Below are 486,948 nucleotides of genomic sequence, written 5' to 3'. Positions count from 1 at the left end.
CAGGACTGACAAGGTTTGGTCGTGATTTGGAAGTGGGAAGAAGGAAAGAAGTCATATTTTGTTCTCAAGTTTCTGACTCAGGGAAGTGAAAGAGGGCACATGGGAGGAGGACCATGGGGGAGGAAGGAGACGGGAGATCCAAGTGGAGATGCTGAAAAGATTCTGGACTCAATGCAGGAGACTCAAGTTCAGGGGAGCTCTCAGGGCTGGAGTGAGCCCATGGAAGGACCTGGTACCATGGGAATGAGAGCGTGGAGAGAGGGGGAGACTCAGGACAGACCAGAGGAGCACCAACAGTTAGGGCTTGGGAAGACGAAGAGCTCACAACAAAGACTAAGGAGGAGGGAAGAGAGACCAGGAGCGCAGGCAACAGGGCAATCACACAAAGAGACAGTGCCCAGCCCTTTCCCTGCCCCGCGTCCTCTCCTCCCATCCAGTTCCCTTTCCACTTTGTTGCAGCAGTGAAAGCACTTGACCTTGCTTGGGGGGATGGGAGGCTAGCCTCAAAGGGCATCGTGTACGGTCCCCTGTTTATTTACTCAAGCATGTTCTGTGCTTTTGTTACCTAATCATAACCTGGAAGGGGCAAACCTAGTTTTCCTTCCACCACCTTCCTCCAGCCCCAGGTCCCCAGGTTATCTGGAGCCCTCCAGCGAGTCATCCCTGGCAAAGAGCCCCCACCTTCCAGCTGCTCTCTCCAAGACTCAGTATGAAAATAAACATAAAATACCCCGGGAATAACTCTATACTGATTTCATGCTAAAATTACATTTTAAATATATTGGGTTCATTAAGATATATTATCAAGCTCAGCCTCACCTGCTTCTTTGTACTTTTTTAGACCTAAAATTTCATGTGTGACTTGCATTATATTTCTATCGGAGAGTGCTGCCCTAGAGAATTTCTTTGATGTCAAAAGTTACTTGAAACACAGAACAGTCTTCCATTTCCCCAGAGCCCTGCCGGCACAGGTCCTGGGCAGGGAAAACAGACAGCATGCTCTGCTGCACCTGGGTTTTCACGTTCTCATTTCATTTCACATAACTCAGCATAGCTGTTCTCCCCCTTACTCCCTGGCTCCTCTAACTTTTTAGATGAGAAAACCAGAAGCCAAGTTGAACTCATGTCTACTCCATTCCTAAACCCACAATTTTTCAGTACTTGATGTTGCCAAGTCGAATGGTGATCATAGTTTTTAAGGAAGCCCCGAGATAATAATGATAAGCGCGTCATGCACATGAAGTGTCTCATAGCATTTACATCACCCTAGCGGCTCCAAAAGAAAAGCTGAAGCCCTGCAACATATTTTTATTTTAAAATTTTGTTTATACCTGGTAGAAAATTAAAAGGTACAAAGACATAGAAAAGTCAACCTGACAGCCACCCCTGACGTGCTCCCTCCTGCCACCCTCCACCTCTATCCACCCCAGCCCCCGCCAACGATGTGGCCTGTCTATGCTCCCAGTGACACTGATGCACACACACAACCAAACATGCGTGTGGATATACGGCCATTTTTTATAAAAACTCAAATAGCAGCAGATCGTACCCACACTCCACATGTTCACTTTGCACTTAGCACCTTATCTTGGAGACCCTTCATGTCAGACCATAAACACCTGCCTTTCACTGATATGTCAGATGGAAATGAAAAATAATTTTATAAATTACAAAATACATTTGAATCAGGAAACTAAGTTCAAGGAAGGAGTCATTTGTTCTCCTGGACAGTGACAGTAACAGAATGAGGGTGGGAACCAGGCCAACTGATTCCGGTCCGAGCCTGCTTCCTCTCCTTGAACCTCCCAGTGTCCCATCCCTCCCATCCATGAAAGAGTAGAAACAATTCCTGGCCCAGCTACTGTGAAGCTGACATGGAGACTAAAGGAGCTAGTGAAACCTGGAAGGCACAATTCAGACAAGAAATGTCATCATTCCTATTACTATAACTTAAAAAAAACATTAAAAATGTATTTATTAAAATTTTGTTTGGTTTTTGGTGAGGGAAGGTAATCAGTTTTATTTATTATTTATTTATTAATTATTAATTATTATTATTATTATTTTAACGTAGGTGCTGGGGATTGAACCCAGGACCTCGTGCGTGTTAAGCAGGCACTCTATTACTGAGCGATATCCTCCACCTCCTATAACTTTTTAGTCTGAGTCACATCTCGGTAGAAATGGGAGCAACACAGGGAAGGGCAGATGTTTTGGGGGAGCAGGACTTGCCTCCTTTGAATCACATCACCCACTGGGCCCCATAGTGTTGGCCCCCACACAGCACTGCTCTAGCCTCAGGGGGCACAGATCCTGGCTGCTTCCCCTCAAAAGGGTCGGAATGTGTTCTGGAGGGCTCAGGTGTGACTGCCCAGCCCCTCATTTTGTGGGGAGTAGGTCACCACAGGTTCTGGCCCCAAGGACAGGCCTCTCGAGGAAGGAGACTTCCCCTCACAGGGCCGAGACATAAACACAGACAGACGCAGGCTCTGGAAATCTGGAGCAAGGCGAGTGGAAAACTGTCCTTAGCCCAGGAGTGACTGGTTGTTTACGTACAGTCGGCCACAGCCTGACATTTTCCAGGCCCAGGCCCAGCACAGGGAGCTGACGGCTCCCACCAGCACAGCTCCAGCCCAGACACAGAGGGCAATGTGAATGACGGAACCATAGCCAAACGAAGCCCGCCAGGGGGTCTGGTCCTCACCAACCACGTGAGCAAGCAACTGGTTGAAGGGAGGCTGCCTCAGTTCACTCTGTCATCCTGTCCACAGCCTTGGTATCTGAGGCTTGCTTCTCCTTGCTTGTTCCTGGGTCTCTCCTGGTTCAGGGTCTTGGGGAAATAAAGAGGGTGGGGGGAGGGGGCATATCTCCAGGGAAGAAAAAGCAAACCCAGATTAGCCAGGCTAAATTCAGGCCACTAGCCAACCAGCCTGGACGTGACCCACACATCTTCCCAGCTCAAGGGAAGAACTCCTTTTATATATACATATACATATATACACACACACATAATGTACATATAAACATGTATATGTTTTACCACAATAAAATATTAGTTTTTTAACATACAAAAAAATACCTACCTGAAATTCTGAATCATAGCTTACGTTAGTGAGCTCATTTCCACTTCTGCCCTCTCCTCCTACCCCTCCCTTCCCCAGTATAGTACAGAGAACTAATCAAGAGAAAATAATTAGAATTGAAGTAATGCTGAGAAATCACTTATAACTTGGGAGACCAACAAAAAATAAAGTAGGATAATACCGTTTGCTAGTAAATATGCAAGAAACACTGCAGGATACACTGCTGTTGAAAAAATAAACTGGACAGCCTGTTTGGAAAGCAATCTAGCAATATATTTATTAAATACAAAAAATACATTTATTAAAATTAAAAATATGCCTACCTAGTATTGGAGAAAGGGAGAATATATAGATCAATCAAATAAAATAGAAAGTCCAGAAATAGACCCAGACTGATATGGTTGGTTGATTTTTGACAAGGGTGCAAAGGCATGTCAATGAGAAAGGATAAATAATCCTTTAACTTGAACATACTATGCAGAAAAATTAACCCCAACCCCTACCTCTCACCTTATTCAAAAATTAACTTAAAAAGTGAGTCATAGACCTAAACATAAATCTTGAAACTGTAAACTAAAATTATAAAAGATAGAAGACATAGGGAGAAAATCTTTGTGACTTTGGGTTAGGAAAGATTTCTTAGATACTATACCAAAATCATGACCCATAAAATTAAAAATTGATAAATTATACCTTATAACATTTTATTTTTATTTTTTTAACACTTTTTATTGATTTATAATCATTTTACAATGTTGTGTCAAATTCCAGTGTTCAGCACAATTTTTCAGTTATTCATGGACATATACACACTCATTGTCACATTTTTTTCTCTGTGAGTTATCATAACATTTTGTGTATATTTCCCTGTGCTATATACAGTGTAGTCTATTCTACAATTTTGAAATCCCAGTCTATCCCTTCCCACCCTCCACCCCCCTGGTAACCACAAGTCTGTATTCTCTGTCAGTGAGTCTATTTCTGTCCTTTATTTATGCTTTGTTTTTGTTTGTTTGTTTGTTTTTGTTTTTGTTTTTGTTTTTTAGATTCCACATATGAGCGATCTCATATGGTATTTTTCTTTCTCTTTCTGGCTTACTTCACTTAGAATGACATTCTCCAGGAGCATCCATGTTGCTGCAAATGGCATTATGTTGTCAGGTTTTTATGGCTGAGTAGTATTCCATTGTATAAATATACCACATCTTCTTTATCCAGTCACCTGTTGATGGACATTTAGGCTGTTTCCATGTTTTGGCTATTGTAAATAGTGCTGCTACCTTATAACATTTTAAAATGTCTATTCTTCAGAAAACACTCAACAGAATGAAAAGACAGACTACAGAATGGGAGAAAATATTTGCAAAATACAGAAGGTTAAATATACAAGCCATATAACCTACAATCCTGCTTCTGGAAATTTAGCCAAGAGAAATGAAAACATATACCCACATAAATACCTTGACATGAATGTTTATAGTATCTTTAATAATAATTTCCAAAAAAATGAAAACAACCCAAATATCTCTCAGCTGGGGGATGGATAAATAATTCCATTTAAGAGAATACCACTCAAACATAAAAAGGAACAAACTACTGATATGCACAACAACATGGCTGAATCTCAAAAGCTAAGTGAAAGAAGCCAGATGCAGTGAAGGCTACTCTTGTGGTTCCATTTAAATGACAATCTGGAAAAGGCAAAATGATAGAAACAGAGAAGAGATCAGTGACTGCCAGCATAGAAACTGATGGAGAAGCTGACTACAAAAAATGCATGAGGGAATTTGCTGGGGGCTATTGCACTGTTCTTTATCTTGACTGTGGTGCTGGTTAGGACAACTGTCTGCATCTATCCAAATCTGCAGAACTCTACACTAAATTGGGTAGATATTCCTGTATCTAAATCATAACTTTACACATTTCCTTCAACTCAGAAATCTCAGGTCTAGGAACCTATTCCATGGAATTAAAAAGCACCAGGATAGAGGAGGGGGTGTATAGCTTAAGTGGTAGAGTGCTTGCTCAGCATGCACGAGGTCCTGGGTTCAATCCCCAGTACCTCCTCCCAATAGGAATAAATTAATAAACCTAATTTCCTACCCCTCATAAAACAAAAAACAAACGAAACCAAAAAAGCACCAGGACAGAAGTCTGTTTATATTACATAAAACAAAAAATAGTCTGATGCCTCATCGATAAGAATCTGTTGAATAAATGGTGGGAGAGCCATTCCAAGAAACAGTATTTAGCCATTTAAAAATGCATTATATTTATGCCAGTTAACTTGGAAGGATTTTCATACTATATTGTTAAATAAGAACAGCATGATGCAGGAAAGTATATATAGATTGGTCCTATTTTTAAAAAATAAACAATCATAAGTTAACCTACAGAAGAGTATGTATGATTGTATGCATATAGAGAAAGTTGTGGAAGGAGAGACACTAATCTATTAACATTGATTACCTGAGTTGACTGGTTAGAGATGAGGAAAGAGGTGAGTTGAAGGGAAGGAAGGAAGGAAGGAAGGAAGGAAGGAAGGAAGGAAGGAAGGAAGGAAGGAAGGGAAGGGAAGGAAAAAGGAAAGGAAAGGAAAGGAAGGGAGGAGGGGGGTGCAGGGAGGAGGGGAAGGGATGGAAGAGCTCAAGGGAAGAACTAGCGCAAGACTGGCTTCGACTGCAGACCTTTCCTTTGCTGGATTCTCTCTCCTCCAGACTCCTTATCAATTTCTCAGTCCCACCAGGAGAGAAAGGGAAAGGAAATTTCAAAACTCTCTCCAAAAGACCCACAGCCTCCCTATCACACAAGGGACTGGGAGTGGCATGGCTCTGCTCTGCTCTAGTCAGATCCCAGCCAGGAAAAAGGGAGTGTGTCCCTTTGCTGTGGGCTGCCTTCCCCAGCTGCAGACCAAAGCAAGCAGAGTGGGGGCTGTGGGAGGGGACCACACAGCAGGAAGAGCTTGGGGGATGGAAGCAGCCTATGTGAACAGAACTGACGTTTTCTTGGGGACAGAAAGCATCAAGGGCCACCCAGGCAAGAGACTAGCATTTCCAGCTTTCCGAGAAGAGGGAGCAGAGACAGTCATTCTCGGATGAACTTTGGAAAGAGAAGAATCAGTCAACATGCTCTATCACTTACCTTTTGCACGCTTAGCTCTGCGCAAGTTGCTAAGGAGGAGGAAATACACATTATAAAGCAGGAAATGGGCCTCATGGAATTTACAATTTCATTAGAGAGACAAGAGTATTGCACTTAAAAAGTGAAGAATACTAAAAAAGTAGCATATGATATAAATGGAGCTAAGAGAAGGGACAGGAGACAAAGGCATTTTTTGAAATAATAGTGCTCCCCTCTTGTTTCCTCCTTGCTTTACCCAGCTCTCATAGGTCACAGTTTATAGTTTCCTTGCCTGGGAGAATTTTGCAGGGGCTTCCTGGCTTTCCAAGATCTAAGCTCAATTGGAGAATAGGGTTTGAGAAGAGGAATATTTCCTAGACTAAAATCAGGGGTGGGGTGGGGTCTATGGGTCACAAGATCAATAGGAACTTGCAACCTGCTCCTTGAAGGCACCTCAAACTGGGAGACCCTCAGAAGGAACACTGGCCTGGGGCATCCTGGGCTTGGGGCTCACCACAGGAGCCCGTGACCCAAAGGTGATCCACAAGGTGCAAAGCAGGAGACTGCAGGGATCACACCTGGGGCAGGGGGCATCTCCCCTGTAATTAACATAGACTCACAGCAAGAGGGGCCTGGAGCCTTTACCCAACCCAGTGGGGGATCAGGTAGGGACCAAAGAAAGATTTGGGTTGAATTTCCTGACATCCCAGTGGGATGGGGATGTGAAGTCAACATTAAACTGTGTATTGGTAGGGTTCCCCAGAAAAATAGAACCAGTAGGAGATGACAGATAGATAGATAGATAGATAGATAGATAGATAGATAGATAGGCAGACAGACAGACTGATTTGTTATAAGAGTTGGCTCACACAATTATGGCATCCAAGAAGCCCCAGGATCTGCTGTGTCTGTAAGCTGGAGAACCACCAAAGTTGGTTGTATAATTCAGTTCAAACCCGAAAGCCAAAGAACAAGCAGTATCACTGTCCAAGGACAGGAGAAGATGGGTGTCTCAGCTTAAGAAGAAAGTGAATTTGTTCTTCCTCCACCTTTGCTCTAGCCACGCCCTCGGTGGATTGTATGATGCCCACCTGCACTGATGAGGGTGATCTTCTTTTCTCGATCTGTTGATTTAAATGCTAATGTCTTCTAGAGCCACCCTCACAGACACACCCAGAAATAATATTTTACCAGCTATCTGAGCATCCCTTAGGTCAGTCAAGCTGACACATAAAATTAACCATTGTAAGATGTTTTATAGAAAATAAAGAACTATTCTATTACCTGCATACCTGAGTTGGTGAACTGAGAAGCTTCCCAGTTATATGAGATCTAGAGGTGGGTCTTATGGATGAAGTGGGGTTCAATTTCACCTTGAGAACAGCAAGTAGGGATCGGGGTGGGGTGGGGACAAAGGAAGGGACTGAAGAAGAGAATATGTGACAGCTCAGATGGCAGGGATAGTGATGAAACGGGCTTGGCTGGACCATATGGTACAAATTATGGAACAGTAAGGATCCCACTTTTAATGTCTCTCCCCCTCATTATCAAAACGCATCTGTCTCTGAACACCTCCATGTACAAGGTTATGGGCTGTGTGCTGTGAGGTGCAGAAAGGAGTGAAATGCAGGGTCTGTGCCTTGCATAAGCTCATAAGTTAGCTTGATGATGTATGTCCATGAAAAAAACACAGTCAAGGTCGAGTACCGAGTTATGACATAGATCATCCACATACTTGTTTACTCAACTAAACCTCATTGAACTCATTCCTCATACTGAGCTAAGCATCAGGGACACGGCACCAACCTTGGGAAGTGCAGAGAAATAACCTTCAGTCGAGGAAGGTCTCCCAGAACTGGTCCTAGATGGCCTGGTAGGATTTGATAGGTATTGAGGGAGGAAGCAGGTGTTCCATAGCTGTGGCTTGATTGGCACCTGGGACTGATGGCCTGTGGAACATCCAGGTGAGCTGGAGGTGAGGTGGGCAGAGAGTGGGTCAGTCTACTAAGAACCAAGAGAGAACAGAGGCAGATGAGGCTAGATGGGACAACTGGAGGTGGATGATAAAGTGTCCTGCATGGTACCCAAAGACCCTGGGCTTTGGGCTGTGGGAACCCAGAGCTGCAGAGGACTTTTGATCTAGGGGGCCCTAATGTGCCCACCAAACTCCTGCCACTTCCAAAGTGAGCAGTCGATGGGGCCGGTGTGGCTGGGCTTTTTAATGTGAGGAATGTGTCCCAGCAAAGATTGTATGTGGCCCACTTATCTAGTGCCCATCCCCGAGTAACTTCCCTCCCAGAGTGCCTGTCAGCTACGGAGATTCACCGGAGCCCACGGGAGCCCTCAGCTTCCCAAGCATGATGGGGAGGCCTAAGGGGCCCGTGTGCTCTTGCACAGCTGAGTTCCAGCCTTCCTTGTTCCTGCCACTCAAGACAGCAGGGAGTCCCTGGCACATCGACCTCTGCTCTCCATTGCCAGCTTTGCCAGCTGAAAAGCGAGGATGAGGAAGCCCCAAGGTCCACAGTGCAATCTCGGGCACCCCCGGGTCCCAGGAGTGCTCAGATGGAGTCTAGGCCAGCCAGGCCTGCTTGGCCATCAGCATGGCTGCAGGATACACAGAATGTACATTCAGGTGCCTCAGGGAGGGGTGTGTGTGTGTGTGTGTAAAGGACTACATGAGGGGCTCCCAGGCACAGGCTGTTGGGTAACCGGCACCTAATGTCCCAGCCAAACAAGCAGCCAAAGGATTGCGACAGGCTCTGCCTTTGAGGGCACCAACAACCGAGTCTCATTCTGAGAAGGTCACTGTCCCTGTGAACCCTGATGTCAAGAACACATTGCACCATGTGCTTCCTCTTCTCACAGACAGTTCTGTCCTGAAAGCAAACACCAAGGCACCTAGACTTTAAGCTGTGTGGCTAAGTTTTCACCAACAGGTAGAAATGCATAAGTGTGTGTTGATTTAACAGTAAAGGAGTCATGAAAAGACCGACGCATGGAAGTGAGGGGGGCTTTTCCATCCCTTTCCCTCAGGGTAATGGCAGCAGAGGTGGTGGGACTGATGGGGAAGGAGAAACATCATGGATTTGCTACATCAGAATCTCTGGGGCATTTGTAATCATGCATTCATATTTCCTAAAGCTCCCCAGATGAAGAAGACTGAGAACCAACAGTCCCAAGGAGAGAGGCATGAAGAGGAGCCTTCTTTCAAATTGAATTATGGGCCTGGGATAAATCAACCCACCACTGCTACAGAATCCACTTGCTGGACCCTCTTTGTAACCCAGACTCTTGCCTGCTTCTATTGGCCACATTCCACATCTCTCCCCCGACCCATATTCCAGTTTAGCCCCTTAAATATCCCTGCTACCTATTGACTGCCGTTCCCTTAGGACTTTCTTCCAGCCCCAGGCAAGAAAAACATATGATTGGCATCCTGACTGAACACAGTGAGAACCATGTTGCTTCTGAACATTCAGCTTACTGATACATCAGGGGTTCGAAAAACCACGCTAGGCAAAGAACTTGCATCAAGATCAGGACTGGGGGTGGGGACGGTACGGCCCAAGTGGTAGAGCGCATGCTTAACATGCATAAGGTCCTGGGTTCAATCCCCAGTGCCTCCTCCAAGGGAAAAAAAAAAAAAAGATCAGCGCTGAAATACGTTAAGGTAGGTGATTTAGCCCACGAAGTCTGATCACTAGATACCATGGAGTCTGGCAAGATGGTTTCTCCCAAGAGCATGCCAAAAGATGCACAGATGATGGCACAAATCCTGAAGGATATGGAGATTACAGAATATGAGCCAAGAGTTACAAATCATATGTTGGAGTTTGCCTTCCGATACGTGACCACAATCCTAGATGATGCAAAAATGAATTCAGGTCAGCAATCCAGTGCTGTGCTGATCAGTCTTTTACTTCTCCTCCTCCAAGAGATTTTTTTTATTAGACATTGTAAGGCAAAGAAATCAAACTCCTTTGCCATTGATAAAGCCTATTCAGGCCCTAGATTGCCATCTGATAGACATTGCTTGACTGCTCCAAATTATAGACTTAAGTCTACAAAGAAAGGCACGTACTTCTGCGGGAAGAGTTAACAGTTCCGCAGAGAAGAGTCCCTTCAGTTACTAGCAGGCCAAGTACTCCCACACTCGGCACATCAACCCCACAAACTATGTCTGTTTCAACTAAACTAGGGACTCCTGTGTCCTTCACAGGGCAAAGGTTTACAGTGCAGACACCCACTCACAATCCCCAGCTGTGAAAGCATCAATTCCTGTAACATCAACAGTTCAGAATGTTCTAATTAATCCATCATTAATTGGGTCCAAAATATTCTTGCTACCACTAACACGGCACCATCACAAAATACTGCCAATGAATCACCAAAAGCATTGAAAAGGAAACGTGACGATGATGATGATGACTTCGGTTATCTGTAATCTAGCCTTGATGCATGTAACATGTTTACTTGGTTTTGAAATCATTATACTGAGATTAAACATGCATGCTGGATGTTTCCAAGTTGTGTTTTAGAAAAGTAGAACTTATTTTAGAACATGAGTAAATACGCTTACCATGTTTTTCAATTGAGATGTTGTGTTGGATTTTCTTTAATAGGATTACTAAGGGTTTTTAATCAGCCTTTAAGAGTAAAAAAATAAAGTTGTAATTCATTAAAAAAAAAAAGAAAGAAAAAGATGATCACTAGCTTCCAGACCCCACCACCTCCCACTCTGCTTACTCCAGGATCCTCCCCCAAATTGGAAGAAGTAAGAAGAGTTTAGGATCTTTTTCCTCCTCCCAAGTAAGCAGACACCCAAATATGGGCAAAACAGGAGCGTTTTCAGCATGTGAGTATTTAGCATATGACCTCTAGACATTGAGATGAACATACAGGCCCTGCAGGCCTGGCTGCAGCCCTGCCAGGGTGCCTGGCACTTGGAGTCTTGAAATGCAAATTTCCCTTGTGGCAGCCGCCCTGGGAGGAAAGACGAGATTTAAATTGGTAATAAAGCACTGTACCAAATTGGACTTTGACCTTGTTCAGAATTCCGCTGGCCCGTGTTCCCTGACCCGCCACCCTACTTTCTGCCCAATTGTTCCCCTGAGTAGCTGCCTGCTATCTAAGCAGTAAGGCAGCCTGTCACCAGCTGCTGCCTCCCTGGCTGCCTTCCACCCGGCTGGCTCCGAAGGCCTCGGAAATCAAACATCTTGGCCTGTCCAGCGTCTTTGCTACCTCTGCTCCTGGAGCGAGACGAGAGCGGTCTGGATGGGGGCCCTGGCCCTGGCTGGCCCAGCTGGTAGGGCATGGGAAGAGGTGAGGGCAGGCCTGACAAGCTTCTTTAACACATTCTTGGTTACCAAAGCGACTCCCAGACAAGGCCTGGAATGGCCAGTGTGGGCCCACACGCCTGCTCATCCATGGAAGCAGCATGGAGCCAATATTCATTTTCTCCTGCTTCCTCCACGGCCCGAACACCGGCTGCTCACTGCAGGACACCATGGTTTTGCTCATTTCTTCCTCCTGGAAGATCTTCCATAATCTCTTCTGTGCGTCTAAATTCTGCCCTTCCTTTGAGGGCCTGGGAAACCACTCATCACCACAGAGTGCCCTCAACCCTCCCTGGCAACCCTACCCGCCTTCTTCTCTGACCTCCTCAACTCATGATTCCAACCAAACACCTGGGGCATTTAGTCACATGCTGACTTGTCTTGTGTTGTCTAATCATTTCAAGCCTTATCTCCCCAACAAGATGATGGGCTCCCAAGGACTGCGGTATTACCTAGAACTGGCACTTAGTAGGGCTACTGGGAATCAGTGAATGAAAGGACAAATGAATGAATATATGGATTGCTTTGGTCAGAGAAATGTTTTCTTTACACACCCAGAATTCAGAATTCTTCCCAGCAAGAAAGCTCTTCTTTCCACTGGCTTTCGTCACAACAAAGCTGCTGGTGGAAAGTTTGCTTCCAGTACCTCCTGGAGCCCTGGGAAAGCAGGAAACTTTCACCAGGAGGAGTCAGCTGCCAGTGCAGCTGGACTTCCACCAGCGTGCAGGACACTATGAGTGCTGGGGGCATATTTCCTGCCCTCTTTGATCTAACTGGGGTGGTAGCCTGTGCCCACATGAAGCTTGGTTTCCTGTTAATGCCCATCATCGTGCAGACATACGTAAGGGCTAAGAGCAGCCGGGCGAAGCTGTCCTAATCAGAGAGCATGTGAAGGAGGTATAAAACAGGGCTGTCAAGTGGAGGCAGGGAGGAGGCTGGGTGTCCAAGGAGGTGTCATAGAGCGCCCCCTATTCTCTCTTCCCCAGTGAGATGCCATCTGTCCATGTCTGCTCCTCCACCCAGGTCAGCAAGAGCCAAAGGATGGGGCCAGAATAGGGGACAAGATTGGGGCGTGGGGTGGAGGATGGGCGGTTGACTCAGTGGGGGGGGGGGGGTTAATCTGAGAGGCAACATCTCAGCCACATCAGAACACAAGGCAGCTCCCATGCATGCGCTATGGATCCGAAGAGGAAACAGAGAGGGAGACTCCAAAGAGTCAGCAGAACGGAAAACCAGACAGGCAAGAAAGGAGATCTGGAAAGACAAGTGAAGTGTGAGTTGTTAACCTCTTTTTACACAGAGGGCCCAGGGGTTGGGGTCGGGGGGAGTCTTTGATGAGCTGTGTCCATGGGGCTCCCTGTTACCGTCTCAGAAGAAAGGCAGGAACTGGGGGCCAAGCACGGAGCAGCCTATGTGTGCCCTATACACTCTGCAACTCCCCTGTGTGCGATCCCGTTCCTCTGTCCTTTGCTGTGGCGAGGGCAGCAAGACCCTCTAACAAAAAGACACCTTGTGCTTGTCTTCTGGGGCAGAGGAGGGGCTTGGAGATAAGAATGTGTGGGAAGGGTGGGCAGCAGCATCCAACCTACAGGCAAGCAGACCAAGAGTGGGCGGCGGCGGTGAGCCCAGGTGTTGAGGAGTCATTCTGGGGCTCCCCAGGGAGCACACATGAGGTTTTTCCCTCCTCCAGTCCTTCCACTCTGGCTTGATATCATCAGTGAGCGTGAGCAGAGTTTGCCGATTCCATTCCTCTTACTACTCATGCCTTTCCCAGGGAAAGCAGCAGATGCAAAGGAGGTGGCTGGGGTCAGGGGCTGGCACTTGAGGTCACAGCTCTCAACTAACTTGGCCCCTGTCTTTCAAGAGGACTTTTACACAGCCACTGTAAGGGCACCTGCTGACATCAAAACTGTTAGTCACTGGCCAGGTGTCCAGGTCACAGAAAGCTCCACCACCAGGCGTATTTCCTCCTTCTGCTCCCTGGCGTCCCCCAGGACCATGTGAGGAAGGGCAGGCAATAAAGGAGAAGAGTTCAAATGCCCAGGTGTGTGTGTGCAGGGGAACTTCCTCTCCCCCTCTAGCCAGACACACGTAATTTAATAAATTCTCAAAAATGGGGAGGGAGGGGTGTGAGAATCTCTTTCATTGTGGGGAGGGCAGGTCAAACACCTAGGGCCTCTGATAACACACACTGCTGAGAGCATGCAGAAGTTCATGGTGTAGAGCTGAGGCCCCAAAACAGAGGGAATAGAAAGGGGGCTAATATGGAAGCCAGTGGTCCATCCCCAATCACTCCACACTGGGTTAGGACCGTGGTTCCCCTACCTGGCTGGGCGGCAGAATCACCTGGCAAGACCCGTGAGCCTGCATATTCTTGGGCCCCTCTGCCGTCCTATCAAGTCAGAACCATGTGGGGTGGGGATATTTGGGTATGTGTGCATCCAACAAGCTGCCCTGGGATTCTCACGCTGCATTCCCCTCCCTGAGTTTCGAGTTGCTGGATTCAAGTGTGATTCCTTGCAAACTGATGATGCTTTTGTTCAAGGCCACAGGCAACCCTTTGAAGACAGGTCCTAGGTCCAGAACATGGGATGGACAAGCCAGATCTACTCCCAGAGAAGCACCACGCAGCTTGAGCATCTTACTGGTACACTCGGCCACTGCAGGTGATCGCCTGGGATTGGTCAACTTCCATTAATCCACAGAACCTCTTTTCTAACATTTTCTTGTCTATTTTCACAAAATCAATTCTTATAGATATTTGACGATGGAAACTTGAATACTATGCTTCTTCCTGCTTAAGATGTTTGCCAACCAACCTCACCTGCCAAAGGTAAGGTGGAACCCCATCTCCCATTGGCTTGTTCAAGATGAACCCAGGGTCATGGAGTTCATCTTACTTTCTTATTTTCTCTGGAGCTTCTGTTCGCCTGGACTGGTGTTCTTCCTTCCGCGGCAAAGTGATTTGGAAAGGCAGGCTTAGACCCATACCCCAGGGTAAAACCTGCCTGGGCAGATGAGACAGTTTCTTTTCTTTTGTTTTTTCCCTACCTAAGGTAAGTGTAAGGCTGCAGAAGAAGAGCATTGCTTCCACATGCCTGGTGCTGAACCTTGCAATTTACCAGTGATGTCTCACTGAGGAGCTGTTCTGGGTCTGAGTCAGAGAGAAAAGGAATTCCTGAACCAAATGAGTTACATTCTGGCCAGGGAGGTAATACAATAGAAGCACTCGCGCTCACCCACACAATTGGGCCTGAGAACTGATGGAAATTGGTAGAAAATGTTGTAAAATTGGGGATTATGGAAACAACGTCTAAGGTGGGTAGAGGGTTTTGCTAGCAGACAGCCTTTGGACTTGAACTGCAGCTCCTCCCTGGGTCTCCAGGCTGCTGACGGTCCCTGAAGACTTTGGACTTGCCAATTTTCACAATCCCATGAGCCAGTTCCTCAAAATAACCCTCTCTAGGTATGCACACATCTTACTGACGAGTACACAGTCCAAGAAACAAAAACAGCCACACAAACACACGACCACACCTGCAAGGAGACCTTTTGTCCCCACGGTGGGGCAGACTGTCACAATAACAAAATCAACACTGACCTAGACAGCAGTTTCTATGTGGCTTCTGCGGTGAACACAAAGGTGTATATGAGACAGAGTTCCTGTCCTCCAGCAGCTTTCCAACTCATCACCAAGCTAAAGAATCTCGGCGTTGAAAGGGGCCCCAATGAAGCTCACCTAGTCCAATCCCTCTGTTTTCCTGATGGGGAAGCTGAGGTTCTGAGTGGGGAAGGGACCTGCCCCAGGCAGCACAACCTGACAATGGAAAGTTGGCATGAGATCCCAAGGAAATCATTCCAGAAGAGTGTGTGAGTAATTGTGTGTGTGCGTGACACACACACTGAAGATGGTGGAAAGGTGAGCAGCTGGAGCAGGGTAATTATGGGCTGCAGACAAGGTGGAAAGGCAGGGTAGGTGACTGTGGAGAGTGTCAGACACTTGGTGTGAAGTTCAGAGTGAGTCCACCGGGCTTGGGACAGCTTCCACACACTTTTGGCCTGTGGAGCGACGTGATGAAAGAGTTCTTACAAGAATCCTGCTGTCACGGGAATGCTGGAAAAGAGAAAAGGGTTGAAGAAAACCTCCTTAAAGCCAAACCTTACGACAGATGTCTATATCTTGAGAGATTAGGGGACCCAATCCAGGTTAGAACTGGAGTAGATGAATCACCTGGTTAGACTAGGGAATGGGGATGGGTGTCGGAAGAAGAGGAATGTCAAGGGAAGAGCAGGAGACAGAGTGAACTGGAAGAGTAGAGACCATGAGGCAACCTTCCACGGAGCTATGCTGCCTGTTCAAAACCAGGAACAGAAAAGAGGTGTTGGGTGTTTTGCACAGAACCCATGAGGAGGTACAAGAACCGATCCACCAAAATCAGGGTGGTTGTGCCAAAGGGGACGAAGGCTTATGCGCACCTCAGCTTCTGGTCTCCCCACCGAAAGTGAGAAGAGTTGGGTTGTATCATCTTTGGAGCCTCCCTCCCATCACGGCCCTTCTAGGCCTCCAGGGTCTGTTTGCCTGAAGCTTAGCCACTTCAGGGAAGGGGGGAAGAGCTGCCCACCAGCGCTCAGAGAGCCCCTCGCTGGTGGTAGCGCCATGATGCTGGCACCATCTACACATGCAGCCTGTCCTCCCTCCTTCCCAGCCCTCCCCCAGTCACCACTTCTTGTTTGGGGACTTCAGCTTTTGATCAATGCTGACCCAGATCTAAACTCAAGAAAACATCAGGACAATCCTGTTTGGGTTCATCCTTAAGGCCATTCTCTGAAATGCCCTCTGATGAGGAATCTGCCAGAATCCTGCCTTGACAACTCTTCACTACTTAAATGCTGCAAACATGGATAAAACATGTCACAGAAGTTCATCCTTAAAAAAGAGGACTCATGCTCTATTTCACACCTGTGTCTATGTCTCTCTCTCCTTCTCCTCCTACCTCTCCGTCCCCACCTCCTCTCTCTCTGTCCTTCCAGAACCTACTTCCCCAGGGTGGTGGGAGAAAATGTGAGCTCAAGGGAAATTTTCATGTACTCACCAGGCATCCCACACTTTATTCACAAAGTCAAGTTCCTGACTTGAGTGATATAGTTACCAACCATGCCATTTGCTGACGCATACAAGAGGGAGGGGAGCCCGCCTCACCTGCTCATGGCAGGTGTCAGAGCTCAGGAGAGCTGTGTAGGCTGGAATCAGAGATAGGCGGTGAGTTTTTATGTTATGTAAATGGATCAAATAGCTGAGGGTGAGTGTCAAGAAGAGAGAGAGAGAAAGTTCAGAACACAAGAACAGAAGCTGGGAAGGGGAGACTGAGCAGGAGAAGTTGCAGACAGAGGAGAACCAGGATCATGTGTGGTGTCAAAGAACTTAAGGGAAGAGGGGGCTTTTTCTTTCGCCAGGAAGGAGAGGCCAAAAGAATCAAACTTGCCAAGAAAATGCACATTGGCTCTAGAGACGGGCCTTTGGTACCACAGGGCAGATGGAAAAGCCAGAGAGTAGTGAGTTCAGGCATGAACATGAGGGGGAAACAGTGGTGGAGAAGGCAAGGACAGAAACGCCTTCCAGAAGGTGCAGGAAACAGAATGGCAGGGCATGTGAGGGCAAGGAGGAAGGCTTTTATTTTTGTGAATGAGACTTGAATGTGTTAAATGCAGATGGAAAATAAACTAGCCCGGGGGAGGGGCTGAAGACATGGAGAGAGGAGACGTTTCAGGGGATCAGTAGGTTGTGAAATCTGGGGCCGCAGGTGGTGGGGGTGAGTTGGATGGGAGGATTTTATGGACACACTTCCATTGTGACACAGGGAAGAGTCACAGGGTGCAAACAAAGAGAGGAAGGTTTGGGGATGAGGAACTGGGGATGGGACTGCTTCTGATGGTTTCTAGTTTTCTTTTCTTTTCTAAATAAGAGGGACCTCATCTTTGGGACACAGGCTAGTCCAAGTCAGAGGAGGCATCGCAGGGTGACAGGCTTGGAATCCCTGGGCAGGCAGTCACCCCGGGCACATCCCTGTTATGGCCTGTGAGAGAGCTGCTTGTTTGCCTGATGAGACTGGCCTCAAACCCAGGCTGATGCAACAATGCTCTCAGGCTACCAGCTCGGGTGGCAAAAATGTGGGGCTCTGTGGAGACACCTGATCACAGGTGTGGCTGCTGCAGCCACCCATCAGCCATCAGACTTCTGGGAGTCTCCCGACAGTACCTGTCTCAGTCCATATGAACTACTCTAACAAAAGTCCAGAGACTGGATAACTTATAGACATTTATTTCTTACAGTTTTGAAGGCTGGAAGTCCAAAGCAGGGTGCCAGCCTGCTCAGTGAAGGCCCTTTTCTGATTTCCTCATTGTATCCTCACATGGTGGAAGGGACTGAGGCGCTCTCTGAGGGCTCTTCTGTAAGGGCACTAATCCTATTCATGAAGGCTCCATCCTCACGACCACTAGGGGCTACCTCACAAAGGCCCCATCTACTAATACCATCACACTGAGGATTAGGCTTCAACATATGAACTTGGAGGGACACATAGCAAGACTCTAAACCCCCATTACACTGTGTTGGGACCTCCCTAATGGTGGTCATCAGAGTCCACCATGGGTCCTAACCACGTGTGGCTATGTTCAATTTCCTTTCCTGTAGGTTCCAAAGAGCCAGAATCCTAAGTGGTTGAATCTTGTTTCCCTGTTCGACACTGCTCTTTGCATGAAACTGATCATTTTGGGGCTAAATTCCACAGACCTGATGCTGACATTTTTGCTCCGTCACCACTCAGAGATGGTCCCCAGAAAGCCCCTCCTCTGGCACTGGCCTGCTTCCCACAAGAGAATTTTAATAAGACAATGCCCAGAGATTTGTAAGCCATCCCGGCCCCACTCCCAGGAGCCAGATGAGAAAGGAGAATTCCAGATCTCCAACCCTTCCTAGCTCAGCGGCCTCCCAACCAAAAGAGAACTGTCATGAGTTTGTAAAATCCCAAGCCCACAGCTTTCACTGTCCAGCGCACAACTCCCTTGACTTCCCCCTTATTAATTCAACAGCGGGGAGCACTACAAAGAGAAGGACCAAATTCCAACCATGGCATCACGGCGGAAACAATAAAACGCCTGACCGACCATAAAAGCTGTAACTGTTCCAGAGATAAAAGCAAGTCTCCGATCCTCTCCAACAACCGGGGGCTTGGAGCACAGACCAGGGAAAGCTTGCTTTGCTCATGGCAGAAACCATGAAAACAGTTCCTGCCTCGAAGCCCCCACTGGCTCTGCTGTGGGACAGATGGACAAGAGACACAAGGCAGCAAACTGTGCTGCCAGTTGGAAGGCCCCACATTGGGCTGAAAGAGCCCCACTGCCACACGGACCCCCACCCCTGCAGGCCCATGTGGTCTAACGTAGCAAAGATCTGGAGGAGGGAGAGTCCAGTTGGTCCGTAACCAAAAGAATCGTCTCCTGGGAGGGGATATAGCTCAAGTGGTAGAGCACATGCTTAGCATACACAAGGTCCTGGGTTCAATCCCCAGTACCTCCTCTAAAAATAAATAAATAAGCAAGCCTAATTACCCCCTCCAAAAAAAAAAAAACCAAACAACAAAAGAACCATCTCCTATCTCAGGACAGCATGTGGCAGTTTCAAGGCCCTTTCATATTTTTATCTCATTTGATTCTCAAAACTAGTCTACGAGGGCCCAGGACAAGTATTCTCGTCCCCACTGTAGAGATGAGGAAACAGACCCAGGTAGTAAAGTGCACTTGGATCTTGAGTGGTAGAACCACTCAGGCGTCCTGGCTCCCAGTTCAGCTTTTTCCTGGGAAAGTGCACTGCCTCCCCTTTTCAGAGAGTGGTCATTGCACTGAGAGTTAAAAACAGACTCTGAAGATGCTCTACGTTCCTCATCCTCTCACGCCTAGTTGGCCACGACGCATCAGAAAGGGTCTCCTCAACTTCACGATGTGAGAACCACTGCCCGGACCAAGCTCTGACCAAGTCACAGCACGCACTCTCACTGCCTACTCAGAACCAGAAAGTGAAGAAAGCTCTCTCAGAATCTCTGCTCTATCCACCAACTGAGACCCAGAACCAGGCCTTCTCGGGGCAGCATCTTCACGACGTCAAGGGCAGACAGAGGTGCCTTCAATGCTTTTGTTGTAGAACAGGGAGCTTGCCTTCCCTCCCTGCAGGCTGGGTGTGCTCTGAGCCTGAATCACCATGAGGGCTTAGTCACAGCACAGGGCAGACCTAGAGGTTGTCCAGGCCAGAGCAGATCCAGTGAGCAGGTCCCAGAAAGAGCGGTCCCAGGAAGAGCAGTCCCAGGAGTTCTGAGACCGCTTCAGGGGCCTTTGAGTTACTTTCAGGGCAGGTCTGAACTGGTCTGGTCCAAACTGCCACTTCCCGTGGGAGCCCACGGATATGACTTCACATGACCACCAAGAACTTGCTTTGATTGCTTGGGTATCTCACCGTCAGGGTCATCCTGACTCCTCATTTGCATTGGAGGTGATATGCAGGCAGGGGCGTAGGCAATTGGTTTCCCAGAGCCATAGCCTCCCATTTCTCAGCCCTTCACCCTCCGCAGAAGCCCTTCTTCCCTCTCAGGTACATAAATAACATCCTTCCAGCTCTCCCTATCAAAACCTTATCTCAAGAAAGGATCTAAAAATTAAGCAGAATCTGAGTGAACTGGAGCCGAAATGACTCCTTGACTTTCCAGGTGAGGAGAGCCAGGTTACGGCAGTACTTAAGGGGTAATGCACACTCACAGAGACCAGGACAATTCCAGGCATCAGTGAGGAGGGAACCATATCGGTGAGTGGGCAGAGCCTTTCACTCACAGCCTCCACTTAGGAAATCAACACAGATGACTGCACTTCCTTTAAGATTTTTCATGACCTAGGAGGGACAAGAATTAGCACACCCTTGGCACCCTCAAACACCAGTTCCGGGAACACGAGTGAGCCACTCTGGGTTCACATACCTGATGTGGATGTGCTTGAACTTGCACTTAAACATTTATTCCCAAGGTGTTGGCCCTGGATTGAGAGGCAGAGAAATCTCAGCTCTTTTGTCATTTTTCTTGGTCACACAAGAGTCAACAGATGCCTTGTGGCTCCAATGCTAGGATAACCACAGTTCACTCCACCTGGGTCTCCCCAGGTAGGCAGTGTCTGGAAACAAGCCACCACTTTGCTCACACAAGCTGGTTCAAGGCAATTTACTGAGCACCGACTTCGTGCCAAGCACCAGGATGGGGGATGGGAAACCCAAGCTACGTGAGCGTAGTTTCTGTGCCCCTCCCGGTCTATGAGGAAGACACATAAGGAAGCGACAACCTGGTTCACCACCTGTGCGCTTTGCCACAGCTCTTCATGGGGCTGGGGCACTGGAAGAAGAGCAGCCCCTGACCCAGACTGGGATGCACAACAATGCTGGGGTGGTCAGGGAGGCAGGCATCCATCCACCTGCTCAGATGATTTCAGTAAAATAGGGAAAGGGGAAGGATAGAGATATGTTCAAAATCTGTCTTAGAAGGAAGTTTTTCCTACACCTGCTCCACTTGGACTTCATTCTATCATCTCCCATCCTTCAAAGCAAAGTTTTTTGAAAGTATTATCCACTCATTACCGCTCCACTGAAATTGCTCTAAAATCACCAGTAACCTCATGACTGACAATCCAATGTGTCCACACTTTGATCTCATTAACTCCCCTGTGCTATCTGGTCTCCCCTCTCCCTCACCACCTCCTTCCTTGCCCCACTCTTCCTGCCTGGGTCTCAGTCCTCAGCCGTCCTGGCACCTTCCTGGTCCCCCCTTTCATTTCATAACCCCAATCTCATCCTCCACACTGTCCTCTCTCTCTCTCTGAGAAGCAACTCTGCCCATACCATCCTCATTAAAATCCTTCACTGGTTGCCCAGGACCTCAAGTCAACCTGCAAACTCTTTAGCTTGGAAGGTAATACCTTTTAGGACTCAGCCACCTGCCTCTCCACTTTGCCTCTGTCCCTCTCACAGGTGGTCCACAACCCAATCACCTCAGCTTCCCACGGTCCCAGGAAAGCCCAAAGCTCTTTCCCACCATGTGACTTTGTACATGCTTTTCCAGCTGTCTGTAACACTGGTAAGGTAAACTCTACTCATCCTTAATCATGTCCAGATGTCACCTCCTCCAGGAAGCCCTCCGCCATTCCTCCCTTCCCTCCTTCCCAGGCACATTTCTGGACCCCCTCCTCAACCTTCCCAGAGTAATCAATGCATTCCTCTATTAGCCATTGGTACGTAACTGTTCACTCAGCTGTATATCCTCCAACCCCCAACTAAGCTGCACACGACTCATTGCAGATGGTGCCTGTTGGCAGCATTTAGTTAATAGGCCATGGGACCCAGCCTTAAGTGAATAGGCCAGGGGAGCCCAGAACAATAGTTCACAATAGCTTGCACCTGGTAAGAGGTAAATGTATGCACGTGCTGGTAGCTGAGTAAGCATTATGAACAATACACATGTGCCAGTTATGTAAGCCTTATGAACAAAGAAAAGTAAAGGTACGCACGTGCTAGCAGCGTTATGTAAGTAGTATGAACAAAGAAATGAACACTGCCCATGTGCGGGCAGAATAGATAAAAGCAGGACAAGTGCGCCACAGCCAGCACCACCTTGTTAAACTAGAAGAAAGTACTGAGAGCCGGCACCGCCGCCACGCCGCACACACCACCCCCTTATACTGCAATGAAGTGCTGTTTTGCTCCAGGTCGGCTCCTTGCGCCTTCTTCTAGTTGGAGCAGCTCACCTCCTCAAATCCCTCTTCAGCCCCCCTCAGCTGACAGTGCCCTGTTGATCTTTGCGTGGTGCTTGGCAAAAAGGATTCTTTAATAAACATCGATTGATTGGTTGGTAGATTCTTTAAGTATAAAACAAGGTCCCCTGTGAAGGAACCGCAATTTAGATAGGAAGGAAAGGCAATCGTGGGTGAGATGATGGAAGATACTCATGAGGAGAGCAAGCATGTTTTCCTGACCATGGGAGCTATAGAAATTTTGGAGTAGGAAGATACGGAGAGAGCTCCAGGGGCTGGAGCAGCAGGGGGCTTCCTGGATGAGAAGCGGGTTACAATCAATGCACAAGCCTGGACGGGGTTTCACCTACACCTGGCTTATTTCCAGCAGCAGCAACATTTGAGCCGGGATCTGATGCCAATAGGCACCCAGGGTCCCTTCCACATAATTAGCATGTCTCTGGGGGAGGCCTGAATCCCACAGTCTGGAACGTAAACAAAGAGGATCTGTTCCAGGGATGCTAATTGCTGCCTCTCTCCCACAGAGGACGGGGCTGTGAGCAGATGGGGAATTCCTCAGCTCCAGCAGCCCAGCTGCACCTAGGGAGGGCCCGCCAGCCTTCAGCAGTGGAAGCTGGAGACACAGCTGAATTCCTGTGCCCCATAGGCTGTCTCTGAGGAGATGTGATTTGAAGACCAGGCGGCTTCCAACCCAGGCACCCTAGAGCTTAAAACTGCACTTTAGAAAGACCACTTTCTCCTGAAAGCCACTGTTTAAATGCAAATGAGCCTGGAAGAAGTAGCACTTTAAGTTCCCAACACCTTCGTGTAAATGGATGGGTGTACAGTTTTCCCAAGGGGTGGGGATGGGGGGCTGGGAAGGCAGGTGCCCTGAGCAGTAGAGGAAACACAGGGAACAGGAGGCCTGGTTCACAAATGGAACCCCCACCCCAACCAATGTTGCCCAGCTGCCCAGTTCTGAGCTGGCCCTTCCTTCTGCCACCATCCTGGGCTGAAGAGCTTGTAAATCCTCAGGAGTACCCACTACCATACCATACAATATGTGGCCTTTAGCTTCTTTCATTTAGCACAATGTTTTTGAGGTTGATCCATATGTGTATCAGTACTTTATTCCTTTTTATGGCTAAATAATATTCCATTGTATATACTACATTTTATTTATCTCTTCATCAGTTGATGGACATTTGGGTTGCTTCCACTTTTGGGCTCTTATGAATAATGCTGCTATCAACATTCATGTCCAATTTTTTGTGAGAACATATGTCTTCAATTCTCTGGGGTACTAACTACCCAGGAATGAAATTTCTGGGTCATGTGGCAATTCCATATTTAACTTTTTGAGGAACTGCCAAACTATTTTCCAAAGCAGCTGCACCATTTTACATTTCCACCAGCAGGGTATCCAGGTTCTGATTCCTCCATGTCCTCACCAGCACGTCCTGTCTTTTTTCTTATTTTAACCATCTTATTAGGTATAAAGTGTTATCTCACTGTGGCCTTGATTTTCCTTTCCCTAATGACTAATGAGTTGGCACAGCTCTTCATGTACTTATTGGCCATTTGTATATCTTCTTTGGAGGAATTTCTGTCCAAATCTTTTGTCCATTTTTCAGTTGGTTGGTTTGTCTTTTTATTGTTGAATTATAAGTCCCTGGAAGGCTTCTAAAATTATCCATCCATACAAAGGCCCCAGAACAGTTCAATTAAATCAGAGCACTGGGGTGTACCCGGGCATTGGTTATGTCTTAAATTCCCCTAATCTGCAGTAGGGGGTGAAAAGCACCAGTTTACACCATGTGGCCAAGCAGGAGCAGAGGTATCATGAACTCTCAGAGTTCATGACTTTATCTGATCACCTTCAGGGCTGACTGCTCATAGTCCAACATTAAAAGTAAGACCATATGATATCACCTATATGTGGAATCTAAACAAACGAACTTATTTAGAAAACAGAAACAGTCCCACAGACATAGAAAACAAACTTATGGTTACCAGGGGGGAAAAGGGTAGGGGAAAAAACTGGGGTTTGAGATTTGCAGATACAAACTACTATATGTAAAACAGACAAACAACAAGCTCCTACTGTATAGCACAGGGAACTATATTCAATGCCTTGTAATAGCCTATACTGAAAAAGGATATGAAAAGGAATATATATATACGTGTGTGTGTGTGTATTACTGAATCACTATGCTGTACCCCAGAAATTAACACAACATTGTAAACTGACTATACTTCAATAAAAGATAAAAATGAATTCTTCAGGCAAAAAAAAAAATGTGCCTTCTTTATGCCAAGCACAGTGCTAAAGTGAGGAGAGGTAGAAACCGAGATGAAAATGGAGCAACTATGACACAGTTGCTGCTGTCAAGGGGACTCCAAGAAAGAGGAACTCATCTCCTTCCTGCATGTATTAGTGCTGCTGAATGGAGGGTGGTGGTCAGTCCAGGCCCCTCTACTCAAAAGGTGGTCCCCACTGGCCATGTTAGCAGCCCAAGGGCGCTTGTTAGAAACGCAGAATCTCACGAGAGCCCCACCCAGACATACTGAATTAGAGTCAAGTTTAATGAGAGTATCAGGTGGTTTACCTGTACATTCAAATTGGAGATGCACTGGTCTAGCTGATGTCAATTAAGAAGCATCCAGAAGGCCCACCAACCTAAAACAAAATAAAACAAAACAAAAAATTCTAGCGCAATGAGGTATGAGTTCATTAAATTGTTCCTTAAGGCAACTGACTTCCTTTCTTAAAATGCAACACATTAAATAACTCTTAGTCCCATACATTTTAATATGAATTTGTTTATCAGATTGTTTTAGCCTAAGCCATTCTCTTCTTGAGCCAGGCCAGGATACTAAGGAACTAAAATACAAGGGTGCTGGGGGAAAACAGAAGATGGCTTCACCATTTCTTTCAAAACCAGCCCTTGCTCACAATTTTGCACCAGATTTGTAGAGGCAAGTGGCTTATCCCAGCATAACACAATATACTGGTGTAACAAGAGTTGGTTTAAAACTCGAGTGGAATATATTTTTAAAAAACAAGAAAATAAATAAAATTTTTGAATCAATTAATTAATAATAATTTTAAATTAAAAATAAAAATTTTTAAATAATAAAAATTTAAAGAATAAATTAAAAAGTTAAAAAAAAATTTTTAAATGTTGAGTGGAATGACTCATTTGACTGTGTTTATCCCACTAGACCACACTTGAACTTGATCCTTCAACAGGTGAAACTGCAGCTTCCACTGACCTCGGGTTTTTCAGAGGCCAAATAATCCACATCCCAGTCTCATAATGGGTTGCATCTAATTCCCATGTGTCCCCATACACAAAGGTTTCCACCTCTTCACAGAGACCATTCATTTCAGTGTCTTGTGAGCTTTGCTGCTGGAGAAATCGTCACATTTAACTTACAATGCCACATACAACAATAGGAGATAACATTTCTTCGAGGGAACTGGTTTCCTCTTCTGGGTTTCCTTCTTGAGTATCAAATGAGATTCTCCCCTTCTCAACACCTCAGCACTGAGACTTCGAATGAGATCCCAGATGAAGGGTTAAGAGATTTGCAAATACACAGCAGTGCTGATTCTATTTAAGCCTAATTTTGAAATTGCTTTGAGTCACCCTCAAAAACGCTTCCCAGCTCCAAACCCTAAGACTTAAGCCAAACGCTTTTCTCTTTCCCCTCCCTGACTGGGCATTAACAAAGAGGCAAGAATTTCAGTATTTGCATTCAGTTAGTGAATGCCTCCCGGCTCCAGCCTCGGAGGTGTCCAGTCCAGGCTCCTCCCTTCACCTCTTACACTCAGCTCTGGTCCCAGGACTATGCCAAGAGGTGCAAACCAAGTGAGGCTTCCCATCGGCAACACCCCTGGTCTCTCGTTACTTGTTTTGAACCATTTGACTGAGATGTAATTGATATACAATTCACTCACTGAAAGTGTACAATGTAACGGGTTTTTTTGTATATTCACAGTTTTACAACCACTCACACAATTTCTGAACATTTTCATCACCTCAAAAAGAAACCTTGTACCACCCCCCACCCCCAAGCTCCTCAGCCCAAGGTAGCCAACAAACAACTTTGTTTCTATAGATTTGCCTATTTTGGACATTTCCAAATAGATTCTATTCCAGATAGATGGAATCATAACAACATGTGGTCTTTGGGGACCGACTTTATCTTAGCACAATGTTTTCAAAGTGCATCCACATTGCAGCATGTATCAGAACTCGACTCCTTTTTATGACTGAATGATACACCATTGCATGGACACCCCATATTTTGTTTAACCATCCTTCAGTTGATGGACATTTAGATTGTTTCCTTTTTTGGCTATTACAAATAATGCTACTACGAACATTTGTGTACAAAAAAAAAATGGCCTCTTGCTTTCTGAAAAGACCAGAAAAAAACAAGAATCCTGCTGGTCACCCCAACATTTTGGGTGGAAAGAAACTGATACAAGGAGAGAAGGCAGCAGTAACATTCCTTTGGATCGTTTACTAGAGTCAAAAACCTCAAGTTAGGTGCCACTGAGCTATGAGATCTTGGCTAAGCCACTTGCTTTTTCTGTCCACTTTCCTGCTTTAATTAATTTAATTTCTCTTTCTCAAAGGAATTGGAAAACCATTAATTAAATCCTTATTAGAGTATCAACTTGTTATGCATGAGAGACTTATTCCAGAACAAAAGAAGGGAAAATTGACACCATGATGAATAACACCGTATCATTCAGATGTTACATTCACAGCCAGATGTTCCAGACCTTCCTACCTGCCCCTGTGGTGGCCAGACCCACTGCACCAGTATCTTCCCCTAGACTTCATGACACTCCTTAATAGTGTTCGCTGATTTGTCTTCATAGAATTTGTTCAAACTCACCAGTAGGCACTGGGAAATCATGTATACATCTGCAGGCTAGGATGATCCATCTTCCTCCAGGAAATTCAATCTCTGCCAGCACCAGCTGAGCATTCTTCCAGAGTCTCTCACTCATGGAATAATCTGCATATCTTTAGAGCATAGATGAATCTTGTAAATACCAGGCAATAGCCCTTCCTGCTTTGCACAGATTAGGACAGGCTCCCTGGCATGGCTAGCTGACTTACGTCTCACCAAAGGGGACAGGACATTCATCTTCTGTGTCTCCTTTCCTCTAATAATTATTAGCATTCCGATGAGCACATCATAGCGGGTGCAGGCTTTTCTTGGGTCTTCCTTCCTTGCCAGTCACCTCTGGTCATCTTTGCTCCTTTCTCTCCTTTTATCCCCATACACCCATACTCACTTGTGCACAAATTCTCACCTTATCTTTTCCAAATGTTGAAATTGGCTTGGGCACATAAGATTTGTCCCACACCGTGGACTGAAATCTTGGTAGACTACTAATTCCTTGATGGAAAAATGTCTGAATTATTGTATAAAGTTAGTTTTAAAAAATATTCAGTTCACTTCCCATTCACCTATGCATGAAGAGCAGCCTCAATCAAATATGTAGATGATTTACAGACAGCAAATAAAATGCAAGCAGTAGGCTTTTGGTTATTTATCATCTTGTGCAAATCCTGGGGCACACTTCCTCGAGGATGGTCTTCCTGTAATCCAAACTTCCTTCAGATTAAGGTGGATGGATGCAGGATGTCCTCTGATTTCCTGGGGCGGTTGGCAATCTAAGGGAAAGCAGGCGATGTCTCTTGGGAGGAAGCCACCCAAGCAGGTAACAGTCACCAGGTCCCCTGACTCCTGTTCTCCTGGCTGAGAAAGGGGTGCTTGTACCCCTGCTGCAGAACAGGAGCAATACAGCCAGATGGAGGAGGGCCAGGTGGAGCCATCTGGCCAGTGGGGCCAGCATTTCCAGGTAGGCTGCCAGCCCTGAACGGAGCATAGACACAGGCCATGATGAACAAAGCCAATAGACAGAATGTGAGACTTCTCCAGAGTGTCCACGGATGTGGTCTGTGGTCTGACCACATGGGGAAACAGGGTAGTGCCCAGGGATCCGGCCTTCAGCACTGCCATCTCCCTGGCAGCGTTGTTTACAAGGCTGCCTCTCAGGGGCCGAACTGCTCGTCCTTGTAAGGGATACTCTGATGGGCTGCTTAGGGTGGGGAAGACATCCCTCCCAACACTGGGCTCAGGTGAACCCAGAGCTGCCCTGTCTGCCTCACACAGAGGGAGGAGGTGTTGTATCCACGCTGGATGCTGCCCCCACCTGTCAACCCCCCCACCAAGCCTGAACTTTTCCACTAGGTAAATGTTGAAGAAATATTTTAAATACGAGCCTGCAGGTATGCAAAGCAGTTCACTATCCTGCCTACCTCTATACTCAATATAAACCAAGTGATTAAACACAACAGATTTGGAATCAGAGAGACCTGCGCTCATATCCCACTAATTGTTCTGACCTTTGATAATTCAGCCTCTTAAAATCTGTTTCCACACTTGAAATAAAAGAAAGGAAAACTCACTGCAGCGGAGTGAGGATTAAATGAAGTGGGGCTGGGAAGGGCCTGGTTTCACACTGGGTCCTCTGTTCCTTCCAGAACCCTCTGGGCCTGCCTCACCGAGTGGCAGCTGGAGCGCGTGCAGGCCTCGCTTGCAGCTCCTCTTCCACAGCACCTCCTGTCCCGTCCCCCCAACCCCTCCTCAGGGAGCCTCCCCTCCCACTGCCAAGGTAGTTTTGCTGGTAAAACATCTCCAGGACTTTCATTAGGAATGTGCGTAATGCTGGTATCCCACAGCAAGCCAGCTAGGCAAGTGTGGAAACCTTGGTGCCTGCCAATCTCCCACTCACCTAGGGCACCACGGTGATGGTTCCTTCATTGTTCATTTTCCTATGAGAAAGTCTTGAAATTTGTGTTCCTTCAAAGAGAGCAGCTGGCTCCACCTCGGAACAGATGAACACCCAGACTGATACAGACTTATGGAGGAGTCTTCTGGAAGGTAAATTCTTCTAGTGCTTTTAAGGGAAGGAAATAACACCGGTGTTAGTGTCTGTGGACCCAAGTTTAAGTTCAAGTTCATCCACTTACTAAGAGGCCCAGTACCAGCCAGTGACCTCTTTCAACTTTAGTTTCCTCCTCTGCCATAGATTGTTGCAAATGTCAAACGAAGGAGGGAAAACAGGTGAAATGACTTTATAATACAATTATTTATTAGTCATGATTATATAATTAAATTTACATAAATATATCTGCTGTATAAAGTGAAACTCATTTACATGGGCTGACCAATGGTTTTTTGACTTTTTTTTCTAATGGAGGTGCTGGGATTGAACCCTGGACCTCATAGCATGCTAAGCACACACTCTACTACTGAGCCATAACTACCCACCACCCTAAGGCTGTTTTTAAAGGCCCTATTCTAACTTTTTTTTTTAATGTGGGGTGATTCCAAGAGGAATCACAGTAGGGAAGGATTTATGTCAAAACGGAAGGCGGAATGCTGGCTCCTGTCTCAGAGAAGAGCCGTGGAGAAATGCCTCCTTGAGGATCCTGGTCGCCACCTGTCAGTTCTGATCACTCTAGGTTTTATTAGCATCAATAAGTGACTAAAACCATGTTTGAGGATCACAATGTTTAATTTTACAGTGGTTTTTGGTACTATTTCCTCCTGCTTCCCGGCTCACACTCCTGGGCCCATCAAACAGGAGTTGAGAACAGTTAATAAAGTGAGCCCTCCCCTACCGGCGGCCCCTCCAACTGTGATGCCCTGTGCCCAGAGGGTGAGCTTCTCCAGCCAGCGTCAATTAGCCTGTACAGAAAGTCCCTCTTTCTCTCTCTCTCTGCCGCGTGCCCTCCGTGTCCCTGCCCCACCAAGGACGCAGAAGCCTGCCAGGGGCTTTCCACTCCTCCCAAAGTCAAGATGGTTTCATAAGGTGACATGTCAAAGGGAAAAGTCCTTCTAAGTGAAGGATGTGACTTTGACCATAAGCCAACAGTCAAAATAGTTGGCTTCCGGTTTTTGCCACATCTCATCTCTGGGCCCTGTGGGCTGGCCCTGGGTCTCTATCTCCATTCCTTTAAGCCCTTGCATTAACTGCGAGCTGATTAGGAAATTATCGTTTGTCTTCACTTGGATTCCCTGGGAGACAGACTGTCTGAGATGGAGATTAGAGGGCAGGACGTCTACTGGGTGGGGGAGGGGTTGAACTTTGACATCACAGAGGCCTCGGCTGATCCCACCAGGAGCTGTGCGGCTTCTGCAGCCCTTCAGAGTGGTTCTGTCTTTAGGCAAGGAGGTCAGGCCTTATGGACTAGTCATTGGATGTGTACTGCCTCTGGGGACGGGCTGTGGCCTTGAGTCCCGTGGTCGGCTGAGGGCAATCCCCAGAGAGGCTCGATGAGAGCCGTCAACCACCAATACTCCCAGCAGCCAGAGGATGAGGGCCTCGGATCTGAAGGGGGCGTCTGAGAGGCACTCCACACATCCGACAGACCATCGGAAGTGGTATCCTGGCATTTTTTTTTTAAAAAAAATTTTATTAGTTTTGGGGGTGATGTAAGTAGGTTTATTTACTTATTTATTTATTTATTTATTTTTAGAGGCGGTACGGGGGATTGAACCCGGGACGTGTATGCTAAATATGCGCTCTACCACCTCCCGCCTTTTAGCATTTTTTAATGTTCCAATTTTTAACTTTAAAAATAAAAATGCCATTGTAAATAAGTAATTGTGTTTGCTTAAAATTGTTTCATCCAAAAATAAGTTTTACATATTTGGAAAGAGTAAGCCATAGCTCCCTGAAGAAATAATTTTGTCAGTAGAAAACTAAGCTATAAAATACCCAACTTAACATAAAAAGCACTATAATTCAAATGAAGAACTGATGAAGGTGGGTTGAAAAACCTGATGTAAGAAATCAATTATCCTCAAACAGCTCTATAAATATAATACAATCCCTACAGAAATCTCAGCAGACTTTTTGTATAAATTGACATTCATATGAAAATGCAAATGACCTAGAATAGCTAAGACAATTTTAGAATGAATCAAAATTGGAAAACTATCAGTGCTCAATTTCAAGACTTGACATAAAGCTACAGTAATCATGAGAAGTGTTACTGACATCAAACTAGATCAATAAAACAGAGTCTAGAAAGAAAGCCACAAATATATTGTAAAAAAATTGATTTTTGACAAAGATGCTAAGGCAGTTCTGTGGAGAAAGACTAGTCTTTTCAACAAATACTGCCTGAACAACTAAATATCTGCGTTAAAAAAAAAAAAAAAAGAACTCTCAATACCTCACACTATGTACAAAAAATTAATTTAAAACATCCATAGACTTAAAACCTAAAATTATAAAACTTTCAGAGAATACATAAGAGAAAATCTTTGTAACTTTGGGTTAGGTAAATATTTCTTACAGATGATACTAAAAGCAACATCCATTAAAAATAAATTGATAAATTGTATTTCATCAAAACTGTAAACATCTGCTCTTCAAAAGACAGGGGAATGAAAAGACAAACCACAGACTGGGAGAAAATATTTGCAGATCATATGCCTGATAACTTATATCCAGAATACATAATCCCCAAAACCTGGTAAGAAGAAAACAAACAACCTCTCCCCAAATGGAGAAAAGATTTGAACAGATATTTCCTCAAAGAAGACATATGAATGGCAAACAACTACATGAAAAGATGCTCAACATCATTAGTCATTAAGTCAATGCAAATTAAAACACCATGAGATACCATCTCATACCTTTTAGAACGACTGAAAAACAAGACTGACCATAACAAGTGATGACAAGGATGTGGACAACTGGAATTCTCACACATTGCTGCTGAGAATGCAACAATGTTACAACTTCCTTGGAAAACAATTTGCCAGTTTCTTAAAAAGCTGAACATGCATCCACCACATGATGCAGCCATTTCACTCCTAGACATGAACCCAAGAAAAAAAGCCACGTCCTTACAAAGACCAGTATGCACGCAGAAACATGGATGAATCTCAAAATAATTATGCCGTGTGAGGGAAGGCAAACAAAAGAGAGCATACTCTACATTCATTCCCCTTATAAAACTAACCTGCAGTGACAGGAAGCAGATTAGTGATTGGCTGAAGAGAGGGCAGTGGGAAAGATTATCAAGGGGTATAAGGAAATCTTTGGAGGTGATCGTCATGTTCACTATCTTAACTGTGGTGACGAGGTCACAGTTTCACTGATGACTTCACATACCAAAACATCAAATTACATGATTTACATAGGTGCTGTGTATTGTGTGTCCATTAAACCTCAGTGTGTAAAACCGTTTAATGAAGAAGAGGAGGAGGGCGAGGAAGGCAAGGAGGAGAAGGAGATGTATGGATGAAGAGGTCTGCCTTGGAGGAGGGAGAGATGGCAGCAGTGTGATTGGGTCACAGCAGAAATGAGCTGCAGGTTTGTGAAACCACATTTCTGAGGGTTTCTTTTTGATGAGACAATAAAGAAACCTGTGGAAAGAGTTAGGAGCAACCAAGTCAGAAAGAAGATGTGTTTGTCCTAAAAAAGGGCACAGGACCACAGGAGGACTGAGATCTCTGACAGAATAAAGAAAATGAGTGGACTGAAATGAGTCAGATGGAATACACGCCTTGCCGGTGACTCAGTGAGGCTCTGGCTTCGCAACAATCCCACCGAAGTTGTCTTGGGATAATGACCAGAGCAGAAGCAAAGATCTGTGCTCTTAGCATCTCCATTCGAGGGAGATATTCCCAGCCTCTCTTCCTGGCCTCAACGCTTTCAAGTTTTTGTGGCATCTGATGATGATCACCCCCCTCCTGTGAAAGTATAAACAGATTTGAATGTGGATTCCTTTGGGCTGAGATAATTAGCACTGGTCCAGATAAATCTGCTCCTTGCTGACCTCTGGACCTAAGCCCTTGCCTGCTTAGACCTGTCCTAGCTTCCAGCAGCCCTTTCCCACTGCAACACACACATGCACTGAAATGATATAAGGAAAGTCTAGGTTACACCGTATTGCCAACTGCAGACATTTAGGAAAACAAATGACTTGAACTCTACTTTGTATTTGCTTTACTCTTATTCTTTTTATTTGCTTATTAAGCTTTTTTAGGAGAGACCATTCCCAATTTACCAATAAACCCTCAGTTAGAAAAGACGGGGGGGAGGATATAGCCCAATGGTAGAGCACAGCATGCACAAGGTCCTGGGTTCAATCCCCAGTACCTCCATTAAATAAAAAAAATAATAAACTTGATTACCACAACCCCTCCCCACCAAAAAAAGAGGAAAAAAACAAAAGACAGCTTTGACACCTCTCTCCCCTTCTCAATGGCAACCAATGCCACATGGAAACCATTAAAGAGGAGGGGAGGGAAAAACAAAAACTGCTGCTTAGAGGATCTACAGGATCAAGAGTAAAGGAATGAATAGACTTACCATATGACCCAGTAATCCCACTCCTGGGTATGTATCCAGAAGGAACCCTACTTCAAAAAGACACCTGCACCCCAATGTTCATAGCAGCACTATTTACAATAGCCAAGGCACAGAAACAGCCTAAATGTCCATCGACAGATGACTGGATAAAGAAGATGTGGTATATTTATACAGTGGAATACTACTCAGCCATAAAAAATGACAACATAATGCCATTTGCAGCAACATGGATGTCCCTGGAGAATGTCATTCTAAGTGAAGTAAGCCAGAAAGAGAAAGAAAAATACCATATGAGATCACTAATATGTGGAATCTAAAAAAAAAAAAAAAAAAAAAACATAAATACAAAACAGAAACAGACTCATAGACATAGACTACAAACTTGTGGTTGCCAAGAGGGAGGAGCGTGGGAAGGGACAGACTGGGATTTCAAAATTTGTAGATACTGACAGGCATATGCAGAATAGATAAACAAGATTACACTGTATAGCACAGGGAAATATATGCAAGATCTTGTGGTAGCTCACAGTGAAAAAAAAATGTGACAATGAATATATGTATGTTCATGTATAACTGAAAAATTGTGCTCTACACTGGAATTTGACACAACATTGTAAAATGACTATAACTCAAAAAAATGTAAAAAAAAAAAAAAAAAAAAAGACTAAAGGAATGAAATCAACTGTGCAAACCCAGCAAACCCAGCAATATCTTAGGGGACTTGGTTAGAGGAAAGATTCCCAAGCAGGATTAGCCTATTTGTAAGGTGATCACCCTGATCCAATCTTTTTCTACCCTAACAGGAAACTTTCCTTTTGATTTGCTCAGCTGGCTCAATGCAAAGATTAATTTGGATTAACGAGCATCTTCTTTTAACAATGTGAATAACTCTGGACTGGTTAGAGGTCTACTAGCCATTGATACATAAGCATGACTGAGTTCAGTTCAAAGCTTCCAACGAATCTTTGCAGAAGTCAGCTGCACTGAATAAACAAGAGCTTGGGTTGAGAGAGCAGAAAGTCAAGTAAGTTTGGAAAATGGAGTGCTTTAGGGGTCTGGGAGGGGAAGTGCTCAGAGTAACTAGAGAATGTGTAACAGGGGCCAGGAAAGGAGGTACCCGGGGGGAATAAAGTGGGCAGAAAAGGAGTGTGGACCTGATCGTCAGCAATAGAGAAACCGCTAAGCAAAGGATGATCATCTACCCATTGTATGGAAATTTCTGCAGCCATTTAAAAATGATCATAAGCTTTATTGCAACAAGAAGAATACTCCCATTATAATGTACAGCGAAGAAAGCAAGAGACATAAGAAAGAAACATCAGAGTGACAAATGTGAACTTCATTTAGTTCAACATTTTAATTACAGTCAGCCTTGGAAGTCTTCCTTCTTTTCCTTCTCCTGATTCCCAAGACTCAGAACCCAAGTGAGCTCCACTCCTATCCTGTTTCAGCTATGTGGTGTGTGTGTTCTAGCAAATACCGGGTATATAACTACGATTTATAGCATTGTTCCTATAGAGGAAAGCTTGAATGTTCTCAAAATTCAATTTAAAAATGAACGTATGTTCACAAATTGGAGACTGCCTATAATTCTTATAACATTTTGCTAATTTATATTGTTACTTTAATAAGGACTCTATTCTTTCAGACAAGGCAGAGTTGCTTGCCTCACCACCCCAACAGGGCAGGTCCCATTCCCCTCTAGCAACGACGGCACTTGTGTTCCGCCTCTGTGTGACCTGCCCTACAAATCCAACAGCCTTTCTAGGAAACCTGCTTGAGAAAAGAAGCCACTGAAATAGTTTGTACAGCACATTAGGAATTGCTCTGCTTATGCCTAAAATCATTCTAAGTCATTGGCAGAGGAAAACAAGCAAGGAAAAGAGCTGTGTCAAAGAATTTAGTTTCTATTTTAAGTATTTCAATTTATTTCCTTTTGTATCCCAGCTTCAGGGAGTTGAATTATCCATTCGCCTCAGTTTATGGCATTCTCTCATCTTCAAATCTCTCGTTTTATTTTTTTCCCCACCCTCCACTTAATCTTAACTTTCATTTCCTCCCTCCCACCCTGGGCACCTATTCTTAACACATTTGATACATATTCTTATAAAATGTATAGTGTTATTTTGAGCATATGCATTTTCATTTATATAACTTTTTTTGTCCTATAAACATCCTTTTATTGCTTACTTTTTCATTTGACAGTTTTCAAGGTCTATCCAAGTTGAATCAGGACCAGCACTTCTAGTCCATGTTGTGCTGTATTCCCTAGACTGCATCCACCACACTTACTTGCCCACACCCCTAGGGAAGGACACTAAGAAAGGCAGATTCTAAAATGGGGGGGAGGACATAGCTCAGTGATAAAGCACATGCTTAGCATGCTCAAGGTCCTGGGTTCAATCCCCAGTACCTCCATTAAAAAATAATAATAAAAAATAAAATAAAATAAAATAAAATAGTTCCTGGGGGAAGGGTATAGCTCAAGTGGTACAGCACGTGATCAGCACCCAAGAGCTCCCAGGTTCAATCCCCAGTACCTCCTCCAAGCAGAAATCAATGAAGAAACCTAATTACCTCCCCCTCAGAAAATTAAATGGTCCCTAAGATTCCCTCCCTCTGATTTACATACCCTGTGTAATCCTTCCTCCGAAGTGTGGCAAGAACCTTTGAAGTGATGGTATGTCATTCCTTGATTAAGTTATTAATCAGTAGACTTTGAGTTACTCAAAAGGGTGGCCATCCTGTGTGGGACTAATCTAATCATCCAAACCATTTAAAAGAAGCAAAGAAAACCTCCTAAGACTAGGGGTTTTTTGAATGTATGAGGTAAAAGGGAATCTTTTATTAGCTTTTTAATTTCTTTAATATTTGTTGATCTATTCAGGTTTTCTATTTCTTATTGTCCTGATTGTGACATTTCATATTTCCTCAGGTTTTACCCAGATTTCAAATTCATACTTCTAACATCTATCAGCTTTATACTTTTCTTTTACATTTATATCTTTCATTTAAATGGAATTAATCTTTGTAAATGATGTGAAATAGGGATCTAGTCGTAGGTTTATCCTTTAATGAGCCCAGTTTCCCAGGCATCATCTATCTAACCACCCATTCCTTGCCCAGTGATTAACAGAGCCCCTTTTATTTTATATAAACGTCCACATAGCCACAGAATGTATTTTTTTAATCTTTGCTCTTTCCCAATTCAAATGTTTACAAAACACTATATATTTTTACTCTATATATTTAATAATCACGACAACCCTGAAAGGTATTATCTGTGTTTCTCAGATGAGTAGAAGTTTGGAAAGATTGCATTTAGCCTAAAACCCACATAATACTGAGTGACATGCCAGGACTTCTGACTCCAAACTAGTTTCTCTTTTCTCAATTCCCCTATTGCCTGTTTAAGCAACTGATTTCTTGTACCTAATTTTATTCTTTCATTTACATATTTATTGAACACCTAAATATGTTCCAGACACTAGTCTACATTCTAGGGCTGCAACAGCAAATAAGCCAGATAAAAATCACAGCCCTCCTAGAACTAACATGGCTGAGGGCCCGGGGCAGCTCTGAACACAGAGGTGAAAACTAAGAAAATCACCTTTGGTAACAATGGTTGTTCTGGTACCTACTTGGCATCCATCCTTCCAAGGAGTTCAGTGCTTCAGGTCGTTTGCAGGGTCAAAGGAGGTTCCATGGAAGTTCTCTGACTAATTAGTGGAGGGAGGAACAGCAACTGAATCCCCAAGTCAGATAAGACAAAATGGAGGCACCAAGACTACACCTCTACCTCTGGGCAATTTCAAAAGTTCCTTTAGTCTGCCAGAGGGAAGGTTTCAGTCCTTTCCTCTGTCACCTGAATTAGCTTAAGAACGTATTTCTGCCCGCGGCTGCAGCATCTGCAGCGTGAAGCATTGTCCCCGGGTCCGAGGGCCGGCCTGCGCAGGGGGCCTCGCAGCTGACGTGGTGTTTGTGATAAAGGGCAAGGCCAACCTGGGGACCTGCTTCGAGGGCCTCCACAAGCACTACCTGCTCCCGGCCGTCGAGTATTTTAATGGTGATCCTCCTGCCGAGACGGGCTTCAGGGGAGACTATGCGGGGCCTAGTACAGCCTGGTGGTGTTCAACACGGCGGACAGCGCTCCCAAGTCCCACATCCAATGTCGTGCTCCCACCAGCAGCGCCTGAGTTTTTCACCTAGCTAGATGGCATGAAGTTCATGGGTGGGGTGGCGAAGGCTGCAGCCTCACGCCAAAGGTCTCAGCAGGGCCTTGCAGGCAGTTTCAAGAAGACGCGCGAGCACAACGACCAGACACACCGAGTCGGCCTCCTTATCTTGTAACTCGCGCCGGACCTGCTGCCGCCTACTGTCGAGAGCACCAAGTACTCCGGGTGCACGTCTGAGAGCCTTGTGCAGAAGACTAGGGAGCCAGGAATCTACGTCTCCATCGTGTGTCCCCAGAAGCTGCCTGCCCTGCAGCTTCTGTTGGAGAAGGCGCTTCCTCCGGCCATGCTGGAGCCACTCCAGCCGCCAGCAGACGTGAGCCAGGACCCGATGCACATGGTGCTGGTGCGGGGGCTTGTGCTGTCCGTTGCGGGTGGCTCGGCCCCAGGCCCCCTCCAGCCAAAGTAGCCTGTGCCCTGCCTCCAGCTCCACTCTCGGGGGCTACACTCTCGGCAGCCCCCCAGCAGCCTCTGCCTCGCCCCACCAGTCCCTCAGCAGTAGTACCAGGTCCTCGGGAACCTGAGTGCAGCTCAGGCGGCAGCGCAGAACGCAGCAGAGGCTGCCAAGAACCAGAAGGCTGGGCTGAGCCCTCGCTTCTCGCCCTTCAACTCTCTTCAGCAAGCCGCTCCAGGAGTGGGCCCCTTACAGCCTGGCCCAGGCTTCCCGCTGCCCCCAAGGGTCCCTGGCGCCCCCAGGCCGCCTCCCGCTTCCCAGCCCAGCCTGGTCTCCACTGTGGCCGCTGGGCCGGGCCCGGCGCCCCCTGCGCAGCCTGGGGCACGTCCTTGGCGGGCACCATGGCCCCAGGCGGCGTGAGCGGCCCTTCTCCGGCCCAGCTCCGGGCTCAGGCTCTCGGAGGTCATTAGTCAGTCTCAAGAACACTCCTGGCCTGGAGAGGGTTCCTCAGGTGGCAGGAGAAGCCCAAACCTGCCTCCGTGGACGCCGACACCAAGCTGACGCGCCCCTGCCTTGTGTGGGGGGGGGGGGGGGGGCTACATGAAGTATCGCGAGAACCTGAAAGCCGGGCAGTGGCCGCAGGCGCTGATCGTGCGGCTCATCCCCCAGCAGTTGCGGACCACCCTGGGCCCTTTGTTCTGGAAATCAGGGATGGTCCAGCTCCGCTTCATCAAGGACCTGGACTTCCTCAAAGGCCTCTACCGCCTCTTGGGCATCGGCTCCGCGGGCTGCGTGCACTTCCGCCGCACGGCCCTCTGCGAGGCGCGCGTGCTCATGCTCCTGAACTCGTCCAAGAAGATCTCCAGGCGACTCATCTCCTACGACCAGCGCAGCTTCGTCAGCGGCATCCGGCCGGTCATCACCCACCACAAGCAAGTCCAGCAGCAGCGCAGATTAGGGGCACAGCAGGCGCCCCCAGGGCTGGGCCTCATTCTGGAGGTCCACGCAAGACCCTCACAGAACTGCTCTGACCGCCGCAGCCCTGGCCTAAAAATACTACAGGGGCCTCAGCGGCTGCGGGGCAGCCCCAGCCCCAGGGTGCCTCCCAGCCCCCCCTACCCCGCAGGTGCCCCACAAAGCCCTCCTGGAGTGGCCACTGGGCAACCCCCTCCCAGACTCATCCTTCGGCCACAAAACCCAGCTGTGGAGCTTCCTCCTTAAACCACCACCGTTCCAGACTGGGGTGTCCCCCGAGGCCTCCCTCCACCACCTCCAGCCATCAGGGGCCCCTGCACTAATGCCACCACCACACCAGGGCCTGGGGCATTCTCAGCTGGGGCCTCCCCTCCTGCACCCACCACCCACCCAGCCCTGCCTGGCCTGCCCAGCTCCCACTGAGGGCTCCACTGCCAGGTCAGATGCTGCTGAGGGGGAGGTCCCCAGGCTGGGTCCCCTAGCAGGGCCTGCAGCCTAGCATCATGGTGGACAACATCCTCATGGACCTCGTCTGAACGCCCAACACCCAGTAAAGTTCCTTTTAACACACACACACACACGTGCGCGCGCACACACACACACACACACACACACACAGAACGTATTTCTTACTCTCTAACACAGTCCCTCCCCTACTCCCATGATTAAGCCTGATATTTCAGAATGTCTTGGGTGGAAAGGAAGAGCAGCCACTTTCCACCATCATGAAGGCCCCTTGCAGAGAGATTTCTTCTCATTTTAAAACATTTTAACATTTAAGACTAGAAAGAAAGTCAAATTTATGTAATTCATCAAACTTCATAGTGGTAGATCAGTTTAAGATTACTAAAATCTGACTACAAGATGGAATGATTTAAAGGATGACCTAAAGGGAATAAAAAATGAATTCCTGATGGACAGATGGCATTATGCAATTTCACTTTTTGTAAGTAGTAATTGCATTTTCAGCTGGGCCCCTGGGCACCCCAAGTAAAAACAGTATTTTTCAGCCTCTGGTGTGATCATCTGACTGATTTCTGGCCAGTAGTGTGTGGGCAACTTCTCGATCATTCTCTTAAAAGAGGACATGTCCTCCTTTCCCTTTCCACCTTCCCACAAGCTGAAAGAGGCCCTGATGGGGACACTTTCAACTGTGGGGATAAGGGGGACATCCTATGAATGGCACAGCAAAATAAGAGCCTGAACCCCTCTTGGCTTTATGGAACAGAACCTCAATACCTACTGGGACTTCAACACAATAGAGAATTCACCTTCTAGCTGGTTTAAGTCACCGTTGTCTAGATCCCACGAGACCAAACATATATCCTCACCAGCGTCCCCCAATGTCTAGCTGCCATCCCCATTTCTTCCTAACATCCACCTTCAAGCATTTCCACTGCAACCCAAATAATTTTTCTCTTGTTCTTTAGTGAAAAGAGTTGTTGTCCACTTCCTACCAACAGTTAGTACCAAGTAGAGAATACATCCTACATTAATTTAACTTTGTTAAACCCCAAGCAGTCATAATTCTTTCAAATTTTAAGAACTGAGTTGGGAGGCGAGGGTATAGCTCAAGTAGTAGAGCACATGCTTAGCATACTTAAGATCCTGGGTTCAATCCCCAGCACCACCTCTAAAGGTATATAAATAATAAGTGAACCTAATTACCCCCCCCCAGAAAGAATTGAGTTGCCAGACCACTAAGAATTTTGTAGATTTTTATTATTTCACTATTAACAATTTTTAATCTTGAAATGGGTTAATCATAAAGTAAAAACTAACCATATATTTGTTTTTATACATTATATACACTTGAGAAATAAATAGTATTGTAAGCATTAAAAAAAAAAAGCATCATTATGTACAAATAAGGCTTCAAGCCAAATGTATAAATACAGGACCCACTGGGGATTTGATTCCCAAGGCTTCTGCTACTAAAAGCAGAAGCAGAAAGTAACCAGGATGCACAGTCAATAACAAACTCTACTTTGGCTAGAAATCACAGAAGCAACAGAAAAAGCACCCCGTTGGATTGAGAAAAAATACCTTGAATTAAGGTATTTGACTGGTCATGTCTTCAGAGGTTTGGCACTGAACAAAGATACAACTTTGGCACAATACAGATTAAAACAATGCCCTTTAAAAATCTAAGCACAGAGAAAATTGCTCTTCACCACCACCACCTGGCATCCCATCTCCTTCCAAATTAACCTCATCCATAAAAATCCAAACCACTTGGCACTCTCGTTCTCCTGGTTACATATCAATAAAAGGGTTTAGGGTTTTCTGGATGGCTCTGAAAAAGAGTCCTGGTTTGTCATATCTGGGGCATATTGGTGGGAAACGATGTAGAAGTCTTGATGGAGTTGCATAGATTACCATACCATGGGCATTGCCTCCAGGAGGTCGCAGAGATAACCATACCATGGGCATTGCCTCCAGGAGGTCTGGGTCCTTACCTGGCTCCACCATCAACTTGGTATATAGTTCTAGGCATGTGGCCAAACCTCACTAAGCCTGGGTTTTTGTAAAACAGAGATAATAGTAACTGCCCTTCTCACCCCCTGTTGTGAGTCTCTAATTAAGTGATGCATGTTCAAATCTTTAGAAAATTATAAAAGGGTTCCTCAGATATCATGTATATCAATTCAAATCGAGATCTAGAATTGGAGGCTTTTTGACAATGCTCAACTCAGAAAAGGTACTCATATGAGAGCAAGGTATTTCAAGGAGGAAAAAAAACACTGCATTAATTAAATCTTGGCACCAGCTGTGTATGACAGGTGCTGGTTTCTGTATAAACAGCTATGTATAACCTACGTAATATCTTCCAACTTCCTACACGGAAGAGGTTTTGCTCTGAAGCAATCACATTTGGCCATTGGTCACCATTCTGGCCCCAGCACATCTGCTACTCTGCTTACCACTCTGCTGGTGATCAAAGATGTCACGCTTAAAGGGGATGCATGTTAACTAAGAAGAAATAGGTCGAAATCACTTAACCCTCAGGGTCTTCAACTCTTATATCCTGTAGCCTTCCCAGTGCCCCGCGTGCCTTTGATCACATGCATGTTCATGGATCATCTCAACTCGAAGGGAGTTTAGACATCTTAATCCCCTTGGGTTTCAAATGAGGAAGTGGTCTGCAGCGACTTACTAATGTGTCTATGGCCACGTGCTAATTAAGTTTAAGTGCTTAATAAACATCTGTCCAATTAAAAAGGGAGCAATGGGAAAATAAGAAACCCAATGATGTGTGCTTCAGAGAGTGAGTTGGGGAACAGGACGGAATGTCTAAAAGGTAAACAGTACATTTAGCCGGTTATCCAATTGAACCCCAACACCAGCAAGGGCCTCCTCAGACCTACTCTCCCGTCCCGGGTGAATAAGTCCCAGGTCTGCCATCCTGACACGAGTCAGCTTCCAGCAGAAAGACCCCTCACGACAACTCAAGTCAGGTCAGACAGCCGACAGCCTCCCACACAGAGCCACTCCAGGGCCAGGGTTCCTTGTCAGGTGAAGCACAGGCTCCTCTGGTCACTGAGAAACCAGCCCGAGGTGCACAGAGGCCTGGCATTCGGCTGTTTGCACACAGATCTGGAGTTAGCGCTATTCTAGAGCAGCAGCAGGAACAGCAGGAACAGCAGTGCGTGGTCTGCTCCAGCGAGAAGTCCCAGCCATCACAGGAGGCCAGGTGCTGGGCCCAGCAAGCAGGCTCTTCCCAGGGCTCCAGCGTCAAGAGGGGTCCTTCCAGCAGGTGGGTCCTCAGCAGTAACGTTCCTCCATGTGTTTGGAAGGCGGGGGCCCTTGCTGGCACCCTCAGGAATGCTCCACGGTTGGACTGAAAGGAACCACGTGGAAGTGTGATTCATTAGCTGGCATAGCAAACACGCAGCTCTGTTTACCTCAAGACCAAGCTTTCTTACATACCTCATCACACTCTTTTATTGCTTCCCTTTCAGAACAAATGGAGAAGGTCCTGAGTGTTCCTTCCTCCTGCTTCCCCATCAAGCCACAGATTCACTTTGAGAAACACCACACTGGAGCCCACTCGGGGTTCCTAGTTCCATATACCTCAATGCTGGCATTTGCAGATTTTGCACAACACTGACCCACAGCAGGCACACGCACACACAGGCACATGCACACACACAACTGCAGAGAGAACCATCAATGCCTTGCTGCTTTGATCTGAAATACAAGAGACCCTGCAGTGTGGCAGGAAGAGGGCAAGGCAGAGTCAAGAGATCTTGATTCTAGTCTCAGCTACACTGATGTGCCATGGGACCTCTCAGAACTTCAGTCTCCTTCTCAGTGAACAGGTGAACAGTATCCATGTCAGCAGAGAGAGTACTCAAGGGCTAACATGTGACTAGGTGTTAATTTATGACTTGGGTTCCCATTATTTTCTGCTCCTTTAAGGGTAAAGGAAAGGATAACTTGTTTTCTCAAAGAGGTATTATGAGGCAGTTACAGCATTCTCAACTGTTAAGAAGTTCTGGAGCAGCAAAGAAATATATAAGAATAAGGATAAGCACAGGGACATATACACAAGATCTTGTGGTAGCTCACAGCGAAAAAAAAAGTGACAATGAATATATGCATGTTCATGTATAACTGAAAAATTGTGCTCTACTCTGGAATTTGACACAACATTGTAAACTGACTATAACTCAATAAAAAATGTTAAAAAAAAAAAAAGAATAAGGATAAGAATAGCAACCCTTCTTGCAATCTTCATGGCTGTTCTGAGGATCAATGAAATTAATACATATGGCAGCATTTGGAAAGGTATAAATTTGAATACAAACGTAAAGAATTAGAATTATTATCATAGTAGAAAATCATATAAGCCTACACTAGACTGAGTCACTTAATTAGATGGGCAGTTTTCAGAATCCCACAAGTCCTGTGATCACGGAGTTTGTGGTCACATTGATGTTCCTGAACAGGAGACAGAGCAGCTGGGATGTAGCCTGGTCCTCAGGGTTGGCAGACAGTTAATCACAGGGGACCCCAGCATGGGTGCAGCTGCTTGATAATTGATACCCACATGAAGGAGAGGAGACTTCTCTGAGCAAGTGGTACCTCCATGCTCAAGAAAGAGCACGGGCTTCAGGGTAAACCAACCTGCTTCAAATCCTCACTCTGCCATCACCCATCGGGGGACTGGGGAAAAGTGACTCAACCTCCCTGAGCCTGGGGTTCCCTAACTGTTCACAAGCTCAATGATACCAGCATATTGGGCCTGATGATAAAAGCAAATGAGATGATGTGTGGGGGGCACTGAATGCCGGTGGGTACACACTAAGTGCTCAGTGCATGGCAGCAGGATTATTATCTAGTACCTTGGATGGGGCAAAGGGTGGAGGCTCGTGGGGGGCCATCGCCCTCCTCCACAGCAGGCATTTAGGCTCAGAGGGTATGTGACAGATTCCCCTTTTGGATGTACCCATTGCCTTATACCATGAGATCAGCCTTCCCCAATTCTGAAATAGTGAGACCCCAGCATGGAGCAATGGGGACACTGAAGCAAGATGACCCCTTGGTGGCATACAGAGCCACACACACGAGCACTCCTGCTTCTCAGAAAGGGGGATAGTTGCCCACAAATATCCACCCACACCAGCCTGGGTTCCAGAAAACCTTAAAAGAGGACTTCATCTGTGCTTCTCCCTTACCTCCCACCCAACTCTCCAGTCCAGCCTAGTGCCCAGAAGGAAGCCCCAGGAACTTCCCTCAGCCCTGGCCACTACGCAGAAGTTCAATCTAAGATGGGGACGTGGGTGCCAACTCTGGGGACTTAGTCCTGGAAAGACCTCATTCCAGCAGGACCATGGCTGTGACCCTTACAGGGTGAGGTAGAACAAGAGGCAAAGGGACACTCACACCCTCCACCACCCTGTCTATCCCACTGATTTGTCTGTCTCCTTCCAGCAGAAGATCAGCTTCATAAAGGAAGGGACTTTGGTCTGTTTTGTTCATCGCTATGTCCCGAGTGCCCAGACTCATGTCCAGTGTACACTAGGGGACCCGTCAACATGCACTGCTTGAACCTCTGAGAAGGTCCCGGTTACCTGGTTTCGTTTTTCATTCCCCAGCCATCCCGACACTTGTGAAACCAGAGCTCTTGGCCAGGGGCTATGCGGGTGCTCTCAAGATCTTCTACGCAAAAAGTCAATCTAGGAGGAAAAAGAAACCACCAGTGAAGCCAAAAGTCCAGGGGCGGGGTGCACATGGCTGTACCCCGCATCAGCCAGACGGTGCCTTCAGGATCTGGGGTGGATGGAGCAAGGAGAAAAGGGAAGTTTTCATCATGCCAATCCTGACTCAAGAAGCTTCAGAACTCTGCTGCTGCTACGAGCACTCTAAACTGTGTCTCACTTTGCCGTCTCCCACGATTCAGCTCATACAGCCTTTAATCCCACCCCTCCCCCTTCTCCCCTCTGCCTACCCAAAAGGCTGGCTGCTTTCAAGGCACAACCTCTCTGGAGGGTGTCCCGATTGTCCAAGACCTTACTAATCTAACCCTCCCTTGACCTCCCAATTTAATAAATAGGCACATCCCTGTATAAACGTTGCTTTTGTCATTTCCATTACTTCTTATGGCACAGAGTTCATTACGAAGGTTGTGTCCTATTCCAACACATTATATCCCGCCCTGAATAGCGTGTGGATTCCCGTGGACTGTAAGCTCCTTGAATGGAGGAACTCCAGGTGCTTCCAGCACAGTGTTCAGAAATATTCACTGACAAGTGTCACTGGAACTCAGCTGTGAGTCAACATCAAAGATTCAAGAAACAGACAACCAAGATCACAGGAAGAATCAGTGGGCCGATAACCATTTCAACTATAACTTAGAGCCAAACCCTGAGCGCTGCCCCAGCTTCGGTGGTGTGTGGTCAGCATGATCCTGTGACCGGTAGACGTGTGGGATGCCTGACCCTGATGCTTACCAGCAGGACAAAAGCCACATTCAGAACAGCTTTCAGAAGCTTTATCAGGAGCCCAGACAGCCCATAAACACCCACCACACTCATAATCAGGAAATACAAATGAGAACAGTAGGGGACCAATTCACACCCAATGGAAAGGCCAGAGTGTGCACCAAATGTAGGTGAGGAGGAAGGGGAGAGGGAGCTCTTACTCTGTGGCTAAGACTGAAAATTGGTCCAACCACTTTGGAGAGGGATTTAGTAATATCCGGTCCAGCTGGAGAATACATATACTATAGCCCAGTTATTCAACACACCCCAAAGAAGCCCTCACACACGCACACAAGTCAGATGTCCCAGGCTGTTCGTCTCAGCACTGTCTATGACTGCAAAAAAGCAGCAACGACTCAAAGGTTCAGCAGAACAATGGCGAAACTATTGCTTGCACGATGGCGGTTTACATGTAGGAGTTAAAGGAGAACAGACAAGATCTATACGTATTGGATAAACCTTACAAACAGTGTTGAATGGAGAAAAGCAACTTTTAAAGGGATAGGTCCACTCATGTAAATTTCAGAAGCAACCAAAACAATTCTATAGGTTGTTTATAGATACAAACAGAAGTAATGAAGGCATAAATACCATGAAGGAGGGAAACACACCAACAATAGTTAATGTCGGAAGATTAGTGCATTTGGTTTGGAGGGGGAGGAATCAGATGGGGGAGGGCCACAAAGGGGCTTCAACTCTCTTTCCAATGTTTTCCTTTTTAAAATCTTGTATCTGAAACCAATATGAAAAATGGTTTACATGTATTAAGTCTCGGTGGTTTATAAAATTTGAAATGTTTTATAAAAATGATCATCTTTCTTAAAAAAAGAAAAAAAAGATCATCTTTCTGCTACCACACATAGGTTCAGGCTGCACTTACAAGTGCCAAGGGAAGGGAGAAGACACACAATTATCCAGACCACAGCCTGGGTACTAACAGCTACCCCCCCCCCCGCTGGCACACCACCCCCCGCAACCCTGCTCCCTGCCCCAGTTCACAGGTTTCTAGACCAGAGTCACTCAGACAAGGGACCCAGGCCTCCACTCTCCTCTTGGCCAGCTACACCATAGGTGATGGATGGACACGGGACACGTGAAGACCTGCCATGGAGAAAACACCGGAGGACATGCACAGGGGATGGAGGCTGCTTCCCGCCGTCCCAACATGGCAGTGACCTCCCAGAGGTCTGCGGAAGGACTTGGCCAAGAAAACCTCCTTGCTAGACAGAGGTCTCCCAGGTTTCCCTGGCTTCCACGTAGACAGAAACTGCTCAGAGAGCCAAGGCACGGTTTTAGGGGCTGGTAAACAAAGGTGTGGATTTTTTGTGCAAGGCTTAGTCAGCAGACATGGGGAAAATGCCAGCTGGCATGGCACTGAGGAATCTCAGTTACTTGACATTAGGACCCCACCCATGTCCTTGAGTCGGAGCCTCCCAAGGACAGGTTTAATGCTCCGAAAATTGGATGCAAGGGAAACCAGGTCCCCCCTGCAGACCTCATTTGTGCAGGCTCCCTAGACTTGATAGCCTGGTTTGTTCTGAAAGGGAGTAAGCAAAGACTTTTGGTTGCATGGACCCCAGAGCGAGCAGATTAACAAGCAGCACTCCTAAAGAGCACTGTCCAGGAGAAGCTCCACTCCTCCAGGCTGACACAGGGCTTGGCAAACGGGACAAGGGCTGGATTCGAGCCCTCGCTGGCCCACCCCTTTCAGCTGAGGGCCTGTGATCAGGGCACAAGCTGCACAACAGTTGACAAGAGGCCTTGATCTGGAAATCACTTTTCTCTGCACGGGGTTTGAGGTTTTGCCAAATGCTCTAGATACAGAAGGCTGGAAGGTGCGTGCTAAGCAAAGGAAAGGATGCTGCCGAGCACACGCCTTCTGCTGACCATTGACACGGGACAGGAAAAGGGTCGTGGGGCACTTACTTCCGCTGGGTTTCCCCAGACTTGACCCGGATGCGCCTGACATTCAGCTCCCGCTCAGAGTTGCGGGGTTGAGTCAGGTAGCTGCGAAGCTCCTTCCACAGGCTGTACCAGGACTGAAATGTCCCCTCCCAAGTGAGTTTGATCTTCAGGAGGTCTCCCAGGTCCTCCTCAGTGTAGACAAGGAAGGTGTTGGTGGCATTCAGCCCGATCTGCTCCACTCTGTAAAGGGAGGAAAAAGCTGGTGTCAGTCCCCAGCCACCTGGAAAACTGCAGCACCACTTGGGGTGACACGATAGCAGCACTTGCCCCCAGCAGGTGAGAGAAATGAGAAGGAGGTCCCCCCCATGCCTGCCGCGTCCCACTAGCAGGACCAGGTGGGAGCGCAGCTCTGCTTCATGCAGACCTTGCCCATGGCACCCCAGCTTCTTATCAAAACCCTTCCTGGGGGAGACAGGAGCATCTCCCCATTTAGGCTACTTCCTAGGGGGGAATAGGACCAGGAAAGGACAGACATGAGAAAGCACAAAGAAGACACGTTTTCACTCAAGAATGTCCTCTTGCTCTCAGCCCACAGGCATCCTTCTCCCTCAGAGCTCCCAGCCCCTTCTGCCTATCCCTTTCACTTGGCACTTGGGGGAGGCTGCCTCACCCCATTTGTGTGCACAACTATGTGGGCATACAAGCCTGGTCCCCCCAGTCGGCCCCGAGCCTTGAAAGCGAGTCCTCTGATGACATTACTTTGCAATCTCAGCATTACTCAGCGTGGTGCTTTGCACCTTGTAAGTGCTCAGTGGCTGTGTACACATTGCTATGTGCCCCTCCCACAGAGAACTAAAAACGGGCCAGGGATGACGTTTATTAAGTTCCAAATTTCCTAAAGCCTCAGGAATCAGGCATTGTCTGAGATGAAACAGCAAATTCTCATGCTTCTGATTCATCCCAGGAGCTCCCTCCCAGAAACATTCTGAATCAAGGGCTCAGCAGAGGATATAAAGAAGAAGAGAGGAACCACGCATCTCCTCCCAGACTACACTCTCCTGCACTTGTCCGCCCGCGACTGCGCTCTCTCTCCTTCTCAAACCAACTTGTGCTCTGTCCTGGACCCAGCAAAGGAAACACATGACTTACATTTCCAAAGGCAGACTCTGGGAGTCTGCATTGGTGCCGTAAAGGGTGACATAAAAGGTGGGTTCGATTTCTCCCGCGTTCTTATAGCTGAAGACGTGGATTTTCATCTGATAATGATAAACTGCAGAGACAGCAGAATAAAGACATGTGTGAGCCTGGCTTGTCATCATAGGGCACCCTGACCCAAACTGAGTCACCCAGCACAGTGAGTTTTTAGGGACTGACATCCTCTGGGTCTAGCCCAGCCTCTACCTCCCTCTGATCTCGTTCTGCTTGATGGTCTGAGAGGTCACTGCAGTGCAGAAGAAGGAGCCCTAAACTTGGGGTTTAGGGGAACCTTTGGGGGATTCTGACCTAGATACTTTCCAGCTGTGTGACTTTGAATTAAAAACCAAGGTATTAACCTCTTGAGCCCCAACCTCCTCATGTGTAAAATAACATCCATAATACCCACAAAACCTTCTGGTTTTATAACACGTTATAAAAATGCAAGGCATCATTTTGATCTCTTGTTGGTCCTACCTCAAACTATGTTGACAATCAAGTGAGAAAACAAATATGGAACAGCTTTGAAAAGCTAAATGCAAGATAGAAATTTAAGATACTGATATCGTGATCCTAGAGTGATGCTTCCCACCACAAAAGAAGTCCCCATTGTTAATTTTTTGAAGATTAACTTTACTAGGGCATGCACAACATAACCAGATTTGCAATGACTTAAATTAACTGCTGGAATGTGTCCTGTTCTACAACGTGGTATTTAGAAGGAGGAAAAAAAATAAAGCTCCTCCCCCAGGGCGACGTGGATGGGGACCGAGGTTACCTCTGAAAGGCATGCCCGCCCGGGTTTTTAGGTACATTTTGCTGTTCCTCTTGTTCCTCGTTTTCTTGGCGTTGTAGCCAATGCTATTACAACGGTTCTTCCGGCAACTGAGACAGATGCCCTTTTTGAAGCGGTTGGAGTCCGTGCACTGGAACGCGAAGCTCGGCTTGTCCTGGTTCACCAGGGAGTCGACAAAGAGGTACACGGCCCGCTCGTGCTCACACTTCACCCCCTCTGCGATTGCTGGGGGAGGGAGAGACGGAGACCGTCAGCACGAGCTGCTCCTGTGGGATTGGCCCCCTCGGTCAGTAAGTACCGAACACCTCGTCGGTGAGAACTGCATTGCATGTCGCTGTTCGTACGCTTGTTTGTGCAATTCTTAACCCTTGCCCAGTGATGTGCTCTCAGTAGGACTGAAGGCCAGTCCTGCCACTCAACTGCTTGCCCTCCAGGTAGGAAGACAGCTCTGAGTCATACAAAGCAATAAAGAGCAAGAACGAACACAGGACAAGCACTTAAACAGGGTGATGGAGACCAGTTGTGCAGCAGAAGCCACTGTGCCCTGATAGAGTTGTGTGGTCACAAAATGCTGGAAATGGATCAGATGCTAAACATCATCTAGTCCAGGGCTCAGCAAACTAGGACTTGCAGGCCGGACCCCTTGTCGTAAAGTTTTATGAGACCATAGCCACGCTCTTTCGTATACCTATTGTCTCTGGCTGCCTCCACGTTATGGCAACAGAATGGAGGTGTTGAAACAGAGGCCATATGGCCTTCAAAGCCTAAAATTATTTACTAGCTGTCTTTTTAAGAAAATGTTTGCCAACCTCATTCTAGTCTAATTCTTTCAATTATAGATTATGACCCTAATGCCCTTAGAGGTGAAGTAATTTGCTCAGGGTCATGCAGTCAGTTGTTTGCAAAGTTAGGGCTATAATTTGGATTTTTCTGGTCCATAGTACATCATTATGCCTTATAACCAGAGGCTAAAGCCAATAGTTTCAGTAAATCCTGGCAACTTAAGGAAAATTTGTCAAAGCCACCTGTACCCCTTTCCCACTTACACCACCAACCTTAAGAAATGCCATCATCTGATTCCCCCTGAGGCGGGGCTGAACTCCTCTTGCAAGGACCCCCATGCCCTGCAGGGTCTATTTGGATATTATCATATTGGGAGAGGGCAACTTAAGACTGAGTGACAGAGTGGGACATCCAAAGAGCAGAGCATCAGAGTGGAGACAGCCAGCCAGGGCCAAGACTTAGAGATGCTGTCAGATGCAAGGCAGTGAACAAAGGAGAAACCCAGCCCATCAGTTTCAGCAGCAAAAATTCAGTTTGGCCCAAGTCAGCTGGGAAAAGGCTTAGGCATTCAGGAAGATAAATGATAAGTGAATGGAGAAAGCATCTTGATTATACTTCTTTAAAATGTCATAAAAAATTAAATTATAGTGCATCCATGCTAAAGAATATTATACAGCCTTTAAAAAGAATAAGGGGGAGGGTAGAGTTCAGTGGTAGATTGCGTGCTTAGAATGCATGAGGTCGTGGGTTCAATCCCCAGTGCCTCTATTAAAATAAATAAATAAAACTAATTATCCCCCCCGAAAAGAGAACAATAAAAAGAATAAGGTAAGTAGATCTGTGTGCTCTGATGTCTAAGAATATCCATAATCTATATTAGGGCTGAAAAAGCAAAGTTGCAGAATAATGTGACTTTTAAAAATATCACACACACACACACACACAAATGTGCAAAACAAAAAGACTGGAAGGATACACACACAATTGCTTACATTGGCTACCTGTGGAGAGTGAAAGCAGGAGTGGGAGGTGAGGGGTATTTTTACGTTTTGCTCTGTGCAATTCTACAATGCTTGGTTTTTCCCCCAAGGAACATGTATTTCTTTTGTTATAAAACAAAACTGATCAATAATAACTATGACCTTAAAGCGTAAGAAGGCAGAGCAAGGACCATGGGAAGGCTGTCAATACGCTTGCAGGGTGATGCGCTGTAGGATGAACAGTGCTGGACGGCCACTGTGGTGGGGAAGTGGGAATAGTGAAATGGATGTTGTAGGGAGTACTAACAGCTCTGGCTGATTTAGGAGGAGATGTGATAAGAGAGTCAAAACAAATGAGAAGGAACTCACTTCCATATGCAATTGACCCCAAGACATCATTGAGTCCACAGCCCGGCTGGAAGTCACCCCCGTTGGGGTAGATGTCAATGTGACCCACAGGCATCTGAATCCCAATACTCAAGCCAAAGGAGCGCGTGTAGGTGTGCAGGACATCCACGAAGTCCGCATCGTCAGGGGACAGCCTCTTGTGGATGTCCACTCCTTCAAACATGGGCCCAGCAGGATCCAGACCTGCAGCAGAAGAAGGAGCCAAGACCCGCTGTGTCAGGGGCACCGAGGCAACGAGTTGTGATGGAAAGCTCAGTCGGCGAGTCAAGATGAAGACATCCCTGCCCTGTGAATCGTGATCAGTGTGGTGCCCGCTGGAGAGGTATTTATGCTTTCTTCTGAAGCCTTCACCTATCCTGACAACTCGCTGGCTCAGTAAACTGGCCACAATGTTCAGCGGACACCTGGCTCTGAGGACACCTGCCAGAACTGGAGCAGTTCTAGAAAGAACACGGGCTGGCTGAGACTAAGCCACTTCTGCCATTTATTCTGCCACTGAGAGCCTTCACAGCCTTAATTTTAGCATAAGTTTGACAGAATAACTAAGCTACCTACCCTTCTGGAGGGAAGACTCATTCTCCCCAAACTGAGCTCGTTGTATTTGGACTTAACTCTTTCCCTTCCTTTAGTTCTGAATCAAGCCTGGGGTAGATAGTAAGAGAGAGGGTACCCCAGCCACACTGAGCATCCATATTCCACGCCTCCAGGATGCCTTGCTTTTGCAGCCGCAAAAAGAAACCTTTTCGCCTGCAAATGTTCTGCATTGACAGGCAAGCAACACTGCAGAGAACACAGGTTCTCACATTTGATACAGCACGAATATCTCTGGGGAGCTTCTTACCAGTTCAGATTCTGCTGTGGAGCTATGAAAAACTCGGGAAGGACGCACAAACCCCTGTATTATCTGTTACCTGTGTGTACGTGTGATAGGGAGGAGGGCAGGGCAGGAACTGGGAAGACAGTGACAAGAAGAGATACTTTCACCATCTTTCAGCCTTGAAACCACATGAATGTAAAACCACTCCAAAAATAAAAAGAATTTGCAAAGCATAAAATGCAGATTCCCCGACCCCTGAGAGATTCTGATTGGTAGATCCGGTGCGAAGCCCAGAAATATGGGTTTAATCCCCAGGTGATCCTAAAAATAGCTGGTCTGTGGACCTGATTTTGAAAAACAGCTCCATGCTTGAGTACAATCTATAGAATGGAAACTTAATGTCTCAATTCACACAGATCGTGTGAGCTGTTAAGAGACTAAGTGCTTGTCAGTGTAAATACTTCCTACTATCATGAAGCTTAAGTAACCATTGGAGCTGGATTCATCCTAACCTACAAGGCTCTTTGTTTGCCCTACAGACACAGAGAGAGGACCTGGAGAAAGTTAAGAAAAGATTACATGCAGAAGAGGAAGGGGATTTGGTTAGTCTAGAACCACAGTTCTCAACTGGGAGGGATTTTGCAATATTTGGCAATGTCTTGAGACATTTTCTGTTGTTACGGTTGAGGGTGAGGGAGAGAAGAAACTGCTAACATCTAACACATAGAGGCTAGGGATGCAGATAAACATCTTACAAGGCACAGGTCAGTTCCCACACAACCATTATCTGGTCCCAAATGTAAATAGTGCCGAGGTTGAGAAGCCCAGATATGGAAACACCAAGGGAGGGAGGAGGTATGACCAAGAACAGAGTTGTGAAAGCAGGAGACGGGAAACAGAACAGTGTTCCCCAGACCCCAGCGCGATGAAACCAGGAAACACACTGTCAAACTAGAGATGGGGTAATTTTAGGATAAACAAAAGGCAGGGCTGTTGTCCAGAGTAGACAGGAAACTTGTAGAACTCACTTGTCATGAGAACTGGTAGAGACTAAAACGCGAAATCGTTTCTAGAGAAGTTTAGGAAAACGTATGAATGACGGAGGCAGAAAGGGAGCCCAGGCTGCCTGGGGGCTCATCTCTGGCCCAGGACCCAAAAGAAAGATGGCACAAATAGGGGGGCCTCCCAGAGTAGCCCAGAATGACTTCTCATTGGTTGCAAGGACCACGATACTGACACAGGCAGCCTCTCACCGTGTCCCCTGGAATAAAAGAAAGAAGGAAAGAAGGAAGGAAGGAAGGAAGGAAGGAGGGAAGGAAGGAAGGAAGGAAGGAAAGGAAGGGAAGAAAGGAAGGAAGGAAGGAAGGAAGGAAGGAAGGAAGGAAGGAAGGAAGGAAGGAAGGAAGGAAGGAAGAAGGAAGAAAGAAAAAGAAAGAAAGAGAGAGGAACATTCTGCTTTGCAGCCAGTGAGAGAGGGGCTCTTGTATTGGTGAACAAAAGTCTCCACCAGACGGTCAGTGCCATGGAAACCAAGCTGGGCTGGAGGAATGCAGGCGGCTGACGGGTCTTCTCGAAAGGCCGGCTGGCAGGCAGGCTGACCCAACCTGACACACAGCCAGGACCCGCGGACTCTGGGGACAAGTTGCACAATTCACTTGTTAACTAAGAATGGGAGGGTGAACGTATCCCCTCCAAAAAGAGAAGTTGGAGAATCACCGCTTCCTTTCAGTCAGATTCCTCCAAAGGTGTCCTGTCCAGTAAATGGAACACACACAGGCATGCACACGCATACACACTCTTGTATGCACATGAACACACACAGGGAAAGAGCAGGGCAGAGCCTGCTGCACTACAACAGCGACCTCATCTCTCCCAGCGGAACAGCAGCAGCGTGGTGCAGGGGTGAGGTGCACGCTCTGGAATCCAACGGCCTGGGTTCGAATCCCAGTCCTGCTCCTCGGCATGCAAGACGTGGGGCCCGTTACTTAAGCACTGAGTCCTAGTCTCCCCGTCTGTAAAATGAAGCCCAAAAGATCCTCTTGCCCAGATGCTGTGCGGCTTAGAGATGGTGTGAAGTACCACTCGCTGGGTGCTTGACAGTTGGTCGTATCTAGCCCGGAGCCTGCAGGGTGGACATGTAACTCATGTTTCTTGAATGTACAGATGAATCTGCTTGCTTATTTATTTATAGCTCACAAGACACAAGTTTAATTAGAAATATACGACCTCTTCCTCAGTGTATCACGGAATTCCCTCAGAAGCCTAAGAAGGTAAAACTCCAGCAACCCCAGTCCACAGCTCTCCGATCCGAGCAAGGCTGGGGTTCAGGTACCCCCCGCAGGCCCAGGTGAAGGACCTCTGCGGGCCTCTGGATAAAAACATCACTGGCCTCAGGACCCCACGCAAGCTGCCGTCTCTGCTCCTCTTACCAGTCAGGACCACCGGGTTCCCAGACCCTGGGAAGTCTGGGGAGAGGGCACAGGCTTCCCCCATCAGACATGCGCAGCAGCGTGAGTCAGGTCAGCCAAATACCCTCTGAGGTGCTGCCTGGCAACTGGACAGAGGCCGCTCCCTCCTGTCATGCTCACCCCGGGGCCCCCACTCCACAGAGAAAGGCCAGAGGGAAACGCTGTGCGCAGGACACGGCGGCCTGACGCTCCTTGCAGACGGCTGATTAGCATTCTGTCCGCAAAGCCCGCATCTCAGCAGCTCCCACCCAGACAGGCCGGGGGAAGAACTGGAACACGCCCACCAGCCCCACCACATTTCAGATTTAGAAACAGGGAGAGGGAGGAGCTGCAGCTTGTCCTTGTTGCCAAGGACACTCCGGCCCCGGCACTCTGGTAGGGATCTGGCGTTCTGGTGGGGACCTCGTGTGTGCTGCAGTCCCAGCACAGCTGGCCTGGCTCTGCAACGCCACGCCTCTCCCTGGGGGCTGGGAGGGGCGCCCAGACAGCGGAACCCACAGGGGCTGAGGCCGAACCAAAGGGTTTGCTCCAGCAACGGGTTAATGAGCAGTCACGTGTGGCCGGACGATCACTGCCCGTTAGACAGTGCAGGCCAATTGATAATTTAAAAAAAAAATCCATCTGTCCTGATAATTTAAAAAAAAAAAACAAAACGCTCTCAAGCTGTGCTGAATCACATAGTTGGATTTAGAGGAGTGTGTGTGTACTCATTAGACCTAACCCTGGGGACAATGGTTGGAGGAAGGTCACTAAAACGTCACAAATATATATATTTTTTCTTTCTTTTTTCTTTTTTCTTTACTTTTCCTTTTTTCCACAAATAAAAATATATATATATATTCACAAATGTATATATTTTTAAATGTACCTTACCAGCTTGTTGCTGAAACCTGAAATTCTACCTTTACTAAATCATTCTTTAGCTAAGAACTTCCTTCTACCTGAGTCCTGTTTCAAAACGAAAACATTGCCGGGAAAGAAATTAACTCTTTCCTTTAGGTTGCACCTTTAATATGTGGGAGGTGAGGGAGAAACTGGGAGAGCAGACAAATAAAAGAATCTCGGAAGGGGGTAAAAGCTCAGGGCAACAAATTTGCCCTTAATTTTCACCTCACAGAAGCCATATTGCGTGTGTGTGTTTGAGGGGGCCCCACACTGGGAAAGAAAATCCTTCCCAGTTTTTGTAATCATTAAATGATCTAATGATTTAAATCAGACTCTCACATCAAAAGGTCACCAAGATGGAAAATCCGATATTCTATTGACAACCTGGGTACCAATATCAGAAATGTCTCTTTAATGACATAGTTTAACCACTGTTCCTAAACAGGTAGTTATCCCTGATAAGAATGCCAGCTAAACATTGGAAAGAGGACGTTGGCGGGTGAAATACGAACTAGAATTCAACCACAGTCCACCACTCATTCCTCTCCCTTGAGGTCCTGGGGTACGATGGGCAGAGGCTGGAAGAGAGCACCAGTTCACAGGCCAGGCTCGGCCCCAGCTCTGCCCTTGAGTCTTATGTTTGCCCCTGGGTGTTACCTCACCTGCTGGACTAGAACAGTGGTTTTCAAACTGTGCTCCCTGATGCTCTGGGACCCTGAGACCCCTCCGGAGAAGGGAGAGGCCCAAGTAACAAGGCTAACACTGCCCACAAATGCCCAGCTTCACCCAAAACACCTCCTCTATGTGCTTCATAGACTGGGGTCCTGCTCAAGTTCAATCTGCAAAAAGGGCTCTTGACTAAAAGGAAAATTTGAAAAGCCCTGGGTTAGATGTTCCCTAGGTGTCTCCCAAAGCTAACCCTCTACGGCTCACTCCAGCTGCCTCTCTGGGTGCACTCTGGTTCAGAAAAGCCAGGTGGGCGCAGCGGCCGAGGGAGCTCTGGCATCAGCTGTCAGCGGAGGAAGCAGAGCTTACCTGTGATTCTGCCCACAGTGCCTTTCACGAAGTTGCCCGCGTATCCAGCCACGTGAGCGCCAAGGCTGTAGCCAATCAAGTGAACATTCCCGAGAGAAAAGTCATCCTGCCCCTGCAGAAAGTCACAGGAGTGTGTGAGTGAAGAGTGTGGTCCTGAGCCTGCAGGGACACCACCAATTCAATGTCAATCATGCCGGGAAAGAGACATGGGAGCCGGGGCATGGCTGGCACTGCTGATGGTGCCACACAGATGGGATACAGCCAGGTAAGGGGAGATGAAAAGGACTTGGTGGCACTTCAAATGCCAAGCGCTGGGGACAGGGTGGAGGTTGTGACTAGGAGCTGCATACCTGAACTTTCCCCTACATGTTCCTGTTTTTTCTGGCAGTATCCAAGGGGGGAGTGGGGAGGGGAGGGGTGGCAGTGTGGAGGTCAAAGCCACCAGACTCACTGGAAATTAAGTGCCACCCACAGCCCGCCGCAGGGTACTTCCTGCCTGCCCTCTTAGGCCCAGGAGCTGCCGATCTCCTCACCACAAGCCCACCTGGGACCCCAGAGTCATGGGCACTCACACAGGTACCCAGACAGGTATACCCAGTCAGGGCACTCAGCTGGGGGCACGAGGAGGCGGGGATTTGACCCACAGCTCAGCAACCAAGCTCAACAAAACTACCTAAGCAGAGGACTGAGGGACTGTTCAAGAATCCTGACCAGAACTCGGCCAGAATTCACCAGATTCCCTGGACTTTTCTAAGGAAGGTCATTGCCCAGATAATTGGGTCACTTTGCCAGTCTCCTGTTAAGCCCACTGACCGTAGGCACATCATTAACCTATAAAAGGGAAATTTTATAGGACCTCAAGATCTGTTTTCCATACATATTTTATGCAAGGCATTAGGCTGCATTTGTTTGAACCAACACTTCCCACCCTCAGTTCAGCCACCCTTCAGATGCAAGAGCAGACTTCAGTAGGTATCTAAGATTACCAGCTGGTCCAAGCTCCTGACCGTTCCCAACCTGAGGGCATCAGCAAGTAACAATCTATAAGGCAAATTTTCTCCACACAAGTTAAAGTAACAAGAAAAACCCAGAAATGCATCAATAATGAGAAAGCTTTCTAGAAGTCCCAGCTTCCAAGTATTTCAAGCAATACTTCATTCAGTAAAAATTTGAATCTCAAAGTTATTCTCAGACCTCTGAAGTTCACTGTAACAGCCTGATCTATTTCTTAAGAGGATTCGGGTTCAAGGTCCCACTCATGAAAGATGGACTCCCTTTGGTCCCATTACCTGCAGCCAGTCAAGCATCTTTGCAATGCTGTGTCCCACCTCCCTTGTGTTATTGACTGCATCTCTGTAAAGCTGGTGAGCCAGAGGAAGCCAGTCCACCACCACGATGTTGGCTCCTTTCTCTCTTGTCTGCAGGGCTGACACGAGTGTGTAGAGCCAACTTTCAAACATGCCACTCATCTGCAGAGAAAAGGGGACATTTAACAAATATTCTTCTTCTGGGTTTCAGAAATCCTCATGAATATGGAATTCAGCTCCATGAACCTCTCTAAAGCCACTTCCAGGACTTTCACCTTGGCTACCCAGGCTCCAAACACTTGCACATGAGCAGGGCCAGCCACAGACAGGATTGCTACATGGGTGTTTGTTTTCCATTGCTCTTTACATCTTCAGTTTTTCCCATCAAAACTTTCAGAGCAGGTGTCCTCTGCTGCTGTCCCACTGACCGATAAGACCACTATATGAGATACATATTGATGGCGATGCTGGCCTTAGGTTAGCCTGAGTCTTGGTCACAGTAAGGCAAGTAAGTAGCCTGCCCCATCATTCAAAAGCAGCTGAGAAGTATTGCCCCGGAGAGTTAGTTTCTCTCTCGGAGATGCAGGGAGATGCTCTCTTAGGCAAATGCAGAGTTAACTAATGACCCCTTCCCACAACCCATTTCTGCCATCCATCTTGACCCCAGAGTAAGGAAGATCGGTCTCTGGAATGCCAAATTAGAACTCAGAACACATTTTCCCACAGAAACAAAGTATAAATGGTGACCATGTCCAGTTGTAAACCTATCCACAAGTACATTATTAGATAAAGAGATTTTCTGTGCCTCGCCTGGGAACCCAAACGCCATTTACAATCCTGCTTCTATGGGAAACTGCTGTTCCAAGTTCCAAGCAGATTACAAAAGAACTTTCTGGAATGCAAGCCATTTATAAGTGGCAGGCAGTTTGTATTTGCATTTTGACAGCGGGCCTTTAAAAAGGTTCGAATGCATGATTCTAATCATAGGCTGTAGAGTGAGGATGGCTGGACAGGCCCTTAATCATCTCTTCAATTACGGTACATAGGTAGGCGCCTCCTACCCCCTCCGCCAGGCCTGACCCAGCCATTGGTGATAGACCTAAAGAACCAGAAAGCATGTAACGGATATGAATTTCTCATCATTCAGAGGAGGAATGTCCCCTCCCAATTAGCCCAGGCAGAAATCTCTCACTTAATAGCACCATTTTCCTCCAGACTGCCATTATATAAGTGAACAAATCCCTCAGTGGTCAAAAGCTTCCGAGGCTGAGCGCTAAAGTCCTTTTTTTGTTGAAGTTTGTCATGGGCCTTTCAACGTGAATTGCTCAGCTAGGGCACATAAAGACCCCAATGCCTTTAAACGGAGCCATCTCTATACAAACACCAGGGCACCATGCCAGCCATGGCCAGCCATCCAGGCCAGCTGGCTCCTCACAGTCTCTCTGAGCCAGTCAAGCTGCTTCAGTGTAGCTCAGCTCCTACGGAGGGATGGCCCCCGCGAGGCGGTGGTTGACCAATGTAATTAAGTGTAATTAGAGGGCCCCTTAAGAGCCAGTGGAGCTGGGCTGCTGCCCTCAGGAGAGCCACTTTCTGAAAGCCCGCTGTGTGCCAGCGTTAAATACCACCCTGCTGGAGTCCAGATTGCCCCCTCAGCGAAGTGCCCATTACATTCTTCACAGCTGTCTGAAATACAAGCAGCCCACAAGAAAAGAGGGGGAGAGAGAGTGGAATCTGGAAGCACCAGTATTCTTTTTAATTGACCAAAACAAAGGAAACCAAATCTCATGTAAAGCCATAGAGATCCCTCCCCCGGGCTCACCGTCCATCCATGAATGATGAAAAAAGTTTTGGCTGTCACATTGAAGCCGCAGTCTTCTAAGGGCTGCTTGTGGCCGAGAGAGAGGTGGCATCCTTCGTGGTCTGGGTCCTCAGAGGTGCGGAGGTTAAATCTCACAGGGGGGTTGGCGGCAGCTGGTACATCACTGGATTTGTGGAGCTCATCTGGGGAGAAAGACCAGAGCATGGGTATCACGAGCAGGCTGCGGCGGTGAGAGATCTGGGGTCTAGTTCTAGTCCACGTTTGAGCAAGTGACTTAACCTGTCCGGGTTTCAGAATGTTTCCTCCTCCCCTCCCAGAAAGGTTGCAAAGATGTCATAAAAGGGACGTCTTATCAATATTTAAGAGTATTAATTAGTCACTAGTATCAATTACTGTGAATCTGAAAAAAATAAGTCTCTCTTGTTTTTTTTTCTCTGCCCTATCCAAATGAGTTATCCTTCCTTCTCTCAAATTACTACTTTCAGAGTATGGGTCCTCAATTCTTTTCTTGAAATACTTGAGACCCATCGAGGTTCAGAATTCAGAAATGTTTAGATTTTAGAAAGACATTATGGTATATATAACATCTATTATATAACACCCCCAATGGGGTATGGGGGCACTCCACATGAATCTAACACATCAATAATATTTCTGCAGGGAAATACATGGCTACTCACACTCAAGGGCAAAAAAAAAAATTTTACAAATATCCTCCTGTCAGTTCAGGTCAGTTTTTGCTGCCAAATGAGTAAGAGTTCAGGTCAGGTAAGGCCAGGTCTTGCTGCCAAACTAGTTACCGAACACATGTTTCAATTTTGAAAGATCTGGATCTTGGAATTGGAGGTAAGAAGCTGTTGACCTGTTATGCAGTGGGCTTCCCGTAGTGCTCTGGTCTCGACTCCAACACTTACTTCAAAGACTTTGTGCATCCTCAGTGCTCCTGGCAGTACCAGACATGTGCCTGGCATTCTTTTAGCCTGCTAAATAAATTATTGAAGCCATGGGGAAGCTCGTAGGAGCAGCAAAATCTCTCCTTTCAGATCCTCTGCACCCACACAGTGCCGTCTAGGAGATGGCCCTAGTCCCAAAACACAGCCAATGTCACTGATGGTCCCTACGGCCTTGTAACACTAGGTACTGCCATCACACTATTTCAGAAGGTCACAAATGAACCCCATCAAGCACCCTTCCAACCATCCTGGAAACCAGCTTAATAACCAGCTAGGAAATTAGAAATCAAACTCTTCTGTCACCCAGAAATCAGGGGGAAAGATAACACATGATCATCCCAGGAGCTCAACGAATACCAGAGTTAAGAAGCAAATGGAGTCAGGGAGAGATCAGAGTGGTGGGGAGGTGGTGGTGAAGGGGACAAGGGGGAGGACAACAATGCACCAGACGTAAAAAGATAAGGTTCAGAAAATGCAACTAAATACGCATGAGCAGAACAAAACTGGCAGAAATTTGAAACATGGACATAACTAGTTCAACATCTCCCAATTTCTACCCAGATAACCAAGCAGAGAGACTAGCTAGGAAGTCTAGGGGAAAAGGAAAGGGAGTCTGCTGGCTTCCTGGCACCGACCTGTGGATAAACCCCTATACTGACACAAAACATTCACCTGAGCACCTGACTCTCTGACCCGAGAGTTCTCTAGCCTCATTCCTACTACTTATGGCTAGAATCACTTCAACCTCTGGGAGTTCATGATAGTTCTTCATCCAGATGTCCTCAGGGCGCATTGTCACCTCCTTAAAGTTCAGAAGCTCAGCGGTCAGCTTCTCAGTGAAGGAAACCTGGCCACGATTAAAACCACGCCACCTTCTCCCACCAGCCCTCTGTACCTTCCTCTTCCGCTTTACTTTCCTCCAGAACACTGAGCACTATTTATATATCTTAATTACTTGACCATTTGTCTTCCCATCTCTGAAGTGTAAGATCCTGGGGGCAGGGGTTTTCACCTGTTTTGTTCACGGCTGTAACCCCCTCTTCTGGAAGAAGGCACTACACAACAAATACTTTTTCAAATGAATGAAATGATCCCCAAATACTCAGAATCACAGAAAGTAGAAGTTGGAAGGAAGTTGGTAGCACTTTCCAGGAAATGAACTAGAGATGCAACCTACCCCCATTCAATTGCACTAGAGTTGGGAACATGTTAAGTAAAGCAAGGTTTTCCCATTTATTCAAATTAACCCTTCCACATGCACATAAGCTGACATGGACCAACATCACTCGACCCCAACCCCAGCAGAATAGCAGAAGATGAAACAATGGGGTGTAATTCAGGGGTTCCTCTCCCTCCTCTGCCTAACTAATTGACTTGATACTCCTGCTGGGTGACCCTACCCTCTCTCCTCCAAGGTAGGCTTCCTCCAATAGAAAAGACTGCCATGCAGAACTCAGAAGAAAAGCTGGCAGCTAAGAGGAGGAGAGGTAGGAAGAGGAAGAGCCAGGGCTGGAAAGAGTATTGGAGAAGAGATGGCTGGCAACCTGGGGAATAAGCCCAGCCACTTCTCTGCTCAAGTTACTCATCGAATGATCAGGGCTAGCACTCATCAAAACAAAGCCAGATACCCTGATACCTTAACTTTTATAACACCTACTCCACGATTTTAAAAGGGGGCACCAGGCAACAGAGCTTTTTCTAACAACCTTCTTGCCTCGAGAACTCCAGGTTCACAGAGGAAGACAAGGTTACAGAGCTGCTGGCAGCCAACTTTGCTGACTGGACATCACAGATAAGGGAACCACATAACGGCAAGGAAGTGGGGCGAGAGCGAGCGCAGGCCAGCGCAGCCGCCAGCCTGCGGCTTCTTGGGTGCCTGGCTGGGGATGCCCTCGTCAGAAGCGCCGAGGAACAAGTGGACTGCAAGGCTGATTAGGAGGAGCAAATGGACAGCGCAGGGAGAAAGGAAGGAGGATGTCGCAGGATCGAGGAAGATTGAAGAAGGGCGGGCAAGACAGAGGGGACCTGGCACAGAAAAGAAGTTGTGGGGGTGGTAATAAAAATAAATGCACGTTACCTTGCAGCCATCCCTCTGGACCAGGGGGTGTGGGGCCTCCCGCGGCAAAGCAACAACAGGCTCTCCAGAGGCAGAGCAGAAGAACGGAGTTTCTCATCCTTCCCTTTCACACCCGCTTCCCCCAAAGAGGGCTTTTAAAAGGACAATAAACAAAAACACCTCTCGGAGTTTCCAGCAGTCTGAGCCTGTAAGAGTCGAAGTGGGCAGCCCCCTCTCAACCAGAGAGTGGCCCCAGACAGCTGAAGGTGGAGAAGGTGGAAAATGAAAACTTGGCCAAACTAAGCCGCGCGGTGGAGGGAGTGGGTTATGAAGGGGCTTGAACCAGAACCAGATCTGCCCTCACGCGTGCCGCCCGCGCGGGAAGCCAGGGCTCGCCACTGTCACACCGCGAGCGAGGTAGTTTTTTAAAGTATTGAAGTCATCTGACCCATCGCCAGATGGCGATTTGCATAATTTATTCCCTTCCCCGTACTCTGATTGGTCACACCTTCGCTGACGCCCGAACCAAAGACTCCCCAAAGTTTGAATGAAAGCGCCGCACACCCACCGCGTGGACGCTCCGCACACGCTGCCTCGCTTCCTCCCCAGCCGGCTCCGCAGACAGCCGCACTGCAGCCACCCCACTTTTTCCAAGTGCCCCCTCCCGGACCCTAGATACTCCACTCGCCCCTGACACCCCAGGGGGAACATTGCCCCAAACCCCTACTCCTGATGCGGATGCGAACCCTGGAGAAGGAAGGCTATCCTCTCCAAGGCGCAAAGCAATCCCCGTGCCCGAAATAATCTCTCCTCGCCCCGTGCCAAGTGGCCGGATGAAGGAGAGCCACCTGGTCAGCCTGTGGTCCTTCTTTTCTCCCTTTCCTCTTGCTTTCCTGCCCAGCGAGGCCCGCGACAGGTGCAGACGGCGTGATGGGACAATAACTCGCAGAGCTGAGGGGCTCCGGGCTGTGGCCTGGGCTTTAGGATCGCTCAGAACCCTCTTGGAGTCCTTGCTCCGCCGCTAGCTGCAAAACCCAGGGCAAGTCACCCAACTTCTCCAAAGCCGTTACTTCGTCCCCAGTACGAGAGTGGTAACCGTTCCCGCCGCTTAGGGACGTTGGGGAATTTAAAAGACAGCGCTTAGTGCGGCGCCTGCCACGTGGTAGGCACTATCGCACCAGGGGATGGACTAGAGGGATGCCAGGCAACACTTCCCAAAGGGAACAGTGAGCCAAGCTTTGGGGGGGGGGGGTGTCTCACGCGTAATCAGCGCCAAGTTTCCGCCAACGTGCACAACTACCTATTCCGTGGAATTAAGCAGCTTCTTCCTCTCCCTTCTCTTTTTTCCCTCCTCTCCTTCCCTTTACTGACCCGCGCGTCCCTGCTCCTCCCACGGGTGCTCAGCCTGCCGCACCCCGGGACGTGGAGGTGAGCGCTCCGACCTTGGCCAGGAGTCCAAGTCTAGCGCGAGGGGCCGGGAATGAGCCCCGGGCACCCCCCGGGCGGCGGCCGGGACAGCTAGGGGGCGGCTGCGCCACAACAGCCCTTGGGAATGGGAGAGGTAGAAAGCGTCCCGGCAGGGCTGCGCCCCGCCATCCCGCCTGGTTCTAGCCTGAGTTGGCTGTGCAAGACTGTACCTTTGACCTCGAATAACCCCGCCGGAGCCAGGAACCGGTCCGGCTCCTACCTGGAGAGGAAAATCGCCCGAGCAGCACCGCGCCCCTACCTCCTTGATGTCGGGGCCCCAGCCTGGAAGATCTGTGTGGGGAAACCAGCCTGGAGGAGCTGGTAGTGTTGCGACCTATCCTGGTTACTTTTGTTACTCCAGCTGCCAGCGGAGCACGCTTTGTCCCTCCTGTGCGCTAAAAAAAAAAAAAAAAAAAAAGCGGGCTGGCTTTTTTTTTTTTTTAAGTGTAAAATTCAGTGCATTTTACGAGGGTGGTAAACAGCACCGCCAGAAACGTTGCTTCCGTCCTCAACCGCTCTCCTCCATTGGTAAACTATGCAGACTAAGTTGGGTATCATCTCCATTTTACAGATGGGAAAACTGAGTTATGGGACAGGCTACAGTTCTGAAGCTAGTCTTGACAACCAGATCTCTCTCTCTCTCTTCCCTCAGTTTGATTTAGCCAACTGACCTCTAAATATGAGCCCTTGGGAACCATGTCTCCATCTCTTCAGTGGTTGAGGCAGTGGGAAACCTGGGGGTCAAAAATCCCCTTCTCTGTTCTGAGATGCTCAAATCATAGTCTTCAGAACCTTAACTGGACAGTGTTGAGAGGTGTGTTTTGGGGGCCTTTGTCACAAGTGGATCCCCACAGAGAGCTTGGTACTCCTGCAAAGTTGGTTATCCTACCTGGAAAAAAAGTATATATATATATATATATATTCAACAAGATTAATATCCTTTTTTTTTTTTTAAACTGCCTAGGCTATGAAACCATTTACTCTTTATTGCTGGTTGGTTAGAGTGCCCTCCTGTGTCCCTATATTAAAACATCATGTGAGAACTTCCACAGGATGTAATGAAATTATAATCAGAGCATTAATGTATAACATCAACTGTTTGTTACTCTTCATACTTTCCAGTAGAACCACGAGGAGATCTGGGGAGCCTCCTGTGTGGAGGAAGTCCCTGCTTGGGGAGCTTCAGCAGAAACTTCTGTTTGTGTCACAGTCAAAATTTCAGGGTCTCAGGTTATTCTAGCAAAGGACTCTGGTCATTCTTTTAGGTAGCCCATCATCTGAGGCACCTTCCTATGTTAGAGGAATGAGTCCCCCTCTCAGGAGAGAAGTCCACTTTCCACTTCAGAAGCTGAAAAGTAAACACACATCTTTCCAGCCTCCCTTGCAGCTAGAGTTCCTGGTTTAAATTCAGCCAATCAAACCCTGAGGTGAAAGCGAGTGAGTCTGGAGAATGTAGCGAGTCTGGAGAATGTAGCCATGCCACTCTGCCAGTGGAACAGCAGCGGCAGCCAGCTCTGGTTTTGGCGGGCAACAGTGGCGTCATCCCCCAGACCAATCTACAGTGAGACTTGAGCAATGCAGTCTGCCTGAGTATACTTCCAAGCATGGTTCTTTTGCCCTACAGATAGTCTTTTTTTTTTTTTTTTCAACTTTTATTTATTTATTTATTTTAATTTTGGGGGGAGGTAATTAGGTTTACTTATTTATTTATTTTTAGAGGAGGTACTGGGGACTGAACCTAGACCTTGTGTATGCTAAGCATGTGTTCTACCACTTGAGCTCTACCCTCCCCTCCGCCCTGCAGATACTCTGATTGCTACCTAATATGAGTTGCTCTTCTGCATAAATGAGCCAGAACTAAGAGCCAAATAAGCAGAGAAATGCTGCTCCCTTAATGGAGGTTTGGCACTCCCTTTCCAAACTTTGTGGGCAATACATAACTCGGGGGGATCAAAGTGCCACTTGAAACGTGGCAAGTCTGAATTGAGATGTGCTAAGTATCAAATACACGCCGATTGCAAAGACTTCGAACAAACAAGATAGTAAAAATATTGCATTCATAATTTTTATGTTGATTAAATGTTGAAAATATTTGGGATACACTGAGTTTGGTAAAACATAGCTCTAAAATTAATTTCACCTTTTTACTTTTTATAATGGTTGCTGGAGAATGGTTTTAATGGCTTTTTATAATGGTTTAATTATGTACTAGCTAACATTGTATTTCTATTGAACGTTCTAAAGTATTATGATTTGCCCTTTCACCTAGTTAATGCTAACTCTCATCAAACTTCAGATACCCGCTTGTGTCTCTTCTTCAGAGAAACTTGCCCTGACCCCTGGCCTAGGTTTCCTTTAAGAATGTTCCTTTCTTTTATAGAACTTACCTTGGTCTTTAATTAGACATTATTTGTTTGACTATTTGATTAATGTCCCTCTCCCTGTTAGAATTTAAGCTCTAAAAGCAGCACCTGGATTTATTTCTGTTTACTATTCTTCTCCCAGAGCACAGCATAAAGCCTGTACATAGAAGGCTCATAATATTTGTTGAATGATCACCACTTTCACACATCAAAGGTGGACGAAAAACAAATTATTTCAATAGACGTTTGAAAAAATTAGAAATAAGATAATCCAATAACAAGGGTGATTACATAATAAATATACAGAAATCTCTACTTTTCTAGTATTATAGGGAAGGGTTTTTTTGGGGGCGGGAAGGTTCTTTAAGCAAAATATAAACACAGAGGCAAAGATAAAAGAATAATAATCTTGGCCACACAAAAATTTTTAAAAACTTTTCCACACTAAAAAAGACTTTAAACAATTCAAAATAAAACTTAAAACTGAGTTACAAAATGTTTGTTATATCCAAGAACTCGCTTTCTTAATTTTCAATAAATTTTTACTGAAAAAAAAAAGGTAATTCAATCTGTCACCTTTATGCAAATTAGAAAAAAGATTTCCTTCCTCAAGATACTTTATCTCCACTTTTGGGCAAAACTATCACACCATGCTAATTATGTTAGGATGAAACACTTGACTGTCATCTGTCAGAAAAATGGCATAATGAATATTGAAATCTATGATTTCTACCACGTGAATAGCAGCCACTAGGCTGAACAGTATACAACCCACACAAGCACTGATGGCATCTATAGTCCAGATTTAGATCATTGTAAATAGTATTATTCACTCATATGAACAGCCACCAGGATTAAAAGTTTGTGTTGGATACAACTAAATTTTTTTTTCTACAGAATTATAAGCATTCTTGGTCCCTCCCGAAATTCCAGTAATACTCTCTAATCATTGGAACCATCATAAACACTCCTAGACTTTTCCAAAATTGCCCCAGGAGATGGCAATCTCCTCGGAGAACCAGTGGTCTAGACTGGTTGGAAGGCACAGAGGAAGACCTTAACTCTTTGTTTTATGCTTTTCGTTACAGCTTGAATTTTTCACCATGGGCATACATTTTTAAAAAATGAATAATTAAAGTACACAAATATAAATCAATTAAATCGCTATTCGAGAGAGGAGCTAAGTATCAGGGGTGGAGGAGTGATTCCAGTAAGACACACAACATTTATTCCAGTACATAATAGTAACAGAGGCCTGAGGTCCACCATGGTCTCAGCAATAACTAGTTGAAACTGGTCCAGAAAGCCCAAAGCTCGATTCTCGCCCCAAGAAAATCAACAACCACCCCTACGGTGCCTTGCATCTCTAAACAGATGGATGGCATAGAGTGCCTTAGTGTTCAGACTTGTTCAGACGAGAAAGCACTTGAAGGTCACTATGCTTGTTTCTGAAGACCATTAAATGTTAAAATATTTCATTCGTTCCCATAAACTATGATCTCATAGAAAACTGTTCATTTAGGTGAAGTGTGTTGCTTTAAAATGTCAGTTTAATTACGTTTACACACTGCAAAACATACACTGAGAACACGATTGCAAATACAGATGAAAAACCAGCTGTCAAAGGATCATCGGCCAGTTCCGAGTTTTTCCATTACTACTCCTTTGTTACTTGTTTGTGTTCCTTTACCCGTTGGAAGCACACAAGTAGTAGAAAGCATAAAAACTTTAAGAAAAATTATGACTTCTCTGTAAGACTAAAATGAGTTCAATATAAAGTTTTTTTAAATGGTAAAATTGAAATAGAGACTGTGCATTAGTTAAGAGTACTGAGTGGAGGGTATAGAGCTCGGTGGCAGAGCACCTGCTTAGCACACATGAGGTTCTGGGTTCAATCTCCAGCACCTCCATTAAAATCAATAAATAAACCTAATTACTTTCCCCCTCAAAAAAAAAATTTAAAAACACCAAAGAGACTATATGAATGTTTATATATTCATAGAACATTTCTGGAAGGATTTAGAAGAAACTAGAAACGTTAATTTCCTCTGGGAAGGATATTTGAGTGGCTGGAGAAAGGGGTGGAGATAATTTGGGTTAGTTTTTTTTTTAACTCTATATAACTTTTTTGAAACTTTTGCATTTGAATCCCACAAATACATTGTCTATCCAAGACTAAATAGATGGAAGTAAAGCCAAAGAAAATAAATGTTGAGGATGGAAAAAGGCCTTGGGCTTGGAGGACAGTAGCCATGGAGGGTTTCAACAGTTATGGAAATAGAACCTTACAGGGGGCACAGTGAGCAGAGAACAGGAGGAGAGGCAATGCGAGAGGAAACAGATGCTCTTCTGTCAAGATGCCTGGGAGAGCAGGCAGGAGAGGCTTCCTCGGTGCCCTGATCCCGCCTTCACAGGTGGATCTGAGCCAGACAAAGCCCTTTTGTGGACTGGCAGCTGTGGTTGCCTAGAACCCCAAACTATGCCCATCTAGGAACAAACTTGGCCAAATTTCTCTCCTTTCAGCATCTGACCTAGGAAATACTAAAGGATGGAGTAGGAGCCTAAAAGGGAAGCCAAAGAAATGCCCAGAATGGCAGAGGGGTCGTGTTGGGCCACAGGTGAGCCAAAGCCAGATATGAGCTAAAGAAAAGACGCATAGAGCAGCAGGGGATTGTGAGGAACCACCCCTGAAGGATGAAAGCATCCAAAGCAGAGGAAGCCGTGAGTCACAATAACAGTGATCACACCAGGCTAGGGTCGCTGAGATCCATGAACTTCAGCTCTTCAGACCTGCCCCCGACAGGAGGGTGGCCGCAGTATAAGCATCACCTGAGCGCCTGTTTGCCATGCAAATTCTCGGACTCTGCCCCAGTCCCACAGAATCACAATCTGTGTTTTCACAAGCCTTCCAGATGATTCCGATGCACCTTACGCCTTAGAACCTGAGGGCTCCTCTGTGTGGACTGATTCCGGCCTGTGTGTGTCTTTACAACAAACCCCACTGCTAAAGCTAGCATAAGCTCTCCAGCAGATCTTGTTTCCCACACCAAAACTGCTTAATACAACCTTACCCCACTGGGCAAGCTACCTCCTACTTTTACTTGGAACCTCAGCTCAAGGGCCACCTCCTCCAAGAAGGTTTCCTTGCAGATGTTTCCCAGCCTGTTAGGTGTTGCTCCGCTATGCAGCCACCCCCGAAACCTCCAGCATAACACTTATCACCATGTCCTATAATCAAAGATCTATTTGTTCATCTCCCACTAGAGTGGGACTATGTCTTCACCAGCACAGGATTAATATCAGGTATTAATAGCTATTATTATTAAGCACTCAAACAAATAAACGTATATATACAGAGAGAGAATGACTATTATTTTCCCTGGATCATAGCAGCTAACTCCTCTCTTGTGAAGTTTCCCAGGAGGGCATGCCTGCTCAGCCAAGTGGTAATTGTTACTAATGAGCTGTGACAACCCAAGCTGAATTAAAACCCTTTTTTCCTTTGCAGGGAATTCCAAGTAGTTGGCAGATAATCACTGGACAGAAGCAACAGAAGATGGCCAGGAGGCATGGCTGGCTGACTGGGTCTGTGCTTGAGGTACATATAAAAGGTCTGTTTCAGGGATCCTGCCTAACAGGGATCATTGCAACACAAACAAAAATTCTCCAAAGATGATATAACAATAAAATAATAAAGAGACAGGAAGAAGGAAGAAAACAAGAAAATACACAGTATATATACATAACATATATGAGTGAGCTAACACTGTGAGTGGATAAGTAAGGATAAGTATGCATAGTTTGCCCAGCTGTTACTACCCTCATTTCTTTAACTGGTCACACTACTAGAGTTGCTATTTATGGCTTGCTTCTTCCACAGCCCCATTCTATGTTCCACCTGCCCTCAGCCCTTATCTCAGCTACCCGAAGTTTTTACTTGGTGAGCTGACCCCAAGTCTTTATTCCGAAAAAATCAGAATCCTCCGTAGGCTTGCCTTTTTAGTGGCTATATTCTCACATTAACTTCTATTTTTGGACATGGAAGTACTAAGACACCCCAGAGAATGCCTAGAGTCCCAGACATAGTCCTCTTTGCCCCAGCTGTGTGGCAGCAACCAAATTTCCCCCAGGTTATGGGATCAGTCACTTCAGCGGTAGCTTATAACCAGGCCGCACTCTGGTCTTCCAATTCAGTGGAACCATTATGGGGTCTCCCGGGGAAAACGTTCCTCTGCGTGGGAACCAAGACCTCCACACCAAAAGATCCAAAGGTACAAGAACAGTGGGCAAACATTCTGTGAAAGGGTTAAGTGTAATAAGTAGTGGAGCCACTCCCAGTCTACCTCTTAATTCCTAGACCCTACGTCCTGTCTATGGGAAAAGCAGTACCATGTTTTGGCCACTGATTCAAAGCGTGTTCCACACCCTGTAAGCCAAGACCTCAGCACTTCAGGTTGTTAATCCCAGTTAGTACTGTATCTGCCTTCTGTTCCACCGCTCAGGACAAAAGGGGCCACATGGTAAGAACAGTGATTTCCATGGGCTTGAGCCCATTGTTGGTTGCTGAAATGAGTTCCCCGGCCAACAGCAAGGTGGTATGGGATACGTTACACATCTAAAGCATTCTATAAATTCATAGATGGCAATGGTGCTGCATGTCAAGACTGGAGAAGGCAAATCCAAATTCCATTCAGAATGCTATCTATTCCAGTGGAACAAAACATTATTCCCTTCCTAATGAAAAGAGCCCAATGTAATCAATCTGCCACCATGTCACTGGCTGACTCCACCTCCACCCCAGAGAAAAATGCTCCACTGGGGACTTAGTTGGTCCCTGTTGTTAGTAGGTTTGACTCTCAGTAAAAACAGTATCCATATTAGTTTTGGTGAAGGGAAGACCTTCTCAGAAGTCTGAGCACCAAATTAGCAAAGCCTGCCCTCCAGTCATGAGGTCCCAGAAGGAGCTGGGAAGTTCCCCCTTGTCAGAAGTCTCCATGGGCCCCTCCACTGATACTCTAATCCTGATGCCCCCCACCTCGTCTGCTTGGCTCTCACTTCCACCTGCTTTCTGCGCTTACAATCTCTGTATTACTCCCATGTTCCATCTTTGCTTTCTCAGCCAATGGCCAGTGAACCATGGGAGAAAAGAAGAAGGCAGGATGTTGGTCCCCCTGCCTCTCTGTCTCTGGTGCTTCTCCAGTGGAGGCAATGCCTCCACCATGGCTCTAACTGCTGTCCATCAGACCCGCTGTGGTTCCAGGCTCCCTTGGGAGACGCTGGCCCCTGGCTCTGACAACACTACCTCCTTCCTTTGATCTTGGGGTGGTCAGAGGCGCTTCCTTCTGTTACCAGTCTCCTGACACCTCATCAGCCCCGTCTGGCACCTCAGCTCCTCCATCATCTCTGTAACCAATACCCAGATTAAATTCCTTCTGCTTCACAGACTTCAGTGGTTTCTCTTAAACTGGTTAGCCCCTGACTGATAAAGACATATTGGATTGGTTTTTGAAGGCACTTTCACACCCCCACCGTTGCTTGCCTGGAAGAGCCTTATTTCATATCTCAACATTCAGCTTGAAAATTCTTCCCTTTCTAAAGACTTTCTTGTCTCCCTCCTCCCCCTCATCTCATCTCACCCTTGCCCTGAATTCATCACTCTGCCTCTGGACAATCTCAGCACTTGGATTCTACCATTTGTTCCAGATTATTGTTCCTGTTCCTTTGACTAGGATGGGAGTTTTTTGGTGGCAGAAACTAAATTTTATGCACCTTATTTATATGTTTGAAACATGATAGGCATGGAATAAATGTTTACAGAATGAATGATGGAGTAATAGTGCCTTCCTCTACTTAAAACAAGAACAAAGAGGCTGGAGGGAGGGGTTAGGGAGGAGTTAAGAGTTTCCTTGGGAGAAGATGACAAAGTTCAGGAGAAGGATGGTGGTGATGATGGTTGCACAACAATGTGAATGCACTTAACGCCACTAAACCGCACACTTAAAAATGGTTAAAATGGTAAATTTTATGCCATGTATATTTTACCACAATTTTAAAAACTAAACTAACAACTAAAATGCCCTGTATTCTCAACTATAAAATGATGTTCTGCACCCTACTTCTGAAATCAACCTCCAAGATCAGTACCTGAGGAATATTCCCACAAGGGAGGAAGCAAATCCACGGAATTTCATTGCAGCCTCACTTATAATAGCTAAAGCAAGGCAGGGAGGATGGACAACTCAAATGTCCAGTTAGGAAAATGGATAAGTAAATTGTACCATTTCATATGATGAAGTACTATATGATAATGAAAATGACTCAATGAGAACTTCATTGATCAACACAGATCAATCTCAGAACCATAGAAAAAAAACAAAGGCTGCAAATTTTATCTACAGTCTGATTTAGTTAATCTGAAAAAGAAACAAAACAATATAGCACATTGTTTATGGCCACATTCATGTACGCAGTATAAGTATGAAAAGATGCAATTTCATGTGAGTGATTAACTGGAAGAAAGGGAGTCAGAAGGGATGAGAGTATCAGGCTTTGATACTATATTTCCTACAAAAGGAGAGAATGCTAAAGTAAATAAGGCAAAACATCACACATTTGTTCAATCAAGTGAATGGACTATGTGGAGGTCAATTCTATTTTTCTGTGCTTTCCTGTATTCTTGAAATATCTCATAATTTTAAAATCTAAAAATTAAATTAAATTGATAACATAAAGTCAGATTCGTTGGTGACACACACTATGATTAACCAAATACTCAATACACAACCATTTGCAAACCCAGACATGTACCCCTTTACTGAAGCATGAGGCAGTGCCAGGAGGTTTGAGTTTGAGGAAACAATTGCAATAGGTGCACATGCACACATGGATGCACACACACACACACACACACACAAAACAACTGGCTGTGGAGTACTAAATGAAAAACCCAGAGTGTCCACAGTGGGACGGAAATAGAACAGAAATAGAATGTCCTCTATTTTGTATTAAGAAAAGAACCAATTAGGTCACTGCTTGAAAGTAGAAGGTTCCGCTAATGACAGCCAATGCAAGTTAAGCCGGTTACCCAGAGGCTGATGACAATGCAGACAGAGGACTATGAACTTATCTACAAAACAGAAACAGACTCGCAGACATAGTAAACAATCTTATGGTTATGGGGGAAAGGGGGTGGAAAGGGATAAATTTGGGAGTTTGAGATTTATAAACGTTAGCCACTATATATATAAATAGATTTTTTAAAAAGTTTATTCTGTATAGCACAAGAAACCATTTTCAATACCTTGTAATAACCTTTAATGAAGAATATGAAAACAAATATATGTATGTATATACATGACTGTAACATTGTGCTGTACACCAGAAGTTGACACATTGTAACTGATTGTACTTCAAATTAAAAAATATATATTTCCTTGCTCAAACAAAACAAAACAAAATAAAACAATGCAGGCAGAGGAGCAGGGAAGAATGCTGATTTCTTGTCGGCTGGCCTAATGGGGCCTCCAGGGGGAGCCAGGCTGTCTCAAGGAGGGCAAGCCAGGAAGCGAGGGAGCCAGTGGCCACCTGCCCAAGATCCCAGCGAATCTAGTGAACTGAATCCTTAAAAATCTTCTAGACTAACTGCTCACTTACTGCAGAAATCTCTTCTACAGCACCCTGTCCAACCTCTGCTTAAACACTTCTGGAGTCGAGGCACCATGGTTTTTGAGGCAGCCAATTCCATCACCGGATCATTTTGATTGTTGGAAGATTCTTTTTTGTTTAGTTTTTTTGTGGTTTTTTTTAATTGAAGTATAGTTGATTTACATTGTGTTAATTTCTGGTATACAGCACAGTGGTTCCTGTATATATATATATATTCCTTTTCATATTCTTTTTCATTATAGGCCATTACAAGGTATTGAATATAGTCCCCTGTGCTATGCAGTAGGACCTTGTGGCTTGTCTATTTTATACATAGTAGATTAAGGAAATTAAATATGATTTAAAGAAATGGAAAGATAGTCTATGCTCCTGGATTGGAAGAATTAATATTGTTAACATGGCCACACTATCCAAAGCAATCTATAGATTTAATGTGATCCCTATCAAATTACCAAGGACATTTTTCACAGAACTAGAACAAATAATCCCAAAATTTATATGAAATCACAAAAGACCCAGAACTGCCAAAGCAATACTGACAAAAAAGAATGAAGCTGGAGGAATAATCCTCAGACTTCCGACAGTACTACAAAAACTACAGTAATCAAAACAGCCTGGTATTGGTACAAAAACAGATATATGGATCAGAATAGGGAGCCCAGAAATAAACCCACACACCTACAGTCAATTAATCATCGACAAAGGAGGCAAGAATATACAATGGAGAAAAGACAGTCTCTTTGACAAGTGGTGTTGGGAAAACTGGACAGCTGCATGTAAATTAGAACAGTCTCTCACATCATACACAAAAATGAACTCAAAATGGCTTAAAGATTGTTGGAATATTCTTGTATTTTTAAAGAGGAATCATCAGAACTGAAGCAGGAGGCATAATAGTCCAATCACAGTGTGTAAAATGTATGTGGGTGAGATCATACATCAAAATATAAAATATTAACACTCTGATTAAATACTCTGAATGCTGGGATTCTTAGTGATTTTTATTTTATTTATTAGTCTTTACTTTCAAAAATGAACAAGTTTTACTTTGGTAAAGTGGGAAGAGACAATATTGCATATATTTTAAGTTTGGTGGGGACATACTGTTCTTACTCACAGAAGTGAAATAGGCCCTTTCCCGTCTTGCACGTATCGGTCCCCATTCTGGGATCTACCATCAGATGGGCAAATGGGTCCAGGCTGGGCCAGCTGGAGAGAGGCCAGATCAAAACTTGTAGCGTGGCTGGTTCACACTGGGCCCTTGCCATTCAGCCTGAAGAGAATGAAGCTTTCCAGTAACTACGGTAAATGTAAGCACATCCACTCTTCAGATCGGTGAGTTGGGAAAACCAATTTCCTCTCAGGAAAGGAGGCTGTACTCAGCCCTCACAGTCTAGCCAGCATCTTCCAGAAATGCAATGATTTTAAAGCTAGCCCAGCTAAAGACAGGTTAGTGGAGAAATGTTCTGGTCTGAGCACTCCTGGAAAAGACAGTAATGCCTGGCCTTTGTATAGTACCTTGAGAGAAAAAGTGTCTCAGGCATCATCTTAGTTGACTCTTAACTCTGAATACCCTCTTCCTCTACCACTCCAGCCAAAACACATTGTATCCACAATTCTGTGTGTCTATGCGTATGTCCACTTTCCTGGGAAGAAGAGCTCAAGCTTTCATCAAATTCTCCAAGGAATTCGTTGACCTCACGTGTAGGACCACTGGGATGAAGGATGCAGCCCAGAGCTGGTTTTTCGGAGGGCTGACTTTGGGTCCTCGTGTTATAAGGGTTGGGCTGCATGATTTCTGCAATCTCTTCCAGCTCCTGCTGCACACTGTCCAGCCCTTTGTGGGCCAGAACATTTCCAGGGCTGGAGGTAGCCTGACCTTCACTGTCTATTGGGGCCTACCACGGGACTGCTTGGGAGCCATAAGGATGTCTGCCTGCCTGGTGATAGGATTTGCAGCCAACAAAACCCTCCGCCAGGCAGGAGGATTGTGCAGCCTGTCTGGCTACAATTTATTCTCCTCGGTCACTTTGACTGCAGCCAAGTGTAAGAAGAAATTTGAATCTGAATGCTGCTGCCTCTGAAATAAGCTTAGAAAATATACAGGCTCTCTTCAACAAAGAGCAAGCCTAGCTGAATCTGAAGCACCCCGTTTGGGGTGGGATAAAGGCACGCAGGCAGACACCGTCCAACTGAGTCGAGTCCCAGGAAACCAGAGGGAGATTAACTTCTTCCTGGAGGAGAGAGCTTGAGCCTGCAGGAGATGCAGCAGCTTTACATACAAAGCTTCATGAAGGCAGGGTGTGACCTGGAGAGATGGGGATATGTCAGAAAAACTTGACTGAGCTCACCTGAAAGATGCATTGGGGAAATCATGAGGGGTTTGTAAGGAAAAGGCTACTTCAAGGACAGATTTGCAAGGATGTTTGTTGTAATGTGGTGGCAATAGCAACAGATTGGAGACATCCTGCATGAGCATCACTAGGAGACCAGGTAAATGCACTAGGGAATATTATCTGGCCGTTAAAAAGAATGCAGTGGGTCAATGCAAGCTGATGTAGGAAAAATTCCAATTTTTCTTGTTAAGTGAAGAAAAAAACAAGGTGGAGATGTGAAGTGTGTACAGTATGTAACTCTATGGGAATATGCTTCTATATTCATATAATATCTCTGAAAGGATTCCCAAGAAACAGCTTAGAAAGGGGAAGTAGGCTCATTTTTCCCTAGCTACCTTTCTAGGCCTTTCAGATTGTTTTCCATCTGCCTGTATTCCTGTTTGAAAATATAAATAAATACATAAAGTTTTGAAATAAAAAAAAAAAGAAGCAACAGCCACTTCCCTCCACAATCAGCTCTTGCCATGAAACCAAATTCCCTTCCCAGGTGTATGGGTTAATTTTATGTGTCAACTGATTGGGCCAAGGTACCCAAAGAACTGGTCAAATATTATTCTAGCTGTTTCTGTGAAGATTTTTTTTTTTTAGCTGAGATTAACATTTAAATCAATAAACTTTTAGGAAAGCAGATGACCCTCCACAATGTGGGTGGGCCTCATCCGATCAGGTGAAGTCACTTAGAAGAAAAAAGACTGCGATCCCTGAAGGAAGAGTCAGTTCTGCCAGGAGACTGCTTTCAGACTGCAACTTTTCCCTGGATCACCAGCCTGCCAGCCTACCTTGCAGATTTTGGACTTGCCAGCCTCCACAATCACATGAGCCAATTCCTTGAAGTAAATCTCTCCTATATATATCCATGGATGCGGAACCTGTGCATATGAAAGGCAGAGTATATGTGCATATATATATATTACACAATATTATATATTACATTATACATATGTCTGTGTGTATATATATACACACACACACACATATAGTCTGCCTTTCATATGCACAGGTTCTGCATCCATGGATTCAACCAACCACAGATCAAAATTATTTGTTTAAAAAAAAAAACCCAGAGAGTTCCAAAAAATAAAACTGGAATTTGCCATGTGCCAGCAATACTTACACATTTACACTGAATTTACCACTATTTACATAGATTTCCTTTCCATTAGGTATTATAAGTAATCTAGAGATGAAACGTATACAGGAGGATGTGTGTAGGTTATATGCAAAATACCATGTTGTTTTTATAAGGGACTTGAGCATCCTCCGATTTTGGTATCCATCGGGTGGGGTTCCTAGAGCCAATCCCCTGTGAATACTGAAGGACCACTGTGTGGTAGGTTCTGTTCTTCTGGAGGACCCTGACTTGAGGGGATCTCTGAGCCCAGACCCCTGGAAAGGCAGAGGTGAGGGGAGCTTTGTTGCCTGCTGGGGAAAGGGCAGGGTGTGAGAATCATTCAGGCTGGAGATGGCCACTGACATCACCCTGCGGAGCACAGCTGGGAGGAAGGCAGCCTAGCTCGTCCTCTGTCAGCATGTGGGGCAAGCCCTGCTGTGATCTTCCCACGGACACTTTGGTTACTCCCTGAGTGTTAACTGATTGGTTCCTTTGTGTCCTCTTGGCCCTTCCTCACGATCTGACTTTCTTTTCTTTTTCCTCTCCCACTCTCTAAGTCTTTTCTCTTCCATGTCTTCTTTGTGAGCAAGGTTACACCAACAAGGCAAAAATAAAGATGTTGCCAGGTTGCTGTTCCCTCCCTGCTGTGACCCTATTCGCCTCAGTTCAGTTTCTGGCCGTGGCTCCGAGACCCGCAAATTCTGCTGAACAGAAAAGACAGTCAATCAGCCAGTTACTTTGTCTCAAAGAAACCAAGCGATAAGTTTGACCATTTTCCCCCAGCTTTTGTTGTTTGACCATATACGACCAGGCAATTCAAATCAAGATGATTGAAAATGACATGTATAGATATTCCCTTTTTTTCTCCCTTTCCAACTCATGACACACTGCATTATTCATTAAGACTGTGTTATTCAGTCTTCATTCCACCATGAAAGGGGCATAAAATGATCTCAAACCTAAGGTTCTTGCATTGGGTGGTCCCTTGAAAATAAATCTCCTTCTGTGGATCACAGCTTCAATTAAGCAGTCAATCTACAGAGACTAAACCAGTTATGACTGGGCATCACATTAGGTATTGAAAGGACCCGAAGGAGCAGAAAAAGAGCTTATGTACAAGAGGAGTAGGTAAAGCACACACATAAACAGATCACAAATTAGCTAAGCAGTACAGGGCTAAATAAGTGACAAATGAGATCAGTCACTGTGGGCTGGAGTCGCTCTGAAGGCTCCGGCTGGGGCATCAATGGACAGAAGTCCAGAAAGAATTCTGCTCTCACTTTCTTTTTTTGAAATAAAATTACTCTTCCTTTTTTTTTGTGGGTGGGGGCAGGGGGTAATTAGGCTTATTTATTTACTTATTTTATTTATTTATTTGTTTTAATGGTGGTACTGGGGATTGAATCCAGGACCTCATGCATGGTAAGCATGCACTTTACCTTCATTACTGAGCTATACCTTCACCCTTGACCCCCAACTTTCTTTATGCCATTTAATCCCTACAGCTACCCAGCAGGTTAGGTGGTTCCCACTGTCCAGGTGGGTTCAGTTTAAGTCAGTAAGTATTTCCTGCCACACATGAGGAATGAATGTCCAAAGAGGTCAAGAGCTCTGAATGACGTTACCCAGCACAGCCACGCCAGACTCCCCAGCACCCTCAGTGGTGCTCTGGTGACTAAATGAGAGAAACAGACAAGCCTTTCCAGGTGAGCGAGGACACAAAGGCCCAGAGACACAAGGAGGGCGTGAACAAGCCAGGCTGGCTGGTACAGTGGGAGTAAAGCCGAGCAAGTGGGGCTCCACTCCCAATCTCCATGGGACACACACACTCCCTGTTTTCCTCAAATTACACTTCTGCCTGAGAGAATATGTACAACAAACAAAGAATTAATTATGCATCCGTTGAACCAGGATTCGAAAGGATAGCTTTGACCTATAGGCTCTTGTCCCCCACAGGAACCCAGCTCCAAATCCTTTCAGCAGGACTAACATGATGATAGAAAAGCTTGCACTTGGGTCTATCTGCCTTTATGTCAGAAACTCATAGGGGAAGTAATAGCAATTCTATTCAGCAAGACAAATAAATAAATGAAAAGAGTTTTATTATCTATGCAAAGTTATGCATATTGTCCCAGAACTGATAAACTTTGGCACAATTTCACAAAAGAATTATCACCCAAACAAGGAATTTGCACAAGAGGCAGTAGAGAGTAGGGTGAGGTGTTTACTTCAGCTCATTGGTCCAGGAACTTCCAGACAGACAAGACTCTGCCCTCGAGTGACCAGTTCAGGTACACTCAAACTGGGAGCTATTGCAACCCCAGCTGATGTGAGCAGGAAAGAACTGAGTGTGACCTGCCAAGAGATACGGCCTGTGGCTCCCACTTTCTCTTCCTGGTTGGTCAATCTTCTTATCAGCATAGTCAGGATAATAAAACCCAGAGAAAAGTTTCTTTGAAACCCGCAGAGGGCACTTACACGTGGGAACAACCCCTGCCATCATCTTGACCTTCACTCCCAGGCAGACTGTCAGCAGGAGAAGGGAGAGAAGTCCAGGGGCCTCCTCAAGGTGGCTTCAGACCTGGACAGATTCACAAGCAGGGCGAAAATTTAACTTCCCCCAGGATATTTCCTCCACCTGGCTGCTGGGTTCTGCAGTGTCCACCTTTTTTTTTTTTTTTTAACACAAATAACTCTAAATTTATTTTAATTTCCACTGAATTATCTTTACTTTCCATGTATCATTTTTACATATGTGCTTTCTCTTTTTTAAATTGACTTGGCTAGCTAATAGTTTATTTTATTGATTTTGTTTTCTACTGGCATTTCTTTTTTTCTATTGAAGTATAGTCAGTTTACAATGCTGTTAGTCTCTGGTATGCAGTATAGTGATTCAGTTATACACATATACATATATTCTTTGTCATATTCTTTTTTTTAATTGAAGTATAGTCAGTTTACAAGGTTGTGTCAATTTCTGGTGTTCAGCATAATGTTTCAGTCATACATATACATACATATATTCACTTGCATATTCTTTTTCATTATAAATTATTATAAGATACTGAATATAGTTCCCTGTGCTATGCAGTAGGACCTTGTTGGTTATCTATTTTATATGTAGTAGTCTGTGTCCTGCTAATCTCAAACTTCTAGTTTATCTCTCCACCTCTTTTTCTCCCCAGTAACCATAAGTTTCTTTTCTATGTCTGTGAATCTGTTTCTGTTTTGTAAATAAGTTTGTGTCATTTTTTTTAGATTTCACATATAAGTGATACCATATTGTATTTCTCTTTCTGGTTTACTTCACTTAGTATGATAATCTCTAGGTCCATCCACTGCAGTGTCCACCTTTGATATCCTCTAAGAAATACAGACTCTCTACTTCTGAGATCTTAAACCCCATCCAGCAGCTCCCCGTCCCGTGATAGGACCCCATTCAGCGTCCTAGACAGGGTTCATCCTGCCATGGTTGCTGGTTGAGCCCAGGTGATAAAGGGAAGAGGCCACTTCAGGACGTTCATTCTATTCAGGTCACTGTAAATGCTAGAAGTCCTTTATTTGAGGTTTTACCTCTATTCCTGACAATTCCCAGTTATTGATTTTAGTTCTGTCCATGCCCTCATCCATGTGGCTGACCCAGGTTCCAGAAGACTGTCAGCAGGACTCCCACCCCTGAGTCTGCTCTGATCCAGGCCAAAACCCCCCAGTTTACCTTAGTGGGACACAATGAGCTTCAGATCTGACAGGCCATGTCTGGAGTCCCTACTTTCCACCTAAGTGCCCTTGGACAAGTTACTTACTATTCCAATCTTCCTTTTCTTCACCTGTAGAGTGAGACTAGAAATGCCCACTTCAGAGATGGTGATGCAGACTTGAAGATGGCCCTATGATACCCACCCCTGGTCTCAGGACCTTGGGTAATCTCCTCCTCTGAGTATGGGCAAGACTTGTGACAAGCTTCCAACCCACAGAATACATCAAAGGTGACAGGACATCACTGCCATGATTATGTTACATAAGATTCTAATATCCATCTTGCTACCAGACCCTATCCTTCTTGGCTTTGATGAAGTCAGCAACCATGTTGGTGAGGCCCACATGGCAAGGGCCTGAGGGCAGCCTCTGGGCAACAACTGAGTAGGAACTGATCATGGCCTCTCAGCCAGAGCGGAGATGAGGCCCTCAGTCTGACAGCCAGCAAAGACTTGAATCTTGCCAACAACTGTGCAAACTTGGAAGCAGATTCTTTCCCAGTCAAGCCTTCGGATGAGAGCCCAACTCTCTTGATTGCAATCTTGCAGAGAATCCAACCTTGCCTGGACTCCTGACACACAGAAACTCTAAGATAACACACGTGTGTTGTTTTAAGCCACCAGGTTTGTGGTGGTATTATCACACAGCATGAGAAAACTAATATCCTGAGACAATATAAGCAAAATTCTCAGGCAATGCTTGGCAAATGATGAGTCGGTGTCCAATCACTGGTAGATTTCTTTTCTCATTTTATGGCTCCTCATATGACATTTCACCAGCACCAACACCTCCGTCCATTGGTCTGCCCTCCTCAGAGCTTTTCTGGTTTGTCACTAATCTTCAAAACCTATTTGTGACCTGAGAATCCTTCATGTTAAGGAATTGCCTTTCCAGATCACTATCAAAACGCACCTGTGTCACTTAGCTGGGATGGGCCCTTCAGGAAAACAGTATTATCTTCACATGCGTGAGCCGCCACCCTGGAAAACAAACACAGGGCTCTGGGGGAAGGTGCACAGGTTTGTTTTTGAGGGGTGAAGGGGGTTTGGAGGAGGGAGCAGTACCTGAGAAGGCCAGATCTGGAAATGGCCCTGACTTGGAGGGCTTTAGAGAGGAATGGCAGCTAAACAGGTGGCAGGAAGCAGAGGACTAAAGAAAGGGGGGACCAAATTACCCCAGGGGACCTGTTTGAGGAAGCAGCATCAGGACCTTAACATCCCAAGCTCCAGCACCTGGAGGCTCGGCAGTGGTGACTGTGATCCTCATCTCTAGGAATCACAGCTCCCGCTCTGTGCTCGGCCCAGTGAGACCACAGCTGTATTACTACATGTATCCCAGTGTGTTTCACTTAATTAGGTCTGAGCCACAGAGCCTCAGTGGCAGGGACCACATCTTTTTCTATCTTTGTATCTTCCTCGTCTAGCACATAACTCACAGGTCATAAGTGCTCATTCAATTTCAGTGAACTGAACTAACTGGTGAAGAAATCTCAGTGACTAGTCTTTGGAGAACTTTGCTGGGAAAAGGGGGCAAAAAGGGACAGAAACAAAGAGTTGAGAGAAGATAAGGAAGAGTGGGAGGTGTCTGAAGGCAGAGCCAGAGCCCCAGGAATGCTGAGAGCTGGAGCCCTTGGAAGGAGCCGGGTAGGGGGAGGTGGAGGAGCTCTGCAGCGAGGAGGCAGGCTTAGCGTCTCCTGGAGGACACATGGAGTCAGAAACAGAGCCTTCCTCCAGGAACTGAGAGAGTGAGCATCTGGGGACTTGGGAAAGACCAGGAGAGCTGACTAGGTGCGACGACAAGGGCTCCCACGGTTTCCAGGACAGGAGCACCACCTGGGTACAGTCATTGGTATTTGTCAGAACCATGTCTCAATCTTTTTTATTCCAATAAAGTGTGACCACTAGAGAAATCACCCCTGAAGATAAGTGGGAATGAAAGGGCATCAGGCAGCCAGGGACCAACAGTGGAGAATCCTTTCCCCTAAAGACATAAATAAAAACCTTTCCATTTTTGCACTTGATTGTGTTTGCATTAAGAAACTCGAGAAGACTCAAGAAGCAATAAAAATGATGGCTACCCGTGGGTTGAGGAATGGGAGGATGAGAGAGATGGGGAAAGGGATACAAGTCAGACTTTTTACTGGCTGCCTTTTTATATAGTTTTGATTTTTGAACCAGATGAATGTATTCCCTGGTGGTTTTTTTTTCTCATTTAAATGATAAATTTAAAGACAAAACTTAAAATTTTTGTCTAGAGAATTTCAAATGGACAAAAAGAAAAGAAGTCCCTTCAGAAACAAAGAGCGGGGAGCAAAAGTTGCACCCTTTATCTAGTTGCCTTACAGAGTCAGGAAGGTCCCAAGGCACAAGATGTTAGGCCAATATATATATATATACTTAATTAGAGCAGTTGGGTAAGTTAGGGATCACTTGCACAGGAGACAGAAGAATGCCCCTTCATCTGCATAATGACAGGGTTGTGCTAGAAGACTTCATCAGGCCCTTCCAGCTCTCATGCTCCCTGGCCTTTGAATGACGCTCTTACTTGGTTTGGTGTCACAGGTAGGGTACTGCTTCCACCCTACTAACCCTTTGCGGGGCTGCGGCTGCATCATTCCTGAGGCTGCATGAGTCTCCCCTCTTCCCCGTTATGCCCCATTCATATTCTCACCTTTCAAAACCTCAAAAAGTCAGTCCCAGTTTGGAGGAAACACATAGTTCATTACACTCAAAGTCATATTTTCAAGTCAATGCAAACAGAACTTTTTCTAGGCACGCCCTTTACCCACAGAAATGTTACGGGAAAAAGCTTTACCCAACGCTGAACTGGTGCCATCTAGTGGCCCTTGGTGTTACTGCTTAACAGTAACGTGTCCTTTAAGAGAAGTTTTGGTGAACAATATTAGGGTTTCTTTCCAAGCTAGCCCTTGGCAAAATTGTGACATCCAAAGTAAATTTCCCCATAGTTCCAGCTTCCCCTTTCTGGAATTCTGCCCCATGACAGCCGGGTGTAATGACAAGAAAGAGTAAATGTTGGAGTTAGGATGACCTAGCTCTATGTCAAATGCATGCAGTGCTGCCTGTTAGCCGCAAGATCAGGGCAAGTTACTGAACTCTCCTGAGCCTCGGGTCCACCCTCCACGAAGTGTTGGGGGGTACAATCTTCCTTTCAAAGTCGTTGTGTAACAAAGTGTACGTAGCGCTCAACATACAGTAGATATACCCTAAATATAAGTTCCATTCTCAAATACATCATTGTTTTAAGTCAGAGTGAAAAGATAAATATTGAGCTCCAGTCTCTAAAAGTATTCAAATAAAGGGCGGATAATTTTCTGCTTGGATGCCAGCAGTAAATAATTCCATGCAGAGAGTTCATCAGAAGAGGCTTTAAGGAACTCAAGAGATATGGGCAAATATAACAGAACTAACAAGACACTGAGGCACCTAGAGAGCAGCAACCACAGAAAGATGCTTCCGTGCCTGCGACTGACTGAATTAGGAGGTACTGAAAGGAAGCCCAGAGAGATCTGAGCTTGGGAGGACAGGCAATCTGGCAGGGGCTGTAGTCTTGAAGAGATGCAGCCACTCAGAACCCAGTGCCAAGGCAGCAAGGGAGCTAGGAAGAAACAGCCCAGCCTTTCTCCTTGACCTTCCAGCTCCTACTCATGCTCACCATGGGCCACACCCAAAGGGAGGTCTGGGTGACAGTGGGTAGTCTCAGCCTTACAAAGCACAGACATCAGAAAATGGATCTGGAAGAGTGTAGCCAGTGCAAGATGTCATAGAGGAAATCCCTGCTTTGGGAAAAGAATCAGATTAAGAGATGTCCAAGAATAAATTTTAAGGAGAAGGAGGGAGAAAGTAGGAATGAGCCAGTATTACTGAATATTTACATTGTGCTGTTCACTGCATCTTTTAACTTTCTCTTATAACATTCCTAGCAACTCAGTACAATTGGTTTATCTTTTTTTTTTTTTTCCCCAAACAAATGAAGGAGCAAAGCTCAGCAAAACCAAGTAACTTGCATTGAGACCCAACTGGGGAAGTAGTGGAATTCCATCCCAGTTACCAGATGTCAGTATCCCGCTACACAACCCTGGCCCCCAGTGCTAGCTCTGGGAGGTTGGGGAAAGACAGACCAGGAGGCAGGAAGGAGATGGCAGCAGTGCACCACTGAGAGGCAAAGAAAAGGACTCTACCTCTGGTGTAAGGAATTACATTTTTCTTATTGTCATGTAAAGAATTCCCCTTTCCTGGTAAAGAAGGCCAATTTCTAAGGGAGACTCAAACAGCACTGTATGGGAAGCTCAGACTGAGGAGAGCCAAGGAAATCACTGCTAAAGGATTAAGACTTCCCTCCCCTGGCTCTCCTGGAGACCCAGGAGCCAACTGTCTCAAGAGTATTATAGGAATGGACAGAGGAGGTGGATGATAAAAGCAGAAGATTGAATATTCAGTCATCAGAAAATCCCCAAAGATATTCTTTTCCAAGGACGTGGTCAGACTAATTCATATTGGCCAACTGATTGAACAAGCCAGGCAGACAAACCTTTTCCTAAGAGATTTATATCCTCAATGGAAAACAGTTGTTTGGACAAATTGTCAAACTCTTGCAGGGACCACTTGACATCTGGGTTTGTCAGGTCAGCAAAGAGAATGGCTTTAACTTTGAAAGGCTAAGGTTTTGTTGTTCCCTGCTGCTCCCTGGAGATCTATAGAGCAAATGAACCCCCGTGGTCGCCATCAAAGAGAATCCAAAAGAAGAAGGTCCCAGGGGAGCCCAAAGGCATTTGCTGTTCTATTCCTACCTTCTTTGCCCTTGCCAAACTTGTATTACCTCCTCTGCTACAGCTTTTCTGATATTTTCCAGAATTTTCCAGAATTTAATCTGAGGTTTCTGGCTTCACCGATCCACCAGTGCCTCGGAGCCAGAATAATCCTCCTCACGTTGCTTTTATTACCTTCATCTTGATGAATGCAGGCAGCCATGGGCTGAGGAAGTGGGACTGTGGACCAGATAAAAGCTGGAGGGAAGCCCCATAGCCAATCAAGAGACGGAGGGCCCCAAGGCAGGGTGGGGAAGTCAGGATAGCCATGGTGAGCCGAGGGAGGGAGGAAACGTGGAGGTCACCGGCAAACAGGGAGGCAGGAATGTGCAGAACTGGCAGACAGGATGCTGGGAAAGAATGCAGGCACTGACAGTAGACCTAGGTTCAAACCCTGGCTCTGTCCCTTCTGAACCTTGGTTCTCTTTTCTGTAAAATGAAACAATAATACCTACTGTGGGGGACACTGGGATGTGCTTCCCAGATCCCTCTTCAGGAACGAAGGACTTACTCTCCCTCCATTAAGAATGTTGTCATTCCCCAGCTGTCAGTCCTCTTTAAGGACTGGCTGAAGAACCCCGCTTCACCCAAGGTCACACCCGCTTCCCGAGCAGCCCACCTCCAGTGACTGATCAATGGGCTTATAAAGGCCCAGTCCCCTTACCCCCTCAACTTGGAACAACTCTAAGGAGCATCCAGCCCCAGGGTTCCCCTGGGTGGGGGCAGGGTACAGACTGAAGCCTTCAATGGGGACTGCGTCCCAGCCTGACTAGGCCTTCTCATCAGTCCTGCTACCTGACCCACCTTTCCACAGCACTTGTTCACCTGTGTCTCAGACTTTGCTTCCGGGGAAGCCCAACCTGACTACCTCCTCCTCCTGTCATGAGACTCTATGAACTAGCAAATGTGGAGCATCCAGCCACAATGCCTGTGTAATAAGCGCCAGACCCTTCCCCTTCTCCGAGTTGAGCTCAGCTGACCCAGCATGTGGTCAGCGCAACCCTTAAAGGTTATTGTCAGATTTATTCAATCAGTATTGGCATGTGGTCCCTTCCATGCCACCAAACGTTCATTACACCATAGAAAGCAGTCACCAAAATTACTTAAGATCTGCACAACTCTTCTGGGTGTGAATCCTGTGTTGTTTTATGGCATCGCTTGCATTCTTTATAAAATCTTTGCTTCTTTATATAATTTGTCATGTATATGGCTAGTAGATTACCCCTTAGAATTTACTGTACATGGACCCTGAATGGCCCACCCTGTACAATTAATGGCTTCTTAGTTGAATGGATTAGTGATTCAGCGGCAAAGAAAGAAAGAAATTGCATGAAATCTGTTGTTTGAGCCAGTCTGTGGTACTTTGTCATGGCAGCCCTAGCAAACTAATGAACATACTGTTACTTAAAAATATTGAAAATTCATATAAATAAAGAATAATACTGAATAATATATATGCATAACAGAGAGAGAGACACACACACAGCATATGTGTACAACTCCATGAATTTCCACAAGCTGGACAAACTTGCAGGCTAAGGAACTGTGAAACCAGCATCCTGATGAAGAAACAGAACATTATCAGCATCCTGGAAGCCACCTCGTACCTCCTTCCAGTCATCCTGCTCCCCTCCGAGGGCAACCACCATCCTGACTTCTTATAGAAAAGATTAGTTTTTGTCTTTAGCATAAATGAAATCATATAAATATGGTCACAGTCTTTAATGTGTGACTGCTTTTACCCAAATCTATGTTTGTGAACCCATAAGTGATTTTAGTGATTACGGTGTTGTTCACCATTATGACTCAGAAGAGTATTTTCTGTATCCTAAAACAAGGTCTTCCACTAAGAGAGGGTGCCAACACTACTGCTGGAAAAGTATCCAAAAATATCGATAACTTTGCAACCGAATTTAGATGTGATGAAATGTTAGAAAAAGGTTTTTGAAAGAAAGAAATTCATGATCTGCCATGCTGTTAATTTAAGAAATCCTTCTCTGAAACACAGTTAATAATTTTTAGTTTAACAAATACTTAATAGCACTTTCTGGGTACCAGGCACCATTCTAAGTGCTCTGTAAGTATTAACTCACTTAATCCTCATAATACCCCTACTGTTGTCATTGTCTCCACTTTACAGATGAGAGAAGATAAGATAAGGAAACTGAGACACAGGTCACTTAAGTAATTTCTCCAGGTCAGAGCAAGTGAAAGGCAGTCCTAGAAGAGAAGAGAGGAGATGAGATTTGAAACTAGGAAGTCTGACTCCACTGTCTATGCTCTCAAGCATTACGCTATGAAATCTTAAGAGAGAATGCTGAAAAAAAATGTGTAGACTGTTATGACAGTTGCATATTTAGGTGTATTGGGAATACATTCCCTCTTATTTCATATTCATTGCTTTGGGAAATTAGTCTTGCATTATGAGATGCCTTAAGAAATTAATCTGTTGCAAAAAATTCTACCACCTTCTACTGCCAGATTCTCTTCATAGAGGCTCTACTTCCATTCCCGCCATTCATAGTAAATCCCTATCCAGATTTTACTACTATTCAATTGGGAGACCCGACAACCCCTCCAAGTGTCTGACTCTGGAACCCACATAAGCAGGTGGGTGTTTGCTGAGATCTCCAAAATCCCTCTTCTGGTTTACGAGAATGTGAACAGTAAGGACACCTGCCTCACAGGGTCTGCGAGAAAACCCTCACCCTCAGTGAGAAAACTTACATGAAATGCTTAAAACTGTGCCTGTTTGTTTGTTTGTTTTAATTCTAAAATTGGGGGAGCTTTATTGCATATAAAGTATACCTCAATAAAGCTGATTTCTAAAAATCTAAATCAGTATTTTTGGCAGTTATTAGGGAACCAGCTCATTTTTCTGAATGTCAATAAGTTTGAGCCTGCTGTTCCTATGTGAAATATATTTCAAATATTTGAAAGAGGGAAAGTACTTTTTTATACAAATCCAATTTAAAAATGCTAATGAAATGATAAAATTAGGTGGGGGGAAATCACTGCTTTTCAACATCTAATGAAATCATGCATCTAGGCAATGAATTTCAACAGCTGCTAAAGCCATTAGGTAAAAAGCCCTTCAGTGGTTTTCCATGACAATTAAAACAAATTCCAATTGCCAAGTCAGGGCCTAGATACCCTAACCAGCCCTAGTGATGTGGCCCCTGACTACCTCCAGGTTCTCTGAGAGGATTAGGGTATCCTGCTGTTCCTCAAATGGCCTTATTCTGCTCCAAACAGTGATATTCTTATGGTGTGGAGGTATAGCTCAGTGGTAGAGCACTTGCTTAGTATGCCCAAGGTCTTGGGTTCAATCTCCAATACCTCCATTAAAAAAAAATACGGTGTCCTCTGAGGTTGGCAGGGAAGTGCTCACCTTACTTTAGCAATTTCACACTGTATTCTAATTGGCTGTTCATCTCCTTGTTCCCTTTCTATCCCTACTCTCATTCTAAGACTGTGGATTCCTTGACATGTGAGACTTTCCCAGTACTTGTTATACTATAGCATCTAGCATCATGGTGGGCGTATAAGTGTTCAATGAATATTCACTGAATGGATGAATGAACAAATAAATTGATTGCTAAGGATTACTCCTATTTGTAGTTAACTATTGTTTTAGCAATTAAGATTTCTGCACAATAAATATAATAAAATTAAAATAAAGACTCTGTTAAAACAGCAGATCGAAGTAAATATATAAATATATATGTATAAATATAATACAATTTAGAGAGTTCATTTAAAATTTTCACTAATTCCCTAAGGCTATAAAAGGAAGACCTAAAGCTAAGTGCTAATACAATCAGTGGCTGTAAGGGAATAACCAGATGGATGACCTGAATGAGGAAGAAAATGCCCTTTGGTATTTCTGTTCTCAAGGAACAGACATCCTTTCCCAGATGAAGATCTACCAGTTGCAGTGAGGAACCAGACCCCATTCTTGAACCAGACACTTCAGTTAGTACAGCCTTCATACTGTTGCTGTACAATTGATTGAGTGATATTCCCATCCTGAGAATTTTCTGATTACCATAATTACATTTCATCCTTCGAATCTTTTTATTGTCCGTTTACTAACCACTTTCACATAATCACATAATGAAACCTAACGAAAGTTGACGAATGAATGCCTCATCTATACCTAACGATACGTGGTCCTGTCCTAGAACTACAAGCCAGTTTTCAATTGATTGATATTTAAAATTCGTAACTTTTTCTGTATACAAAAAAAGAGGAGAATTTTGAGACAGTACCTAAGGAGGCAATTCGTTTTCAGATCTTCTCAAACTCCATACTCCCTTTTCCCTCCGCCCTCCTCCTCTCTTCAAATCTCGTTCCTTCGGCAGGGAATCTCGCGAGATATCGAGATCTCATGAATTCTCCCATGAACCACCACTCTTCCTTTTCCGGTAGGCGGCCTGAGGTGAGTAGGTCTTCGGCTTCTTTCTCCGACGTTTGAATCCGCCGGTAATCGCTGCCATCCTAGACTTGGGGGCGCCGATTTCGAGACCCTCGGGAGGAGGATGCTGGCGGCTACTGATTACTCGCTGGTGGCGGTGGCCCTCTGTGCCGGGCGACGTGTCGGATTCCCCAGCCCGGAGCCCCGGCGCCGTCAGGCCTCAGCGGCCGGCAGAGGGGCCCGATGGGCAGGAATGCGGGTGGCGGGGTTGTGCTGGCAGTCTGTGGTCGGTGCCGACTCCGGAGGTCATGTGTTTCGTGGTGAGTGGAGAGTGCGTTTGTAGCCGCATCCAGAGAAAGTTTGCGGGGTATATGGTCAGGTCGGGTCGAGGCTTTACTCTTAAGTTTTTTCAACTTCAACGGCGTTTAACGCAAGTAATAACCTTAAAGTGTGGAAAGAGCGGATTATTTGTGAAGCTGTGAGCAAAGGAGGTTTCTATAAAGGGGGAGCACGTAGGGGACTGTAGTTGGCTTGAGTTGCCAGTGCGTCCAGATGTGAATTGAAACAGACTGTTTTCTTCAAGAAGGTAAGAGGGCTGACGAGGTCCATTTCACTAGTCTGATGTCAGCACTGCTGTAGTCACTGGTAGTTACAAAAGGGAAGAAAACGACAGAGGAGGATGGCTGCGATGATGTTGTTTCTTAGGACACCTTTGGATTAATCATGAAAACAATTACTCTCTGAGCAGCCGCGGGGGTAGTACTTAATACTTGTATAAACTGTATGCCGTTGTAAACATACATTAACATAATGGTTCTTGCTCCCTTTCAGGTGACCTCTAAAAATGGTTCGCTATTCACTTGACCCAGAAAACCCCACAAAATGTAAGTGAACAAGAAACATTCCTTATTTTGGAGCAAGACAATAAGATACTCAACGTTAACCAAAATTTGTTTATTTTCTAGCATGCAAATCAAGAGGTTCAAATCTTCGTGTTCACTTTAAGGTATGTGAATCATAGTTATGCTCTAAAAGAGTTCCGCGAGTTCTTAATCATCCTAAAAAAGGTAGCTGCGATGATGTGTTTCTTAGGACACCTTTGGATTTACCGTGAAAATAAATCAGTTCTGAGCAGCCACCTTTTGGTGGGTAATCATCAGTATGTAAAGAGCACTTTGATTTAGGATTTGTGGAATTGGGTGAAACTACCTGAGAACCTAGTATACAGACCAAGATCTGGGACATGTAATTGTTTGCAAGATGATGGAGAGCATGTTACAGTGAATAAATGGTTTTTGGAATCATTTTTCTCCACCTTCAAACCAAGCGTCCTTGGCTCTTAATCACAGATTTTTTTCCTCATTGTATTACCTCACTTCCAAAGAAGAAAGGTTTTAGCTGTTGATAAATGTTCATATTTTGAAAATCTGATAGTTTACTCTTTAAATTGAGGTTTTTAAAAATACAATTAACTCACAGCTTATGTTATTTATACTTAGAACACTCGTGAAACTGCCCAGGCCATTAAGGGTATGCATATCCGAAAAGCCACCAAGTATCTGAAGGATGTCACTTTACAGAAGCAATGTGTGCCGTTCCGTCGTTACAATGGTGGAGTTGGTAGGTGTGCCCAGGTGAGAATTCATAGTTGTCGTTTCAGAAGACAAACTGAGGGAAAGTGGATGGAATAAGAATGGCTACGATCTACCTTTAATCGGGATCTTGCTCCTATGATGGCAGTTTTGGACACCTTTGGATTAACCATGAGAAAAACATGTTCTGAGCAACCTTAATGTTAAAATAAGTCATCTTGATTATAACATTGATTTAAATCGGGAAAGAACTAATGGCCTCTCTTTTTTTTTTTCCTTAGGCAAAACAGTGGGGCTGGACACAGGGTCGATGGCCTAAAAAGAGTGCTGAGTTTTTACTGCACATGCTCAAAAATGCAGAAAGTAATGCAGAACTTAAGGTACCCAAACCATAAACATCTTTATGCATGCAATTTCATTATTCAGTTAAAGCTGCTGATGCCCGGATTTATTTAACGCTACCCATCCTGTAAGTCCATTCCTCAGCGGCCTTTATGGAGTGCCCTTATAAACAAGGTACATTTCGCACTGAGTTTTGGCAGTTACGTAGATTTAAAGGACACTATCCTACGTGTTTAAAAAAATTGCTTGAACAAATAGTTTAAAAGGTTGCCTTTCAAAATGATTGCATTAAGGCAGGGACTTTAACGGCAGTTTGTGGATTTAAAATAAAGGTATTACCAGGTTTTGTTTACCCTCCCCTCTTCCCAGGGCTTAGATGTAGATTCACTGGTCATTGAGCACATCCAGGTGAACAAAGCTCCCAAGATGCGGCGCAGGACTTACAGAGCTCATGGTCGGATCAACCCTTACATGAGCTCTCCCTGCCACATTGAGATGATCCTTACTGAAAAAGAGCAGATTGTTCCTAAACCAGAAGAGGAGGTTGCACAGAAGAAAAAGGTAAGTTACTTAGTTTTTGCTGTTTCCTTTGGTGTATTAGAATTAGTGGTTGCTGTGATGACTGACTTAGGACACCTTTGGAATAACCGTGAAAGGAAACTGTTCTGAGCAACCAACTACCTCTTGTAGTCGTTTTATTTTGGCTTTCATGGGTCTCCTTTGTTTTGTGACTAATAATGAATAGTAACTTTGTATTATCCAGTATATTAGAACTACATGATTATCTGATGTTCCTACCTCACTTACTCTTTACCTGCATTTGAAGTGTCCATAGTCACTTCAAATGCCACATATCCAAAGGGTCCCTTCCCTGCCTCCCCCCAATCTAATAAGCTTGTTTTCAGTTAATGATTACATTTAGTTCTTTAAGTCTGGAACCTAAGGGTGATTCTTCACACCTAATGGATTTGACTTCTGTTGATTTTTGTCATTAAGTATTATCCTCCATCCTTGCTGTCGCTTAGTCTTAACCAACTCAGCTCCTTGCTTGCAGTCTTGACTCTCCTGCTTACTATAATTTCCTCCCAGCTGCCCATCTCATCTCCCCTTGTCTCTACGCCAAAGGACTCTTTACCTTTATGTTGAAATTTCCAATTGCTCTTTCATTGAGATACGACCTCCTTTAAGATGTAGTATGGGTTTCTCCTGGAATCTTAAGTCCTTTTATTTTTTTTTCTTTTCCACAGATATCCCAGAAGAAATTGAAGAAACAAAAACTTATGGCCCGGGAATAAATTCAGCAAAAAATAAATGCAAATAAAAGTAAAAGCAGAGTCTTGGTTGTCTTAATTAGTAAATATATTTTAAATGTCATCACAAGATTGATCAAATGAGTTTTCTTATTAGAATTAGATTATTCTGTTGCTCTAAGCCACTAGTTTTGGTTCATAAGCATGCTGTTTTGCTTCTCGGTGAATTTGTGCATAAAATGGAATATTAGAACATGGGGAAATTTCTGAAACTTTTCCACCGACTTTATTGAGATTAAACGCACTGTTAAGTGGCATTTAGTATGTTTGGTTCCACATCCATCAGCGCAATGAATTTGAAAGTTATTTTCAATATCCCAAGGAGGAACCTTGGTAGTGGTTGGCTGTCACTACCCCCTACCCACAATCCAGCCATAGGCAACCAATTTTCTGACTATACATTTGCCTATTCTGAGCATTTCATAAAAATGAAGTCTTAGTATGTGGCCCTTAGTAACTGGCTTTGACTTAGAATAATTTTTTTAGGGTTTATGTTGCAGCATGTACCTGTATTTCACTGTGGAAGTGTGGAATACCTGTTCTGTTTAGCTATTACAAAGTTTGTGTGGCATGTGTTTTCATTTGAGTGTGTACCAAGAGTGGCCCTGCTGGATTAGTAATTTAAACATCTGACGGATTTCCAGGCGTTTATAAAGCAGCGATATTTACAGTCTGACCAGTAGTGTATGAGGGTTCCAACTCTGCCTTCTCGACTGTTGATTATGCTAGCGGGTGCGAAGTGTTGCTGCTTGTAAGAGAATACCGCTTAAAGTTGACTTCACTGTTAGTATTACTGTAGTAGAATGGTTAGCTTAGCCACAACTGCACTGGAGAACAGCAGGTAGAGTAGGCCTCCCCGAAGGTGGTGAGCCACTGGCACAGGCGTTATCCTCTCCTGGGTCAGCATCCCGGGTCAGCATCCCGGGTCCTGTCCCAGCAACCGGGCGCCGGGGTAGGCCGGTGCTTCCGCCTGGCCCGCAGGTTTTAAGCCAGTGGCTTCCGCGCCGGGCCGGAAGCCGCCCCCAGTCCCAGCCCGGGCGTCACGGTTACGTCCTGCGCGTCCTTGGGCTGACGCAGGCGCACCTTTGTCGGCCCTTGTGCCTATTGGAAGCTGCGGCGCTTCCCTCCCTGTCCCTCATTCCAGAAGCGCGGACGTTTCCGCTGGTGGTGGTGGTGGTGGTCCTGGGTGAGCGGGGCCCCGGGGGCCGAGGCTGCGGCTGGGGCTTCGGGGCGGGCGGTGGCTCGGCGCTGTGGAGACGCGCTGAGCAGCCCGCGGGGTGCGCGGTTCTCCAGCGCTCTGCGCCTCGCGGCCCGCCGGCCGTCACAGTCCACCGCTGCCCGCACCCGCGGAGCCCCTGCCCCTGCTCTCCTCGCCCTTTTCCTCCCCTCCGTCCGCGTCCACCCCTCTTCTGCCTCCGATCTGTCTCTCTTTTCCTCAGGATCCGCTCTCTGGCCCGAATTGTCGGTATCACTTCTCTGTTATTGTCACCACCATTCGCCCTTGTTCTCTCCTATTTTTCAGTCCTTGTCTTTGACTCAGCCTGTCCCGCTCTCTTCTGTCTCCAGTAAATAATACGCAGGACTGGGTTGCTTAAGGAGGTGGCATGTCCCCCGCTACCCATGCCCAAGTTTTGATGGAGCCTCCGCCTTTTCCTATTCCATTGTAGTGGACTAAGGCCGATGAAAGAAATTTCTCTCCTCCAGCAGTTTCAATCCATTTTTCTTGCTCTATTGTAATATCCGAGAATGGCCTTGAAGAGAATTTTAAAAATCGTGATTTTTTTTTTATCAATATGTCATAGCCACTTTCTAGACCTTTCTAAGCCATAATTTGACAAAAGTAATTAGTGATATTTTTTTCTTGAGAATTCACTTAAAACACAATTTCAAGTAGCTAAAAACTTAAATCTTTACAATGGAAGGATTGACAGCCTTAATAGTGTAGTGCTCGGTGGTATTGCCTGTTGTATTGAAGGATTTGGTTGGTTTTGAAAGTTTGGTAGAAAGTGGAATAATGATGATCATGGTTTTGGAAGGGAAAAGGCAAGAGCATTGAGCTAGGAAACCAGTTTTATGAATTCTGGTCTTAGCCAGCTCTAGTTACTGATTGCCTTTGTGTGGGCTTTGAACAGTTTATTTTGGATCCTTGATGATTAGAAATTAATCCTTGGGCTTTTTTGGGTTTTTTCCTTTTAGTAACAACATTTAATATTAACGTATGCACTGTTCTGAGCTTTGTATTCCTATTAATTTATCTAGTCCACACTACATCCCTCTGAGATAGGTACTATTTATTATTGTCTTCACATTAGACATGAGAGCACTACAGCAAAGACTGGTTAAATAATTTGCCCAAGAACACTATGTTGAAAGTAGTGAAAGCGGGTCTCAAGTTCAGGCAGCTGCTTGAGTATTAGGCTGTGGTGCTCATAAGACCTGAACCAGGCCACCTCTTAAGTCTCTTCTGATCAGATTCTACATGTCCAATAGCCAAGAATAATAATTCTTTGAAAAAGACCCTCCCCCTTCTCCTGCCAGTTTGGCTTATTGTAATCAGAAAATACGTTCTTTAAAATTTTGGAACAAAATACTTTGATAAATTCTTACACTGTTTTTTAAAATTTGACTAGAGGACTGTTTTTAAAGAATCCAGTTATGAATTCTTTATAAAATAGCTGGTCATTCCTTGATGTACGTTTATATTTGTTTACAGGTCTTGTAATTCATTTCAAAGCCACATTCAGATTGGAATATTTATACCACTCTTCACTTGTAAATAATTTTGAACTGCTTTAGTGTAACAGTGTTTATTCATTTGTCAGCAAATACTACTTAATTTACAGTGTTTTGAAAATAAGAAAATTTAACATCCTTAATTTTTAGACTTATGCACTGTTCTGAAGCTTCTGAGTTTTTAAGGCCTCTGCTAAGGGATTAAAAATTCTTGTCAATTTAAAAGGTCTGTGGTTTGATAGTATATTATGGAAATAATATTTGTTCTTTTTCAAGAAATTGCTGATTTTGAGAAATTCCAAGATAGTTTCTAATCATCAAGGAAATTTAGGTGTTAATGTTTGGAAATGGACAATTTACTTATACAAATAACAATACTAAATTAAAAGTTTTTATTACTCAGTATACCTTAATTGCTATTAAAAAAGAACAAATATATCAAGGGAGAGTTGTTGCCTGGGAGAGGCCAGCCAGTTTGCAGCCTAGAGGTCTTCCAAAGTGATACCTCATTGAGTTCCATTTAACAAAATTTTCCCTTGGCATTGTAAGTTGTCTAACGAATATTGTCAGTCCCTGAAGGTGGTTGGGCTTTGCAAGTTAAGTCACACTAAACTGGAGTATGTGAAAATTACCAAGTTCCTTAATGTTTTTGTGCCCTCTTTTATTTATCTGTAAATGGAAATGCCAGGGTACTCAACCTCACTGGGTGTTTTAAATGAGTTGATATGTGTTAAGAGCTTGACTGCCTAGCACCCAGCAAATGTTGGTGCTATTCCTTGATGTTATCATATTTATGATTGGGGAGCAGTGATTGGAGAGGTTTGGAGGCAGGCACCTCACTATTATTTTCCTGTAGACCACTTATTATTCCTTTACCTTGCAGATAGTAGCATTTTGATTTAATAGACTTGATTTAAGCTAATACTTGTATGATTTAAGTTTTTCCTTCAGTGTAGAAAGTCATTTCAAATATCTGAATCTAGGTGAATTCCTTCAGTCGTTTGATCTAATTTGTTTTTTCTTCACGTTTATTGGCAGTCCAAGAGCTCAAGCCTGGGACAATGGTGTGCATTCCCTGCATTGTCATTCCAGTTTTGCTCTGGGTCTACAAAAAATTTCTGGAGCCATATATATACCCGCTGATTTCCCCTTTCGTTAGTCGTATATGGCCTAGGAAAGCTGTGCGAGAATCCAACGATAAAAGCAAAGGCAAAGTAGACTATAAGGTAAGAACGTTAAAATGCCTTGAATGAGCTGGGGGGTTGCCGGGGCAGGGGTACAGGATAAAATACTTGGCTTTTGGAAATGCAAGTTCTTCAAACAAAACCTTCATTAATGTGTCTACATTTCCTTCTTTTTTAAAATAGAGATTTGGGGTTTTTTATTTAAATAATTAACATTTGTTTAAACTAAGGTTTTAAACTAGATCTCTGATTTATGAGTTTGCTCTTTGCTTTATAGCCAAGATAATAACCAGTATTTCCTGGCTGGTAAGAGTAATGCTAAATAGTTAATAGAAGACAAGAGATGATACTAAAATAAGCCAGTTTCACTGATTGATAACTTTGATAAGATACTTAATTGGTAGGATCATAGAGTTTTTTTTTTTTAAACAATAAGAAGTTATTTTTTTAATGAATAGGCAATTTAGTTGTCTTTAGCAATGGTGCTTGTTAAATTCAACTTTGGTTTTGTTCAGCTGCACAAATTTAGCCATTCTGCACGTTTCTGGAAGTTCTATCATTCTGGACTTTGTTGTCTGTTTTTCAAGAGAATATCTCTTATAGTGTCTGTCTTTTAGATATTATTATATTATTACAACTAATATCTAAAATGATTTTTCATTTCAGGGTGCAGACATAAATGGATTACCAACAAGAGGACCAACAGAAATCTCTGAGAAAAAGAAAGACTAAAGTGATTGTCCTAAAGGATCTCATTGTTTTAAAAATGGACCTGATGATATGAAGCACCTTCCTTGTAATTGTCTCCGATCTTTTTCTCAGACCAGAATTCAGGGTAGATAATTTAGATATTTACCTGACACTAATCTGGTATTTGTATTTGAAATGTAGTTAGTTATATTTAATTATCTCATTCCTGAGTTCCTTTTTCATTAAAGTAGCTTTCATTTCTTTTATTGCAGTTATTAAAATATGAATAAATAGAAGGTTTGTGCCCGTAGACATTGTTACTTAATCAATGCCTAAAAATCCTTGGGCCTCTACCTTTTATTCAAGTTCTTCAAATTTGAGGAGTACAATTCTACTGTGAAACAGTACAGTGAGACTGTGCTGTGAAATGAAAGGTAGTTTTTGGAGATAATGAAACATAAAGATGTAATTACTGTCCAAGTCAGTGGAGCAGCTTATCTGAGAGAGTAGTAATTACTGTTTATTGCTCTGAGGAAGACAGAAAAGACAGGGAACTAGGGGAAACTTCTCTGAAAAATGGAACATCTTTTACATAAATGTTAAGTGTATATTATAGAATTCTAATCCTTGTCACATTCCTCTCCTCGTATGAATGTATTAAACATTCAGTTTAGCTTGTGGTTCTTTTTCCTTTTAATATTTAAATGTTTAAAAGGAAGGGTTTTCTTGTTTTTTGTTTTTACCACATCAGAAAGCAGTATTATAATGGTGTGATGGCACTCAGGTAGTTATGGGACAACAATATTTTCTTCTTTTTTTTTTAAAGAGTAGATTATATCAATTATTTTGTATCAATTATTTTGTTGCATAACAAGATGCTCTAAAATTAGTGGTTCTCAACCAGAGTGACGTGACTGAGCAGTTCTCGCCTGGTCTGGGCCTCTCTACTTGGTCTTTCATCCCTAGACTTCACTTAAATACATAAATATTCAAAGATGATGAGACATATCTTTATATAATATTTATTCTCTCTGAAGCAAAGAGAGATTAGAAGGGACTCCTTCCCTTGGGTCCCCAGTGAAGTCCTAGGTCCTAACTGAGGCTCTGTTAAGCTATGTATGTGTCTGGTCAAGTCATTGATCCACCTAGGACTTCATTTGATTCAAATGAATGTGTTTCAGCTTCTCTGCCCTAGCCCACCTGAGGGATAAATTCCCTTTAGCGACTAAATCCAGTTGATCTAGTTCTTTTTTTTAAGATACAAAAACTATTATGAAAATAGCAGACGTTCATAGTAAAACAATATAAGAGCAAGTGAAGTGAAAAGTTAATGTTCTTTTTCTACTCTCATTCCCTTATTCTAGCTCCACAGGTATAACCAGTGTTAGCTTTCTTTTTTCCCCCAGTGTTAGCTTTTCATACAGCCTTCTAGCAACTTTTTTAAAATTAGTTTTTATTAAATACATCATTTTAAAAAATCAAATAATATTGCAAGGTTTATAATGTCCCTAATCCCTTAGTTTCCAAAGGCTTTCCTCTGGGGAAGGCACAGCTCAAGTGGTAGAGCACATGTTCATCATGCATAAGGTCCTGGGTTCAACTCCCCAGTGCCTCCTCCAAGAATAAATAAATAAACCTAATTACCTCCCCCCACCAAAAAAAAAAAAAATACCCAAGGCTTTACTCACTCAGCTATTGTTTTTGTCTTATGATTTAGCTCCATATTTCTAAATGATACATAGATACTGTAGTTTTTAGAGATACCAACTTTAAATATTATTGACTTCCTGCCATGATTGAGATACAGCTGTCTTACAGTATTTCCCTCTCCTTCTCCCATACGTCTTCCAAATGTTTTTGTAAATTTTGGTTAAGTCCTTGATCAGTGTGTATATATATCATCATGAGTGTTCCAGAAGTCTTTCATTTGCCCCTCCAGATCTCTGCTCCCTTCACCCTGCTCTCCTGCTCAAGAAAGATGTATGGACTACTACAGCTGGGACCTCTGGGTTCTGTTGGGTTTGGCCAGTGAGATCTGCGGCAGGAGATGGGAGGGAGGGAAGGAGCCAGGTCAAGGTATTTATTCCCTTGGCTCCTTCCCTTCAAGGCCTCTTCAGGCCAGGTGTGTTCCTGAGCCAAAAGTCACTACCTCCAGGTGGCCAAGTCCACATGACTCCTTTCAGTTTCCACTAACCTCTCCCTCTCCTTGCCTTCTTGGGGCTCAGGGTGATGGCATCTATGACTACTGGCTCGGCGCCATGTCTTTATCTCGAGGGTGCCATCTGCGTCTTGCAGGGACACTGGTAGGATGCGCATGTGAACACTGGTCACTGCATAGATTGTGAGTATAGTGCTTTTGAGTTTCCCTTCACATAAAGCATTGCTTCCTGCAGTTACTGCCCTTTCTCCCGGTACACTCCCTCCGTTGGCTAGTTGTTGCCCAGGCCCGGTGCACAGTGACAGTCTTGGGGACTTTCCTCTCCCTCTCCCCTGTAGGACCTCCTGTTTCCTGGATCTCACGTCTTCCTCTTTCTTGGTTTACTTCCTCAGTTTCTCTGTAGCACACCAGTTTTTCTAATTCAATACTCTTAAGTGGTTAAAATGGATGTTTTTACTAAGTGATCCCCCAGATCATTCCAGTTCACTTAAACCTACTTTCTGAGAATTACTGGTCTTCTGAGGCCTTTTCTACTTCTAGCAGTCTCCCACTGGAGCACTGGTTCCCAGTCTTGTATTTTACGTGCTGGGAAAAAAAAATTTTTTTTTTTAGTTGAGGGGACTGATACACAGTTGTCGACTTTTTATTTTGCCAAACAAGAATATATTTAAAAGCTGTGATTTATTATCACCATTATTTCATTTAAAAAAAGCCATTTTTGACACCAAAAGAGTGAAGAGGAACATAGAATAGGGGATAACAACAGCCCATCAGTGTGAATACGTTTATAAAAGTTAGCTATTTTTATGAAAAATTCAGTTTTGTCCATGTTTTTCTTTTTATGGTTGGCGAAAACTTTTATCACCTGTCCTTGGACCCGATTTGGTAACCACTATTCTATACCACACAAGTGTTCTCTTGCCTCATAATACCAATCCTAACAGATACAGATAGTCTATATTTCAGGGTTGCTTTCCTAGTAGAGCTGCCATTTGTTCAGCACGTGTGCCTGGCACTATGCAAGAGTGTTTCACACGTGATCTTACCTGATCTGAACTGATCCTTTCAAAACTGAAAAAGTGAAGGAAACGGCATCGTAGAGTTTAAATATGTGTAGAGTCTAGGAATCCAAAGCCATACTCTTAAGTTGTTTTAAAATATTGACCCCCCTCAGAGCGGTCACAGCTGCTGATACTGTGTAAAAAACCCCGGTGGGGGTAACTGGGCAGAAATGGAGCAGGGAGTGTGGACTAATCAGTGCGGACTTGTTCTCAAGCTTTGATTTTGCTCACCTTCCAGCATGACTTTGTAACTTCTCTAGTTTTCAGTAGCTTATTTTGCCTTAGTTAATATCAACTGCATTTCTTCTCAGATAATTCTTCAAGGCTCGCCTGAAAGACTTGGGTTTTGTCACATTTTTTCATTACTAAGCCACCATCCAAAGAAACAGGTGAGTCAGCACTTCCTCAAAATGACCAACACTAGTGTGTCGATCTGTTCCACTGACAGGATTGAAAAGAACTTGTATCCATGGATCTTAAGCCTCCTGGACTCTAAAGCTAAATGTCCTGAGTTCATTCATACCAAAAGGAAGAAGGGGAGGGACGTTCCCTTGTGGTTTCCTCCCTACAGGGCTACTGGCTAGTTCCATCCTCAAAGCCAAATTGATTAACACAGTGACAGCTCCCTAAGGAACAGACTACGGGCAGACATAGTGAAGTGAAGTGAAAGTTAAACTGAGAAGGTACGAACTCAGGGCAGTGTGTGGTAGAGTAGTTGCAAAATGTAAACACTCCAAATGCTGAGCTGGTGTGGACCTTAAGGTACACCTAGCTCAGTCCTCTCATTTCTGCTAAAATGGTTAAATGGCAAAAAAATAGAAAGTTAAAAGAGGTAGCCCAGATGCTGAAACGGCAAGCGCGGAGACTCCTGCAGGACTGCTGTGTATGGTTGTGCTGAGTGTACACTGTCCAGTTTCAGAGGGCCCCATTCACATGGACAACGATGTAAATGATGCCCCTGCATCTGTATGTTGCACATCCACAATCAGACACAGGTCCAGCTCCTGACTTGTAATTCAGCAGATGAAGTTTCATACTTCCTTGGTGTTTTCTAATGTTGCATAACAAATTACCACAAACTTAGTGACTTAAGAACAACACAAGTTTATTATCACATTTTCTTGTAGGTCAGGCAACTGGGTATGACATGGCTGGATTCTACACTCAGGGTTTCACCAGGCTGAAACCAGGATGTTGGCCAGGTCTGCAGTTCTCATCTGGGCATCCAAGTTCACTGGTTGCCAGCAGAATTCATTTTCTTGTGGCTGTAGGACTGAGGTTCCCATTTCCTTCTAGTCAGCCAGGGACCATTCTTAGCTCTTAGAGGCTGTCTGTGGTTCCTTGGCACGTGTGTCGCATAAGCAGCTCACAGCGAGGATGTTCACGTTCTTCCAGGGCGGGCAGAGCACGTCTCTGTCTTCCAATCTTCTGGGACCAGCAGGGAAAATTCTCTGCTTTTAAAGGGCTCATGTGATTAAATCAGACATGCCTAGATAATTTCCCTAATTTAAGTTCAACTGATTTGGAGTCTTAATATGTCTGCAAAATCCCTTTACATCAGCACCTAGTTTTGTATTTGGTGTTTGGAGATGTGTATACATCGGTGGCCAGGAATCTAGGGGAACCATCTGAGAAGTCTGCCTGCTGCACATGGCCCCTTTCCTGACTAACGATTCTAGTCCTTGTAGTACTTGGGAATCCACTTTGGATCTTAATCTCATGGTCTCCACCTATCAGTGTCCCTCGGCTTTACTTTAAACTCTTTGGAGTGAAATTTAAAGAGCTACTCAGCATGGTCTTTTCTAATCATTGGATGATTAGAAGTCATTTCACAAGAGAGAAGGAGGATGGCAGTTAAAGAGTGTATTTTGCAGAAGAAGAAAGGCTTATAAACATATGGAAACACATATTTCAGCAGGAAAATGCAAATTAAAACCACAATGAGAAAACACCGGAATGGTTAAAATTGAACATCACGAGCTGGGAGGATGAAGAACAGAAAGGGTTTGTATGTACCGCTGGTGGGAGTGTAAACTGGTACAGCTGCTTTGGAAATAAGTTGGCATTCTCTGATAAAGCAGAACATGCACTTACAGTGTGATCCAGCCATGCCACTCCTAGAGTCTGGATACCAGAGAAAACTGTATCTGCATACCAGGAGATGTACAAGAATATTCTCAGAAGCATTGTCTATGAAATAGCCCAAACAAAACGAAACAGAAAAACCCACAAAAAGTCCATCCAAAGTAGGATGGACAAATAAATTGGTGTAATAAAACCTTGTTATGATGCTTTAAGCAGGGCTCAAAAAATTCCATTGTGTGAGCTGTGGGTTAATATCATTTTGAGTTAATGAAGTGATGGGAGCAAGCTTTCTTAGTTCACCTGATCAAGAGATCCAAAAGCCAATCAACAATTACTTTATGTGTAAAATTCACAAAATATGTATAGACTGGAATACTATGCCATAGTGAAAAATGAACTCAAAAGTAATTATGTAGCATGAGGTATGAATTGTGGTTACTTCTGGGGGATAGTGATTCGAAAGGAGAACACATGAGCTTTCTAGGGTCCTGGAAATGTTCTCTATCTTGATGTGATTGGTGCTTACACAGATATACATATGTAAAGATTTAGAAATAACCTTAACATTTGTCCATTTATTAGAGGCAAGTCAATTAAAAAGTAAATAATAAAGTAAATTCTTGGATGTATGCATCCACATGGATGAATCTCGAAAGAGTTCAGAGAAAAAAAAGCAAGTTACAAAATAATACATAATGATTATTATTATTATGTAGTTCATTTTATGTAGCTCTAAAAATCTAGAGAATTATTAGGATAGAAGTTAGGATGGTGGTTAACCTCTCAGGGGAGAGAGGTGCGATCAAGGAGAAGCATAGGGCTTTGGGAAATACTGCTGCTATTCTGTTTCTTAGTTCAGAAGTGGGTTTCACAGTATTGTTCTTTAAGCTGTGTCTGTTATATATTTCTTTTTGTTACATGTTTCACAATTTTGAAAAGCAGCAACATGGGTGACCTCTCCAAACTCTTCACTTACCAATACATCTTTTCTAATTTTTAATTTGATATTATTCTACAACTAATACTTTAATGTATTCTTATTATAAAATAGCTTTAAAATACAGATAGTCTAAAAATCCCTCCCGACCCCCTATCCCACATTTTTTTTATGTCTTTTTTTCTTCTTATTGTTAACTTTGAAGATAGACTTTAAACAATCCGAAGGAAAAGAAAGTAAAACATGAACAATCTGTTTCCGAGCCTCGTCATCTGTTATCTATTCTCAATGTTTATGTTTTATTTTAATTTTTATTATAAGACTAGTGCATTCTGAATACCCAGCACCTGTTAAGTGTCTGGTCCAGAATAGATACACAGTATTTATGGAATGAATCATGAATGTTCTTTCCAAAAATTATAATTCAGAAGTGTATGTATATAATAAAAAGTGCAAAGCTGGTACTCCCCTCCCCCTCCCCATGCTCTTTTAATGCTTAGGATTGTATCAAAGGAGAAGCTTCAATCCTTTGTAAATCTCTCCCTTAGCACTTCTTTTTTGGAAAACTGTATGTTCTGATAAAGGAGAGCTGTGTGCTATTCGGGGTTCGTTGCCACCTGTTCAAGGCAGTGGAAATACTGAGATGTGGTTTATAGTAAGAAATACGTGTTTGGTCTTTGTCCTCATTTCTGGCACAGAGCACCTAAAACTCTCGGAATTTCCTAAATGAATAGAGCAGTGTGTCTTTTGTTATATTAATGAGGCGACTTGAACACACCAAAACTTGGGTACAGGTTGCCTGAAGAAACAATCACATGATCAGAAGACTGGCACTTTCAGTCCCACCCCTCTGAACTCTGCAGAGGGGAGAGGGGCTGGAAGTTGAGCTCAATCACCGATGGCCAATAATTTAATCAACCGTGCTTATATAATGAAGTCTTTATAAAAACCCCAAAGGACAGGTTCCAGAAAGCTTCCTGGTTGGTGAACACGTGGAGATTTGGGGAGAGTGGTGTACTAGAGCGCACAGAAGCTCTGTGCCCCTTCCCCATACCTTGCCCTATACATCTTTTCCACCTGGCTGTTTCCTCATTATATCCTTTTATAATAAACTGATGATCTAGTAAGTAAAATGTTTCTCTGAGTTCTGTGAGACACTGTAGCAAATTAATCAAACTCAAGGAGGGGGTTATGGGAATCTGATTTATAGCCAGTCAGAAGTACAGGTAACAACCTGGACTCGCCATTGACATCAGAAATGGAGGGTGGTCTTGTGGGACTGAGCCCTTACCTGTGGCATCTGATGCTATCTCTAAATGTCAGAATTGAATAGAATCATAAGACACCCAGTTGATTTTGGAGAATCGCCCCTCCCCCGACTTTGGAAATTGGGACCAGAACACTTTTCACCCCATTTAAATACAACCTCTGGGAAGCCTTCCATTTCCTTCTTTCAGAGGGTTTCTTGCCCCTGTGCCCTGCAGGCTCCATACAACAGTTCTGTGGGTGACCTTGCACTACAGATAGCTGGGTACCTACTGTGTCTTTCACAGTTGGTGAGCTCCTTGCAGGCAGCCACCACCCACAGTGCCTTGGGGGATACATTTGCTAAATGTTTTGGAACTAAATAGAAAAAAATGCAGAACAATTAGAAATCATCGAATGGTAAATTAACAAATTACTTGAGTATCTCCCCCTGACATTTTAGTAGCTCTTGAAAGGGACAGTTCAACTGTCTCCTTTTTACTGAGAAGAAAACTAGTCAGTTACAGGAGCTAACAAACTAAGAACTGACTAGGATAGCTCTCCCAAATCATTCAACTCATTCTCATGGAACTGGAATTCAAACACAAGGTCTGACCCCAAAGTCTGCTCTTCTCTCCCAGGAAGTGGAAACATGAGCACTTTTCTTGGACAGGATTGAAACAATAATCTGGGGGATAGTTTTGATCCTGCTTAAGGACTGGCCTTCTGATAGGCATAGGTCCTTTTTGGCCCTTTAGGTTCTAAGAAGAGAGTCAGCCCCCTCTTGTATTCAGCTTACAACAAAGAAAAGTGGCACTCCAGACACTGCAAACCAGTAATTATTAAAAGCTCAGCTTAGAAGGTTTTGAAAGACAATTGGTCTACTCACTTGGCTCCACTTCTTGCTCCACCCTTTTTTCCTTCTGTTTTTGGAGAAATTAACACACTCTTAAACAACCAGTGGATCTAAGAGGAAATCACAAAGGAAATTAGAAAACATCTTGAGACAAACAAAACTAAAAATACAACATAGCAAAACTTATGGGACAGAGTGAAAACAGTGCCAAGGGGGAAATTTATAGCTATAAATGTTTATGTTATAAACGAAGAAAGATGGCAAATCAACAACTTAAGTTTACACCTTAAGGAACTAGAAAAAAAAAAAACAATGGAAATAACAGTGATATCTATCTCGTGGCGTTATTTGAATAAATAAAGTAACAGTGTATCGTGCATAGAAAATAACCCATAATGTGAGTTGTTATTACTGTTACTGACATCGTCCATAGTCCTGTATGGAAAGCACCATCACTACCTTGTATATTTATCTTGTATATATATTTCAGATGAGAAACTGGCTGGAGAGGTGAAGTAAGGACTCAGGACGTCAGTCTGGTAACAGCTCATTTGACTTCAAATTCCACACTTTTGGCACTGCACCATATTGACACTCTTTCCTGCTGGCCTGTCCTTTCTGACAGAACTGCAGGCAGTTCTAGACCTGCTACCTGACTCCATCAAATATTATTTTCCTATTTCCCAATTCTTCAGAGCCGTACAAGGAATTGCCTGACTTTGGGGTGATTACTGGGTAGGAATGAACAGGGGCCTTAATAAGTAGGGTACCAGAACAAGTGCTGTAGGGTAAGCCAGGACCCCAGCACGAGGCTTGGAAGGTTTAGCTGCGTCCGGATTTTGCCGCGTGGCTCGGCCGTTGCCCTGGAGGCGCAGGAGGGTGGGGAGACGCGTAACGCCCGAAGGACTACATTTCCCACAAGTCCGCGCGCCACGTGACCGCCGGCCGGAGCGCGCCAGGCCGTTCGGTCCTCAGCGGCGTTGTCGGACGCTTCCCTCTTCTCTGCCCGCCTCCGGCCTCCGCACTGACGCTGCCCGGGCGGGAGACGAGCCGGAGCTGGAGCCGGAGCCGGAGCCGCAGAGACGTGGAAACATGGAGGCCTGAGCTGGCGTGCGCCACCCCCGCTGCGGCGGCGACCAGGGCTCGTCCTGTCCCCTCTGCCACCCGCTCGCCCGTCCGTGAGCTGGAAGCGGATCTCCCCGCCTGCTGAGACAGGTGGGCTGTGGCTCCACCCCCGGCAGCGCGGCCCGGGAAGCCGGGTGAGGCCCCCCGCCTCTTGTCAGAGCGGGCTTGGGGACGCCCTCCCCTCCCCCGGGCAGGTTGGGGAGAAGGGTCCCTTCTGCCAGCGGGGGCGGGGCCACCCTGTCTGAGCCACGAGAGCTGCCCCCAACTCCCCTTCCCCCACTTCCAGGTTTCGGTGGCACTTCGAGCCGAGAGGTGAGGGGGTGTGTTAATCATGAGGGTGAGAGGGGCTTCTGTCCGAGTCTGCTGTTGGGAGTTGGGGAGGGGATACCGAAGAGCAAGTCGATGCTTCGGGAAATGAGGTTGACAAATAGTCGTGTGATGGGCGGGGTGAGCAATAAGTTGATTTTTTTTTTGACATGCACATTTTTGTTGAGATGTAATTTACATACCGTAAAATTCACGCTTTAAAAGTACAGTTGAAGTATAACTCAGTATTTTTTTAAAAAGCATATTTACAGGGTTGTGCAACTATCTAATTTCAGAACATTTTTATTACCCAAAAAAGAAACCTGTACCCATTAGCAGTCACTCCTTATTCTTCCCTCCCCCACTCCCTGGCAACTAGCAATTATGTTTTAACTGAAAGGTGAGAGAGGGTGGGAGGTTAGCCGGATATTTGCGAACTGGGGACAGTAGTGGATTAATAAAGCTGATAGGATGAAAGACCTGAAATATAGAGAAGCAATGGCATGATTGTAATAGGGCCAGCAAAGGGGTACACAGGATAGATGGACTAGGTACCTTTCAGAGGGATCCTGGCGTTTGGGCTGTTGAATTGGGAGCTCAAAAGAGGAACTGGAGGTGGAAGGAAAGAGGGTCTGTAAGAATAGGTGAATGATTGCTGTTGAGCATGAAATTTGTAAATATATAGATTTTTAGAATGGTTATATTGCTTTGTAGTTTTTATCTTAGATAATTCTCTCCGCAAGTCAGAGATAGACTGGGCAAGTATAAATATTCCCATTCTGCAGATGAAGACAATCTTCTTGAGGTTAGGTGACTTCCTGAAACTTACTGAGTTAGTAAATAGGGCAAAATGAGGTGGGGATTAAGTGGCAGAAAGTTGAGGTGGGGCTGTGTTTCAGGAAGGACTTCCAACTATTAAGTATATTAAGAAATCTGTATCATTATGATAAATAGGTCAAGGACTTTGTTTTTGTGTCTTTTAAATTTGGAAAGGTTCAATCTGAGATAATATAATACACCCCCAAGTACCCAGTACCCAACTCAATTAGTAACTCAGGTTAATTTAGTTCCATCTATGCCTCTATCCATTCCTATCCCCACTCCATTTCATTTGTAAATATTTGAGCATATGTCTATAGAAGATTGAGTCAGTATCTTTTTTTAATATACCCACAGTATGATTATCACACCTAAAAAGTTAATAGTAAGCTCTTAATATCAATATCTAGAAGGACTTATTATTTTTAAATGTGGTATCCATTTGATACAAAGGAAGTCAGAAGTACAGACATCATGATGTTTGACTGAAAAATACTGTGTAATTGTTTCCTGATTTTTCCAGTCAGTCCTACTATCCTGACCCATTTTCTTGGTTAACACGGTTCATCCCTCTATAGGAAGTTTGAAGAATTGTCATTTTGGCTGGCTCTCCAACAGTTGGAATGTTGTGAGAGCAGGAGAAAAACAGGAGTGAAATACACCACAAAGTGCACAAATAACTATTGTGTCTCATAATGGTCTAAATATTTGGGCAATTGGAGGATTCTTCTCTCCTCTAGGTGATATCACATATTGTTAGAAGTTGTTTAATGTGTATATTAGTTTTCTGTGACTGCTGTAACAAATTACCACAAATTTAGTGGCTTAAAGCAATACAAACTTACTATTTTAAAGTTCTGTATTTTAGAAGGTCGAAATGGGTCTTACTGGGCTAAAGTCAGTGTTTAAAGCTTGTGTCCCTTTTTGGAAGTTTCTAGGGGCTGCCAGATTCCTTGACTTGTGACCCCCTTCCTCCATCTTCAAGGCCAGCAGTGTTGCAGCTGACTTCTGTAGTTGATCTGACCACAGCTGGGAAAGGTTCTCCACGTTTAAGGAACCATGTGATTAGTTCAGGTGCATGTGGATATTCAAGGTAATTTCCCCCGTCTTAAGGTCCTTAACCTAATTATACCTGCAGCGTTCCTTTTGCTTTGTAAAATAGCAGAGTCACAGTTTCCATAGATTAGGATGTGGACATCTTTGGAAGCTGTTATTCTGCCTACCACAGTATCTTGTTGAGACTTAAGAAAATAGGTGATTTTGTCTGCTACCACGAATGCAGTGTGCCGTCTTTCACTCTGTAGATAGTGGGGATGGTTAGTGCTGGAGAGGACTGTTCCATTTTCCTTTTAGTGACTATAATCGAATATATGGGAAATACCTGGTAAAATGAGGCCTTTGGTAAAATGAGGCCTTTAGAAGGGATTAAGTATAAAATCAATGTGTAAAGTTTTTCTGTATTTCATTTCAGTCTTTTTCATATTCGTGTTTTCAAGGTATTGTATACTTGTAACCACAGTGTATATAATGCTCAGCTGCTACTTGATGACACAGGACACTCTGGGGCAGTGATGGTTCCCACGCCCAGGGTGTGAGGGTAGAGGTCCCAGTGGTTAATAGAGGCACCTCCAATTCAACAGGAAGACTCAAAGTGAGAGAAAATTTTCAGGAAGAATGAGCTACTATGAGACTTGGGCTAGAATTCCCTTCTAGAGTTTTCCTTATGTGACTAGCTGACCTGGGCATGGTTGAGTGCTCTGGGCCTGAAAAGTAGAGGGGCAGGATGGCTGTTTCTGCTCTTCCTTTCCCAGGATGGGGAGAAGACTGACTCTTTAGAGGTGGAAAGGATTTCAGGAAGTCCTGTAGTTTGGTATCCTGCTTCCTGAGGGGTTTCCACTTTCCACCTTAGCTTTTGAGGTCTTGGCTGTCTGCAAGTGTGAAGATCCTGGCTCTCTGATGGTGGTGTGTTTTAGCATACCACTCTCCAATTTATTTATAAGTTAATATTTCTACTTAAAGTAATACTTGCAAATTGTTAGAAAAGATAACACCAGGAGGCATATTATCCTTTTTAGTCTGGTTCCCAGAGATAACTACTTTTATCTGTGTTTATAAATATATCTAAATGGCTACTTTGTGATTAATCAATTTCAGGTAACGCCCGTTGACTGTGTGATGGTAGATGAGGTCCTCGTCCTCCCCATCTTCCAGCCCTTCCAGTATAGACACTTAAGAATTTTTGGTTAACTTACTGTTCAGTGTTTACATTTCTGTGACTGTGTAAATATCACTGCTGAGCTGAGTAGTTTACCTTGTTTTCCCGTGCCCCCCCAACTTTGTTTGCTGTTTTTTTCCAGAACATATAACTGGTTTTTACCAAATACATTGCAAGACCTATGGGGATTGGGGCCCAGGAAACTGATGCAAGATGTTACTCTGGCTGCTGCTGTTGCTGTGAGCAGTGAATTGTTTCTCATCCCTGTCCCAGAGGCTTCGCGGTCTCTGCTGGTGTGCATGTAAAGTAGTCTCAGACCTTGTTCCAACTTGACTTCACACCCTTCTATTTTGTTCATGTTTTCTGTTTGGAACTCATGTTACTAATCTGTTAAGACCTTCTAAACAGATCTTTGAATTTTCTGTCTCCTGTTTCCCATCTGTTCTTCTTCTTGTTCTTGATTATGGGAGTTTCATTGACCTTTTCTTTCTCCTCCATTGAATTTTTAAATCACTTTTTAATTTCAAGTGTCTGTTCTTGTTCTTTGAACATTTACTTTTTTTTCAATCACATCTTGTTCTTGGTTCGTGGAAACAGTGTGATATAGTGGTTAAGAGCTTGGTTTCTGCACTCAGCCCGCCGTGGTCTGAAACCTGGTCTGTCACTTTCTAACTCTAGTCTTGGTCTTGGGCAAGTCACTTAATGTTTCTTTGCCTCAGTTTATTCTTCTAGGTCAAGAGTTGGCCAATGTTTTGTGTAAAGGACTAGATTGTAAAATTAAGCTTTGTGGGTCCAGAGGAAAATGAAGACTATTATATAGGTACTTATATTACAAGGGAGAAAAAATTTCCTCAAGTATTTTTATTGATGAAATTGAAAATACAATAGTAATAATGATTGAGAACTTTTTTTTTGTAATAAAGTTTTGCTAATGAGAAGAATGAAATCTCTTTTGGGGGAGAAGGGATAACATTTTACTCAATTGGAGTTTAAACTTACTGTTTCCTATGATCAAAATTGATTACAGATGTTCATATTTAATGCTGATTTGTAAGATTTTATGTATTTCATCTTGGAATATATCTTCCTGCACAGATAAGTATTGCCAAATACTGATAGCAGTCTATGAACATGGTTTTCATAGAGTGTGTTTATTGCTTGGAAGGCATCTATAGAATTCTGTTAGATTCATTTCTTGATATTTACCTTTCATTCCATTATTGAATAATCACTTCCAATTGAGAATTACAGGAAGCTCCTTGTTGCACAGTTAAATGGTTTTTGAAATGTGGAAAGTATTTGTATTTAGGTCTGAAAGATGCTGCTGGAACTGTAGTTTGACTTTGGAAAATACATCTACCACATACATGTGTTACAGTGGAGAACTTGAGTCTTAATTTTTGATAGCATCGGAAGTGTATAAAGCAGCTTGACATTATCTGTGATTCGGACAATGTCAGTTGTCCTTGAAATGACTTTACCTCAGTATGGATTTTACATGTAAGTGCTGTTGGCCTTCTAATTTTTGGTCAAATTCATTGAGAAATACCAAATCTGTAACAAAAACTGATTTCCACAGCCATTCACTGTTCAGTAACTGGTTGAGAGGGATTCTTATTGTTCAGAAAAATTCCTGTCTCAACCTTGAGCTTTAAAAAGTTCAATAAAACTGTACCATTGCTAAGCCATCATATTGTTGTGTGGTAGGACATATGATATTCAGCTTTTATTTCTGAGAAAAATTTCATGGAACTGATAGTTAAGTTCATGAGAGTGAATGAAGTTAATTGTTGACACTACTGGTTCAATAACGTGTTAGATTCACATATTTTATAGAGTACCTACTGATAGATAGTACAATGAGTAATGAATAGTCTTTAAACACCTTGCATTTTTACAAGGTTTGTAAACTTGTCCAGCTAAGCCTTTTCTTTTTTTTTTTTGTTGACCATTTGTGGTTTTTTTCTTTTATCTTTTTTTTAAACATTTTTAATTGAGTTACAGTCATTTTACAGTGTTGTGTCAAATTCCAGTGTAGAGCACAATTTTTCAGTTATGCATGAACATACATATATTCATTGTCACTTTTTTTTTTTTTTGCTGTGAGCTACCACAAGATCTTGTATATATCTCCCTGTGCTATAAAGTACAATCTTGTTTATCTGTTCTACATTTTGAAATCCCTAGCTAAGCCTTTTTCTGGTTCAAACATGTTTTTACCATTATCTGTTGTATATCTTAGCAGATTCCACTTCATGTTGTACTGAATTAGTATTTTCTCAGCTATCGTTGGAAAACATTTATGGCTGTAATTGTCCTGTACAGACTCTTCTCTGAGCAAATATTTTTACTGAAAGACAAGTCTTAAAGACATTTTATTTTCTCTAGACACATTTCTTTGTCTGCTGAAATCAAGTGCAATTTAACTCATGATTGGTAAATGACTTTCCTTGCTTGGTTAACAAATGAGCCATTCGGAATCTTACTTTGGTTGCAGCCTCATTTTCAGCTAATGTCTTCCTATATTGTATTCTTCTGACACGGCTATGATGCTATTATATGATAAACATAATGCTTTGACATCTAATTAGATTAAAAAAAATCTACACTCCACTGTGACTTAGAAGTATGACATCAGTCTACCTTGTTTTGATGTGAGAGCTATCCACTGGTCATTAAAAATATCAAAATATGGCAATATGCGTAACACTTGAAGTGCTGCCATTGTCACATGTGTCATTGAGATTTGTCATGCGCTGAGCAGGAGTATAAAGGGATGAGTGCACCACGTTGAGTCCCTGCGGTAATTACTTTGCTGTTGGATCTCGAAAGCAGCTTTAGTCAAGATGTAAACAAATGAGTGTAGGTGTGTTCTAATCAAACTTTATTTGTGAACACTGAAATTTTAATTTCATATGATTTCCACGTGTCACAAAATACTGATTTTTTTTTCCCCCAACCACTTAAAAAAACATAAAAATCATTCCTCATGCCACAGGCTAGGTTTAGCCCTTGGGTCATAATTTGCTAACCCATGATCTAGGCAGTGAGAATAATAACAGTACTACCTCATAAGTTACAGTGAGGATTAAACGAGTTAATATGTGTCAAGCACTTAGAATAGAACCTGGGGACAGCAGTAGGTGCTACCTAAATGTTTGCACTCATTGTTTTTATTTTCTCTCTGAGGATATTAGTTTAAAATTTTTTTCTTAGAATCATCTGTTTTCTGATTAATTTCTTTGGTTTATTTTCATTTCTTTGTTTCATGTTGGAGGCTTTCTTCACAAGCCTAATCATTTTTGGTGGACCATTCTTAAGACTGAAACTCCCAGCATTGATTGGAAGTTCTGTGTGTGAGTGGATTTTGATGAGTGGCGGGCATTTCTGTAGGTGGCAAGCTAGCTTTTTAAATGGGGGGAATCCCAAATGCCTGTATCTTTTCCCTGGGTCTCCCTTCAGTTCCTCTTGAGAAGAAGCCTCCAATCTCCCACCTCGGAGACTGGGAAACATGATTGTGTAACCCAAAGCTGACTTTAACTTCATTCCCCTGCTTTCATCCTCTACCTCATTACCCTCTCCAACCTTGGCTTCAGAGTCCAGAGACTCTCCAGTCAGATTTCTCCAGAGAATGCACACGGTCTCCCTGCAACCTTCCCGGGGTTCCATAGGGTAGATTGGCCTCCTTCTTATTAGCATCCCCTTTGGCAGGCATTGCATGTTGGGGGCGTCCTTAGCTCTGCTGGTTCAGTTACTGCTTCTCTGTCACCTTTCTATCTTCCACACCTCCTCTGATCTTACACTTGTGGGCTTATTCCTTTTTATTTTCATTACTCTATTTCACTGGGGTGGAATATCCAACTGTATTTACTTAATATAGCACTTGGAACATAGTAACCTTTTAGAGAATGTTCCATTACTTGGTAGACTAATGGCACCTGTAGTGTTTATCATGTCCCTTGGCTAGTGATCATTGCCCACTGTTTCTCTGGGCTCCTGTTTCAGCAATGAGGTTTCGCCTTACAGTCTGTTGAGTACAAATGTGTGTGTGTATACACACATACATATATACATTTCTGAAAAAGGGAAAACAAAATTGTTGGCACCAAGCGTATGTACACTTAAAATGTTGACAGATGCTGTCTCATACCTGTACACTAATGGTGGGGATGCCTGTTAATTAGTCTCACATTGTTAAGGTTTTTTTTTTTTTTAACCTGTACTAATCTGATAGGTAAAATAATACTTTATTGTATCAATTAGTGTATTTTATTCCTAATTTATACTGAAGATCTTTTCATATATTTTTTAGCTATGGGACTTCGGCTATTCAGTATTTTTTAAGTAATTTATTTTCTGGCAGTGTGCTGTAGGCTAGTTGGGAACAGGAAGGAAATACAAAGCCTGATTCATGCCTCTCAGAAATAGTCTGCCTCTGGAGATATGTCATATGCACTAAAGAAAAATAGCATTTCAAGGTCGTTTTTTACTTAATGGGAACTTTAGGGGAGTAGTGGGATGGTGAGAGAGAGATTTGGGGAGGGAGGATGGAGTCAGTTTTGCGCATGTTAAGATTGAGTTCTTAACTACATTGCATTGAAGATAGGTCATTGAAAGATAGGTCTAAAAGCATCAGCAGTTGCATGCTTCTTATTTCTAGTATAGATTTATGTAAGGAGCATTGATATCCACAAAGTTACTGGATATATATAAAATATAATTGTATATATAATATTATCCTTAAGTTAAAAATTTTTTGTTTTAAACATATAGATAGAACTGGCATTTTCGTCAGAGACTGGGACTAGGAGAGGTTTGAAAGTAATACCGTGGAAGCCACTAGTGATACCAGGAGATAGGCTCAGTTATTGACAAATTGAGAGAAGGAAGAGCCGAAAGCCAAGGACGTCTTCCGATGCACAGTGAGAGGGAAGAGCAGGAGGACTCTAAGGAGGCGAAGTTACTGGATAGTGGGTTCCTCAGGCTCCATTTTATTCTGGTTTTTTTTAGTGAGGGTCTTGGGAGTTCCAAATACATTGGATGCAAGTAATGTGTGTGTGTGTGTGTGTGTGTGTGTGTGTGTGTGTTTGGAATCCTTGGCATGAATCAGATGCAAAAGAGATGCACTGGGGCTCAGTTTACTACTTTGCTTTCTGTGAGGGGGAAGAAGTAGGTAGAACCTTCTGGCAAGAGTCAGAGTACCTCAGTGGCTGGACTTCTCTGCTTGGCTGCACTTGTTCCTCCTCGGCATTGCAGCTGTTTCGGGTGCCGCCGTCACTCTGTGTTCTCAGCGGACAGTACCTGGTTGTTGCTGGCTGGGGGACTGAGGGCAGGGGTGACTGGGCAGGGTGTTCTGGCCAGGCCTGTTGCCCTGGGCTCTGGCCTTCTGCCTCTGGCCTGGGTTGCTGTTCATACTTTTGGTGCCCTTGATTGAAGGCTTTTGGCCTGTCCTAGATGCCATGCCCCTTAATTAATTAATTAAAAAATATTTTTATTGAAGTCTAGTCAGTTTACAATGTTGTGTCAGTTTCTGGTATACCACACAATGCTTCAGTCATATGGGAACATACATATGTTCGTTTTCCTATTCTTTTTCACCATAAATTACTACAAGATATTGAATATAGTTCCCTGTGCTGTACAGTATGAACTTGTTATTTATCCCATTTTCCTTTTTAGCTCACCTCCAAATGTTTTACAGCTTCTGGTTTCCTGTGAATTTCTGAGCACGGCTGTGTAATTTTTGACAATTAAAAAAATTTTTTTTTGCATTATTTTAGGGTTTGGTGAGGAAAACAGGATGGAGGCATTGCGTTTTATGCTCAGTTGACCGTCTTGGTTTTCTTTGTTAATATTCTGTTGTCTCTTCTTATAGCTTGCGGGCTTTATTCATATTGTTTTCCCCAGATTTTGTATTGGTCCTGGATTGAGCAGTTACTTTTAATACATTGTGATCTATCCTAGCAGCTTTGAAAATTAAATTTATTTCCTATAAATCAATAGAAAATAAGCAAAAGATATGAACAGATAATGGCCTCTTTCACAGCAAGAGGAATGAAATGCAAATGAAAACCGTACTGAAAACTGTTTTCACCTGTTGGTGAAAATTTTCATCAGTTGGCACAGATCAAAAAGTTTAATTCAACAGTGGTGGCTGTGGTGTGGAGAAACAAGCATTGCTAAAGGGAGTGGTAATTGGCAACCTCTAAAGAAGGCAGCTAGGCAGTGTAGGGGAGGAAAAATGATTTTCTATACCCTTCTGAGTTCTTAGCTGAGGACCCTGTAATAAAAGAGATCAACAGGAGAAAAACGGAAGTTTATTAGCATGTGTACCTCATGTATACACAGGAGATACCTAGGGAAAAGGGAGTAACTCCCAAGGTGGCTTAGAATTCAGGTTTCAGCATCATCTCAGTAGGGAAGGGAGGGTAGGGGTGGAATGTAGGCCTCTTAAGGGAGTGTATATCATGTTTAGGAAAGAGGAATGGGCCTTAGAAGAGTAGATGAGAGAAAAGGTGGTTTGTGACATAGTTTGCCTCAGTGTTGTGTCAACTTCTCGTCCCTCCTGTGATGAGTCAGTCTTCTGTGGTGATGAAACTTATCAACTTATGATTTATGATAATGGGATTCCTTTTGGAGAATCTGCCTTTAGGCAGATAAGGAAAGTTCAGAGAAGGCCTCACCCTGCCTTTGCTGTTTTTCAAGTGCCCTCAGCTCAAAATAAAGTGCCCAGGGGCATATTTTGAGGTGGAATATTCTACTTCCCTTCAGCAATATCTGCCAAAATTGGAAATGCATGTAATTTTGACCCAGCAATTCTGTTTCTTTGGATTTATTATACTTACACAAGTGTGAAATATCTTATGGACCAGATACTTAAATTGATTCGTAATAGCAAAAGACCATAAACTACTTACATGTCCATCAATATAGGATTAATGGAATTAAAAACTGGGATGTGACTGAGTTGTAAAAATAAATGAGGAAGTGATTTATATACAGATAAGTAATGATTTCTAGTATGTATTAACCGGGAAAAGCAAAATAAAGAGATGCATATAGTGTGTTATGGTTTGTGTAAAAAGGAGAAAGTATGTGTTTGAATATATGTAGAGAATCTGTGGAATGATACCTAAGAAACTAGTAATATTTTCTCTGAGTTCAGGAAGTAGGTGGTTTGGAGAAGGGATGGGAGAGAGACTTTTTACGATATACCCTTTGAACCCTTTGCATTTGTACCATGTGCATTACTGATTCAAAAAATAAAATACAAATGAAAAATCGAATCTTATTTAAATTTTCATTAATAGACTTTGTTGATATTTTTCATTGTTGTCTTATCTAGGAAAGGTGGGATGGAATTTTGTTCTTTTGAAAATACAGCATTCACGGACCTAATTAAACTCCCAAAGTGAATTTTTAATTGATTGCTTTTAAGGTACCACAAGAAAAGTAAAATAATGTTCTTTTTAGTTGAGAACAAATTGTTCTGATTCTCATTTCTTTTTATCTGGTGTCATTTTTATCCTGTTCATTTCAGTGAAGCAAAGAGAAGAAACTGAGTCCATTGGCAGCGCCAGGGGAACTCATAACTAAAGTGCTCATGCTGGTAAACCCTCTCTTAGCTAACCACTTTGATCCACACACGTAGGTTTTTACCCAGTAGACTGTTGTTAGGCCCACAGTGCTAACTGCCAATTGTCATGAGTGCCCAGATAAACAGAGCAATAAGCTGTGGCGGTCTTTTTTGTTTGTTCTTAAAAAATTTTGTTGAGGCGTATACAAGAGTTGTAGGGATTATTAGACAAGTAAAATAACTTGGAAGGTTTGATAAAAAGAAAATAATGCCTTTGAGTAGGTGGTAAAGGGCAAATCTGCTCACAGTCCCTGGAGTTAGGAAGTTAATGTGGATTCCCCAAAGGACCATGACTTATTTCATTTTTATTGAAAAAGTTCAGTTTTAAATAAGATTTGAAAGAAAGCATTTATTTGGGGAAACTACGTGAAAGAGCACTCCAAGACACCAAGTAAAATAGACTGTGAGCGCCTAATATGTCACCATGTAGTAATACAGGTGATGAAGTGATTTAACTTGAGAGAATAAACTTGGTTGTTGTGACAGAGAGTACCTGTTAGTCTGATTTATTGGCACCCTTCTTGGACATGTAGATTCAATTTCTGGGTTTATTTTTTATCTTAAAAAACTTTTTACTTTGAAATAACTATAGAATCATAAGAATTTGCAAAAAGAGTACCAAGAAGTCCCATGTACCCTTCCCCTAGCCTCTCGCAAGGTCAGTATAACTATAGCACATTATCAGAACCAGGAAACTGATATTGGCGCAACAGAACAAACTGCAGACTGTACTTGGATTTCTTCAGTTTTTACATGCACTCATTTTTTCTTTCTTTTGTGGATATAGTTCTGTGAAATTCAATCACGTGTGTAGATTCATGTAACCATCACCACAGTCAGTATTCAGGACTTTTGCAGTCCCACAGTCGAACTTGCTCGTGCTCCCCTTTTGTTATCAACTCCGCCTGCCCCACCACCCCTCCGCCCCACACCCCGGCAACCACAAGTCTGTTCTTCATCACTACAGTTCTGGCATCTTGAGTGTTACGTAAATGGAGTCATGATAGGTAACCTTTTTTGTTTGCCAAAAGTCATTTTTAATAAAAAGTTTCAAACATACAGAAAAGTAGAGAGAATAGTATAATAAACACCACTTTTTCCCTCCATCCAGATTTAATAATTATTAATAATTTGCCATGTTGTTTGCTTTGTCTCTATTTTATTTTGAACCATTTGAGAGTAAGTTGCGGACGTGATGACTCTTAACCCCTAAATATGTAAGTATACATCTCTGAAGAATCAGTTCATTTTCCTACTCAATTACACTATCATTATCCCACCTGTGTCCATGATATCATCTGTTCAGCCCAATTTCGGGTTTCCCTAATGGTCTCCATATTGGGTCTCAAGATTAACTGGGTTTCTTGTAGTGTTTGTTTTTTCTCCTTTTTTCCAAATCTGGTTTCATTCAGGATTCACATACGACATTTGGTTGTTATATCCCTTTAGTCTCCTTCAGTTTAAAACAGCTCCCCACCGCACATACTTTTATTTTCTGTGATACTGACTTTTTGATGAACCCAGGGTGATGGTTCTTTACAATGTCCTATATTCTGCATTTTTTCTGAATAATTCCTCATGAGGTCCTCTGATTTTGCTTCTCTATCCCCAGCTTATTGGTTTGGGGCACTCAAAGCATTTTATGTTTTTTTTTAAATTTAAGATGTGTTTTATGGCCCAGAATGATCTATCTTGGTGAATAATGTGAGCTTGAGAAAAATATGTATTCTGCTATTGTTGGATGAAGTAGCTGTAGATGTCAGTTATATCCAATTGATTGATGGTAGTGTTGACGTCAGCTGTATACTGGTTTTCTGCCTGTTGGATCTGACTGTTGCTGATAGTGGAGTGTTCAAGCCTCCAGTTATAATAGTGGATTCATCTTTTCCTTGCAGTTCAATTGGTTTTTTTGTGTTGTTGTTTTCTTTTTCTTTTTTTTTTTTGCAGAGTGGGTAATTAGGTTTGTTTATTTATTTATTTATTCAGTGGAGGTACTGGGGATTGAACGCAGGATCTCGTGCGTGCTAAGCATGTGCTCTTCCACTTGAGCTATACCCTTCCCCCTATTGATTTTTGCTTCACATATTTTGATGCTCTGTTGTTAGATGAATACACATTATGGGATTGTCATGTCTTCTTGGAGAATTGACTCCCTTATACTTATGCAATGCCCTCCTTTATCCCTGATAAGTTTCCTCGCTCTGAAGTTGGCTGTGTCTGAAATTAATGTAACTCTTCCTGCTTTCTTTTGTTGACATGGCATATCTTTATCTTTTTACTTTGAGTTTATGTGTATCTTTTCATATTTAAAAGGGTTTCTTGTAGACAACATATAGTTGGGTCTTGTTTTTTGATCTTCTCTGACAATCTGTGTTTTAATTGGTATATTTAGACCATTGATGTTCAAAGTAATTATCAATAAAGTTGGATTACTATCTACCATATTTATTACTATTTTCTATTCATTGTCCTTGTTTTCATTCCTATTTTGTCTTCTACTTTATGGGATTCCATCTTTTCTCCTTTCCTAGTGTTATCAGTTAATACTTTTTGAAAAAAAAAAAAACTTTATAAAGTGGTTGCCCTAGTGTTTGCAATATACATTTTCAACTAATCCAAGTTTACTTTCAAATAACACTATACTGTTTGACTGGTAGTGCACTTCACAGGTAGTAACAAGTGCCTAAATAACAAAGTGTTCCTAATTCCTCCCTTCTGTTCCTTGTGCAGTTGCCTTGGTTCCTTTCACCGATACATAGTCTATAATCATCAACTATGTTGTTACTATTATTTTGAGTTTGGAACCCTTTTTTTTTCTCTTACCACAATGCCCTTGAGATCTGTTCAAGTTATTAAGTATATCAAATAGTTCCTTCTTTTTACTCCATTCTGTGGATGTACTATAGTTTGCTTATTCATTCATGTGTTGAAAGAACATTTGGGTTGTTTCCAGTTTTTTGCTATTGCCAATAAGGCTTTCATAAGCATTTGTGTGTAGGTTTTTGTGTGAACTTAAATTTTCATTTCTCTAGGATCATAATCCAGGGGTGCCATTCCTGGGTTGAATAGTATGTATATATTTATATGAAACTGCTAAACCACTTAACAGAATGGCTGTTCCATTTTACATTTCTACCAGCAACATGTGAGAGATTCAATTTCTCTACATCCTTGGCAGCATTGGTACTGTTAGTATTTTTTATTTTAGCCATTCTAGTGGATGTCATGGTAGTCTTATTTTGCAGTTTCCTAATGGCTAATAATGATGTTGTAATGTCTTTTAATGTATTTATTTATTTGCTGTGTTCTTTGGTGACGCAGTCATAAAAATCATGCAATGTTCAAATCTTTTGTGTATTTTCTAATTGGATTGTTTTCTTATTGTAGAGTTTAGAGAGTTCTTTATATATTGGTTTCAAGTCCTTTGTTGGATATGTGAATTCCAGCTATTTTCTCCAAGTCTGTGGCTTATCTTTTCATCCTCTTAACAGGGTCATTCACAGACCAAAAGCTTTAAATTTTGATGAAGCTCGATTTATTGGCTTTTTCTTTTATGGGCTGTGCTTTTGTATAATATCTTAAGTGCTCCCTAACTCCCGGTCACAGATGTCTCCTGTGTTCTCATCTAAAAATTTTATACTTTTATGTTTTACATTTGATCTATGATCCATTTTGAGTTAACTTTTGTATAACATAAAAAGTTTAGGTCAAAGTGCTTTTTTTGTGGGGGGCGGGGAGCCTATTGATGTCCAGTTGTTCCAGCAACATTTGTTGAAAAAACTGTCCTTCCTCTTTGAATTGCTTTTGCCTTGTTGACAAAAACCAGTTGACTGTACTTTTGTTGATTCATTTCTGGGTTTTCTATTTTGTTTTACTGATGTATGTGTCTGTCACTACAACGTGTTTGAATTTGTTCTCTTTTCTGATTAAGCTTGGATTATTGTCAGTAAACACATACAGTGGTGGAAGTTTGAAATTTAGATCTTGGGAGATAATCAACTTTAGTAATTTATATTATAACATTAAACTGTATTAGACAAATAGGTTTTCTTAAGTTTGCTAGTTGTGTGCCTTAGGAAAGAATAATTTACACTTTTGTTACTATTATTTTAGTTATGATGATAACTGTGTTTTCCATATATGTAAAAAATTTAAATTTGAGTAGGAAATGTAATGATGGAGATTAAAAAGTGTTTAATTTTTAAAATCATAATAAGTAGACATAGATCCATCATATTATTTGATTTTTTTAAACTAAGATGAAAAAACTGTCCTTCCACCCTCCCCATTCCAGTGTCCTTTCCCCCAGAGGTGGCCACTCTCAAATCTCTGAGCTGTTGCTTCTCATTATTTACTTCCTTATTTATAACTAATATGCTTTTTACTGTTATTTTCTAATTTAGTAATTTTAGATATTTTCTAAGATTGACTTCCTACCTGTTGTGGAAGATGAAGATATCACACTCTTACGCCCCACTCCTACTTCTTTTTCTAGCATCCTCCTAATATAGTTACTTTACCATTTCTGGTTAAGTCTTTATTTAGTATTTATATTACAGTGATTACATAATTATTGATAACCTTTGAAATGAGTCATATACTATGACTACATGATCTTTCTTAAACAGTTTTTGTTTTTCCATAGTACCTGTCCTTTGTAACCATCATTCCTTCCGTCCATATTGTGCAGTATTTCAGCACTCTGCAGAATAAGGTCAGACACATCAGGTGTCTGACCTGTCAGCTCTGTGTTTTCTTCCCCACGAGGTCGTTGGACCATCTTGATTCTTGTCCCAGCTGCTACACAGCTCTTGTCCTGCGACTGCTCTTTACCACTATCTTGTGTTGAATCCTGTTTTCTGAAGTCCATGCGTTCATTTTCCTTGGTTTATTCCCTCATATTGAAACAGTACATCTTCCAGTAGCTTGCCTAAATATGGATGCGTGTTTTTTTGAGTCTTGGCAAATCTAAAAATATCATTAGTCTGTCTTCATACTTAACTGGCATCTTGACTACACAAGTCTAGTTAAATTGTTTTTTCTTAATATTTTAAAGATTTTGCTTCCCTGTCATCTAGTTTCCAGTATTGCTTCTGAGAGATTAAGAAACCATTCTTTTCAGTTTTAAAAATTAATATATAAGGCAGACAAACAGAGGGTAATGTAATGAAGACTCATGCATTGATTGCCCATTTTCAGCAAATCTGAACATGTACTTCTCATTCTTTCAATTTCTTTCTCTTTTCTGTTTAGGAAGGTATTTATTGATACTGCTGAAGCCCCTCTGTTCCTCTCCTGATAACATTATATAAGAGCATTTTTCTGAATTTACAGGGTATTTTTTCCCACATGTGTTTTAATACTTGTACTCACTATGAATAAATCCATAACATTGTTTGCACATTAAAAATCATAAATGAAATCATACCATGTCTTATTATACTGTAGCTTTCTTTTTTTAAAAAAATTATGTTTTCGAGATTTGTCCATGTTGGTAAATGTAGCTCTAGTTAATTCATTTTCACTTGTGTATTGTAAAGATATTAAAAAACTTAATTTTAAATGGTTAAAATGCATAAAGTAGTTTTGAAACAGAGTATGTCAGGTAAGGACTTTAGTATTTCAGAATATTTCTTTATAGCATTTTCTAATTAGGCTCAATAATTAAGAAATTTTATTAAAACATTAAATCTAGAGTTATGATTAGCTGGCTTGATGTGGAGGCTAAGTCAGAGTCAGCTAGTTTTGGGGTCTCTGTCACAATGTTTAAAGAGGAGGAAAGTAGTATGTGGCCTTGAGTTCGGGGGCAGGTGGTTAGAAGCCAGATTACTCACATTCAGAGGACCCAGCTGTCGATGTGTATGGGGAAGCCTCATGTCCTTAGATAAGCAGCTTAAACCAGTCCCAGAGTTCCAAAGAGAACGCGCAAGACATGCTTCCAAATTCTGATCTTGGCTTCACTGTCTTTGTGGAATGAGGGACATAAGTAAGAAAGTCAGTCACTACTAATGTAAATTCTCATCTAACCTGAGCTTCCTTTAGCCCCTGAACTCACAATTTCCTTTCATTGTGATGGTAATTTTAACTTAGGGTAGTTTATTATTCACCATTTTAATGTCAATGAGAGACTTATTCTGAACAAGTTGAGGTAGAACAAGATCTCAGACTGTGTTAAGTGCAATTTGATGAAGACTCTGGTTCATTTTGTAACTGAATGTTTTTCCCTTTAGTAATCAAGCACAAAAAATACTGAAGACACTAACAGTTTATTTACACTCATTCTTTCAACATTCTATTTAGGCAATGCCTGTTACATGCTAGTCCAGACGTTGGAGATGGAAAGATGAATAAGACAGTTCTTATTTCAAAACAAAACAAAACAAACAAACCAACGTCTCATTGTTTAGGAGAATAGACATGCCAGTAAAAAAGTATATGCATTATAGTAGAATGAGCGAGGCACTGAATGTGACTCCTTTGGAATTGGGAGCCCTTTCACTTTAACCAGGTCCTCGTTCTCTCAAGTGTAAGGAGCACATGGTAATTACTGGCACAACTTTCTCCCCTTTTCAGCACATTTCAAGCAGTCCAGTCTTTATTCCTTTAGTACCATTGTTTTAGTTGTAAAGGAGCTTCATTTTCAGACTGTTTGTTAATAAGTTATCATTGTTATGAATTTGCTTTGAGACATTTTCTTGGGCAGAGGTGTGACCATTCTAAGATCTACAAGTATAGATTTGGATTTTGTGTTTAAGTTGGCTAAAACAGATTTTAGCCCCATTGTCCCCCATGTAACTTTGTATCTGATGTCTAATATGTTCAAAAATAGAAGTGTGATTTCCTATAGTAAGTTTTGAGTTTCTTACATGTAGGTCAAGGGTAGGGAGAGTATAGTGATGATTTTGAACAAGTTTAAATTTCTTTTCATTCTTTGTAGGTTGTCTTGTGGAAATGAAGGTTTAAGGACAAGTTATCTACCAGATTAGAAGATGGGATCGAACAGCAGCAGAATTGGTGATCTTCCTAGAAATGAATACTTAAAAAAGTTATCAGGCACAGAATCTGTCTCTGAGAATGACCCGTTCTGGAATCAGCTTCTCTCTTTTTCTTTCCCTACACCAACTAGCAGGTAAGAGATTACTTGGAGATTGAAAATTTGTATAGAGGGCCACATAAACCTGTGTGGTATGCTGATTTTTTATAAAAAATTTATTTTAATGTTCTATCTGTCCATTCTTCTGTGGTGCATGTACCAGTGGAAAATCCAAAAGGTATGAAAAGTAGGAAATAAGTTTTTCTCTTTCCTTTCCTCCATTCAGCCATCTCTCTTCCCAGGATGATTTCTGGTAGCAGTTTCTTTGGAATCCTTCTAGAGACAGTGCAACCATATAGCTCATGTAGTTTTACAGAACCCTTTAAACACAGTGCTAGTGTACTACATTTACTCTGCTTTTTCTTTTTTGCTTGCTGTCCATTGCTTTCTCCCCCACATTTTAGTAAAACATATATATATATATATATATATATATATAATATATATAACATAATATATGTATAACATATAATATATATATGTTATATATGTGTTATATATGCATGCATATATGCAACTGTCTTATTCTTTTAAATCACTGCCAAGTATCCATAGATTATATTAAATCAGTTTTTAAATTGGTGGACATTTAGGGGGAGGGTATAGCTCAAGTGGTTGAGTGCATGCCTAGCATGCACAAGGTCCTGGGTTCAATCCCTAGTACCTCCTCCAAAAATAAATAAACCTAATTACCTCCCCACCCCTGCCAAAATAAAATAATTGAATAATAATAAATATATTGGTGGACATTTAGATTGGAAACAATCTTTTGTTATAACAGATAATGCTGCATACATAATTTCTCATGCATCCAAACACATCTCTAGTATAGTCCTCAAAGTAGAATTTCTGGGTCAAAGTGTATGTGCATTTGTAATTTTGGTAGATACTGCCAAACTGTGCTCCATGGAAGTTGTACCAAGTTACACTCCTGCCAGCAGCGTATGAGAAGGTGCTTCCCCACACCTTTGTCAGTTTGATACAGTTTTGCCAATTTGATAGGTGAAAACCAATATCTCATTTTTAACTCTTTATTATAAAAACTGACAGACATAATCACGTAGGATGACTAGAATATTGAATTCCTAATTACTTGGTATCTAGATTTTAAGCACTTTTATTTATTTATTTTTGACAGCTATCTTGTTATATCCTGAATCATGGCCCCCCAAAGATACCTCTGTCCGAGTCCCTGGAATCTGTGAACATGTTATGTTGTAGCATGTATCAGTATTTCATTCCTTTTTATTTCTGAGTGAGATTCCTTTGTATGAACATACCACATTTTGTTTATTCATTTATCAATTTATAGACATTTGGATTATTTCCATATTTACTTCATCTATTATTTAAAAAGTATTTTGAAGAAAATTAAAATAAGGGCATTTTTTTTTATAACTGTAATACCATTATCACACCTTATAAAGTTAACAATAATTCCCAGTCAGTCCATTTTAAAATTTCCCTAGTTTTGTAGTTCATTTGTTACAATTAGGAACTAAGTAAGGTGTATACATTGCATTTTGTGGTTATATTTCTTTAATGTCTTTAGTCTCGAATAGAGTTATGCACTTCCAACTCCTGCCACTGTTTTTTCCCCATGCAATTTTTTTTTTTTTAACAAACTGGGTCAGTTCCACCTTCTAGATTTACCTGATTGCTTCTCATAGTTTGCTTTCTTGCAGTCAGATGCTCTACCCCTGAGTTATACCCCCCGTATTTTGTTTTTTTTTATTTACTGTGTTTTCTGTAGACTGGACGTCATATTAAAAGGCTTGATAAAATTTGGGTTAAACATTTTTAGTAAGGTTATTTCATAAGTGGTGCTGTGTACCTTATAATGTATTACATCAGGATACAGAAAATACATGGTTTTATATCAGTTATGCTAAGATTGATCAGAAGTTTGAGTATGTTTTAGCATCCATTGATGATTTTGGCCTGAATCACCTATTTTATAAAAAATTAGAAAATGCTATTTCTCATTTGGTCATTTCTTGTACATTTATTAACTGGAATTCTTCTCTAAAGAAGAGCTTTCATGAATTAGGTTATATAAAACATGTTTTCTTTTCATAAGTTTCTTAAAAATTTTTTTTCTTGGAATGTACTTGATTTACTAAAACATGGCTTTTACTACATTATTAATAAGGGTAAACATTTAATTCTTTTATTCTACCAATTTTCAGTAATGAAAATGGTATAATGGTGACAAATAAATCTGTACTTCCCTCTCCCCTGACCGCAGTCAGGACTGTCTCTGTCTTTTGAGTATGAAGTAAAAAAAAAAAAAAAATATATATATATATATATATATATATATTTATATATAAAAACATGTGTGTGTATGTGTGTTGTGGTCCTAATGGTTTCAGTTTGCCTTTCTTTAACAATCAAGGTTGATGTTTAGTTTCATATGTTTAAGAATTAAGGATTATTGGTATTTCCTTTTTGTGAATTGTTTATAAATTTTGGCAATAAATTTTAATTTCTAACTTTTGGATATAGTTGGATTGAGCCTTAAAGGTTAACTTAGTTTGCAGTTTTTGTGAGCTTGAATTAGTTGTTTAGTATGGGAAGTGATTACATATTACTACTTCTGAGATCCTTGGAAAAGTAAAAGTGGCTGTGGATTGGTAGGAGAGGTCTAACTAAATATGAACTATAGCTTCAGCAAATTTTGAAACCATTTCCTTAATCCTTAAGATATTGTCATTGAGTATCACTGCTCATGTTGTAGTAATAAAACTTAGAGAAAAAAGGACATATAAAGAGAACATCATTTATTATCCAAAATAACTGGTCTTTTCACTTATCTAAACTGTAGTACAATCTATATGTGCTCTTCCAAAAGACATTAAAGATGACTTAACTAAATGGAAATGTATACTGTGTTCAGGGATTAAGAAGGCTATTGTGAAAGTGTCCGTGTTTCCCATATTGGCCTATAGATTGAAGGCAATTCCAGTTAAAATTCCAACAGCATTTTTGGGGGATGGGGTGGGGCTCATTACAAAATTTGAATGGGAAAGAAGGAAGCATAATAGCTAAAGTACTCTGAAGAAGAAGATGTGTGTGTGTGTGTGCGTGTGTGTGTGTGTGTGTACTTGATTTATGCAGAGTTTGCACTTCAGAGCATTGGGAAAAGGATGAACTTTTCAAGAAATAGTAATGGGAATAATGTTTTAGCCATTAAATATATTTCTTTTTTTTTTCCATTAAATATATTTCTTACCTTCTAAAATTTCCTTACTTCTGCTGGTGACTTGCAGATTGAATTATTGTGGCTTTATAGTTTGTTTTGCTAATTACTGCTTTTTCTCAAAGATCCTTTGCTGTTCTCATGTGTTTATTCTTTTTGATGTCATTTCTTTTTCTTAATTCATCCTAGTTTGTAGAGAAAAGTATAAATGAACCTTAGAAAATGTAAAAAGATGTAAAGTGAATAAACTGCACATTGTAGGTCTGGGAGGAGCTATTCAGAATATTCAGAGAGCCTTCATTTGTGGTGTTGCATATGCTTTTGGCACTTCTGTCCCTTTGTTTGAGGCCCCCCTACCCTGGCTCCTCACTGCTGGTATTTGATGTGTGACCTGTAGAACCTTGACATTGAGCAGGCCTTGAGGTAGAAGGTGCCACCTCATTGACAGTCAGGGATGGAATTACCTAGTTTATGAATTATTCAAGACAAAGATGAGTCTCTGTAGGGAAGACACTGAATTCAGACATTTCTGAGATTGCTCACTCCTGGAATTCCTTGGGTCCCATATGTGCTGTCTTCAAGTGCAGCCAAAAACTGATGTCTGCCAATTTTTTAGAAGCACTAAGGCCTTTAGGACTAATCTAATTTTTCCTTACTATAAACTGTTTTTGGCACCAGAGTAACCAGATTTTGTTATAGTTTCCAGGCATGGTTGAAAAATCTTTAGATTCTTCAGTAGTTTTTAACTTTTCACCTTATTAAAATTCCTTGTGAAGCAAAGATCTGAAATAAAATCAAAATTAATTCAGGAGTAAAGTTTAAGTAATACACTGTTTATTTTTCTCAGTAAAATATATAAAAATTACTCACATGGCTGATTTCATACTAAGTATAGCAGCAGAAACAAAAAAACAAAATAGTGCTAAAGGCAAAGGTAGTAAAATCATCGATATCCACAGTAAGTAGTTAAGGGATACACAAAACAAAGATTCAAAATATGATGTCAGAAATATTAAACTATATAGATAGCTATAAATATAGTTAGTTACATATCTATCTATCTATCTATCTATCTATCTATCTATCTATCTATCTATCTATCATCTATCTATAGTTATATATAGACCTCATGGTAATCAGAAACTGAAAATCTATAGTAGATATACACACAAAAATAGAAAGGAATCCACACGTAACACTGAAGATAGTCATCACAGGGGAAGGAGAGCAAAAGAAGAAAGTAAAAAACTACAAAACCAGCCAGAAAATAACAAACAAAATGGCAGTAAGTACATACCTATCAATAATTACTTTAAATGTAAATAGACTAGGGTGCTCCAATTGAAAGATACAGAGTGGCTGAATGGATACAAAAACAAGACCTATCTTTATGCTACCTACAAGAGACTCACTTCCGATCTAAAGACACAGACTGAAAGTGAGGGGATGGAAAAGGTATTCCATGCAAACAGAAACAAAAGGGAAGGCAGAGTAGCAATACTTCTGTCAGGCAAAATAGACTTTAAAATAAAGACTGTAACAAGAGACAACTACATAATGATAGAAGGATCAGTCCAGCAAGAAGATATAACAGTTGTAAATATATATGTACCCAACTTAGGTGCACCTAGATATGTAAAGCAATTAACAAACATAAAGGGAAAAAAATTGACAGTAAGACAATAATAGTAGGACACCAACGCCCCACTTATATCAGTGGACAGATTAGACAGAAAATCAATAAGGAACCACTGGCCTGAATGCCACATTAAGCCAAACGACCAGGGTACATGTATATAAAACATTCCATCCAAAAGCAGCAGAATACACATTCAAGTGCACATGGAGCATTCCCCAGGATAGATCACATGCTGGATAAATTTAAGGAGATTGGAATCATATCAAGCATCTTTTCCAACCATGGTGGTATGAGACTAGAAATCAACTGCCAGAAATAAACTGCAAAAAACCCCTAAACATCTAGAGGCTAAACAGTATGGTACTAAACAACTATTGGGTCACTGAATAAATCAAAGAGGAAATTAAAATACCTGGAGACAAATGAAAACAGAAACACAAGGATCCAAAACTTATGGGATGCAGCAAAAGCAGTTCTAAGGCGGAATTTTATAGAGATACAGGCCTACCTCAGAAAATAAGAAAAATCACAAACAATCTAACCTTATGCCTAAAGGAACTAGAAAAAAAAGAAAGAAAACCCAAAATTAGTAGAAGGAAAGAAATAATAAAGATCAGAGCAGAAATGAATGAAATAGAGACTAAAAAAAGGAAAAGAAAAGATCAGTGAAACTAACAGCTGATTCTTTGAAAAGATAGACAAAATTGAGCCAGACTTGTCAAGAAAAAAAGAGAGCAGGCCCGAAAAAATAAAGTTAGAAAGTAAAGAGAAGTTATAGCTGACAGCACAGAAATACAAAGGATCGTAAGAAGTTACTGTGAACAATTATATGCCAAGAAAATGGACAACCTGGAGGAAATGGATTAATTCCTAGGATGTGCAGTTTCCCAAGATTTAATCAAGAATAAATAGAAAATATGAATAGACCAAATACCAGTAATGAAATTGAATCAGTAATCAAAAAAACTCCCAACAAATAAAAATCTAGGACCAGATGGCTTCACAGGTTAATTTTACCCAACATTTAAAGAAGAATTAACTCCTATCGTTCTCAAACTACTCCAAAAATATCTAGCAGGAAGGAACACTTCTGAACTCACCCTGATACCAAAACCAAAGACCACAAAAAAAGAAAATTACAGGCCAATATCACTGATAAACATAAATGCAGAATACTTTAATAAAATATTAGCAAACCAAATTCAGAAATACATTAAAATGATCATATACCATTATCAATTGTGGTTTATCTTAGGGATGCAAGGATGGTTCAATATTTGCAAATCAATGTAATATACCACATTAACAATTTGAAGAATAAATCATATGATTATTTCAATAGATACAGAAAACTTGACAAAATTCAATATCCATTCATGATAAAAAAAAACTCCAGAAAGTGGGCATAGAGGGAACATGCCTCAACATAATAAAGACCATCTATTACAAGCCCACAGCTAGTGTCATACTCAATGGTGAAGAGTTGAAAGCATTTCCTTTGAGATCAGGAACAAGACAAGGATACCTATTCTTGCCACTTCTATTCAACATAGTATTGGAAGTCCTAGCTACAGCAATCAGACAAGAAAAAAAAAAGGAATTCAAATTGGAAAGGAAGAAGTAAAACCATCACTGTTTGCAGATGACATGATACTGTGTATAGAAAATTATAAAGAAACTACCAAAAAACTATAAGAGCTAGTAAATCAGTTCAGTAAGTTGCAGATTACAAAATTAATATACAGAATTAATATACAGAAATGACTACTATCCAAGGCTGCCTACAGATTCAGTGCAATCCCTATCTAAATACCCATGGCATTTTCACATAACTAAAACAAGTAACTCTCAAATTTGTATGGAAATACACAAGACCCTGAATAGCCAAAAAAAAAAAAAAAAAAAAAAAAAAAATCCTGAGAACAACAGAGTTGGAGAGCTCACATTCCCTGATTTCAAACTATACTGCAAAGCTGTAGTAATCAAAACGGTATGGAACTGGTGCAAAATTGGACACATGGATCAGTGGAACAGAATAGAGAGCCTAGAAAAAAACCCCACGCACTTATGGTCAATTAATCTATGACACAGGAGGCAACAATATACAGTGGAGGAAGTCAGCCTCTTCAGTAAGTGGTGCTGGGAAAACTGGACAGCTACATGTAAAAGAATGAAATTAGAACATTCTTTAACACCATATACAAAAATAAACTCAGTGGATTTAAGACTTAAATATAAGATCTGAAACCATGAAACTCCTAGACGAAAATGTAGGTTTTATATGCTCTTTGACATTGCTGTTGGCAGTATTTTTTTTGGATATGTCACTTCAGGCAAGAGAAATAAAGCACAAATAAACAAGTGGGACTACATCAAATTAAAAAGCTTTTGAAACTAACACAACAGTGTAAATCAACTATACTTCATTAAAAAATATAAACTAGAAATACAAAAAAAAAAAGCTTTTACATAGCAATGGAAACTATTGAGAAAATGAAATGGCAGCCTAACAGAAGAAATTTGCAAACAATATATCTGATAAGGTGTTAATATCCAAAATATGTAAAGAACTCATACAACTCAACATCAGAAAAAAACAGATGGATTAAAAAGTGGTTAGAGGACCTGAATACACATTTTTCCAAAGAAGACCTACAGATAGCCATCAGATACATGAAAAGATACTCAGCATCACTAATCATCAGGGAAATGCAAATTAAAACCGCAATGAGATACCACCTCACAGCTGTCAGAAGGCTATCATCAAATAGAGAACGAATAAGAAGTGTTGGAAAGGTTATGGAGAAAAGGGAGCCTTTATGTGCCATCGGCAGGAATGGAAATTGGTACTGTCACTATGGAAAACAGTACAGAGGTTCCTCAAAGAATTTCAAATAGAACTACCATGCAATCCAGCTATTTCATTTTTAGGAAAACGCTAATTTGAAGAGAGATATGCATCTCTATGTTCATTGCAGCATATTTACAATAGCTAAGATACAGAAGCAACGTAAGAGTTTATCAATTGCTTAACATAACCAAAATTCATATAGCCATTTATTTTTACCATTTGGATTGCTTCCAGTGTTTTCCTGTTACACATAATATAGCAATGAATAGCCTTGTACATGTGGTAGAAGGAATTTCTGTCCTGTTAATTAAAGTGGGGCCAAATGACTTCCATTAATTCTTGTAGTTTGTGTTGGTAGCACATGAGAAACAAGTGTAATTAAATAGGTCAGGAACAGATTTTATGGAGCACTGAAGTGCTTCCCAGCATATTTCATTTTTTGGGGGAGGGGGCTGGTAAACCAATAAGGCAGGTTAGGTACGGTGGCCTGGAGGCTCTGAGGGTGTTGGGCCTCGGACCACAGAGGACTGAATGGGAAGATGAAAATCTGTCCACCCATTGCCCATTTTTAGCACACTTGTTAGAAAGCTGAGGATTAGAATTGTGATTCCTTACAGGTTCTTGTTGAGTGGAACTGGTGAAAGCATTGTTTTAAGGGGTTTGCTTGTTGGGTAGAGGGAATGATAGATTGGCAAGAGCAGGTAGGCGGAGGAGCTCAGGCAGGAAAACCAGATGGGAGGCAGCTGGAGTGCCAGAACCACCATTGATGAAGGCCTGGCTTTCTGTGCCTGTGCCGGAAATGGAGAAAGTCCTCCATCCACTGTACATGAAAAGTTCTTTTGTTTTAAATTGATACTTGATTTGAGTATTAATACTTAATGAGCTTAAGGCTCCAGATTTGAGAGCAATGCTGAGCAATGTGGTGACAGCTTGTATACTTACCAAGAATGAGAATCATTTTGCCCAAAGGTGAGGTGAATTTGGGCAAAGTGTGAAGAACGGAGATGGTGAAACATGGTAGAGGAGGCATGAATTCTGGAGCCAGACTGACTTTGTCTTACATCTCAGCTCTGCTGCTTAATAGTTCTGTGAATTTAGACAAGCTACTTAGTCTCACCAAGTCTGTTGATGCTTCTGTAAAGTGGAAATAAGATTACCTTATTTGTGGATTTGTGGGGAAGATGAAACACTGTAATGCATGTAAAGTGTCTGACTTTCCTCTTTCAAGGAAAAAATACCTATTAATTTAAAAAAAGATCAAGGACTCTGTCTTGAGAGTTTAGTCTAAAATATTTGAGGATTGAAGATAAGTAGCAGAAATTTAACAGATTTTCTGATGACATCTTTATCCTAATGATTGAAAATCCTTTGACTCTTTTGAATTAATTGTTCAGCTGTTTTAAAAATTAGGCCAAACCCTGAATATAGTGATATTTGTCTCTGTGCAGACTCAATGTCCTTTTTACCAAAGCTACCTTTCAGAAACCTTTATTGCATAATGAAAATTGTATTATGTATACTGAGCACTAGATGGTGCTCAAATAAGGCAAGAAGGCAGCTATTGGCGTGCAAACACACAATCAGCAAACTCATTTTTCTCAGTACTAAAGTAATGAATGTTCATTTTTAGTACTTTGATATACAGAAAATCTCAAGGAAGGCAAAAAGATAAAAATAATACTAATCAGAAGTAACCATTGTTAACTTTTTGGTGTATATTTTGTCAGTTCTCTCATTTAAAAATGTTTGCATCGCATTCTACACATTATTTCTTTAATTCACATTTTCCTCATGTCATTGTTTTCCTACAGCATAATTTTAAATGGTTGTAGAATGTCCTGTCTTAGAGATGGCCATAATTTATCTAATGTGGTTGAACATTTTGGCTTTTTAAAATTTTTCCTGATAATATGAAACTGTGATGAACTTCCTTGCAGCCCAGTCTTCGTGTATATCCTTAATTATATAAGTGGAGTGAGTTCTTAGTAGTTGATTTGCTGGTAAAATAGCAATTTTTTTTTAATCACAGAAGTTTTTCATTGTATAAAAGTTAGAAAATATGGAAACAAAAGGGAAATAGTCTTGTATTCTCATCACATAGAGACCACCACTGTTGATATTTTGAAATATGTTTTTTCACACTTTTTAAAAATGAATTTACCTATAGATAGACTTGTGTATTTATATCTATCTCTACCCTCATAAATGTGTGATTATATTGTATTACTGTTAGGTTACTTATAAAAACTAGTGTATTTGATATATTTCCTTTTCAGCAAATGTGAATATTTTAAAATTTATTTACCAAAAAATAGTTGTTGAATGCCTCGCATTTGCTTGGCACTGTTTTTAAGGGCTGGAAACCTTGTAGTGAATATGAGGGACAAGGCCCCTGCCCTCATGCAGCTTATATTTTAGTGGAGGAGATGGGCAGCAAACAAGTAAAGAAATAAATACGTGAAGTAATGTCTGAAAAATAACAGAGTAAGTTCATGGAGAGTGACAGAATGGGAGCAAATACCAGCGGGAGATTTCTTTGGCTAGAGGATCTCAGGGAAGCAGCATGTAAGTGGACGTTAGTGAAACCAGGGAGCCAGGCATTGTTCTGGAGAAAGAGTATTCCAGGCAGAGGGAACAGCGGGATCTGAGGCAGGAGTAAGTTGTCTGTGTTAGAGGAATAGCAAAAAGGCCAGTGTGGCAGAACAGTGAGCAAGGAGACAAATTACATGGGGACTTTTTGGTCATGTTGTTGCCGAAAGATCGGCCCCCATCCCTGATGAGCCAAACTGAAACTCAGAGGCAAGGTCTTAGAGCTAAGAAGAAAAGAGGCAGCTTTATTGCTTTCCGGGGCAAAGGGGCTTCACAGCAGGCTGGTGCCTTCAAAACTGTGAGCCCACCTTGGGATTGGGGCAGGGGGATTATACAGCCACAGCTCAAACAGTAAAGCATCGGTAACAAGCAACAGAATGATTTTCTTCTCATCAGACTCAGAGTGGCGTCACGGTGTCTCCAGGTGACCAAGTCTGTAGAGGCTGGTGGTTGTCGCTCTTTCCATCCCTTCATCTTATAAGCGCCCAAGGCGTGGTCTTCTTGGTGATTCAGGCTATTTTGTTACAGTCCTGGGATCTTCTCCCCGGAGAACAACTCAGAGACCAAGTATGATTATTACTTTCAATTACTGGAATAAAGCAGAAACAGTAAAATTAATAGCTTTATTTTAACAATGGGCCTGGAGCTGTGAGTAGTAACCAGTCAGTCAGATTAGTTGACCCTTTTAAGAGCAAATATAAGAATTAGCAATCTGTTAGCCTAAGTGTGGCCATTTGATTAATTCTCCTTCAATGTTAAAGATTTTTTATGGTGTGTGGTATTCCAGAGACGAGCATCTTTTAATGTTGATATTTGGGAATTGAGTCTAGTCTGCTGCAGTATGAAAAGATTTTACTCACATAGCTTGTTTTATTGTAGTGTAATTTACATAACAATTTTTTTTTTTTACCATTTTAGCCATTTTTAAGTATATAATTCAGTGGCATTAAGTACATTCCCAGTGTTTTATAGTCATCATCACTGTCCATTTCCAGAACTTTTTCGTTATCTCAAACTGAAACTCTGTGCCCTTTAAACAGTAACTCCCCTTTCCACCCGCTTCCCAGTCCATGGTAACTTCTATTCTACTTTCCGTCTCTTTGAATTTGCCTATTCTAGGTACTGCATATAAATGGAATCATTTAATGTTTATTCTTTGGTGCCTGGCCTATTTCACTTAGTGTAATATATTCAAGGTTCACCCATGTTGTAGCACGTGTCAGAATTTCCTTCTTTTTTAGGCTGAGGAGTATCCATTCTATGTATACTTCACATCACATGTTTTTTAAACTCTAGTTTGTTGTACTTTCTTTTAAATGCTTTTAAATAAATGCCCTTCACTTCTGTTCAGCGTTGTTAGATTCCAGTTACACTGTGATTGTTTTCAGGGATCCCTCTTGCATTATAAAAAAAATGTGTTCATTCTGCTAAGAGGCTTGGCTAATGTAAACATCATTGTTAATTTAGCCATTATTTATTGAGCACTTAGTGTGTGCCAGGCACTGGGCTCATTGCCTTCGGTGCATTTCCTCATTTAGTTCTCACATCAAGTCTATGAGGAGGTACTATTACTATTTCCGTGTGAGAAAACAGGCCTGGGAAAGTTGTCCAAAGTCAGATGGCTAGTAGTTGGCATGGACCAGATTCAAACCAGGTTAATGTAGCTCCAGAGATGAATTCTGTTGGCCATCCTGCCACACAGTCTCCATTTGGAAGCACAGACTGATTACAGACTGAGCTTCAAATAATGGCTAAAGAGATGCATCATTAAATTATATATGCTAATCTTTGAGAATCACCAGATTGATACACTCAGATTTTTAAGCACCTTCAAAGCGAAGGTCATAAAAACGCATACCTTATGTTTGAGTGTCTTTATTTACAATGTAAATGTAATAAATATGTTATTTACAATTAATACAAGCAAGTGGATGGATAATCTGTCCTGTATTTTAACCTAGCCTTGAGTGGTGTGTGCCTTCTCTATTTAAGGGAAGCTGCCTGAATGATCCTTTCTCAGAGTTTCTTGATCTGTTTCCTCAGTTGAGAAATAGGAAAAGAGACTTTTATTGAATTAGGTCACAAGTTTTCAACCGACAGAAACAATTAAGTGATTGTACAATTTTTTTTTCTTTGAATTTTTGAGGCCTGTCTCTGCTTCTGTGTTTTTATTCTCTTTGGCACACTTTATGTGAAATTTTATTAGGACTTTTCAAGTTGAAACAATCTTCTCTGTCGTTGAGGTGGGCCTGGGATAACTCCTAAATCCATCTTCTAAACTGTAATTCTTTCATCATAAGTTTACTTGAATGGAGACCAAAATAGTGTACTAGGCCATTTTACTAAGGGAATAAATAATTTGAGACTTTTTGGCATCTTATTTTCTCAAATTGAGGGACCAAAAGAAGTTCAGTTTTTACATCTTGAGTCAAAACCTTTTTTCCTTTTCTTTCATTTAACCTTTCTGTGCAAAATCATTTTAGAGGATGCTTGAGTTTGGCCAGGGTTGATTGCTTCCTTAAACTAAAAGCTTGTGTGTGTGTGGGGGGTGGTGGTGGTGCACATAACTAACATAGTTTAAAGCGTTAAAATAAGGGGGAAAGTAAGTTTTACTCCAAGTGAACCTTTTTTTCCTTTTCTCACTTTGTTGGTTGGAATCTGAATTTTTAAGTCATTTTTTTCTGTTGCTTTCTTGAGAGAATAAATGCAATAGGATCTTGCAGAGTAGTTGTTGAAATTTTGACATTTTAATAGTTATAGTTTCTTTCATTTTGGCAGTTGAATGACAGCTTATAGGATTGTCTGTGAATCACATGAATATAAATACCTTTTTAGTTCTGCTTCGTGCATTAAAAATTGCTATAATAAATTTATGTGCAGTTTTTATCCTTTGGCTTTTTCCTCTGAATAGGCTCTTTTAAAACATTGACATTCCCACAGTTAAACCACTGAATGGAGTGATTCTTGTTAGTTTTGTGAATGATTTCTGTAATTCTCTTTGCTAAGGTAAGGGAGAAAAGTCTTCAGAAATGCATCTATGCTTTTCTGAGTGGTTACTTGTTGATTTTACGCAGGTTGTGTTTTAAACTGACAAACATTATATAATTTGTTAGAAAATGTATGTTGTGGACTGAAAATGACATTATTAATATAAAATGTCAATTTTGAAATACTTTTATGGTGGAATTTTAAGTGAAAAAGAATTTTTGGTGTTTATCTTATGAACTTCATAATTATAGCTACTTTGATTGTTCAGCAAATCAGTGTTCAGAAATCTATGTATAATTCTACCCCCAACAGCTTTCTGCCCATCTGCTTTTCATTAAAAGATTTGAACTATGTTGATCATCTTTCATTATTGACATTTGCGTATGAGATTGGTGTGCTTAAAACGAAAATAAAACCAGTCTAAATTACTGAAAGCTGTGACTTAGGGAGTATATAATAAAAAAATTTAGCTTCCTAACCAAACTGTAGTTAAAGCAAAAAAAATTTTTTTTTGGAGGGAAGGTAATTAAGTCTATTTAGTTATTATTATTATTGTTTTTTTAATGGAGGTGCTGGGGATTGAACCCAGGGCCTTCTGCGTGCTAAGCACGCATTCTACCACTGGAGCTATGCCCTCCTCCTCAGACTGTAGTTTATGATTTCATAGCAATTATAAAAAAGTCATCTATCATCTTACCACTTCCCTTATTAGGCTTAGATTTTTTTGTTTTCTTGCAGTCTTTATCATTCACATAATTTTTATATGATTTAAGTCATAACATAAGTATCATTTAAAAAATAGTTTTACATTTTAATTTTTTATTTTATGGGCAGGGAGTAACTAGGTTTCTATTTATTTATTTTTTATGGAGGTACTGGGGATTGAACCCAGGACTTTGTGCATGCTAGGCACGCACTGTACCACTGAGCTATACCCTCCTCACTCCATAAATACCATTTTTATAATGGATAATACATCTATGACACACTTCTTTTAGGTATATGTAGAAATTCCAATTAGTGGTAATGTTCTAGATTGATATTATGTGGGTTTGTCTTAATAAAAAAGTAGCTAAATGTTATCTATATTGAAAGAAAATTAAATTAGAAGTTAGAGATGTTTATTCTTATGTTGTGACCTTAAACAAAATACTTAGCTTCTCTGTTTCTGTGACTTGTAAGATGAAGGTATTTCTATTTCCTTAGTCAACTTCTCAGGAGTTTTCAAAGAAATCAAGTGAAATAATCAAGGTGAGAGAATATCTATTTGTATAGATCTATACAAATTGCAACTTGTAGCTAATCAGCAGATTTATTTGCATATCAACAATTAATATGCTGAAGTTTTTAAACACATTTCTTTTGTAGAAGGTTAAACAATTCTTTTCTTAAGCCTCCTCCTTCCAAGCTGAAATACTTTCTTTAAAATAGAACGTAAAAGTCAGTTTCAGCTTAATTTAGCCAAATGGTCCCAAATGTTAAGTTAGTGGAGTTCAAATTAATGCAATCCTGCTAAATGCATACAATACTTAGTTGCAATTTTTAGTTTTTACAAATAATTTTTCTCTGTAGTGTAAAAAAAAATTTTAAGCCTAGTTTTATGTGGAAATCCAAATTACTTGTATATTTGAGAATATGAGAAGACTTTTATCAGGTTGCAGTGTTGTTCTACAACCCATTGGTAAGCTTCTTTTCTAAGATTATGTATTATTCAACCTCTTTTTTCTTTAATCCCTGAGGGCCAACACCATGGCCTGACAGTGTCCTTTGGTACTTCTTACGTTACTTAACTATCCGAAGTGTGAAAAGATGAAAAAGAATAAGACAGATGGGTTGATAGAAAAGAAAAGTGAAAGTCAAAAAAGAAAAAAAAATGTTGGATGGTAGAAACTGCCTAAAGGACCACAGACAGTTCCTTCTAATGCTGTACGTTGGCTCCATGATACAGGTCACAGGACATCAATTCGCTTATCAGCCTAAGTATGCTACTCTGTTAACTCCTCTGGTGAGTATTTTACTTGCCAACTGTAGCCTGTCTGACCTGTTACACCAGCTGACTAAAATATTGTCAATAACTTTTATACATTTTCATGTGTGACAGTTATCAGGAATAGATATTAAGTTCATTAGATGACCCATTTTATATATTTATTTTGGCTGTTGGGAAATTGAATTCTTGAACTACAGGCCTCATATGAAATTAGCTTTTTTCCCCTACCAACAAATATTCTTGTTTATTTATTTGGAAAACTGCTTTGTCATGTCAGAGGATTGTAACACAGAGTTTAAATCCAAAGAAGTTGTAAACTCTCTGTACAGTAGTCCTTGATGTGCCTCGCCCTCCATGTTAGTTAATACAGAATTGGACTGCCTGGTGCAGTGGAAGAATTTAGGTGGTGGTGAATAGAATTTGTTTTAAGTTTACAATAGCCTGATAATTTGCCAGTTGGATCTCACATCCTTTATGAATTTCTCTCTATAGGCCATTTTAGAGGGGAAAAAAATCTGTATTTGTCAAGGTTCTTATGCTTGCTTAGTGTCAGCACATGCTTTTCTGAATATAAAAATCATTGGATTTGGTGTCAAGAAATCTGGGTTTGTAATTTTTCAGATTTAGAAATGTATGGGTTGATAAGCCACCGTTCATGCATTTTGGTGGGAATTGGTTAAATCTTTCTGGAATGTAATTTGCAGTATTCATCAGAACAGAAGTGTCATTGACCTAGCAATTCTGCTTCTAGAATTTGTTAAGGAGACGATGTATGTAGAGAGATGTACGTGCAAAGACGTTCATGGCAGTGTTTATGATAACAGGAAATTGTGAACAATCTTAAGTGTTCACCAGTAAGGAGATTGGATGAATGAACAAATAAAAAGGGTGTATCTGCACACTGGAACAATATACAGTCATTAATAATGATCATGTGTTTACAGATTTGAAAAAAAAAATCCATAGCACATTAAGTGGTTAAAGCTAGTTATAAAATCATTCATATGTCTTAGCCAAGACATGGAAACAACCCAAACGTCCATCAACAGATGACTGGATAAAGAAGATGTGGTACATATATACAATGGAACACTACTCAGCCATAAAAAAGAATAAAATAATGCCATTTGCAGCAACATGGATGGACCTGAAGATTGCCATTCTAAGTGAAGTGGGCTGGAAAGAGAAAGAAAAATGCCATATGATATCATTTATGTGAGGAATTGAAAAAATAATAACAACAATAATAATGACACAAATGAATACTAATTATTATTTTGACTTCTTGAATATGTGTAAGCACATTCGACTGTCCTTTATGATTGGATTACTGCATTCCGTTGATTCTTATTTTGTAGTTGGCTTTATTCCTTTGATAACTATGTAAGTTTAAAAACTAAAGCTCTAATCTGTTCTTAGAAACAGTAATTAGTACATACATGTAAACTAAAAAAAAGTGCGGTATACTTTATGTATTTACATGCAATATAATGTATATGTGCAGTTGAACTGTAATCTACATAATAAAACTGAAAAAAGAAAAGAATCGTTCATATGACAATCTCATTCAAGCAAAATTGTATATATGTATATATTTTTGAAATGTGTATATTTATATATAACTTCTGTATAAATTTTATAGCTTGGCTTTTATGATTTTTTTTAACTTGTTATTTTGAAGTGATTATAGATTCACAGGAAATTGCAAAAAAAAGTACAGGGAGGTTCCTTGCATCCTTCCCTATCTCCCCCAGTGGTAACTGTAATTCAGGACCAAAATCAGGAAATTGACATTGGTACAGTCCACAGCGGGTATGGAGATTTCAGCAGTAAGTTATACGTGCGATTTCATCACCCACCACCACCACAATCAAGATATATAACCTTCATCCCAACAAGGCTCTTGTGCTTTCCCTTTGTAGCCACATCTGTTCTTACCTTCACCACCTCTAACTCCTGGCAGCCACTAATCAGTTTTCCATCTCTATAATTTTATTTCAAGAAGGTTGTAGAAATGGAATGATACCATATGTAACATTTTGAGATTAGCTCTTTCATTCAGCATAGTGTCCTTGAGATCTATTCAAGTTGTTCTATACATCATAGTTCATTCCTTTTTATTGCTGAGTAGTATTCTGTGTTATGTATATACCATAATTTAAACAGTGACCTATTGAAGGGCATTTGTTTCCAGTTTTTGGCTCTTGTGAATAAAGCTGCTGTGAATATTTGTGTACAGGCTTTTTGTGTGAATATAAGCTTTTATTTCATGGAGATAGATACTCAAGAGTGCAATTTCTGGCTTATATGGTAAATGTTATTTTTATACAAAACTGCCAAAATTGTTTTCCGGAGTGGCTGTATCCTTTTACATTCCCACCAGTAATGTATGTGATATCCACTTTCTCTGCATCCTTGCCAGCATTTGATGTTGTCACTCTTTTTTTATTTTAACAGTTTTGATAGGTGTGTAGTGTTACTTCATGGTGGTTTTAGCATGGTTCATTTTTACAATAATAAAAAATAAGAAAAATTTTCTTTCTAAAAGAGAATTATTATCTAGATTTAAGTTTCTTTTCTGCCACTTGTTAAATGTTACTTAATACTGAGAAATTTTGCTAGGTGAATAAGGAGTATTGATTTCCTTTGTAATCCACTAAGGTTATACTTCTACTGTAGTAAAATATTAATGAAAATAAAATCAAAGCAGAACACCTACAGTTGTTTGACACAGCTGTTTTGATTCTATTTCAAAATCTAAAACTACTTCCAAAATTACTAAATTATGTCTTATACTTCCGCTGTGCCCCATGGGGGGAAGAAAGGCTAAGACTGGCAAATTGCTTGTAAGATGTGTTAAGGAATAAATACATGCAAAGTTCACAATTTAACACTTGTGGTTTGTTTTGTTGTTGAGGATTAGGGAACTCGCATTATTGAGCTGAGTGCTGAGCATTTTCCATACATTGCCACATAGTCCTCACAACTATCTTATGAGACAGTGACATCCTTACTTCCATTTTACCCGTGAGGAAACAGGCTCTCAATTGAAGTGTCTTGGCTCATCATACCAATAGGCATGAGGAAAGTGGAATTTAAATATGTGGCTTTGAAATCTGCACTCTTTCCTTTATATAGGGGCATACATTGTCTTCAGTAATGGGAATGATTGGAAATCCATGTGGGCAGTATCATGCATGAGTTTGTTAATTGATGGTAATGGTTAAATTGAGAGGTGGTGCACTTGGAGTTTAAGCACTGAAACTGACCAGTCTGTGCATCTTGTGGGTACAGAGTCATCAATATTATTTCTGTCGATACGCCTTCCTAGTGCTTCAATTTGGCATATTATTTTAGTGTACAGAATTTTTAAAGATTATATGCTTGACTATTTTCTGCTTTAGTAACAGTTACTGGTTTATCCAAGTTTGCTGGCCCAACAGTTGGCAGCAGTGGTTAATTATAGTGGTGGTTGTGAGCACATGGTTAGGCTTTGTTACATGTGCTACTAGAGGCATCGTTATCATTGTTGCTGTACACATGATCTCTTTGTTTTTTGCTAAAAATCTGAAGATGATCGTAGACACTTAACCGTCGTATACCAGGGTCGTATACTTGCTGCTGCTGTGAGAGTTCTGATGGTGTATATTTTTGATCCTGTGCTCATTGGCTTCGTATTTCACGTAGGGTAAGATGCAAGTTCCTTAACATGGCATTAAGGTTCTTCTCTTTTTTTGCTCTTGTTTACCTTGCCAGTCTTCTCTGCTACCTACACGCCCCAGTTACTTAACTGTGTTTGTGCACTTAGTAGAGATTACATAGATTAGTTGAGACATAATTTAGAAATAATCTAGCTGTATTATTGCTACTCCGTGGGGAATTTTCTCGTGGAAGCTCTCTCTGTAGCACGTGGAGGGTGAGAAGTTGAGGTTGATGACAATTCTCTCCCGAGGGAGATTCTTTTCATGAAATCAAAGTAGGGAAGAGACTTAGCCCAGAAATGGAGTGGTGATGTTTAAGACCTTCCCTATAGTTGTGAAAATCTTAATAACCACTTCCTTGCTGAATCATCTTCAGGGAAGCCCAAGGAAGGTTCTTAAAACTGGGCCAGTTTCAGACATTCCAGTGTAAATGAGAGGGTCTGGGGCCTGGCTCTTCAGTCCCATAGGTCTCATGGTCCATGGGGGTTGTCACCTGCAAAGTCCATCTGTTTATGCTGCCGCTGGGATGATAGCAGTCCTGGGAAGGAGGAGCCTGATCTGCGGTCACACATAAGGGTTGCTTCAGACAGAGCCGCACCATGGTCATTGGATCAGTATGTTTGTTTATCTAGAATTTAGTTCACTTAGCAAATGGTTTGGTTAAGAGATGACTAGTTTTTAGTATTTATCCCTCATCTCTCACTAATGACATTTTCCAAGTTGACCTGGTTGTGGAGTTTATTAATACAGGAAGTGTGGAGTTTATTAATACAGGAAGTTGGAGGACCTCTGAGTGTTATTAATTTATTTTATCTATTTTGGTATGAATATTTGCTGCCTTTCCCCCCCTTTATTGTATACTTCCAGTGCTCCAAATCTGCTTTCAGAAACAGCATTCAGTTTCTAATTGTAATTGTCTTGGAAACATTGGCATATTTTGCAGTTCAACCTTACTTTTATTTACTGCAAATGATGATTTGTTAGTTGCCTGCTGCCAGAACATCTGAGCTCATTTGTTTGACTAAACAGTACTGTGCATAGATGCCTGTAACACGCAGCAACGGTTACCAGCCACCCCAGTTGCTTACCACCTCATTTTAGCTCTAAATCAAGCAAATGGGAAAGAAGATTATTCTTAACATGTTCCAAGAAGTTTAGAAAATTGGAGGATGGAGGGATGGGAGGAAAGGAATTCTATTATAACGATCAGTGTGTTGCTTTTGGCAAGGGTGTGCCTGGCTAACTTCCTTTGTAGAAATAACACTTCACAGTGTAGAAATCGCAGGGATACTGCAACAAACAGAGCTCTACAAATCCTTTATTTAATAGGTACTTACCATGTGTTTTCCTTCTTGCTGAGCCACTGTACCAGGCATGCTGGGGGGATGCACGGATGAATGAGACATTTTCCCTGTTCTCACGGAGCTTATAATCTGGACACTCAAGATGCTTCTGGCCTGAAGTGATCATTGAGGAGGTGGTGGCTGTGGTGCTGTTTCAGATCATGGCTGTGGGTAGAGGCCCAGGCCTGATGGGCTTAATCACAGAACTGGCAGGTGCTGGCCGGCTAACCATAAGACGGAGCTTCCAATAGAGGTGGGATGAGTCCCAGCCTTTCTGTCTCTCCATCCTTGAATGACAAAGAAACCAGACCGCTTCAAAAAGATATAGATATATGTATTTTACGTTTGGAAACAAATAAGTGTCTTTAAAAATATTTTAATAAAAATTTAAACTTGAGGACAGATCCTTGAGATCTGGAGAGTGTGAAGTGTTTCTTGAGGAACAGAAGGAAACAATTAATTTTGTCCTCCGGTAATGAAGTGTCTGAAAAAGGTGTTCATTGATTCAGTGCATTTTTATTAAGTGTCTGATTTGTACCAGGCTGGGAACACTGTGATGAGCAGGAAGCCCACAGTCTAGGGGGATCACAGACAAATAATTAGACAGTCTTGCTACCATTGCTTAGTTTCATGATTGGGTGTTTTGGGGACAGAAAGCAGGCCTCTTACCTGGTCTTTGATGATCAGAGGTGGTCTCCTGGAGGAAGTGATGTCCCAACCAACCTCACTAATACATGTTGGAATTAATCCTTTTTTTTTCAAGCTAATATTGTGTTAAAAAGAAATCAGAACGCTGTTTTGATTTTTGTTTTGGAAACACTTAATACCTTTTTCTTGAGAATGAGTTGAGAAACTGAACTCTGTACTCCAGCCATCTGGTATATTTTTCCAAGATTGTAGTTTATCAGTCTCCAATGTTGATTAATCTCTACTTACCAGAACCTGCCAGGCTCTCTGTGACTGCCATGCCTTTGCATTTGATATTCCTTGTGTTTGGAAAACCCTCCCCTTTTGCCTGCCCAACTGGCTTATCTTGCTCCTTCAGGACAGATAGTCACTTCCTCCAGGATGCCTTCCTCGACTGCCAATAGGTGGGTTGGGTGCACTTCCTTTAACCACATGCGTGGGACTGGGCTTGGTCTTCATACTTCCCCTGCATCAAATAGCCTGTCTGCTTCTTCATTTTTCTATGTAGCCTGGAGGCTGAGACAGCATCTTTCACAGAGCCCAGCTTGTCCTGGGCACCCAGGCAGTGTTTGTTGAACGAACAAATTCCAAAACTTTTGAGGGTTATAGCCACATGTATGTAATTGAAGCTCTTGGTTCCAGTTGGTTTTAAGAGAGTATTATTGACTGAAGAAAGTAGATGCACCAGTGAAACAGATTTTATGCATGTGGTCTAGTTATTAACCTCATAAAACTCTTTACAATCTTTTGCATTTTATACCTCTTTACTTTTGTTTTTTGCCCAAGTAACCCATAAACTGAGTAATTCATAGTTCCCACTTCTTGCCAACTACTAATGTACATTATTAAATCTGACCACAGTGATTTATTAATTAGAAGTCTTTTGGTTGTTAACAGAAATCAATTTGATTTAGCATTTGTCAGGAAGAGGGGCTTATGCGATAAAGAGACAGGACTGTCTTAAAGAATCTAAGATCAAAAACACAGCAAGTCTTCAGGCAGAGTGGGTCCCAAGGATTGGAAGGCCAGCAGGAATCCTGAGAGTCTTTTCTGTTTATCTTTGCTTCTCAGTGGATAGAGGATGGCTTCCTATAACCCTCAGCTTTACAGCCTAGTTCCAGCCATATGCCAAATCTGTCTTTCCATCTCAATTCCAATCCCCCAAGACTCTGGCATAGCTTTTGTGAGATGTTTATTCAGTCAGCTGTGGCCAGGGAGTGGGGTCCGGCTGAATAAGCCTGTCTGCCTCTACTCCCCCCTGAGGGGTAGGTGGGAAGGTAGGAGAAAGGGACGGGGAGGACAGCAGATGGAGAGAGAATACATGGTGGGCAGATGCTCCAGAAATACCTAATACAGTGATGAAGGCCAGGGACCTGTATACACTACCTAGAAGTCATTTCTAGGTTATTTTGTCTAAAAAATGTTCAATCTTAGGAGACACTGAAAGATTTGCTGTGAAGAGATTATATTTATCTTTTTGAATATGAGTATAATTTGAGATTCTGAAGGTAATGGCCTAGTCACTGAAGTAATTAGTGAGTTTTAGCTTTGTGTGTATGTATAGTACTTGTTATATGTGATACCGTCTTCAGTTGCTAGGAAACAAGTTCTAGAACAACTCTGATAGAAATAAAAGATGAGACCATTCGGAGTTTTCTCATAGCCACATTAAAAATGTAAAGTGAGACAGGTGAAATTAACTTTAACAGTATATTTTATTTAGCTCAGTATATCCCAAATGTTATAATTTCAAGAACATAAGGATTAGTAATGAAGTATTTTCTATATTTAAACAAATCTGTGAAATCTGGTATGTATTTTATATGCCAGTGCATCTCCCTTTGGGCTGGCCACATCTCAAGTGGTCAGCCACTACATGCAGAGCTAGTGGTTGCCATGTTGGACAGCATAGTTCTAGAAATAGCTAAGGCAATCTGTTTTCTTTCATAGTTTCTCTAAAATTTTCTTGTCAAAAGCCTTAATGCTTATGGATTGCTCTTTTTAAAAGTATACAACAGCAGGGAACCCTAGGAGGTAGGGATTTTTAAACTAGCCAAGAAAGAGTTGCCTGCTTGGAGAATTTGCTGTGTGCCATGTGTATTGGCAGAAAAGAACACAAAAATGTTAACAATCACCAGGCTCTGAAGCTGCTACTTGTTCTTCCTAGACTCCTGATTCCGGGAATGTTGCTTAAACTCCTTGGAAGCCTTAGTTTGCTTATCTATTAAAATAGGGTTTATAGCCGCCCTACTTATTAGACGAGGTTTTCATGGAATTTAAATGGGCTAATAAATGTAGAAGTGCTTTGAAAAACATTAAAAGGGTTATACAGATTTAAAGCATTGTTTTAATTTATTAACTGGGGAAAAAACAACTGTGTTTGGAGTCAATAATAGCTGTCATTTATTGAGGTTTTACTTTGTGCCAGGCACTGTTCTTAGTGCTTTATACATATTACATAATTTAATAATAACAACACCTTTTGAAGCAGGTACTGTTACTATAATCTCTGCTTTATGTATGACAAAACTAAAACATAGACTTAAACTATCCCAAGGTTATGTACATGGTTAGTAACTAGTTGAATTGGAATTTGGAATGCACCTTTTTTTATATACAGTGGCAAAATGCACATGACACAAAATTGATCATTTTAACCATTTTCAAGTGTACATTTTTGTGGTATTAAGTACACTCACATTGTTTGTTTAACTGTCTCTACCCTCCGTCTCTTCATCTTCCCCAACTGAAACTCCATACTTAACACACACTAACTCCCCATTCCCCACCTCCCTGTCCCCAGTCACACCAATGGCAACCATCAGTCTTCTTTATGTCTCAATGAACTTGACTACTCTAGAAACCTTATATAAGTGGAATCATACAATATTAGTCTTTTTTGACTGGCTGAATTTCACTGAACATAATGCCTCCAAGGTTCATCCATGTTGCAGCGTGAGTCAGAATTTTCCTTTCTAAGGCTGATATTCCCTTGTATGTATGTACCACATTTTGTGCCATCATTCTTCCATTGATGGACACTTTGGTAGCTTCCACCTTTTGGCCTTTGTGAATAATGCTGCTGTGAATGTGGGTGTACAGATACCTGTTCAAGTCCCTGCTTTTAATCCTTTTGAGTATACGTATACCCAGAAGTGGAATTACTGGATCATATGGTAATTCCATATTTGAGTTTTTGAAAAATTGCAATCTTGTTTTTCACAGCACCTGCTCTATTTTAGGTACCAGCAATGCGCAAGGGTCCCAGTTTCTCTCTACATCCCCTCTAACACTTCTTTCTTTCTTTTCTTTTTTAAAAATAATAGCTATCCTAATGGGTGTGAAATGGAATTCATTATTGTTTTGATTTGTATTTCTCTGGTGACTAGTGATGTGGAGCATCTTTTCATAGATCTGTTGGCCATTTTTATGTCGTCTTTGGAGAAATGTCTGTCTGAATTCTTTGCCCATTTTTCAGGTGCATTGTTTTTGTTGTTGTTGAGTTAGAGTTTTTTAAAAAACACATTCTGGATATTAATGCCTTATCACATATATGATTTGGAAATATTTTCTCCCATTCTGTTGGGTTGACTTTTCACTCTGTTGATAGTATTCTTTGATGTGCAAAAGTTTTTTTTTTTCCTTTTTGAATTAACCTGTATTTTATTATTATTTTTCTTTGAAAAAGTTTAAAAATTTTTTTATTGAGGTATAGTTGACTTACCAGAAGTTTTTAATTTTTTTGTCTCTTATTTTTATTTTATTTTTTAAAAACTGAGGTATAGTCAATTACAATGTGTCAATTTCTGGTGTACAGCACAATGTCCCAGTCTTGCATATACATACATATATTCGTTTTCATTTTTTTTCCATTAAAGGTTACTACAAGATATTGAGCATAGTTCCCTGTGCTATACAAAAGAAACTTTTAAAAAAAATCTGTTTTTATATATAGTGGCTAACATTTGTAAATATCAAACTCCCATATTTATCCCCTCCCACCCCTTTTCCCCAGTAACCGTTAAGATTGCTTGCTAAGGCTGAGAGCCCATTTCTGTTTTGTAGATGAGTTCATGGTGTCCTTCTTTTTTAGATTTCACATATGAATGATAATATGGTATTTTTCTTTTTCTGGCTTAAAAAGTTTTTAATTTTGATGAAGTTCAATTTGCTTAGATTTTCTTTTGATACTTGTGTTTTTGGTGTCATATTCAAGAAATCATTGCTGAATCCACTGTCATTTAGCTTCTTGTGTTTTTATGAGTTCTAAGAGTTTTATGGCCGTCTCTGTCTGTGTCTCCTGTTTCTGTGTCACTTTGTGTCTTTTTCTGTATACTTATATATACTATTCACTTATAAATTATTGAAGCTTATGTGTGTGTTCTCTTGTTTCTTGTCTTGTTTCTTCTTTGTTGTTGAACTGTTTGAAAGCATTATAGAGATCATGAGACTTCATGTATCTCCTAAATAAGTATAATCCTATGATCAGTACTGCCCTTGGAACTGGCCATATGGAGTCCCTGCCTTAGGCTGTGTACTTGAGAATGCCTTTCTCGAATTTTTCTAAGTCCTTCCAGCCCCACCCCTCCTCCCTGCCCCAATACCTAAAACACAGGGTGTCCCAAATGCTTTTCTTTTAGTAGTCTCACATTGAGAATTGTGGTAAAATTTCTTTCTTTTTTAAAATTGAAGTACAGTCAACTACAATGTGTCAGCTTCTGGTGTATAGCACAATGTCCCATTCATGCGTATACTTGCATATATTCATTTTCATGTTTTTAAAAAAATTTCTAATTACATTGAGACTAGAAGCTTAACTTTATTTTGCTGATTTTATTATTTACCACTGCATATCATATTTTCCTTCTAAATTGCCTTTCTTTGTTTTTATATATTCCTTTAACTGGTTAGTATGTACATAGTTAGTGTTATAGTTATTAATTACCTTTCTTCTATCTCTCCAGTACCGAGTTGAAGCTCTTGGAGGAGGCCACCATTTCAGTCTGCAGGTCTTTAGGTAAGGAGGAAAAATAAGTGTGTGTGATTGTGTGTGTGTGTGTGTATGTGCACATATCGTGTACAGCACGATGTCCCAGTCATGCAGATATATATATATATACACACACATATTTGTTTTTGATGAGGTCTCTTTATTGGTTTATTAAGGTCTTTTTCAGCTCTGAACTTTTCTTTATTGTGACTTTGATTTTCTTTGTGTTTTAGTTTCCTCTCACTCAACCTGGGATCACCTGTAACGTTCAGGTTGGATCTTTCGTCTTTGTCCTCTGCATCTTCCTTTTGTTTGTCTCTGTTATTTTCTTGTAGTTCCTCCTTTATATCTTTGATTCAATGTTTTACACATTGCAGTTCTCAAGATTCTAGTGTATCTTTTAGTCGTTACTGCATTTTTTATTTTAAATCATTCCTAGGTTTTCCTAAGCTGTCAGACGACTCTCTTTTTGTTACACTCATTTCCCCCAGTGACCTTCTGCTCTTTTTAAAAAACAAATAGTTAATTTTCCTGTTTTCCACTGGTAATGCTTTTGTACTGTTTTAGCTTGAAGACAGTATATTGCTATTTTCTAACTAATTTCTAGAACTCTGGAAGGTTGTATTTTATGCAGGTTTGCTTGATTTAAATGGGAACGTCTGTTACTCTTTCTCCTTTGCTCTGAACACACAGAGATGCACTTGCAAACATGAACTGGTTTTAAAAAACAATTTATCTTGAAATCTCAGGATATTCTTTCAGTAAAGTAAACCCCAAGCTTAAAAGTAGGAGTTTTTTTTTTGTTTCAAAGTGAAACTCTAAGCATATCTAGTATTTAATTGCATCTGTATACTGGATTGTGAAAGCTGGGCAAAACTCACCCTGACTTACAACACAGGTTGCATCTTGCCACTCACAGTGGGTTTCTCCAGCCAGCAGCAGTGGGCATCACCTGGGAGACTGTTACGAATGCAGAATCACAGCTCACACTCCACACATGTGAATTTAATTAAATTCTGATGTGACTCAGAATTTAAACCTCAGTAAGAATTCTGTGTGACTTAAATGTACATTAAGCTTTGAGAAGCACTGTCAGCTTCAGTAGTGCAGAGTGGCCCTGGGATTCTGCACTTTCAGTAGGCTCCAGGATGATGCTGTTGCCACGCGTCCCTGAACCACACTTGGAGTAGCAGGGTGCTTCACGTTTTGTCACAGTGAGAAGGTTGTGCGGTTACTTGCATTGACTCTCAAGCTGTGACAAGAACACATACCCAGCACATAGACGTGGGTTAATTTGACAGTTATTGAGCACAAAGTAGGTATGCTGTAATGGTGTGCTTAATCTCTTACACATGTTTTCTTTACAGTTTTGGATTCTGAAATGAAATGGCTATTTTCTTCTACAGTTTTCATTTGTAAATCATTTTGTTGTTGTTGTTGTTTAGAATTAAGACCAAGCAGCAGTTTTTCTTGTTGCTAGTTTCCCTAATTAGATTTGAAGTTGACAATAAGGTTGGTCCATGATAAACTTCAATTTGACATTTGGTTTTATAAATGTTATGATATGCTCACTTTGATTTCAGTTCTTAATATTAACTTCTAAAACCTTTTCTTCTCTCGCAGTTGAAAATAATCCTCGAACAGGAAACCTTGGTGCACTAATTAAGGTCTTCCTTTCTAGAACCAAAGAACTGAAAGTTTCAGCAGAATGTCAGAAGTAAGCTGGTTGATTAAATCACATTCTCTTTATATTTAATCTGTATTTAATAATATGAGTATTTTTCATTTATTGTTAGAAATAGATTATGGTCTTTGGAAGGCTATAAAGGAATGGTCCTCATTATTAAGGGGAAATAGTAAAAGAGAAATTTTAATTTACTGTCCAAATCGTTGGGGTGAGATTATAAATTCTGGGATCTGTTTGATTTCAGCATTTTAGACAATCTTTAGAAATACATTCTTTAAGAAGATTAATAGTGTAATTATTATTAAAAAAGGTGATCTTCTCTCATTATCACCGCCGTTATATCTAGTTTAAGTAATGACTTAGTGTGAGTATTATCTCATTCCACATTTGTTTCCTTTCTTTCATATCAGATGAACGAAGCTTCAGGTTAGGTATTACGGTTTCATATTTATATAGTGGAAGGTTAACATTTTATTCACTCAAGCATTTTTTGAAGCCAGTTTTTGGATGATAGTCTCTTAAAAGATTGCTTATTGCCCTGCTTCCAATTTATATGAAATCCAATTAAAATTTTTCTTGTGAGTCCATGACTACAAATAGCAGGTATTACACTGTGCAGCTGATGATGCCCCATTTAAAATTTTGGTTGTGTATTTATTTGCAAATACTCTCTTCATGTTACTTTTTACTTATTTTATTTTTTATTTGAGTTGCCTAGGTATGGGACAGCTATAAAGTTAAGAATAAAAAGCATGCCTAAAGGAAAATTTTTTGAAATTGCCTCCCTATATGAAATACACAGAATGAAATATGAAGTAAACTGTAATAGATATCCCTGGTCCATAGTCATAAATCATGAGCCATGACGAGATATGGACATTGTTCTAATATTACAAACAGAATGGGTGAAATAATTGAGAAATCATGGACTAGAAATAAACCGACCATGCTTATGGTTAAATATTGATTCTTGTGTGATTTTGGTCTTTCTAGCCACATCTTCATTTGGCAGACACACAACGCTTTGTTTATTATTTGCTGTTTGCTGAAAGTGTTCATTTGTGAGATGTCAGAGGAAGAGCTACAACTTCATTTCACTTATGAAGAAAAATCTCCTGGCAGTTACAGTAAGTATTGCCTTTGAAAATATTCTTGGGATCACATGTGTAGCATATAAAGATAAACTTTGAAGAATAAAAGTATAATTTTGAAAATTCCGTTTTTCCTCTCATGATTTTCATTTTTAAATGACATGACGTCGTCACTCTTTAGTCCCCTATATTGATTTAAATTAGCCAAGACTCTTACAGGTTTTTCAGTAGGATTGAGACTTACTTATTCTGACTTCCATGCATATGGGAAATAAAAATAAAAATCACAAGTATTCCTTTCAGGAAACATGCCAAGTTAAGTACCATTAGTAGACCAGTACATTATTAATCAGAATTACACATTTTATAAATGTTAAAGGTTACTTTCATAGGATGTAACAGTTTCTGAGCCTGGGTGTCTTTGGGACTATTTGATCAGAAATAGTATTTTTGTGGATAACTTTATGATGCCAAGGTGTTACTGTCTTTTTTTCAAGGTAACAGGAAAAGGTTACCATTTCCTCCTGATATTGCTGAGATATTTTTTCCCCTGTAGTTACTGGGGCCTATAGTTTTCAAGATCAACTGCTGGTGTTTCATTTCTTAGCACTGAAACTTACAACCTGGAAAATACAAGGGCGGTGGGATTGTTAACAGTGAAATACAGGGTATGTGACATGTTGCATCTGCCCTGCAGCACACTTGTCTCTTGCTGAAGGCAAAGGCGCTGCTGCTTCTGAGTTTCCTGGATTCATTTTTCAAAACACACCTCTGCCCTGATTAGGCTTTCTTGTCCACTGAGAGCCTTATACACTGAGTATGTTTAATAATTTGCTACTTTGATAATCAGCTATCTGTATTTGTTAAGTATGTACTGATATTTAAATGGTTAGAGCTTTTAATCAGGGTTATGTCTTGCATGTGTTAGTTTTGCTAATGATAGGTTTTGTTTTTGTGGTACCAGCAGTGCCAAAGCATCGTTCTGCTTAGTGAGTTTAAAACCTTTCCACGAAGTTCTAGTAGCAAGAATGGAGTGAATGTTTATCTCCATGGGGCCTGAGAGCTTAGTCCAAACACACCTGCAAACCCAACAGTTTATTTTGTGTTATGTCACAAAAACTGGCAAATATTGTGCTTTATGTAACACAATATCATTTTTATTTTAATGTAAAATCATTTTTTCAATACTTGCCGTTGAGCAAATTGATGCACTCGAGAGACACACTGTATTCATTTGGGGGCCAAACATCTTCCCAGAATACCCTCTCTGTGCCTGCACTCCCCACTCACACCCAAGCCTGAGAAGCAGGATTCTGTCGCATACCCCAGGTAGCCTGGTGTAGAGGCAGGACAGAAACAACGCTTTACAACCACGGCCACTTTACCAAGATGGTTGCCTCACTGAAAGAGCCATCTGTGAGGTCTGGTGTTTGGTGATTCTGTATGTTACCGCCTGTCCTCTTTTTTAACAGGGTTAGCAGTTCAGGAGTTTTTACATGCTCTTTTGTTTTTTTTATTTGCATTTGAGCCTCCTGTTTGTCCACCAGCTTAAGTCTAGTTGCTTGCTGTTTTTGGCATATGTAATTCTTTTCATCTTAGCCTTTCATGTTGTTACTTTGAGATTTCTACTTCTTATCACTAGTATAAGTCCTTTTTAATATTTTCTATCAGTGTCTTTTTTATACTTTATAAAAGTGTGATAGCAGTAAATGATTGCACAGATACTGTTGAATGGGAAGAAAAAATGGAACCTCATTTTGCATAGCTGAAAACATCCATTTATTAGCCAATATCTGAATATCTGACCTAGGTGTGTGAAAGACTGTTCAGGGATGGGTAATACACAGCCGTACAGGTTTGAAGTTTGAATCGACGGAAGTAGAGGACCGCCTGCAAACAATTGAGCAAGGTCAACTGAGGCATTTTAGGACTGTTGGGTTATTACAGCACACTGAATTGTTTGTTTACCCTGGTTCACTGTAGTGCTGCTGTCATCAGATGAATACTGCTGCCATATTCAGTGGAACCATCTTTCTGAGGGTAATGTGACTCTCAGCTCTCAGTTTGTAATTGAAATTTGTGAGGATTTCATACTTGAACATTTTCCCACAGACTACGTATGATGTGGGAGTAGACTGTTTGCTAGAGAGAACTTGTACCATTATGCAAAGACAGCTCTTTCCACTGTCTTTGCCTTTGGGAATAGTCAAGGGGAGGAAGCCAGCCCTGGGCAAAACTATGAAGCGCTACAAAACTGTTTGCATTTTCCCTTTGCTTTCAACGTGAGTTTTCTATTCCTCTGCTTGGTATTATGTCCCATTCTTGCCAACCTAATAACTGGTATTTATTTTACATTTTGTACCACATAAAACCAATATTTTAAGTCCTTAGGGATCTAAATCTGTTGCTGGTTTCTGCAAGCACTTATGGTGACTTGTTTCCTTATGTCTTTGATGATGTTGACTGTGAGCTTTTATTTGTTTGATCTTAATCTGAGGCCTCAAATAAGGGAGGGACTTGCATTTGCTTCTAAAGGGATCCAAGGTCTGCACCGTAGGCCACTTGAGTCTCCTTCAAGAGTTCTTGGCTTAATGTGGCCCTCAGGTTCAGCTTCCCAGTGGCAAGGCTGATGGCTCAGTCTCCCAGGATCTGGCTTCATCCACAGGGACACCAGATCCTTAGAGTTTGCTCATTGTGCAGTGTTTTACTCCGGATTTGCTTGTGGTGGTTCTTTTTGATTATGGTGCTGGGGTCCTTGGAGATTTCCTTAACCTTCCGGAAGCCCATCAATGCACTGAAGAGTGTATTTTAGCCAAGAACAAGTTGTTTTGGACTGGAGGGCTCTTTGGAGTAACGACTCCACTATTCTGCTGCCAACGGAAGGCCACTATAGTTTCCTTAAAATATTTTTTTACTTTTTTTCAATGAGGGAAGACACCTTTGGGGATTGAGAGACTGAAGATAGAAGTGAAAAAAGGAGGGATGAGCTGAAAGAAGGTCCAGGGATGTAGGAGACACTAGGATCCAGAGCATGAAGAGGGAGTGTAGGTTTGCTTTGGAAGAATGTGCCACCTGTGTCCCTTGGCGGGCAGCTGTGTGGATGCTGAGGACGAGGACGAGGACAAGGAGGAGGTGGAGGTCTTCTTCTGAGAGCTGGGGAGAGCGAGGTGTGCGGGCCTGAGGAGCTTGGGAACCAGTTTAGCACAGTTTTGTGCAGAGGAGGAAAGAGACTAGGGACTTGTCAAGTCCAGGTAAATGACTTGCTTGACTTCATTTCCTTGGCATAAAGTAGTTCAGTATAAATTTATTTCTAAAAATGATCAATTTTGTAGGACTCGCTCTGAAGCACAGTGGATTAAACATACGTGGTTATCTTTGCTTTCTCCTGAAACCCCAGTGAAATATCAGTAAGGGGATTTTTAACAAGTTATGAATTCATTAGGTTAAAGAGAAAGAGAGGGGGACGCATGTTAATAACATTTGCAAATTGGAAAATTGAGTAATGATGAGCTAAACTGATCAGTGAAAGCTGAGTGCTAAGTACCTTTGGGGTTGGAGAACTCCAGAAAAAAGCCAGTTCTTGCCTCAGAGCCCTGGAAAAGCTTAGGAGTTGGAAGTGCCTCTGTCTTAGAAGGCAGACAACCAGGGGAACTGATGGAAAGAAGCAGTTAGAGACCCAGACTCCCCCTGTCACGTAGTCATGAGACCACCCCCTCCCCAGTTTGACACCACAATCTGTTCTCTATAGAGACTATACGAGCGAGCGGGGCCTCCCTGTGTGAATCTCAGGCATGGTGGAGGGGGTGGCGTGCTGAGAACAGGGTTGAGAGAAAAGACTGCAATTGGAAGTCTTGATTTGGCCTCTAGAATGCTGGCACCCACCCCACTCCCTTTCCTGCCAGAAGATTAGTAGATACTCTTCTAGAGAAGATGAATCCAAAACACGGAAAGACTTAGAGAAACTGACATTTGGGTGCCCCTCATTGGAACAGCTCAGCATTTGCCTCCCCCCAGCAGGTAAATAGGGAAACAAGGATCTCATACTGTTGAGAAAACTTAGAATTTGTGTGACCAAAACAAATAGAAGAAAAAAAAATATGAGATGGAAATTTATGGGAAGAGAAGTTCTTTCCTAGGCATCAGACAAAAAATTTTATCTATTTTGTTGATAGATAGTTCCATAATATAATTATAGAATATGTTGTCTATTTAGATGTTAATTAAAGGTAACAGACAACTAAAATTTTTTGTTACAAAACAAACAAACAAACAGAAACCTAGTTTCCTTTTCATTCCTCTCTGGCTTAAAACCTTTTGAAACTCTTTGGAATTACCTTCCAAATCCATGGTGTATTCGTTTTACTAAGTGCAGTGGAGGTAAATCTCCTTCCTTTGAAAGTATCTTTGATTTTTTTTCCCATGGCTCGTGGCTGAAGTTCTGCCCCATAACCAAGTTCTTTCCTCTGCTTGAGCTAGGTCCCTTGGGCCTGAGGCCACTGTAGCTCAAGAGGTAAACCTAAAGTTGTGTGGTGGGTGGGTAAGTTATTTCCGTTTTTTTTTTTTTTTAAATTTTAATATAAAGCTTAATAGTTCAGTTTCATTAGCTATAGATCAGTAATGGAAAAAAAAAAAGAAAAAAAATACCCCACAATAGCTGAAAAATGTGACTTAGAGAAAAAAGTGCAGATTTATTCTTTTGAAATATTTAACATGAAAGACTTACAGTGTGACTTTGCAGAAAAATAAAAGTGCTTCTAGGAGCTCCTGACTTACCCTTTGGTCGTATAGTAGGTTACAGTGCGATTTGTGATACTTCTCTCCTCTCTCCCTTTCTTTCTTTTTTATGCAATCAGTGGAACAAAATGAATTAATCTTTAGTAATAGGCACATTTTATAATGAAACCTGGTAGGCTATATTATCCTTGAGGGTAATTAGAAGCATTTCTGTTTGACCACAGTAATAGTAGTCGACCAGAATCATTGCAGATTTTATTGGAATGGTGTGAGACATAGGTTTATAAATACTGTAATACATTAAGATGTGGACCAGTTAGAGAACAGTGAGTCCATTTGCTTTTCCTTAGTTTATGGAGGCATATTTGATTTTGGTAATTAGAAGTTTAAATACGACTTTTAATATTTTGGAATAATTCCACTATTAGCTTTACAATTAATATAGACAGTGACATAGACCATATTGTGGTTTTCTGAATAGAAGGTGGTAAGTAAGTGTAATCTAGCTATGTTTCTTCCATTTTAAGGAAGTCTGTTTTGCTCTGAATTTCCAGGCACCTTTGGAGTATAGATCTGTCAATTCTTGATTTAAGTTTTTTAAAAATTGTATTTTTTAGTTGAAGTATAGTTTGTTTACAATATTGTGTCAATTTCTGATGTACAACATAATGTTTGTCATACATATATGTACATATATTCCTTTTCATATTCTTTTTCATTATAGATTACAAGATACGGACTATAGTTCTCTGTACTACACAGTATAAGCTTGTTTATCTATTTTTTATATAGTAGTTTGTATCTGCAAATCTTGAAAAAAATACGGAACTCTACAGAATTTGCATGCCGTCCCTGTGCAGGGGCCACGCTGATCTTCAGCGTGCTGTTCCAGCTTTAGTGTCCGTGCTGCCCAAGCCAGTGCTGAAGTCTTTGTATTTGTATCAGCACAGTATTGAGCAGCGTTGGGAAACTGGCAGCATGACTTTCTGAATACAAAAAAGACAACAATGCTTAGCTCTTTAAAGATCTTTTAATATTCTTTTTAATAACTACATGTAACCTGATTTAAGTAGCCCGCATGTTTCTTTTTTCTGGCCGCTGCTTTGTTTTCCATCAGTGCTGATTTTTCCCCCCTTTCTCCGGTGAGTGCTTTAAAAATTTTTCTTTTCTCTCTCTCTTTCCCACCTGCTTCTCCAACTCTAATGGAAGGTATTTGATTATAACAGCATTTTATTATCTCTGGTTCTCTCCCAAAGGCCAAAATAGAAGAGTTCTCCCTCAGTATGTGATACTGAAAGGGTGCTGAACAGAAAGCACCAGCAGGACTGTCCCCAGCTGAGTCTCAGGGGCAGCTTATGAGAGCTGTGAGGGACCATAAATCTTGCCTTTCTTTCTGTCTCTCTTTTTGCTTTCTCGTCTTTCTCCCTTCCTCTGGTGATACTCACAGGGACCAGGGAAGTGCATTAGGGCTTTAAAGCGGGAGAACCCCAGGATGGGGTGGGATTTCAGTGCCCTTGTTCTGCACAGTATTCATAATAAGAGTTTATATTTATTTCTTGTTTGGAGAGATTATCTCTAAATAGTGTATTTAAGTCAAGGATTTGAGTGTGTGTTGAAGGTGTATGTAGTATGTCATCTTGATGTGTAAACTAATACGTGGAATTTCGGATCTCTCCGCTACTATGGCTCGTAGTACTTACTTACCACGGAGTGTGTTTAGGGTCTTCAGAGAAACATGGGTTAGTTTACTGGATTTTTTTCCCAGCTTTGTATAGAAACAGGTCTTCAAAAATAATTTGTAAGATTTTTTCCCCCTTTCTTTGGGGATCTAGATTTGGGTTCAGATCTGAGCTCTGCCACTTATCTGTAAGTAAACTAACCTCTCTGAGCCTTGATTTCCTTGTCTGTTAAATGGTGAGGATCGTACCTACTCCTTAAGAGTCAACGTTAGGATTAACGTGAGCTGGAGAGAATAGAACTCGCAGAGCACGCCTCTCCAAGGGTACAGAACTCAGGAGATGCTACCTCTTAATGTTATCTTACAGAAGCTAAGATTTAAAATATTAAAGTATGTGACTGGAGCTATAGAGGCAATTTAAAACTGTAAGAGATTAAAAAAAACCCCAACAACCCTGGGTTGTAACACTTCACAATACAGTGAACACACTGAATCTCTACAGAGTCCTTTATTCATCAATTTACTTCGTCCTGGACCTGCACGTTTCAAGGACTTTTACGATTCCCCTTCCTGTGAGAAATGCATGAGTGTGTTACTATAATTTTTGGCAGGTGCGTTTTATATTTACTTGTTTTCATGAAACTTAGGAGATGCATGTCCTCATGTGAAAACTGAGTAATATAAATGCTGCTTGGAAAATAATGCAGTTTGTGTGACTTGCTTAATGTAAAACCTGATAGGCAGTCAAATCTTGTAACTCTTCATTTGCTATGCAAGTTATTTGCTTCTAGATTAACCCCCCAAACTATATAGTATTATGCAGGAATGTTTTGGTTTTAGTAAATGGAAATTGTCAGAGATTTCAGCTGGAATTTGCTTATTCTTGTCTTTTGTTAGAGCTTTGGCCTTGAGATGCTGCATTGCACTTGTATGAGATGTATGTATCATCATTTTCATTATTACATCACATTGATAACGAAGCTGTGCACGTACTCCTTAACTCACCAGCTGTAGGCTTGGTGGAGGTCATGATTAAGATGGCACATGGAACCAAAGAGAGGATCCTTGCTGCCATTTTAAGATTTGAATATCAGATGTGTCTACACCCCTGGAGGAAAAAAAAATCCAGTCAGGCACCATCTGTGGGTCCTGAGTGCTAGTTCCCTCACCTGTAATTAAAAAACTGTGCTGGCTGCTTGGCTGAGCCAGGGGTGTGTTATTAAATGGGCCCCCTTACTTGGTCTGAAGTGTTCTTTAGGGGGTCAGTGAGTGATTTTGAATGTTTTTGCTGGGTCTGGGTCACTGCATTCTGTAGGGTAAGTCAGGGAATGAGAGTTCAGCAAACACGTATTGAGTAGATGTTACATGCCGACAAACCAGCTTGTTGGAGCTGGCTTGGGTTATGTTGGACAGCCTTGGCAATGAGAGATTTCGTTAGCTTTTCTCCTGACCTTCTTCACTAGTTGAGCAAAGCCTGCCACTTCTAGAGGGAAATTTAATGTGGCTGTTTAACCTGATTCTTGCTGTGTATTCTTTTTAGCCTTGATTGGTGTCTTCAGTGTGATTTAATATTTTCTTCAAGCTTTGTACCTACCTCTCAGATGGTTACTGTGCTAGTTCTATTTATAGCAAGGCAGGGAGGAATTTCTTCATGATATCTGAATACCACGTGATACTGTAGTCTAGAAAAAGAGAATTGCCAAACTTCTCTTTGAGATTCCAAGTGCTTTGATGTTTTGGAAGTAACCACTAGATTTGTACTTAGACACCTGTGTTCGGTTCAGCAAACACATATTCAGTGTACATTATGAGTCAAACTCCATTGGTCATTACCCTTAAGAAGTACAAAGTTCACCCGGGGCCAACTTTACAAGTACTCAGAAACTATGGTATAATGCAACCAACATATATAATAACAGATGCCCAAGGCATAGATGCTGTGTGGATGGTGATTTTTATTCAGGGTGAGCAAAGAGAGTTGGGTTTTATGGAGGAGATGAAGACTGAGGATGATTCAGATGGATAAAGATTGGCTTTTTTAAAAAAAATCGGGTTTTTGTTGTTGGAGGGCATTCCAGGCAGAGAGAATGTTATTGAGGGAACATAATGTAGCACGTGGCAGGTAGCTTGGTGTTGCAAGGATGTAAATTGAGAAGGGAGTAATGGTGGGAGATGAAGATAGAAAGGGTTGCAGGGCATGTATTTTGAAGTGTCTGGCATGGAGCTTCGAGTTTTTTTTCTGATGTTTAGTAATCAGCTAAAAGCAGTTGAAAAGAGCTAAGCCAGGAGAATGAAAGGATGGAATTTAGTTAGCTCCCTCTGATAGCAGTGTGGAGTTTGGATTGGAGAAGAGTAAAATTGGAGGTAGGAATACTAGGTAAGAAGGTCTAAAGAAGTTCCAGAATGAGTTTTAATTTAGGAAATTTGTTTAACTGAACCGAAATGATGAAATAACGAATGAAAGCATGACAAGGAGTTAAGGAAAGAGGAAATACCAGAGAGGTAGACCGTGGAATTGCAAGGACCTAGAGACTGATTGGTTATAAAAAGATGAGGAAGAGAGACTAGTCTGGGTTTCCTGGGTTACTGACATGGTCACCAAAAAGGAGAATGAAGAAAAATAAGTGGATTCACAGTGTTGAGAGAGATGAGTTCTGATTTGAAGAGGTTGAGGTGGAGGAACTAGGGAGATGTCTAGGGGGAGGTGGCTGGTAGATAACCAGACGTGAAGGGGTGAGGTGCAGTGGAGAGCCCAAGAGGAAAACCGTAGATTTAGGGATCACTGGCACGTACGTGATGCTTGAGGAAGGGAGAGCACAGGGAGTGAGAAACGAGAAGAACCCCAGTGCTGGAACTCTGAGGAACATGCCGGGGTTGAAGCGTATTCTGTGGAGGCGATGCTGGGAATGAATAGAAAAAGTAGGTTAGAGAGAAGGCGCAGAAACTGAGGGAGGAAACAAATTCATGAAGGAGTAGGTGTCGGTAGTGTCCAACGCCAGGAGCCACCTGAGATGCCGATTGGCTTTGGAAGTTAGAAGGTCACTTAGTTTACAGCAGGTTGGGACAGAGGAGTGTCACTGTTGGAATGGTAATTCGCAGCCTCCCTTTGCTGCTTACTACTTCTGTGACTTGGGAAAGCCGTTTTGTCTTTGGATCTGTGTGAAGAGGTGCTTGGCCTCTTTGTGGATACCAGTCTGTGATCGGTGAAGCAGAGAAGGTGCTTTGAAGCTCATCGAGGAGGTCAAGGTCCAGTCAGATATTTGTTGGAGGAGGAGGTCCAGGTATTCTATTCCTGATGCAAACAAAACAGCTGGAATAGCTTGAGTTTTTATCTATTTTATGTATTTGACTTAAAGATTTTATTTGAAAAAACATAGTACAGTATAAGAAATTTGAAAACTACTGGCTTATAGGAATCACAGATACCTTCAAGCATTAAAAGCTATACAGTTAATGTCTGGTGTTCAAAATTCCTATACTAGTTGAAGATTATAACAGATACGGACTTGCTCATGATATAGATTTTGTTCCTAGGTCAACATTCAAGTCTGTGACTTTCTATTATAATAACTATTCTTGTTCTCATTAGGAATGAAAACTGAACTTCCAAACAACTGAATTCTATTTTGTACTTCATTAAAAACCTTTTTGTGGAAATTGACACGTTATAATTGACTGCACTTCAATAAAAAAGAAAAAAGAAAGAAATAAACATTTTTTATGTGTTTTACCAGGTTCTGACTCAGAAGATCTTTTGGAAGAATTGCTCTGCTGTTTGATGCAGTTAATCACTGATACTCCACTCCTGTAAGTTCTGGCTAAGCCAGGATTTGTTTTATCTTCTTTGTATGTTGGAGATGGTAATTGGTCATGTTGAACAGTTTGTGGGTCGTGGTGTAGTACTTTCATGTATGCCTTCCGTGTACCTCCATGCGGTTCTTTCTTATCTCTCCTGCCTGAGAATATTTAGACCCTGACTACCCATCATCAGGCAAGAATTTTATGTTGTTTAGAGGAAAATAAACTCTTCAGTGATGTTAAGCATATGACAGGCACCGATGTAGATTAATCTCTATAAACAAGGATTTCAGAGAGAAGCAGTTTGAATTTCATACATGTGTGGTGATGCAGCTACTTGTCCACACTCTGTTCTCTCCTCCTTCCTTACTTCCTGCTTTTGTATCTGGCCTTATTTGGAGAGGTCAGATTTCCATTTCCAGCCTTTCTTGAAGCTAGGTGTGGTCACTGAGATGTGGGGGGAAGCCCTCCAGTGAAACTTATGGGGAGAGGTCTTTAAGGGGACCTGACTCATCTAGGGGGCATATCTTTTTTTGTGTGCATGTGCCAGCCCCTTTTCTGCTTTCTGGAATGTGGACAGGGTCTTTTTAGAGTTGTGTTGGACATCTTGGCACCATGAGTTAAGACACTCACAGAAAATTCTGCTTTGATGTCAATGAGCTACTGAACCAAAGTTATCAACTACTAATTCCCTGGTCCTGTTGACTTCTCATGTGAGAAAAATAGACCCTTGTTTGTTTACACTCTTATAACTAGATTTCTGCCACTACATCTAAATGCAGTTTCCTGTATGATTAAAATGTTTGTTGCTTTTAAAGCAGTTACTCTCAACCTTATTTTTTTAATTGTTTCTCTGAGGAGTCTTTTTAGAAATTTTTTTTCTTAATTACGTGTCTGAAGTCCTAATGAAATTTGAACACTCTAGATATACTGAGTATCTGTTTATGTGCTGTGGCCTTTCGGAGTGCCACTCATCATAGTATCTATGAAATTTTTCTCCCCAGAAGAACCAGTTTTCACCTGCTTGAGGGTGATCTTGCTAACCCCCTCCCCACTGAGAATGCATATTCTAAAGGAATTATTTTTTTTAAAGGAATTATTTTTGAAATAAAAGGGTAGATGTTAAAATTTATCATCACAGAATCTCAATCCATATGGGGGTGTCGTTGGAAGCTACTTGCCTATGGCCCAAAAAGGAAAGACAGGTATTTGTGAGAAAACAGGCTCCTGGCCTCTGTTGGGCACAGGGCAGCATCCAGAGTTGTACAGATCTAGAAATGAGAACCAGCAAACCCTGTTGTGACTTGGTCTCGTGATGTGCAGCTGGCAGGGAGGGCTGAGACAACTGAGGACTCACCCAGCTTGGAAGGGCCCGGGGAAAGCATCCTGGGCAAGCTGAACTCTTGTAACAGACACAGCTGTTTGCACGCCCGATATACCCTTTCTTGCCTTCCCCTCCAGTGTTGTTTGGGAGGCAGTGTTTGCCCAGCTTTGGGCACGAGATGTGGCTCCATGACATCTTTGGGGCCAGTTACACATAAGCAGAAGTCATGAGCTTGCAGGGCGTGTACCTTCAGCTCCTTGCCCTTTGCCCTGCTCTTCCTTCCTGGATGTGGAGGCAGTGCTGCAGCGCTCGGGCCAGCTTGAAACTAGGATGCTGAGTGCCACACACGGAGAACCGTGTCCCAGGTGCGTGGGGTATTGATAATTTTATGCAACTATTATACCAGCCCTAGATGGCTTTATCTTTGGTTATCTTCTTAGGTGAAAAGAGCGAACACTTACTTTGGCTAACGTGTGTTTAGCTTTCTGTTACAAGTGGTCAAACCTGGGAAGGCAACACGTATATTGTCTACTATTCACTTGTCATAGTATGTGTGATGCTTTGTAGGTTCCTAATTTAATTTTAAAAATAGCACCACCTCTGTTACATTTACATCATTACCAAATACCAGCAACTCTGTATACATCCTACATGAGCGTGTACTTTTTGTTCTTGTTGTTGTTGATAACTTCTTGGTGAAGTTAAGGGGGATGGAAATAATAAATCCCTTTGGATAGTAAATAAAGCTGTGAATACAATGAATAGACCAGCCACTTAAACACTCTTGGGGAACAAGCAGACAGTGTTGTAATATATCAAACATTTCAGTGTTTTAATGTGTTTATACTTTTTAAATGAACTGAAAATGCACAGACAACCAGATGTCTTGTGTTATGTACACTCAGTTTTAACCAGCTGCTGAAACAATTTCTTATGATTTAATGTTCTTGGAACTCCATCCTACAAGAAAGTTTGTCTTAGTAACAGTTTCCATGTGAAACCAAACTACTCTTTAAATATTTCATCTCCTATAACTATAGTGCAGTGTTATGGATCAGCTTATAATTTAAGGAGGAATACTAACCTATGAAAACTGCGGATGCTCTAGGCCCACCTGACTATCATCAGTCTCGCCATAAACGTTGACGCTGAACATTGGTGAGCCAGTGCTGTGTTAGCAGGTGAACAGCAGGAGAAATCTAATTTTAATGGCCATTGTGGGTAATTCAAAACTAGCTTAAACGTTTCTTTTGAGACTGTGAAATCACTCTGTTAATATTGAAAGCAGGTGCTTACTAAGAACATAGATATTTAGAAATCTAGATGTTTTAAATGATACTTTATTAAGTGAACAGGATCAACAGCAGCAGTTTAAACTCCCAGAATTTGTAGGAATTCATTTGTAATGAAAATTGGCTTCGAAGTAGTGAGTGGCTACTGCTTCTAGGTTTGGATTTCTTGATAAAAGGTTAATTCTCTTCAGAGTCAGATTAAAATCACACATCTTCAGGAATCCCTCCTTAACTCCCTACCTCAGCATTTATATATGTATTTAAAAGAAAGATGAAGTCATTCAGTCTCATGACTTGACAGTTTTCGGTGTATATGGGGTTGATCCACTAGAATTAAAATGTCTTCCAAAAGGAAAACCTTATCTTTAATTGTTGTGTGTTCTTGATCTCAAGGAGTTGAATGGAAAAGGAATAAGGTAAGATAAAGTATGTCCTCAAGACACTAATGGAGAGTGTAATGGAATATGGTCGGCAGGCCAGAGTTGAAAGCATGACACTTAGAGTTTGTGACACTGGATCGGTCTTGCAGTGTTGCTGTGAGTGCTGAACGCGGCCCCAGGACTCTGCCCAGCGGTGGAGGTTAGGTGGGGCCCTGGCCGCGGAGGCAGTTAGGTTGTACGGGCCCAGTTCTTAAGTTTTGAGGGCTGCTTGTGATGCTTTTTAAAGTATTCTGAGAACTTCAACTGGATTTCTTTCCTTGTCTTTTTGACTGTTTTTGTCGACGCCACGACTCTTACCTGTATGCTGTTGTTGAGAACAAGCCCCGCTCCTTCCCTCTAGGGTGCCCACTCTGGGCAGGTTCCTGTGAGGTCTGCTCTGAGTGGGCATTTCTCTTGGCTCCAGCCCCTTCTTCTGAGACCCATTTGTCTGTCTTCTCCTTTATCAACCTGTAAACTCAGTGAGGATGATTGGGGCTGCTTAATTCTCAGCCTGGCCCTAATTGGCAGCTTTTTCAATTCTATAATTTAATCTAAGAAACTTTATCTAGTTTTTTTTTATGTTATATATTGATAAAGATGAGATACTCATAATCAGCTGTCTTCACTGTCTTTTCCCCGGGGTATGTGTCTTTCTGTAGTGGGGCTTTGTCTGCTTCTCGAATTCAGGGCTATCTGATGTGATCTGACCTTGTCCGTATTACTCATTCTGCTTCAGCCACGCTGGTGTCCTTGCTCATTTGGAACATGCCGATCCACTCCTGTCTTCAGGGCCTTTGACCTTTCTTCTTCTGCCTTGAATGTCTCCCCTCTGGTATCTGCATGGCTCATGTCCTGACATCCTTCAAGCTTCCTTCTGCTCAAAGCTCTACTTGTCTGAAACAGCTGCTCTGACTACCCTAAAATAGCACCCCTCTCGTTTTCTGCCCTTTATCACGCATTTTTTTTGTCTTGACACTTATCACTGCTTTTCATATTACCTGTTACTTCTCAAATAAAATGAGAATGAAAGCTACATGAAAACAAGGGCTCTTGTGCAGCCTTTGTCCTGCTCGCTGCTGTATCCCTAGTACTCAGGTTCGCTGGGCATGTGGGAGACTCAGAAAATGTTTGGTGAGTGTGTAAATCCCTAGGGGCACAAGTGTGCTACTCATTGTGCTTAAAGTGTTTTGTTTGTTTGTTTCTCATCATCTGATCTGTATGGAAACACAGTAGTGTGCGAAGGCATATTCCTTTGCAGGTTAGTGGCTCAAAGCCCCTTGCAGTTGGTACATTGTATTATAAATACCAGGTGTCTTATGGACGTTAACAGTGGAAAGGGGCTCCTAGAAACCAAAACACTGAGAAATAGCATCTGACAGTGTTTAAGGAAATGGTAGATTAGTTGGCTATAAAAGCTGAGTAGTGTGGGGCCATTTAGCTTAGGGACAATCAGTATTGTCTCTCAGTAGTGCCCAGATTATCCCTTCACAGGATAGTAATTTCTTTTTCATTAAGTTCATCTTAAAAAACATATTATGAATATAATATGTGTGTATACTCTCCTGGACCCTGGGCAAAGAAGGGCATGATTTGGAAGAACTTAGAGATGGATAGATGCATAGGAAAATAGCCCAATAAGAGGAACAGTGGATAAATGCTACAGTCACTTGAGCTGTAGTGACGAGCTGTGGCTGGGTCTTCGAAGAGGCAGAAAGGAGCTGCAGGGGGCTTCCTGGATGTGTACAGTGTGCTTGGAGAATCACAAGTGCATTAGTTTGATTAGAGCAGAGTTTGTGGGAGATTAGGGATGGAGAAGCTATGTCGTTTGATGGAGTAAAGACTTAAATATTACAAAGACTAAACATTTGATTGTATTCAGGGTTCTCTGTTTATTAAGTGTAAAAGAAAATAATAGAGTTTGGAGACCAACTCCTGTAGCCATTGAAGGAACAGCGAGGCACGTTGATGGTTTAATACACCTGTCCTTCGCTGTAGTAGAGGGGCCAGCCGCTGAGAGGAAGCATCTCATCCTGGGATAAGGTCTGTCTACTCTGTTGCTGAGGAGTGTGTTGAGGACCAAAGTCATGCACTTGAAAATGCTTTTGTAAATTTTAAAGTGCTTTATGATTACAAAAGTGTATCGCTTTATACATACTAAGTACTTAGGAAAAACATTGAATGTATTTGCTTCTGAGTTAATTTTCCTATTTTAAACTTCTTGGTAAAAAGTAATAGCACTTGATCATTAACAAGTAGAGAGATCATAGGACACAGGATGTCTGAGATTCGAAAGAACAAGGCTGAATAGTCTGTGTGGGAACTGAATTAAGTTTCTGTTGTGTCAGGCTGCTTTGGAGGACTGGTTCTAGCCTGGCATTAGGTGTGAAAGATTAGCAGAGGCTAAAGCAGAGTCCTGAATCCTGGCTGTCATTTTGCCTGTGTTCGCATATTTCCTTGCAAGTTATGGACTATTTAGAAGCATATAATCATTTGATTTTTAAAACTAGAATTAAGCTTATTTTATACATCCTGGCCCTTTCATTTTATGTATGATGGCGCTGAAGTAGACAGAAGGGAAGTGACTTTCCTAAGGTCAGTTTGCAGTATTCTTAGATAGCTCAGCCCTGAAAACATTGAATCTCTGCCTTCAAATAATTTTTACTTTCATAAAGGCAAGACTGGTGCAGAATACTTCTGTTAATTTCTTTCGCTGTTGTTAATACATGAATAGCAAAGTATGAATGAGGTAGTTTGACATTAATAACTGTAAACTTTAATTCTGTCAACAGTTGATTTTTTTTTTCTTTCTAATTTTTTGTGTTACTTATGTAAGTTAGTTCTTCACAGAGTCTTTCTGGGCATAATAATCCAGATTACAGTACCTTTGAGTATTTAATACTAGTCCTTGATGCTGATGTGATTATTTTAAATTGTAATGTATGGGTGCACATGGTTTGGGGAGACAGTCAAGTAGCACAGAGGGCTTATGATGAGAACAAATTTCTTTGTTCCTTTCCTCCCCAGAGACAATCATTTTTCATTTTTCAGCTATTCTGATGGTTTATATAAACCTTTACTCTTATCTTACCCTTATATATATTTCTAAATAATAGAACACCTTTTTTTTTTTTAATTAAAGGCTTTAAGTTTCGGATTCACAGCAGAATTAAGCAGGAAGTACAGAGGATTCCCATATCCCTCCTCCCACACACGCATAGCCTCCTCCACTGTCATAGTGAACGTTAGGGTTCACGCTTGGTGTGTTGTGCTTTCTGTGGGTTTTGACAAATGTATAATGACATGTAGCCAGCATTACAGTAACATAAGAGTAGTTTCATTGCCCTAAAAAGCCTCTGTGCTCTCCTGTTCATCCCTCCTACACTTTTAACCCTTGATCACCACTGATCCTTTTACTGTCTCCATAGTTTGACCTTCTCTAGAATGTCATATAGTCGGAATCCTACTGATTGTAGCTTTTTTAGATTGATATTGTTCACTTAGTAATATGCAATTAAGTTTCCTCTGTGTTTGTAGCTTAGTAGCTCATTTCTTTTTAGTGCTGAATAATACTCCATTTTCTGGATGTAGTATGTATATATAAATTCACTGTATGCATATATACAGATATAGTCCTCATACAAGTTTTAGAACTGGAATTAAAAATGACCATTTAAAAATTTGTAGGGAAGGGTTTAGTGGTAGAGTGCATGCCTAACATATACAAGGTCCTGGGTTCAATCCTCAGTGCCACCACTAAATAAATAAACTTAACTGTCCCCCCCTGCAAAATAAAAATAATAAAATAAATTATTTTATTAAATAAATAAAATATAATAAATAAATTAAGTTAAATATGATAAAAATATGATAAATTTGGTAAAAAAAAAAACTGTTCCCTGAAGAGAATATACCAATTATAAAAAACATTTAACAGAGCCTTGCCAATATTATATATTATAACATTTTTGGTAAGTTAAATATGGAAATCATATTATGATCCTTATTTGCATTTTCTTATTACAAGTGAGGTTGAATATCTCTTCATGTATTTAAAAGCCTTTTCTAACTTGCAATGAAGATTTAGCAATCATTGCTAATTCTTGAGAGCTCTTTTTCTCTGATTGTTCCTTGTTTTACAAATGCAATTTTTAAGCTGGCATAATTGCACTTTATTACTATGTATCCACCTTATCAATCCATCTTAATTTTTGATTTTTTGGAGGGAGAGGGAAGAAGTAATTAGGTTTATTTATTTATTTATTTTTAATGGAGGTTCTGGGGATTGAACTCAGGACCTCATCATGTGAAGCATGCCCTCTGCCAGTGAGCTATGCCCTCCCAATTTTTGATTATTTAAAATGTTTTTAAAAGCTCTTTTTGGTCAAACTTAATTCAGGAAGATATGTGGCTGTATTTTATGCATTTGATACACTGTTACATATATAGTATTAGTTCTTTGGGAAACCATAAAAACATGGAATGGATGTTTGAGTTTATATGATCCACCCCATTAATTTTTGCATATGGTGAAGTTGACAGATAAGGTGACTGATAAAGGGAAAGAGTCAGTTCTGATACTTGATTGCAGATTCCTCGACTCCTAACCTCCAGGCACTTTCTGTTCCTTTGTTAATACTTTTATAAATTAGGAGTATTACCATGTCTTTGATTTTGTTAGCTTTTAAAACTAATCATCAGTGCTGTTGACAGTATCTGTAACGTGCTATACCACTTTTTAGTCTTTCCTCATATTTTACTTTTAGAATATCCATGTTGGCATGACATTGATATTTCTAACTTTTGGTCTTAATCCTTTGAACTTGTCAGTTGTTTTTGTTAAACTTATGTTCCATTTACAGTACTGTCGGTTTCTTATCCAATAGTAAGTCAAAGGATGTTTTTTTCCTGCATATTCGTTGACTTTGCCCTTAGCCAACACTAACACCCATTTCATGAAGGCTTTTGTCTTTATCCAAGTGTTCCACTCTGCCCTAGCAGAGCAGTGCAAGGTCACGGCGCCTGTCTTTTTTTTTCCTCACATGAAATTAATAACTTGCTCCAACAGTAGTTTGTTCTAGGACATTTCCAGCCCAGATGGTGGAAAGTTCTTGGGATAATATGGCAGCCAAAGCAACATTTTAGCTTTTTAAAGTTGACTTTGTTTTGGCGATTGTGTAATAAAAATCTTCTGAAGATTATACAAGGACATTAAACAAGAAAGATCTGTTGGCTTAAACGTTTTTCATCTTTTAAAAACCACCACACTCAGCATGGTAGAATTTTGGTTTCTTTCAAGTGTTGGCCTGTCTTGGCTCTTTTCCCTGATTATTTGGCACTTAAGATAGCCCAATTAATAGATTTCAAATTTTGTTTCCACAGAACTATAACGTTGCTTTGAATTTCTTTTTTTCAGCATTGTAGAAAGTGATGGCAAGAAATGACATTAGAGATCATCTTGCCCAATGTACTTATTTACAAAGAAGAAAACTGAGACCCAGAGAAGTGATTTTTTGAAGTTAACAGAGTGAGTTTAATCGAGAACTCAGAAGCACATCCTAGGTTTTCTAACGTAGGATCGGTGACTCCTGCAGAATCATACCACACTATGATTTGGTTTTTTGTTCTTATTTCAGTGTCATCAGATTTTAATCAGAAAAGTTTGATTTTAACATTTATGAAATCCTCTATTTTAAATTCTGGCTTAATTTAATTTTCAAGCAGATGATACATTGTTCAGATAACACGAACACATAAAAGCGTTCACGCACAGCCTCCTGCCTGTCCTCGTGCTCCATGTCTCCAGCCCTCCCAGGTGGCTCCATAGTAACCACTGTTCTTAGTTTCTTATGTATCCTTCCTGAGATTTTTCATGCATATGTATGCAGTTATGAATATAGATTCTTATTTCCCCTCATATTCATATAAAAGGTGGGAAATAATACATCATGTTTTGAACTTTACTCTTTTTCCAATTAACAGTCTATCCTGAAATTTTCTGTATACAAGCATTTAGAGAACGTTCTCATTTTTGTTTTTTTAAGCAGCAACTTTATTGAGATATAATTCAAACACCCCCAAATTTGTCCTTTCAAAGTATATATTTAGGTGGTTTTTAGTATGTTTACGAAAGTTGTGAAGCCATCACTGTTTTCTAGCTCCAGCACTTCGTTACCCCAGAGAGAAACTCTGTACCCGTTAGCAGTCATTCCCCGTTTCTCCCTCCCTCTGCCCCTGGTAACCACTAATTTGTGTTCTCCCTCTATAGGTTTGTCCTTTATGGACATTTCATATAAGTGGAATCATACTCTGTGTGGCCTTTTGTGTCTGGCTTCTTTTCTGTAGTGTTATGTGTTCAAGGTTCATCCATGCTGTAGCGGGCTGCAGTGCTTCATTCCTTATTATTGCTGAAAAGTATTCCAGTGTATGTATATGCCACATTTTGTTTATCCACTCATCCGTTGATAAATGTTTGGGTTGTTTCTACTTTTGGGCCATTATGAATAATGCTGCTGTGAACATTCATGTACGAGATTCTGTGTGAATGTGGTTTTCAGTTCTCTTGGGGATGTGTCTAGGAATAAAATTACTAGGTCAGATGGTAACCCTGTGTTTAACTTTTTGAGTGACTGCCTAATGGCGACATCATTTTACATTCCCACCAGCCTCGTTCTGATTTCCCTACATCCTTTCTCATTCATTTTTAAAAGTTGCCTTATATTCTGTTGTTGGTCAGTATCAATTTATGTTTAATCATTCCCTTATTGATGGACATTAGGATTGTTAACTTTTTTTTTTTTTGCTAATATCCTTTGCTCATTCTCATATTGGCACCTTTATTATATCTATTTCTAGGACCCATTTTATATTAGAAAGATTAGCCCTTTGTGACATAAACCGAAGGTATGTTTTTTCTAACTTTGCCTTTTGACTTGATTTGTCTGCTTATAGCATGTTTTTGTTTTTGATGTGATAAATTTTTTAAAACTATTTTTAACAATTTGACTTTATCAATCTTTTACAACTTTTAGGCCTTCCAGGTGCATAAACTGGCTTATTGGTATCTTTTTGGCCTCATCTCTTACTACACTCCTTCTTGCATGTTCCATTCTAGCCACACTGGCCTCTTCGCTGTTCTTTAAATAAGCCAGGCATTTTTCTACCTCCGGGCCTTTGCATGTGCTGACCACTCTCCCTGGAGGACTTTTCCCTTGCTTCCTTGTTTCTTCAAGTCTTTGTTCAGATGTCAACCTTCTTGTTGAGTCTTCCTATTTAAAATTGTAACATGCCTGTAATAGATCATCATAGGTCCTTCCCAAATTCATTCTTCTCTTCTTTTTTATTATTAGAATTTAGCTGAGCAGTGGCTGCTTAGGTAGAGATGACATTTCTCAGGCTCCCTTGCTGAGAGGTAGATGTGGGTGCACCACAGGAAGTGATATATTCAGCTTTCATATTTCTTAAAAAGAAATGACTTGCCTTGGAATGAATTTTTCTCCCCTCTCTGATGGGAAATGGTGACAACTGGAGCAAACGTAGAAGTATGTGCAAAAGGTAACAGAGCTCTCTTCCCGCGTGGCCTTTGAGAGATCTTATTGAATGAACTGCCTGCTCTGGATTGTTATGTGGCAGAGAAATGAACTTTAGTCCCAGCAGTTTAGCCCCGTTACTTATCTTTTCATCCCAGCCAGGCACTCTCTGTCCCACCTTCATGCATTATTTTCTTCAAAGCACTTTCCACCTTTTAATTTATTACATAGCGTATTTATTCATTTGTCTGCCCCCTCTAGAATGTAAGGAGACCTGGCATATGCTAAGTGCTCAGTAATGATGAGGCACAAATGGTTGGAAAAGGCCTTCTCTAAAGCATATTATAGGAGAAAGTCTTCCATTTTATCGCCATATTTTTTTTTAAAAGATTTGAACTCTTGATATATTTGGGATTTATGTAGGGTCTAAGGTATAGATTCAAGTTTTTTTCTCTCTCTTCAGAAGGGTATACAGTTGTTCCAATACTATGTGTATCACTATCTTTTTAAAACTGTATTGATGAGGTCCTTTTCTTAACTTGTGTAACAATGGTTTAAAAATAAGAATGCCTACTCTTTCCCCCAGTGGATTTCTCACCAGAGAGCTCATTGCAGTCTCAGTCATCATTAAATCTGAGTGGCTACAGTATAGTTAAACTGTGTGTGTGTGTGTGTGTGTGTGCAGAATGCAAAAGAGGTGCTGGGTGCTCTTGCTCTTCTTTTTAGGCATTACTTCTTTTTGTTTCTCTAAATCTTATATTTTTATTCGTAGTATATGATATGTTGACATCTGGTATATCTTGGTCTTGGCTCATAGCTGTAGGCTATTTTGGAGATAATCAAGAATAACATTCTTTGTGTGCTGTGTCACTAAGCTTTATATTGAGTAGCATTTTGCAGTACTGAAATATGTATTCACTTTTTATGATTATTGCAAATTAGGTGAGTGTTAGAATGCTGTTTGTTTCTTAGGAAGGAACAAAATTTCTAGGTGTAAAGCCTTTCAAATAGTGTTTAAATGCTTTTAATGACTAAATATTTTTAGTGAGGCTGGATCTGTGCCTCTGTGCCTTTTGCTGGTATTTAAAAGTTTACCTTATATCTTTGGCAAATGTGATGGTTAATTTTGTGTGACAGTTTGAGCTGAGGGATGCCCAGAGGTCAAACATTATTTCATTATTTCTGGGTGTGTCTGTGAGTGTGTTTCTGGAAGTGATTAGCATTTGAATCAGTAGACTTTGTTAAAAAAGATCTACTCACCTGTGGTGGTGGGCATCATCTAGTCAGTGGAGCGCGTGAGTAGAACAGAGGAGGAGAAAGGGTAGACCTGTTCCCCACCCCGTGAGCTGAGGCTTCCACCTCCGCCTGTCCTCGGACACTAGTGCTCCCATTTCTTGGGCCTTTACACTCAGACCAGGGCTTTTCTGGTTCTCAGGCCTTTGGGTTTAGACTGGAACTACAGCCCTGGCTTTTCTGGGCCTCCAGCTTGCAGATGGCAGGTAATGGGACCTCTTAACCTTCATCATTGTGGGAGAACTATACAGAAGTTTCTTTCTGTATAGAAATAAATTAATCCTGTTGGTTCTGTTTCTCTCGAGAACCCTAGCTAATGCAGCAAATATGGCTAACTTATTGCTATAGTTTGAGTGTTCTTTCAAAATTTATATTTTAAAACCTAACCTCTAAGGTGGCAGTGTTAGAAGGTATGGGGCCTTTGGAAGATGATTAGGTCATGAGAGCAGAGCCCTCATGAGTGGGATTAGTAAAAGACACCCAAGAAAACTGTCCTGGTGCATTCTGTCCTGGCATAACACAGCAAAAGGATGCTTCATCTCTGTGAACCAGAAAGCCAGCTCTCCTGTGAGGCACTGAATCTGCAGGCATCTTGATTTGGACTCAGCCTCCAAAACTGAGAAATAAATTTCTGTTGTTTATAAATCACCCAGTCTGTATTCGTTTTTTTTTTTTTAATTGCAGTCCAAAAGGACCAAGACACTCAGATTGTTTTTCCTACTTGCAAATCCCCTTTACTTTGATTGTTTATAGTGAAGTGAGAGAGAGGAATAATTAAGAAAACCTATGATGAAAATGAGATTAGAAATTGTCCTCAAACCATCTCTCTTGAAATATTTTTTTCAGGAAATTTCCTGAAGGAGACAACCAGTTTGAAGCAAATGTTTCTCCCCCTCATTTTCTTTATGCCCTTCCCATTTTAAATAAATTAAAAATAATAAAAACAGCCACCTGTAATCTCATCTCCCAGGACTGCTGCTTTTGTTTTTTGCATATTAGCGTCTGCATGTATATTCATTCATATGGTGCGTGCTGTTCTTCTGTCTTTGCTCAGCATCACATCACGAAGCAAATATTTCAATAAACTGTGTTTCAAAAGCATATGGGGTAACTTGTTTTACGAGGCCATCGTAACCCTGATACTAAAACCTAACAATGACATTTCATAAAAGGAAAATTACAGACCAATACTTCTTGTGAATATAGGAGAAAAAGCTTTTTTAAAAAATTAGCAAATTGCATCCAGCAATATATGAACAGGATGATACATCATAACCAAGTGGGACTTACCCCAGGAGTACAATATTGTTAACACTTGAAAATCAATATAATATGTCACATGGACAAAATAAATTAGAAAAGCCATATGATTGTCTCAGTAAATGTGGAAAAAGCAGTTGACCAAATTCAACATCTACTCATGAAAAAACTCTCTTGGCAAACTAAGAATAGAAGGAAACATCTTCAGCTGGATTTAGGGCATCCATGAGAAACCTGCAGCTGACATCACACTTAATGATGAGAGACTGGAGCTTTCCCTCATCTGTGATTAGGAACAGGTCAAGGATGTTTGCTCTCGGCACTTCTGTTTACTGTTTCACGAGACCCTAGCCTGTTCAATAAAGCAAAACAAAGAATAAAAGGCATAGAGATTAGAATAGAAGAACTAGAGTTCTCCTTATTTGCTGGCAGTGTGGTTGTTTATGTAAAAGACCCTAGAGAATATACAAAATCTACTTGAATGGAAAAGGGAGTTTAGTAAGGTTGCAGGTTACAAGATGATTATTAATTTCCTGGTAACAAACAGTTGGAAAGTAAAACCTTAAAAATTCCATTTTAAAACAGTATGAAAAACAGGAAATACTTAGTAAATTCAACAGATATGTGTATCACTTGTATGTTGATAACTAAAAAAAATGAGTGAAGTCAAAGAAGACCTAAGTGTGGACACATATCATGATCATGAGTTGGAAGACTCAGTATTATTGTCAGTATTACCCAGATTGATCCACAGATTCACTTCATCACATTTGTACCAGGGGTCCCCCCCCCCATAGAAATCGACAAGCTGATTCTAAAATATGTATGGAAATACAGGGAACCTAGAATATCCAAAGAAATAATTGAAAAGGAAGAACAAATGGAATACTTTTTTATCACTTCATGATGTGCTGTAAAGCTACGGTTTTGAAGATAATATGGTATTGACCTATAGACAGATAAATCAGTGGATCACAATAGGGAGGCAAGAAATAGATCTGCACTTCTCTGGAAAGCAGGGAAACAATTCAGTTGGGGAGGGAAAGCTTTTTAAACTAATGATGCTGGAAAAAGCTAATTATATGAGGAAAACACAAAACAAAAGAACTCAACTCCTGTGATCCCTTTAAACATTATGTGGTTGTGTATAAGCTGTGTTTTATTACATTTTTCATTAATTTTCCAATTCATTTTTTTGGTTGTTCAGCGAATATTTTCTTGCATGATATAGACTGTAGAGTATGAACAGCATTATAGCTGTTTTCTGGAACAGCGGGTTTTCTGGAGGAGGTAAAGCTAGTCCAAAGTCTTGAATGATGAATATGCGTCAGCCAAGCAGTTTGGGGGGAGGGTAGGGAGAACCAAAGGCCTCACACTGACCTGAGAGATGTGAGGGAAATGGTAACGAGGAAGGTAATTGATGGATAGTTGCATTTTATCCATCTGTGTCTTTAAAATGTATTTCTTAAATGGCTATTTCAGAAGTTTTCCTGTTTACATCATTTTTTCCCCATGGGTAGAACTCAAATTTGGGTTCCTTATTTTGAAACTGACTTTAAAAATATCAGTCATTTTCAGTACCACTTATGATAGAAAAGGGATTAAATGAGGGTATGTTGGGTTATTATTTTTGCTGCTGCTGCTAGTTCTGTTACTGTGGCCCCAGGAGTCTCGTGAATTTTTATACATAGCGCTAAGTCATGAATAATGTTTGGAAGCTGAGAGTTTTAGGTATTTTTTGTCACATAAAATTTGTACATGAATGAATGTATTTTTCTTGGGTTTGGTAAACCCAAAATGATATTAATTTCTCACTGTACCCGTAAGCACAGTCGAAGAAACTACCCAACAGATACTGTTGTTGCCAGCCACTGTTTGAGGTGCCAGGGATAAAATAGTGAATAAGAAGTAGATTCTAGTTGTGAATTTGGTAGGACAGACAATAAACAATATATACTGTTAGAATGTGATAAGTACAACTGAAAAAAAGCAATGTGGTATTTCAGCCAGATTGTAAGGGAAGGCTCCTTGTGAAGTGGACTTTTTAATAGAAACTGAACGGAAGTCAGCCAAAGTCCAGTTGCTGTCCTTCCGGAGAGCATTCTAAGCAGAGGCCGCAAGGTGGATGCGTGCTTGATGTATCCAAGGACTACTGAGTAGGCCAGGAGAGCTAGAGCTGAATGAGAAGGATGGGTGAGTGACAGACGAGGTTGGATGGTTAGTCAGAAGTGGTGTAGGGTCTTAGAGGCTAGGTTAAAGACTTTGCATTTTATTCTGAACGTGATGGTTAGCCAGTGGATGGTTATGGTTCTTGTTTGTGTATTTGTTAGTCTGTGCATTTAAATTTTCTCTGGCTTTGTGGCTATAAGCCCTATCAGACAATGAAAATTGGAAATTAGGTTCCTGACATCTTTGCAAAAAATAGGTTCTGTTTTAGCCACTTGTAGTATCTGTACCTTTGCTTTGTCATTTGAAGCTGTGCTTCATTGTATACTTAAGTTATCTTCTACCCAGCTAGTTTGTTGGAGCCCGCTTTAATCGCTTTAATCCATTTATTTGAACATTATATGTCTCCCCCACCCAAATCTGGTAGTTGAGTGTAACTATGAGTAATATTTTCATGTTGGCTGGTAGATTTTTGGTTCTTACTGAAATTAGCACTTAAATCTGCTGCTGATAGAATAATGTTCTCTCAAGCCCAAGGTTGTCCACATCCTAATCTCTGGAAGACCTGTGAATAGGTGCCCTCCCATATCAAAGGATTTTGTAGATGTAATTAAAGTTAAGGGCCTTTTGATGGGGTGATTAGGCCCACTAAGATAATAGAGGACAGTCTAATCATATGAGTCCTTAAAGGTAGAAGAGGAAACCAGAAGGGTGAATCAGAGTGATGCAGCGCGAGGAGTCATTCAAAGCTAGTGATGGCTTTGAAGATGAGTCAAAGAATGAGGCCACCTCTAGAACCTGGAAAGTGCCCTCATCTTACAGCCAGAAAGAAACTGGGGACCTGAATCCTACAGCCGTGAGGAATTTCTTAAATCCTGCCAACAACCCAAATGAGCAGGAAATGGATTCTTCCCTAGAGCCTCCTGAATGGAAAGCAGCTTGCTGACTGACACCTTGATTTTAATCCCATGAAACCTGTACTGTAACTACAGAACTGTATAATAATGAATTTATGCTGTTTTAAGCCACTGAGTTTGCGGTGATTTGCTACTACTGACAATATAAAAACTAATGAAACATTGCCAACTTCTTAAAGCAGATAACTTGAGCAAATTAAATTTGTTAAATACAGAATTTCAGATGGTTCATTCATTCCAATTAATATTTGTTAAGTACCCACAATTTGCTAGGAAATATGGTAGGAACTTGGAATAAGAGAGGTCCCTGTTTTCACCAAACTCTAGTCTATGGTCATGTGGTCAGTTTTTAACTTTGTATTTTTACATTTATGTAAAATTTTAAGTATATGAATAGAGAGAGAATAATGAACCCCCATATGCTTATCACTCAGCTTTAATAACAACTCATGGCCTCTCTTATTTCAACTATACCCCATCCACAGCCATATTCCCCCCTGTTCAGATTATATTTAAGAAAATTCCAGACATGTCATATATCTGGAGAGTCAGTTTTATGCAAAGCTTTGCCCTGCCATTATTTTCTCCTGTTCCCAGTGACATTAGAAAACTTCAAACTTTAATTTTATTTTGTCGTCTTTAATAAAATAACTTTATCATCTATCCATGAGTTCATTTGCAATTGTGAACTATTTTTTGTCATGAAATTGCGTCTAGGATTCCTTTGGTGCAAGTTAGAAAATTACATAGATCATTTCAACTTGTGGAGGTGCTGCAAATACTGACTTTGGTGTTATAGTAAATTTTAGTGAGTGGGTGAGTTTGCAAACATGGAATCTGTGAATAACAAGCATCGATAGATTATACATGGAAGGTGATTTTTCCATTTCCTGTGTTCTTGATTTGGGTTGATGACATCACTGTCTCTGAGTTCTAAATCTAGAAACATTAGTCTTTCTTGATTAGTCTTAGTCTTTGTCGCCCACTTTAAGCATCCAATATGTCACTGAGTGCTATTTATTTTATTTTGTTAAATGTCATCCAGGTCTTACTGCTCTTTTCCATTCCTGTCGTCATTGTTTAATTGGGGTCCTTAGAATGTCCTAACTGGATAATTTATTGCCTATATTTTTTGTTTCTGAGATTAATAGAAGCATTCTCCTACTTCAGTATGTCCCCCAACCTCTTATGCCTCCCTTCATTCCACAGTCCCTGATTTTGGACACATGAGGCATAGAGATGAGTCAAGCACATTCTTCAATTTAAGGGTCACTGTCATCATTGGTTCATGTAAGGCCCATCCCTTCCTCCATTTAATATTCATCTATTCACTTATTCCATTTATCCCCATTCCTTACTCTTTTTCTTTTCCCAAAATAACCATTTTAATATGTTTAATGTGTATGTTTTTATATGTGTAAGTCCAAGTACAAGGTGTTATGTGCACATGCATCTTTACATAAATACAATTGTGTTATAGAACTTATTTTCTTAAATTGAGATATAGGCAGTTACAATGTGTCAATTTCTGGTATACAGCATACTGTTTCAGTATACATATACATACATATATTCCTTTTCATATTCTTTTTCATTATAGGTTACTACAAGATATTGAACATAGTTCCCTGTGCTATATAGAAGAATTTATTTTTTATCTTTTTATAGATAGTAGTTAATATTTGCAAGTATTGAACTCCCAGTTTATCCCTTCCCACCCCCTTTCCTCCTGGTAACCATAAGATTACTGTTTACTATGTCTGTTAGTCTGTTTCTGTTTTGTAGATGATAGAACTCATTGTTCTTTGCTTTTTCCTCTAAGAATTGTTTTTTAAGAGTTACCTGTGATACTAAGTGAACATCTAGTCTGTTGCTGTTAAAACTGTTCCATTCTGTGCATCCATGACATTTTACTTACCCAGTTCCTCAGTGATGGACTCCTGGAGTGTCTCCAACTTGGCAACACCACAAATAATGAATGTCTTTATATTATTTATGTATTACTGCACAGTAAACTGCTCTAAAAGTTAGCAGTTTAAACCAACATTGTTTCAGTTTTTCAGTTTCAGGAATCTGGGTACAGTGTAGTTTGGTGCCTGTGACTCAAGTGTCTCATGAGGTTGTAGTTGATCTTATTTATATCTGAAGCCTCGACTAAGGAGGACCTGCTTCCTAGACTTCTCCCTTGGCTGTTGGCAGGATTCAGTTCCTCTAGGCTTGTTGGACTGAGTGTCTCCGTTGCTCACTGGCTGTTGACTGGAGGTCTCCCATAGTTCTTTTCCAAGTGTACTTCTCTGTATGTTAGCTCACAACAAGGCAGCTGGCTTTCCTTAGAGAAAGCAGATAGAAGAGCAGGAGCGGGTGCCCAACACAAGCCGTGGTCTTTTCGTAAGCCAGTCTCCTCTCAGAAGTGGCATCCTTTCACTTTTACTATATTCTCTTCTAAGCAAGTCACTAGGTCTGTTCTACACTCAGGGGGAGGCAGTTACACAAGGGCATGAATAGCAGGAAGCAGGGATTATTGAGGGTCATTTTAGGGGTTGCTTACCATGGTGCTCAGACATATTTCTGTGAATTTTTCTTTGGCATATATACATATACTGGGTTACAAATTGTTTGCTGAAACGACTGTTTTGGTTAATATTCCTTTTAGTAGTACATGAGGGTTTATATGTCATTATGTGCCAGCCAATACTTTACATTTTCTAGGACATCAGGGGACATTACATTGTTTGAAACTGACTCTTTGTATCTTTTGCTCTTTTTTTATTTTTCCTACTGGAGTTCTTGCCTTTTTCTTGGCCTTTTGCAGGAGTTGCTTGTGATATTCTAGATATTACGTCCTTGTTCCTCTTCCATTCTGTCATCTGCCTGTTAAGGGTTTGTCCAGGGTTTCATTTCTTGAGCAATAATCCTTAATTTTGATGTAGTTAAATGCTAGCTGTTTATTTACTCACTATATGGTTTGTGCTCTTAGGCTTTGTTTAAGAAGCTCTTGTGCTTTTGTTATAAACTTGTTATACATTTTCCTCTATTAATTTTAGTGTAATCATTCACATCCAAGTCTTTAATTTATCTGTAGTAGGTCTTTGAGTATGTTGTAAGATGGGGATCCATCATTATTTTTCTTTATGAAATGAGACAGTTTTTCCCAACACCATCTTCTGTACAATCTGTTCTCCATTGATTTGCGGATTCATTTTATTGTTCGTTCCCATAGAAACACAGGTTTGACTATACATTCAGTTCTCAGTTGAGTTCCATTGATTTGTCTTCTTTTTCATGTCTGCTTGCAAATACCATACTATTTTTCTTGCCACAGCTGTGTAACTGGTAGAAGTCCCTCTCTTCACTCTGTATTTTCAAGGATGACTTAGCTATATGTTTATTCTTTCATAAAAATGTTGAGTCAATTTATGACATTTCTGAAAAAAAAAAACTCAGTGGTAATTTTGGTTGTTGATTGTACTGACTTTAATTTGTTTCGAGTTATCATCATAGTATTAAGTCATTCCATTCAGATCATCCTCTTTACCCTTTATTTGTGTTTTAATACTAATAAATGGATGCTGAGCAGTAAAATGAATAGAAGTTATCCTGTAAATCAGTCAACAGCATCCTGAATCCTTTTTTCATGAAATTCCCTTTACATTTTTGTTGCAACAAGTATTCCTTTTGTTTTATGATTATATATTACATGGCCTCAACATATATCTTCCCTTTTTATTATTCTAAGTTATGTATGCCTTGTACACTATGCTGATGACACTATTCAGGAAGTCCCAATTAGTTCCAATCAAAATCAGAGCAATAAAGATCCCTCTGTCTCTCTATCCGTTTATCCATTTAGTGTCTGTTATGAACTAGAGTTGGTAATACAAACAACAACTGAAAAATGAAAGGGTCCCTAGCTAGACACTCATGTGTTCTAGTAAGGAACATAGACTTGTCTGCAAATACTTTAGGTCTTAAGTTGCGCTTTTAGAGGTGCTTTCTTTTGATCCCACAGTTAATATCTATCTCAACAGATAGAGTTTTTATGTGTGGGCTTGTGAAAGCACACAGGAGGGACCTCTTAGCTCCATTTAAGAAAATTTGGGGGAATGAAATTTTAGCTTGATAGGAAATCCAATGTCATTTTGAGTCAATATTCTTATGTGCTTTAAGCTTTCCCTGCCTCCCAACATCCAAGCCTCTACTCTTCACTCCATAGCAGTGAGAGAGGATGGTCCAAGGGTTAACACTTTACTCTGTTCTCTCATTTGTAATGTTGTTTGACCCAGTTTATTTTGAAAGAGACCAGCCCTCTGTTCTCAATCTACACTCTTTCCTTAAGGTTGCTACACCTAGTATTTATTAATAGTTATAGTTTTTAGTTTAAACAAACTAAAGCAATTTCTTTCTGGATCTGGGACCTAGAGTAAGATGTTCAATTGTAAATCATCACAGTTTTAAAAATTACTGATGACTGAATACATTGATAAATGTATTGGAAGTGGTCACCTATCTAGATAGGCAGTACCCTGTGGCAAGATATTTGTTCTTTCAGGATTTGGCTTTAAGCTCTGACCCAGCTGGAAAGCCCAGCCAATTGCCTGTAGAGTATGAATTCCTGACAGAAATAGGCTGTGTGAATAAATGGTTATTGTGATGCAATATCTTTTGGGTTCTGAGCACTCAGATTATCACTAATGAAGACTAATGAATTGTAATAATGACGCATCAGTATTGTCTTTCATCCAATTCAAGAAATAAAAACAAATGCAAGGATTGCCTTTCATATGGTTAATATTTACAACAATAATTATGGAAATTTCAGGAAAGAGAATTGTTCTACAGTACTTTAAAGCCAGATTTCTGAGTAGAAATGAGATTTATTCATTACATAATAAGATCATTTGCATGGGCCTCTATTGTTTTGTATACTTTGCTTTTATTTAAAAGCCATTTCTATCAGCAATAACTCCTTAAAATATCTGATAGAATTAGAACTTAAAACTCTGGTAAGCTTACCCAGCTCTAGAGCCAAGTCGTCTTTAATTGTTTAATGAGCTTCACTTAAGTAGGTGCTAAGTATTTTTCTTTGCGTTTTTCATGAATATTTCAGTTGTGTAAAAATATTTCGATATTCCTTTGGAGCTGTTACTCTTCTTGTTGTGTTGTTGAGATTTCCACTTTCCTGTTCTAACATGTTACTGTTCTCCATAATTGTGTTTAAATTTTTGCAATAATTGAAGATTTCTTTATGCTTTTGTTCCTGTTTATACTCCCTGCTCAACTGAAATTTCATTTCTGTTTTATATGATCTAAGATTTGTTTCTAAAAGGGGTTAATGATCTTCAGAGGACAGCGGTAGTCCTTCATAAAAGAAACATGCTTAATAAAATAGGAGTAATTTGTTTATTATTCACATTGTGCTGAACAGGCAGAGTTGGCCTTGAGAAAATAGACACTTAGAGATAGAAGATCTAGGGTATACCATTGTTCTTATTGTAAAGTGATTATCAACTCAAAAAGGCATTGTTTTCTTCCTTACACTGTGGCTTCTCTTCAGTTTTGCAATCTGAGTATTTGTTTCTATATTAACTGAACAGAGATGAACACAAGGGCTTTAGAGTGGACCCTCAAAGCACAGCACTGCTGGGAACTGTTTCTATTATACACTAATAGACTTGTCATTCAGTAATAGATGGGAACTGGGAAATAGGAAAGTAATGGGATATCTGATCCAAGTACAAGAACTAACGACAAGGAAAGGGTTTCGTATTTTTTACTTGACTTGATTTTTATGTTAAACATATTAGCATTTTTTTAATAATCTAGAAACATGTTGAATATTTTATGTTAAACATATTAGTATTTTTTTAATAATCTAGAAACATGTTGAATATTTTGATTTGAGTTTTTAAATGTGTGGGTTATTTAGAAAAGAGCAATACCTTAATCTTCCAAAGTGATCATTGTTCTGATTTGTTTCCTATTTTCCCAGTGATATTACATATGAAATATCAGTTGAAGCTGTGTCAACGATGGTGGTTTTCCTTTCCTGCCAGCTCTTCCACAAGGAAGTTTTGCGACAGAGCATCAGTCACAAGTATTTGATGCAAGGTCGATGGTATGTTTCTATGTTTCTATTTTAAATTTGTCTAGTTTTGTATTGTATAAATCTGTATTTCTCATCTTGTCCTCTTACTTTAGTGTTGTCCCATGTTTTCAACCAGACATTTCCTCTGGTTGTTCTTTCAGAACTTCAAACCCAGCATGTAAGGATCTGCTTTCCTGTCTAAACGGTCTGTCCTGTCCTCCCTGCCCCTATCATCGCCCAGCTTCATTACCTTCTCTAGTGCTTTCTTTGTAGAACTGAAACTTTGAAGTCATCTTTCTCCTTCCTTCTGCATCATTCTCTGTCTAAGCAGTCATCTAGTCATATTTGTTCATTGAAATTATCTGTATCTTCCCCTTCTCACTAATCCCATTGAAGCTACTACTGTAACCTGTGCCCCATCACCATGTGTTTGGATTACCCCAGCAGTCTCTTAACTGACTGTTCCTACTTTCCTTTAGTCAGCAAATGCTTACTGTGCACTAACCATGTGCCAGGCGTGTGTTAGGATGTGGAGCTTTGCTCCTGAGCAGAAGCTTACAATCTTCTAGTGAGTAGGGATGGGAGTAGATAAATATTCAGTGCACACACACACACATACATAGGCACCTGCTGTTGATATAATCTTCAGAGAACTTCATTTGGGAGGTTTGTCTTTTTCACATCCTTCTTGCTACCTTGGTTGTTATCTCTGTGGCACCTTCTTGCCACCTTGATTATACTGTGGCACGTTCACAGAATACTTTAGGGCTCTTTTGGGGATATGTATTTGGAAACCACTGCTTATAGGGATGAAAAGGACTTAAGCTTTGGCTCAGTGGTCTATTTAAATGTTTTCTCTAGATTGCAGGAATTGATTTATCACCAATTTGTGGACAGATGTCCCTTTTAACCTATTTCCTCTTCCTTCTCTCATTCCATTACTTAAAAGCAAGGAGTATTAACATTAAAAAGAAATCTGTGTACATATGGATATGTTTTTTGTATGCATGCATAAATTAAATAATTTTATACTTTTAAATTCTTACTTTTTCCTACTGATTCCAAGTTACTACCTCCCTTCAACTGCCAGGTACTGGATTATACACTGAATTTATCATATCTCACCTGTTACACAGATTACAAATAAGATAAGTGAAGCTTAGGAGTCGAGGTGATATATGAATGACATATGGCATAGTAAGAGAAAAGCCAGAATTAAGCCTCAGGTCTGACCTCCGAGCCCACGGTCTTCACTGCTGTGTGACGGTGCTAGATTTCTTTGAATTGTGCTAATCCTTTTATGTCAATAGATTATATAGGTTATATTTACCATGATAGAAAATCAGAAGACTTCCCTAAATATGGGCTTCTTTTCTTCTTTTCTCTTACTGTGTAGTCTTCCGTACACCAGCAAGCTTGTGAAAACCTTACTGTACAACTTTATCAGACAAGAAAAGCCACCCCCTCCGGGATCGCACGTTTTCCCTCAGCAGTCGGATGGGGGAGGCCTGCTGTATGGACTTGCATCGGGAGTAGCAAGTGAGTCTTGCCTGACTTTGTCAGTTCTTTGATGTACATGGGTTTTATCCAATTAGTCATAAGGAATTCTGCCACTGCTAACTTATAGATTGGATCTGTGCAGCTGACTAAATGTGAAATACGGAAATTAATTTAAAGTATTTTTTCCATTAGGTGCAGTGACTTATACAAGGCAATATATGCAAATAATGAATAGATTGTTTACCTATATGGCACCATTTTCCAAGAAGAATATTTATGAATATGCATATTGCATGAGTTCTAGATGTACAGAATAAATACATTTCTGCCCTTGGAAACTTTACTGTTTGTGTTTCATGAGGAAATCATTCTGTTTTAGGGGTTTTATTGGTTAGGATTTTACATGACTAGTTAAGTGTAGTTTTTTTTTTATTACACATGGAGTTTCATTTGTTCATTCTGAAGTGGCACAAACATGAGTTTTATCAGAGTTGGAAGCAAATTTCATTAACTAAGGAAGTTCTTTCCCACCATACAGTAAAGCCTCATTTCTGCTCCACAATGTTCAGACTAAAGAGAGTTGAGGCACAGGGGTACTCTGGCCCTCCCCTTTGTTAGTGTGGAGGACCTGGGCACGTGAGGTTACATCAGCTGAACTTCTGCTTTGTTCTGAAGGAGAGACAAACTAGACTGACACCTCGGCAGTTGTAAGGTCCGCCTGGGTGCTCCTGGTAAAGCAGCTGTGTAGGTCCTACTTATTAATTACATCGGACAGATTTCAGCTGTTTGAAGGGCTTTAAAAAGGAGCTGAGTTCCACAGCCGACTTAGGCTGTGACGTGCTCTCCATGCTTGGGCGGGAACATCAGTTTGATAGGAAGATGGAGTGCTCTGTGATAACTTACGGAATGGTGAGTCTTGGGAACCTCTTTGAATTAAAAGACTTCTGTTGACTTTAGGAACTGATCTCTGGACCTGGCTTTCTAAGTTTGCCTTCCTTTGATTTCTTTTAATATTGTGAGTTGAATTACATTTGTAATCGCCCATGGCTTTGTCCTTGGTGCTGAGCAGGCTGCCAAGAACAGCGGACCCGCAGAGGCTTGTTCTCTGGGTTACCCCTACCACTGCTCTCAGTGTTTCAAATGAGGAGGCTGCACAAGGCTTGCTCATGGGTGGCCTCTGAAGGCAGCACAGGAAGGACCTCATGTGTCCCACGGGAAGGCTTGATTAATCCATCAGTGTTCTCTTTTTTTCAATCATTAAACTGGTGGGAGTATTCAAAAGCTGAGTATTTTTCAGTACTCCAATATGGTTGGAGATTTTTTTAGAGGAATTAGTATAGGTTCATTAACTGCTTTCCTCAAAACAATGGCAGTTTTTATAAACATAGATTTGTGTGTAGTTCTTGATTTTCTTGCAGTTATGTGTTACCATAAAGAAGTCTACTATGGTATGTGGTGTCATTAGTACCAGGTGCCAAAAAGCTTGACTTGTTAATTTTAGATCTGCTCTGCATATCAGGAAGAAGTTCCTTCATTTTCCTAGCTCCCAGTTTCTTTGTCTATCAAATGTCTATCAAGGTTGCTATAGATGATCTCTGAGACTGTTTCCATGTAACTTTTAATGGCTCTGTGGTCTTTTCCCCTTCCATTAAGAAATTTAATATTCAGCTAAAGACATTAAAATTACGGTTTTTAGTGTGCCTATAATCATAAGATGTTTTATATCGCTTTTTAAAAAAGTTAACTGAAGTATAGTTAATTTATAATGTTGTGTTAGTTTCTAGTGTACAGCATACCGATTCAGTTATATATATGTATACATATATATTCTAGAGGTTATCATGCTAAATGAAGTAAGTCAGAGAAAGACAAATACCATATCATATCACTTATATGTAGAATTAAAGAAATGATACAAATTTACTTATTTACAAAACAGAAAGAGGCTCACAGACATAGAAAACAAACTTACGGTTACCAAAGGGGAAAGGTGGGGGGAGGGATAGATTACAAGCTTGGGATTAACAGATATACACTACTGTATATAAGACAGATAAAAAATAGGGTCTTACTGTATAGCACAGGGAACTATATTCAATATTGTGTAATAATCTATAGTAGAAAAGAATCTGAAAAAGAATATATGTATAACTGAATCACTATGTTGTACATCAGAAACTAATACAACATTGTAAATCAACTATACCTCAATAAAAAAGAAATTTAAAAAAAGTAAATGAATTTAGTGATCAGAAAATCTCTAACAGATTTGTGTAAGATAATTAAAAAATCTAAGAGAATATTTTATCTTTTTCATTTGCTCAGACTTTTAAATTTTACATAAAAATGTTTTGAAATACTGACTAAACTGAATACACCAGCCATGTTTTTGCTCATTCTCCAACTGGCTTTTCATTTTATGTGGTGCAGAATTTGGCCAATGACAGTCAGAAAGGAAAATTTGATTGTTAAATAGATATCACCCACAAGAGATTTCTCCTTGCTTCCTAAATGAACTTGCCTTGACAACAATCACCATGGTACCATTTCTTGCTAATTTATTATAATGTTATATTTTCTTTTTGATAGTTGGTTTATAAACTTAGCCAAAGATTTTAGTAAAGAAAAGATGCTGACTGAGCCTGAATTGCAGTAAATATTTCAAATGTGTAACTCAGATATATCAGTAGTATCAGTGGTTTTAGTTATAGTCAGTTAGGCAGTAATACTTAATGCTTACTTTAATCTGTAAGCACATTGCCTTATGCTGTTAGAAATGCTTTACAAAGCATGTGACCAAAGACCTTTACCTGTATGATTTGGTATGTGATCGAGCAGATCGTATGCTGGTAACACATGGTCAGCTCTGATTGCTATTAACAAAATGCAAAATGTTTGGTTCTTGGTCAGGGCTCTCTTACTAGCTTGCAAATGATTGCATGGTGTTTTCACATGGTATCTCTTCACCAGTGTCTCTTCACTGGTGTTTCTTCTTCCGCTCATAAGGGCACAGATACCATCATGGGGACTCCACACTCATAACCTCATCAAAACCTAATGACTTTCCAAAGGCCCCACCTCCTGTTACCATCACATTGGGGTTAGGGCTTACTGTGTGAAATCTGGAGGGACGCAAACATTCAGTCAATAATAGGCATTGCGTAGGTTGTGCTAGACTTCCCCTCACTGAAATCCTCAGTTTGGGAGGCCACTGGTCTTGTTAGTATGATGATAGTTAAGGCACCTTTTAATTCCAGTCAGCCTTTATTTTAAACCACAACCTGTTTAGTGGTAGTGGTAAGGATTGTGGCCAAAGTAGATCATTCACAGCCCATTCCAACCTCACTAATATATTTTTTAAAAAAAGAAAAGAAACAGCATTCCAGACTGCATAAGGAGTGCCTCCAAAAACAATCCTGTGATTGAAACAGATTATTTTCTTTTCTGATTTTGGAGACCACCACTTACATTGTCTTTTGGAGGGAATGACTCTAGATTTGGGTAGCTTGGTAGTATGGAGGAGGCACAAGTGTCAGACTCCGGCTGTTGGTATCAGACCTAGGTCAAATGCCAGTCCTGCCACTTACTAACAAGTTGTTCCTGGGCTGTTTAACCTCTCAGGGATTCAGAGTCTTCATGGTGAAATGAGGATAATCCCTTCCTTTTGTAGGGCTACTGAGGTGATCAAATGAGCAGGAGTGTAGGAAAGAGCCTGGCACCTAATAGGTACACAAGAAATGGTCACTGTTAGTAACGAACATTGCATAGTAATTAATACTTTAGAGATAACTTTTGTTTTAAAAAAATAGAAAAAAGCCAGTGACCTTATAATAATTTATAAGTTTACTCAGATTTTTTTTTATTGAAGTGCAGTCAATTACAATGTGTCAGTCTCAACTCAGATTTTTAATGTAAATAAATTATGAAAAAAATCAGATATTTGGTATATACGTTTTTATTAGAGACTTCAGACCGTCACTAAAAGAATTATATTGAAAGTTTATATTGTGAGAAGGAAAAATAAGTTGTAGCATTTATTGTTTTTCTTTTGATTTTACCCTTACTTCTTTGACTTTGTCTTTTAATATATTTTCAAGCTTCTAAATTGCCTCAGTGCCCCTAAGAAAAGGGTGAAGCAAGAAAACGTTGACCTTGAAATTTTGTGTGTGTTTTTTCATTATAAGACAAAGCTTTAATGTGACTGTGACTGAGTATTTAATGTTTTAAAGAGCCAAGCCTAATTAAATGTGTTCTGCCAGACTGTGCTTTCCATCACAAGTACTGAGGTTTTACACAATAACTTCTGATAGATGGCTTTTCCATTTGAATGAGCCATCAAAAATGTTTTTTTTCCCCTTTGCTTGCCGTGGTGGGTATCCCAGCCAAATTATAAGTCCAAAGTAGTGATTATTTGCTGAGGCAAATTCTATAATAGAGAAATTAATAAAGTAGAATTTGAAGATTAAAACTCATTTCTCCCAACTGCTATTGAGAAAGTTACTGAATTCATTACAACGGGTATTGTATGCAGTGGTTGTAATTTTTTTTATGTGACGATTGTTTTTCTCTTCAGTTTTGGCTTTTTCTGGGCTGACTCATTGAGAGAAAGAAAAACTACAGTAAGAGAAAAAGTATGTGGCACTCAGAAACAGGCATAGTTGTGAAAAGATTTCTAATTAAAAAGTTTTGAACCTTTAAAAAAAGAAAGTTTTTTAAACAGTAATTACATTCTTAATTCATTTTTATTTGGAATGATTTGGTAGATATTGTAAACCACGTGAAAGAATGACTTTTTTTCCTTCTTTTTTTTCGGGACTGAACTCGTCTTATGGCTTGTAAAATAGAATTAATTTCAGTTTACTGTGTCCTTGTAGGTGGTTCCTTGCAGGGACAGTGAGCATTTATATTACTGTCTACAACACAAAATGACCATATTTAGTTGTAGAATTGTAATAGAAGTAATTTCACTTTTAAGTGGTCTTTGAAAAAAGTATTATTTCAGATTATAGACTTTCAAAAAAGTGTTTTTTAATTGATACTCACTGGAAGTAATATAGTCTGAAATACAATATTGATTTGTTATATTTTATCCTTGCAGTTTGCTGACAACAGTTCTAAACAAGTTTCCAGAAATGACTTTGAAAGTCAGTATGCCAGCCCCCTAGTCTCAATCTCTTCTTAACAGATTTGAAGGGAAGATTGAGGCCTCTCTGTGCCACAAATAGTTGGGGAGTAAATTCATTCATATTCACCAGGAAGAAAGTAGAATAAAGGAATCAATTTCAGATGAAATCCTAGCAGTACTTTTCTAAGGCTTGCTATGAGTCTTGTTTATTTGGTATCAGTGATTTAATCTGGTTTATTTTTTAATTAAAAAAAAATTTTTTTTGTGGGGAAGTAATTAGGTTTTTTTTTTAAAATTTATTTTTATTTTAATAGAGGTGCTGGGGATTGAACCCAAGGACTCCATGCATGCTAAGCACGTGCTCTACCACTGAGCTGCATCCTCCCCCCTTAATCTGTTTTTGAGACTTCTGTAATGTAATTTATTTTATTGTGGAATTTAAAATATTAAAGATATTTTAAAAACAAGAATACTAAGGTTATGAAATTCTGAGTTTTGAGAATGTAAATTTTATTTGAAAAAGGAAGCAATTAAAATGACTTTTAAAACTTAAATTCTTTCATGGTTTTAAAATTTACATTAATTTCAGCATGAATGTTTGGGGTAAATATAAAGATTAGATTTATTCAAGGTTACTTGCTGACAGAATCTGTGAATGGTAGTAAAAAGTCTCATAAATTATAGTTGTGTAGTTTTGAGACCACCTTTTACATGAATACGTAATTTAAAGTTTAGTGTTCGGAGGTATTCAAAGACTTCCCTCTTAAAATGTCTCTGCGACTTATTTTGAAATGCATTAATAAAATAAGCTACACTGCTGGATGAATATAGGGATGCATAGATGGATAGGGGTTTTAATCACAAATAGAGCAAAATGTTAATGTAAAATCTAGGTGGTGAGTGTATGGGTATTCACTATGTAATTCTTTCAGCTTTTCTGAATGTTTGACAGTTTTCATAATAAAATGTTGGGGAAAAAATAGAATCACTATGAGGATGAATCAGTGTTGTAGTTTCAGTTTGTCCATTAAGAAGCTCCCTCTTAACGCCTAATCCTTTCATAATTGCTAGGTAAGATTCTGAAGGATGTGGGGTCTGGCCAGACCTGGACTCAAACCCTTACTGCAAGCTGACTTAGCTCTGTAACCTTGTGAAAGCTTTGTATCCTCTCCAAGCCTTTTCCCATCTGTAAAAATGGAATAATGATTCCCCGCAGGATTATGATAAATGTCTCTTCATTTTTCTCCTCTTGTACTTCGCCAGACCATGGTTCTTGAAGGCCCATTTAATCCAGTTTGAATGGTAGAGAGAGAGGGAGGTACCATTCATTGTGCTGCCTAGCAGCCTCCAGTCACTTCTGCAAGGCCAGAGGGGTCCCACACTTGACAGAGACGAGGCCAAAGAAAGGGAGAGGGGAGAGCAGCAGCTAGCCAGCCTTACCAGCGGGATAGTGGATTGGAAGAGAATATAGCTTTCTGAGCTGGAAACCGGGCCCTGTCTCCTACTAGTTTTGTTCCTTTCAATTAAGTTACTTCGTTGGATCCTAATTTTCTTGTTTCGAATATAGAAGTTAGAATATCTTTATCTATGGGCTTTTGTTACATGTAAATAACGTACAGCGAGTCGTGAATTAAGTATCTAGAATATGGTAGATGCTAAAGACAAATACTAGTTACCATTTGCCTGTCTTTCCCCCCTTTCACCTGTGTCGATTTCTCTAGTTTTCCAAACACCTTACATATTTTTATTTTATGTGTTTTATGTTCCCATAACCTAGCTGCTTAGAAAATTAAGACAGCCTACCCCTCTTTTCTGGATTATACAAAGAGAGGATAAACACAGGTCCACCAGGAACCTCCTTAGCATCCTTAACCATATCTTCATCAAATTGAAAGCCTTGCTAGTAGCTATCAGTACCATTTTTCAGGCCATCTGAGTGGTGTAGAAGCAAGCCAAGTTGAGCTAATTTTGCAATTAAAAATGTCATAAGTTGCTGAATCACATATTTTCATGCTCTGACAGGTATTATATTTTCTGTGGCTCCTGATGCTATGGATTGAGGGTATATATTGAAAAGTTTTAAATTTGTCTTTTCAAAACTCTTTCTAATAATACTTCCTGTGCCTTTTTGAAGTTGGTCAATTCCCAGCCTCCAGTTTGTTTGTTTTAGAAAGTGTACACAGATTAACAGATAGTAGCTTTAAGAGAGGAGGTCTTTTCAATAGAAATTATTCTGAAGTATAAAGCTTTCCAGGAATATTTCTAAAAGTAAGACTAGTTTTGCCTACTTACACATCTTTATGGCTCAAGAGATGATGCTTTGTGAGTAAAATAACAATCTGTGGATTTATCTCTTTGTTTATTTTTAAAGATCGTTTCTAGACTGTCCCAGTTTGCTTTCAGTTTCCTATTCTTGTATGTTGTCGTTTCCCCCCCAGCCCCCCATCATTCTTCTCTGTCTTCTTTGCTCTTGGCTTTCTAGCCACTGCATTTCTTGGCATTAGTTTGCTGCTCTTTGTGGCCCTGACATGAACAACTGCTTCCATCTCAGGGTTGCCAGTGCTGGAAGCAGTGATGGCTACAGGAGAGACTTCGTAGTCATGAGTTTGGGAACCTTGGAGTAAGGGTCTGAAGTCATAGGTGTAGGCTTGGAGCAGAGTCAACTGGAGGACTAGAAATACTGCAGAATGTAGAGAGGGTGGGACCTATGCTGGGTGGCCCGATCCATATAGCTTCTCTTAATTCTAGACCCTAGTCTGCTGTGCAAATGGGCTCTCTCCCTTTATTACAGCTCCGCCTGTGAGAATTTAAGTCTGTGTCTTCTTCCACTGTGTTCACTCTTAACTTTTTACCAGAAATTTGTCAAAATCTTTCCTCCACGTATGGCCCTATTCTCTATGGTTGTGAATTTATACTTTTAATAATGCCTTTTCATTTAAGAAAAATTAATAGACCTTTTTTTGAGCAGTTTGGATTTATAGAAAAATGAGCAGAAAATACAGAGAGTTCTCACATTACACCCCTTTCCTCCGTCCCAAGTTTCATACGTTTTTTTATTTTGAAAAGTACAAATATGTATATATATTTTTTAGCAAATTAGGGTATTTTGTTTCTTAATACTTTCATCGTATTTTTAAAATAAAACTTGATTCAAGTTTTCTCTCCCGTAGTCTGGATTTCTTCAGTAACAAAGCATTCACATGTAGGGTTCTTATTACATGATTACTGAGAGATGTTTTCACATTATCAGTGATTTTGTGGACCTTTTGGTACAACAAAATGATATGATATATCCATATGTTTTTAAATTTTATCTGCATGTTTAAAATTCTGGCAGAATTAAATGATAATTGAGCTGATTATTTGAAACATGTTTATTTTGAGAAATTAAAAAAATCATGTCTTTCGGTTTTTCAAGCAGTCAGTGTATCTGTCTTAACCAGAAGCCAGCAGGCAAAGAAATTTGGAAAATAGAGTTTGGAGGTTTCTCAAATCGGAGGTGGGAGGGGTATGGAAATGAGAGCAGAAAGGCATTAAATGGCTAGTCCTGTGATCCTTATTTTATAGAGGCTATGTAATTTCATAAAGTCACACAGCTTCAAAATCATGTGTGGGTCTCTTCCTCCATGCTGTATATATGTAAGATATGTGTATGTGTGAGTTTATAAAGTCTTAAACATTGTTGCTAGGGGCACTAGAAGTTATGAAAATTAAAAGAAATAAGATTAGCTATAATTCTGTCACTGTAACAAAGCAACTGTTTCCAGTTTTTCATTCTTTTTCAGTCCTTGTCCCTATGTGTATGTATATATTTATACTTACAGCAAATTAAATATTAAAGTAAGAGGCACTTAAAATGTGCAAATAATATCAAATTTGATCTTGTCATTAAGATTATGAAAATAAAATGGTATATTGCTATATACTTGAAAAATTTGAATACTAATAAATAAAGGTACAATTTAAATCCTAGCTGTTACTTTTATTAGTTTCAGTTCCTGACTTGGTCAAATCAGGAGAGCAGGCAAATTCTTGCCGTAAAGCAGCTAAAATCTCTTCCCTCCTTCTTTTGGCTGTATGATTAGTAGCATGTTTCGAGGTATCCCGTTGCTCATATTCGAAGGGAAGATGTCATGGAAAGAGTGCCAATACTTCTACCAATTCTCATGTTGTTCATTAAAGCTCACTGGTTTCTCTGGGATCAATTGTTTCACTGAGTGAAGGTAAAGAAAGGGCTCAGAAGACAGGACATGTCAGGCAAATTAGCTGTTCCATCACCTCAGGTAGAACAGGCATATTTGGGGGAACATTGCAAAGGATTTATTCAAATGTGGCATGGTCATGACTGCTGGTTTGTCTCCTCCCCCATTTTAATTGATTACGCGGATTCCAAGGATAGATCCTATTTCTCAGTCCTCTTTGCCACCACGTATGATTTCTATTTTGGCTAGGGGAATGTAAACAGGAATGGTATGGCCAAACTTGCAAGTGGAATTCTTAAAGAAAGTGCATGTCCTCATCTACTGACTTGAATGAAAAATGTGATGCCTGGAGCTGGGTCAACCGTAGTGGGTCATGAGTAAATTTACGAATGGAGACCATTCACGGTGGAGCAACACGAGGAAAGGAGCCTGGCTCTTGAACAGCGTGGAGCAGCGTGAGCAGCTCTGCTACACTGACTTTTGGCCTTCTGTTGAAGCCATAATTACTGATTTGTTATTTGTAACTGACCCTAGTTCTGACTTACACTTGGGTGTTAATGTATAGTGGATGGAGATGAGGCAGTAGTATAATAAAGCAGCTTTCTAGGCCAGGTTATTTGTAGGAGTTTCCACGAGAATCTCACAGAGACCAGAAGGCAGTGGGATGAGATAGAACCTGTGCTCCCTCTCTGCCTATCAGTTTTTGTCCTCAGTCCTCCAGCATTTTTGTTATACTCTTTACAGAATACAACATTTAAGTTCAGAATAAAAGAAACAACAAAAATGGTGAATTACACAAATAACCCTTCTTGTTGTTGTTAAACAGATCTTGAATTCTGCCAATCATAATAATTCACACATTACTGAGAAGCCATTAGAGCCGCTACCAGTGCTTTTTAAGCCAGGCTGTCACAGATGAGGCACATGAGCGCATAACCTTAAAGATCTAGGAGTTTGTCAGAAGCCATGTGGCACACTCTCGGCCTTCATATTTTATCTTATAAATTAATGCACATTTTAAGTTCTGCTTCAGTAATCATAGCCACGTTTGTTTTACTGAGACGGAATGACATGACAGTCCAATGACATAATTAACTTCCTTGAAATCTTTGTGTAAAATTAATGATTCAGGAAAAAGTGTCATGTTTGTCTTCTGACCTTGCTTAGTCCTGGCACACGAAGGGTTATCTACGGGAGTTCCTACATACCTGTTGGAGAAACAGTATGTGTATGAGGATTTGAGCCTAATGGAGTTTCTTAGCTAACTGGATTTTTCTTTCTCCCTTCCCTGAGTGGTGTGATATATTGTAAAAAGCCTGAAACCTGGATTTAAGCCTGCTAGTTTTGTGACCTTGTGGGTGATGCTGGAGATCATTAAATCTCTTCTTTCTGGTAGCTTTTGTGATCGACAGTTTTGTCTTGTCGTGTTACGTCTCTGCTGTTCTTTTTACTTCTGAGATTTCTGTTGTCTTCATAGTCTTTGCCTCTCTTTCTCAGAATTCCATTTATCTCTCTGAATGCCAAGTAATTTCTTCACATTTTATCTTCCAGTTCACTAGTTCTCTTTCCAATTGTATCTGATCTATGAAATCCTTTCACTGAAGTTTTCTAATGCTTGAGTTATAACATAGGTTCAGTAAAGTACAAAATCTTAAGTGTACAGCCCTGTGCAGATTTAAGAGAACTTTTGATTAAGGAGAGACCTTAAAATTGACTGCTGGAATCTCGTAAGATGTTGGTTACTTTGTCAAGGATCATTTAGGTGGAATGGTGTTTTGGAAGCTAATTAGCATGGGTTGTGGGGAGAATAGTAGGAGTCAGAGTATAGGCAGAAAAATAAGGCAGCAACTAGAAGGGGACATGGGTTCTAGAGCAGGTTTATTTTTTTGTGCTTTTGGCTGAGAAATGGCACAGCATGTTTATACACTGTGATAGGAATGACTCATTTCAGTTCTTTAAATATTATTAAATGCCTGCACTCATAGAACTTCTGTTCTGTTAGAGATGGAGAAATTGCTATTCCCAAAGGTAGGAGAAGACATATTTCACTTCTTTATAACAGGAATAGAAGCGGAATATGCGCATTTGATGCTGATGGGTTTGTGGATTTTACAGTGGAAAGACAAGGTAGTTCCTGACAGACTGTTTTGAGAGTCAGCTAAGCATGAAGATTGGGGATTGGTGTTGGAAGTTGAAAGAGAGAGAACTGTAGGAGAGTTAATTGCCTTAGGGGACTAGAGAAACATAGTAAGATTGCTGGGTGGAGCTGAGGGCCCACTTGAAATATATGGGAATGAACTTTATAGCAATTGGAATGGTTGTATGTTGTTCTTCAGTTATGCATAGCTGCTCTGGATCATGGAGTAGGTGGAGAATTGGATTTAATCAAGGCTGGCGTTTTGATTGGCAGGCATGGTGGAAGAACGGAGGGGAGTGAGGGAGTTGAGAAGGAGAGTAAAAGGGAGTGATCCTGGTGCTGATCCACTGAATCCTAGCTGGGTTAAGAGGGAAGTGAGGACTCAGGGGAGGTGACGGACAATGAAAAAGTGGTAGAGAGAGCCAGCTAGGTCAAAAATTGAGTTGGGTACTATAAGCAATGGCCTGGAAAGCTGAGAGGTGGTATTCAGAGAGTGGAATGTATGAACTCAAAATAGTGCAGTTGCTAGTAAAGAGAATGTGTAACGAGGGTGTGACCGTGGAAATGGGTAGTTGAGGTAAGTTAGAGGACGTGAACAAGCAGATAAAGACCGTATTTTTGGATGGCCTAACTATGAGTATGTTGATATTTTAAAAATGAGGACTGGAGTACTGTAGAGCGAAAGACAGTGAGTGAACCAGGTGCTCAAATTATTAGCAAGCGAGCAGGAGTGACATGATGTCCGCAGATGACTGCAGCAAGAACATAGTGCAGTGCAGTCTGATGGGGTGTGTCAGGGGAGCTGGGATGTCAGGACAAGTGGTTTGGGAGCTGTAGTGCTTCTCTGTGGTCCATGGGTTGTGGAGAGAGAACAAGAAAGTCACCACTTAAAAAGGCTTCCAAGGAAGAACTGTCCTCAGGAGACATCCAGGTTTTATGTTAGATCAGGAGCAAAGAAGTTGAGCTTGAAAATATTGGTGATTTTTTTTTCTGATGAAACACTTGAGTTCCAGAGGGCGCAGTAGAATGGTTGGGATGGGGAGTGCTTTAGGGGACTGTGTTAGTTTAGGGGATGTACTGAGCCCCATGGCCTTGGGCCAGGGTATGATGCAGCTTTAGGTCTCTTTGCTAATCAAGGTAAACAGGGATATAAGGCATAGTTATAATTAGCCCTGATGACCCTTTAGGGGAAGGCAGGTAATAATTTCTAATTACAGCTTTTGACAGTTTGTTATGGTGAGGCTTTTGGCCTCATGGCCTGAAGAGGAAGTATCCTGAAAGATTCAGAGCTCTGTGAACTTCCCTTATATCCTGCTGTTTGGATGTATCCTGGTAGGGGAAGGGCCCTGAGTAGTGTGGTCTCAACAGTTATGCATCGCTGTATTGTGTAGGGTTAACTAGAGAACCCACAGTCATCTTAGTCGATCATTCTGAAGCTAATTTAACAGAAATTTATAACTTAAATAGCTTGAAATGCATCAGTTGAATACCATGACCAATTCAAAACAAAATGGGTACTGCTTTAATGAGAGAGCATCCTTCTCCCAAATAGCAGGAGTTTCAGACCCCTGTGACACGTGTCTGCATGCGCACGTATGTTTTCACGGGGAGCTTTGCAGCACAAACATACATTGCACAGCAGCTGGACTTTTTGATAGGAGACTTAGTTATTAGGATCTCCTCTAAAGTCTAGTAATTGTTTTTTTTCTGAGTTAATGAAAATACAATATCCCATCACTGATTTAGTGAGTTAATAGGTAAGTGTTAATCATAGGTAGAACTGAAAATAAACCGTATATGATTGTATGTTACTTATTTGTAAAATCATCAGAAAGGACTTGAATTCTTGGTCTGTCTGTGGTCCTTCAGAATGGGCAGTGGAGCGGCCTTGAGAAGCACCATCTTGCAGGCCGAGCCCTCACACTCACACACTGCCCTCTCTTCCTAGTCTTCCCTCACTCAGCGCCTCCAGCTGGAGCTCCTGGTACACCCACGCTTTGTCTGATACCATTCATGTACTGAAATGCCTTCCTCCTCTCCTCCTATAGATCTGTCACTCGCCCTCACAGCCCAGGTGACAGGCGGCCTTCTTTGGGAAGCTCTCCTGGAGTGCCCTAGCAAAGCTAGTCCTCTCTCTTCCCCACAGGACTCTGTAGAAGTCTCAGGACGTTGTATTATAAAGACATTCCTGCCTGTCTCCCTTCTGAGAATTATGAGCACCTTGAATATATTGAAAACACTTTATTCATTGAAGAACCTCAGCACGCCTGCCAAAGAGACAATTTAGTAAATGTTTATTCACTGTAAGAAAGGGGCAAAATGCCTAGGAGGGATGGTTCCTTAGGGGGAAATAAAGAAAGGCAGATACAGTACCAAGATGAACAGAAGGTAGTAGAGCCAAAAGAGCAATCCAAACAAAAAGAAAAAAACCAGAAGCATGTAGGGTTCTATGGATGAGGTTGGAAAGTGGGAGAGAAGTCTGTCTGGCAAGATAATTCTGGGCCAGACTATTGTAAACCACAGAATACAGTACTATTCCTTATGGCACATAGGTTGAATTTAGGCCTGTTGCATCTCAGGTGCTGAAGACCTGATCTGTGATAAGTTTTAAACTTGGCATGCCACCTCGCTGAGGCCATGGTCCTCCTTTACTGTTTTGGAGCCCAAGAGGCAGTCTGGGTAGTGGGTGAGAGCATCTGTTTTAGATTCAGGGCACGTGGGTGCAAATCTGCTTAGCTCTTATGTGAGTGAGGAACCTAGCCTCTCTGAGTTTAATTTCTTTATGTGTGAATTGGTGAGATTTAAATGTGGTAATTTGTATAGATCACTGTTAAATGGCAGAAGCTGCTCTTTTTCTTCTCTTTTCTTTCACTGCCTCTCCCTTCAACAGTCCCTTGAATATTGTAGTCTTCACACTTTATTGATTCTACATTCCATCAATATAACCTTTTAAAGAAGCCCCCTGATTTAAGGGAATTGATTTCTAAATTATATAATGCATTGTTATGCTAATATGTATGTTATGAGTTATCTTCAAATCGACATTTTCCAAAAGATAAGATTAATTGAAAATTCTTGAGTATTTACAATTGAGTTTATTACCAATACAGGAAAATTCTTGATATTACAAAAATTATTATTTATAGTTATCTGGATGAGCTTTTAAACTCAATTGCTAATCACAATGGCTTCAGGCATCATTATTTAATGTCTCAAGGAACAGTGTATATTTATAGCCATGTTCATTGTTAATAATGGTGCCTATAAATCTGCCCTTCAGAGAGTGTTGGTAATGGATGAAGGCAGTTTTCTTCAGAGATCTGATGAACATTGTCTTTGTTTTGAGCTCACAAAAATGACTGAGTTGACATAGAGATTAGAGGGGTTGGTTCTACTGTTTGCTTGTACTTGAATCTTTAATACAGATTTTTTTTTCTATCTGTGATTTCTTTTCCAGAAAGTTTAAAACAGTTTTGTGGTTCCATTATTTTTAAAGTAGATTTTTATGAGACTCAGTTTAGTTAAGCCTAGATAATACAGTTAAGCACACGAAACCACTGTCTGTCTTATTATGCTGCAAAAGAAGGAAGGAGCCAGTGCCTCTGTCACCGTGTTGCGGGCAGGACCCACACTCTTCGTTCAGGGTACCTGGCATGGCATGTGACTTCCCAGCAGGTGGCCTGAGTGTGGGCACCAGTGCCAGTCTGGATAATGCATACTGCTAAGGCTTAGTGTCTTCATATTTCTTAGATGAAACACAAAGTTCTAATGGTTTCTTTCTTCCCCCACTTTGGAGACTACTAATATTAGTGTGTGTCTGTTAACTGCTTGTTGGGTTGTATTGGATGTTCTGGGAATAGTTCTTCAATCTCATGAGTACTTTCCAACCATTTGATCTACAGTGTTCATTCTTGTGTGCATATCCCATATTTAGTACCCAAAACTTTCATTTGCTGTTCATTTATGTCTTGGGAACTTTCTGGGCTCACTAATTTGGAATCCTCTTTTCCAAATATTTTCGGATGTCCTCTCATTTCTTAGATTCTAGTTTCCTAGTGCCCCCTGAGCCCCTTACTCTTTGTGTCCTTAATGGTAGATGGTGTTGCTATCGCTGCCTTTAAGGCATTCAAAAATTCATTTTAAAACTAAAATGGTCAGAGTTTTGGAAGAAATAATTCCCATCTTTCCTTGAATGTCACTTTCGACGAAAGAGTAGTTACTCACAGATTCTCAGCTTTTAATTCCCAGAAAAGTAACAGCTGGAGACCTATAGGGAAAAAACGACTATTACTGAACATGGGAATAAATCTGTGCTACATACTTTATACAGTCATTTGCTTTATATTTACTCTTACACAAGTGGAAGTTGAATGCTAATGGAGGCACTCAGTCTAAGATTTACTATTCAAAACTTATTTGTAGATTCCAAATTGATTCTTTTTGGTTTGATATTATTTAAGTTAATACATTTATTATTTATGTTTTTGAGTTTTTATGTTTTTGAGTAGTGTTAATGTAGGAAGTTTTTGACAAAATCTCTTTCGGAATTCAGTCTTTAATCCTGATTTTTATTTGGAGAAAGTAAACAATTTCATATGAATATTTTTACTTTTTATGTAAAAGTAAAAGTCTGCAGAAATGCAGAATGAAAAATTACTCATTTTCCTATTTAGTGTAATACAAAAATTACATCATCGAGGTACAAAAGAATCAAACTGTGGTGAAGAAAGGAAGACCCTCATCTCAAGAAATCCGGTCTAGCAGGGAAGACAGTCACTCAAGGCAGGGCTATGCAGTCATACAGCCACGTGTAGGAGGCAGAAGAGGTTTGTAGTAACCGGAAAAATTCTAGACCTAACAAGGCCCTGTAATTTTCACAGGGGTGACATACTGCATTTTTGAATTTCCTCAGCTGAAGGAGGAGTGAATGGTTGTATTTGGTTAAAGCTTGTTGAAAGGTACTTACATTTCTCTTCTGTCATTAACATACGTACCTAAATTTTATGTTTTGTTGAGGATACCTCATTGCCAGCAGATGGAAGGGTGGCCAGGGTGTTGCGGGGTTAGAGACCACATATCATGGGAAAATGTTGTGGGAACAGGGCTTTTTTGATTTGAAGAGGGGCATTCCTGTGGATGTGTACACTGCCAGATGCTCAGAGCTGTGATGTGAGGACTTGTCTTGTTTTCCTGTAGGAATATTTCCCCAACTTTGCCCACATCTGTGCAAGCACCATGACTTTTGTCTTATCTGAGTACAGCTTGAATTCCAGTTTACTTACTTCACTTTTTTCAAAAATGTAAGCATTTTATTTACTGTATCCTTATATTACATGGTAAAGTCCTTGAAAATCGTGAGATTGACATCCTAGTTACATCTACTTCTAGTATACGTAACTCTTGAAGATTTTTAAAAAGTGCCATGCTTAACTATCTCTCACTTCATCAGTGGTCCGTGCACATTTTTGGAAACACTGCTTTAGGAGTCAACCTTGGGACAGATGGAATGAAGTTTTTGGGGAGCCAGTTATGGGCTTGTTCAAGGAAAGGGCCGTCTGTCCTCTGAGTACAAAGGGACAGTACCCCTTTCTTATTGCATGGATTGCAGTTAACTTATCTAATGCCTTTTCATGTGGGTATGAGATTGGATTTATTTCAGAGGATACTAGGTCTCTTAGTCATTTTGTTTCCCTTTATACTTTTCACTTTAATGTAGTACCTGGCTTATCTTAGGTTCTCACAAATGTTTATTTTAGGAATGTGTGATTCTAGAGTTTTACATAGACAAATTAATTCTGTTACTTTTCATTGCTTTTCCTTTTTGAAAACAGGTGCCATCTTCATAAATATTGAATTACTTCAGTGGATTTTTTTTTCAGTTTTTCCTTAATAGTTCTATTTTTTATCCTTAAATTAAAGGAATAAGAATTTTAAAAGTTTCATATGGCTTATATTATGCTGGATTATAAATCAGAGATTCTGACAGATTTCAAACTACAAAGGTGGATAAAATGTTTTACTGTGCTATGAGTTTTTAAAACATTTTCTTCAGTTCTTTTATGGTGTGTTTTTTTCTTTTTTGAGATGGTCAAAGCATTCCTTTTGGGAGACAGGCTGGGGGTAGTAATATCATGTTGTTTTATGTTATGAAAATTGAATTTGACGCAGAGCTGTTTTAGGAACTAGCAGTCACCAGATATCTTGAGTGCTTTAAATGTAAACACATGTAAAAAAGTGAAAATATTAGTGACCTTCCCACCCTTCCCCTTTTCTAGCACTATAGTACGACTGGCTGTGATTCAAGATTGTGTTTGTTGCTGTTTTATATTCATTTTAAAATGGAAAAAATAATTGCTAAAAAATGTTTTCTTAACATATAGTTTGGTTACATAGAGAGGTGCTTGAGGACTGTGCCTTTTAATAAAGATATAATATCAACTAGGGTATATTTTCCTTAATAGACTGATATTTTAATATATTTCTTTTAAGAAATATTGTTCTAAAGATATTATGTAAACTTTTTTCAAATTTTATGGTTTCTCTTACATTATCATTTTAGAAATCAAAGCATTCTAATGAGAACAACAGATCACCTTTAGTTCCGGTAATCAGAGATAACCACTCTGAGTACCATAGTATATACATCTTACAAAAAGGGATGCATACTGTTTTTTCTTAGTGGTAAACCTTGTAATTTAAAACAGACAGAGAAGTGTACAATTAGTGTGGAGCTCAGTTCATTATCATAAAGTGAATGAACATACATGTAATTACGAGTCAGATCCAGTAACTCCAGCACCCCAGAAACCTCTCTCACACTCTCCTAATTACTCTCCTCTCCCAACTGCAGAGGAAACCACTGTTCTGACTACAGATGACAGCACTCTAAACCAGTTTTGAAATTTATATAGATGGAATCATATGCTAAGTATTCTTTTGTGTTTTCCTTCTTTTATTTGTAAAATTCACTCATATTTTTGCATGAAGCATAGGTTGCTCATTTTTATTATTATATGTTATTCCATCTTAAAACTAGGCCACACTTTATTTATCCTTTATACTGCAATGTGTATTTGATTATTTCCAACTTTTGGCTGTTAAAATAGTGCTGCTGTGTACATTTTTGTACATGTCTTTGTCCATATGTAAGCATTTTGTTGGGTATAGTAATTAGGGGAATTGCCAGGGCCTAGTTGTGCGTCATTCAATTATAGTGGTTAAAATTAAACATTTTCCAAATGATTTTCACCAATTTATACTCTCAGTGTGGAGTATATGAGAGTTCCACCTGCTCCACATCCACGCCAACATGTTTTTGGAGAGGGAAAGGATAAAGTCATGTTTATTGAGATATAATTTATATACAGTAAAATTTACCTTGTTTGTTTTTTTTTTTAACTTTCTATTGGTTTTAACAAGTATGTACAATTATGTCGTGTAAAAACCAATGTAACCAAGATTTTGAACATTTCCATCACCTTAAAAAGTCCCCTCATGTTCCTTTGTAGTCAAACCCTAACTACTGGCTCTCCAAAACAGTTGCACAGTGCAAACGTCTACCACTTAATATCAGTAATCTATTCATGGAAATCAGACATTCTGCTAAAAATACCGATCTGGAACCTATTTACCATTTAAAAATTTTTAAATTGTATATAATAACCCAAAACATCTAACCAGTGTTCTAAAGCACAGTAAATGCCTATGTTTAACAAACTAGTGTGTTTTTATGTAAAACACTTAAAACATGGCTTCCTGATCAACATGATGATTAACAAAGGGTTGTTTTGTAAATAGTAATCTATTCTCTTCCATTTAGTCATTTTCCCTCACTCTTTAAAACGTTTTCAACTTTTGCCTCTTATTATATAACCTTTGGCAAAATCATGGGCTCAGTGTGAAAGGTCTTATGGAAACACGTTTAGTATGTGTGCCAGGTGGTAGAGAATGGCACACACAGGGCATGACACTAAGATGTCTTCTTAGTTATTGGCAATTTCTAAGACGTTCATCTACTTTTCTTTACTTTGAAGTATAGTTTACAATGCTGTGTTAGTTTCTAGTGTACAGCAAAGTGATTCAGTTATACATACTCTTTTTCATTATAGTTTGTTACAAGATATTGAATATAGTTCCTCAGTTCTGGCATACCAATGATCTTTGTAATGAAACTTGATCTCCCCTCTCCCCCAATACATTATTTTGCTTAAAGTGTTTTGAGTTTTGGAGATATAAATATAAAAGATTATTTTATAAACATTAGTTGAAAAGGATTAAACTGAGTGATATATTCTAGGGAGTTTAGATATTAAAAACTAGGTGACATTCTACTGGGAAAATGTTAACCTTGTTGACATTCTGGGTGAGATGCCTGGATTTCTAACCATGGGCTTGATTTTCTATTTTGTTGATGAATATGTCACAGTTAATTCAGTCAGTTCCCTCTTATTTGATTTTTAGGTGTGTATGTTTAGACTGAGTTTTAAGATGGTTAGCTCTTTAATTTGATCTTTGTATTCATTGTTTAGAATAAATTGTAGATTGGATTTGCTAGGCCAGATAATTTGCATATTGTTAATGCTTGTAATGCACATTGCTTGATTGTCCTTCATAAAGATGGTACCCATATACAGCCCTACCACAGGTGTCTGAAAATACCTGTCTCCTTGTACCCTCATCAGCATTAAAATACTATAATTTAAAATATAGGAAGAAAGCCAAGTTTTGACACCTGTGTTTAGAACTTTAAAAATAGCATGCTTTTCCTTTAAATAACAAGTATAAAATCTATATTATTTATATCCTTTTAAAATACCGAATATAAAATCTGTATTGTACACTTTTAATCCAGTTTCTTGCACTTTGCCTTATCCTTTGGTGAGTAACTGAAGTGAGAAAGCAAAGTGAAGTTGAAGTAAAGGAACAAATTAAGTTTGTAAGTTGGAGCCCTCTAAGGAATATAAAACATGAAAAAGATGTAGCTCTTTTCCATCAAGGAATCCACAGGAAGATTTGTGCGTATGTTACATACATAAGTGTAATCAAAGTCAGACTATGGTAAATACAGTGCTGGAGAGAGCTGTAATCAAAGTGCTGTGAGAGCAGGTTTTTTTTTTTTTTTTTTTGCTTCATATATTAGAACAGCTGAGTATAAGCAAGAAAGAAAATAGGAAAAAGAAATAAAAGAAAATTTTTTAAAAATGGGAGGTAGTAGAATGGCTTCTTTGGTTGACTTGTAAACTTGTAAAAAGTATATAAACCAATGGTCAGTTCTGTTCATTGATTTCTGAGCTATTTCTGAACTATTTTTTCTTCAAGAATCACCCTGACATTTAGGTAATGTTCTTTTTCTCTTCTGCAAATTCATTGCAGTTTATTTATTTGCTTCTCTGTTTCATGTCCATTTGTCTTTCAAACTGTAAACTCCATGGACAGGGCCTCATTGTCTTTGGGTTTCTGAGTGTCTAGACCAGTTTCTTGCACTTGGCCTAATCTGTAGCAGTACCTTGCTAAATGATGAATTGAGTATATGTAAGTGCCCAGGCAGCTAGTACATAGTTGGGGATAGTGGGTTTCCTCTGTGGCTGGTATGTGACCCTTAAAAGAAGTCAACTTCAAAGAAGTTAAGTGATCATCAAATATTTTTCCCATACAGATGTTCCTAACTGGTAATGGAATTGTTCTGTATTTTGATGGTATCAGTGTCAATATCCTGGTTGTGATATAGTACTATGGTTTTGTAAGATGTTATCATTAGAGGAAATTGGATAAGAGTACATTTTTTTACAAGAGCATATGAATCTATAATTATTGTAAAAAGTTAAAATTTTTTTGATGTGCAAAGAATTTTTTAAAATTATTGTTTGTTTTTTTAAAAAAAGGTCTCTAACCAAGCAATAATATTCTGGAACTTTATAATACATAATTGCATTAGGATATTGGTTTGGCTTTTTAATAGTTTACATTTCTGTCACATAAGAGTCTAAGCTAGTCCAGGGGTGTAGACAGATTTGCTTCCTCCGGTCAACCAGAGTTCCTTCTGTTTTGTTTTACCATTCTCTTTGTAGTATCTTCATGCACAAAGTCAAATCTGTCTGCCCACCATCATACCTGGGTTCTAGGCCATGGGAATGGTGAGGATTCAAAGAGAAAATAGTTTCCTTTTAATGATGTAACCTAAAACTTGCATGTGCTGCTCCCGGTCACATCCCATTGACTGGAATTTAGTCATATGGCCATAGTTTGCTGCAGGAAAGATTGGGAAATGTAGTTTTGCCCAGCTAAATCCCAGGGCATTTTATTAATCAAAAGGAAGAAAGAAAACATGATATTGGGGTCAGGCAGTTGTTCTGCCCCAGTGTTTACCCTGGAATGGATGTTCGGTAGCTTTATGGGTGAAACTGTCTTCCCTTATTTCACTACACTTATATAGGGAAAGCATTAATGTTTTAAGAGTTAGGTATGTTTGTTGGATTATTATGGCAGTTAAAATTGGTTTGAATATTTGTTTCCCCTTTCTGCTAACCTCCTCAAAAAACAAAGTATGATTTTTCCTTCTTTGTATTTTTGCTACCTGGCATATATATCCTAGCCCTAATTAGGCACTCACTGCCTATTTATTGACTGATTGTATCTGTGTTGTCTCTAGCAGAATTTTCTAAGTATTTGTAATAGCTGACCTGCTTTCTCCTTAATCCCTTTATGATATCTGTTTTGTTATAATATTACAGGTTCAAAATATAGTAATAAGACCTTTTTAGCAGATTTTTATAACTATGGGATGACAGTGTAGTGTAGTATCATATATTTTTGTACAATTCTGCTTGACTAATTAGTGTTTTATAATATATTTTTTATATATAAGAAATCAATTATAGTTTGACAAGTGGCATCTTTAGTAGTATTTTTAAAAAGCAGTAATTTACCTGAATTTCATTGTCTTAATGTTTACTTTTGAGTTCAAATGTTTTTAAATGAGAGTTTTTCTTTGTTTTATTAATGTTTCAGTTTGTCATACTTTATATTTTTCTCACATTTTAATCATTAAAGATAAATGATCTTGAATCAGTACTTTAACAAAGTTTAATCGTCAACACTAGATTTGTTCTTTAAGTTAATTTCAGTACTTTTTTAGTTTTAGTTAGATGAATTTAATTTTAAACCTTTACTTGGAGGACCTGAGGGATACAATTGAGAAACTTTGAAGACCATCCTTAATTTGGTTTTTAGAACAGAAGGAAATATACTGTAACTTTCCCTTATTTTTCTGGTGGAGAGGAACTTTTTTTTGCCAACAGGAAAATGCAGTTCCACTAAGATTCTTGGGTCATAGATCAGAGGCTTGGATCAGCAAAAAGAAATGAACTTTTGGAAGAATTCTGGTCCAATATCATGGGCCAGTTTAAACTGCAATGTAGGCAGTGGCAGGCTGCCCTGCTTCTCCCTATAAGGACAGGCCACATAGCAGTGATACTTACCAGAGAAAGGAAGGAGAGCTGTGTGTTGGGTGGGAGTGGGGTGGGATCGCCTCTCAATAGAATGTTCATTTGTCTGACATTAGAAGCAGCTTTGCCGCCCTCTTGGAAAAACTTGAAGGGAGTGAAAAAAAAAAAAAGAGAAAGTTGAAGTTCTGTTAAAAGAGAATCAAAATTTTGTTTGGGAAATTTGTCCAGTGACAGTCAACTCTTATTTCTTTTAATAGTGAAGATGTGCAGCTAGCTGTAAGGAAAATCCAACAAAAACACTTACATTTTACCTCGGAGAGCATTTTCTGATTATTTTTGTTGCAGATTGAACTTTCTAATTGTGTTTTTCTTTGCTTGCGGTCCTAGAACACACAGTGGTAGATATAGGGGTAGGCAGTTATCATCATACTGTGTGTGGAAGGAAGTGACTGGAAATGTTTAAAAATGTTAAGATAAACAACAAATCAATCCCAAAGCACATAGTACTTGGCTACTGGTTGTACTTTCTTATATAATTTTGATTTTCTTATTAAAGGCCTCAAGTTTCCCAGCTATATCATGAACACTGTTTTGAATAAATTTGTGATGTGTAGTGATCACTTATTAGGTGATCAATTTTATCTATGTATCCAGATTTTTCCTGTCTTCCTCAATTATCTTAAAATCTTTCCTACATTATAAAAAAAAATCCTTCCTGCCAATTTCTTGTGCTGGGTCTCACGTTTGCTTGTACCTACACTGAAGGTTTAGACCAGGTACGTGGTGTGCTTTGATGTTTTCCGGTATACTCCTCTAGGGACCTCTGAAACTTGAGCAGGAGGGCTATTTATCCCCACTTCCAAACAGCTTCTTTTTTCTTCCAGGTTTATTGAGTTATAATTGACATACAGCACTGTTTGAGTTTAAGGTGTACAGCATAATGGTTGACTTACTTACATCATGAAATGATTACCGCAATAAGTTTAGTGAACATCCATCATCCCATACAGGTACAAAATTAAGGAAATAGAAAAAAAAAAGTTTTTCCTTGTGATGAGAACTCTTAGGTTATACTCTTAACAATTCACATATAACATATAGTAGTTTTAATTATATTTATCATCTTGTACTTAGTTATCTTATAACTGGAAGTTTGTACCTTTCGGCTGCCTTCATCCAATTCCCTGTGCCCTTCCCTCCATCACCATCCTGCCTCGGGGAACCATAAATCTGATCTGTTTTTCTGTGAGTTTTCTTGTTTATTTGTGTTTGAAGTATAATTGACCTACAACACTATGTTAATTCCTGTTACACAACATGTAGTGATTTAGTATTTCTATACATTTCAAAATGATCAGCACAGTAAGTCCAGTTATGATCTTGGTCACCATACAAAGATATTACATAGTTAATGACTGTATTCCCCACAATGTATGTTTCATACACATGACTCATTTCAAATAACAGCTTCTTAAGAGTTAATAATAGAATCATTCCAATAAGTCACAGAAAAAGTTTGAGGATTACAATTCTGTAAGAAATGGTATATTGATAGGATGTCTGTGACATAATTTTATATCGTGTGTTCAGTAAAAAATGGACGAAATACTAGAAGTGAACACGTTCCCACTGAACTGTTCGTAGTATAAAGAAGAAATAAAAAGTATCTGCCTATATTAGTGCAGACAAAATAAAAATTAATCAGTTTTGCTTATTTTGCTGTCCATTTTAAATTTCTTTAAAAAAACATTTAATTTCCTTAACAAAGATGTTCTTGTGAAAATGGCATCTGCCTATTGTAATTGGTAATGAAAAAATTAGATGTGTGCAGAGATGGGAAGATCATACCCAGGGCCACTGTCTCAGATCTAACCAGTGTTAACACATTGGTGGTTAACTATCCAGAATGACTAGGAGGTGCTTTCTAAAAATAAAAATAATTTGGCTGTGTCCCTAGCCCGAATGTGTATTACATCACACTTTCTGGGGTTGGCGACCAGGAATTTTCTTTCTTCCCTCACTTCCTTCCTTATTGTTGTTTAATTGCTTAAGTTATACTTGAATATATCTATGTTGTAAAAGAGTCAAACAGTAAACCCTTAACACAACGGGAGACTCCTTTAAGCCACCTTTACCCCTCCTGTTCTCCACAATCAGAGGTAACCAATGTCAGCAGTGCACCTCCAGGTACATGTAGTGCATTAATATGCATAGATAGGTATATTTACAGCTGTTAAAAAACCAAATGGGGCATTTTTGTGTATATATACTGTTTTATGATTTGCTTTTTTAGTTCATGATATACTGGTGAGGTTTTTTTCAGTATCCTACATAATTTTATACTGATGGGGTCTATTTTGCTCTGTTATTTTTATTATTTTATTTATTTATTTACTTTGGTGGGGGAGGTAATTAGGTTTATTTATTTTTTGGAGGAGGTACTGGGGATTGAACCCAGGACCTTGTGCATGCTAAGCATGTGCTCTACCACTTGAGCTATACCCTCCCCTCTTGTTCTATTATTTTAATTTTATTATTTTACATTTATTTTTAATGAAATAAATGAGTATATTCCAATTGCAAATAATTTAACTATACAAAAAAGCAAAAGTCCTCCATGAATCCCACACCAGAGGTAATTTCTGTTACCAATATGATATGTATTTTGTTCTTCCTGTTTTTTTTTTAAAAAAATATATTTATATACAAAAACCCACACATACACATACATATATGGCTTTGGTTTTTTAAATTCTTACGTCCATTTTTATGCAACTTGCCTTTTTTACTTAGCAGTATACCTTAGAGAGATTTCCTTGTTAATAAACAGATATCTGCCTCTTTATATTATATTCCTGAGTATAGATTAACTGTAGCTTATGTAACGTTTTGCTGCTGGTGAGCATCTGCTTTGTTTTTATTATCTAATAATCATACGTAATATTACAATAAAAATTCCTATATATGCATCTCTGTATAACTGTTCAAGTATCTTCTAGTATAAGAAAAAAAATGCTATATTGATGGGAATGTGCATTTCAGTGAGAACTGCCAAATATCTTCCCAAACTCTGGTACCACTTTGATCTCGTTATTGTTAGTAATTTTCTATACCAATACGAGGTATTATGTATCTTAACATATTTCTGTTCTCAAGGATGATCTCATTATCATATTAATTGATTTCATCTTTATTGCTTTGGATTCTGTTGTCCATGTTTATTTTGGGTATTAGCTTTCTTTCTCCTCCTGATTTGCAGGAGGTCTTTTTAAAAAAATAGTCTTTCTGGTTTATATGTTGCTAATTTCTTCCCTCCTTTCTCACTTGTCTTGTTAATGATATATTTCACCACATAAAAGTATTTAAATTTTAAGTACTCATTATTATTCTTTACATCTTGAATTTTTTCTTGCATAATGTTTTCTCAATTCAAGGATTCATACATACACTTCTATAATTAAATTCTGGGAAATGATTAAATTTTATTGTCCCAAAGACATTTATAGAATTTTTTTCTCACTGATGTGGAATACTATCCATATCATAAGATCAGTTCTCAAACTCATGTTGGTTTGTTTCTGAAGCCATTTCTGTCCCATTGAACTATTGGTCTAGTCTGCTTCCATATCACAATTTTCAATGACTATAGCTTTATAAAAATTTTGCTGTTTGATTGGGAGGATTTCTCCTCAGATTAGTCCTCAAAAGTTTTTTCTTATGTATTTTCATATCCAGCAACAATTTATTTACACTATATTATAAAATATTACATAAATTCTTCTTGGTATTTTGACAGTGATTATACTGAGTTTTAGATTAACTTAGAGGCAGTTTTGTGGTATTGAGTCTTTTTGTCCCGAAATTTGTTGTACCTTTTTATTAATTCAGATCTCATATGACCTTCAGTCTCAAGTTCTATGGTTGTCTGCCTGAACGTCTTACACCTTTCTTCTGTGTTTCTTCCTGAATATTTTATTGGATTTGTTGCTCTTGTGATCGGACTTTCTAATATTATTGCTTATATATAGACAGGGTTTTGATTTTTTATATGTTGATTTTTTTAGCTGTAGAATTGTAACAAAATCTATTAGTCCTAATAGTATGTCAGTTGATTCTCTTGATGTTCTTGAGTAGCTCTGTCCAGTAGAACTATAATGGGAGTCATAGGTGCAAACCACATATATAATTTAAAATTTTCTGGTAGTCATATTTAAAAAGTAAAAAGAAACAGGTGAAATTTATTTTAATAATACACTTTAATGCAGTGTATCCAAAATGTCATAATTTCAACATGTAATTGATATTAAAAAATAGTGAGAGATTTTAACTTTTTTTATATTAAGTCTTCAGAATTCACTGTGTGTTTTATACTTGGAGCACAGTGCACTTTGGACTAGCTACATTTCAAGTGCTCAGTATCCACAGTGGCTAGTGGCTACTGTATTGGACAGTGCAGTATTACTTGCAAATAACAAATTTTTTTTTGATCTTTTTTTTCCCCTTGCCTTAATGCTTCTGTTTGGAGCTCCCATAGTACAGTGCTGATTAATGGGAGTCCTTCCAATGTTTGACCATTGTGGATTTCTTATTAGATAGACTTTAGAAGCCTAAGAGATTTCTTTCCATTTCTAGTTTGTAAGATTTTTTCTTCTTTTAATTAAGAATAGGTTTTAAGTTTAATTTTTTAAAAAATTGGCATATATTGAAGTGACCACATTTTGTTTTCTTCCATATTTTTTAAATGAAGAGAAATAATAGGTTTTTTTTTTTAAATGGTGAATGATTCTTGCATTTCAGAGACAAAACCTTCTTGATCATGATTCATTTATTCTTATAACAAACTTTTCTACAGGAGTTCACCATGCTTCTGTTTGATTTAGGTTATCTCAGAATCTCTATTCATTTCTCTCTTTTGTTTTAAATGCATTATTTACTCAGTTTCTATATCAAGGAAATTTTTCTGGCCTTGTCAAATGAGTCCTATAGATAGGATTTGGGTTCTGTACTTCGGAACTGCATGTATGATATGAGAATTATCTGTACTTTGAGGGTTTGGTAGACTTATTTGTAAAAAAAAAATCTGGACTTGGTTTGTTTTTAAGGTTAGCTCCTTGACTCTTGTTTCCATTCTTCTGAGGTTATTTATCCACTCAGGAGTTCATCTTCTTTGGCCAATTTTGATATTTTGCATTTTCCTGGATATTTTAATATTTTGCTTAGGTTTTCAAATATATTGGTATAAAGTTGTACATGAAATTTTCTTATAAATATGTATGTGTTTTCATATGTAAAGAAAAATCAGGAAAGATATGTAAGAAAGTAAATGTTATTTTGATTACTTACGGGAAGTGGAATTGTGGGAATAAGGAATGATAGTCTTTAAACAGTTTATAGTCTTGGGCCTGAGAATTTCCAAATTATGGACTTGTTTAACTTGCATAATTGAAAAAGAGTGTTATTTCAAACTTTAAAATATGAGAAAGTGTAGAATTTTGCACCGAAATAGATTCCTCTTGCTAGTCCCAGCACATCTGAACTGTGTGTTTTCTTCTCAAGCTGGACTCTGGACTGTCTTCACACTGGGTGGCGTGGGCAACAAAGCGGCTGCCGCTCCAGAACTTTCTTCCCCGCTGGCCAATCAGAGTCTCCTGCTTCTGCTGGTGCTGGCCAACCTGACCGATGCTGCAGACGCCCCAAACCCCTACAGGCAGGCCATCATGTCCTTTAAGAATACGCAAGGTTTGTGGTATTTTTTTTTCTCTGAATATTCTTTCTAATGAGGAAAGAGGGTATTGTTTACTCCATATTGTTTATTTTCTTTCAGTTGTGAAGGGGACTGTCAAATTGTGTATTTTCATATTGATTAAAGAGTAAAACTTAAATTTTACGTCCCTATTCTCAGGAAGATCAAGTGTGTCTTAGGAGGGCTCTGGTTCTTTATTTTATATTTATGTTTATGTTTACAGTTCTTTCAGAGATAACCAAGCCAGCATGTGCTGAATTTGGATCCACCTGCCCCACCTATTAGGGAGAGGAATTAATTGGAAAACTTGAAATGATAAGTTGTTTGAAATTTTTTATTTAAAGCCTATATTCCAGGTAGAGTTTTATAGAACTAAAAATAAGAGCAGAACTCAGCACACTTTTCTGCAGAGGGGCAGGTGGCTTTGCAGGGCCATGTGGTCTCTGTCACCACCTCTTATCTGCCTCTGTAGCACAAAAGCAGCATAGGTAGTACATAAGCAAATGAGCATGGCTGGGTTCCAGTAGAACTTTCTTTCCAAAACAGGTGGTGGGCCGCCTGTGGGCTGTAATTTGCCAGCCCCTGAAGTAGAGTCTGGGCAGATAGTGCCATGTGGAAACAGTGATCACTTATCAAACGGTTACACTCTAAAAGCAAGATTAATATGGTACCTAGATTTTCCAGATACATCCAACACTAATATAATTAAGATGGGTAAGAAGTGCGGTTATTGGATAGGAACATTTTTAAGGCTTCTGGTGCTCTTTACTTTCTTCCTTTCCCGAGCTGTTCTAATAAACATGTCTTGCACACAGTGGATGAGCGTGCCAGTTAGCCGTGGCTTTGCCAATTCTCACAGTATTATTTGCAGGGGAATATGAGTCTCTAAAACAATTTGATACATAAGAAATGAAAACTTATGGATCTAATAGTATTTTATCTTCTCATTCCTATACTCTTCTTGGTGGCAGTGTGGCTTAAGGGTTAAGTTTTGGAGTCAAGCTGACCTGAGTTCATGCCGTACTTCTGTCACTTCAGAGCTGTGAGTCCTCTCACAGCTTGTGTCATCTCAGTAAGCCTCGATGGCTTTTTCTGTTAAAATGGACATACTATCACCTAATAGTATTTGTATAAGTCCCAAACAAGGGAAGGTTTTAAAATGACTAGCCCATATTTCTCAGTGTAGCAGGAGCTCAGAACTTGATATCTGCTGTTGTTACCTGTGCTGCTCTGGCCAAATGATACTAAGTTTGGATCTTCTTGGGATGGTCATGTTTTGGGAGGATATGTAATACAGTGATTTAGAACACTGACTCCAGGGTTAGATTGACCTGGGTTCATATCCCAGATTTTATTCTTTAAATACTAGTTTCCTTATTTGTGAAGCGAGGATTATAACCTCTACCTCAGAGGGTTCTTGTAAGAATTAAATGAGCATTTATCATAGGACAGCCTCACTAAATTATTGCTACAATTGTAAGAAATAGTATAATGCAGTGAAAACAACAGAAGCTGATCTGTGTTTTACTCAGTTACTTAATCTCTCTAAGCCTGTTTCATCCATTGTAAAATGGTCAGAGTAATGGCGTGGTTGTTGTATGGGTCAAATAAGGGGTAATAGACATAAAGCCATCAGTATAATGACCGTTTCACAGCACTTACTAGCTAGTCATGTATAGATGTTGTGGATATATACGAATTTCATTTGGAGTCATGTATAGTACAGGTTGGTGAATATGTGCTTCTTCCATTGTGAAGAGGTATAGTGTGTCTAGAATCTTCCTCCACTGAGTCTTCTGTAGATTCTGTAAAATTTGCCTACTCCAGATACATCCAGCATTTCCTTTTGCCATCCCTTGCAAAAAGATGAAGTCAGTCTCAGAAAATAATTATTTTTCTAAGTGTCAAAAATACAGTGTTGGATTAAAAAAGTAACCTATGTTCTAAATGTGGAAGGAAAAGTGAGGGCACTTCGTAGTAAAGTAGCAGACATTTTTTAGATGCATTCTTTTCACAAATGTAAAGGTCAGAAAGGAACATCTGAGAGGAATGGAACTGTGCTAGCAAAGATTTTGTTGGCACACATTTCTTCTCCATAAGAGCATGGCTTCTGGTAATATTAAAGCAGGAAATACCAGCTCTTTGTGCTGCTATGTTCCGGTGTTTTATCTGATGAGACTAATTTTCTCTATGTCAGTTGACCTATCTTTACCTCTTATTTTGACTTCCTAACCTTGCTTGCTTCAGTTTTTAAGCAAATCCAGTAAACTTTAGGAAAGGGGCTATGTCAGTTTTGGAATATCAAAAATGTTCCCTACATAGATTGTAATTTATGCTTTTCATCATTCCAGTGTTTCTACTTAAAAAAAAAAAGTTTCTTAGCAGTTGTAGTCAATTAGTTTTAGGTTCTCCTTTAAACAAAAATGTTATAGAAGTTTTCTGATAGTTGTTAATTACCGCCCCACCAAAAAAAAAAAAAAAAAAAGGAAAGAAAAGAAAAGATGAAAAAAAACTACATAAATTATATGTTGTATTCCTAGCCGTTTTCTTCATAAATGAGGGAATGACATTGGTGACTACTTCAGCCATGATCATTCATTTGAAAAAAAAATTAACTTAGCTTCAAGGCAGTTTTTTCTTTTTACCTCTATCTTATAAGAGAATTTTGTTTATCTCTGGATATTTTTATTCAGGACTGGTGGTCATTTAGTTTTGGTGACAAAACAGATCTCAGTGTCGTGGTCAAATTGTATGTATTTGAAGGCCTTTTGCCTAGGCCCATAGCTGTGTTTATTTAAGCTCATATTTTTATTGGTGATTTAATCCAGCTATATTAATGCAAAAGTAGTAATGAAGTCATGACTTAGTTTAGTTTTTTTTATATTTGGTTTTTAAAAAAAATAAGTCACTGTTACACGGCTTTTACTCTTATATCTATATTCATTGGAAAGGTGTGGTGATAGTACAGAGAAGTGAAGTGTCCCAGTTTAGGTTAGCTTGGAGGTTTTGTTTCTTTTGTTTTTGGGGTTTTTGTGTGTGTGTGTATGAAAACATTTCAGTTCTGCTTTCTTAGCAGATTTCAATTATAAATACCATGTTATCAAACTGTAGTCATGTTTTATAGTAGCTTAGTTCTTTTTAAGGTAAAATTTACAGTATAAATAGAAATTTTGAATCTGAAACATAGCAACTTACACAGAATTAATGACAATTGAACTGTATTAATTAATGGTGTTTTTATTATTTATATAAGGCACAGTCTAGAAAATACTGACATAATATTTTAAAATTTTTGTGTTTTCTATATTCCAGATACCAGTCCTTTCCCCTCATCAATTCCACATGCTTTCCAGATTAACTTTAACAGTTTGTACATGGCCCTGTGTGAACAACAGACATCTGATCAAGCAACTCTCCTTTTGTATACATTGCTCCATCAGAACAGTAATATTAGAACATACGTGTTGGCTCGCACAGATATGGAAAATCTTGTAAGTAGCATACTAAACATGGTTTCTTTATTTTATAATATTCTGAAGAGTATTTTATTTTCCCAAGAGGCTTTGTGTTTGACAGGTTGCAGAGGTGATGGTCGAGAGATTGATGGGGAGATGCCACCAGACAGAGGCAGAGGTGTAGTTTCACAGTGTAGGAGACAGTGCGCGTAGAGATGGTGTCACAGAGCAGAGCAGGGGAACACAGCAGCACGACAGGCTTCCCTGTCCTTTTAGTCCTTAAAAGCCACCCACTGCCCATGATTCAGCCTGGACCAAGTCCTGCAAGAAGCACTGGCTGCCAATCTCAGGAAAATTTTCATACCCTCTTGATTCCTTTCTGCTGCCAAGTGCCCGCCCACCATGTTCAAGTAGCCTTGTCACAGTTGCAGCATATTCCTGAGGAGCGTGGCTAGAAGGAAGGGTGATTTTTCAACTCAGTTTCCCAAGTGTCCAATCCCTTCAACGGGCTTAGACTATAAGGCTGTCTGAATTCAATTCCTGGAGTGTTACAGTTATTTTAAGATACCACTGCCAGACATCACATAAATGCACTTTATCCTTCACTGTGTGAGTGAAACTAGTTCCATATTTTTGCTCATAGATAAAAACACCTGTGGGCAATCATTGATTTCCATTATAACTAATGTGTAAACAAAAATGTTTCTATGAAAAGTAAGCTACTTCAGTAAGGTGTTAATATTATACTTGAAACATATAATATATTGATACATTGGCCTATTCATGCATTAATAAAACTCTGAACATCTCTAAACTAGCCAGCAGCTTGCTGGTGGCATCAGGAATGTCCCTGCTGCATCAGTTTTTACAGGGTGATAGATAGAATTCACCAGGAATTTGGTGGCTATTTTTTCAGCATTAAAGATGAAAATAATGAAAAAAAAAGATGAAAATAATGAGTAAACATGGAATATTAGAATTTATTTGAAGAGCATATTCCATGTCAAAGTGACACTAAAAAAAATGTGATGTGGGAAAAAACATTGGCTTAAATAGCAAAATTGAGTGTAACAGTTTACTGCTTATTATGTGACTAAAAGCTTGTAAAGGAAGGCTTGTTTATGGTAAGGATGTTGGTACATAAGATCATGCAGAAGAACAGTCTGTATATGATGACTTAACAGGGAAAAGTTAAAAGATTTTATTTTGGGATTCTTTCTGTGGGAAGGGGTGCGGCGGGGTTTGTATATTTGTTTTGTTTTTAATTTCTTGCATAGGTTACTTTTATATGTCTTAACTGATGTCCTTCCATGTCCTTGTCTTTCTTCTATGGTTTGTTGAGGCAATGATTAAAAAATAAGTTACTGGTTGGAAATTTACTGTGCTGATTTTGTAGTTGTTAACAGTAGTTTTATTCCACAATCTTTGCTGTTAAACAGATGGTGTTTGACGTAATTACAGTGTTTCTAAGAGCGCTTCATCGTGTAGGTTCCTGCCAGGCTGGAGGCCCACTTGCCTCTATTCAGTGTCAGGTATTGACCATGAATGAGCCTAAATGGTCTCTGTAAACCCAGGCTTACCGTGGCAGCAGATCTTCACAGAGGGGGATGATTTTCTCTGCTGGTACCTTAGCTATACATACGGAAAGTACTTCTCAATCACAGACTGGTTTGTGTGGGGATTTTTCCCTCTAAAGAAATATCCAACTATGAAATTAAAGCGAAGGGTACGTAATAAAACACAGAGGTTTAAAACATTGGTTTTATAATAAAGTGAAATAGTAAATTAAAATTTTTATTTGCTAGGTTTTACCAATTCTTGAGATTCTGTATCATGTGGAAGAAAGAAATTCACACCATGTGTATATGGCTCTTATAATATTGTTGATCCTCACAGAAGATGATGGCTTCAACAGATCCATTCACGAAGTGGTAAGTTGCCTTTACTGTGGTGAGAGTTTCCGAGCTGTAGAACAGAGATGTCACTCTGTAAGGTTTGCTACCCTTAGTGCCCTTCCTTCTCTTCCCTCTGGTAGTTGTTTCTGCAGGGACCTGACTTAGAGATGGTGTGTCTGTCTTCAGATTTATGAAGTGGTGCTTTGTTTTTTTTTTTCCCTGAATGACTATGAGCTATTATAAAAACTGAAAGTGGTTTCCGTAGTGATTGATAGAAATGTTTTTAACTGCACTGAGTTCATTTTTCCTCTCCATTTCCACTTTTTAGTTGTGGCAGAAATTGTCCAGCAGGTTTGCTCCTTTTTATATAAAATGAGTGAGAGAATAGGGAATAAAGAGAAGACTGAAAAATTATTTATATTTTAAAAAATAATGTAAGTCAGCTGTTTACATTTCAGTCCTGTTGGTGAGTTCCATTCCCAAACTGATTTTATCTTCCTCTTTGGTATTTTCTTTGTATCAAGTAACACATGCACATAGTTTTAAAACTTACATAGAAGTACTAGCTTTTAATGAAAAATAGCAAGGCCCCATGTCTGCCCCATCCCTGATTTGCACTCCCCAAAGACAAATGCTTTCAGCTCTGTCCATGTTTATAAATAACATACCTATATTGTTATTTCTTAATTTTCAGATTTAGATATATTAACTGTTCTCTTCCTAAGCTGAAATGTAAGTCATTAGCTCTCCTTCCTGCTCATCTTGCATGTTTCCTCTGAAATTCCCAGATCCCTTTCCAATATGTAGACTTTTTCCTCCTTTCATCTTATCATTTTTGGTTAACTCAGCTTTTACATTATTATGATTTTGTTAACTTATTCTTAGCTCAGATGGGGTGTGTGATAATTGCATTTCCTTTCTTGTACATGTTTTAAATTTTCTCTAGCACATCATTGCCCTGTTTTATATTCATGTACCAATCACTAATGCAACTTGCAATGCTTCAACAGAACCGAGAATCCCCTCTAAAGCTATTAAAACATATAGCATATTTTCTCCATCTCATTTTTTTCTTTGGCTCCAGTCTTAGTCCGCATTGGGGCTTTCCTCAGATGTGTGGTGATTCTTGCTTATTTGTTTGTATTTAGGAGCACACACTAAAATGTTGATTGGAAATTCTGTGTGTGGGCAGGACTTAATCAATATAATGTGCTCTACATAGTCTTATTTCTCTGGGCATCCTACTCTCTGTAGGCCTTTTCTTTTGGGGTGATCAGTTTCTCAGAAAGGATTCTTCCAGTCTAGTGTGGGGGTTTGGTGGGGGACAGGGCTAAGGGTTTCACTGTTCCGTGGATACAAACACTTTCTTTTCTTCTTGTCTTCAATAGGGCTTTCGAGTCATCTTTACTCTTCTCTACTGTTTCATTGAAACTATTTTTGCCTTTTGTATAGTGTAACCATCATTCAACCAAGGTTTAAGGAATCTTGACACTGTAGAAAGAGGATAAAATAGAAATTTTTTGATTCTTGTGTTTAGTAAACTACCATGAGAGAAAACATTTGCACCAACATAGTTTAAAAAAAAAATTTGTATTTCTTCTGATAAAGAATTTAAAAAATGTGATTTTTTAAAAGCATTTTAAAATTGAAATATAAACTAGAAAGTGCACAAATTTGAAAGGTACAATTTATGAGTTTCTGCGTATATGTATGTGTATATACCAGTGTTACTACTACCCACGTCAAGTTGTTGAACATTTCTGGCATAATAGAAGACTTATTCTTGTCAATACCTCACACCAACCAGAGTTTTGCCTTATTCTTGTCAATACCTCACACCAGCCAGAGTTAACTACTATTCTGACTTCACTCCTAATAGAAAAGTTTTGTCTCTCCTTGAATTACAGCTGTTGCTAGGGGGAAATAAGTAGAGTACGTGGGATCACTCTGCATTTTTCTTAAAATACAATTAGTTTAACATAAAAATATAATTTAAAACAATGGGGATAAATTTGGAAAAATACTTCATGAAAGAAGATATGAAAAGTACACAGGAAAAGTACGTGAGAAATACATCGCTGGGTATTAGGAAATGAAATTAGTGTGTTCTCTTTTATTTTGTCTTTTTTCACTCAACATAGTATTGCTGAAATTCACTCATGTTAAACTCCATCATTAGTTCTTTTCTATTGCTAGGTGCTATTCCATTTTATGACTATGCTACAGTATGTTTATTCATTCTCTTCTTGGTGGATATTTTTTTTTTTTTTTCTGCGTTGGGGCTGTTTTTGCTAAAGCCGCTGTGTGCATTTTTGAACATCTATTTTGATGGACATATGCACTCATCTTTTTGGGCATATACCTACAAATAGAAGTTTTGGGTTGTAAGACAGGTGTGTTTGTGTTTAGTTTTAAGAAATATGGGTAAAATTGAAGCTGTATATACTCCACAAATCAGCATTTCACTCCAAGGTTGTCTAGGAAGACTCTTGCACATTTACATAGAGAGGACATGCTTACTGATGGTCATGTACAGCACTGTTTATAATACTGAAAATGTTTAGTACCTGCAAAATAAAACAGGATGCTGGCTATGTCAGAGTAAGAAGGGAGAATGAAAATGGGGAGGGGTACACAGTGAGGTGTCCCCAAGCTCTGTGATATTCCATTCACTTAAACAGGAGCAAAAACAAAAGTACAAGTCATCACACAAAACTTTGAAGCATATCTGACAAAAATGTTAAGATTTGACAAAATTCCAAGGTGGCTATACTTTTTATTATGTTGTTTTCTGTACTTTTGTATTACTGTACTTGGTAATGAAGTAACTTTAAGTTTAGCACAGGATTTTGCATTAAAATTAAAATTTACTGACTGCCAAAACAGGGATGGTAACTTTGGGAAGGCATTAGGTTCAGTTCATATTCAAGTAGGTTCCATGAGGATTTCAGGATATTCTAGATGACATGTCTAATTCAAGTATTTAAACAAATTGGTTTTTTCCTCTGGAGTCTGACTTTCTTGTTGATCTGTTTATTTTTGTCCTTTTCCTTTCCATATGTAATAGTAAAAATGAGTAAGTCAAATATTTCTACAGAGTTCTCTACATGGCATCATCCGCCGTGGACCTAGTTGTCCGTGAAATACATTCCGGTATCTCATTTTGGTTAGAGTTTTCGTTACCTAATGTCCGGTGATATTGTCAATAAACATATTAAAAAGTGTTTTAAAAACTTAGTAATAAGGGAGTTGCAAATTAAAACCACAAGGAGGTACCAGTGTACTCCTACCTGGGTGAATAAAATCAGTAAGGATGATGACACCTTAACTTGGCTAGGGTGTGGAACTGCGTGTAGGGTTTTAAACTGTTACAAGTCCTTTGGTAAACTCATTGTCATTTCTGCCCAATTTGGGCACATGTATATCCCAACACCTTAAGTTTTACTAGCTATCTATATGACATACACGTGCATATGTACCAAGATACACGCAAAGGTTATGTTACAGCAAAGTATCTTGATTATGTTGATGAGTCTTAGGATACTGGTTTCATTAAAAAATGTAGAAAAATTCCATAGTACATAAAGCACTTGGGTACCATGCAAATGTAATGGCTGATTATATATAATTAGAGACAGTGATTGATCTGGCAGAGTAACTCCTGCAAACCAGATTGAACATGAGAAATAAAGTATAATAATAAACAAGCTGATAAATTTGAAATTTCTTATCTACTAAAATAATTAAAAGTATCTTTGATGTTGAATATGTATGTTCAACATTTTCTTAATTGATAAATTTTCACATTAAACCTAAATACTGTAATGTGTAAAATCATTACCTGCCTCAATTTCTATTTTTAATAAGAAAAAAATCACTTCTTGTATATCAGTATCATTCTACTGGTCTACCACATTGCTGTGGTCTTATCAAATTCTCAGTTCACAGTGATGAATTCACTGAATTATTCTAAATCACTCATACTTATCTGGCATCATTACCATCAGCAGCAATAGTCTATTATAGGGGTTCAGCAGAGTATGTCCTGCAGGGCAGCTGCTTGTTTTTGTAAATAAAGTTTTATTTCAAAGCAGCCACACCTGTTTGTTTACGTGCTTTTCACAGCTGTTCCCACATTACAACAGTAGAGTCAAATCATGGTGACAGAGACTATATGGCCTGCAAGCCTGAAGTATTTAATTAGTCTTATAAGAGAAATTGCCAACTCTAAAGAATATCAAAAAGGCAACTGCATAAAGTAGATGTTACCCTTAATCTGACGGAGAGGAGGAGAAAGGAATTTAGGAAGCTTCCACATACCCACCCAAAGTTGAGATCTCGATCTCTGAGGACCTGGTTGTCCCAGAAATATGCCAGTAGTGAAGAAACTTGTCAGAGACTGTGGGCCTTTTATGGTTATCCTTGGAACTGTCATGGCACCTGTGGGCATGTTATTCACCATGCTAATATGTTACGATGGGCTAGTATAATGAAGTTCAAGGTCTTCTAGAAGTCAGATCTCCTGCCATCTTGAGCCTCAAGGCCTACTGGGGGTTGAATCTTCCACCATTTTGGTGTTAATTGCTGTATCATTCCTTGAATGACCGTGCCCTGCCCCCTTCCTTCCTGTCTCATTATGATTGACTACATGGAAAATTCAAGACTCTAATATTAGAACTATTAGGAAAATTGAGCAGATTTTCTGGATCAAAGAGGAATATACAAAATAACTACTATTTCTGCATATCAGTAACTTAAGAAATGTGATATAGAGGTACTTCTTACAATTGCAATGAAACTACAGTGGAACCCAGCAATCAATCTAAAAGAAGTACAGTATTAATAATATAAATTACCTAAATGAAAGATATTAAATATGATTTAATAAATGGAGAGAGATACCATGTTCACAGATGGGAAGACTCAGTGTCATAAAGTTGTTAATTTTGCCTCCAGACTCATCACTATGTTCATCTGATCAAAATCTCAACAGTGTTTTGTGAGACTTGAGAAGCTAATCCCAGGAATCTGGGAAAAGCAAAAAGCCTAGAAAGTTTTTGAAGCAATTCATTGTGGAGTTACTTGGCCTACCAGACACACTAGTTATAAAACTTTATTATGTAAGACTGTTTTATTAACATGGAAATAGAAAATAGGTAAATTCAAAAGAATTTAGTTAACCTGATTGACTGGTCAGCATTTTTGAAGAAAGTTCCTCAGGATCATGCTAATTAAGATAACTGTGAAATATTTTGTACTCCTCAGATTGGCAAAAATTACATCTCTTATATCAGGTGAGAATATAGAGAAAGAGACATGCTGGTAGTGACAGCATAAATGGTAGAACCAGTCTGAGAATTTGGCCTCTCACATTCCTCAGATTACCTTCAGAAGTAGATACTCTGCCTCCCAGCACATCCATTTCCTGGTTGAGTCCTAGGAAGAACTTTTTCATAGATTCATAGGAACACATTTGAAGGAATGTTCACTGTAGTATTGTCTGTAGTGTTCAGAAATCACAAATAGCCGGTAACATAAATGAAATATACTGCAGAACAGCTACAGTGAATAAAATAGATACATATTGGGAACATGTATATGTACTGATAAAATAAGTACATGTGTGTCAATAGTAATAAATTACATATGTATTAGTAATAATAAAAAGTAAAATATGTATTGATAATAAATGATACATGTATTGATAATAATACACAATAAAATATTTTGATAATAATAAATTCAAAAATATTCCTGGTAATGAAGTCCCCAAATGAGTAGTAGAGTGGTTATTTGAGGTGAGGCAGTGGGATGGGGGAGGAGTGGCGAGAGGGCTCTAGGTGCTGCAGAAGCAGACATGTTCACGTTTGCTAAGACTGGATGCTGGCTACAGCGGTGGTGTGCTCTCTCCACCAGGCTCTCCAATCAGATTTTCTCCGATGACAGAAATCTCCTGTAGCTGCACTCGCTGTCTGATATGGTAGCACTTGAAATGTGGCTAGTGTGACTGAGGAACTGGATTTTTAATCTTACTGAATTTTAATTTTAATTTAAATCCCCACTTGTGGCTAGTGTGACTGTTGGACACTGGTGCCCTGTGCTTTTTTAGTTAATAGAGGACCAAATGCACGTATTTTTTTAGAAGGAGTTGTTCAGTGGCTTAGTGATTCTGCTTTCTGACAGACTGTTGTAGATGTGCTTATGAAGTCGTAAGTGCCACCAGCTGGGTAGCTTAAAGCAGGTATTTTACAGATATTTTTGTTTTCAAAATCTGTTTGATTCTTGACTTTAGGTAATTAATGTCCGAATATTAAGAGTATGGAGAGCGAGGACTCCCCGGTTTCTGAGTTTAATATGGTAAGATCTTGGATAGAGAGGGCAAGGATCTATGTTGTAACATTACCTGTAGTTGGGAGAAAACTGGGAATAACCTAAATTTCCGTAATAGAGGAATGGATAAAAAAATGTGGCCTATTGGCCTACAATACAGTGCTTGGGTGGAATGAAGTAGAGACGATTTTCAACTGTTTAACTGGTATGGCACCAAAGTCACCCAGTAAGAATGGCTGTTGACCAGAGTCCTCTGTTCTCTGCTGTGCGTTAATTGCCAAACCATGAGGAGGTCCCCAGGGAGTTGCTTGGGGCAGCAGCTATTTACTAACTAACTAGTATAGAAGTAGTTCATTAAAAAAAAAAGAGTACTATCAGACTGGCAAATGTGGTGAATATTAATTCTTACATGTATCAATATAGAGGAGTTGCAAAAACATCTTGAGTAAACAAATTAAGATGCGAACAATGATTTAAGTGTATCAGTTTACTAGTGCTGCCCTAATAAACTGGGTAGCTTAAAACAACAGAAACGGATTGTTGCCATTCTGGAAACTGTAAATCCAGAGGCAAGGCATTTGCGGGGCATGCTCTCTCTGAAGGATCTAGGGGGGTGATTCCTAGCCTCTTCCTTGCCTCTGGTCCTCAGTCCTTGGCTTTCTTTGGTTTGAAAGCTGCATCCAACCTCTGCGTCTGTCATCACATGGCCTTTCCTCCTGTGCTTGTTTGTCTTTCCTCTTCTCTGATAAGGGCACCAGTCATACAGGATTTGGGGCCACCCTAATCCAGTATGATTTCATCTTAACTTGTTTGTATCTACAAAGAACCTATTTCCAAAAGAGGTCACATTCACAGATTTTGGGTGGCATGACTTTTGGAGGACACTATTCAACCCAGTACATTATGGTACTGTTAGAAAACAGTAGAAAGCTAGAAAACATATAGGGGAACGCTTGCTTTTCGGTTTGTGTGTGTGTGTGTGTGTGTGTGTGTGTGTGTGTACATATAAAGTATTTGAAATGAACTAACCTCAAGATAATGGTTGTTCCTTTTGGGGGGAATAAAATGAGATTTATATCTTAAAAAACAAAACGTTAACAGTAACGTTAAGTGTTAAATGTTTAAAATGTTAATGTCAATTGTGGGAGTTTATTACTCTTTGTGCTTTTCTGTATATATTTAATTTTTTAAAGAGTTGATATTATATATTACTATATAATATTCTAGCCTGTATAACATATGGAAGAGATCTATATTCAATAAAATCAAATAATATGGGGGAGAAAAGCTGAACAAAAGACCTAGAACCACTAATAATTCTTACATACTTTTTGAGGAGGAAGACATTTTCAGATCCTCAGGGTTTCCTTCTACATGTTATTTGAGTTACTTTAGCATTAAACAATAAATATATATGCTGTGTAATCCAGTAACAGTCTACAGCTATTAAACTGTGTGGACATTGAATGCAAGAGATGAGGAATTATAAGACACAAATAAAAAGGTCAAGAACTACAGCCAGGTTACCAAGAAAATTTTCTGTATGCTGCCTATTAATGCATTAATGTCCCATGGGAAGCTCTGTGAGGTTTGTAACTAGTTATTTTTAATTTTTCTTAAATACGTCCAGAATTTTTAGACAATGACTTATTTTTCACAGGAAGGAAAGACAGACCTTTATGTAAGTTTTAAATTGGATTTCTAATTTTCATAGTAACATAACTTTACTGTGTGGATACTCATTAAATGTTTGTTGAATGACAGATGCGTAAGACCACTTTTATTCAAAACACTTCTTTCATCCAGTTATATAATTGACATACCCAAGAAAGTGTTAAGAACCAGTGACCCCCGGTTTCGAATAAGAGTGGCTTACGATAATTTCTTTCTAAATACAGGAGCCAAGAGAGAGGAGAAACCACACTCTACTCAAGCATATGACCTTTTAAAAGACAGAGACTCCTCTCACTAGTAAAGTTGCCTAATGAGTATCCTGGGTTAGCATTCCCGAGGAGACTTAAAGCAGTGGTTTTTAAGGTTTTTGGTCTTTACACTTAAAAATAATTGAGGACACCAAATAGCGTCTTTATATGGATTACTGTTCTCTTCATTAATCATGTTGGAAATTAAAACTGACATTTTAAAAATATTTAATCAGTTTATTTAGAAATAATTATTATAATAAACCCACTACATGTTAGCATCAGTGATGTATTTTTATGAAAGTAACTATTTTCCACAAACAAAAATTCAGCAAGAAGAGTGGCATTGTTTCACAGTTTTGCAAATCTCTTTAATGAACTGCCTTAACAGAAGGCAGATTCTCACGTCTCCTTCTGTATTAAATTTGCTATTAGACGTGTTATGTAGCCTTTGGCATTTGGAACTATACACTCGGGAGACAATGAGAGTGGAAAGTATTGTCTTGGTATTATCGTGAAAATAGTTTTGACCGTAAGAATGCTCCAGAAATGTCTCAGGGACCCCTAGAAGTCCCAGCACCACATTCCGAGAACTGCTGCCTTAGAGAGTCTGTCGAAGGGCCTGAGCGCTGCGTCATTCCCTCATAAGGATTCAAACTGGCACAACTAATGGTTTTTAATATTTTCACCTTCTGTGGTTTGTTTTATATGTTTTAGTTGATTGAGGTCATTAATACTCATGAATAAGTGGAAATGCTTAAAATTTTGCTTTTTTTTTCACTTCACAAACCACTCAGCTACCATGCAGTGGGCTGTACATGCCAGCCTCTGAGTGGAGTCTGCTGAACGGGCCAGGGTGGGGTTATTTTACGTCAAGGATGCTAGGTGACAAGGGTCTCTTGCCAAAGTGCTGAACTGAGTAAAAATCTGTTTTGGAGGCACTGATGGACACTTACATGAAGTTGAAGACAGTATTTCTTTGCTTGTTTATTTTTATCTCTTTCCATGCCACTTTCTCAATTTTTAATATTTTTTGGAATTTGGGGGGAGGCAGACTTGGCAGAGAAATATCTATTTTATTAGTCTTTTAGAAGAACTGAGATTGCTAGATTTTCAGATACTAATATACATAAAATAAACAACAGGTTTATACTGTATAGCACAGGGAACTATATTCAGTCAGTGTCTTGTAGTAACCTATGGTGAAAAAGAATATGAAAGCGAATATATGTATGTTCCTGTATGACTGAAGTATTGAGAAATTCTGTACACCAGAAACTGACACAACCTTGTAAACTGACTATACTTCAGTTAAAAAAAAAGAAAGAACTTCTGAGGTCAACTATATTATTCAGATTTAATTATATTGGCCTGATTTCATGGATTATGATTGTGGGGTTTAGTTTGTTTGTTTTTGTTTTTGTTTAGTTGTTGTTTACTAGTCCATATTTCCCTTCTCTTGAAACTTTCTGGCTGTTGCTGTTTTGTTGTTGTCATTGTGATGGTGAGGAAGGGCAGCCAAGCACTTACATGTGTAGCTGTTTGGTTTTCCTCCCAGAGATAGTGCGTGGGTGGTTCAGGATGAGTCTTCGTCTACTTGAAAGTCTTTACTTTTCTGTTTTCTTGTGTGATCGTTTCCATAGAGGTAGAATTCTAGAATTAATATTCCTCAAGCATCTGTAGATGTTATTCTGTTGTCCTTCAGACATGTAGTGTTTGAAGATGAAAAATCCAGCATTAGTTTACTTTTCTTTCTTTTGGTGCAACAGCTCTGCTTTTTTTTTGTCTGATATGCCTATACCTTTTCAGATAGAACTCCTTTTTGTCTGCTGATGATAGCAGCCTCTGTTTTCCAGACCTGTTGTTTTCTTTTATATTTAAGAAGGAAAGAGGAGTAAGTACATCAGCACAGTTTTGCTCTCTCACACTGGAATTCTCACAGCTTACTTCCTGTTTAACTCATCTTCAGAGCAAAGCCATGGCGTATCAGAAATTGTAGACATGGATAATCCCTTTTTCCCTCAAGCAATCATATTCACTTAAACTTTTCTTCCCCCGTTACAGATATTAAAAAATATTACTTGGTATTCAGAACGGGTTTTAACTGAAATTTCACTGGGGAGCCTCCTGATACTGGTTGTAATAAGAACCATTCAGTACAACATGACCAGGACAAGAGTAAGTATTCCACAGCTGTTTTTCTACCTTTGTACAGATGGTACAATTAAGGCTGTAGTTTAAAACAGTCTCAATATTTTGAGTGCTAACATTCTCATGGAAAGTGGTGGAAAAATATAGATGGTCATATGGTCACTGTATTATGATCCTAAGGTAATGTGTCTAGTGTTTATTTCTTAATATTTAGTAGGTTGTCTGATCAGAGATATGTCACACGTAATCGAGTATGAGCAGTGGAGCGCATTTAGGTAGCAGATGCTGCGTGTCTCTTCTGGGCTGATAAAACTCGTTCACCTTTTAAAAGCAGCAAAAACAAACTTTAAGAAGATAGCAGCACAGGAAGATATGAATTCAGATGGGAAAGAAAGGTAAAAGAGAATACTTTAGAGAGTAAAAGGAAAATCTCAACCGGATTGTGTTTGCTGTACCTGGGAGCACATTTTGGTTCCGGTCAATAGAGAAGCAGTATACAGACTCCACAGCTCAGAGAAATGGTCCAGTTTATTGCTCTGTTTTCACTTATTCCCCTCTGAGGCTGATGTAGGTACATGTCCACAGTCTTCTATCTAAAACTTTAGGAGCCATGTGTGTTTCAGAACGGAGAATTTTTTGATTTTCGAAAGATAGTTATAGTCCGTGTGCTGTGTGACCATCAGGTTCTGGAGCAGCACACTGAAACCGAGCATTAATATTTCTGCAGCAAGAGATTTCCGTCTCCCCCAGGGTGGGGTTAATGAAGACCATAAGTAGTACCTTCATCTTTTGTGCCAGATGTTGCTTCCAAATTAGTGGTGAAAGTACTGAAATTTCAGTGCTTTATGGATTTTGGAATTAGAGGAAATGAATTGTGGCCCTGAGCTATCTAATATCAATGACAGTTGAGTTTGCATTTGCTTCCAGCTGAGAGTATCGAGAAGACTTGACATGTGTTTCACACTTACTCTTTTCTGACAGGACAAGTACCTGCACACAAATTGTTTGGCAGCCTTAGCAAATATGTCGGCACAGTTTCGTTCTCTCCATCAGTATGCCGCCCAGAGGATCATCAGGTAAATATGAGCTTTAAAAGGAATGCTGATTTTTGCCCCTTCTGGCTGCCCTGTTGAAAAGGAGACTATGCTGGTCCCTTTCTAAATGCTGTCTGTGAGGCATATCACATTTTCCTACTTAATTTTTATCACCTTGTTTGGTCAAAAGTACCTTGTTCTGCTTTGTTTCTAACCCAGACTTTTCTAAGTTAATTGCATTTGCTTTCAGCCTTTTTATAAAATCTAGTTTTATGCTTTGCGTGTCAGCTTTTTACAGAGGAGCAGGTGCACTGCTTAGTGATGTAAACTAAATCTTGATTAACGTATTTCCTGAGCATTTTATTGAGCATCACTCTACCCTTTTAAAAAGCAGTCTTCTGTCTCTTTTAGAGAATTCTCTTCATAGCATTTAACCATTAAGTTATTAGAGTTATTAGTTTCCTATTGCTGCTATAACAAATTACCACAAATTAGTGGCTTAAAAGAACACAAACTGATTATGTAATTCTATAGTTAGAAGCTCAGCAGGGGTCTCTCAGGCTAGAATCAAGATGTCAGCAGAGCTGCTTTCCTTTCTGCAGGCTCTTGAGGAGAATCTGTTTCCTTGCCTTTTCTGGCTGCTAGAAGGTGCCTGCATTCCTTGGCTCATAGCCCTTTCCTCTGTTTTCAAAACCAGCAACGGTAGGTTGTTGAGTCCTCCTCACATCTCATCACTCTGACCTCCTCTTCCACTTTGAGTACCCTTGTGATTGCCTTCGTCCTACCTGAATAATCCAGGATAATCTACCCATCTCAGGGTCCTTAGCTGAGTCACAACTGCACAGTCCCTTTTGCCGTGGAAGGTAACATATTCATAGGTCCATGGATGTTAGCATGTGGACATTTGGGGGGAGCCATTATTCTGCCTGTCACAACATCACTAGAAACCCCTGTCCATTCTCTAACTCTGTGCAAAAGATGTGCTCTGTAAGGTTAAGAAAGTTAATTAACAAAGGATGAATATCATTTGCACAGATTTTAACAAATGTGGGTACTTTTTGGTCTTCAGCTGGATACCCAGTATTGTCCAAGCAACTCTCAAGTAGAACATTTGTTACGTAAGTCAGTGATGTTAGATCCTTTCCTTTAATTCTTGCTTTTGGGGTGCTGCAGTTCTGACGGTTAGTTTTTTTGTGTTCCAGTCATTGGTGATTATCACAAGTCCCTATCACTTTATGACTCTGATCTCACTTTCCATCTTTTGGTTGGAGACATTTATTGACCTGGGCTCATTTTTATCAGTTGGAATTAACTTATGTTCTTAGTCTGTTTATCCTCAGAATTCAGCACAGGATATTTTCCTTTGACTCACTATTTGACCTAATAGTACATTATTTTGATTTTTTTTTTTTTTTTGATTTGTACTTGAGAGATTGTCCAGTTGGCTGACTTTGGACCAATGCTAACTTCATGATTTAAAGTCAACATAGCATCTGCTCATACCTCAGATTCTTCTGGATGTTCTGAAGAGCCTTTCGCTTCTAAAAATTAACCTTTGTCATCATACTTTATTTCAGCATGACAGGTTCAGTGATACCTGTGCTGCTTTGTGATCTGTTTTTCTTTGTGTGTATGTGGAGTTTTACAGTGGTTTTACAGAGGTTTCATTACAGGATTTTCTTCAACTGATACATGAACATTTGGCCTGTTCAATATGAAAATGCCAGATGAACTGGTTCAGAATTTAACTTCTGCTCAAATAAGCAAGATTAAGTAAAAATTTTCTAGATGTAAAAGAGTTGGAAAAAATGCAAATAAAGCTCTGTGCCCAATTTTCTGTGATAACTAAAGTAGAAAATCAATAGTCTTTGGAGAAATAAGAAATGTAATTTAGATTTATGATTTGGGAATATTTAGATCAAGTTTATCATCATTTAGGAGTAGTGCTTTACTTCATTTTAATGGAGATTTATTTAGTATTTAGTGAGGAACTTCCTTAAGCAATGCAAGGAATACCAGAATTAGTTATAAAAATTCCTGCCCTTAAGTACTTTGTAATTCAGAGATAAGATGAGGACCAACATATGTTGTATCTAGCAGAATGTAGTAATTATTAGAATGAAAGAAAAATTCCTGCGGTGAGGGTGAGTAGTTGGTACCGGGAGTGGTGAGGTCACATCTCATTGAGGAGTCAGGCAAGGTGACTAGAGGGATGGCTCTACATACTCGCCTGTTAGGGAGAAGCATCAACCACACAAACCAAAACAAAGCAGAGGGGATGTGCTGAGAGCATGGTGTGTATTTAGAAAATAACCAGTCCATGCAGTTGGCATGCAGTGGGCCTGTACAGAGGTTATAGGAGAGAAGCTTGTAAGAGCCAGCAGGGACCTTCTTGTGGAAGGGCTTAAATATTAGATCCACAGTTTAGGGTAATAGAAGGAATAGAAAGAAAAAAAAGTTCTCCTCTTTTATAACAACAAAAAAGAAAATGTGAATGAATGAGTTGTAAATGGATTTTAAAAGAAGTACTTTAATGTAAATGTCTGGAGTTGTGAGTTTCAGCAGATGATGTTGGTCTGTTTGTCACACTGAGGGGCACGCTGTTCTAAAGTTCCCAATTGCTGCCAGTGCTTCTGGTCCCAGGGTCACAGTTGAGTAGCCAGTGTGGACCAGAGCATCCCCATTGATGATCCAAGAGGGAGCGTGACGGAAATGCAGATTGTTGGCCCAGCTTCAGATCTGCTGAGTTAGAATCTCCCATTTTAACAAGATCCCCAGATGATTTGTTCATACATTAAAGTTTGGAAAGTACTTTGAGTTTGGACCTGGAAATCAAGATTTATTCCATTAGAAAACATTTGTGTTGAATTGGAAGTGGGGGCCAGCTTTTTTGTGTCTTGAGGAAACTCATTTTCTACTAAATTCTAGTGTTTAGGGTATAAAATTGTAAAGTATAATAAAGAACGCGTAACAAAAACCTGTTTAGATACACAGAAGATTTCTTACAGGAGTACAACTCAAGATTCACCAGATGCTTCAGTAACTCTTTCAAGTGAGAAGTAATTAGTTTTCATATACACATTTTCTCAATCCTTTTTTAGGAAGAGACTACACAACTTTGTGTCCATCATTTATAAAACGTAGAGGAGCCAGTGTTTCATGTGATCTTCAACAAAATGCAAAACAGAATAACATGTTTCATTGCTGTGAAAGTAGGATGTGAATGAAGCTTTAGAAAGTCTCAACCGGACGTAAATGTATGGAATGATTTCATACGGTGTCTAGGCTCTTGTTTCATGTTTAATGACACTGTGTCTTCCACAAATTCTTGGTATTCTGCAAAAATCCAAACATACATGATTTGGGTTTTGCTTAACTGTGACTATTTTTGGATATGTTATAAGCATGGATATTTGATATGATCATTGCTTGGGATTATAGGGTTATTAATTCAGTTAAAGCATTTGTATAGGGTGGATTATATACAAGGGATTATTGTGGGTTACAAAGATGTCATCACTTACTTCCTCCCCTTAAAACTTTTCCTATTGCCTTTCACGCCCCAACTCCCACCATCCCCCCTCACTGGTTCCTCCCCCTGGCTCCTCCTTCACCTTTGGCTTAACAGATACTCCTGCTTTTCTCCAGTATTTCATTCTAGATTGATTTCTTCTTTTCTCTTTTCTTCTTTTCCTTGGGAGTTCACATCTATGCCTGTGACTTCACCTACTATGTGCTGTTATACTGAAAACCATCCAGTCTACATTTATAATCCCAGTCTTTCTCTCTGTTCCTGAGGCTGGCAGTTCAGTGTTGTGGTTAAGACACCCTGAGTTTAGGTTCCCAGCTTCAAAATTTACTAGCTATGGAATCTTGGAGAAGTTACTTAGCTTCTCTGTGCAGCAGTTTCCTTGTCTGTAAGATGAGGTGGCAGTAGTTGCTGTCTCCATGAATAGGGTGAGAATTAAATGAGTTACATTTGTAAAGGGCCTGGCACATAATATTCATGATAAAAGTATTGGCCACTTGAACCCTAACTCTGCTAACACTACCTGGATAATCCCACACTTAACCTCAGACTTTTATTTTTAAAACTGAACTCATTTAAACTTCTCTTCCTGTTAAATTCCCCCTCCACAGCCACCTAAATTGCCAAGCCAGAAACCCACAAGTAATTCTGTACTATTTCTCCCTTCCCCTCAAATGCTGTATCTTCTTGGGTCCTAGAGTTCTGTCTAACTACCATTGTGACTTGCTTCATACCTGCTTTTCTGTCTCCACTACTACTGCCTTGGTTGACGTGTTCATCATCTTCACCCAGGACTGTGTCGTTAGTCAGCCTCGTCCTTTTGCCCCGCTACCTGCCCCTCTACAGGCCACCTCTGCACTGCTCCATTCATATGAAAAGCAAAGCTGATAATTTTTGTGTTGCTTCCTATGCTTAAAATCATTACATGACTTCCTGTTGCCAGCAGGTTAAAATTCAACCTCTTTCAAGTGGCTCTCAAACATGGTTGCTTTTGCCCCCAGGGGACATCTAGCAATGTCTGGAGTCAAGTGGGTTTTTTTTTTTCCTCCTTTTTTTGGTTTTTGTTTCTGTTTGTTTTTTGGGTTTGTTTGGTTGGCACAACTGGGGAGGAGGTTGCTACTGATATCTAGTGGGTAGTGTCCAGGGATATTGCTAAATATCCTGTAATACACAGGACAACAAAGAATTATCCAGCCCAGAACGTCAGCAGTGCTGAAGCTGAGGCCTTGTCTGACATGATCTGGGCCCTGCACTTTGCTCTTAATCATCTGTCACTAACTGACACTTACTGCTCTGTCCTTACTGAGTCTTTATAGTTCCCTGTCTTCCGTAGCTGCACCCCTGTGTCCAGATAAATGTGGTCTGGAACTAGAAAAAGCTGAGGCAGTTCCTGCTATTACCTCTTTCTGTAGGTTCTTTTCTACCAGCTTCCCACCCCTCTATTCTGTTTTATCTTGAACCAGCAGTGCCCCGCTCCCCCATACAACCCCTAGGCCTTTTTGTCTTTAGACCCAGCTGCTGGCACAGTTGCTTCGTATTTCCCTGTTCAGATTAGAAGGAGAACCCAGCTGGTCCTGTTCATCTCTTTGTAGCAGTCCATGAGTCACACTGTCAGTTTCTGGCCCAGAGGTGAGTTTCTGGGTAGGAGCAGGGGGGAAAGGCCAGGGAAGGAGAAAGTCCATGTTAGAAAATACAGCTTCTCTCAGAGGTGGTCTTGGGGAGAGAGAATGTCTGAGCCTTGACCTGGCCGGTGTAGGGGCTCCTGACGCCCTGGCCTGGCCTGGAGCTGCGAGTCTTGTTGCTTAAGCAGAGTGGTAATTACTGGAGATAAAAGATTTGTCTATGTTTCTTTGTATCCCTTTATGAGAGCAGCTTGTCAGTAGGCATACAATAGACTTTTAATAAATACCTAGTGACTGATACTTAAAAGATGGGCTGGCACCTGGGACTTCAGCTTAGTTCTGGCACCTGTCATCCTGAGACTTCATCTAAGTTGATTCCCGTCATTCTGCAAATATCTGCTGCTGCTTGAAACTACTGAAGTTGAGGGCAATGCACGCTATTATTGAAAGCTTTATGATCTTTCAAACTTTCTGAGAATAGAATAATATAAAACAGACTAGATTTTTACTTTAAACTATTTAATTAGAGTAGTACAGGGCTTTTTTTTTTTGTAAAGTCTATGTAATTTAAGAATTTAAAAATTCTTCCATCTATGATTTATACTTATACCTTTTCTTACTCTTACCAGCCACATGCTCTTCAGATTTTAACCAAATTCACTGCTGTCTGTCTCTTCTTTGCTTCGCCCCAAGCTCACAGTTTGTGTAAGGAGCCAGGCACCGTGTTCTGTTCAAAAACACATGTTGGTTATCTAACTCCGGATGGCTAGTTCCTTTATTTTGGACAAATATGGTTCTCTTAGAATGGCCCAAGGAATTAAAGAAAGTTGGACAATTTGCTTTTAATAATACCTTCTCATATTGGCTTACCACATCCGGCTTCCTCACTTGTGTCCCCCTGAATTAAGTCTTTGGGAGTGGATTTTTTTTTTCGGAACCAAATAATACATTGAACCGAAAACAAACAACAGAATGTTGGGAAGCAAAATGGCCTGTTTATTGTTGGGATAATTTATATTAGGCAACATAAAATATTCAAATGCATAGTATAGTAACATATCCGGTTGTTTCTTTTGGTTTTGCTATTTCCGGAATACTGTCTTATTTTGAAAATAAGGTCCATTTAATGATAAATTAATACTTGTCACATTCAGTGTGACCACTTGTCTCACTTTTGTTGCAGTTAAGGCTGGTGAAGGTCTAGAGGCTTATATGATTTAGAGTGTTGGTGTTTCACAGCTGATATGTGGCTCTCCCGTTTGGCCAGATTAATAGCCCACCCGCCTTCCATTGCACTGTGGTGGCAGGACTGGCGGGTCATTATTCCTGAGAGTAGCTCACCCGCCATGGGCCCATCAATCCAGGCTCTTGGGGGTTATCTGAAATGGGTGGTTCTCTGCAGTCTAAGGTGGCCGAGCCCTTGTTGATCCTTCCGTTCGCTGCTCCCCACCCCTCATTTCCAGCTTCCTTCCAGGGGGGCTAAGTACCTAAAGTTACAATAGCAAAGACTAGAGGGTCTTTTTTCTTTCTTTCTTAAACTGACTGGTTGAAAAAGAATGGATGTGTCAGGTATTGCAATACATAGTGTATGGATATTTTCCTGGAAAATAAACATAAAAAAGAGGATGAGAATTGTTTACCTTTTAGCCTGAAAGCTTTAGTATTTTTCGTACATTGAATCCTTGATGTTAACTTTATTTTTAATTTGGTAGGTACTTACTGAGCTTTTGCTGTGTGCCTGTCACTGCCGAAGTCCTCTTTAGTTTCATGTTTTTTTTGCATTTTAATTTGAGACTAATGCCATTCGTTGTATCTAGAAATTAAGTGTCATAGTCACGGTTGGTTTTATTTTTTAAAAACTTAATTCAATTTCAACCTCATACCACTATCTGACATCCTTATAGTTAGGAAATTGTTTCTTTAGAGACGGTATTATCTGATGTTAAGAGTTATAACAAATAGTTCAGTTTTGTTTCTAAAATCTTGGTAAGTTGTTTAACTTCTGTTTTCCATCTCTGAAATGACATATGATACCTACCTCATTGTAATGTTGTGAGCGTTAATAATGGCTTGTCAAGTCTTTTGCCAGCTCTATTTTATTACAACATTTTTTGAAATAATTTTAATCTAAAAATAAATTTAAATAACATCCCTGCAAAAAAATTTCTTACTCTCTGTTAATATTTCTAGATTCTGATTCCTTGCCCAAAGGATCATCGAATTGCCTGTTCCCCAAATATTTCCCTCAGTGAAGACCTTAGTGAATATAGATGGGGAGTTTTTAATAATAATGCTTTATTTTGGATTGGTGGGAGGTCTGAGCAATAGTTTTGCAGTGTAAGTGCTTTTAAACTTATGTAATTTATTTTTTAAAAGATAGAATTAACTTGTTTTTGCCCAGTGCCTGGCAGTGAAGAAGTTCCCATTTCTCCATTGCTTTGGTCTTTGCTGATCCTTGTATGATATTGGCATAGCACAGGCCAGCAAAGGAGGGAGGAATGTTTTTCCTTAAAAAAACATCTGGCTTCCTGCACTTCCTACAGCCAGTGGTACTTTGAAGGTAACTACATTTTTCAGGAAAACCTGACATGGTTTGCTTTTCAATTTAGCTGTTTCTTCAGAAGCTGTGTTGAGAGCATTTAGACAGCTCCCAGTTGAGAATGTCAGTTTCCAATAGGAAATTTCTGACTGTGGGATTGCTATTGTTATGTAACAGAGTGTCTTGGTAGACTTGATGGGACATGCAAAAACTTCATAATTAAAGTTTAATTTCAGTTTAGACTGCCAGCAAATTCAAAATGTCCATTTTTAAAGGAGCATCTCATGGATTTACCTGAATTTTGATTTCTTATAAGTAAAGACCTTTGTGGACAAAATTGTCACATGGGAAGTCAAACATTAAAATGACTCGAGTAAAGCTTTATAAAATGTACTCATATTATAGAGGTAATGGGGAAGATTCAGACTTTGTCCTTTTAGCCATAAATTATTAAGCCCCCATTCCTGTCTACTACTGTGAAGGATCTGAGATGAGATTTTTACCCTACTTTCAAGCTAACAAGTTAGCCTGCCATAGTTTTGGGGATCCCAGTAGAGATTCAAGATTCCTGGGTCACAGACAAAGGACAGTTTATTACTCACAGTAGTGGGAGCCAGTGTCATCATTTTCTCATGTGGTTCCCCATGCCTACAGGGCAACGTGACAAGGGTCAGGTGACGTCTGCACATGCAGTGGGTTGCATTACAGGAGAGGAACCCGAACCTAGGAAATCCCATCTTTTATAGTAGGCTTCAGGCAAACCTGCCCAAACTTCGCTTTGAATGGAGACATGTTTAATACATCTGATGGCAGCAAACTACTCTCTGCTGTTAGAGGGGGTCACTGTCTGGTCACTCTACAAAATCCACGAAAAGATAGTCCAGAGCACGTGACTTTTAATGCCTGTGTTTTCCAGATGTGCAGAAACACTAGAGACCCATGGGGAACTCTCCCAGTAGTCTTAGTGCCTAGTTTTGTGTTTTGATTGCCATTTGGAAAAACCTGTCACCAGCACATTACCGCAGCTAGCTGATACTGTTCAGATTTTATGTATCACTTGTTAACGCGTTGGATTCATGTATCTTAGAAGAAGTAGTAAAGGATTGAATGGCCTCAGTAGCCTCTGCTTTGTCCATGTGTCATGATGACTCTCCTGCTCGGGTGACAGGGTCATTAATGCAACCCTTAATGTCTTGTTTCTGGTGACTTTAACGTAACCAAGGCATTTTTGTATTAAATGCAAATCATAAAATTTTAGGCTTGGAAGGACCTTTAAAGAACATCTAAGACAGGTTTGCACATTTTACACGTGGAAATGCTGACACCTAGGTTAGTCTAAATGAGCACTATTGCAGAACAACATTGTAGAAGTCAAGCCTCCCAGCTCCTCGCCTGGTGTTCTTCCCAGAACAACGGAGAAAAACTGTTCGCGCGCACATAGCCTCTCTCTGTGTCTCTTACTTAGTTGTGATAGCTGGTACTTTAAAATGTAAGGCCAGGTCAGAGAAATCAAATGACTTATAAAGCATTCTCCTTCTTGATGAACTGAACGTGCTTCATGGGCTTTGTAAAGAGCAATTTTTTCAAGACAAAGAAGCAAGGGTTGTGCTAATGGGAGAAATGAGAGTTAACAGAAGGTTAAAGAGATTTAAAATGACTCACGTGTCCAATATAACTACACACAGAGTCAGAGGTACCTGAGACGGGGATGCACGAAGGAAGGAGAGTGCTGCTTTAAGGAAGATGGGAGGACGGGTGGGAAAGGTAGCTGCTACAAAGGTAGGTAAATACTCCCTCTCACAAAGGCAGGTGAGCGTTCTGAGCATTTAACATTTGTTTATTCATTTAATTTGCCTGAATTTCCTCATTTACAAAATGGGAACGTCCTCCCAGTATTGCTGTGAGGAATAAAAGGGTTATTACATGGAAAGCACTTAGAATGCAGTCTTTTCAATAGCAGTTCACCTATGAGTGATCAGAGGAAAAAGCCTTCCTTATGAGAGGACGGGCAGCACCATGTCTTGCTTGTGGTGGCTCAGTAGATATTTGAACGAATGATGAAATTCTGACACTCTAATTCGATTAAAAGAATAATAGTTAAAATCTGCTGGCTTTAGGTGAAGAGGAAACATGCTGTATTTTTGTTGCTGTCTTTGATTTGTTTTCTCGTCCAGCTGGTATCTGCCATACGCGACATCCTGGGCCCTGTACCATATGTTATTTGTGTTACCTGATGATGTGGGTATTATTATTTCCATTTTACAGCGGAGAAACTAAATTTCAGGGGAATGATTTATTTAAGGCCACCTTGCTGGACAGTGACAGTGCTGAGGTCTAAGCGTTAGTCTGACCTCCATCCACACTACTGCGCTACCTCCCATCATCAAGTACTTCTTATAAAGAAGTTTTAAACTAAAAGCATGCAAGTAGTTTGTGTACAAGGCATTTTAATATCACATCCTGCCCTGGGCGAGCTGTTTTTAGCCTTTCTGAGCCTGTGGTCCCCTTGTTGACGTGTTTTTAGAACACCATTCACTGTCTTTTAGTACATGCTGACTGAGAAGATTGCAGGTGAACCGTGGGGCCTCACACCTGTGATACTGGAGCAGCTTTGCTCAGTTGGGGTTCCGGAAGGGAGTCAAGCCCTGTGGAGAATGAGATGGATAACAGTTTCCTCAGTTCTCCCGAGGATGGCACGTAGACCACACCTTCCCAAACGCGCGTTGCGGAGCAGTTGGTTGACTATTAAATTTACACCTTCTTAGGACCTCTGGTTGAAAAAGATCTGAAAGGCCTTCTGGGTTTGGGGCCCACAAGATAAGAAAAACTACTGTAGGAACCCAAACTATTATTGATATTTTTCCATTAAAAATGTACCTGTTTTTCTTACCTTCATTAGTCAGACATGAAGATCTAACTGAGGTGCAGGAACATTTATATACTGTTTACTTATAGGACTTTCATGAGCCGATTAGTTCTGGAAATTCAGGTGTTCACAGCTCTGTCATTATTTGCTACCTGATGTGAACATAATCATGGATCTTAGCACATAAGGTAATCAGAGGCCTTCACATTGTTACAGATTTCCTGGTTAGGGTCACTTGGACTTATATAATATCACTGGGATTCTAAATACACCCTCTGAGAAACCAGAGTAACTGGCTCTAATAACGTTTTCTTCACAGAGTATTTTATAACATGATTGTGATTTTTTTTAAAAGCAGGGGTAGATATTCAGGAGTCATTTAATCATTCATCAGATATTTTCTGCATCTGCTTTGCTTTGTGTTAGGCATTGCCGGTCATTGGAGATTCTTGTCACATGTTTGTGCTCTGCCTTCAGAGAGCTTCCAATTTCGTAGAGACAGTGGATTGCTTGTCACAGAGCAGCGTGCGTGCTGTGCTGACGACAGTGTGACAAGGGACAAAGCAGACAGTGTTTTATAAGACATCCTATGCCATTTTCACCGTGCTGACATTTGCACTAGTGTTGTAGAAGCAAAGTTGGGGTAAAATCGCTGGTGTATTGGCATGAATGACGACAGTGGCACCAATCTGTGCTGGTCGCCACTGTGTCTTCCACAGTCACACACTTGCAGTGAAAAAAACAGTCACTTTCACTTGATGTCCTTAATGAAACAGTAAAAATGATTAGTTGTAATAAGTCTTGACCCTTGAATCTGTGTCTTTATAATATTCTATGTGATGAAACGAAGTTCACATGAAAAGACTTCCACTGTGTACTGAGCTACAGCAGTTACGTGTGTGATTGAGTTGTGAACTGAACTAGCCACTTTCTTGATAGGATCCCATTTTTCCGTTAAAGAACGAGTGACAATCTGTGGTTGCTTAGACTTGGCAGACATTTTCTTGAAAATTAATAAAGTGAGCCTGTCACTTCAAAGAAGACAACCGCCAGTGTCAGTTGCCAGTGATAAAATTGGAACTTACAAGCAAAAATTAGAATTTTAAAAAACTTGTTTTGGCACCACGAGTTTGACAGCTTCCCAATAATTAAAGACTCTTGTGAAGAGATTGATGATGATACTAATAAATGTGAGATTTGGGGGGGGGGTACTGTATGAAGCAATGTGTCAGCATTTGGAAGATCTGTGTAACTCAGTGAGCCAGTATTTTTTAAATGACCAATGCATGAAGTTACAAAATTATGCATCAGCGAAAAGATTCATTAAAAGTACAGAATAGACTAACGGATCTTAATGCAACAGACTCAAAAAGTTTTTTGTCATAGTGTCTGATTCCATCCTTTTAACTATCTTTAAGAAACCACCCCTTGTTTCATTGTAGTATCAGAGGAGAGTGTCTGCAAGTTCCTGTGAAGGGCATTAAAATACTGCTCCCTTTTCCCAAGTAGTATCTTCTTGAGGCTGCATTTTCTTCACATGCTTCAACTAAAACAATATATAGCATGAGATTGACTTAAGAAGTGAGAATGAGCATCTGCTTCCTGTTAAGCTAGGTGGTAAAAAGATCTGCAGAAATTAAAAAATAATGCATTAATAATTCTTTCGGTTTGGAAAGGAGTTGTTTCTTATTAAGTATTTTATTTATGTTAACATGTACTTTATTATTTTTTAATGAATTAATAAATATTTTAGATTTTGTCTCAGTTTTATTTCTACTGTAGTTAATGTTTGTAAGTATAATCCACATATAAAATTGTTCTTGAGGGTCCTCAATAATTTTTTAAGTTTAAGAGTCACTGTGGTAATGCCATTTCAGAGGAAGGGGTGGAGATGGTGAATGTGAACGTGTCTGTATCACAAAGGTCACTGTATATACTTTTAAATATCTCCTATTTCTGAATTAATTATACCCCTACTTCCTTCCATCAATATAATCAATAGTTAGCTATGTTTGTATTATTCATGCTTCCATTTAATAAATATTTATTGAGAACATAGTTCTCAGAGGTTGGAAGAGAAAGGGGATATGCAGAATATATAAATCTTGTTTATTCCCTGTAAGAGCTCATGGTTTCTGTCTGTAAAAGTCGTAAGATGGGGATGTTACTCTGCTAAATTGTCTTAGAAGTCTACTGCTCATCTGGCCTGGGTGTGGCTAGGAAGTAAATTTGTTCTGGTTGTTTATTGCTGTGTGATAAACCACCCCAAAACTTAGTGGTTTAAAACAACAGTTTATAACTATCTCTCTCAGAGCTGTGGATTGATTGCTTAGCTGAGCGGTACTCACTCAGGGTTTCTCACATGCTTGCAGTCAAATGGCAGCTGGGCTGGGTGTCCAGTGTGACCCAGTCTCACAGCTGGCCGTTGATATCAGCTGGCAGGCCTGTTGAGACAGTGACCACAGCACCTCATTTTTTTCCACGTGACTTGTCCACAAAGCTTGGGTCTTCTCACAAGTTCCCCAGAGGGATGCTCCCAAGGATGAACCTCTTAAGAGTGACAGAAACTAAGGTTTTTTTTGTGAGGTAGCTCAGATATCCCAGAACGTTGCTTTCACCACATTTTATCAGTCAAGAGCAGGTCACAGGACCAGTGCAGGTTCAAGAGGAGGGGACGATACAGGGACATAAACGTTGGGAGGTTTGGTTCATTTGTGGCCATCTTTGGACACTAGCTGCCACAAGACTGTCGTAGATTATTACCCAGGGTAACTGGGAAAATGAACAGCTGCTTTCGTTGTCAAATTCTAGGCTTAAGGTAAATATCTAGATTTCTATTCAAAAGAGAAAATTAAGCTGAATCCATTCAGATGTTATCTTTGCATTTTTCTTTCCACTGTTTAATTTAAATTTGATGTAAAAATTCTCTCCCCTGAGTTTTGCCTATATTCGGTTTCTTTTATTCAGAAGCAAATGCCCACTTTACAGTAATGGTGGCTTTACTATACCAAGTAGGCAGAGTTCCTGTCCTATTATAAATGCTCTTGGGGCTGCACTTGCTGGTCACTGAGTGGTTGATAATGGCCTGCTCTTGTCTTGGGGTTGAGAGACTATAGGGCTGTGCTACCCTGTGGCAGCGTGCTTGGCCGGGTGTTGACTTTGACAGTGGCAGTGCGGAAGTCCTGTATGAGGGAGGTTGAGGGCAGCATTAAATTTGAAAGGTGGAGCTTGGAGATTTGCTTGGAAGTAGCATTTGAAGAGCAGACACACTGTCTCCAATTGATTGTATGTTTGCTGTGGGTTAGAGATCTGGCTGGAGGGTATTTGATGGGGGAGATGCTTTAGCTAAAGCTCCCCTTGGTGGTGCTGTTGCGCTGTAAACCTCCAAAGAAAACATCTTTTGGTGCCAGTTTTTTTTTTAGCAAACATTTTATTGGACACCTAAGATGTACCAGGCCCTGTGCTAGGCTTAGGGAATCTGAGACATGGTTATTGTCCTCATAGTCTGATCCTCGCTATTCTCTTTCTTGACATTTTTCTAAAAAGTGAGAAAACAATACCTAATTGAACGCAAGCCAGGCCCAAAGCTGCCTATAGACAACAGTTTGCCTAAAGATGAGGTATTCACAAAGTTAAAAAAATTCTAAAGTTACATAAGAGGGTATCAAATCGTCCTTAAATATATTTTAAAATGCTCAAGTTCACTCTAATAAGAAAAATGCAATTTAAAACTTCACTGAGATGCCATTTTCCACCCATCCATCAGATTAGAAAAATCTGTTTGCATGATTATGGGGAAGCAGATATTCTTAGATTTTGGGGGTGGGAGTGTAAATTGGTACCCTCTCTGTGAAGAACAGTGTGGCAATATTTATCCAAATTCCAAATGCATTACCCTGTGACCCAACAGTCATACTTGCATTTATGAAGAATGACAATGTACATGTTTATTTTGACAGTATTTTTTTTAATAATAGAGGAAGTTTAGAAACAACTCAAATATCCATCAATAAAGACTTATTTCAATAAAGATGGTACACTGATACCATGGACAGTGTATAGTTATAAAAAATAAAAAAACAGAAGGGTACTGATAGAAGGCTTTCCAAAATATATTATGTGAAAAGCAAGGCATGGGACAATAACGTATACAGTAGTCCCTCCTTCCCTGCAGTTTCCCTTTCTCGGTTTCAGTTACCTGTGGTCGACTATGGGCCAAAAACACTAAATGGAAAATCCCAGAAATAAACAATTCATAAGTTTTAAATTGCATGCCATTCTTGCAGTGTCCTGCCCAGGACGTGACTCACCCTTTGTCCAGTGTATCACTTACTAGCCGTCTTGGTTATTAGATTGACTCCAGCAATGTCTCTGTGCTTTTGTTCAACCTTTATTTTACTTAACGACCCCAAAGTGCAAGCGTTGTGATGCTGGCAATTCGGACATTCTCTGACCTGATTTATAAATTAAATTTTATCACAGGTATGTATGTGTAAGAAAAAACAGAGTGTATGTAAGGTCAGTACCATCAGTGGTTTCAGGCACCCGCTGGGGGTCTTGGACCATATCCCCTGCAGGTAAGGGGGGACCACTGGAGCATTTGATTAGTCTAAGTAAGGGGGAAAATGATATATATTTGCATATGTCCTTATTTTCATGTAGAAACTCTGGAAAGATACACAGGAAACTGATAAAAATGGTTATGAGGTGAGAAGAAAGCAAGGCTTTTCATGGTTCCTGCTTCTCTTCTCCTACCAGGAGGACAGGATTCTTTGTATCATTGGTGAATGTACACCTAGGACCTGTAACAAATCCTGGCATACAAATAATAATTTGTAGAATAAATGATTGTATGAAAATAACTCAGTATAAAACAAGCCACACAAACTCATTGCAGAAAATACAGGCAAGCTTAAAGACAACCATAGTTCCTACTTCCAAGTAATCTTTAGACTAATGCCTTGGTACATAACACTCCAGATAATTTCGTGTTCGTATCTATGTATGTATTTTCATAAAAACAGGCTCCATCACATACAGAGTTTTGCAAGCATTTCTCATACGTGTGTGTGTGTGTGTGTGTGTGTGTGTGTGTCCCCTGTGCTGAAAGGATACAGTTCTGTAACATGATGGCTTCAAAATATCGTTGAATTTATCCAGTTAAATTGATAATGCAGTGTATTTGGACATTTAATTTGTTTGCACATATGCAGGTACATACATGTACAGCTCTGGAAATAAAACCCTTGTGCACAAATGGGGACAGTGTATGACAGTGGTTAGCTGTGCACATGGGAGTGAGACCCACCTCTGCCTCTCGCTAGCTGTATGGTCTTGGGCAGGTTACCTCACCTTTCCATGTGTACATTTTCTCATCTATAAAATGTGGATAATAATAATAATTCCTGTTTTGTAGCATTATTGTATGGATTAAATCAGTAAAAATATGAAAACCTTCTAGAACAATATTCAGCACATACATTTATTTATTTATTTATTTGGGGGGTAACTAGGCTCTTTAATTTAAATAACTTTTTTTAATGGAGGCACTGGGGATTGTTTAGCACATTTAAATGTTCACCAACCTCTTCTCTCCAAAGAGAAGCATGGGTGTAAAATGGGGGACCTGTTTTTGAGTGACCATTACTGTTCATTATTAATGACCCTCAGAACTCTTTAAAAACATCTATTTTTAGCTCATCTTTTTGATACTGTCCCCTACAGTGACCCCTGCGGTCACAAGCAGGAGACCCTTAAGGATAATTTGCTTGATAAATTTAGCACAAGGAGATCTGAAAGGGGCAGCTGCACATGAGTTCTTCTCTTCAAGGAGGTGAACCTCGTTCTCCCAAGTCTCAGGTGTGTCTTGGGTCTCATTTAGTAGCAGGGAAGGTTGTTCACAGTCTTTCTGGGGAGAGCACGTTCAAAATGAGTGATCACTGATTCCTTGTTCACCTTACTGAGTGATGTGAGCATTGAGAAGACTGGACCATTCCGACTGCCTGGTGTACACGCTGTGTTCACCTGGCACCTCGGAGGAGGGAGGTCCTCGTGCCCAGCTCCGATGTAGTTGCCTTTTGGGGCAGTAAGTTCACATTTTCCCATTTCCTTAGATTATTATTTTTAAGAGACTTTATTTTCATTTCTTACTTACTGTTAAATATCTCCTAGAATTCATCCCTTTTTATTGCCCTTCCTGAGTTTCACCATTTATAAAGCAGTTTCTTCTTTCCACATACTGGTTTTCTTGAAGTGGGGTATACTTGATCAAATGGAAACAGTTCTGAAATACAAAAAACTTGACTGAGAATGGCTGTTTATATATTTTTTCATTTATGTATTAAAGGAGATTTCATAGACCGCCCTTACAGAAAGGAAGAACTGGAAGTCCTTTCTGAGAGGTTTTTAAAAAAGGTCTTAATGTTTATGTTATCTACAAGTGACCCCTGAAGTGTGAATAAAGTGTTCCGCTACCAAAAAAAAATTTTTTTTTGCTAAATTATCAAGTCTTTTACATAGCTTCTGTTTCCCTTATATATCTAAGAAATCACATTTCACATTAAGATTCAATTAGCTTAAGCAGATTCTGTTTGTGGAACTTTGATTCCTGATGAAGAAAAAAGGCTAGTCTGAAGATTTTATAGTAGTAGATTTTTATATTACAATTATGAAATGGAGCATTTTATGGTAATTAAAAGATTTAGGCATTTATTTCAAGCTGTAAGTTTTTTTTTTTTCCTTTCACAACGATATAGTGCATACTTGAAATTTGCCTACCAAACCATTTCATTCTATTTTGCTGACATGTATTGTATCTCGTAAGTAGTTACTAACCTTGACTGGTCTAGACACTGGTAGCATTGTAATCTTACAGTGTTTTGTTTAGACTTTCTTAAAATTGGATCATATACTAAGCGTTAAGAAGTTTGAGGTAATGATATATCTGTTGCAAATAAAGTAGCAATAAACCTTTTGAAGGCTGTCTGACTATTATCCTATGTAAAGTGTTCACAACTTGAAATAGTATTTCCCTTTAGCTTCTTATTCTTTATAGCTGTTGATAATGATACTGTGTTACGTTGAAAGGATTTCCTCGAGTTGTATCAGCCAAATTTAGGTTCAACTGAGTACGTGAAAAACTGGCAATCCTAATAATTCAAAGAAGAAATAATTTTATTTTTCTCCAGGTGAAAGTCCAAAGCAGACCTTCGAGGACTGATAAGGAGGCTCTGCTCCAGGAAGTCTGCATGAGTTTCCTTTATCTGCTGTAACAAATTACCACAAACTTAATGGCCTTAAACAACACAAATGTATTATCTCACAGGTCTGTAGGTCTGCAATCTGGCTTGGCTCAGCTGATTTCTCTGCCCCAGGTTTCACAAGGCCTAAATCAAGTTGTTAATCTGCTGGGCTCTTCTCAGGAGGCTCTGGGAAGAATGTGCATGTAGATTCCAGGTTGTTGGCAGAAGCCAGTTCCTTGCGATTGTAGAACTGAGGTTCCCCACTTCCTTGCTGATGCTCAGCCGGGAGCTGCTCTTCCCTCCTAGGAGCCCTTCTCTAGGTCCTTGTGCATGGGCCCCTACATCTCAGAGCCTGGTGGCACGCCAGGTGGTTTACATGCTTGGAATTTCTTTTATTCTTTTACCGTTTCCCCTGACTCTAGCCAGAGAAAGTTCAGGACTTTTAAGGGCTCGTATAATTAGATTGTGCCCATCTGGATAGTCGAGGATAAGCTTCCTATTTTAAGACCTGTAGTCTTAATTACATCTTCAGATTCCCCTTTGTCTTGTAATGTTTCATAGGTCTCAGGGATTAGGGCATAGGCATCTTTGGGTAAATTCTTTTTGGTGTATCTCCACCATCCCTAGGGTCTGATCTTCCTTATTATGGTCCCAGTCAGCATCTGAGTTCAAGCCACGGAATAGAGGAGACAAAGAATAAAAGGTGAGGCCGGGCACCAGGTGACTCTTAAGGAAGGTCCCCAGAAGCTCCCTTGAGATATTTATATCTAATAAGCTAGAACTTAGTCACATGACCACATGTAGCAGCAGTGGAAGCTGAGAAATGTTGTTTTTATTCACTGCAGCTATGTGTTCTGCTTAAAAAAAAATCTGTTGATATGGGAGGGGAAAAATGAACCACTGTGGAACAACCAACAAGAAAACAAGAAACTAAAGGAGATTATAATAGCACAACTACCATACTGTAAGGCTGGGGCGGACAATGGCTTCCTTAGGGGCAGGTTGAAGAGAAATCCTTAAATAAGCAGTGTAACTTGACACCAGAACACTGAGTTTCTATACCCTGAAGAGCATCTAGCCTTGATTTATTTTTCCTGTTCTCATGTACCTGGCACGGTGCTTCCACAGAGTGGGTTTTAGTAAATACATTTCTTTGAATGAATAAAAAATGTTACCACTCATGTGGCATTTGAGTGAGATAAGCTGTTTTATAAGGCTCCAGTGGATTTTATTTTAATCCAACTGTTCTTTGAAAATACATTCTTGGATATTGTACAGAATCCCAACTAGAAATCCCCACAGTATATAACCAATCCATTCATCTTTGCATTCTGTGGATCCTTAATTCCTGCAACATTTAAGTATCTTATCTACTGAAAATAAATGTGAAAGTACAGTTTAAGGATAAGAAATTCAGCTTCAATCCAGTAGAATTTCTGTATGGCCAATTGTAATATAAGACAGAAAGTGATAAAGTGATAAGTTGTTCAAAGTGCTGTAGGAGCACAGAAAGAAGGAGGGAGTAATTCTAACCTAGGGTAAGATGGAAGACTCCAGAAAGTACGTGGCAGTACAATTGAGCAGTTGAAGTGTGAATAATACTTCAGCAGGTAAAAATAGGGGAACAGGAAAATCACATGTGTGACTAAAAAACATAAATGGGCTGACAAGAATAATTTTGGAAAGTATTTAGAACTTCCTGTTATTATAGAAAAATTATTTGTTTTTTATTTTGTATCAATGAATGATTATTTCTGAACTCTACTGGTCTGCAGCCTCCATTCCTTTTCCTGTTAGCAGAAGTAAAACCATGTTGATGTGGCCCTCTTCAAAATCAGTGAGTATTGCAGTCTGCATTTATACTTTGACTAAGGTTTTTCTGGTAATTTTTTAGTGCTAGTTGCAATATCAGGCATTTTAATGGTTGTTTAATGTCATTATATTTGGATCTAGGCTTCTACTAACTCAAAGGAACAGACACAAGTAGATTCACCCCACCCTGCTCTGTTTTGCAAAGTGGGCTTGCTGACGCTAATAACTAAAAGGGGTGTGGTGGCTTTCATATATTTCAGTGTCTTTCACATAGAGCAGTGTAACAGTGACCTACGTTGTAGCTTAACCTGGGAAAGGACCATGATAACTTAAGCTATTCAACCACGGCTGCTTACCTGTGGAGGCAGCACGGAAGAGATTGATGGAAAGTAAAGTGGAGTAAGTCCTCTCCCAAATCCGAGACGCTACGATTCTGATTTTGTGATTTGTGTGCTGCTCTCCTGTCAGGTCACATGTTTTCCTTGGCAGTGGCCATGTGAGCTGCCAGGCCTCTCAGCCCACCTTCCTCCTCCCAGAGCAGCACTGCTCCACTAGTATCTATGTCACTAGTCACGCTGTCACAGCAGATTTCATTTGCAGAAAGGGTCTCATTGCTTTAAATACATGCGCACATACATATCTCCATGAATAAATAACTAAGGTGAAAATTAGAGAACACTTCTTTAAATGATGCAATAATGAGGTAGATCTTAAGGTTCCTCAAACTGTTCAAAAGGCAGTGTATTATTCTAAGGTATGATACCTGTCTCAAAGATACATCATTAGAATAATAGCATGTTTAGTATCATTGGTGAAATGAAATTTTTAATAAATGATGGGTCCATTTGGTTATTTAAACTCTGTATTTTCTTATATATTTGTAATGTAGAAACGTTCTCTTTTGTCCTTTATTTATTTCTACACTTAGGTTATTGAGGTTTTCTGCCTGGCTGTATCTATCATTTACTCTCTTGTTCTCTGCCTTCTATAGAATTTTATCTGTTAGAAGAGAGACTGTAGATTCTTACTGAGAAAATCTGTTTTATTAATTATAAGGCATATATCCCAGGCTACCAAACCAAGTATACTGAGTGTTTGGAATTAAATATTTAGTGTTTCATTGACTGTTTCCTCTGACTTCCATTAAGACCTCTAGAAATAATTCTTCCTAATAAGCGTTTTGCTTATTTTGGGCCAGTACGCAGATTGATGTGGAGTGAGCCATTGCTGTAGTCCTCGGTGTGTAGTAAGCTCTTCTCAATAACATATCTAACTTCAGTATAGTTCATTTTGGGTGAGATGTTAAGTTTCTGTCACAGCAGAGACACTTGGTTTTTGTTCACAGTAGATAGCAATACTTGGGAATAGTTAAGAAATTTTTGATGATGGCATGGATTAAGAAACTTTAAAAGTGCGCAGAGATTAAAAAGAGCTTGATAGTAAAGGTTTTCACTAGGACACATGGTCTGTGCTTGAGCAGGATGTGTGGGACTGAGCTTGCAATCTCTAACCTAACTTTCTCCTTCCTTTGGATACATTTGGTATATTTTACTAGCAAAGGCTAATATTTCACTACAGGTGATTGCCATTTTAAAAGTTTTTAGGATGATTTTAAAAAATTGTTTTATTACAGACAGAAAATTTCACTGTTTTGTATGTAGCATTTTGAGTTGATAAACACGTGGAGTCATGTATCTACCTCTACGATCAAGATAGTTTTATTTCCCTAAAGATTCCCTGTTCAACTCTGTAGTCATAGCCTTCCAGTCACACAAGCCTTATTCTGTTCCTTGAGTTCTTTCTTTTTCAAATTGTCAGATAAATGAAATCATATGGTATGTAGTCTTGAGTCTGGAGATTCATCCACGCTGCTGTATCATTCCTTGTTATGACTGAGTAGTATTCCATTGTACAGGTACCACGGATCACCCATTTATCAGTTGAAGGACATTTGGATTTTTTTCAGTTTGGAGCATTTATGCATGAAGCTACCATAAATACTTGTGTAGAGAGTTTTGTGACATTGTAAGTTTTCATTTCTCTTGGGAAAATGCCTAAGAATGATGTTTTTGGGTTATATGGTAAGTATGTATTTAACTTTATAAGAAACTGTCAAAGTGACTGTACCATTTTGCGTTCCTGTTAGCAGTGTGTGAGGGTGCATTCTCACCAGTGGCTAATACTATCTTTTTGTAAAAACTATCCTAATAGATACCTCATTGTGCTTTTAAGTTGTATTTCCTTAGTGACTAATAACTTTGGGCAGCTTTTCATATCCTCTTTGTATTTATGTAACTTCTTTTTCTACATATAATTCATGTAATTTCTTTATATTCATATAACCTGTTTTATTTATAACTTTGCTGAAATGTCTACCTTTTGTTCTTTTCATATTGGGTTATTTGTTTTTGACTTTTGAGAATTCTTTACATATTTTGGATATAAAACACACATGCATGTGTTTTGCAAAGATACTTATACCAGACAGTGACTTAACAGCATTTTTCAAAAAACAAAATTTTCCCTTAACAGCATTTTTCAAAGAACAGAATTTTTTATTTTGATAAAGTCCAATTTATCACTTTTTTCTTTTATGAATCATGCTTTTGATATCTACTTAAGAACACTTTTCCTAACCCAAGGCTACAAAAATTTTCTGCAGTGTTTTTTTCTATAGAAGTTTCATAGTTTCATGTTTTACCTATACGCTTGTAATTGATTTTGAGTTCATTTTTGCATGGGATACAGAGTAGGAATCCATGTTCACTTTTTGTACATGTGTATGTAATTATGCCAGCAACGTTTGTCAAAAAGATATCCTTTCCCTGTTGACCTTGGTGATTGCAGCACACAGGTGGTGTATTAAAGAATTTATGGAGATAGGCATTTCACCAACAATGCCCTTCTTATTTACCACCTATAAGAATTAATGGATAAAAGAGAAATTTAATCAATTGAAAGAACAATGAAAAATTTGCAAACATTTGAAGTCTCTGCGCCCTTTTTTGAGAGACTGACCTAATCATCATATGTACAAGGACATCGAAACATTCCCTCCTCCAGCTGTGCCTCTGAGCTTCAGCCTTGTAGCTTGAAGAGCACGTGAGCATCCCTGTCCCTTCCCAGTTCCTTTCTCCTCCAGGTTCCGGCTCTGATGGTGGTCTGTCTTGAGATGATTACCATCTGAATCACAGAAGCCACAACTGCAAATTATTAAAGCCACATTTTTACTTTTATAAATCAATTTAATGTTGGAGTGATAGATTTATAAACATCAAAGCGTTTTCTAAGTGAAGAATTATGCTGAAAACAGCCAGAATCACTTGGGTTTAAAATAAGTCAGCACCTATCCACAGTTGATGTGTGAAGGAAAAATTGCTTTCCTTTCTGGAGAATCAGATTTTGGATATAGTTTATAAGTCTTGCCATTTTAGAAAAGATTAGGGCTCTTTTTTTTCTTTTTGTTGTTCTAAGTTACATCACGTGTTCTTGGAAAGTACTGAAGTAGTCTAAGAAGGCATCAAGAATATTTGAAATCCATGGTTTGGATGTGAAGGTGGAGTTTGGAGAACATTTCTGGAAAACCTGCTTCTGATTCCGCTTTGTTCTAATACAGTTCTTAGTGAGCAGCAGGAAAATGGGTGAGACAGTTCAGTGGCCTTTCAGTTTTCTTGTTTGGAGTCCTTCATTCTAAGTGATGATGAAATTGAAACCGGCAGAAAGGACCTGTTTCCTGCTGCTGTTCTCACCCCAGCTGTGCCAACCAGGTGTCTCCCCATCACCTGATCTCCTCGCCTCAGCCTGGAGGAGAGTTCCCTGAGCCCACAGGAAAGGGATCGTGATGCTCTGATGATGTCTATTCCCGTCATCCCCAGTTGTATGGACACATCTTGCCCACTGTATTAGTTTCTGACACCTGCTATAACAAATTACCAGAAACTGGGAGCTTAAAATAATAGAAGTTTGTCATCTCACAGTTCTGGAGGCTAGTAGTTGAGAACCAAGGCATCAGCAAGGTCGTGTTTCCTCTGCAACCTGTAAGGTAGGATACTTCCTTTCCTCTTCTAGCTGCTGGTGTTTGCTGGCATTCCTTGGCATTCTTTGGCTAATAGATGCATTGCTTCAATCTGCTTCTGTCGTCAAATGGCCACCTGGCCGTCTTCTCCCTGAGTGTTGCAATCTCTGTGTCTCTTCTCTTCTTACTAGGACACCAGTCAGATTAAATTAAGTACTCACCCGACTCCAGTATAACCTCGTCTTAACTAATTATGTCTGCAACAACTCCATTTGCAAATAGGTGACATCCTCAAGAATCAGGAGGTACCAGAGGTTAAGACTTCAGCATGTCTTTTGGGATAATACAATTCAATTCATAATACCTACCTAATAATTTTCTCCTGATACTTAATTCTTTATAGTCTACAATTTTCTCTTCTGTCCCTATTCTTATACCTCTTATTGTCATAGATTTGTTATTTTGTCAATTAGTAAATACATGGAATTGTGATACATCTTCGGGTTTTTTGCCATTTAATTTTTAGTATGTTTATATCTTGAATCTTCAACTATATTATAAACTGCCTAATGGGTAATCATTACTGATTTTCTTATAGATTACATACCAAATAGAAATGAGAAGAATAAAAGAATTAGTATCTGTTACTCAGATGCTAGATAAATAAGCACCTATGTCCCTTACATCATGATACAGATCTTCCTTATACTCTGTTTTCTCCTCCTCTGAATTCTCATAAAAACAGAACACTTTGGTCTTTCAACAGTAAGCTTTCCCCCTCTTTTTTTGATCTCTTTCATCTCATCTTGGCCATTTCCTATATCCAGCAGTTACAACTTTTGTCTTAAAAAGGATATGAAGGATGAGAGGGTATAGCTCAATGGTAGAGTATGTGCTTAGCTTACACGAGGTCCTGGATTCAATCTCCAGTACCTCCATTACATAAATGAATAAAGGAATAAATAAAATCCCACCCCCCATAAAAAAGAGATATGAAGCCTTCTTTCAAAGAGCACCTAGTTCTAGAAGTTGATAGATTGTTGCTAATTTTGATCCAAAATAATAATGTGAAGTAATTCATACAATTGAACAACACGATAGCTTGTTAAGGTCTTCAGAGCTATTTCAGAATGGCCAGCTCTAAGCTTAATCATGTGTCCCGCTTCTCTAGTCCATGGAAAGGTGATAAAACTTTTTTTTTAAATGGAAGTACTGGGGATTGAACCTAGGACCTTGGGCATGCTAAGCACACATTCTACCACTAAGCTATTGCCTTCCTGCAAAAAGAAAACATTTTTGTTTGGTTGGTGGGTGGAGGTGATTAAAACGATTGACTCTTTTGCACTTGTGCAAAGTGGACAAGTCATGCGATTCTTTTAAAATTAGCCAGAAAGAGAAAGAAAAATACCATATGATATCACTCATATGTGGAATCTATAAAAAAAGACAAATGAACTTATTTATAAAACAGAAACAGACTCACAGACATAGAAAACAAACTTATGATTATCAGGGGGAAATGGGGTGGAAGGGGATAAATTGGGAGTTTGAGATTTGCAGATACTGACTGGTATATATAAAATAGATAAATTTATGCTGTATAGCACAGGGAACTATATTTGATATTTTGTGTAGCTGATGGTGAAAAAGAATATGAAAATGAATATATGTATATTCATGAATGATTGAAGCATTGTCCTGTACACCAGAAATTGACACAACATTGTAAACTGACTATACTTCAATAAAAACAAGAAAAAAAATTGCCAGTTAGGGCCTTAAAAATTATTGTGTAAGTTCCTGTTGCCAGTAATTTATAGACCTTTGCTCACTCCTAAGGAAGGAAGTAATTTTATGTTTATGGTTTTGACTCTCAGTCCCAGCGCAGCCTACAGTGTTATTGTCAGTGTAGTATAAATGCATAGAAACTCTCATAAACAGGATAACTTGTGGATCATTGAATATGGGGCATTAATTTTTGTCAGTTTTCTTCTAGTGAATCAGTAAATATTGTGCTTTCATAATGCTAGGCATTGTGCTAGGGAAACAAAACTAAAAATTCAGAATCTGCCCTCAAAAAGGTCATAGTTGAGAGGGAAGATAGATATGAAGACAGTTACGGGTACATTTCGTTAAATTATGTATTGGCAGTAAGCACAAGGCATAATGGGAGCCCAGAATGGAAATCACCAAAATGTGCCTGAAGCATCGAGGAAAGCCTCACAGAACAGTCAGACTCACTTACAAAATGGAGGAAGAGGAGTTTGCCAGAAGGACAGGGAGGTGGAATGAGCATCTCCAGGTAGTTGACAGCAGGTGCCGAGACCCAGAAGCAGAAGAACGCATGCCTGTCTTTCCCCCTAGGGAGAAGTGTCCTGGTGTATCTGTCAGTTGCTATGGCAGTGAGGCTAATCCTTCAGTTAGACTGAGGAGAACACTGAGCTGGTGAGACCAAGATCAGGCTTTTCATCTCCACCCACCTACGCCAGTGAGCTCCTCCAATTTCATGATGACCACATTCCTGTAACAGACAGTACCCATAATCCTTGCCTGCCAGCTCACAGATGTGGTTTAGTGTGTGTCACCACGCCCATGTGGGTGAAAGGGTGAGGGATGTGGCTGTTTCATTGTATATCCATGACCACACTGAAAAATGACTCCAAGATGGTCTTCTGATGAAGAGTTATTGGCATAATTTCTGTATATGAAGACTTGCTCTTATTTTTAATAACCTCATTAGAGTTTCAGCTCTTATGATTGTATAGCATTTTATCCTGTGTGTATTTTTCCAGCTCTGCTATAGAAAGGATGTGACATAAATATTTAATCAGTCTCAACAGAACTGGCCTTCTTTCATGGCTCCAGATTATCTAACTTCACTGATCTAATACTTGTGGCATGTATTTAGGATTCAGACTCAGCACTCAGATTTTTCAGAAGAATTTTTACAATAGCTATAAATCTTTGTGTGCCTTTTTATCAAGAGAGAGTTTGTAAAATGTAATAACCTTAGAAGTGAGCAAGCTTTTTGATGGTCATAAAGTGTGCTGAATATGCTATTTTATACCTATTTAATTGTGAACCCAGTCTTTCCGTTACACTCTTAGTGTTTATACCTCAAATTACTTAGTGTAGACAGATGTGTGAGGACTGAGGGACCCTTTTGAATCTAGTATATAGTCATTATTAATGTCCTCTGAATATTAGATTTTTTAAAACAAGTCTTTTAATTTCTCAAGATTATGTGTAAAGATAAATTTTAAAATTTTCAGGCTGACTTCTATGTCTTTGATTGCTATTTCTGTAATGAGCATGTACTTTACGTCTTTTTTTCCTTCAATCAACTCCACCCCCTCTGGAACCAATTTGGCATCTGTGGGTGTCATCGTTTTAATGTGTGCTCTGTCATTCTACCACTTCCTTGACACAAGAAGGAACATAATGACATATGAAAATGTTTCTTTCGAAATACAAACTGTAAACAAAGCCAATCAAGAAATTGTTTTCAAGTAAATTTCCTTTCCTTGTGAAATTTCCATCCTGACTCTTAAATTCATGGAAAGAAAGTGTTAGAAAGGAACCTGAAATGAATGTCTGCATTTGTGGATTTTTAAACCTTGCTTATTAGACCACAAGTAGGGCAGACAGCAACATGCTATTAACACGTTGAAATACAACTTCAGGCCATATAGCATAACTGTGCATTGCTGGGAACCAAGCCAGCTCCGCATTGCTGCGTGGCCATGTTGGGCATTTGCAGAGCAAATGCCTGTAATGGAGAGCCATATAACTATTCTTTTTAAATAGTTGCCTTGTCCACAGTCAAAAGGCTTTTTTAATACATATGCCGTATAAAAAGGAATGCTAGTAATAAACTGATTTGTTTATCCACACCTGTAAATATAGATTGTAACACTAGTTTAAAACAAGGGAGGATGTTATACTTAATGAGTTCCATGCAAGTTTCCATCTGCTTAGCTAATATTTTCAGGTATTTGGTACATATGACCGTTATTGTTGACAGAACTTTAAAAATTTTATTTTCAAGTGCCTTATTCTCTTTGCTTTGATAGTATGTGAATAATCAATGCCTTTGACCACTTCGTTTTCAGTAGAAAGGAGAATGAAATTCTATAAACTATCATCAAGTCTCCAAAGACACAGTTGAAGTTCTCAAAAACATTCTTGGAAATAAAGTTTTTCCCTAAAAGATAGTATGATTAATCCTATAGATATTACCAAATTTATATCTGATTATAACAAAAGTATTTTAAAATCAGGAGCAAGTATGTTTACAAAAACATCATGAAATTGCTGCCTAAAGTATTTACCCTTTTTTTGCTGCATCCTCCCTTTTTAAATTGAAGTGTAGTTAATATACAATATTATATGTTACAGGTGTGCAAGATAGTGATTCACAACTTTTAAAGATTATACTCCATTTATAGTTATTATAAAATCTTGGCTGTATTCCCTGTGTTGTACAACATATCCTTGCAGTTTGTTTTATAATAGTTCTTACCTCCTAATCTTCTACCCCTGTGTTGCCCATTCCTACTTCCCTCTCCCCGCTGGTAACTACTAGTTTGTTTTCTGTATCTGTGAGTCTCTTTCTTTTTTTTGTTGTTGTTGTTATAGTCACTAGTTTGTTGTATTTTTTTTAGATTCCACATATAAGTGATATCATACAGTATTTGTCTTTCTCTGTCTGACTTACTTCACTTAGCATAATACCCTCCCAGTCCATCCATGTTGCTGCAAATAGCAAAATTCCATTCTCTTTATGGCTGAGTAGTATTCCATTGAAAATGTATACCACATCTTCTTTATCCATTGATCTGTTGATGGACACTTAGGTTGCTTCCATATCTTGGCAGTTATAAACAATGCTGCTGTGAACACTGGGGTGCGTGTATCTTTTCAAATTAGTGTTTTTGTTTTTTTCAGATATATACCCAGGAGTAGAGTTGCTGTATCATATGGTAGTTCTATTTTTAGTTTTTTGAGAAACCTCCATAATGTTTTCCACAGTGACTGTACCAATTTACATTCTCACCAACAGTGTACTAAGGTTCCCTTTTCTCCACATCCTTGACAACTTTAGTTATTTGTGTTCTTTTTGATGAGAGCCATTCTGACAGGTGTGATGTGATGTCTCATTGTTGTTTTTTCTTTGCATTTCCCTGATGTTCAGTAATGTTGAGCATCTTTTCATGTGCCTCTTGGCCATCTGCATGTCCTCTAATTTTTTAAATCTGTCTCCTAAAGAAAGGGCAATAAAAGCAAAAATAAATAGGACCTAATTAAACTTAAAAGCTTTTGCATAGCAAATAAACCCATGGACAAAATGAAAAGACAACCTACTGAATGGGAGACACAACCTGCATATGATATGACCAATAAGGGATTAATGTCCAAAATATATAAACAGCTCATTCAACTCAACATCAAAGCAACAAACAACCCAGTTAAAAACTGAACAGAAGACCTGAAATATATGCCTATTTTTAAAGGTTTTTGAAAGGCTCACATTTTAGGTCTTTGTTGATGCATTTATATCCCCAAATAAGTAGCTCATTTAGGATGAAGGTACTTATTGGAAGATTTTTAAATCAAAGACTTTGATTAAATATCAATGATTTATAGATTTTATACAAATTCTAATTGATTAAAATGTTTCATTACACTGCAAATCTAGGGGATTTTCTTACTTTGAGTTTCTTCAGCAACTGAAATAAAACAAATTACAGAAAAGAAGTTAATATTGTAGTCTCTTATTATTGTTGAAGAGGTCCTTTTTAATATTATTATTATAATCTCTCTTACTTTCTAGACCTGGCAGTGGGATATTAGGTCATTTCATTCCTTCTGAGCTGGTACTAGATTGTTCCTTTCGATGTATTTTCCAGTAGTTGGGCCAGTCCATTAATCCTTCATACTAGAGATTCTCAGGATCTTCATTGCTGGCAGTAGATTTAGCTCCAGGAAAAATGTCTTCTGCTGCCAAGGAGTTAAACGATTCAAGGGTTGTGCCTCCACCACTGCTGTGTGGTTTCCTGATGTTTGTCCCAGATTTTCCTTTGCTCATTTTCTTGGATATCCTTTGATATCCACATTGTATTAGAAGTCTGATACTGTGTGAAATTGTGTGTGTGAGAACTATTTTGTAAATTTTTTGGTTTCCAAAAACCTCCCCTGGCAACTTAATGGTATTTAATGCATGTAATCAGTGGTATTAAACATAAGTCTTATATCCAGGATTGTATTTTATTTTTTATTTTATTTTTTCAGGATTGTATTTTAATGTATAGTGTTTTTTTAATGTTACTAACAAAAGGGGCTACTGTTCACCAGTGTCTTTCATATTGCTAAATCTAGTGAACATTTTCTGTCTTATTTGTCTTCTTGGTCACTTGACACTTTTAACTACTGTTTCCTTAAAACAGGCTCTTCGTTGGTTTCCTCATCTTCCTTCTGGGTGGGTAGGTGGGTTGGTTGGTTGGTTGGGTTTGCCACTCTTCAAAATTCTGTGATGGTTTGTCTTCCTTTAATCTAGACTTAACATGATGACACTATTTTGACACTATTAAATGTTGGCATTTCTCAAGGTCACTCCTGGATCCCCTTCTCTCTACTCCTTCCATAGGTGATCTCAGCCACCCCCACCTATATTCAGATGACTCCAAACACACATCTCTAGGCTAGACCTATCCTCGGACCTCTGAAACTTTTTTGTCCAATCTGATAATTGATACCATCTTTCGAGTTTCTCACAGTCATCTCAGGCTTAGCATGTCCAAAATGGAAGTCTTACCCTTTCCTAGCCCTCTGCGATCTTCTTTCCTGTTCCCTGCCTCAGTGAATGACACCACCTTTTATGCAAGCCTGAAACCTGGGAGTAATCTTTGACGCTCCCTTTCTCTCACCTGCCACATCTAATTCATTACCAAGTCTTGTCAATAATGTTTTCTCACGTCCGCCTACTTCTCTCCTTTATCCCATTGCCTTAGTTCCCTAGTCTCCTGCCATAACTTCCTAACAGGTCTCTTACCAACTCTTACCTCAACAGTCTGCAGCCAGACTGATCCTTTCAAAATGAAAATCTTGCCCTATAACTGTTCTGCTTAATACACTTCTGATGCTTGCCATTGTTCTTAGGATAAAGACTAAACTCCTGTGTGATCTGGCCCCATCTATCTCTCTTCTCCTCCAAGGTCAGCTCCTGCTACACTGTCTTTTACTTCTACACAAGAGCTGTGTTCCCTTGATTCTCAGTTTCATCATTGTTCTTGTATGTGATGGTTTCATTTATAAATGATCTCTGTCTGAATTAGCTGTTTCATTACAGGCTGCCAAAAGGAAGAATTTTAGTTATAATCTTACATGCGTATTTTTAGGTAGAATTCTTTTTCCAATTAGATTTAGTTGGAAAGACAGGATTAGTGCTTAATTAATTCTTCCCCTTTAATATGTAATTTTCAGAAAAAGAGGTTGGTGTCTGTGTTGCCTCCAGTAGTAACTAAGGCATTTGGGGGGTTTGTTTGTTTTATTTTATTATGAACGCCTTGATGTATACATATTTTTTATGTGTTTCAGTTATTTGCATGGCAATCCACCTGATTTCTGATTGTGCCATCTTTGGCCAATGGCAGACCTTTTATGATATTGTCTCTGTCCTTTTGATGGGACCCCATTCTGCTTTCATTGTTTCCTTGCTTCCTTGCTCTTAGGTCAGTAAGATGTCTTAGGCCATCTTGCCCATTTCCTGTCTCAGACATAGAAACAGTCATTCTTTCCAAGGACTCTGGTTTCCTTTCATGGGAATGATATTTAGAAACCACAGTGTGCTTAGTAGGTGATGGGGGTGCTGATTGCTCAGGAGTTTGGCATTTCTTTTACTTCTTTGTGGTGGACACCACTAGAAAAATACCAGTTCTTGAAAAGGGAAAAGACAGTTTGTACTGTCAGTTCTGATTCAAATTTAAGATTATTTAACATAAATTCTGTTTTGACTCTTTGAACAGCATTAATATGTTTCTTCTCTTTACTCCACTATGTATGTCTGTGTCTCTCATGTCCGTCTCTCTGACTCTGTCTCTCTCCTTTATAAAACATAATTTGTTTTAAAATAATAATAATAAGTCAGTGAATGAAGTTTAGGATTTTTTTTTGGTGTGCTTAAATTATATCTCAGTAGATATGATCAATTCTACATTTTAAAGTTATACAGAACAATCCTTTGTATAGTTTTATCATCACTTCATATACAGTTAAATTCATTTTTTCACTTTAAAATTTGAGGAAATTTTTTGTTGTTTTAGTTTCAGTTTTTGAAATAATTTTGAGCACTATGGATAGAATATATCTTTTTCATCACTCCCCAAAACTTAACACATCTAAATATTGTGTTCACTTTATGTTGCCATATTTTAAGAATAACCGGTGGTGTACCAAGCAGGGACATCATCAGTGGTTTAGGGAAGGTATTGTCTGTGCCTGTAAAGAATTTTATTTTATATACTTATTTTTGTTGGGGGCAATTAGGTTGATTTAGTTATTTATTTTTATGGACGTACTGGGGATTGAACCCAGGACCTCGTGCCTACGAAGCATGCACTCTACCACTGAGCTGTACCCCCCCCCACAAGAATTATAAAGTATAATAAAACCGACTAAAAGTTGGTCTGCTTTTTTATTATCAATTCTAAATACTATCAGAGAGAAAATACTCCTCTGCCCTTCTTACAATTGCTGAGAAGCTTACAATCAATGTGAATGTCAAAGAAGAGTAATGAGATTGATGAAGAATTTAGAAACTACCGTCCATGAAAGGTGAAGGAACAGATGTTTAATATCAGCCCGGGAAGAAAAGTTAAGGGGTTCACAGTTACTTTGTATATTTAAAGGCTATCATGTAGAGAAAAGAGTTAGACTTTGTGTATCTAATTCCAGGTGTCATAACTGGGAAGAAATTTAACTTATTATATAAGGAGCAATTTTCTAATTGTTTGACTTATCTGTGGAATGGAGCTGTCTGTCAAATTAGAGAATTTCCTTTTGCTTAAAAGTGTTTAGTAAGAGCAATGTGAACAACTTGTAGGGGTACTTAGACAATCTCCTGTGGGTAGAAGATTGGACAAGATGCCCTTCTGGGCCTTTGTGACATCACAGGGCCCCATCATCAGGCATCCTCATTTTCCAGTCCCATCCACTGAAAAAACTCATTGTCTTATTTATGTCTAAGCTGTTAAAGTTTATAAATAATCTCTTTCAATTGAAGTATCAAATGGTTTTATTCAGTTATGGAGTAAAGTATAGAAGTTAGTTCATTAGTATTATGGAATACTTGAGAAACTGAGATGGTAGTTCCTCTTGGCATTCATTTATCAGCTCAAATGTCATTCCATTGATGAAGCCTTTCCTAACAACCCAAATTAGTGCCTTCATCCCCTTCTTCCACCGCCTTTTTTCGTATTTTCTTTATTTCATTAACTGAAATTTTCTTGTTTATTTTTTAACTAAGTTATTCACAGGCTTCCTCTATTCAAATGTGTATTGCATGAGATCAGAGCCCGTGTGCATGAAGTGTCCATATTCCTGTGTCCTTGCCATCCCCATCAGCTTAAAAAAAAAAGTCCCGTTTGATAGCCAGGACTTGGTATTTCATTCCTGAAGTTTTGTTTGTTTAATCACTGCTAAGAGTAAATTATTTTCATGTTTATTGCTTGTATATTTTGTGAATTACCTGCATATTCACTTTGTTCATTTTTTTTCACTTTGTTCATTTATCAGTTATATTTTTTACCTTTCACTTATTGATTTTAAAGAGCTCTTTATAGACAGCAGGAGAAATTGACTGTCTATCTTCTTTTAAAAATATGTTACCTTTTAATTTTACTGATTTTTTTTTTTTTTTTTTGGCATTTTAAATGTTTATGAAGTCACATTGACTAATCAATCCTTTTTCTTGCGGCCACATCCCCCACTTCCCTCTTTTATTCTTCTGGTTCATTGGTGGATCTTTTTTAATATTTGACTTTAATTCATTTGAAATTAGTTTGATTTGCTCTGTAAGATATATGTCTGTTTAGGTATGGTGTTTTTGTTTTTTTTTTCTTCCAGATATGTTACTGGTTTTTCCAGACACATACCAAAATAAACGAATGAATGAATGAATAAATGATTGAATGAATAAAGAATCCCTCTCTCTTCCAAGGTTTAAATGCAACCTTTATCACATACTGGATTCTGATTTTTGGTTTTCCTGTTTATTATATTGATTCATATGCCTGTTTTTCTTTTAGTACTTTTCTCCCACTTTTATTCTCATAGACATATATTTAAATAGCACAAGGTTAAATTCCTAATTACTATTCTTTTTCAAAGTCTTCTTGGCCCTTTTACCAATTTCCTCTTCTGCACAGGAGCTCAGTAGTTGCACTTCATGAATCTGGGGCACAGGGACCATATGAATGGGATTTAGGCGTCCTGTGAAGATCTTAAAATTTTATGTAAAATTTTGTGTGTATATGACTTGCTCCATTTTTCTGTAAGGGGATCCATGTCTTTTATTGGCTTTTAAAATGGACATTTAAAAGAAATGTAGGAATCACTGTAAGAGAATTATATTGTCAAAATCAAATATTCCTGTTGAGATTTTGAATCTGTGGAGAATAATGGCATTCTTTATAATACTTTGTTTTCCCATCCAGAAGCATACTGGTGTCTCTTCATTTACTGAAGACTTCTTTTATGTGCAGTGGTAAAGTTTTATAATTTTCTTCATAGAGATCCTAAACTTTTATTATCGATTTAGTTGTCTAGGTATTTCGTATCTACTAGTGAATCTGCTGACAAGCTTTTTTGAAAGAGGGGGGAAAGAAAGAAAGAAAAATGGGAGATTGGAAAGGGATACACAGAATATTCGAGGTAGTCCGTGAAGTTTAACCTGCCCCTGGTAATCTCATTTTTTATGTCATAATTTTACTGTCAAAGTATTGTAAAATACATTATTAGAAAGCCTGACCCTGGGGTCTTTTTTAAGCATCACTCTTTTGCTTGTGGTTTTGGGGATCTTTTACAGACTTAAATGTTGTTCTAGGACAGAACATTTTCATACTTTACTTTGATGAGGCATAACTGTATCAAGTAACATTTCAGAACTATACATTGCATAATCTTGGACATTTTCATATAAGAATTCACTGAAGAGATTTTATTTTTATGAAAGTGCAACTCTTAAATAACAGTGACTGTTTTTTATGGGATGGCTCCAGACCACATTTGCTTATTCCCACGCTCTAGTTTTTCTGATGTCCTCAGCTGCAAGTATAGAGGTCAGACTGACATTTTAGGACTCTAGATTTGAATCCCATTATATTAAAATGGGCATTATTCACTGCGTCAAAAAGCTAGTTTTGTTTTCTCTACTTTCTAGATTAAAAATAAATTATAGTTTTTTGTATTTTAATGTTGCATTCATTTTTTAAATATCTTCTGTCTTGAAATTGGAGACCTGCAAAAATAGTATAAAGATTTCTTAGTTACCTTTAACTCACATTCCCAAAATGTTAAAATTTCACCACATTTGTTATATTGTTTTGTCTCTTTTTTTGTGAAATGTTTGAGAATAAGTTTATAGTCATGATGTACCTTTACCACCAAGAACTTCAGTATCTAATTCTTAAAAATAAAAAGATATTTCTCAAAATCAGAAAATTAATATTGAGAAAATACTCTTATTCAGTCTATAGGCACTCAAGTTATGTCATTTGCCCCACTCACTTCCTTCTAGGGAAAAATACTGCCTTTTCACTCCCCTGGTTGGGATCCAGTCCCAGAATTCCATACTACATTTAACTCTCCTCTTTTGTCTCCTTTAATTGAGAATAGTCCTTTGATTTTTCCTCCTCATCTTTCAAATTTTGAAAAATACAGAGGTTTTTTTTTTTTTTTTTTTTTTTTTTTGCTTTTGCTTTTGTTTTTGTTTTTAAGAGTGTCCCTCAATTTGGATTTGCTGATGATTCCTTGGGATTAGATTTAAGCTCTTCTGTGCTCATAACAGGAGACACATGATGTTTGCTTTACTGATGGTAATATTAACTGTGATGACTTGTGTAAGGTGGTGGTGATTCACATTTTTAAAGAGCACGATTTTTGTGTTTTCTTAAGTTCTTGCTTTTCTTTAGTGGATTAAGTCCTGGAGACCTTTCTAGGACTCAATTAAAGTATCTATTTAGTTGTAAGCCTGTTTAAAAAAAAATGTTAATGCTACCTTATCTTGGACATTATCGGCTTCATGAGACTTTTATGTGGGAGAAGTGGGCAGGAATAGGCCTTGGAGAGTTTCCAGAGCAGATGGGTCCTGAGCTTGGATATTCATTTACAGAGTAGAAAGCCTCTGGGCCTGAGCTTGACAGAATTGTTGATGAATTCCACTGGGTGGAATTCTTCCATTACTAATTGTCAGGATAGTTAACATGTCACTTATTTTCTTTAGTTTTCAGTATTACCATTTGTTAATTGGGGGTTATGATACCTGTCTTTAATTACCACAGTGGAAATATGGGGATAAAAAATAAATAGATCATAAATGTGGAAGTTTTTTTCACATTCCTCCTTCACATATTTATGGCTGAAAAACGTGGAAAAGCTGTTGATTAGAGTTTCTCTGTGCACTGATGACCAACACAGAGATCTCTAAGTGCATTTTTTCTAGGAGGTCTGTCCTTGACCTGTTCCTATTCAGTGCTTCTGTTAATAACTTTCTTAGAAGAAATCATAAGAGAGATTCTCAGTTTTGTAAATGACAAAGTCAGAGTTCATATTCAAACTATTTTGACATATTAGAATAAAGCCAAGTATTACAAGATGACATTTCCTAATTTAAGTTCCAAAGATCAGTTGTAAAATATAGGACTGGAAAGACTGTCCTGTAAGACATTACATTTGGTCACCAGCTTAATATGAGCAACAGCTAAAAAATCTATGCTCATCAAAAAAGATTGTACTGTTCTATTCATGGAAGGTGATAGTCATTTTATTACAGTGTTTTAAGAATATTTAAAAATCAGAGTGTATCTAGGGAAAGGTAACCAAGATATTGATCTTTTTCTCACAGCAAGATTTCAATCAGATGCCATCTATTTTTCAATAATGATTAGAAGGTATTCTTTTGTGTAAAATGCTGAAGTAAATGCAACATCATGTTTCTTTGTCCAGTTTCGTATTTGTACCTGTTGAAACATTTTATGAATTCTATGTAGAATGTGCTTTTAAAATAATTTTGTAATTGAAGTCTTGCTCAGCAACCAGTAAATATTATTAATCCAGTGGATGCTCATAAAGATTAGTTGATCATGACAACTTAATGTGATTAAAAGCCAATTTGATGTGCCTTGATTTACATTTAAGGAATACAGATGGACTGAGCTGAATTCAAAATAACAATTTCAGAGTCTGGGGCTTAGTGAATTTCTGAATTCATTGTTTACACTTATTACAATTGCTATGAATATATTAAAATAGACTTCATAATAGAATTGTAAGTTGTTAAAAGAATTAATAAAAGCTAGTTGTATAGTTTTTTTGTTCATTTCATGTTTTTTTTGCAGGCTTAAAGTATGGAACCAAAGAATTTTTCATGTAATAAGAATACATCTCTCATGTGTCTGCTAGCCACCTGAGCTATTTCTGTTCAGTTTTTATAAATAATAATAAAGAATATTTCAAGATAATTAAATTAAGGAAAGAACTTATTTCTATTGAACAGTAGCTCTGTTTATTAAAATATTTTAACTATTTTAATCATATAGTTTGAAAAGTTTTAAATGTATTATTTGTTTAGCGTATTTGGAAATTATCTTAAAAGATATGTTATTACCAAGGCCCTCTTGAAACATTCTCTTTTTATTACCTCTGACAACACTCTTTTAGATTTTCTTCCTACCACTCTAGCTACCTTTCTCTCTCTCTCTCTAATTTGGAAATACTGTAGTCTCTTGGTCCTGCTCCTGTCTCTTCACTCTCACTGTGGGGAATCTCATACACTCTCAGAGCTTTGACTTCCTCCTGTGTATCTATCTGTCTCTCTGGGTCAGTTAGTCCGCACCTCTCCTAGCTTGAAACGTACATGTATACCGACGTTTACTGACATCTCGCAACTGTACACGTTCAAGACCAAACTCGTGATCTTTTCCATCAAACCTATTCCTCCTCCAGTTTCTCCTCTCTCAGAAAACGTACTTTCATTCAGTTCTTACTCTGGTATGTTCCTCCGCTCACGCAGTGCTCTCCACTGGCAACCCCTGCCCCCCCAATTCTGATCAGCAAGCACGTTTTACTGGTTCTGAGTCTGCTGTGCCCCTGCTCTCGGGCACCAGCAGTGCATGCCTAGACTGCAGTAGCTCCTGCATGGGCTTTGCTTTTCCACTCTTGCCCCTGTCTAGTTTTATCTCTCAACCTCTGCCCTTCTCTGATTTCATCTTTGCGTTGCAGAAGCATATCTTTAAAAATGTAAATCAGATCTAATAGCTCCCCTGCTCAATCCCTTCATTGATTTTCCATGTTAGCATAAACCTTTTAACATAGCCCACAAGCCCCTGCATGAGCCTGCCTTACGTTTTACCATTTATTCAGTCTTACCCCAGCCCTCCTTCTGAACTTCTTTCAGATCCTTGAACTTGCCTAGATCTCCCTGCTTTGGGATATTTCATCTGATTGAAAGTATCGCTTCTGTGCCCCTTTAAATTTTTAAAAATTAATTAGTTGTTAATTTATTTCTGTGATACATGGAAGTGGCAGAAAGTTCAAACAGTACAAAGGATTTGAGCTCCACCACACTTTAAAAATCATCTGCTGTCTCTTTAGGAACTTGATATACTTTTGGTGTGGTTTTTCAGACATGGTTCTCAAAGACAGAGTCTAGACATGTCAGTTGATGTGTTTGCTATTTGGTAATTGACTTGGTCAGATTGATTTGGTGTTTTCCTCTTTCAAACTTATTTTTAAGTGCTCTGAAGTGTAACAATAATAATGATGAATCTGACAATAATAATAATAAATTCTTAGTATTTTACTTTTTTGTAATATTTCAAAGTTTTGGAGTAGTTTAAACTTTTTACTTTCATGTTGCACTTTGTGGAATTGAGGCTTAGAGAGATCAAGTACCTACCATTATAAAGCTGCTGGTGGCTGGGCTGGATCAAGATTTCAGAGTTTTCTGACTCTAAATTCAGTATTCCCCCTACCATGGCATCTTCCATACTGCTATCGTAGTGTTGCCTGTATTCCAGGAGTGTATTTGTAAAACTGTAAGGAGAAAATATCTCATGTTACTTCGCTCTACCAAGGCAAATTTCATATGGTTAACTAATGGCCTCGTATTTTCAGACTTTTTTCCCTGTGAATATGTCTTTTTCCCCCCTTTGAAATAGATATTTTCTTTAAGAGCAGTTTAGGTTCCCAGCAAAATTCAGCAGATAGTACAGAGAATTCCTATATACTGCCTGCCTCCCCCTAAACTCAGCCTCCCCCTAAACTCAGCCTCCCCATCAGTATTCTGCCTCAGAAGTGATACATTTGTTATATTCAACAAATCCATTTTGAACACATCATTATCGCCCAAAGTCAGTAGTTTACATTGGGTTTCACTCTTGCTATTGTGCATTCTGTGGGTTTGGACAAATGCATAATGTCATGTATCCAATAATGTCATGTATCCACCATTATGGTAGTTTCATTGCTTTAAAAATCCTCTATGCTCTGCCTACTCACCCCTTGCTTCCCATTAACCCCTGGCAGCCACTGATCCTTTTACTTTCTCCATGGTTTTGCTTTTTATAAAATGTCATAGAGCTGGAATCATGCATTATGTAGCCTTTTACGATTGGCTTCTTTCAGTCAGTAATCTGCATTTAATGTTCCTCCCAGTCTTTTCATGACTTGATAGCTCATTTCTTTTTAGTGTGAATAACATTCCACTCTCTGGATGTACCACAGTTAATTTTTGGTTTTACCTACTAAAGGACATCTTAATGGTTTCCAAGTTTTGGCAATTATGAAAAAAGCTGATATGAGTATCCATATACAGATTTTTATGTGGAAATAAATTTTAAACTCATTTGGGTAAATACTAAGGGGCATGATTGCTAGATTGTATGTTAAGAGTATGTTTAGTTGTGTAAGAAAATGAAAGTTGTCTCCAAAGTACCATTTTGCATTGCCATCAGCAATAAGTGAGAATTTCTGTTACGCCACATCCTTCCTAGCATTTGGTGTCAGATTTCTGGATTTTGGTCATTCTAATAGGTGTGTGGTATCTAATTATTGTTTTAATTTGTATTTACCTGATACCATGTGATGTGGAGCATCTTTTCATACGCTTATTTACCATCTGCATATCTTCTTTGGTGAGGTGTCTGCTTAGGTCTTTTGTCCATTTAAAAAAAATCAGCTTCACTTTTGGTTTTTGGTTTTTTATCTTTTTTGTATTCTCTTTAATAGTTGCTTTTTCTTGGGTACCATCTAGTGAAAATACACAGAAAGCTTTGAGGTCATTGAGAATGATTTATTTTTCAAAGGAAAACTCCTCTCTTTCTGTTTTTCTCCTTTTACCTTTGTCTTTCAGTTATACCTGCCGCCACTTGCGGAGATATGTTTATGTGTTGGACAAACTGTATTTCCCCCACTCTCACTGTTCTACGCTTCAACATTGCTTCTCGACCCTCAGTGACAATGGAGAGGAACTCTTGTCTTTAACTTGCTCTCACATTCTCAGATCCTATGCTTCCAGGTTATTAACCTCTGCTGTCCATTTACTGCATGCTGCATGCTCTGTACAACTGATAATTGCATGTTTTAATGGGACACATGTCAATTAAATGGTTAAAGAGGAAATTTAATATATGAAGTGATACTAAATGATTCTTTAAAATAATGGCTGGGATTTGGTTTTTTGTTTGTTTTTAACAAATGTCTTCTTACATACTTTATCATGTTTCGTGGAAGAGAGAAAAACTTCTAGACACAGAGTTGTCATGTAAACTTGATAGAACTTTTCTATATTTTGCTCCATTTGGAAATCTTTTGGCTTAATTTATAATAGTTGGGAGGGCTCTGTATTGTTTATATATGAAATAGACTCTACAGTTGCTATTAATTACTTATGAATTTTGAGTTCTCTTTCTTGCTCTGCAAACAGCTGAGAGCTGGCTGTGAGACTTCGCCCAAGTTTTGATAGAGGCACATTCAGATAAGCAGATTTGATTTCCTAAAAACGTAGAAATTATTTGTTGGAATTTTTTTACTTCTTACTCTCTTACACATGAGGAGTTATAAAATCAGCAAGTTGCAATGTGTCATGGATGAATCTAGATTAAACATAATGATGGTGGGAGTAGTAAGGAAGAGACAAGCCATCAATCTCAAGTGTCAGAGAAAATCACCTCCTGTTGTTTAGTGTGTATGATGCACCAGAATAGAGGGGCAGTGTGACATTACTGCTTTGTACTTGCAGTTGACATTTTTAACACGTTTTCTGTAAGTCAGAGATGACTCACACCAGCACCATACTGTTAGTCAGGTATGATGTTTAAAGGCAGTGTCTTCACTGCCAGTTGATTTAGAGGAAGAAGGAAAAAAACTCCATGACTACTTTCTGGAAAAGAGCAGCCGTTTAAAATTGAAATAGATCTTTTCAGGTGAAGAAGCATAAAAAACTTCAGACTCTGCAGTTATATCTAAGCAAAAACACTTTGTTTACTAGGAATGAAAGACAGTGTGACATCTAAAGTGGCAGAGCCTTTTCCTGGTAGCAGAAAAATTTTAGACTCTCACAGTGATGTTGATCAGATTCTTATTCAGTCAGTTTCGACACTTTTACAAAGTGAAAAAAATCCGGGATAGAAAAGCAAGTGGGATAACAGAGTCAATTCTTATGTATATAATATAGAAGAATTTATCAAACTAAAGCCAGTGACTTTCAACTGACTTATATAAAGTAGGTGAATATCAGGTAAGTGAATTCTCCTTGGAACTGGAGAGAGAACATAGAGCTTTACTAATCACTGAACCTCTTACTTGGGCAGCATAATTGATCTTGTCCTTGTTTACCAAGTTCCTTAAAGTCAATTGATTATAAATGTTCATCGCACTTATAAATACCTTCATAGCAACGCCTAGATGAGCGTTTGATCAAACGGCTGGGCCCTGTGGCCTGGCCAAGTTGGCACATAAAGTTACCATCATGCTGTGCTGCTTCTGTTTTTTCTTTATGTGTCTTCACATGCATCATATCCATCCTACCAGAATGTAAGCCTCCTGGGGGGGAGACCCTGTATCTTATTCCTTATCACACACCTTAGAGCGCCTCGTACCTGGCGCATCGGTCATTAATGCTGGTTGCAACAGGCTTTACCGTTTGCCACTCGTGCCAGCGTGCCACTAGACTCCAGAGTCACACCCCTCACTTCGCAGGAACAGACAGGAGAGAGATACACTGTCAACCGGGAAGATAAAAGGAGATGGAAGGGAAAGGACCAGGCAGACAAAGTAGGGAGGAACGGAAGTGAAAAGCTGGGAGGGGGGATGAAGGTAGCCTGTGGCTAGAGCAGCGTGCGATTCCTGAGCCCCTTCACCTGATTCCGGCCGACTTAAATCCACACTCAGGTTCCCAGTCGCTGTAGCATTGCTTTCCTATTTTCCATTTCCTCTGTCAGCACCTTTCCTCAGAGGACTGCTTCAGCCCATCCCTGCTCCATCCCGGTCCTTTCTCATTCTCAGGAGGTTGTTCAGTCCTCTCAGCTGAGATTTAAGGCATTAACCCTCTGAAGGGAATGTTTTTCAATACAAAGCCCCCTCTTCAGGACAGAAAGCCTTTAGGATGCATTGGTAAGGAAATTTCAGGCCCTGGTAGGCCCAAGTTCACAGGTCGGGGAGCGTTCTGATGCCAAGAACAGGTAGGACGTTTTTGAAATGCTGCCCCCTTGCAGCCTGTCCCTTCTCAGACAGTCTCCCATCTTCTCTCATCTCATAACAGGGCTGTTGCACCAGAGGTGCGTGCTGCCTCTTGGCCTCCAAATTCTGCCAGGCCCTGTCCACGTTTTCTGAACAGCAAAAAAGAAATGCAGTGGTTAGGGACATGCGTTCTAGAGCCGTGGTTCCTCCTTCCCTACTGGCTTTACATCCTGGCTAGTCTGGCTGGCTGGTCTGGGACAGTGAACAGGAAACTCTTCCATTCAGGAAGATTTCAGAACGTGGGTGGGATTTGCATAAAAGGAGCTATCTGGTCACCTTTGGCGTGTTCATCTGCAAGTCACTAACATCCCGAGTACACAATGACACATGGTCAAGTATGATCTAGTTTCTGTAGTGGAAGGATCTCTCTTTCAACAGAACTACATGATATGGAAGGACAAACCAAGCCAAATGTCTGAAAGGAGCAGTCACAGACTTACTTCACAACCTCAGATAGCTTTTGGTTATGCAGAATATTTAAAATGTAATTCAATGCCTAAAGAGAAATGTACGCTTATTCCTTAAGAAAGAATTTTACCTTAATCTATCATGAATTATTGCGGTAGGTAGAAATTTCAGTCATTTTACTATAAACTACTTTCCAGTGTAAGAATTCTTTTTACAGCATCCCTGAGAGAGAGTTTCTGGGTGCTTCCACTGCAGAAGGTGGTGGAGTTCTTGCTGTTCCATTGCTAGAAAGATTTGTTAAGTCTGCCTGCCGATAACTTTCGTGTATTGGTCTGGCTCTGCTCGAGAGAAACACACAAATGTATAAACTTTGCTACTCATGAGAGCCCATCAGGTTTTTTTAAACATTTATCATGACACCCCTTGATCTTTTTTCTTTAGCTTAAATAGCCTGGTTATGTTAGCCATTCCTGAAACAGACGCTGTCTCGATTATTCAGCCTTCTTCTCGTCTTCCTGGATGGTTATATTTGTCATCACCCATCACAAACTTTGGTACCCAGAATTGGATACAATAATTCAGTTTTATAATTTTGGCTTTTATAAACCCAAACTATATAAATTATATACTGAATTATAGTTATAAATCACACTCTTGTTAATTTGTCCTAAGACAAACTACACTGACTTTTTAAAGCAAACACACCTTGGTTCATGTAAAATTCCTAGATCTTTTCACAGGAACACACATCTCCTTAGACTTGTTGCACATTCAATTTTTTGAGCCTAATTGCAGGGCTTTACATTTATTCTTACTTTAGTGTATTGATTTTATCCTGTCTTTCTCTGTGTCATACTTTATGAAGCTATAAGCCTTTCAGACCTGGTAGCTTCTCCTGTTTGTCCTCACAAGCATTGAGATCAACTCTCAAATTACTACCCAAAGGGTTGACATCTGTGGAAATCAAATTTAGAATTTTAAGTGAGCATTTGAGAATTTTAATTCATCACTTACATAACTATATGAGTCAGATGTTTTGACTGCCTGAATCTTTAGGTCTAATTTCAAGTTCTGCTTTCTTAGGTTTCCAGGTGGTGAATAAGTCTTATGACAAATCTGTGAAAAGAAAATACTTATTTTCCTTTACTTTTAAGTGATTGTATATTTAATTTACATAATTTGCTGATGTGAAAAATATAGCTACTAATACTATTTTTTTCCTAATACTGTTTTATTGGGCCTGAGACAAGAGAAACTAAGGAAAAGGTTATTGTTGGGATGATTCTGTTTTAGTGGCGTCACTTACTTTGAGTTTTAATTAAACTTAAGGTTTTGGTTTGTTGCTACCTTCTGCTGGAAAGCTGAGAAGAAACATCTGTGATGTTTAAAAATTATTTTCTAACACATACTAATTTAAAAACAATCTTTCTCTTATAATTTTAAGCATGTTAGCCCTGAAGTCCTTGGCTAGTTAACATGTCACCAGAGTCACTGGTTCCTGACATTTCAGGGGATTATAGAGCTCTTGTAGAATCTATAGAAAATTCAGAGTTACATGCAACTGATTTAGTTAGAAAATTACATAGAGTTGGTGTAAAAAAGGTCCTCTCTGCTTCCCAAAAGTCTGAGCTGGTCCAGCAGCTCTGCCCTGTATAATTTTAAAGACTCAGAATCCTCGTTTCTTGTGCTCCGCCACCTCCTGTGTCTTGCCCTCATCCCAAAAGTCTGGAATGGCTTACCACGCATTCTGCATTCTAACCAGCTGGAGGGTAGAAGGGACTGAGGTGGAAGTACATTCCCGTTTTGATGGCATCATACTTATCACTAAGTTTTAAAGGCCAAAACTCAGTTACAGACTATCCAACAACCTGCTCGAGAGGCCAGAAAGAGTCCTTGGCTGAATGGTCATGTGATCTGCTAAAAATTCTCTTGTCTGGTGAGATGGGAGACGTTGTAGGGACAGCTGACAGTCTCTGCCACTAGGAGTTCCTGTCCTGGGTAATGAGATTAACAGATGTTAAATCAGTGCCTGCTGTGGGATTAGTCCTATGTCAGGCAGCAAGAGGGTTTCATTGGTAAAAAACCATTGCCTTATACTGTTAAATATAAAATTATTAATTTGTGAAAAGAGATCTCTTCTGAGAAGGGGATCTGAAGTGACTTCAGACAAGTCAGATTTGAGCGAGAACTTAATGGTTAAGTGATGTTTGATTAGGAGAGCAGGTACTGAAACCTACAGCACAGGAGTTCACAGGTGGGAAAGCACACAATCTGTTCTGGGGACAGTAAATTTAGGGTAGTCTGGCGGAAGCAGATTCATATATGGGATAAATCAGTATTGCAAATAGTTACATTGCCTCAGGCTATGCTCCGGAGAGCCTGGAATGCCAGAGTGGGATATTTTGTATGTTTATTTTTTGCTTGTTTCCTTTTTGGAGTTTTTTGTTTGTGTGTGTGTGGATTTCTATAGGCATTGGGTTTTACTTAGTGTTTTTGAGCATGAGTGTTAAAAAGGTCAGAACATGCTCCATATGATGATTATAGTGTATTTATTTTATGTTTTTAAACTTTTTTATTGAGTTATAGTCATTTTACAATGTTGTGGATTATAGTGTATTTAAAAGGATTTCAGGGGCAAGATCTGCATGTAGGTAATAGATCAACACAGTGACTACCTGATTGTAGCAGTGGAGAAGCAGAAAGAAGCAAGCGATACAAGTGATTTTTGAAAAAGATTTGGAGAACTGTGTCAAGAGAACACCAACACTGAGATGGTTTATGAACTATTAGTAGTAAGTCTAACATTACTTTGATCCAGGTAGTTCTCATGCAGGTGTTTAGTAAGTACTGTCTGTGTGGCTCATGGTTTATGCTGTTATGTTAGAAACATTCTTATTACCAGTACTCAATATTGAAGGCTTATGGAATCTGTTTGGTAAAAGGTTGAGTTTTTTTCAAGAGTAAAGACTTTTTAAACTGTCTTAACCATTTAGAACATTGTTTTAATATACTAAAGATGTGATGTAATACTCGATCCTGGGTTATTTTCCTTCCAATGATAAGGCGCATAGGTAAGATAAAGAATGGTGAAATATAGTAGATTTCTATAAAGAAATATCTACCAAAAGTCATTAAAATGTTGATATCATGGAATTTTTCCTAAGGAAAGAATTATATTTAGCAACAAAATAAGGGAATGATTGAGTAAACTATATTCTGTCAACTCAATGGAGTATTTTGCAGCCATTAAAAATAAAAGGAAAAATATATAGAAATATGGAAAGCACTTGATATAATGTTAAGTGAAAAAAGAGTATAAAGTTATTTAGTGCTGTTAAAACAACAGCATAAAATTATATGCATATGGGCAAAAAATAGATAATGTATAAAATAGTTATATTACATTCATATACATGACATTCTTTTAAAAATAAGGGGTTTTTTGCATTTAAAAATTATGCAAATTTAAGTTATAAGTTTCCCCTCTTTTTCTATGCACTCCTTCCACTGCCCCAAGTAAAACCACCACAGGACTTTTCTCTGTCCACTCCACCATGTCATTTTATTAATTGTCAAAGACCTGCGGTGGCTTATGGGAATAGATACGAGTTTCCTGATCTGTGATCATAGAAAATTTCTCCCATGGCTTGTGTTAGAATTTTTAAAGATTCTTTTTTTTTTTTTCCTTTTTAACTGAATGGGTTTTATAATTCTAAGCACAACATTAAGTCATTTCTTTATCAAAACTGTAGCATTTTCAACTTAGGAGTCCTTTTTGCCCATGTGGTATGTCTTATATTGGGGTTTAAAAAAATTGCATCTGGTGCTATTTTATTGCTTTGAAAGGACTGCATCTTCAGTCTGAATTCAGAATAACATTCTAATGAGTTTCCTCAAAAGAGGTTTTTTTTTTTTCATTACTGAAACAGTCTTGTCATAGTATATGCATGCCACTCACTAAATCTGTAATGAATAAATATGTGAAGCCATAGTAATAATTTTTCATGCATATGATACTGTCTTAATAATTCTGTTGTGGCTATGTGCTTTATTGATTTTTGTGCCACTTCTCTGGCATGAAATGAAATGTATTATCCCACTTAAGCCATTATGGTTTCCTTTTGAATTACATATTCACTACTTGATCTTGTCATCAAGCTTATCCCATTTTCTGTAGTGCGGTGTTCTGTCTTAAGATATGCTACTTTAAACAAGTTATTACTGTATAGTGTGGGGAACTATATTCAACATCTTGTAGTAATCTATAATTAAAAAGAATATGAAAAGGAATATATGTATGTACATGTATGACTGAAACATTATGCTGTACGCCAGAAATTGACACAACATTGTAAACTGACTCTACTTCAATTTAAAAAAAAGTTTACTACTTTAGTACTCAGTGCTGTATAAATCAAAGTAGGATAGGTAAATTCAGATCAGAAGAGTTGGGAAGAATAAACAACTAAAAAATAAAAACCACTGTTGTAATTTAGTATGTTTTCTGGTTCAGGGGTTTGGAGTTCTCTTTTTTCTTTCAGAAATTACAGGAATGAATCGTTGTTGTGCATTCTGGACAAGAGAAGAGGGTAAAGCGTAAAGCTTGGCAAGCAAGCCCAGCCACCGTCTTCGCTTGGTCTCAGAGCTCAGGTGTAGACAGCTTTCCCCTACACCCTTCTCTTCGCTTCCCTGACCGCATACTCCTGGCTTTCTTCCCACTGTTTTGCCATTTCTTTTTAGGTTCTTTTAAGAAAACACTAGAATTCCTTAAGGCTTGATCCTAAGATCCTCCTCTCTTTTCACTTAAAACTCTTATCTGAGGCATTTTCTATGAGAAATAGAAATAGGCATCTATGTCTCTGACTTTCCATGTCTTCCAAGCTCCATGCTTCTCAAGTTGATAACTCCAGCTGCAATTCTGAGCCCCAGTCCCATACTGTCAGCCGTCCTCATGTTAACATCACCACTCTCACCTCTCACGTGCTCCATCTCCCCGTGAACTCTTAACCTTTCTCTATTAACCTTTTCTTTCTGTTTCTTTCCCTTCTTTCGGAGGCGGCGGACAGGCAGGATGGAAGGGAGGATTTTTTTCGGGGTGCTTGCGAGTTTGGGGGTCGGCGAGGGAGTCTTTGGTGAGGGTCTTGGATTTCTTTCTTCCTTGAGTAGTTTCTTAGGGGAGAGGCGTATTTCTTCTGTTCTTGATTCCTTGCTGCGTTCTTATCTTCTTTCTTTCTTTCTTTCTTTTTCTTTCTTTTCTTTCTTTCTTTCTTTCTTTCTTTCTTTCTTTCTTTCTTAATTTCTTTCTTAATTTCTTTCTTTATATTTGGAGGAGATACTGGGGATTGAACCCAGAACCCCATGCATGTTAAGCATGTGCTTTACCACTTGAGCTATACCCTCCCCCATTAACCTTTTCTTTTAGTCTCCTCCATCTCAGTAAATGGTGTCTCCATTCATCCAGTTACTTATGCGCATCACATGAGAATCTTCAACATTTTCTTTCCCTCACCCCCTACATCCATCCTCACTCAATTTGTTTTATTTCTGCATCCAAAATGTGAATGGAATCTGTCTTCTTTTCTCTGCCAGCCACTCTGGCTCAAACCATTTTATTTCACACCTGGACAGAGAAAACCTGTCTGGTTCCTCATCTAGCAAACATCTTCAAGTAATCTAAATCCAGTTATTGTTCTTGCTCAAAAACCTTCAGTTGGGTTCATTTTGCCCTTAGAATGGTACATTCTCTAACTACAACAGTTCTTTTCTAAGATTTGCTTACCCCACTTCCATCTTTGGGCTTTTTATGCACTCTTTCCTGTCTAGAATGTTCTTTTCCCTGTGTTATATTTCTTACACTTGTTACTTCCTCAGACAGACTTTCCCTTATCCTCAAATCCATTTTTATGTTTAACACTACGTTTTCTCTCACATACACTTTCTTTTTCTCTCTGTCTCTCTGAGTAGACTGTAAGCTCCATGAGGGCAGAAAATATATACTGTTTATCCACTAATCCCTAGCACCTAATATGATACTTAAATATGCAATAGGTGCTTCATATTTGCTGAGAATAGATGATTTTAGTTTATTACAATTAACTTTTTGCAGACTTACCCAGTCTAATAATGACCACTTCTTCAGAGGTTACTTGGCCAGAAGCAGTAAGATGACAATCCTATTATAATGCTGCTACATCCTTAAAATGGCATTCAAGGTAGCATCATTAGGTAATGAAGTATTCTTGTCATGTTTCTACAGATATGCAGTAAAACTGCCTGCCAAAGGGAGGCTCCTCAATTCATCTGGAAATTGTGAAATTGCATTGCTTTTTCCTCTCAGTTAAATATTTTATAAATTTTCCACCTTTTGGGTTTATTTGGTAAACCATGACCATCAAAGCAATATCAACATGGTTTGAAAGACGCTCATAAAATTGCAAAAATAATGTTTTCTGTGGTGGCTTTAGCTCTGCAGAAAAAGACTCAGAGGAAACAGTAAAATTATTTTACATTAAATTTTGCCTCTTGAAATTTAAGCATATTACTGCACATGAGAATAATACACGGCATTTCAAATAATTTGAAAATAGGGTAGTTCTTACAAGCTTTACCCCCCCACACCCAAAAAGTTTTCCTTTGGTATAAATGAATTATGGAAGCTAGTAGTTGTAACAGTAGTAACAGAATGAAGTTTCAGAAATATAGGTAAGAAATTTTTTAAAAATCACTGTATGTATTAAAAATTCTGTTTAAATTTGACACAACATTGTAAAATGATTATAAATCAATAAAAAATGTTAAAAAAAAAAGTTGACTAGGTAATGGAGATGCAACTCACCCATAAACAAAAAAAAAATTCTGTTTAACTTCCTTTTTAATTCAAAATTATGTAGTAAAGAAGCAAACATGCATTATATTATGCCTAATTGGAAACGTTAAGAAAAATATTTTCAGTGTGTTACTTATAAGAACATTGGTAAGATTTTTTGAAGATCAACAGAAACATTAAAACTCTGCTCAAAATAAATGTTATACTAGCCTGCCATGGTGATCGGCACTTAACTGTCACCAAGGCAGACGTACTGTGCAATTTGTTACCCAAAGGGAGGATATTTAGATTAAATCAGTAAAATATAACGAAAGATACTTAGTAAAACATTGTTTTAATTGGCAAATTGGATTTAATGTAAATTAAAATTCTCTGCTCTTCCGAGGACACTAGGAGAAAATATCGAAGTTCATATATATAAAAACACTTCCAAAAGGAGACATAAAAAATGGTTAATAAAAAAAGAAAATTAGAAGAGTTCTAGATAAGTAAAATTTTAATTTGAGAAGGTGTCATGAAAATTTTGGCATATGGAAATAAAATAAGAAAGGAATGGTAGAATCTTAGGAAAAGAACAGTATGAAATTCTTACTTGATCCAAAAAAAATGGTAATCTTTTTTTCCACCAAATGCTCTTGTTAGTAAAGGAAGCACTGAAGTCTTAGTTGATGTACCTGGGGTGCATAGTTGTGACCAGAGTTCCTGAAGATGAACACTTAAACAACAAAAATACAATTTCTCATGCAGTTTAGACTATGTTTAGAGGATCTGGAATGGATACAAAGTTCCCCAAATTGGGTGCTCTTTCCCTGGGGCTGCCATTTGCAGGGAATTTCATGTACATATTCAGACATGCAGACTTGCATAACTGCTTATTACAGAAATATTCTTAGTTACTAAATGTCTAAGAGACTTAAACATACAGGGTTTCCCGTATATGGAAGAAAAGTGATTTCACCCATTCCCCATGCCTTGGCACGTCATGATGCCAGCCTTACATTTATTTGACTTTCAGAATTTAAATGGGTGATGATGTAAATCAGAAGTTAATGTTTCACCTACTGGCACTAAGTAACTAAATCATCATACTCAGGATGAGAAAGGTAAATCCTTTTCAGTTTGGCCACAGAGTGGGAACGACATTTATTGTAATCCTATCCCTCTAAGTAGATTGACAACAAAATGATTTATTTCTGTCTTACAAAAGATGAGGAATTAGAGGGGAACATAGAAAAGTTAAAAGGTTTGGCGGAGATCACAAAGCTAGAAATAGAATCCAAGTCTCTGGAGATCAAAGTTTCATCTTACTGAATGTCACAGCATTATAAAGTGGAATAAATATATCTCACTATACATGTGCTTAATGAATTCTCAATAGATAGCTTCTCCAATTTTTAAAAAATTTTATATCTTGAGATTTTTACATTTCAGTTCAATCCTGTTATAGTTCAATTTTCTGTCTTAAAGATTTGAGCTAGATGGGAGTTGAAGAGTTACTGCTTCTCATAGGCATTTTTTCCATGTGCATTCTTATATTGATCTTAAACTAGAATCAGATATGTTCCAAGAGGTGCTTGTTTTGCACGACAATTCTACAAACTAGCAGTCTGTAAGAGGCAGTTCATTAAAAATTAATTTTTAAATGAACTTTAGATGTACTGTATAGATTTGCTAAAGGCTGCATATTAGAGCATACATACAAAATATTTTCTTTGCCCAGTAGTGGTGATAATAGCTAATATTTATTGAGCTCTCTTACTCTGTAATGGACACTATTCTAATTACTGTTTTTAATTCTCAAAGCAACCCTGTGAGACAGTTAATATTATTATCTCAATTTTGTAGATGAGGAAACTGATGCAGAATGATTTCAAGATGGTAAAGCCAGTATTGAAACTGAAGTCTTCTAGCTGTAAAAGCTACACTCGTAGCCTTATACTGCCTCCTAAGAAGCTTTTTAATAATAGCATGATTTCATTACGCCCTTGAAATCATTTTAGCCCATCTTTGAGCCCAGCACAAATCTGATACTATTTGACAATTATACATTTTAAAATATTTGTGTTTAAATTCTTGAACTTCTCTGCCCATACAAAATTTCACTTGGCAATAGTTTATAAAACTGGCTAAAATTTAAAATTGAAGTGCAGACTGTAAAAACAGAAGAAACTCAAAACTGTATTTCTTGGTCCTCTAAATTCTATAGGTACCATTTAGTCTGGTTTGTACTCTCTAAACATGCAGTGTCTCCTGTTTTTCAAATCTGCTGATTAGTAGATTACAAGTTTCATAGTGTTGTATCCCAAATGTCTAAGTTTGGTTTTAATTTTTGCTATAGGCTTGATTTTTTTTTTCCTTCTCAAGGTAATAGTAGATACAAGCTATTCTGAAGAGGTTTTTAACCAGATTTCACAAAGTAAGCATTTATAGGCTGATTTTCAAGGTAACTCAAAGGATATGTTTTTCATTTTACTTACCACTGGGGGAAAAAATAAGAGCAATTAGCAACTGAATATAATTTCCAGTAGTGACTAAAAGTCTTAATAGCTTCCTTGTTACTCCTCTTGTTTAGTGACTAACAAGTGGGTCATCTTTCTGACTTTGAATAAACAAATAAGCAGAAGCTTTCCTGGGGATTTTGAAAAATAGTTACTATTCATATATGAATATTTTTAATACAGATAACATGTACATATACTTTAAAATGTTTGTTACTTTTAAGCTTATTCTTGGTGTATCTCATGTTGATACCAGTAATTCCTTTTCCCGATGTGCATTTATTTTCAGGTAGCACGTACTAGAAGGCAGTAGGAAGCTCAAGTCCGTTTTATTCAAGACAGTAGAAGTTTTGCTCTCTGGTATCTGCTTCCTGGCGCAGAGTGGTTGTGGCAGCACTGAGAATCTGGGCAGAGTCTTGTTGTGTCTTGTGGGGGTGGGTCCACCTTTTAGGATTTATGTAACATCCTTCAGTCCTAAACTTCCAAAATCACGTTCAAAGATGGGTGCAACTACATATAATAATATTTTAGTATCTTTTCTGTAAAATGTTAGAAAATAAAGGTTAACAAATTAACCTATAACCAGTGAATACATAGCTGCAGATAAATTTATTTCTGCGTATGCAGGGAAAAAAGTGCATTTGGGGAATACTTTTCATAGTTCAGCTGATGTACAGTAGCTTCTGGGTTCCTCTTACAGGTAGACAGCATCGTTGTAGATTAAAAACGGGTCAGTACAACATAACGGACCGTCGTCTGTTCTGTGGGCTTTTTAATTCTTGCTGTTTTCTTGTCCCTGCATAACAGTATATTACTGTAGCAGGCAAGATACCGAGGCAATGTGTTGTGATAGTCTAGTTTAAAGGAAAGAAAAGAGCTTTGATTTTCGTTCTTTTTTAAATATTCCTTCTCAAGAATCACTGCCTTGGTTTCTGTTCTGACGCTGAGCAGCAAACGCAAGACTTGTTTCTAGGCTACCAAATTTTGCATGACTCCTGGTGTGACTATGGTAGGAGTTTGTGGTATTTCCTGTTACCATGGTTTAGAGAAATTTTATTTTACTCTTACTCTCTTGTTTTCTAGTTCCTGCCTCCCTCTTGTGAATATAATGATGATAATAGTAACTTGCTTATACATTGAGTCTGTATACATTAATAACTTGTTGTTCCACTAAGAGATGACCCACTGGAGCTAGAATCCTGGTATAGAGAGGCCCTGGTTGCAAACTTGTAAATGTAATTCACATATAAATGTTTCTTTTAAGGGAGACTGAAGTCAATTTGGCTGTAATTTGCAATGCCTGTTACAGCCAAAATGGTGGTTGTTTTGTTCTGCTATCATGGGACTATTACCCGAAACAGTAAATTGAAGTCTTAAAATTATTGCTTTGTTAACTAACTCAGCTCTGGTGTATTTGAATTCTTGGATTTGAATTTGTTGGCACATGGCTTAAATCACTGCTTTTTTATGTATTGGGGGATGGGTACATATTTATATGAGTCAGGGTTCTTTAGCTTTGAGAATTAAAAAGAATCAATAAATTGTCTTCTCAGAGGGTAATGTGGCATTATTTGTTTACAGCATGTGGAAATTTGACATGCCTCCCCATAACCAAAACCACAGAACTCACTTTCCCAACACATGTCGTATACTTTAGCATAACGAAGTTGTATATGCTATCATGTTATTCCCAATCTGGTTCCGGGGTAAGCCGCATTCTCTGATTTTGTGTATTTTCAGAAGCTGATTTTCCCTCTTACGTAATCAAGTGACATTTCTTCTGATGACTTGCATTTGTGTCATTGCAGTAGTTACTTCCTTGCCTATTAATATTTGTTATTCAGATTTTCTCTGAGGAGAGTTGAGTTTTCATTTTAAATTTTTGGGTGTTATCTCATGAAAAATATCTTTTTTCTGTTGTCTTGTTTCAGCTTTGAATTTTAATTCATTGTTGTTTTAAACAAACCACGATGTTCAAAAATTATAGAACTAATCATCTTCCTTCCTGAATGTAAAATAGCACTGGAAAACAATATGCAAATGAGATTTTATCATCCATTAGTTCTTTAGACTAGTTCACTAAATATCACTAGTCTTTGGCCTAAAAGAGATGATTTCCCATGGGACATTTTGCTTTTCTGACTTTTTTCTGTAGCATATAAATCTGTCTTTATTGTCGACATAGACAGAGCTCCCCTGTTCAGAACTGGGCAGGTTGTAGGTCGCAGAAGCAGGATAAGACCAGTGTTCCCATTCACTCATCTTCCCCATGAGACTCGCAGTGGGGTTTTTTTTATGTTGTGTATTACCAGTGAATGTGGTCTTTCTGACAATCAAATATCCACATATGACTTTCCCTGTATCTCCTGAAAGCAATGGTTGTTTTTTTATTTTATGATTTTTAGTAAGATCACTTGGATTATGTATTCTCTTTGGTTAATAAGCCCTACTTTTAAATTGTAAAGTTGGTCAGGATTCACTACCTCATAGTAGTGTAATAACAAAAACATTTCAAATTTGAATCTAATGGATTCAGGCCTTAAGTAGGACAGGTGGGTAGATGGGTGATCTCAGGCAGGCCTCACTGACTAAAGTGACTTTTAAAAAGTGATTTGAGGACAGGTATTTGGTGGATCAGTAGGTTGTTTCAAGTGTAGGGGGTGGCATGAAAGAAGATATAGGTGAGAGTGGGCGAGAAAGACAAAGGATTCATTTAGGAGAAAAGAATGGGGATTGGGACAGGGTGTGGGAGGAGATGAGATCAGACATATAAACTGGGAAAGAGTTGTGGAGACGAGAGAAAACTTGTACTTTAAGAAAGCCAACACTGATTAGAAGAAAAAGTATGGTAAACTTACACCCCCCAAAAAAAGAATAATGACAGTTTACTATGTTTCATTGTTTAATAAGACAGTGAATGGGCGGAGCGAAAAATGAAGTGATTATTAAGTGAGTGGCCCTATAATTTATCCTCCAAACCAGGACCCTTAATAGAGTGAAAGGAAACCCTATCTAATAATTTGACTGGGATGAAATGTGTAAACCGGGACGCTCCTGGACAAATCGGGACATCTGGTTATCACATTATTGTTGAATACTTACTTTGAGTTCATTAATAGATCGTAAAGATAGGAAACATTAAAATCCTGAGTTTTGAAAGTGATTTACCATAATATTCCTTAACAAAATAAACTGTAAATAGTTGTAGCAGATTCTGGCCTGGACTAGCAGGACCCATCACTCAGGTTGATTTACTGTGTTTTCATGGCAGTGTGGCGTGGTGCTTGGGTGTTGAGTCAGGCTACCTAGACTTGAGTGCTAGTTCTGCCACTTAATAGCTGGTAATCTTGAGCAAGTAAGATGGAAATAATAGGGAAGCCAGCCTCCCTAGGTTGAGGTCAGATTTAAATACAGTGAGGTATGCAAAACACTTAGCATAATGCTAATGTCACATGCTAAGCAACCAAATTCTGCTATTATTGTTTTTCCCATGATTTCTACAACAACTACTACTGTTTGTATATTGGTGATTAGCATGTTGTCAATGCAAGCTAATTTAAAGTAACAAATACTTTAAGCTTTCTGATGTTGCTGGTAGCTTTCTGCCTTTTATTTGTAATGATAATTCAGTAATTAAAGAAGCAAGTTTGGAAAACTATTTTTCATTCTAGCTTTAATATAATACAACTCACATCTCACCTTGTATCTATTCCAGTTCTTACTTTTCAGTAATAGATTTTCACGGTTGTATTATTGAATTATTGAATACAGTGGCTCTCATTTTGCATTCAGCTAAGTCTTAAAGATGTTTTCAGTAGCATTGTGTTCTTCAAATCCAATTTCTGTTCTGTGGCAGATTGCTGGCTGAAGAGTAATCATTTAATTTTCTGTTTTAATAAGAAAAATTAAACTTAGTTTTGCTGGGGGAGTGTGGTCTTGGCAGCTAAAAATAATGATGTGCTTTAGATCTTTTATACTTTAAATATTCATTTAAAGAGATTCTTGAGGTTTTTTTAGATTACTTTTTTTTTTAATGGGCTTGATTTTATTTTTATTTTTGGGGGGGTTTTTTGGGAGGGGTAGGGTAATTAGGTTATTTTTGGAGAAGTACTGGGGATTGAACCCAGGACCTCATGCATGCTAAGCACATGCTCTACCATTTGAGGTATCCCCTCCCCCCAAGAGATTCTTGAGATTGTTACCAGTAATACAACTTGAACATGCCCTTCTTTTGTCCACTGGCATTCAGTATTCCTTTACCTAGAATATTCTTTCTCCAGATATCTATTCAACTCACACCCTCATTGTCTTCAGGTCTTTACTTAAATACTGCTTCCTCAGTGAAGGCTTCTCTGACTACCCCATCTAAAACCAGTCTCTTTCCACTTTTCATCCTTTCTTTAGCTTTATTTTCATAAATGACAGCTATTTTAGAAGCACTGTGATCATCCCCATACTTCTGAAATATATATATTGCTGGAGTAATTATAAACTCTAACCCTATAATGGAATAAAAATGTGTGTTTCTCTAATACCTAAGTAACCCAGTCCTTAGGGAATTGAGCTTTCTTTTAGAATTGATTGTTTGTTGTTGTTTTTTTGGGGGGAGATAATTAGGTTTATTTCTTTATTTTTATAGGAGGTGCTGGGGATTGAACCCAGGACCTCACTCATGCTAGGCATGTGCTCTAGCACTTGAGCTATCCCCTCCCCTTTTAGAATTGAGATTGCGTATAAACAAGGTTATGGAACATCTGATCTTTTGGTTTGGAGTGAGCTGTGGTGACAATGGCCAAAGGTGAAACAGCAGCACTATTTTAAGTATTAGATCTCTGGAGGAAAGGCAGAAATAATTTTTTTGGAAACAGAAGAGAGAGTTTCCACAGCTAGTCCTTAAGACTCAAGGACCCTAACCTGCCTTCTAGTTGGGAGAGAGGAACTGCCTTGTATTAACCATCTGCCTGTGAGCATTAGTCAACTCAGGCTGCCATAACAAAATATCATAGACTGAGTGATTTATTTAACGAAAATTTATTTTCTCACATTTTTGGAGACTGGAAGTCCAAGATCAGGGTACTAGCAGGATTGGTATCTGGTAAGGGCTCTCGTCTTGAGTTGCAGGTGGCTGCCTTCTGGCTGTGTGCTTATGTGATCTCTTCTTTGAACCCACCTGGAGGGAGAGAGGGGACAAGCTCATGTCTCTTCTTATAGGGACAATAATCCTGTTGGATCAGGGTCCCACCCTTATGACCTCATTCAGCCTTAATTACTTCCTTGTTCCAAATATAGCCACACTGAAGGTCAGGCCAAAACGTATGAGTTTTGAGGGACACATACACTCAGTCCATGGCATACTGCATCCCATATTACTTCTGTTTGAGTTTAGTTGATTAAATAAACATTTTTTGACAGTCTTTTAAATACACAGGCACTAAGCTGGCTACCCGGGAGGTTGAAGTGGCTTATCCTATGCTCAAGAACTTAATATCTTAGTGAGAGAACTAAACGTGGATACAACTAACTAGAAAATGTGATCAGTGGTTTTTTCAGAGTTTAGGGTGAGTAGAAATTTGCCAGTCAGATTTATGTAGGAAAGGGAAGTAAAGGCAAAGAGGTCAGCATGAGCCAAGGCATGGTTGTTCAGGAAATGATGCACAGATCAGTGTGGACAGTGTGTGGAGTGAGGTAGGGAGTGGTGGACCTGAACTAGAAATGTAAAACTACTTTGTAGTGTTTGTCTTCCCTGGTGGTGTCGCCACATTATCTGAAAAAGTAGAGAGTACCTAGTATGTTTTTTTTAAACATTTTTTTATTGAGTTATAGTCATTTTACAATGTTGTGTCAAATTCCAGTGTAGAGCACAATTTTTCAGTTATACATGAACATACATATATTCATTATCACTTTTTTTCCGCTGTGAGAGTACCTAGTATGTTGACTTCTATAGTGAAGAATAATGAAAAGGCAAGGAATGATTGGCACTTATAATCTACAGAAGAGACTAATTGTGCAAATAAAATATAGTAGTACAAAGCATGGAATTAGTGGGATTGTTTTAAGAGAATGAAACTTCCACACAGATTGAACTAAAAGTATACTTAGTGTCATTTTTGAGAAATCAGGGTGAAACTGAAAATACTCTGAATATTTGGGAGTCCCCTAGAGTTGGGAAAAATTATATAATCACAACTTCAAGTAAGGAAAAGTATTAAAAATCTTTGATTTTCTCCAGCATTCCATAAGTTTCGATAGAAAATTTCTAAAACTATGCATTTTTTTTCATGTAAGTATTTAAAAATCACTGTTCACTTCCAAATAAGATAAAGTAACAGAGAGTGGATTTACTCCTCTGCCTGAAGTAACAACAGAACAGACAAAATATATGAAATTTATTGAGCATCAGGCAATAAAGGGAACAATCCCTGAGGGGTGGGAGACAGAAGGAGGTGATCCCTCTGGCTATCACAGGATACCATTATAAGAGAATTTCTAGGGCACTGCTCAGAATTATAGCTAGTAAGTCAACAAGTGGAGTCACAAAAAACCTCACTTAATCCAAAAGAAGATGGCGGAAAAAAAGGAAAAGGGAAAGAAAAAAGAATCAATGGGGCAAATAGAAAACTAACAGCAAAATGGTAGACATAAACTTAATCAGTAGCACTGGGTAAAAGAAAGAGGGAGTAACTTCAGAGCATAGACTCTCCAGGAATAAAGAAAGCCATTTCATAGTGATAAGTGAGTCAGTTCATCAAGAGGACTATTAGAATCCTAAATATATGTGCCAAATAAATAGCAACTTCAAGATACAGGAAGCAAAACACTGATAAAATTGCAAGGAGAAATAGGCAAATCCATAATTATAGTTGGCGATTTAAATACCTCTTCCTGATAGTTGATAGGAGGAGACTGAAGATGAGCATGAATATTTTTCACTCCGGCAACGCAATCAGTCAACTTGACTTAATCGACATTTATAGAGTACTCCAGCCAATAACATCCAAATACACTTTCTTCTCATTTGCTCATGGGAACATTTATCAAGAAAGACCATATTCTGTGCTATCAAACAAGTCTCAGTAAGTTTAAAAGGGTTCCAGGCATGGAAAGCATGTCCTATCACCTCAAAGGAATTATAATAGAAATCAGTAACAGAAAGCTCAATGGAAAAATCACCCCATATTTGGAAATTTAAAAACATACTTCTGAATAACCAATGGATCAAAGAAGAAATCAAAGGAAATTTAAAAAGTAGTTGAGACTAAATGAAAATACAACAGATGAAAATGTCTGGAATGCCCCTAAAGCAGTATTTAGAGGGAAATTTATAGCTGAAATGCCTGTATTGGAAAAGAGAGAGATCTCAAATTAATGATCTCAACTTTCACCTGAAGAAACCAGAAAAAGAAGAGCAAATTAAACCAAAATAAGGAGATGAAAGACAATAATAAAGAGCAGAAATCAATGATACAGAAAACAGAAAAGCAACAGAGAAAATCAGTAAAATCCGAAGTTCATTCCTCGAGAATTGATCAAAAAAATGGATACACTTCTAGCCAGTATTGTATGTTGAGTAAATTTGGACTGCATCCTAGACATAGGAGTGTTATATTGTAGAAGACTTTGGATTCTATTATAAACTAACTAATCTGTCTCTGACAGAACAGGGAATAACATATTCTCTTTACTGGGGAATCAGGGATTAAATTGAAATACACTTATATGAAAATCAAAGATTTTTTTTTTTAATTGGGATGTAAATATGTTACTGAGCTATCTCAAAACTGTGGTTTGCCAGGAAAAACACGCTGTTTGCTATGAGTTTCTGTCATAATACCCTCTTAACCTCCACCCTTGACTTTTCCTGCCGGAGCACGTCTCTTTCTTTTAGAACATCCATCTAACCCCCACACAGCCTTGACTCCAGATGCTTTGCTCAGTTTCATGACATGTGACATTTCCAGTGATTCTCCAAAACAGAAAGTACATATTGACCGCCTGTGGTCTGGACTCAGCCCAGAGAGGTGCTGTGTTTGGTTTTGCACCATATGTTTAGAAAGTTAGCATTTGTTGCTAATACATAACAGATAAATGGAATAGCTAGTAACCCAGGGCCCACATTTCTCCATGCCAGTAATCAGATGGAACTGACTGATGGCTTTTTTCTTAGGCTCCCAATTAAGTGTTTTTACACTAACTGTCTCGCTTAATCATCACAGCAACTCTTATTCAGTAGTTTCACCATCACCATCACCATATGTAAGGAAACTGAATCTCAGAAAAGTTGAGTGCCCAAGTTCACACAGTAAGTGGAGGACTGGTATTTAAACAGAAGTGTATCTGATTTATTCTAAATAACCTTTCTTCATAACATCAAAAATAAGGTATTACTGCCTGTCTTTTCAGTTGAAAAATCAGTATTCATAAATATTATATGATGCTAGCTAGAGAGCCCCAGGTAACAAGTTTATTACATTATTTAATTTGTGCAAGATTAAAATTTACATTCATCTGTCAATTTTCCCTAAATTTCTTAAGGCTGAATTCAACCCAAGCTTATTTCTCATTTCTAAAATGTTGACATTTGTAGTTTGTACTACCTGAATAAGTTACCATTAAGTAATTGAGGAATATATTCATTTTAACACTATTTTCTTATTTATTTAAATACTGTTACACATGATTCCCTTCCATGAAAATAACATCTAATCGCTGCCAGGGAACAAAGACAGGCACTGATGTCTTTAGTTTTTTGTTTTCCGAAGGAACACAGAATTTAAACTTTACTTTGAATAAAAATTGTTCGTGATTTAGATAACAATTTATATCTTTCATCAAGAAACAAATGTCTCTTCCTCACAAAGATAGACTTGTATATTCTAGCTGAATAAATATTTACCTTTTGTCTGAATAGATTAGATTCTTTATCCCAGACTGTTTGTGTCTGTCTAAATAGTATTGTTATCAGACTAGCGCTAGTGTTTTCAGTTTTCCACACACAGACTACTTGACAAATAATTAAATACGTCTATTACACAAAAGTCAATTGCACTGAAACACTAACTTATTCTTTTGAGTTAGTGAGCATTTATGGTGTAGATCATGTACCTTACTCTACTAAAAGTAAGGAAAGTATTAACCTCCCCACTTTAGCTTAAATTTTAAAAGAAATTAAACAGGTTCATGTTTTTAATAAAGTATCTTTTCCCCAAAGCTTTCATTTTTAATTGGGCACTGTCCAAGAAAATTAGAATCATGGACCCTCTTTGTATGTGTGCACTGAATATTGGTCAAATGCCTTAATCAGGTGTAATTACAGTTCAGTGAAAAATATGTGTGTGGCCCAAAGACATCAAGCTTTTAGATACTTGTAGTGAAGTACAGCCTTGTTCATGAAGACACAGGAATTGTTATGGAATAGAAGGAGCACTGGATTGGGAGTCAGACCAGAATTATTCTGTCTCTCGGCGCCCTATGTGACCTTGGTCAGGTTATGCTTTTCTTCTCTTATTCTTCCTCAAAGTTCACAGGAGAGAGCTAGATTGTACCTATAAGACCCCAGATATAACGTACCATTACCTTTCAGCGTGTTGTAATAGGATTACGTTGTGCAAAACATCTCCCAAGAATATGGAGCCAGCAGAGGGAGCACAAAGCATGAATTTATGTTTGGATCTTAGGAAAATTGGGGGAGTTGGGGGAGAAGTTATGTGGTTAAACATTAACCACAGTTCTTAAAACAGAAGATTATTTCTTATCAGGTTATGTTCCATTTGATTTGAGCTAAAATTTTGTCTTGAAATGGTGACATTTTTACAACTACTGATAGAATTCTACCTCTGTAATTATCGGTAGTTATAATAAAGAGCTGTGTTCTAAAACGACATTTACTAATGGTTATTCATGAGGATTACTATGGTTTATGGTCTGTATTGTTAAATAGATTTTAATTTTAAAAATTGTAATTTTTATCGTATCAGAAATACTCTTGTTGATACTGTAAAAACTCTGCTGTTCGAACTTAACCCAGAACTAAAAGGGACTGTGGCTTCAAGTATTACAGACTTTTAAAGTCCTGTTTAAGTGATACCTTATTTATCTCGCATCCCTGGAATTATGGAGTTCCACGTGTTTTCCAGATAATAACGATACGTTTCCTCAGGGCACCACCTTAAAATGGTTTAAAAGTATTTCAGGTAAGAGAGCTTGCTGTTGCAGGCTTTTTCAGGCTTTTAAGCACAAGATCTTGTGCACGTTTGGAGTCTTACTTGGTAACTTTCATTGCTGTGAACATGGACTGTTGTACTAAAGAGTAATGGAATTCTGAGTTGCTCCTACTTTGATGTCAAAACTCTTCTCTTTTTTGGTTACACTATTAACCATTTTGGGAAACCATCCTGGTTTTCCCTTTGTTAATTTTACCATTTAGAAGTTTTAGCCGAGGAAGCTAATAATTTAGCTTGTTGATAATTGTGTTAAATCAGATGAATACAACTTTGGGTTCATAGCTTTGGTTTGGGTTTGTCTCTAGAGGTTGGAAAGGGTGCTGCTCCTCTATTTAAGGGTGACTCATGGTAGAAGTGGATTTCTTATGAAGTTTCCTCTATGAATATATATTTGGTTTCTTGGTTATTCTGAAAAAGTATTTGTAAACTTTAACTCAAAGTAAATTTTATCCACCAATAATTAGTCAGTGGATTTTTTTATTTTAAAGGGAAGTGGGGAAGGAAATAACTCACATGGGAAACATTGCAGAGGAGTTGAAAGAAAAGAAGAATGGACATTTGTACCCTTGAAACTGTGTTCACAGAAGAAATGGAATAAATATACAAGCGAAAGGAAAATACACGTTAAAATCTGTGGGACCAGTGTAAATTAGTAATTAAGTACACAAAGGTTGAATGGAATTTGAAATAAAAGGATAGAGTTTTTACAAATCTTAAGATTTTTAATAGTAATGAGGCTAGCAGATGTTGAAAAAAGGCATTTACTGGTAAAGACCTGTAATTCCAATTAAGACTTCCTGTTCCTATAGCCCTCCCAGAGACTAATTATATTTGCTGAATTAAGATTAGGGGCTAAGCAAAAAGAAACCCTGCTCGTTGGGATCCTTAAATTAAGGGTCCTCCACCATCTTCCTGATAAATTGGTTATAAGAGTAGGTATCCTGCAGCATTTTCCAAATACAATTATTGGTGTCATGTTTCCTTTGACTATCTTTGTCAAATCTGACATATAGTAAACATACTTATTGGGTAGGTTTCCCTTGAGAGGAAATTTCTTTACACTTAGGAAGTGCCTTTACAATTCATGATAATAATGCATAAACTGTTCATCCTGGCTCCTCTTGTGTTCACTATGAGATAATCCCACTTTCCAAATGATAATTCTCATTATATAGCATCGCCACCCTAATTGCTGCCATAAATTAGTGACATTGTGGTACAGAATATTTCTTTTTAAGTGAATAGGTTTGCTGTTTGCTTGGGTGCAGTTTTCTAGAGGAACTAAGAAAAAGTGACAGAGAAAGACAGCCTAACTTCTTTCAAGTCAGGAAATGCATTTCTATCCTTTTAGAATATATTTTCTAATAGAGATGAGAAAATACTATAAAACTTCTAGAAAGCTTGATATCTTTAGAATGACATACTAATGAAAAAATACTTTTGATCTCACGTTGTACTTGAGTTTATATAAGGACACCCTTTTTTAAGTATGTTATCCATGAAAGTAAGTTCCAATTTAGGGATAAAGTTTTTCTTCTGAGATAAATCAAATTGCCAACTTTTAAATTTAGTTAGTTCATTCCTATTCAGTAGTATTGCTGACCAAATTTAGTCAAAATTGGAAAAATCTGCTTAAGAAAACAATCCTTTTGCATTATGTTCACTTATTAAATGTTTTCCGCTGAATTACTTTAAAAGTTAAAAACATGCAAGAAATTTACATGAATGCCTTTGTGAAAAGTAATTGTCTTTAAGCTAATGATAGATTCTCTTATTTCAGTACACTTATATTTTTGTTAATGTAGTTACCAGATCATGCACTTTGTCCATTACTTCAAAAATATTTTTACTTGTAATAATTCATGTAGCATTATTTTTTAAGTTGTTGGTTATCTTTCAATTTTCCTTCTGTGTCCTCCTCATGTTGTTTCTGTAACCAGGGAAAACTCAATTCCTGAGATTTTTAAAAAGCATTTTAAAACAATTTTAAGAAAAATTGTTTAGTTGAATATTTCATGTTGCATGACATGCATACAGTGCAGATCATACTTGACGCTGTAACCATAATTTCAAGTTCTTGCCAAGATACCTTGTGTTTTTATGGCAGAGAGATTGGATTCTCCAATTTCCGTTCAGGGTGTGCCCTTTTGGTGAGAACCTTGCTTAATAGATATTGTAAATGCCTGTCTTTGTATCTTTTGCTTTTACTTCAGTGTTTTTGAAGATGAGTTACTGAGGTTTCCTTAGGTTCGAAATATGGAAGAATACAGATCTGATGGCTCATGTTGCGTTCAGTGTGGATGGACACATCTTTCTGTACTGCTCTGCTCATCCACTAAACATTTGCATTTTAACAAGGCTTACTTGACAGCAAGCCGGTGGCGCTAAGGTTTCTTACTTTACATTCTACCTTCTATATCATAAAAATCAATGCTGTCTCAGCACTTGTCCTGGATGGAAATTAATTTAAAGCTAGTTATTATGTATCTAAAGTGTTTATGGTTATTAAGTCGATTAAATGTGAATGGATGGTCAGTTTGCTCCTTGCTTTTTTTTGTAAATGTCAGTGTTCTTAGCAAAAATAATTGTGTAGTTAGCCATCTCCTTCATTTTAATTTTAGGTCCTTAAAAATAAGATTTTTGTTTTCTAAAAATAAACAAAGACCTCTTGTTTCCAATTTTGTAAGTCAGGATTATGGATATCTTTGCAGTTTCTTTTACTGGAGTAAGAAAGATGGAAGAGAAATAGAAAGACATTATTAGTAGCAAGCATATTTTAGACCCTGCTGTATGCAGAGCACTGTAAAAAGATCTACAATCAAGGCCATACATGAACTTAGCATTTGGGGGGAACATGTTTACAATACATATATGTATTATGTATCAATATATATATATATATATATATATATATATATATATATATATATATATATATATATGTACATGGCAATTTAAGAGCATAAAGCAACATATTAAGACAGATAATTAAGATTACATAATTTGACAGAGAGGAAAAGCCTGGAGAGTGACTATTTCTTTCTTTCTTTCTTTCTTTCTTTCTTTCTTTCTTTCTTTCTTTCTTTCTTTTTTTTGCCAGGGAAGCAATTAAGTTTATTTATTTATTTAATTTTTTTAAATGGAGGTACTGGGGATTGAACCCAGGACCTTGTGCATGCTAAGCATGCACTCTACCACTGAGCTGTACCCTCCCCCACTATTTCTCTTATATTCTGCAAGTACAAAGGGACGTGTTTCATGAAATGAATTTGTTCTAATCTTCATAGACTTTGAGTTTTTATTGTATTTGAGACATTTAATCCTCATATTTTCCCCACATTTATTAGAGCCTTCCAGATGTCCCTTTCTCCCTCAGACTTTTCCTCAGCCTCTGATTTGATCTGTCTTTGACAAAGGCTGCTGGAATCTTGTCTTTGGCAATTATTGCCCTGCTCAACTTTTTCTGAATAGATGGAGATATTTTTCATGAGACGCAGAGAAGTGGAATGAGGAAGAAAAACATTCTATGTGAACAAATCAATATTTCAAAAGTAGTAGTCATCATCCTGAACTCCCCTATAACAACATACATCCACACGCACACATTCCAGGTGCCTCTTCCCCATCCTCCCATTACAGGTAAACAGTAATTTTAGGTTCCATCAGTAGTCACCGTTTACATTGTTATAACCAGGGTATTAGTAACAGATGATCCATCTAATATGGTAATGTTTACTTTCTAAAAAATTTGTCAAAAAATGTCTTTATTTTAATCTTTAGAATAAAAAATTGGCAGAGTTTAGAATTCTACACTCAGAGTCATTTTCACTTTGCACGTGGAAGGCGTTGCTCGTTGTTTTGTAGCTGTGAAGATGTCTAGTGCTGTACTCATACTTGGCAGTTTGTGTGTGATCTGCCCTCCCTCCCTGTTTCTCTCTTTCAGTTTTTAGGGTCTTTTATTTCCAATTTTTTGAAATTCCAGTCATGTGCTATTATGAGGGGCTTTTCTTTATTTTTATCTATTTTCTGGATTCGTGGTGGGATCTGTAAATTCATGTTTTTCAGTTTTGAGAACTTTCCTTGGAGTAATTCTTTAATAATTTCCTCCTTTCCCCTTCCATTTTCTTTTCTTTTCTTTTTTTTTAAACATCGTATGTTAGACTTGGTGGACCAGTTCTCTGATTGCCATTTTTCTGTGATTTTTCATCTCTTTGTCTTTTCTGTTCCACTTCCTGGGAAAGTTCTTCAAATTTATTTTCCAACACTTCTGTTGAATTTTTCATTTTTGCTGTCATACTTATTTTTTCCCAGAGCTCTTTTTTGTTCTCTGATATTCTTTTTTATATGGCTTCCTTCTTGTTTCATAGCTGCAGTATGTTTACTTTTCCTCTTAGCTTAGTAATTAGACTCTGTAGCATCTGGTCATCCTTCACATCTAGCTTAAGTTTTGGCTTTTTCTGGTCTCTCTTCTGCTCCATACTAGTCACTGAGCTTTCTCATCCATTGCCATGGCTTTAATTTCTGCTTGTATGTTTATAGTTTAAATGCATATCTTTAACCTGAATCTCTTAACTGAAGCCAGACTCATGCATCCAAATGTCTACTTGAAACTTTCACTTGGATAATGAATAGGCATCTCAAACTTAGCATATCCAGGAGGGAACACCTGATGATCTCCCTGGGACGTCCCCCGACTCCCCAACCAGACAATCTCCCATCTCATTAAATGGTGTACCCATCGTTCCATTTGCTTACCTGAATACCTTGATCACATCCTTGACTCTTTTGCCTCAAATCCAGTCTGGCAACAGATCCTGTTGGCATTGGTGTCAGCTAGGTTTGTATACTAAGGAAAGATACTGAAGGATTACTCTCAGGAGAAACTCAAAAGTGTAAGGTAATTATATTTCTAGGTGAATGGGAGAGAATGCTTGTTTCTTTAGTGCCGTAAAAATATGGAAAGGAGATAGCTGCCTAGCCATAAAAATATCAGGTATTTGTATAAAGAATCAGAAACTAGATAAACTTTGAAATTTTAAGCTTAGCAGAAGTACTTTTCAGGGAAGTTCTACTTTGCATTTTATTCAGTGAACCAGTGTTGAATACCTGCTATGCACCAGGCAGTGTTCTAGGTACTGGGAATGTAGTGGTGAACAAAACAGTTGACAGTCCCTGCCCTGGTGGAGCTTACATACTAGTGCAGGAGTCAGAAAACTTCCTGTAAAAGGACTAGGTAGTAAATATTTTAAGCTTGGCACATCAGATTGTCTCTGTCACAATTACTCAGCTCTGCCATTGTAGCGTGAAACAGCCATAGACAATACAGGAATGAATGGATGTGGCTGTGAGCCAATAAAACTTTATTTGCAAAAACAGATGTGGGCCGGATTTGCTCTGTGAGCTGTAGTTTGCCAGCCTCTGTTCTAGAGGATGGGAACAGTAAAAACATATAAGTAACGTGTGTAGTATTTTAGAAACCGGTAAGTAGTATGGGAAGGAAAAAAAGGAGTGGAGTAAAATAGGGTGTGCCAGGATTGGGTTGTGATAAGCCTCAAAAAAAGAGGTGACATTTGAGCAAGGCTTCAGATGAGGGAGGAAGCCATTCCAGACTCCGGCATGTGTGGAAAAGGAAAGATTTGTCCTAAGGATACTTAGTGGAGACTAGCTCACAAAGGAAATGCAGGAGATGTTGGGAACCCCAGAAGCTTGAACTGGGGAGTCAACACCTTCAGGGTGTATTCTCTGCCCTCCTCCCCCTCCCTCTTTCTTCCTCTTTTGCTGTGTGTCTGTGTCTGTGTCTGTGTCTGTGTCTGTGTGTCTGTGTCTGAGTCAGTGGTCTCTGTTGCTCCTTCACTGTCCCAGCTTAGGTCCATTCTCCTCTTGCACGTGGGTTTTCTCCAGGAAGCAGAACCATGACCTTAGGCACCTCCAAGATTACATCTTCACAGTCTTCTAACCGGAGAAAAGAAGCAGTCTTTCTCACCACTTCTAGTTAGAAAAATCTTAGGGAAAATTTTCAACTGGCTCAACGTCAAGCACATACCCATTAACCAAACTCAGTGACCCAGGGGATGGGGTATGATAATTGACTCAGCCTGTGCCATGAACTCACTTTTTTCAGGAGAGTCAGTTCTTTTCTTAAAAGAAGCAAGTGGGAGTAAATCATGCTGGGCAGGAAAAAACAACAAAAAACCCCAGTAGCCACCATAGTTAATAAAACAACCCCCCAGATAAGAGATAATAAAATAAGGTGGTTGTGAGTACAGATCTGAAGTTAGATTACAGGGTGTCAGCTTTGGCTCTTCCACTTATAAGCCATATTATCCTTGGCAAGCTAATGTACCTCTCTCATGCCCTCATTTCCTCTTATATACTGTGACAATAACATCAACACCCTCTTTATTAAGCAAATTATAAATTAATTCAGTTTAAAAATATAAAAGATTAAAAAGGTGCATGGCACAGAGTACATTCTAAATAAGTGACAACTACCATTAGTCTTATTATTTATCATCAGCAAATGAAAGGACAACCAGTGGGATCTGCCCTAGGAATTTAAGGTTGCATTAACGTGCAACCCACTGTATTAACAGACTTAAAAAGAAAACTGGTAACCATGAGTTTATTTTTCTATGTCTGTGAGTCTCTTTCTGTTTTGTAAATAAGTTCATTTGTGTCCGCTTTTTAGATTCCTTATATAAGTGATATTACAGGGTATTTTTCCTTCTCTTTCTGGCTTACTTCACTTAGTATGATGATCTCCAGGTCCATCCATGTTGCTGCAAATGGCATTATTTTATTCTTTTTTATGGCCGAGTAGTATTCCGAGGAATATACATATTACATTGTTAATACATGTACATGTATGTATAACTGAATCACAATGGTGTACACCAGAAATTAACACGTGTGTAAATTGACTATACTTCAATTTAAAAAAAAAGGAAAAGGAAACTATATGGTTATCTTAGTAGGTATAGAAAAAGCATTTGATGAAATTCAAAACCTATTCATGATGATAAGAAAATTCAGTTAGCAAGGAATAGATGGGAATTTCTTCAACTCAGGAAATTCTGTGAGAAAACTAAGATCTACTAAAGCTAATAAATGAGTTTAGCATGGTCATAAAATACAAAGGCAATGTATAACAATAATTGTATTTTGATATTCTGCGGTGAACAACCAGAAATTGAAATTTTAAAACAATGCTATTTATAGTAGCATTAAAAATGTGAAAAAACTTACAAACAAAACAAAATACATGCAAGACCTATACAATGAAACTCAAACACTACTGAAGGAAATTAAAGAAGGCCTAGATAAACAGAGTAATCCCACACTCATTGATCAGAGGCTTCGTGTTGTTAAGACCCTGAAACTGATCCATACATTCAGCATAATCCTAGTCAAAATCCCATCAGGCGTTTTGGTAGAAATTGACAAGTTGATTCCAAAATTTGTATGGATGTACAAGGGACCTAGAAAACCCAAAAGCAGTTTCAACAAAGAAAACAGAAGTTGGAGGACTCAGACTACCTCATTTCAAGATTTACTATAAATTATAGCTAGATTAACCGAGACAGTGTGCAATAGATTTTCAGACCAATGGAATAGAATCAAGTCCAGAAATAGAGCCATGCACGTATGGTCGATGGAATTTTGACAAGGCTGTCAGGGTAATTCAAGGGGGGAAGGGATAATCTTGTCAACAGATGGTTCTAGAACAATTAAATATTCATATGCCAAAAAGCCCAGTAACAACAAAATGAACCTTAACTCTTACTGCATGTCATACATACACGTTAACTCCAAATGGAGCACAGACCTAAATGTGAGAGTTAAAACTAAAACTTCTCGAAGAAAGTATAGGAGAAAATCTTTGGGATCTTGAGTTAGGTAAAGATTTCTTATGCAAAAAGCACAAAATTTCTTTTTTAATTTCATGAATTGGACTTCCTCAAATTCTAAAACTTTCTTTCCCCTGTCCCTACCCCTCCCTGGTATGGGAGAAATGATGTGGAAAAACATACCTGATAAGGAACTTGTATTTAGAATATATGAAGAACTCTCACAACTAAAGAAGAACAAAAACAATCCGTTTTTAAAAATAGGCAAACGATTTGAATAGACACTTCAAAGAAAACATGAGCACAAGAAGATTCATTAGGGGAATGCAAATTAAAACCTCAGTGAAATCTACTTCACATCCACTAAACTGGCTAAACTTACAAAGACTGAAATACCAAGTGCTAGCAAGAACGTAGACCAGTTTGGCAGTTTCTTACAGAGTTAAAGCAAATAGCATACAACCCAGCAATCCCACGTCTAGGCACTTATTCAAGAGAAATGAAAACATATGTTCACGTAAAAACTGGTACAAGAATGTTTATAGACGCTTTATTCATAATGACTTAAAACTGGAAACAACCCGAATGTCCATCAACTAATAAATAAACAAATTGAGGTTCGTTCATACAATGGAAAACTACTCTGCAATAAAAAGGAATGAATTACACACAAAACGGTGTGGATGAATTTGAAAATCATTATGCAAGTGATAGAAGCCAGACACAAAAGAGTGCATGTGGTATGATTCCATTTACATGAAATCTAGAAAAGGCAGAACCAGAGTGATGGAAAACAGATCAGTGGTTACCAGGAGTGAGGTCTGGGAGTGGGCATGTTGGAGGAGGGGACTGACATCAGAGGGGCCCAAGGGAATTTGGGGAAGGAGGCAAGGGGAATAGTCTCTATCATGATTATGGTGACAAGTCACATGAATGTTTATATTTTTCAAAACTCATCAAATTGTCTACTTTAAATTGGTCAATTTTATTATACATAGGTCATTCCTCAATCAAGTGATAAAACTAAAGTAGCCAGCAGCATAAGACGATATTTAAATACCAGCTGAGCAGTGGAGAAGTTAGTGTGGTTCAGAGGCAGGGTGAGCACGGGTTAGAGAAATCTTTCACAGGAAGGTGGGGTTGTGCCTTGAAGAAGGGGCGGCCTCTAGATGGGCCAAAGGACGAAGAAGGGCTTCCTGCGTGTGGAAGGAATCCGTGTCTCCCCAGAGAACGTGAAGCTTTGCATAAAGAGATTTGGTTTCCAGCTGTAGCTCTGCCTCTAGTAACTTAAATAATGTCTTGTGTTTCTTTGCATGTTAATAGCTCTTTAGGGTTTATAAAGAACTTCTGTGTTCACTACACCAAGTAACTTTGACCTTGAACTAGCAGCTCTGTACCTGAATTCCTTGACCTGCCCCCGTTCTGCTGTGGAGTTGAGTTGCTGCTCACTTCTCCTGTGACTACTGGTATGAATGTGTCAGAGGAAGGACTGGGGCGTGGACAGAGGTGACTAAAAGTTGTGAGGAAGGGCAGGGTTCTTGTGGGAAACGTCTGCAGTTTTCAGGGAGGGACCCCCGTGCCACCTCCCAGTAAGCGGCCTTCTGCCTGCGCCGCCTTCCCCGCCAGGGTGTTCTCTAACTGTCCCGCCCCAGCACCGCCTGTTTGCCCACATCCTGTGCTGCTCAGCTGCTGAGGTCCAGCGTCTGCCTCCTCCTCCTCCCCACTGAAAGCAGTTTTTGGTAAGGTCACAGTTGGTTTCTTTCCTTGAGTCAAATCCAATGACTTTGTTTCTTTTTTTTTTTAAATCCTTCTTTACCTCTTGACAGTGAAGACTGCTCCCCTCTTAAGACGATTCTCTTGCCTTCTGGAAGAGTGTCTTTCTCCTGTCATTCTACTTCGAGCTCTTTCTTTGAGTGCCCTTTCCTGGCTGCCTGTACTGCGACTACCCTTTCAGTCTTGGTGTTGTCCAGAATTCTGTCCTTCTTTTCTTATATTACACATTATCCTGGGGTGATCACCTGTACTTGTATGATTTCAGCTGATGCCGATAACCCTAAAATGTCTCACCTCTCTCCTGAGCACCAGATTAGTATTTCTGAATCTGGGTATTTCCAACCATCCCCATCAGGTTATTCCTGAGCACCTCTGAGTTCCGTGCCAGAATGGTTCAGAACACAGATTTTGGAGCCAGTCTGCCTGAATTTGACTCCGGACTCCACCGCTTAGTAGCTATGTGCCCTAACCGCTCTCCGCCTCCATTTCATCCTCAAATGAAAACAGAATGGATGGTAGCAGCGCCCACCTCACATGATTACTTGATGAACAGGGTCTGCCACGCAGCGAGCTCTCGCTGAGCCTCAGCCGCTGCTGCTGCTTTTCCCTTAGAGGAGGAGCCCTCTGTCTTCCCGGGCCCTCTCCCTGCTCTTCGGCTCTGCTAACATCCCAGGCCTGTTCAGTCGCATGTTCAGTCCCAGTCTCAGCCAGCCACTACGTTCCCCAAACCCGAGAGTCGTTCGTGATTCCCTTTTTTCACTCTGTGTTGTCTGTTTTGCCTCCTGGAGAGCTCACGTGTACTTCAGCTCGGGACCCCTCACCTCTCACGTTCAGCAGTGTAAGAGGTGCCCAGAGGGGCTTTCTGTCTCCACTCCTGCTCTCTTGCCCACTCCTGTCTGTCCTTCCCTTTCCATCGGAGGGCAGAGGAATCTTCCTAAAACAAGCGTAATTGTTGTGTGCGTGTATCTCGCTGCGGTCTTCAGGAGCCCAGGGTTCTGTGACAGGGCCCCTGTGGCCACCATGGGATGAGAGAGCCTCAGGGAGAGACTGAGGACAGAGATGAACAAGGATGATCCGTCACCCTTCCTGCACATTCCCGCTCCACACCTCCCACCTGAGCACCGAACAGCAGCTTTGCTTTTGTCTCTCCTAGGATTGTAGACCTGCTGTCAGGAGACGCCTCTGGCTTTCAGGATGAAGTCCAAGGTCTAAGTGAGACACAAGTGGCGATTCATAAACTGTCGCCACTACTGCCCCAACCGCCCCATGGTGCTCCGTACACTTAGCACTTCGTGCATATGCTTGCTGTGTTCGTCCCTGCACCAGCAGTGCTCGGATTTCCTTGCCTACCCTCATGCTCTTTTCTCTGCCCACGTTACCTTTACCATTGCCTGATTTGCTTGGCTAACTCCTGATTGTTCCTTAAGATTCAGCTCAGCATCCTCTCTGGAAACGGTTTCCTGTCCCTACTTCAGGTGCAGTCGGGCAGCCCTCATCTTGGTCCCCAGTGCACTCCGTGTTTCCTCCGTCACCACACTGACAGTAGAACTTCTGTGTGGGCATGCCCTCCCTGCCCTGGCTGCCCCCTCGAAGAGGGCAGGACAGAGGTTTTGTGGCTTTTACTTGTTGCTGTATCCCAGGCAGGCAGCTTGCTCATTGCCTGGTGCGTAGTAGGTTCTTGGTAAATATTTGACTTACTGTCTGTCTTGATGACTTGACAGTGCAAACCTCTTAGCATGTTTTTGTTTCTTGTTTTTTTTTTAAACAGGCCCCTGCCTGTCTTGCTGACTTCCTCTCTTGCCATCTCTGACCCTCCACCCCCGTGGACGTGCACTATTCTGGCCTTATAAGCTGTTGGTACTTCCCTGAAGTCTCTCTGTGCCTTTATGTACACTTTCCCCCCTTTCAGAGTGGCTCACCCTCCCCATTTACTTCTCCCAACAAGCAAACCCCCTAACCTTCAAGGCCACGGTCCAGATAGATTTCCTCTGGGAAATGTACCTAGCCTTCAGCTGTACTCCAACAGCACTCTCTTCAGACTCATGGCGTCCTCTGATTTCAGTATCATAGACATTTTTTCCCCTTTATCCTGTTAGACATGAGTTCCTTGGGGACAAGGAACCACGTCCCTTTCCTAATTTTGTAAGACTGATGTTCCACTAGCTTCTTACTCCATATGGAAAAGTCCAGGACTTCTGACGTACCGTAAGTAGCCCTTCACAGTCTGTCTTCAAACTGTCCTCATTCTGGTCTCATCTCCTGCCACCAGCTGGGCACCTAAACCACAGCCCTGTGCCGCAGCCAGTGGTTTTCTGAGCCTGTTCCAGGTTGGACTCACCACGCATATTTACACGTTTCTTTCTTTTGTGAAATGCTAGCTGTTGGCAGGGGCTCTGTTTTCTTCAGGATAGTGTATTTTTATTCCAGTTTTTAAAATGTGTAACATTTCAGGCATACACCAAAAAAAAACAGAGTAAGATAGCAGTCCCCTATGCATATATGCATGTAGCCGAAAGAACATTTGAGAGAGAGGAGCGAGCTGAGCCTCTTTATTTCTTCCTGCCTGATCCCATTTCCTGCCCTTCTTTCTCAGAGAGCAGTGGCTGTCCTAGATGTGGTGTTTTATCGTTTCCATATACGTTTTATTGCTTCAAATGTTTTATCTGCAGAAGATATGTAATATTGTTTTGCATTTTAAAAAACTGTATAAATAATACTACCTTGTTCACATTCCCTGCATGGGTCCTTTCTGGTAGAACAACATTGTTTTTAGGATTTAGCCCTATTGTTCATGTAGGTTTAGGTGATTGTAAATTGCTACCTAGTATGTCATTGTAGGACTGTCCCACAGTTTATTGACTCATTGTATTCTTGACCAGCGTTTTGGTTGTTTTCAGTTTTTCATCGTTAAACCAATTTGTAATGAGCATTCTTGTACAAACAGGAGAATCTAGTCTTTTTCTAATTTAAATTAAAAAGGTATTCTGGCAGCTCTATCCTGAGTGAATGTCAGTGTACTTGAAAGTCAGTTTCACTTCTTTCTAAAATCAGAATTACCCCTTCCGTGCAAACACCATGTGTGTCACCCTAGCATTAAGCTGGGGCTGGTACTTTGAATGCAAAGCTTTAAGCCGCTTTGCAAAATTTTCTCAGCAATTTGCAAGTCATGTCTCATATAAATTTAGGTCATTTTGCCCTAAAAATGCTAAGTGAAAGACAAAATTAGAGTGTTTAAAAAAAAATAAAAACCAACTTTGGGAACTCTATCTGTAAGGCCTGAGAAAAAAAGCCTATTAGACTGAAGAATAACAACCTGACTAAGTGTGAATTCTGTTTCTCATTCATGATAGAAAATTGGAAGTGACCTCAAATCATCTGTTCTTACATCAGCTTTCTTAAAAACAGCTGGGAGCAGTGGCCACAGCTTCCTGAGGCAGACTGAGCCCGTAGGAGATTTCCCGTTCTGTCCAACTGAAAGAGCTTACGTTTGACTTGCAGCCCCCTTCCTTGCTTTGCCTTCTGCTGCTGCTCATGAGGAAGGTGGATTGTTCATCTTCTCTTTTCAAGTAAACAAACTAGCCTTTCTTCTCCGAAGGAAACAGTTTCAAATCCTTTTTGCTTTGATACCTAGGGTTCGTTTGATAATTGCCTTCAGTTGATGATAAAAGTTCCCATAGATTACCTGTGTTGTCCTTCTCTGAAGGTGTACCCTTAGGACACTGACAGAGAATCCCAGGTTTGTTGAACCCATGAAGGAGCTCCTGAGAAATGGCATTTTGTAAATTTAACAAAGTACGCTGTCTTCCTTTACCTGCCCTGTTTCGAAATGCTTACTAACACCAAAAGCTCTCTCCTTCCGGGTGTATATGTTGCCTTCCATTTTCGTTTGGGCATCCAGTTGATGCCTTTGCGTCTTGCCACGCCTGGTCCTAAGAATCAACCACCAAAGTCCCTTCAGTCTCAAAAGAACTTCTGAAACTCCATTTATTCCAAAAAGCATGCTACAGCCAGTTAGAAGAATCTTACTCATTTCCCCCTTTTATGAATTTACATGTGACTGTGCTTTTATACACTATCTCAACATATTTTTATCTTTTAATTTTCATTGCCTGAAAAATAATTTGTGTATTAAGAATACATACCCCTAATGCAGTCTAGTATTATGTTCAGTTATTCTTTTTTGCTCAGCAGTTTCACTTCAAGGAATTTATCCCATAGGCAGTCTCACCTCAGGTTTGCTAAAAATCATGTACAAGGCTGTTCATTGCAGTGCTGTTTATAATACAGAAAAACTGGACACATTGCAATGATTCATTTTTAATGGACTAGTTAAATTATGGTATAGCCAGATGCTGGGATATCAAGTAACTGGCACTCAGTATGTGTTTATTGAATGAATCAAGGAATATATTGTTAAGTGGGAAAAGTGCAAAGTATAGAACAGTACCTATTTTGTGGAATCAAAAACTTGGATGTATATGTCCAGTATTCATTTATATACTTGCCTTGATGCATGTGGTATTTCTGGACTCACAGACAATAAACTGCTAACATTAGTTACTAATGGGTCATGGGAATGGACGTGAGGAGAAAGTGCAATGTTTCCTTTTAACCTTAAAAAAGAAAAAAAGCAAAACAAAACTAACCCTCCAGTACAGAAAAATAAAGTGATTGAAAAAAATGCACATTCTCTTACAACTGAGTCTTTTTCCTACTTCTCTACATAGCACTTTCCACTCCATTCTCCTCACTGTCCCATATCTCACCTCCATGCTTTGCCTTCTGTTTGGAACTGTCTTCTCTTTTCTCTTGCACAAATCTTTTCCCCCAAGACTTTATATAAAGTCTAACCCCTTCGTGAAACTTTGCTGTACTATTCCATTTCAAAGAAATCTCTCTTATAAACATATGCTTGATCAGTATCATATGATTTCACGTTTATTCACTCAGTAATTATTTCACTTTTTTTTTCTGCCTGCTGTATTTGAGTATAGATTTAGAGAATATTCTTCCCTCTGTTACATTTACTTTGTACACATCCAGCATTGCCAATAAATGTTTAAGGAATTTTTCCTTGATAATGTTAAATTTAATGAAATACTTGTTTTCAGGGATTAGCCCATTTAAACCATCTGAAGTAATTATGAATTTTCCTGGATTGATATTCAAATCAATTTTCTATTTAGGAAGGTATCACTAAGAAATACTTGAATAATGTTTGGGGCATTAAAAAGATACTACAGGTCATATTTTTTTGGAAAAATACATGGAATCAGAATTGTCTTTATCTTTAAGCAGTCATCTAACCCGAAGAGGAATTCTTTATTCATTAGATATAGTCGATTTAATATTAGGATCATATAATTACGTATATTTGAAGCTCTATTATTAGGCACATAAACATTTAGGATAGCTATAGCTTCTTGGTGAATTAGCCCTTTCATTACTATAGAATCTCTCTCATCTCTAGTAATAATATTCTTATCCTTAAGCCTACTTTGTCTAATGTTAATATAGCCACTCCAGCTTTCTTATGACTAGTGTTTATACAGTGAGTCTTTTGCACCATTTTACTGTTATCTGTATCTTTAAATTTACAAGTGTGGTTCTTGTAAAATAGCATGGTATTGAGTTTGGCTTTTTTATTCAGTCTGACAATCTCTGTCATTTAACTAGAGTGTTTAGGCTGTTTACATTTAATGTAAATTTGTTTTGTTCTTTGACAGTTGCTCATTTTGGTCTATAATAGTGCATCTTTTACTCTGGATTAGAATAGCCCTCTTCAGCATGGCCTTTCTGAGAATTCAGCAGAGTGTTCATGTTCAATGAGTTTTATCCATTCTCACTGGTTAGAATTTCAGCATCCCTCCAGCTTTTTGTGACTGCTAAAATCTCTGTTCAGTTTGTGGCTCCTGGATGGTGTTTCACTGCCATGCCCTGTAGGGTCTGTCTTTGCACAGTACAGCTTAGTATTTAGCCAAACACTCAAGATGACCCTTGGACAGGTTTTTTGGACCTCCCTCTTGCAATTCTCTCCAGTCTGATAATCTGCCCTGCAAATTCTAGCTGCCACAGAAACCCCAAATTCATGTCTCTGTCTTCTCAGCACAGCACAATATTCCTGTGTGCTGTTTGGGTCCCAGTTTTCTGAACCACAGTCTAGAATGTTCTTTGAGGCAGAAACGCACTATTTGGGGGCCCACGTGGATCACTTTTATTTTAAGGATCATAATCCTGCATTCATATGTTAGTCAACATCTGAAAACAGTTATTTCATATATTTTGTCCAATTTTTTAGTTGTTTACACAACAGGGTTGTTCAGTACCAGTTAATGTATTATGGCCAGAAGCAAAAATCTTATATTTATTTAAAGCCATCCTTTTTGAGAAATAAGAATATAAAGCTACAATATGGAACCATAGACTCTATATGACTGTATACTAGAGAAATAATCTAATCAATGCACCTATTTGAAAGATGAGAAAACAGAGATACAGCAAGCTCGAGTGAAAGGTTATTACACTATGAGTTACCAATAGAGTCAGTTCATGTCCCAGGTTTTCTAAATCTCTGCCCAATGTTCTTTCCATGATAGTAATCTTCTGAAAATTTCTTCTGCATTTGAAATATAATTTTAAGCGATCAAATTTTTGTTTTTAGAACCCTTATAATTTAAACATTCTCCTCACTTCATTTTTTGTTACATCAAGAGTATTGTTAATCCTGCTATTAACACAAGCATGAAAAAAAAGAATCATTTACAAGTAGTTTTTAGAGTAATTGGCATTCTGTGGAACTGTATAATTCCAGATAAAACCTAGAAAAGGAGACACTTAATTCTTGTAATGTAATTGGGGTTTTTGTTTGTTTTTTTCAGTTTGTTTTCCTTGCTGTCTAAAAAACACAACAAAGTTCTGGAACAAGCCACACAGTCCTTGAGAGGTTCGCTGAGTTCCAGTGATGTTCCTCTACCAGATTATGTAAGTAGTTACCTTACTCTGTCAATAAAAATGTTTCCTTTCATTGCTAAATTGAAAAATAACAATACCCTCCTTTCCCAAGATCTGACTGTGATCTTGGCCCCCAAGAAACCTGTGACAGGTAAGTAAAGGAGTGACATCTACATCAAGGGAAGAATTTAATGATGATTAACAAGCAGTTGAAGTCAACCCTAAATCAATGATTGTTAATAATTAGGAATCTTATTACCTTAGTCAAGAAACCACTCAAACTAATTAACAAAGAAACACAGGGGGAGATTTTATACGAGGTGTGCAAAGTTTTCTCACTGAATTCAAGGGCAAGATGTACATCTGGGTTTCAGAGAACAGGAACTTGAAATCGAAAAGCTGTTGGATTCATTTAAAATAACCCATCTTTCTGGGGCATTTAGTTTCTGTTATCTGCTTCTTTTTGCTTCTTACTCTGCTGCTAATTTCTATAGGCCCAGTCTCTCTCTTTGCTGACTGATCAGAGTCCTAATTCTCGGTTCCTGGGAGAGAGAATGTAATGGGCTGTGCTAGGTCAGTATGCTGCTCTGGTCTTGTCTGCCATGGTCAGCAGAAAACAGCAGTAGCCTGTTGCATTTGTTCCATCAGCTTTAAAGATGAAGAGCTTATTGCCCCTTGACCTCAGAGGATGATGATGGAATAGAATGGCCACAGCACAGGGATGAGCATTATATAATAATAATAAGGAGAACATGTTATGAGTTCCTTTAGGATAGTGCCACTATCTGTGAACACTTCTTATATTTTGGAACGTGCCTTAGATGAGGATGCTAAAAAAATGTCATGTCATGAACCACAGAGGTGGTTCATCCAGCTCTAATAAGGACCCCCTCCCTGAGTCCCCAGACAACGAGGTGGGTTGATGTTTAGACACTCTGTGAGAGAATTTTTATATTCTGAGTTTGATGTGGTGATGTGTACCAGACAGCCGGAGAGTTGTTTTGCTTGTTTCCTGCTGTGGTTTGTTTCATTTTAAATGGTTGTGCTGATATGAGACTGTGGGAACAGCACCCAGTCCGGATATCAGACGCTGATAAACAGAGATCGCTGTCTGCAGCCACAGCCTGACCGGAGCTGTTTTTCTTCTCTTTTATTTATTTATTTAGTGTGTATGTGAGAGATGTTATGATCTGTCATCCCATTAAGGTATTCAGTTTAAAATTCCCAAGTACTTCTCTTTTACCAAAATAAAAAAAAACAAACAGTATCTTTTAAGATTTCCTGCTGGTTGAATATTCTCAACATTTTTTTTCAAATGAGCATTATAACTCACTTAATTCTATCCTTGTCATGACTTGTTATAAGGAAACAATTCTTTTTTTTCTTTTTGTTGAAGTACCGTCAATTACAGTGTGTCAATTTCTGGTGTACAGCGCAATGTCCCAGTCATGCATATACATACATATATTCATTTTCATATTTTTTTATTAAAGGTTACTACAAGATATTGAACAGGTAGTTCCCTGTGCTATACGGAAGAAACTTTTTTTTTAATCTATTTTTTAACATTTGTAAATCTCAAACTCCCAGATTTATCCCTTCCCGCCCCCTTTCCCCGGTAACCATAAGATTATTTATGAAGTCTGCAACTCTGTTTTTGTTTTGTAGATGAGTTTGTAGTGTCCTTTTTTTTTTTTTTTTAAGATTACACATATGAACGATATCATATGGTATTTTTCTTTTCTCTTTCTGGCTTACTTCACTTAGAATGACAGTCTCTAGGGCCATCCATGTTGCTGCAGATGGCATTATTTTATTCTTTTTCTTTTTATGGCAGAGTAGTATTCCATTGTATAAATATACCATATTTCTTTATCCAGTCATCTGTTGATGAACATTGAGGTTGTTTCCATGTCTTGGTTATTGTATATAGTGCTGCTATGAATATTGGGGTGCATGTATCTTTTTGCATTAGAGTTCCCTCTGGATATATACCCAGAAGTGGGATTGCTGGATCATATGGTAAGTCTTTTTTTTTAGTTTTTTGAGGAATCTCCATACTGTTTTCCATAATGGCTGCACCAGACTACATTCCCACCAGCAGTGTAGGAGGGTTCCCGTTTCTCCACAGCCTCTCCAGCATTTATCCTTTATGGACTTTTGAATGATGGCCATCCTGACTGGTGTGAAGAGATGCCTCATTGTAGTTTTGATTTGCATTTCTTTGATAATTAATGATATTGAGCACTTTCCATATGTCTATTGGCCATTTGTATGTCTTCATTGGAGAATTGCTTGTTTAGGTCCTCTGCCTATTTTTGGATTGGGTTAGTTTAGTTTTTTGTTATTAAGTTGTATGAGCTATTTATCTATTCTGGAAATTAAGCCTTTGTCTGTTGCATCATTTGCAAATATTTTCTCACATTCTGTAGGTTGTCATTTTGTTTTGCTTATGGTTTCTTTTGCTATGCAAAAGCTTATGAGTTTAATTAGGTCCCATTTGTTTATTTTTGCTCTTATTTCCATTGCCTGGGTAGACTTCCCTAGGAGAACGTTGCTAAGGTTTATGTCAGAGAATGTTTGGCCTGTATTTTCTTCTAGGAGATTTATCGTATCTTGCCTTATATTTAAGTCTATAAGCCATTTTGAGTTTATTTTTGTGTATGGAGTGAGGGAGTGTTCTCACTTCATTGACTTACATGCTGCTGTCCAGTTTTCCCCAACACCACTTGCTGAAGAGACTATCTCTTCTCCATTGTATATTCTTGCCTCCTTTGTCGAAGATTAATTGACCATAAGTCTGTGGGTTTATTTCTGGACTCTCTATTCTGTTCCATTGATCCATATGTCTGTTTTTATGCCAGTACCACACTGTTTTGATTATTGTAGCTCTGTAGTATTGTCTGAAGTCTAGGAGAGTTATTCCTCCAGCTCCATTCTTTTTCTTCAATTTTCCTTTGGCAATTCTGGGTCTTTGGCGATTCCATATAAATCTTAGGATCATTTGTTCCAGTTCTGTAAAAAACTGCCCTGGGTAATTTGATAGGGATCGTATTAAATCTGTAGAATGCCTTCAGCAGTATGGCCGTTTTAACAATATTGATTCTTCCAATCCAAGAGCATGGGAAATCTTTCCATTTCTTTAAGTCTTCTTTAATTTCCTAATCAGTGTTTTGTAGTTCTCCATGTATAAGTCTTTCACCTCCTTGATCAGATTTATTCCTAAGTATTTTATTGTTTTGGATGCAATTTTAAGAAGGATTGCTTCTTTACTTTCTTTTCCTGTTGATGCATTGTTAGTGTGAAGAAATGCAACTGAATTTTGTATGTTAATATTGTATCCTGCTAGCTTGCTGAATTATTTTATTAGCTCTAGTAGTTTTTTTGTGGAGCTTTTGGGGTTTTCTATATACAGTATCATGTTGTCCACATATAGTGACAGTTTTACCTCTTCTTTTCCAATTTGAATCCCTTTTATTTCTTTTTCTTACCTGATTGCTGTGGCTAGGACTTCCAAGACTGTGTTGAATTGAAGTGGTGAGAGTGGACATCCTTGTCTTGTTCCAGATTTTAGTGGGGAGGTTTTCAGTTTAAGAAAACAATTCTAATTGTTCCTTGAAAAACCTCAGTTGGGGCCAAAGTGGCAATGGGGATTATGTTTATTAAGAACTTGAATTTTGTTCATCTTTAAATGTTTTGTCATTTTTATATAGTTATTGATTTATATAGTATTCCTGTTTAATTCCACGAAAATATGTTGAATGTATATAGAACTGAGGTTGCAGTATTCTCCTTTAATCAGAGGCCAGAAAATTGGTATTTCTTGGAGAAAATGTGTCATATTTAACAGTATTTAGCAAACTTGTAGTTGATTATGCAATGAAAGGACAAGTTGAACTCGTAATGGACAGATGCTACTATTGAATGGTACAGTTTTAAGAGTCATTGACTTACTGTTTTCTTCTTGGATGAAATTTTCACTAAGTAAAAGTGAATTTCTTAAGTCATCTGATTCCTAGTAATATAAGGAAAATTCTATTTGGAATCTGTCATTGACAGTCCTTATTTTCACATTTGTGTGTATGAGACTTTGCAAATCACAGATTTTCCAAATGGATTTATGAACTTGAATTTTGGTGCCTTTCCTCAGAGTTAAGTAAAAAGAGTGAGTAACATGAATTCAGTAGTAGTGGTAACTGAATCACCCCAATCACTGATCTGATAGGTGATTAAAGAAAACAGTAGCAACCTTACAAGTCAGTGCTGCAGTATGTTTTTCTTTGGGTATAACTGATGTTTTTATCCATCATTCCCATTGCTCAACAAACTATGTATAAGTGAGTTAACATCTGAAACCATGTTCTCATTGTCATTCTGTTTTAAGTTGGTCATTAACTGGGAAAATAAAATATGTTTCTTCTTTTTTCTTCCCCAGATATGTTACTTGTTAAGTGTCTTTGCCAACAACCACCTAAAATTCTGTGTCCTAGACTAAAGCTTTAGACCACTTGTTTGTAAAAGATGGAAAAGGAATATGAAAGGCTTTTAATGCAGCAGTGGTTACCCTGATGTATACTTTCTACACTAAGATTGAAAGAAATATATTAGTAAAGAGTTTGGATAAGTGCTTAAAAATAAGGATGTTTTTCTTCTCATTGTAGTACATAGAGTACTTCAGTCTACCTAGAGATTTGAGTTTATTAAGAAAATGTTTATTCTCATTATACTGAATAATTCACCAGTCAGTTGAGTAACAACATACAAAGCAAATAACAAGTTACAAAAACATTAGTCTTAGTACTTTAGTACAGCCATGTTTATCTGAACATCTCAGGGGAAACCTGAAGATTTCAACCAACTTTAGATAATGAGGAAATGCCCTGGCTGCTTCCGGGAAAATAAAACGAAAATTGCACTCAAGTTCTCTGTGGGGAGAGAGAATCCCCACTACATACTACAGTGATAGCTGGTCAGAGAGTGATAAAGGTATCTAGGAAAGCTGGTGAGGTTCAATTGACTGAGCTCTGGTGTCTATATAGGGTTTCATAAAATTTAATTCAGTGACTAAAAAGGCCAGGAGAAAATTGTTAAAGAAGAACCTTTCAACAATTTTTAGATAAGAATAAATTTCTAGAACAACTTTGGTCATATAACATAGAATCTGAATATATAAAATGAAGCAAAAATAGTAAATGAGTTATACTTGCTTTTTAAATATAACCGTGACTTTTAATTATCAGTACTGTCACAGTATAATGTAAGTTTTGTTTCCCTACTTTCTAACAGTTATCTTAGCAGCTGGTTGAGATGAGAGGAATCATAGGTGGAATCGTAAGGAACCAAGTTATGTTGCCCCATGATCATCAAATAACTTTTGAAACCTTTTGAAACCTTTTCAAGGGATAGACTTTCCCATCTCATCCCAAATGTAAATGCAAAGGCACAAGTCAAAAATACCCTGGCCAAAAAGAGTAAGGAGCCAGATCAGAAAAATCAGCGAAAGTATAAATAGTAACTAAGAGTTTATCATCAACTTGCTAAGCCAGTGCAGTCTTCCCTCCACGTCCATGGTTTTGCTTTCCATGGTTTCATTTACCATGGTCACCCGCAGTCCAGAAATATTGAATGGAGAATTCCAGAAATAAATAATTCATAATTTTAAATTTCACGCCTTTAGAGTAGCATGATGAAATCTCTTAACATCCAGTTCCATCCCGCCTGAGACGTGAATCATCCTTTTGGCACATTCCGACCTTTAGTCACTTGGTCGCTATCTCAGTTGTCATCAGATGGACCGTCGTTATATCACAGTGCTTGTGTTCAAGTAATGCTTATTTTACTAAATGACCCAAAGCACAAAAGTAGTGCATCACGCTGGTAATTCAGATATTCTTTTACTGTGTCCAATTTTTGAATTAAACTTTTATCATAGGTATGTAGCTATAGGAAAAAACATAGTATACAGTTCCCTCGGTTTCGGTATTCGGTGCCCCCACCTATTTCAAAATCTAAGGATGCTCATGTCCCTTGTATAAAATGGTATAGTCCAGTCAGCCCTCCACATCCTCAGATTTCAGATCCTTGAATTCACCCAACCACAGATGGAAATTTCAATCCAAAATTGGTTAAATCCACAGAAGTAAAACCACAGAATGTGGAGGGCCAGCTGTATATTTATTAGGAAAAAAATCCACATGTAAGTGGACCTGCACAGTTCAAACCTGTGTTGTTCAAAGTTCAGCTGTATTTAGGGTTGGTGCTACCTGTGGTTTCAGGTGTTCGCTGGGGTTCTTGAAAAGTATCCCCTGCCAATAAGGGAAGACTACTCTAATGCTATTGACAACACACACACACACACACACACTCTTCAGGGGTTCTCAGAGTCTCATTTTCACTTTCATTCTCTCAGGACAATACAACAGAGTTGTCCAAAGGCTACGTGATGAGTAATAATGTTAATCTGACAGTTAATAGAATGCGTACTTGTATGTTCTCATGTTTTAATTTTTCTTGGTTTTAATTTCTAATGTGGTAAATACCAATACATGTAATTCACATAAAAATAGCTTTTTGAGAGCATCATTGACTTTTAAGAATATGAATGGGTTTTGAGAACCAATGGTGTATATGAACTATTACACACACAAATACACAGAAAGAACATTTAAATATACGCTGTCTCATATTCTATAATTATTTCTTTTATGCGCTTCTCAGTAAGACTGAAGTTTGAAGACATGAAGTCTTTTGTATCCTAGGCTGGAAAAATTGACTAAATATTAACCAATTAATTGATAAGGATGATGCTCTGTTAGGTGTCTAACACTAAAAAAGAGTCTTAGACCTACCTCATATCTGTGTGACTTATAATTTAGTTTGATCATTTTTCTCATTGATTTTTGCATGATTTTTATGTCAGAATTGATGCATGTTCAAACATTAGTTGTAGCATTTTTCTTTTAGTTCAATATAAGTAGAACAGGTTGTTCAACCTCCACTTGATCTAACAGTTTGCTGTCTTAAGTTGTAAGTTCCAAAAGAGCAAAAGTTGTGTGTTTGAAATTTATTTTGATCATCATTGCTTATCATTAACATTCTATATGGAACCCTAACATTTTGCTCATTCTGCATTATGTCATTTGATACCTTTTTAATTGATAGCTCTTATAATAATCTTTAAGCTCTTGTTTATAAGTTTTATATCTGCTTTTAGACATTTAATTTCTTCAGAAATGTATTATGGGGTATTCTGACCTAATTCCATATGACAAGAAAATCTAGATTCAGAAATTTTTCCATTTTTCCCCCTTTTCATTTTAAGTCATTCTGGTTTGAAGATTCCTTATCAGTGTTTACTTTTTAATTCAGATCTCAGAGTCATTTGACTGAAATAGTTGATGGATTGGGTGATATTGAAAACTATCTTCAGCCATTTGTTTTGTACAATATTGAGCTAGTGTCAAAAGGCTTCTCTTCACACACACATACAAGGAACTAAATACAAAAATTCACATACGTACGACTCTTTGTATTTCACACTGTTAGTTCTTGATGAGACTCTCACTTACTGATTAGTCTGTCGGATTTAAACCCTGGAGTAGAGAATCTCACACTTACATAACATGGAAACAATTTCTTCTTTAGAACAACTGATTTTAAAAATCAAATAAACGAAGCCTGTAGCAAGTGAGCAAGCTCCTCACCCCATCCCTGTCAGTTTTTTTCTCTAGTTTAAAACCAGTCCTGACTTTAACATAATCGGACCGATTTTCTTGTTTGTGTTATGACTTGGCTTTGTATGCATTTCTGAACTAGGAGTTCCAGAAATGTTCCGAGAATGCTTCTAAGGACAAGAATCCCCTCTTGTTTAAAAGAAAAATAAATTCCTCCATTCTTAAAAAGCACACCTGAGTTGGGGGAGATACTATTGCCCTTTCTCTATTCCTACAGAGGCAGTTTGTCTTTTCCCTTCTTATGGAGTATGGTAGAATATTTTAGAAGATTTTTTTAAATTATAATTTAAAATACTTAAATAACTTTTATGTTCCTTTCTCTGCTTTATAAAAGGAAATAGGATGTGTTTGCATTGAAATCCGGCAATGATTAATTATTTCTAAGTGAAGTTTAAAGAATATAGAAAAACTAACCTATGCATATTAAATTCAGTAGCAATATGTGATAAATTTGTAAAAACCGGTGATCACGGTTTCTGTCTTTCCCCTTCCTCCCCTTCCTATTGTAGTGAAAATATTTTTACCTGCTGCTGAACAGAGATAATACAAAATCATCTTTTCCTAAGATTCTTCAGACTTGCTTTTTTAATAAGAAATCATTATTTTAATTTTGTTTGCTCAAATTTTGATTTTTCCGGCCCCCTCTCTTTCTCCTTTTCTGCCTGAGTTCATAGTTCTTAATAGGAAGAAAAGAAGTCTACTATTTGGAATTTTCTTTGATATATCCTTGATTTACATGGCAAATAGAAAGCAGCTGTCTATTTAAGCATCTAATTCTTGAAACCATAGTCCCCTCAAGCGTCATCTGGAAATAATGTAGCTTGTAAAACAAAGCTAAGAAGAAAAGGCAATGTTTGTTTTATGTGGGATGAATGATTTCTGTTGGGGTCCTTTAATTCGGCTATTATGAGGGTTATTAAAAAGCAGTATTACAAAAGAGGTTTAAATGAAAAGAATTTTTTTGAGCTGGTATCTTATTATTACAGTTGATTATAGTCAAAGCTGCAAATATTTTATAAATGGCACTTTATTATAGTTTCTCCAAATAAGACCCCCAAAAACTAGTAATCTTACTCATTGTATGAGTGGAAATTCAGCTCTTTCCATAGTGGATTTAATTTCTGAAAACAAATTGTATTTGAGAATTCAGCTCTGCCTGTTTTCCTGGAAATTTCATGGCTTTCTGAAAAATTCTTAAGAATTATTAAAGGAATATTTGGGGATTACCTTATAAATGCAGAAATGAACATGAAAGCATCAGAGTTTATCTAGGCTTCAGGTGTTATCAGAAGATTCAATTAACGCCAGATAAAGTTAAGCCTAAATTGTTTCTTATTCATAAATGTGAATTTGAGGACCTCAGTTACGAGAAGTGGTATACTTTGGGAAGCAGAACACAAGTTAATTTGTGCTTTGACAGTTGCTAAAGGTTAGTCCATAATTGGAGTGTATTGGTTTTCTTGATTTGTTAACACAACAAAGTAGTTGTTTTTGGATAGTTGACATATAAATAGAGCAGGCATGGTTAATTATTTTCACGAATTTGAGTCTAATCTCTCACCTGGTATCTTCTATGATCTCGAATTTGTGTTTTGACTGAAGTCATGAGAATATTGTGTTGCTCTGAAAAGTGTCTTCTTGTCTTTTAATCTACAATGCTGATTGATCAATTTAGTGACTGAATTAATGACATCCTTTTTAGGTCATATTCTAAACCTAAAAAGCACTGTGCCTTAAATAATCAGGTATTAACTCTCTTAGGAAGTTGTATCATACTAGTCAATAAATTCAAATTAGGGTAAGAGTAACTTCTGTTTCATTGTTAGTAGTGCTTTAGCTCACTAACCAATTCCAAGCCCTAAATTTCCCATACCCATTGTGACGCTAATGTGAATTACTAATATTATCCAGGCTAACAGTAATACCAGTTATAAAAGAGTAGTACGTGTATTTAAAAAAACTCCATATGGTACTTGAAATTCCTTATTTTTTTTTTCATCCAGCAAGTAGTGAGCAACTATGTCTTCTCAGGTACTTTTCTCTGCCCTGTGAAGACATGAATGGCGATAAAAATCCCTGCTCTCAAGAAGCCTACATTCTAATGAGGAGAGATGGATAGTGATTGTATGCAGGGACTAATGAATGAACAAATGAATGAGACGTTAGAAGTAAAGAAGAATAAAGGGATTGGGAGGGCTAGCGATGGGAAGATAGCAGTGTAATGGGTGGTCAGTGGAAAGTATGCCTCGGTGAGAAGTGACATTTGAGCAAAACCTAAAGGAGGAGAAGCAGTGAGTCGTGTGGCTCTCTAGAGGCAGTGTGTTGTAGGAAAATGAAATGGGGTGAGAGGGCTTGAGACAAGAGCCTCCGTGAGCCCTGATGGGTATTGTGGCTGGGAAGGAGATTATCTGGACCATATTTATAATCATTTTGAACAAATGCTTATTGAGGACTGATCCAGAAAAGTTTTGGATAGAGCAACTGCCTGAAAATGAGAAGACCTGTGTTCTGTTTTTTCACCTTTACTTTCTGTGGGCTTGGGTAACTTATTTTGCAATTCTGACCCTTGATTTCCTTGCCTTAAATTGTATCTTAAAGTAGATTTGTGTGTGTGTGATTTCTTTAACATTGTCTCTGGTTCTATTAGTTCTATGAAGATACCCTGGATATATAGAAAGGGGTTTGTATTGCTGCAGTGCACAGTTACAGGAGACTCCACTCTCATTCTGTGTGTGAACCATGCCCCCTGAAACATCTCCTGGAATGCAGTGCATGGTGTGCCCTGGAGTGATACAACAGTAGTGGGCCCGGGTGTGTGAAGAGGCTCAATAGGAAATACGGAACGAAGATGCAGATCCTTTCTTTAAGGATTTGAGACAGACATTAGTAGATATCGCAGAGTGATGTACATATTCAGAGATAATATAAATATCAGCTAATTTTTTGATAGAATGCTACAAATAAAAGGCTCCTCCGAGAAAGCATCATAGAAATTTTGAGTGGTTTTTATGAGTCTTACAGAATGGAAGGGCCTTTAAGAGTCAGTATGTATAGTTGTTAGGAGTATAAGCTTTGGAAGGGGTAGGTATAGCTCAGTGGTAGGGCACATGCCTAGCATGCATGATGTCCTAGGTTCGATTCCCAGTACCTCCATGAAAATTTTTAAAAAATTTTTAAATAATAGAACTATAAGCTTTGTGAAGAGAATTCTTGGAAGATGGACCCAGCCTCATAGGTTTTTCGTTTTTTCAGATTTCCTCCATGAAAACAACAAATAGAATGCATCGACAAATACAACATCTACAACAAAACTAGGTGACAGAGTAGCCACATAAAACCCAAAATACAAGAGGGTGGGTACAGACTGCTCAGATCCTTGCAGTATCTGTGCAAGAGGAGCTGAAGGGCAGTACTAAGACACCCAAGGGAGCTGAGAAGTAGCCAAAAGGGGTTCATTGGAAAGAACACAGACCAGTTTGAGAAAAGTGCCTGAAACTGGTAGGGGTCCGCTGTAAGATCTGCTGGGGTTCTAGCCGCTGGGCCCCATCAACTCTTAAAACTAAATAGCTAAAGCTCTCTTTCGGGACCAAGCCCCATCCATTGCTGGAAATAGGGCCCCCAGAGGAAGGAGGTCAGGGACAATAAGCAAAGAAAAAAGAAAGTTGAGGTAAGTGTAAGGTTGGAGAAGAGAGCCTAGAGATCCCGGGAAGTACATGGCCGTATTTCTGAACACTTCACATAGACAAAGAAAAGGTCGCTCTCAAGTCTTGAACCCACCCTCCATACTCAGAAGTGTCAGGAAAACTTTAGTAAAAATGAGCAAAAGAGAAAAATCACAGTCAAATCCAGTGCAAAGATAGAAGATGAAAGAGAATAAGGAGAATCATCATATCTATATTGACAATGAAAGCATATGAACCGACCAAATAGATGAAAACTACTCAGTAACTTTTCCAACAACTAAGAGAAGCTAAGAAAATGATACAAGATATAACAGAACAACATAAATCAGAATTACAAAAACTGAAATGGTTAAATTTTATTTAGAAATAAAATTAGGAATGAAAAGTCATTTCAGAGATGTAGATTATACACAAAGGTAAAGTATTTAGTAAATTAAATAGATAATGCCTTAAGAAAAATAGAAGATGAAAAGGAGGAAATCTTGAAAGCAAAAAGAAATAAAAGAAATAACAAGGGTTTGAGAAAATGACTAAATACTATAGGCAAAAATCCAACTCAGAAAATGGGAATCTCTCAAAAAGAAAAAAAAAGGCTAAAAGCTGTACTTTAAGGAAACTTTCCTAAAATTATGAAGAAAAAAGACTTGAAACTATGTGTTGAAAACGCATATACCATATGCCTTGGGAAATCAACCCAGGACAGCAAATACCAACACATATTCTAGTGAAATTGCAGAGTTACAAAGATAAAGAGAAAAAAATTTGAGGGGTACTCAGGCAAAAAGACCAGGTCACTTTTAAGGGAAGAAAATAAAATTGTCAGCAGACTTTTTGGCAGTGTTTTATGCCACAATAAAAATGGAATAACATTTTTAAGATACTCAAGGAAAATAAATGTAAGCCAAGGATTTTCTATCCCACCAAACTGACTTGCAAGTAGGAGAGATGCAATCTTATGAAATCTAGGGCCTCTGAGAACATTGTTCCTTTCCTGAGGGCTCTAGTGGAGTGGAGTGGTCAGCAAAGATTTTCTATAAAGAGCCAAATGGTAAAAATCTTAGACTTTGTAGCTACATGCTGTCTTTATTGCATTTCTTCGGAGTGTTTTGTTTTGTTTTGTTTACAACCCTGTAAAAATGTGAAAAAAAACCATTCTTAGCTCAAAAGCCATATTAAAACAGGCCACAAATCTCATTTGGCCCATAGTTCATAGTTTGCCAACGCCTGTACTAGAGAAAGAACTTCAGGCAACCATGATGACTAGAGAAGCACAAACACAGAGACTGGTGATGAGCATTATCTATTTTTGCTTGTGGAACTAACATCAAATGACATTCATAAAGGAGAGAGTGTAGTGTAGTATTTAAAGGCTGTGTCTCTGCCAATGCAGATATATCACAACTATTCAAATATGGAGGGGGAAGTGGGGAGAACATGTGAGAAGTGGAGTAAACTTGCTGATTGCCTAACAGTTAACTGGGAGTTAAAAATATTACTTCAGATCAGCTGCTGGGAGAGGAGTGGGAGGAAGAAGAGGTAATTAGCTAATTTAGTATTGTTTACAGTAGCAAGCCAATAGAAAATGACAAAAAATAAGAAGACAGGAATTATGTAAAGTTATTCACATAAAGGTAACTATTAGAACAAAACTACAGACTTCCTGAATACTAAAATAAAATATAAAAAGAAAGCAAATAAAGTAGACCACATATGGAAGGACTGCTTACATAAAAGACTTAGATACATATAAATGTAACATAAAATTATATGTGAGAGCTTTGAAATCAGACAAATTGATCTTCAGTCTTTAACTCCATCAATAAGAGCTTTGAATGAACTTTGATACATTCACACAATAGAGTATAATCCAGCCATAAAAATGAATGAAAAATATTTCTGTATGAAACTCTGTATGTTACCATATAATTCTCAGGATAAGCTATTGATATCCATTTATATTTATGTTTGAAAAAACAATGGAAAGATAAACTTTTTTTTAATTTTAATAGTTACCTTATAAGGAGAGTGAAAGAACAGAATGAAAGTGATGGAGTGATAAACCTAGACTTTGAGGAATTCTGATTTTTCAAATTTAACTTAACAACTATGTAAATAATTCTTAAGTTTAAAAAAAGTTCCTTCAGTAGAGTTGGACTGAATATTTGTGAGCAGTCTCTGAAATTTAAATAAATTGAAATAAGTAGACAAATATATATCCAGTGGGTGGAATAACCAAACATCCAAGTGACTCTTCATCCCTGGTAGGCTTGAAGACACAACTGAAAAAAAAAAAGAAACTGTTTTTATTAATTATATTTGTGTAGCAACCTTGGTATTGTTATTTCAAGGCATGTGTTTATAATGTGAGATAAAGCAAGTAATTGTACAGTGTTCTAATTTTGTTTTCCCCGTTGCCTTGGGAACCTGGATTCTTGGCATGGGAGCAGTATATGTATATAGATGTAAAATAGAAGAGATTGAGTAGAAACTCTTTGATCTCAGTTGAATAGGAAGTCTCTGTACGAACTCGGGTTTTTGTTTTTCAGTTCCTGTAGCTCATGTCTAGTCATTCTGCATCTGTTCTTTGAACTCAGAAGCAGTGACCAGCCCAGTAACACAGCATTGAGCATCACTAGCAACCAGATTTCCACTAACAGGAACAAAGAATATATGCTGCCTTTCATGTAAGATGGTAACAAAATAATAGATGTAGGAAAGCTCCTCTTTAGAGAAATACTATAGCTGATTACTGAAAAGGGAATGATACAATGAGAATATCACCGTTTTGCAAACCTTAATAAATTAGTGAGCCAAGCAGTGAACACGAGTGGCTGCTGACTTACAGAAAGAGACAACCAGACGTTATGTGCCTCCTGATGTAGAACACACCATCATTCAGGAAGTAGTCTTGCTTTTAAAACCAAAAACAAAACCACAAAAACAAAACAAAACAAAAAAACTAATCTGATCAGGTCTCTAGATTCATCTACCAATTTACTGGAAATATCCAGAACAGAGAAATAAGAAACACCACCACCAAAATCCAGATTGCAGGACACCGCATAGGACAAATGACCTGGTTTATTCAACTAATAAATTACAATGAGAAAGGAGACAGAAACACCCTTTAATAAAGTCCAGTTGTGACATAAAGACTTTATTTGGCTCCTCATTCTAACAAACTGTCATTAAAAAAAGAACAAAAACCTTTTTCTTTTTTTTTTTTTTTTTTTTTTTTGCCTAATTAGAAGGTTGAGGACTGGCTGGATATTTGATAATTTTCAGAGATTACTAATAACTTTTTATGTGTGAGAATGGCCTTATGGTTATAGTTTTAAAAGAAGAATCTGTATCTTTTGGAGATACCTACTAATATACTAATGGCTGAAAGATATGTCTGGAAGTTGCTTCAAAATGGCACTTGAGGGGAGGAAGTGAGTGAGTATAAAGAAACAATACTGGTCCTGAGTTGATAATTATTGGAGCTGGGTTAGTAGGTAAAATGGAAGTTCATTATACTATCCTGCCTATGTTTGTATTCATGTGAAATTTTCCAATTAAAAAAGTTAAAGAGGGTGCACAACAATGTGAGTATACTTAACACTACTGACCCAGTAGAAAAATGGTTAGGATGGTAAATTTTATGTATATTATACCACTTTTTTTTTTTTTAAGTTGAAGAATATGAGCATTGGTCTCTGAAAAAACTGGGTTTAACTTTCATGTGATCTTGACCTTAACCCCAACTCTGCTCTTTGGTTTTCTCATTTGTTAAATAAAAAACAGTAATACCTTGCCCATGAGATTGTTGTACAAATTAAATGAGATACTGCGTGGAAGGCCCTTTGTGCAATATTTGGCATATAACTGTATAACTATATAAATATGTACTGTGTAAATGTTAGTGGCCATTATTCCTGCCACTAAGATTCTACCACCTGAACGATAGGACGATATGTCCTTTGTTCTCCTATCACTGAAAACTAAAGCTTATTACTAGGAATCCTGTTAAAAATTCTCTTTTCAGTGTACTGTGGCATAATGGAATAAGCTGACTCTGCAAGCTAGACTTAACTCTTGAGTTTTAGCACTTGCTTGATATATGCTCTTTTGGTTAGCAAATTATTTAATTAGTGGCCTTAGAGGAGTTACTGTAGCCCTGTGAGCTTTGGTCATCTCATCTACAAAATGAGGATGCTAATGCCTACTTTGTAAGTTGGATTGAATATTAGGATTATGCATATAATGTTCTTGACTTACTGCCTTGTTCTTAGTAGGTTTTCAGTAAAGATGGATGTTATCATACCATGATTGTATTCATTTGTATGTGAGTATCATTGTTCAGGAGTGGAAAGTAAGACGGGCTTTTTCATATCTTTCCTGGGCAAAATTTATCTGATCATAAGAATAATATATTTCTGATTTAATTATGGCCTTATATTTAACGTGGGTTTAATAGAACATACTGTTAAATCATATCTGTTTTTCTCAACTTTGGAAATTTCAGTGTCTATCTTTTCTTTGTTTCGCTGGGTTTTGTTTATCAATAGAGGCTTACACCTTTCTGTTTAGAGCAATGAATATTCCGCAGGAGGAGTGCTCTGTTGGTGATTATGGCAGATTAAAGATAACTGCAATAGTGATGCCCAGTGTTAACTTTCTTTTCTTCTAGTAACACATGAAAATTCTACACCAAAAAGGACTTGTTAGGTACCAGATGTAAGTAGAAAAGTGCTCTTCCTTTCCCAGTAGAGATTCAAGTACAACAGAGACGAGGTCTGCATTTAACAGAGGTGCTTTAGAACTGACTTCAGAAATACAGTGGAGGTGACTGCTCCAGTCTCTTTCTAACTCTGTACTCTCTGTATTTCTTTTTGTCTCTGTTTATCGCCCTTTCTAAATACTTTATTCCTTCTCATTGAGTAACTCAGCATGACATTTCTCCCACTGTAGCATCATCATCATTGCTTACAGAGCACTCACAAGAGCTGGAGCACTGGAGAACTTACATGATGCTGGGAGGCCTGGCCATTGTCAGTCAGTAACACCACAAAAGGGAGCCACGGAGATTTTTTTTTTAATGAATTGACTGTAGAAAATGTATAATCTCAATATGTAAGTAATCATATGCATCTACTTACTTTCCCAGAAAAAAGGAAGACATTGAAGTTTTTATTACATAAATCATTGATAAATCTTAATGTCTGAGCTTCAGTTTCTTCATCCAAGAACAAAGACTCTGGAGTCAGACATAACTGGACTTGAATCCTGCTTCTCTCTCTTAGTAGCTATGTGATGGTAAGGAAATGACTTAATCTTTTGAGTTTTAATTTCCATTTCTGAAAAAAAAAGTCGCAACAGTCCTACTGTTAGTTACTTGTTCATTTTTAAATAGGGTTAAATGTGGTAAATACAAAAGTAAAACAGAGCATAAATTCAAGGAGGGGCGTCATCCATTCAAAATGTATGATGTTATTCATGTCATAGTTTGCCCCCAGGCTTTGAGTATACAGTGAGGAATAAGCAGGCATGGATTCTGCCCCACTGCAGGGAGCTAGCAGAGGGAAAAGCTAGATCAATTAGCAAGCAAATGAATACACACTTATAAATAGGGTTAGAGAAAATAACTATAACATAATGCAAGAGAATCATGAGAATCCTAACTGTGATTTGGGGATATGGGGGAGCTGGGTATTTGCTCAGTGAGAAAGCGATATTTAACAGACCTGAGAGATGAGTAAGAGTCGGCCAGAGGAAGAGTGGGAGTAGAGTGTTTTTAACAGCATATGCAAAAGCCCTGAAGCAGGACAGGGCTCTGTTTATTCAGGAAACTGTAAGCAGGCCAGAATGTCTTGGAGTGTGGATGTAGGAGGTGGGACGGAGGGGTGGGGGGACCAGCATAAATGAGACTGGAGGTACCGGTCAGTGTCAGGCCACGCCAGGCCTTCTTACTCATCGTAAGATGAGTTCACTGCAGATGTTATCCACAGTTTGGCATAAAGTCATTAAAGGGTTTTGAACAATGGAGTAACTGGCCAGATGTGCCCTTTGAAAAGAATACTGTAGAAAAGTGATTTAAAGAGGTGAGAGATGACTCAACCTGTTTAACTCAACCTGGTGAGAGATGATAGTGGCTTAGAACTCAGAGAAGTATGGCCTGGAGGTGGAAACGTAGATGTCGTCAACCAAAGTCAGACACTCAAACTTTGTGAGACTGATGAGAGCACAATGTGAGAGAAGGTGGTATGAGAAGGAAACAGGGGTCCCGGCGGAGCTCTGAGGGGCCTCCAACCCTCAGAAGTTGGGTAGGAGAGAAAGTGCATGGTGTCAGGTAGGCATGTTTTAAAGAGGAAGAAATGGCGAGCCAATTGTGAACTGAAGATTGAGGCTGAGATGAGGATTAAACATATCCACTGGATTTGGTAAAACAGAGATGGCATCTGGGCGTGTAAAAATGGGAATTCTTTTGAATAGTATAAACTGACAGTTATCTAGATTAATCATAAGGAGATTCTTTTAGGAATTAGATTTTTAAAGTTGAAGTTTAAGAAAGAAAAAGTACAACATTGCTTATTCTTGATCTCCTGGTTAACCTTTCTTACCTTAAAATATGTATATACCCCTGTTCCTACTTCTTAGCATACCCACCTTGATGAAGTTTTGCGGTGGGCTAATGATCATAGTTAAGCTTGTTTAAAATGCAAGTTATATGTCAGTACTGTAATTAATAACAACTCATGATAATAAACCTCATCGTAGTTAAATATCCTGATTACTTTTCTTTAAATCTGTACATCTATCAGATTTCAAATTAAGTTATGCTTAATAAACCAAGTGAAAAGGACGGAAGTCAAAATGTGCCGTATTACCACAGCTCAGGTTATAGGGAGCTCCAGATGGTTTCCTCATAGTACTGGAATTATTTCCCTGAGATTGCAGAATATATTTAACTATCTCTTACTTTATATAATAAGCTTCGCGTTCACCATCTCATCCATGGTTCAAAGGAAATACTCTTTGAAAGCATGTATAAATATATAAATGCTTTACAAATGTTTGTCATCTTCCTCTCAAAAAATATAGAGGAAGAGGTTTTGAGAACTGAGTAGAAATGAGGAAAATGAATGCTGTGTAACAAAGGATGATGGAGAGGGAGAGGGAGTGTGTGTGTGTGTGTGGCTTCTGAAAAAGCTTTAGATTGTTTTTTTCTTTTCAGTCTTTCATCCCAGTGTCCTTACTATTATATTACTTATGTAAAGCCTTCTGTCCATTGAGTTCAAAGCACTTACATTCATCAAGTCATTTATTTCTTTGGATTTATTGAATGGGTGCCCATTGTTCAAAAGCCCGTGGGCGTAAGTACAAAGTTATAAAAGCACACAAATTAAATGTAATAGCGCAGGAACAGGAGAATTGTCAGCAGGATAACTGCTGTGCCTATTGAGAATGCCAGACTCTTATAAAGAAAGAAAAGGGGAGAAAAAGAAAAGGAATAAAACAGCCAACTAGGATTCGTCATACTCTGAGAGTTACAAAATAAATTTGTCAGTCAAAAGCAATGACCATAGGGTACAGTTGAGAGAGGCCTTATGGAATTTAGAAGGTGCTCTGGCAAATGGTCCAACTCTCATAGACTCACATTCTACTCTAGTAATGAAGCATGAGAAATTATTACTCGCTCTCCCTCATTTTGCAGATAAGATACTCAGATACAAGAAGATTTGGTTAACTGCCATTGTCTCAAAGCAGTGTCATACAATTTGAAGCGTGACCTTCTTCTGAGATCCCCAGTTAAATCTTGTTCCATTACTTTTAACATTTTAGCTTAGATATACATGTTTCTTTTTAGTTGTCTCCTTCCTGTGGTGGTTTTAAAAATGGGTATTTTCAGTTCAGTAAATCAGAAAAACTCAAGCTGATTCCAAAATAAATTTGGAAGAAGAAAAGCCTCATTTTTTTCAAGAAGTCAGTAGATATCTTTCAGTTATCTATTGACAGTTCTAAGATTAAGAAATACCAGCACACACATACTATTTCAGAATAAGAAGACAGATGATGGAGGAAATAGCTAAAAGGGTTCAAAATAGTTGTGTCTGGACAGGAGTGTGGGTCCAGGCGCTGCTCTTGTCTTGTTTCAGATCTGGTGCTAGTCTTGACTTTCACACCATGCTCATCTGTTACTTTGATAAAAATTAAGACAAAAGTTTAGGGAAAAGAAATGAACAGGAAACCAAACACACGTACAATAAATACTTGGGATCACTTTCAAAACTGAGTTTCATGTATTATTCTTTGAGTCTTAGCTTGTAAAGTAATAGGCTTGTCAGCACCCTTACTTTATAAAGCAGTCTGATTTTTGGTAATTCAAGAGAGATTGGCTAAAACGGCTAATAAATTATGCATTCCACAATTAGGCATTTTCTCCTACTTCTGGTATTCTTCCTTATGTAATTGGAAATCTCTAATGACACTGACTGAAACTCTTGAAAGCATTATAATTTGAAGTCTTAAACGGGACACTTCCTGCGCTTTTTTATTCAAGTCTCAGTCTAAATTGCATTTTTATCCTTTCGTTTTTCCCTTTTTTTTTTTTCTTGCGGGCGAGGATTTCCCACAATTCACATTTCTCTCCCCCTGGACTCTGGTTCCATGCAGACGGGGATTACATCCCTTGGTAACTGCTTGAATCCAGCGCCGAATTCAGTGCCTTCTCACGGCACCATTCACTCAGTTTGTTAAGTGAATGACATTTCATCTGGGAGTGTTGTGTTAACCAATAAATAGCTATTGGGAGGGCTGATTACATTGCGCCAGTTTGCCTGGTAACCTGAAGGAGTTAATGAAATTTCCCCAGCTGCCTAGGATACATTGAACCAGACCTTCCAAGGCCGGTAAATTACAGGGGAGCACAGAACACTGGGCAGGTGTTCAGTATCCTTGCTGTTATCAAAGCCCTTCAGAGATGTAAGGAATATTCAAATAGCAACTGTTTTTGAGATCTTTTACAAAAGCAATTTGTAACTGTTTTTTTGTGTGTGTGCAGTTAATGCGATTTTAATTTCTCCCTTTGTGTCTTTATGTGTCTGTCTTTCAGTTTTTATATTTTTTATGCTCAACAGGACCAATTCCTCACCCGATTTACTCAAATTTTGATTGACATAAAGTCGAAGTCATTAAGAAGGTTATAATCATTCTTTTATTTAGCTTGTTGTCACACTGAAGAGTTAGAGTTAACAGTGACTGTTGAATAGTAACCAGTAAATTAGTTCCAATAATGTCACATGTTTCTTAAACATAAATCAAACACACATACAAGGAGAAAAAAACTGCTTCCTAAACATTTTGGTTGGAGAGGCGTTTTTATTTAAGAAAGCAACTAAATTGCTGAAAATGATTTTATACTACCATTTTCTTGTCCTTTAGATATTTGAGAGTTCTTGTTCACCTGGCTCTCAGTATGATCTTTCAGTAAAACCAAGTGATTTTTCAGGAAAGTTTTAACTGATCATTGGCTTTATTGATGAAACGAGGTGGAGACTTCTCTGTAATTGCTGCTGTTGGCTTTTAGGTCCTCGCCAAAGCTGAGTGAACGGCCTCCATCACACAAGCCTTTTTCTCCCACACCCCACATCTGTGATTGTTGCACACGCGCTACGTCGTGTACAGTCTGTTCCACTTGAGCTGGTGCACATCTAATAACATCTCTAACTTTGGACCTTAAGGAAGCCACGGTTTTCCTTTAACTAAAGAAAAACTAAAACTGCCTGTCTTTTATTTACAAACTTACAGGACTGCTGACCAAAGAGAATTACCATTAAATTGCCACTTAAAGGTCTGCGTGTTGTAGAAAAAGCTGCATCTTCATTATATTACTTCCTTGTGCTGTCACTGTGCTTTTTTTAATGAGAAATGCTACCGAGTGAATTTTAGGTTTGTTGCCAACGATACCAGTGTTAGCACTTGGAAGTTTTATTGTTGTAATGCACTCATTACCCTAAAATGTCTTTTGCTGGCGTTTCATATCTTCCTCCTAACAAAGTTTTTACCTTATTCCCAGATTGATACAAGTAGACGTAAAGATGTGCAATAGAAGAAAGGAAAAGGGGCATCACATTCCTTGTTGTCAAGTAAATTTTGACTGAAGAGACTCCTTAAATAGCCTTTTTCTTTATTTCTACATTAATATCTCCTTTTCTTTGCCTCTTAATGCTACATTAGCCGTTCCCCCTCCCATCCCATTTTGATTTTGGCTTTTATACATTGATAGTTGTTTCTACAAACTTTTGTCCAGGAAAAATTTCCAGGAAATAAAATTAAGCACCTCTCTTTTCCCAAGAAATTGACACCAAAGAGCAAAATGACAGGCAGGCCCCAACTCATGACTTGGTTACTAGGCTGTTATCCTAAGGTGAGCCACTTTAAGTCAGATCCTTATCAATGTTACACATGTGAAGTCCCACTGCTCAAAATTAATTTCATGTTATAGAAACATAAAAATAAATTTCAGTGGATGAAAACTTTGTATATTATAATTGTATCACAAACAACAGCAAGATAAAAATTGGGTTATTTATATGCTTTTGAGTGCCTTTGAGGCTTTTGAAAATGTAAGTCCAGTGACATGTTTTACCTCTTCCTGTAGTAAGCATTCTTCATTACTCTAAGGACCTCCAAACTGCTTTTAAAATTAGTTTCTGCCACAAGAAATAAACTGCAAATTTAATACAGGATTACATCCCAAAGTTTTTGAATGATAATTGCTGGACGATAGGCAGTTTCCATGGCAACTTCTTCAGTGATCCCTTACTCCAATTGTAGCAGCAGACTGAGTCACCCTCATTGCCATTGACCTTGACTGAATCGTGCGCATTGGCAGTTGTTTGGACAAAATGTAGGCATTGGTCCCAGTCATTAAGCAACCAGAAATACAACTTTTGGTCATTATGTAGAATATGGTTATAATGCATTGGGTTTCAAATCAAGCTATCTCCAACCAGGGATGACTTATATTTCAGCAGTAATATTTTTGAACATGATATTTCCTAAGGGGGTTAACCGTTTAGTAAAACAATAACATTTAGGTTCTTAAAGATCTCATCAGATTCACAGTTCGCTGAGAGCATTTTATTGCAGTGCACACAATGTTCTAAAATTCAAATTTCAACATCATGGAAGCACTTCTCTGTAAATAGACCTAAAAGTGCAAGTTAGAAAACAATAGTTATTTGACTTAGTGCCTGATAGTTAACATACATCCTAATTACATCTGTATCTCATAGGAAATTTTCATTTGTTATTTGGCTTTTACTGGTAAAAGCAACAATTTCTTGAACTGCTGTTGCGCATTAGGCGTTGGGGTAGGTATTTTACATACTCATTATCTCATTCCATTCTGACAGTCTTGCTGATAAAGAAATCAAGGCTTAGAATCTTACCTGAGATCACATGAGCAGTAAACAGTAGAACAGGGAGTCAGAGACCAGTAGGATTGACCTCAGAGCTCTGGCAGTTAGTTAACTGCTGTTCCATGGTATTTCTTGTCTATACTCTGGCCAATTTTTCATAAAACTGGAGAGTCATTAATATAAGAGTAATTGCTCCTGATTTGAATCCATGAAAACAGTTTTGGGTGTCTAATTGAGGTTCAGCGTCCCCTAGTTATATTTGCAATATTATTTCCAAATGAAAATAGCAAGTTAGATTTTTATTCCCTCTTCTAAATGTTAAATTCCTTACATATCTTGAAAACTGTGTTTTTGAGACATTTCTGTTTTATTACAAAACTAGACAGGATTTTGTAAGGTGAAATGAAGCTCAAAGACTGCATTTTATTTTATATCATCAGAAACGCTTCTCAGTGCTTAGGGTGATGCTGCGTGTCATGACATTGGCCTTCAGTTACTGTTTGTGAAGTCATTGTCTTCTGAGGTTATTTTATGTTCATTTTTCTGTTGGCCTATTTCATTCAGTTGAGAATCTGTTTTGTCAAATTTTGTTAAACTGTGAGGTCAGTTTGTTTATTCCTGTCTAGAAATAATTAACAGAGATAGCACTCGTTTTATGTGGTAGAAGGAACTTCCTTTTTGAAAATAAAAATGCCTCAAGCATAAGGTATAATCTGGTTTTTACATTAACAATGCAAAAATTCATCCTATATTATTGCTTTTTTATTTTAATTTGCTAATTATCTGAAAATTAAAGTGGAGTGATATTTAATGCCATTTGAGACTTAGTCTCTGTACAAGCCTTATGCAAAAGCTTATTTGCTGCTGCTTTGCTAGAAATCTCATAGACACCTAGATTTTCACCCGGTGCAGTTGAAAGACGGGTGATTGATTGAGGAGGAGGACTTGGAAGATCACTGAGCTAATGATTTTTTTTCCCCAGTATTTTATTACAAAAATTGTCAGATACACAAAAACATTGGAAATGTTTTACAGTGAACACCCATATATCTACCACCTAGATTCTACGATGAACATTTTACTAAACTTGCTTTATTATCTACCTATTTCTCTCTGTCCTTCCATCAACCCATTGCTATCTTTTATAATTTCAAAGTGAGTTGCCCAGGACCTATTCTTTTAATAACTACATGGTATTCCATTGTCCAGATGTACTGTAATTTATTTAACCAATAATCTTCTTTCAGACATTTGGGATTATGGTAGCTATAGTGACCCTTCAGGAATTGTGGTAGAGAAAAGTGTCCTTGTCCTAATCCCCAGAACCCATGGATATCAAAGGGGGAAGTCAGAGAGATTCAAAGCTGAGAGGGATTTGACACACCATTGCTGGTCTGAAGATGGAAGGAGCAATGTCATGCAGGCAGCATGAAGTTACTAACAGAGATTCCTAGCTGCCATCCAGCAAGAAGATAGGAAACAGCTAATTCTGCCAACAACCTGAATGAACTTGGAAATGGATTCTCCTTCACAGCATCCAGATAAGTGCCTCGCCCAGCTGACGCCTTGATTTTGACCTCATGAGACCTGGGGCAGAGGAACCAGCCAAACCTACCTGAATGTCTTCAGAACTATAAGATAATAAATTTATGTTGTTCTCAACTGCCATACTTTGTGTTAGTTTGTTATGGCAGCAATAGAAGACTAATTCAGGGATGATGAGAATGTTTTGCTATTATACAGTGAACATCCACAGAGCTAGTAAATCTTTGAACATAGCCTTACTTATTTCTTTAGAATAAATTTCTAATGTTAGAATTGCATGGACCAAAAAAAGTCTTATTTTAAAAGACTTTCAGTACATATTTATAAATTGATCCCTGCAAAAGTTATTTCACATGACACTTTCAGCAGTACTCTGTTGAGAATACTCTTTTCCTTTCTTCCTGACAGCACTGGAAATTATAATTGTGATTTTTTATTATTGTGATAGATATAAAAAGGTATGGCATTATAATTTTAATGGGCATTTTTAAACTACTAGCAAAGTTGAATATATTTTAACAGTTTTATCTTCTGTGAATTACGTTGTATCCACTGTGTATTCTTCCATTGGAGCCCCTTTCTCCTCCTTTATCAAACAACTTTTCAAAGGAGAAATGACAATTAACTTTTCTCAAATTCCTTTTAAATATTGATTAGGATGATTGTAGCTTTTTTCTCCTTTGAATATTTACATGATTACATCCATAGATTTCCCAGTATTGTACTATTCTAGATTCTGGAAACTACCTAGGTTGTAGAATTTTGGAGGACAGTGTTGACTTTGATATGTATGTCCTTTCTTAAGTATTTTAGTGACATCAGTTTTTATTTTTGTTTTTGAGCTAACTTTACCGCATTTTGAAATCAGTTAGGCTATTCTCATTTAAGGGAAAAAAAATAAGAAAAAAAATTTTCTGGTTTAAAAGTATAAATGGCAAAGTAATTATTCCTTGAAGATATAAAGGAGTTATAAAACTATAAAAGGAGTTATATAGTTATAAAACTATCTGCCCTTTTAACAGTACATCTCTGACACATTTCCCCCTTTTTTTCATGTTATTCTCTTCACATTTTTCATTTGATTACAGATCAAGTTGAACAGTTTGTTTTTACCAGGGCAAGTTTTCTCATTCAAACTGTCAACTTACAATATTCTATTATGAAAAATATTCAGACATATTTAAAAGTTGTTTATCTAGATTCTACAGTGAGATTTTGTCATATATCCTTCATCTGACCCATTTATTTTCCCTTTGCTGAAATATTTCATTTCACTCCATATTTTGGTGTGCATCTCTAAAAATAATGGTTTCTTTCTTAATTCTTTGTCATTATCACACCTAACAAAAGTAGCAATATTTCCTAGGTGTAACTTACTACACAGCATAATCAGATGTCTCTGATAGTCTCAAATAGGGATATTGACAATGTGTTAAAATCATAATTCAAATAAAATTCACACATTTAGCTGTTATGTCTATTAAATCTCTTTTAATCTAGAGCAGTCCCCTTTCCATTTTTTTTTTCTCATGTTGCAGAAAAGACTATTTGTCCTGTTAAATCTTCCACATTCTGAGTATGTCCTTCTGCTTCCTTTAGTGTTATTTAACTTGTTCTCTATCCCTCGTATTTACTGTACATGGAAGTCAGCCCTGAAGACTTGAGTAGATTCAGATTCATCTTCCTTGGCAAGAGTACTTCAGAGGTGGTACTGTTTGCCCCACACATTAGGAGGTGTTGTCTTACGTTCAGTGATTTATAGATCGGTGATTTCAGTGGGCACAGCCCAATTTCACAACATTGTGAAGTTCCACTTCAGATTTTTATCTAATAGTTTTATCCATTGAATATTGTTGCCTAAATTATTTGATTAAGAATAGTAAGAATTAAGTATTTTGATTTTCAGAATTATTTTTCCTTTTATATTTATTAGCTGTAATTTTTCTATAAAGAAGAATATTTCTTCATCAGATAGGACTCGTTGAAATTCCGTTCATAAAGGAAGATCAAGAAAAAGTCTTAATTACTCTTAATCTCCAGTTTTTAGGTGACCTAGTTACTTAAACTGTTGTCCAATGAATTGTTCGGTTTTAGGGGTAAGAGATTTCTCTCTCTCACTTTTTAAAGGATTATTATTAAACTCATGGAGTGTTATATATTGAATATATTTAAACCCACTGCATTCTTATTCTTTAAAAAAAACAAACCTTTTTAGGAAAGCATTGCATATATACAGAAAAGTGCACAAATCGTAAGTACGTAAATTATCACAGATTGCCCCCCACCCCTGGCTGCTTTGTCTTTAGTTTTTTAGCAGTTTTATTATTATATACTTAGGGTGGTTTTGGTCAGATTTATCCTGCTAATGTTCATAGTACTTTTTGAATTTGTTGCGTGGTGCATTTCATCAGTAATAGAAATTTCCCTGCTAGTACCTCTAAAATATTGTTTCTGCCCCTTTGTCTGTATTCTGGATTTTTTTTCTCATCAACTATTTTCTACTTCACTAATTATCTCTACAATTGTCTTACCTCCTGTAGCCCAACCATTAAGTTCTTAATTCTGTTATTGTATTTTTAACTTCCAGATTTTTCGTGTGGTTCTTTTTTGTAGTTTCAAATTTTCTGCCAGAATTCTCAGTCTTGCCTTTGAATCTGTTAAGCACAGTTAGTTATTTTAAAGTACATGCCTGATGTTCCCCGGTGAGTCTGTTTCTACTGTTTATTTTTTCTCTTGAATTTGGTTATGTTGTCATATCTTTTGAAGTGCCTGGTTATTTTTATTGAGTGGCAGACATTGTACGAAAAATTATGGAGATAATTCCAGACCCTAGATAATGTTTTCTTCCTCCAGAGAAGATCTTTGCTTTTGGTAACTCTCTGGGCTAGGAGTGCTATTATACCCAAACTGACCTAATCCCATCTGACTGAGGTGCTTCAAAGCTGGACTTGACTCTCTGTGATGGATGGTCTGTTTCTTTTTACCCTTACAATTCACGCATAGCTCTTGGACTTCCAGATGAAAGCCTGATGTTATTACCTGGGCCCCTCTTCTCTGACAGACCCTGAATTCCAGTTTTGGCCGTTGCCTCCTTCAAGTCCTGTGACCCTAACAAACTTTACACTAAGCTTCTTAGCTACTCAGCTTCTCAGGCTGTACTTCAGCAAACACCCTTAAGGGAAAAGGGGTTCTAAATGCCAAACTAACCTTTTAGACTTTCCTCTTTTCTCAGGTCTTGCCTTTACAATTTCTTACTGCCTTGAGAACTTTCTGGAGACTTTAAACAGTGTGTATGGGTATGTGCATGCATGCACATATCCAGCTGTTGTAACTGTCCTACTAAAGTGCATGCGTTGTTCTAAAACTTCTTATCCACCTGCCAGAAATCTCATCTCAGGAATCTCAGTTCTTTGCAGTTTCATCTTTGGTCACTTGGTCTCACATTGGGTTGACTTCTGTGCCCCTTTAACACAATCCACTAGTCATTAAAAGCTTCCTTGATTTCTAGGGCAAGATGTCCCAGCTAGTAATCTGTACTTTCTCCCAGGTATCAGTCATCCTTTCAAGGAGACTTGGCTTGGGTTTTTTTGTTTATAGGGATTTTTGTTTGTTTATTTGTTTGTTTTGGTGGTGGTGGTGAATGGTATTTAGAGAACATAATCTGACAGTATGCTCATTGCTATTTGGTTGTCATTACTACTAGACCTTTTCATTAGAAAATGCATAATTTTCGGAAGAAAAAATAATTTGTTTATGGTTTTAAATTCACATTTAACATAATGAGTTTTTAGCTTTTTTCCTTTGGTTTTGTTTTTATCACCACTCTTATGCTGAAAACCTTGATTCTTAAAAGCGTTAATATAATTATTTATTTGCATTAAGTAATTTGTAGCTTCAAAATAATGCCAGTAATATGACTACTAGTAATTAGACTATTGAATAAAGTTTGAGATTTCAGTTCTATTTGTCCTTAGAATATATTCATTTTAATATTCTACTAATATATTTATGTACAGTCAAAATACTGTGTTCAAAGACACATGAAGTAATTCTTATGTCACCATTCTGTTACATCATTTCAGTTCATTGTCAAGTTTTAGAGAATTCTTTTTAATTCTTGATTTAGTTTTATTTTGGAATATATGACATATGTTTCCTAAGTCAAACTGTGACTGAGTCTACATAGAGAGGTCTTGCTTTCATCCCTGTTCCCTCTTCTTGTTTCCTCTCTTCTTCTAAAGGCAACTATTTTTATTCTGTATTATTTTTAGTTTATCCTTCCAGAGGGTTTTTTTTTTTTTTTGCATACACACACACACACACTCTTCCCAAGGACCTTTCTTACCCAAAAGATAACACATTATGTATTCCATTCTACTCCTTGCTATATTAACAGTAAATCCCAGAGGTCTCTCCATGTTAGTGTAAGGACATCTTCATTGCTTTTCCTGACTGCATAGTCTTCCCTTATGTGGATATATGATGGACATTTTGTTTTCTTTCACTATCACAAATGATGCCGTAACAGTGAGTAGCCTTGTGCGTATGCTGTTGCATAGTTGTGCAGATCTGTCTTTGTAGTCACTTCCTAAAGGTGGGATTTCTGAGTCAAAGTGCAAATGCCCATGTAATTTTTATATATATTGCCAAATGTTCCTTCAATGAGGTTGTACCATCTTGCATTCCCACTAACATTACATGAGAGATCCTGTTTTCCTACAACCTCACTGAGAGAATATCATTAGTTTTTTTTTAAATCTTTTCATTTTTGTCAGAGGGTCTATTTTCTCAGAGAATTATACAGAGAATTGTTACTTGAAGTGTCCTCCATATCTGTAGTTACATTCCCTTTCTCTTCCCTAATGTTTTATATTTGTGTTTTCGCTCTTTTTCGTGATGAGTGTTTTGTCTGTTTTCTGTTTACTTCTAAAAGAAACAAATATATTTATTTGCTTATTCTCTCGTGGTTTTATTCTGTGTTCTAATTTATCCGTTTAGATTTTTATTTTTATCCTTTTTTCTGACCTGTTTTCTTTGGGTTCATTTTGTTTACCAACTAAATTTTACTTGTTTGCTTGTGGATGACTGTGGGACTGTGCCTTTTTCTGTAAGTACACTTTTGGTTGCATCTTTATTACTGATTAGCATTTTTCAGTTCAAGAGACTTACATTTTCATGTATTCAAAACTATGTGCTTTTTCTTTTAGAAACTCTGGATCCCCCCCCCCCCCAAATAGTGAAAAGCCTCTCTGTCTATTCCCTACCCCATCCCAGGGTCAAGATTATGAAAATATTTACCTATGTATTTTCTACCTCCTTAAGGTTTATTTTTTACCTTTTAACATTCTAGCATTCTTTTTGTTGAGAGGAATAAATTACAGAGACTGCCTTTACTGTTTTTCTATTTAATTGTTACTCAGTTAACCCAGTAACAGTAATTCACTTTTTTATCTCCTCTGAAATGAATCTGTGTGTAACTTACTAAGTTCCCATATATACTTGGATATGCTTCTGGATTCTTTTTCTTCCAATGCTCTGTCTAGGGTACCGTTTCTAATATATTAATTAGTATCGCTTTGTACTATGTGTTGTTCTGTTAGAAAATTTCTTCCCTTTGCTATTTTTCAAAATTTTGGGTAATAGTTCCAAAGTTCACCCTTAACTTTCAGCCTATGCTGTCTCCTTTCCATTTCTCATGCCCTTGCACTGGAACTAGCAAGTAACGCCCCTGAATCTCTACCTCAGTAGGTCTTCACAATGTGTTCCCTGAACCTCTCTGGGGTTGCTTCACTGTCTCTTATCCTAGAGCGACTTGAAGTTCTCTAGTGCTATTTTCTAACCAGAAATGTTTTTTCCTTCTCTTTTTGAGTATTTCTCAGCTGGAAGGAGCCCTCAAGGTCTTCTCTGAACTGAGGGAAGTCTTGGACTCATCTGCCTTGACCTGTGAGACCTGCTTGATCTAGTTTCTCCTCTTGTTACTCCTTTCTTATATTTGATGTTCTAGCCAAACTGGATATCCATACCCTACTAGGGTCCACTTCACTGTTGGGCTTTTGTTCATGCAGTTCCTTCTGCCTTCCCACCTCTCCCACCAACTTGTACAGGTTAATAATAAGTAATTATAGTAACTACCATGTTATAAGCACTTTCCATCTTTTAGGCAAGACAGCAAATGTTTTTCAATACATTATGCTATTTAATCACATCCTGTAAAAACAGATAATATTCTAATTTTTCAGATGAGAAAGCTGAGGCTCAAAATGACTCAATAAATTGCCCAAGGACACACAGCTAGTAAATACTAAAGCTGGGGTTCATCAAATTTAGGCCTGACTCCAGAGTTTATGTTCCTAACTGCCCTGCTGTACTTCCTCTGGGAAACCTCTTTTTCCTTCCTATCCCCCACCCCCAGCAACCCTCAAGAGTTCTCTTAGCACGATATACTTCCCTGGGTGTATCTCCTCTAAATGATAACCTGTGTAAAGGTATGGACATGCCTAGATTACTACTCCATCCCCAGCACCTACTGAATCATATATTCTGTTTTACTTGTGGGCCATACAACTTATTTTATGTGTCTCATAATTTTCGATTCAACACCAGACATTGTGTATAGAACAGCAGAATCTGAAGCAAAAAGTATTTATGATTGTAAATGGGGACATCTCTACTACTAGGCTGCCAACGTGGAGTTGGATCATTCTAGTTAGGACTGGATTTGGGTTTGGGTTTTTATCTTCATCATACCACCAACTTCCTGTCCCCCCATCAGTTGTCACCTGGGCTTAAATAGTGGGGCCTGGGGTTGGTTGGTTGGTTTTTCCATTGTTCCTTTACTGTACTCTGCTTGCAGCAGTCCTTGCAGTGGAGTTAGAGAAGAGAAGGGGTCTTTCTAGGGTCCTGTTCCAGCCCCAATCTTGCAGAGTCCCTGGGTATACCTGGGTATAGGGGTTGGACTTTCCCAGCATCTCTGCTCCTCTTCCCCTTGGCAGCCAAATTCTGCCTTGTGTCTGTAGTTGTCCTTGAATGGGGATTTACTGTCCCTTCCCCAGTGATAGCAGACCTCTGTTTGGTATTGGTATAGGTATGGGATCTTGGCCCCAACCCCAGCATTAGAAGGTTTTTGCTTCTGTCCCTCCACCAGCAGGAATGGATCTTTGTGTGTATCCTGGGGGTGACAGAGTTTCCTGCTTCTCATTCAGAGGCAGAGGGGTGATGTTCCTACTTCCTCCCTGAAACAGTGGAAATTTGTCTATGCTCTAAACCAGAAGACTTTGGTGCCCCAGGAGCTTAAGGCTTTTGCTTAGCGTGAGAAGCCTGTCTTGGAAGTAGCAGAGTCTTGGTGCCTGCGCCCAGTGGTGGCTGGTCACCTGCTATCTTGAGCCAAATAGAGGGGCTCTTGAGGACCTGGTGGAGGCCCGTGAAAAAGAACTTTTGGGTGTGAAGAAAAGAAAACAAATGCTGTACAATCCCGCTTGTATGAGGTTCCTAGCACAGTCAAATGCATGGTAAGTGGAAGGGTGGTGGTCAGGGCTGCAGAGAGCAGGGAATGAGGAGTTGCTTTTTAATGTGTACAAAGATTCAGTTTTGCCAGATGAAGAGTTCTGTGGATGCAGGTTGGTGATGGTTGCACAACAATGTGAATGTACTTAATGCCACTGAGTTGCACATTGAAAAATGGTTAAGATGCTAAATATTATTTTGTGTGTACTTTATCACAATAAAAAAATTGAGAGGAAAAAAAAAACTTTTGGGTGAGGGCAAACTCCACTGTATCTGAAGCTCTAGCTCTCTGACACTGAGCTTAGACCACACTGAGCTTCTAAGAGCTGATTAAAATCTTGTCTGATTTCTTCTTACCCACTCGTGTGGAGACCACCTCGTCTGCCTGCGCTCTGTCGGAAGTGAGGGAGTGCCTGTGTTCCTTCTCTCCTTGGAGAACTTGTCCTTCTTGGGAATTCATTCCACTTGATTACTTGGCAGAATCAGTCTCTGATGGTCTTAAGAAGACTTTTGTCATATTAAATTATCTGGCTTTTCCTCATCGTTAGGGTAGGAGCAGCATTCTTTGCAGTTTTCCACATCCTGAGCAGAAGCCAGTCTGGGTCCCTTAATGCTTCCGTGCATTGCCCAAAGAGCCCATTTATTTTCCGCTTGAGGCCCAGAAAGTGGCTTGTCCAGTCCCTGGTACAACTGGGACCAGGACCCGTGCTAGAGCTTCTCTCTACTAACTTGTGGTTACCTCTCTTTTTCATTTTGTTTGTTAACATCAGGGCTTTAGCTCCCTTATATGTGGTTCTTTACTGCCTTTCTTAGCACCACCTACTCTTCTTCCCAAGAAAGAATGAAAAAACGGCGCCAAGCATCATAGGTCTCTGACGTTCATGTGATGAAATCCTGACATACAGCTTTAGAGATTATTTCCCTTCTGTGTGTTAACAAAGATAACTAAGAGATGCTGAAAAAATAAATTATAAAAGAATCAGTAGGTTCATTGGTTTAGAAAATGATTACTTTCCAACTTAGCCTTATGCATTTTTATTCTCAGAGCTTGTGGGGGCTTTTTTCCCTCCTCAGTGAACAGTGACACTATTTCAGGTGCTGCAGTAATCCAAAGTAAAATCTGAATGTTACCGAAGTTTGAGGTCACCCTAAAGATTTTTCTACATTAATCACATTTTGGTTAGTCTAATAAAACTTGCTTTCTAAATTCAGTATTTCCAAATTCTTTATGGGAGCTAAGGCTAGGAAGGGATTTTTAAAATCTCATAAGCATTTATGTTTGCAAATGAAAAACTGCAATCCAGGTTAAGTGATTACCGAAAGCCACACAGCTAGTTACTGAGTTGAGACTAGTATTGGGACTCTTGTATCTCAAAGTGGGGTGACGGCAGGCACTCTGCAGAATGTCGAGCTCTTTTAAAAAAGGCAATACATCTTCCTAGAGAATTGTTTTACTTAGATATTACTTTTTATGGGATGTGGAAAGACACTGCTATTATAATAAAACACTGATGTATGTGGGAGGAGAATGGAAATGAACACTTAGTTCTTAATGCAAAATATTGAATTTTTAAAAACAAAATGAAAAACTCCAAGCTTGGGCGTGTGCTTACTCTCTGCTGCCAGTAGCAGGGCCAGGGGAGAGGCGAGAAGCACTGTTCTGCCCCCCTTTCTGGCCAGTTGAGTAGCCTGCTAAGGTAATGTGCTTGCTGGGGACTGCAGTTTACTCGGATTTCAATCAGAACTTTCCTTTTCTTTTTGTTAGTTCACTGGCTGTTTTCCAGGTGTGGAGAAGCGTGTAAAGTTAGCCCGTGTCCCCTAACAGCCACCATCATCTTGCCTTCCTGCCACTTGCAAGCATGTTTTAAATAACAGACTTCCCAGGGTTCTAGTTTAGGCTGCGGGCCACATTCATACCTTGTCCAAGAAATGAAGAAAATGTCCACATCGTGTTACTCAAGACACAGCCTTCTACCTCCCCCTCCCGGTCCCCCTCCCCCGACATTATTAAGATTATACATTGTCTCTTCTAGTCACGGGATTGATTCTTTAGCTGTGATTTGGATGTAATAGAAAGCTAGTCCCTGTTATCAGAAGCTTGATATTTTGAGACAAATCCAGTTCTGTCTGGAAATAACATGGTCACAAAGCTTTTCCGTGTGTGGTGCCAGTGAATTTTAACAGCACAGAGATAACGAGGCTCCATCACCAAATGATTGGCTTTGAAGGCCATTTGCGCATTAACTTTAAAGAGAGGCTTGCCTGTGTGCTTCCCCCACTCCTTCCCCACTTTGGCACAGTCCCATTAATTTTGTTGAAGGTTTTATTTTCTGCTGAAAATGCAGGAAATTTAGACAACTCTCTTGGAATCCCCCCAAAACTAATACAAACAAGACACATATGCTTCTCTTAAGGAAACTAAAAATAAATGATTTGAAACTATTTAACTGTATAAATTCCCGCTTAAAAGGAAAAGGAAGTTTATATAATGAAGCAGCCATGACTGCTGTTGACAGGGCAAGGTACTCCCACAACTGCCAGCTTGTCCATTTGACATGAATTCACTGCTTAGCACAGAACTTGTTCAGTGTTCATTACCAACGTGTATAAAACCATCAGAAACCTCTGAAAATGGAGCCGTTTCCTCAGGGCCCTTGTTTTTACATTTGAGATTTTCTGCTATAAAATAAGTATTCTTTTTTTTTCAAGAAGAAAGTCTGTTTGACGTGGGATCCATTCCTGGAATGGAAGCTGTATGTACTAAAAAGAAAATACCATGAATGAAAAAGGCACAGTATTCTCCATGTATTTTTGCTGCTCTACCAATGAGCCATTGGATTTTCTCTCTGACAAAGCTAATTTTGGTTAGTTTTTTTAAACATGTCTTTTTTAAAAATTTTATTTTATTCCATAAATGTAAGTCCGTTTTTTCTTTTCACTTCCCTAAAAGACCAGCTTTGTAATTTAATAAAAGTGGAATTTGGTGCTTATATTTAAGACTAAGGGATATGATTATTTGTTGTTATAGTAATTGCATTCATTTATCCATTTCAGAAAGGCAGTTATCTTTATGTTCTTCTTGTAATGTCTAAAATTAAAATGATTTTTCTCCTTTAAAACACTTTTAATGTACTTATTTTTATTTTTAAAACACTCACATGGTACTTACCATGTGTTACACACTATTTTAAGGGCATTACAAATCCTACCTTATTTAACCTTCATGAAAAAAAAAATCAAATAGCAACTCTTTTTAATACCATTTGAGATTCTGGCACCTAAATAATGATTAGATTAGAGAACCTTTTATGTCTGTTTAAATACTGAGATTTGGATAATTTTGTCATTTTAAAGACGCTCTAGTCAAATTCATGCTGATTTTTCATCTTTTTACAAGTGATGATTATTACCCAAGAATGCTTTTTAAAAATGAAACATAAGGGGTTTCATTTGTTTATTGCTATGCATAATACCTGCACTAAAATCTACTTATAGTAGCAACTTGAAGATTCAAATAACTTGTAAATTACAATTATTGGAATAATTTTCCTTGGAAATTAGAATTAGACAAAAGTTTGATATTTTATTTCTAGTGAAGCAGAATCTCAGGGTACATAATTTACTTCTCTGGCCCATGATTTGTTTCATGACCTGTTTGGTGCAATTGATTTTCCAACCCAATTGGGAAGATCCTCAAGAGTGTGGTTTTTAGGAAGCAACTGACATAGCAGTGATGCTGGCTGTTCCTTAAAGGATGATAAAGTAGGGTTAGCAAACCTGTTAATTAAAAAGAAAAATGAATTAGTTACTGGGATTATAAAAATGGACATTTACGTATTTATGTATCTTAACAAAGATAACTAAATATACAGAATTACACCTAATATCAAAACAGTCCAAATGGTGTGCATCTGACAGAAGATAAATAATAAGACTCTAAACTGGGTTATGTTGAGAGATAGTTGAAGTTGCTGATAGGTTTGAGGAGAAGGTGTTAGCTGTGACAGGGGTCAAAGACCAATGAGTAGAGGAACTGAGGTGATGAACTTCTGCTAAACTACAGTAACTACAAAGAAAGAATGAACCAGGAGCCTCTCAAAAGTTTTCAGTGTTCAAAGATAAGTTGGTTGACCGCTTGTAGTGAATTTTACAGAAGGAATTCTAGGCATTAAAGAGGTGTTGGGAGTGTCTTGGTTAACTTCTGAGTGTGTTTTATAATTTCATAATTCTTTGATCAAATTCGAAGCTTTCTAACTGGATAGGTAATAACTGAAGTGCTCAGTATTAAGCTAAAGAATTGCTGAATTGAATAAAATAACATGTAGAAATTAATGTAGATACCTTATTTTCAAGGAAACTTCATATTACTTCTCGAGAAAGAATCCCTGTGAAGGCAGCTGTGGGGAGTATATGTGACTGACAGCCAGCAGGGGCAAGCTGGTGGGGCCCTCGGTCATATACAACTCACATCCAGTAGGTCTAGCCGTTGCTGAATATTTTGCCTACTAGTTGTTAAATACTTTGAATTTCAGCCCTGAATATAACCAGGAAGGAAACTGACCTTATCTCATAAACAGAGTAGTTGAGCTGGACTTGAGAAGGAGGTCTATCAGTATAAGATATTTTAATAACCTAAATTATTTACAGTGTTACATGTTAAGGTAGATATTGTCAAAAATTATAATCAGCTACTCCTTAATTTAAGCTTATTTTTAATTTCTGAATTATGTTTAATTTCTTATTTTGTTTTATAATAGTCTTATAACATTAAAATATACAGGATGCTTTCTAGTATGACAGTATGGCAAAATATGATATCATATAAAATGTCTTTGCTGTAACTTCTCACATTATATTTTCAGTCAATTTGAATAATGCCAGAGAAACTTTATGTCCTTGTCATTTAATTTATAAATCTGTGGCTGAAAATAGTTTTTAAAAGATAGCGCTAGAGCTGGAACTTGTCACAGAAATAATAAAAAAGAAGTTAAGTAAAATACCCAGTAACTCCTCTAAGTATAAGAGGGTTAGTGTAACTCTTAAGAAGCCCCAGTCAGATTGATTAATGCGAAGTGAAGACTAATCTAGAGTGTGCTTAGTAATGTAAAGTTTCCAGTTTATACTTTACCTACCATGGGAATAAAATAAATGGTCAGTAGCTTAGTTTGGGTTTAAATAAGCAGGTGCCTATTTGGGGATTGGGTACATAACCTTTTTGTTGCAGCAAATTACTTATTAAAACATGGAGAATAAACTATCAATATGTTTGAAAGCAGAAATTGTAAGCTACCAATAGGTAATTCATTTTTTATATTTAAGTTTAATATATTAGGACTTATATGTAACATGAATGGATATGAAATACTTATGAATATAAAATTCTGCAGAAAGCTAATATTTTGATTTGTATTACTAAAGTACTCATACTGTCTCACTGAGTTTCTCTTAGATGACTTAGAGAATTCTGAAACTTGAATTCTCTTCCTCCTCTTCTCCTAATTCAGGTACCAATGTGAGATGAAAATATAATTGAAAAAAAACTGTAGTCAAGATTATGTTGTTAGTTTCCAAAATGAAGGCTGATCTCTTCCCTTTGCTCTAAAAACAAAAATAATAGATGAACAAGAAAACATTTAAAACACATAGCCACATCCCCAAATGAAATAGATACTTCTTGCTTGACCAGAAACAGAAATAGTAGTCTAAGCAGAGAGCATGGTCTGAAGCGGTGAGGCTGCCAAACTTCAGGTCTAGAACGAGGCTGGAGGGGCTGGGAGCTCAGCTGCTGCAGGCGGGCACGGCACTACAGGTGCCCAGGTGAGAGGCAGCACTGCTAGTGCCAGGTTCCCTGCTGGAACAGACCACTTACTGAAAAGAGCCTAAATAAAGATACTAATAATGACTGTTAAGTTCTGCATCAAGGAAAGTGGGAGGACCCAGAACCAACCTCACGATGGGCCCATTGTGAGGAATGTTGCTGGGTGACAGACCCTGCCCATACTGCCTTCAGTGTGATTTCAGGGCAGCAGCCCTTAGATCCCAGCAGTGAGACCTAGTTTCAGACTGGGGGCTCTAGGAAGCTACTGCATGACCTGAAGATTTGGGGGGGTTAAGCCACATTAGATGAGCCTCCATAACCAAAATTACAAAATATATGCCAAAATCTAGCTTAATACTAAGAGAGACAGACAGCATAGTCATGATCATAATTAAGGTAAATTTATCCAAAGAGAATTAAAAATTAATAGAATAATTTTGAAAGCAGTCTAAGTATTTTTTGTATCCTCAAAGGTAAATGAAGGATATAATATTAAGAAGAAGAAATAATTATGAAATAAAAACAGGGAGAAATGAAACAAGAGCATGACTCAGAGAATTATTTAATTAAAAAGCTTAGAATGAAAAATATAATCATTAAAATTGAAAGCTCAGTAGACAGTAAACTCTGAACTGGACACTAGCAAAGAGGGTTAGTAAATTGGAAGATAATGAGGGAAAAAGGCATCTAAATTATCTTTATGGAAGAGACTAGGTTGTCAGATGAAAAGTATACTCAATACTTAACAGGATAAATAAAGATCAATGAACACCTAAACACGTGGTTGTAAAACTCAAGAGTGTTAAAGGATGGAAAGTAAATCTTAAAAGCTGTCAAAAAGATTATCTACAGGGGAACAATAGTTAGGTTTACAATAGACTTCTCAGTGGCAAAAATAGATGCCAGAATAAAGTGAACCGGTATCTTTAAAGTGCAGAAGAAAGTAACTGTAATTCTATACCCAGATAAAATTTCATGTAAGAGTGAATGCAAAATAAAGACGTATTTCAACCACACAAGCACTAAAAGTTTGTTATCCAAACTCTTCACTGAAAGCACTACTAAAGGCTGTACTTCAGTTAGAAGAAAGGTGGATCTGTAGAGAAGTGGAATGCAAGAGACAGTGGTAGGCACTGAAATCAATATGTAAATTTACTTAACCATCTACTTTTTAAAGCCAATTTATAGGGTTTTTGAAAAGATGAAATTAAAAACCTAAGCAACTATAACCGAACAATGAAGAATGGGGTTAGAGGCTTCCTGTTCAAGGAGGAGCAAAGTATGTTAACCTCCTTGGATCTTGTTTAGGAAGTGGATAGCGGTAATTTTGAAGTTGGATGTGTATGTTAAAATTAAAAGGGTTACCCCTGTTAGAACTGAAATACTATCTTCAGCCTATAAACCGGCAGAGAAGAAAGAGGGAGGGATACCAGGAGAATAAGAAGCTTTATTAATTCAACAGAGGCTGGAAAGGGAAGACAGGTTTGGAAGAGGTAAACTTATAAAGGATGATAAACAGAAATATGGCAGATGATACATTCCAAAGATGATGGCAGCAACATCTTCTGCCTCACATGCTCTTTGCCACTGCTCAATAAATAGCATGTGCCACGATTTGTAGTGACACTAAGTGGCAGTGCCGCTAAGTGATTTCTAAAATTAGATCTCTTGAAACTTCATGCTGTGAGGAAGCTCATGCAGCTCAGAAGAGACCATGAGAAGATGAATCAGACTCTGGTCCCTACCCCAAGCTGTGCCCCCAGCTCACAGTCAGCACCAACTTGCCAGCCATTTTATGCTAGAAAGCTACCATAAAAGTAGATTCTCCAATCTCCAGACAAGTAGCACCATGTGAAGCTACATGGAGCAGAGACAAGCTGTTCCTACCAAGCCCAGCCCAGTTTGTTAGCAAAACAAATGATTATTGCTATTCTAAACTGCCAAGCTTGGAAGTACAAACATACCTCTGAGATATTGCAGGTTTGGTTCTAAAGCAAGTATCACAATAAAGGGAGTCATATATGTACTATAAACCTATAATAAATACGTTGTTACTATTTTGCTTCTGAAATCAGTTTTCTTTTAGAATGATTTAAATTAAAATTCATTCATTTCCTTGTGTAGATCTACAGTTCTGTCTGCTTTCACATTCCTCTTGTCTGAAGAAATTCCTTTGGCGTTTCTTATAGCGCAGGTATACAAGTAATACATTGTCTCAACTTCTTTTAATCTGGAAGAGTCTTTATTCCACCTTCCTATTTGAAAGATATTTTTGCTGGTGATAGAATTCCTACTTGACTCTTATTTCTGCCTTTTAGTAGTGCCGCTTTATTTAGATTGAGTTGCATAGTTTCTCATGAGAAGTCTGCTGTAATGCTGAGCTTTGTACCTCTGTATTTAATCTGCTTTTTCCTTGGGCTGCCTTCAAGATTTTCTCTGTCTCTTTGGTCTTCAGTAGTTTGAATATGATGTATCTAAGTGTGTGGTTTTTGTTTTATGGGGTTTTTTGTTTGTTTTGGGAATACTTTGGGGTTATTCTGAGTTTCTTGAATCTGTTGTTTGAGTCTTTTGTTATTTTAGGAACATGCTCAGCCATGATGTCTAAAAGATTCAAGTCTACTGTTGCATCTGTCTAGACATTACCATTTTTAAAAATTCTAGCATTTTCATTTGTTACTTGTAGTTTTCAACTCTGTTAAAATTCCCCATCAATTCAAATATATTGTAGATTCATGGTAGATTTTGCAGATCATAGTTCTTTTAAATTCCCTCTTTGATATTTCCAATATCTGTGTATCTCTGAGTCTGCTGATTACTTTATATCTTGGACATGGATTTTTACCTGCTTTTTTGTTTGTCTCATAAATTTAGACTGAATGCTCAGGACATTGTGCTTAAAACAATACAGATGGAGGTAAAATGTATGGAAATGAGTATTCCTTCTTGTCTGCTAGACCAGAGGTGGTAAACTTTTCTGTAAGGGGCCAGATAGTAAATTTTTGTTTCGTTTTGCAGACCGTACAGTCTTTGAAGTGAAATATGCTTTATCTGATAATCAATGTAGCTCTTCCAGCTTTCTTTTGATTAATATTTGTATCTTGTTTTCCATTATTTTACTTTCAATTAACTACATTTATAATGAGTTACATTTGAAGTTTCTTGTAGATAATGTAGTTGGGTTATGTGTTTTTTTAATCCGTTCTGCCATTCTTTGGGTTTTAATTATTGTATTTAGACTGTTTGCATTTAATGTAATAATTGATATCTTAGAGCTTAAATCTGCCATTTTACTTTCTGCTTTCTGTTTGTTCCTCGTTTCTCATGTCTATCTTGTTTTCCTGCTTTCCTATGAACACTAGAACTTTTTTAGAATTCCATTTTGATGTATCAGTAGTATTTTTGTGTATACTGTCTCTTTGTATAGTTATTCTCAAGACATTTTATGTACATAACTTGCTACAGTCTAGTAGTATTGACATTTCACCAGTTCAAATGAGATATGGAAACTTTCCCCTCTTTAAATCCCTTTGCCCTCCCTGGGTTATGATGTAAGTGTCTTAGGTGTTCCTTTACATCCATTAAGAATCCCATCAGGTAATGTTATAATTTTTGCTTCAACTATCAAACATAATTTAGAAAACTAGAAGGGAAGTGTTGTATTCACCTGTGTTTTTGCTTTTTCTGTTGTTCCTTCCAAGAGTTTCGCTGATTGCTTATTTTGAGTGTAGCTGTCTTATAACATTTCATGTTCAGATTCTCAAATGTTATTGACTTTGAGGAAATAGGAAAAAAGTAGGCTCTTTATCTATAAATCTGAACATTGAAATGACAGTGCAAAAAAATGAGGTCATATTCTGAATTAGATACTTTTCTTGGAATTGCTGAGACCTTACCACCACTTTACATTGTGCAAGTCTGATGATTTAGGATGATTCAGTGGTAAGAGTGCAAATTAGGATCTATTAATTGAAGGCTGAATAAGCTCAAAATTATCTTCTAGATTTGCGAGTCTGTAATTTATTATGTGAAATTTATAATGATCACCAACCATATTAAGTTCAAAAGATTTTAACTCAAATCCTCTAGTAACTGATAAACCTAATTCTAAAAATTCTTGACAAACATAATCTTGAAGGGTTCTTTTGCAGAATCTTTCCAGTGCTGTTATAATTGGAAAGCAGTTGCCCTCATTCTAGTCAATTCTGTGTCAAGGAGGAAAGCACTGACTCTGGGGATTTTCTTTCTTTATCAGGCGCAAGACCTAAACGTCATTGAAGAAGTGATTCGAATGATGTTAGAAATCATCAACTCCTGCCTGACAAATTCACTTCATCACAATCCAAACTTGGTGTATGCACTTCTTTACAAACGAGATCTCTTTGAGCAATTTCGAACTCATCCTTCCTTTCAGGATATAATGCAAAATATTGATCTGGTAAGTGTAAATGGAGATATTTATTATGATTCTTTTAAAAATATTAGAGTAGAGAAATTTAACAAACCTAGATAAAAACCTACAAGAGTTAGTCTCTTGAACATTAACTATATTTGCTCTCTTCTGCAGTACCATTTGTCACCTTTCAAATGTGTGTTTATGTATTATATACAGATATATATATATACGCACATGTGCACGCACACATATACACACACATCAATATTTAGTAGAATTCAGGTCATGCTTCATATATTTCTGTATTCTGCCATTTTTTACTTAATAATAACATTTCCTGTGATATCAGCAGTTCTTTGAAAATCTCACATTTTAATATCTGTATAACCTATATTATGGATGTCCTAAAATGTATTTAACCCTTATTCCATTATTGCTCATTTGGTTGCTTTTAATATTGTATATTAATTCATAATTAACAGTTTGCAAATAAATCTCATCTCACATTTTTTAGTTAGATTTTTGGTATAGTCTTAAAACTGGAATTGTTCTAGTTGTTATTGTCAGGTATCTTATCTTTTCAAGACTCAACACATGCAAAATTGCATTCCAGAAATATTGTGCAATTAGAGCATCTGTGTGTCATCCTGTACTTCCACAGGTGATCTGTGAGTGTCTCACTACACTTTTTGCAGCGTTGAGTGTTATAATTATTTTTAACATTTGTCTTTTTACATCAAAAAGAATATTTAATTATTGCTTTTAATTTTTGTTTCTTTCATTATTTGTGTGACTGAACATTTTTCGCAGGTCTGTGAACTTTCACTTTCTGTCCTTTTTAAAGATGTTTTTCTGCTAAATTTTCTACTGCTGTATTAGTATTAGTGTTTTCCAATTAAGTTTGATTCCACGAATATGTCTTGCATAGCTAATCAGATTCATAATGCTATGCACAAGAGGAAGCTGAAGAGCCAGCATCCCAGTTCTTATATTACTTACACTTAGGAAGATTTTCAATAATTAAATTATCACACAAGTGTAAATATATAATTTCCCTCATAAGTAAGCACATTTGCATATCTTTCTCTAGGACTCACACCTCATGATGGATTGCTGCATGTGTATCATAGCAGACTGTTTTCCTTGGGGCGCTGCCATTTCATCCCTGCTGTCGTAACTTTTGCCTTTCTCTGGACCTCTTTAATTCAGTTTCTTTCTTCATTCCTTTCTGTCTTTTTTTCTTCTTTCCTCCTTTCCGTTTCTTTCCTTCCTTCCTCCCTTCTTTTGGATAGTCACTGAACTATGCACAATATATGTCAGATAATCTATATCTGCAATATATTGGAGAGAAATGTTCTCTGTTTAATTACCAATACCTCTATTCATAATAGCCAATTTTTTCTTTGTTTCTGATAAAAGACTAACCCAGAGTTTCTTTTTTTCTGTGGTCGTAAGTGTAATAGGCGATAGATCATCATGTTATAACACATAATTTGGTTTCCTTAGCTTTAAATGTTTAAACTACATCAAAAACCATTTGATCTTTTTCTGTTCATTTCATCATTAGCATTGCTAGCTTTTATCAAATGCTCGCTAAGCATTTACATGTGTTATCTCTTACTCTTCATTAAGAAACAAAGCTGTGAGGTATATTTCACTTTAATTTTCAATTACAGGTAAAGAAACCAGCTTAGAAAGATTTAACATGTTCATGATCACACATTCAGACAGTGATAGAGCTAGAACTCAAACGCAGGCAGTTTGATAATAAAACTCATGCTTTAATCATGTCTAACTACTATCCCCATTCACTAAATGTCCTATAGTTTCTCATTGTTTGCCTGTTCACTACCTGAAAACAAATCCAGAAATGTCACTGTTTACTTTCTCCTTCAAGATTACTTCGAATGATGTCAGACCAACCTTTACTCCACCAATGGTGAACATGATGCTCTCTTCTTAGTAACCAGGCTGTTGACATCCTTAAAAATCTCTCTGAAGGACCATACTGTTTTTTTTAAAGGACACTTAGGAATCCTGTAAAGGATTCAAACTGCATCTGTTTGAAACTTAGTCTCCTTTAGAAGCAAAAAGCAGAATGAAGTGAGAAAATAGAAAGGACCTCATGCTATATCTAATACTGAGCCATGTGGAAGTAAAAGCAGGGAGTTAAGCTGGATTTATAACCAGTGCTTACTTTCCTGTCTTTGTCAGGAACGGGCTGCTTACTGACACTCCAGCTGTATTCAGTGAAAAATGCATGCTCAGGGTAGGCATTTGGCTGTATGCCATTATGCAGTTCTTAAAACTAGATAAATATATTCTTAAACATTTTTGAGTACTCACTAAGTGCTGGGAATGAGGCTAAGTACCTTTACATACATTACTCTCTTATTCTCCTTAAACCAGTAAACTCATTATTATTATCCCACTTTACAGATGAGGAAACCAGCATGCTGAGAGAGAGCTTCCCAGGTGATTTCAACACAGATCCCCCATCTAAGACTCATCCTCTTAGATAATGATCACATATTTGCATAGGGCTTTATCACTTATTTGCATGCGCACAATCTCATGTGACTTCCCGTGAGGGTGGCAGAGCAGGGTTTGAGAGGTGAAATGGTTGGCTCAGGGTGACTTAGTGAGTGAGTCACCCAACCAGGCCTTGAATCCAGGTCTTCTCATTATAAACACCATGCTTTCACATTCACTTGGATAAACCTAAGGAAGAGTCCAAATGAGCAGATTTTCCAACAACTTTTTCTTGAATACTGTCATCCAAAATAGTGTTGGACACACTGGAAATTCACTCAAAATCATTTTAAATTCTTTTTACATATTTTGAAAAGCATGCCATTATAAAGATATAAATAACATCTCTACTTTTTGCCTCTTTCAGCACTTTACCTTCCCCTCTTGTCTCCTCTCCCCACCCTCAATGCTCCTGCAATATTGGCTTAAGCAAGCCTTTGCTATTTCTTTCATGGAGTTAACCTTGAGAAGTGTTGGTAGAGGAGACTATGAATCCACTGTTATTTTTAGCTGACAGGGAGTTGAGAGTTGATATTTTTCATTGAGACATTAAGCAATGTTAAATGTCTGAGACAAGAGTGACTAACCTTGGAGTACTTTTAGCTTCTGCAGGAGGATTTAGACATGTGCTTTTCAAATAGCCAAATTTCTGTTAGCCACTGGTACATATCCCTCCTGTCTAACTAATAAGATGGTATGGTCTGGCTGAATTAAGCAACAGAACAAAATAGAAATACCACACCAAATGAGAAGGGGCATGAAAGAAATCTCATGGCTGAATATAAGTGGAGAACAGAGACAGTGAACAATAATAGTTGTGTAGTATGGTAAAGGCAGGAACTATTTTTATCTTTGGACAGTGTAAAATTTACATTAGGTTTTCTGTATTTCCAGACCTGACCATCCTTACTGAGCTCCAAATTAGTGCATTCAGTTGCCTATATGGCAGTACCACAAATGCTGAACAAGGTTAAATCAGAATTCTTTATTTTCTTCAAAAAAAATCAAACAAAAAGTGAATCAGCTTTTTCTTCTGCAGTCTTCCTTAGCTCAGTAAGTGACATCAATATCTACCTAGTTGCTTAAGCCAAAGAAGAAAGAGGAATGATGAGTGCTGTTTGGAACAGGGTTCGGAAATTGCAAATCTAAAGAGCACAGTCAGAGAAGACTTCTCTGAGAAGGTGCATTTGAGCTAAAACTTGAACGAGGTAGAGAATGAATCATGCAGATATCTGGAATCAGATGAGGTAGAATGGAGACGTGTCTGTGTCTCCCTTTGGTGCAAAAGGTAGGCATGCTTACTGACCATTATAAGAGATTTGGGTTCCCTAAGCTCAGAGTTCTGTTCCTATAGTATAACACACTGCGTTTGTAGGAGTTATCTGTCCCTCTTCAGATCACCTTGTGCAATCCACTCACATCAATGGACAGATCATCTAGACAGAAAATCAGTAAGGAAACACTGGCCTTAAATGGCACATTAGACCAAATGGGCTTAATAGATATGTATAGAACATTCCATCCAAAAGCAGCAGAATAGGCATACTTTTTAAGTGTGCATTGAACATTCTCCATGATAGATCACATGCCAGGCCACAAGTCTCAGTAAATTTAAGAAAATTGGAGCCATATCCAGCATCTTTTCCAAACACAATGCTGTGAGACTAAATATCAACTACAAGGGGGAAAAGATGGCAAAAAAACCACAAACATGTGGAGGCTAAACAATACGCTACTAAAAAACCAAAGGATGACTGAAGAAATCAAAGAGGAAGTTTTTAAAAATTGTCCTGAAGACAAATGAAAATGGAAATACAGTGATCCAAAATCCATGGGATGCATCAAAAGTAATTCTAAGAGGGAAGTTTATAGCAGTACAAACCTCCTTCAGGAAACTAGAAAAATCTCAAACAACCTAGCCTTACACCTGGAAGAACTAGAGAATGAAGAAAAAAACAAAACCCAAAGTTAGTAGAAGGAAAGAAATCACAAAGATCAGAGCAGAAATAAATGACATACATACTGAAAAAATAGAAAAGATTAATGAAACTAAGAACTGATCCTATGAAAACATAAACAATTGATAAACCTTTTTCCAGGCTCATCAGGAAAAGAAGAGAGAAGACTCAAATCAATAAAATCAGAAATAAAAAGTGAGAAATTACAACCAATAACTTAACAGATACACAAAGGTTCATAAGAGATAATGACAAATAACTATATGCCAATAAAACGGACAACCTAGAAAAAAATGGACAAATTGTTAGAAATGTACACTCTCCCAAGACTGAACCAGGAAGAAACAGAAAATATAAACAGACGAATTACTAGTAATGAAATTGAATCAATGATTTTAAAACTCCTAACAAACAAAAATCCAGGATCAGATGGCTTCACAGGTGAATTCTATCAAATATTTAGAGAAGAGTTAACACCTTTCCCTCTCAAACTATTTCCAAAAAATTGCAGAGGAAGGAATGGTTCTGAACTCATTCTGTGAGGCAGCATCACCCTGATACCAAAACCAGACAGACACCAAATGAAGAAATATTCTTTATTTCAAGTAAAGAAAATTGCAGGCCAATATCACTGATGAACATAGATGCAAAAATTCTTAACAAAATATTACCAAACTGACTTCAACAATACATTAAAAGGATCATACACCATGATCAAGTGGGACTTATCCCAGGGATGCAAGGATGGTTCAGTATCTGTAGGTCAATGTGATATACCACCTTATCAAACTGAAGAATAAAAGTCATATGATCGTCTCAGTAGATGCAGAAAACTTTTGACGAAAGTCGTCATCCATTTATGATTAAAAGAAACTCTGCAAAATAGGTATAGAAGGAAAATACCTCAACATAATAAAGGTCACATATAACAAGTCCACCACTAACATCATACTCAGTGGTCAAAAGCTGAAGGTGTTTTCTCTAAGATCAGGAACAAGTCAAGGATGCCTATTCTTCCCACTTTTATTTGACATAGTACTGAAGTGCTAGCCATAACAGTCAGACAAGAAAACGAAATAAAAGGAATCCAAATTGGAAAGGAAGAAGTAAAACTGTCACTATTTGTAGATGACATGAAAATACATAGAAAACCCTAAAAATGCCATGAAAAAACTGTTAGTACTAATAAATGATTTCAGTAAAGTTGCAGGGTACAAAATTAATAAATGGAAATCTGATGCATTTCTATACACTAACAACAAACTATCAGAAAGAGAAATTAAGAAAACAATCCCATTTACCATAGCATGAAAAAGAATAAAATACTTCAGAATAAACCTGAGGAGAGAAAAGACCTCAACTTGGAAAACTGTAAAAAACCGGTGAAAGAAGTTGAAGATGACACAGGCAGATTAAGTATGCCGTGTTCGTGAATTGGAAGAATTAATATTGTTAAAATGACCATACTACCCAAGGCAATCTACAGATTCAGTGCAATCCCCATCAAAACACCAATGGCACTTTTCACAGAACTAGAAAAAATCTAAAATTGGTAGGAAACACAAAAGACCCCAAATTGCCAAAACAATCTTGAGAAAGAGGAACAGAGCTAGAGGTATCACGATCCCCGGCTTCAGACTATACTACAAAGCTATAGTAATCAAAACAGTATGGCACTGGCACAAAAAAACAGGCACATAGATTAAAGGAATAGAATAGAGAGCCTAGAAATAAACCCTTGCACTTATGGTCAATTAACCTGTGACAAAGGAGGCAAGAGTATACAATGGAGAAAAGACAGTCTTTAAAATAAGTGATGTTAGTAAAACTGGGCAGCTACGTGTAAAAGAATGAAGTTAGAGTATTTTCTCATGCCATGTATAAAAATAAACTCAAAATGGATTAAAGACCTAAATGTAAGACCAGAATCCATAAAATTCATAGAAGAAAACTCAGGCAAAAAGGAGAAAACTCAGCCAGAACTTTCTTCAGCATAAATCATAGCAATATTTTTTTTTTGCATCTGTCTCCTAAAGCAAATGAAATAAAAGCAAAAATAAACAAATAGGACCTAATTAAATTTAAAACTTTTACTCAGCAGAAGAAACCACTGACAAAACGAAAAGACAGCTTACTGAATGGGAGAAAATATTTGCAAATGATATGACTGATAAGGGCTTAAACTGAAAATATATAACCAGCTCATACAACTCAATATCAAAAAACAAATAACCCAATTGAAAAATGGGTGGATGACCTGAATAGACATTTTTTCAAAGAAGATATCCATATGCCAGCAGGCCCAGGAAAAGATGCTCAACATTGCTGATTATCAGATATAAATCAAAACTAAAATGAGATACCACATCACTCCTGTACACTGTTGGTGGGAATGTAAATTGGTGCAACCACTGTGGATAACAGTATGGAGGTTCCTCAAAAAACTAAAAATAGAACTACAATATGACCCAACAGTTCCACTCCTGGGAATAGATCTGAATAAAACAAAAACACTAATTTGAAAAGATACATACATTCCAATGTTCATAGCAGCATTATTTACAATTGCCAAGATATGGAAGCAGCCTCAAGTGTCCATCAAGAGATGAATGGGTAAAGAAGATGTGGTTTTTCCAGAAATAGACTCACAGATATAAGGAAAACAATCTGTGGTTACCAAGGCTGGGGGGGTTGGGGAGGGCAGGAATAGATTAGGAGTTTGGGATTAACACATACACATTACTATATATAAAAAAGCACAAGGAACTATATTCAGTTTCTTGTAGTGAGCCATAACAGAACCTGAAAGTATTATATATATATGTATGTATATGTATAATAAATCACTTTGCTATACACCTGAAACTAACATTGTAAATTGACTACATTACAATAAAAAATAAGAATTTTTAGAAATTTGGTTTTTATATATGTAATTGAATACTATTGGGCCATTTAAAAAAAAAAAAGAATTACATTTTGCCATTTGCAGTAACATGGTTGGACCTGGAGGGTATTATGCTTAGTAAAATAAAACAAATGAATGTAACAAAACAGAAGTAGACTCACAAATACAGAGAGCAAACTCTATTGGTTACCAGTAGGGAAAAGGAAGAGGCGAGGAGCGTTACAGGGGATTACTCTGTATAAGGTAAATAAGCTACAAGTGTATATTGTACAGCGAAGAGAATATAGCCAATATTTTATAATGACTATAAGTGGAGTATAGTGTTAAGATTTTGAATCACTGGGTTGTATACCTGAAACTAATATAATATTGTAGATCAAGTATACCTCAATAAGAAAAAATCACACTTGTGCGAATTGGGGCTTGGGGACTAGCGCAGAAATGCTAGTGTTCTGGTTCCTGCTACTACTGTGACTAACAGATTGTCTTCATCACTGACTTAGAAATCCTCATCTTCTTCCAGGATCCATAAAACTATGACCGAGTAACTTAATTTGCAAAAAGGTAAAATTTTAGACACTTCACAGTTCTTGACAATGTGAAGTGGTATAAGATTATTTGATGGTAGATAATAAATTAAATGTATATATTATAAACTGTACAGCAAACTGTACAAAAAAAAGAGAGAGAGAGAGCTGGAGATTTAACTCATAAGCCAAAGATGGAGATTAAAAAGAATCATAATTTATACTCAGTCCAAAGGCAGGCAGGAAAGTAGAATGGATAATAGTGCAACAAATAGAAAGTAATAAGCAGTGAGGTAGACGTGAGTCCAACCACGTCAAACAAGTACATGAAATGGCTCAGTTATGAGATTTTCAGATTGAATGAAAAGATAAGTGGTGCTATCTGTAACAAACTCACTTTAAATATAAAGACATAGATTAATAGAAAAAGGATGAAAGTCTTATCGTGCAAGCACTAATCAAAAGAAAGGCAGAGTGACTGTTAACAGTAAAGTATACTTCAGAACAAGGAATATTACCAGAGAGAGAGAAGGACACCATGTAATGATAAAGGGGTCATTTCACCAAGACATAACAACCCCAAATGTGGATGAGCCTAACAACAGACATTCAAAATACATGGAGCAAAAGCTGATAAAATTGCAAAGAGAAATAGACAAATCCATAATATCACTTCTTTCTCAGTAACTGATACAACAAATAGAACATTAGTAATGTTACAAAAGATCCAAATAGTGATACCAACCCACTTGATTTAATTGACATTTATAGACCATTTCACCCAGCAGCATCAGTGCACATAAAACACATACGTTCCCTGAGATAGATCATATTTGTGGCTGTAAAACAAACCTCAACACATTTAAAAGATTTGAAATCATATAGAGTATGCTCTTTGACCACATTGAAATTAAACTAGAAATCAATAAGAAAGGTATCTGGAAAATACTCAAATATTTGAAAATTAAAATCTGTGGGTCAAAGAGAGGAGTTCACAACGGAAATAAAACACATTTTTAAAGTGAGCAAAATGAAAATGCAATATATCAGGATTTGTGGGCCACAGCTCAAGCTTAGAGGGAAATTTACAGCAATAAATGCTTCTATTAGAAAAGAAGAAAGGTCTTAAATCAATGATAAGATTCTACAATAAGAAACTGGAAAAAAAAGAGAATAAATTAAACCTAAGGAAGTTGAGCATCTTACATATTGTTAGTTAAGTATCACAGGCAGGACCCCAAACTAGGTCTCTGACTTTGAGCAGTTCATGGTGTACACTACCATGATGTCTAAATCTGTCTGGTTATACATGTTTGATCTGTGTCTTGTTCCCCAATTACATTGTGTCTTTTTTTTTCAAAAAATTTTCTTTCTTTTATTGAAGGTTAGTTGCTATACACATTTCATCCTTCTTGAAGACACAAAATATCATCTATTTCCTCTGTAAATTCTCTGGATATTCTCTTCCACTGAATAGGCTGTCAAGGGTATCATCGATGTACTGATTAAAACACAGAAACTTGAAGTAAAACTAAAATTCACAAAGTATTTTCACTGAATTTTGCATGTATAAAATGTCCATTTTAAAATAAAAAGAGACTTAATTACTTTTTATAAAAAATCAGTTTCAGTACCTGCTTGTCTGTAAACTCTGCAAACAAAATTTTATCCCAGAATTCCCCAGAAGAACTTAAAATCTGACTTGGAAAAAACAAAACCCATAGGCACACGTTGAAAACCAGCCTGTCATGGACAAAATAAGCAACTCGCAAAGGAGCTGGTGCCAGCAAACTGCCTGAGATAAAGAAATGATTTATTTGGAGTCAGCAGCAGTGGAGCCTGCCATTGGCTGCCTTTGTTTTCAGTCATTCTCAGTCTCTCAAGGCACGAGCTTGTTAGGGTTCTGGCTCCAGCTGGGTCTCTGCTTTGCAGAATAAATCCATTTCAGTGGATTTATGTCCTATCATGCACTTTCCACTAGGACGGTTAGGAGAACAATTATTGTACACTTGAACAATTAATATTTAGGAGAGTGACCCGGAATGAAAATGTATTAAAATATTTGAAAATAGCCGTTAGTAACTTAAAATATTTTATCTATAAAATAGAAAACATATAATTGGTAATGGTCAACTTTTTAAAAAACGTAAATATTTATTTTTTGCATGTCTGCCTATAAACACTTGTCTATAGTGTACATAGTGTATATAGTTTAGTCTGTTGAATAAAAAGTGACCTATGGTGTTCTTGAATTATCAGCTAATTTCCTAAGAAATGATGCCATTCTTTTAATGACAAGCGTTAAGAGATAGTGTTATTTCCATAATGTTACTGTGTTTGCATCTTGCTACGTAGTTCAGGCTGTGCTGTGACAGGACACCAAAAAATTACAGCTTGCTGTTGATTATCTCTGGTGGTCAGGGATAAGAGTGTTGTGTATAAATTAAATTGATAAATAATCCCCAAAACATCATTTTAGCCATTAACTTCAAATTCCCTTCTTATTAAGACTTTATATTAAGCTTCAATATTTATAGGTTTTAAGCTTTAGCTTTCTCTTCCCACCTTCTAATGGATGCTGCTGTTTAAGTGAAATATAAATGCAAGGTGAGGCAGCACAAGGAAGAGCAGAATTCAGGAAGCTGCTTAACGCACAGAATGGATAATCAGCCCTGAATATTTAGGGGCTGGCTCTGATTCAGCCATCAAACCCTTTAGAGAGAGGACTGATTCAGGAGAGCTAGTGAATGAAAAGCCAGATCCCTCTAAGAAATGGAACTATGAGAGTTTGACTACCATGTGAGAAAGGCAGCTACTGAAAATACATCTCATACATCTACTTGTTTAAAAAAAAAAATAACACTTCACATTCCAGGTGATCACCTTCTTCAGCTCAAGGTTGCTACAAGCTGGAGCTGAGCTGTCAGTGGAGCGGGTCCTGGAAATCATCAAGCAAGGGGTCGTCGCGCTGCCCAAAGACAGGCTGAAGGTAAGACTGGCGAAAGAAGCATGCTGTTGTATCACTCGATGTAAATATTAGTGTCTGCGTGGGCTCCATTCAGAATTATATCACTTACCCAGCACTTGGGCCACAAAAGGCTCTCTGAATACTGCCTGCTCTACTATATACTGGCACACAGAACTGTGATGAAGGATTCTGACAGTTTTCCAAAAGAAGTAGCAAAAGAAGGACTGTCTTCAGACCACTGCATACCCTATGAGTAACCACTGCATATACTATGAGTAATTCATGTACTGTGAATAACGGAGCACCTTATTTTTTTAACCCAGTGAAATAAACTGAGTCTTGTAAGTATCAAGAGTTGATGGGAAGTTGGTGGTGGTGGTGGTGATGGTGTCACTTCGGCAATAGATAATACTTGCATAGTGTTTACTCAGTGCTTTTGGGAGGGACTAAGTGTCTTACATATGATAACTCATTCAATCCTTGCAGCAAGTCCTTTGAAGGTACGTAGTGTCATCATCCTAATTTTCTGGGATGGGAAACTGGTGCACAGAGAGGTTAAGTAATTTACCCAAAGTTTCGCACAACTAGAAAACTAGAGAACTAGGAGATTCATACCCAGGTAGTCTGGCTTCAGAGTCCGTGCTCATAATCACCACGCCGTTTACTGTATGCCTGGGTAAAGCTATTGAAAGAGGATCATTTCATGGAAGAGGTAGGGGAAATGCTGTATTTTGAGAAGGCATTCACATGTGTGTAGTAGATGAGTTCCTGAAGTGATCTCATGTTACAAAACTCAGACTTCAAGACTAACTTTCCCATAGGAGAAGATATTTGGCGGAGTGCATGAATGTACAGCATTGTTGCCTATTTTTACATTAATACTTCTTTTAATTTTTTCCTCCATTACCTCTAATATTTTAGAGTGCTCATTCCTAAATTAACAGCACAGGGCGTCATAGTGAACGCTTGACCTTCTTCGTAGTGTTTTATCACAACTAACTTCTGTTCGAGCATTACCGTTTTGGGGGGCTGTGTTTTTTAGCACTATCACTAGAACCACTGCTTAATGAACATTGTAGGATATGAAAATATTTTCAGTTATAATAACAGAGTGTGTGAAGCAACAGCACATTAGTCATAATCACTTGCAGAAGTTCCGCTGTACGTAAACAGCCGTGCTGTTCATGTGGTGCTGAGCAAAGGTGGGGATGTTTCTGTTTATCAGCTAAAATGGCACCACCATGTGGCAATTGCTTAAAAACTGATTATAGTTCACCAGGACCCCCCACCCCAATATCTCCCTTTACTCTCTTCCTGACAATTCCTTAAGTGTGAAGAACTCTTATTGTTTCCTTTCTTACATAAAGTAAGACGACTGAGGTCTTTTGGGGTTTTCTTTTTCACTGTTTCAAATTTGTTTGAACTAAAAATACCATGTTAACCAGTACAAAAATCCATGATGATTAGACTGGCAACTCACAGGAAGTGATGGCTCTTGGTGTTTAAGCTAAGTCAGGAAAGAATCGGCTGCACCAATTTACATTCCCACCAGCAGTGTAGGAGGGTTCCTTTTTCTCCACACCCTCTCCAGCATTTGTCATTTGTGGACTTTCTAATGAAGGCCATTCTGACTGGTATGAAGTGATACCTCATTGTAGTTTTGATTTGCATTTCTCTAATAATTAGCAAAACTGAGCATCTTTTCATGTGCCTGTCTGGATGTCTTCTTTGGAGAAATGTCTATTTAGGTCTTCTGTCCGTTTTTTTTGAGTGAGTTGTTTGTTTTTTTGGTATTAAGCTGTATGAGCTGTTTGTATCTTTTGGAAATTAGTCCCTTGTTGCATCATTTGCAAATATTTTCTCCCGTTCTGTAGGTTATCTTTTCATTTTGTTGATGGTATCCTTAGCTGTGCAAAAGCTTTTAAGTTTAATTAGGTCCCATTTGGGTTTTTTTGCTTTTATTTACATTACTCTAGTATGGAGGTTTCTTAAAAAAACTAAAAATACACTTACCATATGATCCAGCAGTCCCATTCCTGGGCATATATCCAGAGAAATCTATAATTCGAAAAGACACATGTACCCCCCAAGCAGCACTGTTTACAATAGCCAAGACTTGGAAACAACCTAAATGTCCATCGATAGATGACTGGATAAAGATGTGGTATACATATACATATATATGTGTGTGTGTATACACATACACAATAGAATATTACTCAACCATAAAAAAGAATGACATAATGCCATTTGCAGCACCATAGAACCTAGAGATTGTCATATTAAGTGAAATAAGGCAAAAAGAGAAAGACAGATATCACATGTGGTATCACTTCTGTGTGGAATCTAAAAAAAAAAAAAAAAAAAGGTACAAATTCTATTTCCAAACCAAAAACAGACTCATGGACGTAGAAAACAAAAACTATGGTTACCAAAGGGGAAAGGGCAGGGGAGGGATAAATTAGGAGTTTGGGATTAACAGATACACATTACTATGTATAAAATAGGTAAACAACAAGGACCTACTGTATAGCACAGGGAACTATATTCAGTTTCTTGTAATAACAAATAATGGAAAAGAATCTGAAGAGAAAAATATATATATATATGTATATGTATAACTGAATTGCTTTGCTGTACACCTGAAACTAACATTGTAAATCAACTACACTTAAATGAAAGCTAAAGTTAAAAACAGAAAAAAAGAAAGATGTGGAACTATCCGGAGGTTAGAAGAAAAAGATAATGGAGTCACGGGGAGGGGGTTTTGATGAGATCAAAGAAGCAGCAAAGTAGAAGTAATGGAAGCTGTGATTAGAGAGCAGTATATTTATACTGAAGATATTAAAAAGGAGCAGATCTCAGTGACAGCATGGTCTGGATTTGGCCATGAGGAGGGGGACCGAAGTGATATGAATGTGAATGAAAGTCAGTGTGATTGAGCCAGTTAATGAACTGGAAGCCAAGGATGGGTCATTCACATGGACATTGTAGTCCCCCAGAATAATAGGCCATCGCAAGGAAAGAAAGACTGTGAGCCAGATGCTACAGTAAATGGGAGAATGGCCTCAGAGTCAGTCAGTGGCAGCTATAAGGAAGAGAAAAAGCTGGTACCAGCCTCGTGTGAGCAGAGCTCTGTACTTAAAGGTAGAGGAATAATAGCCAAGGAACAACAATGAAAGCAAAGAGGACACCAACCGCCCCTCCAGACCCCAAAGGCTGTGAGGTGTGAAAGAATGAGCAGCCTCTATTTCCAAAGGCTCCAAGGGTTTGGGAGTCCTGAGGGGAGTACCAGGTTTCAGTTAAGAAGTGAGGCGAGGGGAGGGGGTATAGCTCAGCTGTAGAGCGTGTGCTTAGCATGCGCGAGGTCCTGGGTTCAGTCCCCAGTGCCTCCACAAAAAAAAACTAAAAATAAATAAATAAGTAAATCTAATTAGCACCCCCCCCCCAAAAAAAAGTGAGGAGAGAAGGGATTCAGTGCAGGGACGGAGAAAGTAAGAATCCATAATAACCATGAAATCAGGGTTTGAAAAGACAGTGTGGGGTCAGATTTATATGCCAGAAAAACAAATTGCTTAAAGTTGTATATGGTTCATAATGAGAAAGAATATGGTTCAAGGGGGATGGAAAACACATTTTTAAAATAAAAAGTGTTGACTATCCAGTCACTGATTGTCCTGTGCAAACAAATAGGAGAACTACATTTGTACTGAAATATCTATTACCGGCTCTGCGTCACAGTCACCTCCTCTCTGTGTTGTTTTGAGTGGGGGTCTGCCCAGGGGAGGAGCGCTGGTGGGCGCTTTGGGAGGCAGGAGAGGAGGAGCCATTGTCCGCTAGAAGCAGCTCCTGGCTGGCTTGATGCTGTAGATGGCAGGGGTGGTTGATGGCTCCCCAGAGGTACTGAGATTTGCAGCACCTTGGAGTGAGTTCTTGAGAACCACCACTCCAGGGCTGGTCACTTGTTTTGTAGACTGTCTCTCAGTTGGAGTTTTTCTTGTATTATGTCTCCTCGTGATTATATTGAAGTTATGTATATTTGGTAAAAACACCACAGAAGTGATGCTCTGTCCTTCTGGTTCATCATGTCAGGAGGCACATGGTGTCATCGTTCCTCATTACTGTTAATGTTATCCCTCATCACTTGGTTAACGTGGTGTCCACCAGATTTCTCCAGTGAAAAGTCACTATTTTTCCTTTGTTATTGATTACTATCTTGGGGATGAGACTTCAAGACTTTGCTTGTATACTGCTTCTCCTCAAAATTTTGCCCCGATTTTATCATTCATCAGTGGAGCTTACCTGCACAGTGATTCCTGTGGTGTTTACCTAATGATAATTTTGTATTTTATTCTGTAGATTATAATTCAGTGCTTTTATTTAGTTATTTTGTTGCTCAAATTGTTCTCGCTTTGGCCAGTGGGAGCTCCTCCAGGTTGGCTCCTGTATTCTCCCCAGCCCTGGAATCAACCAGTTCTTGAATAAGCCCTGGTTCCTTTTTTTTTTTTTTTTTAAATGGTTTTAGGAACCAAGACCTGGGCACTAGGCCACCTTCTTGTTAAGACTTTGTATACCCATCCCCTTGCCCATCCTTTTCCCCACCTCCTTTCTCTTCTGTGGGCAGTTTCTGCTTCCTCACTCTGCTGTCATCGCAGTGCTGTCCCAAGTCCCCTTTTGTATCCGTCCCTCCCCTGTGATAAACTCCGGCTCCTCTCTTGAATTATCTCTCACTAGTTTTGTCCATTTGTTTCCTTCTTACTCCAATCCCAGATTTTATTTTCTAATTCCTCTAGTGTACACTCCTGGCCCAAACGCTCCTCCATGGCCCACAGAGATACTGAAAGTTAATTTAGTCGTTAACTATAACACTCACTTTAAAGCAAAGTGAATGACAATGTACAGACTATCCGTCTAAGTGTTAATATGTTGTTCATATATTATTGTACTATGTTCAGAAAGAAAGTGCCCTTTATATTTGAGACAGTAAATGTAAATGAGAAATATAACTCTTTGTTTTTTGGGATTGTGGCTAAATAAATGCAGAAATTAATTGATCTGTGGGAGGTCCCAGCCCAGTTAACTTATTTAGAGGAAGAGCCCATTGAAGCCAAGGTCATGGGTAAATTCCTTAAGTGGGCTGGTTAATTTTGTTGTGGAACACAGCAGGAAACTGTATTCCTTGCTGCAGCTTACCATCTCACTCTGTGGTTACAAGAGGGACAGATGATGGAGGATGGATGATTCAGTTTAAAAAAAAAAAGAAAGAAATCCATCCCCAGTACTAGAAAAGAAACCAAAATTACATTTACTCACAGATGGTGAGTCATCCTCGGTTGGTTTAAATGATAGCACATTATTACCACAGATGTTTCTGGAAAAAGAGCCTGTTTATCTTTATAATCAAGCTTTATCTCAATTATTTTAATCATCTTTTTAGATTGTTTATAATAAAACGAATCACTTAAAACCTCTAGAGTTTAATTCACAGACTTCTGCCGTATCTAAATTGATTGAAAATTCAAGCTGTGTGTTGAATAACATTTGCACTATGCCACATGACAGCACATTATAGTCTTTTGGGTGGTTCACTAATATATACTGATAAAATAATTGTCGGGTGTGTAATAATAGCTTTGTACTTGAGATTGATGTCAGAGAGGTTGTTTCAAATTGGAAATGCTGTTTCAGTAAGCTCTTTATGAAAGTGTGGAAAAGGGTGTACTTACTGACTTGTTCTTTCTTAAAATATAAATTAAACATTTATAAAATTTAGAATTCTTTCAAACCACCTTTTGAGTTGTTAAGGGAAGCACAGTGCGTCTTACTCATGAGAAATTAGCCAGCTAATGTCAGCTGAGGAAGATGAGCCAGAAGTTTTTGAAGTTTCCCTTGCACTGCAGAATTAAAGCCAAATTTGTAAAAGAATTATTCTTCCAATTTTGGGCAAGTAAACAGTAAGATCTGGAAGCCCATGGCATAGTGATTGAGTTTCAACCAAATAAAATATTTTTCAATCAAATGTTATTTGACATAGCCTTGTAAAATATTTGTGTAATATCCTGTGTGGGAATATATACTCTTTGGATAAATCTGTCTATAGAGTTAAACAACTTGGCTGTTCAGAGTAAATAGTATTAATATCATTCTAAACATCCTCTTCTTACTGGTATTGCGTGAAGTCTGGGAAAGGCAATACCAGGTAATTAGCTTTGGGGGACCCTCCTGCATAAACAGAGACAAAAAGAACAGGCTCTGAAATCCTAAGATGCTTATTTCTCCTTTAGAGTTTGGAAGGAAATAAATAAAGTTAGTGTGTCCTCCAGGAGCTCAGTTAGAAGCCGCAGCTCAAAGTTCCCACTGTCTGCGTCCACAGCAGGCCTGTCCCTGGCTGCCACTTTGCGTCCTAGCGAGCGTCCTGAGTGTCGTGATGATGGGTCAGCATTCATCCAGGCCTTGCGGGTCCTCCACCACCACCTCACCACCTTGTATTTAATCATGCAGTGTCCAGGTTCCCTCTTTCCTTCGGTTTAGTGAATTATCTATGTCATTTGAGGATTAAGAATTTTACCATATCTAGTGTTAGAAAATTAGGTCATGCTTTTCTGGGATAATTAACGAGAGGATAACTTCTCTTTTCGTGTAAATAGGAAACTATGGAATAGCGGAAGTTACTGACAGTAAGTGAACTTCTCATTTCATTCACTTCAGACACTAGGTCAATCATAGAATTAAAAGTGGATAGGCAGCGTCACACTAAATGATTTTTAAGGCCTTCATTTTATTGCCACTTTTTAGAATACTTTCACTGTTGTTGTTAGTTGCCTAAAGAGAAATATAGAAAGTTGACTGAAATTTCAAGAGTTTTTTTCATAGCCTCTTAATATTGACTCCTATCAGGAGTCCCTCCCTGTCCCCACGCCAGGTGTCTTCTGCATCTCTGTCAGTTCTCTCACTCCAGAGAAGAAGACTGAGTGCCACCCTGTGTGCCACCTCCTCCTGGGTGGCCCCATCTCAGGGCCCCACGGGAACCAACCCTCATCTTGTCCACAGGCGCACTCTCCTGCTCTCCTCACGTGTTTCCACCCACAGGAACACAACCAGCCAGCATCCTCCTCTAACTCAGAAGTGCCGTTAGACACTTTTCACAGGCTCTGTGGATTCTGTTTCCCAGATCTCTCCTCTCTCCTCGTCACCTCTGTCCCACTTTGCCTCTCTGCGTCTCACGCAGTCTGTTACCACAGCCTCCAGCTGGTGTTCCCACTTCTGCCTCTTCCCGCCCCCACGGCATCCTTAGCCCATCAGCCAGCAGTCTCTTCAAGGTACACCCGGCTCAGATCCAACACACAGGGCCCTTTGTAGCCTCGCTCCAGACTTATCTGTGGTTCTTTTTTCCCCTAAGCACTCTGCTCCAGCCATGGCAGACTGCGGGCAGGTCTCCAGATGGACAATATTCGTGCACGTCTGTGCCCGAGTACGTGCCGCTCCTGCCTCCTTCCTCCTTCCCTTCCAGCCCTCGTGTGTCTTGTCTGTCAGGTCACAACACAACACGACATAGAAAAGGCTTTCGCTTTTCCACGAAGCCACCTGAGTCACCTGGGCAAACTTGGTGGTTCTTTCTCCATGTTTCTACAATACCTTGTGTGTCCCTCCATATAACAAAGAGCTTCCCACGTCCCTAGCTCGGGGCCTGGAATTGAACTCATTCAATAAGTATTCATTGAATGAATTAACTTCTCCACCCTGCCTGATTCCCTATATCTCTCCTCTCAGCCCAAACACTGACTTCTCCTCTGATCCTTCAGCTCTTCTTATCCACTGCACAGCATTAGATCAGAGCATCAGAGTGACTTACTCCTACCCAGTGCAAAGTGAGGGTTTTCTCCACGGCATGCTGCACAGAGACCCCTCAGCCCGGGCTCTGGGGTGCAGAGTGGGAGGCTTGGGGCTGTGCCCTCTGTTACCCATCAGCTCTCCCAGCCAATTAGTTTCCCTTTTTTTCCCCCCTCTTTCTCCCACCCATGTACCCCGTCCCCAAATTTGCATCTCCTCCATTTAATTTCCATTATCATTATATATATTGCATATAACACACAAATAATATAACTTAAAATGTGAATTGGCTGTTTATTCCTTCCACAGCTAGTCCTCTTTGAACACAACATTGTGAAGGCATCGTTAGGGACATACAAAAAAAATACCACATTTCTGGAGAGACAAGGTCCACACACGCTTGCAGAGATCACTAACAAAGCCGGGTGGTTTAAGCTCCGCCCAGTAGGAATGGTATGGAAGTTAAGTTCTGGAGGAGGTGAGAGGAGGGAGAGAGACATCATGGGGAAGGTTTTTTAAGGAGAAACCTGGACTTGATCTTTTCTCTGTCGACGGGAGTTGGAAGAAGTGAAATCCTGGCAGAGGAAATTTATTTGTGAGTGGAGGAGGAGACCCAAGGCAGGTTCAGCTTAGTGTCCAGTTGAAACAAAGCGATTCTCATAGTTCCCTCCACCAAATTAATGTGGTTTTGTTATTTCATGACACACTATACATGACATCAGACTAGTGGCTCTCAAGCTTTTTGACCACCACCCCGAGTGAGCAGTCCATTTCACACACATTTATATATAACCAAAACAGAAGTTTCATCAAACATGAAAGTTTCATCTACCTGAGTGAGTGTGATGGCCTCAGATGTTTCCTATTCTATTTCTTTTCTTTTTTAAAAAATTACCAGTCAGACCCATTACATTGATTAAGTGGTCCATTATTATTTAGTGACTCAGTTTAAAAAATAATTCATAGTTCAGTGATTTTCAAAGTGTGGTCCTTGCACCAGCATCCCCTAGGAAGCTGTTAGAAATGTACAATGTCAGGTGCAACCTCAGACTTCCTACACTGGGAACTCTGGGGCTGGGGCCCAGCAGTAGCCCTCCAAGTGACTTCTGATGTCAGCTCAAGTTTGAAAAGCACAGCCGTAGGTTATCCCCCTAGACATACCAGCACTGTCCACCCTCAGAGCCTCTGCACTGACTTCTCCCTGCCTCGATTACTCTCCCTCAGATACCTGCACCCCCCGAATCCTGCACCTCCTTCAAGTCTTAACTCACATGAACAAATGAAGCCTCTCTCAGTGAAGCCTGCCCTGACCTCCCTGTTTAAATTTCAGCCTCAATCCCCCTAATCCTACTGTATGTTTTCTTTTCCCACAGTATTTATCACCTAACATACAATGTAATTATTTATTACTATTCTTTTAGATAATATAAGCTCCATGAAGGCAGGGACCTTCTCGTTTTGTTCACTGTTGTGTCTAAAGTCACATCTGGCACATAGTGGGCACTTTAATATTTGCTGATGGGAGAAAGAGGGGCAGAGAAGAAGGGGGCTGTTGACCGCTGAGGTTGGACCAAGATGCTGCTTCAAGTAAACATTGCTTTTTGGAGAACAGCTCTCCATAGACTCTTGCAAGGTCATCTTTCTTGCCAAAACATTATAGAGAAGCTAAGAGTGGAGGCCCTGGTCACTGTGTTGAAATAGTTGCATTTTTAAGGCTATAATATTGCTCTGCACTCATGCATTCTTATAGCTGCAAAACCCTGCATGAAGACCGCACTTCTGCACTTCTCATCAGTACATTAATTACTATGTAAATCAGCATCACTAAATTTTCAAGAGTTTCTCAGCAGTTCTCTTCTTGGTTCTCACCTGCTGTGATTTCATTATAGTTCAAGGAGGGTAAAATATTCTGATTTATGTTATTAGAATAAAGTTTCTCAGGTGATCTCATTTCTATTTCTGAGTCTTTCTTGGAGGGTGAAGAACGTACTGGAAGTATCAGGCTGATATGAAGCCTCTTTTCCCCCTGTTTTTAAAAAATTATTTCAGGCTTTTTTTCTTCTTACTGTTTTCTCTGTCTTTTTGAAATACTGTTATCTTAATTACTTTTTACTTTTAGGTGGAGACTAGGAAGGACTCAGCATAAAAGGGACAGCTGTGTGCTGGGCTTCTCTCCTTGAAGGGGGAGACTAGCTACATCCCCGCCATTTCCTTCACCCCCAAGTGATCTGTGCAGGAGTTTGACAAGCAGAGTGGCTCTGCTTCCCGTTCTCACCCCCTGGAGCAGTTTTTTTTAAGACAAAGACTGTAGGAAGGACAGAGAAATTTTTAAATGTTGATAACTGAAATTCCTTCTGTCCTGGTCTTACATAAGAACAGATCTGCTCACACTGATTCTGCTTTTGTCAAGGTGAGGATTCCAAAAGAATGAACACAGTCACCTGCAGCACTGTTTTCAAATGCAGCTTTCTGGATCCCACCTCAGATTCTGATTCACTGCTCTGGTGATGAACTTGGGAATCTGTCTCGTTAAACAGTTCTCTGAGTGTCCTGATGGTCCGCCAGATTGGGGACCCACTATCGTACGGCTCCGTTTTCTCCAGTTCCCTGCCCTTACAGAAACCAAGGAAATGATGGCTGGAGTAACGATGGTCTTGATGGAACTGGAGCTGTTTTATCTTCCTTTCCTGCAAAAGACAGAGAACTTTCACTTCATGAACCTTAAAATAGACAATTTCTTTTACATGTATCCCAAATATAAGAATATCACAATTATTTTATAAATTATATCACAATTATTTTATAAATTAAACAAATAGCAAAAAATTAAAGTCTATGGTCTTTTGAAAGGTCGCATCTACTCTCTAGTCTGACATGAGCATCCCTCTTTTGACTCAGCTCCTTTTTCTTTGTTGTTTGTCATCCAGTTACATTTGTTGAGCACTTGCTCTGTGCCAGAGACTCTTTTTCCCCCAAAGGTGTTCTCATTTAGTCTTCCGAACAACCGTATGAAGTATAAGGATAATTTACATGTTGTAAGTGAAGAAGAAGGGTAAAGAGAATTTAGAGATAAGAGAATGGCTTGTCCAAGATTATTTCAGTCTCTCATCTTTGAACCATAAAGAAGCTGTTCCTTCTTTGAAATCTTAAAATTTTGTCTCCTCCTAATTCACAACCCTGTTTGCCCACTAGACCAATTTGTTTAACCTAAAGTATTCGTAACACACCTAATTAAGTTCTTGGTTTTGACAGTATTTGTATACGGTCTTGTAATCTTTGAAGTGTTTGAACAGTTATACCCGTTGCTACTCTATGGAGTACTCGAGCATTCTTAGGCTTTCCTCATACAGAATAATGACATTGCGCTACACGTGCAGGGGCTTCATGTCATATTTACTTCTAGGATAGCCATTCTTGATAAACAATCTAACCATGGTACTTGTTACATGTCTTAAATTATTTTTGTTTAATTAAACATATGGTAGATTTGTAAGCAGTTCATAGGATTTTTTTTTCTTCCTTGCAATAGATAAGAAGTAGATTAAGCCTATTTTTTACTTTGTGATCTCAGAGTATAAAAATTTTAGTCTTTATTATCATTACATCTTATATATAGTTATGAAAACTAAAACTCTCCATTGAAAAATAATAAATATCTGATTTTCCTGTAGCAGGAATAGTTCTGCCCAGCTCTCCAAACCACGGTTTCCAGTGACCCAGGGACACCAGCTCACAATGCCAGGGCAGCTCTGGAAAATGTTGATACTCTTCCTTTGAAAAGGAAACATTAATCTGTGTTATTTTATCTTTACATTTCTTCTGTTACTTTTGATAGAGTTTTTTTTTTTTGATATAGTCAGAAATTTGTGATTCACAAACTAAAATTTCCCCCAAAAAATCTACGATGGTGGTTGAAAAATAGAACCAGTTACCATTATTCATCTGTCCCAGTCTTGACTCTTCTGTTACGTTGGCTGAATGAAAGTTACTGAGATTGTTTCCTTGCCTCTGCAGTTATTGTTCAAATCATTAACTGCAATCCTTACAAAGTATTCTGCAACCTCATTTATGCCCAAAATATAATGGCTCCCAGAAAGTTACAGTGTTATTTAACTTTAATGGGTGATAAAGAGTGCATTATTTCTGATAAAAAGAATGACTAAAAAATTATGTCTAATAATTTGTTCTGTGGATTCTGTTTATGTTATTAGTATTCTCAAGTCAGTTTTTCTACATAGAATTTTTTTTAAGTGAAAGAATAAGAAAACTAAATAATTGTATTTGGTTCTTATGATTTTTGAAGGGATGTTCTTAATTGAGCATACATCCCAAAGGTTTCTGAAAACTTTTAAGGTGAAATAATACTTTTTAAAGAAACCAAACTCCATTCTCTTGAACACTAGTATAATTCCTTACACATAGCTAAATTGGTCATTTGGGGGAACAAAACCACTTTCTTTATGATGGCTTTCATTTCTGGGGCAAGTGGGAAGGGCAGTGATGGGCACATAACTGATCACACCAAGGAGGCTGGTAAGCATCTGGCCATACAGTTAAAAGGTTTTTGTTTAGCGTTTGTTGGTTTTAAAGGATTTGAGGCCCTAAAACCCTAGCATAGGTCTATGAAGAATATGAATACTTCTGATACTTAACAGTGAGTTTGAGACAATTAATTAACTCCTATTACAATTTTTGCTTTCCTGTCAATTCAGCACACCCAGGTTCTTTATAGGATTTTTGCCTGGGAGCTCTGAGGACAGTAGGAAGTATCTTGGACCCTGAATACTAATTAGTAGAAATCGAACCCATTTTGAAAACTTAGAATTAATGATACGGTCTTTATCCCAAGCACAGCTTAAAATGTGAATTTGGACAGCTTAAAATGTGAATTTGGACAAATATTTCAGGGGACTTCCTACTCTATAGTGCCAGTTATTAGATGGTGAAGATCACCACCAGTATGCCTCTCTTAAAGAAGCCTAACATACACAAACCCCAACATTAAAAAATGATAAATTATAGACCAATTAGTTGTGTCCAAGGAGGATCTTTGCTCATCAAAAAAAGATTTTTGGCATGATCTTTCCAAGAGAAATGACTCTGTTACATTTAAATGTGAAACACTTTTTAAAAAGCACTTAAAGTCAGCTTTTCTCTGGTGCTAAGGTTAAGTTAAACCAGGCCTGTGTTGGGATCAAATTAAATTTTTGCTCTTACAGTGAGATTGGGAAGAATATATTTTATACGCATTTTCAGAAGTATGTTGAGCCACAAGAATAATAACTTGTTCATAGTGATCCTTCATACCTAGAATGTAGTCAAGGTTCCACCTACTGATAAAGCCGCCCCCCTCCTTTTTTTTTTTACTTTTTAAATTGTGAGAAGGTAGATATCCATATAATCACCCTTCAGAACAAGAAACGGAACATTGCCAGCACAGAAGTCCCAACATATGTATCCTGTTCCCCTAGAAATACACACTATCTTAACTTCTAAGGTGATGGTCTTCTTTTTCTTCATAACTTCACCATCTGCGTGTATAGTCCCAAACAATATGGTTTCCTGTTTTCAAACTTGTTGTAAATGGAATCATGCAGTTTATTTTCTTTTACACCTTTCTTCTTTAACTCAACGTTGTTTATGAGAGACGTTTCTTGTTACACAAAGTTTGCTCCTTCCCACTGATGTATTAAATTGTGTAAATAGTCCATGATTTATGCATTTTACTAATGGTAAACATTTAGATTATTTCCAATTTTAAGCTTCTTAAAAAAAAAGTTCTCATGCTATCTTATATATAAATATGTATGTGTATATTTTAATTTCACCTGATTTAAGTTTCTTGCTGTATTTTCTATGTTTATATCCCCCCATAGCATTTAGCATAATACACTGCCTTGCACAGAACAGCTACTTATTAAATATTATTGAATGAAGTTATTAATTCATTCAGCATGGTTGAAAATCAGCTTGAGAATACTTCCAGGTATCAGGGACTAAGGACCCTACCAGGTGACACCCACCACAGAAAACAACTATAAAGCCCCATCAGATAATTCAGAACACAACTACCTGTAGGTACTGGAGAGTGAATAGAAGCAAACGGACCCTGAAAGGGTGTCCATCTCATAATGAAGACAGAGATAGGAAGGTATGTAAGTAACTTTCCATGCCCATGGCTTTTAGGCTGGGGCAAAGCACCATCCATGTGGTTTATGGTTTACTGTGCAGGGGTGAGGGACTCACATGGAAAAACTCTTAATTTTTCTGACCTGGAGAACCCCAGAAGTGAGTGCTGAAGAGAGTAGAGGAATCCTAGAAGGAAAAAAACCAAAGGAGGAACCCCCAAAACTGTATCTGTCCACACCTCCGACTGATCTCTGAACCATATATGGGAAATAGGCCCAGAGCAGCTCAGCCAAAGACCAAAATTCTCAACTAAGACCAGACTTCACACCCTGAAGATGCCAACAAATGAACAGTTGCAAGAAAACTCTGGTGGAGAGTGTACTTTCACTTAGAGGATGGGAAATAGCAAGCTTCCTGTCTCTGAGGGCTTTTAGCCTGAGTCTAATTGCAGTTCATGGCACACATAGCAGTGATGGGGCACATGGGAAAGTTGTAGCCTTTCTGATGGGAAGAACCGAAAAAAGAAGCTGAGGATCCATGAACCCTGAAAACAGTGGAGGAATCCCAGAAGAGAAGGAGTCAGCGAAAGGGATCCCTAACTATGTCTACCCACACCTCTGACTAAACCTTGAACCATGCATCTGGAGACCAGACTTTAAGCAGCCCAGGTAGAGACAAAAGATCTGAACAGAGACTGGTGCTGCTACTGAAAATAGTTTGCAGTTAAAGCTCAAACAAGAATCTCCACAACTTAACTCAGGATGCAATCCAAAATTTCCCAACATCCAAGGAACCAAGAAAATGGAACACATTCTCTACATAAAAGAAAATCAATTGAGTTCAACCCCAAAACAAACCAGATGTTGGAACTAACAGACAAGGATTTAAAAGCAGTAACTATAACTCTGCTCATTGTTTTCATTGCATGAAACATGTTTTCAATGCATAATAATCTCTGCAGAGACAGGAGAAGGCTCAGCTGAGAAATAATGACAATAAAAAAGTCAGTAGTTTGCAGATACGAGATGCTAATACCAAGCAGAATAAACACAAATAATCCCACATCAAGGGACATTATTGTCAAAACTGTCGAAAGCCAGTGAGAAAGACCAAGAGAAAAATGGCGTAGTACATACAGGGGAACAACAATCCAATTAACACCACTTCTTATTAGAAACTGTAGAGTCTTGAAGAAAATGGAACAAAGTCTTTAAAGTGTGAAAGAAAAATAATAGTCAACCCATAATTCTATATCTAATGAAAAAATTGTTCAAGAATGAAAACAAAATAAAGACATTATCAGGTAACAGAAAAGTAAGAGAACTTGTTGCCAGCACACTTGCATTATTAAAATGCTAAGGAAGTTCTGTGAGCTGAATAGAAGTGTTAACAGACAGAAACTCAAGATTTTCAGAAGAAATGAATATTTACCAGAAGTGGTAAATATCAGGATAAATGCAAAATATTCATATTTATTCTGTCTCTATCCTTCCACCTCTGTCCTTTTCCTCTCACCCTTTTAACTTAGCCTTTTTTCTCTTAATTTTTAAATAAACTATATAAATCCTTAAAACTAAGGTTATCACATTGTCGTGTAGGATTTATAATGTATATAGACGTAGCATCCACGCACACATGTGCACACACACACACAAACACACAACTATAGCATAAAGGATGGCAAAGGATGAATATGGTCCTGTGTAATATGGTCCTGTATGATGTTCTGTATTTTACATGAAGTACTAAATTGTTATCTACAATTTAACTGTAAAAGATGTAAGGGTATATGTTGTAATCTTAGGATAGCCATTATTTGAAAAAATATATGAAAATCAACAGCTAAAAAAAGCAACAGAAAATTTAAAATAGATATCTAAAAAATTTTCAAACAGTTCCGTCTCCTCCCTCCCCAGGTAGGAAAGGCAAAACAAAGGAACAAAACAGAGGATTCAAAAAGAAAGCAAAAAATAAGATGGTAGACCAACCTGAACATACCAATAATTACATTAAATGTTAATGCACTAAACACTCATTAAAGGCAAGGATTGTAAGAATGGATAAAGTAAGACCCAGCTGTATACTGTCTGCAAAGGATGTGCTTTAAATATAAAAGGATAGATAGGCTGAAAGCAAATGACAGAAGGAAAAGGAAGTACCATGCAAACAGTAAGCATAGGAAGGTTTAAATGGCTGTATTAATATCAGCTAGTAAAGCTTTCAAAACAAAACCTACGATGAAGGGATACTTCAAAATGACCAAAAGGATAGTTCAACAAAAGAAGACATAATAATTGTAAATATATATGCACCAATGACAGAGCTTCAAAATAATGAAGCAAAAAATTGGCAGAATTAAAGGGAGAACTAGACAGTACCACTATTATTTTGGAGATTTTAACATTCTCCTCTCAGCAATCAGTAGAACTGGACAAAAAAGAATCAGTAAAGACATAGAATATCATTTTGACTTGCTTGATATTCATAGAACATCTCAACCAATAGTGGCAGAATTCACATTCTTTTTGAATGCACAGGGCACGTTTACCAAGATCATATTCTGAGCCACAGAGCAAGTCTTAGTAATTTTTAAAACATTAAAATTATTTTAAAAGCTAAATTAGATAGTTAGAAATCAAGAAAATGCTAGAGAAGGCAAAACTGTGACCAAAGACAGATCAGTGGCTGCCTTGGGCCAAGAGGGACAGGGTAGGGAACCAAGTACAAAGGACAAGAGGGGCTTCTCATCTATGCCTTGGTGGTAGTGACAGTTACACAATTATATACAAACAGCAAAATTCATCAGATCGAACATTGAAATTAGTGACTTTGATTGTATGGCAATAATCTCAAGCAAAAGAAGAAGGAAACAGTCAGTTTGGTCATTTTCACATAATAAATGCCAGAGTTCAATTCAGAAGTATAATTGGAGACCAGAAGAACATGGCCAAAAGGAAAAAGAAAAAAAGTACTTCTGTGAAGCTCCCCTGTTGTGCTGGGTACCATGTTTTCACCACTTGAGAAAAGAACTAATTTATGGTTAGATTGTTTAAGGAGTTCAGATTTGGATTTCAGAGGACTGAAGAGCATTCTTTCTCCATGTCCCTGCTCACACAGCTGGGACTAGTCCTTGTAATAACAAAAGCTATGTAATGTCCACCCTCAAAAACCCAAGTTTAAGGGGTAGATACAGCTCATTAGTAGATTCAACCTTGATTCAATCCCCAGGACCTCCACTGAAAAAAAAAAAAAAAGTTTCTTTAGGTGGAACAAGAGAAAGATTTCCATCTAGGCATATTATCTATCAGAGTTCTCAGGACGGGCAGCAGTGCTGTGCACTGTGACAGGCACTCCTAGGGAGAATTCTGGGAGTAACCGGTACCATATTCATGCAGTGCCTTCAAAGGTTTTTTTTAAAGCAGAATGTACAATTCCCTTCTTCCCAGGTGTCTTCAGGATGTGAACCTTCTGCACTTTATATTGTTACTACGTTTTTATATAACTTTTCATATAAAAAGTAAAATGGTTCCAGAAAAATCATTTTATGTGGCCTATAGTCTCAAAACCTAGGCAGCACATCTCTAGCTGTTACACTGGAGTTGTGAATTACTTGAACAATTACAATAGTATGTTTTAGCAAAACATATTTCGGTGGTTTACTTCTGGCATAATCTCTATAGCTGGGGAGTAAATCAAAAGTAGGAAATAATTTATAGTGTCATCTTGAAGTAGAAACGCATGGCAGTTCTTCTTAATGTGTCTCCCAGACTCCCAACAAAACATAATGCTTTTCATATGATTCTAACTGTGTTCATATTTATATTTATACATACACACGTAAGTGTGTATTCACCCATCCAAATGTAAACACCCATACACAGACAGATTATTCCCCAAAATGCAAATATTTACTTACTTTGAGTAGTAAGATTAAGGGTGGGTTGGATTGGTTTGTTTGCTTGCTTTGCCTGCTTTAAACTCCCTTTAATGTTGTTCAGCTTCTACAGTAACAGGGTGCTCCTGCTAACACATTTCTGACATTGCTCTATCTAAATGGAGGATAAACATTACCACAGCCGCAACAGGAAAATACGTGTTAGCGAGCTTTTAAGTGTATAGGGTTTAAACTCTTCCCATGTTGTAGCAGATCCTTACTGTAAACTAGCCAGAGTGTTTCCCAGCAGAAAATAATAACTATGTCTTCCACTGGAAAGAGCACTCCATAAAACTTTTTTTTTCTAGAAAACAGAGTAAACATTCTTTTGATCCGTCTGCTTCCCTACCTCAAAACTTCAACTACCATTCCTTGTTTCCAAGGCTCACAGCAGTAAATGTTTTGAATTCCTAGTGTTGGGAAAATTCTGATATTTTCTAGCATTAGCCACTACCCCTATCATCAAAACACGGATAGAATTTCACATCTGTAGTTTAGCTCATCACGCCCGTTGCCAGTTTCCCAAGTCAGGATCCAGAAATGTGTGTTTTCCTCTTGATCCTGTCATTGCCTCCCTGTTCATCCCTCACTGACTCTCTCGGTACTTACATTTCCTCGGTTGTGTCATGGTCATATTTGCTTGCTTTAATTAAACATTTCTGAGTGACTCTGATCCCTGGATGAAAGTCTGAGGAGAGGTGTGAGGAGTAGTGACAGCAGGGGAGTGTCCCCCATTCAGGCTTGGTCTGCCCCAGCCAGGCCAGCAGAGCCTCCCTCCTCAGCAGCCGCACACTCAGCTCTCAGATGGGAAAGTGTTGTGGATGGAAAAGAACCTGGAAGGAAGGAAAAGCATACGAACAGGGGGTGGGGGTGGGGGGATCTCCCTGGCTCCGCCTCAGAATAAATTCCTCAGGTTCCTAATTGTTCACCCTAGCATCATGGGTCCTCATTCATCATCCATCCTCCAGCGAGGAGGCAGCACTGAAGCTGGTCCCTGACCTCCTGGACTCCTAGCTGATGCACATCTGACGGAAGCCCTGCCCTGTCTGCCTCCCCTCGGGCAGTCGGCGGCCTCTCTTATCAGAACTCCGTGAGTCTGGTCACGTCAGGCCTTTTCCACAGCAGTTTCGGCATTTCTGTTGTTGAAGCCCTCCACTCCCCTCTCCTACCTCCCAGCCCTTCCAGCTTCTGAATTTGAGACGGTCTGAAAGCAGCCACATTCAGAAGGAGACAGAAAGATGTTTTAGTTCTCTCGGAGCTTACTGTATAAGAAACTCATGGGCTTTGCAGAATATTTACAAGAAACAGTTCTGGAGATTAATTAAAGGCCTCAGATGTGCTTTTGGCCTTTAAACTCAGTCGTCATTTGTAGCTCTGTGCCACAAAGCACTGACGATCATCCTCTAAATAACTCAGTTTTCAGGTATGAGCTAGACTAATTCTCCTACCACAGGTCATGAGCCCTATTTTTAAATTAAACCTTTCAGTTGTGCTTATTTTCTGAATTTAAAAGTACTATGCACTATTATTATATATGTAGATAATTAAAATTTGAAGTAGCTCATAATCATAATATTTAGAAATGCATTTTTTGCTTTTGATTTATAAACTGTGGAGACCAAAAGAGCCTTGGTACTAAAGAGACGGTCTTCAATGCACGTGACTGATCAGAGTCACAACTCAGATGGTGTTAAGATAGCCTAGGAAACACGCTTTCTCTGCAGCCTTTCCTTCTGTTATCAAGTTATTTGACCTAAATAAAGCAGACTTAGTACTGATTGCCCACAAGTGAATGCACAGACTTCTCTCCGCTAGTCTGGGCCTGGAGACAGCCCAACTATGTGTCATCAAGAATCTAACATTGAGGCCAAAGAAAGAATGCATCTTGTTGTCCTAAAACCATGAAGAAGCGGGGGGGAAAAAGGATTAAATGCTTGAAGAAGCTAAAGGGCTCGTTGGCTTTCCCTCTGTCCTCGTTTTACGCGTTCTTCTTCGGCGGATGAAGTTCACATCACCCCTCTCTGTAAACCGCCAGCGTTTCCTCATTGCTGCTGTCACGTGTGTTTGCAAGGGTGAGGCTAATCAGCTCCAGGTTTCCTTACTGCCAGACCAAGCCTGCAAGCCTCTCGAAAGCTCACTAGTTTCAGATTTTGTTTTCTTTATTTTTTATAATTAAGGGCCTGAAGCCATTATTGAGGACTTTTTCCCTTCTCCCGCCTTCAAGTGTTCATTTGACTATTTTATGTAGAGTTAATTGGATGTGTTTCCTAAGCAGACTGAGATTAGAGATTTTAAGTCTGTCAAGTTAACCTTTGATGAAAATGTATTTGAATTCAGCAAACGTATTTTTAAGTTTATGCTTTGACTGAGTCTGATTACTGTGAAGTGTTCTTTAACTTTTTTTTTACATTTCTAGCATAAATATAGCATCTATGGTTATATTGCCTTTTCATTTACTTAAACATATCGATATTTATTTCATTTCAAGCTTAAAATGTAAATGATCTTGCAGTTAATTGTGCTATTTACATTTCAAGTAACCTTGTTTTAGTACTTTGAGGTACTTGCTATGTAACCCCCATCCGACTGACTTTCTACATTTTACTCTTATTTATGTGAGTATTTGTTGTTTTTAGACGTTGCATTTCCCCTGCTCTAAATCCAAACTGAATGCTGAAGATACTTGGTTTTGGTTGGATGAGAGAAAGTTTAAAGGATGAAGACCATTAAACCTGCTGTTCTGAAATAATTCTAATAGGCATATGTTTGCAGCCCTACAGGTTGAAAAGCCCAGTATGAAGAAGGGGATCCACAGTGGCAGCGTCATTCCTTAAAGGGATCCACATGTTTGGGAAGCCCTCTTGCTCGCGCTTCAGTGAGCTGTAAATGGAATCTGGCAGCTGCCCTGTTTGCATGGGGCTGGCCGGCTCAGCAGCGATAAGCAACAGACAGGCTGGCTCCTTCAAGGAGCCTCGCAGTAAAGTCTGAGCTCTCAACAGTTCCGAGACTCACTGGCCGACTTTCCCCTGTGGACCATTCATTTATCAGGAAATGAAATTGGTTACAGGGTTTCTCACATTGCCAAACCTCACTGACGAAATCTGGTTTCTTCCCGAGTTCAGGAGGAGCGTTAACTCTTTATTGCTGTCCAGCATGTCATGTCTTGATCCGTGGGAACCCTCGTTGGTACTAGGGTTTGAGGAACCCCGTTAAGGCAGGGGCTGGAGTGGGGAGCAGGCCGCGGCGTGGGTCTGGGGGCTGCTTCTACAGACGTAAAAGATGATCCTTTGGGATGGGGTTTTCTTCTATGTTAATATCTTCATCTCTCAAACTGAAGTGTCAATTTCATAGAACTGATTTTTTTTTTCATTTTAAAAAATGAAAGCCTTTATACATGACACACATCACCATATTGGCAACATAACCTTGTAACTTAGACCAGAGATCATTGTTTAAATTTTGTGAAACTAGAGGGAACGAGAACGAAAAGAAACGTACTTGCATGGCGTAGAAATCGTTTGGGTAAGTGAAGGTTAAATTATTACAAAGTGTATAATCTAGTTCATATGTTTAAGGAGCGGAACTAGGCTAAATTACCTAAAATATTCTGACATACTGAATCATTTCACTTTGTAAAACAAAATCTGACTATCAGGGCATTCAGTTGTAGCTGGTCTGTTCAGTGCCATCTACAGCTACCACCTCCTGTGTTTGGAATTAGCAGGCCCAGACGTAATGCAGCATGCACATGGCAGTTATTATGGCTGTGGACGTGGTGCTGGCTAATTGATAGCAGTAGCAGCTAGAAACAGCCTTATTTAATTCTCAGTAGTCACTATGACAAGATGCTGTAAATGAGGTCGTTTGTAGTCTCACCATTATTGTCCTTTCTCTAACATTAAATATCTGATATTTAGTGTATACGCTAGATAGTATCCAGGAGTGAATTCCTTAGACTCCTATTTCTTCTCCTCTTTAGAGATACTTTTCTTTCAACTTTTAGCCCTGATTATTTCAGGCCTCCAACTTAGTAAAGAATTACTATCAGTGGGCACTAGTTTCTTGTGGCTCCTGTTTGCTAGAAATACACTTAGAATCACAAAGCCAGCCCTCAGCCTTTGCAGGTTGATGACTTGGCTTATAATCTGAACCCCAAATAGACAGACTGGTTCCATAAAGGGTAAACGAATGATGCGTTCTCTCTTCATCACTCAGAGATAAGCTTTTGCAAATTTGAATTGCGTGTGGAGCATTGTGTCCATGGTTTCAGTTGCATCCCAGAGTGTTATGCAGACCGAGGTGGGTGGTTACTTGTAGTCAAGAGTGATCTTATTTTTCTCCATTCAGTTTCAATACATTTGTAGCAAAAGACAATATTTGGAGGATTGAAAGCACAGTCTTTTTTTTTAAAATGTGTGTGAGAGGAATTTCATAAGGAAAGTATTCAAATAGTATGTCTAGTTCTTTTTCTTGTTTCTAACAACCTCTGCCATTGAATAAATATCATCCTTATCAAATTTGTGCATTCAGCCTTCTTCCTGTTGATACAGAGATGAGAAATAATAGCAGGTAGGCACCATGAAAAATTTGCCTTCCTCTCTGACCATCTGTATCCCAGCCCTAAGCTGCAGGATCTGAAAATGAAAAACCAGGGAGTATTTTAGTCCTTTGTCCATGTTCTCCACATCCCCTCATAGAGCCTCTCATTGTTAACAGTCCCTATTGAAGAAAAACACTGAACCAACGTTGAAGGTTTTTCAAATCAGGGTACAATGGGGTACACAAAACCACGTGGGCTCTTGATCATCGTATTTATTTATGTTGTCCCCGCAGTCCTCAGACCTCTGAGTCCTTGAGTAAATATCTCCAACATCCAGTGGCTAACATTCCTCTTCTTACAGAACTACTATTGGCCAAGAGCGATTTTCTTGCCTTTCATTTATTTGTTCAACCAGCATTGACTGAGCAACTCCTGTCTGCACAGCACTCTGCTAGAGGTTGTCCCCGAAAGAGCCTTCCTGTATAGGAGGGCACAGTTTCTAAAGTAGCACTCAAAGAAACAGCTCTTCTTTTCCGAATGGGAAATCTGAAGTATTAATTTACTTCATTAAGGGATGCAAATGGCAAAAGAAAGTGACAGCCCAAACCCCGAAGGACTTGGGGAGACCTTGGTTTCCCTGACTGAAATTGAGAAGGGAATACCGACAGAACGCAGATCCCACACCAGCGCCCCGAGCACGTAAGTGGAGAGGCCGGCAGGGTACCCCCAGCTGCGCAGTCTTGGCCACGTTAGTGCACCGTCACCGCACATCAGGTTCTCACCTCAAGGTGGGTCTGGTCTCATACCCTTGTTTACCTCCTGAGTGACTGGGGAAATTTAAGAGACAGTGCATAGCTCCTGGCACAAAGTAAGCACTCAGTTGCTCACCAGTGTTTTTTTCCCATTTATCTATCAACCTTGCTTTTCTAGGACAAAACCAAGAACTAGAGCTGGAAGTTCTAAACAATCAAAATCCTTGTCTCAAAGTCCTTTCCATGCATTTTATTACTAGGCTAGGGTTACAAGCCCCTTGCTTACCACATGGTACACAGTCTTACAAGCTTGGCCGTTTGGTTCTCAAGTCTGAAATAGATTGGAAGCCACAACTTAACTGCTGCAAGTTAGTACATTGACGGTGAAAATCAAGGGCTGCTGGTCCTGATAAAACAAGAGAAGGAACAGAAAAACAACACCTGTGAATCTTACTTTTTATTACCTTGTAAGAACTTTTACGTACTATTCATGAAAAGACATCAGAAGAATCCATAGAGGTCATGACCCTGAGGAAAAGGTGGGGCAGTTATAGGATATCGAGTTGATGTCATCTCTGTCTTTGAGAAACATTAAGACCTCATCTTTCAGAACAGCAGTCACTGACCTGCGTCCAAAGAAGGCTCAAGTCACTAATCTGAACTCCCAAAACAGACGAATTCCTAAATGATTTTATTTCACTGGCTGATTGGTTTGATAGTTTAGTTTGGAAGGAATCATAGCAAGATCCTCTTAAATAGTAACTTTAAAATTCTTTTAAAGAGTAACTGATTTGATTTATAAAGATTTACAGTTTGGGACACCATTTTTCATGGTTACATCAGTTGCTCTGTCAGGACTAAGTTATCTCATTTAACTCACACCTCCCTCCATCTAGAAAGTTCTGTGCTGGAAAGTGAGGCTGAGCCAGCTTATCTATCTCTAAAGCTCTGTTCTTTTGTAACCAACGTACTGCGTTCCTGCATTTGTTCCACTCATGTTACCTCTGTATACATGCTATTCCCAATACACAAAAACCGAAAACTTGGTATTGCAGATTTTTCCCTGATTCTGGTATTTTCTTAAAGACACTTTAGAATACGTGTTTATGAAAAGACCTATCAATTCCATGCAGCTACCTTCACATTTACTACCAAAGTTGGCCCCAACTCTCTCTCCCAAGTGTTCCAATTTCCAGTCAAATAAAAAAGGTTTGGAATGTAATCATTACTGGAGAAGAAACAGGAGAAGCCACGTCCTTGTTTTAAATTTCCACTCTTCCTAGAAATGAATAAATAAGCGTCCACTCTCACCCTCGGCGTACGAAAGCTGCATGTGATATTCCAGTTGTGACAGAAGCAGCCCAGCGCCAGGGTTCATTTCTCTGGTGGCTTTGATTTGTCTTAACGCGGCTCACTTCCAGCAGCCCGGGCTAACAAAAACGGCGTTCGGATGATTTAAGACAAAGTATTCTCTGGAGTTCCCTGCATTTCTCAGGAACAGCATCAGACTGTGTCCTTTCTCTGTCATCAGGCTTAAGGCTTCTGGGAACGATACAGAGGAGCCAGGCCTGAGTGTTTCTCATTCTTAAGGAAGTGGACCAGAATAGCCCTTCTCTCAGTTGTTAGAATGGAGAGCTAAGACAGATTTTAGAAACCCTGTGTTCAGCCCCCTTATTTTATGAATAGAGACAATGAGAACTGACTCGTGGCCCAAGGTCACAAGGCTGGCAGGGGCAGATGCAGGCCCAGAGCCAGGTTTCCTGGCTGCATCTGTACTACGTGACACTTCTCTGCGTTCAAGGGGTGCTGGAACTCCTGCCATCAGGCTACATCGTCCATCAAAGCAGCCTTAAAAATTTTTGAAAGTCCAACTATTACTAGTAATTGGCTCTTTGCTGCTCTTTATATAGAAGGATGACACCATGAGATTTTGCTGGCTGTTGGTGATATATTTGTGTTCATTCAAATACTCTTTCCCTGACCTGTCCTCTTTATGACCTCTTTGTGAATGTCTTTACTAGTGGACCACTTTTGGAGTCCTGCGTGGCCTGTGACGGTAACATCACAGGTCTGTCTAGGCCTTAAGGGATCACTTTCTCAGGCTAGGCACTGAGGGCTCAGTGTTCTAGCACCGTAAGTATTTTTAGAACTGCATTTTGGAGTTGTATTTGAATACACATTTGTGACTAAATGTAATGTTTTTAGCTGGCAGACTTTAACTCTTTTGATGATATTAGATATCTTGTTTCGCTGCAAGTTTACTCTGACCTTTTAAAAGACAGTTTCTGCCCTTGTGCACCTGAATGTGGCCTGGATCGTTGTTTCAGAGAAACACCGGTCCTTCCCTGTTCTCTAAACGTAGAATTTCCCAGCCATGGCCTTCCTTTGTTCGTCTCAATTCTGCATTTCCCTCGAGGTCCAGCCAGGATCAGGTCCCCTGCCCTGGATTTTCATACATCACCCTCCCCCTTCCTCTGCCCAACTTCCATAGCACTCATAAGCCACACCAGTCATTTGCTGCTCAGTGCGTGCAACCTCTGTTAAGACTTGCCTTCTTATCTCTTTGCCCTTTTTTTCCAACTCAGTTGTAACACCTGTTGTCCAGGACCTGTCATCTGCCTTTTATAGCCTCAAAACTCAGCCTGGGACCCAGCATACACAGTGCCCTCACTGGGTGTGTCTTCATTGTGACGTGATGGGAAGGTGTGAGTCTGAACAAAAGCACAGGAGGCCACGTTGTCCAAGATGCAAGTGTGATGGCCACAAATAGGCTTTAACAGTTTCCAGTGAAGGTTTGATAGAGGGTCATGTGGTTATTGAAGACCTTCAGTACAAGTTTGACCAGTCTACTAAAGTTGAGCAAATGTACACCGTTTCACTCCTAGGTGGACACCTAACGTGAGCGCGTGCCCTTGCAGGCCCGGAGACGCATGTGACGTTAGACACATAGCACCGTTGTTCGTAGTAGTGGGACCCTGGACACAAACCAGTGTCCATCAGCAGTAGAATTAATTTAAAAGCTATGGTGTATTCAGACAATAGAGTGCTGGATAGCAATGCAAGTGAGTGGACCATAGCGAACCCACCGTGTACAAACCTCACCACGACGCTAAAGGAAAGACTCCAGGTACAAAAGGATGTGTACTGTAGATTTCATTAACATGAAGTTCAAGGAAAGGCAGAGCTCAGCCATGGTGTTAAGGAATCCAGATGGTGGTAAAGTATAACCGAGCAAGGAGGTGGTCGCTGTGACAGTCAGGATGGCGGTAATGAGCGAGTGTTCCCTGGCAGACCTGAGCCACGGCAGCACGCATGCTCGCCTCGTACTAACTCAGTCCTCGCCTGTTTGTGTTTGTGGACTTCTCTGTATGTGTGTTGTATTTCATAACAGACAAGGCTGAAAACGTGAGGGAATCCACGAAGACACCTTTATTTTAAAACTGAGTAAAGTGTGGAAAGTGGTAGAAATGTTAAACAGGGGGATTTCAGTGAAGATGATAAAAATATTTTTAGCAATATATAAGACCCTTCTCCCTGTTTCCATTTGCATGTGGAAGTCAAATTATGTTACCTCTCCTAAAATACAATCTGTGCCTCCCTTGCCCTGCAAAGAAAGTGAGGGGTAGACATTATATATCAGAATGTTTACCAGTTGTTGTGTTTGGATTGTGGAGCTAATGATAATTTTTTAATCCCTGTTTTAAATTTTTTCTTCAGTGAACAGTATATTTTATTTTACTATGAGGCATGTAACAGAAATTTTCTTAAAAAATTTTTTTATTGAAGTATTGTTGATTCACAATGTTGTGTTAGTTTCTGGTGTACAGCATAGTGATTCAGTTATGCATTTATATATTCTTTTTCATTATAGATTATTACAAGGTGTTAAATATAGTTCCTTGTGCTATACAATAGGACCTTGTTTATCTGTTTTGTAATAGGAGTGTGTATCTGCAAATCCCAAACTCCTAATTTATCCGCTTTTTTAATTTAAAAAATACACTCGTTATGATTGCTACTGTTAAAAAAAGTAACAAATGTTGGTGAGAATGTGCAGAAATTGGAACCCTTGTGCACGGTTGGTAGGATGGTAAAGTGGTTGCAAGCACTATGGAAGACAGTTTGGAGGCTCCTCAAAAAATAAAAAACAGAACTACTGTATCCTCCAGCAAATTCACTCCTGGATATGCATCCAAAAGAACTGAAAGTAGGCTCTTGAAGAGGTATTTGCACACTCTTGTTCCTAGCAGTACCATTCATGGTAGCCAGAAGGCAGACAAATGGATAAACAGAATGTGGTACATACATATGATGGAGTATTATTCAGCCTTTAAAAGGAAGGAAATCCTGTCACATGCTTCCATGTGGCTGAACCTTGAGGTCATTATGCTAAGTGGAATAAGCCAGTCACAAAAAGACAAATGATTCCACTTTTATGAGGTAGCTAAGAGAGTCAGATTCATAGAAACAGAGAATGGTAATTGCCAGGGGTTGTGGGGAGAGACAATGGGGAGCTGTTTAATGTTAAGAAGTTTTAGTTTTGCAAGATGAAAAAGTTCTTGAGATCTTTTTCGCAGCAATTTGAGTATACTAAACACTATTGAATGGTACACTTAAAATTGGTTAACATGGTAAAGTTGTTTGTTTGTTTGTTTGTTTGTTTGTTTTACCAAAAAAAGAAGAGAGAGAGAAAGAAGAAGATGGCCTAGGCAGCAGGAGTTAGCGGAGGTTATCATGATGACTGGTGGGCTTGGGAGTTACTGGAGTCAGCAATTGTAAAGCCAGTGGGAATGGGAAGATAGATTATTTCCCTGCTTTCTCTAAACCGAAGGCCCGAGTCTTCTGTGGGCATTTCAGTGCTGTGCTGTGCTGTGCTGCGCGAAGAACCCCTGGCCAGAGCTTGCAACTGGCCTGGGAGCACTTTCAGACCATTTGTGTTCTTGACTTACTCTCTCTGATCTACTAGTGAATTAGTTAAACAAGTAACTTTAAGTATACTTTAAACAGTTGAGTGCTTTCAGAAATAAGAATGTTGCTAATTTAAATCCTACAAGTAAGTAAAAAGTTTGAGAAAATTGTTCGTTTATAGCTTAGCAGCCCATAGGAATTGGGCATCTGTGTTGTTAAGAGTCAGTGCTTGGTTATGGCTGCAGATTAATACCAGACAGATAATAAGCAACCAAGGGCTGAATTGCAAAACAGCATCTGAAAATAAAACTGGTAAATAAAACTGAGATTAGCATCCAGCACATTACCTAATGCATATCAGGTAGTTAATAAATGTTGCAGAAATGAAAAAGAAAAAAATTAATCTGTAAACATTGTTTGGGTCCTGATTCAAATAAGCCAGCTGCAGAAAAGCCTTTTTGACATTTGGGGAAATATATGCACTGATAGATATTATATAGTAGTAATTATTTTAACTATTTAAGCTCCGGTACATTATTGTGGTTATATTTTTTAAATATGGTAGATAAGAGTTCGGACGAACTGTTGGTAATTTAGAAGCTAGCCAATAGGTACATTGGGTTCATTATATTATACTCTCTACTGTGTGTGTGTGTGTGTGTGTGTGTAATTTTCCATAATAAAAGTTTGAAAAAAAAAAGTAAAGAGAGAAACTACAATTTTGAACTTGGGAAAAATTAAAACTAAATTTATTTCAATGCAGATTTAGAAGTCTAAAAAGGAAGAATGTATATTTAGAACACAATGTCCCAAAAAATTTGTTAATAGAACTTAATATACTCTTGCTAGAGATCTCAAATACATGCTAGCTTCTCTACATAAAAGCACAAAGCCAAAAAGATCCCTGTGCATCAGTCTGCTACAGTTGTTTTTTTTTTTTAACTTTCAAGTAGGATTTGATCAAATAGATCACAGCTGGAAATTCAGAGTGGCCCTCAAAAAGTGAATGTAAGATTTCTTACTGTTAACAATTTGTTTAGGGAATATGAATGCATAGAACTTGCTTGGAGAGCTCCACAAAAATTAATCTATTTTCAGAATTATGTATTTGATATAAATTTTTGCATGTTTTCTTTCAAAGACATTTTCTTTATAAATGATAAATGGCTTTTGGGAGAATTAAAATAAAAAGAGTAGTTCAAAATAATTGAAATCTCAGAAGTTAATTTTTATTCACCAGTGATTAGGTTTATGAAACATCCCTTGTTGAAATCAGAGAATTCATATTTCCAAGCCAGAAACTGCCTTAAAAAGCCTGCTTTTTTTCTAGGCAATACAGTTGTTCTGATAAAATTTTTTTATAATGTGTACAGTTTTATGATAAGACTCTCTAAAAGGCTTATAAATTATAAACTGTCAGTTTATAAAAAGTAAAACATTAAATAAAAGCCTGGTCCTTTGGGGAATGACCAGTTTTACTATCTCCTAAAGATAAAGTTACAAACTATTGTTTTTGCATGCAGGACCCTATGTGTATTTTTCCCCAATGTCTAAATGCTTCTTCCCTATCAAAACTCACCTCTTTCTCTAGGATATAGAAATCAGCACCTCCTCAGCAGAGCCTTTCCCACCACTTTGTTAGCCCAGCTATTGGCGCCCTTCACACTTTGAATTGTCATTGTATCATGACTGTCCCCTAGACAGGAAGCTCCTCTGGGTCAGGGACTGCCCTGAACTGCACTCAGCTTCTCGGCTTTGTGATACAGCATCTTTCATTCACGTATTTCTTTAGTTCTGTCTGTATATTCATTTACTTACAAACTGCACCTTCAGTACAACCTGCCCCCTAAAGCTTTTAATAGTTAAGAGGGGAATTCTTTAGGCATAGATGAGGACCACGGTGCTTTTTATCTTTTGTGGATAATCAGAATCTTGTGTTTCCGCCATTCTTCTAACGTGAGTTCTTTTACAGACCTGTGTGCAGTCTGAGAAGTCGTGCAGAGTATATAATAATCTTAGTGGGAGGGTTCCCTGGAAGTATGTTGTATTTTTTCTTAACTTACTAAATATGTGCTTGTTCTCGTCTTTGTTTCTTTGTCCTAAAATAAGTGTGCTTTCATGGAAGTTCCAGTTAGTAGGGGTCTAGTTCAATCTAGAATTTGCCACACTGGGGAAAGAGGAAATGAGAGATGAATAAAAACTGATGAAGGCAGAATATTCCAGATACAGAAAGCGCTTACTTGGGAATTTTGTTGCCTTCTACCCTTCGATAAAGCAGGTTACCTTAGTGGCTTTCCAGTTTTACTCTGATCTCCTCCTTCCTACCCCCACTCCATTCCCATCCGTGATTTGCAGAAGTGAAAAGGAAATGCAGTGGGGAGGAATCCTGGGAATGAAGTTTGCATGCACATTTCTGAAAGGGAGCAAGTTGTCCTAAACTTTGTATAGAGGATGACCCCCTCACTGGAATCAGTTTTTCTAAGCTGGAACCCTTAACCCTAATGTGTCCCAGGGACTCCTGTTTTCTTTCCACATAATTCAAGGGCAGAGTTGGGGGCAAACAGCATAACCATCCGTGTGTGTTCTGTGCATGGGAACCAGGGTGGGTCCTATGGAACATCTTAAGTCCAGTCCAGTTTAACTCTCGTCTCTGGAAACTTCAGGGTTTGCTGTTTTTCCCCAAACCTGTGGGAGTCGGTTTCCTGGCTCACACTTAACGGCAGGAAGATTGACCATCAGTCACTGTGCATCTGCTGGCCTTGGAGATGTTAAGAGTCAGGGTCTGGGGACTGCCCAGGGCAATTGTGCACAGGTCCTCGACCTGAGCTAGACATGTGTGGGAAAGTCGGTCGTTGACAGCCCGTCTGTAGCTGTTCCTAAGCCGTTGTTACTGCTGTCTAATATTCACAGGCTGACAAAGATTGAAATGGGCAAAGTGAAGGAAAACATCTCCCTTGAGAAATAGGTCCTAGGACTTTCTGCCAGGCTCCATTTTCCCCTTTTCTCATTTTCGAAGATAGAGGCCAGAGGACCAGAATTGTGATAACCCTTTCAGACAGCGTGCTTAATCTGTGAGGCTGGCGGGACCGGGGGCTTGTGTGAGCAGCTCCTGCTGACCTAGATATAAAGACTTTGTGAAGTCAGCTGCACGGAGCCCCTTCCCAGGGGCAACCGGGCTCGAAGAAACCATATCGCAAAGATAAAGACTCATTAGAGTGGAGCCAGACAGAGGATGGAACAGGATTTTTTTGTCTGCGCCTTTGTTTCTAGTGAAAAACAAAAGTAACAGAGGTCATCGGACACAACGCATGACCATCCACAGAGGAGTCTCTTGGATTTATTTCTGGAGCTGTCGCTTCTGAGCCCTCATTTCCCTCTCTGGGGAGGGGCATCGTCCCCCTTCTCTGTTCCCCCCGTCACACACACACCCCGCCGTCGTCTCTCAGGTTCAGGTGCACATCCAGTCACCTGGACCCCTGCTTGAGTCCTGGGACCTACATCACTGCCCTCCTCAATCCAGATGGATCACGTCGCTTCCCACATACCCTCCACAGCCCCGTTCACTCCCAGTCACTGCTCTGCTCACATACACCAGTGCTGCCTCTTCACAGACTGGAGTCTCCAGCAGGCTCAGTAAAGGGCCATAAACCTGCCTGTAAGCTTTGTTTCACGTCACTCCCCCTTTTACTCCCCACTTTCCAAACAGCCTGACACTGGCCAGTCCTTGGGCACCTTGTGCTTTTCTGCCTCCGTGCCTTTTCTTCTGTTACCCCCGCTGCCCCGAATGCCCTTCCCCCCACCTTCACATGCCCGACTTCCACCCATAGTTTACTGACCCCCCAGGTGCCCCTCTTCCTTGAAGCCTTTCTTGATGCCCCCATTTAAAGTAATTTCTCCCTTCCCTGGACTCCTATAAATGATGCTAATTTGTATACTTCATGTAATACTTATCACTGCTACCTTGTCTTACAGTGATTTTTAATAGATGTTTTACCTTCATGCCTAGGTTATAAGCCCCCTGGTGCAGAGTCTGTCCCTTTTGGTATCTTCTGTGACAGTGGTTTTCACTGGGAAGCCAGTAGGATTTTTTTAAGCCAGAGAACCATGATCAGATGTCATCATTGCTCGTGCACCCCTCGCTACCCAGGAGTTCCTCCGAGAGGTTGATGTATGGGAGCATTCCAATGTTTTCTTGTTTGGCCAAGTTTCTGAATAATTCCTTCTGCCTAGAATACTTTCCCACCTCTGCCCTCTCCTTGAGTGAGAGTCTGTGTCTCTCACTCGAAGCCACCATAGCCCCTGGCAGGGGAAGGGTGGAGGGGGGTACATTCCTCACTCAGCAAAGCTGCCTTCAAAACATGTATATCCGGTAGTGAGTGAAAACCATATACAAACCCGTATCCAGTCCAGACTCCTTGTGGGAAATGTACAGACAGATGCCTGTGGGTAGGGGGTGGGGGTGGGGAGGCAGGCAGGCACCAAGCACCAGAGGGGACCATGAAGAACTTTCGGGAAGAGGGGAAGCACTTGAGCCAGCTCTGTAGGAAATGATAATGTGGTAGGAAGGACATCTTGGCCATAAAGAGCGAGCTCAGAGTTGGAGACAGCATGGAGGCGGGAATTGCCTGGAGTGTGCAGAGGACCTTCGGGAGTTCACTTTGGCAGAGGCTGATGGTTTGTGTAAAGGAGAGGAAGCAGATGAAGCTCAGAGGTCACTTGGACCCATTTGTGCACATCCTAGAATCCATCTACATCAGAACTGGCCATTAGTACATTGTGTCTTCTAACAATAGGTTACATTGGAGAATTGCTGTTTAGTGATTCTTTTTTCCATTGGCATTCATCTTAACTCTCCAGGTAATTGTTAAGATCACTTAAGGGCAAAGACCATATTTCATATTTTTTGTTAAATAGTTTTATGATACAAAGGGTCACTCTATAACTTAATTTGGGGTTATCTTAAAAGTAGAGCAAAAAGTTCTTACCTGTTCGAGAATATATAGGTTAACATTCAGGGATAAAATTATAGGATTGGCACCAAAATAATTCAGAGGAGGGAAGTCTGAGGTAGCCGAAACAAGAATGACCATGAGTTGATGACTTGTGACGGGTTGATGGGGACACTGTTCTCTCCACTTCTGTGTATGGGGGCATCACTAATAAAATGTTGGGGGAAGTTTTGGGCCTTCGGTGGTACTGAGTAAATCTTCAGCTTGACTCCCAGCCCCTGCGCCCTCCCTGCAGCTCTGTGTGGCAGCCACCTGTGCCTCACATTGCATTGCTACAGCCCTGACCACCAGAACAGTCAGGAAGACGGCCAAGAGTCAGCCATTTGGTCAGGCTCTCAATATAGTCACAACACATGAGGCAGACCCATTAGCCAGATGGCAAAGAAGACCATTAGTTTGTATCTACCATTGTATTAAAATGCCGTATTTGTTAAATCATCAGTGGTTATAATTAAAATGTAAATATTAATACAAAGAAAGGAAGGATGCATGGGTGAACAGGTCACCTCACAGGAGAGATTCAATCAGAGGTTTTATCTTAACATCCTTCTCCATCAGAAAGTGTTTTGTACGTTCACTAGGATGGAGAAACGGTGGGAGATGCATCAACAGTGTAAATTACTCTGGCAATAAGCACAGCATTCTCTCTTCCTTCATGTGCTGCTTTTGAAAGTAAAGCAGTATTTTAAAAGCCCCAGAATCCAGATGTCATCCCTTTCGTGCTGAGCATACAGTAGTTCTATAGGAATATTCAAATACTGAAGCATAATATGTTGATTATTTAAATTTAGAAGTTCCCTTAGAAATATCCTTTAAATGTTTCTGAGTATCCTCAAGGTAAATTCCAATTTTAGTTAATGTTCATGCTTGCAGTGTATAACAAACTGAATTATCCATGCTTAGTCCCTGAAAGTAAATTAAGAGATAAGCAATGCATGTTTCTTGATTGAAATATGTAAATTTAGAATAATTAGGCCTGTGTTATAAAACTTAAGACTCCTTCCTCTTCAGCCACTGTCGTGTTTTGGAAATGACTATCAGTCTTCAAATGCTCCACGTACACGTTTTACTTGTCTTCTAGGGCATCGATTTGAAAAACAGAGAAATGAATGAATACTGGTGGAGACCAGAACGGAGAAGGGAGGCGTCCCTCTGTTCCCAGTTCCCTTTGGCCGTGGCCTCTGTCACAGGGCAGGAGATGGGCTCCTTTAGGGCCCTTCTGCGGCACTGCCTCTGTGGACAAGGCAGGGGTTGGCCCAGCAGCCTGCCTGGCCCTTGGTCCCCCAGCCCCATGTGAGTCACTTACACATCACAGCCAGCCTTCAGCATCGGTTCCCCACCGCGGGCTGAGCGGGCCTCACCGGCAGTAATGGTTTACAGATGAGGTAACCAAGTGTCAAAGGGGTGACGTTATTTGTCCAAGTTTATTAGTGTCAGAGCCAAGTCTAAAATTCAGATGTCCTGGATTTTCCCTCCATGATGCCATTCAGAGCCTAGATGGGAGAGATGCATGTTAGTCTCAGAAGTTTATGCTTCCTTATCATAGTGTTTATTTCCATTGCATAATAATCGGTAAGGATGACCATGGCCGTGATCAGCTTTAAGTACCAACTGCCGGCCTTTTACAACCTCCAGTCTGTCTAAGCTGGGGGATTAAATGGGACGGGAGTCCAAAAGCCCTGCCTGGCCCAGCCTCTGCTTTCAGACTGTGAGTGACACAGGCACGGGGGCTCCCAAGGCCCCGACTGGCTCCCCAGTTGACGTTTGCCATTGCACCTCCTCTGCCCATCTCCACAGCATACAGAGCCACTGCCGCGGAGGCAGTAGAAACCGCCGTGACTCCCTGGCTCCTTGCCTGGCTTTTTCTGACCACCATTCCACAGGTCTGGCCCTGCCTGCCCCAGGACGTGACCCATGTCAGCAGAAGCCCCGGGGCTCCGGGAGCTGCCCTCTTCAGAGCATGAAGATTCACTCTTTCCTGGGCTTCTAGTCTGGTTGGTTGGTACCACTGCTTCGCCACCTCTGGACATCTTTTTTTTTTTCAACCTGCCTACAGTGCTATTGCTTATTCATAAAGCTGTAAAATGTTCCCTTCATAAGAAAATTATGGGGAAAAATTGCAATCACGTGGATTTATACCAGTGCAGTTAAATTTCTAACCTGTCCTGAAGCCAATACTCCATTTTAGGTACGGTGAGCCAGTTTTTAAACTTCTAGCACAGTGAGAAATGAAACATAAAACCTGTGTTCTTGCACAGGAAAGGGTGAGAGCAGGATTCAAGAATGGCAAAGAATAGGCTTTTGGCAATGGAAGATTTGATCTTTGTTTCAGCTTCCAGATACTAACGTCTGCACATTCATTACCTCTACGTGAGTATCTTCCTCGGTGGTGTGCCATCTGAGGTCCAGGTCACACTTGACTTGTGATCGCATCATCTGTCCCTTGTTTACTAGCCTCTCTCTGTTGGTTTTGGAAAGCAGATTGAAGTATTCTTCTCTTCTGCTATAATATTGACGATAAAAATACTCTCTCTTTAGTGGGCTGTTTACTTGCTCCGTTTTGCTCTGTGGCACTTGAATAAAGAAGGACCCTGAGCCTGCTGTGTGGCTGTCAAGTCTCTGAATTGCCTTGAAGGTCCTGCCCCCCTTCAGGGAAGTGGGCACAGAGAGTGATAGCTGAAGACCGAGAATGGCACTGGAATGACTCGGGAAGCTCTGAAGTCTTCTTCAGCCTTCTTCCTCCCTCCCTCCCCACTTCTCATTTTCCCTGTGGGGCTGGGAGTCCCTCTCCGCTCCACACAGGACCAGCGCGGTCACTGGCTGGCCCTGGGGGCCTCTGTTACTTAGTGTCTCATTACTGCACACGTGGGGCCCTCCTGGGGTATTTCTTGGACCCCTAGAGGGACACAGCCCTTGGTCCAGCCTTTCCGTTCTTTGGTTCATCATAATCTTTGCCTTCCCTTTCTCGCTGCAGGGAGACCTTTGTCCAAGAAAGGGAATTAAAATTATTTCCCTAAAGCATACGAACAATTTGCCTGTTCAGCCACTCTGCACTTGGGGCGACTGTGCCCCTAGAGCTACTACGAAGAGGGGCCACGAGGATCCTGCACCATCCGTTTAGAGCTTCACGCCAAAGACCACGTCACAGCTGTGGGTTAGAAAGAGCTCTTGACGCTTTGTGTTCTGAATCTGTCTCCCATTAACATCGCTGAAGACAGACAGCAGTAACAAAAGCAATTAGTTACTTGTGAAATGATTGCTTACTAGTGGAACTAGGAAGTTCCTAGCAAAATTTACACTTACTAGATTGTCATAAAGCATCATTTTTTGGTAAACCCCCCCCTTTTTTTTTTCTTGCTAATTACCTTCACTTTGTTTTCAGGCTCCACGCAGATGGTTCCCAGCCTCTGTCTGTGTCTTAGGGCCAGCCTAGCCAACGGCCCCAAATACTTACTTCTTGTTAGATCCCTGCCACCTTTTAGCCTCGACTCCTGAAATAAATCATTGTTACTGTAGGCCAATTTCCCCATATGCCAGGTGAGGGAGCTGTCTAGATGGTGTCTGAGTCCCTTCAGTCTCACTGTGCTGAGAAGCCTTTGCCATTCTGCAGTCTGCACACTTCCCGATTCCTGAGAACCTTGACTCCCACAACACGGCTCCTTCTCCAAAATTGAAATTCTTTTTATCCCAGGTCATTCCTTCCCTTCTGCCTTCCTGAATCACAGAACATTTGGGGCCCAAGAATTTGCATTCCTAGCAAGTACCTACTGGGGTGAGAATGATGCTTGTCTGTGGATCTCGTTTCTCTGTTAGCACCACCACCTCTACCACCCAGTCATTTAAGTAAACTTCACTGCCTCTCTTAGCTTCTTCACAGCTCTCTCCCTGGTGCCTGAAGAAGCCGGGGAAGATAACGTACAATTCAGACTGAGCCCAGTCCACCTTTAGCACCTCTGCTCCCGCTGCCTATCCTGCTGTTCCTCTGCCTGCTCCCTGGCTCCCTGGCTCCCTGGCCCCCTGCCCCTGCCCCTGAACACACTCTCCATTCCTGCCTTGCTCGTCCCTGCCTGAAGTGACCTTGTCGCCCCTTCTCTGTCCTCGTAGCCTGGGTCCTACTGCCTCCATGGAGACTGTCCAGACATGACAGGTGTATCAATCTTGCCGGAAACTTCTCAGTAGTTCACTCAACATATCACTCTTCTTTGGTGTTGAACAGCGAGATTGATATTTAAATGCTTACTTTGTACATCTGTATTTTGTCTCCTTACGAGATTTTGAACTCCTTGAGAGTCTGAGCTTTGCTTTATACCTGCTGTACCTGAGTGTTTTCCGCATGATCGATGGATTGGTTGATTAGATGGAGTGAGAAGAGGGGAGAAGTCTGGTGAATGTGGGACCATGGTATCCTTCACGCAGTATAGTACCTAAAGGAAATATGGACTTTGGTCCTTTCATGTACTTGTGTATATTCTGAAATTTCTAAATCTGAAACTTTCAAAATCAAAACTTCTAGAAGTTTAAATCTCAACCACTTTTTTAATCTATAAAATAAAATGTATCCTGTATTCCGTAGACGAGATATTCTACACAGATCATTTGGTTAGTTCTTGTGTGATTATAACATAGCAGGTGTAAATTCTAAATTATATATATCTGTGATGGTCCAAATTAGAGGGAGGGACATTATACCATGCAATTATTTTAGCTTTATATTTTAATATATAGTAGGGTAGGTTTTCCTTCATTATTTTTATTTTTTTCGGTCGTAGTTTTCAAATCACATAACTCTACTATTGCTAGTGTTTCTCATTTTACCCCCTGCCTTTCAGTGACCTGCCCCACCACCCTCTTTGCTGTTTTTGCTTCTTCCTATTCATGTTTTCCCTGAGGAAAATTAGGCAAACTGCTTTGATTAGTTCTTTCTAATGCATCCATTGCTTATCTCCTGTCTTTTGAGGTTTTCAGCCAATTGAGTGTTTCACAATTGATAGCTGCTTTACAAACAGAACTACAGTAAGATAGTATCTTACAATGTGACGCGTAACCGCAAATCAAGTGTTTGATTCATTTAATAATGTGCTTACTGACTTCAAGGGGATAAAAGCACAACAATTTATCAATTGCTTTTTTTTTTTTTTTTTTTTTACTTTTGGAAAGTGTCAGCTGCCTTCCCGAAGAGATCGAGCCTCAGTCTGAAGGAGTTTGGGCTGAGATAATGAATAGGTCCCCTACATTAGGACAACTTCTTAAAAAAGTAAATTTAAATACTAGTCACTCAATGTGAATTGTTGTTAACTTGGTGGACCTTTTGTGATTTTATTTGTACATTTTTGTACCTTCTTTTTAAAATTAGGAGTGAGGGGTGTTCTGTCTCTTCTAGTGCTGACGTCCTGTGGTTCCAGGATTTCTTAGTGTCAAAGTTCAGGAAAATGATGGATTTTTCTAGCTGACCTAGACCTGTTTTATTGAAGCTGGGGGACCCCGTCTTTTAGCTAGCTGTGCCTCACATTTACATAACCATCCTTGAGTGGACCACATCTAAGGTGGGCTCCCTTCACAACAAATTTCTACTTTCCAGCAAACAGTACTGCTAGGAATCTTTTGAAGCGTTCTGCCTCTGTTCCCTTTCCTCTAAATTTCCTCATTCCCTTTGTTAGTCGTCATGGCTGTGAAGAAGGGAACAAACCTTATTATGTGCTTTTACTTCATTGATCACACATGTTGGAATAACCGTGGGGCCAGGGCGGTTGCATTTGACAGGAAGTCACAGTCTGGTCGCCACTCATGGGTCATGCTTGTGTCACTGGGAGACGGAGCTACAGGAGTCACTGGGACTGAACTAGAGGTTCTAAAATTCTTTCCAAGTAGACTGAAGAAAACACCATTGGTTTAACAACCACAAGGCTTTTCATGTAACACTTGGAATAGGGTCTTTCCATAAGAGGAAGAAAAAAATTCTATATAGTGGGTGTGGGGGGCTGTTGATTATCAGAGCCTAGTTTTAACTTCTTGCTAAGGAATAATTAAGGCATGACTTTTCTAAGAATGGGTCATGCCCCTTGAAGGCTTGAAAACCTGTCACATTTGCTTATAACTTAAATCCTGAGAATGTTCAAAGAAGATATTCCTTAAGGAATTGAAGACAACTTCTTATCTCCACGTTTGTCTTAGTTGGAATTCTCTTTCCAGATAGCTTTCTCCAAATCTGTAGCTCCCACTCCCACTTAATTCACGTATGAATCTGAAAAACAATTAAATATTATCATGGACACAGTATTTAGGGCTTAACTGTTACATTTTGAGGCCGTATCTTCCCCCTTTTCCTTGAACCCTATTGCAGTCTTCACAAGAGTGAAAAGTAAAGGGCTAATTAAAAATGGAACTTGTCTCAGTTCACATATCATGCAAAATTCATGACTAGCGCATGTTAATGAGCTCATTTTACTTTCCACAGTTAGATATACATTGAAACACAAAACGTGACCATGACCTGACCATCTGTATCAGCATCATCCATTGTCTACTATGCAATTTTCCTAGGTAAGCGAGTGTCTGACAGTGGTGGGATCCTGGAGAGCAAGAAGAGGCAACTTGAGAAGTGAATTAATCTATTAGATTTGACGCCTCCCCCCACCCCCAAATCTCAGTAAGTCAGTTCATCGTCTCCTCAAAGTGACATGGGCTTAATTTGGCTCATTTTGTCACAAATAAATTTGAGCATTTATTCCACTAACTCACCTAGGGTGCGGGACTCAATTTTCCCAAATGTTTTCCCCCCTATAACTCTTGAGTTTTTCTACAAACAGCAATTTTTACCTCTTTGCTTATTTATTCCTTTATTAATTTACTCAGCAAATATCTCTTAAGCCCCTGACAATATTCTAAGTACTGGAGGACACATCAGTGTGAAAAAAACAAAAACAAAAATCCCAGCCCTCATGGAGTTTATATTCTACTTAGAATTTTATTTCATAGCAATGCATTTATCTCTCTGGGATCTCCCTCTATTGGCCAGATAGCTGGGTTCTCTCCAAAATAACAACACCCCGGCAGGAGGGGCAGACCGTTCCAAAGGTCATCTGCGGCTCCCCCTCTGGGCTTGCTTTCAGCACAAGAAGTTCTGCCAGTGAGTTCTCTACTTTTGCCCTTCATCTCCCACCGTGGAATCAAAACGTTCTCCTCCTCCCAGCCGTCCGAATGGGAAGTGACTTGCCTTCGAAGCAGAGGCTTTGACTCAGTGATGTAGTTCAGTCTTCTTGAGGCGTTCACACACTTGGCAACTTCAACTCCCATCTCAGAGCTAATGACTTTTAAATTATAAATATCTATCCCCAACCTACCTATTGTCTCAACTCTAAGCTCACCAAAGGAACAGACTTGTCCTAGCCCTCAAGGCCCCCCTCCCTGTCTCCACCCTCTGTCTTTCCATCGGTGCCCCCAGCTGCCAGCCTTCGAGCCTGTGCCCTGGCCCCACAGGCCTTGCCAGGCCCACAGGTAAGCCATTGGCCTCGCTGTTTGCTCACAAGGGTCTCTCCGCAGGCAGTGCCTGGCCCTGGTCCTGCCCCTACAGGTCAGAACCCACCTGTCAAGGCCTTTTTCAAACTTCCCCTGCAGCAGGAGAGCCTGTCCTCACTTCCTTCTCCTCCGGGCTGCCCCACCAGCCTTCAGAAAAGAGAAATTTTCAACTAAAGACATCCTCCTTTCCACGACCCACCTTAACCTGTATCTGTGAGGGGAGGGTCTGACATTTGCTCAGACTTCAGTCTCAAGTGGGCTTCAGATTCTGGCTGGTGATGTGGCAGTGAGATTGTAGAGAGCTCATCACGAGTGTGGGTTCTGCCTTGTATCCGTCTGTATCTCCTCAGAGGTTCTTTTGCCACCAGTCACAGAAGCCATTGGTGTCACTTGTAATACTCAGAGATGGCAAAACAATGTCCTCAGCGAGAGGTGGGTCACCTGGCCTGAGCTTTCAGGACAGGCGCCTGCTCACCTGTAGCCCTCTCCTTGGTGGGAGCTTGCTTCCCAGAGAGCCAGCCCAGAGGTCCCGCCACCGGGCCAGCCGTCGTGCTCTTAGACACGTGAGGTACTGTGACTGTCCCCTGAGCCACCTCATGGTGGGCGTCTTCATTTTAGCTTTGGATTTCTTAATTTGTAACTTTTAATAATTCTTTATCATTTTCCTTATTTTGAATTTAGTTTTTCATCAATTTTGAAATAAATTTGCATAAAATAGAACTGTTTCACCTTCCGTGTTGCTGTAATTCACGGACCAGTGCCTGTTTCCTTTTTGTCAGTTAAGTAATAATATTTGATACTTTGGTAGTGCATTCTATGAAACGTGGAATGTAGTTCAGGCTCAGGCTCGTTCAGACCCCAGTTCAGCTGAACTGATTGTAGAGATGCTTCTAGAGTTGGCTGTCGAGCCCACCTGGCATCTCACCCCCCCACCACCCGGTGGAGCCAGGCGCCCCTTCCGGAACACTGTTCTTCATCCTGTGTCCCGCTCCCCCTCTTCCTAGTCCGCCTCTAAATTATCCCTCCTGTTAGAGGGGCAGCGGTTGTTCCCCTTTCTTTCCTCTACAGCCTCAGTGTAGCACAATGCCTCGTGTATAGTTGGTGCTTCCCCAGCGTTTAATTGAAGGACCCAGCATGACACAGTGAGGCTATATGACAGAAGGAATGGAGGGAAACTGGATAATCATCTTCAAATTCACCCCTGGGTAAAAGAGTTGCATGTAAATGCCTCCCTTGCTATCTTATGACAGGATCTTGAAACCAGTTGACTTTTCATCTGTACAGAACCTACCCTCCACAGTGTGCGCTGCCAGCACTGTGTGCACTGCCAGCAGTAACCCACCTCGCCCATCCCACCCCACACCAGCTCCCCGCTGCCTCACTACCCACCATCACCCATCACTTGTCTATCCAGAGGCTTGATGTGGCCTTTGAAAGAATTGTTTTTTTAATGTGCCGTCGAGATATTTGATTGTAAATTGCACTAAACTTCCTGGAGCCCTGCCAGGTGCTTGCTAGAGTTTCTGATGCTATCTATATAATTTTCAGGTGGAAGGGAAAGCTCTACTGAACTTTTGTGGTAATAAAATTATTGCAGTCGAGCCCTGCATCTGTTCGCTGAACTTCCTGTGGGTTTTCACCAGATCACATAGCTGACAGCAGAGACGCTCTTTAAAGCTTTTGGTCTGCTTCTTATACCCGAGTCTCAACCACCAAATCAGACCTTTGCTTTGTCTCTGGGCTGGGCGTCTGGATGTCCCACTGTGGTGGGTTGATTCACTGGAGCTGATAAAAACATTCCGGCCAAACTCGAGAGTCTAGCATTACCTCTGGCTCCAAAAATCAAAACAACAAGATTGTTGTAAGTAGCTTTGGATTGAGACCAAGCTCCAAGCCTGCGAGATGGGCTTTCCCTCCTTGTTGCGCTGAGTCACAAGACTCAGAAAGAGAGGAGCAAAAGCCAGAAACTGCGGTGACCAGCAGCCCGCCCTCTGCCAGCCCCTTGCCATAACTGTCAGGTCAAAGTGTGTGTCCCCCCAGAGCCCCTCCTCCGCTTTCCCAGAGTGTTAGTGGCCCTCAAGCACATCCACCCAGCAGTCACTGATGGAGCCTGAGAAGGCGAGAGAGGAGACACGGTGGGGAGGAGAGGACAGCGTCAGAGCCGAGAAGGCCCCGGCGGCCTGGGCCCTGCTGTCCGAGTCAGGGGTGAAGATGCTCTGCAGTGAGGACGCTGGACTTCCGTGAGCCGTCACAGGATGGCATCACCCTTCTCCACAGCTTTGACAAGAACACAAGGGAAAGAGTGACTTTTTCTGGGTGGTGCATCTGACATTCAGACTGTGACATTTTTTAGACTGAATCTTGACAAAATGTGTCCCCAGGGTCATTAGTGCTAAATAAAACCTTTCGTCTTTCTTTTCCTTAGCTCTTGGACTTCTGAGACGTATTAGAGGACCACATGTTTTTAAGAATGTCCGTATCAATCTCAGCTCATGTTGGCGCGCTCTTGGCTCAATAGGCAGGTAGACTTGGGAGAGGGGTCAAGTTCAAGGCAGCTTGGACACAGCTAGTTCTGCAGAGGCTGCATTCACATTGTCAGGTTGACTGAAGAGTGTTTGCTAAACTCTTTTATAATTTATGCCTATTATTCACCCTTTTAAAATGTACCCAGTACACTGTCTTAAAAAACAGCTCACTGCAGGAAAGAGAAAGCACTTCACTTGTGCTTGGTTAACGTTAGCTTTGTTGGAGCCTGTCCTGGAGACCATGCGCTTGTTCTTCTTGCTATTTATGCTTTATCCTCCTTGCTGAACCTTTTAAATGTTGATAAAAAGTTCCAAGCAAATAGCCCAAGAAATGATACCTCGCAGCTGACTTGTTCCCCCGAGGAGGAAGGGGCAGGTACTGGGGATGGAGGGGCCCGCGGGTGTGCTGTCTGCCGTGTTCGGGTCTGGCTGGTAGTGGGAGCACGTCCGTGTCACTCTGTCTGTACTTGCTGTCTTGGTTGTCCCGTGTCCAGCAGCACACACTCCGTGGAAGGGTCCGGGCCTTCACTCGTCAGCACAGACGTGGCCACGCCTGGGACCTCAGCCCACTTAGCCGCGAGCTCGCAGGCCACGGCAGCTCAAACGCAGCCTCATGTTTGTCTTGGGTTTTAAGCAGTTGTGGGAATCTTAGCCTTTAATACCATCTGATGTCAGCATACCAGACAGCTCAGAAACCTTCAGCTTTTTACCCTCTCGCCTGAGCTACCACCAGGTGAAGCCTGGCCGAGTAGAAACCAGCACGTGCTTGACTTTAGGGTGGCCACTGAACTTGACTCGTTTAGCCCGTTCTCCAGGTCCACCCAGCAGAGCCTGGGAGGCATGCAGTGAGGACAAGTGTGTAGACCTGACACACTGGGGTCATCTCATAAAACCACACCCAGTAGAATGGGAAGGAGCTCAGAGGTCCTTCATTTTACACAAGGTGAGAGAACTGAGTCCTGGAGAGATTCTGTGACTTGCCCCAACCTGCCCAGCGTGTCAGTAGCTGAACCCAGACAGCCAAGGCCTCCTGACCTCTAGCCGGGGGCCACCTGGACTCCAGGGCTGGAAGTCAGCTCCATCGCTTCCCATGAGGGCACTTAGGCACAAGGGAGAAGTGACTTAGTGGCTGGGGGACATGGAAGTGGTGTCTGAGGCTCACTGTCGTTACTGGAAAGACATGGAAACCGAGCACCCATATCAGATACAGACATTGTAAAGAAGCGCACGGCCAGACAGCTCCTGACTGACTCTGCAGAGGCCAGGTGGACAGGTGTGGTTCCGTTCCACCCCAACTCCACCACTTACTAGCTCTGTCCTCTTTGGCATATCATTTAGCCTTTTGAATCTTGGCTTTCTTATCCATCCAATAGAGTTAATAAGACTGGTGTCACAGGATTATGTGTGGATTTGAAGTCAGGCACTCATTCATTTAACTCATTCAACAACATGTCCCAAGTGTCAGTAGTTTGCCAGGTGCTCACAAGGCCCCTGCCCTCTGGGGGCCTGTATTCTGGGGAGACAGATGGTGCCCAAGTGAGCTAACACGTGAACAAGATAAGCCCCGATTGCTGTGAGGGGGATCACCCAGTAAGCTGAGAGCTGCCACTTTGGTTTTGTTACAGGTGGTCATGGGTGAGGTGGGAAGTACCTGACACCAGGGCGCTCTGAGTGTATGTCACTTCCCCTGAGCGCCCAGCTGGGTGGCGTCCTCACTCCTGGGTCACGTCAGCTGCCCAGGCACCATGCAGCTCGGAGGTCAGATGCCACAGCCCTGGCTTCTTTATGGATGTTGTTGAACGTGCCCCGTAATCCTCCAGGGAGGCCGTGAAGCTAATGTCAGATATGTCTTAGAGGTGACCCTTCTGTTCGCTTTACCGTAGCCATAACCTCACCCGAGGGCCTGTCCCTGCCTCCAGTCGGCCTGGATAGCTGCCTCCCAGGACTGTGTGCAGATCTGCAGTTAATGCGTTTGCTCGTTGAGCTCACTGTTCAACGAATGATGACTCGGAGACAGACAGAAGGCAATTCTTCGGAACCTGCCTTCTCTCAGTGACATAACTTTGTTCTTTAAAAATGTTAATGAAGATGAGTTTGTCGCTTTAAGCCATTTGTCAGCCCTTGTTTCTGGGTTTTCACATGGGGAGGCCCAGGTTCTCTATGTTTCTGTGATTAATACCAGAGTCAGGAAACAGGGTTGTCAAGTGAGATGTGTCCAGTCGGGTGGAGTGAGAGAAATGGGCTTAGGACCAGGCCAGGGGTGGTACTTCCAGCCTTTAGACTTGGTTGCTGAAAGTTCTAAAGTAAGACCACGCCTTCCATTTGCGGATCACTGTAATGTCAGTGCTAACAGCCAGCGTTTACCGAGTGCTTATTCTGTGTTAGGCACCGGAGAAAGTAAAAGTATAAAAGTTGACATGTGGCTCATCGCATGTGATTGTCACAACCCTGTGAAGTAGAATGGTTGAATTCACAATCTCAGAGTGGAGTAAACTCTGTCTTTTAAGAGCCTGAGCCTGAGTGAGGGTAGGAGACTTGTCCCAAGTCACCCAGGTGACAAGGACTAGACTGTCAGCTCCTAAACACTGAGACTGTGTGCGTCTGTAGTTTTGGTACCGTGCTTGCTGCACACAGACCCTCGGCAAGCACTTGATGCATGAATGGATGGGAAAGGTTTGGGCTGCATCAGATCGTCCACCTGCCTGTCAGGTGCTTTTTCTAGTTACTTCAAAGATTAAATGAGTAGCTATGTGTCCGGTGTTTGAACACGCCTGCCACATGATCAGTAATTGGTTATGTTAGCTATGAACATTAGCCGTAACCTCTGAATTCATTGCGTTTTTATGGAGAACTTCTATAGAAGTAATCATTGATCCACCAGAAGACTTCACAATGAAAATATTTGTCTGCTCTTGCTGGGTAAAGTTTATACCATTTTATACTATTTTCACGTACTGTTATATATTATATCTGGATATTCTTGCCGCTCTGGGTGTCACCCTACATTGAGATTTTTGTTAACTACATTTACTCCAGATTGAGATGGATTATTGTTTTGAGGTAAACTGGCGCCAGAGTGAAAAGGAGGCATCTTCAGCTGTTTCTACCAGGTAGTGGGAAGGCTCGTCATGGGGGTGCCCCGGGCTTCTCCTGGTGGCCCTTTCCTAGCTCTGCCTGTGTACGATCTAAAGGCTGTCTTTGACTCATTACTTTCCTGACTGGAGAGCCATCAGAACTTCCCCAAAACCATGAGGGCAGTTAGTGCCAGCACATAAACGTAGTGTCACCCCCCTGAGCGGCTCTTGCCTGAGCTCCTTTAATTCAATTGGAAAGGATTCTTAGGAAAGCACTCTGCTTGTCTTATTTCCCATCCCACCCTCCCTGGAGATCCAGAGAGCAGTCTCGTGTGAGCAGCCTCACATCCTTTCCCAAGGCCATCCTTCGTAGGAAAACCCCAAAACATGTCACTGGGTGGAGAAAAGGTTTCACATCTTTTAGTCACTTTTATGTCTGACAACAAGGAGTGCATCTTATTGGTGACATTGCCACTTAGAAATGTAGGGTGTTATTATTCCAGCTGAAGGCAGCAAAGAGGGGGCCGGGGGGCCTTTTCAAACACCCCCTCTGCACTCCTGGCCCCCTCACTTCTCTCCAGGACAGAATGAGAGGTTTTCTCAAGTTAAGGCCATTCCAAGAACTGGGACTTTCATCCTCATTATTAGGGGGCAAATTTCTTTTCTTCTTTAAACACAGCCCCCCATCCTTTCTTGGTTATTGATATCACTGTGGGTTTGGTCATTTCTTTAAAGACCAGTAGTGGCCAGACTCTGTGTCACATGGTGAAGGAACACAGAACTAACCCCGAAGGACTCCATGGAGCCGAGGAGAACTGAAGTTTAGGACAAAGCACTCGGGTGGCTGTGACTGCGGTGTCGCCTTTCAAACTGACTCTCCCGCCCAGTCAGACCCAGGCCCCACCCCCGACTCCACCCCCCAGGCTGTGTGAGCGAGCTGCTTAGCTCTCCAGGCCCTCTTCACCTTCCTTCGGTGGGGTTGGCCATAGCGGCCTCAGCAGGATGTTGTGCTGACTGACCACCCTGTGCCTGGGGAGCTTCCAGACCCACCTGGTGCTCGGGGAGTGCTCGGTTAGTGGCAGCTGCTTGCTGCACCCTCTTACTAGAAATGCAGATTTTTCATGGAAAAGAAGATCACTGTGTTGCTACCTATAAGACACGTGATCCTGTGACAAAGACTTACTCCACCTCCAGCAGCCCTGTCCCCATACCCAAGGACCCCACGCCAGGCCGGGGCAGCGCAGGGCTTGTGAGGAAGCCCATCCAGGATGCCGGGGGCTCCGGGCCCGCAGAGAAAACCCAGCTGCTGAGTGGTTATGGTGCACCCAGATGTGGGCCCAGGGCGGGAGAGACCCAAGGGGCCTAGTGAGTGGATGACAAGGGAGTGGAAAGCTCGGGGACCTGGTTGATTTTCAGTTCGATCATTAAGTGCTGGATGTGGTACCATGTCCCCGAGCTGATCTAACTCTGTCAGCCAGACTGACCCCACGAGCCCCTGGGAGGAGTCACTCCCCGCGCTGTAATCAGCATTGCCGTTGGCCCGCACTGAGACTTCCAGCCTACCCTGATGGTGAAGAGCTGACTCGAAACACTGATGGTCTGAAAAGGCTTGGGTTTTCATTAAACCAGAGTAGTTTTACAAAGTATAAAGTGTATAGAGCATGAGGGAGGACATAGGGGTAGGTAGTGCTCGAGTTGGGGCCACTTGTAAAACCCACTTGTGTATATTCTGTAATTGCCTACGCCCTGGAAGCCGTGGAATAGAGTTGGTTTCATGAAAAAGCCGTAGCAAACAGGGACTGTGCTGTCTCTGGTATGTTGAAGTCACATTCATGATCAGAGGACCTTCCTTTGGATGGATTCCTGCCTACCCACTTTTTCAAGATGTAGCTCAAAACTCATCTTGCCACGAAGCATTTCCTGCTTAACTCTGCCCCTCTCTCCTCATTCTGGAACTCTTGAGGATCCAGCACTAAGATGTTTAGTCTTAATTACTGCAAATGATGATTTTCAAAATCTGTAATTCTGTGTGTGTGTGTGTGTGTGTGTTTCTCCCCTGCCCCCCCTCCTTTGTGTTTAATATCTTTTAAATCTACCCAACTAGTGTCATTTTTGTTCAGGCCACATGCCCCTCACCTGGACCAGGCCCTGTCCCTGCCAGGTGCCCTGGATTTATCCCCCTGTGATCAGAGTGGTCCCTGCACAGAGCCACTCTCATCAGACCCCCTTCTGAGGCCCTTAAACGGCTTCCAGAACCTTAGCTCAGAGGCAAGGAGTCTTCATGTGGCTCCCGCAGCTCCTGTCCTCCTGTCTGGGCCCTGCCAAGCAGGGCTCACTCTTCCTCTGCCCCTCCCCTTCCGTCCGTGCTGTTCCCTCAGGAGGAACACACTTCCCTCTCCACCGGCTGCCCCTCCACCACCCGCAGGCCTCTGAGCCTCTTGTCCTTCCCTTCCTACTACTCTCTTATTGTTTTTTTGCTGCTGCTGCTGCTTCCGTTTGTCTCTGTGAACGCACCTTCAGTGAGGACAGGAACAGGGTGCGGCTGCTCACCCTGTATCCCGAGGCCCTGGCGCCCACCGGGTGCAGAGGAGCAGACGCTCAACCAGCATGATGAATGAATGACTCATGTAAGAGGAACTGAATACAGCAGTAGATGTGAAGCCTTTACCCGTGTGCCTGGGACATGGTTGGTCCTTACATGGTTGACTGCTTCATTGATTCAGTCATCAAATCATGTCTGCAGATACAGCAGCAAACACACTGGATAAAAATCTGCCCTTGTGAGCCATGCGTTCTGTGTGTGCGTTGCTCCCTTTCTCCCCTTCCGCCGCACCCTCCTCTTCTGTCACTGTTGCCCCCTTCTCCCCGCCCCACCTGGGACACAGGTCACCAGACCACAGCCACTCGGGCCGGAGTCGCCTCGGCCCGGGAAGCGGCCCGGAGGCTTTCCGTAGACCCCAGCGGCAACTCAGGCTCTCGGAAGGAGACTCACTTCCTCCGCCCTGGCTGGAATAAATAGGTCAGGAGTGAAATAAAAAAATCCAAACCCCGAATCCTGGTGGAACGCTGCGATGGAAGCGCTGCTGACGGGACCTCAAAGCTGCACGTGTTCTCAGTCCTCCACTGGGGCCGCAGAGAGCAACCCGGTCACCTGGAAGCGTCTGTAGGGCCAGACCCAAGCTTCCCCCGAGCTCAGCGGGGAGTCACTGCGGCCTCCCCCTCCACAGAGCCCAAGTGGGCCATTTCCTGTCTGATGTTTCTCATCCCACGTCGCCCCCTGTTCGTCCCTGCTCCTCGCGGCCGGCTGCCGTCCGCTGCCCCTGTCCTTCCTGCAGGTGAGCACACGTGCTCCGGAGTCATCTGGAAGCTGGGTCTTCTGGCCCCAGGGCTCGCAGGCCCTGTGACCAGTCAGGGGAGGTGGGCTCCAGGCGCGCCACACACCACTTCAAAACCACGCCTGCTTCTGCTTGGGACTGGGAGATTTATCCAATCATTTTGTTTTCGTTACAGAAATTTCCAGAACTGAAATTCAAATATGTGGAAGAGGAGCAGCCTGAGGAGTTTTTTATCCCCTATGTCTGGTCCCTGGTGTACAACTCAGCCGTGGGCCTGTACTGGAACCCGCAGGACATCCAGCTGTTCACGATGGATTCTGACTGAGGGCTGGACGCCATCTCCCGCCCTCACCCCCTCCAGCCAAGCAGCCTTCCTAGTTATTTGCTTTCTGGGAAACAGAGGTAGACAGATTCCCTGGTGCATCTTCTATTAAAGAAGATCACACAGGCATGTTTCCCTTGCACAGTTGGGTTTGGAAAATGAGTGCCAGTTGGCAATAGATCACTTAGTTTAGATGATAGCGCAAAGTGGGGGAGGGGAGTACACGACAATAATAAATGTGAAACCTGCTCTTTCACATGCAGTTTTATTTCTGAACCAAAAATCTAGAGCTTTTCCAGGAACCTGATGCCTTAGGCATATAACACTTGACCAGTACATTCTTTCTTTCTTTTTTGCACATTCAAGATTTCTGTTTTGGTCTAGTGTCTGTGTGTGTGTGCGTGTTTCTTTCAACATTGAGAAATATCAGTCTGAAAAGATGACAGGACAGGAGTTAGTAAGGAAATGAAGTCGCGCGTGTGTGATTGCCTTTCAGAGGGCCTGTGATATAAGCCCGGGCAGTTGGATATAAGCCTTTAGACCCTCTGCATCTTCCCCTCAAAGAAAGAAATGGTTCCTTCTCATGAAGCCCAGATTAACTTTTCTGTGGATTTGGCCTCTGAGCTGTAGCTGAATTAAACTGGAGTCTAGCACAAATTAAGTTAATCCACTCTGTATTAATCATTGGGAAAAGAAAAGCTTCATTTTGAAAGCAGTCTTTTTTCTTCAACCAGACTAATAGGAGAAAAAGGAGACCAATTTGATTAATACAGTATTCCACATGGGATGAAAAACATGTTTTTCCCTTTGTTTCTGACTTTGTTTAAACTCTTTGGAGCCTGTGGGATCCACAGTTTGGTCCCTGAGCTGGAGGAAGGAGCTTCTCTGAGGGAACCAGCCTCCTGGGTCACCCTGAGCAGAGCAGTGAGCACTGAGGGCAGAGGCGGGCGGGCCTTTCCGGTCAGGCACTGGGTCCACGGCCTCTTTGTGGCCTAGTTTCATTCTCAAAGACACAAAAACTCTCTGCTTTTCTGCATAGAAAGCACACGGTCCCAGACGAGGCTGAGCACCTGTTTCAACCTGCTGTTGTTGAATCTGTATCAAGAGCCAGCTTCTCCCTTGTCCCCATGTCCCTGGGCTGGAGCCTGAGTCATTTTGGTCCATCACTGTCTTCTCAGGGCCTAAGAGGCACCATCTTCTCTCACACTGAGCTCTGGAAAAGGCTACAAACACTCCCACAGGTCAGTACACATCTGTGTGGTTTCCACCCATGGATAGCCTGGCTGCTCTGTCCTTCCAGCAACTTTTGAGGTCGGCCAGGAGATTTCATTATCGTCAGGACAGGGACTGAGACCAAAGCTCCCTGAGGTTGGCTGACTTACAAAGGGCCATCTCTGGTGGGTGGACCCAGGAGGCACGTGCAGCCTGCCCGCCGCCACCTCAGGCCTTCGTTCCATTCAGGCCTCTGACGTGTCTACACGAACAGCTGCCTCAGACCAGCAGATGAGACATGTGAATGGCTTCTGTTAGTCTGGCTTGGAGGAGAGGCAGTTTGAAGGTGGAAGGAGCAGTCCTCTCAGTCAGAAGGGGGAAATGATGTGATTACCTATTTCAGGTAGCAATCATTTTTATTTCTTATGTGGGAAAATGATAGTAGCTTTAATTTGTTTCCAAAGCATTTTGATTTGCTTCCTTTCCTTTAAATCAAAACACAAAATTTTTAAAGGGTCACATGGAGCAGCCAAGCCTCTGGTAAGGACCATGGGGCTATCTTAGGAGACTGAGGGCCGGGCAGGGCTGCGGGACAATCACTGGGCTGCAGGACTGTCAGATCCTGTGACCAGAGGAGAGACAGTCCCCCAGAACTCAGTCATAGAGGGCAAACCACCAAGTAAGCCCAGATCAAGGGCCTCCCACAGTCTCTTCTCCAGGCCGCCAGGCCCATTCTCCAGTGGTCTCTTCCTCCACGCCCCGCCCCTTTATTTAACCACGCAGCAGACGTGCTCGCTGGTCTAACAGCTCAGCTGGGGCTCCAGCCTCAGAGGCAGCGCGTGAGTCCACACTTCCAGACACCGCTGCATCACTGCCTCAGCTCTGCAAGTCCTCCAGGAGTCTCTCTATTTTTGTGAAAGATTCATTACCTGACAATAAATTTAAATGATAAACTTGAATTACACTTGCATTAATTTACTTAGGAATGTTTTTGTTTTCCACAAAGTAAAAATGTGTAGGACGAGGTAATACAGGACCATCATGTGTTTGAATGTAAATTAACACCTGATTTTACCCAAGACATGAAGTTATTATTGTAGTATGTGATCTTACCAACAAAGTGTTCTTCCACAGTATTTATTTTTAAAAGAACACGTCCCTTTCAGTGGCACCTTCCCTACCAAGAGTTCAAGGCACTGTGCAAAAAAGATGCAAAATTATAACTCTGGTTTCCACAGTCACCCATTGAGGCTGGTGTTAGAGGATCTGTGAACAACAGCCTTGCAAGGTCAGCATCACAGGCTGGCCACCATTCAGCAGTGCACATGGCAGTGGGGATATGGAGCAGCTCAAGGACAAAGACAGGAAGGAAAGAAAAGAAAGTCCCTGAGAGTGAAGCACGGAAAGTACACTACACGCACAGTGTTCTCCCCTGGAAGGAAATTGCAGGAGCTGGAGAAGAGGAAGATGGAGAGGGAAGGATGTAGGACCAGCATCAGAACACTCAGCACCTTCTTCCTCCAGCTTGTTAAGGTCCAACCAAGAGGAACGTTCAGTACGGGAGTGCTTTTAGGCCCTAAGTTTCTTAATTTATCATTCTTAAGGCAACATACTGTCGTAAGTTCTGGGGAGCTGGGGTTTTGCATTCAGCGTTAAAGCTTTCTGTATAACTGAGTCTGCTTTCCGGAGCCATAAATTACAGAGTTGTGGTACTTGCTGATACGTTATAGGCTTGAGTTTGCAAGGTCAACCCTTTGGGTCTCTTAATTCCCTCCAGGCACCGTGCCTGCAGTTTCAGTAGCTGCCACTTGATATTAGGGACTGATCCTTGGGCACTCTGATGCCAAATTCAGGGCTACTCCAATGTCCTACATTGTCTCCAGGAGTCAAGGAGGTTAGTTTCTATTCTCTGGTGAAGAGCCAAGCTTCCTATGAATATGAAAAGCTGAGGAATGGATGATAGCACAATCCACAGCAAATAATGCATTCTTATTTTTTAAGAACTCAAAGCATAAAATTTCATCTTATTAGGGTATATCCACCCAAAGCAATGGAGATTCATCAGGAGCTCCCGACCCCACCTTGGTCAGGTCACATGTGGCAGCCCTTACTGTCCTGACTTCACAAAGCTGTCAAAAGTGCCAGCTACTCAGACACAGCCTCTGGAGCTGGCAGCAGCCCCCTCCAGAAGACAAGCTGCCCTTGGTTTGGATTACCTAGTCCTCCATTACCATCAGTAGACAATCCATAGATACTGTGGCCCAGCTTCTCAATCACCTCAGCCCCTAAACGTGGATTGAGGTGAAACCAGATTGCTAGTGCCCCCAGGTGCTTAATCAGCAAATGTGCATTCTCCCTGGAGGAAGTGAGCTGTTCTGGGCTGTTTGTATCCCTCAAATTTCACATATTGAGCCCAAAGCCCCGACGTGATGGTGTTAGGGGGTTGGGCCTTTGGGAGGTGATTAGGCTGAGATGAGGTCATGAGGGTGGCAGCCCCCGTGATGGGATTAGTGCCCTTAGAAGGAGAGACATGAGAGAAATCTCTCTTTCAAGCATGTGGAGACACAGCAAGAAGACCACTGTCTGTAAGCCAGGAAGAGAGCCCTCACCAGGGATGGACTCATCCAGCACCTTAATATTGGGACTTCCCAGCCTCCAGAACTGAGAAATAACTGTATCTTGATTAAGCCACCCAGTCTATGGTATTTCGTTATAGCAGCCCAAGCTGACTTAAGACAGGAGCATAACCCAAGGCCTCAGATTATTTCTGTTACGATCAGAAATATCCAGGTATATGAGAAGCCCAAACAATATAAGTTACATGAATTAAGCCATCAGAGGGAAAAAAATACCCTCACTCTCTCCAGATGTCTCAGTCACAGAACTTGAAACACTTACGCTTTGTGTGTTTAAAAAAAAGAGAGAAGAGAAAAAGCATGCCTAAGAATTTCAGAGAATTAGAAACAATAAAAAGGGACCAAATGGAGATTCTAGAACTGAAAAATATAACAAGAATTAAGAATTCAATGGATGGGGGGAGGATATAGCTCAGTGGTAGAGTACTTGCCTAGCATGCATGAGGTCCTGGGTTCAATCCTCAGTACTTCCATTAAATAAATAAACCTGATTACCTCCTTCCTAAAAAAAAAAAAAAGAATTCAGTGGATGGATTTACAAGCAGATTAGTCACAACTGAGAAGAGAATGAGTAAGGTAAAAAATCAGAAACATAAACAGTCAGAAAGATAGAAAATAGAAGTTAAGAGACACAAAGGATACAGTGAGGATGTCTGTCTGACCTAAGGGTACTTGGGATCTCAAAAGAGTAAAAGAACAGGATAGTTGAATAAATATTGGCCCAGAACTTTTCCAAAACTCATGAATGGTATCAAGCCATAAATTCATGAAGACCCAACAAATCTCAAGTGGGATAGATAAAACACATTGCACATTTAGACACATCATAGTAAAACTTGAAAACCAAAGGGAAAAAAAACCCTGTAAGCTGCTGGGGGGTGAGGGGTGGGTAAGAGAGGAATTACCATCAAAGGAGCAACAATTAAACTGACAGCTAACTTAGCAGAAACAATGAAATATAGTGCCTTTGAAGTGCTGAAAGAAAATGACTGCAACCTTGAAGTTTCTAATTGGGGGAAATATCCTGAAAGGATGAAGAAGTAAATAAAGACATTTTTAGACAAACAACTGGAAGAATTCATCAGCGTACATACCCTAAAGGGAAATTAAAAGAGTATTCTGAAGGCAGAAGGAAAATGATCCCAAATGTAAGAACAGAGCTTCGGGAAGGGTTGAAGAGCAACAAAAATGATAAATGTTCAGGTCAACATAAATACTACGTAAAACAATGACTGTGTCTTATGAAGCTTTAAATATATATTAAAATTATGAAAGTAAATATATGTAGCTGGGGAGGGCTTAAATAGGGTTTAAGAGTTCTGCTTATCCAGAAAGAGGGTTAGAAAAAAATCTCATTTAATATTAGACTTTGATACATCTACAATGCATATTGTAATAAATATTAGTGAAAGTGTTTAACTTTTAAGCTAATGAAAGAAGATGGAATAATTCAGTGGACAGATTTAAGAGCTACAAGATTAGAAAAGGAGAGAAGAAAAACAGAATAGGTGGTGGGGCAAATAGAAAGCAGGTTATAAGATACAAATGATAAATGCTGGAGAGGCTGTGGAGAAAGGGGGACCCTCCTGCACTGCTGGTGGGAATGTAGTTTGGTGCAGCCATTATGGAAAACAGTATGGAGATTCCTCAAAAAACTAAAATTAGACTTACATATGATCCAGCAATCCCACTCCTGTGCATATATCAAGAGGAAAAGATATATGCACCTCTGTGTTCACAGCAGCACTATTTACAACAGCCAAGATATGGAAGTGACCTAAATGTCCATTGACAGATGACTGGATAAAGAAGGTGTGGTATATTTATACAATGGAATACTACTCAGCCATAAAAAATAATAAAATAATCCTATTTGCAACAACATGGATGGACCTGGAGATTGTCATTCTAAGTGAAGTAAGCCAGAAAGAAAAATAACCATATGATATCACCTATATGTGGAACCTAAAAAAAAAAGATATTAACTTATTTATAAAACAGAAACAGACTCACCAACATAGAAAACAAACTTATGGTTACCAGGAGGGGAAGCGGGTAGGAAAGGATAAATTGGGAGTTCGAGATTTGCAGATACTATTGTATATAAAATAGATAAACAGCAAGGTTATACTGTACAGCACAGGGAACTATATTCAATACCTTGTAATAGCCTATAATGAAAAAGAATATGAAAATGAATATATGTATATGTATGACTGAACTATTATGCTGTACACCAGAAATTGACACAATATTGTAAACTGACTGTACTTCAATTTAAAAAAAAGATACATGTGATAAAACCATTATTATATTAAATGTAAATAGGCTAATGCTTTGGTGTTGACAAAGATTATTGGGCTTGATTTTAAAACCACCAGTAGAGTACAGACTTCCAGTACTAGCAATGTAAAAGAGTAAATCCTAAGCGTTCTCATCACAAGGGAAAGCATGTTTTAAATTGCTTTAATTTTGTATCTATGAGATCATGGATATTCACTAAACTTACTGTGGTCATCATTTCATGATGTAAGTCAAATCATTGTGCTGTACACCTTAAACTTACACAGTGCTATATGTCAACTATATCTCAATAGAACTGGAAGAAGAAAAAGAATTTAACACAGTGAAAAAACAAAAATAAAAATAAAAACAACCACCATATGGACCATTTAGAAAACTTGGCCAAGTGGATTCAAGTGGAACGCTACACTCAACAGCTTCCTTTTCAAATGCAAATGGCACACACACCACAATTTGTATGCTGAACAGTAAAGCAAGTCTCAGCAAACGTCAAAAGAGTTCATTCAAGTGAAATATGTTCTCTAACCACAATGCAGTTAAGCTGGAAATCAATTACAGAAAGATAATGCAACGATCCCCATATATTTGGAAGTTAAATAGACTTCTAAATAACCATCTGTCAAAGAAGAACTCAAAAGAAGATTTGAAATATTTTGAACTGAATAATGAAAATACCCCATATTAAAACTTAAGAAGAAAAATTTGAGTTGCAACTAAAACTAGTGCTTATAAATTTATATGGTTAAATACATATGTTAGAAGAAAGGCTGAAAATTAATTCTCTAAGCAACCACCTAGAAATTTAAAAAAAAAAAAAAGCAAATGAAACCCAGGAGGGAGGAGGGACAGAGGAACAGCTGGTTTCACAAGTGAAAATGGGCAAATTACTTCAGATCAGGCAGACGTTAAGAATATTTGAGAGGAAATTATAGATACTAATACATGTTAAAATCTAGGTGGAGTGATGATTTCAGGAGTGTGCACATACGACAAAACTAATCAAATTGTGCATTTTACATATGTGCAGTTTGTGTATGTCAATTACCTCAATAAATCTGTTTTTAAACTTTGGATAAAATGAATGTCTTTTTTAAAGAAAAAATGGCTTTCTAAAACTGACATCAGAAGATCTTGAAAATTGGAATCATCCAATATCTATTGCCTAGCTTGAACCCGTAATTTAAAAATCCCACAAGGAAATCTACAAGCCCAGATGGCTTCACCAATGAATTCAACCAAACATCTAAGAGAAACAATGCCAATCTTACACAAACTCTTCCAGAAAATAGAAAACTTCCAAACTGATTTTATGAAATCAGCATAACCTTACATATCAAAAGTCTGACAAGAAAAGTATAAGAAAATTACAGACCAATCTCTCTCATTATTGTAGATGAAAAGATCTAAACAAGATATTAATGAATAGAAACCAACAATATATGAAAAGCAATGCACAAAAATACAGCACGATTAAAGTGGATTTATCATTCGAAAATCAGAGTCATTCACATTCAGGGAATAAAGAAGGAAAAGTAAATAACAATAGACATGGACAAAATTTTTTGATAAAATTCAACAATCATTGAGTGATATAAATGTTTAGCAAACTAGAAAAATAAGGAAATGTCCATCTGATAAAGATATCTATTAAAAAACCTACAGCAAATACATCATACTTAAAATATCAAAAAATTTTCAGACTGAGAGCAAGAGAATAATGTCCATTAACACTTCTTTTCAAGACGGGGAGGGCATAGCTCAAGTGGTAGAGCGCATGCATGGGGTCCTGGGTTCAATCCCCCAGTACCTCCTCTAAACATAAATAAGTACACCTAACTACCTCCCCCCGAAAGATAAATTTTAAAAACTGATACTAGATAATGATAATGAATGCCAAAGTACAAGGCAGAAGTATTGTCTGCAACTACTTTGAAATGCATCACAAAAAGAAAAAAAGGATGGATTGATGGATGTGTGATAAAACAAGCATGGTAAGCCTGGTAAAATCTAGATGGTAAGTATACAGGTGTCCTCTGTGAAATTCTTTCCAAAGCCTCACCATATTTTAGGGGGAAATAGTACTTCAGGTCTTAGCCCACTGCAATAACACTGTTTTTGTTTTTTTTTTTTTTTAAAGAATGGATTGGATTGGGTGGAAAGAGAATAAGCTGTCATCATGAGCAGATGACAATTATTGTAGATAATCTAAAAGAATCTACCAGTAATATAGGGATAGAGGATTAAAAAAAAGAGTTATGATGGGATTATATGAAATTATGTGTGTGAAACTTGACAATTGTAAAGCAATATAGAATTTAAAGAATCAATAAGAAGTTAATAATAAATTTACCAGTAAACTAGCAGAATTAGCAGGGTTTCTGGACACCAGGTCACATACAAAAATCACTTATATTTCTATATGCTAGCAACAGAACAGTTACAAAATGAAAATTGAAAAGTGCACCATTTATAATAGCATTTAAAAAACTCATTACGTGCCCAGGGATCAACCTAAAAAAATGAGTGAAATTAAAACCCTAAATAAGGGAAGGTGTATCATGGGTTGGAAGGTTCAACACTGCTCTTTGCAGAGTGAAGAAGGTTTCCACCTGCTGGTCTCCCTTTTATCCATCGTCCACACAGGGTCTTGCTCCCCTGCAAAGAGCACCACACACCCTCCTCAAAGAAGTGAGCCCAAAGTCATCCTGTCCCAGCACTCAGCCCAATGTCTGGCTGTGGCCTTCTTCCTAAGCACAGGAGGAAACGGCTTGGCCTGATATTTCCCCACTGCATAACAAGGGACACTGGCTTTTCACCCACAGTGGATGAATTCTTACCATCTACCACCCAACCACCTCCTCAAGCTCAATGGCACATTTCGGGTGATGTTATTTACAGCAATCATATAGTCTACCGGAGGTAATTGAGGCAGAAAAGGATTTATGTCTGGGTATTAGGTAGCTACCAAGTTCCGGGGTGGGCCACGGAACTAAGCTTAGATCCTACACAGCCAAGAGAAAGCCGATTGCTCCCCAGGAATGAGAGGCAGCGTGGTGGCTGCCCCCCCCCCCCACCCTCAGCACCCATCCACGTAGCTCAGAGACCAGTCACTAAACTCTGCCCACAGCTGCCCCAGAGGAACCAAGCACCACCACCTTGCCCGGATGCCCATGCACCTGCCGCCACCCGGTGCTCGCTCTCACTCTCCTGGTCTCTGCTGGTGGCTCTGCTTGGGGAAAGCTGGATGTATGCAGACCCCAGCTGTGGGGGGGGCCTAGAAAATGAAACTGCTAGCCTTCTAGCCTGTGTTAGGAAAGCTCGGTCCACAGGGGTGGGAGTGTGTTGCATAAGCCAAACTATGGAATCGCTCACTTCACCTCACGCTGTTACTTGAGTCTTCAGTGAGATAATACTTAAAGCATGGAGAATGTAAATTCTTTGAGTCAGGGATTTATGTCTGATTTCTGCACGTCTGCATCCCACACCCAAAACAGTGCCTGACCTCAAGAAATATGTGTTGAAACAGCAAGGTCCTATATAGCACAGGGAACTATATTTGATTCCTTGTAATAGCCTATAATGAAAAAGAATATGAAAAGAAATATATATATATATGTATCACTGTGCAGTACACCAGGAATTAACAAAATATTATAAATCGACTATACTTCCATAAAAATGAATAAATAAAAAATAAAATTAAAAAAAGGAGTATTTGTCAAATATGCCAGTACGTAGTTTCTAGAACATGATATCCACTCAATAAATAACAGCTGGTATTATTTCACATGATAGGAAGCCCCAGAGAGGGCTAATGCAGCAGCCCAATGCCATCTTAAGGACCCAGACTCTGCCCATCTGTAGCTCTGACACCCTCTGACTGGCTCACCTCATAGTCACAAGAGGGCTGCAACAGTTTCTGGTGTTGCATCAAGGCATGATCTCATCTAGGGCACAGCTTGGCAGTGAGGCTCCTCTCCCAGTGGTCCCCTCACATTTCCATGCCTAGCCCTGCTTCTCACACCCATTCCTAAAGCATCGTTGGCAAGGAGAGGGTTCCACCATCATGGCAAACTAATCAGGATCTGGAGCCTGGATGGATCAGTGGTATGCAGGAGAGTGAATGTCAGAATATAAGTCACGTTCTTTTAGGAAGAAGGAACTGGGGGAGGCAGGGGCGGACAGGTAACCAACTGTATAAGCTATGATCAAGGGCATGGGGGAAAGGCAGAGAACCCCACTTAGAGGTCTCCTGAGTCCCAGCCCTCAGACTCTACAGTTGAATGAGGCTGCTTGGGAGACAGGGGACAGTTCCCAGGACGAGGGCTGTGGACGGCCAGGAGGCCTGGAAGGTGGAGGCACCACAGCCACTTCTCAGCCCTCCCCAGTCCCATCTTCACCGGGGCTCCCACACACAGGCTGAGTGGATGAACAGCAGCTCCTCCATCTCCCGGAGTCAGCTTAATAGGAAACAGGGTCTGGTGGGGAACAAACAATTTCTGACAACCGAGCCCTCAAACTGGAAACATCTGTCCTTGCCAGAGCACAACCCCTCCAGCCCAGCCCAGCCTGGCTCCTGAGGGGGCCCACCCGGCCAGGCTGGGGAACTCAAGGGAAACAACGGAGAGGAGTCTCCAGCCTGGGAGGGATCCCCAGGCTCCAGACTTGGACCCCAGAGTCTCACAGGCTCCCAACCTCATGATGCTGACCTCAACGCTGCCCCCACCCCAAGCCATGAGGGGACTGATGCTGATGGTCCCAAAGGAGCCCCGGCTATATTTAATTAACCCACTGTGGGGCCAGGCTGGGCAGGGAGATGTCCCGTGGGAGGTTCTAATTTGAATCCCACTGCCTCTGCCCACACTCTGCCTGGATCCCTCTCCCCTTCCTTATCTCCCTCTCCCCTTCCTTATCTCCCTGCCAGTTCCTGTCCCCCCATAAGGTGAAGCTCAGAAGTTGCCTTTGCCAGGCAGTCCAGCCCAGGCTGGTTAGACAGCACCCATCCTTTGTGCCCAAGGAGTTCCTGGCAGGGCCCTTTACAATGAAGTTCTTCAGGGCAGCACCATCGCCATGCTGGCATCTGTAAGGCCCCCAGTGAGCACCTGAGGCAGGAGGAGTGACTTTAATGAGCATGGCCGGGGGCTGGGGCCCACAGGTTCCAGAAAGCAGAAGCTGACTCCCACACATGCAGCACCCTCAAGGGCCACTGTTTCTGGGGCAGAGATCAGCGGATCTGGAAAGAAACTGGCTTCAGAGTAGCTGGTCTGGCTACCCAGTGGGCACCTGTGCAGCCTGGGTCCCCAGTCTGTAAGGGGGATGACAAGCCTGCGGGGAGCAGGGCTGCAGGAACACTGGGGATAAGAGGTGAGAAGTACCCCGGGCAGTGGGGGCTCAGTGGGTGGTAGGGGGCTTAGTGGTGGCAGCGGCCACCAGCAGGCTACCAGCAGTGTCGGTTTCACACTGATTTCACCTGGATGACAGCCTCATAGCGGGAATTTCCCCGAGGAGCTAGGGGTGGGGAGGGAGCGGGTGGAGAAGCACCCAAGCCCTGGAAAGCCCTGCCTAGGGCCCAGCAGGGGGCTGTCTACCTCATGGGTGGGGGTGGAGGGAGCAGAAGGACCCCTGCCTGTGGCCAGGGCAGAGCACATGTCCTGGTCATCGCTGAGGAGGCCTCACCCTGTTGGCCCAGTTTAAATCCAGCCTCCTCCAGGAATTCGCCTCAGACCAGCCCAGCCCGTGTCCTCCCTTCCTGGGCTCCCATAAGTTTTCTGGGGGTCAGAAAGTGGCAGCTTCCTCCCAGCCTCAGTGGGCCAACTTCCCCTCTGGGCCATCATGGCCCCTGATCCCACCTCAGAGCAGACCTCCCGAGGTTATCCCCATTATACAGACAGGAGACTGAGGCACAGGGAACAGCAACAAGCAGAACCCTCGTTCGTGACTCTGCTTTGTGCCCACTCCCTGCCCCTCTTCTGCCCGAGGGATTATGGGGAGGACGACCAGGGCACGGGGTGCCGCGCTGGGGAGGGAGTTGCTGGCAGGGGGCTGTGGGGTGAGGGATGCAGGAGACCGGGGCTGGGGAAGCTGAGGGGCTGCTCTTTGTTGGGAGAGTGTTTGCCTGCCAAGGCCAGCCAACCAGCAGGGCTCCCGAGAGTGTGGGATGAGGACACCCTTGGAAGGAGAGTCCTATGAAGGAACACTTCACCCAGCCCCTGGCTGTGGTCCTCGGCGTCCCAGGAACCCCGGCCCCTGGTCCTCCCAGGCCTGGGCTCAGAACCCTCCACAGACTGCCAGCCCCAGGTCAGCACAAGCCCCCACCTGGAATGGGTGCTGGCAGAGCAGTGGGGCGTCCAGGGGGTGGAAACACCTTTAGACCAACCCCACCGGAGAGCAGGGGCCCAGACTCAGCCTCCCGCCTTGGTCTTCTAGGGACAAGGAAACCAGATGTCGGCCGAGGCGGCCCTTCCAAAACGCACACATCTTCAAAGCAGGGCTGTTTTCCATGTCCTTTGGGCAATTTTAAAACAAGTTTGTAAAAGTGGAATTTTAATAGATGACATATTGTCGTGCACGCGAGTGCGTGTGCGCATGTGTGTCATATGTGCGTGTCTGGGCACCTCTGGTGCCTCCTGCAGCTACAGCATCTCAGAGATGGGTGGGGCGGAGGTGTTTCCTAAAGGCCATCCAGGCTCGCTGTGTGTTTCGAAGGAGCTGAACCTTCAGGAACTGGGCAGAGAAAGGAGGTGCTTTAGAACCAGCGGAGGAGGGTGTGGGCCTCCCTGGGGGCCTCCCATCTAGGGTGGGAGTGGGGAGCACAGCCTGAAACCGCTGCCGTGCCCCCAGTATTTAACTCACACCCCCTTCTCCTGTCTCAACTTGGAGCCCATGCAGTCTGCTCCAGATGCCATGACAAGTGCCACAGACCAGGGGACTTAAACCACAGGCTTTTATGTCCTCCCTGGAGGTTGGAAAGAGCAAGATCAAGGTGTCAGCAGAGCTGGTTTCTCCTGAGGCCTCTGCCCTTGGCTTGGAGACGGCGGCCCTCTCCCTGTGTCTCACTGCTCTGCTCTCGATGGCTGGGTGGCAGAGCAGTGTGCCCTTGGCTCCTGTAGGTCCCAGTCAGGGTTTGGATGATAATTCTGACTTTGGGGAACATGCAGCAGGCTTAGAAAAAGGGTTTCAGAAGAAAGGCGATTCAGCTCTTCCTTCTAAACCCACTCCCCCACTTAGCAGAGCCCCGGCCCACAGTCACTTTTATTTTGCTGCTGCCATCTTAAACAGTGCAGAAGAAAAGTGCACATATCGGAACATTGATGTGAAATCACTCTCAAGATGACTGTGTGAATGAAGTGTGCATGTGTGCGTGTGTGTGTGTGTGTGTGTGTGAGAGAGAGAGAGAGAGCCATCACATCACACATCCACCAGCCATCACATCAAAGCGTGTGTGTGGAGTTAGGCAGTGCACGACCCATACAGCCGGACTTGGCTGGCCTGAGTGTAGCCTCCCATCTGCTAAGGGAAGGTCCAGGCCTGGCCCCCAGCCCCTGGCCCCGCCTACCAGAGCAGCTCCATAAGCTCCCCACCCTGCAGGCTGAGTGAGGTAGGAGCTTGCAGCTTCCAACTGCCCTGTCACCCAAACCACAAGAACTCCTCTCTGGGCCTCTTGTGGCTTCCCCTCTTTGCCCCATGGTGAGGCTGGTCCCTTGCTCAAGCAGAGAAGGCAGTGCCCTCCCATCCTGGCGTGCATTTCTAGAGACAGAGCAGGACAGCAGGGGTGGCTGGGTGGCAAAGCAAGTGTGACCTTAGCTCTGAGACTTCTGCAGGACCCCGCCCCTTTTACCTGAGTCATGGAATTCTCAAAGGTGGGCGGGGTTGCTGCCTGGAACCTGGGAGGTGAGGTCATGGGTCCACCGTGGTCCCGCCCCTCCCTGGGGCAAGGCAGCTGAGCTCCTGTTTCCGGGAGCTCGCTCGCCCCACCTGGAGACTCTAGAGCAGGTGGGAGGCTTCCTGTTGGTGCTGCACCTCCTTCTGGGCTTCAAGCCCCCTGCACCTTTCCATCCCCTCCACTTGATGGACAAGCCAGGGGTCTAGGGACCCTCTGAGAGGATGGTGAGGAAATAGCAAGGGCCCCTTGGGCCAGACGGACTCTGCGGGCAAGGACAGGGGGTGGGGAAAGACTAGGGCTGTCCCCGTCCTCCAGGGGAGCGGGATGTGGCAGGGAAATGGGGGAGTTGGGGTGAAAGGAAGTCAGATGCTGGGACGGTGCTGGACTCCGGGGTAGGCGACATCAGCCCTCCAGGGTCTGAGCTGGGCATGACTTGGTAAAGATCAGGGTTGCCCTACCCAAGGGCCATTTGGCAGGCAGTGTTGAAGGGTTGGAGGGGCCCTCATGATGGCAGTTAGAGCCTCTCACTGGTGGCCACAAGGGTGCAGATGGAAAATGGAGAGCGGACAGCTGTGCAAAACACCCAGCTCATCGGCACCGTGTGCCTCGCTGTACCTTGTATCACCTCAGCCATCCGCCCACCCGCCTGAACCAGACGGGCCACAGCTTGCAGAGGGGAAACGGGCGCCGAGAGGTAGCTCTGGCCTGCGCTCCTGGGGGACCCCAGGGGCCTGACCCAGCTCCCGCCCCCCAGAGCAGCATCCCCCTTGCCGGCCATCACCCCTTCTTTCAGAGGTGGTGGCTTTTGGCCTCAGGTGACCGGACCAGGAGGAGGAGCAGCCGCCAGTGGGAGGACGTGGGCTGCTGAGCTGAGAAAGCAGAGGTGAAGAGATTGTTTTCGGACCTGTGAGGCTGTGGTGGGGATGAAACATCGAGGACAGGTGTAGAAACTGCTGGAAACACAGGTCTGGGATGGACAGAGGCCAGGACTGGGCCTTCTGAAGCCACCTCCAGGAGGCAGGAAGGATGATCCAGACCACCTGAGCCCTCAGAAACTCAGGGCTTTTGGAGAGCAGAACTGCCCAAGAGCAGAGAATAGGAGGGCGAAGCGTCATCCTGGGGGGGCTCGGGGTCTTCAGACTTCGTGCCAAACCACAGTAAGTCACCCAGAGCCCTGGTACTCGGAGCTGGGACGATCTGTGGCTGAAGGTGAGGGGGAGGAACTGGGCTGGCGGGGGGGGGGGCGTGGGGGGTGCTTTGCACCCTCCTCCCTGAGGCCCCGCCCCCCACCCTAGGCTCGTTCACAACTCCTCCCTCCCCCAGCTGCTCAGGGGGCTGGGGAGGGGCTGGGGTAGGATTTAGAGCCAGAGCTGCCTGGTAGACTCCCTGCGCAGCGACATCTGCTGAGCTCTGCCCCTCCTGGTATCCGACAGGCCCCCTCATGGGGGTCGTGCTGGTCACTCTCTGGTACAGCCTGGGGACCCGCTCTGTCACCCTCCGCAGGTACAGGCAGCAGGAAGGCTGGCTGGGACACAGGGGCTGGTTGGTTTGGGGAATAGTTGGGGCAGCTTACCTGTCTTAACTCACTTCAGAGTTCACAGGCATACTGCCTGCACACACACGCACACGCACACGCACACGTGCATCCACATTCAGACACATCAACATGCTCACACACTCACATGTGTTCACACACACTTGCACACCTGCAGGCAAGTCATGGGCTCATGTCCTGAAACCAGGGGGTGTCCCAGGAAGGCAGGTAGGGGGACCCTGGCTGGTGTCCTCGAGTGGAAGTCCCACTTCACAGCCGTGGCCTGCGGCACTGAGAGATCACCGGGCCTGTCAGGGTCAGCCAGGGCTAGGTGGCGGACACCCCCAGCCTCCCCAGATACTTCCACACTTGCTCTGCTGCCCCCCGGGCCTCTGCTCCCCTACAGGCCAGGCTGGGCCCTCCGCAGTTGTGTGCCTGATGCCAGGGGCCCGGGGCCCTTTCCTGAGGACGCCACCCTAGGACTGGTTTCCCCAGCTTGCACCCTAAGCACCAGATGCTGGGCAGACGGGGTTCCCTCCCACTTGTCCCCCTCCTCCCATGCCCCCACCAGCCATGACCTGAGGAGGGGGAGACGGCTCAGAGGGCAGGGCCACAAAACGAATGTCAGCTCCCACTAGCAGAAGACCCCAGACTGAAACCTCACCCCCAGCCCTCAACCCCCTCAGCTGGGCCCCGGAAGGGTGGGGTGTGGGGAGGGTGCTGGCGGAGCCTGGGAACACAGCCAGCTCGGTGGTGAGGGAGCATTTCCTGCTCCGCCATTTATCGTGTCTGTGACCTTTGTGACCTTGGGTAAGGATCAGTTTAATGAAAGCGCCCACCTCAGAAGGGGCTAAATATGATGACGCATGAAGAGGGCAGTGGAGGCTCAGTGGACAAAACCATTTTTCGAAAGCCTAGGCGGCGGTGTCCAGCCCAGAAGACCCCCATCACCTGGCTGTGCAGACCGAGCTCAGGCGGGGAGGGAGGATGAGCCAGGCCAGGGCCATGGGGAGGGAGAAACCTCACTGCCAGAGCTGGCCCAGCCAGCAGGTACCCAGGCCCCCACCTGCTGATGTGTGCAGGGTCTGCCCGGGGTGCTCAGAGACCCAGAGAGAGGCCTGCTGGGCACTGCTAACGAGACACAGGTGAAGGGGGAGGGAAACAGCTCAGTGGTAGAGCACACGTTTAGCATGCATGAGGTCCTGGGTTCAAGCCCCAATTAAAAAAAAAAAAGCCCCATTTTAAAATAAAAGGAGACAGAGAGGATTCCCAGGGGCTACCAGCTGTTACCAGGGCCTACACTGACTGCAAAGCCAGCCCAGAGCTGGGTGGATGGTGGCCCTGGAAATAAAGGGAGAATGTGTGTATCTGTCACCTAACCCTGAACGGGACCATTGGCAGACGGTGGGGAGCAGCAGCACTGGCCAGTCCTCTCCACCCATCAGGGCCTGCAGAGGCGGCACTGGGAGTCTAGATGCGCAAAAGGCCCGCCTATCCTTCAAAGCCCCAGGCCAAGGCCCCTTAGGGATTCTCTTCAGCTGTTCCCAGAGGCCCTGTGCACCGCCACCCCCCACCATCCCCTCTCTTGGCCTGGCTGGTTGCCCCACGCCTCAGGCTCCTGGGGGTGAGGGCAAAGCCCCTGCCTCAGTTTCCCCAGTAGCATCTGGTGAGCGGCAGCGGCTTCACCCCGGGAGCCCTCCACAAAGGGCGGCTGCCAGCAGCAGGCCGGGAGATGGGGAGGGGGATGCGGGCAGGGGAGGGTGGAGACCAGAGTGGATTCACGCCCAGATTCACTCTAGGAGCGGACAGGCTAATTCGGCCTTTTTGTTCTAACTGCCCTTATTCCTGTGGGAGGAAGGAGGCTTCTGCTTCCCAAAACCCTCTGGCCCTCAGGAAGGCATCTCAGGTGAACCCTCTCCCTCCTGGGCCTCAGTTTCCCCCTCCTACAAATTGGTACCAGCCTGGCACACCTGAGGCTGCTCTGGTGAGCACTGAGATAGGTCATGGCTGGGAAGCCACGAGGCTCCTCCAGGAAGATGCTCCGTAAATACTTCCTGGGTCTCATTATCCTCCTGAGGGCCTGGGAGCCCAGGACGAGCTGAGCGGGCGGGGCACATGAGTTGCCTCAGAAGAATGGGGCATCTCCTGAGACCGAGGAAGTGGGAGAAAGGGGTCCCAGCCCCGGCCGGCTCTCAGGCCTCCTGCCCCTCCAGCCCCTCTCACTCATCCTCTGCCTCCCAAAGATACATGCCTCTGTCTGTACACCTGGGGGAAGGAACATTTATTGAGCACAGGCTGTGTGCCAAGGCCAGCTCTGACAGTGCTGCACACTGGTGCTGAAGGGCCAGTGGTGACCCCAAAGGACAGAAGGGGGTCTCCCTGTTAGAGGTGAGTCCTGAAGAAGAACTAGGAGAGAGGAGGGAGGGGAGGAAGGTAAGCAGCAGTGGGCACTGTAACTGGAGAGGGAAGTCAGAGGTGGGCAGGGGAGAGAGTTGGCTGAGATACGCCTGGGCCAGGGATGGGCCTGGAGCCCAGGTCTTCTGAGAACAGCTGGCGTGCTTGCACGTGCGTGTCCCGTGGCACCGGATGCAAGATCGGCAACTGTGGTGCCTTCTCTTGTTCGCCTTTGCTCTCTGTCCAGGCAGGGGCAGGGCCCCTCAGCACTTTCTGAGCTGGTGACTGGAGACCAACCCCCCAAGCCCCTAGATCTGTCCCTGCCAGCCCTCCTTCCCTCCTCTGGCCAAAGTAACCCCAGAGCATCCCGGTTATCCAAGGGCAGTGAGCTGTTATTAGAATCAGTAAACACATTCAGCAAGTTGGCAGGATACAAAATCAATGTGCAAAAACCAACTTTATTTCTATACACCAGCAATGAACAATCCAAAATGAGATTAAGAAAAAAAGAACCCATTTATGACAGCATCAAAAAGAATAAAATACTTAGGAATAAATTTAACAGAGGAAGCATAGGTCTTATCCTCCGGAAACTACAAAACAATTGAAAGAGATGTTAAAGGATTGAAATAAATGGAAAGACATCCCACGTTCATGGATTGGAAGATTTAATATTGTTAAGATACCAGTAGTCCTGAAAATGATTGAGAGAGTCAATGCACTCCCCATCTCTTAAGGCTCTGAAATGTCTACGTCTGTGAAGCAGGAATTTTTGAGAACAAGGTGTATCACCTTAGTCATGCCCTCAGGACCACACCAGAAGACTGCCTACCTTAGGGCAGTAAGTTCGTTGTAGAGCGAAAGCCCAGACCCTGGAGCCAGTTAGACCTAGAATAAATCCCAATGCTGTGTGGCCTTGGGTAAGTTACTTAATCTCTCTGAGCCTCTTTTTCACAAGGTGGGAGTTGATACCACCTAACTCACAAGGTGGTGAAAAACAAATGAAATCAATGTCTGCAAAACACCGTCCATGTGGTTCGGCAAGAACGCCAAGATCAGTTCCCTGCATGCGCCTTCTTTCCTCGTTCCACGCTCCTGGGTCCGATGGGCACACCTGCCGTGGGGTAGACCAGGCCTAAGGAAGCCTTAGGACCCAGGATGACATATGCTTATGGGTGTTGTCCAGTGGCCAGACATCCTGTGGAAGAGCTAGGACCCACTGGGGCATCTCAAAGCCCTCAGGGTCCTTGGTCATTGGTTTAAGGATAAGCACCCCCCAACACACACACACACATGCACAAACCCCCACAGTGCTGGGCATGTGTGAACTGCTTTAATTCTGATAACAATCTTATGAGGTAAGTAGCATGTTTAATCACAGTTTTATAGAGGTGGTAAGTCCTATCTTTCATCACTATTTTACGGGCAAGAAAACTGAAGCACAGAGAAGGACCTTGCTTAAGGTAGCACAGGCAGAAGATGACCGAGCTGGGACTCGAGTCCAGTCTGGCTCTCGGGCCCTCGGCCACTTCCTTACACAGTCCCTCAAGGTCAGAGGGTAACGGCAACTGCCTTCAAAATGGCCACAACTACCATGAACTGAGTGATGGGACCCTCCAGGTTCTTGGCCTGTGCTAAGGTTCAGAAGGCATAAAAGGTCCATAGAATGTTCTGGGTTCTCCAGGGTAAAATAGATTCTGGGGCCTCTGAGCATGCATTCCACAGGGGCCTCCCCCTTACCCCAGGCACAGCCAGACCGGCTCTGGGGCACGGGGTACCTGCCACTCCAACGGATTCCTCCTATCTGTGTCTTATCAACATCTGCCAAGGGGCCGGGGGGATCACATCCCACCTGCACCCCATCTCCATGACTTTCATCCCATGGGGGGTTGTGTGTGCCCCAAGAAAAAGCTGCCTTTGCTAACTTGCAAAGGCACCACATGGGCTGGCGGTGGCACTGGATGAATTCCCTCCTTGATTTGATTCCCAGCTTTGTCACTTAGCAACTCTGTGACCTTGGGCAAAACTCCTTAACCTCTGTGAGCCTCAATTTGTTCACCTATAAAATGGAGCCATGGTCTACTTTTCCTGGTTGACACAAGAATGACAGATAACATGTAGAAATAGTTGCTTAATAAATGGCCGAGATTTTTATTAGCCTTTTAGAGTATAGGGACGCGGGTGAAAAAGAAATGCTGGAGGAGCAAGTCACCAGCCGAGGGTATCGTTAAAGCTGAGGCATTTGGTTTGGGCCGTGACGGAGAAGTAGGGATTCCCGCGTAACTTGAAGGAAAAAGCAATGCCAAGCACTGGCGCAGGAGTAGCCACGGCAGGGAGGTGGGGAGGCTCGGGGATGAAAGCCAGCACTTGTGCCCTGCTTACTAAATGGCAGAAACTGGGCCAAACGCTTTCCGGGTGCTAACACATCCAGTCCTCCCAGTAACTCACTTTATAGGAAGACACTGGAGCTTACAGCGTTTAATAACCTGCCCTAGGTTGTGCAGCGGTGAGGGGTGGAGAGGGGACTCCCAACTGCGGATGGTGAGCCTGGAGGCCAGGGCGGCCCTCTGGGCAGGTGAAGTGCTGGCCCTGGCAGAGCCTGGGGAGGGGGAGGATGGTGCAGGCAGGGGGACTGTAGCTGGCCCAGTAGAGCTTCCTTGAAAAAACAAGCCCACTGACCTTACCCAGCAAGCCTGACCCAAGAAATAAAGACAGGCACAAATGGGCAAAGCCAAACCACAATGGGACGAGTTCAGAGGACATGATTGGAAATCAGGATGATGGGGCCAGAAGGAGGCTGGGGCTGGGAGGGGCCCCGGGATGCGGGGTGGCTTCTGGGGTGTGGAACAGTCCCCTGATCTGTGTGGTAGTTGCAGGCATTTCCTTCCAAGTCCTTTATTCAGCTGTACATTTGTCTTAAATGCACTTTTATCTGTGCCTGTTTCATGATAAGAAAGGTTTTTAAAAAGAGGGGGGAAAAATCCCACAAGAGCAGGACCAGGGAGAGGGAGCCAGCCTCAGACAAGCGTGAGACGCTTAGGTCGTCAGGAAGGGTTGTGTGTAACGTTATGCCAGAACGTCTGAGAATCAAGATGACGTGGATGCTTTTCTGGAACCACTGGGGAAAGAGACTCGAGAAGGAAGAGAAGCTCTAATCAGCTCCGGACAGACTCCAGGCCTGGGACTGGGGGAGGGGGCCAATTGACCCCGGCACAGTTCACGAGGTTCACTCTGGGATGGTTGCGATTTTTGTGTGCAGTTTATACTACTTTTATAAGGGGGAAAATCCCAAACTTTTAACAGCTAAAGGGCAGCTGTGGTCATTACTACTGCATGGGGTGGCCTGGGGCAGGGGTGGGGGGAGGCGGTGCTCCAGAGGCCGCCTCTGCTGACCCATTTTCCGGAGGCGCCCTCCAGAGTCCCCAGAGATAAGGCTGGCGTCTCCGCTGGACTTGTGCTGTGGCCAGTTGGTCTGTCCACTGGATCCCAAGCCCCACTCCTTCCGGACAAGTCCATTAACATATCTCCCCTATCTGGGCTTTGGAGCCAATGCTTCCCGGACCTCCCCTCTCCCAGCAGGACAGCGTCTGGGGTGGGGGGGGGGGGGGCGGGAGGCAGAGCAAATCCTGCCTCCTGCTTGTTATCCTCCTTGGGCCAGTGGCGGGCCAAGGAGTGAGTCTGCAGCCCTGGGGGAGGCTCCTGTGGGCAGGAGGGGCTAGTCCAGGGGCAGCCAGAGGCCTCGGTCCGGGCTTCTGCTGGACGAAATACCTGTTTCAGGATAATGCTTCCGGGCTGGGCTCCTGTGCCAACAAGGTCTGAGTTCCCATCAGTTTTACCCTGACAGGTAGGATCTGGGAGATGCGATGCACCCAGAAAGCAGAAAGGAGTCCTTTGGCTACTTACAAACTGAAAGAGGAGTTAAAAAAGACCTCATAAACAAAGTTCAAAGACAAATGACACACCAGGAGAAAATATATATTTGTGTCATGTATAAAATAGAAAGGATTTGTATCCTGAATCTATACACGAGCAAAAGATAACCCAACAGGCAAAAGACAGGGAGAAGAAATTCCCCAGAGAAAATAAAATGGCCCATAAATGTATGAAAAGATGCCTGTTCTCCTCAGTAATCAGAGGAAGTACAAACTGACGCCAGTGAGGGATTGTTTTTCTTCTGTCTGTTTGGAAAAAAATTAAAAGATTAAGAATATGCAGTGCCGGGAGGGGTGTGAGAACAGTGCTCATGCATTGCCGGTTCAGAAGTAAATTGGGGCTGCCTTTGGGGGACTTAAATGAGCAACAGCGACCTGATGCTTAAATACACCTAACTCTCAACCCAGCAATTCCACGTGTGGGAAAATATTGCACAAAAGCACTGGTACGAGCTCACAAGGATGGTTTTGGAAAGACGTTCGTGCAGATATGTCTGAATTAGCAAAAAATTAGGGACAACCCCTAATGCCCATCAATAGCAGGTTGTCCCAGTAAAGTATAGAACTTCACACTATGTATTTCAGGCATTTCGTTTGTTATGAGGAATTTCCACGATATTGTGCTGTTGAGTTACAGAGGAATATGTAAAATGTGTTCCCAAATTTGTGGAAACAAAACAAATCAAAGCTGAACAATAATAAGGAATAAGAACACTGTGTGTGTGTGTGTGTGTGTGAGCAAGAGAGAAGGGACTGTTAGCTCCAGGGAGCAGGACTGAAAGAGGTGTCTGAGGACGAGGTAGATACTTATTTCTTATTTCGATATTTTTGTGTTGTTTCACGATTTTTCAGCAAACATATATTACTTGATATTCTAAATACTAATAAAGAAAAATTTAAATAAAATGATAGGAACTTGAGAGAGCTGGCAAAAGCTGTCCACTGGCGGGAGTTTTGTTGGTGGCAAAGGGTGGGAAAGTCAAGGTGAGGCAGGAATAGGGCAGCTGTCTCGGTTTTTTTTGTCCCTTCAGGTTCTTTCTGCAGGACAGTGGCACAGCTGCCCCCCTCAGAACCCCTGACAGGCCCCGGGGGTGTGGTCCTCAGTGGGGAAGCGGGCCACCTGCCCTCCTCTGCAGCCTGTCCAGGTGGCATCTTTCTGAAATGCAGGGGCCATGGGCCCTTGCTTCCTGTCCCAGAACTGTCAGGACTGAAGCCCCTGAGAGGGTCCTAGCTCTCCAGCCTGGGTTCCCTGAAGCCCGCCTTCCCCACCCAGCCTAACCCCTTGCTGGGGCAGGCCTGGGCCTCGGCCTCCGGGTCCCCCTTCCCAGAATGGTTCTACCCTTCCTGAACCCCACTCACTCAGAAGGTGCCCCAATGCCACTGCCCTTCGCCCTGCCTCTGACAGTGCCCCAGCCTGCCGTCTTGTCCTGGCCTTGGGAGGCTGGAACTAGGCCTTATTTACAAGGAAAGAGGATGCTTGGCGGGAGAGGAGCAGTCTGCTTCTTAGAGGTTACAGGTCCCCCTGCAGCCTCAACCAGGGCCCCAAAGTCAACAATGGTTGGTTCTCCCTCCATGCGCGGGGAGCCCAGCTGTGAGTGACCAGGTCGGGCAGGGAGAGGCAGAGCCATTACCCTCTGCTCCCCTCGTGACGGTCAGCCTTCCTCAGGAGCCGCTGGACCCGGGACTGTCCAACACGTGCCCTGCAGAGAAACCCCCAACTCCTCACACAAGCCCTTCTTGCCCGCCGGGCCCTGCAGCCTCATCCTTCCCGCGGGAGAGGAAGGGGCGCCCGACTCTTCCCCCAGGACAATTAAAGCTGTCCGCCCCACCGGCCACCTCACAAGGACCAGTGAGTGCCTCTCCTTAGTTCCCTGCTCCAACGGTTCCCAATTTTCTTCAAAGTCATTGACTATTTAGAAAATGTACAGAAATTCTTGTTACTTTAAAATTAATTCAAACAATGGGGAAGTATATAAAGTAAAAGTTTCCCTCCCAATCTCCAGAGATTACCCCTCATAACAGCTTAGACTGAATCCTTCCAGACTTTTCCCCTGGGGAGACTGTGCAGAGAAGCATTTTTCACCTGGGGTTGGGGTTTTTTTTGTTGTTGTTTTTGTTGGCGTAGTGGGTAATTAGGTTTATATATATTTTTTTAATGGAGGTACTGGGGATTGAACCCAGGACCTCATGCATGCTAAGCATGCGCTCTACCACTGAGCTATATCCACCCCCCTCAGAGAAGCATTTTTTATACACATACCCGTTATAACCAAAATGCACCCCATCTCCCACCACCTCCAGTGTCAGTTCCCCAGCTCAAGATTTGGGACCCTGCTCAATCGGTCTTGCCTGGTACACCTCATTTTTTTTTCCTTTCTTCATTCAACATCTATCTACTGCTGTGGGGAACCGGACAGACAGACTCCAAGCCTGAATTCTGTTGAGGGAGACGCCAAGTAAGTGAAGGGCTTACACTAGGATGTTGCCAAGTGTTTCTCTCTCCCTGCAGTCAGACCCACCAGCGCTGTCTTCCACCAGTCCCTCTGACTTTGCAAACCCTCCCCACCCTTCCAGCCCAGCTCTTCCTGATTATCCCAGCCCACCTGGAGCTCTCTCCTCTTCCACTTCACTGCGTAGTAAAGTAAGTAGTGCTCTGTATTTTCTCTTTCACTATTAAGTCACATTTGTCCCAAGAGCATCAAGCATCTATGTGAAGCCTTTACTACGTGTCACATTCCAGGACACAGAGTAACACGTCCATCGGTTAAATGTCATCTAATTACCGCAACACTTCAAAGCTGTTACGGCCATTTTACATATGAGGAAACTGAGGTGCAGAGAGGTCAAATACCTGGCTCATTCGGGTCTGCCGGAGCCCTAAGGCCTTAATGATTCCTAAAACCCCACCTCAGAAATTGGATGCGGTCCCTCAGCTACAAAGACGTCCGTCCCATGTACCCAGGGTCGCCCTGATCCCAAACCTTCTGTGAGCATGACATCCATCCTCTGAGCCCTGGGACAGCTAAGCAGTGTGGTTTACAAGAGAGATGGGTTGTGGCTTTTGTGGGTACCCCCCACTTTGTCAATCTCAGGAAGAGGAGAGAGAGGGTTTTGGAGCGGAAGACATGCCAGGTTGAGAAGAGTGAGAAGGAGGAAGGGGGCTGGAGGGAAGGGGCTGGCCCCTGGGCTCTGCCTGAACTGACGATCCTCCAGCGTGTTTTGACACGTCGCTCAGAGGAGGGTGTAATTATTTTCAGTAAAGGTTTCCTAACGTATCATTAATGGATCATTTCCCGCCTGCTGCAGAAGGTGGTTGCTTAGAGACTGGGTGAAGGGGCACATTCTCTAAAGGGCTGCATGAGAATCTAGGGAAAGCTGGATGGCCGCCCGACAGTCACGCCAGCCCCCCTGCTCCCCAGCCCCCTCCCCACCACCAGCAGACTCCGAGGATCCAGGCGTTCCCTTCTCTGTGCTCTGATCCACAGATGGGTGGGTCCCAGTGTTCGGGCCCTGCTTTACCTTTTAGTGTATGCTTCCTGGACACAGTGGGTTTACCCATGCTGCAGCGTCTCCTTCTGCTGGGGGCTGCCGCAGTCTTCTGGGGAGATGGGTAGAGGGCATTTGGGAGTAGCTTTCTGGTGTCAGAGAAAGAGCAGAGGCTTCAAGAGATCAGAAAGGCACTAAACAGGGCAACTTTTAGCACACTGCTTAACTCTCTGAGTCAAGTTCTTGATCCATAAAATGCAGATTGTGCTGCATACGTTGCGGGGAGAGAATTAGAACTCATGTTGGAAAAAAGGTCAGAACAAAATATGTGCTCCGTAAAAGGTAGTTTTTGCTCTTTGGGGTAACGTGGATTTTCTTTCATTCATTCATTCATTCCATTCAACAAACACACCCTGAGCCAGGCACTGTTACTGGCACTTGGATGCATCTGTGAACAGAGGCAAATCTCTGCCCAAGCGGAGTTGGCATTCTAGTGGGAGCAGTGAGCCTCTAAGCAAGAAATAAGTAAATTACACAAAACATTAGGAGGCAATCACCACTATAATGAAAAATAGAGTTGAAGTTTTCAACAGGGTGAGAAGGGAAGGCCCAGTTGAGAAGGTGACATTGAACCAAGACCTGAAGGAGGTGAAGAGCAGAGTAGGACAAAGGGGTCCTTGGGCAGGGGTCTGTCTGCAGTGTTTGGGGTCAAGAAGGAGGCCTGTTTGGCTGGAATGGAGTAATTGACGGGGGAAAGGGAGGCGATGAGGTCAGGGAGGCGGCAGGGCCAGGAGTAGACCTTACTAGACCCGTAGTTCTCAAACCTGAGTGCGCAGCCAAATCACCTGGAGGGCTTATGAAACAGATCTCTGCTCCCCCTCAACCCAGTATTGGATTCAGTAGGTACAAGGCCAGGCCTGAGACTCTGCATTTCTAAGTGTGGATGCAGCTGGTCTGAGGACCTTGCTCTGAGTCACTGTGTAACAGATGACTGTCAGTCTTTGGGCTTTACTCTGAGTAATAAGGCTTGCATTTTAAAAGGATACTCTGATATGTTGAGATTAGACGGCAGGGGGACAAAGGAGGGACACAGGGACACCAGTGAGTAATGGATACTTTCAGCTGAGATTACCGTAGTATGGAGGTGAGGAGAAGTGGTTGGATTCTGACTGTACTTTGACGGCAGAGTCTGTGGGGTTTCCTGACAGACTGGACGTGAGCTGTGAGACAGAGGAGCTCAAGGATGACTACGAGGGGTTAGTGAGTCACAGAAGGACAGGGTTGCCACTGACCAGGCTGGGCAACCCTCACAGGAACAGCTTGCGGGGAGCTCAGGAGTTCAGGTTTATCCTGTTGTGTTTGATAAGGTCATTGGATGTCTACGTGGAGAGGTCAAAAAAGCTGTTGGACGTATGAGCCGGGAGTTCAAGGGAGCTGGCCGTGCTGGAGGATGAACGTGGGAGTTGTCAGCAGACAGTTGAGATTGGATGAGACCACCAGGATCTCCATCCTGTAGCTGGTGGAGAATGGAGCCCAAGGACGGAGCTCGGAGCATCAAACTGAGGAGGGCAGAGATAAGATGTGGAAGCAGCTGGGGAGAAAGAGGAAGAGGAGGAGAAAGAGGGAGGCGGCTGGAGGGAACAAATGGGAGTCTTGTGCCTGGAGAGTCAGGTGGGAGGAGCCGACCCTCCTGAAAGCTGCCAACAGATGAAGCAAGATGAGGACTAAGAACCACCTGTCGATCCGATAACATAGAGGGTGTTTTGATCCATACTGTCCCTCAGGCTCGTACTTGACTCTGTGGTGCACTCATCCAGGCCTCTGTTGAGCCCCGGCTCCGGGCTGGGCTGTGTGTGTGCCAGGCATATCAAGGCCTGAGAGAAACAACAGCCCTCTCCCGCCTTGAGCCAGGCTCGGGGTTACCCCAACTTGCAGACAGCTCTTTAGCCACTGCAAGGCATTTCTGTAGAAATTCTTCATTTTCATTCTTCATAAGCACATGCTAGAGGAAGAGGAGATGTGGCCAGCCCCACTCCACCGCTGACAGCCCTGTCGCTCACATAGGTCACTAACAGAACTTATTAACTAGTCCCCTATGTTGTATTTAAAAACTGACCAGGGCACATTAAAGAAAACAATCAACAGAGTGAAAAATGACCTTCAAGATGGGAGGAGAGAATTGCAAATCATATATCACACAAAGGGTTAATATCCAGAATATGTAAAAATCTTCCACAACTCAACAACTAAAAACTAAGTAACCTGATTTTAAAAATGGGTATAAGACCTGAACAGACACTTGTCTGAAGAAGATGTGTGAACGGCTGAGACGCATATAATGAGATGCCCAATCATTAGAGAAATCTAAGTAAACCACAGTGAGACATCATCTCACAGCTGCTTGGATGGCTACAGTGAAAAAAAAAAAAAAGAGAGAGAGAGAGAGAGGGAGAGAGAACAACAAACAGAGAGGATATGGGGAAACCAGAACCATTGTGGCACTGCTGGTGGGAATGTAAAATGGTGCAGCCACTATGGAAAAATCGTACAATGGTCCTTCAAAGCCTAAAAATGGAATACCATCTGATCCAGTGACTTCACTCCTGGGTGTACACCCAAAAAATTGAAAGTAAAGTCTGGAGATACTTGCACACCCATGCTCATTGCAGCGTTATTCACAATAGCCAAGAGGTCAAAGCAGCCCAAATGTCCATCAGCAGATAAATGGATAAAGAAGATGCGGCACACATGTAGGAGGGAAGATCATTCAGCCTTTAAACAGAAAGACATTAATGTCACATGCTACGACATGGATAAACCTTGAGGACATTATGCTGAGTAGAACAAGCTAGTTACAAAAGGACAAATGCTGATTCCACTTGCATGAAATGTCCAAGTAGTCAGAATCCTGGAAACAGAAAGAAGAATGGTGGTTGCAGGGCCTGGGGAGGAGGGGATGGGTACAGAGGACGGCAAGATGAAATGGTTCTGGAGATCCGAGACACAGTTAACAGCCTTGTACTGTACGCTTAAAAATGGCTAAGAGGGTGAATTTCATATTACGTGATTTTACCACAATAAAATATAAACTGACCAATGAACAAATTCTAAAACCTGATTTTCACATAGCACCTATGCTTGCTAGGTTGTGAGCTTAGTTAGCGCTCCCCTATTACCAGTTGACACACTGCCTTGAGTATATTTTCAAAGCCCAACAGCCAACTCTTAACCTCCATCCTCATTACCCACCACCCCGTGAAGGCCCCACCTTCTCCCACTCCATCCAGTCCAGCACCTGTCCAGGGGTCTTAACTCTTCCCCAGCATCATGGAGGGCCATGTGCACCCACACAGGGAGGCCTGGCCCTGGGCAGGGCACACAGTAGGCCAGCAGGTAAGACCTGATACCTGGCTGAGGGCCTGGGAGCCTGAGGCATGTGAGCTCCTGGCAGGGCAGGCAACTCCGCTCAAGTCAAGAGAGGGCCCTGGGAGGTCAGAGCTCAGGGGGTGTCCGGGGCCCTAGACACACTTGCCGAAAAGGAAAAGTCCACAGCTGGTTGGGGAGGTGATACTGGGCAGAAGCCCTGGCTCTCACCCTTGGCTGTACATCAGAATCTCACCGTTACCTCAGGTCCATATTTTTCAAATCTCCTCAGGTGATTCCAGGGCAGGGCCAAGGTCAAGGACCACTGCCTTAGAGAACGGACTGATGTGCAGTCCCTTGCTGCCAAGGCCTGGGCCCATCCTCAGTGGGGGCTCCAGCTCAGGGGCAGGGATGCCCTCCCCAGGTCCCACCAGGAGGCTGGAGATCCCAGCTCTCAGCCGCACCTGACCTTGGTCAAGAATTGGCAGGCGGGTACCAAGGGTCCCGCCTGGAATTCCAAGGCTGTCATACGTTCCCCGTCACCGGGCCCGGAAGCCAGGGGTGTTACATCATGTTCAGGGCCCTGAGTCACCGCGAGTGTCTCTGGCAATGGCTACAGGGAAGCAAGCACCAAGCCGTGAGCTCAGCCAGACTCCCACGTCCCCTCTCTCACAGCAGTCCCATAAGCAAGACCAAGCTATTTTAGGGGAATAAGATCAAATGCGGGTATCAGTTCCCCCAGCTACTTTTGACTGAGTGCTTCGGGTTATTTCTGTGCGGGCACAGGCTGGTGACACCCCACGTCACCGAGCACTCTGGGTCTGAAATTAAATGTGCCTCTGCCTGGAAGAACGAGTGTGAATTCCTATAGGATAGATGGTTGCCTGGCAACCGCAGTGTCAAGGCCAAAACACAGGCCAGGACAGGATGAGTGCGGGAGACACTCAGGTTTGCAAAGTGCCGACTCAAGCCCAAGACAACCTCAAGGGTCCCACTTCTCTATTCTGGAAGCTGATACTCGCCCAGAACAACAGTGGGCCTTGAACCACACATGGAGAGGGCGACCCCGTGGAGCTAAGAAGCTAGAGCCTCGGGGCTCCTCACAGCTGGGGCCCCTGCTTAATTTTGTTTAATAATTCTGTATTATTTTTCTTAGGGAGATGCCCTCACAAATTATGAAAGCTTCAGGGTCCCCCCAAACTTGAAGCAACCACTGACCCCTTATCATAACAAGAGAAAAAAAATTATTTATATGTATCCCGGTCGAATTTATCTACAACAGATACCACTGCAGTGAAGACTCCCCGTTGAACAACGCTTTGGTTAAAAACCCAGTTTAAATCACTTCTGTGTATATAATTGGGAAGAGGTAGGGACCTTAGCTCGGCCAAGTAGCTCGGCCCATTTTTAAGATGGGGAAACTGAGGCTCTGGGAGGTAAGGGGGCTTGCTCCCAGCCCGTTAAAGTGCCATAAGCAGAGCTGCCTGTTTGTCAGCGGGCACGCCTGCCCCACATCCACCCCCAGCCCTCAGATCTGGTAATAGGACTGGACCTGCGATTATTTTGAAGAAGATGCTTCAGAGGTGGAAGACACAGAGAGCAAAGTGGCATTTTTATTATTCTTATGATGTCATCACTCTGAGAAGCTTATCTGTACACACATCTTGCCACCCCAACAACAAAGTCAGCTTCAAAAAAGAAAGCCCTGAAGCAAATTGTTTGTTTCACGAGTTGCTTAGCAAGGAGAGGCATCTGCTCTCCAGATTCTAAAATCGTAGGTGTCGTGGGCAGCAGAGGCTCCCAGGTCTCGCTGGTCCCAGCCAGGCCACAGCCTGTCTGGGGGCTGGGGGTGGGGGTGCCCGGGTGGGGGCTGCTGAAGCCAAGACAAACTGGGGAGGCAGAGGAAGGCCCAGAGTCTCCTCTTCTCGAACACTGGCCCAACCCCAGTGGTTTCCAGAACCTTCTGCCCCAGCTTCCTTGCCCTGGCTCACAAGCCCACTTCCCCCTCTTGCCGAGTCACCCATCCTCTAGAAAACGTGACCTAAGAAGGATCTCAGGGTTCATCCAGCCCAGTGGCTTTTTCAGTGAACTTTCAAGGCTCTGATATGCTGAGAGTCTGCCGACCAAGAGCTGCTGGCTTCTCAGCCACCTTTTTGTTTTTCTGGACCACCAGTCTTTTCTCCTTAAAAATCACTACCCTGGGTTTTGTTCCTTTGGGGATTTGCTGGACCAGTGGTTTCCAGAGTGTGGTCTGTGTACCAGCAGCGTCAGTGTCACTTGGGAACCCTCTAGACAAGCAAATTCTCGGGTTCACTCCAGACACCGACTGGATCTGGAACTCTGGGGTTGGGCCCTAAAAGACTTTATTTTAACAAGCCCCCTGGGTGATCCTGACGCACCTAAACTTTGGGAATCCCTCTGCTAGACTATACACTCTGTGAAAGCAATGATCCCCCTGCTTTGTTTAGTGACACTTAGCAGAGCTCCTGGAGGACAGTGGATGCTCAACGTTTGTTGAAATTATACTAATTCAAGCTAGATTTTAACCGCTGGAAAGGGTTTGGTGGATCTCTCTATTAGTATTTGCACTGCAGCAGGCCTTTGGGGAGCGTGGGTGACAAGGGGGCTGTGGACACCACGGGGAGGGCAAGGCCTAAAGTTGGCTGGGGAGGTGGGCGGGCTGGGCAAAGGGCCCAGGGCTACAGAGCACGCTTGCTGAGCCCTGCCGGCCATGTCTGAGGAGAGTTAGCTTAGGGATGGGGGAGCTTCTGTCTTCTCGCGCTGTCTTTATTCGTCCAACTTCCTCTATAGAAATGGTCCTCCTGATAGATTCAGAGTTTGGGATTAACAGATACGCATTACTGGATATAAAATAGATAAACAACAAGGACTTACTGTGTAGCACAGGGAACTATATTGAATTTCTTGTAATGAGCTGTAATGGAAAAAAAATCTGAAAATATATATATGTATATGTATGTATGTATGTATGTACGTGTATAACTGAATCGCTTTGCTATACACCTGAAATTAACATTGTAAACTGACCACACTTCAATAAAAAATAAGGGCTATTTTTCTAAAAAGGGGAAAAAAGAGAAATGGTGTTCTTGGTTTTCTGGGACGCAAGGCCACTGAAAGACTAGGTAGTGAAAGACGGATCATCACAAACTGGAGACTAGCCTGGGGCTCAGGACGCCCTGTCGACAATTTCTGGAGCAAAGGAGCTGATGGTGGAGGTTCCCCTTACTCCTTGGCTGACCCGCAGTCCACGACGGGATCACGCGTCTGCCCCGAGCTCTTTCAGGTCTGCTCACCGGCTTTGAGGCGAAGCGGCAGTGGATTCAGAAAGGGAGGCCCACTGGCTTAGGTCTGGGCCCAGCAGAAAGGAGGCTTCCAGGAAGGGTCCTTGGGCAACAGCAGACATCTCTCAGGATCCTGAGCTGTGCCATGTTAAGGCAACAAGTGTGTACTGTCCCCACGACTCCGCACCGATCCCCATCTGCATACCAGCCGATGTGGGAACACTGCAGCTACTCGAGGCACAGGTCCTGTCCCCCTCGAAGGGGCAGTCTCACCGCAGAGGGACAGGCAGCCACACAAAGCTGTCCGCAAAGCACTTAGGGAAAGGCAGTGGAGGGTCTCTGAAGGCTGGCCTGGCACCAAGGGGGTCAGCTCAAGGCTGCCGGAGGGGAGATGTCCACAAGGGATGGGAAACGGGGTGTGGGGGTAAGAGGTCCCCGAGAAAGCAGGGCTGAGAGGTTTTGTGATGGGACGGTGAGGAGAAGGGCTCATGGGAAGCGCTGTGGTGAGTTAGATCGGTCAGGGTCGCTTTTGGGAGGCGTGACAGTTGTCCCCGCTGCCTGCACACTTTCAAACTCATTGGGATTAGCTGGAGAGAACAGAGGACAATACCACTGTCCCCCCAGTCTCCCTGATGGCCAGCCACCTCTGAGCCCAGCTCCTGGCCAGAGTTTTACAGAGGATACTCAGAACACCCTTTCCTCTGGGCTGTCGGAGAGGAAGGTCACTGCGTGGGGGTGGGTGGCAGAGGAGCGCAGGGTGAGGGAGAGGAGAGGGAAGCGCCTTGGGAGTCATTTCTACATAAATAACTTACTATTTTAGTTTCACTACTGGGCTAAAAGCCAAGTATCAATTAAATTTTTCTGAAGAAAAAAATAGGCGTATTAATCCCTGCTTCATCCCTTTGTTGGCATGTCTGCCCTTTGCTGTTCGTGAGGCGATGTGTGGGTGTGAAATGTCTGTGTGTACATGAGAAGTGTGTACAGCGGGTGTGCTGAACACACACTGTGTACACATATATATTCATGCCCAGATGATGTGGGTGCCTTTCAAAAATTACAAGCCAGCTTCATTAATCCAACCTCAGAAATGACTGGCCTTAGCATTTTCATGGGATGGGACAGTGAGGCACGTCCCCTCCACATGCCATCTCCCATGAGGACAGAAAAGAACATCATACTTTATTTTATGACCAACAGGTCACTCGTCTATATCTGCTCTTTAAAGCCACTGAGGACATTTTGCCAATCACTAGGAGAAACTAAATAAACAGAGCCAAACAGTGTCAGCTCTCTGTGGCTGAGTAATTATGAGGAATTCCTCTTTAAATAGAAGTTTAAGTAAATATAGAAAGATCACTTTACAGAAGGCAGCTCGGGAAGAGATGGGGGAGCGGACCAATGTGAGACCCCTTCAAGGTCAAGGAGGAGATGAAGGTGAAGCTCCGGAGAAAGGAGGGCCAGGAGCCTCAACGTCTGCTGTCCACCCCTCTGCATCTGGGCGCCATTGCTTCTGTCCTCAGGTGGATGGGTTTCAATTTCAGATGCTTCATTCATAAAAATGGCTCCAGTTCTGGGCCTGGGTTGGGAGCCCCGGCCCTAAAGATTCATACTCTGTCAACCAGCTCACCAGGGTGTCTTCTGCCCTCTTGGGCCCTGTGCTAAGCCCTCGGGAGGGATAGGGATGTGGATAACAGGTAGACCTCGGGAGATCAGCTGGACACACGGAGAAAAGTCAGTGGTCACGCTGCATAGTTAATGACTAACACTGTTTGATCTGTGCTAGGCCAGGCAGAAAGGCCAATGGGCAATGGACAAGTTAAAGGAAATGATCTCTGCCCTGGCCTAGGGAGGCAGAGAGCCAAGGAGGCCGGTGCCAGTTCAGGTAGGAGAAAAAGGTGGAGAATTCATTCCAGGGAGAGAACACTCGGTGAGCAGAGGCCCGGAGGCTGGGCAGTGTCGGGTGGAGGAGGAGGACAGGACTAGAGCCCCGTGGCTGGGATAGGTGGAGCTTGCTGGGAATGGGAGGAATCATGCCGGAGAGGTGAGGGCAAGCTCTGGACCACGCAGTGCCAGACTGGGTCACTCTGCCCTGACATAGGACAGAAGGATCTCTCCCCTACCTGGGAAGCAATTTTAGGGCATCTCTGCTGGCAACTGTTGGGGGCTGACATCACCTTTAGCTCCACGCACTGTCAGAGCACCCAGGCTGGCCGAATCTGGTGGGTGACACGAAACAGCCGAGAGCATTCCCTCACCTTGCAGACAGTTCCGAGCCCCCCACATGCCAGCACTGGGCCAAGTGCTGGGGATGAGAAGAAAAATCAGCTGTGGCCCCCGCCCCAGGAAGCTCACCATGCAGTGGGGGGACTCAAGATCCAGCTGGGTAACCCTCATCTCTAGAGCAGAAAGAAGTTACGTTAAAAGAGCCTCTGCTGGGTGCTGGGGCGGCTTGGGGGCACCGCTTACCTGCCCTTGATGGCAACGTCAGGTTGAATCCCCTTCGTGCTTTACCTTGGAGCTTGTGGGGACAGCAGAGGGATCTGCTGAAAATGGCACAGCTCACAGTCTGGGATAAAACATATCCAGCTTAGGCCACTACTGTAAATGCAAATTATAAACCCCAACAGTCTCAACTGCCCCCTCAGGGAGGAGCCGGGACAATTCTCACCTGGAGCGCAGGCTGCCTCTTCCAGAAGAAGGCAGCGCGGCCCCTCCTGCCCCGTGCCATCTCCAGCCCTGGACCTCTGCTTTCTCACCCCAGCATTTTATTATAAGTTGTTTTTTAAATATCAAAGTGGCAAGAATTTTACAGGGGATAACTGTTTACCCGCCACCTGCTCTGTACCCCTAACACATTACAGTTGTCACTTTGTCGTTCGTGTGTCACCCCCCCTCCATCCATTGTGATCTTCAGGACACATTTGGAAGTAAATTGCAGGCATCAGTCACCTCCCCTTAAATACTTCAGTGTGCATATTGTTCACTAGAGTTCAATATTTATTTTATTTTATTTTATTTTATTTTATTTTATTTTATTTTATTTTATTTTATTATAAAAGTGTTTTCTTTTGATATAAAATATATATGCAGCAAAAATTGTTAAGTGTACATTTGCTGAGTTGGAATGAATGAATACACCATGTCACTCAAACCCCAGCAAGATATAGAACACGCACATCACCCCAGAAAGCTCCTGGTGGGTGACCCTCTGCTTTTTGCTTGAGAAGGCCCCTGACCAACCTCTCATCTGACATATGCAGGCCAAGTTCACTGTGGGCTCTGCCAGCTGTGTCCCACAAAATTCTGACAAGTCGCATGGATAAGCCCCACCCAGTGATGCTGCCCACCACAAGGCAGGCATGACGATCTCTCTCTCCCCTTATCTGAACACTCTGTGATTCCCTCTCCAGGCTCCACATTCCCCCATGGGCCGTGGCACCAGGAACAGTGGCTGCCCTGAAAATCAGAGTAGATGTGCTCCACACTGTGAAACACCAAGACACAGTCCAAGTCACTCTTGCACTCAGACTAGGAAGTCCTGGAAGGCTCTCCAGGGGATGTGGCACTTGGGTGAGGTTTTGAGGACTGAATAGGAGTTAGCTGGACGAAGTGGGAAAGGGCATTCCAGAGGTATGATGTCTTAGAGGTATCAATCATGATATACTGGAGAACTCTAAGGAGACAGAATGATTGGAATGTGGGTGGAGGGGTACAGGGAAGGAGCTGGGAGGAGGAGATGAGGGCCTACAAGGGCTGGGATGAAGCAAGGGGAGGTGTTAGGCAGAGGTGTGCACATCCAGGCTCCCGTGCTTCAGATTTCCTGATGGTTGCCGTGTGGAGAAAGGTTTGTATGGGGATAAGAGGGGAAGCAGGAAATGCAATTAAGAGATGATTGCAGAGTCTGAGTGAGAAATGATGGTGGCCTGGACCAGGCTGGTGGAGGGAGGTGGAGGGATGGAGACTTAAGGTGTAAAAAGAAGTGGGAGCTTGGTTGGGGATTAGGGCAGGAAGGAGTCCAGGACAAGGAGGAGGCAGTTTGCTGAGTAAAGCCACACTTTCTAAGCAGAGAAACTGAAGGAGGGACAGCTTGGCCGTGGAAGGGTTGATTGTGTCTGTGGGACACACGGGGAGAGGGTTGGTGAACTGCTGGTTGCAGGGTCTTGAACTCAGAAGAGAGGTCCAGGCTGAAGACAAGAGTCTCCGTGCACATAGTATTTGAAGCTATGCCACTCCTGGGAGAGCTGGAGCAAGGACAGGGCCAAGGACAGGCCCCAGGGGACCCTGCTTTGGGGGCAAGTGGCCACGGTGACTGAGGGGTCCATCAAGAGAAGAACTGGGGGAGGGGGCATTCTAGAAGCCAAGGCAGGAGCCTGTGGAGGGGATGCTGACTGAGGGGTCCTCAAAGGGACATGCTGAGAAGTGGCCACTGGATGATGACAAGGTGAGGCTGGAGATCACGGCAAGGCTTGTCCAGAAGAAAACTGGAAACTGCAGGCTGGCCCAGCCTGCAGAACAGGTCCTGCCCATCACCACCCACACTGCTTCCTGCCAGGGAGGTGGTTGTCCAGATAGTAGGGTTGAGGGTACCAGTGTCGGTTGGAGGAGCAGAAGCAGAGCAGGGACAGACCCATCACTTCCTGCACATATCTGACTTGAACTTGAGGCTGAGGGGCAGATATGTGATGAGCCTTTACTCCCACCTGAGCAGAAAATGCCATTTCACTTACCTGGCTGAGGTGGCCAGTTTAGGTGGCTGTCCCTCACCTTCAGGAGAGACCAGATATGTGAACAGTCATCCCAGGTGAGCAAGATATCCTCCGGTAGGAGGTGGAGGAGGAAGGACCTTCAGGCACTGGGGCACGCGAGGAGTGATGGAGAAGGTACCCTTCACCTGGAGACAGGGGAGGCTCTAGAGGTTCTCCGCTGATGAGATCAGAGTCTCTGCCATGAGTCTTGGGCACCAGTGTTTGTCAAAGCTCTCCAGGTGATTTGACCCCTACAGGACTGAAAACCACTGTCTAGGGACAGTAGGAGTTCCCATGTAGGTCAGTAATGGAAACAAAAGCAGCCCTAGAAAAGGCAGGACTTGGAAGGGCCGAGGTGGTCACACTGCAAGGTCAGCCTCTCCGTCCTAATGTGGCCCTCGCCTTCTCCTGCCAACGCTCAGCAGCCCAGGTGTTGCCTACGCCGGGAAGGATGCCCCGTCCCACCTCCAGCCCCAAGTCTCAACCCAACAAAATCCACTCGGGCCCCTCCTTCCCCTTGCCACTTGGGGGGTCTCCAGGCAATCCCAGTGCTTCTGGAAAACCTCCCTGGATGGGCTTTTGGGCAGACCAAGGTCACCGCCACGGCTGGCCCACAAATCCCCACAAAACCCCAACACCCCTCTCCAGCATCAAGCCCCCTAGAAGCTCATCTGAAGGTTCCTCAACCTACATATGTCCTTGGATTAAATCAGGGCACAGACAGGGAGCTGGGAAGCGAGCAGGCTTGGCAGGTGGGGGCTCAGGAGAAGAGGGGAAGGGTCTACATCCATGCGGTCACCTTTCTTCCCGGAGGAGAGCTTCCGGGAGGTCAGGAGAAGCATCCTCTGCCGGAATCCGCAGAAAGAGCCACATCCCATCCAGCCTCAGGGCAGGGCGGCCTAGCACTCTTCCCCTCCCCAGAGGAATTTGGGAACGACTTGGCCCTGATGTAACCTGTGACCTCTTCCTGGTCTCATTCCTAACAGGTTCTGCAGAGATAGACTAATCTAATCTGCTCCCAGAGTAGGAAATGAGAACTCCACAGAGAGGTTAGGTGACTTTCCCAAGGTCGCAGCATGAGGCAGTCAAGTGGGTTCTAGAATCCAGCCTCCTGACGCGTGTTCCCAGGAAATTTAAGATACACCATGTGAGTCATTTCACAGTCAGTGAATACTGAGACCTGCCTCCCCACTAGAAGCTCCCTGAGGGGAGGGCCACGTGTGTGTGCGTGCCTGTGTGTGTGCATGTGCGTGCCTGTGTGTGTGCATGTGCGTGCACGCAGCCCAGCAGCCAGCCACTGGGTGGTAGAGATCCCCCTGGCACACACAGAAATCAACCAGTCTCCAGGCAGGCCGGCCTGCCTATGGCCCGGTGTGAGCTCCCAGGGGTTGGGGTGAGGGGGCCCTTGCACATTCAGCAGCGTCTCTGCTCAGGCTGAGTGGGCAGTGAGACAGGCAGAGGGTGTATGAGGGGTTCCTGGGAGCAGCAGCTACAGGTACGAATGGACCAGGCTTGAGGCCAGGCCCCATCATACCAGACCAGCTGTCCTATCGGGACAAGGGGATGGAGGGAGACGTACAGAACACAGGGCCCAGGACACGCGGGACTTCTCAGGCTATATCCCGGTCTGGCTTCCCTGCCCTCTTCTCCTCCCTGCCCACTGCTGGGCTGGCACCCAGGTACCCACTTTTAGAATTGTCTTTCAGATTGTGACTATGGAGACTAATAGAGGATTCAGGACTCAAGTTGCCTCTGAGTGGGGGCTTGTCGCCTGCCTGGCTGGGCCCGTCTCTGGGGTCTTTGAGCTCCCAGCCCTGGCAGGCCGGCTCCACCCCCACCCCAGTTAACCCAGCCTGGAGCTGGATAAGAATTCGAGGCTGGGGCCTTTGGGAAGTAGAAACTGCTAATCTTATCCACTGGGCTCTGAGGAATTTGGCAGGGCAGGAGGAAGGGGCCCCAGGGACCGGGCTGGCTGGCCCCGAGCTGTCTCCCCCACCCTGGAGCGGGGGTACACTCATTATTAATAGCCCCACAATAAACCCCAGCGATAACCGGCTCCTCCTCCCACAACACAGATAGTCCTTCGAATTTGGAACAAGGAACCAGATGAACAAAACCCCAGACCCAACACGGCTGGGTTTTGTCCACGTAACAAATCTTTGGCTTAATGCCACCGCCTGTGTCCAAAGAGGCCTCACATTCGCTGGTCCACCCAACATACCAGGAGAGTCTCTCTGTTCTACAGATGCAGTGTTCATCCAGCCTCCATGCTTTCTCCAGGGATTCTGTCCTTCCTGCTCCCAGCAGAGAGCTAGCCCAGCTCACTCGCCTTGGGGTGGAGGTCTAAGGCTTTTGCTTGCGTCCAGGTGAGCAGCAGCCAGGCCCCTCCCGTCTAGTGGCCCAAAGCACTATCTTCTCAGAGCTACTTTATTTGTTTGCAGTTGTTTGTTGAGTGAATAAATGAGTGAATGAGTCACTGAAGTTAGCCCACCTGGTTGCTAGATGGGGCCTTAAGAGCGATCACATCACAGATAAGGAGCTTGTGAAAGAAGAGTGAATGGGCCTTGGGCACAGCCAGGGGCGAGGGTGCCACCTGTCCTGGCACCTCAGGGCCTCCGTCAGTATCTGGCACCCCTGCTGCCCGCAGGGGACAGAGGTTCCTGGGTAGAATCCACCCCTTCCTCAGGACACTGAGATCTGAGCCCGGCCAGAGCTGCAGGGCACAGAGCCTTTTTTGGGGGGGCAGCTCATGAGCCCCATGAAGCACCCCATATCTTTCTTTCTAGGGTCCAACAGGAATGCCCAGGACCCCTGCTGGGGGGCTCCGCTCTGCCTGATTCTGATCTTGGCCTTGCCAGACACCTGCCCAAGGCCCTCAGCATCTTCCCTTAGCCCTCACCTCAAGGGAGGCTGCGTTCACTATGAGTGAGGCTCCCCAGGGGCCTGGGGCCCCTCTGAGCTCTGAGCTCTAGGGGAAAGCCTGGGAATGACCCGGCTGCTGCCTCTCGGGGCCTCGAAGCCGGGCAGGCTACAGTGGAGGGCAGGCCTTCCAGAGGGCACACGCAGTGCAAGGCCGGCCCTCCTCCTGGGGCCGGGCTGGGGGCGGCAGGGAGCTCCTGAGACTGACGCCAACCACAGGTTCAGAGGAGCCGTGTTGGGCTTTCAGAAAAACATAACTCTCTTCCTCAGTACGAGCACATTTTGGAAAACTTTTAAACAAAGAAACCACGTGGGGAGAGTGGAAAAGAGAAAGAAGGGAGGAGGGAGGGCAGGAGAGGGCAACTTTTTTTCTGAGAACACTTACTTCTCTCTGAGTAGCCAAGCAAGCCCTAATCCCAGCAGTTTTGGGGCCAGATTCAATAAAAACCCTGTCTGCAGAGGCCTGAGCAAAGCCACAGAAAATAAATACTTCGTGGCTTGTCCGGTCTCCTGCCGCCTGGAGCCCGGAGGGCCGTGCTATTGACTCTGGGCCCAGTGGGATATGGACGAGTGTGGAATTCTCTCCCCAGCCAATCAACTTCCTCTCCCCAGTTAGGACCATTTAAAAATCATAAGTAGAGTTTCCGGTGTGGAGAGGGAAAAACAGAAGAGAGCATATTTTGGTTGAAGGAAGGAAAAAAAGAACTGCAGAAAGACCAATTTATTTTCAGTCAGAGCCCGAAGCCGTTGAACTGTCCTGTTTGTGTAAAACAAGGCTGGGGGTGGGCGCCTTCCCTTAGCTCTCACACTTCCACCCCAGGTCTCCTTAAACAAATTCTCATCCCCGCAGGGGGGAATGCCTGGTTCTCACAGAATGAGGCTGTGTCAGGTCTTCTGGGTGCCCTGGGGCCATTGCCAGGGCCGCAGGCCGAAGGGCCAACAGCACCTCTGTAGGCCTCCGTAGGTGACAATGGGGAAAGTTAAGGGCAAAAAGAGTGGAGGGGAACCAAGACAGAGAAGTACTCAGGGCCACAATGGAGAGTTGAACCAAGCCTCACTCATCAATTTTATAAACAGGGAAAGTACAGAATTTGGTGCTGTGGGGTGCAAGGGCTTTTCCAGGAAGGGTAAGGTGCCACCCGATGGCTGGATGGAGGGTCCAAACAAACAAACGGATGGTAGGAGGGCACAATTCAACCCCACCAGAGCCTGGGGACGAAAATCCCCAACTTTTTACCAGGGTTACAGGTCAAAGGGTTTGGACCGTCATTTTGGGGTGTGAAAAGTCCTAACTAACTCCAAGATCTGGCCACAAGAATACAATCTCTTTCCACTTCCTACATTTCATACAGCTTCCCTCAGACTGGGCGCCCGGCTCCAGAGGGAGCTGTGGGGGCAGGAGGTGAATTCAGTGCTCTTTCTCATCCCCCAAGCCCATGACGTCCAGGAAGAAACAATGACGGGTTCTTACCTTCCAAGGGAAGGACAAAGCAGAGGGCTGGAGGGCTCTGGGCCCGGGTTCTGTCTGGGGCAGCCCGAGCCTGGAGTCAGGTCCCCCTCTATGAGAGCCGCGGCCTCGGAGGGTCTGGCAGGGCTGCCGGAGAGCCCCGGACCCAGCCTACAAATATATCCCCTGACATGACATGCCACCCTCGGAGAGTGACTCCACTGAGTTAAACACTGCTCTCCCCAAGTTCTTATTTGAGATTGCAGGTACTCTGGAGAGGGTTTCCGTGCATGTGCCTCTAACTGAGCTACTCGGGGACAGGAGGATGGGCGGGTCCTGGCCCAACCCCGGGGGCGTTGGATTAGCTGTTCCCCTTTCTGGTAGAGCCAACTGTTTCCCTGGGCTCCTGCTTCCAAAGCTTCTTTGAAACCACCCACGACTACTCTTTGTTTAAAAGTGGGGACCAGACCTAAGACTGTCCTCAGCGCCTTCCACTCACCCTTTTCTTCCTTCTTTTCTTTGAGTCTCCTTCTATACAATGAGCCACCAAATCCTGACTTTGAGGCCATCGGGGAGCACTTTGGGAAACAGCTGGCTCTACAGAAATGGAAACAGTTAACCCAACCTCTTTAATATTTTTATTTATGATGAGTGGTAACCTGTCAACCAGCCCAAAATCCAAGTATCTAAGTTACCCAATAGGTATTTTAGAACAGGATTTAAGGAGAAAAGACTTCTGAGCCGCCATATGGATATCAAAAATCCATGCTCCAAAACACAAGCTCTTCACTGGTTGTTGAGTCTTTAAAATCTATGAGCTCATACTTAACATACAATTGTAACTGCCTTTATGAGCTGGTGTCCAAACCCAGGGATGAGTAAAAGGGGAAAGGAGGGGGAAATATTGTTAAAAGAAAAAAATGATCCAAACTCAGCTGTCTAGATTACTTGGAATGAGACGAGGGGCTCACCTTCATTGTGCTCTGAGTCTTCGCCCAAGGGAGTAGCAAGATTTGCATAGGGGACCAAAGTCACCAAGAAAGAAAGAGTTCCATTCCGCTCAGGGGAGTATGTGACAGATTTAAGAAAGATTTCTATTAAAAATTGAACACAGCTATTTACAATGAAAATGACTAATTTTTAAAGGGATAAACACTCATTTCCAGCTGAGCTGGAAGTAGAGATTTTACTGCCCAAAGCTCTGATTCCAGCAAGCTCTTCAGCTCTCCGGAAACATCTCTGGAAGCAAGAAGAGAATGGGGCCCTCCCCCTCGAGCCCACATCAGTGACCCATTAGCACTCAGGCTCCTGGGCCTCTCGAGCTATTGAGCTCTCCAAAGGTGGCTGGTGCAACTGCGGAAGTTCATCTTTGATTTAAATTTAAATAGCCACATGTGGCTAGCGGCTACCGTTTCTGGAAAGCACAGTGACACCTGAGAGGCTCCACAGGGTCCCCTCAGGCTGCACGGAGAAGCTGTTCACTGCACTGTTGGCCTGGACCACCATAACATTCTTTCACTGCATATGCCACAGTTATTAAGCACCTACTGTGTACCCGGCAGAAAAAGATTATCTTGCGAAATACTTGAGAGAGCTATCAGCCTCTCCCTTCTTCTCTATTTTTCCTTCCTTTCATAAGCAAATCCTGATTGCCTACTAAGTGCTCTGTGCTGCATAGCAATAGTTCTCAAACTACCACGAGCGCCAGAATCACAAGGAGACTTGCTAAAAATGCAGAACGCCCCTCCCCACCCATTAGTTTACTGAATTCAAATCTCCGGGGGGCCAGGTCCTTCGTTGAAGGCTCACTGCAAAGAATACAAAACCAATGGCAGGTACTTTTCTACCATGAGTTTATAATTTAGAAGGTGTAATTAAAAAAAAAAAAGCTCGTAAATGGTGAGCTCTTTTTACGCATACATATTCCCCAAGGACTGTCTGCAAACACCGGGGAGAGGACTAATACCATAAGCCTTTTTATGGTGACATCTTAAGGGAATTTGTTAGGCAGATGTTTTTCCTACCCTGGAGGTGACTAGTTGCTGGGGAGGAGCTGGCCTCCAGTCCTGCCTGTGTGACCTTGACAGAGGCCTTACGCTCTCTCTGTCTGCTTTCACAGAGCTTCACAGCAATTTGAGGAACCTTGAGGTCTTCAGGGTTCGGAGGGGTTCTGAACTGCAGAGAACAGAAGCCCCCGAACCCCAAAACAAAGGACAAGTAGAACTTTCTGCACCTTGGGAGATTTTCAGCTTGGAAAACATTCTGTTCTCATTGTATTCCAGCTCAAATGAAACGCATTCAGAAAAGGCACAGATTTGGTTTCACCTCAAACTGGTTCACTGGGTACTTTTTGAATTGAAAAAAAAAAAAAAGGATTTAAATAATGAGTCAGTAAAAAAAAAAAAAAAAATGAGTTCCAGGTTGAACATTTCAGGTGGAAGGTTTTGATTCATCGGTTCAGTTCAAGTCCCTTGTTGTTCAGATCAACTCAGCAGCATTTATTTAGCACCTAGTTTGTTCCAGGAATGGGTGTGGGATAGTCTCAAGGAAATTCTGCTCAGCTGGGGAAAGAGACAGGTAAACATTCTTACTCCCCATGAGCAAAACACCCAGGAACCCCGGCAGGGAGCAACGAGTTCTGGGTGAGGCTGGCCACAGAGGGGTGATGAGGGTTTGGGCACTGAACAGTGAGTGAGGAGGGGTTTCCCGGGCTGTGGTGGTGAGCAAGGGAAACAGAAGGTCACAGAAGCTGTGGGGCACACACAGCCACACAAGGGGGAAGGCACACTGGTCTGCGGGGGACCTGTGGGCTTGGAGAGGTGCCTGGAGGACACCACAGGGACCCATGCTGGGCCTCTGCACTCAAGACTGTCCCCACCCGTGATGCGGTAGCTCCTCAGTACAATAAACCCCCAGGACAGAAAAGAACAGTATTTTGCATTTAGCCACATATGTATTCAACAGCTTGCTTTCTTTATTTCTTTAATTTTTGGGGGGGGGGAGGAGGGAGGTAACTGGGGATTGAACCCAGGACCTTGTGCATGCTAAGCATTCATTCTAGCACTGAGCTACACCCCCCCGCCAAAACTTTACTGAGATATAATTGATGTCCCATAAAATTCATTCATTCCAAGCATACAATCAAATGGTTTTTAGAATAGTCACAGAAATGTGCAACCATGCCCACCATTGATTTTAGAACATTTTCGTCCCCTCAAGAAGCAGCTTCATATCCCTTAACCATCACCCTAATATCCCCTCAGCCCCAGACCCTCATCCCACCCCAGCCCTAAAAGTCCCCCTCAAACCAAGTTCCTCTGCTGAGTTTATGAGTAACTTCTTTATCCAAAATGTTACTCCTTTTCTTGCCCCGCACCTGTTTCCCTCAAGGTTGAGGAGTATCAAAGAAAAGGGGGGACTGAAACCAAGCAGGACCCTGTGGGGTCCTCCCATGTACAAAAACCTTTCTGTGTTCGGAGGAAAGTGGCTTTCAGCCTGCTAGATCTTCCCTGAGTTCCAAAGGGCAAAATCAGATACTAAAGAGGGGAGTGAGGGAATATGGAGAGAACAGTGCAGAGAAGGGCCTGGTCCTGGTTCCTCCTTGGGGGTGTGTGCATAGGGTGGAGGAGGATAACTTCAGGCTAAGCACAAGTAAGGGGGACCCTTTCTGGTTGAACTAGAAGGCTGATGATTGAGATTCCTGGAACACCACTCTGGTACCTCACCACCAACCAACAAGAGGAAGGTCACACACCCTGCAGAACTCCCCCCAAACCTTGCCTATAAAACCTCTTTCCCCAAAACCACCTGAGAGTTCAGGCCTTTTGAGCCTGAGCTGCCGCCCCATTCTCCCTGCTTGTCCCTTGCAATAAACCTTTCTCCGCTCTAAACTTGATAGTTTGGTTTTTCTGGCTGCAGTATGTGTCAGGCACCTGAACTTGGGTTTGACAACACAATCAGTTACCTCCTTTCTGTTCATATAGATTTTCCTACTCTGGACATTTCAAGTAAGTGGAATCATACACTCTGTGGCTTTTTGCTTTTTTTATTTAGCATCGTGTTTTCAAGGCCGATCCATGCCCTGGCACGTACTAGTACTTTGCTCCGTTTTATGGCCAAATAATGTTCTGTTGTATGGATATACCACAGATTCCTTCCCCACTGGTCCGTTGATGGACATCTGGGACCTTTGGCTGTTGTGAATAACGCAGCTATAAACATTCATGCTCAAGTTTCCATACAAATCCTTTCTGTTATGACTCCCATATTACAGATGAGGACATATGTTTTCATTTCTCTCGGGTACAGACCTAGGAGAGGAATTGCTGGGTGGCAGGGTAACTCGAATTGAGGAATGGCCAGAATGTTTGATATTTATATATTTATTTTTGAGGAGAAGGGAAGGAAGGAGGAGATGGCAGTAACAATGGAAATCTGCTCGAAGCCAAGGTGAGCCTGTGTTCGGGGAAGGGAGAGGTTAGGAGAGTAGTTAGATCACCATGAGTGGCACTGCCACCTTCCCAGTGACAGTGCCAACTGGGAGGAGACAGGCACAGGGCCAGCACCTGTGGCCACCTACCTAGTGACCGAGGGAACTTCCTTGTCACTGCCCCACCCCTCCACAAACCAAGGCCCAGGTTGGCTGTGAGTCTTCAACGAAAAGAGCAAACACGTCTGCACCCAGCCGGGCATCTCTCCCTTCAGAAATAAAGATAAAGTGAAAGGTCTAGCAGGATGAAGAGTCATGTTCAAGGGCATGTCCGTGCTGGGACACTGGTTGAGCTCCTACTATGTACCAAGGGCTGCTAAGCATGTACATATATTCTGTATACAGAGGGCTCACCATGTGCCAAGCACTGTTCTAAACTCTTTCCCAGTTAAAATGCTTTAAATCCTTCCAACAACCCTGTGAGGGATTCATGTTATGACCCTTGTGTTTCAAATGAGGACCCTGAGTCAGGGGTGAGCTAGCTTCCCCAAGGCTGAATAGCTCATCGTGATGAGGCTGGGATTGGAAGGCAGCCTGTCTGGCTCCAGTGCCCACCTCACCACACTGCCTCAACCCTTCTCTCACAAGGACAAGGCTGACATCCTCATTTCACAAGGACATTGAGGCTGAGTCGGATACCCTTTCCCAAGGCTGGGGACTCAAGCATAGTCTCCACGCATGCCAAGGCCCCCCTTTACGGGAGACAGAGCTCAGCATACAGTGAGTCATAGTGGTTGGAGTTACAGGTATGCACTTCCTCCAAGAAGTTCTCCGTGACTGCTTCCCTAGTTGGGGTTACAGGTGCTCCCTCTGGTTCCCGCAGCTCCCACAGATGCTTCTCCCATGGCCTAGCTCACTGTATGTGACCATAGGTGTGCAGGGGCCAATGCCCAATACCTGTGAGCTTGACCTTGTCCCCTCCGCATCTCCAGCACCGAGCCCAGGACCTGGCCCAAGCAGGCGCTGAACAAGCATGTGGAGGCTAAACCAGTGAACGGTGATGCTGAGGTCATGGTAATAAGTGACAGAGGCTTGGGGAGGGAAGAGCTGGGCTGTGCCTTAAGCCAGGTCTCAGAGGTGGGGCACCCAGAGCAGCGGAGGGGTGGGGGCTTCACGTGGGACAGGGGCGTTCAGCGAGGAGGGCTGGGGGTGTCCTCAGGGCCCTGGGGTCTACCAGTCCAGAGAGCCTGCAGCTGGGGGACTGCTGTGATGTGGGGGGCAGGCCAGAGGCACGGTGAGCACAGACCTGGCCTTTGTGCAAATGAGAAGGTGCCCTTCCTCCATCGGGGGCCCCCAGCCCTGCCTTGTGAGCTGCCCGGACCCCCTCAGCCGGGCCCCTTGGGTAGGACACAGCTGCGCACTGCCCACGAGACTCTCTGCGGTGTGCGGGGCGTATGCGGGGCTCTGTGTGGGGAGGGTGAGTGTGTACGTGCACCTGATGTGTGTGAATTTGTGCTGCAGGTTCTAAGTCTCCCTGGCTGGTTGTCCTGTGAGCAATGAGGGGTGGGAAGCAGAGGTGTGAGGGTCCCGCTTCCCAGAATAGGAAACACGGGGTGTCCTTCAGAGGCGGTCGCGGTGGCTTGCACTCTGCTCCCTGGGAACGGGGTTGGCACGGATCCTGCAAGATGCTGAGAACAGGCTGCCTGGCCCCGGTGGGCAGGCCGCAAGTGGGCCTTCCTTCCCTCGGCTTACTCCTTAGTTGATGAGGGGAGATGAGGGGAGAGGTCTGCACAGAAAGGAGGAAGCCAAGGACTCCTGGGAAAGGAGGAGAATGTTCCCCAGGGAAGTCAGTACCTGGTCACCAAAACTGCAGCTCAAGGGGAGACCCAGGATAGACTGGGGAGGCATGTAAGGAAGAAGAATGTTTTGAAAGCCAGGGACACCCAATAGTGGAGGAGGCAGCCTCATAAAGGACTGAGCTCCCCACCCAGGGCATGTTCCAGCAGAAGCTGGGGCCCACCCTCACAGGGGTGGGTGTCGTAAGACTCTCTCCTTTGGGATACAGAGTGTGGATTAGAAAAAAAACCCCACAGATCCCTTTCATTCTGAGGTTCTGTAAAGGGAGCAGGGCCTCTGGGGAAACTTCCCTTCCAGGAACCGCACTTGCCCTCAATCCCTGGAAATTACCTAATCCTTCCTCACTCCTCACCCCTCCCTCCAAATACTCCAGGCTGTCAGGATGTGGAGGGGAATTTAGAGCCCACCCTCCCATTTTACAGATGAGGAAACCAATGCCCTCACAGAAAAGGGATTTGCCCCAGGTGACGGTGGTACCCAACATTCATGGGCATGTGTTGAACCAGGCACCCAGCTGAGCGCTTCCCAGCATCCCACTATCACACCTGAGGGTCCTGTCTCCACGTGCCCCAGACTGAGAGAGGGTAATTTGCCCCAGATCCCACCTTTAGAAAGAGGAGGGGCAGCATTCTAACAGGATCCTCACTGCCTCCAAAGCCCTTGCTGGTGACCCTGAATCTCAAACCTCAGTGTCTCATACACCCAGCGATAAAATCAGGTAAGTCCACTGAGGAATGCAGACCGTGCCTCTCAGTGATGTCTGCCCGGGTAAGTCTAGTGAGTCTGGGAGAGTTATTTTACGTCTTTGAGTTTGTTTTCTTCAACGTAAAATGGGGATAATAACAGTAATACCAATATTCAGGACTTGTACAATTTCAGTAAATAACTTTCGTAAAGCCTTCTCTTTGGAGCCCTCAACAAATAACATTCATTACACCTTCATCAATCCCTTTCCCATGCTCAAGTTTTATGAGTATAGTATTTTAAGTTATTTATCTCCGTGCACTCTGAAACATTAATTCCAAAGGCTGATTAGCCATATGACCTTGACAAAGCTTTCAGACTCCTGAGACTAATGGCCTGTTAATTTATTGAAATATAATCTACATACAATAAAATGCACCCATTTTAGAGTTTGGTGAGTTTTGATAACTATCTATACCCATGTAACCACTTCAATCAAGACATAGGACATATCTATCCTCCTTGAGTGGCCTTGTCCCCATCCCAGTCACCTCCCTCTGTCCGACCACCAGACAACCAATGGTGGATTATGGAGCAGATTTGTCTTTTCTAGGGTTTTTACAAGGGGGTCATACAGTATCTACTCTTTTGTGTCTGGCTTACATTCATCCACTGTTGCTTGCGTCACTAATTTGATCCTTTTTATTCCTACAGAAGGATCTAACAAGTGAGCCGGCTGCTATAAGGTGGCTCCTCTGAGAGGACTGGGCTTAAGAACTGGCTAGTTTCCAGCTCGACTGCATCTTCAGTGCTAACCACACAGGGCCGGCCCCGTAGTAGGCACTCAAGTTGGTAGTGAGGAGATTGATTGAACATGCAATATTTGGGAAAAGCCTAAACCGCCAGACCGAGGTGGTGAGTCACTTCATTGCTTTCCTAGCAGCCCCACCAGAGTGGAGAGGAAGGGGTAAAACTCGAATATGATGAAGTGGAAAGGACGGTTTAAAAATAAAAAGCTGAAGCCGACCTGGGAATAGTCCCTGCGTTCAATTATCCAGCCCGGCTCGGCCTTCCCCGCCCCCGACCCCACTAGGGATAATTAAAAGCTCGCCGCCTCGGTCCCTTCCCCGGGGAGGCCGCGGTGCTCCGCGAGTGAATAGGCTGTGAAGAATGAATAACGACAGTGGCCTCATTGTTCGGCGGCCGGGGAAACTGAGGCCACAGGGCGGGAGGGAGGCCGCCGGGTGACTGGAGGCTGGGTCACCGCGTGAGTCAGCGGTGCAGACAGGCAAGATTGCTGTCATTAAGGTTTACAGGTCCGCCGCCGCCACCGCGGCTGTGCGGCCCGCGCCCCGCCTGCCTGCCCGGGTCCCCACCGCGGGCGCGCCTCCCCGCCCTGCGATCGGGCCACCACGCCTCGGCGCCTGGCGAGGGCGCCCCCACTTCCTCCAGCGGCGCCCAGAGCGCAGCCGCGGGAGCTCGGTCGCCCGCGGCGGGTGGGAGGGGGACCCGAGCTCTTCTCGGCCCCGCCCTGGCCCCGCCCCTCGCCGCCGCGCCTCCGTCTCCGCCCCTTCTCCCGCTCCCCCGGGTCCGCCCGCATGCCCGCCCGCTGGCAGCGTGCTGCTTCGAGCCGAGCCAGGCGGCTGGAACCTGAGCCCTGGGGTGGCCCCCGCCCCCGCCCCGGCTTCTACCTGCGCCACCCGCGCGGCGCCCCGGGAGGCGGCGCGGGCGCTAGGAGCGCGGCGCCGGGCTGACGGCGCACGGCCCGGCCTCAGTCTCCGCCCGGCGCCTCCGCTGCGGGCGCGCTCCCGCCTCCCCGCTTCCCTCCCCCACCCGCCCCCCCAACCCCGGCTCCCGGGCGCGCGCCGAGCGAGTCCTCCCGGCTCGCCAGGCCTCGCGCCGCCGCCGCCACCCGGGTGAGTCACGGGCGTCTCGGGCTTCAGACCCCCGCAGCCCGGAAGGATGATGGAAGTCCCCAGGATGTTCCTTGCAGCTATTTTAGCAGAGCAGCCAGCATCCCCCCAACCCCAGTCCTGCAGGCCAATCTCCCTTCCCCCCAGCCTCGCCCACTTCGCCTCCTAGGAACCCCGCTGTGAATGGTTTTCCCCCTCCTATTTTAATATTCTTCTCTCCCACCCAACAGCCGCCCCCGTCTTCTAACCTGGTGTCCTTGCCAGCCCAGGGCTAAGGTGGGACCCCGGGGCCACCCGTCCAGTTCCTCAACTCCTCCCCTGATGCCTGGCCTCTTGAGAGGAGGCGGGGAGAGGGGAGGATGCAGTTATGGAGGAACCCGGGCATGGGCCTGTGTCCAGCGGTTGGGAACCGCCAGGATAGTGGGGCCAGGTCAGGCGGAACCAGCGCCCTGCTTAACCTGAGGGGTGTGGACCGCTGGAGTTGGTGTGGACCTGAATACGTCCTTAAATGTTTAAAAATAGTCTCGCTGTATAGAGAAGAACACTGGAACCTTTAAGTCCCTATCCTGTTGCCTGAGTCCGGAGTGAAACGCCAAACATATTTATTAAGAAACTGTTGCTTTATTTTGACTCGTTTACATAAATTTTCCGCTTTGGGTGGGATGGTGGTGGGCTTGTGGAATCCCGAAAATAACTTTTAATGGAGCGAAGGCTTCCATTACGGGAAGTACCTAGACGCGAGAGGCGTTGGAGGCCCTGCCACCAACTGGCTGAGTGACTGGGTCACCTCGCTGTCCCTCCCGGCCAGTGTTAGGAAAGTGGACTCGGTGTGGAAGGCCAACACCGCCACCCCAACCCGGATTGACGATTGGAGGAGCTGTCTATCCCGTTAAGAGACAGAAGGATTTTCCTTCCGTAAAATGGTCTGCTACTGTAGAAAGGCAAAGTGGAGATGAGATTGAAAATAAAAAAGGTGAAAGCTTTTCTGAATGGTGTGCTCTGTGCCTAACTCCAGTTATATTTATCACTCAGTCAAGGTCAAGGTACCCTTCATGGTCTGTGCAGTTCCATTAATTATATATTACCCTACCACCATGGGGAAACCTCCCCTGAGAACTTTCTTTCCCACATCACTTCAGAACCTTCAGACATTTGTACAGTCCTCCCATAAAGGGACGTGCTGGGAGAGGCACCTACTGGCCTGAAAGGGACTTTTGCTAGAGGGAGAGAAGAATAAAGGTGGACAGGTGATGTCACCTTGATGTGTCACATTTCAGGGAGCCATAAAGGGTTTATGGCTCTGTCCAGAGGAGGCCCTGCCTACCCTACCACCATGCTGAGTAATATTAGTGGACACCCTGGCAGGGCAGCGATGAAGCTTTACTACCTGGTCATGTGCTCCTGGAACCGTCTGGCTCCTTCCCTGCTCCACTCTGCTCTGCGGGGGTGGGGGTGAGAGTGGGACAGAGCCCATCTTGCTTCTGTGCTAAGCCAAGCAAGTGTCAGGGGCCCCTTCCCAGCCCCACGCAGCAAACACGTGTAGCAGCACTTCTGTGATGGGCCAGATGCGGTGGCGGGAGAGAAGCAAAGGGTTTAATTTAAAATGATGGAATGGTGGGAAGAATGAAAGAGGAGGCTATTAGTGCTCGACTTTGAAAGAAGGCAGGGGAACAATTACTTTAAAAGGTTTTAATTGGTCCTGTTCTGAAGAACTCACTCCTCCTGTGCTAAAACCCCAGGCCAGCTCAGACCTGCCATTCTGGATTGCCCAAGCGCCTCCCTGTTTTTCCCCTTTTAATACCAGCTCTCAGAGTGAAGCCCTCTATTGCCCTCCCCGAGTGCCTTCTCCTTTTTCATGTGTGTTTGTGTGTATATGTGTGTGTGTGTGTGTGTGTGTATCCAGCTGGCTACCTATCTTTACATAGCAGTTTTCCAGGCTGGCAGTTCAGAGGCCTTTCAGGAGGAGGACCTCTCTAATTTATTCTAGCTCTGCAGTCTGACTCACTTGGGATGGGTCTACATCACAGTCTAAGTCAAGTGAGTGAGGAAAGTGGCTTCAAGCAAACTGAAAATCATCTGGGAGAAGAGACAGTAGGCATACAGGGTAAGCAGGTACTCGAACCAAAGCAACAAACCAAACTCAGGGGAACCCACCCCCCGCCCCAACAAGACATCAAACTAGATTTGAAGTTGTTTGCAAATAGCTGGTTTGTGCATAATAAGGCTGGGTTATTTCCCACAATGAGGACTGCTTGCATCTTGAGGGGAAAAATGCGTCCGCCAATGTGCTCTTTGCACAAATGGCTGATTCTAAGGCTGGGGCAGGAAATACTCCAGATAAGTCCAGAGCATCTTGTAGCGCCGGAAAGCAGGGAAGTGCTCAGCGCTCAAAAGGATGGGGCATGCCAAAGGAGCCAAGCTGAAAGGGCTCCTGATGGCCAAGGCTGGAACAATTTGAGCAAAAGAATATACAACATCATATCGGCTTTTAATCCAAAGTGTAAAATAAATATCTGTGAGCAAATCCATAGTGATACAAGGAATGACTGATTGAAGAAGTAAACAAACAAAAAAAGGGGGCAGAAGAGTCAAATCTCCCACATAGATAACTCCAAATGATTTACATAGGTTTTCTCCCCTTGAAGAAGTGGAGCTTAATCCCCTTGAGTGTGGGCTGCACCTAGTGACTTGCTTCCAAGAGGTACAGTATGGAAAGGGTGCAGAAAGCTGGCAAACACGACCTCAGCCAGGTGAGCAAGGTCAACATCATGAATAGTAATATCATGCTGACAGCATGTACTCCTAATTTGATGTGGTGAGAATGGCATTTCACCTCTGTAGTCTTCCTCCCCCAAACCCAGAACCAGGAGAAAGACAACCAGCAAACCCAGCTGAGGGGCATTCTACAAAATACCTGACCAATGCTCCTTAAAACTGTCAAGGTCATCAAAAACAAGGAAAATCTGAGAAATTGTCACAGCCCAGAAGAGACTAGGGAGACATAAGCGTTAAGTGTTACATGGTATCCTGGATGGATCCTAGAAGAAAAAAAAAAAAAAAAAGAACGTTAGGGGAAAACTAGTGGAATCAGAAGAAAGTATGGATGAGTTCATAGTAATACACCAATACTGGTTTAGGGTTGTGACAAATGGTACTGTAGTAATGTAAGATGTTAACAGTAGGGGAAATTGAGTGCAGGATATATGGGAGCCTTCTGCACTGTCTTTGCAACTTCTCCATAAATGTAAAACTATTCTAAAAAAAAAAAGTTTTTTTTTTTTTTTAAGCTAGTCTGGCTTGGGTCTTAGAATCACAGGATTTAGGTGTTCTAAGAAAGGGACAGGGCTAACAAAGAAGCCCCAGGGACCCTGAGAGAGATTGCTGAAACTCATTTGATCAGGCAGAGTAAAATACTTTGGTTTTAAATCGCTTCATGGTCCATGTAGAATGAATTTAAAGCAGCTTGCAGGTTGCCCAAATCAAAAACAATGCCATCCTCGAATTCCTCTACATGTATACTTGAAATTTTAGTTGCTTAAAAAGAAAGTATATTAAAAAATGTGGTGATCCCTTTTTTATAAAGTTCAAAAGCAGGCAAAAGTAATCCCAGGTGTGAGGATTCAGAAAAGTGGTTAGTTGCCCCTGTTGTGGGGTGACTGGGAGGGAACTGGGGAGGGAGTTTCTTGGTCCCAGTGACATTCTGGTTTTTGACCTGAGAGCTGGTTTAATGGGTGTACTGAGTTTGTGAAAATTCATCAAGCTATGTGCCTATGATCCATACACTTTTCTATACGTGAGTTATATGTGAAGGAAAAGTTTATAAATCATTAAAATAAGTTGATTTCAAGCACTAAACTTTAATATCAGATTTGCCTAAGGCAGATGCAGCGGTCCATCCCAGAGCCCTGGTGTCTGGATCCCTGCTATCCAGGGCTTTCCTGTTGGACTGCTCTATGGAGCAGTAAGAACCCTTGAACCAGGGGCTGGGGGCTGGGCACAAGTACGTCTGCGGGAGGGCACTGCAAGGGAGGGCAGCATCAGCACCAAACTGGGTGACCTTGACCAAACTTTACTCATCAGTTTGCCTGCTGTTAAAGAGGATCTCTAACTACTGTGTCGATAGATCAGCCAAAAGTGTCGCCCTGTCATTATGTTAGACTAGTCTTGGTCTGTTAGCTTCCTCAGATTCCACTGTGTGCTTAGACCCCTGGAAGCTTTGTGCCTGGAAAATAGGAGTGTGGCAGAAGTGCTGGTGACTGTAGCTCTGTCTCAAGGTGGCAAAGGGGAGAGAGGCTGGACCTGAGCTGGAAGGACAGAGTCTGCCCAGGACTCTGTCTCAAACTCTGACCTCAAAGGATCATTCAGAGAACGGACGTGCAGTTCAGCAAAGAGGTCCTTGAGCCCCACAGGGAGAGAACGACTTGTCCAAGGTCACTTGGCTAATGGGCTCCCTGAAGGTTCCTAGCTCAGTAGTGTCCGCTCACAGTCTGGACTAAACAGGCTGCCACTGTGACCATGGATTTTGTTTTCTTAATTCAAATTTGTATCCATAACTTATTAAATAAAATACAGAAAACATAGAAAAGCGAAAAGCATAACGCAAGCAGAACTCACTTGTCACCCAGCATTTAAAAAATGCAACTGTCTGAAAGTTTTTACACTGTCACCTATTGTGACATTACATTTTTGGTAGCTTTTTGTTTTTTTTTAATGGAGGTACTGGGGATTGAACCCAGGACCTTGTGCATGCTAAGCATGCGCTCTACCACCGAGCTATACCCACCCCTCCCCATTTCTGTACATTTTTAACATTTAATTTGTGTAGCTAAGTTGAGCAGAAGAATGGGAACTCTTCAGTTGCCGGTTGGGAGTTAAATGGGTCTTCAGAGAGAAGAGGAGTGGGGGGCTGCCTTATGCCCAGGAAGTCCCATGGAGGCCTTTGGAGGGGTTTCTCTGGAAGAATTATGCCATCGAACATCAAAATCATTAACTAGTGCTTAGAGAACTGGCTTCAGACTAAAGCTGATTTTTTCCCCCACTTCTTTTGGTTTGGTTCTAGAGTGTTGTAGGTTCATCTGCAGTTGTAAGAAATACTATGGAGACATCCTGTACATATACCCTTCATCCAGTCTCCCCCAGCGATAACATCTTGCGCTAAGACTGTCTTTTTATGTAATCTGACTTTAGGAAGTTTAGTAGAAGATCATCTAGCTAAATCTTCCTCTTTTAGTGATAAGAAAACTGAGGTCTGGGGTGGTCAGGTGACTTTCCCAGGCTCACACCTGGGATTGGCAGGATCTGGACCTTCTCTCTCTGGGTCTCTGTGGCTCCGTCTATGTAGGGTTTCATTTTCTGTTCCCCAGGATACCTTGGGTTAAGTTGGTTGGGCAGGTAGGGGTAGACTCCCTCTTGTTCCCCCCACCCCACCCCCAACCAGCAAGCAACAAAGACTTACTTCTCACCAGAGTTCCATATCTATTGTGGATTGGCTGGGGCTCTGCTCAGCGTGGGCTCCACTGGGGGTGGTTCCACGTCTGTGCGTGCACACACAGTCACCAAAGGCAGGAAAAGGGGAACTCGGTGAATGCACCTGGCTCTTCCACTCACATTTCATTGTCAAGTCATGTGGGGGCAGGGAAGTGTTTTTCTATCTTTTGCCTGTAAATGGAACCAGAAATGTTTGTTGAGGGGCACTGAGGAACACCCCAATAACCCTCAGTCCATCAGGTGAGACAGGAGCTGATGACAAGCTTCTTTCTTTGCATGATTAGAGTGCTTGTTTTCAGATTTCATCTTCTCCATTGTTGTGCTGCCTTCTCCTTTGGCAGGCTCCCAGAGCTGGCAGGCATCAGTCAGTGGGTCCTACAGCCTTATCTCCCCAGGGAGGGAAGGAATCTGGAGAGGCATGCCTGCATCCCCAAGCCAACAAGCTCTGGAAACTCCTCTTGGAAAAGCTAATATAATCTGAGGCTGTGTTAAGAGGGAGATGATAGTTCTGGTATATTACGGTGCTAATTGGAGTACTTCATTCATTCATTCATTCATTCACTCAACATTCATACGTAGGACATTCCAGTCCCAAAATGCTGTGATCTGGGTACCAACTTTCAACAAAGAATGCTGGAATTGAGGATTCCCAGAGCAAGGTGAATGTTATGGTGAGGAATCTGGCAATCCTGTTCAGGGACAATAGCCTGAGAGAACAGGGCATATTTCTAGGAGAGGAGGTGAAGGAAGATGTAGTAGAAATCTTCAAGAAGAGCTGGTGGATTACATTTGTTACATGGCTGCTGATGGTTAAGAGTTGGATCAATGGATAGAAGTTATAAGCAGCCAGTTCAGTTTGGGGTCAGCCTTCTAACTAGAAAGTCCACCAAGGGAAGAACAGGTTTCCTTGAGAACAGGGAATTCACAGTCCCTGAAAAGCTTCAAAGAGACTGGATGATCTAATGTTCTTCCCAATCCCGAGTCTGTATTTCCTGAGGAAAGAGACTTTCCAGCATCTCTTATTTCAGGATCTAAAATTTCATCTCTAACTACCAGTGAAGTCACATACCTCCCAGTATAGAAGGTCTTTTTCATATATGGGTTAATTTAAATAATAGTGACATTGATGATTTTTATTTTACAGCTAACACTTACAGCAATACGTGTCAGGAACTTTCCTAAGTGTTTTACATGCACTAATAAAATTATTAATTTATTTCATTCTCAGAACAATCCTTCAATGAAGGTGCCATTATTATCCTCCCCATTTTACAGATGTGAATACTGAGGCACATTGCTAGTAAGGGGCATGGCCAAGAAATTAACAAAATGGTAAATAAACACATAATATAGAAAATGATCAAAGCCATAAGTTGGCTCTTTGAAAAAAAAATATTTAAACCAACTTCTGACCTCTCCATTCAGTTGCATGGGTCTCTATTTATGCATGAGTCAGTAAAAAATGATTTTAATTACTAAAGCTTTATAGTGTCTTTGGGCTACTTCCTATCATTCTTCTTTTTCAAATTTTACCTAGTATTTGCCTTTCATTTGAACTTTAGTCTTAATCAGCCTGGCCATCCCTTGCTTAAATCCTCTGCACACCCCTTGCTTAAATCCTATGGCATTTCTATTGGGATCAAGCTAAATTGTACATTGGAAGGAGGGTATAGCTCAGTGGTAGAGGGTGTACTTAGCATGCACAAGGTCCTGGGTTCAATCCCCAGTACCTCCATTAAAATAAATAAATAAGTAAATAAACCTAATCACCCCCAAAAACCCAAAACAAAAAGAAAAATAAGCAACAACAAGGTACACTGTACATTAATTTGAGAAGGATTGACAACTTTATAATAACAGTGAGTCTTCCTATATAAGAACAGGATATTTCTTTAAAAAAAATTGTATTATTTTATTTTGGCAGAGGGGGAGGTAAATTAGGTTTATATATTTTTGACGGATGTACTGGGTATCGAACCCAGGCCCTTGTGCATGCTAAGCATGCACTCTACCACTTGAGCTATACCCTCCCCCCAGGATGTGTCTTTTCATTTATTCAAGTCTTTTTTAGTGTTTGAAAAATGTCTTTATTTAGATCATGCATTATTTTTAGAATGCTTTCCCTAAGTATTTTATTTTTTTGGTTGCCATTGAAAGTGGGAGCTTTGGGGGAGGGTATAGCTCAGTGGTAGAGTGCATGTTTAGCATACACAAGGTCCTAGGTTCAATCCCCAGTGCCTCCTCTAAAAATAAATAAATAAATAAACATAATTACCTCCCCCCTAAAAAAAATTAAAAAAAAAAGAAAATGGGAGCTATGCTTCAATGATATTTTGTCTTTTCGGTTGGTCAGCTTCTAATCCTTCTATTTAACATTGTGATGAAGATTGTGTTTTGGACATTTTAGCTAAACCCATATGAATCATGCTTCTCAACCACATCCTCTTCAAACACGAATACACAACTGACCTAATGTTTCTTTCATACTTCTGACATATAATCTTTAGGCAACTGCTTTATATATCCCAAAAGTTTCAACAAAACTGCTACAGATGCCCCAAAGCAGTATAAAGTATTTTGGGCCACAGTTACCTAGTCACAAATATTTATCACAAGTGTCTCCATTGTGCTGTGGGTTGTCTGCAGACAGACAGTGTACATTCCAGATCTGATGCATCCTCAGGAAAGCTTATTGGATGGCACACTCCCTGTGCCAACCCCATCATGAGCATGCCCAGATCCAGCAGGGATCTAAAGACACACCTGCAAGCTCTGTAGTCCTTTTAATATTGATTTACCATTTTTCTGATAGAAACGTAATTAATAACATACTCATCATAGAACATTAGGAAACATGAAGAACATACAAATGCATCTATAATCCCTACCACTTAGAGAAAACCAATGGTTTGTTTCCTTATGACCTTTTCCCCTCATGCATATATGGGTGTGCATATTCCAAAGTTGAGATCACTCTGGGCAGAAGGTTTTGAATCCTGTTCCTCATGAGTGTGCTGCCATGTCGGTATATATTCTTCAAAAGCAGGCTTTTTATTGGTGGCATGGTGTTTCCTAACACAGATATTTTATTCATTTCTATTCACTCATTCTAGTATTATTTTGCTCTTGGGTTGTTTCCAGTTTTTCCCTATGAAGACTAAAGTCAACAGCCTTACATAAAATCTTTGCCTTATTCTCTGATTATGTCCTTTGAATACATTCCTAGATGGATTATTGAATCAGAAATGAGACATTTTTTAAAACTTGTGGTAAAATATATGTAACATAAAATTTACCATTTAAACCATTTTCAAGTGTACAGCTTAGTGGCATTGATTACATTCACATTGTTGTGCAACCATCACCACCATCCACCTCCTGAACTTTTTGCACCTTGCAAAATTGAAACTCCAACCCATTAAACACTAACTCCCCATTACCTCTTCCCCAGCCCCTGGCAACCACCCTTCTACTTTCTGTCTCTATGAATTTGACTCCTCTAGGTACTTCCTATAAGGGGAATCAAACAGTATTTGACTTTTTGTGACTGGTTTATTTCACTTAGCATGTCCTCGAGATTCATCCATGTTGTAGCATGTGTCAGAATTTCCTTCCTTTTTAAGGTTAAATAATATTCCACACATATACCACATTTTGTTTATCCATAGGAACATTTTTAAGGCTCTTGATCAAAATGTCTATTGCTGTCCAGAGAGATCACACCAATTTACACCAAGGATGTATGAAATTAAAATTCTGAAGTTTATGCACTTAACACTGTAGAATAATTCATGGTCTAATTTATTTGTATCATACCTACATAGAGTTTTCCACATTTGCAGATATATAGCACCAAGTTATTGTGAAGGGACCCGCAAAGGACTGCCTTCCTTCCTAGTTAGTGTGTATGTGTGTGTGATACACATAAACGTACATCTAGCTGAAGATGAATGTATTTAGTATTTAAGTAAAGGGGATTGCCCATAGTTTGGATCAGAGCCTTGGAATCTAAACTCATGCCACATGGTGTTTGTCAGATTTTGACCTCCCAGGGTCCCATTCTTTTAAATCTCATTCAATTTTTGTGCCTACCAAGAAATGCACCAAAGATTTTATTTGGGACGAAACATCTGGCATTCGTATGGCATATTAAACTTCCCCAAGGGCGTCACTTACGTGATCTCACCTGGTTTCTACAACATCCCCAGCCCCAGGAGGCAGGCACAGTGATACTGTCCATCACATTGGTGCGGACACAGGTCCAGAGAAGTGAAACTCCCTCCTGGAGCTTGCATACCCAGCTTGAGATGGCCGGCCTCAAGCTCCTATCTCCCGACCCCTGTGGACTGCCTCTGTCCTCTCACTGACTCCCAGCTCACTTGCGCTGTTGCTCAAGTGTGCTGTTCCTCTACTTGGCATATCAACGTTCCTGGGTTGTCCAGGAATGTACTTTCTTGGAGAGGAAAGGGAATAGAAATTTTAGCCACACATAACACACTCTGCTTGCCAGGCACCTAATAGGGACACTCAATAAATATTAATTAAAGAATGTGGCCACATTGGCTTTCATGCTGGCCAGATCCTTTAAAGTGTCAACAATATTCCATGAGGGATGGAGTGTGGGGCTGGAAGGCTGTTTGGAGGCAGAGAAGACAGAGAAGTTCTGGAGTAATGGAGTGTATTTTCTTGGAAGATGAAAGCACCCCCTGGGGGCCCCTGTTCATCACCTGGAGAGAAGGAGGAAGGGAACTCACATTTGTTGAAAGCCTTCTGGAATTTGTATTTTCCAGGTTAGGTGGGATTTACTCTGCTCCTCTTCTATGTCTAGGGCTGTCTCAAGCCAGTGGGGGATGCTGGGAGGCAGCTGGCTGGGGCTAAGGATGAGTGTGATTTGCGGGGTGTGGAGGGGGATAGGTGAGAAATGCAGTGGGTGTGCCCCTCAGGCATCCTGAGGGATACAGGTGTTCTGTTAGGTGTCTCTGGCTTGGCAGAGAACCAGCAGAAATCTGTTTTAAGCTGTTCTGGGCATACAGATGAGTATTGGAGCTTTTCCCCTGGTCTGGGCCCATGATGGCTCCCAGAGTTGGTGTTCCCTGAAGCCCACGGTCATGGGGGAGGGGAAAGCTGGGCTGGGAATGAAGTAACCTGGGTCGGGAGCCACTTGGAGGGAGGCTGATGTGCCAAGAGAAGGCCTCCTTCCTCAGGCCTCAGGGAGGACCACAAGGTGGGGTGGGGGTCTCTAACTGCACCTGGCACCTGTGACCGCCCAGTCTTTGCTCAGGATCTGTTAGATGCAAAATCACATACAAGGAACACGGGGCTACTCTGGAAAGACCAGATCCCAGCTCCTGGTTTAGGACCCTGGGCCTTTTTTTTTTTTAATTGAAGTACAGTCAGTTTACAATGTTGTGTCAATTTCTGGTGTACAGCACAATGCTTCAGTCATACATATACATACATACATTCTTTTTCATATTTTTTTCATTATAGGTTACTACAAGATATTGAATATAGTTCCCTGTGCTGTACAGTAGAAACATGTTGTTTTGTCTATTTTATATATGATAGTTAGTATCTGTAAAACTTGAACTCCCAATTTAACCGTTCCCACCCTCTTTCCCCTCTTGTAACCCCCTTGTTTTCTATGTCTGTGAGTCTGTTTCTGTTTTGCAAGCAAGTTCATTTGTGTCATTTTTTTAGATTCCATATATAAGTGATGTCATGTGATATTTGTCTTTCTGTGGCTTACTTCACTTAGAATGACGATCTCCAGGTAGGACCCTGGAGCTTTCATAAGTGAACTTTACCTGCTTTCTTAGGCCTTTTAGGTTGTTTTCCTTTTGTTTTTTCAAAAGTAAGATTTGTGAGTTTGTGCATTTTTAAACAAGTGATCAATTTCAGGTTATTCTGGTGTCAGAGAGTTTCCTCACCATCTTCAATATCATCTTGCACTTAACATGCTCCTATTATTCAAGGAGAAAAAGAGAAATGGGATGAGCTACGTGTGTGTGTGTGTGTGTGTGTGTGTGTGTGTGTATTGCCATGAAATAATAACAAATTTGCTATACAATTGCATTCAGCAGTGATTCCACAAATGCAGGGTTTACTGGTCATCCCACATGTATAAGTGGACACTGTTAGGGCTTGGATACCGCAGAATTATTCTATGTTGGGTTCAGAAATGCCTGATGGGGAATTCTTATATCACCATCCTGTAGCTCCATCTCTACAGTATTCTTTGACATACATCATTTCATTTAACCTTGAGACAGCTCTGCATTGGTAAGTATTATTATCCCCATTTATCCATGGGGAAACCAAGGTCTTAGGTGACACAGCCAATGGGGACAGCACTGATGCTTGAACACAGAACTTCTGGCTCCAGTGTTGGGGTGATTTGTGCTTCCCCTGATACCCAAGGTAACGGTCTCTGTTATCTTGGGCTTGCCAGCACATTCACCTAACAAGCATGAACACCTTGGGTCTCTGTGTGCTCTAGCCCCCCTCCCAGCCTCCCGTCCCCCACCCCCGCACCCCCCTCCAGCCCCGGTAGCTCTCTTCTCCGTAATTCCCATCACTCTCCCCAACCTGTCACCATCCCAGCCACGCTGGCCTCCCAGCTGTTCCTCTTACTTGCCAGCGCACTGTTCTCAGGGTTAGGTCTGTCTCCTTTTCCTGGAAGGCTCTTTCCTGATCTTTGCTCCTCCCCAGACAGGGGTTCCCTGATCACAGATCTGAAGTGGCCGTAGTCAGCCCACACCAACCCTAGCCCCTCACTCTACTTCAGGTTTTCCAAAGCTCCTGTGACTGTGTGAGATCATATTTTTTAATTTTTTTTTTTTTTTTTTTTTTACTTAGTTCTTCTCTGTCTCCCCCTAGAATGCAGACTCCCCACGGGAAAGACCATGTGCCTGAGAGATGCTCGGCCCACAGTTCGGATGCAGGAGAGCTGAGGCACGGTCCCTTCTAGCTCTGAGCATATTTTAATGCAGTTTTCCTTGTCTTCTCCTATGGGTCTGCCAGACTGGAGCAATGCTAAATAGTATCATATTCTACAGACCTTGAAACCCTTCAAAATAAATGTTTATGGAGAGAGGTGGGATCAAGACTGCGCTAAGCACCTCCTTCCCCGCAAAAGTGGACCCCTTCACACTTCCTCATTGCTTGTCATAATTACCAACAAAGTTCTTTCTAGGACATAGGAAAGAACTAGAAACACTTTTTAGTGTGTTCTCACTTACCCCTCTCTCATTCTAAGAAAAGGTTTCCCAGGCTTTTTGGTTTTAAATTCTGATGCTGGCCTTACTCTTTGACAGTCCCAACTGGTCCTAGTAAAACCCACACAAAGTCCCAGACTCTAGAGTGAGTGGCTTCCTTCTTCATTACCCTGTCACTTGGACACATTTCCCCATAAAAATTCATTTCCTAGGTTTGGAAGGTTAGGCAAAATTAGCTTATAGGGTGGCTCCTGCCTCTGAATCCATGATAATCATCATAATTAGCATCTGTATACCAGCGCGTTTACATAGCACTTGTGCTGGCGGTGTGGCCGGCGAGCCCGCGCCTCCTCCCAGCAACCCCGTGGTGAGGGCTTTGTTCCTTGAGCCTCATACCGGGTCTGGCACACACAAGACATTAATTCAGTGTTTGTTGTTTGAGGAAGGCAGACAGACTACGGAAACAGATTTACTGAAGCCCTGCAGGTAGCAATGGTAGAAAAGGATATTTAATCCTAAAACTGGGCTGAGGGTCCCGTCTGCTCCCCTAGGTCCTTATAGTGGAGATGCCTTGGCCATCGCTCATGGGGCCGGGTTTCTTTGGTGGGTCCCGGAATGTGCCAGGGGCAGTGTGGGTGGTCACCTATGACTCTATTACAGACAAAACATCACCCCTTCTGCAGGCTGCCCAGTTCTGATTCATCATTAACAGGATGTCTCGTCGCTAAGATGCTAAACAGCACTTACTAGGCAGAATTCAGTACCAAATTCATCCGTTAGTGACTTTTGGTAGGGGTATGGGAAAGATAAAAATAGGGGGAAATATCAGAAAACCGTGAAGGTGAATTTGGTAGTCCAATATGACCAGGAGCTTGGAGTTCATTGGCTTGTGTCTTGAGGTTCAAATGAAGACCCTGTCTGCAGTGCGGACAGTGAGGAATAACAGCAGGGCTCATCGGGGTGCCTCTGAGTTAGGCACAACATTTATTTCCTCGTTTTACTGTCTTTAAAATCAATTTCTTTTTAGTGCCCATGGGAATCAGCCAAGCCGTGTGTCCCTCTGTCTACACTGCAATGGTGAATCGTAATTTTTCATTGTTGACATTTGGGCTATTATCTAAGCACCCCCATTACTGAGCCATCACAGGTCAGCTTCACGCTGGAGGCTCTGCCCTTCCACTTGTCTTGAAACTAGCATCGTCTCCTGACAAGAACCAGTTTGCCACCAGTGAGGCCTAACTGTTGATTTGAGGAGTGGAAATCATGGCGGTTTCCTCAGTTACTTGGGGAGAAACTTTTCTAAACCACAGAAAGCGCTGTGCCTGCAATTTCTTTCTACAGAGAAGACTTCGTCCTGAGGGAGATGATCTCCCCGAACACCGGCTGCAGGGGCCTAACCTCCATCCCCGACCCCCTTGAGGCTTAGGAGTGTTTACAAAGTTATAGACTCACAGTGACAGGCTGGGCTTGGGTTTTAAAGACTGAGCTGAAGTTGACGGGAAACTAGCAATTGTTTCTTCCTAGAGTGTTTTCCTTTTGCATAGGATTGCTTCCCTCCTGAGCACATCTACCTGGCTGTCAACTCAGCCAATCTCATCCCCAGTGTTTCTTTCCTTGGGAAATTTTCTGAGACTCCTCCCAGACAGACTCCCCCCTGATTTTCTGTTCTCCCAAGCAAGCCCCTCCATTCTTGCTGGCTCTGTCCTTGCTCCTTTCCCGAGGGCTGGCTGTTTTCATAGCTCCAACCCTCTCAGAGATGGTGTGCTTCTTGAGGGCAGAGGCTGTTTAACACAACTTTCTATCCTGTAGAGGTTGTGCCTGGGACCTGGCGCCACCTCTTGAATCAATGCTGGCTGAATGGATTAAGAGTCACATGAACACATTTCTGTTCCAAAAAGCACAACTGTCATTTTCTCAGATGGGGCAGGCTCCTTCCTGTGTCTCAGTCGTTGAGACATTGGTGTAGACAAGGCTGTCCTCCCCAGGTTAGGACTTGCACCTGACTGATATCTAGAATGACGTTTGATTAGGACTGGCGTGTTTCCTCACTGACTCTTGCCAGGGTCATGACAAGGCAGCCTCCACCCTTGCCGTCTGGGATGACACATTGGCCTCCGTTGTCATCAACCTTCCTGTAGTAACTGCCCCACAGAGAGAGAAGCTGTCTGTAGCCTGGCTTCCACATGAGACCTCGCGAAGCACGTCCTTTTCTACAAGGACATCAGAACAGTAAATTTCAGGAAATGAGAAAAGTAGGCAGGGATTAAAAAAAAAAAACTTTAAATCTGTATATTTTTGAATAAGTAACATTCACATGGTGCAAAGCTCAAAAGGTACAAAAACTTACATACAGTAAAGTTTCCCTCCCAGCCTTTTCTTCAGCCATCCAGTGTCCCTCCGTGGAGGAAACTGCATCTCTATGGCTATGTGTTTGAAAGTCTCTATTGTCCTCAATCTTCACTTTTTCCCAGAAGTTTCTCTTGTCTCTTTCGTAAGAACATTCATTTCATCCTGCCCCTCCCCTTCGAGCCCCCAGTACCTAGTTGAACTCCCTGGCCAGCTACCTGGCAAATGTTATAGATCAGCTGACAGCGTGACTGCAATACAAGAATATGTGATGAGTCAAAGCTTATAGCATCCTTATTTGATTGTGAATTAGATGCATTTCATTCACTTATGTCCTCCTTCTAAGATAAGCCAAGAAGTGCTGATTGTCACATCAGCCTCACTCATGCCGTCTTCCTTTCATGAACCATCACTTCCATTTGTATTGCTGCCAGCTCTGGATGGTTGAGGGCTCACTCACACATTTTTCAGGGGACAGTTGTGCAAGAAATGTCGATATTTTCCAACACTTTTTTGGCCTCTTCAGTCGTTTCTTCTTTGGGCTTCTGCAAGGAAAAATCCTCATCCCTGCCTCATCCCTGCGCTGGGACCCCCTGCCAACACACGCACATGCGCTTTGGGGCTTCTCTCTGCCCTTCTCTTCCAGGAACCATTGGAAATGAGAAAATTACTGAGAGGAAGAATCCTGTCTTCCTTGGACTGGAGTTTCTTGGGTTTTTTTTCAATTTTTAATTTTTTAATTTTAGCTTTTGCTTAGAGTTGCTTGTAGTTGTGGAGAGTTTTGCAGGTTCTCTATTTCATCTTCTTCTTTCTCTTTCAAGTCAATTTTCCCCCTGGAAGCCATGAACCCTTCACCTGCTTCTCCTCCACTTCCGGTGCACTCTGATGCCCGCCTTCCTCATGCGCCCTGGGGCCCTGACTGCTCAAGACCAGGGGCCTTGGAGCGGTTTCCCTCCAGCTTCCTCTCTCCTCTGGATGCGCAGCCAGCAGTTGGTCAAATGGCAGCCCCCGCAGTCATTCGGGTGCCAGGGGCCAGTGATTAAGTAGCCAGGTCTTTAGCTGACTCCATCCTTGTTTGTCATAACTCTGCTGCAAGTTATTTTGGTCTCTGTGACTTGTGGCTGCACCATGATTAGGGTTTGATTACTATCACCAAAGTGACTAAAAGATGAAAATAGAAGCCACAACAGGAAATAAACAACTGCAAATGAGATATTTTATTCCATATTCCCTGCCAGCAAATGATTAGAATCAAACTCATTCACAATAGTTTGGTGAACTTCTAAACTTTTTTTTTTAAGGATCAGAATAGTTTGAAATGGGGTGCTTGTCGGTTTCATTTGTGCCTGTGGAAAGGAAAGGAACTCCCTTTCTAGGCACACGAGCCAGCCAGGAGTTCCTCTACCGTCCAGCTTCTTTCTTGGAAAGGAAAGGAATAAGAATGTAATGGGGTGGGGCTGGCTCTCAGAAAGGCTTGGGATGTTAGCTGGTTCAGGGGATGCCAGGGAGCTATAAAGCAGCACCAACCAATGTAGCTACTTGCCCAGCAACCCACCCATTGTCTACTTAGGGCAGTAAAATGGAGGAGGAAAGCCGTGTAGGGAGAGCAAGACAGGGGTGACGCCTGAATTAAAACACCCACAATTACACTATATGGGAACATATCTTTGCAAGTATATGCATGTTCCACCCAGACAAGTTGTGACGTCAGATTCAACTCCTGAAACATCCACTAAACCTACCTGCCCTGTGTGTGCCCTGGCCTCTCATCCCAGAGTGTTAGCACCATTGGCCAGATGGCCAGATTTCCCAGAGTCTTTATATCCTCCATGTAGCCAAGAAGCTTAATTAGAAATATGCCTTTTGTTTTCACTGTTTATTTAAAAGTCCTTCCTGTCACTCTGCAGCCTGGCCTAGCCTCTCTAGAAAAGTGAGTATCTTCTAGTGAGGTCCAGAGCAGAGAGAGGGAATGGGACCCCGAGAAGGCAGGAAACTCAGCTAGAAAGCTTTTTAAACCCTGCCAAGTGCTCTTCTAATGTGAGGCTTACCACCAGTGCAAGTTATTTAACCAGTGAGTGGCAGAGCCCAGCCAGGAACCAGGTTTTCTTTTAGTTAGGTATTCTTTCTAACCTTTTCTGAGGTGAGTGTATTATACATTTTCCAAATGCCTCAAAAATCCCATTTCTGCCTTTTTTGTCTTCCCCTGCCTGTGAAGATAGGATCACCCAAATCCATTTTCTCCTGTGCTTTCTCTCCTGCTGCCTTTGCAGGTTGCTTGTTTGGAAAGTTTATCACACACACAGTTTATTACACACACACACACACACACACACACACACACACACACACACACACACACACAGTTTATTACACACACACACACACACAGGTTTCAGTGCCCATTTCAATAAGCAATTTTTTTGCTAAAAAATTATGATCTTACACAATTGCAGTCTATGTGGTTTACAAAGTAAATCTTTAGAATGCCAGCTGCTGCCCTGTCCCAGACGTTTCTGCACTGCCTGGCATCCCTGAGTCTTCTCTGTCAGTGAGCTTCAGAGCCCCCTTGCTTAGGGAAGATCATTGATAGATCACGACTTTCTCTCACATTTATACCTCCAGAGGTGCTCTTGGTGAGTTTGAGGGGAATGGTTCAAAGGCCTACCCAACTCTATTGATTCCTAAATATTTATTAAGCATCCATGGCATGCAGACACGTTTTAAGTTGCTGGAGGGGAAGGGGCTGAGCGGTAAAGTGGAAATTCTTCTGTACCTTTTCCTTTTAAATGAGAATAATTTAGCTGGGAAAATGAAAACAGTTCACTACACCTTTTCTAAAGATTCGTTAAAATTCTCAATGAGTTTCATTGTCGTCCAGATCTCACAATTCTAAATGACTTTTTTTAAAAAAATCTAATTTCAATGAGTAAGATGTGAGGTTAGACCACCATGCCAACTAGTGGCCTAGTCAATACTGATACGTATATATTTAAATCATTACATTTCTGAGTACCAATAGCTTTCACGAAGTAAATGCAATCTGGTCCTTCGCCCTACCAATGCCTTACACATTTTCATTCAGTAATCTGCCAGCTGGGTCTATGCTTCGCTAAAAGCTGGGGTAAGGGGATAAACTCTCTGACTCTAAGCACCTTGAAAGCTACCGGGCCGAAGAGGGCGCAGAAACAAGCCCCGCATGCATATGCATGCCCTAGGCAGGTCTGCTCGGAAGGTAACCTTCCCGCGCCGGGGGGCGGGGTGGCGGAGGTCTTCCGGGCTCCGGAGGAAACCTGCCAGCGGCGGGCGGGCGCGCCCCCCACCCTCCCGCCTGGATGCTGCCCCTTGCAACTCGTCAGCCAGCCAAATGCATTCCAGAGCTTTGCACAAGACACACTTCTCCAGGCAGTCCTAGAAACCCGAGCCCGGAGCGGGAGAGGGCGGGAGGGAGCGCGCGGCCGCCGCTGAGGTCACATTCGCGCCGCCTCCCCGCCCTCGGCGGCCCGGCTGTTCCCTCCAGCGCACACTTCCCAGGGCCTCGGTCCAGTCTGGTGTAAATGTCTTTTAAACGGAGACAGCGCTCTCCTCCCCCTTCCCTCCCGCGCGGCCAGGGGATCCGCCGCCAAGGCCTTCAAAACAAAACGAATGAATGAAGCGTTAGGACGAGCGCGCGCGGGACAGCTATGGCTGGATCTAAATCCGGCCACCGACCCGCTCGTTCGGCTCCAAAACTCGCCGGCGAGACCCGCTCGGTGCTCTAGGGTCTTCCCACTTCTCCTCTGTTTAGGGCAGGTCTCTGTCGATAGCGGGAGCTTCTTTGCTCCCCACCTTTATTCGCTCCCCCCATTGGTGCCCCCTCTGCAGACCGGGAAGGGGGTGGCGGTGGCGGGGGGGCGGGGGGAGAAATAGCTTTTAGAAACCCGATCTGTTGTTTGCGAAACACAATCGCTTTTTTTTTTTTAAAGCGACAGGGTGTCTAGACGGCCACGTGACGAGGCCGGAGCCGGGCGCGCCACTGCGCAGTGGAACCAGCAAAGCAGAGGGCCGGGGGGGGGGGGGCGGGAGGAGGGGAGGAGGCGGCGGCGGCGGCGGCTGGGGGCGGGGGAGGGAAGGGGGAGAAAGGGGGAGGGAAGGGGGCGGGGGCGGGAGGCCTTGCGGGAGGCGGCGAGTCCCGGGCACACTCGCTCGCCCGCTCGGCGCACGGAGGAGCCTGTCCCCGAGCCGCGCCAGCCGAGCCAGCCGGGCGCCGTGCTCGGTCCGCTCGCCGCGCCGGAGAGAGCTGCCCGAGACAGAGCCAGCCAGCCGGCGCCGAGCAGCCGAGCGCCCGGCCCAGGAGCCCCTGAGTGCGGCTTGGCGAGCTCTCGGCGGCGGCAGAAGGACCCGAGCGCCAGGAGAGGGCGAACGGGGGACAAGGAGGCTCCCGGGCGCGACGAGGAGTCTCGAAGGAGAAGGCGGCGTGAGGGACACCGGGGCCTCCTGCCGCCGCAGCCGAGTCGGGG

The 486,948-nt window shown here is 41.1% G+C and overlaps 4 protein-coding genes, 1 long non-coding RNA gene, 5 other non-coding genes and 2 pseudogenes across 17 annotated transcripts; 9 read left to right on the top strand and 3 right to left on the bottom strand.

Moving 5' to 3' along the window:
* The first annotated feature begins 9,652 nt into the window (after positions 1-9,652).
* LOC102513477 lies at positions 9,653-10,953 on the top strand (annotated as a pseudogene).
* A 14,119-nt stretch (positions 10,954-25,072) lies between these two features.
* On the top strand, positions 25,073-39,919 carry LOC102513225 (annotated as a pseudogene).
* A 1,168-nt stretch (positions 39,920-41,087) lies between these two features.
* Positions 41,088-91,717, bottom strand: LIPG (lipase G, endothelial type). 3 transcript variants are annotated; one of them, XM_032470533.1, is made up of 11 exons: positions 65,914-65,955; positions 65,502-65,637; positions 60,767-60,948; positions 58,930-59,109; positions 57,641-57,752; positions 52,397-52,618; positions 50,247-50,489; positions 49,424-49,544; positions 48,296-48,514; positions 45,461-45,565; positions 41,088-43,224 (listed from the first exon to the last, which is right to left on the bottom strand). In XM_032470533.1, exons 1-11 carry the CDS (start codon positions 65,938-65,940, stop codon positions 43,203-43,205), a joined length of 1,569 nt encoding a protein of 522 aa, XP_032326424.1. In that variant the 5' UTR covers positions 65,941-65,955; the 3' UTR covers positions 41,088-43,202. The 3 variants fall into 3 exon arrangements, with proteins under 3 accessions (XP_032326424.1, XP_014408947.1, XP_032326425.1); XM_014553461.2 differs by lacking the exons at positions 65,502-65,637; positions 65,914-65,955 and adding an exon at positions 91,630-91,717; XM_032470534.1 differs by lacking the exons at positions 65,502-65,637; positions 65,914-65,955 and adding an exon at positions 63,797-65,101.
* A 20-nt stretch (positions 91,718-91,737) lies between these two features.
* Positions 91,738-95,039, top strand: RPL17 (ribosomal protein L17). Its single transcript, XM_006177894.2, has 7 exons — positions 91,738-91,799; positions 92,607-92,659; positions 92,741-92,781; positions 93,275-93,409; positions 93,649-93,747; positions 94,079-94,270; positions 94,957-95,039. The coding sequence occupies exons 2-7, from the start codon at positions 92,620-92,622 to the stop codon at positions 95,002-95,004; spliced, it is 555 nt and encodes a 184-aa protein (XP_006177956.1). The 5' UTR covers positions 91,738-91,799; positions 92,607-92,619; the 3' UTR covers positions 95,005-95,039.
* Positions 92,459-92,524, top strand: LOC116660688. The gene has a single exon (XR_004316304.1). It is a non-coding gene; the product is annotated as a small nucleolar RNA SNORD58 (small nucleolar RNA).
* Positions 92,847-92,911, top strand: LOC116660686. The gene has a single exon (XR_004316302.1). It is a non-coding gene; the product is annotated as a small nucleolar RNA SNORD58 (small nucleolar RNA).
* Positions 93,498-93,563, top strand: LOC116660689. Its single transcript, XR_004316305.1, has one exon. It is a non-coding gene; the product is annotated as a small nucleolar RNA SNORD58 (small nucleolar RNA).
* LOC116660687 lies at positions 94,320-94,383 on the top strand. The gene has a single exon (XR_004316303.1). It is a non-coding gene; the product is annotated as a small nucleolar RNA SNORD58 (small nucleolar RNA).
* Positions 95,040-96,047: 1,008 nt separating the features above from the next.
* C30H18orf32 (chromosome 30 C18orf32 homolog) lies at positions 96,048-100,306 on the top strand. The gene is made up of 3 exons (XM_032470532.1): positions 96,048-96,205; positions 98,791-98,978; positions 99,603-100,306. Exons 2-3 carry the CDS (start codon positions 98,814-98,816, stop codon positions 99,666-99,668), a joined length of 231 nt encoding a protein of 76 aa, XP_032326423.1. The 5' UTR covers positions 96,048-96,205; positions 98,791-98,813; the 3' UTR covers positions 99,669-100,306.
* Positions 100,307-108,906: 8,600 nt separating this feature from the next.
* Positions 108,907-419,531, top strand: DYM (dymeclin). Of its 6 annotated transcripts, XM_032470531.1 has the most exons (19): positions 108,966-109,227; positions 111,150-111,311; positions 127,007-127,198; positions 153,117-153,169; positions 154,766-154,859; positions 155,823-155,956; positions 166,067-166,139; positions 188,317-188,442; positions 189,809-189,951; positions 218,377-218,559; positions 221,876-222,054; positions 223,824-223,949; positions 234,230-234,343; positions 235,298-235,392; positions 275,602-275,766; positions 314,442-314,544; positions 356,454-356,636; positions 367,395-367,508; positions 417,214-419,531. In XM_032470531.1, the coding sequence occupies exons 3-19, from the start codon at positions 127,059-127,061 to the stop codon at positions 417,361-417,363; spliced, it is 2,175 nt and encodes a 724-aa protein (XP_032326422.1). In that variant the 5' UTR covers positions 108,966-109,227; positions 111,150-111,311; positions 127,007-127,058; the 3' UTR covers positions 417,364-419,531. The 6 variants fall into 6 exon arrangements, with proteins under 6 accessions (XP_032326418.1, XP_032326422.1, XP_032326421.1 ...); XM_032470530.1 differs by lacking the exons at positions 275,602-275,766; positions 417,214-419,531 and adding an exon at positions 379,411-379,458 and having other exon boundaries at positions 108,968-109,227; XM_032470528.1 differs by lacking the exon at positions 275,602-275,766 and having other exon boundaries at positions 108,971-109,227; positions 111,157-111,311.
* On the bottom strand, positions 122,101-135,342 carry LOC116660633. Its single transcript, XR_004316214.1, has 3 exons — positions 134,743-135,342; positions 127,982-127,985; positions 122,101-122,112 (listed from the first exon to the last, which is right to left on the bottom strand). It is a non-coding gene; the product is annotated as an uncharacterized LOC116660633 (long non-coding RNA).
* Positions 267,542-267,613, bottom strand: TRNAT-CGU. Its single transcript has one exon. It is a non-coding gene; the product is annotated as a tRNA-Thr (tRNA).
* Positions 419,532-486,948: the final 67,417 nt, after the last annotated feature.

The sequence above is a fragment of the Camelus ferus genome, chromosome 30 (assembly GCF_009834535.1).
Source record: "Camelus ferus isolate YT-003-E chromosome 30, BCGSAC_Cfer_1.0, whole genome shotgun sequence".
NCBI classification, from domain to species: Eukaryota; Metazoa; Chordata; class Mammalia; order Artiodactyla; family Camelidae; genus Camelus; species Camelus ferus.
The sequence above is the reverse complement of the archived record's forward strand: the minus strand, read 5'-3'. Positions and strand labels throughout refer to the sequence as shown.

Bases quoted from the DNA above. Each gene is read 5' to 3' on its own strand.
- RPL17 (XM_006177894.2), top strand. From the start codon at position 92,620: ATGGTTCGCTATTCACTTGACCCAGAAAACCCCACAAAAT. The intron at 92,782-93,274 runs GTATGTGAATCA...ATTTATACTTAG, and splicing joins ATCTTCGTGTTCACTTTAAG to AACACTCGTGAAACTGCCCA. The intron at 94,271-94,956 runs GTAAGTTACTTA...TCTTTTCCACAG, and splicing joins AGGTTGCACAGAAGAAAAAG to ATATCCCAGAAGAAATTGAA.
- LIPG (XM_032470533.1), bottom strand. From the start codon at position 65,940: ATGGTTCCCAAGGGCTCATATTTAGAG. The intron at 57,753-58,929 runs GTAATGGGACCA...GACTTTCTGCAG, and splicing joins AGATGCTTGACTGGCTGCAG to GGGCAGGATGACTTTTCTCT. The intron at 50,490-52,396 runs GTGAGTTCCTTC...TCCCTCCCCCAG, and splicing joins GGGGTCAATTGCATATGGAA to CAATCGCAGAGGGGGTGAAG.
- C30H18orf32 (XM_032470532.1), top strand. From the start codon at position 98,814: ATGGTGTGCATTCCCTGCATTGTCATTCCAGTTTTGCTCTGGGTCTAC. The intron at 98,979-99,602 runs GTAAGAACGTTA...TTTTCATTTCAG, and splicing joins AAGGCAAAGTAGACTATAAG to GGTGCAGACATAAATGGATT.
- DYM (XM_032470531.1), top strand. From the start codon at position 127,059: ATGGGATCGAACAGCAGCAGAATTGGTGATCTTCCTAGAAATGAATAC. The intron at 155,957-166,066 runs GTAAGTATTGCC...GTGTTTTACCAG, and splicing joins AAAATCTCCTGGCAGTTACA to GTTCTGACTCAGAAGATCTT. The intron at 367,509-417,213 runs GTAAGACTGGCG...TTTTCGTTACAG, and splicing joins TGCCCAAAGACAGGCTGAAG to AAATTTCCAGAACTGAAATT.